Source organism: Puma concolor, chromosome F2, assembly GCF_028749965.1.
Source record: "Puma concolor isolate L17-30 chromosome F2, mPumCon1.1.hap2, whole genome shotgun sequence".
Classification (NCBI taxonomy): Eukaryota; Metazoa; Chordata; class Mammalia; order Carnivora; family Felidae; genus Puma; species Puma concolor.
In genome coordinates this window covers 9,593,662-10,170,377 of record NC_141684.1, presented here as the reverse complement: position 1 = coordinate 10,170,377, position 576,716 = coordinate 9,593,662, and the positions used below count along the sequence as shown (strand labels likewise).

General features: G+C 47.2%; 4 protein-coding genes and 4 long non-coding RNA genes across 17 annotated transcripts in view; 2 read left to right on the top strand and 6 right to left on the bottom strand.

The window, feature by feature from the left end:
* The window catches only part of LOC147571826 (uncharacterized), a 114,444-nt gene extending 65,690 nt beyond the window's left edge, over positions 1 to 48,754 (bottom strand). For 3 of the 5 annotated variants that reach the window (XR_015247071.1, XR_015247068.1, XR_015247072.1), the window contains exons 1-4: positions 48,635 to 48,754; positions 44,392 to 44,484; positions 44,001 to 44,142; positions 21,891 to 22,006 (exon numbers count right to left, since the gene is read on the bottom strand). This is a non-coding gene — a long non-coding RNA (uncharacterized LOC147571826). Of the gene's footprint in view, positions 1 to 14,236; positions 14,329 to 21,890; positions 22,007 to 44,000; positions 44,143 to 44,391; positions 44,485 to 48,634 lie in introns of all 5 variants that reach the window. The other 2 variants (XR_015247070.1, XR_015247069.1) reach the window with 2 other exon arrangements.
* Positions 48,755 to 48,809: 55 nt separating this feature from the next.
* On the top strand, positions 48,810 to 153,238 carry EFR3A (EFR3 homolog A). 4 transcript variants are annotated; one of them, XM_086696070.1, is made up of 24 exons: positions 48,810 to 49,045; positions 86,173 to 86,249; positions 90,891 to 91,018; positions 92,485 to 92,635; positions 95,268 to 95,389; positions 99,830 to 99,979; positions 100,547 to 100,684; positions 103,721 to 103,799; positions 108,399 to 108,534; positions 110,206 to 110,373; positions 115,244 to 115,358; positions 116,311 to 116,362; positions 118,832 to 119,004; positions 119,450 to 119,525; positions 124,046 to 124,207; positions 125,091 to 125,222; positions 126,594 to 126,661; positions 127,631 to 127,758; positions 128,702 to 128,752; positions 135,995 to 136,086; positions 140,903 to 140,951; positions 145,032 to 145,135; positions 145,886 to 145,935; positions 150,836 to 153,238. In XM_086696070.1, the coding sequence occupies exons 1-24, from the start codon at positions 49,036 to 49,038 to the stop codon at positions 150,939 to 150,941; spliced, it is 2,517 nt and encodes an 838-aa protein (XP_086552196.1). In that variant the 5' UTR covers positions 48,810 to 49,035; the 3' UTR covers positions 150,942 to 153,238. The 4 variants fall into 4 exon arrangements, with proteins under 4 accessions (XP_086552196.1, XP_086552197.1, XP_025778545.1 ...); XM_086696071.1 differs by having other exon boundaries at positions 86,173 to 86,319; XM_025922760.2 differs by lacking the exons at positions 48,810 to 49,045; positions 128,702 to 128,752.
* Positions 153,239 to 157,080: 3,842 nt separating this feature from the next.
* Positions 157,081 to 183,738, bottom strand: OC90 (otoconin 90). 2 transcript variants are annotated; one of them, XM_086696075.1, is made up of 14 exons: positions 183,562 to 183,738; positions 181,130 to 181,195; positions 179,847 to 179,903; positions 177,591 to 177,765; positions 174,937 to 175,049; positions 172,925 to 173,053; positions 172,719 to 172,760; positions 170,940 to 170,990; positions 168,927 to 168,974; positions 167,026 to 167,079; positions 162,809 to 162,925; positions 161,622 to 161,793; positions 159,054 to 159,160; positions 157,081 to 157,597 (listed from the first exon to the last, which is right to left on the bottom strand). In XM_086696075.1, the coding sequence occupies exons 4-14, from the start codon at positions 177,686 to 177,688 to the stop codon at positions 157,263 to 157,265; spliced, it is 1,266 nt and encodes a 421-aa protein (XP_086552201.1). In that variant the 5' UTR covers positions 177,689 to 177,765; positions 179,847 to 179,903; positions 181,130 to 181,195; positions 183,562 to 183,738; the 3' UTR covers positions 157,081 to 157,262. The 2 variants fall into 2 exon arrangements, with proteins under 2 accessions (XP_086552201.1, XP_086552200.1); XM_086696074.1 differs by having other exon boundaries at positions 183,588 to 183,738.
* Positions 183,739 to 194,959: 11,221 nt separating this feature from the next.
* On the bottom strand, positions 194,960 to 231,444 carry HHLA1 (HHLA1 neighbor of OC90). Its single transcript, XM_025923047.2, has 16 exons — positions 231,366 to 231,444; positions 230,222 to 230,281; positions 226,929 to 226,988; positions 225,994 to 226,074; positions 224,911 to 224,994; positions 224,725 to 224,808; positions 218,966 to 219,049; positions 217,577 to 217,633; positions 217,380 to 217,472; positions 214,639 to 214,875; positions 211,410 to 211,649; positions 207,977 to 208,045; positions 207,575 to 207,649; positions 201,716 to 201,872; positions 197,010 to 197,092; positions 194,960 to 195,830 (listed from the first exon to the last, which is right to left on the bottom strand). Exons 1-16 carry the CDS (start codon positions 231,442 to 231,444, stop codon positions 195,787 to 195,789), a joined length of 1,587 nt encoding a protein of 528 aa, XP_025778832.1. The 3' UTR covers positions 194,960 to 195,786.
* Positions 231,445 to 245,274: 13,830 nt separating this feature from the next.
* On the bottom strand, positions 245,275 to 563,764 carry KCNQ3 (potassium voltage-gated channel subfamily Q member 3). The gene is made up of 15 exons (XM_086695755.1): positions 563,236 to 563,764; positions 302,977 to 303,067; positions 301,499 to 301,625; positions 297,460 to 297,632; positions 291,501 to 291,656; positions 290,165 to 290,275; positions 288,467 to 288,562; positions 287,057 to 287,151; positions 279,839 to 279,865; positions 263,950 to 264,152; positions 262,971 to 263,073; positions 260,595 to 260,726; positions 257,699 to 257,797; positions 255,931 to 256,015; positions 245,275 to 254,342 (listed from the first exon to the last, which is right to left on the bottom strand). The coding sequence occupies exons 1-15, from the start codon at positions 563,616 to 563,618 to the stop codon at positions 253,608 to 253,610; spliced, it is 2,616 nt and encodes an 871-aa protein (XP_086551881.1). The 5' UTR covers positions 563,619 to 563,764; the 3' UTR covers positions 245,275 to 253,607.
* On the bottom strand, positions 510,693 to 512,410 carry LOC147571825 (uncharacterized). Its single transcript, XR_015246803.1, has 2 exons — positions 511,001 to 512,410; positions 510,693 to 510,842 (listed from the first exon to the last, which is right to left on the bottom strand). It is a non-coding gene; the product is annotated as an uncharacterized LOC147571825 (long non-coding RNA).
* Positions 563,765 to 565,748: 1,984 nt separating the features above from the next.
* On the top strand, positions 565,749 to 574,394 carry LOC147571823 (uncharacterized). Of its 2 annotated transcripts, XR_015246686.1 has the most exons (4): positions 565,749 to 566,537; positions 568,694 to 568,789; positions 569,242 to 569,397; positions 574,284 to 574,394. It is a non-coding gene; the product is annotated as an uncharacterized LOC147571823 (long non-coding RNA). The 2 variants fall into 2 exon arrangements; XR_015246685.1 differs by lacking the exon at positions 574,284 to 574,394 and having other exon boundaries at positions 569,242 to 569,657.
* Positions 569,538 to 571,106, bottom strand: LOC147571824 (uncharacterized). The gene is made up of 2 exons (XR_015246687.1): positions 570,909 to 571,106; positions 569,538 to 569,634 (listed from the first exon to the last, which is right to left on the bottom strand). It is a non-coding gene; the product is annotated as an uncharacterized LOC147571824 (long non-coding RNA).
* Positions 574,395 to 576,716: the final 2,322 nt, after the last annotated feature.

Here is a 576,716-nt window from a genome sequence, read left to right as displayed (position 1 = left end):
CTGGTTATTAACCGCTTGGGTGTCTGGGTCTCCGACTAAATTTTAAGCTCCTTGAGGACAGGTACCTACCTCATTTTCTTTTCCTCCTACCCAACAGTGCCCAGATTAACATCATGTACAGCACAGACTTGCATAAAGATGTGACAAATTCATTAAACAATAAATGGCTCTCATATACTGCTCTCGGGGCTGTAAGTGGCACACCCGTTTTGGAAACTACTTTAGCAGTATCTGTTGACGTGGAACACGCACAGAGCCAGTAATCTCGCAGTTCCGTTCCTAGGCATATACGTGGCAGAAATGCCTACGTGTACACAGGAAAACAAATACGCGCCGGCAGGACGCTTCGTGACAGCCGAAAGCTCAACACGGATCGCATGCCCAGCCATAGTTGAGTGGACGAACTGCCGTGTTTATGTAATGGAATATCGTACAGCAGTGAGACCAAGTGAGCTGTGATTCCATGTAACGACATGGATGAGTCTCGCAAACATAACCCGAAACAACAGAAACCAGAGACACGGAAGCACATACTGTGCAATTCCTTTCACATAAAGATAATCTAATGGATGGCATTAGAGGCCAGGACTGTGATTGTTCTTCGTGAGGGATAATAACTAAGAGAGTTCTAGAGAGCTTTGGGGTGCTTTTTAGGTTCTGTTTCTTCATCTTGATGATGTTTACATGGGCCCCACTCAACTTCTCAAAATTCCTCAAGTTTTGCACTTTTCTATATACATGTTTTATATCAACAAAAAAGGCTTAAGAAATGAATACATAATGGGGCACCTGGGTGGCTCAGTCGGTTAAGCGTCCGACTCTTGGCTTCAGCTCGGGTCATGAACTCACGGTTTGTGAGTTCTATGCTGCCAGCGGGGAGCCTGCTTGGAATCCCTGCTCTCCTTCTCTCTCTGCCCCTTTCCCGCTCACTCCCTGTCTCTCAAAATAAATAACTAACCTTAAAAAAAAAAAAAAAAAAAAAAAAAAAGAAATGAATACATAATGAACGAATGAAGGCATCAAAAACAATGGAACACAGGGGCGCCTGGGTGACTCAGCGGGTTGAGCATCATCAGACTCTTGATTTCGGCTCAGGTCATGATCTCACGGTTCATGAGATGGAGCCCCGCGTCGGGCTCTGCACTGACGGTGTGGAACTTGCTTGGGATTCTCTCTCACCCTCTCTCTCTCTCTCTGCCCCTTCCCTGCATGTTCTCTCTCTCTTTCTCAAAATAAATAAACAAAGCAAACAAACAAAAGCAATGGAACACAGTAAAAGGAAGATTTAATAAAGACCAGGATTTGGAAGAGACCCAGAATGGTATAGTTCCATAGGACCTCCATAATCCAGCTGTTTCAGACTTTTTCTCACCTCGTTTCTTCAATCTCCCATACACCGTGTCCTGCCGCACGTAACGATTCAGCGTGACCTACACAGATGATTTTATTGCATTCACTGCAAATTCACTGCAGATTCTTCAGTTACCTTGCATTTCCTGACCCCTTAGGGTATGATGTTGAAATCATTCAGGATATGCCGGCCAAAGGATTAGGTCCCAATGTTAGTTTGAACCTATTCACTTCCTTTTAAACTATGGGGATTTACTTTTCCTCCTAGGAGTAACTCCAGGTCCCAATGTTAGTTTGAACCTATTCACTTCCTTTTAAACTATGTGGATTTACTTTTCCTCTTAGGAGTAACTCAAGTAACTCAAGTAACCCTAACCACCTCAATCACTTAAGCTAAAGGAATTATATTATTTTTAGCTAAAGACCGTTGTTACAACAAAAATGTTAAACACACAACAAATGGGGCGCCTGGGGGGCTCGGTCGGTTAGGTGTCTGACTTCGGCTCAGGTCATGACTTCACGGTTCGTGAATTTGAGCCCCACATCGGGCTCTGCACTGAATGCTTGCTCAGAGCCTGGAGCCTGCTTCGGATTCTGTGTCTCTTTCTCTCTCTGCCCCTCCCCTGCTCGCACTCTGTCTCACTCTGTCTCTCGAAAATAAATCAATGCAATTAAAAAAAATTAAACACACAGCAAAGCTATGTCCCCACTTGTCATGGATTGCTGGTGTCTTGCCCACGTGACCCTGTTCCAGCTGTTACCGTACAGGACTCAGTACGTCTGCCATCTGTCCCTCAAAATGCAGCGTAAGAGGAAATGCAGAGGCCAGGGCTCCAGTGGCAGGATGATATATGTATTTATATCCCTCGACACCAACGTCTTCAACTAATGTCTTTACATCATTTATGTCATTTCTGCAAACTCAGATGGCTGTCCTAAGAAGTGACCCCTGGCAGTTATTCCTTGGTTGGCTGAAATGTATGCTATCATATTCTTTCATTTGCTTGCAAGGAAGGAAGAGGTCATCAATTAGACAGCTAAGAAAGACTTGTATGAGAAGCTATCCTCTGCAAAGTTGACTGATTGCTTGCTTGGAGTTGTAGGATTGCAGTGGAAATCAAATGCTCAAAGAAGTCCAGGGCAATACTTCATACGAGGGTTCTTTGTTTTGTATTTTACTAGCCACACCCACCTTACTTTCTTGAACTGAAAACCATGGCCGTTCCTCTAGTTGCAAAGATGGAACTATTAGGACTTGGAGGAAAATGGCGATGTTCTCCAGGGGGCCTTTGGCAGCTCTCGCGTGTTCTTGTGAGTGTTCTAAGTATTAGAGACACATGCTTTTTTCCCTAACTCTCCAATCCTTTCCCCTTGTTCTCTGATCAAATTCCTAACGATTACTCAAGCTTTTCCGTAGTAAAAGAGGTTTCTGAGACCTCCTCAGAAAGTTCTAGGGGCTCTAGATTTGTGCCACCATAGTCCTTTGCACATGACTGGATTAAAGCCCGTTAACCTTGACTTTTTTAATCCTGCCCATGTCTTTCTGCCCCTACAAGAGTCTCCATGTCTCACAGATGAAGGAGGGTTATCACAATATACCTGTTACCTACCATATGCGCTAAGCATTCCAAAAATGTCTGCTGAATTATCCTCCTTACTGCAGAGAAGTTCTCCTCAAAAGAAATAAAAAGGCTCAGCAAAGTCCAAATATATGCTCTGTTTCAATTTTTCTATCACTCTGTCACAGAAAGAAAACAGACTAGTTTGATGTATCGATTCTCACAAAGCCACAGGGCTTTTTCACCCCAAACCCTGTGTTCTTATGGCTGCCTAGGAATTGATTTCTGGTGATAGATTCAGTTTGTTTGTTTATTTGTTTCGCGGCATGACATGTTGATGGACCTATATCACGCCACACTAACCTTTTTCTCCTTTCATGGAAATGGACTTTAAATTGCCCCTTTCCCTCACTTTGTCCATGTTGCCCAGTCTTCATGGATCATTTACAATCGCTGCTCGTGGTTGTAACGTCCCACCCGGTCCTTGGGTAAATACAATATTGCTGATTGAGATGCATCCCACTTACTTAAAATGTAACCTAGGTTTCCCCAGGCCGTGCCAGCATTGCGGTTAAAACACAATTGTCCTAACGCTAATAAAGTCGTGTACTTCTATTTCACATATTATGGTAAGACTCCATCTAATTCAAATTGCCCCCCACACCAGATTCCTGGGGGTCACGGAGGTCGTCTCAGGTCTTTGCAAACAAGTCCTCCAGCCCTACCGTGCGGACCCACCATGTTCTTCCTCCTTTGTTCCCCTTGCTCTGATATCGCCTGTTGATTCTGGCCCTGGACCCATCATGGAGCTGCCTGATGTCTTCTGTGGTTCTGTTAATACCCGCTAAATACCCACTAACACCCACTCCTCCATTTGAGATAAAAGCTAGTCCGACTAGCTCCCAGGTGGCTGGGTCTGTGCTGTGCTCGGGAGTAACTCAGGACCAGGAAAATTGCCAGTCCCCATGCAACTCTCCACCACGGCAGCCTACAAACAGCACTACCTTAGGGACTCCACATCTTATGGTGCTTTGCTGGAACAGTTCTTTCAGGTTTTATCCTCAGTCCCCTCTTCTTAGGATCAGGCAAGAGCATGGTAGGTAGGTCATGAACAAGCTCAGTGGCAGACATGGGCACTATTCAAAATGACCTTGCACTCCTATATAAACCACTGTATTCCAGACAAAATCCTTTGTCCAAACCCTGTCTTTGCTCAGAGTATCTTCCCCAAGAGGCTCCTAGTCCATGGTGACTTTACAATGCTCGTGGGCATGTTCCAGAGATCTTTAGACATGGCAGTTACGTCTGCATCACAGCAGGACTGTAGTTTGGGATCAAGATGAGCCCCTTTTTACATAATAGAGACCTCGCAGCTACACCTCTGTGTTGTGTCTTCCGATTGCCCCATGCCGTAGGTTTCCCTGTCCATAGATCACACACCACGTTTAAAATTGTTCTGTTTCTGGGACTTCTGTTACCTGGTCAGCTCAATTCGATTCAGTAAGAATTTACTGAGCACTTTCAATAAGCCAGATATTTGCCAGTCCTAGGAATGCAGCGATAAATAAAACAGGAACCCTGTACCCCAGGGCTGGTTTCTAGCCTCCTGGAAAGACGATTATTTATCATGAGGACTGATAACTTTTACAATAGTAGTTAACTACAGATGCCATGAGAGCACAAGAGGAAAAATGTACAAAGGTTTTGTTGGCTTGGAGGTCAGAGGAGGCTCCCTGAAGGGGATAATGCCCAATCCGAGGGCTGAAGGACAAGTAGGCACCCCCTGAATCAGGAAGGTGGAAAGAACATAATGAACCAAGATGCTGAGGCATGAGCCTACGGAGTTCTTGGGGCAACTCCAAGTAATTGGGTATCACTGAATCACAGGTGAAGGATTACGGAAGGGTAGTGGTAGGAGGTCGTGTCTATTTGTGGCTGCTAAGGCTTACGACCGTATCTTTATATTTCGTGCAATCCCCAGCTCCCAATCATGAGGATTTGCATCTTCTCTACGAGGTTTGCCAAAAGAAAATGTAACAATCCTAACCACCTGTCACTTCGATAAAAGAAGACGCAGTCTTTCAATGAGGAAAATACTTGTCACGAGGGAAAAGCAAACAGCAAAGATAAAAATAGTCTCTGCTGTAGGTTCTTTTATCACCGGTGACCTACCTTCCACAGTTTTCTACTTACTGTTTCTGAAGGTCTTTAATGGTTGAGCACCTATGCCCCAGATTATTTCCAAGAAAGAGAATTCAGATGCTGGTACTCTATCGGTGAGGCGACCTGCCAAGCTCCCATCTTTGACCCAGAGGACTCGAATAGCTGTTAGGTTTGGTCAGATTTTTCATATGTTTAAAATTAGAAGGCTTGGGACACCTGGGTGGCTCAGTCGGTTAAGGGTCTGACTTTGGCTCAGGTCACCATCTCACGGTTGTGGGTTTGAGCCCCATGTCAGGCTCTGTGCTGACAGCTTGGAGCCTGGAGCCTGCTTCGAATTCTGTGTCTCCCTCTCTCTCTCTCTCTCTCTCTCTCAAAAATAAATACATAAACATTTAAAATCAGAAGGCTGTTACCCAGAGTAAATGGGTCTCTATGAATTTGTTAGTCCAAATATGTAGTACAATACAAACGAGAGGGGTGCAATATTAAATTAATTAGGATTGGCTAACCACTGTAACAACAAACAAGCCAGCAGATTAATACAATAACCACGTTCCCTTGCTCACCTTGTAGCCCAATATGGTAGACAGGGAGCCCTGATCCACACAGTCATTTATGTATCCAGGCTTCATGCACCTTGTGGCATGACCATCTTCAACAACTGGTCTTTAGAATTGCCACAAAAGAGAAGGAGTGTGTAAAGGATCCCATGAGCAGGAAGGGTATATCAACACTTTTGCATACATTCTGACTTGTGGAACTTGGACACAGAGTCTTAATGGAATTGCAAGGGAAACTTGGAAATATGGTCTTCCCGGGTGCCCAAGAAGAAAATGAAACCGTTCAGGCCAAACACATAGCGCTGCTTCAAACACATTAAGGGAGAAGAGAGAACGAGGGCTGACCACGGACTTTTGCAAAGTTGATGGCTGACACAGAGAAGCAAAGAGAAAACATGGAGTTATTGCCCCATTATATCTTTGTATTGAACGCTGGACCATTTGCAGGTGATAATCCAGGATGGACACACCATCCTAGGCCTGCAGAATGGCCGACGAAAAACTTCTATACTTTTGTGCTGGGATATTTATGTTTGTGAGTTCAACATTTTTTTTTTAATGTTTATTTATTTTTGAGACAGGGAGAGACAGCACGAACGGGGGAGGGTCAGAGAGAGAGGGAGACACAGAATCTGAAACAGGCTCCAGGCTCTGAGCTGTCAGCACAGAGCCCGACGCGGGGCTCGAACTCACGGACTGTGAGATCATGACCTGAGCTGAAGTCGGATGCCTAACCGACTGAGCCACCCCGGTGCCCCAGAGTGAGTTCAACATTTGAAAGAGGTCTGGAAAGCTGCTGGAGCAAACCAGAGAACGGAGTATGGAACTTTCTAAGCTCTAAGAGTTTGTGAGTTTTACTAGCAAATACTATAGTCTGAGAGATGGCCTTTAATATTTTCCATTCTGTGTCTATTACTTTTAAGACTGTTGGCAATTTTTTCCCATATAATAAGATGTCACATTCATAAGAACACTTGGCAACACTCATCTCCAAAGGCTGTTCCTCACTGCCCATGGTTGCAATAGAATCAAATTAAATTCGGGAGAAAAATGTACCTTTTTATCATCCAGGAGCAAATATCTACCTAATGATAGAGCCCATGTAACATTTACACATAGATCTAAAACATTAGCATCTTGGGGAAAATGACAGAAAACTAAGAAGGTCATTTTGGCTCATTAGATCAGCTTCTTGCAAAAAGCTTCACAGACCTTGGAGCTAATTCCACATTTTTTATGTTTACCATTTCACTGACTCACTATTTTGTGAAGATTAGCTTTTCTTCAATTCCCCTAAAAAAGTCACAAAACCTCTTCTTATAAGCATGAGATATTATATGGAATACAAAGCAACAGAATAGTTTGTAGAGAGGCATTGTATCTCAAGAAATACATTTACGATGCCGGTGTGATACAGTTATTTTGTGTAGGAATTTTATATCTCAACATTCTTTCCCTTTCTGCCTTCCTTCCTCTACCTTTTGATAATTGTCATCATGAATATTATTATTTTGACAGACAGGATAATGCATGTCAGTTTCTCACCATGCTGGCATAGGGATCAAGTGAGACAACATACACGTAATCATCTTTGAAGTACGAAAATGTTGCAGTGACTCTATCACTTGGCCCTATGCAGGCAGAGTGGGCCTCTCTCCACAGCCCCGTGTGCATTGGCCCATGACAGCCTTGTCCCCTTGGACCGTATCTATCATGGAGTCAGAACTCTGGGACAGAAACGTGTTTGTGATTGGCTGGGGAAAGGGGTGCTGTGACAACACAGTGGGCATGCATGTGAAATGCGGTAGGCACCAAGTAGGGCCCCAGAATCAATCCATACCCCATCCGAACATAGAGTTGTCAATGTCCTCTATCCTTAGGCAGGAAGACATTAACTACCTCTCAGCCTACTTTCCTACTTAGGTCCATACGCTGACAAGGAGAATTTTGCTTTTGCCCCCAACTCCAGAAATGTTGGAGAAAATTCATCTGATCTGGTCAATCTCTCCCTCCACGGGAGGTTGGGAGATTAGAAAGAGCATGATATGTTTTAGACCAGAAAGATCTATTTTCTAACTTTTTCTTCCATCCTCTTTGTTGTTTTTTTCTGTCTGAGAATGGGTTGTGAGACAAGATTAACAAGTCTCCACACACCTGGATGGATAAGGGTACAGATCCAATCCATGGGCAGGTCCTTACTTTTCGATTTGGAGGAAGGTGGGAGGCAGAGGAAGAGAGAGGTTTATTTGAAAGAATTGATTCACATGTTATAGAGGCTGAGATTATAGAGGCTGCAGTCAGCAAGGGGAAATACAGGATGCCAGGTGTACAGTTTCAGTCTGAGTCCGAAGGCACGAGGATCAGGAAACCCAATGGTATAAGTTCCAATCCGAGTCTGAATCTGAAGGCAGGAAATGACCAATATCCCAGCTCAAAGACTGTCTGGCAGAAAGAATTCTTTCTTACTCCTTCTGATCCATTCAGGCTTTTGGTTGTTCTCAGTCTACACATTTCAACGTTGTTCTCATCCAGAAACACCCTGAGACACAACCCAGAATAGTTGGCACACAAAGACACAATGTCTCATCCTTTGCTAGGGAATTATTTGTCCTACGTGATTAAAGCTAGTGGTGAGACCACCGTTTGACTCCTCATCTCTTCTCAACGGGTTGGAACCCAGAGCAGAGGCGTGGTGAGGAGTTGGCTGCAGCAAGCAGAGTGGACGCCATGCTGGAGAGCCTCGGTGGTCACATGCGAGCAGAGTCGGGAAAGGCAGGCACTGGTAAAACCAACCACCATGTAGTCCTTCAACTCCACAAACACATATCCCATCCCTAGATAAGTATGCAAATAAGATAATAAGTATATGCCTAGAACATTTGTTATAGGATAAATGGTGCTAAGAGATGCGCCTACAGGACAGGAGAACTCAACCCTTGGCGCCTTCAGGGTGTATCTAGATGATCCCCCCCCAACATACTGGTTTCTTAGTTTCTTGAAAGTCTCTCCTCCAATGATCCCATCCCATCTGCATTACTCAAGCCTAGGAGCTCATCCTCAACCTCATCATCACCCATAATGAACAACCCCTATTAGTTCATGCCCCCACCCTCCGACCACCACCTTGTAAGTTCCACTCACTCATCCAATCCCTCCCCCTCCCCCTCCGCAGTGTCCACTCCACTGACCCTCCCATTGACTTTCAGCCCTTAACACTCTGTCCTCCTCCAGGGGCACCCATCTGACTCTTGATTTTGGCTCAGGTCATGGTCCCGGGGTCATGGGATTGAGCCCCAAGTCTGGCTCCGTGCCGAGTGCGGAGCCTGCTTAAGATTTTCTCTCTCTCAGGCTCCGGGGTGGCTCAGTCGGTTAAGCACCCGACTTTGGCTCCGGTCATGATCTCATGGCTCGTGAGTTCAAGCCCCCATATGGGGCTCTCTGCTGTCAGCACAGAGCCTGCTTCAGATCCTCTGTCTCCCTCACTCTCTGCCCCTCCCCCAGTAGCGTTCTCTCTCTCTCTCTCTCTCAAAAATAAATATGCACTTTAAAAAAGAAAAAAGATTCTCTCTCCCTTTGCCTCTTTCCCTCCCCCCCCTCTCTCTCAAATAAAATTAAAAAAAATACATTAAAAAAAAATTCTGTCCTCCCAACCAGTTTCAATGCTACAGTCAGTTAGCATAGACCTGTGGTTCCTTCACCCCTCTGAACCACCCCTCACTTCACTCGCTAGAAAAACCACAAAAATCAACCAATCCATTCACGCTTGCCCTTGGGCAACTGAACATGCCTGGGGAGAAAACACCCAACCACTGTTAAATTGTTAAATCGACTGATATCGATTTAAATCTATGACCAGGAAAAATCAGTCAATCAATCAATCAGTCAAACACCAGGAACTCAAAAGGGGCCTTAACACTGCTCAGCAATCATCTCAACCTTCCCTGCGTTGCTCACTCCTCCACACTCCAAATCACTATTGTAAAACTCCTCTCTCACCAAATCTTTGTCGTTGCCTCTCCTAAGCTCATTTTCAGTGGATAAGCTTGCTTTCTGCGTTGAAAATGGAAGTAATCAGATGAGAAACCCTACACCCTCGTACACATCTGCATTTCCCTCTAGGGGGTGACCGTGGATGGGCTTCCCACAATCCTATCCAAGGCAAAGTCTTCCTCTTGTGCTCTGGACTGCATCCCTCTCGACAACATCTCTCCCACCTTTATTTAATCAAACTTCTCTCTTCTCTAGACCATTTATCTCCAACAGCTAGTGCTCTATGTCCTTGCTTCCTTTTACAGCAAACCTCCTTTCAAGTGTTCACTATATTTGCTGCCTCCATTTTCTCTCCTTAAATCCATTCCAGTCAAGATTTCAACTCCTGGCACCCTCAACGAAAGTGTTCTTTTCAGGGCTGCACAAAGATACTCGCGTTGTTAATCCACTGGTCAGTTCTCGGCCTTTTTACCGGACCCATCAGCATCGGCTGACACCATTGGTTACCTCCTCCTGCTTGACTTTGACACCTCTTTCTTCATTTGGCTTCCAGGACTCCACACACCCTTTTGTGTTTCTATCTAAAGGGGTGATCATTTTTGCTCAGTTGTCTTTGCTCCTCGCTCCCTACATGTTCTTCCTGAAGTGTCCTTGCACTTGGCCCTTGATTTCCTTCTCTGTTCTGTCTCCACTGACTCCCATGTGATCCCGATCCCATCTTGTGGCTTCAAATACCAAGTATACACCAACAGCTCACAAGTTCTTATGTCCAGCCCAAGCCCGTCTTCTGAACACTAGACTCATATTTTCAACTTCACATCTCCACCGATTTGTACAAGACTTCTCAAACTAACATGTCTAAAACTTAATTCTTCATCTTTCCAACCCCCCCCAACAAAAAATGTGCTTTCATACACAGCCCTCTTTATCTCAATCCATGGGAACCCCGTCACTGTGATTTCTCAGACCAAAAACACTAAAGTTCCCCGTGACTCCTTTCTTTTACTCTCCGATGTCAGGAAATCCTACTGGCTCTACCTCCAAAATACATGCACCGCCATCTCCTCACACCTGAATGGCTTTAATAATCTCCTAACTCATCTTCCTTCTGCTACATTTGTTTTCCGGTGGTCTATTCTGGACACAGGAAGCAGAGTGGCCCTTTTCAAACATTAAGTCAGATTAAATCTCTGCTCTGCTCAAAGTCCTCCTATGGATCCCAATTTTAGAATTCTTACAAAGTCCTTACTCTAGCCTCCTGCAAGACCTTTCCTGATCTGGGCTCTGTCACTCCCTCAACCTTGTTTGCTCTCTCTATTCCAGCTACTACAGCATCCTTGCCCTTCTCTAGATATTCCAGACCTACTCCCGCCTCAGGACCTCTGTACTATCTATTACCCCTATCTGGATTATTTCTGCCCACATAAGTCCCTGGCTCACTTCCTCACCCCCACATGTCTTCACTACAATGCCACCTTCTTGGCGAGGCCTACCATGGCCGCCTATCTGAAACGGCACTCGCCCCCCTCAAGTGCCATATTCCCTCACCATGTTCCACACTTTCTTTTTCTGTAGCACTACCACCTAACGTTTTGTGAAATTTACTTATTATGTTTATATTTTGTTTCCCTCTGCCTGGAATGCAACCTCTCAAAGAAAAATACCTATGGCACCTTTTGTTCACTGATGAATTCTAAGCATTTGAAATGGAGCCTGGCACATATGAGGCACTCAGTCAACATTTGTTGAATGCAGGAATGAACTCACAGACGCATGAATAAAAATAAATAGGAATTTGTGGGTAACGGGAATAGCAATGAGGCAGGAAGGAGCCTATGGCGAAACGTGCCCAGGGAGAAACCCCTGGGAACAGAGAAGGCTAAAGACTTCTAAGGGTGAATAAAATTAAATTTTCTATCATTGCCTCACTGCACTATAGCCTTCTTTTGGTGGTTACAAAAATGGCCATGAGTTCTTTAACATATCTCCCATTGACAGGTAGGGGTCTATGTTCCCCATCCTTGAGTAAGTGCAGGCTTATGGGTGCTCCGAGCAGAGGCTGGATCACACAAGATCAATCTTATGTTTTCTGATGGGTTGTCTCAAATGGTTGCTCTGGAGATCCCCCCTCTTGGAATCCAGCCTTGCTGTGAGAAGCATTAGCCACATGAAGAGGCCATGGGTAAGCGCCCCAGTGGACAGTCCTAGCTGGGCACAGCCTTTGAGTCACACGCAGATGATTCAGGGAACCCCCCGACCCTACTCCACTCCACTGAAATTGTCACCCGCAGTTGAGGCCTCACGTATTGGGGAGTAGAGAAACCCTCTCCGCAGGGCACTGCCCGCATTCCTGATTTTTTTAAAAAACAATGACCGTAATAAGATTACTGCTGTTTCATATCATTAAGTTCCAGGCGGTTTGTGACATGGCAGTAGTAACTGGGACAAGCCCTCCTCCAGAGTCACACGTGTGACCGGTGTGACCGGAACACATGTTTGTGGAGGAGAGTCAGTGAGGGCAGAGAGTGAAGAACCAACCCAGAGAAGTGAAGAACCAACCAACTCTTGTCTAATTTAGAGACAAGAGTCTTCCAGAAGCCAAACCTCAGGGGCAGCCGTGACCGGACAGAGTACAAGTCTCTAGAAACTAGCAGAAATTTTGAGGAATCTGGACCGCATGGATGGCGCGGTAGGGGCTTGACGTCAGTGATGGCAGGGGACCACACCCTGTGTTCTGAGAGGAAAACAGAGGGTCTGCATGATTCTATGTTAGGTATTATTCAGGATCCAAGTGTGGGGTGTCGGAGATTGCCCCAGTAATCCACTGCATCTACCAGGCGACCTTATGTCTCTCCCTGGAAATCTGGGCCTCTTTCCCCCACCCTTCTCTCTCCTTTGTCTAATCCTGGGGACAAAAGAGCAGAAGTAGTCAAGTGAGTGGCTTGGGAGCCAGCTTTCTGGGTCAGATTGTCCATCTGTAAAGCAGGGAGGCACCCAATTTTCAAACAACCGATGATCCCTCATTGCCTTAGAACGCCATCAAGGTCTGCCCACTTTCATGGCCCCAACGTCACTGCTTTTTCCTCTTACCACTCTGATGCCTTTGCCTTTCTTCTTCTATCTGCACCGACTTTCCCCCCAAGTATTTGCTTCCTCTGCCGGCAATGCCCCCCTTCCCTCACTCTGTAACGTGGCCATCTGCGAAGGAATGTCCTCCGCGAGGCATGCTGAAATCTTAGTGTGAACCACTGACAGAAACCTCAACTCTCAGACTTTTTTCCCCGCTTTATTTTGAAGTAAAAGGGGGCGGGGGGAGGATGAAAGCACACCCACATCAGGAAAAATTGTTTACTTATTTATTTTGAGAGAGCAGAGGAGGGGCAGAGAGAGAAGAGAGAAGGGAGAGAGAGAATCCCAATGATGTGGGACTTAATCCCATGAACCGTGAGATCCTGACCTGAGCCGAAATCAGGAGTCAGAGGCTTAACTGACACCAAGGCACCCCTAGAGACTGTTGTCAAGAAGTGATTCCCAGGGGTCCCTGACGGGCTCCACCGATAGAGCATGTGACTCTTGATCTCAGGGTCATGTGTTCAAGCTCCATAATGGGCGTGGAGCCTGCTTTTAAAAAAATTAATAAAAATAAATGATTCCCAGCTTCTTCTCTAAGAGAAGTTTATGGTGAACAACTTCCTGCCTCCGGAGGCCTACACTGGCCGACTCCTCTCTCACTCCTTCCTCCCAGCGTACAGCGACTCATAAGGAAAAGGTCGATATCACAATTGTTGGGGCACATGTTTGTCCTTCCCACCCTAACCTCCTTGACACCTGCCAAGATGACACACACATGAACGGAGCACACACATGTGCGCACACACACATCACAGTGTGACATCATCATCTCTGACATACTATGTATTGGTTGTTGTTGTTTGTTGTCTGCTTCCCCCCCACTCCTGTCACCGAATTGTAAGCCCCCTGGGACTTAGTTTTTTGCTCACTGTTATATGTCTAGTGCGTATATTATACAACACATAATAGGATTCATTCAATATTCAACAAGTGTTGAATGCAGAAATGAATGAATGAATGTAATGAATGATGGATGGATGACTGAATGGTGAAAACAACTCACTAAACTTATAAGAGTAGAAGGGTTGCTACTTATTAATTATGCAATCTTAAGCAGGACTTAAATCTTCTAACGAATGAATGATGGGTGGGTGGATAGATGGATGGGTGGATGGATGGATAGATGGACAGATGGATGGATGGATGGAGGGTAGGTGGATGGATGGATGGTTGGATAGACGGATGGATAATGGGTGGGTGGACACATGGATGGATGGAGGGAAGATGAATGGGTGGATGAATAGATGGATGATGGGTGGATGGATGATGGAAGAACCCACTTAAGTCACTTAATCAGTAGTTCTGCTACTTCCTAGCTTCACAGTCTTAACTCAGAACTTACACCTGTGTGGGCCTCAGTATTCTCATCTGTGAAAAGGGCAGAGCAGCATTTTAAAAGAAACACAAAAGTTACAGAAGAACTAAGTCTACCCATACCTCCATGTGCAGCTCTAAACACCATCATCACCATGTAGACTTTACCTGTTCCTCCAACAGCATCTGACACTCCTCTAGATTCCTCTACACCTTCTATGTGTCCTTCTTATGCATGATCACTGAGGGCCGAGAATGTGCTGTGGAGAAGAACAGAACTTAAAGACTGACTGAGAAGAGATCCCTGGAAGACTAAAGGGGGCCTTAGGAGAAAGCTAGAAATGCACTAGGTGGCATGAGAAGGACTTTTTGACAAAATGAAGAAAATTCACAGGAAGAAAGGAAAATAGAGAAGGCAATAAGGGGAGAAAAAAGCAGTAAATGCAGCCTCGACCTTCTTGAAATCGGAAAATTATCTGCATGAAAGTGGTAGGATTTTTTAGAGCAAGGAAGGCATAGGCTGAGGGAAATTAGAAGCCCCATGGACACTAGATCCCCATGAAAAGGATGGGAAGGCATAGGGTCATTCATTACAGGCAAGGGCACAGGAGGGGATGCTTATGTGTCAGTGATTTTCCTGTGTCCCAGTAGAAACAGCAGCATTTATGTACAAAATGAACAAATTATGCAGGGCACCAGAGGCGGGTCTCAGGACTCAGCACAGTGTGGAAGCAGAGGGACCCTGTGTGTGGTCACTGGTATCCCAGTGAAGAGGAACAGTACCACCTAGCGTTCAGCAGCTTGCACCTACCTAGCTTTTAACATTTCACGACTGAAAGAATTTGAGAATCTCGTTCAGCTAAAACATATTTTGGGCTGACGTATAAACAGTCGATTCATTGCCAAGAATAAACGATGCAGTCATTCCTTTTATGCTTTGAGAGAGGAAGGATGGATTGGAAAAGAAAAAGAGGGTAAGAGGGTGTTGAGGGTTCCAATTATGGGTCAGGATACAGCCCTGCAGAGACTGTAAAGGGAGGCAATCAACCCACACAGGAGATCTCAAAGGCTTCTAATTTTGCAGAGGGCTGTCATTCAACTGGGCAAGGTTAAAGGGGACGTGTGTAGTGAGCTGTCCATTGTGCTAAGGCCTAGGGGACACAAGAGGGAGCTATGCCAAAAAACCCAAGATAGAAGTAAACATCAAGGTCTGTGGAAACAAAGAAGGGAGCAATTAACTTGACATGTATAAGGGACCGGGCAAACAGGGTCCTCTTCCCAGCTCTACCATTCCCTCACTGTGGGTCCTCAGACGAATTACCTTAAGTCTCTCCGAGCCTCAGTTTCCTCCATGAAAATGATGATGGTAATAATGACCACACCGTTATTGCAAGGATTAAAAAATGTATTTGAAAGAACCTAACACAATGCCTAACACCTACAAATATTCACTAAATGTGAATTCCTATTGTAGAGGAGGCTTCAGGGAAGGTGTCATTGGACAAGTGACTTTTGAGCTAGATCTAAAAGAAGTAAGAGTTTCATTTTCTCATCTGAAGAACTCTATCCCCCCTTAATTGAAGGAATAACTCGAGATGGATGTGCTTGGAGCAGTGAGGACTGATCGATGTATGTACCCCTCCTTCTAGACAGATAAATGACTTACTACAAGATGTCAGTGGGTGACAGCTGTCACAGGCAGATCACCCAGACCTCCCAAAGAACAAGCAGGTTACGCCCAGGTGGAGATAGCATACTTTCTGTTGCCAATCACCCTTCTCTGCAGAGCCATGGGTTGAGATTGCAGGCTGTGTCCCTGAGGGTGTTCACAGGCTGTGGCTGAAAACGGCAGGTCAGGGAGGTATTTACTACAGACAGCAAGAAAGGTTATTCTTGCACTTTCTGAGAGCAATCTGCTGTTTTTCTGCCTCTAATGGATTCGGAAGGCATTGTCACTGCAGAAGACCAGGCTGATTCCACCCCAAAGATACTTCTCAACAGCACCTGTGCTTTCCCGGCTGGTGCACAAGACACATTTAAAAATTCCTCGGCTTTAACGATGGAACTTGCAGATTCTTCCACATCCTAATCGATAATCACAGGAACACTTCAGGAAGGAAGAAATAGGTATCTGTTGTGAAAATGAACAGGCTTCTTTCCCTACACACGGCCAAGAGCAGGAAACCAGTTCTGCACATCTCTGTCTTGCTTAGAGCGCCACCTGCCGGTCCAGAGAGGTGCCTTCCTACCCAGGAGATCTTTTTCCTGTAGGAATCCTACAAAATTCATGCTCCTTCACAACCAAGAAAAACAGAGATCAGCACTGTACTAGGCATCAGTACATGCCAAAGTGCAAGTGACACATGCAACCTAAGAGACATCTTATTTCCAGCTAGGAGGGCAGGAAGAGACATCAGAGCAAAGAAATCAATTTGTGAATATATCAAAGTTAAACTTAACTCAATGTGAAAGCAATAATCGAGCCCAGCAATATGTGCCTAGCGTCGTTAGGTGCTGATAATACTGAAGGGGATACAGTGTTTTACCATCACAGAGCCAACTTCAATAATGAGTGACAATTAAAATACAGAGTGAGAGGGGCGCCTGGGTGGCTCAGTCAGTTGAGCGGCCGACTCCGGCTCGGGTCATGATCTCGCGGTCTGTGAGTTCGAGCCCCACGTCGGGCTCTGTGCTGACAGCTTGGAGCCTGGAGCCTGCTTCAGATTCTGTGTCTCCCTCTCTCTGCACCTCTCCTGCTCACTCTCATGCTCTGTCTCTGTCTCTCAAAAATAAATAAACATTAAAAACATTTTTTTAAATAAAATAAAATAAAATAAAATAAAATAAAATAAAATAAAATAAAATAAAATAAAATACAGAGTGAGGGGGCGCCTGGGTGGCTCAGTTGGTTAAGCGTCCGACTTCAGCTCAGGTCATGATCTTGCAGCTCGTGGGTTCAAGTCCTACATCGGGCTCTGTGCTGACAGCTCAGAGCCTGGAGCCTGCTTCGGATTCTGTGTCTCCCTGTCTCTCTGTGCCTCTACCACTAGCGCTCTCTCTCTCTCTCTCTCTCTCAAAAATAAATAAATATTTTATAACTGTTTAATAAAAAAAAAAATAGAGTGATCATGTGACCCAATTATAAAGAGTATGAAGGAAGCCTAAAGAAGACAGAAGGTTGAGGGGTCTCCGAGTACAGTTCTTAAAAAGCTAGACAGGTAAAGGCAAAAAGAGGGAATGAAAGAGGCATTCAGTTTGTGGGGATTAATAGATATATTTAGGGGTGTAGATCAGAGCAGGGGTCATCCAGGGGGTGCCTCAAATCACTGATGGGGAGGCCCCAGCCGCACAGCTTGTACCGTATCCCCGCATGCCCCAGCCAGGGCTGAGTGGACTAGGAGGGAGCACATTACCCAGCCTGAGCTGGGGTGTTAGAACAGAGACTTCAGGGTCTCTGATTGGGAAGAAAGGCGTCTAACTTGAGATGCCAAGAAGCCAGGACTGGCTGTGCAGGTGAAGCAGAAGAGAAATGAAGTCTTCAGGAGGAAAAAAAAAAAAGTTGCATTCGGGTTCAGCACCTCTCTGCTACTGTCGTCTCTCTCCTGGGTTATTTTAGGAGCCTCCTAACACGCATCCCTGCCTCTGCCCTCGCCCCTCTCAGTCTCCTTTACAGCAGGAGGTGACTCCGTCCCGACTCTAACCAGACTCCTTCAGTCCCTCCTTAATTGTGTCCTAGTGTCAGACCTCAGAGTCGAGACCTAAAACAGTTCAAAAAACCCATATGGCCGCCCCCAGTATCACCGATCTAATCTCCAGCTAACTTCCCTCTGGCTCACTCTGCCCCTCCCCCCAGGCCTCTCTGCTGTTGCTGGAAATGCTGCCTCAGGGCCTTTGTGTTCCCTCTGCTCTCAGCCTGGAATCTCTTCCTCCAGAGAGCCCGAGGGCCGGTAATGCAGGCATTCACCCCTTTAAGGTTTGTTCGAGTATCAGGGCACCAGGGTGGCTCAGTCCATTGAATGTCAGACGCTTGATTCCAACTTGGATCATGATCTCACGGCTTGTGGGATCCAGCCCCAAGTTGGGCTCTGTGCTGACAGTGAGGGATTCTCTTGGGATTCTCTCTCTCTCTCCCCCTCCCTCTCTCTCTCTGCCCCCCCCCCCCCCCGCACGTGTGTGCTCTCTCTCTCTCTCTCAAAATAAATAAACTTAAAAGAAAAGATTTGTTCAAATATCAACTTTTCAGTGAGATCTCTCTTTATTCCCCAATTAAAAATTAAAACGCTGGGGCGCCTGGGTGGCGCAGTCGGTTAAGCGTCCGACTTCAGCCAGGTCACGATCTCACGGTCCGTGAGTTCGAGCCCCGCGTCGGGCTCTGGGCTGATGGCTTGGAGCCTGGAGCCTGTTTCCGATTCTGTGTCTCCCTCTGTCTCTGCTCCTCCCCCGTTCATGCTGTCTCTGTCTGTCCCATAAATAAATAAAAACGTTGAAAAAAAAAATTAAAAAAAAAAAATTAAAACGCTGTATAATATCTCCTACCCCCTGTCCTTGCTGTATTGTTCCTAGAACTTATCACCATCTGACACACTACAGATTTTCTTTATTTATATTGTATACTGTCTGGCTTTGACCCCACCACCACCTCCAACTGTTACTAGAATATGGGGAAGAGATTTTAACCAATTGGTTAGCTAATTAATGCTTAGTGGAGTAGATGGGTGCATGGAGAAAGCTCCTTCTGGGTCCTAATTGTTGTTCTAGCTCTTCATTCACCTGCTCCTGACCCTGCCACATACCTGCCATTGGGTCCTAAGTAACCCCTCTGCACTTTATGAGAAATTCTTCTTTGGTTGCTTAAAATAATCTCAGTTAATTTTTGTTGCATGGGCAAACTAAAAAGTCCTACTGGATAAAATGAGAGAACGGTCTTTGAAGATGCTCTATCTGAAATAACTTGTCCTCTAAATATCCCGAAGCCTTGCTCCCTTCCGTCACTTAGGTTTCCGATCAGGTGTCTCTGTTATCATAGAGGTCTTCTCTGACCACCTTCTCTAAAATAGCAACCTTCTAGAATGGATCTCAAGTGTTCTCACCACACACACACACAAAAAAAAGTACCTATGTGAAATGATGGATTTGTTAACTAGCTTGATTGTGGTAATCAAGGTATATGTACATCAAAACATCATATTGTAGAACCTAAATATATACCGTTTTTATTTGTCAATCATAGTGATATACAACTGGGAAAGAAAATAAAATGGCGCCCTTCTGTCTCCCCATCACAGGCTATTCCGACCCAAACTTCACGTCTCTTCCTAGCACATAGGGCTAGTCTGATGATATATTTATTTGCGTACCACTCCCTCCACTGGAATGTAAACTCCAGGAAAACAGAGACATAGGGTTTTTATCACTGGATCCTCTGTGTTTAGAATAGTCTAGCACCCAGCTCACACTCAGTACCTGTGTGTTCATCTACTCCATCTACACAAATACGTTTAAAATGCCACTCACCGTTCCCAGTGCTGTGGAAACACCTGCCCTGCACAAACCTATGTTCTAAGAGGAGATTTTTGTTAACTGTGAAGTGAATACACTCAGAGGTGAGAAATGCAGAGGCTGTGTTGAAGTGTTGCTGGACCTGAGAGTTGAGACAAGAACTGAACTTGAGAGACCACCATGGAGACCCTGGTGAGTCGTAGAAGGCTTTGGTTGGTTGCTTGCCCAACATCCACCTCCCCCCCCCACACACCAACAGAACACAGATTTTCTACTGGAGAACTACCCTCCCTCCAATTTCGGCAACACTAGATCGATACTACCTTCAGCTCTAGGAGCCGCGCTTCAATAGACGTAAGCAATCAGCATGTGACCCTTTGGCCACCAACGTTGGTTTGCAGTAGAACGTGTGACTCAGTTCAAACTAGCAAGGCAGGAAGACATATTTGTTGAAGCTTCTGGGCAGGAAGTGCCTCTCTTTTCCATAGGAACTAAAGGAAAGGAACCACTTTCCTGTGGATAGCCAGGTTGAAGCTGTGTGTTCCAGAACCCTTGCAACAAACATGGCTTCCAGAAGCTAAAGAATGAACAGTACAAGGTGGCATGTGGAGGGCAAAGCAACATATAGAAAATGGCAGAGTTCAGAGAATTGCCCTGATGATGTCAGAACCCCCTGGAACAAACGGCCTGAAGCACAACTTCTGAACTTTGCTGTCCTACAAGCGAATACACACCCTTTATGGATTAAACCAGTTTAGTATTTGTCAAACTAGGAAAGGAATACATGCTTGTTGAAACATGAGAAATAGTAAAAAAAATACATAAAACAGAGCTAATCAGCTGCTTCTATGTTCCTTCTCACCCTATCTTCTGAAATATCCAATATTAACAGTTGGATGTTGGTATGGGTTGGGATGTGTCTCCCCAAAATTTCCTATGTTGAAGTCTTAAGTTCCAATATCTCAGAATGTGACTCTATTTGGAGATAGGATCTTTAAAAAGGTAATTAAGTCAAAATGAGGACTATAGGTGCGCCCTAAACCAATAATATTGGTGTCTTTATAAGAAGAGATTAGGACAAACACACAAAGGGAAGACCATGTGAAGATATGAGAAGACAGCCATCTGCAAGGCAAAGAAAGAGACCTCAGAAGAAACGAATCCTTCAACACCTTGGTCTTGGACTTCTAGCTTCCAGAATTGTGAGAAAATGAATTTCTGTTGCTTAAGCCATTTAGTATATGGTACTTTGTTATAGCAGCTGTTGCAGACTAATACACATTTGTATCTTTCCACACCTACCTCCTTGCTTTCATCTACACCTACAACGTATCTACACACAACCATGGATTCTGTCTTTGTTTCTATCAAAAGATTCCTACAATACACCCGCTTTTGTCACAAAAAGCATGGGTACTGCTAAAAATCAGCTGAGACCAGTCCATCTCACCTATTTCCTAATTTTACATGCATGTGCATGTAAATAAATATAATTTCATATAAATGTCATTATATACAACTTGGGGTCTGGAGGAAGAGTTTTTTGTTTTTCTGTTTGGTTTTCTCGTTTGTTGTTTGTGTGTTTTGTTTTTGTTTTTGTTTTGGGGGGGCGGTACTGTTTTCTTTTACTTTCATTTCTTCCCCAAGGTTTGTCTCTCTTCTTTTCCTTCATACCCAAGATAAACCAAATTAACAATCTCATGTGTGTCCCAGCACCCACACTTTTCTCTGATCCATGTAATCTTTTTATTGCCAAGTTATAGCATTCCAACCCAACTGCACAATCTCTAGGAGCTGATGGCTATAACACAAAGATGTGCCTTCACCCCATCCAGTCCGGTCCCAGCGTGGATCTCATGATAGTTCACGGTGGATCTCATTATGCCTTAGGGCTCAGGGGTTAAAATGAGAGCCCCAGATGTGGACTTTGCCCAAAGCCAGAAGCAGAAGAAACATGGCTGACCACATGTGACCTTATGATTGCCTTTGTTAGCACACAAGAGACACCTGCTGGAGACCGTCAAGATTGGTGGGAAAAGTGAAATTGTGCCGTGGCTGCTGGATACCCTGTAGTAGTCAGAAAGCCCTACAAAAACTGTTTTGTTCTCCCCAATTTAACTCTCCCTGCCCCAACGTCGCGTTTAGATGATAACATGGGAACAGACTGGTCTCTGAAAACAGCTCAGACGCACTGATGGCAATCGGTTGTTACTGTCTAGTGTAAACATGACTTATCTGTGTTAACAGCAAAATTACACAACCATGTTTTTGTGCCTTTATAGATCCGTAAAGTATGAGAATGAGACAAGAAGTTCCCGTTTACCTTCCTTTTAAAGACTCGAGTTATGGAACCAGTCCTGTTGCACTTTGCTCAAGGTGATCTGTCCTCGGCAGGGTAAAGGCAGAATAGATCAGAGAGACTCCAGACCCAAGGAAGCGCTGTGAAGAGAACAGTGGAATTTCACATAGGATGGCCTCCAGGTACGTGCCATTCAGAAACCAGCTCTGTGGCCGCTAAGCTCACAGTTTTAGGCCACACATCCACACACCAGCAGCCTGTCTGTGCCCTACCAGGAGCTTTATTCTATGCAGCAACTGATTCCACCTCTTTCTCCAGCGTGAGATAAATGCTCATTCGGGCTCGCACACTAGAAATATCCTGTATTTCAGAAACAGAGTGTTGGGGTGCCTGGGTGGCTCAGTCAGTTAAGCGTCTGGTTCTTGATTTCGGCTCAGGTCCTGATCTCGTGATTTGTGGGTTCGAGCCACACATCCGGCTCTGTGCTGACAGTGTGGAGCCTACTTGGGATTCTCTTTCTCTGTCTCTCTCTCTGCCCCTCCGCTGCTTGCTCTCTCTAAGACGCATAAATAAACTTTAAAAAAGAAAGAAAGAGAAAGAAACAGGGGCGTCTGGGTGGCTCAGTCAGTTAAGCGCATCCAACTTCAGCTCAGGTCATGAACTCGCATTTCGTGAGTTCAAGCCCTGCATTGGGCTCTGTGCTGATAGCTCACAGCCTGGAGCCCACTTCAGATTCTGTGTCTCCCTCTCTCTCTCTGCCCCTCCTAGCTCATGTTTTGTCTCTCCCTCTCAAAAATAAACATTAAAAAATATTTTTTAAAGAAAGTTTTACAAAAAATAAATAAAAGAAGACAAAATGGAGGGTTTTACAAATAGATAAACTCTTCAAAAGAGATTCTGAATAAAAGATATGCACAGGTTAACACATGTGAAGATGGAAAAAAAAACAATGATAATCCTCTCAAGCAACAAGTGCAAATCAGAACCATAATAAAATATTTGGGGTCAAGAAAACAGCAAAATAAAAGATAATGTAGTGTTGGTGAAAATACAGGGAAACTGGATTGTCACACAGTCGATGGGAGAATAAATTCGTACAAGCTTTCCAAAAAGCAATTTGATAATTCATAAGCAAATAAACACATGACTACTTTTGAACTGCAACTCTGTTTATGGATGTTAATTCTGGTATACAAATATTTATTGTCTTAGTAAGCTGTTCATAATACACGAGGCTGTTAGTTTTTCTTTATTTTTTAATTAGGCTTCAGACCCAGCATGGAGCCCAACACTGGGCTTGAACTCACAATCCTGCGATCAAGACCCTGCGACGAGAACCGAGCTGAGACCACGGGTCAGAAGCTTAACCAACTGGGCCACCCAGATGCCCCAATATATGAGGTTTTTAAAAATATGAATGGAAGAAGCTTATCAATGGGGGCATCAAAGGCAAGCTGAGAACAAAGCACAAGCTGACACGCCACACACACCCCCCCCACACACACCAGGTGGGACACCTGTGACATTCTTCAGGCTCTCCTAGCTACCCAAGAACAAAGGAAAGGGAAAAACAAGTGGTTAACTGATAGAGATCACAGTCCTGCAGGATGAGTCTCAATCAGTCTGCAACTTAATGATTTACAAAAACAAAACAAAACAAAAAAACAGGCAATCTCCAGAAACCTACAGTCACAGTTTCCTGGAGCCCTAACATCACCCTCCCGTCCAGTGATGGGGGAAAGAAGACAAGAAGAAAATGTAAATGAAATTAAATTCCTTTGTAAACTGGAGCCCACCGGACAGATGCTTGAGGCTGGTGGAGTAGAACATTTCTCCAGCAACTCCCTACTGTCTTCATGTTAATGCTTTGCTAGGGGGAAAAAACCACCTTAGCTTGACAATAGCTGGGCCTCCAGTATCTCAGGAGTTCTCTTTAGCACACGAGGTTTCTCTTTGGAAACCTCCCTTTTGCCTTTCCCTCCCCCAACTCCACAGTATTTAACCAGTCACCCCTCACCACCCCAGTGCAGCTCTTTCTGCCCACAGGTCCTGTCCCCGGGCTCTAATGAATCGTCTTTTGCACTAAAGACCTCTTAGGAACTCCTTTTTGGCCATCGGCGCCTGACCCCCACCCTCCCTCTGAAACTTCATCACCTTCCTAGACGTAGTTTTAATCCCAAAAGGCTAGAGGGATTCAGATCATTCTAAGTGTCTACTTAGTGCACCTTTTAAAATGCTGCTAGACCCACTGGTCACCATCGAAGCTAAAATAAGGAAGACAGTAGGCTAAAGACTTACTGCATTGGTAGACCGCTAATTCACCTTGTGAGAGTCCCAGACCCCCTGCCCTGGATGTTTTTAGCCTTCTCGTGCCCTCAGCCTGGACAAAGCAGTTGGCTTTGGAGTTAGACAGACTGGTCTCACACTTGTCACTCATTATCCATGTGTCAGGTCAATTGTCAGGCTTTGGGCTTCAAGGTCCTTATCTGCAAAAGGGGGGGGGTTATGTTCCCTGCCTCGGGGGGTTCTGCAAGGATTAACTGAAAGAGTGCACATTAAGTGCCGACCATGGTGCCTGGCGCTTAGGAGTAAATGGGCAATAAATATCCCCATATGTGTGTAGTTGGGGACCGTCCAGAGCAGCAGTGAATTTCTTGGGCCTGTGATGGAGGGGCTGGCTAGTGTCTCCAGTGTCCCCTTGTGAGTGAAGCATGCGATGACTATGGTGTTCTCATGGGTCAACAGCCATTCCTGGTGCTTTTATTTTTACTGCCTTTGTAGCAGAACCTTGATAAATTACAGCTATTTGCACGAAGCTGGATTGCACAAATTGGATATCTGTGTCCATGCTTTGCTTCAATCTCATGCTGAGGTAATGTGATTATTACAAAGTGTGTGTGTGTGTGTGTGTGTGTGTGTGTGTGTGTGTGTGTGTGTGTTTATTCTTTTACTACGGTCAGGGTCTTTTCATCCATTTCTTACTTAGTAGACAGTAAAATCCTTTGGAAATAAGGACACAATGTTAGGGAAGTACTTCTTTCTTCTCTCTTTTCTTTCTTTTTTTTAACTAAAAATATTGTTTTGATGTTTACTTATTTTTGAGACAGAAAGAGACTGAGTGCGAGCAAGGGTGGGGCGGAGAGAGAGGGAGACACAGAATCTGAAGCAGGCTCCGGGCTCTGAGCTGTCAGCTCAGAGCCTGACGCGGGGCTCAAACTCACGGACTGGGAGATCATGACCTGAGCCAAAGTCAGATGTTTAACCTACTGAGCCATCCAGGTGCCCCTCTTTTTTTAATTTTCAAAATAATAATAATAATAATAATTATTATTATTATTATTTTGCATAGCACTCCTCAGTATCTGAAATGGTCGTATTTATTAAATGCTTAATTATTCACTATCTTTCTCATCCACTAGACTATGAGCTCCTTGAGGGCAGAGAGCACATCTGGTTGTTTTTTCACCCCTGTTCCTCTAGTACCTAGATCAGTATCTGGAACATAATTGGTGTTCAGTAAATACTTGTCAAAAGAGAAACGTAAAAGGAGAATATGCTTTTGTGAAAAGATTCGACCAGCCTGAACCAGAGGGAGCCACCCGTGAGGCCCAGCTAATATGCTTTTTTGAAAAATTACTAGGTTACTAGACATCTATTAAAATCCTGAACAGGGGCACATGGGTGGTTCAGTCAGTTGAGAATCCAACTTCAGCTCAGGTCATGATCTCACGGTTCATGAGTTTGATCCCCACGTCGGGCTCGCTGCTGTCCCAGCTTGGGGCCCACTTCGAATCCTCTAGCCCCCTTTCTCTCTACCCTTTCCCTGCTCAGGCTCGCTCTCTCTCTCTCTCTCTCTCTCAAAAATAAATAAATGCTAAAAGAAATCCAGAACTTTTGCTTTTCTGGAAAATTACGTGACTTCTGGGAGCACAGTACAAACCCAACTTTTACTGTAAGCAACTGACACTGCTTCTGGGTGATGTGAACTCTTCTCCCCAGTTTCATCCCCACTAATGTGGAGAACAAAGGCAAAAGAAATACAGAAAAATATTAAACTTTCTGGAGCGCCTGGGTGGCTCAGTCGGTTAGGCATCGACTCTTGATTTCGGCTCAGGTCACGATCTCACGGTTCATGAGATGGGGCCCTAAGACAGGCTCTGCACTGAAAGTGTGGAACCTGCTTGGGATTCTCTTCTCCCTCTCTTTCTGCCCCTCCCCGGCTCATTCTCTCTCCCTCTCTCTCTCTCTCTAATAAATAAATAAACTTAAAAAAATACAAATATTAAACTTCTTTGTAACTTACATCCCGTTGACAAATACTTGAGACAGACCAAGTGACCTTCCTCCAAGAACTCAGCTGCCTCAATGTGAATACTTTGCTAGCAGCAAAAGGCAACCTTAGCTTGACATAAACCTGACCTCCAGGATCCAGTAAGTCTTCTTCAGCATATAAAAATCCCTTCGACTTCCTTTATCTCTGCCTATGCCCCGAGATATATGTTAACAATTAGCCTGCAAACGTATGGCCCACTGATACATATCTGAAGGGTCTCACGACTGAGACAGTAGTAAATGACCTTGTCCCAATAGCAGCAAGCTACTCAAGGGCCTGGAAACCTTACTTACAAATTCCTTAGAGACTTACACTATCTCTAACCCCCTCCCAGCTTGAAAGTATATAATCAGTCACTTCTCACAATCCCAGTGTAGCTCTTCTGCCCACGGGTCCTGTCCCCGTGCTTTAATAAAACCACCTTGTTTGCACCGAAGACGTCTCAAGAATTCTTTCTTTTTTTTTTTAGTTTTATTTATTTATTTTGAGTGAGAGAAAGAAAGAGCAGGGAAGGGGCAGAATCCTCCCTTGAGGTGGGGCTCAAAGCCACAAACCCTGATATCTTGACCCGAACCAAAATCAGGGGTCAGATACTTAACTGACTGAGCCACCTGGGCACCCCTCAAGAATTCCTTCCTGACTGTTCGTTCCCAGACCCCAACATTTCACATCACCTACCACCAAGTCTCCCTCTAGAGAACAGAAGAAAATATTTTTTTTTTTTTTTTTAAATTTTTTTTTTCAACGTTTATTTATTTTTGGGACAGAGAGAGACAGAGCATGAACGGGGGAGGGGCAGAGAGAGAGGGAGACACAGAATCGGAAACAGGCTCCAGGCTCTGAGCCATCAGCCCAGAGCCCGACGCGGGGCTCGAACCCACGGACCGCGAGATCGTGACCTGGCTGAAGTCGGACGCTTAACCGACTGCGCCACCCAGGCGCCCCCAGAAGAAAATATTTTTCAAGTATCCCTGAATCCCAACATCCTTAGCAAACGCTCCTTATGCTTTTACGAAGTTCTTCGAGATTTCCATTGTGAAAACACGGTCAGATTTCATGGTTGTTGTTCACGGTGCAGCAATATTGTAGCAAGATTATAAACACATAGACAGTCTAAAAATATCTTTGTACATGGTGTGGAGCGAGATCTTCCAGAGTATCCTCTGAAATATCATTCAGAGTAAAAATGCCATGAGGCTGTACTCTCATTATTGTGGGTTTATTCCTTCTTCTCATTCACTGGGAGGTGAGAACATATTGACGACAAAGATGCCCTTAGGCTTTTGTTCTTCTACAAAGAAGTTTCCATGGAGTTCAACAGCTCTCAGTGAATCACTGTAAGACACTGTGTTAACTTCCTGTAGCACACCAGGGCCATCAAGGATTCTCAACACCTTAATACTGCAACCATCTCTCATAACATATGCAAGCCGCCTCTTAAGGAATGCAGAAACAAAATAGTTCTAACGCATACAAAAATTTTTAAGAAGAAAAACATAGTAAACGGCAGGGGGAGAGAAAAATTGCTAAAGCCTCCCTGCATTCCCTGTAAAGTTTTAATCAGGCACAATTCTGTTGAGCCTGGAATGGGAAGAGAATAATGACCTTCTATTTCGGGAGGTTATGATAATCAGAAATCCTGACAATACTGATTTACTGCAAGGCACAAAAAAGCCATGGCCTCAGCTGGCAGGGTTGAAGTGCGTCCAGTTCCAATCTCTGTGAAAAGGGGATTGGTGCTTGACTAATACACCAGATCCCTGCATTCCAGAGCTCATGACTGTCTAATCTATAAGGACTCAGGCACAGATTTCCTGTTTTTTCCCCATCTTTTCTAGTGTTTAAAAAAAAAAAATCTATTCATTGATGCAGTGGGGAAGAAGCTGGGAGGACACACAGTCCACATCCTTTTTTCAACCAGTGGGGATACTGAGGCAAAGGAAAGTTCTCTCAAGTTCAACAAACAGGATGGACCCACCAAACGGCAAGGAGTTATTTCTACTCTTTGTTTTTAAAACGATAGGATAAATTAGCAAATTTAAAAGCAGCAAATCCCACCGTTCTACTCAGTAGACAAGTTTCATCCACGCGTGCATAAAGAGTTTCACCATTGGCATAACAAAGACGGTTATTTTCAATAAAATCGATGTGGCTTGATTGTGAGACTGGATGTGGAGGCAGAGAACGATAGAAGGTGCAGACCTCTAGAAATCTGACTGGGGTAATCCGACATAGGTAAACCCCTTATGCGTTCCATCATCCTGAGAAACATCCCGAGAAAGAAGGCAGGACCTCATTTTCACAGCCTCCTTTTCAGCTAGACTCAGCCACGTGACTTATGCACCACCAATCAGATGCTCCAGAACAAGATGCCTATTCAAAAGTGAGAAGTGGGGTGGGGGGGGGTGCCTGGGTGGCTCAGTTGGTTAAGCGTCTGACTTCAGCTCAGGTCATTTATCTCGTGGTTCACGGGTTCCAGCCCCGCATCTGGCTCTGTCCTGACAGCTCAGAGCCTGGAACCTGCTTTGTGGATTCTGTCTCCCTCTCTGTCTGCCCCTCCCCTGCTCGTATTCATTCTCTCTCTCTCTCTCTCTCTCTCTCAAAAATAAATTTAAAAAGTTCAAAAAAAATCTGGATGGGTCAGCCGGCTAAATGTCTGATTCTTGATCTCAGCTCAGGTCTTGGCCTCAGGGTCATGGGTTCAAGCCCCACATTGGGCTTCACTCTGGGCATGGAGCCTAACAAAACAAACAAACAAACACACAAATAAGAAAAAGTAATAGAAGGAGGCTACCAGCACATGGAATTTATTTTTCCAGAGAAACGTGAGAGTAAAGTAGCAGAAGTTCAAGAATACAGAGGCTGGCAGGAGGCCTGGGTGGCTCAGTCCCTTAAGTATCTGACTTGGGGTCAGGTCATGATCTCAAGGTTTGTGGGTTCAAACCCCGCATGGGGCTCTGTGCTGACAGCTCAGAGCCTGAAGCCTGTTTTGGATTCTTGGTCTCTCTCTGTCTCTCAAAAATAAATACACATTAAAAAAAAAAGGTTTTTTTTTTTTTTTTAAGAAAAAAAAACTTGGAATGTGTATATAAACCCTTTCTAAAACTAGAGAGGTCTTTTGTCAGCTTTATGACCTAGAACTGTCTTTCTCAAAGACCTGGGAGCCCTTTCTTTGTAGTGTAGACACGAAGGGGGATGCCCCTGTTCCGGTTCCCACCCCGGCCCCTTCTGTCTCCCTCTCTCTATTTCTCTCAGAGGGTGGGAACCTAACTTGAGTGGGTGCCTTTTTCCAAGTTGTAAAATAATCTCCTGTCATAAAGATATCAGAAGTTTGTTATCCCTCTGGAAAAAACCAATTCGCTAACGCAGAGGGTCGCCCCAATTACCTCGTAAAGTCAGGATGAAGTATGTGTGACAAATGGTGCCATCAAGTCCCCTGACCTGGGGACTAGTCGTTGTCGTTTATCTGGAGAACAGGCAAGTAATGGGTGGCATCTGCTTGGCCGTGTAAGAGGGTGAGACCCCTCCTCGCGATCACTTAGCAGAATGTGTCGACTTGCAGCACGTTCTGCTTTGGCGCTTATTCGATAACAAGACTGTTTTCTTATCCTGCTACCTCTGCAGAGAGGTTTTCTGGATTTGAAGATTTTGTGTTTTTTTTTTTTTAATTTTTTTTTTCAATGTTTTTATTTATTTTTGGGACAGAGAGAGACAGAGCATGAACGGGGGAGGGGCAGAGAGAGAGGGAGACACAGAATCGGAAACAGGCTCCAGGCTCCGAGCCATCAGCCCAGAGCCTGACGCGGGGCTCGAACTCACGGACCGCGAGATCATGACCTGACTGAAGTCGGACGCTTAACCGACTGCGCCACCCAGGCGCCCCTGAAGATTTTGTTTTTAATTGTATTTCCCAGGAGTAGGCGCTCTGTCAGCACGGCTGAGGTCTCCGATGACAGCCAGCTGCCCACCGTGGGAATGAGCCAGCCTGGATGTCAGGCCCCGTAAGCCCTCAGATGACTGTAGCCCCGGCCAATATCTGACCGTAATGACACGAGAGACCAGGCCAGGCCCCCCTGGCTGGACCAGTCAATCGTAGAACCATGAGCAGTAACGACAAATTATCGTTTTAAGCCGCTAAATTTTAGGGGAGTTTATTCTACAACAAGACATTACCAAACAAACGACTTGTTCTCGCAACTAAGAGCTGACTGATACATACAACCTCTTCTTCTGTGTGATGAGTATCTTCAGAGATAGGGGTCTGTTCCATCTCTGAACCCCCCTCTTGAAACGGGTGTTAACTTTTTGCACAGAGGGAATTACTAATACATATTTCTCTTAAATCGCTTTTTGGACAGATTGCAGTTTCAATCAAGTAAAAGCAACAAATTGGATGCAATGCATGTCAGTCGAAATGAACTGAATGTTTTTATCTAACAACAGCTTCTAAAAAGCATTTTCTCCTATTTACACACTCCACAGATTATTTCCCTACAGTTGAAAGCCAATACATGGGAAAGTACATGCAGGAAGTACCCAGACTTCTTCATTTATTCAAAACCATTTCATGCTTCTGTTCACGTCAGGTAGCACCACGTCGGGTTCTGTGCCTACTCGCCCCCCATTTTAATGGTATAATTAAAAGCCTTCTATTTGTTGACCAGAGGGACCTCTTCCACAAGCATCCACAGAACACTGTCAAGATTGAAACCAAATGATTAGGCGCAAAAAATGCTATCTGCAGGGACCCATTGTTTCATTTCTGTGGCGCGTCAGCCTGTGCGTGTAACAATTGTTGGATTATGTTTCCACAGATGCCAGGTGTCTCCTGAGCCTTGACTTTCCCACACCCCTGACATAATACTGACTCGCAGCCTCCACAGCAAAAGCAGTCCAGACGCTGCCTTTCTGCTTTTTCCAGGATGTGTAAATGCCTTTTAGTTGCAATTTAAATTGAATTTTGGAAACTTAGAACTGGTTTCCTTAGTTAATCTGGACCTTCCCAGTGTGATTAGTCCCTGACACAGAGGCTCAGGAAGCACAGGTTCACGGCATCACTTTCCCATTCTTTTCCCCATCCATTTTTAATTTTTTTTTTAACATGTATTTATTTTTGAGACAGAGAGAGACAGAGCATGAACAGGGGAGGAGCAGAGAGAGAGGGAGACACAGAATCTGAAACAGGCTCCAGGCTCTGAGCTATCGGCACAGAGCCCGACGCGGGGCTCGAACTCACAGACCGTGAGATCATGACCTGAGCCAAAGTCGGACGCTTAACCGACCGAGCCACCCAGGCGCCCCTCCCCATCCATTTTTAAAAGCCTCATGGCAAGAATCAGCAGACCATCCATTTTTGGTGAAAGGACTGTGGAAAGATGTAGTGAGTGACAGCTAGACCACAAAGTCTGTTGCAGGCAACCACCTTGTGCTCTGCACTGATGGCGTGAAGCCTGCTTGGGATTCTCTCTACCTCTCTCTGCCCCTCCCCCATTCACACACACGCTCGCTCTCTCTCAAAATAAATAATAAAGTGTAAAATAAATAAGTAAATAAGCAAGTGAGTAAATAAAAATAAAAACACAAAATGTTATGGGCGCACCTGGGTGGCTCAGTTGGTTAAGTGTCTGACTCTTGATTTCGGCTCAGGTCAGGATCTCACGGTTCATGGGATCCAGTACTGCCTCAGCTTCCTTGCTGACAGCACGGAACCTGCTTGGGATGCTCTCTCTTCCTCTCTCTCTCTGACCCTCCCCCTCCCCCACTCATGCTCTCTCTCTCTCTCTCTCTCTCTCTTTCAAAATAAGTAAGTAAACGTAAAAAAAAAAAGACAAAATGTTAGTATGCACATCCCAGGGTTGCAGGGCAGCCTAAAAACAAGAATGTAGACAATATCCTGAGTACTGTGTCTGGTTCCTTGCACAGGAGTAAATCAGTGTCACCTTTGATGACTGTCACATCCAGGGCAATACTGGGAGCAAGTTGGGGGCACTGTGCTCTAAGAGAGATATCACAAGATGTGGAACAACAAGAAGAGAAGGACGACAAGGAAGAGGGGCAAGAAGAGGAGGAAAAGGAAAAGACAGAGGAAGGAGAGGAAGATGGCCAAAATGATGACGGGCCTTGACATAATGAGAACTGGGCAAGAGAAGAGACATCACATCTGGAGGGTATAAAGCACGAAGGTCATGAGAACCTAAATGCCTCATTGCTAAGGAAACAGACCTCATCATTCAGCATTTACATACTGAATGCAGATCTTGTGCCCAGCATGTTCGCAATATTTTTAACAATTTGTTAATGTTATTTATTTTTGAGAGAGAGACAATGAGAGAGAGAGAGAGAGAGAGAGAGAGAGAGATGGAGTGCAAGTGGAGGAGGAGCAGAGAGAGAGGGAGACACAGAATCCGAAGCAGGCTCCAGGCTCTGAGCTGTCAGCACAGAGCCCCACGCGGGGCTCAAACCCACAAACTGAGAGATCGTGACCTGAGCTGAAGTCGGATGCTTAACTGACTGAGCCACCCAGGAGCCCCGGCATGCTCACAATATTAAATATAGATATGGTTACTTCCTGCATGGAACTTACAGTTGAGAAAGGGTAATATCAACCAAATACTAATGAAAACACACGTTTGATGTTCTGTTGTCTTTTGCACATTTAGAGGCCCTTGAAGTCCGTGGCATGACCTTCTCCTGATACTAAAGCAAAAGGTTATTTCTGAGTCAGAGGGAGATAAATTAGACATCACTGGTATTTTCTTCTTTATACATTTAGCTTCTGCGTTTTTCAGATTCTCTATGATTGGTGTGTATGTCTTTTAAAAACATATCTTTTCCATTAGACAGATTGTATTTTCCTCTCCAGCTGGAGTCATTGGCACCTACAAAGATTTTTGGTTCATGCGATCAAAAACTATTTTCTCCTACTCTGCATCATTATAACAGCATTTGGAAATTGTAGTTGGTTTATGTGGGCTTATACTAAAGTTATTAACAGAATGTCTTAATATGACGGGGAAGATGTGTTTTATTTCATTGTTAGCACAATTACAAAACAAATAAAGAAGGTCAGATTATGTGAAGAACAATTTTACTGAATATTAGAATAAATAACTACAGGGGAAACTATCCTTAAAAGATATGCAATTAAATTGGGAAATTTTAAAACTGACTTAATAAATGTGTAAACCCTGGCACCTGTCTAGTTATAGAAAATTGTATTACTTTACCTCCATGGTGAATGAACAACCATATCAACAAAATCAATGACATTTCTCTTTCCTTTTCCTCCATGGCTCATTCTTCATGCTGTGTTTGTTTATCTGAGTCATCTCCCGGTCCCTTATGCTCATACTTATGCATCCCCCCAGGCTTGCCTTTTCTGGTATCATTTAAAAGTGTACAAACTTCACTGTGGTTTTGGGCAGTTAGTCGCAAACTAAGCTTAATAGCAAAATGAGGGATTCCATTTGCCATTGCTCGTGAATCATGGGGGTTTGGGGCCAGCTAATCCCCTCTTGGGGAAAGAAGATTCCTATTCATTTTGCTGCTAAATATCTATTCCTGCAGGCTTCTTTCCTCTCCACCTCATCTTTGCTTCATTTCTAAACTGCTCAGGTAAAAATTCTCTCTTCACCATTAATGATGATCATTAATCACCAAACTCAAGGACCTATTCCTTTCCCCATTACAGACTTCTGTAAATGAGACATCATCTTCCTTTAAAAAGCAAATCTCAAATATTTTTTTAATGTTTATTTTATTTATTTTTGAGAGAGAGAGAGAGAGCAGGGGAAGGGCAGAGAGAGAGGAAGACAGAAAATCCAAAACGGGGTCCAGGCTCCGAGCTGTCAGCACAGAGCCCTACTTGGGGCTCAAACTCACAAACTGTGAGATCATGACCTGAGCCAAATTCATATGCTTAACCAACTGAGCCACCCAAGCGCCCCAAGTCTCAGATTCCTGACGTTGACAATTTGAGGGGAAAACTTCACACGGTTGGGGAAGCTGGACCTGTAAGCCCTACCTTCTCCTAAACTTCACCTTCCTCTTTGAGAGACGCTTATCTCAGAGAGACCCAGTGGTGTCTGTGTTTTTTCACCGGGAGCCAATCATTTTTTAACAGTCTCTTTCTCTATATGACAAAAATACATTTAGTAATAATCTAAAAAATTTTTTTTTACCATGTATTCATTTTTGAAAGGCAGAGAGAGACAAAGCACGAATGGGTGAGGGGCAGAGAGAGAGGGAGACACAGAAACAGAAGCAGGCTCCAGGCTCCGAGCTATTGGCACAGAGCCCGACGCAGGGCTCGAACTCTCAAACCGCGAGATCATGACCTGAGCTGAAGTTGGCCACTTAACTCAGTGAGCCACCCAGGTGCCCCTTTTAGTAATAATCTAATAATCAATAAAATCAAATATAATCTTGATTGATTTTTTTTCTTAACTTTTAATTTAAGGGGTGCCTGCCTGGCTGAGTTGGTAGAGGGTACAACTCTTGATCTCGGGGTTGTGAGTTCGAGTTCCATACTGGGTGTAGAGATTACCTAAAAATAAAATCTTTAAAAAAACATAAAGCAAGGGGCGCCTGGATGGCTCAATCGGTTAGGCGTCTGACTTCGGCTCAGGTCATAATGCCATGGCTAATGGGTTCGAGCCCCACGTCGGGCTCTTGTGCTGACCGCTCAGAGCCTGGAGCCTGTTTCGGATTCTGTGTCTCTCTCTCCTTCTGCCTTCCCCCACTGATACTCTCTCTCTCTCTTTCAAAAATAAATAAACATCAAAAAAAAAAAAAAAAACCACATCAGTATGACTGCTCTGGGGGCTAAGGAAGAAATTAAGATAAGGCCTTTTAAAAAAACAAAGCAATTAATTTAAAAAGGATCTTTAAAATTAAAATATCATTCAAAATCAGTAAAATAGTTCATGTATAAACTGAAATGTAAAATGGTTCATGTATAAACTGAGATGTGCCTTTCCAAACAATATTATGTATCAGAGTTCACAATTTGCTGTTTTAAAATTTAGACACAAATAAAAGCTACAAGTTGTCACTTAGAATTGAAGACCCTCAAGTTTGCCTCTTAATGTTCACAGTCAACGCGCTATCATTTATTCCAATTTTACTATTGAAATAGTAAATTTTTAAATAGTGTTAAATAGTGTTAAATAGTGTTAAAAATTTTTAAATAGTGTCACGGAGATGTGTCGTAACACAGGATTTGGCGATGGGAACTGAATCAGAAGCTAGCTCGAGTAATTTGGAATCGCTCTGAACCCACTCTCTGAATGTGTGTGTGTAGCTGTGTCCGTATGTGTGGAGGCTGATTTTTATAATTGGGAGCTCTTTAAAGTATTCCAAATTGAATATTATGTTTTATTGTAAGCAATAAAAATGTGCCAATTACATGTAAATTACTAGAACTCACAGTAACCACAGAAATTGATTAGACCTTAGACAAAAAACTTTTTCAGAGGGCATTTTATCACTGACTTTTTTATAATAGCTGGCACATGGTGATAATAAAAGCAAACGCACTTTTAATATTTTTTTTTCATCGTGGTCAAGTCCTCTACAAAGAATGCCTCTTTTTATAGCCTGCGTCTGCAATGAACCACAGCCACCCACGGCCTGGCCTTTGGTAAGCCAACAGAGAGGCCTTTTCCAGCCCTTCTAACTCATAAGCAGATCTCCTTCTTCCTATTCCCATTTCTTTTTATCACAGGACACTATTCCTTTGCTTTACAGCACTTAACACAATTCATAATTAGATATTTGTTCACGTACTTTCTTATTGTCTACCTTACTATGCTGCAATCACCGTGAATTGGTGATAGTTGGCTGTGTCTATCCCAGCACCTGTTGGATACCTGGCATATAGCAAATACTCAATACATTTTTTAAGATGAATGAACACATGCAAGAATGAATAAGCTAAAGTCTTGTTCAGTTAGCAGTGGCCGGGGGTGGGGGGTGGGGGGAGAGGGGAGCGCAGATGAGATAATGTAATATAAGATTCTAATTTATCCAAAAATAAAGCAGTGATGTGGCATGACTTGGTGTGCCCTGACCAATATATCTACCCTAATTAAAATCATGAGAGATGGAAGTATAGAAATCAAATGTCCACAGGTGAGAAATACAACTATCAGGAAGGGCAGGAGTTTGCAATGTTTCTTGTATCAGTGCATTGTTTCTTGTATCGAATATAGATGAGAAACCAAACCAAGGTAGCTTAGTAAACCTCAGGCCTGGGGCCGAGAGAATTGATATACGCTTCAAATGTTTAACTCATTAAACATGTGAAATAAGTCATACAGCATGGTTGAGTTATTTGGAAAAAGTCCCTAACGGTTGGGGGAAGGGAGGGAATGGACAGGTGGGAGCCATGCCTCATCTCTGCAAAAGGATGCACAAAGAGTGTCCGAATCTTTGAGTCTGGTTCCCCTCCCTTAAGACCATTTTATATGAATCCACCAAAAATGCCTCTTTGGTTCTCCTCTTTCTACATGATATTGCTGATAGTTTCCTCTGTGGCTAAAGATTCTCTTGTAACTGAATCTGATGGAATGACTACCGGTTGTGTGGTCAGGTAGAACTGATACAGCATCCTGGCCCTGACAGCTCCCTGCCTCAGTTTCCTCATCTGTAACAAGTAGACAAATGACACCCATCTCACAGGGGGAGTGCGGGAATTCAGTGACAGATGGTGTTAGATTAGCCTGTTTTAAGACTTAGAGGCCCAGCTCACAACAATCACCTCCACTGTGCCTTTCACCCACAGGCGTGGTCCTCAGACGTGAGATGTATACTGTCCACAGGGCTGTTACCTAGCCAAATTCAGTCAAGCTCGGTCCAGATCAGTGCCGCCATCCAGGGGACACATAAACTCATGAGAACTAAGCATGGTGGTTGTTTTCAGGCCCTGAGGTTTGGGGCGGTGTGTTGGTAGAACTATTATAGCAAGAATAACTGCTGTGCCATCTGGATACGTCAGCTGATTGAAACAAGACGTGTATCTGACTCAAACCACACCGTGTATTTTCCTGGGAATGTGGGGCTAGAATGAACAGAGAAGAGTTCAACGCGGGTTGCTGGTATTTTGAGTACGGCAGATAATAAAATCTGAGAGCTGTGGAATGACCATCTGTAGTCACGTGAACCGCATAGCAAAATAATGCTTCTGCAGAGGGAGAGGCAAGAGAGAGCCGTGAGGAAGGTACATGACTTCCAATGTTCCTCATGACTTTCCTTTTAAAATGTATTTCTTTATTTTGAGGGGCAGAGAGAGAGAGAGAGAGAGAGAGAGAGACAGAGAGAATGCCAAGCAGGCTCCATGCTGCCAGCACAGAGCCCAATGTGGGGCTCGAGCCCACTAACCCTGAGATCATGACCTGAGCCAAAGTCAGACGTTTAACCGACTGAGCCACCCAGGTGCCCCCTGATGACTTTCCTTTTAATTCCAAGTCATTTTGAGCTTGCTGCATCCTGCCTTTGTATTCTCATGATAAATTCCCTCTTCGTGTGTGTGTGTGTGTGTGTGTGTGTGTGTGTGTGTGTGTGTGTGTGTGTGTGTGTTTAAACTAAAGTGATTTTGATACTTGCAAATCAGATTTGTTTAGATACAGATTTTTTTTTTAATCTAGAAAATTACCTTGTATAGAGCAGGTACTTAAACAACAGTTCTAAGATCAACAATTGCATCAATTAGGTCACAGGTAAATTTGCTTTTCCTATATTTGGCCCAATAAAACTTTTTTTTTTTTTAAAGTAGACTCTACACTCAATATGGGGTTTGAACTCATGACCCTGGGATCAAGAGTCACATGCTCTATCTGCTGAGCCAGCCAGGCATCCTGGCCCAATAAAACTTTTTTTTTTTTTTAATGTTTATTTATTTTTGAGAGAAAGAGCATGAGCAGGGGAAGGGGCAGAGACAGGGGGACAGAGGATCTGAAGCGGCCTCCATGCTGACAGCAGAGAGCCCAACGTGGGGGTCAAACCCACGAACTGTGAGATCATGACCTGAGCCAAAGTCAGATGCTTAACTGACTGAGCTACTCAGGCGCCCCAAACTTTTGTCTTTAATATACTTTACCAATGTAAGTTCATGCATTGCATTTCTTCCACTGTAAAATGCCATCAATTGCAAGATAAGCTATGGATTTAATCATAGTGTTTTGGGGAGAAACAAGAAACTCAATGGATGTAACTGTATTTTAAAAATCAATCAACAGAACATATATCGACCCATATAATTATAGCATATTTCACATTAATTTCACAATCTAAGTTTGACTTTAAGCCTGCTTCACATTCAGCACCCAAAGGTTCTTCTGAATCACATGTCTCTCTCAACAGCTCTGCGTATAATCATGCAGACATGCTGCTTTTTCATGAACTTCATCTTGGCCTCTATTGCAACTGTTGCTTTGATAGCATTATTTGGAGGCTAATCCAAGTATACAAGAGTTTTAGCTACATTCGTTATTTGACTAAGTTCATAGCGTCACGTTTGTGTGTGTGTGTGTCACATATTTTTTCACTTAAATGTACTCTTGCCGAAAGTAAAACAGTTTCTCTTAGAACCAGTCAGAAGCATTTGCAGATGGAACTGTGGATGATGAATGATGGCTTGCTGCATGATTTAGTCACAGCAATTCTCCTAGCTTTGCAAATTCTCGTTGTTGTTATCAATGTTCTAGACAGATGTGTGATCTACATGCGGAGATTGGCCATTTCTACTGTTTTTAGTTTTATTACCTGCACACGTGGTAACTTCTGTTTTATTTATTTAAAGTTTATTTATTTTGAGAGAGAGGAAATGCACGGGAGGAGCAGAGAGAAAGGGAGACAGAAAGAATCCCAAGCAGGCTTCACACTGTCATCACGGAGCCTCATGAGGGGCTCCAACTCATGAACCATAAGATCACGACCCGAGCTGAAACGAAGAGTCGGACGCTTAGCCAACTGAGCAACCCTGATAACTTCTGTTTTATTTTTTTGTTTTTAATTTTTTTTTTCAACGTTTATTTATTTTTGGGACAGAGAGAGACAGAGCATGAACGGGGGAGGGGCAGAGAGAGAGGGAGACACAGAATCGGAAACAGGCTCCAGGCTCCGAGCCGTCAGCTCAGAGCCCGACGCGGGGCACGAACCCACGGACCGCGAGATCGTGACCTGGCTGAAGTCGGACGCTCAACCGACTGTGCCACCCAGGCGCCCCTGATAACTTCTGTTTTAATGCTGCATTCTAGCCTGGTCCTTTTGAGCTCATTTAAGCAACAACCAGGAATGCACGTTCACATTAAATTCCACCACATGTGGTCCTATTAACGAGAGCAATGCCGGGACAGTCCACTGGGATCAACTTGTTTCAGGAAGAAACTTACACCTCTCCTTCCAAGGCTGGCCAGTTTCAGCTGACATCAAAAACGTCAGGTGGATCCTTATTCCAGAAACACTCAAAAGCAAAAAGCATACATCTTAGCATTGAGCAAATCCGGTGCTCTGATTTTATAGCTTAACTCTTCGAGCCCTGAGCATTTCCCGATCTCACATTAGATACCTCCGAGGTAGGATACGTACGTTCTCTCTGATGCTCCCAGCACCACTGTACTAGCTTCTGTGCACATTTTGGATGCAGCAGGGTAGTTCGAATCGTGCACTAGCCAAAAGTACAGGGAATTCGCGTCTCCAGGTGTGAGACTGTGATTCACAGGAAATACGCCTTTGGTCATTCACATGACCAATATATTGTATTTGGTGGTTGTCTGTGGTTCCTAGTTCACGGCTACTAGAATCTTTGGAATTTCCTGTGATGAGTGTGATAAAGATGTATTTTGTTATGTTCACAAGGTGACTTTTGTGGGTTTTTTTTTTTTTTTAATTTTTTTTTTCAACGTTTTTTTTTTTATTTATTTTTGGGACAGAGAGAGACAGAGCATGAACGGGGGAGAGGCAGAGAGAGAGGGAGACACAGAATCGGAAACAGGCTCCAGGCTCTGAGCCATCTGCTCAGAGCCCGACGCGGGGCTCGAACTCACGGACTGGGAGATCGTGACCTGGCTGAAGTCGGACGCTTAACCGACTGCGCCACCCAGGCGCCCCTTGTGGGTTTTTTTAAGTTTATTTATTTCTTGAGAGAGAGAGAGAGAGAACGTGCATGTGTGAGCGAGCACACAAGTGGGGAAGAAGCAGAGAGAGAGAGGGAGAGAGAATTCCAAGCAGGCTCCTGACAGGCAGCGTGGAACACAACACGGGGCTCGATCCCAGGTATCATGAAACCAGACCCGAGCCAAAACTAAGAGCTGGATGCTCAACCTACTGAGCCACCCAGGCGCCCCAGGAAGGTGACTTTTGGAAAGCCCCAGGGAAACCCAAGGGTGGGGACTGGTGGCCAGGAGGACCAGCCACGTAAATAGAGGATTGGGACTTTCAGACCTTGCGCCCCTGCCCCCCACCACCAGGGAAGGCAGAGAGGCTGGAGACTGAGTTCAATTGCAGGTGGCCAATAAGTTAATCAACCATACCTGTGCAATGAAGCTTCCATACGAACCCAGAAGGGCACAGTTTGGAGAGCTTCTGGGTTGGGGAAGACGTGCAGGTGTGAAGAAAGCAGCGTGCCTGGCGAGGGCATGGAAACTCTGAGCCCTTTCTCCACACTTCGCCTTATGCATCCCGTCCATCTGGCTGTTCCTGAGTTATATCCGTTTATAGCAAACCAGTGAGCTGTAAGGAAAACGCTCCTCTGAGTTCTGTGAGCTTCTCTAGCAAATGAAACTAAAGGAGGGGTTTGTGGAAACTTCTGACTTATGGCCAGTTGGTCGGAAGTACAGATGACAGGGTAGACTTGCAAGTGGCATCTGAATTGAATTGCCAAGGAGGGGTCGCGGGAACCTCCAATCTGTAGCCGCGTGGTCGTGATGCAGGTTGTCTGGGTCCAAGGACCCGGAGGAGGTCCTGTAGGACCTTGGCTTTGGGCGGGATAGAAACCCAACATGAGCTGATAGGAAGTAAGAGCGGAGTTTACTGAAGGTAGAGAGAGTGGAGATGTAGAGTGTCTGGGAGAGTCAGAAAGGAAAGGAGAACGGGTCTCCCTTTTGCCTGTGATCTGTCTGGTGCACACGTCTTCTCAGGCATTCGGGAACAAAGATGAGTGCTCAGGGGTCCTCCATAAGTCGCCTGTACCCTGGATCCAGAGCTCTTGGTGAGTCAGTGGTCTTGGGAAGTTCATGGGGACCCTGCCTGGTCAAGATGTTACCTATTATGCTGGAAGACATCATTAACTCCTTGACCTCGACAAGGAGGACATTATGTGCCCTATAAGGTGTGTATAAGGTGGGGGTGTAGGTCCTAGCAGGAATAGAAGCAGGAAGGGGCACCTGGGTGGCTCGGTCAGTTAAGTGTCTAACTCTTGGTTTTGGCTCAGGGGCCGATCTCATAGCTCGTGGGTCTGAGCCCTGCATTGGGCTCCGCGCTGATGGTGTGGAGCCTGCCTGGGATGCTCTCTCTTCTTCTCTCTGCCCCTTCCCTGCTCTCTCTCTCTCTCTCTCTCTCTCAAAAATAAACTTAAAAAAAAAGAGTAGGAGCAGGGAAAAGGAGCAAAAAAAAAAAAAAAGGGGGCTTTTCATGGAGTCCCTCTGATCTCCCTGTGTCAGGCAGAAGCAGAGGACAAAAGTCTAGGCTCGGGACGCGTGTCCGTGGCCAGGGATGGCGTGCCATGGCAGCGGCACTTTGTAGGACCGAGCTCTTCGCCCAAGGACACTGTTGCTATCTCGGGGTAGCATCAGAATTGAGCCGAATTGTGGGACCCCCAGCTGGTGTCCAGAAAACCGCTCGTCCATGTGGGGAAACCCTCCCATGCTCCCTCCCCTCCAACAGTGGTTCCTAAAATGCCGGGTTTGTCCTAATTCTTGCTCTTTTAAAACAAATACATTCTGCAGTTGAAAATCCAAGACGCAGAAACACCTACAGGCCCCTCAGAGTCCTTGAGTCACCAGTAAGAACAGCGTTCCCCAACATTCTGGTGTTCCTCCACAACTAGCTTCAGCCACCTGCTTGCGGGACTTTTTTCTTTTATTCTTCTCATCATTTCCAAACAGATCTGCCCCTCCCCACCTTCATTTCATTGGATAAGAAACTGTGTTTGGCTGCCACCAGGTGCCTGCTTCAAAGGCCTAAAGTTCTGGCTTTGTTTCCAGCTACCCCTCCCCCCACTCAAGGCTCAAGGTAAGTCTGATTAGCGGAGATGTTGTCTAACTGCAACTCTGTTACCTTATTTGAGACAAATTCAAGAGGCAGATGTCTCTGTCTCTCACTCTCAACCGGTACACAAAGACTAGGAGAGCACAGTTTACGGACAAAGATTTCCTTTACGAACTTCACCAGCATTGCACGTCCCATGGGATGTTATCTTTTAAAACTAAGTTTTTAAGTTTATTTATTTTGAGAGAGACAGACAGAGAAAGAAAGAGAGCGTACGCCAGAGGGGAAAGGGCAAAGAGAGAGAGGGAGAGAGAGAGTCCCAAGCAGGCCCTGAGCTGTCGGCACAGAGCCTGACGTGGGGCTCCATCCACCAACCGCGAGATCCCGACCTGAGCTAAAACCAAGAGTCAGACGCTTAGCAGACTGAGCCACTCAGGTGTCCCTAAGAATTATTTTAACTTACTTGAAAACAATATTCAACTGTCACAGTTTATTTCCATCTTCTCAAACACAAGAGGAAATCCGACAACTCCGCGGTGATCCATGAAAGAGGACTTCACCTACTTCTGTTTGGACCTGGAACCTTCCTGATTCTTTGCAGCTCATCTCTTAACTCAGGCAAAAGACCCTACGGGCCAAGCATCCTGTGATGGGAACAGAAACCACCCAGCCAAACAAAAAGGACTGCCCTGAGCCAGCCAGACTGCATGTGACCCCAAGACACGGATCGACTTGACCTTCATTGCCTTCCTGCACGTACTCACTGACCTGTGTCCCACACTTTCTTCCTGTAAACCTGGAAGTACTTCTGGCACTTTGGAGACTGTCTTTCGAGACAGATGTTAGTCCACGGTCTTCCTGGTGTGGGCCTCATTGACACAAATTCCTTTCTGGTTTCACCTCCATTCGTCCCATGGCAAGTGGCTGAATTTGGTCTGTTTGGGACCCCTGGAACCAGGTGCCCTTGCAACCTGGCACCCATCTACAATTACAATCGCAATTTCTCCCCCAAGTGAGAACTGATATGAAACCTACTGGCTTTCCTAAGAGTCTTTGAAACAGTTGGAAAACACAATTGCTCTTCTGAAGGGCGTCACAGTTCCTTCAGCAGAGCAGACTGGAAGAGAGGCCATAATTGTTGTTACCTTCTGTTCATCTCTACCATCTCCTGCCAGGCCCTCTGATTTGTTCCGTGGTTGACTCTTTGGACTGTCTGTAGTTAGGAGTTTGGGCTTGGGGGCCCATGAACATAAGTTCAAATTCCGGGGCCATCATACCTACTCAATCTCTCCAAGCTTCACATATTAAAGCAATGGAGATACTCATCTACTCAATTTTTGTGAGGATCATGTCAGAAAATGCGTGTAAAGTTCTTAGCACGCTACTTGGCACAAATGAAGATCTTGATAAATCATACCTCCCACGATGACTTTTCTACAACGGGATTAATTAGCTACAGTTGTCATGATAACTAAGAATAGTTACCACTAATAGTTATAACTAATAACTAATAATTATGTAGTGATGATTAGCAATTGTGATTATGGGGTGCATAACTAACCACCCCAAACTTAAAATAAGTGGCCTTAACATACCTATTTTATTTAGCTCATGCTCCTCTGTGTTGACAGTTACGGCTCGTCTCAGTGGGGTGGTCTGATGTTGGTTGGTCTGGGCTAGACTCATTCTTGAATCTTTGCTGAGCTGGTGGGTTTGGCTGATTTACGGTGGCCTCATCTGGAATGGATGGAATGACTGGGGCCTCTCCTCCAAAAGGAAGCCCAGTCTTCACATTTTCTATGTCTCTGCCTGCCCAACGTTTGTCATTGTCTCATTGGCCAAAGTTGCAAGGCCCGCCCGGATTGAGTGGAGAAAGAATGTACTTCTGGGAGAAGTCAATTGCGAGAATGCATACAGCCAGGGGAAGAAATTGAGGCTGTTTTTTCCAGTCTACCACAAAAAGCCTCTTCCAAAACTCTGATTTACCTGTTTGCTTGTCTCTATGTCCTTGAGGTTCCTCTCTTCACTCCTTCCGTGTTTTCTTCTTTTTCTCCTTCAAATGTTTACTGAGCACCTAATCTGTTCAACGTAAAGGAGATACAGCAATGAATAAGATTTGATCCCAGCTGTCACAAAGGTCTTGGAAAGGACCTCACTGCCTACGGTGCCACCATATTTAAAGGAGTAATTTTTTTCTCTCTTTTAACAGCACCACTACACTCTGTGTTAAATGCTAAAGCTAGCTAGCATTTCGGTAAGTGACAATAAAAGAGAATGCTTTCCTCTAATTGTTTAAAATGATAGTGTTTCTAAGGAATGGTTTCCAGCTGTTTTGGCTGATTTAATCAAGAGCTCTTAATTATCACCAGACTTTGCTCCCTATCCATTGGCAATGTCTTTACAATGCACAGAGGACCATGATAGTCGGCTAATGGGATGATCGGGAGGTTGTGCCTCGCACGGTGTTCTAGTTGGCACAGAAAGGGTTGGTAATAACCTTCCGGATTAAAGGTTTGTCCTTTTGATTTGTTTTCATGCATGTTTGCAACTAGTTTGGGTAGCATATGAGTGCGAAATTTACTCTAGCATTCAGAGGGCAGTGATCTCAAAATGCATGAGCTTAACTGGCATCAGAAAGGGCTCAATGAGGTATATGACCCTGAATTAGAGCCTCATCTTGCTTAATTCTTTCCTAAGGCAACAGAACTCAACCTGGCTGCTTACAAACACCCAGGAGCTTTTAATCTAGGTCCAGGCCTAGGCCATGCAGCAGACTAAGTACTTTAGAATCTCAGGAGTAGGACCCAGGGATGGGGCTTATTTAAAGCTCCCCCCCCCCCCCCCCCGCCGGGTGATTCCCAAAGTTCAGTCGAGCCTGAGAACTATTGCCTTGAGGAGATCCACAGAACATTACAACACAAGGGAATATCTCTTGATTTTGAAATTGAGGAAAATTAAGTCCAGGGAGGTCATGGATTGTCAAAAGGTCAGGGAAGGGGGAAGGCAGGATTCAAACTCAGGTTTTCTAAGTCTAACGTCTGTGCTTTTTTATGCCTCAGAAGAACTGGAAAGGCCCAAGTCACTATTAAGCAATGGCAGAAATAAAATGGAACAAGATGACACAAAAAGGGCACGTCATTGATATAAACACTAAACAACAAAGGAAACGAAGCAATGAGAGCTTCACTGCATCACGATGACCTTTTGGGAATAAACTTTTGGGAGAAGCCTCCTTGTAGTTAATTCCTATAAGCTGCCAATCTGCTGGCAATTACCTTTGACCACTAAAACATGTGCTAATTAAAAGTGCATGGTCTCTGTGCCTGATTTAGAAATTGGAACAAATAGCGGACTGAACTGGAAGCAGCTATTTTGGGCAATTTGGCTAAAAGCTAATGTTCCAATGGGATGTCAGTGATGATCTTCCCAGTATCACTTTAACTGACAGTACCAGGCAGGCGTTCTTTCTGGAAGAGGAATCTAGCAGCCCATCTCTGTGTCAGCGAGCCGTGATGTGCCCGTACAAGCACTAGGCAGTGTGGGGACTGACAGAGACAGATAAAGCCCAGTTCCTACCAGCCCAAATTGGGCTTCAAAAGGGGAGCACTAGCAGAGGGGATGGAAGGGGTGTTTGCCAAAGGGGAACAGAAGGAGTGGTCCCGGAGAGGCTACCACACTTAGATCAAGTCTAAAGAAGGGGGTGGCAGAATCAGTCCTCTCAGAAAAAAGGGGCAGAAAGGTGCACAGGCAGGAGGTGAGACAGAGGATCTGCGAGGGCACGGGGGTCTGCGTGGTAACCGTGTTACCAAAAGCCCACGTGTGAACCAGAAAAACACTTATTTATTTTTTTTTTTCAACGTTTATTTATTTGTGGGACAGAGAGAGACAGAGCATGAACGGGGGAGGGGCAGAGAGAGAGGGAGACACAGAATCGGAAACAGGCTCCAGGCTCCAAGCCATCAGCCCAGAGCCCGACGCGGGGCTCGAACTCCCGGACCGCGAGATCGTGACCTGGCTGAAGTCGGACGCTTAACCGACTGCGCCACCCAGGCGCCCCCAGAAAAACACTTATGTATGTTGTATGCGATCCTATAATTATGACGCAATTATTCCTGACTTTCAGCTGTCCTTCCTCCGAATCCTTTGGCTGCTGATTTTATTCCTGGCAACAACACAAACCAAAAGACCAAGGGGATTTAAAAAAAAAAAGAAAGAAAAAAAGAACCAAACTCATTACGGGCCAGACTCTCTCAGGGCCTTCGGGATTTGCATCATTTTTGAGTAATGTAAGCAGAGATGTCTGTCCTTTGGAATCATATCCTCCTTCGGCTTACAGGGCACTGTGCCCTTTGGATCTCTTCTATCTTTCTTTGGCTCCACACCCTCCCTCGGCAGGCTTTCTCTGACTCCTGGCTTTAGCTCCTGTCTGTGGGCCAAAGCTTCCCAAATCTCCAACCTTGAGATCCCTCCACCTGCTTCAGCCTGGTATGCCCAGCTGCCTTCAGAACTATTCACTGCCTTCAGAACTAAGCAAAGATGCCACATCGAGCTTAATGTGTCAAGGAGAAACTCACATCCTCTGTTCACACCCCTCCCCAAAGCAACATTCCTTCCCAACTTGTCTACTGCTCTCCCAGTATCATTCGTTTCCTTATTCCAGCCTTGGAGTTACATAACTAACAGATGCCTCTCTTTTGGTCCCAAGCCAGTAGCCGACAAATCCCAGGGATTTTTCTGCTGCAGTAAGATTCAGCTCATTCCTTTTTCACAGCCACCACCAAGACGAGGCACCGAATGCTCCCTTCAGCGTCAGTCCTAAGGACTCCCCTCCATGGTTAATGTCATGGTGTATACTCCACAGAACCCGGCTTCTGATTATTTAATGTCACTGTTCTCACAGAGAACCTAGAATGGTTTCCTAAAGGACAAATTTCCAGCTTGCAAAGTTGTTCATTAACTAGTTCTATTTTACCTGCTTTCTCCCCCCACATTCACCGAATACATATGGACGTTGTTAAGTAGTTATTAAATTAAAATGTCCTAGCCCCCAAACGGTGTGCCAGGCAGGGGATACAGAAATACGGACTATGGTTTTAGCCGGTTTCTGAAAAGTGCCTAGTCCGGTGGTGGACTGTAAGCACTGATGGCAGTTTAATTAGGAGTCAATGGGGAAAGTGGAGAGGCAAGTTAAGATGCTGTGAAAGTCTCAGGGCAAAAACTGAGAGCAGGAAAGATGTTAGAGATGATAAAAATATGCACCAGTGTATTGAAGTGTCCTCCAAGTACTTGGTAGTTTGGCATTTACCCTTTAGCAAGAGACAGTCCACTGTATATACTCTCCTCTCACCTGCTTCTGTGACTGGCTCTTTTTTTTTATGTTTATTTATTTTTGAAAAGGAGCGAGAGAGAGAGAGAGAGAGCGAGCACAAGCAGTGGGGGGCGGGGAGGGGGGAGAGACACACACAGGGAGACAGAGGATTCGAAGCAGGCTCTGCACTGTCAGCACAGAGCTGGACGCAGGGCTCGAACTCACAAACCCTGACATCATGACCTGCTCTGAAGTCCCATGCACGACCCACTGAGCCACCCAGCTCCCCCTGCACAGTATCATTTCTTAACCTTAGAACGCTGGCACTGCTTTCAAAGAAGTTTCTCATATTTAAATACTTATTTGAAACGTGTCGTTCAGTGGATTTAGTTCAAGACCTACGAATGTGCTTTTTGACAGGTTCCCAAGTGAATGAGGCATCAAAAACTCCTGAACCTCTTTGAGAATGTGTTTTAGACCTCTGTGGCTTGCTTCTATTTCTCCATGCATACGGTGCACTGCCCACGGGGCCTAGCAAAGTCTACGTGCTGTGCCGAATGTTCTAGGCTCCAGGTGTTCGCTCAGTTTGGTGACTATTAGACACAACGATTACTGATGGCACTCAAGAGTCAAGAAAAGTGGCTCAGCCAAGTGGCGTATAATGCCTCCTGAGGCTTATAATGTCTCTGAAAGTCACCAGTAGGAGCAAGAGGAAATTACATTTTCTGTCCTCTCAAAAAAAGTGCTCAGCCATCACCCCGAACGACCTCAGTGCGTCTCAAATCATGCTTTCAGAGAATCAGAACGCCCTGCAAGTTCAACAGTTTGCTAAAAAAAAAAAAAGTCTACTCATGCCCTCGATGCAATCACGCACACCCTCACAAACATTATAAGGCGGTGCAACAAATATCGCTGACGTACCGCGGGTAAGGACTCATGCAAACGACAAAACGAAGCTCGAAGTTACTCTAGGCGACACTTTCTCTCCAAGTCCCCCACCTCCGCCCGCGCCCGGCCGCTCGGGTCCGTTCCTGGGCGGGGCTCGGCCGTAGGGGAGGGGCGGGGCCGGGGCGTCGGCGGCGTGCTGACGTCAGAGCGTGGACGCGCCCAACGCGGCGTCCGGCGCGCGGCTGGGCCGGCGGTGGCGGCTGTCGCTGGCCTCGTTGCGTGAGCCGCGGGGTCCGCGTCCGCCCCGTCCGCCCTTCGCCTTGCGCCCGGTCGGGGCCTACGCGGCCCGGCGCCGGCCCGCCATGGTGCCGTCGGCGCGCCCTGCGCGGCCCCGCTGAGCCTGGGTGCGGCGGCGAGCGCGGCTCGGGGTCACCATGCCCACCCGTGAGTGGCCGGCCGAGGGTCGGGCCGGGCGGGGGGCGTTGGGAGGCGGCGGCCCGCACAGCGCTCGCTCCCGGGTGGTCCGCTGCGGCGGCGGGGAAGCCGGGCCGGACTGGGGAGAGCCGGGAAGTGCCAGCCGCCCGGCGAGTTACTTTCGTTTCGGCTCAGCCTGCCCGCGAGGAGGCGTGAGTCCGTTGCACGGACGGGGAAACTGAGGCCCGAGCGTTAAGCATGCCCGGGGAGTAAGTGGGAGAGCCGGAGTAACCTAGACCTGTGGGACTTCGAAGTCCAGGCTCTGTCCCCAGCTCCCTACGGAGCTGGGGAGACTTTATGGAAATGCTGGAAGTCACCGCGGTCGCAGCGCCGTCGCCTGCTGACTTCCTCGGGGGGTGGGGGGGCAGGCGTCGCCTGGTGGGACGCGGGGTTCCTGGGGGGTCCGGCCCGGCCCAGAGCGCCTCCTCCAGGCTCGCGAAGTGCCAGCAGCTTGAATTTCTCCCCGTTGGTAACTCGCCGAGGTGGCTGAAGTAGGTGCTCTTTTGGGAACTTGTTCGGCTTCTGTGCCCCAAAGTGTGGCTGTTGGACCACCTGCTTCCGATTCACTTGGCTGCTGATTACAAGTGCTGTTTGGGGTTCTTCCCAAGGCACGTTGACCCCGCAGCTCGGGCCCCGGAATCTGCGTGTTTAATAAGTGGCCTAGGTGTTACTGAGGGACTCTGAAGTTTGAAAAACATTGCATGTTGGGGACATTTTGGACAGACGGGGTAGGACAATATTACTAATGACCCATTTTAAAACGACCCGGAGAATTGCATTGTGACTTGAAACCTAGTGGCCCATATGTGTCTGTGCAAACTAAGGAAATTCCCTAATTTTGCACGGGGAGGAAGCATGAAGATGATTGATTTGAAACTGTTTTCAATTAGGCCTCTTTTGAGTAAGCGTTTCATATTGTAAAATCTGTAAACACTTGAAAATACGCTTCCAGTTAGCTCACATTTTTTAGAATTCATAACTCCTAACTGTCCTTATTTTGGTAGACATTAGGGACGCTGGATTTCCAGGTCAGCCTCAAATGCATGTTTTGTTTACTGGCGGGTAAAGAGGAATGTTTTTCCGGATATTGAAAAAGGTTTATGTAATGCTGTGGCAAATCTTTAAATGATCTTGATGGAACGACTACTTTTAACTCGCCCTATTTATGTGGATAAGGTGGATTTTGTGTTCTGAACACAGTAATGTGTGTCCTTAACTCATGGTCTTGAAGTTTGTGTTCCTTAAATATGTCAACTTATGTTTTAATTGTATTCCTCTAGACTGGAGGAATATCATCATCATCATTGTTATTTCTTTTTTATTGTTTATGATTTCTGAATGTATGTTCTTGTTATCCAGGAATATTTGAGATGAGCATTGTGCTAATCTTACTTTGAGAAAGGAAAAGGGAGAGGCGGTGTAAACACCTACTCTTGAAAGTTAAGGCTTCAAGTGGAATTTATTGGTAAAATGGCAATATAAGTTATGCTGTGAAATTAAATTTTTAGTGCTAAGATTATCTAGCCTCATGGAGTGGATTCAGAAAACTTGTCTCTTTTTTTTTTTTTCCCCAAATGTTAATTTATTTTGAGAGAGAGAGTGCCTGTGTTTGCACGCACGAGTGGGGGGAAGGGCAGAGAGGGAGAGAGAGGATCCCAAGCAAAGATCCATGCAGGACTCAATCTCAGGACCAGGAGATCATGACCTGAGCCAAAACCCAGAGTTGGATGCTCAACTGATTGAGCCATTCAGGTGCCCCAGGAAACTTGTGTCTTTTAAAATATATGATTTACAATGCAGAATGAGGCAAGGATGAACCATGGCGTATTTGCATAGTTAACGATGCGGATTTTATGGCCTGATTGGAAGGCTAGTGAAATGTTTGAGTTCTCTCTCATTATCGTTGGTCGTATTTATTGTGGTACAGTTTCTGTGATTGCGTAAACACCTGGTGCCAGCTGGCAGGACTCAGGTGAAGTGGTTGAGTTCACGTTGCCTTTTGTCCCTCTTCGTGGCCAGAACCACCAGCATTGCTGGGATAGTTCAGTGGACCGTGGTACTTCTTAGAAATCCTGCGTGGAGAATAAATGTCAACATAGGCACTTTCTTTGGGGATGTTTTTAGGAAGGAATCTCTCTCCAAATCAACTGAACTTTTTAATTTATCTTTTTTAAATGTCAAATGAGTTCAGAGGCTCAGTTGCAAGCTGGACCCGTTAATCCTTTAAAGCTTTAGTGAATAAATGTATTGCTTTTCTCTCGGGGATGAACACTAGGGTCTCTCAGACTAGAACTCTGAAAATGACCCTTGCTCTCAGCCTTCGAATTATTCTCCTATTGCTGTTTGGTTGCTAATTTGGAATATTGATACTCTCAGTCATTGAAACCGGTGTTAATAAGCAGAATCTGATGGAGCGTGGTATACCCCTGAAGGCTAAGCAATTGCATTATCACGCGAATGTTAACTAGTAGCCTTGTTGGAATTATTTTGAAGAGCCGGCAACTCTTTTGCAGAAAGCAGCTACCTGGAAGGATGCCTGACAGGAAGCTGCCGGGACAGGAATAATTCTGTGGTTATGTCACTATATTCAGCCAGTCGTTTGCAGTAATCACTAAGCACAGATTTTAAGAATGTTTCACTAAATGGTCTTTTCAAAACTACAAGCCTACAATTTGATACATCATGTCTCTAAAGGCCTTTATTTCAGCTTCTCCTTTGAAGGACCGTGAAGAAACATTTTGATCTTAAAGATTGTCAGACCCTGAGTCGGAATTGGAGTGGAAGTGATGTTACAGCTTAATCCAGCCATTTTATTTTCTTTTTCGTTTCAGGAGACTGAGACCCCCACGAGCCTCAGTGACGTGGCTGAGGTCACACCTGGAACAGAGCCAGGGCTCCAGCACACATCCAGTCCCTAGAATCCTTCACCGCGAGGAGTGTAGATGAGGTTTAGTTTTGGTGTTTTAGCACCACGTTGATAGTAGTTTACCCTCCCCCCCCCCCTTTATTCCCTGCGATTACATGAAGATAAAAGTGAGTTTAGCCAAAACTTAAGTCAGGCATGTAAACTTCTAAGAAAATTTGACATTTTTGCCTTTGCTTCTGTCTTGCCACAGGACCCTGGGCAAAGAAGGCTGAGGGTTTCACCGGTGTATTCAGCGGATACTTGGTTCTGTAGGCACAGCCTTCCCGTTTTAGTAAAACTGCTTATGTGAAAGGGGTTCCCGAGCTGACAGTTGCCTCGAAACTGGTTCAGTAAAACGTGCTCTTTTATTATGTATGTAACATTATTGTGTGTTGGCTAAGGGGAACTGAAACTCGTAACCATTGTTTGCTACAAACTATACTTTCAGTAATTTGTGGTTAATGCTTTCTTTTCTCATTTAGATGTTGGCATTGATACCTGGTCACATTTGTTAAGCTGTGATAATGTGGTCACTTCATGTTTGTTTTTTTCCCCACCGATGAGGCTGATTATATTTGACTTATTTTTCAGTCTGTTATGAAAGAGGTGCAAAGTACTGATGAATTGTGAAGTGAAAGATGCATGCTGGGTGGAGAGGTTCCATTTAGAAATGCATTACCAGCAAATGACGTATTCCTGGCTTGTGAGCTCTTTGTGTTCATTGGTTCTGTGCACCTCTCCTCCCCCTTCCACCCAGCACCTGTGTGTACTGCCAGAGTCCCAACTGAAGAATTTTCTTTCTCACAGTGACCTTTGGCCTGAGACTGGTGACTACTAGATCTCATCTTTCAGTCTGTCCCCACTCATGGGGCATGGGACATCGAAGAGGGTGTAGATGGTGGGAAGTAAGGCTGGAAGAGATAGGAGCCAGAACTTGAAGGATCTTGTATGCCATGAATGAACTTGACCAAAATTGTGTTCATGCGGTCACAGTCACTGACTGTCCTCTTTATAGGCATACTGGCCATTTCCAATATACTGATTACTTTATAGAAACTTAAAACTTGCTGTTAGTAATAGAGAATTAGTTATCGAATGCTGTTGTGTGCCAGGCAGTATACTTTGTGCTTTATGAGAAATACCTTATTTCATTATTTTCTACTTTGTGGGAAGCCCTGATTGACATATTATGGAAATGGAGAGATTGAAGTCCAGGAAGAGTTAAGCAGTTTGCCTGATTACAGTAAATGGTAGAGCTGGGATTGGAACTAGGTGGGTCTGGCTTCAGAGTCCTAGCTTTTTTTCATCCTACACTGTTCTGAGCCAGGCAGGAGTTGGGTCTACCAGATACTATCAGTTTCACCATTACTTTTGCTCAGCACTGTGCTTAGTTACATAACAGGTGCTTGGTAAACGTTGAATCAGTGAATCTTAACTGGAGTCACAGAAGTTATTCTTTGGATACCAAAACCTGAACTAAACCTTTTCCCATTAAAACCATGTTATGAGAGTTCTATAATTCATGATTACGTTCTTAGCAGGCCTGCCTCTAACATTTGTCAGGCTAAGAATACAGATGGAAACTTGAAAATTGTAGTCTTAATCAGGATTTCTCAAACTTTGCTCTGTTGATGTCTTGGACTGGATAATGAATGTTTTGTTTGGGAGGTGAGGGCTGCTGTGTGCTTTGTGGGGTTTAGCAGCAACTTGGCCTTTACCCACTGGAGGCTAGTAGTAAGTCTCCCCGTTCCCCAAAGTTGTGGCAGTCAAATCTGTATCCAGACGTTGCCAAATGTCCCCTGGGGGAGTCATCATTGTCCCTGGGTTGAGAACCACTGATTTAAACATTTAAATGTTATAGATCAGGCTCTTCCTGCAGCCCAGCCTGCTTTCCTATCCAGGGTCCCTGTAGACATTGTCTTCTCAACCTGAAGGCCCAAAGGAACCTGCAGTCTGATCTAGTCGGTAGTGATCTGTAAGGTCAGGTCAGAGTCAGGGTCAGGAAAGACCCTTGACCTTGTCAGGCAACTTTGGGGAACCTAGGCAGGTTCCCCTTTGCCCATACCTTGCTTTTCCATCTCAAGATTTCCACACAGCTCTAAGTACCTTCCAGAGCTATACCATGTGGATACAGGGGTAGGTGGGGGGAGTAAGCCCAGCTTTCTGGAGAACTTATCTGCCACGGTGGGTGATCTGGAGTGAGCAACTTGAACCAGCAAGTGCATCTTTCTCTGGTTTTCTAGGCAGTGATTTCTAATATTGCCTCTCCGCTCGCTAGCCCACAAATCCCTCTAAACGAAAAAAAGTCCATTGTTTTGGGAGGCAGAGGCCCTTTTTTTCCTGAGTCCAATGAAGGTACTATGTTAGGAGAAAGCTACATATTACCCATTACATAGCTGTGCTTTGGTATGGAATGACCCAGTTGTCATTAACAGCCTTCTGTAGGCATGGGATGGATTGCAGTGGACAGATCTGATTTCATGTAGTCTGTCATATCCTCCCTTTGCATATTTATTTATTGCTGTCCACCTTCCTTTAGGTATTATTAGATAACATTCCAATTTTTACTAAAGAAGGAATCACTGTGTCGGTATTTTTATTGTACTTATGAATCAGACAGTCTTTCTGTATGAACAGCTAGTTCTGTTACAAACTCCACTTTAAACTCCTTTGGAGGAGCCCCTGTGTAGACAATGAGTACCTCCTTATCCGATAGTGTTAGTAGAAGGTTTTATTGATGTTGAAGGAAACAGGTTCCTGGCATTCTCAGAAATGGAGAAGAGGGCACAGAAAATCCCAGTATGGCTTCCCCCACTTTAAGGAGGAAAGTGTCGACCAGTAGATAAGATGTGAGCTGTTTGTCTAGGTTAGGGCTTCTTCAATATTTTTGCAAAACAAACCCTGTTGAGAATCTGATGAAAGCAGATTTTCATATAAACTTTTGCATAGTTTCAAGAGATTCAAAAGCATACTGAGATGTATCCCCTGCAAAAATGGAGGTCACCAGAGTGGCAGTTCTTCTTCGACCAAAGCTTTGTAATTCAGGTTGTAGAAGAATATCATCGTTTGCCAAATATATCATGCCGTTTTTAATTTTATTTGTTTGTTTTTGAGAGAGAGTGTGTGCGCTCGTGTGTGTAAGGACGCAGGTGGGGGAGAGAGGCAGGGAGAGAGAGAGAGACAGAGAGAATCTTAAGCAGGCTTCACGCCCAGCACAGAGTCCGACTGGGGGTGATCTCAGATCATGACCTGCGCCGAAATCAAAGAGTCTGATGCTTAACTGATTGAGCCACTCAGGTGGCTTTTTTCTTCTACTTTATTGCCCCCTATTTTACATGCTTTTTATAATTTTTTCTTACCTCTCAGCTAGCCGACTGAAACCTTTTCCTATAATGTAGATGAATATTCACAAAGGCTTTTCTAAATTCAGCATGTATAAAGAGAGTTCATTTAAGAACCGTAGGATCACCGGAGAGGGAAAAATGAAATTGAATTGAATTTTACAGCTAAAAAGAACATTTAGTGCAATCATTAAGAGGAAGGTTAAACCAAGTAGGTTAAGTGTGCCCGTCAGTTGGGTAATGGAGTGCTGCCACAACCTGGGTCATCTGAATCCTGGAGGGGTGTTCACAGCTACACACCCTTCATACTGCCTTCATATGGGATAGAAGGATGCATGATGGAAGTATTACAAAACTCTGTGGCTAAAGATGTAAAGGATTTAAAGGTAATGTTAAACATAAAAAATTCGATATTTGCAGTTTTTTTTTATAAACCAAGGAGAACACCAATTCTGTGTGGTTAAAGCATACACCTATGCTTATAAAAGTCTACGTACAAACATTGATAAAGATTTTGGGGGAAATGATTACATTTCATTAATAAGGAAATGCAAATTAAAAGCTGAAATCATTTTCGGATTGTCAGATTACCAAAGACTTTTTAATAATAACAGGCAAAGGTGGTGAGGTACAGTACAAAAGGTAGAAGTTTAAATTGGTACAGGTTTTTTTGGAAAGTAATCTGCAATATTTTATCAAGTGCTCTAATACTTCTGTTCATTGACCCAGTAATTTCACTTTTGGGAATCTATCCCTAAGAAATTACTGAAAACACTGTACCAATGTTTCTGCACTGAGATGTTTATCGCGGTAATATTTATAAGATGGTGAAAACACAGAAACTTCTGTAGCCAATAATGAGGAAGTGAAATTGAATGAGGAACATTAATGCAACCATTAAAAATGATACTTTTGAATGTGCTGAGGTTATGAATTATTTTTATTTTCTTTGTAATTTGTGTTTTTCAGATTTTCTATATAGTTAGCATATAGTCTACAATCAGAAGAAGGTGCTTAAGGCTCTTTACAGCTTTAACCTAATTTTTAAAAATTTTTTAAATTTTTTTCACAAAACTGAAATGAAACATTAAAATACTGCCCTGAACTGGCTTTTGCCTTAGTCCACGGAAATGAATTTTGATTGACTGATCAAATAGTGTTGGTTGTATATATACCTGGCTTAGGAGAACACTGCGTTTGTTGTCTGACTACAATTGCTGTCCTATGCTGGGAGATGTAAAATGCTGGGAATTACTTTGAACAGTGGTTGGTGAATAATGTTCTTAAATAGGAAGTAAAATAATGGGGCTTTTTTTTTTTTTTAATCATTGGTAATTTAGTGTGAAAGGAGGAAGAAATCTGATTTATTAAGTGGTGGTTTCAATCATGAAAACCTGAAAGGTTAAGATGAGTCATTATGTGTGGGTTCAATTTATTAGCAGTTTGCAGGGTCTTTTTGAGTGGGGGCGGGGAATGATTGTGTGTTCTAGAATGAATACAGTTTTAGGGAAGTATCGTAAAATGAACGCTGGCAATTCCTCCTATGATTAAGATGTCAAACCTGTCAAAATTCTCTCATTTGTATTTGCTGGCTTCGTGCAGTTCTTGAAATGAGCTTGTTCTTGCATATGCTCTAAAGCAAACAGGAGCTACTGTTACTTTTCCTCTTTCCATGTAGGCTGTCATATTCTTCCTTCTGTGTATTTATTTACTGCTTTTTAACTTCAGGGATTATTAGATAGCATGATTCTCTTTTTATTAAAGAAGGAGTCACTACTCAGATTTTTTTCATCGTACCTCCGAATTAAGACTTTGCTGTGTTCTAAAATTAGGCATTAAATTTTTGCTCTGCAGTCTTCAAAAAGACCTCTGTCCTCCTAAATGCTTTTTATTAATTTATTTATTTAGCTTGTTTTTATTCTTACCTGGTAGGTTATTCAGCTGTACCTTTTTCTTTTCACTAGCTGAACTCCAGGGTATTCCTGCTGCCGGAGTTTTCTGGGTAATGCTAAGTGTTCTTCACACCCCTGCTATTTAATTGACTTTCTGAACAGCTGTCTTGGCAATTTGCTACAGAGTTCTCTGTGCTGTGGATGCACTTAGCTTTAAATGGATCTCACTCCTGCTGGGCAGAGAAAATGAAGTACAAGGTGTTCAAGTCTGCCATTGTCAATTCCTGGGACTTCATAAACTTTGTGGAAGGTACTGTGTCAGGCTGAAGGACTGGCCTGGAAGTTGAAAGGAGCGGCCCATTTATGAATATGACCCAAATGGACTTAGGAACTTAGTTATAAGTATTTTTACTAGCTGTTTGACCTGATAAGTGGAAAATGATACTACCTCTCAGGGATACTTAGATGCAGTAGAACTTACGTAATTGTGCTTTAGAGGTAGAAATACCTTGTGAACGTGTTATTAGAATCAGTATGTGTGAGGGCAAGGTAGGTGCTTCTTGGATTATTACCATTTGCTGTCTCAGGTTCCAGGAGGGCTTCTGCAGACAAGAGAGCCCTCCAGGCAGATGGGTAGTGGCTGGGATTTGGGGTCTGAGCTCCTGTGGCCTTCTCTTGTTCTCATAGCTGGGCTGTACTGTGCGAATGTCAGAGGTCCACTTTCTTCTGCAGTTCACAGCCCTGATTAGAAACAGCTTACATGACTTGTCCACTCCTTGGTTCACCTTTTCTCTTGGTTCCGTCCTGGTTCTTTCCTTGGTCTTCTGAGGATGGGAGCATCTTTGGGAGGCTCTCCAGGTTTGTCTTACTGCACCAGGTGCGTGAAATGGAACAATTCAGGGGCAGGAAGAGAGTGATGTACGTTTGCTTCAGTTCAGTTCAGTTCTGTTTCTGTTACCTTTACAAAAGCTCCGTTCCCTGGCACAGATTTTCCTTGTTGGTTCCTAAGAATCCATGTTACTGATCCACATCGGAGGCTTGCACAAGGGAAGCTTGAGCTACCTTTAGAGCCAAAATTTTCAAAGTGTCTTCCATGAATGTATAATAGGGACTGTTGAGCGAGCAGGTGGGCTTCTCTACCTGACCCAGCCACAGCTGGAGTAGCTTTTTATTGTGGGATTCTGCATTCGATTTCTGTAGGGAAATAATGTTGGCTGCTTTTTAAAAATTTAAAATTTATACTCTTAGTAGAAAATGCCCTCAGACAAAAACATAAGATGTTTTAGAATTAAAAGCTTAGGAACTGAGGGGCGCCTGTGGCTCAGTCGGTTAAGCCTCCGACTTTGGCTCAGATCATGATCTCGCGATCCGTGTGTTGGAGCCTGCGTTGGGCTCTGTGCTGACAACTCTGAGCCTGGAGCCTGCTTTGGATTCTGCATCATCCTCTCTCTGCCCCGCTCCTGCTGGTGTTCTATGTTCCTCTCTCTCAAAAATGAATAAATATTTAAAAAAAAAAAAAAAAAAAAGCTTAGGAACTGAGGGGCAAAAACCAAAGCCATCGACCTGATGGCGTCTCACCTCTTTTGCTCTGATGACCTCCAGGAGTGGAACTGTCTGATTTCTCCTTGTAGTCGTTTCAGTCATACAGTCATAGGTGCTGTCAGTGTGTTATTGGAGTCACAAATGTTCTCTTCCGGTTTTCTCATTTTCCTTTGGATTTCTCTTAGGGATTCATTCATTCAGCAAATTATTTTAGTGCCTACGTTGGCAGGGCACTACTGGGTGGGGAATATAGAGATGAATAAAGCAGTCTCTAGCTTTAAGAAGTTAATAGAACCTTGTGTAGATGGCTGTAACACAAAGGACGTGGTAAGCACCCTAAAACGGTGCTGTGGAGTCTAGAGAAGAGACTGCAAGGGGAAGGTGAGTGCAAGGTGCCATCAGAAGCCTGAGGAGTGATAGGAGAAGCATGGATTTGGGGAAAGTGTTTGAGGTGAGTCATATGGGGGGAAATAACTAGCAGCCAGTTGAAGTAAGTCATTGGTACTGGGGAAAGTGAAGACTTGAAGGTGTGTGCGTGTGTGTGCGCGTATTTGGTAATTTTGTCTTTTAATCAACACATTTATTCAATCCCTACTACGAGTCAGTTTTCATAGACACTGAGGGTACAGCAGTATGCTCATACTGGGCACAATGGGCGTCATCATGGATGTCATGCCTGCTCTCATGAAGCTTAGTCTCGTGGGGAAGACAAGTCCAGAGCACATAATTACGCTGACCGGGCAGGGAGCTTTACGAGCACCTGTACCTGTTTCCTTTACCGCTGTATGTAGCTTTTTTTTTTTTAATGTTTTTTTTTTTTTAATTTTTTTTTTCAACGTTTATTTATTTTTGGGACAGAGAGAGACAGAGCATGAACGGGGGAGGGGCAGAGAGAGAGGGAGACACAGAATTGGAAACAGGCTCCAGGCTCCGAGCCATCAGCCCAGAGCCCGACGCGGGGCTCGAACTCACGGACCGCGAGATCGTGACCTGGCTGAAGTCGGACGCTTAACCGACTGCGCCACCCAGGCGCCCCTGTATGTAGCTTTTGATGTAGTGCTTGGCCCGTGATACACATTCTGTGTATATTTGTAGAGTAACTCAAATTACTAAGAGAAACACAGATTGCTATGGAAACACATAAGCAAGGTTGGAGGGAGAACAGTTAGAGGTTATTAAAGTACAGTAGCCTGAGCGATGGGCTTTGAACTTGGATGATGGTAGTGAGGCAGATTGCAGTGGACCAGTCTGTATACTGCTGGGGAAGTACAGTTGATAGAATTAATTGGATGAGGGGTTGAGGGAGAAGGAGGAGTCAGAATTCCTCCAGAGTTTCATGCTTGATCACTGGGGTGAACGGCTCTGGTTCATGCTTGATCACTGGGGTGAACTGAAAGTCATATAGGGACTTTCTGGAGAAAGAGCAATTGGGGAAATTAGGATGGAACCTGAGTCCATTTTAGGCTGTGATAAGTGTGTGATGCCTGAGAGGACATTCAGAGCGCATTTGTAGTGGGTGAGATTACTGAAGGATAGGCTGTAAAGAGAGTAAAGAGGCTCAGGGCAGATCCTTGAGGAATGTGTCCACTTAAGGCTTAAATAGGCAGAGGGACCAAAGAGGGAGCAGGTGGCGCATAAATCAAGTACCGCTGTGACCAGTGCATGACAAGAGCTGTGTCAGACTCAGATGAAGGTCCATTTATTTATAGTAGCATCTGAAACATTCCAATTTAGCAAGAAAAGGGGGGAAAAGTGTCTTACTGTTTGATCTGATGCTACGACAATTTGTGAAGTGCTAGGAAAGAAATCTTAATTTAAAGCTTAGGGATCGAAAGACGATTGTGTATCGAAACCATGGTATGTACCGTCCTGTCCTTAACTCCTTAACTGTCTTGTCACTGCTTTCTGGCTGGGGGAAGCGATCGTCATTCTAGGTTGAGAGGACGTGAACTGTTCTATGATTCCTGCATAAACATGCTTAATTGTACAGTTTGCAAGGAGAAATGAAGGCAGCTCCACATATGTGATAGAAAAATTTTCATGTAGAACTGAATTGTTAGTAACTTGTCTCTTGTTGTCTTTTTTGGAGTCTCATTATTACGTGTGTGCGTGAAAGAACTGAATGCTTTGCTGGCGGCAGGTCCGGTGCTCACGTAGACTTGCCGATGAACTGCTTTCTCTCTCAGACGTGAGAGGTATCTGCACTTGAACTGTCCCCTGAGAGCCTCCACTAGCTCTTTTAAGTTCTCCACACGATTTTCTCCCCTTACACAGCTAATGCTGCTTTTTTTTCCCCTCCGTCCATTGTTTTCTGTGTATTTGCTGACTGTAACTCAGTAAGCAGCCTCCATTCTTCTTTTATAGAGCGAGCGTGAGGGAGGGAGAGGGCAGAGGGAGAAAAAGAAAGAGAATCCTGAGCATCTCCACGCTCCGCGTGGATCCCGACGCGGGGCTCCACTCCACAACCTTGAGATCATGAGCAGAAATCAGGAGTTGGATGGATGCTCACCCCGACTGAGCCACCCAGCACGCCTTACAGCCTGTTTTTTATTTCAGCAGCATAGGAATATTGCTGCTCTTTTTGTTGCCTTGATAGGGTACAGCAGCATGCTGGTTAAGGGCTGAACAGCTTTCAAGAATTTTAATTCTTGTATAGTTAGCATACAGTGTGGTACTCGGTTTCAGGTGTGCAGGAGAGTGATTCAGCAAATCCGTACGTCACCCAGTGCTCATCAGGACAAGTGCACTACCTAGTCCCCATCACCTATTTCTTCCGCCCCCTACCCACCTCCCCTCTGACCAGCATCTTGTTCTCTTTGCTTAGGAATCTGTTTCTTGGTTTGTCCCTCTCTCTTTTTTCCCTTTGCTCATTTGTTTTGTTTCTTAAATTCCACATATGAATGAAATCATACGGTATTTGTGTTTCTCTGACTTATTTCGCTTAGCATAATTCTCTCTGGCTCCAGCCATGTCATGGCAAATGGCAAGATACTCTTTTTTATGGATAAATAATACTCCATGGTGTGTGTGTGTGTGTGTGTGTGTGTGTGTGTGTGTGTGTGTGTACACTCATACGTACATACTACATCTTCTTTATCCAGTCATCTATCCCTGGACACTTGGGCTGCTTCCATAATTTGGCTCTTATAAATCATGCTGCTATAAACATAGGGGTACAATTTTAAAGGGCTGAACAATTTTAAAAGCTCTGTATCCAGTGGTTCTGAGGACTAGGAAGGGATGAATATAATTAAGTGTGGTTTGGCTGCTGAGCTTTTGTTGGAATGGCAGTTGATTCCACCATCCTTAATTTTTTTTAACCTAAAATTGCATTGTATTTCAGCCTTGCTAAACAATTTGAGTATTTCCATAAAAGACAATTTTCCATTGATTCTTTAAAATTCTCCAGTATAAGTATAATTAAATGTAAATAAATATATAAATATAATTTATATATATACAGATTTACAGGTTCTTGGTGTATAACATCACAGAAAGTTGCTGGTATTTTTTCTTCCATGCATTAGTAATAATGTTTTAAAAAAAAAATTTTTTTTTTGGGGGGGTGCCTGGGTGGCTCCGTCGGTTAAGCCTCCAGCTTTAGCTCAGGTCATGATCTTGCAGTTTGTGGATTCGAGCCCTGCATCAGGCTCTGCTGACAGCTCAGAGCCTGCAGCCTGCTTCAGATTCTGTCTTCCTCTCTCTCTGCCCCTCCCTTGTGTGCACACACACATTCTCTCTCAAAAATAAATAAACATTAAAAAAAGTTTTAAAAAATTGATTAAAAAATTTTTTTTGATGTTTATTTTTGAGAGCGCAAGGGCAAGTCGGGGAGGAGCAGAGAGAGAGGGGGACAGAGGAGCCAAAGCTGACACTGCGCTGACAGCAGGGAGCCTGATGCGGAGCCCAGGTCTGATGCTCAACCCCACTGAGCCACCCAGGCGCCCATAATGTCTTACTTTTGAAATCGAAAATTTAGTAATCCTTGGAAGTCTTACGGGGGCGTCAGGTTTTACTTTATGATTCACTAAAAAAATATGAGAAAAGATTAGATTGCCTTCTTAGCATTTTGATTAACTAAAAATCAATTGTATGTACTGACTGTGATGATAATGTGTGTGTGATCAATTAAAAGAAGCTTAGGCTTTTGACTTTGTGTTAACTAAAATCTCATGATTGGAGTGAACACAAAATGTTTAGAGTCTCTGCTTTAGTTAGAAGTTTGGGGAGACTATATCAAACACTGAAACTTGGAGGTTTAAATTAGGAGCTTAATATTTTTTGATTCAGCTTTTTACTTATTAGCAAGGCTTATCAACAAGTCTGTGGTATATTTTGCTCTCTTTAAACTTGGGATAAAAAATAACTTACAGTATGCATTCTGTTTAGGCACATAATTAACGGTGCTACCCGTCTTTTCCTTTAGTGTTTAATCAGGAAATGTAAACATCTCAATTCAGATGAAAATCTTTAACATATGGCATAGATGCTGTGGGTGTTGTGAAATTTATAAGACTCAGGGCTGTTGGTATATTAGATGTATTTGTAATTGTGGAAGTTACAAACATCCCCAGCAGATTTAACACTTTTGTTACTCTATGACTAATGGGGAAATAGGAATTTGTTAAAATTTAAGTAGTTGTGGGATTTTAAAGCTGATTTGAATTTTGCTTGATATAACTTATATCCTCCTTGTGAAATATTCAGAGGGTTTTAATTAAAAATAATGCATATCAACCTAGTTAAACTGAAAAAAGTTTCAGTCATTGTCTCTGGTAGATTCTTTTTGCTCTTAAGAGTGACAGATTATTATGTTTTGATTGAAGGGTTTATTTTTCTAGACTATAGTGCTTTAGTTTTTAAAAGTAGAAATGGTATTTGTTGGTGCTTTTTGGAAAAGAGCTTTAAAAAGTTCAAAAACTTTAAAAAGTTCAAAAACCATCACTCCTATCACTTTTCGTTATCTGTGTTTTCATTTTGTATAGTAGGGTAGCAGTAGGATTTTAAACCATGACCTTAGTGTTACAGATGACATGTTAAGATCACGATAGGTCTAATGAGGGAAGTAATTGATTTTTAAAAACACCTTTATTGAGATATAATTTGCATCCCGTAAAGTTGACCTGTTTTAAGTGTATAGAAAGCCTGGATCTTTATATAAACCAAAAACCCTGGGAATTACCTGAGCAGTGATTATAAACATGAATTTCCAGATGCCCCACTTTTTTTCCCCTCCAGATTTTGTTTCAGTAGGACTTACATTTTGATAAATACTAGGAGACTTGCTAAAATTAAAGGTCTGAAATTCCAGTTCTTTTTAATCTCCTCATTGTAAAGAAGATATTTTTATCTGTGCGTTTTTAAACTTGCATAGTATACCTTTAAGTTTAAAACTCTGAAACCATCCAGTATCAGATTACCATAATCACAATATAGTCATAGTTACCGAGGGGAGAAATCACTGTACTTTCTTCTCTGCCTGCTCTGTCTCTAAAGCAAAGGATTCCCATGTTATCGTTACAAAGTAGTGGGGGCTCTGGCTTCAAAACCGGATATTGCTTAAAGTACGGGTTTGCTGCTAGGATTTGGGGAAAGGTTGCACAGCATCGTTTCCATTATTTTTCTTATTGATTTGGGGACACTGGTGCCAGAGTGCGGTGTTGTTACAAGCGGAAACTCAAGTGCACAGTGAATAGGAAAGCCTTTTAAGGAATCCCGGGCAGTGGTCATCGTTTGGCTGTTTGTGAAGTCCTGGGGTTCTCCCTGCCTTTTCTCAGTAGTTGAGTCCTCCATGCAGCTCTTGCTTAGTCTCTGGTGTGCTGGAAATTTAGCAGTGACTTTTTGTGGAGGCGCTCTGAAAGTGTAACAAAAGCGTCTCCTTCTTTCCCCCTACACATTCTTATATTCTTAGGGGCATTTTATTTCCTTTTTTTGTTTGTTTGTTTTTATTATAGCACGGGGAAAGGACCCATGAGCAGAAAGAGCTGCTTCTTAGGGACATTTTAGAGCTCAGAATAACGTGTAAGTAGGAAAAGAAGAGAATTTCTAGAAGTGGAATGTTTTGTAATACGACACATTCTCAGGCTGGGTGTCACTTCTCCGTTCTCTGCCATCTGACTTGGTTTTTGTACCATGGTAACAATAGTACAGTCTTTTGGCAGCTGCATAATATTTTGACTGTGTTACTTCAGTCTCTGAACTAAACGGTTCAGTTTTTTTTCTTTTTTTAAGCCATTTCAGGAAGACGGTGCGGTGCATAAACTGTTAAGAGCACAGGCTCTTAAATGGATCCAGTGGTTCTAGCTGTGCGACCTTGGATTAATCTTTCTTTCTTGCTTGCTTTCATTCTCTTTTTTCTTTCTTTCTGTTTATTTTTGAGAGACCAAGAGAGACTGAGCACAAGCAGGGGAGGGGCAGAGAGAGAGAGGGGAGACACAGAATCTGAAGCAGGCTCCAGGCTCTGAGCTGTCATCACAGAGGCCAGCGCGGGGCTCAAACCCACAAACCGTGAGATCATGACCTGAGCCGAAGTCAGACGCTTAATTCACTGAGCCACCTAGGCGCCCTGGACTCTTACTTTTGTGATCCCCTATTTGTAACCTGTAAATGTTGATGATTCATAATAGGGTTCTTGTGAACATTAAGGAAGATAAAATCAGGAATATAGTAGATATTCACATATTTGTTAAATGCATTTTGAAAGAATCAGACTGGCAGATAAGGAATAAGAGCAGGGATCCTGGGGTAGATTAGGCCCCATAGTCATTTGGTTAGGTCTTCAGGTTTTCTACTCTTTGCACTATATCCTTGAAACCAGAATTTGTGTCTCACGGACCTTGCATTTAGCAGTGGGTGTTGTGTTAGTTTGCCTGGGGCTGCTGTAACAGAGGAGCACAGACTGAGTGGCATAAACACTTTATTGGTTCACAGTTCCGGAGGTCAGAAGTCTGGAATCAGGGTGTTGGCAGCGTCTTTCCCAGTGCTGTGAGGGCAGCGTGTGTTCCAGGCCCCTCTTGCTGACTGGTAGATGCCCCCCTTTGTGTTCACGTGGAGTTCTTTATGTGTGTCTGTCTCTGAATTTCACCTCTTTTACAGATACCAGTCTTTTACAGAGACTTGTCAGATTAGGGCTGCTCTGATGACTTTATTCTAACCTAATTACCTCTGCAGGACTCTGTCTCTTAATAAAGTCACATTTTGAGGCACTGGGAGTTAGACTTCAACACCAGAATTTAGGGGGCGATACATTTGAACCTATAATAGGTATGTTTGAGACATGAAAGTGAAAATTTTTTTTAGTTGTAAGTTTCCATTTTTAAAACCATGCTTATCTAATACACTTTGATGTAAGCTGGTGGCATAGTCACTTTTTCTTTTACCCAGACCAAACAGTCATTTACTTAAGCTTAAGTATATTTGGCTCCAGAAGAAAATTGGTGGAATTGAGCAAAAGTTCTTTCTTTTCATATCTGTTATTTTGTATGCTTCTGCTGGGATGGGGAACGAATGAGTTTGAATGACTGGAATATCAAGGAATGAATTACAAACTCTGGGGGCTGACTTCAGGTCATTTTGGCATTGGAATCGATTTCAGAAAGGGCACATCGCTGCTAAGTAGAGAACTCATGGGTGTACATGCCATATGAAATTTTAGTTGTGATAGTTTCCCAAGGCCGCTGGAACAAGGTACCACCAACGGGATGGTTTAAGACAACAGAACATGCTCCCTGTGCTGGAAGTTAGAAGTTTGAAATCAGGGTGTGGGCGAGGCCCTGCTTCCCAAGGCTCCGAAGAAGAATCTTTCCTTGCTTTGTCTAGCTCTGCTGCTTGTTGGCAGGCCTGAGTTCCTGGTTTGTGGCAGCATAACTAATCCCTTCCTGTCTTCCCCTCGCCTTCTTCCCTGTCAGTCTCCACGTCTTTCTCTCTTTATAAGGATACTGGAAATTGAAGAAGGGCGTGCCTTAATCCGGTAGGACTTCATTTTAACTTGATTAGCTGTGCAAAACCTGTTTCCAAATAAGATTACATTCCTAGGCATCGGGTTAGGACTTCAACGTATCTTTTTTGGGGGGAACACAGTTGTTCCCACAGCATTTGTTCATTGCTTTAAAAAGTTAGCTTTACTTTTAATTTCTTTCTCTAATCTTTTAAGTATTCCTGACTAGTAAATGGACAACTTTGTTACCACAAATTAATGTACTTCAGCCTGATAACTCGGAACTGTCCACTGTCCTGACTGCTAACCCATTGCCTTGGTTTTCCAGGTAGAGAGTTATGGTTCATTTTTTGACTGTCTGTTTTAACTGTTTGTTGCAAATTCTTATTTTTTTAATTTCTTTTTCTTTCTTTTTTTTTTTTTTTTTTTTTTTTTTGAGAGAAGTAGAGTGTAAACAGGGGAGAGGGGCAGAGAGAGAGAGAGAGTGAGAGTCTCAAGCTCAGCTTGGAGCCCCACTCAGGGCTTGACCCCAATCCTGGGGATCATGACTTGAGCCGAACTGACTGAGCTACCCAGGTGCCTATGTTGCAAATTCCTTTTAAAGTTTCATTTGTCTCATGCTTTCTTTACCAACTCAGTGTGATGAGTTATATTTGAAATTATTGAACCTCCTCATTTATAACCTGTAGTAGATTTCACTTCCAGGAGTCTGGTAATTGGAATGCATATTGACTACTGAATGCCTATAATTTTTTAAGATGGATTATTCTGTATAGATAGAATGGCATAAACGAATGGGAAGGAAAAAGTTTGGGGCTTGATTTGAGAGCTATGAGTATTCACAGTTTTTATTGTGAAAGATGTTACTTATTTGGAAAGTAAGGCTGAAAAGGTGGAGACTGTGTCTAAGACCAACCTGGCAATGAAGCATAAACAAATTAGAGAGATCCTTATTTTGGCAAAGTGCAACTGACTTCATTTTTAAAATCTTTAAATAAATATGTGTGTATAGCTAAAATAGGCTATGAAATTAATCATGTCTGTTTTATAAATGAGTGATTTGGATTTTTTTGGTGTATTCTGATTAAACTGTCTTATAAATTGTCTAATTGTGGATACTATATTAACCATCTTTTCCAGTATATTCTCAATATTTCTGACTTACAGTGAAATATTTCATATGTTCTTTGTGTTCATTTTGCCTTATAATTTCACAGCCTTTTCAAAGGCATATGGAAAATGTCAGTTTTTCTTTTTTTTTTTTCCCACTTTTACAAACTGAAAATGTCACAGACAACTTCTGAGGAGGAATAAAGGCTGTTTCTGTGAATCTGGGTTTGAACCAAAAACTTCGGTAGACTTTCTTGTTACCTGCATGGCAAGTTAATTTAGAAGGAGAATACTAAAGCATGAAAATGAGGAAAAAATGGCAACCGACATCAGCTAACTAGGTCAGCTAACCGACCTTCTTCGCCAGAGTGCAGTGTGGGAAGCACTGCGTCCTCTAACCCAGCCTTTTCTTCAGCTTTCCTTAGAAATCCGTGTCCTTTGACTTACAAGGAAGTGGGAAGAGTAGCGAGTGTAGATGAATGAAATAGACTCTGAAATTGTCCTTTGTAGATTTAGTAGTTTTTTCTTTGAGTAATTAAAAATCTAAAATCTGCAGCACAGTGAACATTTTTGTGTTCACTTTGAACATTTAGCTTGTGTTCTAAGTTCCTGTTGACTGTTTTACTGTAATTGCTGTATCGTGCTAAGAGTTGCTTATTCACATACCCCTTCGTAGGTCATAAAAAAGAAATGTTTAAGGGCGACTGGGTGGCTCATTCAGTTGAGCGTCCGACTTCAGCTCAGGTCATGATCTTGCCGTTCGTGTGTTCGAGCCCCGCGTGGGGCCCGCCGTTGTCAGTGCTGAAGCTGTCAGCACAGAGCTCGCCTCGAATCCTCTGCCCCCTCTCTGCCCCTTCTGTGTGTGTGCTCGCACTCTCTCTTTTTCAAGAATAAGTAAACATATAAAAAATGTTTAGTAGATTGTTTCTCATGAGAACTAAGGACCAGTATTACTGAAGTATGATTATTAGCTTTTTACACCATGGGAATAATTTCCAGATCCTGCCACCAATAATTTTTTGTATAGTCAGAAATGATATTAATTTACATCTAATTAAACTAAAGCTATTTTAATAGAAATCTGAAAATCTGATTCTGTTACTTTTTTTTTTTTTTTAAGTTTATTTATTTTGAGAGAGAGAATTGCAAGCAGGTTCTGCACTCTGATGTAGGGCTCAGACTCATGAACCGTGAGATCATAACCTGAGCCAAAACCAAGAGTTGGACGCTTAACCAACTGAGCCACCCAGGCACCTTCTGATTATATTTTTAAAACTTTACTCTTGATGCTGAGTTTTGTACGTTAAATGCTTTTAGGTACAGTTGTCTTAAATTATATGGGTTTTTTTCTAATGTTTAATTTAGAGAGAGAGCATGCACATGAGTGAGTGGGGCAGGGGCGGGGCGGGGCGGGGGGGGGGGGGATGGCGGGGCAGAGAGAGACAGGACAGAGGATCCGAAGCAGGCTCCTTGCTGAACAGCAGAGAGTCCAGTTTGGACTCGAACTCACAAATCCTGAGATCATGACTTGAACCAAAACCAGACACTTAACTGCCTGAGGTACCCAGGTGCCCCTTAAATCATGTTTTAATAGAAAGATCTCCATACCTTACTTTGTCTTTGATTCTGCATTTTCCCTCATAGCTATGAAGGTAATTATCTTACAGTTTTTCACTGAGTTAAAAAAAAATTTTTTTTTTGATGTTTGTTTATTTTGGGGAGAGAAAGAGAGACAGAAGCTCAAGTAGGGGGAAGGGGCAGAGAGAGAAGGAGACAGAATCCGAAGCAGGCTCCAGGCTCTGACATGGGTCTGGAACTCATGAGCCGTGAGATCATGACCTGAGCCGAAGTCAGATGTTTAACTGACTGAGCCACCCAGGCGCCCTATCCAAGTGATTTTTTAAACCCTTTGGCACAGTCAACAGACTACACTCATAATTACATTAGTTTCATAATGCCATTTCCCTGTCGACACGTTTTGGATCGTTCGTATTGTGTACAAAGTGAAACTTCTTGTCCATGTGTCCAAGATCTACAGTTTCAAGGAGAGAGTGTATTAATATGTGCATTTGTACAGCTGCTGCTAGTTTATCTGTTTTTTTTCTCCTAGGCTCTACAGCTGAATCAGGAAGGTTAGTGATTTCGCTACTCTAGGACAGCCTTTGTTTTCCTCAGCCTTTCTGGAATACCCTGTTACCTCTGTTTATTTTCTTCCTGTTCAAAGGCTGGCTCACAGTTCAGCTCTTTCGCAATGAATAGCTTTTTCCTAATCGTTTCAGCTCACAAAAATCTTTTCTTCTTCTGATCTCCACGGAATTGCCTATTCTACTTATTTTACGTTCATGCTTGGCTGAGCTCACTGTTCTCATCCTCTAAGAAGCAATCTTAGGCTTTTCTAGTTGGAATTTAATTTCTTATTTCGCTTATATTTTGTTAATACTGTTTATGTGTAGGTCTTTCTTCTACCCTTCCAAATGTATGAGTTCTTGTTAAGTAGTATTTTCCATTGCTGGTCCTTTCTGTACCTTCTGCAGTACCTTTTATAGTACCTTTCAAGTAATTGGTAGTCATTAATGTTTGTTTGCATTTGGGCAAGAATGTCATGTGCATTTAGTAAAGAATCGTTACATTACTTAGACTGACCTTTAGTTCGACAGCAGCTGGTATATCATCCTGCGTGGAAGCTCTTAGGGAATTATCAGTAATTTTGCCTACTTCTATCCTGAGTTCTGTTCTTTGTGGGCATCCCATGATGTCATCATTTTTACATGATGTCCTTTCAGTGTTTGAGTAATACCTGATATTTTAACATTTACTGTTTGATATTGTGCGCTAAGCATTTTTTTTAACTAAAAGGTTTTTGTTAAGATTTGTGAATTGCATTTAGTAGCTTCAAATATGCAGTGCCACAGTCCGTCCACAGTTGGTCAAACCAGTTTATTTTCGTAGTTTATTTTTTGCAGAATCTGTGAAGTAGGGCAAAACTCCCTTCAGTTAACAGTAAAATACCTTACTGGCTGTTGCAGGAAGGTAATGCATTGTGCCCATTTCTGACTAAAATGTGATGACAAGCATCCAGAGAATTCTATAGAAATGCTTATGAAGAAATTTTGATTTGATTTCAAAGTTCATTAAATAGAAAACACAAAAACAAAAATGATACAGATATACTTTTACAAATATCCCAATGGAAAAATTCTCAAGAACAAGTCATTTGTTTTGTGTGGCAGAAGAAATTTTAAAACAAACAAAACCTCCAGATCTTCTCTCCTTCTGCAGACTTTGCTAATAAGGCACAGAACAGAGATCAGCAGTGTATACTGTGAACATTACCAGGGTCATGTTGCTAGGCAGCATGGCTTCAAAATTATGCATGCTTTGAAAATCAAGAAATGTACAGAATGGAACATTAGCTCAATATTAGTTCTTTTTCGGAGCACCTGGGCGGCTCAGTCGGTTAAGCGTCCAACTCCTGATTTCGGCTCAGGTCGTGATCTCATGATGCTGAGATGTCCTGAGATTGAACCCCGTGTTGTGCCCTGTGGTGGGCATGGAGGCTGCTTAAGATTCTCTCCCCCCCCTCTCCCTGTACTGCCCCCTGCCACGCTTATTCACGCACCTCTGCTGTCTCAAACAAAAATATTAGCTCTTGTTTATTTTAAGGTTTTATGTTTAAGTAACCTGTACACTCACCGTGGGGCCGATCTCTACACCCTACATGGGGCTTGAATTCACGACCTGGAGATGAAGAGTCACATGCTCCACCGACTGAGCCAGCCAGGCGCCCGCAGTTCTGATGGCTGTTTCAGAGGCTTAGTTTGTTGATCACAGATTACAGTGTTTCAGTCACAGAGTCTCAGAATGTATTATGTTGATTTTATTTATTAAAAAAATTTTTTTAATGTTTAGTTTAGAGAGAGAGAGAGAGACAGAGCATGAGTGGAGGAAGGGCAGAGAGAGAGGGAGACACAGAATCTAAAGCAGGCCCCAGGCTGTCTGCATACAGCCCGATGCGGGGCTCAAACTTAACAAACGTTGAGATCATGACCTGAGCTGAAACCAAGAGTCAGACGCTTAACCGACTGAGCCACCCAGGCACACCTATTATATTGATTTTAAAAGGTTATTATTTATCCCTTCTGTGATTTCAAGTTTACTTAACTTCCTTATAAGCCTGTTGATATATACATATATACATATATACATGTATGTATGTACATATATATGTATATATCATTAAGATCAACAGACTGCGATACAGTTTTTTTTAATGTTATGGTACCACATTTTAAAGACAGTCACATTGACAGCGATGAAATTTAAGAAAGGAAAAATGTGTTTGTACCTTATTTTTTTGTATGATCATGGAATCAAAACCTTAAAGCTTTATTGTGCCAGAGTTAGGCAAAATGAAGTATCATGCCATACACATGATGCCACATACTAAAAATTACATTTAAACTTTACTATTCTTACCATAGACAGTTACTTGGTGCCTGTAAGGCTTTAGACACAGAAGCAAATATGGGCATCAAAATCCGTATGATGTTACTTGGTCATAAGGTGGATCTTACATATGCTCATATACAAAATAAAATGGCTTTTGGTGAGACATAGTCTTAGGAGCCAGAATAGGTTTATTAAGAACTCACAGGGGGTGCCTGGGTGGCTCAGTTGGTTACGTGTCTGACTCCTGGTTTCAGCTCAGGTCAAGATCTCATGCTTTGTGAGATTGAACCCCACTTGAGGCTCTGAGCTCACAGCAGGAGCCTGCTTGAGAGTCTCTCTCTCTCCCTCTCTCTCTCTGTCTCTCCCTGCTCCTGCAAGCATGCTCTCTCAAAATAAATAAAAACTTAAAAACGAAAAGAACTCACAAATCTTCAGTTAAATTATTCTGTATGTGTTAGTGGTTGTTATTTATTGATCTGTACTTTTTGATCTCTATCGGAAATTGAATTTTCATGTGTTCGTTATTTCAATAAAAAAAAAAGTGAGCACTGTTAGGTAGATGAGTAAGATATAACCCCCAGTCTTCGGAAACCAAACTACTGCCAGTACATGGAAGTAAGTGCGGGAACAGATACGGATGTGAAATTACAAAGCTGTGAAAGCCTTGTCAGTTCCCAGCCTTTTAGAACTTCCTGTTCATCATCATTTCCTGAACATTCTGACAATAGTTCTGTAACCACAGTCTTAAAATTGTCTTTGATGATGAAAAATAGTGTGACAACTAGAGTCTTTTGAATTTTACCTTTCTAGATTAAGAACTTGAATACACGCTTCTTGCATTTCTGGCACCTTGCAAGCAGAAGATACTTCATAAACCTAATTTGGTTGGTTGGCTAGTCATTTGAAATAGTTAAAATATTCTTTGCATGTCTGTCCTGGAAGAACTCCTCAAATGTGGCCCTTCTGTTAAACTGTATCTCTTGTTAGAATAGGATGAGTGCCTAATTCTTGACCTTATTAGAAGAACGGCCTGCTTTTATCATATGTTCAACACCAAGTGCTAAATGAAGGGTAGGGATTCTGCAGACATGGTAAATTTCCTTCTGATCATTATTTTAGTAGCACTTCTGTTTTACAGTTGTCTCATTCTAGTCAATTTTTATTTTCATTTTTTAAAGTTTTTTAATGTTTATTTTTGAGAGAGAGAGACAGAGACAGAGAGCAAGTGCACCAGTGGGGGAGAGGCAGAGAGAGGGAGACACAGACTCTGAAGCAGGCTCCAGGCTCCGAGCTGTCAGCACAGAGCCCGACGCGGGCCTCGAACTCGGGAGCCGTGAGATCATGACCTGAGCCAAAGTGGGACGCTTAACCGACTGAGCCACCCAGGCGCCCCTCTAGTCAATTATTTTATCCTTCATTATTTACTCGAAATGTCAGAACATAATCCATTTCTACATTTTAGGTAAAAGATTTGTATGTTACTGAAAATGAATTGAAACTGTTGAAGTATTAACTAGATGTTTATGAGAGATATTTTATATTATCTGTTTTTTTTAGTAAGATTACAATCTTACTAAACAGCACAATCTTCCTATTTTAGTAAGTTTACAACCGTGAACCATGTGATCAGTCTCTCTCCTACCTCAAGTGTCAAGTGTCCTGGACAGTGATTTGTAGTCTGGATATTCGTACTCGCCACTGGTGTCATTTGTGTTTGGTCAAAATGTTTAATCTATCACGAAATTTTAATTTCACATTACCATTAAATCTGAGATTTTTTTGTTTTTAAAAATGATCTTATAGAGTGTTGTTTGAAGTTCTTGTGTCCTTTATTTACGTCATTGGTACTTTTGTAGAAGGTACAAGATTTGGAAAACTTCTTTGTTTTTCTAACACTGTTCTTTCATAGTTTTCTTTCCGTTACTTCGTTGTCTTCTCTATCACTTCCTCCTCTGCTGATCATCCCTTACACGTTTGCCTTACCAGCGTTCTCCCAAACTCCCTCCTGTTTTCCTTTGGTGACTCCCAGCTAGCTGCTTTGCTATTGCATGTTTTTAAGTTTATTTGTTATTTAAAAAAAAAAATTTAATGTCTATTTAATTTTGAAAGAGAGAGCGTGAGCGGGGGAGGGGCAGATAGAGAGAGAGGAAGACACAGAATCTGAAGCAGGCTCCAGGCTCTGAGCTGTCAGCACAGAGCCCAATGTGGGACTCAAACTCACAGACTGAGAGATCATGACCGGAGCGGAAGTCAGACGCTCAACCGACTGAGCCACCCAGGCGCCCCTCTCACTCTATTTTGTCACTCATTATTGAAGTTGGCTCTGTCAGCACAGAGCCCGATGTGGGACTCAGACCCACGAACTGTGAGATCGTGACCAGAGCCGAAGTCAGCCGCTTAACCAACTGAGCCACCCAGGCATCCCAGGTTATTTATTTATTTTCAAAGAGACAGCACTGTGAGCTGGGGAGAGGCAGAAAGAGGGAGAGAGAGAGAGAATCCCACAGAGCCCGACGTGGGGCTTGAACCCACATACTGTGAGAGCATGACCTGAGCTGAAATCAAGAGTTGGACTCGTGTGCAAAATAAAATTCTTTCTCTCCTTTTTGAAACCCTCCTCCCACCCCAGGATGTATCTTCCTCTGTTCCTTGTTGGTCAGTGACACCACCATCCAGTCGTGTGTCCAAACTGTCCTATCTCCTTGTTATTTTGACTCCTCCTTCTTACCCTCTACGTTCAGTTGGTTTCCAAGTTGGCTTCATAGGTTTGTCTAGCCTTCTCTCTGAGGTTGCGGAACTTTGTGTGTTTGCAAATTCAAACCACACTCTTGTTTAAACCTCAGAGCTTTCACATGTGCGGCTCCGTCCACCTGGAATGATCATCCTCCCCTCTTTGACTAATTCCTAGTGTTTCTTCAAGACTCAGTCGTTACTTCTTGCGGGAAGATTAGATGTTGCACCGCTGTCCTCCCATAGCACCCTGGTGTGCCATAGCAGTCATTACACAAAGTAACAGTTCTCTCTGTGATGGTCTTTGACGACTAGAGCATGAGCTGCTGAAGGCCAGGGACTGTGGCCTGGGTTTGTGTGCGCTGCATTCAGCCTGGTGCCTGGGGCGTGGTAGGCCTCATTATAAGCTTGCTAAAAGAATACATGGGATCGAGTATACAAGCTTTTCCCAATCAGATACATTTCTGAGGCATATGTATTTGTTGTGATTTTAAGAGGGTTGCAATGGCACCTTTGTCCCCCTCTGAGTTGGGAACCAACTGAGAGAAATCTAAAACTCAGTCTAATGCAAGTCAGTATATTAGCTCTGTTACTAGTAAAGCTGGGTCAGAGGATGTGACTTGACTTTTGTCTGTCGTCAGGCTTGTTTGTCACTTGCCCTCCGAATCTGGACTTTTTCACGGTGTGTCCAAGGGGCAATCCCAGGTGGGCAGAGAAGGCATACTGAGCCTTCTTCAGGGAGGGCATCCTGACTCCAGCTTGTTGGTGACCCCATGTGGCCATGTGGAAACAGGTTTCCGACCCAAATACACTTCTGTGTGATACCAAATATCACATAGAAGCAGGAAGAGTGGCTTGCAGAATGCAGTCTGGAGAGAGACCCTCAAGAGTACATTTGTTCATTCATTCAACAAATAAGATGTGGAGCGCTCACTGTGTAAGTGGCGCTAAGAATGCGGTTTGGGGTTATGTTTAGGGCGTGCCTAGTTCCTTCGTCCGACTCCCCAGTAAAATAAGACATTCTTTCTCTTTCTTTTCTTTTATTTAGTGTTTATTTTGAGAGAGAGCGCGTGTGTGTGCCCTTTGAGAATCTCCCTCTCTGCCCCTCCCCCTGTGCGCATGCTCTCTGTCTCTCTTAATAAATAAACATTAAAAAAAATAGGAATTCTGGTGTCTCATCCTTAGAGATTGACTCAGAAGTCCTGGGTGGGGTCAGAGAGTATTCAGTGAAAAACAGTGCTCCCGGAGGTTTTTCTTCAGCTGGCTTGTAAAGCACCCTAAGAAAAGCATTGATTGTACTGTGGGAACCTAGTTTGCTCTCCTAGGATTTCTTGTGAGGTGAGCTTATGAAGAGAATAAACACACTGACACAGTAGACGACTTGTGAGTGTTGACTTTGTTAGGGGAGTTGAGGACAGTGGTAGTTGTTTTCTGGTGTGATAGTGTTACGCATATGGTGGAAAAGGCAGCATAACTGGGTATACGTAATCCTCCCCAGAGACTGAAGGTGAATTCAGTCTGTTGCCGTCCTTAGGATTTTGTGTGCATCTGTCTTTCGTTTTTAGTAAAAGAATTCTTGTTTTTGTAACAATTCCTTATAATCTTGCATTTATTTAAAATTCTTGATGTTAGCCAATTTTGTGAGTTAACACATCTCACAATGCCTAGCTTATTAGAACGTTGACTGTGGTAGGCATTTTATAAAACATTTAATTATAAATGTCCAGGAAATTTATCAGTTAATGAGCTTTATACAAAAATTATTGCAACTGACAATTGAGATATTAAGGTTGTAATTAATTATCATATACTAGAAAAATTAAAGCTAGGTATACTCAATTTTTTTTTTTTTTTTTACTAGTTTTCTGTTTCTTTTTTTCTTTTATCTTTATCTTCCTTGGCTGGATTGTTGCTACTTTTCCCTTATTTTGTATTTAAAAAAAAATTTTTTTTTTAATGTTTATTTTTGAGACAGAGACAGAGCATGAATGGGGGAGGGGCAGAGAGAGGGGGAGACACAGAATCGGAAGCAGGCTCCAGGCTCTGAGCCATCAGCCCAGAGCCTGACGCGGGCTCGAACTCACGAACCGTGAGATCGTGACCTGAGCTGAAGTCGGACGCTCAACCGACTGAGCCACCCAGGCGCCCCGAGAATCTTTTTTTTAATTAATTTTTTTTTTTTTTAATTAATTTTGAGAGAGAGTGAGTGCTCCTGAGCAGGAGCGGGGCAGAGGGAGAGAGAGAGAGAGAGAGAGAATCCCAAGCAGGCTCTGCATTGTCAGCACAGAGGCCAATGCAGGGCTCAATCTCACCAACCATGAGATTATGACCTGAGCCAAAGTCAAGAGTCAGAGGGTTAAGCAACCGACTGAGTCACCCAGGCACCCCGAGACAGGGAGAGAGGGGGAGAGGGAGAGAAAATCTTAAGCAGGCTTCACGCTCAGTGTGGAGACTGATGGTGGGGCTCTGTCCCACGACTCTGGGATCACGACCTGAGCCGAAATCAAGTGTCAGTCACTCAATCTACTGAGCCACCTCAGGTGCCCTAATATTTTATATATCAAATAAGGGAATCCCATACCATTTCAGTTTTCAATTCTGCCTCATCTCATTACTTACCTCTGGATGTTGGGACACAGGAGTGCTGTGCTCCCCTTCCAAGACTGCCACCTGCGCATGTTTGAGGAAGGCCTGTGGTCAGGTGCAGGGTCCAGGGATGTGGTCTTAGAAGTAGGGATGGACCACATGCTACGTCCTGACTGTGGTGGAGACAGGCGTGAGTGCTTTTCTTACCTGGCGGCAGCTCTGGTTTCAGTGTCATCCGTTGGATCCTTATCGTTGTGGAAGCCAACGTCCGGTGAAATGAAGAGACAATTACATTTTCTGATTTTAATATTTGTGGTAATTTTTTTCTGTATGTTAATTCCAGGAGGTTTTCAAATGGAATCTTGGAGGATTGCATTTTCTAAAAGCCAGGATTATTCTATATTTTATTGCTTCTGTTTTGGGTAACTGCTGAGGAATACGTTTCGAATTAAGTATGATAGTGTACTATACTGTAAAGTTAAATGTAAGTATAAGTCCATAAATTGACTAAGTAGGAGAATGTTTAATACATATTTTTTCTTTAGAAATTGTGACACTGGGGGGAAACATGTTAAGTGTAGACTGGTCATTTGACTCAGAGAAAAGCTGTTTTTTCCTGTGGACAGTGGGTGTCTCCATGTAGTTTTGAAAGTATGTCAGAGATGTGTCTGTGTGACGCTTGTTGTAGACCAAGTATTGCAATGTAATGGAGAGAGAGAGTGTCTAATTGGGCCATTAGTCCCAGTATTGCCTTTGTTGTCCTCTTTTCCACGAGGGTTCTGTGCCTGGGGATAAAGGACAGGTAGTGAAATGGAGAATGAAAGGAGAGAAGGTATAGAATTACAAGTGGAAAGAGTTGTGTAATAAAATATTCCTCTAATGGATTAAAATCCTCTTAAAAGGAACACTTTCCTGACGATAAGACCATTTTGTTCCCGTTTCTTTGACCCCGTGTCTAATTAGTCACCAAACCCTTCTGATGCTTCCTTTGTGCCGCCTCCCACATTCCTTCCTTTCTAAAAGCTGTGGGCCATTAGAAGATGCATTTTGGTTTTCCCATGTGTCATGCTCCGTAGTGAACTCTTGCATTGTTCCACTGGACTGTAATTGTCCTTCACTGTCCCCAGTTTATCCTTATAATTGAGTGCATTGGTTCAGCGTGGCAGCTCTCGGCTGAAGTCCGTGTCCTGCATAAAGCCTCTTCAAGTGAGCTCCTACTGCTTTCTGAACCTCTGTGGGTGACCCTTACACACTGGAGATCCCTTGTCCTTATCCTTTAATGTTGTCCAAATCTTGCCTTTGTCTTCTTAAGTAGTTACATTTTTCTTTTTTCTTTTCTTTTTTTTTTTTTTAATGTTTATTTTTGAGGCAGAGAGAGACAGCATGAATGGGGGAGGGACAGAGAGAGAGGGAGACGTAGAATCCAAAGCAGGCTCCAGGCTCTGAGCTGTCAGCACAGAGCCCGACGCGGGGCTCAAACTCACGGAACGTGAGATCATGACCTGAGCCGAAGTCGGACGCTCAACCGACTGAGCCATTCAGGTGCCCCGATAGTTACATTTTTCATCCCATGTAGTTCTTCACACAGTGACTGTGTACACGTTGAAGTACAGGCATAATAACATCCATGTTGTAGGCTTTATATATAGCATGTACATGTATGTGCATATGTATATTTCTATATCAACTTTTTGGTACTTGGGACAGGTATGTATGAGTGGGACTGTAATATTGAGTCCTTTTAATTGTATGAAGCAAACATCTTGTTCTGACACTAACTGAATACATAATTTGAATTTGAATTTTAACCTTGGAGAAAATTTTATGTGATGCTGCTGACCCTTAAAGGATTCTGGATACATAGAGCTACAGTTATTGAAGTGAGAGATTTTTAGAATCTTCTAATAGAAAAACAGTCTGTCCCTTTTCACCTTGATTATGGATGGCCTCCTGTAGGACTAAAAATAATGCATGAAGTGTTTAAAATGATTCAGTTGACATTGGCCTCTGTGTGTTGGAGCGTTCTGTGGTGGACAGTATACTTTCTTGATAATAATTTTGATTCTTTCAGCACATATGTGAGCAGATACTAAATTTGTTTTATCTATCCGTGAACTCTGGGTCCTTATTCATTTAGTGAAGGAATGTTTTAATAAATATCTGCTGGGGTGCCTGGGTGGCTCAGTCGGTTGAGCGTCCGACTTCGGCTCAGGTCATGATCTCACGGTCCGTGAGTTCGAGCCCCGCGTCGGGCTCTGTGCTGACAGCTCGGAGCCTGGAGCCTGCTTCGGATTCTGTGTCTCCCTCTCTCTGACCCTCCCCTGTTCATGCTCTGTCTCTCCCTGTCTCAAAAATAAATAAAAACGTTAAAAAAAATTAAAAAAAAAATAAAATAAATATCTGCTATATGCCAGACATGCACAACAGTGAGTAAGATGTATGGACTTTCTGTTGGAGGGACTCCTGTTCTGGTGGTAAAGGCCGACATGTAGGTAAATATGTAAATTACTGCAGTTGTAGAAATATACATTGAAGGCACAAAGAATCAAAATCCTGTAATCATAGCTGTTCCCATTTAAAAGTATGAAATTTAGTAAGCCTTAAATATGGCATTGAATTCCCAGTGTATTACTTGTAAGAATTGAGATAATGTAATTGCTGTGTAGAAGATGCAGATACTATTATATTCTGCTTCTGTAGATATAAAAGAAACCTAATTTAAAGTCATACAGTTGGTTCTCATAATAGGGTCTAAGCATTCTTCAACTCCAGTATCAGTGTTAGTAGTAACTTACTTTTGTTTTAGAGGATAAATTTATCTCAGGTACCCAGTGCTGTGTTGGTGTTTAATAATAGAGACATTAATGGTTTAATAATGGAGACATTAATATTTCTAGTTAGATTTAACTTATCATTGGATAATATAGTTTATTGAAATAAGTAGCTTATTTTATTTTATTTTATTTATTTATTTTTTCAACGTTTATTTATTTTTGGGACAGAGAGAGACGGAGCGTGAACAGGGGAGGGGCAGAGAGAGAGGGAGACACAGAATCTAGAGCAGGCTCCAGGCTCTGAGCCATCAGCCCAGAGCCTGACGCGGGGCTCGCACTCACGTACCGCGAGATCGTGACCTGGCTGAAGTCGGACGCTTAACCGACTGCGCCACCCAGGCGCCCCAAAGTAGCTTATTTTAAGAGGAGTCTTGGGGCACCTGGGTAGCTCAGTCAGTGGAGCGTCAGACTCTTGATTTCGGCTCAGGTCATGATCCCAAGGTCACACTCCCCCACCCCCAAACTCACACCCACATAGCAAGCAAATGTTGTCACAAAGTACTCACTGGTGGGCCAGCCGCTTGGAAGACTGTCCCATTAAGCAGAATTCTCCCAGCACCTTTGTGTGCTCGTGTGCCTGATTCGACCTATTTTTAGTTCAGCTGTGAGGTTTTCTGTTCAACTAGCTACTCAGGTCCTTCCCTGAATGCCTCTGTGGTAAGGATGGGTTGGAAATTAATTCTAACACCTCACCATCAAATTCTAACACAGAAGAAGGAGGCTGCCAGAGGTCAATGCACCTCACTCCTGCCTGAGATGAGGGCCAGGGGACATCGGTGAATCCGCAGGAGAATGATGTTAGTAGGGAGTTAAGGAGGAGAAATTATCTTGGGGTGCCTTTAAAGAAGAAACGGTTAATTTAGGAGTATGCAGAATTTGCTAAAAAATATATTCCATGTTTTTACGTGGCTTCTATGTTGCAGGCACTGCTTATGTGTATTATTATAGTACCCCTAACCCTGAGAGCTAGTACTCAGCCCATTAATCGTGGAGCCCCATGAGCCTGCCTGTATACTCATGCAGCTTGGCACTTCTTTGGGGTCAGTTTTTCTGTTTCCAGCTGCACCCATGTTCCATTTTCCCATAATTCTCTCACTTGAGACGTGCTGTTTGTACTAGCGTATCATAAGTAAAGTTCTGAATTCCTTCTGCTCCAGGAGAGTAGTGGACTCCGTTCTCCTTTTGTACTGGAATTAAATATAAAGGGAGAATCCTGTTGAAGGCTCAGATTTGCCAACTGCTTGAGGCATTCTGTGATACGCTTAGTCCTTTGGAAAGAGAACGTTGGGAAGGGGTTAAAAATAGGGTGGTCTGGGGTTCAGACGAGTTTATTGGAAGGGATTAGAAGCGAGGATGGAGAGAGACTGAAGGAACGCTTTAAGGGAAAAAAGCGTGTAAGTAGCTTTATTTTTTTACTTCTTAAACTCTCAAAACCTGCTTTCATTGAACTAGCCACACGTTCTTTTGTAGTATCTTGTTTAAACTCTTTGGTCTTGGCAGCAGAATTTGATATGGATATTATCAAGTTCTTGATAGCTTTACACTTGATGTCAGCAGCCAGTAAGATAAGTCACAGTGCATTAGTGCCCTCTGCTAATTAATTGCAAGTGACGTGAACTAGGCACGTCCTGAACAGTGGTGTAAGGATCCAGAAGCACAAAGATCGACTAGAAAGTAGTCTCTTACGACATGAAAAACTACGTTCAGGTACCTGCAGCTGAATTCGAAAAGCCCTACGAATTGACTTCGGCGAGGGAGTCATCCCCGTTTCTGTGGCTGAGTAGGTCAATGATTTCAGTTTACTTTGCTTCTTGTGATGTTTACAAGTACAGTGTTCTCTTCCTTAAAGTAGTTCACGTTACTTCTTTTGTGATTACTGTTGCCACAGTCATTTTGACATTATATTCTCTTCAGCATGTTCTATAGAAATATGAGTACATTGAAAGTTTGAAGCCTGGTTTCATATGTCGTCTCTATAGTTGGTAGTTTTTCATTAATAGTAAGTAAGTAGTCAAGAAATTGGTTTTGGGTCATTTTGGGTCTTCTGGAGAAACTCATTGTGATCCTTTCTTTCCCTGCATGGCTGCTCATTCCTGGTCACACTCATTCCTGCAGTCACGGTCGTGGTTTGGTATAGAAACTGTCTAGTACTTGATTCTGGTGTGGCTGTTACCCTTTGGAGCCATCAGATCTGGGCTGGAATCTCGGCTCCGCTGCATTCCTTACCAGCAGGGTGCTGTTGGACAGATGGCCTCCCTGAGCCTGTATCCTCATTTATCCAAGGGAGACTGTAACCACTTCAGCAAGTGGGTGTAGGAGTAAGTGAGGAATGTTGTAAAATACTTTGTATAACGCTGCACACGTCATGTTCAGAAAATGACATTTTACTGCCTCCGCCCCCCCCCCCCCCCCCCCCGCCGAACTGGTACTGATACTGTTATGAAAGCTTATTGTGAACCATATGCAGAATTTGTTGAGATTTTTTTTAATTAAAAAAAATTTTTTTAACAATTTTTGAAAGACAGAGACAGAGCACTAGTGGAGGAGGGGCAGAGAGAGAGACAGACAGACAGACAGACAGAATCTGAACAGGCTCCAGGCTCCACGTTGTCAGCACAGAGCCCGATGCAGGGCTGGAACCCATGAACCATGAGACTATGACCCGAGCCAAAGTCCGACGCTTAACTGACTGAGCCACCCAGGCGCCCCACCCCAATTTTTTTTAATGTTTATTTTATTTTTGAGAGAGAGAGAGAGCGAGCACGGGAGGGACAGAGCGAGAGGGAGACAGAGAACCTGAAGCAGGCTCCAGGCTCCAAGCTGTCAGCACAAAGCCCGACACAGGGCTTGAACTCACAAACTGAGAGATCATGAGTTGAGCCAAAGTCAGATGCTTAACTAACAGAGCCACTCAGACGCCCCAAGATTTTTTTAAAGTTTATTTATTTTGAGAGAGAGAGCGAGAGAGGCAGAGAATCCCAAGCAGGGCTTGATCTCACGAACTGGGAGATCATGACCTGAGCCAAAATCCAGAGTTGGACGCTTAATGCACTGAGCCACCCAGGCGCCCGTTTGGTGTGATTTTTGAACGATTGGTTTACAAGCAAAGGTTTTCATACTGTCTTTAAGATTATCTCTAGGGCCCTCGGGCACCTTCTGCTTACCCATTGTAGTACTTCTCTTATTGCGTTACTAATAATATCTACCTTTTATTGAATGCTTGATATATATTATATTGCTTGAATATAATTATATTCATATATATATTCATATATATTATATGCTTGAATATAATTATATTGCTTGAATATATATAATATTGCTACCTCTTATTGAATGCTTGATATATATTATTGAATGCTTGGTATATATTATTGAATGCTTGGTATATATTAAAACTTTCATTTTTTAATTTTACCAGTAAGTACGAAGAAGGCATTTATTACACCATTAAACTGATGAAGAAACATAGGCATAGTAAGAAAAAGTAACATGCCCACCCAGCTAGACAGGAAGAGACCCTGAGGTCACCTTGGGCCTGTCTGACTGCAAAGCCCATTCCCTTTAACACCATCTGGCCTGTTTGGCATTTTCCTTTTTACTCCCGTTTCTTGCAGTGGACCTGAGCTTCCTGAAAGTAGGAACTGGATTTTGTGTGTATTCCAAGTTCAAATTTTTTCTAAAGCCTCTGTAAAAGCAATGTGTACTATCCAAAAGTGTCAGTGTAAGTGAAACCTAATGGTATTGAGAGTCTTTTCTTATCGAAAGTAACAACATACCATTTTGATGGGGACCTTGAAGCAGTAAGACTTGCTTTTCAGTCCGCTGCCAGTCTCTTTGCCACCGTAGCAGCTGGAGTGTGCTATTTTTGGCCTCGCGAAAGTGTTAGCAGAGCGCTCATCTTGATCTTCTTACCAGGTCACAGGCGTTTGTCATCATTGCATTCCCTAGCTCGGTGCTCTGTATAATAAGCACTCGATACATATTTGATTTTAATTCTTCAGTGTGTTAATATTTATCTGAAATATTTTTATATTGTCGCGGGCAGAAGTAGAACTTTTGCTTACTTGGCTCTTACCTCCCTCCCCTCCCCACTTCTTTTCCTCTAATAATAGGACCAGTGTTTTTTGCTTTAGGATTCTAAAAAGAGTTCAGGTGTTTTGGTGTTAGTTAATTGAAAAATTCGGACTCTTTAGAATTTTTTTTCTTCTGTTGAAGTAGAAAACATTCTGAACAATAGCATTTTTACATTATCAGCACATAGTGCCGAGTATATATTGGTGAAATTAATAAACTATTTTTTAAGTAAGTTTATAAACTCAAGAGCAGGGATCTTTTCTCTTTTATACTTTCTTGTATGTGTGGCATCTGGTATGGTCTTAGGCAGATAGTAGGTACAAATAAAATATTTGGGTGTTGACTGATTTGACCACGGGTATCTGTGGTGTTGTGGGAAGAACATGGGGTTACGGAGTTAGACATGGGATGCTCACTTAGCCACTGCTGTTGAGTAAGTTACTTGGTCAGTTGTGCTGTACATCCCACTCCTGTAAAGTAATGGTAATAATGCCTCACTAATTTGCTGGAAGTGTTACGTAATGTATGCACAGTACTCTGTGATCACTAAAGATGCTGTGCAGAGCTTAAGTCAGTCTTGTTTTTATCAGTGCTTTATTGACTCTGCTCTGCTGCAAATCTGTACTCAGTCTTACTTGTTTTGGCCAGTGTTGGGTACTCCGTTGACATTTAGTATATGACTGCATGCATGAATGGTACATACTTCATGAGCAAAGTGAGATCTGGAGAAGTTGTCTCTTGCATAATCTTACTCTATGAGATAGTCGTAAAAGTCTGCTTATATCTAGTTCTTTTAACTTCTAGCTCAAGCAGTCTTGCATACTATATTTTGGTTTGTAAATACATACAAATGTACACATAAACAGAGACACACATACCCTAGTTTCATAAATCATGGGAATAATTTTATAGTGCCTCCAGACCAACATTCCTGTTACTAGCTTTCAGGACAAGAAAACTGATCCCTCTCAGTTACATGGTTCTTTCCAGATAGCTAATATGCTTTACCCAAGGCCATGTAGGCACTGAAGTGTAAGACTTGGAATGTACCCAGATATTCTGGATCCCGATCCATTGCTCTTTCCAAGATACCAACACCTGAAACTATAATAGAGCAGGCTTGGAGCATTTTTGAAATTCCTGGACTTCCCTTTGAGGTTTTTTTCCCTCACTAATGTAGTTCCTCATATGATGCCTTGTGTAGATAACACATACTGAGTGTTTTTGCCAGCCACTAGGAGCAGACCGTCTTTCAAGACCCCTGTGACAGGTGCTGTAGGTGGATTGGGCCAGGCAGTGGGAGAGTGGGGTGTGCAATGCAGAGAGTAGTGGGAGATGAGATTAGAAAGGGGTAATGGGGGTGTGGATTATATGTTTGCTTAAAGGGTGAATTTGGTAAGTTTTGTGTATGTGTGTGTACAAGCGCACACTTGCCCCCCAAATGATTTGAAATGGAACTTTGGAATGATTCATTAATATATTCATTCTGATGTGGTGTCTTTGGGGAGGGGAGAGGAGATTTAACTTTTTATTTCTTAATCAGTAATTGAATTCACATGCCTTTTTTTTATTATTATCAGTGCCAGTTTGAAGGTTTTATTTTAAATAACTCATTAATATTCAGAAGCCTGAATTTCTAGGTCCGTTTACAATATGAGTAATCTCGGTACTTTGTGTTTTTACTGTTTTGAACAGGAGTGTGTTGCTGCTGTTCTGCTTTGCGTCCTCGCTACAAACGCCTGGTGGACAACATATTCCCTGAGGATCCAAAAGTAATTTGATCTACATCTACTGATCCTTCTCTTTGCTGACCCATCCTTCCCCCCTGCTGACCTCCCTAAGGTTTCCCTAATTTCATTTCTCTACTTTTACTCCTAAATTTCATCCTGTACACTGCTATTTTTATATTTCTCTTTTTCTACTTCAAAATGACCCGTGCTGGCTTGTCTAATTTTCACTGATCCTTTTCGTAGATCAGTCTAAATTTGGCATGACGGACAGATGGCGTCCTCTTGTCTAGATAGTTCCTATATTTAAGTAACACTTGACAAAAATTTATGAGCTGGTGCCGGATTATTTGTACGAAATGCTAAGAATACAGCTGTGAACACATACCAGGTTTTCTGCTCTCGCCAAGCTCACAGACAAGGAAATTGGCAATTACAGTGCTGTGTGAAAGAATGTTATGATGAAGCACGCCGTGCTCCTGGAGCAGGTCGGAATGATACCTAACGTGGGCTTGGAGAACAGAGGCCTTCAGGAAATAAAATCTGCACTAAGATCCAAAGAATAAATGGGTTGGCCATTCAGTTTTCAGAAGAGAATTGAGAAGTAAAGGAAGCATGTTCCAGGCAGAGTTTGTTCTCTTTTTACTTATATGCTTTAAAATTTTTTATAACCGTTAAACTTTATTATGGAAGATTGCAGTTTTCAAAGCAACTATATTTGAATGATTTTGTTTGACACCGTCCTGAATTTTCTAAGTTACCTTTAGTCCAAGGTTAAATGGATATGAACAGAAGAATGTTACATGGGTTTGATTTCCCAAATTTGCTTTAAAATGTAGTCAGAGTGCGTGGCTGGCTCAGTTGGGAGAGCGTGTGACTCTTGATCTTGGGGTTCTAGGTCGAGTCCCATGTTAGGTACAGAGATCACTTAAAAATTTAAAAAAACATCTTTAAAAAAATTAAAATGTAGCTAATTACAGAAACCTTTGGTGATCTTAACAGTAATTTATATATTTCATGGTATATGAGATATCTCATTTTAATGAAATCCGATTTAAACATTCAGCCATTTAGAAGAGGTTAATCAATTACATACTATTGACTGCCAGATATCCTGGATAATTTGTGACAGGTAAAAGCCCTAAGATATGATGCGGTACGTGCCTTACATAACTTTCCACCCATTGACTGACATAAAGCAAGAGCGTACTAAATATTAAATCAAAGTGCATAAATTAGTAAGCAAAATGTTAAGTAGAACAGGTGGTAAAGTTTTTGCCTTCAAAGCAGAGGTTTTGCTGTGGGATGGCAGTCTCTGGGAAGCATTCTCAGAGGAAATGAGATTTGCTGAGCTTTGAAGGATGTACGCCATCTGGAGAAGTGAGATTAGTCTCTTTGTTGCAAGTGAGGGGCCTGGAGAGAAAAGACAGAGGGGTGCAGGAGAAAGCAAGGGGTACGTTTGAGGTGAAGACCCTTGAAGTGAAGGTTTAAATAGCCTCATTGCAGAGGGTAATGGGTGGTAATCGTGCTGACCATGATTTCTGATCTGAAATTCCAGACACGTCATTCAATAGACCGAATATTCAAGTCATTTCCTCGAGGAGTCTGGGACATGTGGTTACTAAAGATAAGGTGGAGGCCCGATTATAGAGGAATGTGAATGACAGACCGGGCTTCTACTTTGTCTGCTTTAACTCCTCATAGGCAGTGAGGGACTTTTGATCACGGGAGTGCTGATAGGTGGATTAGATTAGTGATGACAGGTAGAGAATGGTTATATAAAGAGTATTTTTGCCAGCTGTTGACAGATTGATTGGTTGGCAAGTATTAAATAAGATTGGTTTAAATGGAGACTTAAAAAAATTTACATGAACCTTGCATACATGTGGCAGTCATAACCAGTTGACCTTATTTGTTATTATTAATTTATGCAACAACAAAAAAAGATCTCGTGTGTCTAAAACAGATCAGGCAGTAGGTGCCCAGAGTGCAGGGGTCTACAGGTTACAGTCCCTGCCTTCAAAGAGCAATCTAGTGAGGGGGACAAATAACCAAACCGTTTCTTATCATTATTAGCCATGTGATCTTGGGCAGGTGCCTCAGTTTCTCATCCTGAAATGGAAATTATAAATAGTACCGATTTTATAAGGATCTCATGGATATTGAATGAGTTAATAGAATTCTTGGCTCACCCTTTCTTCCCTAGTGCCCATGACAGTGCCTGGCACATGGTTAGTGCTTGATTAGTATCTGCTTCATGAGTGAAAAACAGCGTGACGGAACACAGCGCTGAGCGCGCTGAGCTGAAGGAACGTGCAGGAGGGGCCTCTCAGCCAGGCTTGGGAGGGGGGTGGGAGGGCGCCCCGAAGGCTTTTGGGAGGACTTTGAGACCTGCAGGATGAGTAGGAGTGAGTCATCCCCGTGAGTCAGAGAAGCATCCTTAGGCAGAGGTGAGTTGAGTGACAGGAGTCCACAGACCAGTCAGACTGCTTTTTATAATGCTAAAAGGCGGAGCAGTGGTAGCCTGGAGAGGGAGGAGGACATGACGAATCTTCTGCAAATGATAGAAATGTTTTGTGTCTTTTTTTTTTTTTTTTTTTTTTTACTGGTGGTTTCATAGATCTACAACTCTCATAGTTCAAATTATATACTTGGGTGTAGTTTATTTTTTATCTTATTTTAAAAAACGTTAATGTTTATTTATTTTGAGAGAGAGAATGAAAGAGCAAGAGAGAGAGAGTGCACCAGGGAGGGACAGAGAGAGGAAGAGAGAATCCCAGGCAGAGCTTGATGGGGGGCTTGATCCCACAAACGTGAGATCATGACCTGAGCCAAAACCAGGAGTCGGCCACTTAACTGACTGAGCTACCCACGTGCCCCTTGGGTGTAGAGTATTGTGTATAAATTATTCCTCAATAAAATCAGTGAGGGATTAAAAAAAAATGGATGAGAGGCAGTCATATTTAGCTGATGATGTGGAGGAACCAATACAGAAGGAGAGGTCAAAAAACCAGGAGGGGCCACCTAGGTGGCTTAGTCTGTTGAGCATCTGACTTCAGCTCAGGTCATGATCTCATGGTTGGTGAGTTCAAGCCTGTCGGCTTTGTGCTGATAGCACGGAGCCTGTTTGGGATTCTCCGTCTCCCTTTCTTTCTGCCCCTCCCCCGCTGGTGATCTCTCTCGATCTCTCCCCCCCCCTCTCAAATAACCATTAAAAAATTTTTTTAAAACCACCACAACAACAAAAACCCAGGAAAGAGAGAGGCTAACCGATGGAGTCAAATCCTGGGCCGTATGAGGCAGACAGAAAGAGCATAAGCAAACGTTTCTCTAAGATGAGTCCTTTGAAAATAGGGGTCTTGTTTTGCATGGGGTAGGGTTTCTTAATTCAGGTTCTATTGACCTTCTGATCTAGTTAGTTCTTTGCTTTTGGGCTATCCTGTGCATTGTGGGATGTTTGTTAGCATCCCTGGCCTCTACCCGAAATGCTGGTACACCCCCTGCCCAGCTGTGACAACCCAAAATGTCTCCAGACATTGCCCCACGGGGTGCAGTCTCCCTGGTTGAGAACCACTGGTCTGGAGGGCACTGAGAAAATGGGGGTGGAGGGTTGCCAGTAAATTCTACTCCAGTGGCTTCCATCTTCTGAGAAGGAGGAGAGGAGCTCATTTGATGTCAGAGAGGGAAGAGAGGTGGCCGTAGGAGCAAGTTTGAGGACAACCAAGTAGGTAAAAATAGGAGGGATTGACTCCACTGGTGATGGAGCAGTAGTAAGGCAAAAAGCCAGAGAATATGGAGGGGCCGGTAGAAAGCGCAGATTTATAAAATTTTCAGTTGTAGATTCACCATTTAACATAATTCTTTTTTTTTTTAAGTGACCTCTATACCCCATGTGGGGCATGAACTCATGACTCTGGGATCAAGAGTCGCATGCTCTTCTGACTGAGCCAGCCAGGCGCCCCTAGCATAATTTTTCTGTCTTCCTTTCCACCTCCTCTGACAATCCTAAGGAACCCTTAGTTTCTTGGGCTATATATGACCAAGAAGTTTAGGCTGAGAATTGATTTGTTGTCTAAGGGTGGGGAGAACCATCGGACCTGTGGCCTGGGTCTCCCTGTAGAGGGCAGAGACAAACGAAAGTTTGCTGATCCCACACCAGGGGACTCTTGTTTTTTTTAGTATGTTGGATGAGCAGAGACACACGCAGTCCTTAATACATTCTCATTTATTAATTAAGTCTTTGTAATGATATCAGCAACTTTGAATCATTTTAACAACGTGTTCACTGTCGTCTATGTAAAGGAGTAAAATCGACTTAACGTAACTGTAAAATTTTAAAATCGAAACAAATTTGTTTGAAATCTTTCCACATTTTAAAATACATCTCATTCCCTGCATATTGCAGTTAGTTGAGCAGTCTCTATTTAGGAAGGTGTTACAGTAATTCATCACTTATGAAGGTATATTTAAATGTTCTGCCTAAATGGGGCATTTGTTTAACTTTCTGAAAATTCTGTATCCAGAATGCCATAAAAGGAGATTATTGCCAGAAAGTTTCAGCCTAAAGGATGGATTTAATCACAAATCCAGAAGGGGGCATGTGAAGCAAGCAACGCTTGGAAATAAAAAAAGTATCTATGAAGATGTGGACAGCCTACTTACCTCGTTCTTCTTCTTAACTTTTAGGATGGCCTCGTTAAAGCAGACATGGAGAAATTGACATTTTATGCAGTATCTGCTCCAGAGAAGTTGGATCGAATTGGTTCTTACTTAGCAGAAAGGTTGAGCAGGGATGTTGTCAGACATCGTTCTGGGTAAGAAAACTAATCGCTGCTAATACTGTATCTCTGAAAATGCTTCCTAGGCTAAATCATGCTATGAATGGTTTTGTCATCTAGTCACACAGAGATGCTCTGTGGAGGATAAAACTTTGTAATATTTTACAGGGAAATATGTCATACCATACAGATGCTTGCAGCTTTTATTACTTTCCTGATGGTCATGGGTTTTTTTGTTGTTGTTTTTTTTTTTTTTTTATGTCTATTTATTTTTGAGAGAGACAGTGTGAGTGGGGGAGAGAGAGAGAGAGGGAGACACAGAATCAGAAGCAGGCTCCAGGCTGCAAGCTGTCAGCACAAAGCCCCATGCGGGGCTCGAACTCACAGACCACGAGGTCATAACCTGAGCCGAAGTCGGCCGCTTAACCGTCTGAGCCACCCAGGCGCCCCCTGATGGTCATGTTTTAAGAATAGACTCATGTAAGTTAATGGAGTGGCCTTTAGCTTTAACATCCATTAGTTTTTGATATTTTAATATTTCTCTAATGGAAATAGTAGAAATTGACTCTTAGTGTATTAATGCGATATTATAATTTAAAAATCAGTCTCTAAATTTGAAACAAACAGAAAGACTCTGTTAACCAACCGATTTTTATCTATCAGTGGAATAATAAAAGAGATAATGAACGAGAACTACATTAGGCTTAGATATTAAAGGTCCAGAGTATGTAAGCATGCTGATTTGAAACTGTGCTGACTGTATCCCTACCTATAAATAAAGGTCTGCCTTCTTAGTCTATTCTCTGTGGATGAATAGTACTAACTTGGATAGTTTGGATTATAAATAGTTTTCCATATTCATTTTATGATCCTAGTTTTCTAGAGAACTCCATTCTTCAAGTGATACTGGTTTTCTCTGCTTCCAAATTATTAACTGCTTAGAACACTATAGTGAGTCTTGATACAAAAAGTTCTATAATTATTGAAGCAAAGGTATCTAAAGTCAATTTTCATTTGTGGTATGAGCTTTAAAATCTGATGAATTATAGGGTCGAATTTATGAGCTGTTTACTGATGATATTCTGTTGTTGCTGGTAATGTTTTTGTACACTTACATTTACAAATACAAGTAGATTATATTGGAAATTTTAGGCACATTGCATATAGTAACTGTTTTGGGTTAGATACAGAGATAATATGGTTAGAAGTCTGGAAAATGGTAGATGTCCATGTTTACAAAGAAAAATGTACACAAAGCTAATGTTGAAGCTCTGGAAGAGTTTGGAGAGGAGGGAAAATGGTACCATTTTGTATACTTCAGCATGAGGGTTATTGTATAATCTAAGATCGTTAGTACTTGTGAGAAGTAAGTTTTCACTTAGAAACTACTAAATTTGCCTTTCTCTGTCCTGCGCATTTACATTTAATTATTCCAGTAAAGAGCACCTAGGAGAATTTGGAGAGCTAGAAATGCTCTGACATTATTGTTCTCTTCTATTTAGGTATGTTTTAATTGCTATGGAAGCCTTGGACCAACTTCTTATGGCTTGCCATTCTCAAAGCATCAAGCCATTTGTAGAAAGCTTTCTGCATATGGTAGCAAAGCTGCTAGAATCCGGGGAACCAAAGCTGCAAGTGCTTGGAACAAATTCTGTGAGTAAAACTATTCTCTAACTTTCAGATTAATAAGCATCTCGAGAATTGGTCTCTTAGAATGTTTTTGCCTGGTAAAGACACCTGCTCTGGTCAGGGCGGTGGGACAGACAGCACAGATGTGGAGGATTAGCACACTGCCCAGTGGGCGGAGCATGTGACTCTCCATCTCGACGTGTGTGTTGGAGCCCCAGGTAGGGTATGGAGACTTTTAAAGAATAAAATCTTAAAAAAAAGAAAAAAAGAAAAGAAATAGCACCGTCTCTATCTTTTTTGTCGCTCCTGGTGAAACCTGCACTACCACCTGATCATAAAGAGCATTGGGAAATCTTTTGGCCATAAAGTCGTAAAAGTTCCTTATACTCGAAGGCAGCAGGAGCTGCTTATGTCAATGACCGCTTGGTCTGTACGATGACTTGTGACTTTCAATAAATGGAAAGAGAATAAAGTTTCTCCTTCTAAAAATTTTCCAGAACATTCAGCTTTTGAATGGTCATTTAAAAAATTTCTGATTTATTTAAAGTAATACGCTTATCGTAGCAAATGTGGAAAATTAAGAAAATATGAAAGAGTAAACAAGACGTTTGTAATTCCAGTTTCCGGAAGTAATCCTTCAGTCTTTTTCTTTTTTTAAAATATGTATTAGAAAGTGGGGAACATGTTATAGATAGACGTTGTGTTTTTTTTTCCCACTTAGATTTTTTTTTTAACATTTCCTGATATAATTTAAGGTTTATTTTTATGAAAAATATAAATACTCAGTTTAATCTTTTCTGGAACATCACGCAGCCAGTGTGTAGTGTGAGAATCTTGAAAATTGGAGTCCGACCCCTACCCACCAATGCCCGCGTCACCACTTAATGTCAGTGTGGACAAATGATTTCACCTCTTGAATTTCAGTGTTGCTGTCTGTAAGATGGGGAGAAGCATATCTTCTTATGGGGCTGTTTGAATGATTGAACGGGAACTTGTGTGAACCACCTAGCACAGTCCCTGGCACAGAGTAGGTAATGAATGTCTGTTTAATCGCAACGAGGAGTAGTATTTGTGGCCCTTTTCTAGATAATATGAATCATAAAATTAGCATTTAAGACTGGTGACTTAGCTCCGGCAGAATTAGTTTAGAAATGCCTTGGTATCATTTCATTTTCTCACATCTGTTCTATTCTTATTTCAGTTTAGTTTTCAGGAAAGTGTTGGTAAATCTGGTTGAATAATTCTTTTGGTGACAGCCTTTCGAGCCATCAGTCTGTATCCTGGCAGGTGTTCGTATATATTTAAATTTGTAAGTAAAGTCACAGTGTTGCTTTAGGCGGTCTAGTACCCAGAAGTAACACATCACTGAGTGACTGGAAAGTTAATGAAAAAACAAAGTACACAATAAGGAACCTTAGGGCCAGGTCTGTGAACATGTAGGATATTTAAAACTTCCCAAATACATAGATTTTTTTTTTTTCATATCTAGAAAGGAGGTAGAATAAATTTTACCATCTCAGTACTTTTCTTCTCTATTGAGTGTACATTTCTTTCAGTTTAGGTTCCCTTTCCTTGATTCATCCAATTGGTATAAGTATTACTCATGCAGGTGTTATGTCACAACTGTCAAGGAAGACTTGGTGTCCATGATTAAGGAGTAAAATTTTCTGCAGGTTTGGTTAGGCCCAACTGAGGTTATCATTGAAGCACTGTCTGTGTCTAGAAAATGTAGAAGAGCTTTAGAGGAAGACCTTTCCTTCTCTCAGAGAGTGGGCTCACTCACTCAATCTGGATTAAAAAGTTAAATTTAATACTTATAATGCTATATTCCTGATTTTCTAAAGTTTATTAAAAATTTCCTTTTTTTAAAATTTTTTTTTATTTTTTTATTTTTGAGAGAGAGAGAACACGAGCAGGGGAGGGACAGAGAGAGGCTGAGAAAGATTCCCAAGCAGGCTCTGTGCTGTGAGTGTAGAGCCTGATGTGAGACTCGAACCCACGAATTGCAAGATCATGACCTGAGCTGAAACCAAGAATTGGACACTTAACTGGCTGAGCCACCGCAGCGCCTCCAAAAGGAACTTTTAATTTTTAATTGAATTTAATTTTTAATTTTCTGTTTCTAATGTTTATTTATTCTGGAGAGAGAGACAGAGCACAAGCAGGGGAGGGGCAGAGAGACACCGAATCCGAAGCAGGCTCCAGACTCTGAGCTGTCAGCACAGAGCCCGACACAGGGCTCAAACTCACAAACTGCGAGATCATGACCTGAGCCAGAATAGAGGCGCCTTGGTGGCTCAGTTGGTTAGGCATTCGACTCTCTATTTCGGCTCAGGTTATGATCTCAGGTCATGATGTTGCAGTTGGTGAGATTGAGCCCTGGGTCTGGCTCTGTGCTGTCCATACAGAGCCTATTTGGTATTCTGTCTCTTTTCCTCTCTTTCTGCCCTTCCTGCGCGCTCTCTCTTTCAAGATAAATAATAAAGTTAAAAAAAATTCCTTTTGTATGTATGTGGCACTTGTGATATTTTATATATTTCATTTGCTACTTACTTGGATAGTTCTTGTTAACATAACAAATAATTGGATGAAAGTAAATGTGTTCCATACTTTCAAAAAGGTGATAACATGTTTATGTTGTTGTTTTGTTTTTTAGTTTGTCAAATTTGCAAATATTGAAGAAGACACACCATCTTATCACCGACGTTACGACTTTTTTGTATCTCGATTCAGTGCCATGTGTCATTCCTGTCATAGTGATCCAGAAATACGAACAGAGTATGTATTTACTCTGGGACATAGGGAGCGGTTTATTGATGAGTACTGTGTTTGTATATTTCATAATGATTACCAAAGGAAGTGGGAAAATACTATACATGCTTTTTTCCTAAAATATGACTTTCTGTGGCTGTTTGAAGGATTGGGTGGAAAGAGTGGTTTCTCAACTTAGAGTAAACTTCGCAGTCTTCCCTGTCACCTGGAATGCCCTTTCCCCCCTCCCCTGCCGTCCCATCATCATTTCTTGTTCCTTTTGCTCTAATCCAACCAGTGCTGTCTTTGCTGTTCTTGAACACATTGGGCGCAGTTCTCCTTCAGGGCCTTTGGATTAAGTGGTCTCTGCCTCGAATGATACCCCGGCTACCCATGGGGCTGTCCACCCTACTTTGCTCAGCTTCCTGCCCACATGTCATGTCCTCAGGAGAGTCCTCCCCTGCTTACCTTTTACTTACTAAATATCAACCCTCCCATCCCATTCCCAGTTCCTCTTTTATCTTCTTCTCATCTCGGTTTCTGTTCCTCCATAGAGTATGAATTCCAGGAGGACGGAGTCCTTGCTTTGAGGGCTGTTCTCTATCACTAGCACTTTGCATAGTGCTGAGCACATAAGGGGCTCTTGATAAGTACTTTTTGAATGAATACATAAGTGAATTGAATGAATGAATGTCTGTTACTGAATGTTGTCAGTCTGAAGTTATCATAACAACCGATTTGGGTATTTTTTAAACATTTCTTCTAGATACTTCCTAGTAATCTGGAATTAAATACTTCTCTACAAACACAGTCTATAGATTGATATTTATGTGGAAATGAGAAGCTTTAAAGTTAATAATTACAATCAAAATGACCTCGGTAAATACATAAAGTAGTTTGAGCTTTACCATACTACACTGATACAGACTAACCTGAATTCAGACAGTTATTATAGGCAGTTTATAGTCAAGATTTAGCTCGTTTGTAATTTTTACTTTTAAAATAAGGGAATGTGCGAAAATATAAGGAACTAGCTTTTAGTGTGCATGCTATATTGTTTACACAAACCAAAACAAATGTGAGAAGTTATTTTAACTTGGAGAAAGAAAGCTGAGGTGATTTAATAGCTCTTATCAGATACAAACATGCTGTCTGACCCACTGTATGTATAATTCTTCCTCAGTTTAGTATTGGCCATTTAGAGTTGCTGCTGTACCTTTATTACGAGTGTAAAGCCTTAGAAAGGTAGAGATAACTGTAATCGTCTTGTTAATTTCCTCTTTCTTCCAACCATGATTAAAATCTTTTTTTTTTCTACCTGAAGGACATTTAAAAAGTGTTTTATAAAATTTGTCCCTGTTCTCAGAGACTGACATTAACTTGTTAATGGGGCAAAAAGTTATAGATTGGCTAAAGAAAAGGACACTTTTTTTCAAGATTTTGACCATTTTGTTTTCTTTTAAAATAAAGTAAATTTGCATAATGCAGAAATTTTTTGGTTTGGTATTATAAATATTAGTAACCTCTACACAGACATTTCTCAAATTTTGGTTGAAGTGAATTTTACATATAAACTAGGTGAAATGTGTTTGTGATATCCATAATATTTATGAAAGGGTACATTTAAGAAGTTCAAAAATTTATTTATGGTGTCTTATTTTTAAGTATTTACTGCCCCCTAGTGAAAGATTTTGTCTTGTGGACATATTTTCACATAACATTTTTCTTTACTGTTTACAAAAAGAAATTTGAAGTTTTGTAAATACAAGTGAAAAGCCTTGGGGTACATTTTTCTAATTCTGGGTCTTTTCAGAATTATATGATACTTGAAATTCCACAGTGACATTCTGTTTGAATCCTGAAACAGGGTTTGATTTTTTTTTTTTTTTTTTTTTTTTTGCCGCAAGTAAAAGTCCTTGTTACTTTTTTAGGTTTTTTTTTAAGTATATTAGTATTCCTATTTAGCTTCTCGTGTAGTTACTTATAATTTCCTTTATTTTTAGCAAAACTGTATCAAATAGAATTCAGGGGGGCTAGAATATGGGGCTGAACACTGTTATGATTTTCTTAAGATATTTGCCTTGTAGAAATGGTTCCCACCTGTAAAGTTGTACATCATAATCGTAAGCTCTAATTTCCTGAGCAACCTTCAGTTAAGGGTGCAATCATCATCATCATCATCAAAATGATGAACAGTAGTAGGGGCAGCTAACGCTTACCGGGTAACTACGGTGTGCCAATTTACTTAACATTTTATCGGCCAAACACGGTATGTGAATTAACTCATTTAGATCCTTATAACATTCCTGTGCCCCAGGCAAGTTCTATTTTACTGATAGGGAACCTATAAAATTCCTTTAAGGTCATGGCTGGAATATATTGGTTAGGCCAGATCTAGATCCGAATTGGAGGCCAGCTGTGTAGTCGTAGACGCCGTCGGTAGTTCACGCCTCCTTTGAATAAGGGCATCGCCATCTGCTGGGTCTTGCTGTGTCACGAGGCGCCGACCCACCCTCCTCCTGGCGTCTTGTTTGTTGCTGTGCTCTGTCCCACCTTTGCTCGGTCTTTTCATCAGCCGGGGGGTAGCAGCAGGCACACGAAGCAGACACTGTGGTAGTAATCCTGGGCTTGCCCACTTGTCGTAGCTCTGTAAGAGTCTCTCGAGACTTTGTTTTAGAGAGTGGCATGTGTAGGTACAGCTTTGAGAGAGGCAAAATCTGTCTTTTTTTTTTTTTTAATAAAAAAAAATGTTTTATTTATTTTGGGGGCGGAGAGTGAGCAGGAGAGGTGCAGAGAGAGGGGAGTGTGCAAAATCCAAAGCAGGCTCCAGGCTCCAAGCTGTCAGCACAGAGCCCGATGCGGGGCTTGAACTCACAGGCCTTGAGATCATGACCTGAGCCAAAGTCGGACGCTCAACTGACTGAGCCACCCAGGCACCCTGGCAAAATCTGTCTTTATGTCTCCTGTTCACTCTCTTACCTGTTCAGTATCCTGTTCTCCATCTGCCATTCCTGAATGCCTATGTTAGATCCCCATGGCTTTGTAAAGCGTGGTCACCCCCTTCCCGGTATCTTTCATTCTTTTTTTTCAACGTTTATTTATTTTTGGGACAGAGAGAGACAGAGCATGAACGGGGGAGGGGCAGAGAGAAAGGGAGACACAGAATCGGAAACAGGCTCCAGGCTCTGAGCCATCCGCCCAGAGCCTGACGCGGGGCTCGAACTCACGGACCGCGAGATCGTGACCTGGCTGAAGTCGGACGCTTAACCGACTGCGCCACCCAGGCGCCCCTTTTTTTTTTTAACGTTTATTTGAGACGGAGAGAGTGCAAGCGGGAGAGGGGGTGGAGAGAGAGGGAGAGAGGATCCCAGCAGGCTTCACTTTGTCAGCGCAGAGCCCGATGTGGGGCTCCAGCTCACAAATGGTGAGATCATGACCTGAGCCATCCAGGTGCCCCCAACAGGATTAAAAAAATAAATAATTAAGAGCGAGGAAGAGCTTGAGGAAGTTGAGGGTTGTGGGTGGGGAGGGGAGGGGAAGGGAAGGGAAGGCAGCCATCTCGCACTGTGTGGGTAGATCTTCAGTCACCCATGGACGGGATGTGTTTAAAATGGCTGAGCTGTTTGTACTCGTGTCATGATAGCTCTCATGTGTCACAATGCCTTTACGGGAACCAGCTTAGTTCTCTATCTCCCTGGACTGCAGGAAGGGAGAGGCCCTTTGGGAGAAACCCTGAACAGGTCTGAGGAAGCACTGAAAGGTGTTCAGGAAGAGAGAAATCCTGTTTTCACTCAGCTTCCGAGATTTCTAGGCAAAAAAGGAAAAGAATCTAGTTCACATTAGTTTGGATTATTGTTGTCCCTTAGGAAGGCCTAATGCTTTTTGATTGCATTCTTTTTTATTGAAAAATAATACATAGACTTGATATTAGTATATCTTATAGTCCCTTTAAACTTTAAGTGCAGATTTTAAAAAGATGTTATTCAAAGTAAATCTTGGGGTGCCTGGCTGGCTCAGTTGGTAGGGCACGAGACTCTTGATCTTGGGGTTGTGAGTTCGAGCCCTGCATTTGGGCTAGACATTACATTAGTAAATTAAAAAAACAAAAAAATAAAGTAAATCTTTTTTGGAACTGCCATACCTCTATCTTAGATTTTTGAGATTTTAATTTTTTAGATTTATTGTATTATTTTCATTTTGTTGACTTGAGATAATATTTACTTGATTTTCATTCTTTTAACTAGACAGGCAGAGCAGACTTATTTAAATAACTTTTTTGGGAGGTGCCTGCTAGGAGCTCCTGCAAGGAGCCTGCTTGGGATTCTCTTTCTCCCTCTCTGCCCCTTCCCTATGCACTCTCGCTCTCTGTCTCTCTCTCTCTCTCTCCCCTTCTCTCTCAAATAAATAAACTTTAAAATGTTAAAAATAAATCATTTTTTCATGACTCATTTTTTTTCTTTTTTGTAGAATCCGAATTGCTGGAATCAGGGGTATTCAGGGAGTGGTTCGCAAAACAGTTAATGATGAACTTCGGGCTACCATTTGGGAACCCCAGCATATGGACAAAATTGTTCCATCCCTGTTATTTAACATGCAGAAGATCGAAGAGGTTGACAGGTATTTAATACAGATTTTCAGGTGGAGGGTGTGTTACTTTTGTACATGTGCGTGTGTGCTTGCTTGCCCGATAAGAAAGTTGTATCTTTAGTGTTACATAAAGAGTGGTCTCATAAATGCGAGGGAGTTTAAATATGTGCTCTTTTGAAAAATTACTCATCTTTAGTGATCACATTAGGCTTAGTGGACCACAGATTATTACTCCTACACTTAAGGTTTTATTTCTTTTAGAATAAATTTACACTTGCTGCTTATTATTGAGCATCCAGTCGTACTAAAAGCTGCAAGTGTGAGAAGTAGAAGTTATAGCCGAACATCTGTTATTCTGTAGACCTCCAGGATGCTCTAAGGTGGTTAGATCTAACCAAAATAATAATGGTAATAATAACCGCTATTCACCATTTTAAACAAAAGGTTAGGCTGTGTTTATTTCCTTTATTCTTCTAAGATATTTGGGGGTAAAGAGAAAACATTTGCACATTGCCGAGGACTCCAGTCTGTTAGCTGTTACAACTAGTGTCGGAATTCTTGCATACGGTTTTCTTCATTTCTCCTTTTCTCCTCCAGTCGCATAGGCCCTCCTCCTTCTCCTTCTGCTGCTGACAAAGAAGAGAACCCTGCCGTGCTGGCTGAAAACTGCTTCAGGGAGCTGCTGGGCCGAGCGACTTTTGGGAATATGAATAACGCTGTTAGACCAGTTTTTGCGTAAGGAGTTGATATTGTCCTGGTTATTTGTGATCATACCATGTCAATTCTGTGCTAATTCACTTACAGAGGACACATTTTGCTGGCATGAGTGCGTTACTGGTAGAAAGTGTAGCATTGTGGGAGGGGTATAGGCATGAGTCGGCCGCCGTATTTTTGAGTGCTGTTCCAGCACTGTACCAGCCTTTCCCCTGAAAAATGAAATCCAGTCAGTGCTTGATGTCATATGCATCATTCATTGTGAATTTTTCTCCCAGGCCTTGAGATGCATATGCAGAGTAAAATATTCAGTAGTGTCCAAATGTGATGTACCTCTTTTTAGTAACTTCTGTGGTCATTTTTCCTAGTCCCTGGTTCTGTTTCGTGGCTTGCTTTTTCCCGTGGCTGGATTGCCTTAGTGCACATGCACTTCTCTAAATTTCATCTTACACCTGGTGACTGGTCAGAGCAGGACTATTAAATATCTCATGGGTACTTAGACTCTCCCCCCAGGGAAAATACATGTGTGAACTTTGAGTTTCTCCACAGAAACATTATCGCTTAGGCCCTGTTGTCAAGCCTTCGTACGGTCATTAGATGATAGATCTACTGTATAATAGGCTGTGTAATTTCTGGCCGTGTTTGCTAGTCTTTTGTTCATCGTTTGCCTCATCCTTTTCCCTTCCCAACTAATAATGTCTTCAGAGACATTATTTGACTACCGATTAGACTATGGTATTAGACGTTATACAGACTACTGGAACATATGGAATTCTTTATTAAAGGCAAATATTTAGGTTAAAGTTGAGCTTTAGTTAATAAGAGTCTATAAACCATGAAATTGTACTAAAAATCATAGAATCATTAGATTTCCAAAGGGATCTCTGATTCTTCCACTGCCTGAAAAAGAAAAATTGAGATTTTGTGTTTAATGACTCTGTGGACATATGGAAATGCTACTGAGGAAATAATCAAAATGATGTCAGCTGTAACGAAAGGCAGATTTATTGTTCAGTATCTAGACATGCTGATTTAATAACGGAATTCTGGTTTTTATGTTAATACTCTTATTAAGTGAGAGGTAATCTCTAAGGCCTTAAAAATCTAGAGAGTGATTGTAGAAGAAAGAAGCTACTAAATTAACTGTGCTTGAGTTGGGTAACCTGAAGTGGGCTTTATTTTTACTATGTAGAACTTAGTGGACTTAAATACTGATCAAATGTTAATTAATTAAGTTTTTAATTAAATGTTAATTATATATTAGCTATTAGCTAATTAAATAGTAAATGCCTAAGATACCATGTATTTGGGGGAATAGATACATAAATAAAACTGTCCTCGTCTTCAGCAAACTTTTTTTTTTAAGTTTATTTTGAGAGAGCGCTCTCATGCACACGTGTGTGCACAGGGGAGAGGCAGAGAATCTTTTTTTTTTTTTTTAAATTTTTTTAAATGTTTATTTTTGAGAAAGAGAGAGAGAGAGAGTGCACGCGAGTGGGAGAGGGGCAGAGAGAGGGAGGGAGACACAGAATCCGAAGCAGGCTCCAGGCTCCCAGCTGTCAGCACAGAGCCCTATGTGAGGCCCAAACCCAGAAACCTCGAGATCATGACCTGAGCCGTAGTTGTTTTAGGTCTTCTCCCTTTTTACTTCCTGGCTCCTGAGCTCTCTAACGCATCATTCATTCCTTTGCTTCTCTGTGCTGTGTTCTAAGGTACTTTTCCAGATTTACTCATGAATTCTCTCCTCCTGCCTAATTTGCTGTTTAAACTGGTATTTAGTTTCTAGTTTGGCCCTGTATCTTTTATAAGTGAATGTTGTATTTGGTTGTTTTTTTTTTTTTCAAATCTGCCTGTCATCTTTGGTAGAGTTTTATTCAGTTGTCAAATTTTTATCACCTTTTTTTTTTTTTTTACTCTTTAAACCTAAAAGTGAACTTATTTTAAATTTTGAATCCATTAATTCCAGTGATACCTCCAGTCCTCAAAGATGAGACTCTGCCTCTCCTTCAAAGTGGCTCTTTAAATCCTAAGTTTGAGGGGCGCCTGGGTGGCGCAGTCGGTTAGGCGTCCGACTTCAGCCAGGTCACGATCTCGCAGTCCATGAGTTCGAGCCCCGCGTCAGGCTCTGGGCTGATGGCTCAGAGCCTGGAGCCTGTTTCCGATTCTGTGTCTCCCTCTCTCTCTGCCCCTCCCCCGTTCATGCTCTGTCTCTCTCTGTCCCACAAATAAATAAACGTTGAAAAAAAAAAAAAATTAAAAAAAAAAAAAAATAAATAAATCCTAAGTTTGAGCTCACATTCAATGTAACTTTTATTTGTGGGACTTCTTTGAAGCCTGGATTTGTGGTGTTTCCTCCATAAGAGGCTTTATTTTGCTTCTGCTGAAGGCGCAGGCACAGGTGTTCTGCAGGCATCACTTTGAACTACATCCCTCAGTTTTTTGATCCACATGGATATTGTGAATTCTGGTAAACCACAGTGAAAGCCTGAGTACTGGGTGTATGGTTGAATTCTTTGGAGAGAATTCTATGGTTCCCCTCAGAGCCAAGACCAATGCGTGCTAGTTTCTTGATAGTTTTCTACAACAGAAAGTTCCCTGAGGCTGTCATCATTTAGGGGTCCTAAAATGATGCAGGGATTTCTGGTCTAATAGCTTGCCTTTCCTGAGTGGGCCCTAAGCTTGCTCTCCGGTCTCCTGTGTATATAACCCTTTACGTCACTAGCTGTCAGCCACCAGAGATCTGAAGATACGCCTAGGACAGCTGCTGACTTCACTGTAACTTAACCTCTCCAGATTCTTGCCTTCTGCGGGGTTTGAACTGAGGGACTTTCCTTTCTTGCCAGCTCATCTAGGTATTTCAGAGTCATATATTCCAGCCTTTTATTGTTGTTGTTTTATGAAAGGATCTGGCAGTCGGGGAAAATGTATCATATTTCTGAAATGGAGACATGAACTTTCTTTTAGATAGTATTCTTATGATAAGCTTTGCATATTGTCAGCTTCTAGAGGAAGAAAGCAGAATCGAAAAAGAAACTCTTTAACTTTCTTTAATTACAGGCATTTAGACCATCACAAACTATGGGATCCCAATGAATTTGCAGTTCACTGCTTTAAAATTATAATGTATTCCATTCAGGTAAGAATTGGTTAAGTATTTATCATATTTATATAAGTAATTTTGTTTTTGTATTGATAAGCATACCATTAGAGGTAGGTATACAACATGTTCTTAGTTTCGTTTTTTGTCTCATTTTAATTTACCACTTATTTTCTTATTTGTCAAGATGAAAAGATATTTAATAAAAAGTAAAATCTCTTGTGATGATGTTTATGGTGCATATATTTAAATATATTGTGTATTTATGTTTCACTGATAAACTGGTAACGGAATTGAAATTCATTACAGCAGCATATAGCTGGTAATAATCACTAGCATTTATTGAGTTTATACTGTTAGAATAGTGCATGTATCAACTCCTCCAGCCTTTATAGAACCTGACGATGAGACACTCGACTCGACTGCAGAGGACCACACCTTAGATTTCCCCAAAACCTGAACAGACCCAGGTAGCTCTTAATTCAAGTGGGGATTTTAAGTCTTTTTTTTTTTTTTTTTTTTTTTTTACACAATCCACATTTTTTTCTGCTTTAAAAAGTCATCCTTAATTCAAAGGAGATATGGTAGTAAGAAGCAGCATAGCTTTTACTGTAGGTCATACGAATATTTGCATCCTAGATGTGCTCTTTACTGGTTGTGTGAACTTGGGCAAATTATTCAGTCCCTCTGAGTTCTAGGTTTCTCGTTTCTGAAACAAACAAAAATTATATTCAGGCACCGAATAATTCATTTATATTTTAAAATAGAAGTACCATTGATGAAGTGCTGGCTGTACTGTGTCCTGTGACTCTGCCAGTAACCTATATGCTGTCGTTTGATCCTCATTTTGTACAGCAGTAGGTATTGTTATTATCCCTCCTTCGCAGACCAGAAAACTAATCTTTCGAGAGGTCAGATACCTCACCCATGGGCACGCAGGTAGAAAGTGAGGTCAGGATTGAAGTTGTGGCCATTCTGTTCCACAAGTTTTGGTCTAAATCAACCAACCATTAAGTTAAAGTTAGCATTCCAAATGTGAGTTTTCGATAAGTGGTAGTTACAATAAAGCTGGTTCGGATGTGGTAGGATAATTTTAAAAATTTATTTTCTGCTTTTATTGGGTTGTAATTGATATATAACATTGTGTAAGTTTAAGGTGTACAACATAACGATTGTGTATACGTATATATTGTAAAATGATTACCACAGTAGTTTATTCAAGATCCATTGCCCCACATAGTGTTTTTTCCATCTTGTGAGAACTTTCTTGTAACATTTTATTATTTTTTTATTTATTTTTTTAAAGTTTATTTATTTTGAGAGAGAGCAGGGGAGGGGCAGAGAGAGGGAGAGTGAGGATTCTAAGCAGGCTGTGCACGGTCAGTGCGGAGCCTGATGTGGGGCTTGAACTCACAAACTGTGAAATCATGACCTGAGCTGAAATCAAGAGTTGGACGCTTACCCAACTGAGCCACCCAGGCGCCCCTTATCAGAACTTTTGAGATTTTTTTTAATTTAATTACTTAGTAGGTTAGAAGTTGATCTGACAATCTGTGGACATAATTAAGACTATTCTGGTCTTTTGTAGTCTTGTATTTCTTCATTTGCCCTCCTCATTCACATTTTGTTATTAAATTGTTTTTTGCAAGAAGTAAATTAATAAAGTGAAAAAAACTTAGGGAATTCAGTGAGCACTTGCTGATTAAATATTAAGAAACTGCTGACCCGCAGCATATTTTTGGAAATAGCTTTAAGTATAGCATATGTTTTATGAAGTCCATTAATCAAAAATTAAATGGTCGTACCTAGTAGAATGGGAATTTGTTTAATAAAACTATCCTGATATAATTAAAATTTCTGGTAAAATTGTTTTCATTGCTGTTTACCTTAGAATTGTTTATAGGAATCATTCTTAGGTGACATTTCAAACTCTTTCCGTAAAATATTAAACTAGCTAGTCTGACCAGAGTTCATATTCTTAAGGGGTTACAATAGACGTAGTTTCAAATCGTTTCACATATAATAGGACATTTGTAGCAAAGGGAGACTATTTAAAGCTCATCTTCTGTTCTAAATTGACTTGTTAAAGGTAATAAGATGTGGTGATTAAGAACCATGCCCTGAAGTTGGACCAAGATCCACAGCTCGGCCTCCTTAGCGTTTCTGTGTGACCTGCTTCACTCGCGCCGTGAAGTGCACCGAGTGATTGGGGTTGGCTGCTTCCTGGTGTGGATAAAATGTGATAACACGTATCCGGTGTTTAGAACGGTGCCGGCCACCTGCTTCTGAATCAAGTGTTTTTCTGTTGTCATTATTGTTATGCTTAACGTTGTAATAATATGTGATCCCGGGGCGCCTGGGTGGCGCAGTCGGTTAAGCGTCCGACTTCAGCCAGGTCACGATCTCGCGGTCCGTGAGTTCGAGCCCTGCGTCGGGCTCTGGGCTGATGGCTCAGAGCCTGGAGCCTGTTTCCGATTCTGTGTCTCCCTCTCTCTCAGCCCCTCCCCCGTTCATGCTCTGTCTCTCTCTGTCCCAAAAATAAATAAAAACGTTGAAAAAAAAAATTAAAAAAAAATAATATGTGATCCCAGGAGTCACCAATTAAACAGTGGTAGTGGCTAGATTGAGCACATTTCCTGTAATAGACACAATTTTAGGTTCTTTACACAAACAAACTCATTTAAGTGCCACAACAATCCTATGAAATAACTGTTTTTATTTTCTAAATATTGTAGGTGAGGAAAACTGAGGTACGGAGAGGTGAAGTAGTCCTCTCTCTTTTTTTCTTAAAGTTTATTTACTTTGAGAGAAGGAGCGAGCAAGTGTGGGCACACAAGTGGGGGAGGGGCAGAGACGGAGAATCCCAAGCAGGCTCCGCGCTGTCCACGCGTAACCCGCAGCCCGTCACAGGGCTGAATCTCACGAACGTGAGATCATGACCGGAGCCGAAATCAAGAGTCAGACGCTCACTAGGCCACCCCAGCCCCCGGACGTAGGTGCCCCAAAGTAGTCCTCTCTTAAGTTACAAGCTGTTAAGGTATAAAGTGATGGAGCCTGAATTTGAATTTGGGCAAATTTGACACACTTAACCACTCTATCCTGTTGCTTCTTAAAGCTACTCATACATTAATATTGTTTTAAAATTCCCTGTGAGGTGAGTTGTGTGGCAGGTACGCGATAGCCCGGTAAACCAGCGTCAGAAACTTACAACGCGAAGTGTAATCCACCGCATTGCTGTTTGTGCTCCTTTTCCAAGGTGGTATTCGCAAGCGGTTGCGAACAGGTGCTTTGCTTTGCTTTGCTTTGCTTAGAATAGCCCTGCTTTATGTGGTGATTAATACTCTCTGAAGTGTCCGGGTTTGGACAGATCAAATTGCCATCCTGTTTATAAGACAAACTCTAACTTGAGTGAGCTTCATGCATCAGAAGCACCCAGCTTCCCATGTGAGAAGTTCACTTTTGTGTTTTGCGTAAGTTTTGGCGTTCCTCTGTTTTAACATAGCAGAAAGTAAAGGTGAAAATGTTTACCTTGGGTTGTTGTAAAAGTAGATGTGTTGTGACAGAAATGCCAGAAATACTTGGAGATGAATTCGGTTTTATTGATAGAGATGAGGAAGTTTTTTGTTTTTTGTTTTTTTGCTTTTGAGCAGAGTAGCCATAATGTGGGGCTAACATAATACTGCTTATTAGTATAAAACCACCCATTCCAAAGGAGGAAAAGGTGACCAGTCTGAAAATTCAGAGAGTGGTGAGGCCTATCAGAAGGCAAACACAGACCAGGAGATTCAGGGCCATAGTCCTTTTTATTTGTTTGTTTTTGTTTTTTTACAACTTGGTGGTAGACCCACTCATGACTCCTGGGTATAGTTATTAATTTAAAAAAACACAGCTTTGCTACTCTGTTAAACAAAAAAAAAAAAAAAGAGAAATCGAAGAGTATGTAGTTAAACACTTTCTATATATTCTATTTTAGATTTAAGTCCCAGTAGCATTCATTGTGATTGATCAGATTTATCTGTGATAAAATTTCCTTTGTAAATTATAAATCGCAAAGCTTCTGATATCTCCTGGATTTAAATTTAATCAGGTGTACATTGATAACATTTTCCTTTTGATTCTGGTTTTTGATGAGATGGAAGTTTTGACTGTTTAGCATTAGATATCCATAAGGAGAAATAATATATATTGTGTTTGGGGAAGAGAAAAGTGCTATAAATGTCATAATCTTGTTTATTTTTAAATACTATATTCTATTGTCAAATTATAAGAGTATATAAATGCCTTTGAAATTACAGAGAAGTATGAAGAGAATAAAAACCTCTCATGAATCCTTGCTACCGTTGATATTTAGGTGTATATAATTCTAGTTCTCTATGTATTTTTAAAGAAACATTAAATTTTATTAAGCATAGTGTTTTGCAACTTGTTTTTTTCATCCAGGGAATTATAAATATTTTCCGGTATCCCTATTTGTTCTTAAAAAGCATGGTTTTTAATGGCTCCATATTGTTTCGTAACACGAGTCCCAGCCTCCTGTAATTGGACATTTAAGTGTCACATGGTTTTTACTCTTTGAGAATTCTGCCAGTGTGCGTATAACTGCTCATACGTTTTTGTATACTATCTTGCTTCTTTTAGGCTCAGTATTCTCACCACGTAATTCAGGAAATTCTAGGACACCTTGATGCTCGTAAAAAAGATTCTCCACGGGTCCGAGCAGGTATCATTCAGGTTCTATTAGAGGCTGTTGCCATTGCTGCCAAAGGTTCCATAGGTGAGTGTCCACCAAAAAAACCCACAAAAAACCAAAAAGCTCAAATAAAAAAATTAATGCATTAATCTGTTCCAGAGGTTTTTTTAGTAGGTATAGCAGTGTATGGAAGACTCTTTAAAAATACCTTAATGTGTTTTTTTTAATGTTTTTAAATGTGCTGTAATTTCTCTTGAAATTTTGGGGTCGCATGATTCTCAGACTTCTTTAGTGTACATGCGAGCATTTTCCTCCATATCAGCTTCTCCTTCCCTTCTTCCTTTTTTCTAATAAAGATTTTTGAAAACCAATTATATGTTACACGTTTGGGAGGATCTAGGTTTAAGACACTTATGGTTTACTTGGAGTTAGACAACTCTCTCTAAGGCTATAATTCAAGGCAGAATTTGTTCACATACCATAAGAAAACCAGAATGCAAACCAGGAATGGAAAACAGGTTGGTAGGAGCAAAATCTTATGTAGCCCGTTTGGCTAGAATGTGTGGTAGCATGGAGAAAGTCAGAGAAGTTGCTTTAACGTTGTGGCCAGGTCGTGGACATAATTATACCGTTGTTTTTATTACTGTAATCATCAAAGATATGTAATAGGATAGATCATTCATCTGTCTGCAAAACGTAGGGCACTTTGGAAATAACAGGTGGTCGTCATCATTGTAGGCACTAGGGAAAGAACTTGACCTTGGAGGGCAGCACAGGAACGGGAATGTAAATAGGATTCAATAACTGACTACAGGGGTAATAAGGAGAAGGGACAGGTCATTGTCATTTAAAGAATGGAAGAGTCCATAGTAGAATTACTGAAGTTGGAAGGAGAATCTGGTTATGGTTTCTTTGCTTCAAAATCAAAGTAGAAATACATTAGCTACTCAAAAAACTCTAATGCTCATTCAGTGTCAGCTAGGGAGTGGGCCTTTCGGATATGGACTTTTTATTGCTCATCTTGTAATTTATCTCAAAAAGATGGAAGCAGTCGTTTAACTGGAAAGTTACTTAATTTGAAATATTAAATGAAACATATGTTGACTTATCACATTACTGTCTGTTATGTACAGGGTACCATGTGCTAAGCTCTGTACATTTAAGGAAGTATTTGAACGTGGCTCCATGTCCTAGATAGAGAACATTGTAATTAAGAGTTGAAGGTGGACATAAAAACACTGATTAAACTATAGTGTGATAGATGCAGTGACACATATGTGCAGAGTATTTATAGAACTGAAAGCAGAGAGCAAATTTCATTGACTTGAATCTGATGAGTTGGCAAGTTTCTAATAATGGAGGCAAATTCCTTCTTCAGCCTCAAAAGTTGCAAAATAAATTTCCAACATTACAGTGGGCTATAGTACCGTAATTCCGTGGATTCTGACACAATAGTTAAGGTAAATATTGTCCTAATACACATTATTTGTCTAGTACACACGATTATGTGGATGGAAAGTTTTTGGTGATATTTATATGCACATACACATTTTGTGTGGTTTGTACCAGAGGTTCAAGCGGTGAGTTGCTCAGAGATGCCCAGTAAATGTTTGCTGGAATAACTGGGAAACTTTCTTATTTAGGTGTTTCTCATTTACTTTTTCACTACTCTGGAAATACCCAAAAATTTGAGAAATAGGAGAATGGTTTCGAGTACATAATACTGGAAAAGCTCACAGTAGTGTTCATTTCCAGGACCCACGGTGCTGGAAGTCTTTAACACCCTACTGAAGCACCTGCGTCTCAGTGTTGAATTTGAAGCAAATGATTTACAGGGGGGATCTGTAGGCAGTGCCAACTTAAACACCAGTACCAAAGACAATGATGAGAAGATCGTGCAGAATGCTATCATCCAAACAATAGGTGAGTACGTTTCACTTTTCAAAACTATCGTGTAAAATCGTGATTGAGAAAGCTCTCGCTGAGAGTGGTCTCTTATGGTACATTAGTCAAAGGTGGATGAATGGTAGCTTAGACTTTTAAAAAACATTATATTCAGAAAATAAGCAAACATAAGAATAGGACAAAGAACACTGTATACCCTTTGCTCAGATTCATCTGTTAATATTTTATGCTATTTATTTTATCATTTACTCTCCCTCCCTGCATTTTTCCGTGTGTGCACACATGCATGTATATGTGCATATATACGTATATGTCCATATACAAACATAGACATGTAGAGAGAGGTAGGTACGTACATCCTTGTTTTTTTTTCCCTAACCCATTAGATATTAAGTGCATATACACTATGGCCTTTTACCACAGAGTATTTTTCCAAAAAATAAGATATTTTTCTTATATAACCAGAGTACAGTTATTAACGTCAATAAATTTAACATTGGCGCAGTGCTATAATCAAACTTATATATTTCAGTTTTGTCATTTGACCTAATGTCCTTCAGAGCATGTTTTTCCTTAGGTCTAGGATTCAGCCTAGGATCATAAATTGCATTTATTTCTAATATTTCTTTAGTTCCTTTAGCCTGGAACTTTTCATTTATGAAATGCGAGTTTTTAACTGTACACCACCCCCTTTGTAAAAAGAAAAAAAAAATTTCCCATTTGGGTTTGTCCAGTGTTTGCCCATGGTTAAGTTTGTCTGTGCATTTCTGGTTGGATGCTCCATAAGAGAGAAAGTTCTTCTCAGAATGTTACATACAGAGGTGCACAGTGTGCTTTTGCTAGTCATTGGTGATGTTCGTTTTGATCACTCAAAGTGTTCTGTCTCTCTGCTCTACGGTTTCCGTTTTTATCCTTGCAAATAATAAACGGTCTCTGAGCATATACTTTTAGACCATGCAGATGTTCTGCTTTTCACCCAGACCTCCCCCTGAATTTAGTAACCATTCGTCCTTCCTACTGAACCAGTCTTTACCGTAATGTTGCAAGTGGATGGTCTGTCAGGTGGCACTCTGTGTTCTGTGGTGAGCGGTCCTTTTTTCTCCCCTGTGTATGTAGGTAGGAGTGCAGGTATTTATATCTTTGTTGGTATGAGCTTACGGACTTGTGTTTTCATGCTGCATAATTCATTCTGTATTATTACATCTTGGTGCTGAAGTTGTCCCAGATTTGGCCAATGGGAACTCCCCTCTTTCCAGGTCTTCGTAACATCCCATTTCTTTTGAACACCGCCTTACTGGTTTAAGCTGTTAACGACTCATTTTATATTTCTTGCCCCAGCCATGGGATCCATCATTTCTCAAAGAGCTGTGGTTTCTTTTAGTGAAGAATGATATTAGAAACCAAGATCTGGTACTCACTGACACCCTGGGCTTTAATTTCATATGTCTTTTGTTGTTGTTGTTGTTGTTAAACATGGTTAATGTACAAAGGGTAAAAGAATAAAGAACTTCAAAAAAAAAAAAAAAACATGGTACACCTGGGTGGCTCAGTTGGTTGAGCGTCCGACTTCGGCTCCTCGTGATCTCACAGTTCGTGAGTTCAAGCCCCACATCGGGCTCACTGCTGTCAGCACAGCACAGAGCCTGCTTGAGATCCTCTGTCCGCCTTTCTCTGCCCCTCCCCAACTTGTGCTCTCATTCATAAATAAATAAATAAATAAATAAATAAATAAATAAAACTTTTAAACAGCCATGAGAATTTTGGGGGGAAAATAAAATGATCTGACTGTATTTAAATACAAAGTAAAGTAAGCAAATTCCTATTCTACTTTAACCTCCTCCTAATATCTTTAGAATTTCCAGATCACGTTTTAATGTAACTGTGTGATTGCTATAATAATTTCAAAATTGAGTTTTGTTTCTGGGACTTAGCACCTAATTTCTGATGGTTACTAATGGTTTCTGCTAAAAATAGAGTCATATATAAATTTATTCTGGAGCCCCGGTTGTGCCTTCTTTCTGGGTAATTTCCCTTAGAGTAGGCTACTTATATTTATAATAGTCCTTTGGAATGTTTAATACAAAGTTTATTTTTTTTATTTTATTTCTAAAGTTTTATGGACATGCATATGTGCATTATGGGTCTGCATTCTGCACTTAACTGTTGAGCCTGTATATACACCAGGCCCTGTACTAGGGCTTTGTGATGCATGTGACGCTCCCCTTGTGGATGAATATGGTTTATCTGTTTGGTGTAGTACCTGTTTCACCTAGCTGTGATTTTATGATGTGCGCGGGAATCGTCTTCATGAGGGCAAGGCCCATGTGTGTCTTATTCAACACACTGACACATAGTAGGTGCTTAAGATTTTGGGGAGTGAAAAGACCAAATAGAATGGAGGCCAGTATTAATTACCATGGCATCTCAATACAGCAGAGACATTCTAGATGTTGCTTAAAGCAATTTGATGAGTGTATGGTAAACCTAGCTTTTATGATGACTCTTAAATTTATTTGGCTTGTTTATGGATTTTTATGATCTATTTTTTTTTTAACATTTATTTGTTTTTGAGAGAGAGGGGATTGCAGAGTGCGAGCAGGGGAAGGGCAGAGGGACAGAGGGAGACACAGAATCTGAAGCAGGCTCCAGGCTCCGGGCTGTCAGCACACAGCACGACGTGGGGCTTGTACTCTGGATCCATGAGATCGTGACCTGAGCCAGAGTGGGACAGTTACCCGACTGAGTCACCCAGGCGCCCCGGATTTTTTGTGATATTTTAAGATAGTATATCAAATCAATTCTTGTTTTCACAGAATTAATTAAATTGTGACTTCTGACTAATTCAGTGTTACTGTTTCACTCTAGAATATTTAATTTATTGTTTTTCAAGTACTTTGTTACAAAATAAATATACAGCAGACACAAGCAATATTTCTGTGATATAACACATTCAGAATAACATGAAAATTAAAACATGAGAGAAAAGAAATGCAGTGTGGCACGGTGAGTAAGATTTGTATTCAGTCACACTTCTGATTTCCTCAATATTTTCTTTGAGAAGTTCTCAGTACTCTGGTACTTATCAGGTCACGTGGATCATGCTGTTGGACTAGGAAGCAGGGCTGCTGTGCCTTTGGCACTTGAGAATGCGAGGCTGTTGTCAGCTCCTTTTTTTATGGTAATCAAGAGTGCAGCTCCCTGCCATGTTCCTCCTGGGGGCTCCTTAGCACTTCTGCTGGGTTCAGATACAAACAGTGGCTACAGAGAATGAGTTCCTTTCAGGACTGTCCTCCCAGTTGAGTATGTTGGAGACTTCCTGCCCTTGTGGTAATGACTGGCTTGCTTGGAACAGAAAATCAGTGTCTGTTTTTATACGGTGATTAGGAACATATCTAATTGGGTTCTTGGAAAGTTAAAGGACCTTACAGGGAGGGAGGAGTGTGTAATAATAACATGGGCTTTTTTGGAAATGAATAGCCCTCACCCAGGCCTTAATGTTAGGTGTGTAATTTTTTTTTGTTTGAGGGCTAAACCTCTCATTTCCTCATTTCCATGAGAGGCAGTGAAGGTTCATAACAGTACCTAGACTCATCAGGTTGTGTGAGGATCCAAATACCTCTTAAATATGTGCTCTTGAAGTATTAGAATGATATACTTTATATAGATTGAGCAGTGTTAAGATCATGAGATTTTTGATTGCTGAAGTGTATGATAATGGGGAAGGACTTTATCCCCAGATCCAATCAGATGATAAATAGAACAGTTTGAGTTTGCATAATTTGTAAATTCCAGTAATAGAAACTGAAGAGTTAAATTGGGAAACTATTCTTCAAGAAATATTAAAAATGAGAAGGTTTTTATAATGATTATGTTGCATTTTAAGAACTGAACAAAACTAGCATGATTTGATACCTGTTCTGGTCTTTCAAAGAAACAACAAAGTTTGAAGTTTGAGTAAGTGATAACTAAATGTCTTAGTTAAGTCTTTTAAACCATTAAAAGCCACAGCAGGTAAATTTAAAATATCCACAAGACCTAAGAGTGCATGAGAAAAATGACAAGTAAATAAGTTATTACTATTTTTTTGCATTAGTTGAGTTATACGTATTGAATTAACCCACTGGGTTAAAATGTAAATCTGGTTCTTTGTAATGACATTCTACAACATCTCAGCAATTTTTAGGAAGCCAAAGTAGTGACCAAATTTTTTACTTCTTCACCAAAATTACCAAAATTGGCCTAATTACTGACTTCCTTACCAGAAAAAGAAGTTAAGCTCACAATATGCAACCAAGAATTTCATCAGACATACTACCAAAGGTTTTTTTTTTCCGTCCTTTTTCTAAAGGTCCAACTCAAATCGATGATGGTTTGCCACTGTAAACTATATGCAAAAGACTGTCAGACATTTAGTGTTTTATCTAAGTATTAGTCTGTACTGCACATCTTCTACTATACACGATTAAGTGATTTTGGACAAAAGAAATTAGAATACCTTTGGAGTTAGGGGCACCTGGGTGGCTCAGTCGGTTAAGTGTCCGACTTCAGCTCAGGTCATGATCACATGGTCCGTGACTTCGAGCCCCGTGTCAGGCTCTGTGCCTATAGCTCAGAGCCTGGAGCCTGCTCCAGATTCGGTGTCCCACCCACCCTCGCCCCTCCCCCTCTCGCACTCTCTCTCTCTCTCTCTCTCTCTCTCTCTCTCTCTCTCAAAAATAAAATTAAAAAATTAAAAAAAAAATATTTTTAGTGTTATATGTAACCGAAAGACATTGTTTTACCACGTATTGAAAGCTTTGATTAAAAATGTGTTATGATTTTGTGTTATGGAAAAATAACCTTTTCAATGTGTAAGATTTATCCTAACTTGATCCTAATATTTTCATAGGATTTTTTGGAAGTAACCTACCAGATTATCAGAGGTCAGAAATCATGATGTTCATTATGGGAAAAGTACCTGTTTTTGGAACATCCACTCACACTTTGGATATCAGTCAACTAGGGTATGATTATGTAGTTTTCCTATGTTCTCAATCTATAAATTTTAATTTAATCTTGGGTTTAATTTCATTGTGATGTTATAAAATGTTTTTTTTTTTTAATCATTAGTAATAAAAATCCTGTGGAAAACATTGTTTTTATGGCACTAGATTGCTAACCAGTTGCATCAACGTTGTGTGATTTTAGAATCAGTTTTCAATATATCATACATTCTCAAGTTTTCTATGTCTTATATTGACTAGGTTGAAGGTTTATTTAGCTTGGACATTATCTATGTACCTACGTGATGTAGGGTAACACTTCAGATTTCCTGTCATAATTTTAAAGATGAATGTCGCTTTTGCCAGAATGTTGACTTATTCTAGAATTTTAGAACTGAGAGTGATTTTAAAGATCATATGTTTTGGCTTCCTCATTTTATAGTTTGATTTGATTTTACAACATGCTACAGCTTTAGTTTGTAAATATTTTTGTGTTTTTAATTTAATAAAGAAATGATAGTCTCAATTTGATTTATATTTCTTTGACCATTAATTAGATAACCTTTTCCAGTTGTTAGCTCTTTTTTTGAATCATCTGTCCATTCCTGCTTATTGATACATGTTAAATAGTTACTATGTCAGTTATATTCAAGATAAATACATTCTCCAATTGGTAGCATCTTTTAACTGGGGTTGTTTCATTGTGGGCTCATATGATTGAATGTCATTACATTATTGGTCTGTTTTCTTTGAGAGCTAGCTAATAGCTTTTTAATTTCTGTTTGAATTTTTGTGTTTGTGTTTTACATAGAACTCTTTAATTTATATGAAATTGACTTGAATATAAAGTGAGCCATGACTTTAGCTAGTATGAAAACAGTCTGTAACCAAAATAGAATTTTAAAATTAACCAATAAAGGAAATAATGTCGATAACTATTAATAAGATAATACCAGTATTTTGTATATCTTAGGGATTTGGGAACCAGGCGGATTCAGATAATGTTGCTGAGATCTTTACTTATGGTAAGGCATTTAAGATAAGTGAAGAATACACTTCCATTATTGAAGAGGTTAAAAGAACAGCTTGACGTTATCAACATTTTCTTGTACTGTAAGATACTATTTATGGTTAGTCTTTTCCCTATGGCTTATATTCTTAAATATTTTATTTTATTCTTTTACTATTTATTCCTCACTTCTATCATCTTATTTTGACCTCCACAATGACAAAACATATAAAGGGTAGGAAGTATTGTGTTTCATACACAAAGATGCTTGGGCCCAGAGGCTTGGAGCTGAAGACTAGAACTCGAATATGAAACCATGTTCTTGTTACAAATCAGGCCATTTCTTTCGTACACTGACCAAATAATGACTTCTTGTTTGGATAGCAATTCAGCTATAAATAGCTAAAAAGGAAAAGCATACCTAATATGTGAAGTCCTCTGAATATTTTATAATAATTATTTTCATCTTTGATTTGACTAGAACAAACTAGGAGCTGATTATTTGGAATGTGTGTCCTTTCCAAATCTTTATCTTTAAATATCTTTAAAATCTGTTTTAGGAAATCTTCATTATACACATGATCCCATTTTTTAAAAGAAATATTTCATACCTAGAGATTAGGAATATCTTTTGAGTTTCATTTTTAATTCTGGTTATTGTGCTTGCCTTACAGAAGTTTTCAAAATATGCCAACATTTATCAGTCCTTTCATATGTTTTGTGCCTTCTTATTTGTATGCTGTTTAAGAACCCTTACCTCCTCGGGGCGCCTGGGTGGCTCAGTCAGTTGGGCGTTCGACTTCAGCTCAGGTCATGATCTCACAGTCCGTGGGTTTGAGCCCTGCATTGGGCTCTGTGAAGACGGCTCAGAGCCTGGAGCCTGCTTTGGATTCTGTGTCTCCCTCTCTCTCTGTCCCTCCCCTGCTCATGCTCTGTCTCTCTGTGTCTCAAAAATAAATAAAAACATTAAAAAAATTTTTAAAAAAAAGAACCCTTACCCCCTCTTATGATACTAATGCATTTTGTTTATATTTTTTTATAAAAGTTTCTCAAATTTGGCTCTTTTTTTTTAAATTTATTTTGAGAGAGAGAGAGAGAGAGAGAAAGTGCATGCTTATGAGCAAACAGAGGAAGGGCAGAGAAAGAGAGAGAGAATCTCAGGCAGGATCCATGCTGTCAGAGCAAAGCCCAGTGTGGGGCTCAGTCGCACAAACTATGAGATGATGACCTAAACCGAAATCAGAATCAGACACTTAACCACCTGAGCCACCCAGGTGCCCCTAAAATTTAGTTTTCCATAGCTGCATCTTTGAAGTTGATTTTTGTCTGTGATGTGAGACTTGGATATATTTTTAACTTTTCTAGGTGGGTAGCAGTTGTCCTACAAATTTCCTTGCTTACTTATAAAATCACCTCCGTCCGAGGGACGCCTGGGTGGCTCAGTCAGTTAAGCCTCTGACTCCTGATTTCGGCTCAGGTCGTAATCTCGCCGTTGGTGAGATCGAGCCCAGTGTTGGCCTCTGAGCTGAGTGTGGAACCTGCTTGGGATTCTCTTTCCTTCTCTTGCCCACGTTCCCCTCTCTCCCTCCCTCTTTCTCTCCCTCCCTCCCTCCCTCCCTCTCACTGTCTCTCTGTCTCACTCAATAAATAAATAAACATTTAAAAATAAATAAAATCACCTCAAATTGTAGTAAGTGCCCAAATGTAAATGTCAGATGTTCATATTTGTAATCCTGAATGGAGAGATTCCCCACCTGGAATTTCTTTTGTTTTTAAGCCTTTTCATTAAAAACAAGTACCCTGAATAAATCATCTTGTCTCTAATCCTAATTGTACCACTTAGTCACCCGAATGAATGTCTATGTGGTATGGCTAAAATGTTTAATAGCATTTCAGTATTTTCTCTTTAAAAGCTTTAAATTTGGAACATGGAGATAACATCCGGAAATGTCACAGCAAGTAATGAATAAAGTACAGCTTTCCAAAATAAAAATGTATTTCTGTTAACCTAAACTGTTTACTTTAGAAGAAAAATTTGCCAATTTAAATTTAAAATTTTGAGGTCTTACCTGTACTATTTGCTACCTAATACCTTGTGTCCATGTAGTACTGACTACCTGTCCCATAGATTCTTAACCCTCTCTGAGCCTCTTTTCTTCACCAAATGGGGGTACACACTGATGCCTGCCTCATAGGGATGAGGAGAAGATGAGGTTAATACTCATACAGTACATCTTTAGATTCGTGCCTGGCACATGGTAAGCATGTGCTTGTATTAATTTTATTCTCTTCATTATGGTATTTTTGTAAATTCAGTACAATCCTCACTACCTTAGAAATTTCCTCTTTGTTTTTCATTCAGGCTTATGTTCATAATTGCTGTTTCCCTAAGTTCATGGTTCTTATAAAACAGTTTGAGCATTTTATCAAAGGAGGATTCATGACAAAGGTTTTTTGTTGCTTTGTTTTTCCTCCCTGTAATCAGGTAACCTCTGGATATAAAGCAAAGACAATTGTTACTGCACTGCCTGGGTCTTTTCTGGATCCTTTGTTATCACCATCCCTCATGGAAGACTATGAACTCAGACAGTTAGTCTTGGAAGTAATGCATAACCTCATGGATCGCCATGACAACAGGGCAAAACTTCGAGGGATCAGGTATTGGGCCATTTTGAAATAGGCTTAATGATAATGTTTTTAAATTTAATGTATTTAATATTGTGATTTTTTTAATCTAAGATTTTTAAGATTTAGTCAAAGTTTAATTGGTATTGAGGCAATTTAATTATTAAGAGAGCAAATGTTTAAAGGTCTTTTAATGCATTTGCAGAGATCTCATCTATTAGTAATCGCTAGTTATGTGACTTTTATCTTGGCTTTGCTTTAAACTTAGGAATGACAGGAGTCAAGATGATTTTATGAAATTCCCCTTAATTGAGGTTGGTAATTCAGTAGTATCATTACATATAGGCTTATTTCAAATGCTCATTGAAATGTGTTGAAAAGCTCAAATTCCTGAGTATAACTAACTATGATATGCCCTAGAAGGTACGATTTTATAACTAAATGTGCTATTCATGAAAAATTGATCTGTTGTCTCTAGAATAATACCAGATGTAGCTGACCTAAAGATAAAAAGAGAAAAAATTTGTAGACAAGACACAAGTTTCATGAAAAAGGTAAGATTATTTTCATAAAAATAATGCATGATATAAGTTATAGCTGTTTGACTTGTTAGGTAGTTATATATTGATCTGTGACCTTAAGAGGAAGCCATTCAGGTTTGGAGTTGGAAGTCTCAAGCTGCCATCTTTTTTTTTTTTTTTTTTTTTTAAAGTTCGTTTTTGAGATGGGGGGAGGGGCAGAGAGAGGAGACACAGAATCCGAAGCAGGTTCCAGGCTCTGAGCTGCCAGCACAGAGCCCAGTGCAGGGCTCAAACCCACAAACTGTGAGATCATGACCTGAGCCTGAGCCGAAGCTGGATGCCTGACCGGCTGAGCCACCCAGGTGCCCCCAAGCCATCTTTAGCCCTCCCACCTTACCACACCTATCTTGAAGGTATCTCTTCTAGCCTATGTTTAAGCATTGTTGGATGCTACGGTAGTTCTAAATTCTTCCTTTGAGTAAAATGTCTCCCCGTAATTTCTGTCCCACACTCCTCTCCACCCCAAACACACACACTGATTCCACTTTTAATGGCTTGTTTTTGAAAATACTTACCACTATTGAAGAAATAAATATAATGAGTGTTTACTGTATTAGGCATTATTCTGTGCATTATTTGGGATATGAAGATGAGGTAGGCAGGATTTCTGCCCTTCTAAATCATACTTAACTAGATTTTCATTATGATTACTTAAATTCATTTATTTAGAGAGCAAGCGCACGTGCAAGTGGGGGAGGGGCAGAGAGCAAGAAGGAGAGACAGAGAGAATCCCAAGGAGGCTCTGCACTGCCAGCACGGAGCCCGATGCCGGACTTGAACTCACAAAGCTTGAGATCGTGACCTGAGGCCAAAGTTGGACACTTAACCAACTGAGCCATCCAGGCGCCCCCCGATCACTTAAATTTTGTAGGGTTCTTGGCTGGTAGCTGAATTTAGAAAATCATGACACTTAAAAGTTATTTAGCATAGTGAATAATTTTTCTGTGTATTCTTCATCCAAAGCTTGAGTATTTGCTAGATTCTGAGCTCCACATTGGGAGATACAACAGTCTCCATGACACAAACATGCCAGCTGGCTTCAAGATAATCCCAGTCATGGTGGATAAGTGCTTTGGTCTTTAGAGGTGCAGGGAACAGCAGACAGCCCCATAGGAAGGTAGATGCAGATGTCTATAACACCCGTTCTTTTTTTGGCTCATTACTAGGCCATGCTTTGTCCCTGTCACCATGTTTTATTTTGCTATTACTGTTGATTGCTGTGTTTCAAGTTAATGCCCCTACAGTTTAAAACTTCATTGAGGGCTCGCTCGCTCTGTCTCTCTCTCAAAAATAAATAAACATTTAAAAAATTGAAAAAAACCCCTTCATTTGAAAAATGATTTATAGGGGTGCCTGGGTGGCTCAGTCGGTTGAGCGTCTGACTCTTTATCCCTCAGGTCACGATCCCAGGGTCATGGGATTGACCTGTGTCAAGCCCTCCTGCTCAGCATGGAGCCTGCTTCAGATTCTTTCTCTCCCTGTTTCCCCCACTTGCACGCGCGTGCGCTCGCTCTCGCTCGCTCTCTCGCTCTCTCGCTCTCTCGTTTTCTCCCTCTACCCGTTTCCCCCACTCACAGATGTGTATGCTCTTTCTAAAATAATTTAAAAAATAATTAATGAAATACCGTCACTGAATTAATGGGAGTAAAATGCTTCTTTGTTTGGCTATGTTATATATGAAAAAAGTGGTTAATAAATAGGGCAAAGGCATTAGCTCTTTTCAGCTTTTACTTTTTCAGTATTTCTTTATATTATCCAGTTAACGAAAGAAGTTGTTTCTCATCACTGAAGAAATTTTAATCATGATAAATAGAATGAATTTTGAAAACTCATTGATAGTTAACTTTTAGGTTTTGACTTTATATAATGACATTAATCAATCCTGAATTTGAGGACTGGATTCGTTTTATTTTATCTAGAATGACAGTAACAGAAATACTCCTTTTCGTTGCTTAATTTTGCGAGCCAACCAGTTTGGAAGGGTCCAGTTGAACTGAAAGATTAGACTATTATTCCATGTCTAAATTATTAAAAGTTTTGAATTTTTAAAGTTCTCTGGATTAGTTGCCCTTCCATTTTATAATGTTAAATAACTGGCAAAGCATTTGGTACTGTTAGTATGAGCCATTTCTTTCTGGTATATCGTGGTGTAATCTGTTCATTTTTGTCAAATTCAATTTTATTTTTATAACTGGACAGCCTTTTTCATTTACCTTCCAGTTTATTCTGTGAGTCAAAATGTTGCTTGGTTTCTTATGCAGCTCTAACTGGCACCTTGTGGCGATATCAGCAGAGGCCTAAAGGAAATAAAGTTGGGGCTCTCTAGTCAGGGGATGATGGGTCGCCCTCTGGATATCACTACCCAGCCCAAGACTGCTCCATCCCCGCGCCTTAGGGACATCTTAGGCTCTGGGTCTGTGTTTGGAAAACCGCGTCCCAGGCAGGAAGCTTCACAGTTGACGTTGGGAGGCGCTCCTTCGCCTCTCATTTCCTGACGCGGCTGCACTTCCGGGCACAAGGAAGAGCCGTCGCCGCTCAGGGTCTGGTGCCCAAAGCTCTACTCCTGACCGAATGTCGCCACACGGGGGAGCTCTCGGGAGCTCTCGGCAGTTCAGGAAATCCCGCCGAGGAAGAAAGCGCGAGTTGTTTTGAAATGTAGCAGGTGCGGCACCGTCCGGTTGGCCCAACAGCGGAGGCGCCGCCGCGCCCGCCCCACCGCAGCCCCGTGTCTTCCTCGGCGGGAAATCCCTGTTCTTTCATGAAAACGGACTCGTTGCCTTTTTCCCCCCCCTTCACGGTTTGCCACGTACGTGTTCATCTGTAGCTCCCTGGACAATACAGTAGTAGGGTTTTGTCAGTTTTTGTAGTTTGTATGAAAGGAACCAGACCGTGTCACGTGTACTCTCAGGTCTCCTTTCGTTTAGCTCTGCTTTGGTAAATTTTGTTCACGTGCGTAGCCGCGTAGTGTTGCGGACCACGAACACACGAAGTTACGCGTTCTCCTGTCGGGGACGTTTGAATGGTCCTTAGTTTGGGGCTGTCGCGAGTGTTACTGTACGCGTGGTGTGCTGTCGGCAGCCCGTTTCTCTGAGGCCCGTAGGAGAGGCCTTGCCAAGTAAGGGGTCATGCGTTCTTCAGATTTGCTAGACCGTGCCAAACCGCTTCGTGAAGTCCTCACACTGATTTGCAGTCTGTTATCGTAGTACGTAATGTTCGATTTTCAAGTTATCTAACATGATGGGTATGCAGTAGGTAGAAAACCACCTTGAATCGCTTAAGGAGCCCAGTATCTAAACTCCCACGTGTGCGAGCTTTAACGTTGATCGTGTTCGGGAGCCACAGGATTCCGGAAAGGGTCGGGGAGGGCCCAGTACATACACCATTGTCACACACCCAAGCATAGAACCATGTGAGAGAGCCAGACTCTGGACTCAGGAGACTGTGCTGGTCTTGCCCATCGGCTCTTTCCCCGACGTGAACAACCAGATGAATCTGCTGAGAAACAAGTCCGGAGTGTTCAGGTCAAGTCCCTCCACGTCTGAAAGACTAAGCCCCTAGTGTTCTTAATCCCGGCTGCATGTCAGAATCACCTGGGGAGCTCCGTGCTTCAAAAATACCGAGGCTTGGGCTTCGTAACCATAAATCGTATTGGGATGGGCAGCGGGGAGGGTAGAAACACAGTGCTCATTCCAGTCGCCCAGGGATTGTAGCTTCAGTTCGTGTGGAGAACCAGTGCAGCGAGTTGAGTTCATTACCACACGGTGACTTTAAATGGGAAACACGCTCCTGTTTTTGTCAGCTCTCACTTAGCAGTTGGCCCCGTACCCAGGAATGCTTTGGATAGGGAAAGCTTCCGTATTCTGTATCAACTTACTTAGATTAGTTTGGTGTGGGGGGACCCTTTTGCAGTCCCTGGAGTGGGATAACCTCTCCCTCGTATAGGGCTCTGGGCTGGCCTTTGGTCCCTCCATCGTCCCTCCACGGTCCCTCCATGCCAGAGTATAGCAGAACCTGCGGGTGCTCCTCCCTGACAGCCCCTAAGCCGCCTCACAGGAGGCTGCCTGTGAAGGCCAGGAGCCCAAGCGCATTTCCCCGGAGCCAGATGTTTTGTTTTCTTTTATCCTTGCCAAGGCTGCGTTGCAGAAGGCTCTCCCATGATTCTGTCAGCCGTTTCACCTTTTTCCCCGAATCAATCCATAAGTTGCTTTTGTCTTTTCAAATGATCACTAAAAGCATTTTCATTGTTTACACTAGAAGTGTTTCCTACTTGCTGTTTTTATTTATGATTCATTCTTCAACTCTGATGTTAGCTTGTAGTTCGTTTGTTGGTATTGATAGTCGTAATACAATATGATCATCTGATTATCAGCTTCAGTTTCTCTTCCATGTTTAGTTATGTAATAAGAGCTACTGTGTAGGCGGTTCTGGGCATGGGACATCTGTCTGTACTACACTTTAAGCAAAGTCATCTTTTTCCTCATTTCCCTTTTCAGAATGGGCAACAACTCTATCGGCACATATATTTGGGCTGTAAAGAGGAAGACAATGTTCAGAAAAACTATGAGCTACTTTATACTTCTCTTGCTCTTATCACTATTGAATTGGCCAATGAGGAAGTGGTTATTGATCTCATTCGACTAGCCATTGCTTTACAGGTATGCTTTCGTCATCTTTCATTGAAGAAAACATTTTTCTTTATGAACTAGATACCATCTTTATAGTGGTGTTGCCTTTATCCAACGTCATTAATTTCATTTTTATTTTTTAAAGTTTATGTATTTATTCTGAGAGATGGAGGGAAAGGAGAAGGGGCAGAGAGAGAATCCCAAGTAGGCTTTGTGCTAACAGCGCAGAGCACAACTCAGGGCTCGAACTCATGAACCGTGAGATCAGGGCCTGAACTAAAATCAAGAGCCGGACACTTAACCGACTGAGCCACCCAGGTGCCGCAAGGACATGAAGTTTAAAAGGGAGGCGTCTACTTTTAACTCTAAAATACTCAAGGTTATGATCACATTCATTCTTTTAACAAATACTGAATGAGCATCAGTTGTGTGCTAAATTTGTTCAAAGCCATGGGAATACTGTGATGAAAGAACAGCACGGTCCCTCTGCCCATGCTCTCGGTCTGGTGGGGGAGAGGGTCAGTCCATAGCCGTTACGAATGTAGCTGTTTAATCGGAGTGTAAGCGTTGTGTATTGAAAGGACGGCATGTAATGGGAATACATATCAGATGTGTATTTTAATATAAGATACGTGTATGTGTATGTGTGCATACATATACACGTGTGTCTTTTTGTGTATTTCCTGCCCCCGACCCCAAAAGACTTTCCTAAGACAGAGCTATTTGAGAGATTTAACTCCTCTGTATATGGACATTTATTTTCCTTTTAGAATTCTTTAAAAAATAACTTCTTATAAGGTGACATTTTTATCAGCACTCCAAACGACCTGCCGTTTTTCAGCATAGTCATAGAGAAAATGCTGGTGGAGCATAAGACCTTGATCTGTCAGCCGTGTTTGTTTTTTTATTAAAGGACAGTGCGATTATCAATGAGGATAATTTGTCCATGTTCCATCGCTGTGGAATCATGGCTCTGGTTGCGGCCTATCTCAACTTTGTAAGTCAGATGATAGCCGTCCCAGCGTTTTGCCAGCACGTCAGCAAGGTAACGTATTTAGGAAAGTTCTTCAACTTGATTTCTATGTAAAAATGACTGATTTTCTTCCAGAGATGATGATTTTCGATTTTGATGATTGTGTGTCAGATTATAAAGATAATGCTGTAAAAATATGCATCACTTTTTTAGTAGTGACTAATTGAAACTAAAACTACAGCTAGTGTTTATATTTTCTTTGGTGCCTGTTGTTTTATTAGAACTTTTTTGTGTGGTGGTCAAGTAGAATACGTGGTTTTCTTCTAGAATAAGTCATGTGAATTCTTACATAATTGTTTTCCCTTTAAACCGTTATGAATCTTAGTATCGAAATTATTTTTTATTATACTGGTTTATACTATTTTAGTTATTGTTTTAAGCCAATCTGTTTGAGCCAGATCTCAGAGGTTGAATGTTTTTTTTAATGTCTATTTTTGGGAGAGAGAGCATGTGCACATGCACAGGGAAGGGACAGAGACAGAGGATCCTAAGCAGGCTCTACACTGTCAGCAGAGAGCCCAGTGTGGGGCTCGAACTCACGAACCGTGAGAAGTCCGTCGCTTAACCAGCTAAGCCACCCAGGTGTGCCTCCACAGGTTGAATTATTGGAGAAAACATTCAACTATATTCAGCTTTTTTCAGCAGTACCTCATTTAATAGCTACTTGCACAATTTAATACATGTTTTCACTTACCTGGCAGAGAAAGTCCACTCTAATTTTTATTCTTTAAAGATATCGGTCAAGGAGAGCCTTATTTTTATAATATTAGAAGCACATCTCTCAGTCCACGCTAAAATGTAGGTGTTCAGTGCATTCTAAGAAAGAAAACATTGATTCGTTAAGCAATTGTTTGAGCTAATATTTGATGCCTGTCATGAGAGATACAGATGTTACAAAAGCAGATTGCCCCCTCCAAGTTGCCCCCAGTGGGATGGAGGGGACAGATCCCAGAAGCGCATTGAGACCTCATGCACGGGCCCCAGAAGATGGCACAGGAGAGTGAGGGTGCTGAGGGCCCAGTGCTTGGTCCAGGGCAGTGGCATTTGAGAAAATAGGTGTTCTTACCCTGTTGTGGTAGGCTTAATCAAATGTAATATGTTCTTGTTGTTTTTTACTATGTGTATTATTTTATTCTCATGGTTTTGAGACCTCCTGAAGTTTTGAAATAATAAATGTGAAATAATTTGAAATAATTTGAAATAATAAATGTGAAAATAAAATGAGCATTTGGGCTCTAAAATGTAGCTTAAATTCCAAAATAAAGTGCCGGTATTTTTAATAAATGTTTAATTTCTCTGTTTTTAGTTTCCCGAATTTTCACAGCCAGGTTGTGAGGGGCGAGGTTTTCATTTTGTTTTGGTTTGTTTTTGGATATTTTTCAGGTGATTGAAATTCGAACTATGGAAGCTCCTTATTTTCTACCAGAGCATATTTTCAGAGAGAAGTGCATGTATGTTGATTCTTTACATTTTAAGGAAGGGGTACTACTGACTTAGAAACCAACCAATGGCGATGGTCAAGGATTACACTCCTGCTAGGATGGTTTCTGGTGGTTTATAACAGTCGTTTTGGATTTCTGTCATTTAACGCATCTGACTTCTTCCTTTGCTATAACAAAGTTCTCGTACATTTTAAATGTAGACTCATGCACACATGGAGTCTATCCTTGGTGAAAAACCTTACCTTGCCTTTTTTTTAAATATGGAGATATATCTCTAAAATATAACATGTTCTCATAGATAAATAAGCCAGCCTTTAAGTGAATACAATACCCTGTTCGAGACCTTCAGTAAAAGATAACAGTACTCGTCGCATGGTGGGAGAGAGAATGTTTTAAGGAGAATCAGTGTTATGCCCTGCATTCTCCCTTGCTCTTCAAATGAAAGATATATGTGAACAATACTTTATTCAAACTTGAGGCTGCCAAAGCAGTGCGATGCTGAAAGTGTTAGCATAAGATAGTATCTGGCAGTTTGAACAGAAAGTGAACCTGGATGCTCCTCTTGGGCAAGTGCTTCCTAGCATTTAGCTTCGTAATACGTGCTTCACTCACCATCAGTGAGCTGCACTTCTGATTTTCTTCTCTCAGTTTGAATTAGCATGGAAGTTAAAGATGAATTGATTCCTTTTCATCATCTGATGTGTGAAGACCCACAGAATAATTAAGGCTGACTTGCCCCATTGGGATGTTACTGGAGAAGGAATCCCAGCCGGATGCTTAACATATGGGACCACAGGCCATGCGTTCTTATGGTCCAATTAGTCACCAAAACGACACCGATTTTTCTGTTACTAATTACAGTTTAAGTTGTGTTTATCGTTGTCTTTAGGCATTGATCTGGAGTGCTTGCGTGTTAACTTATTTGTGCTCAGTAATTTAAATAATTCTGCATGACTTTTGTTTTGATCACCCTGACAGGCTTCCGAAATCTTTAGAGAAGCATGACAAAAGTTTATGCTTTTTGACCAACAAGATCGCGGAGTCACTAGGCGGAAGCGGTTACAGTGTCGAGAGGTTGTCGGTACCGTATGTGCCGCAAGTAACAGGTAAAAGGGGAGGGCAATTCGAACCCGACTCCGGTGATTACGTTTCAGTAACGTTTCCATGAACTCAGTTAGCAAGGTGCTCGCTTAAGAGGTTTTATTTTCACTTTAGAATTTTGCGCTTGAAAACCTTTAGCCAATCTCTTAAAGCCCTGTGATTTTATCATGAGCGGTTTGAGGCCTCACGTGATTGTTACTATACTTAATACATCAGTGTCGTACTTCAGATGAAGAAGCAAATGGAAGTCTTTCCTCATTAGCCCATGTTGTGTTTGGCTTATGGAAATTTATGTAACTTGTTTAATTAGTGATCTGTGCCTGTTGAGCTGAATGAATTAGGCAACTGTGGTTATTGGAAAGAGTGCAGACTGTTTGCTGTGGAAGAAACCTTCAGACGCTTTAATAGGTTTTCCTGTGTGTGCCGTATATTTCTTTCTGTTCCTCTCATTGCCTGAAATAATTCATGTTTTGAAGGCAAAACCGCATGGTATCTTGCATTTAATTTTTACCTTAAAAACGAAATCCAAGCATTTCTGTCCTACGCCTCCATTTTCATTTGATAATTGGATAAACATTCAGTTTTCTAGCACAACTAGTTCTTGCTTTGGAGATACCTCTCTTGTAGATGAGAACTGTTTGGTTTGAGTTAGGTAGCTCTCTGGATTAATCACTAAAAGTAGTACAATCTTGGTAACCAGCTGTCTTTTTTATAATGTGGATCCAAAATAGATACATTTATTACAAGGATATTTCATAATCCTCTGAGATGTTAATGAATGCTTTTGCATTTTCTTTTACGTTCTGTACTGTAAAAGATTCTATACCTCATTCTGTAGTCCTTGCGGATATAAAAGTGCTAAGAATAAAACATCAGTACCGTTTTGTAATTCAAAAGATTTTTTTTTAAAGACTTTTAAAATATTTCATTCTTATAATTTGGATTTAGCTCTCTTTCCTTCAGACAAAAAACCTCACAAACCCAGGCACAAGCGCAAAGGTAAATCCAAGTGTCAGTTTGGCTTTTGCCCTTCCCTCCCCGTCCTCTAGGAAAATAGCTTCGTAAAATTTCCCTTGTAGAAATGGAGCCAGTGGCGTGTACATTTTATATGGTTATAAGTTCAGTTATTAAGTTTCCCTTCACCTTCCCAGTAGCCATAGTGTATTTTCACCCCCTGCTATTTCCTTTTACCATGTTCCTTTAACTCTGTAATGAGTAACAATTTTTAATGAAAATTATGGTGCTTTTTGGTTTTTTAACAGATGGTTTGCTCTCCCCTCTAACCCCCCAAGAGACATATTCTCTTTCTTAATGCCTTGCTATCATTCACTGGAAGAATTCTGAATATATTTCAGTGTATACTTAATTATGTGACTGCATAGAAATCCCTCAGTATGAGTAAGATTTTTTAATTTATAAAGATTTTGATAGTTCTTAAGAGAGAGGGAGACAGAGTGTGAGCAGGGGAGAGGCAGAGAGGGAGACACAGGATCCGGAGCAGGCTCCAGGCTCTGAGCCGTCAGCACAGAGCCCGACGCGGGGCTTGAACTCACGAACCACAAGGTCATGACCTGAGCCAAAGTCGGACACAACCGACTGAGCCACCCAGGTGTCCCAAGAGTTTGGTAGTTTAGAAACAGTCTGTGGCACATACGTCCTGCCTTAGTGCAGAAAGAGTCCGAAGATGCAGGGATACTTTATGGTATGATCAGTTGGTTATTAAGATTTCTTTGTGTTGTGTAACCATCTGATATTTATTTTTAAAAGTAGGGGATTTAAGAATAATACCTTCAATAGAACGCAAAACGTGTTTAGTTTCTTGTGTACCATGCGTGTATACCTGTCGTCATTAAAATATTAGCAGCTGTTTAGTGTGCATTAACTCCATGCCAGTCACTAAGATAAGTGCTTGTATTCATTTTCTCATTTAATCTTAAAAATGATGAAGAGGGTAGCATTATCTTTGTTTACAAATGAGAATAATGAGGTTGAAATGAAATAATTTGATGAGGTAACACCACTAGAATGCACTGCCTTGCCTATTCAGTTAGGCGCTTAATCTCTTGATTTTGCTAACTCTTTTCCACGTACATCAAGATTGTTCAGTCATCCCTATTGATCCAGATGGATTTTTTCATGCATTCCACAAACCCTGACTGATTGCCTACTATGTATCAAACATGGGGATTTTTGAAGATAGAGTGATATTATAAGGATTAAAATCTAGTAGAGAAGGCAGACACATGATTGAAATGTAATGGCAACTGGTTTGAAAGAAAGAGGAATGGTCTGCCTAAAGTTTGTCCAACCATTGGTGACTGACATCTAGTAAGCGGTCAATGAACGTTAGGTTACAGCATTTTTCTTCTATCTCAACCCAGAATTTGAGTGAATAGTGCATGTCTAGGCATGTGTGAAATGCTCCTCCATGAGGGGGTACAGTAATACCCCTTAGCTAGATCAATCAGAGGTGCCAGTGGCTGTAGTAAACTTGGCTAGTTAAGTACCTATGAGTATTTACAGTTCTAGCTTCTGTGCAAACAGAAACAGGAATGAACGAGATAGGTAGAAGCCTCTACTTTCACAAAACTGATAGTCTTCCTCAACGGGGTTCTTCATCTTGGACCACAGAACACGGAAGAGGATTTGAGTGATTCTTTTCTCAGTTTTCCCAAGATGGTGTTTTACCAGTTTTGTGCCATGTGCATAGGAAAGAAGGTAATTCATGATACAGTTTGTCTCCCAACAGGGTAAATAACTGGGTAGTCACAACAGACCTTAACGGCTCCGATCAGAGAAGTTCAGGGGTCCCAGGCAGCAGTGAGGAGAGCATTCGGTCCAGGTTCGATGGGCCAGCGATGTCTTCCACAGGGAGAAATTCCTAGGCTGAGCCTGAAGCGAGTGTTAGACACGTGTTTCCCGCAGAAGTGACAGCACGTATGAAAGAGTGGAGGGAGGCAAGAACATGGCTTTTTCAGGGAATTAGTATTAAATAAGTCTACTTGGACTGAATTGGTGGAATAGAGTTGGAAATTGTAGAACCAGGTCGACTAGTTTGCACTCTTCTGCGAGCAGTGGGGAGTCATTGAGTGATTGTCAACAGGGGTAGGCACTGTAGAAGTATTCCTCTGTTGTAGCTTAGCACAGTGGAGACGGAGCACCGTCTTTAGAATGCTCTGTATTAATCTCCAGGAGAGATGACAGAGTACAGCCAAGTGGGTGGATTCTAGAAAAACGTACAAGAAAGAATTTGGAAGCAGTCGATTAATATGGGGGGGGCAAAGAGAAAGCCAAAGATTTTGTCGGGGTTTCTGCCTTGGACGCTTGGGTAGGTGGCGCCCCCCTGAGGGCAAGAGTGGAGCGAATTTGCTGCTTCATTTATTTTTGTCATTTGCTCTTGTTTTGGAGGGTTGGGTGATATGACTGAGTTTAAGCAAAGAAAGAAGAAACCATGCATTTCAGATGTAACTGTCTATGTGTAGTTTTGGGTCTCGGATGATAGATAGAAGGAAGGAGTTTTTATTAAGAAATGAATAGGAAAGAGTGGCTAGTTTTAGGGGATTGGCCTCTTGTCGAGTATCTTTGACGCCATCCCAGTGAGGGGCCCTGTAGTCGGAGTCAGGGCTGGGGTTTGTGTGGGAGTTCGGAGGTTGTAATGAGAATTTTGAAATTAGCGGAATAGGGGACGCTTGCAGGAGGCCCAGCGAGGAGGCCTTCTCGGGGTGAAGGAGTGAAGAGAAAAAGAGGACGCGGGCTTGGCTCTGCCTTCGCCACACGGCCTTGGGCTTGTCCACTCGTCTCTCATCTGTGAAGCAGGAACTGTAGCTGAGCCTTTTGGCTTAAATTGGTTAGATACGTGAAAGCACTTTTAAAAACAACAAAATGCCACATAAACATAATAGTATTAGTCGTTTTTCAATTTCGTTTTTCAATTCAAAAGTCGGGATTTTGAATTTTGTTAATTTGTCCTATTGATCAAAAGCATTTATAACACAAGAATACCTTTATCTGCGTTATCAAGACCTGTTATATATCAATCAGTATATGCTTATAAAAGTATTTTCTCCTTTGGAGAAATAGTAGAGGTTCTGGTTTAAAATCTTTTTTTAAAAAAGGGATTGTCTTCTATATCACACTGACTTTTTATTCCATGGTGACAGTAACTTTTTGTTTTTATTCTGTAAATATGCATCAGCTCTAGATGGAATTTTGTGTTTTTTCTTTAGGGCCCGGAAAGTTGTATCTGTATGAGCCGTATTGGCATTAAACTATGACACTTTGAATTTTGTGTAAATTACGTGTGAAATTTCATTTTGCCACAGGTAGATTTTTAATGGAATCTGAGTGGTATAGCAGCTCTAATTACATTTGTGACTTAATATATACAGCGAAGTCAGTTCCTGTGTCTTACTTTTTTATAGAGCCATGGGAAATTACATTGAGAACAATTTCATGTAGTTCTGTGCCATTCTTGCATTCACACTGTCTCCTCTGTTTCTTAGCCATTTCAGTGCAGTTACGTACGTTATACACAGATAAACCAAGTGGCGGCAAAACATCACTGAAGGAAATTGGGCATAGCTCTAAGAATTGCTTCTAACATCCAAGTTCTAGTTAAAAACAAAAAGAAGAGATGATGATTACCACCGTGAGTAGCAGATCCAGGGTGCAGAGTAGCAGGCGGGATGGGAGAGTGGAGAGGGCACGGTGTCTGGGAGCGCCCCAGCCCCCCTTGAGGAAGGGAAGCCTGGGTCTCTCCAAAGGGTGTATATATCAAGACCACTGAGGTGGTGACAAGGCAGTTCTCTGGAGTCAGCAGAACAGTCCGTCCGAGAGGCTGCGGTGAGGTGGCATTTCAGGAGGCTGGGGAAGGGTCAGGAGCAGATGCAGGTGGCCCATGGGGACGAACGAGGGCATCGTCCTTGTCAGCTTCCATCCTGGGAACTTTGTATATGAGATCTGATTACAGTTGGCACCTGTAAGCAGGTGACTGTGTAGGTCCAAAGAAAAAAGTTGTGAATATACAGCATTAGAGTTTCCCGTTACTTTTTTTTTTTTCTTCCCTTTAAAAATGTTTAATCTTCTTAAATCCACTCCCTCTGGACTATGTTCTCATTGATTTTGCCACTCAGTGATTCCTTTCCTGCGCCCATGCCTCTCTTCCCCTTTTATTTTTATCTTGGGCTTAAAGCTGACTCTTCCATACCATGTATCAGCCTATATATTTTAACCTAGAAATCCTTTTATGGGGTTCTTTGTGAGAAGAAGGTTGTTCCTCGTTGTGAGTTCTGAGGAGACCTTGACACTTGGCCAGCTTCGAGGGCAAAAGCAAGTCAGCAGTGACAGTGCCACTGATGCCATCGTGTTTGCTAATTTATATCTGCGTGGCAGATGCAAAGCACAGAGTCTGTCACTGAGCCCTGCTGTGGTTGATGAGAGAAGGTGTCTGTTTACATGTCTTAGTACAAGGCCCGGGAAATGTTAGAAGGGCAATAACGACTGAAGGGTGATGGGGAAAGAGCAGTCGTAATGGATAGTAAATTTTTATAAGTACAGGAAAGAGGGGTAAGTAGAAATAATTGGAGTAATATTTAATATTTTGAGGAAGTGCTATTCAAGTAGGCCTTGAAAGACGAGAATTTGTATAGTGGTGAGGATATAAAGAAGGGCAAGTAATAAAGTATTTCCAGTAGGGGTTTCTGTTTGTAGGGAAGTATGGAAGGTAGATAGGCCAAAGTATGCTTGGAGATGGGAGAATAGCACATTTAACTTGAACACTAGATAAATTAGGGGGCAGTTGACGTTACTGCTGGTAAGCCCAGAACGGCTTTTTAATTCCTCAAGAGGTGGGTAGCTTGGCGGAGTGATGTGGTTAGTGTTTTAAGGAGCTAATGATGTGATGGTGACATACAGGGAACATTGCAGAAAGGGCTGCGATCGGTCAGGATGGACTGGGTCAGTGATTCTCAACTGAGGGTGATGTTGCCCATGCCAGTGAATGAATATTTGTGAGTCCCGGGGACATTTTTAGTTCTCACCACTGGGGCAAGGAGGGGTGGGGTAGCCCTACTGGCTTCTAGTGGGAGAAGCTGACATCGTGCAATACCCAGAAACCCCAGCCCGAGAATTATCTGGCCCAGAGTGTCAGCGCCAGCGCTGAACCCTGGCTAAGTTATGTTGTGGTAACAAACTTGTAGGGTCTTGGTGGTTTAAAGTAAAGATGTGTTGCTCAGACTAACTGTGCGCGACTTCATGATCCCATTCGGAATCCAAGCCGAATGGGGCAGCTGCTCTCTGGAGCACTGCTTGTACTATATCGGCCAGAACTAGTTACATGGTCCCTCCAAACCACAGAGAAGCTGGAATTGCAGTCCTCCTGTCTGCCTACAAAGAGGGTGAACTACCACATGTGATTAACAGTGTTAATTACTACTGTGGAAAGCTCCCTTGGAGTAGAAAAGTAGTCGGTAAGAGAGAAACCAGTTTCTTCATCTCTGCCGGCCTTCATTTAGTTCTTCATTCTTGACCCTTTCAGTAGAAGAAAACCACAGTCTGTACAGAATAGGGTTAGAAAGATGGGGTATTGCCAGCATATGAAGTGACTGTGCTGTTAGACATGGGCTCTAGACCTGAGCTTCCCAGCTGTTGTTGGGAACATTCCCGGTGTGTGGATATTGATCTCCTCGGCACTTCCAGTAGCCGAGTGGGTCCTGGGGCCACCAGAGCCTGAAGTGGAGGCAGCCTCTTCCACCTATCGCTGACATGTTTTAAGCCCAATTTCAAAAGCTTGGGAAGCTTTACATTAGTCAGGGAGCCGTATTTGTTTTAAAATTATAATTGAGACGGAAAGTGATTTACTCTGGAAACAGCACTCATAGCTGTTCATATAGAGGGGAGAGCAATTAGATCATCTAGGAAGCCATCCTAAGAATTGAGGCGAAAAAGATGAAGGATATTAATGACGGCACTCTTGAAAATAAATAGGCCAGTGTGAGATAAAGACAGTTTATTAGAGATGTTAAAATTGGGTTTAGAACACGTGGAATAGAACTGATGAATAGAAAATTGGAAATAGTGAGCTGGAGCTCAGAAGAGAGAATGCACTTGCCCAGTTCCAGCCATGGTTGAATAAACCTCTCATTCTGTGTATCGGGATCCTCAAAGTGGCTTCCGTTTTTCTGATGAAGCCATGACTATTGGATGTTCTCCTAGCACCCTGTGCTTCTCCATCACACCTCATCATTTGTGTAATTGTTTGTTTTCGGTCTTCGCCTTTAGTCTGGAGTGGACTTCATTCGGCAGTCTGCCCCTCACGGCGAACATGGTGCCTAATCACTTACTAGATGTGCTGAATGCGGAAAGAGAAAATTGAAGTGGGAAAGCATGTATGGAAGGAGATTATGATAAAAAAAAATTGAAATTTCCATGAAGTAATTAGGCAGGCAGGGGGCCAAGGAGTAGCCGCTGAACTGACTGGTTAGGAAGACACGGGATTTTTATGAAAAAAGGCCTCCCGAGAAGAGCGGCTGAGGGCAGGATTGTAACTCGATCTAAGAAGACAAGGTGGCGGAAGGAAGATTAGAACGGTTGGTGGAGACCAAGCAAGTGAGCCAGTGTGCAGAAGGGAGGGGCAGGGGGCTGCGCTGGAGCATTGAAGCCAAGGGCGGGTTTTCGGACCAGGTGGTTGCCTTAAGCAACAGGTCAGGAGCCAGTGGAGTGGAGTGGCCGGGAAGGGTGGCAAGGAGCTCCTGCCCGGGGCAGCAGGCCCTTTTGGTCCACAAGTGTGGTTCGTGGCATCCTCGCAGACGTGGGCTCCCGAGTTGCCCCCTGGAACCAGTTAGTGCTCAGCTTTCGCACTTTTGAGGAAACATGAGAGCTATAGGGGGCAGTATTGGGAATTTTCAGTAAAAATGAACATACCCCATTTAGATGATGTAATCCCTCCCTTTAGTGTTGACTTTTAGTTTTGATTACATTATCAGATAATGGTACTGTTGCTGTTCTGAATGCCCCTTATTGAAAAATAAAACTATTAACCTTATTTCAGTTCACCCCACCAATTTTATTTTTTTAATCTGCTTGATGAAATTTAGGAGTCTGAGAACACAGTGCTTTTCTTTAGAAAGAGTGAAACAGACTGTCTTTAACTTTCTAAAATTTTTTGAAATCTGAAGTAGAATTTATAAAGGACATACTGTTTCTCACTAGCAAATAATGGGGAAAATACAATTTTTATTTTAGATGAAGATCGACTTTCTAGAAGAAAAAGTATTGTGGACACCGTATCCATTCAGGTGGATATTTTGCCCAACAGCATCCCTTCTGATGATGTGGTAAGTTGCTGAAGGTGTCTGGCAGAGGGCTTTCTTGAGAGAGACGTCAGTGTAAAAGAGTTTTGTGCCCCTCCAGACTTTTGAACAGGAGCAAATAGAACTCTAAATTTCCCCCCAACTCAACAAAACTATTAGTACACTAATCTGATTTAGCCTTGAGCTTATTTTTTATTCATTTTATGAAACTCAGCTATCGGTAAAGATGCATAAACTTAACAGTATGTATTATGATGTCATTAGGTCTTACATTGTAATTTAGTGTACTAAAAGGATCTGTGAAACAGAACTAAGTTTTTTTACCAGTAAAAAATACCACATAAGGCCTGTTATTATAAATTAGGAAGCTCTCCAGATCCTGTTTATTTTTAAAGATTTATGAAACACAAATTCTGAGAATAAACGAAATTGTACAATCTCATGCGAAGGCAAATATACCTGAAAGGTTTCAAAGCCTCATCTATAAGGGAAAGTTTTTTTATCATTTGATAGTAACTGTAATGAGTTTCATGTAGGCTATGCTGTGTCAATGCCAGATGTAAGGATTGTGGCTTATTTGAAATGTCAGATTTGATGCTCTCCTCCTGTTTCAATGGAGCACAAAAGTGTACCCTCCTGTGCTTTAGGAAGAAAAAGCAGCTAGTATTGTCTACGACTTACTCCACACAAATCGCCAGAGAATTTTTTGATAGTCCGATAGAAATGCCGGAATACCAGCATGTCAAGGCAGCCTTCTCCTTGGGGCTTGCTTGCCTTCCTAGGTATTTCATTATTTCTCATGATCCAGTATAAAGAAGAGATCATCCGTCTCAGAAAGGGGGAAGGAATTTGCCTGAATTCATGCTTTCACCTCCTTCTTCCCCACTCCCCCTCCCAATCCTTGTCAGCTCACCTTCGGGAATTAAAACTTATTAGTGGCCAGGCCACAGCTGACTGGCTTACATCTTTTTATGCTGTTCAGTGCCCCACAGTAAGTAGAATTAATCAGCTTCATTAAGAAATTATAAGCAGAATGTCAATAGCAATTGAAGAGGCAGTTAGTATTCATTTTGAAATGTGGCAGGTGTAATTTCTTGCCAGTTTAAGGCTCAAGAAAATTCATCTTTTCTAAATTCACCTCTTCAAAGCCATTTTAATTTATATACTTTTTACTAGTCAGGAAGGTATTGTGCTAGCTCTGTGTTTTAATGATCATGAATTTCCTGCTGTTACCTTTTGAGGGAAGAAATCAATCCAAAGCCTTAGTTTATATGTTTTATCAAGAGTGTGCAATACATTTTATTGACTAGTATTCCATCCTCCTTTTGTTAACCATTTTTATTTAAAAACGTATATATATAGCACTTCAGATTATTCTAAAGAGTCCATCTGTTATGATAAAATGAACTGAAGAAGCATTTGTACAAAGACTTAACTATAGTAAGATTCTTACACATAAATTTTGCAATTAAAAGTCCATTAATACATGTGTTAGCTTGTTAAAGATCCTGTTTTCTCTTTGCTCTAAGTCCTAAGTCAAATATGCTACACACTGAGCTGAAAAGTTAAGTACAGGTTATTAGAAGATTTACCTGAGCACGTTGGAGTTTCAAACTCGTTTACCATTATGGAATATGATTTTGCATTATTAGGAATGACTGTTCAAATACCAGAAGACAAAATAACATTCCCTTCTAGGCCAGAACTAATTAATTTCATGGTATGGACAGGAGAAATTCACATCAGTTAGGTGTTCACCTAACAGTTGATGGTGTAACAAAATATCAAACTATGGTTAAGTATATTTGCTAACAATCAAATAAGAAAATCGCTCATTAAAAAACATTCTTGTATTTGATCATAATTATTTGAAATTTTATGTACATAATCTCGGTTCATCCTCAGATATATCCCATGTCTGCTTTTAGAGCTTGTAACTTTTTTCAGAAAGTCAGATTATATAGCTGAGATCCTAGCAAACTTCTGTTTCCCTAAATAAGGACTCAGATTGTTAGCAGTAGTCTATTGAAATACCTGGGCTACTTGAGGTTTGTCACTAGTAATGTTTGCAATTCAGACCTTTGCCCACCATGAATCACTTAGTGAACTTTATCTAAAAATTGCCCTAGATAGATAGGTAGATAGATAGATAGATAGATTAGAGATATCTATATATCTCTTATCTATATATTTATATAGAAATCTATATATCTATATAGATATATGGATGGAGATATATAGATGGAGAGATATCTAAAAATATTCAAGAAGATAAATGGCTAACATGGAATAGAAATGTCTCTGCCTCCTGAGATAAAATTATCAGCTTGACTAATAGCATAAAGCAGCATTGACATGATTCTTTGATCTCTGAGCATTATGGGCATGACTGATACGCATAATGGATATGAGTAGAAGCTGAAATCACCACTTGGTTCTTCTCTCTAAAAGATAATAGTCGGTGTTTGATTATTTGGGGGAATAGATGGGAGGCTGTATGTGTAACATTGCATTTTGAGTGCATATTGAAGTTTTCTTCATACAAAATTAAAGTCGCTGGCTGGCTGCAAAGAATTCTTGTTTAGTCCAGGACCAACAACAGACCTTTATTTTACATATTCATACCCTGCCTTTTCCCAAATGCAAGTAAAGAAGCTTGCATGTGTGCTAACAAAACAAGTCTGGTGTAATATCAGTCAGAGGCTGCTCTCCTAGGTGCCATAAAATTACTAAGGTGTCCGTGAAAGTAACAGAGCACCTGGACCGATTGACAAACAGCAGATTTCACGCAGCCCCAAGGGCGTTGTACAGTCTAGGGTAGAGTTACAGATCGTGAATAAGGTTCAGGTTACCAAGAGTAAAAGGGGTGTTGAAACTCCCCGAGGCTGGTGCCTTTGCACCGTTTCTGCAGAGCCCCAGTGCAAGCGGTGTGTGCAAAGGCAAACACACTGGAGTTTGGTTGGGTGCCAGTGAAGGGGTGACTCGTCTTCAACAGCTACTTGAGCGCATTGGAGTCTCAGGCTCGTTTACCATTATGGAATCTGATTTTGCATATTAGGAATGACTGTTCAAATACCAGAAGACAAAATAACATTACCTTCTAGGCTAGAACTAACTGTGTGAAAAATACGAATCATTAAACACTGGTATAAAGCAGTTGGTCCTTTTTCCTTTTTAAATAGGATTCAGATTCACAGAAGGGAAGGTGGGAAACAAGATGGAAGCCAAATTACAGAAGGCTTTGACACCCACCTGAGGGCTTTGTATGTAATCTGGTAGGAAGTAGGGAGACCCTGGAATGTGGGGAGTGTCCTTATCGGAGCTATGCTTTCATGAGAGGAATCTCAGAAGCGTGACCAGGCTGAACTGGAAAGAAGAGACTGGAAGCAGAGAGGCCAATTAGTACATCCTTTTAATAGTCTTCACCTTGGGTAAGGAGGGCCTGGGGTAGCCAGGCTGGAGATATGGAGGCAGGAGGGCAGTCGCCTGTACTAGAGCAGAATGGACAGGGCCAAGAGGTGACTTAAAAGGAGTCGGAGAAAGGAGGTTAGAAAAAAGAAAGGAGAGGGACATCATGATCACGCGAATTCGGGAAGACCAGAACCCACAGAGAAGAAGGGTTTTTGGAATAAAGTACTTCAGCTTTTCACGTACCTGGGACCAGACAGGTAATCGTGACCAATTATGTGTCACAAGAATGCTGGCCTTGTAGCTTCTTCGGTGTTCTTTCCCCTGTACTGTAGCATTTCCTCAAAAGCCTAAAACTCCTGACCAGTTTTAAGAATAACAGTGGTTTGTTTTTTTTTTTCATTGAGATATTAGATTGCTTCTAAGTACCAGTAATGAACGAGCCAGAGCCTAATCCTGTGTCTCTGCTCCAAATATCTAGAACAAAGCAACTGAAGACTCCCAAGTTTAATCTGACTTCACCTAGAAATATGAGCCCTCAGTGGGAAAACGGAGGTAGTGGAGCCCTTGCTGCTTGATTTCCCGCTAAAGCCTTTGAGTTACAGAGAAGCTCAGGTGCCTGGCACGAAGTCTTGCTTTCGTTAGTCTTGCCGCCTTAGCCTTAGCGAAAGACGCTCGTGAGCTAAAATTAGGGACGACCAGAGGCCCAGGCAAGTACGCAGGTATCATTTCTTCACTTTCATTTGGAGGTACTGTAGTAGCTGGGCGTGTTACTCCCGAAAATGCACTCGTGCCATAAAAACTATGACTGCCTTCTTATCATAAGGCAGTTGATTTCATGCCTTTTATAAAGGGTTGTTTTGGAGAGTAGGTCTTGATGGTTGACCTAAGAACATCCAGAATGTAATTATAAGATGTTGATTAGCTGTAGTCATTGAACACTTGCCCGAGTAGCGATTCTTGCTTTTTCTTAAACCGTGTTAAAATTTTCAGTTTATTTTTGAATAGTAAACTGTACGTGGCACCGATAATCTAGACGGTGGAGAGGCCTTGGTTTTCACGTGTTACGTAGCTGGACCGTATGTACACATGGTCTCTGCCTTGAATACCTCCAAGCACTGTTTGCCTACGAAGCCTGGCTCAGCCAGCGGGACTCGGGCCTTGCCCACGCGGCGATTGGGGATTGCAGTTCTGTGACTCAGTGGTGCTTCGGCTGCCGGGAGGGGGCTGATGCCGCCAGCCTCGCAGTAGTCACTGCAGTAGACCCTTGTCACCACCAGGGACAGAGTGGATGTAATCACAAACCCGGCGAACACAAAGAAGGAAAAAATCTGTTGAAATCTGTTCTTAGATACTCGTAACTGGGTGAAGGTATTATTTGTGTGTTGACCTTTCGTAACTCTTTGTTTTACGTCAAATCACTTTTCCCTAGGTTAGTAACACTGAAGAAATCACCTTTGAAGCACTGAAGAAAGCAATTGGTGAGATTTTCGTTCACTCTCCTGATGCTTTGCCGGCTGGCTCACCGCTGTCCCCTTCCTGGATTAGGTGCCAGTGTAAACACACACGGCATGGCGTTTCTGTGTGGTTGTGTAATGGATTTATTCAGCCACATTTTTTAGACTTTTACGCTTGTCCTGTCTTGTCATAGGTTATTCTTTTCCTTTGCAAAGAGTGACTTTCTTAGAATCCTGAAAGCACATCACTATTTCGATGCCACCCTTGTCTGGTGACCAACTTGCGGGCTTCACGAACTTCACGAAAACAGCATGTTTCCTTTTGTAGGAGAGAGAGGGATGAAAATTCTGAAAAGACCTGAGAAAATTAAACAGTAACTTGTAACAGGCCTGTCATGTAATGACAAGCGTGTTTCCAACAGGGTGAGAGGAAGAAGTGGCCTGAGGTCGTCAGCAGGCACGATAGCACCATGTTAACTCGTGCGGTTTTATAGGCGAGAACATTGGGGCGGGGAAATTAAACTCTCCTGAGGTCACATCGCTAGCAAATGCTGACACCAGCTTTCATACCCACATCTCACTGGTTAATCTTTTTACTTCACATAACATAGTACTGTGTTTTTTGTTTTTTTTTTCCTCTTTGGCCTTTATGGAAATAAATTATATCTGGTATTTTGCCTCTTTTTTAAAAGTTTGAAGTGGTTCCTTCAGTTAAGTTTTGTTTTTTTTAATGTTTTACTGACTTTTGAGAGAAAGAGCACAAGCTTGGGAGGGATGGACAGAGAGAGGGAGACAGAGAATCTGAAGCAGGCTCTAGGCTCCGAGGTATTGGCACAGAGCCTGATGTGGGGCTTGAAACCCACGAACTGTGAGATCATGACCTGAGCTGAAGTCAGACGCTTAACAGACTGAGCCACCCAGGTGCCCCTAAATTAGGTATTAATAGAAATTACTACTAGGCTAATGATGCCTTGTTCACAATTCATTTCTAATTGGCAAAGCAGTATAGAGTGGGAATTGGCTCTCAGAGATGTTAGTTTAAGAAAATCGGTGTCCAGGAAAGGTGGAGTGCTCTAGCACCCATCATACATGAAATGAAATCCGACCTTTCCTGGCTTAATCCGTGAGAGGATTTTTTTGTGACTGTAAGACCATGGCAAATTTGCCAAAATAAAATTGAACTCCGTGAGCGACTTTGAACCCCCATTGGAAATGTACAGTCTAGGGCAGTGGTTCTCATAGTATGACTGTGGCTCCTGGATAGCCAGTGGTGGCTCTTTCAGGGGACTGTTCAAGTGAAAAAGTATTTTCATCCTAACATTAAGGCACCGTTAGCCTCATACTGCATCAGTCAACATGAATACAGGCAGTGGCATTATGCTAGACCGGCAGTGGTCATATTCTTCAGCACACACAGTTATTTTTTTTTTTTTTAATTTTTTTTTTCAACATTTATTTATTTTTGGGACAGAGAGAGACAGAGCATGAACGGGGGAGGGGCAGAGAGAGAGGGAGACACAGAATCGGAAACAGGCTCCAGGCTCTGAGCCATCAGCCCGGAGCCTGACGCGGGGCTCGAACTCACGGACTGCGAAATCGTGACCTGGCTGAAGTCGGACGCTCAACCGACTGCGCCACCCAGGCGCCCCACACACAGTTATTTTAAAACGAGATTTTATTTAGGAATGCTCTTAATTACAAATTATTTTATTAAATCTCAGCGCATGGGTACGTATCTTTGGGAAGTACACATAGAGCACTTGGATTGCCTTGATACGCAAGCTTACGCTAGTCGATTTTTATAAGGAACACCATTTTTACTTAAAAAAAGACTGATGGAAAACCTATGGTATCTGGTAGACATTTTCTGGAAAATAAATGAAGCTGTGACTTCAAGAGAAAACACAAAACCATCCTCACTGTATTTGCTTCTAATGATAAAATCAGCACTTTGAACAAAATTAAAATTTTGAAACTTTTGTCTACGCTGGAGAGTTTGACAGGTCCCCAATATTTAAAGACATTTCCAATGAGATCAGCTGTAATAACTAACAAATATGATTTTAAAAATTGTATAATGAAACACGTCTGTATTTAGAGAACCTGCATAAATCACTGGGTCATTATTCCAAATGAGCGTTGCATGATGTTACAAAGTCGTGCATAAATAAGGATTATTCGGAGTGCAAAATAGATGAATAGATTTTACCATGACCAGTTACAAGAAATGTATTAGTAAGATTTCACATTTCATATTGCACTTTTTTTTTTCATACTTATGTATTTTGAGAGAGAGAGAGAAGGGCAAACAGGGAGGGGCAGAGAGAGAGGGCAAGAGAGAGAATCCCAAGCAGGCTGTGTGCTGTCAGCATAGAGCCTGATGCAGGGCTCAAACCCATGAACTGGGAGATCACAACCTGAGCCAAAATCAAGTCAGACATTTAACCAACTGAGCCACCTAGAAACCCCATATCACAACTAACTTTTAAGAAAACTACCACTTCTCGAGGACTGTTGGAGTGTGCAAGAAGAAATTCTCACAGTTCTGTGAAAGGCTGTTAAAATACTCTTTCCCAATACATATCTGTGTGAGGCTGGATTTTCTTTACATACTTCAATGAAAATAACACATTACAGTGGATTGGCTGCATTTGCAGATAGAATCCAGCTGCCTTCTGTTAAGCCAAGACATTAAAGAGATTTGCAAAAATATAAAACAATGCCACTTTCTTCACTCAATTTTTCATTTTGAAAAGGATGGTCATTTTTTTCATTAAGCAAATCTTGTTTATGTTAACATATAATGGTTTCATTATTTTTAAATGGTTTATTTTTAAATGAATTAAATATTTTTAAAGTTTCTCAGTTTTATAACATGGAAAATATCAATGGATAGAATACATTTTTAGAATACTGCTTGATTTCCTTGTAATTTTCAAGGATGTAAAAAGGACTCTTGAAGCCAGAAAGCTTGAGAACTGCCTAATGAGCATGGAAAACAAACTTGCTGTCTCCAGGCCAAGTTTAGGTGGAAATATTTGCAGAAATTGAATATTTAAGACCAGGTTGTATATGCCTCATCTTGCCCAAGTCCCCCTTATTTTCTGCTGCTTTTACCTGACCTGATTTAAACATGTATGTCTCCTGCCTGGCCTCCGGCACATTTGAATTGCTTGCCCCAGTCTAGCGAACAGCAGAGAGGTGGTCATACTTCTCTGCTGATAGTTATTCAGAAGTATATACATTCTTTACCTTGGTTAATCTACCACAATTTCAAAGGAAAGTATGTAATGCCTGTTTCCTTTTGACCTGCTCTTTATGCTGTTTCCACTTTTTAAAACTAGCTAATTATTATCCGCAGTTATCTACCTGAAAAGCAGGCTGGTTTAAAGAATGTTGAAGACAGTGCATTTCGTTCTATGAAATTCTCCACCAGGGGAGCCAAACAACAACCTGAAGAATTGATGGGGCGTTAAACAGACTTTTAATAAGAAGCCATAAAGTGTCCCTATTTTCATATTCTTCAGCAAATATACACACTAATCAGTAGTATCAAGACAGGCATTTATTTACTTGACTGCCTCACAAACTTTGGTCGGACCACCCAGCATGTTAAGATAAAAATGTCTTTCTAAATTGTAAATAAATGGAAAAGGCTACAACAGTGTGGTTCCAAACGACTCTGTATTTCATCAGTTGTGCCATTCAGTATCAAGTATAGCAGACTTTTAATTTCGTATCTCATATGTATGAGGACATGAATATTCATGAGGGGATCATCTTTCAGGAAGGACCTTGAAGTTGTTTCACATGGAGGGAGTTGTCACCCTCCTATTTTGGTAAGAGAGACAAAGGGAGTCTTTGACAAAGGATCTTTTACTATGTGGCTTTAACCCTTAGATTAAGAAAAAACAATTATATATATGCGCTTTCTAGCCTTCTAGACATTTCATGGAGATTGGGTCTTTTGCTTTTTTTCTTTTAAAATTAGTCCTGTAAATTACCTTTATTTTTGATTTATAGATTATTTGCTTTTCTGGTTATTGACAAGTCTCAATAAAAGTGTGTATTCCCTTTAATGGGTCTTTGTAAACATTTCTATAGATACCAGTGGAATGGAAGAACAGGAAAAGGAAAAGAGGCGTCTTGTGATAGAGAAATTCCAGAAAGCACCTTTTGAAGAAATAGCAGCACAGTGTGAGTCCAAAGTAAGTGAACAGTTGGTAAAGGGGGTGGGGGTGGGGTTTGATTTTTGTGACGTTTTGGTAATTAGTTGGTAGGTTCTGAACTTTACGCAGATCAGCGGGGCACGGGGCAATGTGTCAGATAGGGGCTGAGGGCTGGCAGCCTGGCCACAAAGCCTAAGTGATGTCTTCATGTAACACAAACTGATGGAAATGGCAGGTCGCAAACCACACGTGGGTGGTTCCTGTGGCCGTGGTACTTGTTGTGCAGTGGCTCTCTGGGATTTTGCTGTGGGTATTTTGTCTTGTGCGCCTGTTGGTTTGTTTTTACCAATGAGACTAGGAAACGGATGAAAGAAACTTTACATTCAGTTCCAGCATGTGAGAGAAAACCAAAACATGAAAGCCTTCTGTGCCATGAGCCTCATGGTTGTACTTATGCTTTGTCTTTTTTTTTTTTTTTTTTAATGTTTGTTTGTTTATTTTGAGAGGGAGTGTGTGCATGTGTGGGGGAGGAGCAGAGAGAGAGGGAGAGAGAGAATCCCAAGCAGGCTCTGCACTGACAGCACAGAGCCCGATGTGGGGCTCGATCCCATGAATCATGAGATCATGAGATCATGATCTGAGCTGAGATCAGGAGTCAGATGCTTAACCACCTGAGCCATCCAGGCGCCCCATATGTTTTGTCCTTTAAATTGCATTTGTGTTATTACAGGTGGGTATTGGGGAAATAAAATAATCCTTTCTTAACATTTTTTTTTTTCTCCCTTATAGGCAAATTTGCTTCATGACAGACTTGCTCAAATACTGGAACTCACCATACGGTAAGGATTTTATTACTACAAGAGCAATAAAGTAACAACAAAATAGAAACTGTTAAACCCTTGTAGAGTTGTGGCTGATTATGTTTAAGTAATTGTGCTTTTCACTCAGGGCAAACATGAGATCGTAGAGGTACCTCCATCTTGGTAGTCATTCTGCTCCCTGGACAGACCTTGGTAGCATTGCTTCCAGTGTCTTCTACCTCTCCTAGCTTCCCTTTTTAGGTCCCTCCTTCCCTCCCTCTCTTCCTTCCTTCCTTCCTTCCTTCCTTCCTTCCTTCCTTCCTTCCTTCCCTCCCTCCCTCCCTCCCTCCCTCCCTTCCTTCCTTCCTTCCTTCCCTCCTTCCCTCCTTCCCCGTGGTCCCAAAAGATCTGGGTAATTTGGGAGACTCACATTCTAATGATAAACTTAACCAGATAATTTCTCATATTTAACCATTTTGATCTGCAAAAAAAACTGCAGTTTCATACGGTTCAACCTCACAGTTCTTTCCAGGGCAAGACCGATTGTACCTGTGTGGATGGCTCACTACAATTGCTAAAGTTTCCTTGGGTGGTCCTAAGTCGTATCCATTTTAGTCCTGTTGTAAGTTATTTTATGTCCTAAACATTTGGTACCTAACACATTTGGTCACTCGGCTACTTGCTTGTGTTGGTTATTAAGTAGCGAAGCACAAGACAGAGAGGCAGTGGCAGTTCAGTCTAAGCAGACAAAAGCGCTTACGCACATTCTTCTACTGACCTCAGTGTGGAAGGGGACCTTTGTCTGACGTGGCACTGTGTTGGAGCCAGAGTTCAGAGCTGTGCTTTCGGAATTTTTTTTATACATCAGCGGTATAATTTATATTTTAACTTGATTAGCTAAGCCTGCTTTGCTTCAACTCCAGTGTTCTGTAAACAGGAGAGGCAGGTACGTGCTGTGTGGTCCACGTGTTCTTTTAGTTCAGCCTTTTTTCTGCCATTGTATGCAAAGTATGTTGTCATCAGTATCACATCTCATTCTAGGCATTCGCCCCACCATTCCTGCCATCCTCACTAAGCTACGAATTCCTCATTCACAGAATTTCAGAGCAGAGACTCAGACAGTAATATGCAGTATGTGACATACCTTAGATTCAGAGAAAATCGATGTGTGTGGGCACTTACTTACCTGCTGCCTGTTAATTATAACAGTAACTGTCTAGACTGTAATTGATCTTACACTACATGTTTTGTATCTGTTCCTTTTGCTAATTGTCATGACAGCCCTGAAAAGCTTAGGTAAATGGCTCTTTTTTCATCTTCTGGGTAAAAACACTGAGGCTTTAGAGAAATCCAGTAACTTGCTGCAGGTCATCCAGCTACTGAGTGGAAAAATCCGAATTCATATCCATAACTCATGTTCTTAAAAGGAATGTTGCTAGGACCCACCATATTACATTTAATCACACTGTCCTAGCTATGTGGCTTTAATATTTTAGAATAATGATTATGGCTAATTCTCTTTTATTGGCATTGCAAATCTAATAGCATTTATTGAACCCTTACTAATAGTTAATATTTATCGAACGCTTATGCTGTTCTAGGCACTGTGCTAAGTACATTATTTCATTTAATATTTATAACAGACCTTAAAAAGGTTAGTGATTAATTTTACTTGACAAGTATAGAAACAGACACATAGAAGTTAGGTAATTCATCCAAGATTACCTAATTAGGAAGGCGTACTTCTGGATAACTTACACAATAGAGTTTTTGGTTTTGTTTTTTTTTTTTAAAGTAATCTCTGCACCCACTGTGGGGCTCAGACCCACAACCCTGAGATCAAGAGTTGCACGCTTCACCGACTGAGCCAGCCAGGCACCCCCCAGAGTTTTTGGTCTTGTTTGATACATTTCTTCTTGTTCATTTGCCTACTCTAATCGCCGGACAGGGGAAAGGGTTTGTATTCTCAAGAAAAGAAACAGGACAGTCTTGCACTTCAAACTCCATCGTTCTTTCGTTCCCTTTGACCTTAGTGCAACGAAAGGAAATTACAAGAAATGCAAAGAAGTGTGAAAATACAATAAGAATAAACAGCCCCACAGGCGATCCAGTTATTGGAATTAGTAGACAAGAACCTAAAAATACACACACATGCACGTGTGCCACACGCACACACACGCCAAAGAATTTAAAGGAAAAGATTCACATGTTTGAGCGGAGAAAAGGAAACTGAAAAAGAACCAGATTGTAATGCAAGAACAGAGTGACACAGTATGTGAAAGACAAAATTTCATAGGATGAGCTAACAGTATATTGGACATTATAGAAGAACACGCCTACATTGCTCACGGGAGAGAAAACGTGCAATCACTGTGTAAGACTTCAGTGGTTACTCACGGAGTTACACATATACCTGCTCTTGACCCTGTAATCCCATTTCTCAGTACTTACCTGGAGAAATGAAAACTTATTTCCACAGAAAGACATGTATGTGAATGTGTTAGCAGCTTTTTTCATAATTACCAAATGTCCCTCAACAGGAGAGCGGATAGACAAGAGACAAATAGGGCCATCTTTAATAGAGTGCAGTACTATTCAGCAGTAAAGAGGAACGCGTTTTCTTTGGTTTTAAACAAACAAAAATGAGCAAAAGAAACCAGACAAAAGAGTATAGCTTGTGTGGACCATTTTTACAGGCTGTATGAAATTCAGGAACCAACAACACTAATCTTCAGTAGCAGAGATCAGAACATAGTTGTTGGATGTGGGCACGTGGGAGTAGGGAGAAACTGACTGGTTAGGGACACAGGGGACCTTTTTGTTGAATGACAAAAGTGTTCAGTATCTTTACTGGGGTGTGCTTACACCAGGGTATACATTTGTCAATTCTTGTTAAACAGTACACTTAAAACCTGCATTTCACTCTGAAAATTAACTCTCAGTAAAAAATAAAGGGATGTTACAAACTCTGGAATGGTGATTACAAAATAATTGTTAGTTCCCAGAAATAGAATAATATACCAGGAAAATAGAATCAACTGAATAACTTGAGAACTGTTTACAGTTAGATAATATTTGTGCGTACATTAACTAAATTCATTACCATATGGATGGTAATTAAAATTTATTTCTGTATGTTCATAACTCTAAATCACCAACAAACTCAACAGAACTGTCTATGACTTATATGAAATAATTATAAATCTCTGAAAAACACACAAGAGCACTTTACAAATGGAAACTCATACCTTGTTTTGAATAGAAAGTTAGTATCTTAAAGACATTGTTCTCTTCAGATGAACCTGTAGTTTCAGTCAGAAATGTTCACACAGTCATTTTTTTATTCTTGAACAAATGATGCCAAAGACACTGTGGAAAGACTCCAGTATAAAGCAGTGGGGAGCACGCAGTGGAAGAAAACAGACAGGGAGCTTGCCGGGGGGGAAACCATGATCTAGGGCTTTGGTACTGACAGGGGACTGGACTTGTGTGCAGGTAGGGGGAGTTCCAGAGAAGGGTTGGAAATACAAATATCTGTGGTAAAGATAAGAGTTTAGATTTTCAGGGAAAAGAGCAAAATGGTTAATAAACCCTGTGTGGGCAACTGCTAAAGACTGTTGACCAGCAAAGGAGGGAGCATTCTTCACGAGTTTTACCAAAACAAAATTTTAACCCATTGTTTAGAAATACACATAGAAATACTAGAATTTATACAGGAAATTTTTTTAAGTTTTTTTTTTTTAATTTATTTTTTGAATTTACATCTAAGTTAGCATCTAGTGCAACACTGATTTCAGGAGTAGATTCCTTAGTGCCCCTTCCCCATTTAGCCCATCCCCCCTCCCACAACCCCTCCAGGAACCCTGTTTGTTCTTTAGCTTTAGCAGTCTCTTATGTTTTGTCCCCCTCTCCGCTTTTACATTAGTTTTGCTTCCCTTCCTTTCTGTTCATCTGTTTTGTCTCCTAAAGTCCTCATATGAGTGAAGTCATATGATATTTGTCTTTCTCTCATTTTTTCTTATTACCTTAGTGTAGGGAAAGTTTTCCTTAGCATACACAAAACCTGGAAGTCATAAAATCATATTGATTTCTTTGGTAAGATTTTTTAAGCATTTAGCAAAACAAAACACAAGGTTGAGACTCAAAAAATAAACTGTGGAAAAGTATTTGTTTCCCACACACGCAAAAAATTAGTTTCCCATATTAAAGAGACAAAAACATCTGAGTACGACAGGCTGTGGATTCACAGAGACAGTTTATTTTAAAGGAAACAGAAAATCTACAAAGATACTTAGCACTGGTAGTAACCCAAAAATTAAAAATACGAATGAATTCCCCTCTGCCTGCCAGATTGGCAAAGATTTAAAACCAAGAACAACAAAAGCAAAAGAGAACAGGTACACTCCGGATGGAAATAGAAGTTGCTGGTATTCTGGCAATATGTATCAAAGTCAGAATTGTGAGTATGCTTTGATTAAGAAATTCTCCTTGTAAACTGGAGACGGGATAAAATTGTGTACGTATAAGACCTGTGAACATTATTTATAGTAATGGAAAGTGCAAATGAACTTGCATTTATCCACCAGATTCGATCAGTTGCAGTATATCCACATGATGAGATACCATGCTGTCAGCAAAAGAGGACAACATATGTACATAAGAAAGATTTTTCTGCTGGTGAAACAAAGCAAGTTTGAACCAGAATGGGCATGTGCCATCCTGTTACTAAAAATCACATCTGCATATATTCAAGAGACAACGTCTGGCTTAGACTTAAGACCAGCTTGGTGTCCCCACCTCTTTTCCCAGCTAGCCTTGTAGCTGGCCGGCAGTGTGACAGGAGGAGTCTTACTCTGCTGTTCGCGGGTAGTTGTTGGGATGCTCGGTGAAACAGCCTTTAAATGGACCTGCTGACAGTGGCTTGTTCTTCTGTTTACAGCCCTCCTCCTAGTCCATCGGGAACACTGACCATTACTTCTGGGCATGCCCAGTACCAGTCTGTCCCGGTCTATGAGATGAAGTTTCCAGATCTGTGTGTGTACTGAGTGGCTCATGAAGACCTCAGCATAGGATCTAAAGCCTATAAATGAAGGCCCCTCTGAGTCTTCAGGGTTTACTTAATGTGTGTTAACATGCTTCCTGGGAATAACGGTGAGACTTCTCTTCAACCAAATCTTGGCACGTACCGCATTGAAACGGTGGAGCTGTATATGGTTGAGAGTACTTTTGAGGGTCGGTTTCTGTCACGATAGTTTCTTTTGAGCTTCCTGTTGGCTTCCAGAGTTGGACATGTATTGGTCTCCCATCATTCCATAGTTCAACAGTGTATTTTAAACTTTTCACAAACAGGTAATTTTAAAAGATTATGCTTTCAGAGGGTTGAAGATGCATCAGGTGTCTACTGTTTTTCTTAAACATCTACACAACTGCTTAGAAATAGAATTGCTTTTGTGTCTGGTTATCTGCAAAAGCAAATACATACAAATATATTGCTGATCTTGGGGCTGCAAAACTGTTCTGTGGCTTGTTGTCCCCATGTTTTAGATGTTGTGATCTGTAGTAACATGTGCTAGGCATTCCTCAACTTGTTTATGGTAAGAAGACATCTCTTGAATAATATTCCTAGAATATGACCAACCCTAAAATCGCCATACTTAAAAAGCGTCTAGTTTTCGTAATACTGTGTTGTCTGCCAAGAGTTGACCGTTCTACTTGAGAGAAGCTTAGAGCTTACTCTTGGCATACCAAACCGTGCAATATTTTTTTACATCATAAGATGTATTAGTTTACAGAATATACTTTGAAACTATAGTAGTATTTTGCTGTGGCTCCATTAATTAAATGAGATCTGTATTTAGTGTAAGAAAAAAAAGACATTTAAAACAGCTACTAGTTCACCTGTGAAGAGTGTGTACATTTTGATTTCTTCCAAAGCACATTATTTACATTTTTATATTGTGCGTTGTTTTAAACCTTCGTAGTCAAAAGATTCTCCAAATGGGCTTTTAATTTGTAAGATTTGAACTGTAACTTGTATGCATCTGTTTAGGATTTGTTATATTACACTTGAAAAGAGTGCCTATGGCTTTAGTGATCAAGCGTGCTAAGGATTGTCAGCGGAAGCTTCTGTTGATTGAGGCCACCGGGACTACACGTGTAACATGTGCTCCCAGCCCCACAGTGTTTCCTTAAAATTATGTGCATTTTAGTGAATTCCATCACACAGAGAAAATGAGCAACTTTCTTTGCAACTCATATAAAATTCTCTTAGGTCATTTTTATAGAATAACCTGTTTATAATTATATTGCCTTTTCAGATTCAGTTTCTTTTTACAAAGAACAATATACATATCAAACATTGTAGCTCAAAAAACAATTCAGTTTTTACCTTTTTTGTTTGAAAAACTACAGTTGAGAATGGCATGTTAGGGGTTTGTGTATATGGTTGTTGGGCACCTTTGCAAGGAACAGAAAAATGTATGGAAGTGGCAAAAGAACAAGCCTGCCTCCAGTTTTTTAATAAACTGACGTACGGGGTCTCGAAGCCTCTTGCAAAAGGTCCTAGCTGTCTAGACCCATAAAATGATACTCGGGCCTCCCGGGCGGTGTCGTGAATGCTTATCTGCAGGATAACAGTGCAGTCAGCACGGGGGTTGGATGACCTTACTTCAGCTGTCACTGGGACTTTGCCTCTTGATCAGGTAAAATGTGTCACCACATAATAGGCCAAGTTTTATGTTTTCTATTCCCCTTTTTTTCTTCTCTATTTTTAAAGAAGGGTGTTAATTTTTGTGCATTTAAAAACATCTGAGCAGGGGGACACACAGAAACAACCATCATCCACTTGGATGTCATTTTATAGATGAACACTGTGTGCTTTTGTATGAAAATATATATAATTTAGTGGTATAAGTAAAGGAGTTATATATTCATTTGCACTCAGTGCAAAACAAACTTTGCTCTACAAAATTTCATGTTTCTCTGTGATTTAAAAATGCATGTATTGCATGTAAAGGAAAACCATTTGAATTAATGTTTCTCACCCCTTTCTCTTGGTCTGTTTGTAAACTGTTGATGTGGGTTTTGCGGGTTTTTTTTTCTTGTTGTTTTTAAATCACAGTAGACTTCTATATATCCTAGATAAATAATGGTTCCCAAGAAGTGGATCTTTGCTTTATTTGTCCCTTCTAGGAGACCGTAGGCGATCCTGCGGGTAGGGGGTCACGTCCAAGCCAGTTTGGAGACTGAAAGTTTACGATTTGTTGAAGTTCACTTGTATGGCTATATTTTTGTAGATATTTAAAACTCTTAATAAACTGTTAATCATTCTGTTTTTGCTATATACACTTGCCTCATTTTTTTTTCCTTGACATTGAATAGCTAACATATAAATGTTCCTTAGATTTGTGTTGCCTCTGACTGCTTAGAGTTTGTCATTGGAGTTGACCTGAATATACACGCACGCGTGCGCACACACACGGTACACCCCTTAATGCTTCTGTACTTGTTATCTTTTAGAATAATACTACACTTCACCAGCAATTAGCATCTCTCTTCTTTGTGTCCAAAAATGGAACTGATTTGTCTTATTCATGCCAGTATATGTAGCAAATGTAACAAAGTGAGCTTCTTGTAATGTAAAAATTCCCTTTGCAATTCCTATGGAAGCAATAAAACAAAATCAGATTACTTCCGTATAAGTACATATGTATAATAGTGACTGCATTTACCAAGTCAAGTTTGTTTAATATTTTGCTCTCGTTAAAAATGAAGAGCTCTCGGAGGAATCAGGTTGCCAGGGGGCCCGCATCCTCACATACGTCGAAGGACCAGAACGGCAGCTGCCAGGCGTGACGAGATGTGGCGAAGGTGGAGCTCTCGGTGTGAGCCGGGAAAGCTGCGCTGCCCTCTCTGCACCAGGCTTCTGGTTTGCATCTCTCCTTGTCGTATAAATTCTTTCCTAAAAAAAGAGCGGCTCCAGGTCCCTCCGCCCCCTGGTTCACTGATGCTACTTCCGGGAAGGTGCTGCATAGAAGGAGCAGCCTGTGTTACGTGCTGTGTCACTTGCTTTTCTTTCTAGCCCTAACTTGTTGGATCCTGTCAGCCGTTCTGATGAATACTGGTCTCAAGCACCAAGTTCAAATGAATGAAAAAGCAGAGCCAAGACAGAGCATCAAGCCCTGCCTTCTGTTCCACTGTCTTTTCCTTGTACTTGTGCTCTGAGTCACAGGCAGACTCTGAGGAGGGCACGGTCATAGGCTGCTGTAGGAGAACCTGGGCTAAGACACAGGCTTACACGCGGGGATTGTTCTGGGCCGTGGTCCCAGCAAACCCGGCCAGGGCCTGGAACAGTGCCGTGCAAGGAGAAGGGCTCGTTAGGGGGATTCGTTTATGAATTGTGTGTCACTGTAGGTGACCGGAGGTCCATCTCAGCACTGCCCACCCAGGTGATGAAAGCCGGGGAAGCGTGCCTTTCATTTTCCAGGGTGGCCTGTTGGCAGTAACTACCCCCTGCCCCGCCCCCATTTCTGGAATGTGTACCTGAGCACCGAGTGGTTTCCCACGGTGCCCCATGCTTCCTTCTCAGAGGAGTACTGTGTCAGATCGCGAGGAGAATGGAAGTTCGGAAGGCAGATGTCGGGCCCCCACCTCTCTGAATGAGGCAGGTGGAAGCCTGTGTGGAACCGGTTGTCACCGCGGTGTGCGGGTTAAGAGGTAGGGTTGGATGATGTAGAGTCAGGTAAAAGGTGTTCAACAGAGTACTGTCTAGTTTGGTATTTCAGCTAGGAGCATCAGATTTATAATTTTACACTTCCTTTAAATCAGTCAAGGGAGGGACTTTTAGAGATGGGAGATTTTAGGGCACGTTTGCATGTTGATTAGATTGTCATAGAAGAAAAGGGATAAATTGATTTTAAAAGGAAGTATTTACAGGGATCAAACCCTGGAGAAGGCAGTAGAGTGTTGTACACAGGGCCTTGTGGGAGGGATTGACCTTTGATCTAGATTAAGGAACACGTCATTGTAAGGAGACGGAAGAGAAAGACTGCAGGTAATTTTGTAGCTTTGGCAGCAGGAAAGTGAGGGCGTTCCCATTAGAAACCTTCACTTTTTCAAAGTGGAGGGTCAGCTGAGACCATTGTTGCTGGACAATTCTGTGTCTCTTGTGTCCGTGCTTGTCATGTGAGCATGCAGACACCAACAGCCTTTATTTAGCCTGGACCACCTCCCCCAGAATGTAGTATAGCAAACAGACTATGGGAAGGTAGGGATGGTGTCTCCCTTTGGAGCCAAGGGCAGGCCTGCTCACTCTCATGTAGAAAGAGAATGTGTTCTGGGATAAAGGTCAGGTGGGCTTACAACCAGGATAGTTTTAGGTTACCTAAACTCAGGGTTCTCCCATGTAATGAAGCCATGTGTGTGTGTGTGTGTCTAGTCTGCATCAGGGCTCGAGGGAGCAGCATAAATGCTGCTGGGGCTACTGCCTTTACTGTAGGTAATGAAGTCCTTTGTCTCTGACCCAGGTGTCTCGTGTCCTCTGCCAGCATCCATGCAGTGCACATCAACTAAGCTGCAAGGAGGGTGAAATCTCAGGCCCTTCACGGTCCTCCAGAGTCATGAGCTGAGTGCGAGGGGAAGGTGTGGGGAGGTCTGGAGAGAGGAGCTAAAACCAGACAGTTGTCCTGGAGAGCAGGAACATCAACTTTTTAAGAAGAGGTTGAGCACCCGCATGAGGTTTAAAGGTTGTGAACTACGAGAGTGAGGTGGGTCACGTCAGTTTTTCTTTTCCCTGAGCAACAACCAGCCGCCTCCGGTGAAGATGTGAAGGCAGATGGTCGCCATACAAGTGGTAGGCTGGCACCACGACTGCCAGTGGGAGCAGACAGTTGGTAAATCGCTTTGGGCTAAAGGAAGGAGGAACAAGCCAGCAACGTAGTAGTTGGAGAAACTGCCATCAGCGACCGGCCTGCGTCTGCCATCGAATGCGTGCTGGCTGATGCCAACCGCTAGCACCTGCATTTCTTTGCCTGAACGCTTTTTCTGGGCCCTGGAGCCCACTTCGCTCCCACGTGCCGCAGGCCAGGAGGCAATCTCTCCCTCCCCAGGAGTATTGGCTGATTTGCTAGAAGCTGACGTCCTGATCTCTCTCCTCTCTCCGTGCATGTATTCTCCTTCTAGCTGTACCTGGTTTGCTAAGGCACCTTTCATTATCTTTCCTGTCCTGTTTCTTTGGTCTCTGGTCAGGCTTTCCCTCACTTTCCAACTGAACTTGCTCTCAAGTTCTTGTCAGAGGGTTCGCTTTGAGAACCCAAAGTTTAGTTTGGGAGAACCCAAACTTTGGCTGCTAGTTAAAGTCACCTGGTTGAAAGGTACCAGTGTGTTGGATTCATCAAGAGGTGTCCTCACGTGATCGCCTTGGAAGGCAGGGAAGGATGTCTGCTGTTGGCTTCACAACACAACCTTTCAATTTCTTACCCTGGCCTCCCAACTTCAGAATATTTGTCTGCCGTGAGGTCAGCAACACTGAACTCTAGCGGGTCCTGAGGAGCAGACAGGGACTCTTAACTCCCTACCAGACACGTGGTTTGTGGGGGATTGGGAACCTAGGATGTGATATGAACCAAGGAGTTTGTGTTCCTACCAAATATTGTGGGGGATTCTGGTAATACACTGCCTTCTGGTACCGGGTCAGGTGAGTGGGTGGATGGAGGGATGGCTAGCGTTTCAGATATTTTACAGCTACCGTGATATTAATTTGCCTCTGTCAGCATGGGCATTTAAACCCCCAAAACTTCCAGCCACTGGGATAAACCCTTCAAAAACAAACAGACAAGAAGTCCAGGACCTGAGACAAGCGTGAGCAGTGATTCTTCCTGGTGGTGGCCGTGGCCCATGACACATGGCCACTCGTAACAACTAGAACGGCAAGTATGTTTTCAGGGCTCCTACCAGAAGGTGTGTTATCTCAGTTCTTCGTAGACATCCCCGGCGGGTCATTGGTGTCCCGTAGGTCATAAGATCGATTAAATACGCTCCTTTGTTTTTAATAGAAGAAAAAGTCATCTTCAGTTATCATAGAGTGGAGATAATAATAATTGTCTGCTCCGTGGCTCTGTCTTCTTACCTTTGACATCTACCCATGCACCGGTATCTACAACATGTCGTGAAAACCAAACCAAAACCAACACTGATGGGAGGATTTATTGAGATGCCAAGGTGGGCTGAAGGAAGTACAGAGCCCTCATCCGCCCCCGCTAAATGCGCATTCCCACACAGGCTGACACTGCCGTGCCAGGGTCGCCCCGGCCCTCTTCCCCTTGAGCCTGTGCTGAGGACAGAGAGGAGGATGCCCTAACGGGAGGAAACTACAGGGTGTGCTCGTCACTTCCTCTGGGGATCTGTCTGGGGCCATGTTGTGGCCTGGTCCCCACACCACCCGGCGGCTTCCCCAGAGACCTTCTGCTTCTTCTCAGGCCCTCCACGTGGGGCGTGGCCTCCTCGCTGTTCTCCTCAGAGCTGGAGCTGAGGGAGGAGGCCGCAGGCCCTCCGTGCGAGCTGTCCTCACAGGACGGCCTGTGGCCCTGGCACTCTCGTTTGCCCGAGGACTTGAGGCTTCGGTTAAAGAAGGCAGAGGCCATGCACTCGGCTGCCGTCTGGTCACAGGCACAAAGCAGCTTCGCGCATAGGCTCTGCTCCACACCTTTGAGGGCGAGAACAGAGTAGAGGGCGAGAACAGAGTAGCGGACGTGAGGGAGGGACGTGGCCGGCCTGTCTGGCCCTCGGCCGTGTCTCCCCACCCGCCATCTTGTTACCTCCTGGCATCCAGCATACGTGATCTCCCTGCTGGGAATGTTCTCGCTTTCTCCTCCTGGTTAACTCCTACCCGTTTGTCAAGACTCCCCTTGGCATCCGCTCCTCTAGAAAGCTTCCCTGACGCCCCTCAGTAAAGGGGGGGGGGTCTTTTCCTGTGGACACTCATCAAATCCCAACTATGGTTCTACCTTCCAGCACGTTGTGTGTTAATGACATTGTGCATTAATCATCTGTTTCCACCTTCCCCTCCTGCTGGACAGAGGACCTTGCTGGCAGAGCCCATGTGCTCAAGCACCTAAGTAAGTCGATCCCTGACACCCATTTGCCGAGTTAGCACTCGGGAAATATTTGTTGGCAGGAACCGTTACTTCTCTGGGCCAGACTTTCCACCTTCGTCCAATGGAAGTAGTTGTCCAATCTGTTTTAACGTTGCCAGACAAAATACGGGATGCCCAGTTAAATGTGCATTTCAGACAAATGTGTTCGTATAAGTTATGTCCATTCGGGGCATGCTTACACTAAACAATTATTTGTTTATCTGAAATGCAAGTTCATGGATTTTTATTTGCTAGGTCTGGCAACCCCACCCGATTTCTCGAATGTTGCATGGCATGGGGTTGGGGGTGGATATCATGTGTGTGATGAGGAAATGAAGCCAGTTCTAAAAGCGGGCTCGAGGCGCGTGAGAGTGACGCTCGCTCACAGGGACGCCAGTTCTCAGACGTCCCCGCCGAGGCTCCCGGGGGAGGGGGGAGGGGGCCGTAGGCACATCTCTCCCATCGGCCAGGGCTCTCCGTTTTTATGGGGTTCCTCGGGGGTCTCACTTGGGGAAAGATTTCTGCTTCTTAGGAAGAGAAGAAAAATGCCACGAGACCCTTGAGCACTCGAGCACGAGGACTCTGTCCTCGGTCCTCGGCAACATGGTTTTCCGGGCCTCACTCCTGCCACTGACTTGTTTCTGCCTGTGTGACCCTGGCCTTGGCCACGGCCTCATAAAGGGGAGACTCGGCGCCCCTTCAGAGGATAGTTGGGCGTATTAACTGTCAACACACCCTGTGATCTCAGACCAGCACGTGGTAGGCACTGCGTATGCACGGGCTGTTGATGTTATCCCCGGCCCCCTCCTCGCCAGCTCTGCGGGCAGATGGTGACTTAGCCTCTTGAACTTCAGGGCCCTCATCAGTATAGGGTCTTAACTGTGCCTCACGGTTAAGAGTGTTAAATCACATTCTACACGAAAACGTGCTGGGGGAGCATCAATAGGCATGAGCCGTACGTGACGCTGACATGAACGCTGACATGAACGAAGGGAATGGCTCGCTGCATGGGCCCGCGGCACTTACACTTGGCTGTACCGTCCACGCACTCCGCCGGTGACCGAGGAAGCCTCTCGAGCAGGCAGCCCAGCCTTCTCACCTGCTCCAAGCAGCAGTGGTGGGAAAAACAGCACCTAAGACCAAGGACAACCCAGCTGCCCAAGGCGCTCCTTCAAGGCCTGCTTCTCCCACAATCCCTACAGCAGTGAGAGAAGCCAAGGCCGCCTTTCCAACGCACATAGGACCACTATGTGTGGCTGTTTAAGTTGTGCACTGCACAAAGATGCCACATCTAAGACCATGTCAGTCACGCTGTATGCATCTTATTATTAAAAATGTTCTTTTTTTGTATTTTTATCACAACTCTGTTGACTGCAAAGCTTTTCCTTTTTATTACAATAATTTGCCCACAGATGGAAATAGTCTTGAGGAAGGGGTGCTGTCTTTCGTTTACACAAAGGAACCACATGGATTAGTGACCCCACTGCTTCCAGCCTTGTACATAATAGAATAATTAATCCCACATCCATAGGGCACCCCCTTGGCCCCCAGCCTTGAAAGAGAACAGAGCATAAATGAAAAACAGCATCTAGAAAAGTGTCCCACACGGAGCAAGACCTCGGTAACCGTATGGGAATGAATGAAACAGTGTCTTGCTTTTTAGCCTGATAAAGCCTCACAGTTGCCAGTGTCCTTTAGTCACACGGGCATCCGAAAGCATCTTGTGACACCTCCAGCCCATAGGAGATGCCACTCCCCCGAGATCCTCCCTTTGCAACTCGTCCCATCCTAAAATGGTGCTCACGTGCTGTTGGAGACCACAGCCAGAGCAGGGCTCAGTCACAGCCTTTGGTAACACTTGTGCTCAGCCAAGGTATCAGCTGTGCCTGTTGCCAGCAACCCCAGTGTGCCCGTCACGTTAGCTGGTGGCTGGAGGTCCACTCAGCTGTTGTTACGGCTGAGCCCCACTGTCTGGTGCATGCACCTGCCCGGGGTCGGGGGTGGTGGGTAGCTAAAATAATTGTTAAAATCTGAAGGCAGTGAGTGAATGAATCAGAAATCACGTATGATCAAAATGCCCTTAAAAGTCACCCCAGTTGCCCAGAATGTAAAGCATACGTGGTTTTGAAAAGACCCCCTTGCGGAAAATGGTATCAATTTGAGAACCTCTTCCTCGGTCAAGGCTACGGCTGGCAGTGTTGATTCCTTCCCTGTGAATGTCAAGGAAGCCATATTGACTTCCTTGGTCAATATGCCTGGTCGTATCTCATGTTTTTGTGCAATATGGCCGGTGGTCAGGAGGCCTCCAAAAGCATCCCCCTATCCTTCCATGGGACCCTAGGTTTCTACCCCTTGCCCCATCTGCCTGAGTGCTGTGGCCTCAGGGACAGTAGTATTTACGTTGTTCTCTGTCTTGGAGAGCGGAGGGCGTGCTGTTGAACTTCCGAGTGTAGACAATGTATGATTGTTATACACTCTGCTGGAATAAACACGTCTTCCGTGTCACCCGGTGGGAAGGAAGTTCGGAAGGTGGCCTGTGCAGCCGAGCCCCTCGCTTCCTCCCCACGAGATTCCCTGCAGTGGAGCTCGATGACGGGGTGAGGGCAGAAGGACCCATGGAGGTAAGTGACACGGGCGCCCAGACACCATCGCACCTACAGGTGACATGCCCCATGTGCCTGCCATCCCTGCTTCCAGGATGGTCTGTGGCTGTCGATTTCCCTTCGGTGGCCCCCCATCCCAAGGGGCCTACGCCTCTTGAGCGCCGAGCTCTCCACTGGCCGGCCGTGGGCCTGGGTGGTCCTCATGTGCAGTCATTAACGCCGTATCAGCTCTGCCCTCAGAATATTCCTGCAACTCCTGTCTAGGTTGGCTCCTGCCCCGTTTCCTCCGTCCCCTCCGTGGCATTTATCGCGTTGCTGGTCTTTTTGTCGCATTGCCCGTCTCGTGCCCGGTGCAGCACTGTTTGCTGTAACGGCACTGGCCGCGTGTTTCCATCTGCTTGGTTCGGGTGTAACCATTTGTGTGTCTCCCACACCTAGCACGGTGCCTGGCACCGAGCAAAAGCTCAAGAAATGCGGGCTGAGTGCATACGCGAGGGAATGGACGTACTCATCAATGCACGAGGTCGCTGAAAATTCTTCCAGGAGTGGCGGCTATAAAACGTAGCGGTTAGACTTCAAAGTTACTGAGAAGCTGAATTTCACTGTGGCCACCTGCAGGGCACCCTGAGCCGGGGGGGGGGGGGGGGGGCGCGGGGAGGGGGGGCTGCCAATGTGACGTGTTGGTCGTTGCAAAATAGGCAGATTTGGGGTCGTTGCAAAATAGGCAGGTGGACTGTCTTAGGGCAGCAGGGCAGTACCTGGGGCAGAGCTAAAAGAGCTCTAGACTCCCCACCTGGAAAGGTCCGGACCCGTGTGGGTCTGCCCCTTCGTAGCTGAACGGCCTTAGTCAAGGCTGAGCCTCAACTGCTCATCAGGAAACTGGGCCCATGATGGCAGCAAGCCGTCCTGAGTGGGCTAGTGCTTCTCTGTGAAGCCGCGGCCAGTGGGCCCTCTCAGTGACCGCTGTCCCGCCAGCCTGGCTCGTCCCTACCTGTCCAGGGCATCCCTCGGCTCGCCTTGTCCTTCTTGCCCACAGTAGCAGCCGTAAGCTTCAAATTCCTCCGGGCATCGGGACGTCAGACAAAAGAGCATCTCTCCCAGCTGAGGCATCGCCCGCGTGATGTTCCTGCTTCCCAGGTGCAGGAAGGTGACCCTGTCACAGGCTGGCGAGACACAGGACTGTCAGGAGAGCAGGGAACACTGGGACGGCATTCACGGTGATTCACGTGGGTACTGAGGGTCCGGGGAAACTCTGTCCTCGCCTCCCCCGTTTCCTGGGAAAATCGCCACCGCCAGTACACCCCCCCCCACGCCCCCCCACCGCCCTGTCTGCTGTGTGGCACGAGTTGTGTTTCAGAGAGCAAGCCTTTCCGTCCAGGCTTCTGCGGCCCTCGCCCAGGCTCCTGGTCAAATCCCCCTGAGGGGTAAGGGGGCTGGTCGGGACTCCAGGTGCTTTTCGGCCACATCTGATTACGGAGTGGAGGGACTGTGTCCACCTGAGGCCCTGGCAGGGGCCCAGCGTCCTGGGGGCGTCCTGGCCAGCCTCCCAGGCTTCCTGACCCCACCAGGAACCCCCGCCTTCCGCCAGGGCTCTCCCTTCAGAGGCCTGGATTTTCTTTCTCTGCCTCCGCCTCTGCCCTCCTCCTGCACCCTCCTCCCCACCCCATTCCCTGCCTCCCCTGCCTGCAGCTTTGGCCAACTTAGGCTACGGTCCACCGCGCAAACCCCGAGATCACATGGTCGGTGGGGGGGAAACCGAGGAACCAGGGGCCTTGCGAAGGGCTCCCGGCCCGGCCTCCCTCTCAAATGCAGCTCTCTCCACTGCTCTGCTGGGAGGAGGGGAGAGAAAGGGAGGGTTAGGAACGCCCCGGTGGTTTCTTTCTTTCCAACAACCGCGGTGTGGGTAATGCCACCCACGCTCTTCCCCTGGGGACCAGCGTGAGGGGTGGGAGCCCGAGACCAGCGGGCCCCTTTCCCCGGCTCAGCAGCTGAGTGGCCACAGGCAGGTCAGGGCCCGTCTGTGTCTCCTGAACTCACCTGGCAAGGAGCGGCCCCTTGAGGTAGCACCGACAGGAGGTCACAGCGGGATACCGTGGCCCGAAGGGCTCTGCTCCCGACCCACGCGGAGGATCTCAAGGCCGAGAGAGGCCACGTGCTTCTCTGCCTGCTCCTGCCTACCTTTTCCGGTTGTCTCCCCTGGGCCACTTTTGATGGAGGACGCAGCAAAGCCCAGAGACTTCAAGCCAGTGGGGACGATGGTTACACCGGGTGCCGAGGCAGCCGTCTCTGCGGATCCTGAAAACGCACAGCGTGACAGCTCATGTTCAAAAGGTGGCCCAAGAAGACATTTGCAGGTGGACACACGATCAAGGCCAAATGCAGACGGGTGTTTCAGGAGAACAAAGTGTTCGGGTAGTGTCCTCGATCTGGGTTTGCAGACGTCGGGGCTGAGTCTTGGGGATCCGCGGATGTCGTGTGGGAATTTCCAAATGCCCCGCGATAACCTCGAAGCGGACAGGAGCCCATGCCACATGGATGACCTCCCACAACGAGGACTGTCACAGCCTGCCAGGCCTGTGTGTGTTGTGTTAACTGCCATGCACCTGCCTGCAAGCGGGGGGGGGGGGGGGGGGGGGGCGGGGGGCCTGGCATGGTGTTCACAAGTGAAGGAGTGGGGCGCCCGGGTGGCTCAGTCGGGTAAGCGTCCGTCTTTAGCTCAGGTCATGATCTCACGGTCCGTGAGTTCGAGCCCCGCGTCGGGCTCTGTGCTGACAGCCCTGAGCCTGGAGCCTGCTTCGGATTCTGTGTCTCCCTCCCTCTCTCCCCCTCCCCTGCTGACTCTCTGTCTCCCAAAAATAAACAAACGTTTAAAAAAAATTAAAAAACAACAACAAGTGAAGGGGTAACAAGCACGGTGCATCCTGAAGCCAGCCCCTGGTACTCAGTAGTGTTGGCGAGCAGGACCCCACCTCAGACTCCTCGGAATACGGGAGCAGCTTCTCACCACACTCCGAGTTAGGTGCCAGGTCCTTGCTGTGGCCGTGAGGCGGCCAGGGGTCTGGCCCTGCCCACCCCCCCCCCACCCCCAGGCTCCCTGGCACCGTCCAGATCCCCCTTTGCTCCGTGTCTGACCCATCTGGTCTTTTGGCCAGAGGTAGGGATGTCTCCAACCCAGTCTGGTCCAGACAGAGGGAGCCTCGTGGGCTCCGCCCCCACCATCTGTGGACCCAGAGCGCTGGGTGAGGCTGGGGCATCTCAAGGGCCCCCTGACTTGCAGTCTTTCCCCAGATCCTCCATGTTGGTTTGCTTCATATCCCTGGGCTTCTGTGTCCTTGCTCAGCACTCCGTTCCCTGGGGGTTGGGCACACAGCCTTAGTAGCCCTGTTGTAACCTCTGTCTAACATCATGCCCCCCTCTCCAATCCCATAAACAGAAACCCACGCAGGGGTTTCTTTCCATCGTGTTCCAAACTGCTGGGAGCTGACAGATTCTCTCCTTGACCAGCCTCTAGCCGGCCTCCTCTGGGCCTTCTTCTCGGCCAGGCCTCAACCTGGACCTATGAGAATTTCAAATTCACGGCACAAACTCTTTCATCCATGCCCTGCCCCCACACTAAGGAGACACTCACCAACCCCAGCCTGGTGTCCCCAGGATGACCCAGCCTCCCACTTCCCCTTGACTTCCTGCCTGAGAAAGCTCAAGGCAGCCAAGAGAACTTAACAGCTTGAGACGCTCACTGACCCAACACTTGCCTTTGCCTAAGTTTTCAGAAAACAGCCCCCCCCCCATTTTGGAATTTTTTGCTTCCCTGATTCTGCAGGAGCTCCCAATAGCTGTCCGCCCTCCCATTCGCCCTCTCAAAGGCCCTCTCACCTCCACCCAGATCCTAGCCAAGCTCAGGGACCCTGGAGTCTCCCCTCCCCACTGCAGAAACCTGAATAAAATTTGTCTTGCCACTTTTTAAAATTTATTTATCCATTTGGTGGGGGGTGGGGAGGGGGAGAGGGAGAGAGACAGAGAGAGAATCCCACTCAGTGCAGAGCTCAACACAGGGCTCGATCCCACAAACCATGAGATCATGACCTGAGCCGAAGTTGGATGCTAACCTGACTGAGCCACCCAGGCATCCCTAGCCTCTCTCAATCTTAATTTCCCCATTTCTAAAACTATGTTAATAATACCTGTGTTAAATGTTTATTTATTTTGAAAGAGAGAGAGTGCATGCGAGTAAGGGAAGGGCAAAGAGAGAGAGAGAGAGAGGATCCCAAGCAGGCTCTAAGCTGTCAATGTAGAGCCTGATGCGGGGCTCGATCTCACAAACTGCGGGAGCATAACCTGAGCTGAAACTGAGAGTCGGACCCAGGGCCACCCAGGCGCCTCAGTGATACCTGTTTTGTGTGTGAATAATCTTGTAGCCAAATGCCTAGCAAGGAGGCAACGGTCTACAGCAGCCGTTAGAATCGCTCAGGGAGGGTGATGACACATCTGGTCTGGGGTTGGAGGCTCTCCAGGCGGAAAACTCTATCGGCAGATGGAGCCCCAGAAGCCCGTTTGTCTCTCTGCTGAGTCTGAGCGTCCTGCTAGAAGCCCTCCCCCTCTGAGGAAGAACTTTCTGGATCATTGGTGCTAATCAAACGTGAGACCCCCCCACCTCATCCCCTTAGAGGAGGGCCTGTGGCATCCCTCACCCTGCCTGAACGGCCACCCCAAATGCCTCTCGCTCCCCAACTCCCAGGCTGAGAAGGTCACTGTGCACCTGAGGGCAAAGTCGGTCCAAGTCTCAATGCCCTCAGCTCTGACACTGGGGACCCACCTCCATAAATTCGGTTAAGATTTGGCAATTCTGGAGGCACCTGGGTGGCTCAGTTGGTTAAGTGTCTGACTCGATCCTGGCTCAGGTCATGATCTCGTAATTCATGGGTTCAAGCCCCACGTAGGGCTCTGCTTGGGATTCTCTCTGCCCCTTCCCCTCTTGCACTCTCTCTCTTTCAAAATAAATAAACTTAAAAAAAAAAAAAAAAAAAAAAGATTTGAGAATTCTGGCCAGGCCTGGTCCAAAGCTCCCGGAGTGAGAGGCCAGCCACTCTTGGGTACAAAAATCACTCCTTTCAATTTTCCTCGGAGGGGAGAAGGAGGAAAAATGAGCTACCGTGGGTCTTTTTTTCTATTAAAACAATAGAGGTTTTTGTTTGCTCGCTTTTATTTTTTTTATTTATTTATTTTTTTTTCTCAACGTTTATTTATTTTTGGGACAGAGAGAGACAGAGCATGAACGGGGGAGGGGCAGAGAGAGAGGGAGACACAGGCTCCAGGCTCCGAGCCATCAGCCCAGAGCCCGACGCGGGGCTCAAACTCACGGACCGCGAGATCGCGACCTGACTGAAGTCGGACGCTTAACCGACTGCGCCACCCAGGCGCCCCTGTTTGCTCGCTTTTAAATAATAGTACACGGTATTAGTCATGGGATCCACAGGTGAGGGCCAGTTTTTCTCCAGGGCAATTTGGCAACATGGGGCGAGCCCTACAAGGATCACGCCCTCAGTAATTCAGCTTCTCGGCATTTGTGGTGACAAATGAATCCGAAGTAGTGGGTTTAAAGCCTAAATCTATTATTCACAATAACAGATGTTAGAGATTAATTGGCTAAATACATTTATGGTCTTCCGTACCAGAAACTGTGGTACAGCCACTCAAAATCATGTTATAGGAAAATATTTAATATCAGGGGAGTATCACCTCATTAAAAAGATTTTTTTTAATGTTTATTTATTTTTGAGACAGAGAGAGAGCATGAGCAGGAGAGGGGCAGAGAGAGAGGGAGACACAGAATCCGAAGAAGGCTCCAGGCTCTGAGCTGTCAGCACAGAGCCCGATGCGGGGCTCGAACCCACGAACCTCCGTGAGATCATGACCTGAGCCAAAGTCGGATGCTTAACCGACTGAGCCACCCAGGCGCCCCCTCGCCTCATGTTTTCAGTGTAACAGCTCAGACTTGCAAAGCCACGGCACCAAGGGATCTTGGTTCATGTTAATTCATGTTAATTAAGGTCATAGAGCTGCCCTGCCCGTGGGGAGACAGGAGAGGGAAATGCCTCCAGCTTTTGAAAGTGGCTGTGTGTATAATGTGACATGACAGGTGATTTAAATAGAAAACAATACACAGTTTTCTATATTTTTCTAAAAGCATCTCTGTATCAGGTAGGCTTCCCTTTCTTTCTACCTTTTCTTCCCTTTCTTTCGAAATGGACCTACCTTTTAACTTCCTTTGTCTGCTCTTGGGAGAGGGTGTAAAAGGGACTTGGTTTCCATGGTTCTTCCATGTTTTAGAGACACCAGATCCCATAAACGTATAGGGATGACGGTTATATGCAGGCGGGAAGACCCGGTGTGCTTACCCGGAGCGGGTATGGTCCGAGCGGCTTCTGCGCCTTGCTGGCCTTGGCCCGTGCCTGCCCACAAAAAAAGAGAGACGGGATGAGTGTTGACTCCGGTCTGTCCCACCCTGGCTTCCAGAAGCGGTTGCCATCCCACGGGCACAGGAGGCAATGTGCTCGTTGCTCTGCCCCTGGCTACCTCCCAGGAGCTGGTGGTAATGGCTGGGTCGCTGCTAAGCCAAAGAGACTGCCCTCCCCAGACACGGGCTTGCTGGCAAAAGTAGCCGCGACCTGCAGGTCTCGAAGCAGGTGCATCTTTGAGCTACTTGAGGAAAGCAGACTTCTCCAGAGTTTCAACAAACAAAAACCTTTTTTTAACCACGTATTTTTGAACGAAGAAGAACAAGGCAGCAGAAGGGCTCTAGTTGCCTGCTATGTGGCTTCCGGGAGACTGCTGAGCCCCGGTTCCCTGCGAAATGAGATTGTTGTTGTTTAACTGCGATTAGGCTCCTACTACGCTATAGACTGGGTGTTTGTGCTTCCCCCAAACTCATGTGTTGAAACCTGATTCCCAGCGGGATGATCTTGGGGACTTTGAGAGGCGATTAGGTCAGGAGGGGGGAGCCTTCATGAATGGGATTCGTGCCCTGACGAAAGAGACCCCACAGAGCTCCCTGGCTCCTTCCACCATGTGGGAACACAGCAAGAAGGTGGCTGTCTAGGAAGCAGGCGTCCCTGAACTTGACCATGCTGGTGTCTTGAGCTTGGACTTCCAGCCTCTAGAACCATGAGACATAAATTGCGTTGTTCACAGGCTACTGACGTTTTGTTGTAGCAGCAGGAACAGACTAAGACCTGCTACAAGCCAGACACAGTATTAAGTGCTTTGCTCGTCCTAAACAACAACCCCACAAATTAGTACTGTGCTCACCCTCACTCAGAGATGAGAACGGGGGCACACAGAGAAGACAGGTCACTTACTGTAGGTCATGGAGCTAGGAAGTCACAGAATGCAGTTCCCGGGGCCACTTGGCCGAAGGTGGCTGTCCTAACCACTGAGATAGGGGGCTGTTGCTCTTCTGGCCGTACTACAGAGGGCCAGTGGTGGTAACTCCCAACACCATGGGTGAAGGAAGGAACTGCCTTAAATTCAGTGTGTCAAAGGTCAAGATTGCCATGGTGATATGTCGAGATCGGGCTCACGAGTCTACTGCTGTGGACACATAAAAGTGGACACAGAACCTCCGGGGTTCTAAGCCGGGAAGATGGTTCCCTTCAAAGTAAAATTCGCAGGTTCAGAACGAACGGAATACTATGCTGTCCTACCCCAGGCAAACGACTGCCCCTCAGAGCGCCTCCTTTATCTGTCAAATGGGGCCTCCTAGGACCAGGGGGATGAACCCGGAGGATGGGCGTAGGGGCTTAGGAACGGGCCGACACATTGAAGTCCTCTGTGATGTCACTGCCTGTTAACCAAGGAATCTGTTTATTCATTCTTAGTAATTAGTCAATGGTTATTATGAGAGATATATGCTTATCAAAAATGGTTATTCATCACCACAAGCAAAGTAAATGATTAGATTACTTCTTCCGAGGACACATTGGCCTAGATGTTTTTAGGGACGAGGCTGTTCTCCGTGAGTCACCACGACACGGAACAAGATGGAACAAGATGGAATGACAAGAGACGAAACAAGTCTTATAACCTGAGACTGGGTTAGAGACCAGTCCAGCGAGTCTGGTGCTGAACCACCTGTAACTTTTAAGAGCCTCAGTTTCCTACATCATCTGGAAAGTGCGTATACTAATGTGTCTTCTGGGGCCCGTCAAAGAGCTGTCATCAGAACTGAGCATGTATATTTAGATGGCATGTCGCCACCGGATCCCGTGCTGTCCCCTCCTGCGGAGTCTTCTCTGCTTACTTGTCCTGGAGGGCGTGGTCAGCGGGTCGGCTCTGGTCTCAGGAGCCACTGTGGAAAGAAACCACTCAACTTCAATTACCCGCCCAGCTCAGCACGTAAGCCAGGCAGGGGTCGCCTGCAAACAAAACAGCTTTGGGGGCCGAGGGACTGGGGGGCTGAGGAGAGGAAGCCCATGGTGGTCTGATGAAGAATATGGACACGCTGGTCTCCATTAAGTGGACGAGGGGCCACATTAGCACCAGGCCTGTTTGTAGGCAAAGAGACAAGCCAATGGCCCCTTTGGGAGAACGAGACACTATGTCCCCTTGCTGGAGCAGGTCCACGGGGGAAGGCACCCGAAGGGGGGGTGCGGTCTAGCGGTAAGGACAGAACGCCATACAGGCCTCGAACCCCAGTCCGCCACCCAGCTGCATGTCTTGGACAATTTCTCTCTCCAGCTCACTTTACCATCTCGGTGTGGGGTTGATGATTTTACCGGGTTGTGTGAGTATTAAATGAGATTTAATATTTGAAGCAAATTGTCCAGTGTCCCGCATTGCTTATTCACAGCCGCACCAGACTTCCGAAGAAGACGCTGGCCCAGAATCCTCCCATGCTCTCTCTCTCATTTAAGCCCCTGTCACCCCGGAGGACAGGTGTAACCATCCCTTTCCAGGGGCTGCTAAACCCTGGCTCAGCCCTCAGCCTGTTTTTGCAAATAACATTTTAGCGGAACACGTTCACACCCATCCAGTTACCGACGTTATGGTTCCAGTCCAAATGACCGAGTTGGGTCATTGTGACAGAGACCCTATGGCCCACAAAGCCTAAAATATTTACTGTCTGGCCCTTTACAGGAAAAAAAAAAAAAAGGCCAGTCGCTGCTCTCTGAAGTGAAATGGAAGATCGGAGAGGGCGAACCATGCTTTCAGAGTTCTACAGCTGAAAAATGGGAGAGCCAGGAGACCATCCCAAAGCCGCTGGGCTCCAAAGCACGGTGGTTGCATGACACGATGCTGAGGACAGTCACGGGCCCTTTGTCTTTTTCCCTTGTGACCGAAGCTTCTTCCTGCATTCAGGCTCCCTCCTTTCCTGGAGGGCATTTGTGGGCACTGTGAGGTCATGGGTGTGCGTGCATGAGTGCTGGGGGACCGACGTGTGAGTGCACGAACTCTCTTTCACCAGTTAGACTCTGGGTTCCTTACGAAGCGTGTTTTCTCTGCACCATGCCCAGGGTGATGACGGCTCAGGCTGCAGAAAGTGGAAAATGTGCCAACTGAGGGTTATTCGGAGATTGTCTCGTGGGCAGCAAAGCCCGAGGCGCAGCCTCGGTTCCTGATGGAAGTGGCCACTGTCGGTCATGCGGGGAATGGTTGCCATGTGGGCGGGGCACATGGTGAAGCTTTGGCTGGGTTCGGGTGCCGTTTCCTCTTCTCCTAGACCTGGAGTCCAAGGCACGGGCTGCCCGAGAGCTGTTGGGGATGAGATGCCCTTGGACATGGAGGGCAGCCGGGGATCAGCTGCACAGTGAGCTCGTGCGTCTTTTCTCACGGCAGCAGCCGCGGAGGAGAGAAAGGCTCAAACTTCTGGGAAGGTGGCGGTGCAGGGCGATCCCCCTGAGGCATAGAATTGCCAAGTGTGGCAAATAAAAAATACAGGAGGCCCAGTTAAATTCAGATTTCACGCGAGCGACAGATCACTCTTCAGTATGAGTATATCCCATGCAAATTCTGCGACATACTCATACTAAAACAGTATTTGTGGCTCATCTGAAATTCAGCCTCAGGTGACCGAGGGTGACTATCCTGCATCTGACAATTCTACCGAGGTGGGAAGAGGGGTGTGGGAGAAAGCAGAGCAAAGAGAGAAGAGATGCGGGGGTCGGGAGGAACTGAGTGGCTCTGGAATGTTCTTGAGCAGTCTCAATGCAATCCCGGGCAGGGGGCATTTTAGGGGAAGTAGTCCCAGCAGGCAGGCAGATGGCACAACCACAGCGTGGGTATTTGGGCTACACGCCGGCCCCCTCGTGCTCACCTTCTCCTGAAACGGCCATCGCACTGGTGTCTGCGGGGTCCACAGGAACCACTGAAACAGAAAGCCCCGAAGCAATGACTGATGGAACACTGCGCCCAGACCAAGTGCCACGGGTCTCAGAGGACAGGCTGGGACTGCTGGCCCGAGACGGGAGGGGGCCGCGAGAGCTGTTGCCAGACAAGGGCTTTCGTTCTATCTCAGGGTTTCCCTGTCTCACCTACACCTCCCGGGACATGGGATGCTTACGGGGCCCCAGCACAGGAGGGACTGCAGCCCCTGCTGGGTTCTGGCCGGGGAAGGTGACCCTAGCAGACCCAGGCTGTGGCAGTGAAAGGCCTGCAGACCTCGAAGGTTTGTGATATCCCGACTTAGAAAGACCTCCGTTCAAAAGGGAGGCAGAGGGGGGCGCCTGGGTGGCTCGGTCGGTTAAGCGGCCGACTTCGGCTCAGGTCATGATCTCGCGGTCCGTGAGTTCGAGCCCCGCGTCGGGCTCTGTGCTGACGGCCCAGAGCCTGGAGCCTGTTTCAGATTCTGTGTCTCCCTCTCTCTGACCCTCCCCCGTTCACGCTCTGTCTCTCTCTGTCTCAAAAATAAACGTTAGAAAAAAAAATTTTTTTTTAAAAAAAGGGAGGCAGGGGCGCCTGGGTGGCGCAGTCGGTTAAGCGTCCGACTTCACCCAGGTCACGATCTCACGGTCTGTGAGTTTGAGCCCCGCGTCGGGCTCTGGGCTGATGGCTCAGAGCCTGGAGCCTGTTTCCGATTCTGTGTCTCCCTCTCTCTCTGCCCCTCCCCCATTCATGCTCTGTCTCTCTCTGTCCCAAAAATAAATAAACATTGAAAAAAAAATTAAAAAAAAATAAATAAATAAATAAAAAAAGGGAGGCAGACGGCACGGAAGAAAGAGAACCAGACTCAGAAGATACATCGAAATAGGACACGCACACACACACACCCATAGCCACGCATGTGCGCACGCCTACGCCAGCACACTCCTGCACACGTGCACGCTCACACGCGCGGGCGCGCTGACCTCAGCTTCGTTGACAAACGCCGCGGGGCTGGGAGGGAGACCCCAGCCCCAGGAAAGGAGGGACGCTCTGCCAAAGCGCCCCTCGAAATTCCCATCCCCGGGCACCCGTGGCGTCGGGACGGAGAGGCCGTGCGATCTTTGGTGAAGGAGGAATGCCCAGCGTGAGCTGAACCCTTGCTTTTCCCATAAGACGCATGTTTTAGAGTAGGAATGAACACTTACTGGCTTCAGTAGGCGGCCTGTCTTAAGAGGAGGGACAAAAAATAGCCTCCCCTGCAAGGAGCCCCTGTCTGGGCCCAGACTGCCCTTTCTGCGGTAAGTTCTGGAAGGCAGAGGAGGGAGGAAGCCTGTCTGCTCTTTGGAGGCCTCCGTGGCCAGGAGCTCACCCAGCCACGAGGAGCCTTTTCCTCCATCAGAGCACTGGACCCTGTCCTGCCCTCATTGTACACCAGGGCCCTGACTCTAGAGCAAGAGAGAAAGCACCCGGGGTCTACACCTTAACTGGATTAAACGCACCCCTGTCCATGTGGCAAAGAACGATGTTTGCAGGAGGGCCGTTTGCTGTTGGATGTTTGAACTGGGTTTCTCAGCAGTCATGCTGTCTCCTGGGCAGGGGAAGGTAGGGGGGGACCTCTCCAGTGCCACGGGTCACTCAGGCAGGCCCGGCAGGGGGGTGGGGGGGTATCTCCTAGCTCCAGCTGTAGCCTGGCCCCTGTGGGCCGAGGAGCAGCCTCCCTAGGAGGCCTTACCTCTGGGCTGAAGCGTGGTCCACTCTCTCGTGCTGGGCGTCTCTGCAAAGAAACACATTGGGAAGCCTGTTCAGGGCAGCGGATTGGGGGACTGTCGGAAGGGGCCGGACTCGCATCTGAGGACACACGGCAACTAAGGCTCCCGTGCCGGCTCCCGCCCCAGCTTGTCAGGCCCCACCACCGACGCGGGGCCCAGTTCTTCCCACCTGGAGGCTGAGCCAGACAGAAGGAAGTGTCCAGAAGGTTCAGGGAAGAGTTGATGCTGGACTGAGCCAAGCACTCTATGGCAACCTTGTCGCAGGTACACAGCAGGTGCTCGCAAGGGTCCCCGGACTCTGTGCACGGAGCAAGGGCAGAGCAGGTGGGAGGATGTCACTGGGAATCCCAAGAGCTAATGCGACCTTCCACCCTGACCCCGATCTGCCTGCCAGGGTCCCGCTCCCCCTGTGGGCGTCCTGCTCTCACCGTGTTGGCTCCATGAGCTTCGGCTGCGCAGGCCCAACCTGGGTTCTGTGCCCCCTCCTCTCACACTCACCCCCGACCGTCGGGCCTCTACTTTCGACCTGTTTACAGTGTGACCACATATCCCCACCTCCACACCCCTCCTTGGGCCAAGCCCCCATCTGCTCGTGCCTGGGCTCTGTCAGTGGCCTCTCCCCGCCCCCGACCCCAAACCTACTGCCCTGTCCACGCTCATTGAGGACAAGCCTTTCGAGACTCAGGGCAAATCATGTGTTTCTGGGGGTTTAGAACCTTCCGACAACTTCCCAATGGACGTCAAAGCTGAGCTTGGAGCTCATCTCCTTCCTGCTTCCTCACCCCCTTTCTGACTGTCTGGCCTGTCTCCCAAGCACGGGGGGCACCGCATACATCAAAGCACACCCACAAGCCACTGGCATGGCGGTGCCCACCTCCGGGACGGCCGCCAGCTTGCTTCCCGCTGCGCCTCAGTCTTGGCTCCGCGGGCATCTTCTCAGGGGGCCTTCCCCCCCCAGCCCTCCCTGTGCCTTCCCCTGCTTTATCTCCCTCCACGGCTCCTGTCACTAACACACTCTAGCACTTGGTTCTGGTATTTTTACAGTGCCTGGCAGCCATGAGGAGATTTGAGAAGGTCAGGATATCCCCAGGACCTAGATATCCAGTGTAGGTAGGTGCTCCCAGTGTAGGTAGGTGCTCAGTATGCACCTGCCGAATGAATGGATGGATGGATGGATGGATGGATGGATGGACGGTGTTTTCCGTGCTCACTGTGCAGGGATTTAGGCTCATGCCCCTCCTCACTCCTTTCCCGACGCGCCACACTTCAGCCAGTCCTCGCTAGCTGGACTTTGGGGTCAGTGGAACCCGGGTTCAAACCCTGACGCTGCTACTTAGCCGCTTATGTGACTTTGGGCAAGTTGTTTAATTTCTCTGAGCTTTCCTGCCCTTATTCGAAAACAGGGAATAATGAGTCCATCTCATAAGATCGTTAGGACAATCGCATCTGCTGGGTATAAAGCCTTTGGCACATGATAGGTGCCCATAAAAAACGGCTCCAATGTACCGTGCCCCCAAGGTGCCATGCTCGCCCCCACGCCTTTGCCTCTTCTAATTCTTCTGCCGGACCGTCTAGGGACGTGAAGTACAATCCCTGGAGTGACATGGTGAGCAGGGTGGCGAGCTGAGGTTTGAACCGACTCAGCAGCAACCACAAACCTCATCCGTCCATCACTGCCTCTCTTACGCTTCCACTGCTGACTTCTTAACATAGGCCAGTCACCGTGGTATCTGTTTCACACGGGAGCACTGTTTACGTTTAACAAAGGTACCCTTGTTTTACCTTGAAGTATTGTTTAACTCAATTCTCAAAACAAATCTCTGCACGGGGTTTTCTCCTCCCCGGGCAGAGGTTCTGACTTGTTGAGTGACTGTTCCAACATCCCACAGTGTGGGAGCTGCAAGCCATCTGCTTTCCCAAGCTCCCAGGGGGGCTACAGTATAAAATCATAAATCACACAACCTGCGGATGGGCTATTCTTTCATGTCAAGAAGCATTTTTGGTGCCTCGACTCCATGCGAGGTACAGATGCCATGGATCCAGCCCTCGAGGGGCTCGGAGCAGAGGCGATGATGTTGTCCGTGGCAGTGATGATCAGGGGGGACCCTGGGAACCCTGGGCCTGGGACTCCCGAGCTGTCGTTTCTCAGCCCGGCCCCCTGAGACACCGGGAGATGCTCACCACACGTGATCGTCTTGCTGACGCAGTTGACCTCTATGCTGAGCTTGGCAGGGTCCTGGAGACAGTCCACCTCGGCGGCTTCCTCGTAGCACCTGCGATGCTGGAAGCAGCAGCTGCGGCAGGTGGGGGAGGCCAAGGTGAGAGCATGGGGGAAGGTTAAGAGGGGAGTCTGCGATGGTGGTGTCTCTGGAGGATTCCTGGCAGTGATGTTTCCAATAGAGCTCTTTGCACACACACGTGCATACGCATGCATGCACATACATCTGGGTGATGTTACCCGTGCAGCAGGTGCTATTATCATTACGAGCATTTACATACATGCGGACTGAGATGTACAAGGCTCAGTAACTTGCCAAGGTCGAAGTCAATCTCAGAGTGAGGCTGACACTAAAATGGGGGTCAGGAGGCTCTTGCAATGCACACAGGAGGTCAGTGGAGACCAATGTAAAGAAGAAAAAGTACGCAGGCAGCTCATAGCTTTGGGCAAGCTACGAAATTTCTCCAACTGCCTACCTCAAAAATTTGGGGGATTCAGGGAAACATCCATCAGGGGCGCCTTGGTGGCTCAGCCGGTTAAGCAACCGACATTTGTTTTTGGCTCAGCTCGTGATCTCATGGTTCGTGAGTTCAAGCCCTACATTGTGCTCTGCACTGACAGAGCAGGTCCTGCTCGGGATTCTCTCTCTCTCTCTCTCTCTCTCTCCTCTGTCTGCACCTCCTGCACCCTCTCTCCCTCTCTCTGTCTGCCTCTCTCTCTCAAAATAAGTAAATAATCTGAAAAAATATTAAAAGTTAGAAAAAAAAGAAAACATCTATATAGATCTTACCATGAGGTAGGCACTCAATACATGATAGCAATTATTCCTGGAATCTGCTATGAAGGTTCAAAGTAGAAACATCCAGTCCTCCAGGAGTTTGGAGATCCCCACCCCCGTCAACTGAACTGTGTAAAGTAACCGAAATTGGGTGTGGCCCGTCATTCCACCGGTTCGGGGGGCCATCACTTCTTCCATCATTGAGACTGTGGTGGATTGCTGCTTCATTTCTTTGACCTCTGGCTAGGTGTTCTAGGCATTCTAATAATTCTAATAAGTAGAATAAGTGGTAAGGGAGAACCTGAAAGGAAAATACATTCCCAGAAATGGTCCGAGCATCATGCCGCACGGATCAGCCTCTTTCGGTGGGAATGTCAGTGAGCTGGTTCTGGGAGTCAGTTTGCTCCTGGTCCCAAAGTTGGGAAAGTGCCCTTCTGGTGCAGAGGCAACTGACATCCTCTCTTGGAGACGTGGAAATGAGAGAGAGCTCTTGCTTGATTCCGAAGCTGTTTTTCCTGCTCCGGCAAGGATATATCACTTTTTATGTAATTACTTAATTTTAATCTCCGAAAAGCAATTGGAGTTAATTTGCTGAGCTCCTACTATGTGCCCAGTGCTGTGGTCCACAGTGGGGGGTGCACAGAAATGACATGGTGCAGCTTCCCCCCCCCCCCCCCCCCCCCCCCCCCCCCCCCCCGCTTAGAGTTTGTTGAGTGGAGCGTGAGACAGACCGTGTGCATGCGCTGTCCCACGTGGTGGGTGCAGGGCAGGGAAGGGCAGGTTTGGGGAGCATGGAGGTTGCGTTCAAAGAGGGTGTCCTAATGGAGAGACTCCAGGGCAGACAATGGGCTGTCCCATCTGCTACTAAGGGGAGTCCTTCCCACTTCTATGAGAGCACACACTCTGTCACACTGGCTTTGGGCACAGGTGCACACGAGTGGGTGGGGACATGGATCCTGGGGTAGAGGTGCCCTCCCGCTGCCAGTAAACCTTTTGCCAAATCCCTGCCAACACTTGATGCATCTAGCATTTTAACTTTTCTTCCTAACCTGATGTGTAAAGGTAGAGGATTTGTTGTAATTTCCCCTCCCTTGTGTGCAGGGAGGGCACGCACTGTCATGGGGCCCCTTGTGTCTCCTCTATAACCCCCACTAGCTACCTACGTCTTTGAAGCAGGGATAGGATTCTGTCTATGTGCATATGTCAAATGTTTATTTACATATTTTAAGAGAGAGAGCGAGAGCGGGAGAAGGGCAGAGACACTGAGAGAGAGAATCCCAGGCAGGCTCCCTGCTGTAAGTGGAAAGCCTGACGGAAGGCTCGATCTTACCAACTGTGAGATCAAGAAGCCCTGAGCCGAAAGCGAGAGTCAGACGCTGAACCGACTGAGCCACCCAGGCGCCCCGAGGATTCTGTTACATTAAGCAGAGTGTCCATATGGGATTGGCGCACGTTTGTGCGAAAATTGAATGGAAACCTTCGTAGTTACTTGACCCCTGCTGGCCAGGACTGTTCTGAACAAAGAATAATTTTCCTGGGGAGCTTGTTTAAAATTCAGACTTCAGGTTCTAGGTAAAGGTAGTCTTGAGTCGGTCGGTCTGGGATGGGCCCCTGGAATCTGCATTTTAGCAAGCATCCCGGTGTTTCTGATACAGGGGGACCCCACTCGGAGAGTCACTACTCTGACGCTTTGTATGTGAGACAGAGCCAGGATCCTGACAACTTCCCAGGACGTGATACATAGCCATGGAAAGATGAGGAAACCAGTCGCTTCGCAGGGGAGGAGAACTAAGCTCCTGACAGCTTTCCCAAATATCAGCCAGGCCTCCCAGAGCTCACCTGTCAGACGCGTCCACGGGCGGTCCCTCCATCTCAAACCTGCAGGCACAGCCATAGTCCTCCAAATCCCGGGGGCAGAGACCGGCCACACACTTCATGCCATTCACGAACTGGAGGAGCGCGGGGAAGTTGGTGAGGACGGCCTGCAGCCAGGTGAAGTGGGAGCCCAGGCAGTCTGCGGGGAGGGGACAGCAGGCCGGGCGCTGGGGACCGGGGTCCGGGAAGGAGCCCCTGTGCCCGGGACTTCCTGCACCGCGGCAACCTACTAAGCACCTACTGTGTACTCAGGGTCGTTCTGGACAATGGGAGGGAGGCAGGTTTGTGAGCCGTGGTCCCTGCCGGTCACCTCCAATAGTCACTTACTTTCTTCCTTACCCACAAAGCTGAAAGGCGCTCAGCGAAGGTGAGCCCCTTCCGCAAATCCCTGGGGGATGTGTCATGCTCATTCTGGGTTCGTCATGCTAATAATCCTGGCTTCCATTACAGTGAGTGACCTAGGGCTGAGCACGTGACCCAGATCTGGCCGAAACAAGGGGAAGTCGGTTAGAGACGTTTGGGAATTGTTTCTTTCATAATAAAGGACAAAGGCATGGAAGACATCCTTTGGCTCAGACGTTTGGGAATTGTTTCTTTCATAATAAAGGACAAAGGCATGGAAGACATCCTTTGGCTCTACACCTTTCTCCTTCCTTGAATATGGGTGAGGATGTGTTGGCTGGGGCTGTGGCAACCACCTTGTCACCATGAGGCCCCAAGCCTAATATCGAAAAGCCAGCATGCTTAGTTGGAGCGGTGGAGGAAGAATGGGCCTCTGACACCTGCTGATACCTCCGACATCTGGGGCTTTCAGATGGCTTCTGTGAGATGATTAAATGCCTTTGTTATTTAAGTCACTATGAGTCTGATGAGTGGACCCCAAATGATACAGTCGTGGCCCTAGAGAACGGATACAGACACTAATAATTTGGGGGCCCCTATTATGGGCCAGAAACTGCTATGTGCTTTAAATAGGACAATAGTTAAGAGTGATAGCAAGTCACGCCTTAGAAAGCATTCGCTTGGCCCATGATCCCATAACCTTCCCGTTAATCCGGCAAGGCAGTGCCACTCTGTCACTTCTGTTTCACAGGTAAAGAAACTGAAGGTCAGAGATATGCCCGAGGTACCAACCAGCAACCAACGATTTGCCCCAAACACGAACGTTCCTGCGAGCAAAACTGGCAAGAGAGCAATTTCCAGGTTTTTGACCTCGAGCGGCACACCCACCCTCCCCATTCTCTGCCTTTCTGGCTGCAAGACGGTTAAGCGCCAAAGGGGGTGTGACCCCACAGCCATTATTCTAATGCACAGGGTCACCCGTGGGAGCTTGGGGAGGTCCACAAGGGGTCTGTGAGGACTATTCCCTCCCAGACTCTTCGAGTTTTTCCTACCCCATTCAAACTTCCATTCCCATGGTTTGTTTTCACATGGCCTCGTCGGAAAACGAAGAAATGATTCTATACGGAGGGAAAAAAGCTGCTTGAGTGTGTGTGTGTGTGTGTGTGTGTGTGTGTGTGTGTTTATGTAAATATGCATTTTCACTCAAAAACTTAGCGGGCACCTGCACTGAGTCACATGCACACCTCCAGTGCAGTCCTCTACCCGTGTTGTCTAATCCCACAGCCGTTCAGAGCTCCTTGCTCCCTGTCAATCACAGGATAGCCTTATTTGGGGGGTACTTTCAGAAAGCAATGGTGGGAACCATCACGGTGTCCAGCAATCGATAGTCACGGGATAGAAACGTAATTGATAAATGGAGCCCTTGACCCTCTTTGAAATTCTTAGGCTTTACGTGTATTTGTTAGCTGGGGAGAGAAGAGCCAGCCACTGAGCTCTGGACTCAGAGGGGAGCGTCCCCCTTGTGACCTGGGCACGTCACATACCTCTCTTAGGCTCGATTCCTAGCCTGGGCAGCAGGGGCGCCGTTCTCTCCCCGCCCCGCCCCCCCGCCCCGCAGCCGGGGTTGCGGACTGATCAGGACTAACAAAGTCAGGACGATGCAGGCACCTCGCAACCCAGTGACACGCAATGCAATAGGAGACACCACTGCTCCTGTCGGAACCCGGATCACACAGTTCAGAGCTTGGCTGGGGCAGCGGGAGCAAGGGAGCCCAGAGAGCAGCGACCAAGGCCCTGGTAACTTCCTTAGATTTCCCACACTCACGCACCCCGTGCCCTGACACCAGGGAGACAGAAGCAGTTTGGCATTTCACTTACCAAAAATGTCGGCCACACTTTCCGCGTTTTTAAACGCCCCTTGGAAGGCTGTGAGATCTAAGTGGAAAGCAGAGGAAACAAGTCGGCGGGCACTTCCCCTGCCCTGCCTCCTCGCCCCGCCCCACCCCTGTGAAGAGTAAGTAAAACCCTTTCTCTTTCTCTAAGGATGGATTTGACCTCGGACTACCTTTCTACTAAAGCGGGTTACCATGGAGATGCCATGGAAGTGTGTTAGTAAAGCAACACGGCCCCTGGAGGGCGAGGTGTATCTGGATGGGCGGGGACTCCGGGTGAACTATAAATACCTAGTGGGGAGTCATGTGGGGACCCCCTCAGTGTGATGACCCTTGCCACTGAGCATGTCTCTTCTGGGCATCCTGGAAACGGTACCTATGAAATCGTTACTGGAGATTCTACTAGAATCTCTACTAGGATCTCTCCTGGGATCCTAGACGCACAGATCGCCCGGGATGCTCTCGCTGGAGAGAAAGGGCTGTCATGGCCTGCTGCCACACGGGGTTTCCCGGCCTTGTTCCCATCAAATGCCAAGCATGCGCTGTGAGTCTATACATCTGTTACAAGTTCTCCCCGGACTGGGCATCGCCCTTGGCCGGGGGGTTATGGCATTTGGAGAGGGGCCAGATTGTCATTTGGGTCTGGGTGGGACCGATCGCTTTGCTTGCATGGGCTCATGCACAAATAATTTGGTTGACTCAGCTCGCCTCTCTGAAAGGCTGGAAGTGAACCCTGAAGTTGGGGCGAGTGTGACCGGCGGGTTCGCTGTGCATTGTGTCCTTCAGCGGTACCCAGTTTAAGAGCCCACCTGAGAAATCTTTACCCTGTCTCACCAGGAAGACTTCCCCCTCCCAAAAAACCAGTTATGGATCTTCCTTTCTTATAGGTTGAGCCCTGGAATGCATTGTCTTTCTTTCTCTCTTTACCTTGCCTTCTAGGAGTCTCAGAGCTCAATCTGAAGCTAAAATACCGTGACCATATTACCCCCATGATCAACCCATTTACTTCCATCTCCTGTCCCCCTTTCGGCTGACCTTTATCTTTTGATGAGAGCTTTAGCACTCTGTCTCCGAAGAGAGAGCCATGGTGGGTCAGACATGAGGGGAGACAGTTGAGGGAGAGGCTTTTGAGCCCCATTTGAATCACTGTGCCTACAAGAGCCACAGCAGTAAGTGGTGTATTTATAGAAAGGGTCATTTTCTCTGCCAGTATCCCAGACAACTTTCTTCCCAGCTAGGTCTCCCAAGAAAAGTTCAAAAAATCCTTACTGATAGTTTTTGAGAGTCCTGGAGGCAGCTCCCGTGGAAGATGTGGGGTGTCCAGAGGATGGCCCCCTATAATCGAGGAGGACAGCAGTGTTAGCAGGAGCAGTGTCATAACCCACTTGCTGGGAGGGGCAGCCAGCAGGCAAGGGGATGAGGGGACGCAGGTAAATTCAATTCGACGTATATTTTTCTAGTACCTACTCTATGCTGGGTCTCTGGGGTAGCTGTTGCTGAAAATAAGGTGGCCCTACTGTCTCACATTGGTTGGCCTTAAGAATGGCCTTCTGATGGGCAAAAGACGTGAGTAGACACTTTTCCAAAGAAGACATCCAGATGGCTAGCAGACCCATGGAAAGATGCTCAGCATCGCTCCTCATCAGGGAAATACAAATCAAAACCACGAGGAGATACTCCTCACACCTGTCAGGATGGCTAAAATGAACAACTCAGGCAACAACAGATGTTGGCGAGGACGCGGAGAAAGAGGATCCCTTTTGCATTGTTGGTGGCAATGCAAGCTGGTGCAGCCACTCTGGAAAACCCTATGGAGGTTCCTCAAAAATTAAAAATAGAACTACCCTATGACCCAGCAATTGCATTACTAGGTATTTACCCAGAAGATACAAAAATGCTGATTCAAAGGGGCACATGCACCCCAATGTTTATAGCAGCGCTATCAACGATAGCCAAAGTATGGAAAGAGCCCAAATGTCTATCAACTGATGGACAGATAAAAAGATGTAGTAAGGACGCCTGGGTGGCTCAGTCAGTTAAGCGTCTGACTTCGACTCGGGTCATGATCTCGCGGTCCGTGGGTTAGCGCCCCGTGTCGGGCTCTGTGCTGAGAGTCCAGAGCCTGGAACCTGCTTCAGATTCCGTGTCTCCTTCTCTCTCTGCCCCTCCTCCATTGGCACTCTGTTTGTCTTTCTCAAAAGTAAATAAACATTTAAAGAAAAGAAGATATAGTAATATATATATATATATAATGGAATACTCGGTGATTGAAACAGAACAAAATCTTGCCATTTGCAACAATGTGGATGGAACTAGCGTCTATTATGCTAAGCAAAATAAGTCAATCAGAGAAAGTTAAATATCATATGATTTCACTTCTATGTGGAATTTAAGAAACAAAACAGATGAACATTGGGGAAGGGAAGGAAAAATAAGGTAAAAAGAGAGGAGGCAAACCGAAAGAGACTCCTAAATACAGAGAATAAACTGAGGGTTGCTGGTGGGGTGGTGTTGGGTGGGGGGTTGGGCTAGATGGGTGATGGCCATTAAGGAGGGCACTTGTTGGGTGGGCACTGGGTGCTATACGTAAGTGATGAATCACTAAATTCTACTCCTGAAATAAAAAATAAAAGAAAAAAGGAAAAAAAAAAGAATGGTCTTCTGGCTCAGGATAGAAAGGTTTGGGGACTCATCTGGAAGCTCTTGCTGCATACAAAGCATACCATTTTGATTTAGGTTGCATGTTTGGAGTGCCTTGAGATGAAAACTTGGGGGAAATAAGCACAGGCAAGGAAAGGACCCCACCCCAGGAAGCCTCTAATCCAGGACAGGGCTTTCCCTCTCTATCGGCAAGCAAAATGACCAATGACTGCCAGGGGTCTGTGCACCCCGAGACTCAGCTCCCGACCCTGCATTTATCCACGGTGGAGTCACGGTGAAGGGATGCAAATGTTGAATTGCATGAGCTACTCAGGCAGGGAGCCAGCTGGACTTGGCCTTTGCCCAGCCTTGGCTGTCTCCCCAGGGGCCTGGAATCCTCATTACGAAGCAGGGGGTCTATGAGATTCCGGAAGGGTGGGAGCAAAGGCCGTGATAGCAGATGAGCTTGGATCTGCAAGATCTGACACCAGGGATCAGAGAGGCGCTGTGAAGCCTGGGAAACGTGGCTTACTGGCCGGTGCACCGTGGATGCTCACATGGCACGGCAGCCGTTCGTCGTTATTAATTATTACCATCACTGCTGTTATGAGCGACTCCTTCCATTCGCTGCCCCCTTGCCCCTCCACACTAACCAGTGGTTTGCCTTGCTTGGCCCTCACCTTCATCACCGACCTCATCATCGCCCCCGTGGACTTACCCCGGGGACGCAGACATCGTTAGCAGGTGCCTGTCTGCGGGGGAGCAGCCCCCCCAACTACCAACCCCGTGGGCTCGCGCTGGGTCCCTCTGCGGCCAGGCCCTCCGGGGATGGGTTGGAGGGGACACAGCCTGGCTCCCTGGCTCCTCGCACGACGAACTTTCAGCACGATGAGCTCGCCCCAACTCCCAGCGGGATGTGCTCTGCGGCTGTGGCCAGGCGCGTCCTCTCCAGTCCTCCGGATTCCTGTTCCCACCGAGGGGCATTCCCTCCAGCCCGAGAGCCATGGGCTGTACGAGCACTTGACCCGCGGACAAGGTTCCGACCCGGGGAGACCCAGCACCTCCTTCAGCTCCAGGTGGGTCCTACCGCGGAGCCCACTTGATTGCTCTGGCACATTCCACATTTGGTCTAATTGCCTCGGACACGACTTCCCCGGCATGCCAGCCGACGGCTAAGAACATCCGCGGCCCACTTCTGCGGCAACATAAAGTGCCGCCGGGTCCTCGCTCGCTGGCTCACGGGTGTTCTGGCGGGTGGAGGTGGTCCGCTCGCGGAGAAGTGCTCCCAAGCATGCGTGCCCCCCGCCCCCATTCCCAGTCCTCTCAGGGTGTCAACACCCACACATTTCATTAGCAGCTGCAGAAGTCGCCGTGGATCTTCAATTGTGGATCCCAGGGGACTGGATTCGTTCACTCGCCCGCTCCAGAGGGATGGCAGTGGGGGAGACGGGGGGTGGGGGGGTCCGAGGGGATGAGGGGGACAACACTCGGCAGAATAAGACGGATTCTGGCTCGGCGAGAGCGCTGTTCAAAGGGAAGGGAGCTGGCATCCGTTCTGTTCCGGAATCTGCTTTGCAGGCATCCCCTCCAGTCCGGCGCTACGCCCGGGGCCGTGGGGCCCCCTTTGCCGTGGCCGTGTCACAGACACCGAAGCCGAGACCCGTGGAGGGAAGGTCTAGCTTCTTCCGCCCGGACACGTACGGCTTCCCTGGATCTGCCCCTTCCTCACTCTGCCAAACCATCTCCGACTTTGAAGCTGATGCTTCCAGGATGCTTATCGTTTTCCAGACCCCAAACGAATTCTTGCCGTCCCGGCTTTGCTTGTGCTGTGCCCTGAGCCTCGGACGCCTGCTCCCCTTTGTGTCACTGGCCCTTACTTTTTCACGTTCTGCCCAGAGTTCCAGAGGGCCTACCCGACCCCCAAACCGGGCTGGGTTAGGGACACCTTCCCTGGCTCCCGTAACGCCGGGACGCCCTTCTCTCGCTGCCCTTGTGACCCCGGGTTGCAATGACCTGTGTCGGGGACCGTTGCCTCCACTGAACCAGGGGCTTCCTGAGGGTAAGAACGCTGACAAATGTAAGCGCGGTTCAGCAGATATCTCTGCAGTGGACGAATGAGCAGCCCGTGGTTGAACTATGCCATCAAATGGCCAACTTATCAGCCAGTGAGTGACGGCCCAGTGGAATCATGGAATCCTCGCAAGGACGCACCCACCTCTCCTGTCCTGGATGCTGTCCGAGACCGGCATCCTGGTTGCAGTCCTGCCATCCCCCAGGTGTTTCCTCCAAGGACGTCTGCAGTCCGGGCATCCGTTTCCCAGACGACCCAGACCAAGGCACCACTCCCGCCTCTTAGAGACTAGGCGTGCGGGCGGAGGCCTCAAGCACAGACCGGGGCGCCTGGGTGGCTCAGTCGATTAAGCGCCCGACTCTTTGTTTTGGCTCAGGTCGTGATCCCATGGTTCGTGAGTTCGAGCCCCAAGTCAAGCTCTATGCTGTCAGGGCAGAGCCCGCTTGGGATTCTCTCCCTCCCTCCCTCTTTGCCCCTCCCCTGCTCGTGCTCTCTCTCTCTCCCTCTCTCAAAATAAACAAACTTAAAAAAATTAAAAAACAAAACAACAAAAAACAGACCTCCCCCCCCCGCCCCCCCCCGCAGCGCCTGGACCAAAACCTGGTGAATTTGTTGGCTGGATAGCATAGAATCCGTGGTGGTCACACACTCACCCCTGCAAAGTCAGGTCTGCAGGTATGGGACATTTAAATCCACACGCGCATGTATATGTTTGCACTTCAACTTTCTATGGCTCTATTTTTTAAAAAAAAATTTTAATGTTTATTTATTTTTGAGAGAGGGAGAGTGTGTGTGCAACTTTCTATGGCTCTGGTTTTTAAAAGAAATTTTTTTAACGTTTATTTATTTTGAGGGAGAGAGAGTGTGTGTGCAAAGGTGTGCACGGAGAAGTGGCAGAGAGAGGGAGACAGAGGCGCCAAAGTGGGCTCCGTGCCGACAGCAAAGAGCCTGATGTGGGGCTCGAACTCATGAACTGGGAGATTGTGACCTAACCAACTGAGCCTCCCAGGTGCCCCAACTATGGCTTTAATTTTTTTTTTTAATGTTTATTTATTTTTGAGAGAGGGAGAGAGAGACAGAGTATGGACAGGAGAGAGGCAGAGAGAGAGGGAGACACAGAATCCGAAGCAGGCTCCAGGCTCCGAGCTGTCAGCACAGAGCCCGACATGGGGCTCGAACCCACAAGCCGAGAGATCATGACCTGAGCCGAAGTCGGACGCTTAACTGACGGAGCCACCCAGGTGCCCTGATGTGATCTCATTTTAAAGGATAGGGAAGAGACTGAAAAGCTATAGAATATTTCATAGTTTTATCATAAAAAAGGACGGACACCAAGGCCATAGTTGGAATTTGAACAAGACAGTCAGGGTCTGGGTACAGGTGGAGCCGCTGGCCCTGGGGACCCAAATCACAACAAAATGGCTTTAATGAGGAAAAAAAAAACATCCGCGAGGGAGCTAAATAATCAATAGCAGCCCGTCAAGTTCTGGAAGTGGGAGTGCTCCTTTGTCGTGCAGGGAAGGTCTGGGGCGGAGCTCGGGAGCACCCAGAGCTGAAGGAGAGCTTCGGGGTCCTCCGTGAAGTGCCTACCCTATAACGGGTGCTCACCGATTTCCGGGGAGCACGCAGATCTCTGCGCGTCCTCTAACTCGGGTCACGGTCGAGACCAATTCTCAATAATGTTGACACCCTCACTACTGTGTTTGGAAGGGAATCTTGCAGAGGGAGGCTCAGCGTGTTGGTCCCCAGTTTACCCGAACACGAGGAGGGAAGGAAGAAATGGCTGGGTAAATGGGTGACGTCAGTCACTCGGGAGCCAGAGCAGTCGTAGGAAGGAAAGAAGGAGGTGGGGGGCTTCGAGAGCTGCACCAATGTGCAAACGAGAAAGGAGGGAGCCGGAAGTCTCGGAATCGTCACCACGACTCCACGTGAACTGGAAATGAGTGCCCGGGCTGCCAGGGAGCTTGCTCGGATGTCTTCAGGCTCTGGTGGTGCGGGACCCCGGTGCGGGGTGGAGGTGCCTTCGCAGCAGACACACCGACACAGGGGTGTTTCCTGTCGCATGTGGAGAGGACTGACACACTCCGAGGAAACGAGCGAAACACGGGCCAGCGGCCGGCGAGCAAAGGCAAGACGAGATGTACCATCGGGGGGAGGAATGGTTAAGTGGCCACCCTGCCTTCTGCTCTCCCTGGATCTCCTCCTCATCGCCCATCCCGCACCTCGTGCCCCGGGCAAGGTCCTCAAATATCAGCTGAATTAAATCTGTGGCCCGTCATTACTGTTTGACTTCCATCCCTCCCAGGCAAGGGGATAAAAGTAGTAACAAGCAAATAAGATGACATTTGACAACACTCCCCAGTGTTCATGTTAATTACATAACAAGCCAGAAATTCGGTGGAAGATACCGTTACTCACCGCCGTGAGGGGCCATCAGCATACTCAGGAGAAGCACGATCATAGCGCGAGGGCAAAGGAGGGGCTGAGGCATCCAGGGAACAGCCTCCTGGGAGAGAAGTCGGTGGAAGATGATGAGTACGCTCTCGGAAATCCCAGGAAGTAAGAACGCCCACGAGCTCTTTGTCGCATAGCGCATTGAGCATTGAGGTAGCAGGAGAAAGCCCTAGGAGGGTTTCTGTCCCAGCTTCGCCACTAACCAGCATCAACTAATGACATTCAGGAGATCACCTTCTCTCCCTGAGATTCAGTTCATCCATCTGTAAAATGGAATCTGAACCCGGGCTCCTTGAGGCCACAGATCTGGTGTCATTTATTCATTTCCCCCATGGTCCCTTATTGTGCTGCGGCAGACACATCGCAAAGATCCCAGAATGCAAAGTGAGCGAAAACCTCTCCTTATCTGTGAGTTGTTCACAGAATAATAGGGAAAGGAGGCAGCTGAACAAGGGCTATAGTTTGACTTTTGTAGACGGAGCTGTAAATAACCCATATATTGGGCTACCGGGGCATTCTGAGTATATACCTTCAGTAGTCTGACTTTGAACCTTACCAACGCTTGACATAGGAATAAATTTGGCAACCACAAGGTGGCGCTGCCTGCCAACAAACAGTGCTTTCCTGAGGGACTAATTCTTCCTTCCCCGTGGCTTCTGAGCTATTTGAACGCCTGGTTGCTGTCCTAGCCTTCAAGAGACCATGCTTCAGGGACTGCCATGGGGGTCGTGGCAAGGGGGCAGAGTCCAAGAACTGACCGCATTTCAATCATAGCGCCCCGTGATCTGAGCAAGTCAACAAATACTTACCTTCAGTAGGCACTTAGTGCAAACAGGCCAGCCATGTATTTAATGGGGAAGGAAAAACATTAAAGACCAGAGGGATTTTAGAATAATTTTAACTCCCTGGGAACATAACTCCTTCAAGAATGTCAGATGGATGGTTGACTTGTGCGTAGAACAGAGTATGAATGATAGCACAGTGTGATCGTGCTACCCCAGGGGCACCCACATGGCTGCTGGATGAGGTTGTACATGTTGTGCACTGGGCAAAGGTGTCGCACTGAGGGGCACATAGGGGCTGAAATGCATCCAGTGTTCAACTCCCAAGTTTGCCCTCTGCCGGGCTGCATCACCCTGGAGGAAAGAGCACTTCCTACAGTTTGTCCTCCCAGAGACAAAGGCTGTCCCATGTCCTGGTGGCCCTGCAAATGGACCCAGGGCCACAGTGGGCCACTCTGCCTCGTGGGCAGGGATTTGTACTGTGGAAGGTGTCCCAAAGGAGAAAACATTGGTAGGTCCTGAGATCGTTACTCTGTGGACCTTCCCCAGGGCCTAGCATAGCCTCTAGTAGCTATAGAATAAATGTTTGTGGAACGACTGCGGAGGGCAGAATGTGAGTTCTTGGAGATTCCCACTGAGCTCAAGCATCTTCTAAGACTCTGGTTATTATCTGATGGACAGAATGCTCTGCTTTAACCTTTTGTAGCCACATAAATTCCTACAGCAGGTTAACGTTACAGGTTAGACCAGCTCTCTGATCGTTCTGCGGAGATTTGGGTCTGAGTGGCTCCTTGTCAAGGCCAAGAAACCAGACTGAAACTTCAGGGTGAGGCCTGGGATGTCTCCGGATGGAAAGTGGCCACCCTGGAAACTCTGTGGGTGAACAGCTGAAGGCATTCTAGAAGGTCATACCCACTGAAGTCATACCCACAAGACTGAGGCTGATGTCATCACCTGGTACATTTGGTATCATTGCCACCACAAGGAGGGCATGCTAGGAGGTCTTGCGGTGGGGTCCCCTCCCTCAAGAAAGGGAAGAAAAGCCTCAAGGCAACCTGGCTATACGCGTACGTGACAACATCCTTCATGACCTTGTAACATGAGACTATTTACTCAGACTGCATGTTTGCGTGTTACCATATATGGGGGACAAAGAAGCAGAAAACACATTAAAAAAAACGACTCCAGGTGGCGTTCTGGGCTCAGTTCTTCGGGTACAAACCCAACTGAACCGTTTCCTGGGGGAAAAAAAAAGCCTCGGTGTCACGACCCTCTGTGCGAGAATCCTGCGACAGTCGGAGCTTGGAGAAGGCACTGGATTCATCTCGTTCAAACTCTCTTTACAGATGAGATCATTGAGCCCCTGAGACCGGCAACTTATGGTCACAATGTCCCACTTCCCATGAGCTGGGAAGTGCTCATGATAATAACAGTGCCACTTATGAGGCTATTGTGAGGGCTGAATGAGCTGATCCACGCAGGGCAGTAACAACAGTGCCTGACGGAGAGAAGTGGCTGGAAAACATTAGTAATTACAGCCACTGTGTCTGGCACACAGGAAAGACTCAGTAAACAGCAGCTGTTACGATAAAGGCCCCTCTGCCCTGTTTGAGTGGAAGCCCCGCCCCCCGTCTGGTGAAATGAAGCAGGTGGTCAGTTTCGCGTAGCACCTGCTGTCCTTTTTCTCCTAGGACACTCACTTCCGGGAGGCGATTCCCCTGGGTTGTCCTGCCGCTCAGAGGAGACAGGCTGAGGGTGATGATGCTCATTGGAATTACAGAGACCTCTACTGGATTTTCAAGCATGTAACTACTGGAAGGGAAAGGAGCAAAAGTGACCTTATTACAGACAAAATCTTGACTCAGCTCTAATGTGTCTTTTTTAAAGTCGGGGGGGCGGAAAGGGAGTCGTTGTTTAACGGGCACGGAGTTTCAGTTGGGGAAGATGAGGAAGTTCTGGAGAGGGATGGTGGTGAGGGTCGCACAGTAGCGTGAATGTACGTAATGCTACTGAACTCCACACTTAAAAATAGTTACAATGGTAAATTTTAGGTTGTGTGTATTTTGCCGCAATTAGAAGCAAAGTAAGTTATAAACTTTAGGACCTTAATCCCTTTATTTATTTATGTATTGTTTTAAGAAGGCTCCACGCCTAATGGGGGACTTGAACTCATGACCTTGAGATCCAGAGTCACATGCTCGGACTGAGCCAGCCAGGCGCCCTGTGGACCTTATTCCTTTAAACGCTACCTTCCATTACTGGGTCATTCTTTGTGTCATGGGCCCCACCACGCGTGCGCCTTAGACTGGCATATAGAGATTTGACTAGCACACGCCTCACTTCCTTTCTTTTTTTTCTTTTAAATGTTTTTACTTATTTTTGAGAGAGAGAGAGCGTGAGTAGGGGAGGGGCAGAGAGAGAGAGAGAGAGAGAGAGAGAGAGAGGGACAGAGGATACAGAGCAGGTTCTGTGCCGATAGCAGATGGGTTCTGTGCCGATGGGGCTCGAACTCACGAAGCACTAGATCATGACTTGAGCCAACCTCAGAACCTCAACCGACGGAGCCAGACAGGCGCCCCGCGCCTCACTTGCCGTGCAGGGACCTGAGGCTCAGAGACGTCTGGTGAGGCCACAGTCCCCTTTGCCAGGAGGCACCGCTGCAGGGGGTGCCACCACCAGACACAATATTCGGTTTGAGGCCAGCCAGCCCGAGGTCTCTGCTCCACGTATGTTACCCGCCCGACAGTGCCATCCTGATCGCGGAACCCCCAACAAACAAGCGGGCTCGCGATCCTTCGCGGTAGGACTGTCGTGACTTTTGGGAGCACCCGCTTGGGAGGCCCCTTGGAGTGGCCAGCCACTGGCTGGGGTGCAGTGTGACACTGTAGTTGGCAATCCCGAGCCGAGAGCCAAGCAAGGGGAACCTGGGTGCCAGCCGGAGGGGACGGCACGCGCTCAGCCCTGAGCCATGGGGAGCGAGACCCGAATGCGGGGCGTGCACCTCGGGGTCTGCAGGTGGGCGAGCACAGGGCCACTGCGGAAGTCATCAGCCTTCTGTGGGTCGAGCCAGGTGCCTCGGGTGTGGGGCTGTGTCCACCTTCAGGAAGAGCTGCCTCTTCCTCATTTACCCAAGGAGGCCTCCGGGGCCGACGGTAAACACTCACTGTCCTTGGGGAAGTGAGGGCTCCCCTCGCCTTGCCTCGGGCCCTGGTGCCCAATGACTGACCCCAAGGCACTGTGGGAAGTGTCTAAGAGCAAGACCTGTCTAGCTGGCCAGGCCTGGGGTGGGCTCGGCCTTTTATATGTTGAGTGTCCTGAGCCAGGCACTGATGCTGCTTGGAACTCGTTTCCCTGGGCACTAAAATGCCCATAAGGGGGTTCTTCATCCGGGTATCTTGAGGGTTAGACGGGGCACCGTGCCTGGTGTAGGCCAAGTGCTCAGTAAGTCTGGCCCCTTTCCACACCAGGTGCCCTGGGGAGAGACATGGGCGCACACAGGTTTCCACGCCCCTCGCTGATGGCATGCAGTGTCCCCAGGGACATGCAGCAGGTGCTGTCCCTCTGACGTTGCATCTTTTCGCACGCACAAGGGCTCAGGGTGACCGATTCCCAGCGATGTCCTGGCGTAGCATCCAGGTCTCAGGCACCCCTTGAGAGCACCCCCCACCCTCCCTCTCTTCTGCCATCTATTTCTCCCCCCCTCCAACCTGTCATCCTTCTCTCTCCCTCCCTCCTCCTTCCCTCCCTCCCGCCCTCTTCGGCTCCCTACCCCTCAGGGGAAAGGGGGTGCGTACCTTGAAGGTCCCACTTAGAAGCAGCTGGATGAACGATGCTCGACTTTGAACAAGATGGAGACTGAGTCCTTTATACCCCAAGGGAAGACCCTTAGTCACGTGATCCCTCCTCCCCCCACTCCTCACGGGGAGAGGACAGCTTTTCGCGCAGGTTGGCAGGTGGGAGGCCTCTGAGGGGGAGGGGGACATCATAACGCTATGCCTTGGAGCAGGTGAGGCTCCATATTAAGGGGCCCGTCTTGAGCCCCAGAGGAGAACCAGGCTGTAATCAGAGAACAATAGCTGCCCTGTTCCACACCCCTACCTCACCTCCAAGGCCTGGGGGCCCAGGGATTGTGTCTCGGGGTCATCAGGGGGACTCTGGGGGATGAAAGGCTGATGAAAGTCACATGGGCTCTCCTGACAAAGAAGGGCTGGCTTTGTCTGGTCTAGTGAATTCCCCAGCAAGAGGATCTCTGGGGGATTCTTCTTATATGTTCCTGGCCTCGAGGCCCGGGAATTTGATGCCTCTTTCTTTAAGGGGTTTCCTGCCCCAGCTGTGGGGTGGGGTGAGATGGGGCTTGATAGTGAGACACGCTAGGATCGGGTACCAGCCCTGCCTCCTCCCTAGCAGCGGGACAGTGACCTGTCGCTGCTCGGATGCGGCTCCCGCCTGCATTTCGTGGGGAGAACCCCGCCTTGGAAAACAAGCGCTTATCGAGCGCTGTTATGGGCCGTACGTGTTTTCATGGGATTTTTGCCCCTGCCGTTTTCACAACAGCACCACGGCAGCGGACCCCGGCGAATCCTACGCTCAGGATGGTCACGACAGCAGGGACTCCACTTCCCAGACTGGACGGCCCATGTCGAGGCGGGGGCATCTATCTGAGCTCATGGTGATGGGATCATTCTGGGTGGGCAGGCTAGCCCGCTGAGAGCCCTCCGAGGTGTTCCCCTGACCCTCCCTGCTGGGCTCATCCGACGATTCGATCTGGGGTCGCTGAGCCTTGGTGGAACCCACCGGAGGGCTTCTGCAGATAATTAGTTGCTCGTGTGCCTTAAAGATTTGTTTATAGATCATTAGTTGTTGTTCAGTGTCTCATGAGCACTGACGATGAACGGAGCTGCCCCAACCCTTTCCCACCAGCACAGAAGACGCCTCATCTCTAAACTCTTAAGTCAACAGGCAGCATGGCTCAGTGCCGAAATTTCTCCCTTCCCTCCCCCTCCTCCTCCCTTCCCCCTTCCCTGTCTTCTGCCTGTTTAGCTTGTATTCATGAATATGAGTTTAGCTTGGGCGTGAATGAGACAGACAGAAATGCACCTGTGCCTTTGCCCCTGGGAAGAATCCTGTTTAGTGATGTTATACGTGTAACGGATGTTACACCTGTAACTCCTTCATCAGAGGGCAGACAGTCACGGCCCCGTCTTTTTTACCTCATCGGTGAACCCCTGGTGGCCACACAGGCACAAATTATTAAGAACTCTAGTGTGGCAGCATCCCCAAGGCCTCCTCGTTGCCCTAAGCATCCCCCAAATCAGGACTTACTCAGCTCGGGGGAGGGTCAAACCTCCCCTTAACCTCTAGGAGACCGTGGACTCTGGACTCAGCTCTGTTCAGTTGCTCTTGGGCCCTGTTTTCCTTCTGTCATTGCTGCTGTTGTGGCAGATGGGGTGACTCTAGAGAATTGGTCCTGTGTGGTCCTCTGAGCCTTTGTCTTTACTTCAAGTTCAGATCCCTGCACGGGCCTTAGAGGTCCTCCACATGTGGGCTTTTCTAAGTTAGTCATGCTCGTGGGGCATCTGGGGGGCTCAGTCCGTTAAGTGGCCGACTCTTGATTTTGGCTCAGATCGTGATCTCACGGTTCATGAGTTCAAGCCCTGCTGTTAGTGCGGAGCCTGCTTGGGATTCTCTCTCTCTCTCTCTCTCTCTCTCTCTGCCTCACCCCTGCTTGCGTGCTCTCTCTCCTTCTCAAAATAAATAAATAAACTTTAAATGTTTTTTTAATGTTTTATTTATTTTTGAGACAGAGAGAGACAGAGTGTGAGCAGGGGAGGGGCAGAGAGAGCGCTAGACACAGAATCCGAAGCAGGCTCCAGGCTCCGAGCTGTCAGCACAGAGACCGACGTGGGGCTCAAACTCACGAACCGTGAGCTCATGACCTGAGCCGAAGTCGGACGCTCAACCGACTGAGCCACCCAGGCCCCCCTAAACAAACTTTAAATGATAGTCATGCTCAGTCATAATCCCCAAGATGTGGGATGGCTGGGCACCCTCCGGTTTCCCCCACAGACAAATAGCCAGGGTGTTGGGACCAAGTCTCTAGTCCCACCTTCCCTGATGATAAATTACTCTTTGGGGGAAACTCTGGGAGCCTTTCTTGCCACAGATCCTTGATTAATAATATCAACTTTATCCATTCGAGAAGGTCTGGTCAGGTCAACACCCACCTGATGAATCGTGCTCATTTTTTGGTTCCAGGTATGGTCCCTTTGCCCTAGGAGATTTCCTGTGTCCTCCTCAGCTTTGCAAACGAGAGGGCCCTTTGCAGGCCCCCAGAGTCGTGATGGCAGGTGTAGTTCATGAGCTTGGCATTTGCATAACTTTGAGGGCCTCCCAAGTGTTCCAGAGGTTAAAACTAAATCTTTTCTGCGCATGATGAGAGGAGGGAAGTCTCTTCCTGAAGTTCAAGTTCTACCTTTCTGAGAGCCTTGTTGTCCACAGGTAGTCGGGGCAAGGGCACTCAAGTGTCTACCGATGGGGGGAAATCGTTTCTACTTGGACTGTGAATAGAGTGACTTTTCTCACCAAAGGGCAGGCATGGGTCAGAGAGGGTGGGACACCAATGCCCGGGCCGCATGTTAACATGAAAGACTGGAGCTCCAGGCACAGCAGTGAGGGAGCACGGGGTCCAACACGGGCCATTGGAAAGAGCAAGTCTGCTCAGTAATGCTCTGCATGGGGACTTGGCATTCACAGGGGTGTTTGCAGCTACTGCGGCCTGGGGAGAAATTAAAAGGGACTCGAACCGATACAGGGACACCTTAGCCCGTGGGTGCCTGGGAAAGGGTTGACTCAGCAGGGCTACGGCATTGAACCCTGCATCTTCCAAAGAAAAGTCCAGCCCTGAACAGCTCCTGGGGGTTAACCTCCGAACCCTCGGCTGACAAGAGTGTCCTTAGACCTGGAGCTTTGGGTCATGCCAGATGCTCCAAGCTAACAATACAACTTATAGCAGGGGCCTTGGGTCACGGCGTGTCGGCTTGACCTGTGGAGAGCCTGAAGACAGAGTAACTTCATGCCTCTAGGCTGATCCCCAATTAAAGCCCTGGACTCCATGGCTCGGGTGAGCTTTTCTGGTTGATGATACTCCATACGTGTTGTCACATGGCATTGCTGGAAGGATTAAGTGCTGCCCATGCAACTTCGCCGGAGAGGGCAACGGGAAGCTGATGTCTGGCCTCTCCCGGGCCCTGTCCCCTGCACCTTTTACCTTTGCTGACTTTAATCTCTAGGCTTTCGCTGTAATAAGAAGGAAATGTGAGCATAAAAGCTGTTCTGGCTCCGGGAGTCTCCTATTAGTGAGTCACGGAACCCGAGACCCCCAAATACAGCGGGACCCACAGACGAGAAATCGACACAAGACATCAACAACAGAAAAGCCACACTTCCTCCGGGGGAAGGTTCTCATCACCTGCTATTTAGGGGCATGGAGAATTATCGGGATCCCATGGTCAGCAAGTCTGATTACTTGTATCTAACCAAGCGTGGGTTCGTGGTGTAGAGAAATCCTACGTGACTCTCTCCAGGGTATGGGCTCCCCTTTCCTAATTTATCGTGTTGTCTTCCTAAAATCCCAGGTGTAAGTCACTCTGGGTACTGTGTCAGAGTCTCAGTGCCTGGACTCATTTGTTCTGGCTGCTGTGATACCCCTCAACCCATTTCTCCCATCTCAGGATCGCCGTAAGCGTCATGGGGGATTCTTGACCGTGGATTTAGGTTTCAGGGCAGCTCTAACACTTGGCCTTCCCCCTTCCCAGGGTTCACAGGAGAGAAAGCATTGCTACTTCCCCAAAGAACCTCTTTCAGTTAATTGATGATCTAGCTGGAGCCTGGTGAATTCTTCGCATCCAGCCAACTTGGGCCGGGGCCGGGGCCAGGGTGAAGGGATGTCGCCCGGTTTATCGTTAGGTCCCATCATCTTTTCACACGGACAGGCAGATATTCCGGAGGCATTTTTGTTTTAAGGCTGGAAGAGAAGAAGAAGAGGGAATTCAAGGTACTGAGAAAGAAGGCAACGCTACAGAGGCATGAACTCTGGCCCCACAGCGATGGCCCAGGCTCCTGGGGGGGAGGTGGGGGGGGCAAGGGTGTGACAGGGCAGTGGGTGGGGACTCAGGAGTCTGTGTCAGAGAGGAAGGACGTGGGCCAGACGCCCTGCCGGTTGGCAGCGAAGTCGAGAAGGGGACAGCTCTCCAGTCTCCACTCTCCGCCCGGCGATGGCTTCGGGTTACCCAGCTGTATCTACCTCGTGCCCCCAGTTTGCAAAAAGCTACTCTAAACTCAGTAACGTGTTGTCCCCTAGATGGAATATGTTGTTCGTGTGGAGATTTTCATGCGGCAAGAGCGAAAGAAGAGCTATTCGACTATAAGGAGCGACCAAGATTTCCCGCTCCCCCTGCCCACCCCCGGGTGAAGGGATTTGGACTACTGAGCCCCCCACCCCCACCCCACCCCACCTCCACCCCGAATCTTGGCTCTTGTGCTGCAGAATAAAGGCAATGCAAGTCCCATGTGGCTCCACCACTTTTAGGAGGCCAGAGTCCTTTGACTTGATTGTCCAGGTAGATGACTACACTGTCACCTGGGCGGACCAGATAAGCCAGATCAGCCACTTTTGTCTGCAGGGGTGGGAGGGAAAAAAAGCTCGCGTCTGGCCTCTCCGGGAGTCAACGGGGGCTCTGCTACCATCTAAGACCAGGAGAGGGGTGTCATACACCCTGCTCGTAGCACCTCATGCTGCCTTCTTATTCTTGGATTCTTCCTACTCATTCTGCTTTGGTCAGGAATTTGAGCGTTCACAATGGGGTCTCTTTTGTCTGATCTTTCTTCGTCCATTTGTATTTGTAGCTTACATGGGAGTCAGGGAGGATGAGAAACTTGCCCGAGATCACACAGAAAGCCATAGTGCTTGGCTGGGCTGACTCCCGCTTTGTTTTTTCTTCCCCATACCTAATTGCAAACATCCAACTGTTAGGTGAGCAGGAATCAGAAATATCCTCCACTCTTTCTGTCTAGAATTAACGACGACCGCCTGAGCTGCACCTGCTCTTTTTAGTCCCTAATGAAGACGGGACAATCACTGAATTCTAGAGCTCCTTGAGAGAAGGCATTTATTGCCGAGCGCCAAGGTCAAGCGTCTACTTACTGTGTGAGTGGGGCACCCTTTTCACCCTCTGACAGATGTATGTTGCATTCTTCAGAAACCAGGAATAGTATTCAAGACAGTACCTAAAGATTCCAATCAGAGTGGAAAGCAAACGTCATCCCTTGTGGCTAACGGAAGACAAGCATAATTTACAAAGTCATGGGCGCCTGGGTGGCTCAGTAGTTGAGCGTCTGACTCTTGATTTCAGCTCAGGTCCTGATCTCCCGGTTGTGAGATTGAGCCCCACTTTGGGCTCCCCACTGAGTGTGGAGCCTGCTTGGGATTCTCTCTCTCTCTCTCTCTCTCTCTCTCTCTCTGCCCCTCTGCTCCCTTTCCACCCCCCTCAAAAAATAAATTAAAAAAAAGTCATAGCGGCCAATTATTCACAGCAAGGAGGCCCTCTCTATCTTTACAAGGTGTGGGGGAGGGGGGACAGAGGATGAGCCTGAGAGGCGGAAAAAGCTTAGACTTCGGAGTGAAGAGGCTGTATTTTTAGTCCTGTCATCTTCCCTTACTAGGACGTGTGGCTTCAGGCTGAGTATTCAATTCCGTGGGCCTCCGTGTTTCCATCTACACACGAGAGGAAACCATAGCGCCCCCACTCACCGGTTACCTCGAGGATTAAGCGAGGTAACACTTGCCCAGTTCCTGAGCAGGGCCGGGCTCGCCACAGGTGCTCAGCAAACGATGGTGTTCGTTTATGTATTTGAGGGGCAAGTCGGGGCAAGAGCGCAGGGCTTTTCCTGTTAACCGGGCAGCGAGTACTTGCGAAGTAATATCCCGCCCTGGGCCGGGCCTGCAGGGATCTCTTCTCAGGGCTTCGGGGAAAGAGCGCTGGGCACATGCCTAGGGAGAAGAGCTCTCTGTGCCGCCGGCTCACCCCGGGACCCCAGGTCTTTGCTGCCCGAGCAGCTCCTCGTGGGATGCTTAAGGGGGTGCGGCCGACCAGCTTCTACTTTCCCTCCTATCGGCACCATTCTGTGAGTCCAGCAGACTCTGGGGAGCAACTAACTGCTCCAGGAAAGCCGGCTGCAGAGACTCCCCGGGCTCCATCACCCTCAATTTACAGGACACCGAGACAAGGAGGGAACTGGGGCACGGGATGAACTGATTTGCCTGAGGACGCGCTGCTCTCAAGAGACAGGGCTGGATTTTTACCCCGGTGATCCGCTTCGTGCCAGAGCACAGCGCGATTCTAACGGGGCTATCCCCACTTTGCGGAAGGAGGCACTGAGGCTCAGAGAGGCCAAATGACTAGCCTCCATAGCTTCTAAGTGGCAGCGCCTAAAACTTTTTTTAACCATATATTGAATTTATTATGTAAAAAGCTCATGCAAAACACCGAATGTCAAGAGATAAGAAGAATAAAACATCACGACGAGTCTAGAGAAAGAGAGACGAGAGTGAAAAATGAAAGAGTAAGAACTCGTAACTCATAGAAGTGGGAAAACCCTCCAAACGCATTCCAACTTACTAGTAATCAAACAACAGATTTAAACCAATCAGATACCATTTCTGATCCATAAATTAAACAATTTAAATGATCGCATCAGTGCTGGTGAAATTGTACGCCATTCTCGGTTGGAAAGCAGTTTGGCAATAGGCACCAAAAGCTTTAAGAATATTAATTCTTTTTAATGTAAGGTCCCTTTAAAAATACTGACCTTGGGGTCCAAATATCTGGATTTAAATCCTGGCTTCTCCACTTACCAACTGTGTAAACTGAGGTGACTTAAATTAACATGCCTCATGCCTCAGTTTCTTCCTTTCTAAGATGAGAATAATTCTGATAGTATCTACTTTACTGGATTATGAGGATGAAATGAATCAATACTTGCGAAGTTTTGGGAATAGTGCCTGGCACCATGTGCTGTGTAAGTTTGCTAAATGTGAATAGATTCAACTATTTTAACAACTTACTCCAAGAAATTGCCAGTTGAGAAAAAGCTTTATATACAAAATTATAAATTCTCACTATGTATAATAGCAAAAAAAAAAGCTATAATAGAGGAATGGTTATATCATTGAAAATTAAAGAAATATGCATTCATTAAAATTATGTTCATGCCTAAATTTAAACCCAGGTCTGTTTGGTTTTAACCCTGCCCCTCCATACGGCACACGAAGCTACCTACTAGCTTTGAGGGCCCAGCTCTGTGGTCCCAATCCCTCCTCACCCCACCCCCACCCCCAGTTAGCTTGACAGTGTGCAGGTGTGGCCAGATTTTCTTCTAACAGCCGCAAGTTGCTTAGAAAGCTTCCAAAACAGGGGCGCCTGGGTGGCTCAGTTGGTTAAGCATCCGACTTCAGCTCAGGTCATGAGCTCATGTTCGTGAGTTCGAGCCCTGCGTCCGGCTCTGTGCTGACAGCTCAGAACCTGGAGCCTGCTTCGGATTCTGGGTCTCCCTCTCTCTCTGCCCCTCCCCCCACCTCTCAAAAATAAACAAACATAAAAAAGAAAGCTTCCAGAACAGAGAGGACATCAAAGTACCCTGGGGATTGGGTTCAGTGTGTTGTGAATGAAGGAAGAAATGCACAGCTCAGAGCAGTAGCTGAAGCTATGGGAAGAGTGAAAACTTGTTTGCATGAGCTTACCAGGAGCCTGAGAGAGCAAAGTCCTTCTGGAAAGGGACCTATGCCGGGGACAGTGGCCGGTCACCCTTGATGTGGCCACATTGCATATCTCGGTGGACCTACAATGTTCCAGGCTGCCCGTGCTATCTTTGCACCTGCTCTTTGCCTGGAGCGTCCCCTCCCATTTCCTGCCCCAGAAGCTTCTGTTGATTCCTCCATCCAGCTCTAGTCCTTAGTTACCCTGGGGCCCACAGCGCATACTGGGGATCTGCTATGGCGCTTCTCATAGTTTTGCAGTTTCTCTTTGCATGGCCGACTTCCCCACTCGAGCATGATTTTTTGATCACAGGGGCTGTGTGATTCAACAAACACACTGAGTAAAGCCAGCCTCCCACTCTGTCATTCGTAGCCTGTACTCAGGGTTTAGGAGGAGATTATAGAACAATTTACTATTAAGTTAAAATACAGGGAAAGGAAAGGATAAGCTCAGGTTCATAGATGCTTCATTTCTCTAAGTTTCGACTTAAAACTCCTCTCTGGAAACTTCTGCCTTCCTCATTTATCCTTGCACCCAGTATTTGCTATATAGATAGTTTTTTTAATGTGATTTTTCTCCAAGGGGATACGATGAATAGGTTCTGCCTCATGTGTAACTTGGTTCTGTCCCTTACTGTGTTATATATATATTTTTAAATGTTTGTTTTTATTTTTTGAGAGAGAGTGAGAGGGACAGAGTGCGAGTGGGGGAGGAACAGAGAGAGAGGGAGACCCAGAATCTGAAGCAGGTTCCCGGCTCTGAGCTGTCAGCACAGAGCCCGACGTGGGGCTCGAACTCACCGACTGTGAGATCATGACCTGAGCCAAAGTCGGATGCTTGACTGACTCAGTCAACCAGGCATCCCTACTATGTTATATTTTGATTTGTGTTTATGACCATTTCTTTCTCTCATCTATGAGCCCCTCAGTTTCTGGGTCTATTTCTTTTTCTTTTAAGTTTATTTATTTATTTTGAGAGAGAGGGAGAAGGACAGAGAGAGAGTCCCAAGCAGGCTGCGAGCTGTCAGCATGGAGCCTGATGTGGGGTTTGATATGGGACTCAAACTCACGAACCACAAGACCATGACCTGAGCCAAAGTCGGACACTTAACCAACTGAGCCGCCCAGGCGCCCCTCTGGGTCTGTTTCTGATTCATCTCTCAATTCCTGTGGATCAGCCTAAAAGATAATTACTAGAGACTCAACTCGTGTTGTTGATTTGAAAAGCTGGTAGAAAAAAGTTCTAGCCGTGGTCTGATCCTGTAAGAAAGCATGGCGGCAATGCCTCCATGTTGCTTGCTAACACCCTCGGGTCTATGGACCTTGCTCACCTCCCTCTCTGGGTGGAGGAAACATCCACACCGATTGAGGGATTCAAGACAAGAACACAATGAAAAGAGGCTGCAAACCAACCTGCACGGGGTTCAGAGCCAGTGGGTGATGGAGATTTGAAAAGCTGAAGGGTCATGAGCGGACTCCGAAAGTGACATTAAAGACCTGAGAGATTGGCCCCGGGCCACCGGAGCAGAAGTATTCAGCCACGTTTGTTTGGTTCTGGATTTACAACCAATAAGAAACTCCAGAAGAAAGGGTAGAACGTCTGTACCCTCAAGGGTGGGAAACTGCCCACGCCCAGAACTTCTAATATGAAACCGTGTCTGCCTTCTAAATTTCTTTTTACAGTCTTCACGTTTGGCCAGCAAATGAGTGTCAGGGATTTAGAAAGATCTGGAATGTAGATGGGCATGCCCTCTGACTATTCTCTTCTGGCAGATCTCACCAGGCTGAGGCCCCCGGGGACTCCAGGACCCCACGAAGCCCTGTGAGATCATTGCACCAGGTGTGACGGAGCTCAGCTCAGCTCGACTCGACTCAACTCGGCTGTACTCGTGGTCCTGGGGACCCAGAAATGAATGAGGTTCCATGCTGGCTCGCAAGGAAGTGATGGTCTAGTAGAAGACTCACTGGAGAGTCGATTCCTTGACGTACCCCTGTCACCTCTCTCTGCCCGGTCACCTGGTGGCCGGCAGAGCATCCACACGGCATAAGCAGCCTCTAAATACTGACTCTGGAAGGTGGCAACTGGCCCAGGTTACCTCATGGCCTCCATCCTGGGGTCTCTCTTCTGGCTCATGCAGAGGCATTGCTGGAAAAAACGGCACAGCTCCATCAGGCAAGGGTTGAGCTTCCGGATGGCCAGGGGGAGGGGAGCGGCTGTGACGGTCCCCTCTTCGACCAGCAGCTGAGGACACCCTGGAAGATGCAACCCCAGACTGCTGAAATCAACAAGGTTTGAGCAAAAGCATCTTCTCCCTGTGCTTTAGTAAGTAGAGTCTCCCCGGATCTCAGGTGGCTCTGAGAGGGACAGGTGAGACAGTCTTGCTTCCTCAGTGCCCGGAAGAGCCGCCGTGAGAATGCACGAGACAGGTGGGGAAGGTTTCACTGACAGCAAATATTTTTTTTTTTTTTTTACTTTTTTTTTTTCAACGTTTATTTATTTTTGGGACAGAGAGAGACAGAGCATGAACAGGGGAGGGGCAGAGAGAGAGGGAGACACAGAATCGGAAACAGGCTCCAGGCTCTGAGCCATCAGCCCAGAGCCCGACGCGGGGCTCGAACTCACGGACCGCGAGATCGTGACCTGGCTGAAGCTGACAGCAAATATTGAAAAAGGATCTAGGGGCGCCTGGGTGGCTCAGTCGGTTGAGCTTCCGACTTCGGCACAGGTCGTGATCTCACACTCCGTGAGTTCGAGCCCTGCGTCGGGCTCTGGGCTGACAGCTCAGCCCGGAGCCTGCTTCGGATTCTGTGTCTCCCTCTCACTCTGCCCCTCTCCCACTCGTGCTCTGTCTTTCTCTGCCTCTCAAAGATAAAGAAACATAATGGAAAAAAAAGGATCTAAAGCATTAAACAGCAATGGATCAGGTGGAGGCATTTCCAGCGTGAGGGGTAGAGGATACGGTGACTCATATCCGGCAAGGGGATGGTTTGCTGGGAACTTCATAGGGAAGTGGAGAATAATTTGATGGAGCAGTGGGTATGGGGTGCGTGTGTGTGTGCGTGCATGTGAGTGTGCGTGAGCGTGTGCAGGCATGGGTATATGTGTTTGGCATGGGTATGTGGGCATGACTGTGTACACGTGCATGGGTGTACGTTACCAGATGATAACCGGGAGGATTAAATGAGAAAAAGATTTGTACTAAGCATGTTGCAAAGTTCCTGGTGTGGAATAAACAATAGACGGTGGCGATTATTGGTTTACTAAAAATGTATTGAACATTCCCTGCATGTCGGGCAGAATAGACACAAGAGATACAACACTAAATAAGAAAGGAAAAGAGGCTTCCTCTTACAGAGCTCACCTTCCAGTGATTCGAAGATTATACTAGGATATTGATAATAATCTTCCAACAAAGAATCACTAGCTGCTATCAAGAAAAAGGATCTAAAACCTGGAAATAAGTTCTGGGTATCGTCCAGCAGACTCTGTGGGGATTATCTGGTTATATAAGAGTGTGTGCCTTTGACTCATTTATTGAGTAGGTTTTTACCACTCTGAAGAGGTTAACTGATAGCAATGTAAATGCATTTTATGTGGTCAAGGTGCAATTGATTTTTGTCCAGTAAAAAAAAAAAAAAAAAAAAAAGAATTTATTGCTGTAGGATATCAATTAGCAAATTCGTTTCCAAATTCCTAGGATTGATTATAAAGATCCCTGTTCCTCAAACTCTATTGAACAAATCTTAATTCATTAATTAATGGTTGAATAATATTTCTGACATGTGTTCATTTCTTATTTTTGTGAGTCATGTTTTTACCTTTTTGAAAATTAAAATTTAGCAGTTTTATAAATATATATATATATATATATATATATATATATTTATTTTTATTTTTAATTCCAGTGTAGTTAACAGTGTTATATTAGTTGCAGGTATACAATATAGTAATTCAACAATTCCATATATTATTCCGTGTTCATCAAGATAAGTGTACTCTTGGGGCACCTGGGTGGCTCGGTCGGTTGAGTGTCCAACTTCAGCTCAGGTCATGATCTCACGGTTTGTGAGTTCGAGCCCCGCAACGGGCTCTGTGCTCACAGCTCAGAGACTGGAGCCTGCTTCGGAGTCTGTGTCTCCCTCTCTCTCTCTGTCCCTCTCCCCCTCACACTCTGTCTGTCTTCTCTGTCTGTCAAAAATAAATAAATACTAAAAAAGAAGATAAGTGTACTCTTAATCCCCATCACCTATGTATCCCATCCCCCGCCCCCCGACTTCCCCTCTGGTAATCATCTGTTTGTTCTCTATAGTTAAGAGTCTGTTTCTTGGTTTCTCTCTCCCTCTCTCTCTCTCTTTCTGTTTTTTTTTTCCCTTTGTTTGTTTTGATTCCTAAATTCCATATATGAGTGAAATCATATGGTATTTGTCTTTCTTTGACTTAATTTCATTTAGCATTATACTCTCTAGCTCCATCCGCGTTGTTGCAAAGGGCGGGATTTCATTCTTTTTATGGCTGAGTGCTATTCTATTGTGTATGCATACAGCATCTTCTTTATCCATTCATCTATCGGTGTGTATTTATTAAAGTGGAGAGAGGGCTTATAATGTTCGAGAACGATTTCATTAAAAATGTAGGAAGGAAATGTATTTTGAATTTTATCCGGAGTCAATTAGAACAGTAAACCCTCCAGGGCATTTGTCAATTTTTGTAAAGATGCTATGACTTTTTGCTTTAACTTACTGAGCACGTGCTATATATCAGGTACTTTCCTAAGTTCTGTACCTACATTATTTCATTTAATCCTCATGAAAGCATGTAGTGTGGATATCAGAAGTACTATTTTATAGGAGAGGACACTGAGGGTCTGAGTGATTCTGCAGTTTGATCAGTTCTACAGCAGATAGTGACCTCGGCAAGACCTGAGTCTGGAACCTATGCTTGTAACCGCCACACTTTAGGGTCTGAACATCCTTAACATTCCTGAGGCTCAACATCCACATCCCCTCTCCCCTTCCCAGCGTCTCCCAGGCTTCTTCATCTCAGGAAATGGCACTTCGCCGCTCAGTCGTTCAAACTTGGGAATAACGTTCGGTGACCTCCTGGTGATCACTCTACCATAATTACAGCCTCTTGATTCTGTCTCCTGAGCACCGCTCGAGTCTCCTTATGCACACAACCAGCTCCCAGCTCCAGCCCCCATCATCTGTGGCTGCGGTCAGTACAAGTCTCCTCACGAGTATCCCTGCTCCTCCCCTCTCCTCTTTAGTCTCCACTCTGCAGCCAGAGAAAACTCTCTGCACCACAAATCCGACCACGTCCCTTCCACTTGTCCGAGGAGAGGTCCACGCTCCTTCCATGGCCCTGGGGACCTCCCCCTTGCCAGCCTCCGCACCCTCACTCCTCATCATTCTTTCTTGTAGCATCAGAACTCCAGCCACAGGGAATCTCTCAGCCCCTGGGAAACATCGTCCTTTCCTGCCCCAGTGCCTTTGCATAAGCTGTGCCTCTGCGTAGAATGCATATTTAGAGGCAGCCCTGTGCAGATGCCTCTTTCTTTTTTGAATTTTTTAGATTTAGTTATTCTGAGAGAGAGAGAGAAAGAGACAGAGAGAGAGAGAGACAGAGAGAGAATCCCAAGCAGGCTCCATACTTAACATATGTAGCCCCACATGGTGCTTGAACTCACGAACCGTGAGACCATGACCTGAGCCGAGATCAAGACTCCAGATGCTTAACCGACTGGACCACCCAGGCGCCCCAGATGCCTCTTTCTTAATCAGTGAAAACTTCTTCAACAATTCCTCCAAATGGAGCTAATCTCTCCTTCTCTGCATGCACACAGCATTTACCGCTTTTTCTCTAAAGAAACTTCTCAATCTCTCCCTCAAACTGTGATTATTTTGTACAAATGGAGCATCTTGGGAGAGAAAACCTAGAAGGTTGGGATGAGCACAGGCTTTGGAATTAGACAAATCTAGGCTCAAAACAGAGTCACATTTTATCTGTAGTGATCACCGACATTGCCTCATGAAGATAACACTACCTACCTTGCGGAATTATTGCAAAAAGAAAAAGTAAAAATAGGCTTAGCACGGTGCCTGGGAAACAGTAGGAGCTCAGTAAACATTCATTGAATGGATGAATGAGTAAATCTCAAAAGACTCTGCGGCATGATTTGTGTGTGTGTGTGTGTGTGTGTGTGTGTGTGTGTGAATGGAAACAATCATTTATTGGAAGTCATCAAACCCCTTTATTTTATACTAATATTGCTTATCAGATGGATGGTTGGATAGAAGGATAGAAACACAGAGATAGATGGATAGATGATATACCGAGCTATATTAGTAGATATAGATACAGAAAAAGATATACATACAGATAGTTTTAAATACAGTTAACTTGTTTTCTGAAACTCAGGCTGACAACTGCCCTTATCTGCTCCGATAATGTGTTTCTTTAGAACCTTTGGGGGAAAATGGCTATAATTTGGGCCGGCAGTATAATCATGGCTTTGTGTCTGAAAGGCCCATTCACCGCAGGTTGGGCGGGGGTTGGAGGCAGATCTCTGCTGTATGAAAAAAAGAGGCTGTGTCGTCCCCAGGAATTTAATAATGCTCCACTGATATGTGACTGGAGAGTCCAGGAACATTCAGAAAACTAGTATAGAAAGGCGTCCAGGAGTAGGAGGGGCCTGAGGATTCAAAGCCGCTTTGAAGGACTCACTTTGTATCAATTTCTGTCATAGACTCACTTTGTATCAATTTCTGTCCTACAGAACAGAAAGGAAGGGATGTATCAATTTCTGTCCTACAGGGGTGCCTGACTTCAGCCAGGTCACGATCTCGCGGTCCGTGAGTTCGAGCCCCGTGTCAGGCTCTGGGCTGATGGCTCAGAGCCTGGAGCCTGTTTCCGATTCTGTGTCTCCCTCTCTCTCTGCCCCTCCCCCGTTCATGCTCTGTCTCTCTCTGTCCCCAAAATAAATAAACGTTGAAAAAAAATTTTTTTTAAAATAAAAAAAAAATTTCTGTCCTACAGAACAGAAAGGAAGGGAGTGAGGCATCCCAAAGTGGAAAGATGCAATGCATCCCCAGACACCGAAGCCCCGGGCCTCTGTGAGGGATCTCAAAAACCCAGCCATTAAGCCCTGGACATAAGCCTCCTTGAGAATTCCATAAAAACGAGGTGTCAGAGGTGGGGAAGGCAGGGTGTCCTTTAAAATGGAACAAAAAGCAGGGCGCCTGGATGGCTCAGTCGGTTGAGCATCTGAATTCGGCTCAGGTCATGATCTCACGGTTCGTGGGTTCGAGCCCCGCATCGGGCTCTGTGCTGACGGCTTGGAGCCTGGAACCTGCTTCGGATTCTGTGTCTCCCTCTCTCTCTGCCCCTCCCCCACTCACGTTCTGTCTGTCTCTCTCTCTTTCTCTCTCTCTCAAAACTAAAAAAAAAATAAACATAAAAAATAACAAAATAAAATGGAACACAAGTAAATTGCACCTGGGGAATGGAGGTTGAGTTTGGGAGTCATCCTTTACCCCTTACCCCTTCTGCTGCCCCCGTGGACATCAGGCTCAGTAAAGGAACAGCCTCTGTTTGGCTAAGCGCACAGCCCCTAGCTCAATAGGCGTTCACTCGATACAAGTTGATTGGATGAAGTTATGCGGAACTCTGTCGCTCCAAATCTCTTCCCCACACATTATCTTACTCAATCCAAAACCCGGGAGGGATAAAGACAGTTTTAGTGCCTGCAATGATTGTTATTATTCCTACTTCACAGTCGAGGGAGCTGAATTCCTGAAGCTGAGCGCGGGAGACCCCCTCTGCAGTAAATGGCAGAGCTAGGATTGAATCCCAGCGGCCTGAACCTACATTTATCAAACAGACCTCTTTTTGCGGCACGACACAACCTCGTTGCAAACAAACAAAAGCCACAGAGCGGCGGGCTGCTGGTACGTACTAGAAACCTGGTGGGGTCCCGGGGCCAGGGCTGGTTCCTCTCCAGGAGCAAATGGCCAGGCCAACGGGGCGTCACCTGCAGGGGGCGAGAATGGCCTCGCAAAAGTCAGCGTGAACTGGCCTTGGGTTATACACACAACCGAAGAATCATAGCACCTTCAGGATGAAAAGTTCTTGAAAGTTCTCTAGGGAAACTGTGGCCTAGAAAGAGGGAGTGCTTTACGCAAACCACAGGACCATTTCGTGACACAGCAAGACTCATAAAGCAGTTCTGCCCTTTTCCCGGGAGAACCAGTAAAGTACAGTGACCAGGTCAGTCAGCCTGCAGGCGATCCTGTCCTCTTGAGCCCCTGCCCCAAAGCCACACGGTGTTGGGTCTCTCTTCCCGGATGCACGGTCTTACCTGTTTGTGGGTATCTAGGGGCTGGTGCCTTGGTTGGATTCGGGGTCTGTGTGCCAGGGGTGAAGGTTCCTGGGAGGAAATGAGAGAGGGGTAAGCTCGTGGTTTTTGTTTTTGGAATTTTTCAAAAGTTTATTTGTTTATTTATTTATTTATTTTTCAACGTTTATTTATTTTTGGGACAGAGAGAGACAGAGCATGAACGGGGGAGGGGCAGAGAGAGAGGGAGACACAGAATCGGAAACAGGCTCCAGGCTCTGAGCCGTCAGCACAGAGCCCGACGCGGGGCTCGAACCCACGGACCGCGAGATCGTGACCTGAGCCGAAGCTGGATGCTTAACCAACCGACTGAGCCACCCAGGTGCCCCTAAAATAATTCCTATTTTTATTTTTTTTTATTTTTTTATTTTTTTTTCAACGTTTATTTATTTTTGGGACAGACAGAGACAGAGCATGAACGGGGGAGGGGCAGAGAGAGAGGGAGACACAGAATGGGAAACAGGCTCCAGGCTCCGAGCCATCCGCCCAGAGCCCGACGCGGGGCTCGAACTCCCGGACCGCGAGATCGTGACCTGGCTAAAGTCGGACGCTTAACCGACTGCGCCACCCAGGCGCCCCAAAAGTTTATTTATTTTGAGAGAGACAGAGAGAGAGAGAAGGGGGCAGGCAGAAAGAGAGGGAGAGAGACAGAATCCCAAGCGGGCTCCGTGTTGTCAGTGCAGAGCCCCATGCTGGGCTCGAACCCATGAAGCGTGAGATCATGACCTGAGCCGAGATGAAGAGCTGGACGCTTAACTGACTGACCCACCCAGGCGCCCCGAGCCTGTGTTTGATCTCGGGGTGCCCGATGGGGGGAAGAGGCCCTATGCCACAGGTCCTGCCCTAGTCGACCAGCGGTGGTTATTAAGCCAGGTACCTGGCAGGGCAGTAAGGATGCAGACCGGAGGAGGAGACAGAACTTGCAATGGCGGCACTCCCAGGGTAGAGGAGGAAACGGGCAGCGGATGCCATGGGGAAGCCGCCGATCCTGGCACGAAATGAAGAAGTGGATGGGACGGCAGTGGCGTGGCACGGGCCGCGTCCAAGCACCGCTGCTCCTGGGCGAAGCGGACGTGTTTTTCGCTCCTCTGCGTCCGGGCACACTCAGCGCATCTTCACCCTCAAGCATGGGCTCATCTCAACAGTTCTCTTGATCATGCTCATAAAGTCGTGTTGAAGGGCCACCTCGGGGCATGATCCTTGCGGTCAAGATCCTGGCCCCCGGCCAACCTGATAACACAGCCTCCTGGCAGGGGGTGAGGGAGGGGGAGATTTGTCAGGGGCGAGGCTGACCCACACCTGAGCAGCGAATGGGGGGCTGGGGACGGGTGACGTCTTCTCTGAGACCCAAGAAGTACAGTGGTTAGCGAGCAGATCGGGTCCATGGGCAGTCTTGCCATCTTCTCCAAGCGGGCCAACAGCTTTTTTGGATTCCTCTTCAATTACAGGGCTCCTACTCATCAGCTAAGCCCCTGAACCCGGAAGGCGTCAACTGATGCTTGCTACCGGGGCGTGTTTCTGTGCGGTTCTAGAAACCGAGCGGCTCTCGGCGCAACCCCAACACAGAGTTCACTAGTCTGTGATCGCTGGTTACAGTTGAACGAAAGGACCGCAGACTCGCAGGCGATCAGAGACGAAAGGGACCCAGGCGAGAGCAGAGGCATGCTCCGCTCTGGCGGTGTCCCGTTTGCCACTGCCCTTGGGGAAGCGCGTCTCCGGGGGCTGTGGCCATGCTGCGCTGTGGGTGCCGTGGGACCAGTTAGTAGGAGCTGCCATTGACTGGGTGGTGCCAGGGTGCTGTGTGCTGAGATCAACACCTCACCCGGGCCACCCGATCCAATCCTCACAGCCACTCTGAAAGCAGGTATCGCCTCCCCCGTTTTGAAGATGAAAAACCCAGGCCTCAGAGAGATCCAGAGAGCCGCCTAAGGACAGACAGCAGCAACGGTGGAATCAGGGTCCCAGCCCGGCTGTGTCTGAAATAAAGACCAGAGCGCATGGCCTCGGGCCGTGCTGGATGCTGGCATCCAGCTAGCCCAAACCAAAGGCGTTAGCTTTTAGTTTCCCTGTGCAATCATGTGAGGCGCTACTCCGATTACAGCTATCAAAATTGCGTTTCCGCGTCTGTTTGCGCAATTGCGATTTCGAGCCTCAAGTCGAGACTTGGCACTTTGGCCCTTTCTTACGAAATGTAGGTAGTTCGACACACTTTTCCTGAGTGCCTGCTGTGTTTCCTGAGAACTGGAGATTAAAGACTCAGGCCCTTGAGGAGAGTGTGGCCCAGAGGGAGGAAGGGCCAGTTAATGGACACTAAATACCAACGATGACTGTTATGACGTAGGGACTCTGGTGAGCGTGGATGGAGGGCCTTGGGCTGCAGGTTCCAGAGGAAGTGATTTCAAAAACAAATACAATAAAACTTATGCATTTGGTTAGAGGAGTAGAAAATATAGAAAATTCATGTCAGTGGAGTGAAAAAAAAATTAAAATCATAGCTACTTCCCGGTTATAGTCAAGGTTAATATGTGGTGAAGTTTTTTCAGTCTTATTTTGTTCTTTGTTCTATTTTCTGTGTATATTTATTACACACCCATAAAAACAAATACACGTAGAAATATAGAGTTGGGATCACATTTGACAATTTTTCTCTTGCTTTTGTTAGAACTCAGGCTTTCCTGATAGTAAAAATGATTACGTATTAATGTATATACAATTATATTTGTGTACATAAGTAATGAACATGCTACGTTACATTGCATATACAGCTTGTATATGTAATTAATGTAATAACATTAATACATAATAATACTCCACCAAAAAGGCAGTCGCATTCTGTGGAGTGAACAATGTTGGCTTTTACTGGTCACACGTTTCATGGACGGTGAAAGCCAGGGAAAAGAAGACATTGGAATGTGGGCACATAAAAGAGAGAGAATGTGGGAGATTCCTGCGAAGAAGGAGTTTTCATTCATTCATTCATTCGCTCACTCATCCAAGATGGGAAGAAAAGGGTTGGGGTAAAGAGAAGGAAGAGAGGGTTCACCTTACGATTATTAATTATGGTGCTAACTTATGGTTTATTACTTTTCTGTGTGTGCATTACATTTTAAAACTTTAGAAAATGTGGGGTGCCTGGGTGGCTCAGTCGGTGGAGCGTCCGACTTCGGCTCAGGTCGTGATCTCACCGTTCACGAGTTCGCGCCCCGCGTCGGGCTCTGTGCTGACAGCTCGGGGCCTGGAGCCTGCTTCCGATTCTGTGTCTCCCTCTGTCTCTGTCCCTCCCCCTCTCATACTCTCTCCCTCTCAAAAATAAACATAAGAAAATATAAAACAAATAAATATTTAGAAAATGTTTTAAAAACGGACAATGCTAACTTCAGTGAACATCCCCTCTTACCTGAGGCTGGGCTGGCCTGGGATGAGCTGCCCTGTGTGGACGCTGCCCCAACAGGTGGCCCAGAAAGGCTCCACGTGGTCATGGCCTCTGCAGGAGATGTGGGTGTGGAGGACGATGTTTCCCAGGGAGGCCCTCCGGGTGCTTTCTCACCCATGGTCTGAGCCCAGGGCACAGGTAGGTTGGAAGTCCACGCCTGACTGCTGGTTGTCACCCATGGAGTTCGGGTCGCCCTCCTGGTAGCTGCACATGGGGCAGTAACAGAAGACTTTTAATTCTTGACCATTTTGATTCAGATATAAAATTACCAAAACGTTGAAATGTTACCAAATGTAATGTGCATGCATAATACAGATGACCCAGGGACTTACGCTCTACCCTGACCTGGAATAAATGGACCACGGTAAGCTTTATTTTCCTAATTACCAACAGAAAGACACGTCCAGGGGCACCTGGCTAGCTCAGTAGAGCATGTGACTCGATCTCAGGGCTGTCAGTTCGAGCCCCACATTGGATGTAGAGATTGCTTAAAAATAAAATCTTGGGGCACCTGGGTGGCTCAATCGGTTGAGCGTCTGACTTCACCTCACGTCATGATGTTGTAGTTCGTGGGTTCGAGCCCCGTGTCGGGCTCTGTGCTGACAGCTCAGAGCCTGGAGCCTGCTTCAGATTCTGTGTCTCCCTCTCTGCCCTTCCCCTGCTCATACTCTGTCTCGCTCTGTCTCAAAAATAAACATTAAAAAAAATCTTTAAAAAAACGAGAAAGAAACCTGCAAATCCCTTGGACGTCCGAACAACCAGCTAAAGTGTGTGTTCGGGGGACAGTGGGTTCCCTCAAAATTCAGAGCACATTTCTCATCTCATGATAGAGGAAAGGTTAAGGGGTTTGAGGTAAGGAGACCTGGAGGGGAAATTCTGTTCCTGCCTCCTCCCCCCATGTTGTGAAATTTGGGACAAGTGACTTCACGTTGTTTTTTGGTGTTATCATAAAAATGGAGATGATGATAATGCTACTGATAACAATGCAATATCACGGCATTTGAGGAAGACCTTCTCTTCTCTTCTCTTCTCTTCTTTCTCTTCTCTTCTCTTCTCTTGGTGGCCTTTTAAACAATTGCTGGGGGTTCTCTCTTGCTCATTTCCATGATAGGAATTAAAATAACTTTTTTTCAAGTTTTTAAAAATAACCCGTTGGACGCCTGGGTGGCTCAGTTGGTTAAGCAGCCGACACGTGGTTTTGGCTCAGGTCATGATCTCACGGTTCGTGGGTTCGAGCCTTGCATCTGGCTCCCTGCTGACAGCATGGAGCCTGCTTGGGAGTCTCTGCCTCTCCCTCTTTCTCTGCCCCTCCCCTGCTCTCTCTCTCTTTCCCTCTCTCTCTCAAAATAAATAAACTTAAAAAACAAAACAAAAAACTCACCCCCTTGGAAAACTTTAACTCTATAAGTTAAGTTGGGAACAAATGCCATCTTGAAAATAACCCACTGGTGGCTCAGTGGGTTAAACATCCAACTTCGGCTCAGGTCATGATCTCACGGTTCGTGAGTTTGAGCCCCACGTTGGGCTCTGTGCTGACAGCTCAGAGCCTGGAGCCTGCTTTGGATTCTGTCTCCCTCTCTCTCTGCCTCTCCCCCGCTCACACTCTGCCTCTCTCCCTCTCCCCCGCCCAAAACTAAATGTACCTTTATTTTTTTTTTTTTTAATTTTTTTTTTCAACGTTTATTTATTTTTGGGACAGAGAGAGACAGAGCATGAACGGGGGAGGGGCAGAGAGAGGGAGACACAGAATCGGAAACAGGCTCCAGGCTCTGAGCCATCAGCCCAGAGCCTGACGCGGGGCTCGAACTCACGGACCGCGAGATCGTGACCTGGCTGAAGTCGGACGCTCAACCGACTGCGCCACCCAGGCGCCCCTAAATGTACCTTTAAAAAATTACAAATTTTTAAAAAAAATATTTAGATTTCTCATCCAGAACATGGTATATCACTTCCTTTATTTCACTCGATCTTAGCCAAAAGGCCGAGAAGTGATATCACATCATTTATTTAAATATGCATGTATTTCTCCCATTAAAGTTTTATAGTTTTTTCTTGTCTAAAACCCAGCACTTTTCCTGCTAGGCTTGTAGCTGAGTATTTTATGATTTTTCTTGCCACTAGCCATCACATCATTTTTAAAAAATATTATTCTAGGAAACTTTCTAATTATGGGTAATTGTCAAGATACTGGCTATGGTACTAACGACTTTCTGGTCGGTGAAGTTGATTGCTTTTCCTCATTCTTGTTTTCCTGCTTGCCTGACTCCCATCAGTTCTCACCTCCTCCCAGAAGCCCCTTCACTGGGCTCTCCAGGACAATAGCTCTTTGTAGGCTAGATGTAACTCTCAGTTCACATGCCTGTGTCTCCCTCCCTGGTTTGCGAGCTCAAGTACGAAATGAAACATTGATAGAGCTGCGTTTTCAACAGCCAGTCTGGAGTCTGGTAGTAAATACACGTCTTGATGAGTGGGTGGGAGAATGAATGAATGAATGAATCCTATGACTCCGGTCCCTTGTCGGAACTCACTGAGGCACTATTGGCTTTTAACGAAAGAGTTATCTCAGTTGTATCTTATTTCCAAATAGCACGAGCACGGCTTTTCATCTTCAGCGACACCAGTGATGGTGTCCACAGAGGTGGTGGGGAAGGAGGAACCCCCGACACGCCGTCTGTGGCAGATTTCCATGCTGGCATCATGTCGTTAACATATTCTTGGCATCATTATCCAGCCAGTTTTAAATCAGCCTAACGCTGCCATAAAAGTCCCCCATTTAGTGCTCATTTCAGGAGAGATATTGCTAAGTGCTTTGCCAAAATAAAAATACCTTATCCTTCAATGTGCTTCACTTATGTCAGATATTCTTACGATATGCTTATTGGGGGATGCTGGGTGAGAGGGATCAGGGAGACTTCTGTACTGTTTTTGCAACGCCTTGTGAGTCTTAAACTATTTCAGAATAAAAGCCATACACGTGAGGGTTAGCAGGACGTTATGCCAATGATATTTGCCGCTTTGGCTTGTCTGTATGGAATCCATACTGGCTCATGTCGCTCTCTTATTTAAGGGATGCTGAAAAAGAAAGAGGTCTCTGGAGAAGGGAGAAAGGAAGAACTTTATTTATTTACATGAGCCTAGGGGGACTAGGAGGGAGAAACAGGACGGGAGGGGAAAGGGAGAGAAAGCTTCTTACCCAAGGCTGGGGTTGGGGAGGCGCTGCCCCGCGTGGCCGCGGTCCTGGAGTGAAGCTCAGGAAGGCTTCCCGGGTTCTGGGTCTGCTCTCCCTTTGCAAGAGGAGTTGTCTCTGTCCAGGGAACAGTTCTCAGAGAGGACACTCTGGTGCTCTGGGCTCCGTGCGGGGGGCTTCTCCTTGGTAGTGTTTGCTGGCTTGTGGGTATGGGCATTGAAGTCACAGACGAGCCCTTGGTAGCTGTACGTGAAGGGAGATTGATAGTCAAGGGAAGCTTTCATATGGTTGACACTTTGGACACAGAACTGTCAAGCCCCTGAAAGGTCATTGGACAACAAATGTACTGAATGCCGAGTTTCGAACCTTACTTGGAACAGTACCCTATATCACCAAAGAGGAGGGTTTCTTTTTGAATGGCAAAGTAAGCTAAAATATCAACTTCCAAAAACACTGTGTGAGGAAGCACTGTGAACAGAATCAGATGGTGCCAGGCAGAAGCTTCTTGAAAGACAGGCTCTCACAGAGATGGCAGGAAGGCTCAATTCAGGGGGAAATCTACCCGGCCTCCTTGGGTGCTCCGTGGAGAAATGGAGGACGGGGCTCAAGTGTTAATTTTACCTTCTCTCTCCAGTTGGGAAGACTTGAGTGGTGGGGACGGCACGTTAGGATGACAGGCCCCCACTGGCCCATCGGGTCCCTTCTGGGTGGACGAAGGCCAACCTGCTCACTGGTGAGATTTCAGCCCCTGCTTGCCCCTTTAGCAGGTCATTGTGTATGGAACATCCTGTGCAGTGGTTAAGATGTGGCCCTGCAGCCTTATTTCTTCTCTCCTGCCTTACTTCTGGGCTCGGTAATACCCACATGCACCAGAGGCCCGGTCCTTGTTTCCAGATGAATTGGACTCATGGACTCATGGACTCCCAATCAAACCATCACTCAGCCAGGTGACTGACTGGCTATTGGGCACATCAACCTTGTAAATGTGAGTCCACTTGTATATATGTTCTCTCTTCCCAAGCATTTGTACTTTATAAAGGAGCACAAAGAAGACACACAGTTGAGACTGGGGTGGGAAGGTCGTGGAAGGACTCTAAAGAAGTGACATTCACTCAATCCTCAGATCTGTCCTCAGAGTCAAGTAGGAGAAGGGAACCCACCAAATGCCCATTTTATCCCCTTATCAAGCAGCCTCGCTCCACAAGAGATGAGCTTGCTTCCTCAGCATAACTAAGATAAATAAATGCAGCTACAAGATGTAAATCACGGCAGCCAACTCCAGTGGAACTGGAGATTTACTGTAAATTTCATTTCATGCCGAGAAACCCTGATGAAGAACCTACTATGTGCATGATACGTGCCAGGGGGAAGGGAGAGGGGAGGAAGATTGTGGGGTTGAAAAAGATTCGGTGTCTGCCATCAATGACCACTCAGGGAGCAGACACACATGGAAAGTCACCTGTGATCCAACCTGGAGTAACACAGAGTCCAAATGACGTACAAGCGCCATGGTGCAGAGTCATAGAGATAGAAGACAAATTTTGATTGGGAGATTTTTAGGAAGGGGGACGCAGCAGCTGAGCTGGGGATTGACAGATAAGTTGGGTGCTGAAATATGGAAAAGTGGGGAAAGAGTTCCAGGCTGAGCAAGGCAGCAGAGGCACGGGAGGTAGATGCCATCTGCAAGAAGAGGCAGGAATTTCAATGTCATTTGAACAGAAGATTCAAAGGAAGAGAGCAGATGAGGCTGAATATAATTCCAGAAAAACGTATACTCCAAGCTAAGCACTTTGGACCCTCTGATCTTGACTTAGTTCTGAGCAGTGAAGAGACAAAACCTAATCGTATTTCAAGACTATCACTCTTATGGCAGTAAATGGGTATTTTAATTTTTTTTTATGTTTATTTATTTCAGAGACAGAGAGAGACAGAGCATGAGCAGGGGAGGGGCAGAGAGAGAGGAAGACACAGAATCCGAAGCAGGCTCTAGGCTCTGAGCTGTCAGCACAGAGTCGACGCAGGGCTTGAACTCACAGACCACAAGATCATGACCTGAGCTGAAGTCGGACACTCAACCAGCTGAGCCACCCAGGCACCCCAATGAATGGATATTTTAAAGAAATAAGAGGCTGGGTCCAGGAAAACTGGCTCAGAGGCTATTCTAATTCAAAGGTAGATGGCAAGGACTGGAACTGAGATAATCACGGCAGCAGCTGATAATCTTGGAGGACCAGCCAGATTCAAGAAACGTCATTCAGCTAGAAGTGACAGTTAAGTGTAGGGACAAAGAAGGCTTAAAGGTGGTTCTAGAAAGGCCACCTGGTGCCAGGGAAAAGGCCAGCAGATGGCTAGGTGCTTTCAGAGGCGTAGAGGACAGTTGGGTAGCGGCTGAGTGTTATAGGGTGACAATGTCTAAACAAGGTCACAAATTCAATTACCTGCAAAAGCCAGGTAGTTAATATGAAAAAAAAAAAAAAAAAGCAAGGTAACGGAGCAGCGAGGGCTCTGGAAAAATGGAGAAAGGTGTCCCTTCTAATAAGAGGGATGGGGACAGCGGCTACTCAACTCCCGTTGTTTCTTGGTCACCAGATCTTCTTTTGTAAGAGAATCCAGAGATTACTTTTCTTTAATGGCCAAAACCTTTGATTTTAGCACAGTATAGCTAACCCGTGAGGGCAGAATTCAGTCTTCAGTCTGCTGGCTGCGCCCCTGGTCTGGAGACGACAGTAGGAGTCTGGGGGGTTCACACTCACCTGGACCACCAGGCATGCTGCTGGTAAATGTGTAGTTGATAACAGGAGATTTCTCTGCCACCTCCCAGAAGTCAGAAAGGTTCCGTCCTACAAAAACCACACCCACAGGATCAAATCTTGGGTTCACCTGCTGGAGGCTTCGGCTTGTGTCTCAGCTCAGAGAGCTTGTCAAAGAATGGCTGCTGGTTCACCTGACTTTCCTGTCATCATACAGATGAAGGTGCAGTCGGATTCATTTGTCTGACTCACTGGAAGACAAACAAGTACACAAGGCTTAGCAATGGTTCCGAAGCTTTAAGTCTTTGGCTGAAATGAAAATTAAGCTGGAAATCCCTAGCTCAGGATGTTATAGGAAAATAAGGATAACTCCATCCTTTTAAGGCAGCCCTGATTTTCTGGGGTTTTTTTTTGGGGGGGGGGCGTGCATTATAATATAATGGCTAAGGACACAGCCTCTGGGGTCAACTACCAGTGTTACAACATCAACGCTGCCATTTACCAGCTTTATGGCCATGAGCGAACTGCTTGACCTCTCTAGGACTCAGTTTACCCATCTTTAAAATGGTGAATATTTGAATTCCACACTCGCTTCTGTGGGCTTTCCAAATCCCCCAATCTCCATGGGATGGAAGGTTTTGTGTGAGTTTGGGTACGAAGTATGGTGCCTGGCAGATGGAGAAGCTCGGTAAATCGTCATAATAATAATAATTATCACTGGTAATGGGGGTCTCATTATTATATACATTAGCATAGGAAGCAAGAGCATGGGCTTTAGAGAGCCAGATTGCCTGGGTTAGAATTCCATTTCTGTAGAATAATCTTGGGCAAGACACTTGACCTCATACGCAATAGTTTCCTTACCCGTAAAGTGGGGATAAACATGTAGTTATTCCACAAGGTTGTAGTTAGGATCCAATGAGGGAAAACGTGGAAAGCCCTGGAAGAGTCCTTAGTGGCTAATGATATCTATTATGATTTCTCTTTCTGGCTCCCCACTGTTTCTAGCACAGTAATTGCTGCATGGTGCAGCACACCAGCCTTCTGATGAGTCCATGTGCGGGCAATTGACTAGAAATGTGCTTTGCACAGTGGGTCCCTGGGGGAATGTGAATTGCCTGGGGGTTACATGAGGCCATCTTGTGAAAGAGGCAGATCCTTCTCAGCTGTATGCCGGACATGGGCTTAGGCTGCATATAGATCGAATTCTACACTCTGAACCAACCTTGAGCAAAACAGGCAACCTCTCTAAATCCCCGTTTTCTCATCTTTGAAATGGGAGTGTAGCTATCCAGTAGAGGCTGTTTTCTTGAGTCTGCCTGGATTCCCCTAACTTTGAGCCTCGGACTCTTCCTCCAAGGTCTTCGATACCAGGAATAGCTCTGACTGAAAGATGGAGTCTTCAAATACTAGTGGTTGCAACTGGGCCACACTGATTGTCTAAATAAAATGCACACAGAGGTTCCAGGCAGCCCGGCCTGGGCCAGGGCTTGGGGCGGGGAGTCTACCAACTTTGATATACCCTTGATGGACGCCAATTCGCCGAATCTCCAATTTTTCAAGAGTTTTCAAGATGAACACACCTGAGAGGATTGAGGTTGACTTGAAAATCTCCGTGAGGTAGCTGGTAGAATTTCCAACGACGTCCACCAGCAGGGCCGTGAAATCTGCAAGAAGAATCGAGGAGGTTTACAGTTCCGATCCGGAGACTTGGGCGGAAAAGTGTAGTGTCTTTGGACTTTTCAGAGTAAATGTTACGAGTTTGATTTCGCTCCGTTTGTTGAGGGATGTTAACGATCATGCAGAGAAATATTACTAATTATAAAGATGTTTCAATTCCAGGAGAAAACTTGTGGATCCACCATCATTTCCCCTCCCACTGCCCTCTCCCTCCGAATCCCTCTATGCCAACACCAAACGTCTGTGGAAAAGCTGCATTACTGAATAATGGTTGTTCTCATTTGTGGTCCCCTATTATCTCATCAAATTGCTTTAGTATACCAAATCTATTCGACAGGAAGCGACCCCACAGTCAGGCAACAGGAATTTACATAATTTTGGATTTTCAAAAAGTGAGGTAAACGTTAATGGTGGGTTATAAAGAGACGGGAAGCCTATACAAAATAGAACCAGGGACTTCTGCTCCTGTGCCCACTTGTGAAGAATGCTGAGGGAGGAGGTTGGGAGAATGTCACATTTCAGGCTCCAAATCTTTGTGAACTTTCTCTCTGAGCAGGATTTGAACAGGGCCATTGCTTGACGCAGTGGGTGCCATTGACCAATGAAAGCTCCCGATACATGTGCAGGCAAAGCGCTGCGACTTCCTCTACTGTTCGCTTGTGGTTTTCCAGGATCCAGTGCACGTGTGGCTTCCAAAACGGGCATGAATTTTAGGAGCCCCAAACAGTAAGGGGGAAGCTTCTGGTGTCATCTGGATAATTTCCTGTCATGCTTTGGAAAACACTTCTTTTACTCAACGGGATTATGAGCTTCAGTGGGGGGGGGCAAGGTGACTTGAAAATATAGAACACAGAGGACTGAAAATGCGGAACCCGGAGCGGCGGGAAAATGTCACGTGACAACCAATGGAATGTACGGCCCACGAGGCCAAGAGGAGGCGGACATTCCTCTAAGGGAACCAGAACCATCGTGTGATCTTACCACACCTGCACAGTCACACGCTCAGTCTCCCAGAGGGGACAGGCGGTCGTACACAGATGCAGATGTGGCCACGCAGAAGAACACCTCCTTCCTGTGTCTCTTCAGACCAGCCTGTCCTTGGTCACGTTATGGAAAGTGAGGAAGGGTGGCATTTCATGACTCCTTCCATCCATTTCCTTCCTACTTCTTAAATGTCTTTTTTTATTAATTCAATTATACCATGAATATTTATTGACTGTTTGCAGGGTGTCAGACACCTGCTCGGGACTGAAGCATTGTGTGAGGCCCCATCTCTGCCCGCCTGAAGCTGAGATTCGTGGGAGAGAGAGACTCAGAGGCAGAGCAGTAAACGGCAATCTGCTACTACCATTGCATAGAAGCTAAGACCGGGGGTCTAGAGGCAGGACATCAAGGATGGAATCCAGGCGCTGCCCAAGTTTCGGAGAGATCATGGAACTTTCCCAAGGCGCCAGAGGATGTGGTGGAGCTTGAATTTGAACTGAGGTCTACGTTGGGCCAAAGCGCCCACTCTTCCCACTTTTCCCACCGCTGCTCGAGCAATCCCTTACTCAACACACTGCGCGAACTCTCCCTTCAGAATGGCTGTTTGCAATCCCCTTATTAGGCTTGGAAGAAAACCAGCTATCATTACCTCACCAATATTCTTTGTTTTGATGAAAATCTGAATCATCTAACTTAGTAGCCATGCCTCCAGATGAGTGATTTCTGACCACTTTCACATATATACAGAAAATAGGGGAAACAACCTTTTGCCTATCCCATTGGTAATGATTTAAGAATGTGACTTAATACTTCATGTCGGTAAGGGTGGGGGAAAAACATGCGCTTTCAAACGTGACTGGTAGGGGCCTAAACTCATGCAAGGTGTCTAGAGAACATTTTAGCAGTTTGAATCACTGCAAAATTGTTTCCCTGTCAAGGACGATATCCTCCAGCATAATTGGGCACGCACTCAAGCGATCGTACACAGGTACAGCGTTGTTGATAATCGTACAAACATGGGGGGATAAACTAAGTTTCTATCAAGAAGAGACAAATTAAGTCCCTTATGGTACATTCTTGCAACCAGTGCTATGAATTCATACGAAGGATGAGGCGTATTTATATTCATTGGAATAGGACGGTTTTTAAGACATACTGATTGGCTTAAAGGCGGATTATAATGCTACATAGAAAACATGGTAGATATGGAAGTTTTTCTCTCAATATCCATTCTCCCACCTTCCTTTAGCAAGAGAATATGAAATTTCAGTTGGGCACAACCGGGTTTAACGTAGCTTAAAAACGACATTTTTGAGCCTGTTTGCCTGGGGGGTGTGGCCATAGGGCTAAATTCTGGGCAACTGAATGTGGGAAGAAGCATGTGGAAGGTTTCCAGACTGTGAGTTTCTATAGTGGGCGGGCATGTCTTCAGTTCCTTTCTTCCTCTCCCTTGTTGCTGGGATGTGGATGCGGTGGCAAACCATCCTGGACTACGAGAACAAGGGCAATGCATCATGGGAGGCAGGGCAACAAGCTAGAAGGACCCTGGGCCCCCTACACCATCATACCATCAGAGCAGCCCTGGTGTATTTACCCAGATGGCCACACACAAAAGCTATTACCTTCTACCCCCTGTAAGCCACCTTGTTTCGGGGTCATTTGTCATACTAGCCTGGCTTATATTCTAAATAATATACAGAATGCAAAGTTGGATGGGTAGATGGATGGGGTAGGTGGGATGGCAGGCAGGTAGGCTAGATAACTAGCCGACAGATGGCTTAGGCAGGCAGGTTAGAGAGGTGGTTTAGACCACCTTGGGTAATGGGATTACCTATGGATGTTGGGACATCAGGTGTTTCTGATTAAAAAAAATTGAATGTTTTCATTTATTTTTGAGAGAAAGAGAGAGAAAGAGCACAAGTAGGGAAGGGGCAGAGAGAGAGAGACACAGAATGCAAAGCAGGCTCCAGGCTCTGAGCTGTCAGCACAAAGCCCAGCGCAGGGCTTGAACCCGTGAACCGTGAGATCATGACCTGAGCCGAAATCAAGAGTGAGCTGCTTAACCAACTGAGCCACCCAGGCACCCCTCTGATTTTTTTGATTATACTGTCCCTGCCATCTGACATTTTGACTTCATAATACATTATTTTCTTCAAAAATTTTTTTTCATTTAAGAGACAGCATGAGTGGGAGAGAGAGGCAGAGGGGAAGAGAGAGAGAGAGAGGGAGAGAGAGAGAGAGAGAGAGAGAGAGAGAGGCTTAAGCAGACTCCATGCTCAGCATGGGACCTGACAGGGGGCTCGATCCCACGACCCTGGGATCATGACCTGAGCCAAAATCAAGAGTTGGACCCTCAACCGATGGAGCCACCCAGGTGCCCCAATAGATTGTTTTCCAAATCAAGAAAATTTAAGCTGTTTTCATTTAGAGAAATAAAACAAATATGCAGCAAATACATCCTTACAGGAGGGCCTTAAGTCAGAGTTGAGGATATTCAAGAGAAAACAATCCGGGTCTGAAGATTATCCACAAATCCATCTTCCCTACAGATCCTGAGCAGTGACAAGATGCCAGCCTGTGCCCAGCCTCTCGTGGCACCGGTCTGGGGGGAGTGGGCATCAGCACATCGTAATGTGTCGGTCGTAAACCTTGTAAAAATCTCTGTGGCTTACAGGAGGAGCCATATGCTATTTTATCAGTGGTGAGGTTCCAGGGATCAATTCTTTTCAAATCATCATTTCAGGTATAGGGAAATATGCTTTGGCTCGCCAGGTAGAAGTAGAAACTCTTTCCTGGCGGGGGCACTGGCTCCAGGCTCCGAGCTGTCAGAGCAGAGCCTGATGCGGGACTCGAGCTCACGGACCACAGATCGTGACCTGAGCTGAAGTCAGACGTTTAACTGACTGAGCCACCCAGGCACTCCCCTACGGTCTCTTTTTTTAATCAACAACCAAAGAGATCCTTTTAAAAACGTAAGTTAGATCATATCACTCTTCTGTGTGGACAATCACATTGGCTTCCTTCTTTTTTTTTTAAGTTTATTTATTTATTTGGGGGAGGAGGAAGGCAGAGAGAGAGAGAGGGAGAGAGAGAATCCCAAGCAGGCTCCACACTGTCGGCGAAGAGCCGGATGTGGGGCTCGACCTCACGAACTGTGGGATCGTGACCTGAGCCGAATCAAGAGTCAGCCGCCTGCCCAACTGAGCCACCCAGGCGCCCCCACATTGGCTTCCTTCTTATTCAGGGTGAGAATCCAAATCCTCGCAGTGGACTATAAACTTCTACTCGATCCCCAATACCCTCCCTGCTTTGCCCCCGCAACCTTGAGCTCATTTCCCATGACTGTCGGCGCTGGCTTGCCTGCTCCAGCCATGCTGGCCTCTCCAGTCCTCGCCCCGCTGTCTGGGCTTTTGCCTGGAACTCTCAGTCCCCGGATACCACAGGGTTGTCCCTCCACTTCCTGCCTCCTTAGCAAGGACTTTTCTGACCACGCTACACACCGCAGCTGAGCCCATTACCACTTCCCTCCTCACCCTGTCCCCTGCTTTATTGTTCTCACGGTCATGCCATCGGCCAACATACCAGGTGTTTTTGGTGTATCCATTGACTCTCTGTCCCTTCCTATAGAGCCCAAGTTCATGAGAGCAGGGGGTGTGCGCCTGCTTTGCTCAGTGGGGGCCCTCACACCCAGAAGAGGGTCTGGCTAACAACATGCGCCCAGTAAAGAATCACTAGATGGGCGAATGAGCATTGAGAGAGTAATTCTCAGTTTCACCTTGCAGGATTCTCTAAACAGAAGGAACACCGAATAGTTTTACATTTCAATTATAAAAGTAATACGTGAATATACTCGCATTGAAAAAAAAAAAAAAAAAAGACCAGATGAATCCAAGCCCCCTTAATCAACCCTCTTCTGCTGCAAAACACGCAACACAATCTTCTTTCATGGGGTAACCACTTGCCTGGCATCCAGGTATGTGTCTCTTCACCAATGACAGTGTATTCTATGCATTATTTTGTAACTCTCTTTTTCTAACTAAAAATGTCACAGAGGCGCGCCTGGGTGGCTCAGTCGGTTAACTGCCCGACTCTCGATTTGGGCTCAGGTCAAGACCTCACAGTTCGTGGGTTCGAGCCCTGCATCAGGCTCTGTGCTGACAGTGCAGAGCCTGCTTGGGATTCTCTCTGTCCCTCTCTCTCTGCCCCTGCCCTACACACTCTCTCTCTGTCTCTCAAAATAAAGAAAGGAAGAAAACTTAAAAAAAAAAAAAGAAAAAAAATATCATGGAAATGTTTCCATACATGGGCCAAATCTGGCCACACCCATTCATTTATGCAATGCCTATGGCTGTTTCCCAAAGTTTAATTATACACGCAACTAACCATTTTTCTAATGATACGTAGGTATGTTGTTCTCCATTTTTTCTCTTAAAACAACGCAGCATGAACATTTTGTTCTTGCCCGTTTGTTCAGTCATACCTATTTCTCTAAGATAAAAACCAAGGAAAGCACTTTCTGTGACAGTGAAGTGTGCACACGTTTAAGCATAATAGATATTACTGTCTTATTTCACTCCAGGGAGAAAGGAAGTTAATTCAAACTCATCTGAAAGGGCACAAGCGACATCAGGAAAGCTGCAAGCCTGGGGGGTGGGGTGGGGGGAGTGGTTCCACCCACCTGATAAGTCATTGGTCCGGTTGTTCAGACAGTAACAGTACCGGGTGGGGAACCTGGCGGGGTCCACAGCCTTCAGGTTAGAAACTGTGAAGAGACACGATCCACACGTCAATCCTGAGACAGAACCTGGCCCTGCCGGCCGGTCGCTCACCATCACCTCCGCCCAGCAGAGCCGGGGGCACTTACTGTTGTAAATGGCCACGGAAAACTTGTGGAAGGCCACGGAACTGTAGGAGGTGATGCTTAGCAGGGAGAAGAACTTCTTCGTATCTGCCAGAGACAGTGAGATAAAGAAGTCAAATGCCTACTGACAATAAGAATACTACCAATTAGTAAATAGATAAGAGAAATTAAAAAGATGATGAGGGGCGCCTGGGTGGCTCAGTCGGTGAAGCGTCTGACTTCGGCTCAGGCCATGATCTCTCGGTCTGTGAGTTCAAGCCCCGCGTTGGGCTCTGGGCTGACAGCTCAGAGCCTGGAGCCTGCTTCGGATTCTGCGTCTCCCTCTCTGCCCCCCCCCCCCCCCGCCCCCCTGCTCACACTCTCTCTTTCTCTCTCTCTCTCTCTCTCAAAAATAAAATACACATTAAAAATTTTTTAAAAAAAGGATGGTGAGCAAATAAAAATAAATGACAAAAATATACAATAAAGGAACAAAAATGGAAGTTAATGCGCAAAATTGAATATAAGCAAAACCCAAATTGCAGAAGGACCTGTCCCTTGGCTGTGTTTCCGATCTGTCCCTAAGCCCTGGTGGCTCTCTCGCAGGGCAGGTGTGATTAGAAATGTCTGTCCGGGTGCCATGTCTGGGGTGCAGCTCGCTCTCAAGATGTTGGCCAGCCTCCTACTTCATGTGGATGTTTTCAATCTCATCAGGGGTCTGGGAGGACACCACGCCTTCCATCTGAGCAGGGAGGAGCCGGCATGCAGAGATGTGACTTGTCTTGCCCAGACTGCAGACCTTCCAGAAGGGAAGTGGGCGCAAGACCAACGTGTGCCTGGACCGGGTTTTTTAAAAAGGTTATCCTTAAAAAAAATTTTTTTTGAATGTTTGTTTATTTTGAGAGAGAGAGAGAGAGAGAAAGAGAGAGAGTGCAAGTGGGGGAGGGACAGAGAGAGAGGGAGAGAGAATCCCAAGCAGGATCCACCTGCCAGCCTGGAGCCTGATGCGGGACTCGAAATCACGCACCGTGAGGTCATGACCTGCGCCGAAATCAAGAGTCAGATGCTCAACCCACAGAGCCACCCGGGGGCCCCGACAAAGGTTACCTTTTAAAGCTCTGCTCAGCATCCCGTTCACCAGCTCTGTCAGGTTCAGCGCGGACAGATCGACTGACCTTGCGGGCAGTTCTAGAAGAGATTTGCAGATACTGTCACCAGCAGGCTTTTTTCGACAACGGAAGTTCCCCGATGCCGACATTCAGGCACCTGTGCCTCGTCTTTGGACGTTTCCGGAGCTCATCCCCACTGCCAGGCACATGGAGTCCGGAGATAAAAGGCAGTTCTCGTCCTCAGGAGGTGACAGCCAGCGGCATACATCATGACAAGTTAGAGAAGACAAGTCCCCGTGAAGGACGGGAGCGCTCCCTTTGTGAATAATTTATCTCTGCATTTGGGGACAGTAGAGATCGGTGGCGGATGCCCACGCGTGATGGGAAGCCCACGGAAATGGCAAGGTTTCTCAACCCCACTGCGTTTGGAACTGACTACGTGGTCGAACAGACGATGCCCTGGCTGGGCACCTGGCATCACTCGGAGAAAAACGTTTGGTTTTATTTATTTATTTTTTTGATTCTGCTATTCTGATGCTCGGACTCCCTCTTCGGAGATCCGGATCTAACAGGTCTGGGACGCGGCCCAGACATCCGCACCAAAATCAATCAACCAGTGGGTCACTCCCCCAGATATTGGGAGTGTGCAGCTGAGTGGAGAGACCTTGCCAGGTTAAGACCCGCCCCTCGCAGGCTCTTTCCTGAAGATTCGGGATAGCAGTAGACGAGGCGGAAAGAGTGGTTAATGCGCCTCTTTATATTTTCACTAACGAGGTGGTTCTCAGTGCTTAATGCTTGGATAATTGTGTGGATCTCGCAATCTGCAGACTGAGGCTGTGGGGATTATGAGTGGGGGTCTGGAGACGTGGGGGCGGGGAGGGGGCTCCCTTAGCCGGCCCGCCCACGGAGCCCCGGAGGGAGGAAGGGACTCACCTGTGGTGTCGAGAAAAGCCACCCCCTTTTCCTTCCTCTCTTCTCCTCCAAGGCCAGACACTGGGGAGAGAAAGACTTCAGGGGAGACACGTCGCTGGAAGAGACTTAGGGGCCTCGGCGCAGGGGCCTTGGGCTTAGAGAAGGGTGGAATCACCTGCCGTGTGAGAAGGCAGACTCCCCCCCCCCCCCCCCCCCAATACTCGAGTCTCCTTAGGCCGACCTTGGCCTAGAAATTCACATTTTAATAAACAGGCAGGTGATCCCCAGGCAGGGGGCCTAATCTACCCCACCCCTTTATGGATCAGGAAGCTGAGGCTCAGAGTGGAGAAGAAGCTTGCCTAAACAAGAGAGCCCAGAACCTGTTTCCTAAGAGCTGCAGACAAGTGGCCTTGTCATGAGAGCAGGCCACTGGCCTGCTCGGTGAAGTTCGTGCTAGCGAAGAAAACGTCACAGGAAATCTTGAAATGCCTAAGCGTACATTCATTCTTTATTCATTCAACAAACACTCACTGAGGGCCATGCAATCATGCTGGGAGTTGAGAGAGAGGGAGAGAGAGAGAGAGAGAGACAGGTCTCCGCCTCTGTGGGGTTTGCTGTCTGTGCCCCGGGCAGGAGGAGGGTAATCACACGTGAGGGGCAGCAGACGGGGCCCAGCAGGATGCCACGAGCTCCTCCCTCAGGACGCCTGGCCTGGTCTAGGGGGCACTCTCGAGAGGGACTCTCTGTGGAAGTGGCTGGAAAGCCGTGACCTGAAGGATCGGTGGTTTGGGGTTAGGTGGCATTACGAACATATCGGATTTGTTTCTAATATTGTCGGAATGATTATGTTTCGTGTTACATTCCGGGAGGGGTGCTTTATGCCCATTTTATAGATGGAAAAACCAAGGCACAGACAGGCTGAAAACCAAGTTCCAGACCTACAGAGCAAGTCAGGATTCAAGGCTGGCTTAGTTACCCGTCGTGCCAAGGACAGCTGTCTCTTTTTCCTTTTGAATGTCTTTGTCTCCAGACACTGAAATAAAAGTTCTCATGAACGAAACAGGATTGTGGAAAAGCAGCCGTGCACAATTCGTAACATCCTTTGCAAGTATCTTGTCCGACATTCCCTTTGAAGGATGGGGAAATTGAGGCCCAGGAAAGCGACGTGATGTATGTAGTTATACCCCGTACCTGACCAGTGGCCCTGTTTCCTCTTTCCCTTTGCCTCTGGCAACCCCCTTTCTACTCTCTGCGTGTAGGAGTGACGATTTTAGATACCTCCTAGAAGAAGAGGCATCATGTAGTATTCGTCCTTCTGTGACTGGCTTCACGTAGCATAACGCCCTCCAGGACCATCCATCATGTATATGGCAAGATTATCTTCCTTTTTAAGGCTGCATGATGTTTCACTGAATGGACATACCGCATTTTCTTTATCCGTTCATCCACAGGACGAATGTTTTGGGGTGTTCCCTGGCTCTTCAACCAAGCTTTTAACCAAGCTTCCTGGTTAACTACTGGAGCGTTGAGGTCAGAGGCAGGTGGGGTCCACGGGTCCCCTTCCGTACACACGGTTACTGGGGGGAGTGGGTGACGTGACGACAGTAGGAACTCTGAGACAGACATTTGCGATCAAGCAGGTGAAGAGCTGGCACACGGCCTGCTCTCCCGTCTGGCGCTCTGAAGGGCACTCCACCTGAAGAGTCTACAGGAAGCCGCCCCAGTGACAATTGTGGCAGCCGCCGACCTCGCCTGTGACCTGGCCGGGAAGGACAGAGAGACCTCCGTGCCGGTGAGGGATTGGAGCTCCAGGCCACAGGGGTGCTACAGGCTGTGAGGCTGGCCGGCCCTGTGCAAACTTTCCTACCCGAGAACCCTCCCCGAACACCACTCCTCCCACCAAGGAGACATTATGTCCATCATTCCTTTGTGTAATTGCACACCTGTGGGTGGATTCTGATAACAGTATTTGACGCGTGAACGAAACACCCCGGAGGCACACACTTCTGAATAGGATGCCGTACAGAAGCATTTCTCAAATAAATGGCCAGACAGACAATAGAAAGGGACTGTTCCCTTTGCGGATGAAAAGACCACCTTAGCGGTATCTGTAAGAGAGAAAGTGTTGGTAGTTTTCATATTTTTTGCGTGCTTACTAGTTTAACCACGGTTCATCCTTTATGATTACCTGTGGAGCACGAATTGTCCCCATTTGAAGAGGAGAAAACTGACGGCTCAAATAAGGAAAATGTTTATCGACAATTAACCTGCGTATGCACCAGAGATCGGTACCACTCGTGTCCTCTGGGGAAGGGAAGCGCTTGGCTGGGGACCATTTTCACTTCGTACACTTTTGTTCCTTTTGCGTTTTTGCATCTGGAACCACACGAATGCACTAATTAAAACTAAGTAAAATTACGGGGTGTCTGGGTGGCTCAGTTGGTTAAGTAAGAGTCTGGCTCTTGGTTTTGGCTCCGGTCATGATCCCACAGTTTGTGCCTTAGTTTGAGCCGCGCATCGGGCTCTGCGTTGACAAGGAGGAACCTCCTTGGGATTCTTTCTCTCCCTCTCTCTCTGCCCTTCCCCTGCTTCAGCTCTCTCTCTCTCGTTCTCTCAAAATAAACGAATAAATAGGGGTGTCTGGTTGGCTCAGTCGGTTAAGCATCCGACTTGGCTCAGCTCATAATCTCGCGGTCTGTGAGTTCGAGCCCCGTGTCAGGTTCTGTGCTGACAGCTTGGAGCCTGGAGCCCGTTTCAGATTCTGTGTCTCCCTCTCTCTGCCCCTCCCTCACTCATGCTCTGTCTCTCTCTCTCTCACTAAAAAAAGTAAATAAATCAAAATTTAAAAAATAAAGAGTAATTCCCCCGCTGTGTGCCCCCACCCCCATTATCCTGCTTGTTTGCCAACAGATTGGAAAAGGCAGCCAGGCCCCTGCCTCCTGTGTGCTCCTTATGTTGCAATGCATCCACGGTCGTGCTGCAGAGCAGATTTTGCACCACCAAAAAGAAAAAAAGAAAAAGAAGAGGCAAGGAAAGAGGAATTTATTGCAAAAATGGGGATAGCCCATGACAATGCCTCCCATTGCAAAATCGTCCATTGCTGATCGAGCGAGGTGATCTTTGTGGATTTAATAAGATCACGGGAATCCAGGGGTCCCAAGAGCCATAGAGCAAGCACAACTGTCAGGAACTCTTACTATGACAGTTAACGCTTAAGCTGCAGACGCAAGCCCCGTCTTACAGATAGGAACAGTGAGGCTCGGAGAAGCCAAGGAGTTTGAGAATGAGCGGGGCAGGCACACCCGCCCGTTTACCTGTTGGAGGAAGGAGGGTCATCACCTTTTCCTTCTTGGCTTCTCCTTTCACAGCAGACACTAAAATAAAAGAGCGCTCATCAGAGAAACTATAACCCAGGCTTGACACGAGAAAGAATTGGATCCAACACGCTCATCTTAAAGATGAGAAGACTATGATCGGAAACGGCGAAGTGCCTTGCTTAACATGCCACGTGTAGTTGGCTCTTTGAGTTCAGTCACTGCGTATTTATTGATCGACTGTGACCATGTTACGTAGCAGCTGGACTTTAATAAGCTTTGCGTGTGTTGGGTGCCGGGGATACCATGATGAACAAGCGAGTGCAGACTGCATCCTTGTGGTGCTTATAGTCTAGTCAGGAAGGCCGACGTAAAGGAAAAGAAGACTCAAAGATATTACGATGAATGACGCGGAATGCTTTGAAGAGCGCCTTGAGGGTGTGTAACAGGGAGCCCGATTCATCTCAGTGGTCTGAAAGCTCTCCCTGGCAGGTGATGTGCGGCTGAAGGGTGAATAGTATTTGAGTAGAATGTAACTGGCTGGGGGGGGGGGGTCGGCAGAGTGTAGATGACAGTGTGTGTGCCAGGGGACGCGGTGGGCACGAGCACGACTTTAAAGAACTGAGCGAAAGCCAGCGCTGAGGCGGGGCATCGTAGGAACCGGGGATGGCAAGGTGGGCAGGGTCGTGTAGACTATGCGGAGGACTTGGGGTACGCTCCAGAGAGAAGTAGGAAGTCACTGAATAACTTGGGGCAGGTGAAATGAGGGAGGAGCCTGGGAGGTGACTTGCCGAGAGTTGTGAAAAGATCGCCCAGGCTGGTGAGTGGAGAATAGGTCATGGTGAGACAGGAGGAGAAGCAGGGGCTGATTTAGAAAGCTCCCTTCATGGTCCAGGAAAGAGAGGACAGTGGTTTGGACAAGAGGCGTAACAGTGGCGGGGGAGATAATGCTGTTGCGCAACAGAGACTCTGGTGCAGGAAGTCAGAGGGCAAAACCAGACATGGGGAATTCATCATCGCCGTTTCGATGGGACTCATTTAGGATTCTGGCCGGACATGTTAGCTGCTGTCATTCTCCAAAGCCCAGTGAAAACCCAGACTCGGCATATAGAACAGGCACTTCTTGAACTCAGACCGGACCCACCTGTGTTCCAAAGGGACAGAATGCACGTGAGGCCCACGCACAGCCTCACCGGAGGACCGGGTCCCGGGAAGCCCGGCATGTCTGGAAGCAGGCGAGGAGGCCCCTGGAGGAAACAGGTTGGGTTACTAAGCACACTGATGCAGAATATCCTTAAGAAAACCGCCTGGGCAGTCATCAGAAACAACCCGCAGAAGGCTCTGAATCGTTCGGATTAGGTTAGGTTATGCTGCGGTAACAGATGAACTCCATAACCTCATCGGGTTGAATGGGGCAACAGAAATCGATTTCTTGTCTATGTCAATACTCGCTGCACGTTGGTGACGAGCTCTGCTCCACAGTCCCTCGGGGAGCTTCACTGCCCTGTAGCTCTCCGTCTGGTCCCTGCGGGCTCCTTCGTCGTTGGTTCATTGTGGCAGCGGAAGGGACAGAGTCGGAGGACTATGCGGCCACTGACGTGCTCTGGCAGGAAGTGCCACGCTCGCTCCTGCCTAGAACCCGTGCCAGAATTATTCCCGTGGCCCCGCATGACTGCAGAAACCCGGGAATCTGGGAGGGGGAGGCGTGCATAGTCACAAACCAGCAATGCCTCTCCCATAGGCTCTCTGGCTGTTTGGCTGGGAGACTCGCTCCCAATACAGCATCACCGCTGCTGCTAAATAGGAAAATGATATCCGAGTGTACGTGAGGGTTCGCCCTGCGTCCTTGTCTACGGCACTGGGTGCCAGCCCTTCTTCTGGGCATTTTCCTTATTTTTTTTTATTTTTAATTTTTTAAATGTTTTTCTTTATTTTTGAGAGAGAGAGAGAGAGTGAGAGAGAATGAGCAGGGGAGGGGCAGAGAAAGAGGGAGACACAGAATCCGAAGCAAGCTCCAGGCTGGGTTGTCAGCAAAGAGCCCGCCGTGGAGCTCGAACTCCTGAACCTCGAGATCATGACCTGAGCCGAAGTTGGACGCTTAACCGACTGAGCCACCCGGGCGCCCCAAGAATGGTGTTTCTTCTAAATGCCTCCCTGGACAGAGACGAGCCTTACCAGGGAGCAAGAAGCCAGGGCTTTCTTGAAGCCCTCTTACTCTCGTAAACGTGTTTCCTCTCCGAGTCTATTTTCCGCATCTGCAAAATGGGGACCAGAAACCTAGCTCACTGGGTCTTTGTGAGGATTTAAGATAATGAGTCCAAGGCATTTTACCCAGAGCCTGGCACACGGTAGGTGCTCAACACATATACTGTCATCGTGTGCTGGTTGGTGACACAGGGACAGACCACACATGCACCTTCCTTCAAGCTGATCAGTACCTTAGAGGAGATGGGGACTGGAGCACCCAATTCACACTCGAGGCCAACTGAGTTACATTCTCCATAGAGTGATTTACAATAGAGATGAGAGAGAGGGGCGGCGGGTGGTGGGGGGGAAGAGGGAGAGGGAGAGACAGAGAAAGAGAGAGAGAAAACGAGAGAGAGAGAGAGAGAGAGAGAGAGAGAGAGAGGCAGGCTGGAGAATGCAGGACTTAGCACACTGTCCACACTGTCCAGCAAAGGGGTACAGGTGAGCCAACTACGTGAGGATTCTTTCCTCCGGCCCCTCAACTGCTGTGCAAACATTACTTCGCCTTTCTGCGCCTCGTGTGCGAAGTGGCCAGAGTCACAGCCCATCTGGAAGATAATTCGTGCAGATGAAATGAGATGAAGGATCACAGCATCGAGCACGGTACAGTAGGTACCTGAAGGGGGTCGATACTTAGGCATCCTAATTCCTGTCTCGTTCTCTTACCTCTGGTCTCTTGTCTTCCCCCCTTCCTCCTCCACCCCCCTCCTGAAGCCCCACACCATGCCCGAGGCGGGAACAGACACAAATTTGTAGTAGAAAAATAATTATCCGCATCTACGTAATGGATACACCTCCCTTTTTCGATTCCTGCTTCCTCGTGTTAATCGCCGCCTCCATTTATGAAGAGTAGACACGCTAACCCTTATTACGGTGAGAAGGCATCTTTCTATTGATTTTGTTCTTGGAGAAAAATGTGTTTTTCTTTCTGTCTAGTTGTTTTTTTTTTTTTTTTTTTTTTTTTTAATTCTTTGCTCTTGGCCAAATCGACTATGTGTTTGGGGTGAGGTTGCCGCATCGAGCAAATGAAAACACAGGACACCCAGTTAAATACGAATTTGAGATAAACAATGCAGAATTTGTTAAGTGTATCTCCGGCAGTCTTTGGAGCTACGGTAGTTTGGAGAGTCGGGGAGTTTTATCAAAGAGAACTTGCTTTTACCACGGGCTTGATGTGGTACTGACCCGGGAGAATTGCTCTGTGAATTCTCTGCTGAATTAGACAGAATCCGCGGATTGAACGTGTGAGCTGAGAATTGTGAAGATCCCCTGGTCCTCAGCTGGCTCACTCTCCTTTTCAAGCATTTCCACATTGTGTTTTTCATTTTTTTAATTTACTTTCATTTTTTGAGGAGGGGGGAGGAAGGGAGGGAGGGAAGGAGGGAGACAGTGGGGGGGGGGCAGAGGGAGAGGGAGAGAGAGAATCCCAAGCAGGCTCCAGACTCCGCATGGGATGCGGGGCTCGATCCTACAACCCGTGAGATCATGACCTGAGCCGAAATCAAGAGACGGGCGCTCAATTAACAGCCACCCGGAGGCTGCTAATTTCCACAAGAATTTCCACACCGTTCAGTGCCCTGACCCCAGAAAGGACAAATGAGAAGATGGAGAGTGATGCAGACTGTGTGCGGTGATTCATGGGGCCGGGGACGTGCCCTCCACTCCACAGCTTATACAAACAGAACTGGCTGCGTTTCGCCTTTCTGCCAAACTAGGGAGGTCAAGCTTCCCTTGACTCCTCCTTGGGAGCGTGGGCCATGGTGGGACACCCTGGGGAGGAGCTGGGTGTAGGTCAGAGAGACTTGATTTTAATCTTAAGTCGGCTATCGAGTAGTGCTGTCTGGGTCAATCCCTTAACCTTCATTCACTCGAAAATATTTGCAGAGTGCATGGCATTGGTGTCACCAGCACGGACCCTGGAGCCTGCCAGCCTGAGTCAGCTTCCAGGCTCTGCCATTTGCTAGCTGGGCAAGTCACTGAACCTCTCCATGCCTCAGTTTCCTCACCCAACGCTGTCAGGAGGACTAACACATGCTATTTGTAAAATACAGTGAACAGCGTTGGGCACAGAGCAAGTACCACGAATGTGTTTAACACACAGAAGCAATAAAGATATTGGCACTCCAGTGGCAAACAAGAGAGACAGTGTTCCCCATTCGGTTAGAGATACGATCCTCAAGATTACATCTTACGAAGACTGGATCCGATGTCCAAAAGTTTACCCTGAAACTAAGTTATCGTTTCCGTGCTTTCCTCATGGCCCTAATGGGACGGTTGTTCACGAATCATCGTCTCTTCAGTGACGTGGGCAGAAAACTCATCCGGTAACAACATGACAACGGTAATAAGGTACTGACAAGGATCAGAATACGCTGCCCCCAAATATGCCACGAAGGCCACAGCTACAAGCCTCCCCAGAGCCTCCCTTACCTGGCTAAGTGCAGAAACTTCTGAAAACGAGGACTGTTATGAATCTCCCCTGCCTGGGGTTTTAGGGCCGTGAAGACAATGGAAAGTCGAAAGTCACAGCAAGATGGGTCTGCATCAACAAGCTCCAGTAGAATAATCCTTATCTCCATCTGCTTCCCCATATTTTTGCCTTCCCACCATTCAGCGCCCTGGGAGCTCAAAGCTCTCTTCCTTTCCTGGTCATCTCCCCACAAACTTACCATCCTTCGGTCGAAATGATATGTAAGCCCCAGGGCCCAACCACCTCTGTGGTTTTCGTTTCATTTCTGTGAGGCCCGCCATATGCATATGACACAAACCTTCTCCCGTGGTCTGTTCAATTTGCATGGCCCCAGTCACTGAACCTAAGAGGGTAGAGCAAAGATTTTTTTTTTTTTTTTCCCTCTCCGACAGTATAGTCTATGGAACCTCCATTTTGGGGCATTGTTTCTGTTATTCTACCTCCTCAAGCATCCCGTGGGAGAGACGCCGATATTCCCATCGTACCAGGGATCAGAGGCAGAAGCCCCTGCTCGTGGTCCCACAGCTCCTAAGCGAGAGAACCACAGTCTCTCAGATACCAAAGTCTGTTTCTTTGGGGCACCTGGGTGGCTCCGTGGGTTAAGTGTCGGACTCTTGATTTCAGCTCAGGTCACGATCTCAGGGTTCGTGAGTTCCAGCCCCACATCAGGCTTTGGGCTGACAGCGTGGCACCTGCTTGGGATTCTCTCTCTCTCTCTGCCCCTTCCCCATTCATGCATGTGCATGTTCTCTGTCTCAAAATACATACATAAACTTAAAAAAAAAGTCTGTTTCTTTTTTCACCACGTTCCACTGCACCCTCCTCCCTTCTAAATACCATCTCGGTGTGCCACAAAAGGCCGGATGTTATTAAAAAAACCAGAACCAATCATTTCAAAGTGCTCTGGTGGGCGGAAGTGGTTAGAAATCCAGTCATGCTCCTGAGAGAAGGACTGTGAAGTGTCGTTGTGCCCAGTGAGCCAAGAATCTGCCCGAGAGTCTCGTCAAGTGAATTCGCGATACGTCTGCGTTTTGTGGGCAATAGCCCTGGAGCTGGAAGATGTAAACGGAGGGATCAAAGCTGCTGGGGCTTTAATTAAGCATCACGTTGCTTCCAATTAACAAGGATCACAGATCCACCACGGTTAGTTTGGCCGGCCGGGTAAACCTACCTTTGTCGCTCTACTTTGTGGCCAAAAGACGCCCAGTCTGATACAGAATAATCGCAAGGCCCAGGGAAGAGGTGAAGACTCGCACAGAAGTCCTATCCCGTTCGGGCCAGCCACGGTGAGAGCTAACGGGTCTCAACACATTATGGTCCGTTCGCTCAGCAACCTTCCACGCAAGCATCAGTTCCCTCTTCCTGAGGAGGACCCAGAGGCTTAGGTGTCGGATAACTTGCCCAGGGTCCTTCCACTGCTGAGTGACAGCTGGCTTCGCGCTCAGGCAGTCAGCTCCAAGGCCCGGGAGGAGGACACTGAAGGGCGAGGTCCTGCCTCTTCAAGAACAGTTAATGCAGGGGGGCGCCCAGATGCCTCACTCGGCTGAGCGTCTGACTCTTGGTTTCAGCTCAGGTCATGATCTCATAGTTCATGGGATCGAGCCCCAGGTCGGGCTCTGCGCTGACAGCATGGAGCCTGCTTGGGATTCTCTCTCTCTGCCCCTTCTCTCTCTCTCTCGCTCTCTCAAAATAAATAAACATTGAAAAAGTTTAAAAAAATTAAAAAAGGACAGTTAATGCAGAAAAAGGAGGGAAGAATCTCCTATTTGTTGACTATCTGATAGGCTAGGACTTTTACACACGGTCGCTCACTAGTCCTTGAAGCAGCCTTCATTGTTCTTCTTATAGTTTGAGGAGAGCGAGGCTCGGACAAGCACCTGGCCCAGCAGAAGGCGGCCGAAGGGCCAGGACAGGAACCCCGGGTCTGCGTCTCCGCCAAAGCCTGTGATTGTTTGGGCCACTGGCTAAGAAAGTATAATTTGTAGCCGTTGCTTTGCTTTGCTCCCAGCGCTTTTTTAGGGCATTCATTCAACCCCATTCCAATTTTTTGGATTAAAGATTACGTTTCCTTTATCACAGATGTGAGGACAAGCCATCCTTACAGCTGATGACTGCACTAAGATTCTAATCAATAGCTTAAGGGAAAGAAACCAGAAAGAGACTGTGATCAAGGGGCGGAGTCTTAGCATAAGTGCAATGTAGAGATTGGGTGATAGAAACTTCTCTCCTATCATTCAGCAACCAGGAGCCCAGAGCTTGGGAATTATAGCAGATGCATTCCTTATCTGGCTTCATGCTCCGGGAAAGAGAGGAAGCCGGAAGGTTTAAAAATATCTACAATATATGACTTACCTGTCTCCTGAGTGGGATAAATGACTTCAAAGATTTTAAGCAGCCAGAAAGATTAACGGCTAAGCCAGAGCTGTGGGGTTTATATGAGTTCTTAGTGAAAGATACACAGGATGGGGGGGTGGGGAAAGGCTTGATAACTTTGCTTTAAATCCTTCAGGAAAAAAAAAGAAAAGAAATAATAATCCTGCCAAAAACTCAGGGCGGTGAAACAGGATCAACCCCGTTAGAAAAAAAATGCCTCTGCTCAGGGCTGAATAGACTCCGTGAGCAGAATGACAATGACAATGCACCGATTGAGCGGGGGACAGGAATCCTCTTCTGACAGTAATTACGCGTACTGAAGGAGCAGAACAGGATCACTAGGTGATGATTTTCCCTCCTGGTTGTAAAGGTCTGTTTGCCAAGCGTCCCCTGCCATGCCGGCCAGCGGAAGTCTCTGAAGAAATGGCTGGGACCGTTTGTCGATTGCAGCTGGTGCCCAGAGCAGGGCAGACAAGCCTGGCCCACTCACTTCATGTGTTTTTTAATCAGGCCTAAGATGGTTTTACAGTTTTATTTTATTTAAAAATTTTTACCTGTTTACTCACTTTTGAGAAAGAGAGAGGGGCGGGGTGGGGAGGGGCAGAGACAGGGCGGGACAGAGGATCTGAGGCGGGCTCTGCGCTGACAGTAGAGAGAGTTCCGGATGCAGGGCTTGAACTCCCAAACTGCAAGATCGTGACCCGAGCCAAAGCCAGAAGCTTAACCGACTGAGCCCAACAGGCACCCTGGTTTTACAGTTTTAAATCGTTGAAAAAGAAAAATAAAAGGAAGAGGAGTATTTCATGACATGTAAAAAGGATACGAAGTTCACATTTCAGTATGCACAAATAAAGTTTTATTGACACAAGGTGATGTTTATTCGTTTATATACTCTCCGGGGCTGTGTTTGTGCTAAAAGGAGAGAGTTGAGGAGTTGTGGCGGAGAAACACGGGCCACAAAGCCCGAAATACTGACTATCTTGCCCTTTATAGAAACCTTGCCAGCTCTATTTTTATCACCCAAGTTCAAGGTTGATTTTTCTTATCTGAGCCGTTGGAGTTCCCGTGAACTTGTCACCCTGCTATCACCCGTGCTTCCCTGAATGGATTTCCCTTATATCATCCAGAGAGATCTTGTTTTAAATAACTTTGCTGAGGTAAAATTTACATACTGTGAGACGTAAGAGAGATGACTCATTTTCAGAAATACCAAATAAAAGCTATGCTGTCTAATTAACAGTAGGTTTGCAACCTATTGGAAATATGTACCAGCCCCAGTCTCTGCAATGGAGTCCCAAACCCTCAGACACTTCCCTTCCTGGTTTTCTTCCCCGGTCTATTTCTCAGGCTTATTTTTGTGGGCTTCACAATGAGCATGCGCCAAAGAACAAAGGGAGGAGGGACTGAAAGTCTCTGTGTCACCTCAGGCAATGTACATTTGTTCCAATCAGACTACTTTTTGCCTTACATGATGTAGGGGTAAGGCTGTAACCTCTATAGTACCCAGCCAATGAGGACCCAGGGGCGGGACTTACCTCTATAGTACTCAGCCAATGAGGAACCGGGGACAGGACTTCATGCTAGGAGATAAATTGTCTGCTGTAACTGCCGCGGGTGAGCCTGTCCATCAGACACTCGATCTTGCAAGAACATTGATTAAAGCCTTGCTTCGTTGTCCTCCAAGTCTCCGCATCCTTCCTTTGATTGGTCTGGTGGGCTTATTTCTCACAAATACTACTAAAATCCACCCATTTTCAGTGTACAATTCAGTGGCTTCTAGTCAATTTTTGTCCCTCCAGGAAGAGTCTTTGTGCCCATTTACAGCTAATCCTCCCACCCCCACCCCAGCTGCAGGCAACCATCTACTTTTCATTCCTGTAGATTTGCCTTTTCTGGACATTTCATATCAATAGGATAATAAATATGTGAGTAGAGATAAATCATTAAATATGCGATTAGAGATACCTAGGATAAAATTACCTCCTTCCCCTGGCCCACAAGGGCTCACACAGATGCCCTCTTCCTAAGTCTTTAGCTACAATCACACAGCACTTTTTCCCTTGTTCATAGCCTGCGAGTGACAGCCCCAAGAACTTTGCACTGGCTGTTGCCTGTGATTGGAAAGCTCTTCCCTGGCCTTCTCTGAGGACTGGCTCTTTCCTCTCCTTCAATTATCAGTGTAAATATTGCCTACAATCGGGTGCCTCACCAAAGGATGCTATTGTAATTACTCTGCTTATCATTATAAATCCTAATTATTCTGTTTATTTATCGGCTTGATTCGCTATGGTCTGTTTCCCTGCCAGAGATGTCAAGCTCAGGAGATTAGGGCCCTTCTCTGCCATATTCACTACCACGTTCCAGGGGCTAGTGCAATGCTTGACATAAATATTTCTTGAACGAATGAATAAATCAATTGTTCAGCTAGACCTTTGATAAAATCTCCGAACTGGTCTTTCTCCTTCTTCATCCATCGTCTACATTTCTGTCTAGTAGAAAGGTAATGCAAACTACACATGCAATTTAAAGTCTTCTAGTGGCCACATTTAAAAAGCAAAAAAGAATCAGGTGAGATTAATTTTAAGAATGTGTTTTAGTTAGCACAGTATATCTAAACTAGTATCTCAATGCTAAAATCGATATTAAAAATTATTGAGTTTTTTTTTTTTGCACTAGGTTTTCAAAAGCTGGTGTGTATTTTGCACTTCCAGTGCACCTCAATTTGGACTAGTCATATTTTACATGCTCAGTAGCCACACATGGCTGGTGACTACCGTGTTGGATGGTCGTCACTGTCGAAATCAAGTGGTTTTTCCAGACCACAAAACTGACCATGGCCGTCTTCAACGGCACCTCATCCCCTCTCAGATGGACCCCGGGTGCGCCAGGCTAACCCACACAGTGTTCCCCATGATCAGACACCGGTCCCCTCCCTACCCTATTTTTCGCCACCCTTGACCTCACGCTTTCTGCTCCATCAAGAGCAGGAAGCCTGGGGTTCCTATTCAAACCGTGTCCTTGCTGCTCTCCTTTCCATGGGCCTTTCCTCGCGCCTCCCTCTCGCTGGAACGCCAGGAGCAAGGGAGAGAGGCAGGAGATGTTGCTAGAGAATTAGGAAGCCCTGCCGACCAGGGTAAGGGCTTGGGATTTAATTTAGCTGCTGGAAGCAGCTCTGGGAGAGTTGAAGCAAAAGGGAGACATGATCTAATTCATGCTTTTAAAATAGGTCTTGGGGTGCCTGGGTGGCTCAGTTGGTGATGCGACCGATTCTTGGTTTTGGCTCAGGTCATGATCTCACAGTTCGTGAGTTCAAGCCCTGTGTCAGACTCTGCACGGACAGTGCAGAGCCTGCTTGGGAATCTCTCTCCCTCTCTCTCTGTCCCTCCCCCACTCTCTCTCTCTCTCTCTCAAAATAAATGAACATTGAAAAAACAGGTCTTTGGCTGCTATTTTCTCCCTTCATCTACCCACACCCCGAACTTCACCTTGTCCTTTTTATCTTCATTTCAGACATCTCCTTTGCTAGGAAGCATTGTCGGATTCCCACCCCTCCCATTAAGGGGATTGTATTAGTATTTGTCTTATCCTGCTGTGCTGGGGTGATCTCTTTGCTTGTCTGTCCCCCTCAGTAGGCTGTGTCCGCCTTCAGGGCAAGTCCCCTTGTACTTCAAGCCACCACCATGGAGTTTGACAGAGATGTGACAATCAGCACAGGTTTGACAACTAAGTGAATGAATGTTTGTTTTTCTGCCCTTGGTTTTTCATCTGGCTCCTAGAGGACTCCTCTTAATAGCCTTTTTATTTTCTGGGTCTACCACCTTTCATTCATTACTCTGCCCCCTTCAATCTGCATCTCAAACGATTCCTGGAATGTAGATGTTTGGAAGAGACTCATTGGATTTACCCTTTCTCACTCAAGCTTCGCAAGCTCTTCCTCAAGGCAGGTGTTGTGCTAAGGACTGTGGACACAACGGCGGACAGTTCTTGGTCCTTGCACCCAGGGAGCTCACTGTCTGTGAGTCATGGATGGTGCAGTATGACTAGGGACACAGAAAAGTGTGATGGTTCCAGAAAGGGCCACCACCCCTGATCTAAAGTGAATCAAGGGAATCTTCTGAAGGGCCAGGATTTTAAATGATATGTGCAGGATAAGTATCTCAGAGCTGATGACCTGGGTAGACCAGTGATTCTCAGACTGGATCATGTGTATTAGAATCTTCTGGAGGGCTTGTTAAAGCCCAGAATGCTGGGCTCAACCCCAGAGCTTCAGAGTCTGGTCTGGCCGGGGCCAGAGAATTTGCACATCCGAGGAGCCTCCATTTGCTGCTGCTGTGATGGCCAGGGGAAGTAGCTGCACAGAGATGTGGAGACGTGGGAGAGGGGCAAGGCCAAATCCTGTCTACAGGGGTAACACAGGAGACTCCTTTCACCTGGTCAGGGTGCTGGGACACAGCACTGACTAAGAGAGAGGGAGAGAGTTGAGATCTCTGCGCTCCAGGCCTTCACATTTCAGTTTGGGGAGATCAGTTACCTCAAAGTCACTGTTCTCATCATGTCATCTCATGGTGAAATGGAGATCACAACAGTGGCCTCTGCAGAGGGTTATCATGACTGAATGGTCACAAAGCAAGAGCTTACAGTACCTGGTTCTTAGCGGACATTTGATAATTCTTACCATTACCGTCCTAGAAAGAATGCATTTCTGTGCATTTCGTTGATCCCCGGGAGACATACCTGTTGTGCTAACCATAATAACACTTCTGGGTGAGAAAAAAAAGCCACAGCCCTGGTCCTGCTTCTGTGATTTGCTAGCTGTGTGGCCGTGGTAAATCGCTTAGCCTCTTTGAGCCTCATTTTCAGATACTTAAAAACACAGTACAAAAAAGACAAATGCTGTATGGTTGTACTTACACAAGGTCCCTACATTAGTCAAAATCATGGAGACAGAAAGTCAAATGGTGGTTGTCGGAACTGGGGGAAGGGGCGTGGGGAGCACCTGTTTAATGGGGACAGAGTTTTCCGTTTTACAAGATGCGAGTGTTCCGGAGACGGATGGGGTGATGGCTGCACAACACTGTGAAAGTACTGGACACACGGAACTGTGCACCTAAAATGGGCACCATGGGCCCTCTCTACTCCAGGGCCCCCCTCCTCTCCTCCCTCTCAAGGCCCCTCCAATCAGGTATCAGACCAGCATCCCAGCAGGACTGACCTTGTCAAGGTCACTATGACTTCCACACCGCCAACTCCTCTTGTTACTCAGCTTCTCGGTAGCACCTGGGGCCACCACTCGACCCTGCTCTTCGGGATCAGGTCTGAAGTGGCCTCCCTAGCGCCACACCTTCCTGGTTTTCTTCTAGCTCATCAAGTCCTGCTCAGCCTCCTTTGCTGGACCCCCCTCACCTCCCCGACCTCTGGATGTTGCACGGCCCAGTCTTTGGATGTCTTCTTTTTCCTCTCTGTACTTGCTCACTTGGGGATGTCATCTTGTCTCATGTTATCTACATGTTGTTGAATTGATCAATTGATAGATGATAGAGATGCCGACTCAACCTCAAAGGATCTCCTTAACTACACACTCAACTACGTACAAAGGATTTCCACTAGATGCCCCACATGCATCTCAAATTTAACAGGTAAAAAGTCAAATTCATGTCTTTATTGCAAAACGTGCCCCTCCCCTAATCTACTCCCAGCTCAGTTAATGACACCTTGATTCTTCCAGGTGCTCAATGAAAAATTTTATACTTGTCCTGGATTCTTCTCTTTCTCTCACACCTCGCGTTCCGTTCATCGGCAGAACTTGCCTTCTCGACCCTTCAAACATACCCAGATTGTAAACACTTCTCACCACCTCCAGCCCTGCTGCTCTGGCCTGAGCTCTCACCTGGATTATTGCTAATGCAGTGTGGCTTCTGATTAATCTCCCTGCTTCTGCCCCTGCTTCTGTTAGTGGGTTCTCAATATAGTGCCCAGAGAATTGGGCATAAATCAGGTCTAGTCACCGCTTTACTCAAAGTCCTGCAGGGACTTCTCATCTGACTCCGTATGAAAGCAAATGTCCTTATAATGGCCCACGAGACCATTCATGACCTGCCTTTTGCCTCTCTTATTTCATTTCTCACTCCTCTTTGTTCTGCTGACTCCCTTGCTCTCCACTGGTCTGACACTGATCTGCCCAGGACTAGAAGATAAACTGATGTAGAGGCAGGATACAAGGACAATTGGACTTTTCTCAGGGGAGACACCTTACACGACTTCAGGGAGCGGGAGCCACTGGGTCCCAGGAGTATCTGGGATAGTGGGCTATGAATGGGCTGCTGCTCCATTTGTGCAGATGGAAAGAGGCTTTCTCAGGGATATCATTTTCACGCTCTTTCTCTGTCACACAGTTGCCAGAGGTGGGTAAACTTTGCTGGGAGGGAAATATATTGCTGTAGAGTGGATACTCTTCTCATAACCGCAAAGTCAGCCACAGGCATTTCTGATGACTGATGTGGACTTTGCAGCACGATGACCTTCTAGCAGAAGAGTGGCTACCTACCCTGGTTCCTGGAGGCTACAGGCACCATTTTTACAATGGAGCATGGTCATGGGCGCCATGACCGGCTTGTCCAGTGTGGGTCAAATTTGTCCCTTGGCTTACAGACTAAATTGTGGCAGTCGACCTTACCTTTGTGTATGTAGTGTTTTCAAGTGGGTTTATGTACCAGGTGCTTCTGTCACCCCACCTGGTGTCCCCTCTGCCCACCTCTGAGTTCACTCGTAGTTGTGGTAGACAGGTTGCAACATTCTGACATCTCCACTGGCCGTGTCTCTCCGCTCTACTGCCTTAGAGCTTTGGCATTTTGGAGCTTGCTCAGCTGTAGCACAGGGAAACCTGACAGAGTAGGAGATTTAACACCCCAGGGGCAACCCTCAACCAAGGAAGAATGGGAGTCAGTGGATGAACGCCCCAGATTCCTGTCTCAAGGTGGAATAATCCTTTGGTACATTTCACATGGTTCTTACGGGGTTCCTGATAGAATTGAGCCCAGTTACCTGAAGGATTAGTTTTTCCTTTATTGGCTTTTCTCCCTCCCTTTTCCACTCTCCCCACTCTTTCAGTGGTGTTTCTTGGGATCACTTTCCAAATAAACTCCCTGAACCCACCATCTTGTCTCTATTCTTCTGGAAACCCAAATTCAGGCAACCTGGTATGTGGGTACAGCTTTTGACTATCACTCATTGAACATTTGTTATGTGCTCTCTCCCTTGCTGAGTTCTCTATAGATATCAGTTCAAACTTCCCACTTTCCAGATGATGAACTTAGGCATCAAAAGGTTCAGTAACCCCCCAGGGTTCCCCACTCCAACTCTATTCTTGTGAGAAAACTTCCCTTCCTACTTACTGACAATAGAGAGAGGCAAACTGATGTGTGCTTTCCTGACTTCCTCCCACCTCACTCACAGTCTCTCTCAGCCATCCATTTGTTCTTCCTCCCACATGGGGTAGGAGGTGAAGCCTCTACAAAGGAAGTAGCACAACGCTTGGGGGTGGGTGGTCCTGGGTTCTAATTGTGACTTATTCCACTTATGACTTATTCCTAATGTTCCACTTCTTGGGGTCTGACCTTGACCAGGTCTCTTTATGTTTCTGAGCTTTGAGTTCCTCATCTATAAAGTGGGAGCGATCAGGTCTAAAAACTGTGAAGGTGGGATAATATTTTACGAAACGCTGTACCTCCAGCCTTTGTATAGTGGTCGTTTCTGGGGAGTGTGATTCACATGTTATGGGTCCAAGAGTAATCCACATCACTCTTGCCTCCATCATAGTTTCTTGAGTCTTTATCCTCTCCCTCTCAATTGTTTCTCTCCTCACATTTACAGATATGCTCATGTCTCCTCTTTTACCCCCCTTCCCACAACCGACAACAGTGTTGTCACTCCATGTTGCCAATGGGGCAAATAACACTCTGTCCCATGACCATTGAAATGTCTATTTATTAATAAGTGGTGCAGTATCTGTTTTAAGACAGAACATAAAAAATCAGGTAAGAAGTGTTTGCATAATATATATGGAAATCAACCGATTAAAGTTGTTCAAATATTGGCCAGAGCCAGAATAGAAATTACACATACAGTTTAAAAATTACAGGAAATCATATTATAAAGAGCACTAAAGGCCACTTGTGGAATAGTTGTGTTCCCGTGTAAGCCAGAATGTGAAGAAAGCCTACTTGTAGCATGGAGACAAATTCAGGGAGCAAGGCACCAGAATTTTATGCCATTAAAGGGGGTTAAAGAAAATACAATCCAAAATCAAATACAATGGATTCATGTCACTGGAAGTCTCGATCTACTCTGCAGAGATTTGTGTTTTCCATCACTGCTATGTTAGAAAGAAAAAAAAAAAAAAAAGGAAGAAAAGCCATATCCCACTGAAAGCAACGTAGAGCGCATTTTTCTCTTTAAAACAGGAAATGATTGACAAATCTGATGAAGTGGACCCATCTTGCTAAGGTGACTTTTGAGATGGGGCAGAGCCTGCCTCGTGTCCCCAACAGCAAAATCTCTGACACTTGAAAATTGGCTGCCACCAATCTTGGAGGTTGTTCTCGCATGTGAATTCTTAACCCTCAAGGAATGTGGAGGGTGGAGCTGCTCCCTCTTCACCTGAAAAAGTATTCAGAGGAGGGCAGGGGCCCAATTACCAGATCAGGTTGACTTCCACCGGGACCTGTGATCTTTTGAATATTGAGGAAGAGAAACACAACTGTTCTGAGCGTTTGGCCTCCCAAAGAATGTTTTTGCAGACTCACCTGTTTCTGCAGGATTTCAAAGCCCTGAAATAAAGGTATAGCCTAGAGATAAAAGACCAGAGGCAGGAAGGACATTTGAATTTGTTTGGATAAAACAATGACAGGAGATGCTCGGGGGCAGAGAATAAGGGGCATTTGTGGGATTATCTGCAGCCACACCAAGCTCTAAGAACTAATGGATTCCACCATGAACGAGGTGAAGAATTAATGTGGCATTATTTTCTGCCACTAGCAGCTCGATTGTGAGCCCACTCAAAGGAATAGGCAGGACCCACTGAACAGCCAAGTGGAGAAGCTGACACAGGGATCACTACTCTATCCAGGGAATCAATGGGTCTGATTGTTTTACTACAAAGTCAACTGGATATAGGAGGGCAAGTCTTGGTAGGGGACCACAGGGCATGATGTGGGAGCATTTCCATTGATGTAGGAGATTCAGTAGGGGGAGACATGAATTTTGAAGGTACATGAGCTTTGGTTACAAACCCAGCACTTCTATAATGAGTGACCTTTGGCAACGTATCCTCCCCCTCCCCCTGCCCCCAGCCTCAGTTCTCTCGACTATACGAGGGAGACAACAACACCGCCTACATGGGGTTGTGGTGAGGACCGCAGAAGTCAAGAGAGAGACCATCACATCACATGCAACTCAGAAAGACAGTTTGGGTAAGTTTCTCTCCCTTTCCTTGACCTGTCTTGTGGGCAGAAGGAGAGAACGGAACACTGGAAGAAAACACGTTCCCATTTTTCACTCCTCTTAGGCATCAGATTATAGTCCATTTGACAAATATAAGAGGAATTACAAAGATATTCCTAAGCATTAGGCCAGGCTTTTGACTGCTTAATTATAAGTCACACTCAGGTTATTCTTACATAGAGCCCATTTTTGACTTATTTCCCCCTGAAACTTATTTAAACCATAGAACAGGGCTATTTAGAGGCTAAGAAGACAGGTAGGATGACAGTCTAAAATTACTGCCATCATTCTGACTTTGTCTTAGAAGTTTCTGGTTCAGTCTGACTCAGGAGACCTGGACATCTATTTATGGGGTCTAGCAAGGGCTAATCGGGAGGCCTACCAAATTCTGGCAAATCTATCCCAAGCACTACATAAGTGGAAACCAACTATGTTAATCCTCATTTGAGCCAACAGAGGCCTGTTTACTTTCTAAAATAATTTCCCAGTTACACAAACATAAGGTGTCTTAAGTTGGATCCTGTCTGCTTCTTTGCAACTTTTAGTGACAACCCTAGAGTGCCAGTTGTGATCCGGCCAACATGGGCATGTTCTGAGACAAAGCAGGAGACAGAGATCCCACTGCAAAGGGATACCTTAGTAGAACTAATGACTTGGGGTCATACTGATCCCCAAAGAAATCACATCCCATTTCCCAAAATCAAAAACACAGATTTTTTTTTTCCCCAAGGAAGAATCCTGTTAAATTGGCTTCTGGATGAGGATACAACCTGGGTGATGGCTCTGGAGCTGAATGAGTCCAGGGGAGGGGGCCAAAGAATAGAACCAGTCCAGGCTTAGTAGGACAAGGAGGGGACAGAGTTGTCGAGGCCAGAGAAGTGAAGGAGAGTGCTTGCATGGCCATGAGGCTGTTCTTTATCCCTTTTCTCAACCGCCCACAGCAGCCGTGGGTTTTGCCAGGCCTTCTGAGAGTCAGCAGGATCTTGGGAGAAGAAACGTTGTCATCTTTCAAGGCATGAGATCAATCATATTCCAGAGACAGGAGTGAGTTCCAATCAATGCATCTGGTTTAGCAGTTTCCGGAGTGGGCCGGGAAGTTCTCATTCATCTTCTGGGCCCACCTGTAATGTTTTCTTCTCAGTTGTTACTTACCGTCCGTATCTGATCTCTGATATCTGGACCAGGAGTTAGGAGACCTGGGTTCTTGATTCACTCTGCTGCCCAATCACTTACTCAGACACAGAGTGACTAGTGTGACTCCCTTTACTCTGAGCCTCTACTTCCTGATCTGAGCAGAGAAGTGGTTGTTCTTGATGATCAAGGACTCTTCTTGCTCTGAACATCAAGAATCTATGAAATTGTATCTCCCTGCATCTATTATAATAAAGCAACCTACTGGTCACACTTTTCCTATGGGGATAACAAAGTTGAGGTTGTTAGAGTTTGGGAACAAATCCCCCCAGGGCGAGTTTGAGCGAGCTTGAACCCTTTCCTCTGGAAGTTCTCCATTCATTGCTAGGGTGCTGTCTGACCGACATCATGGCTTGGTTAACTTTCCTCATTGCAGCCACTAGTTCCTTCATATTTAATTATCCCTGCTACTTGGCATTGCCTCCTAGAGATCATCCTTTTGAGAGAATGGTCCAACAGGTGGTATTGTGTGTCCAAGGGAACGGCCACAACCCAATCAACCGCAACCCAACAGTCGTGCCACCTTCATTCCAACATTCCTGTCCTTCCTCATTTCATTGGTAGAGATGTACTTAAAAAAAAAAAAAAAGAAAGAAAGAAAAAAAGCCATTGCAAAAGTGCCTGAATCGGGATTGTATCTCCACTACTCTTCTTCTAAAAAGGATTTCTTGGGGTAAATTTAGAATTCATAAATAATACCAAAGACTGAGGCAATGGCGTCCATTTACAGTATTAAAAAAAGCACACGTGTAAGAGTCCCCAGCCATCACATATATATATATATATATATATATATATATATATATATATATCTCGATTGTCTCATTTGAACATCAAAACAGACCAGGAAAGTCAAACACTTTTGAGTGTCCTGAGATTCAAATTTTCATCCAGGTCATCTCTAGATCCTTTATATCTCTTTGAGATTTCCACTGCTGGTTTCCCAAGCCATGAAAGCTGTAGAGATAGCCTGGTTCTTAACATGTTCTAATCTGGGCATCAGAGAAGTGGTACCTGCTGCCTTGTTTAGGGAACTCTTAGCTCAGTTTTGAGTAGTGTAATATCAGTAACATAAAAACTTTGGGTGATTTGGATGCCAAGAAAGGACTTCTACTCTTTGAAAAAGTTTATCTTCAAATAAGCAAGCCTCCAAGGACAAGTGAGGACACGAGGCAAATTCCTAAGGATGCCTGGGGTTCAGAAAGCAAAGGAAATCCATATGGTCCTACGTGACTTGGAAGCATATTCACAGAAAACAAAGGCCAGCTACGTGGCACCTTCTGGGAGAAGCTGGGGATATGCTTGTCAGTACTGCCCAAAGTGAAGTCAACTTAGACCACTGAACAAATTTCTTCTCTCACACACTTCAGGAGAATTTGATTAGCAGAGTCCCACTGGCAGAGTGACACTTTTCTCTTGAAATATATGTCTTGGCTAGTACCACAAGTCTCTCTTGGTCAACATAATGAAATGGAGGTAGCCCAGCTTCTTGCCTGGACTCAATCATTGTAGGGATCTGGAGAGGAGGAGAAAGCTAGTTTTTTTTCCCAAGAACGTTCTCAGATAGTCTAGAACTTCTTTTGTACGTAGTTTATCTGGAGCTATAAAGCCCAGTGCATTGGACCCAAACTCAAAGTCCTCATTCAACCACTCAGTCTTCCCTGAACTGATGGTATCATTATCATTTTGATGGAGAATTCGTGCTTTTACTTTCCTCCATGCTCAATCTCCCACCGATTCCATGTGAGGAAGCGTTCCTATCTGTGCAGATGTCTTCGGGGATAAAATCAGATACCTTCCATTCCTGGTAGACATAATTTGTAGGGACCTCCAATATTTGAGGCCACCAGATTCCTAGCTCTTCGGTGGCAGGAACTGTGGTTTTCTTAACTCTGAATTTCCAGTATGTTGCACAGTGCCTAGCAGACGGCGGTGCTTAGTAAATCTTGCAAATGGGTAAACAAATGAATGTTTTTATTACATTCTTGGTAGAGTGGCATGGATTTAGGAGAATGGTCTTGCAAATTTGAGTATATCTTATTATATTGGGATTTTCTACAAGTAATTATTCTTTCAACTTAGTGTCTAGGAACTGCCTTGCACAAAGATGGCAAGGCATAATGCATTCACTGCTGACTAATTAGCTCATTTTGAACTATTGTACATCTTGGTGTTTTCTAGATGTTTTCACTGAAACTAGAGCTTTATTATATCCATGTTATATCTAAGAAGTCCAAGCTCTTAGTCCCCAGAAAAAGAGTAGTCAGTGAATAGAACTTTCTCAGTTTGATGGGTTTTTTTCCTTTGCCTCTCACAATTTTTTTTTCTTAAACTTTTCGTGTTTGCTTGTGTGCTGGTGTTTGATGGTCAAAACGCACACTTGATCTCAACTGCTTTCTTCTCAGCCTGACAGGATCACCTCTCACCTAACATTTGGAAGATAGATTGATCTCATTCATTTTGATTCTGCTAAAAAATGACCTCTTGAAGTGTTCATATATCATAGTGTGACACAGAAAGACTGAACACCTATAATGGGATTATGGTTCCACTCGAGGAAATAATTCCCAGTTTTTATAATGGAATTAATTTGTCACAACTTCATGGTATTCTGCTAAAACTATTGCAGTTTTCCTGCAAGCTTTGGGACCACTGATAAATCTGAAGTAGAATAATCTTGGGCCACGTTATTAGCCTGTTCTGTTGGATTTTTCCATCATGTTGTTCTTTTGTCTGACAAAAAGATCTTTGTGGAAGCACACGTTGTTTCTCCCCATAACTTAAGTTCAACTCTACACCTTGAATTTCTGCTTCATCAATGCCAGCCTTGATGATGATGTTGTTCATGAGCAGATAACTTCAACAGATTTGGCTTGCTTTTCTGGGATGACTTTTTTTTTTTTAAGGGATATCCAAGCAGCAAATTCCAGAAGATCATTTTTCTTTCTTTTTTTTTTTTTTTAGATGGGAAAGAATAGCTTTTAAAAAGTCTTACCATTTAGTCATTCATGAAAAATGTGTTTTGTCTTTGTCTACACTGATAATGACAGCTTACTACATGTTGGAGACATGATGATAATTGACACAAACCCAATCTCTGTCATCCTGGCCTTATGATCCAGCAGGGGAAGCTAGGCTGTCCTCCTGTGGTTTAAGAGATAATACAAGCTCTTATCCTTTGTAGGTTTTTAAAAGAACCCAAGGCGGTCCTCTGACTTTGGATCCATGGTAACTATTTTTAGCTTGAGGATGAGAAAGTTTCACTTATCCTGCTGAGGACTCCATTGAGTTCCTGGCGAATGCATGTATTTGTAAGGTACTGAGGCCAGTCGGTTCTGCAAGAATATTCATAAGGTAGGTAAAAATAATTGGTGCCTATGTGGAGGCTTTGATTCATTCTTCAGTTTTTTTGTTTGTTTCAAATAACTCATGTACATAAAGAAAACCATAGTAACGTGTTAGATGATAGAAGCTCAATCATTTGTAGTAAAAGATTCCAGGAAGGTCAGAAGCAAGAACCAAACCCTAAGGAAGGGGCATTGGGTTTCTTAGGTCATTAACTCCAATGGCACTTTCATGCATGTGTCCCATTCCCTTTGCCCTTCAGATTGTTAGAAGGTCAAATGGCGCACCATAGGGGAGGAGGTTCATATCCGAAGTGTGTGTTCATTCCTGTGTCTTTCCCACCTCAGACCTCAACGTCAATACCTCTCTGTGAGATACTCCATGTAAATGTCACCTACCCCTGACAATGCCTGCCCTGGGCCAAAGACCGCAGGCTTTGGTTGTGCCCTGCTAACGTCAGGGACCAAACCTTCATTATTATTGTACTCTGAGCCTTTTGCACAGTAGCTGTTGACATGGGGGTCGAAAGGAGCCCATCTCTGAGAAACTAGTTCTGCCTTCTAACACAGTACAAGAGTCCTGCATCAGGTCACGATGAAACCATCAACCAGGTATCTGCCGCAGTGGAATATGCATGTAGATGGTTAGGCCCTTTTGATCCGCTTGATGGTCACCATGGTAACCACCCACAACCAGTGCTTAGATGTGGGATAACAGCGAGACAGTGATATTGTGGCCTAGTCATTTAGCTAACCCAGCCCAAGCCTAACAGAAACCTTTCTCCATCAAAGTGTTTCAGAGAGTAGCGACATCTCATAAGAGGCCACAGGAGGGCTTGTGCTTAATATGGAATACTCATCCACGAGGGCAGTGCTCTCAGGGGCTCTGTTCGCACTTTGGCTAATCTTACGGCTACGTGTGGTTTAAAAAATCTGCAGGAGTAGAGTTGGATGATTCTGAAAATTTTGCCCTTTTGCATATTAGTAAATGTTGAAGCTTGCTTGTAGTGTGTGTGTGTGTGTGTGTGTGTGTGTGTGTGTGTGTGTGTGTGTTTCTGGATCCTAAATGCAATGCGTCAGGCAAGCACATTTTGCAATAAAAGCAAACAGCCCCCTCTGGCCGGGAAAATTGTGTTGTAGGCGCCTGCCACACGACAGGGAGGACTGGTATCTTGGCACAATTTCTGGATCCCATCGTATAAAGGGCAGAGTGGTGTGACAGGAGGAGACCAGGGCATGGAACGAGTCAGCTGACTGGGCTTGGAGTCCCGGATCTCCAGGGGACGATGCACCGACCCCGGCCTGTCTCTACAGGAGTCAAAGGTTTCTCATTTTAACAAAGGAGAACTTGGACCAGTTAATTTCTGGTTTCTAATTTTCATCTGAGATGGATATTTTGTACAAGTATCAGGAGGAGGCATGGGAGTTGAAACCTCATTTTGAAGGCACTGAACTTAGCTCCTGCCCAGAGGGGCACCCTACTTCTGATACGTTTCATTATCTTTGGCTACATAAATTGGACACGATTTGAACTTGTGTGTGAGTGTGTATGTGTGTGTGTATTTTCTCCCCGTCAATTCATAACTCACTTGAAATGCTACACTTGGGATTACCACAGATGAGGAAACCGAGGCATGATACCAGACAATGGCAGACCAGGTGAGGTCCCTTTGAGAGCTTTGAGATGGTTTTGCTAGTTTTTCCTTAATCAGGTAATTTTTAAAATTCTTGCTTTTGGATAGGCGATGACTGCCTTGTTCCTTTCCTAGCGTTTTAGCTCGGTTGGCCACCTCATTGACACGCAATGCATTTTTGCTGAGCAAACTAGTTGCTTGCCGTAGAAAACAGTTAATCACCTAACTGTTTTACACAAAGGGGCAGTGGTTCGAGAAATAACTTAAACTACATTCCCCGCTTACCAAACCAAAACCCAAACGGACAAGTAGCACGGCTCGTCGATAATTTCTCCCCGTACTGGTCCAATCATGATTTAAAGTAAGAACAGCAGATAAATGTGTATCCTAGAAGAGATTAGCGGTACCATTTATATATTGTAAAGTCATGCAAACCATGCTGAAAAGGAAGCGGCTTCACTGTGGTGACCTGGGGAGGAAGAAGGCCCTGCCCGGTGGGAGGCCGCCGCACACATGCATGTGTTTTTACGCAGCCACTGGTGGTCTCACTGCTAAGTGTCGGCTGTGAGAGCAAGTGAGCCATACAACGTGTGCCTACATTACAAGGAGGACGCAGCCCCTGACCCCTTTTAAATGGGCTTGTTGGGAGGGGTCCATACGGAATCAGAAATCCCGTCCCCTGTGGATGACAGAGGCAGGGAGCCACTGGGTGTGAAGGGGTCCGTGTCCGTGTCTGTCTCACCCTCGGCGAGGTAACGTTTCTCCCTCATCCAGCTCGACCCCCCGTTGGGGCCAAACACGTAATCGTCTCTGTCTTGGGAGATGCTGAAGCCACTCGGAGACCTCTCCAGCTCCTCGTGGTTGACTGACATCAGGGACAGGGGCGTGTCACTGTCCCGCGTGATGCTCCGTCTCTGCCGAGGGGAGACCCGGTCCGAGCAGGGGCCATGCAGTTCAGCCTGGGAGTGATAGCTCACTCGGGAGTCGAGAAGAGTCAAGACAGGCAGGACGGTGGGCCTTTTTGCATACGTCGTTGCTGAGGAGGAAAGCGTCGCCTGGACCTTTCCCGAACTGGGTCCTCCTCGGGGAAGGGTCACTGGGTCATGGGCAAAAAACCCGTAGGGGCCGACTTTGTCAATGGGCACCTGGTGGAAGCTGTAGGGGGCCTCGGGGGGGCCCGTCTCCGAATAGTTGCAGATGATGGTTTTCAAATCAGAATCTCGGTTGTTCTCCATCTTCTCCACGTCGCCCGGCGAGGAGGTGCCCTTGGTCGGGTAGTACTCCGTGACGTGCACCTGCAGCCTTTCCATGTGCTGCATGTGCATATCCACGAGGAAGTCCAGTTTCTTTCCCATGTCATGAACCTGAAAAATACACGGACCTGGGAATCACTGCCTTTGCAGGGCTGTGGGGGGACCCGTTACCAGGCGGGAGGAAATAATCACGGCGTCTACTTTTTGGAAAGCAAGAGGGTTCCTGCGAATCATAATCTTAACCACAGCTAATTATTTTGCGCTTCCTGACTCTGAGCCCCGAGCAGCCGTTACCGCTAACCTAGAACCCACCTGACGGGGGCTTTCTGGGAAGGGAAGGCTGGAACCAGAGAAGTGACCCGAGGACAAATTTTACCCGAGGAGCAGGTGGCCTTGCTGCTGACGGTGGGGTCAAGGAGAGGGAGTTCTTGATTTGCAAACATTCGCTTCGACAGAAGCATGTGGGTTTGAGTGTCAGTTCTTCCTCCGTGCGGTGCTAACAAAGATACGAGGGCAGTCAGTAGCAAGGGCTGTGCCCCCCAGAGCTGAGGGTCCACGCAGGGGCCTTGGCACGCGAGCCACCCTGAGGTAAGCTGTATCTGCTCCTACCCACAAAACTGGGAACCGGCTCTGTCTTTGTGTGTGTCCCATGTGCATGTGCGTGTAGGCACGGGTGACGTTGTCTCCCCGACGACTCACACCCCCCCAGGAAGCACGGAACCAGGTAGGGGTTGAGACGGCATCCAAGCCTTCCTGGCAACTAAGACTCAGAGCAGTTAGTAGGTACCTGATCTGCTTGGTGCCCGTTAGAGTTGTTAACTCATCTCATTTCACCACAACCCTAGGAGGGGTTTCACCACAATCCCTAAGACTGGGATTACCTCTCTTCTACAGGTGAGGAAACACAAGCCCTGAGAGAGGAAGTAGCTTGTCTACGGTCACAGAGGCGATGAAGGGGAGAGCTGAGATTATAAATTAAAATCTTTAAATGAAAAATGATATTCTTGAAATGCCAGGAAGGAATAATCATTCAAGTTTCCTCTTGCCTCTCTTGAGCAGATCCAATTTGGGGTGATGAATAAAATAAGAAGGTTGGTGGGGACCCTAGCGGGAACTGACAGTGCCATTTATCTGATGTGCACTTGAATGGACTACGCTCTAATATAAGCCCTTTGCTGCGGAAATGAGAGGTGAGCTGGGCATGAATGGCTTTTCTTTCTGCCCTGACCGAACCCACCCACAGCCCGCCCTGCTCCAGGCCTCCTCGCAGGGACCACACACTGACCCGGACTCTGAGGGAAGGATTAGGGACCCAGGACATGTGGGGAAGGGAACTATCATTTCTTAAGGGAGCACCGTGAGGCACGTGGGAACAGCAGCGATATTTGCTGAGTGTCTATCATACGTCGGCCACTCGTCTACGTAATCCGCGTGTACCAACTCATTCAATCCTCATAGCAACCTTATGAGGTGTTAGAATCCCCATTTTACAGGTGAGGAAACTGAGGCTCGGCACAATGAACTTGCCTGTGACACCGAGCCAGTAAGTGCCAAATCGCGATTTAATTTCCACATCCTTCTTCTCAATGGTAGATATCCAGATACTCAACCATCGTATCTCCCGATGGCAGAAAAAAATGACATTTGAAAATAAATTTTATATGCTTTTTTTTTTTGGTAAGGAAAAGGAAAGACCTACCTGTCTTTCAACTTTCACAAACTTCCCCATCATGCTTTGGTCTTCGATTTCTGATGTGGATGTTCTGGCTACGTACGGTTCGTTCCTAGGAAAGAGCCAACGAGTCTGTGAGATTGTTGCATCTGTCTTTGCTTTGCCAGGCTGTCTCAGCAGAGCGGACCATGGTCCCTGGAGCTATCGTTCCCATGCTCATGCTGATGCAGTCTGGAAGAGGCCCGCTCAACTCTGGAGGCAGATGTGAGTCAAGAAAGGCTAGCATTTTCCTGCCTGTAGCACTGGTGTCTTACTTTCTCTGCAGCAATTATCTGAAGCCAAATACGAAGCTGTCTTAGGAGGCTTTGGGTCAAAGTTAATATATCAGCTAACTGAGCCTTGAGGGTTCAGTGCCTTTAAATTATAGTCCTTTCTTTGGCTTTTAGCGTTGGACTATGGCGGAGAGCTTCTACTCCAAGGGGTGTGGGGTAGGGTGGGTGGGGTGGGGTTGTTCACTCTCTGAAATCCTATACAGTGGGTATCAATATCTCCTCTGTTACAAATGCTGCATCTGGAGAACGATGCACAAACGGATGCTGGCGGAGAAGGGGTTGAGATGTGCCTCGCGTGGGCTCCATGCCGGTGTGGGTTATGATCTATGCAGAAGAGAATCTTCAGGGAGCCCGGCTGTTGCTCAAAACCGTTGCATCAGGCACTTTGTAGGTAGCTGTTTTTCTCTCTCATAGGCTACTCACTCCTGCTACGTCCCTGGCCTGTCTCCGGCTGAGCGGTCTTAAATTAAAGCAGACATCAGAAACTCGGGGCCCACGTGCTAATTCTAGCCCACTAGTGCTTTCCTTGGCTCAAAAAGTTTTAAGACATTTCAGCCATTTCAAAAATAAGAAAGGTCACGTGACATCTGGATAGTGGGCTCTTCCTGATAAATTAGACTATCTGGAAACAGAGGATATTGATTCCTGACATTAGCACAGCAGATCGGAGTGACAATGACCTCCTTTGGTGACGGCAAGTGCCCTCCAGGTCGTCAGGGCCCACACTCCCTTATTCTATCCCCAGGACTGAGGCTGAAGGTCAGATGCCTTCCATCATCACTCTTACGCTCTTGCTGCGTTTCTAATAAGGAGCCTGGTTGATATAAGGTGTGTGTGAGCTCTTAAGCCTGACTCCCTTCACTCATTTATGTTCCCTGCTTTGAAGCCCTCTGGGAGTAAAGAAGGTGTACATTCGGGCGTTGGCCTTCCGACGGGACTGCTCCCGGTTCCTCGGGACCTGTGCAAGGAACATTTCCAAACACTTTGTGTGGGACGAGCAGAACTTCCCTGCTGATGGACACGCTCTGCCCGCGATGATGTGGCGAGAGGCCGCACATCTGATTTCCTTCTCTGGGACTGGGATCGGTCAACACAGGGCCGACTATGTAGGCAAAGCCAAAGGCCGACCGGAGCAAGAACACCTCAACTCTGCCCACATGAGCTATTCTTTCCATTCCGATAAACTCACAGGCCTCATATTATTTTATAACACAGACATTATCATGTTCATTTTCATTAGCTGTGGAAGGGAGTGTCCCCCACATGGTCTGGGAAGAGGGGCGGGCAGTCTTTTGTTACAGAAACCTCACAAATGGCCACAAGCCGGACAGAAGAGGCTTCAAGCTCTTTTCTTCACTTGCCTGAGGGGAATGGCCACCCCACCCAACCATGAAGGGAGCGAGCTGAGATTTGGGGACGGGGATGGGCCACGCCGCTGGTCAGTCCACGTCTCCGCGCCCCACCTGGGAGATTGCTGGGATGGGTAGGTGAACGCTGCCCCTCTCTGAGACTTCTTGTGTTTTGGGGTAGACGGAGGTCCAGGGGTGAAAATCATGTCTATTCTGGAAGAGACACACAAGGAGGGGATTACATTACAAAGAGCATTAGAGGCAAAGACAGGAGAACAACTGCTTCTATTCTCTCTTTAGTCAGGCAAGGTTTGAAATATACAAGAGAAAGGAAAGGGGGGGTAGGGGAAGAGGGAGAAAGCGGGAGCGAAGGAGAGAGAGAATTTTTAATTTCCGTATATTATTGCTATTATTATTATTATTTGGTCCAGCGATATGAGGGTATCTCCCCATCCCAGGGGAGACAGGCAGCTCGACCACAGAGAGAGGGTGAGGGTCACATCCTGTTAGCTCCTGTAGGAAACGTGTGCTACAAGCCTGCCTGGTCTTCCAGGTCTTTCATTCTTTCCTCAAACATCTGACTAGCGAGTTTTCTTGACAAACCCTAGGCTTCGTGTTCAGCCGTGCACATCTCTCTGCTGTCCTGCAGGCTTCCTGGCCATTGGAGGGACAGATTCACACCCGCCCTGCACCTCACTTCCATTTCTGCGTGAGGCACCGGCTCCCTATCCATTTCACTCTGAACACAAATGGAGACAAATGCCCCCACTGCCCTGTGGGACTGGGACGGGTGTGGGAGCGACCTCGAAGGCTCATCACAGGCCCAGGACCACAAAGGCCACGCCCTCCTCCGCTGACACCACCATGTACTCAATCGCCCTTCTTTTCTCTCTGGTCACATATCAGCACGGCTGGGGATATGCAGTTGGCTACCCAGGTGGTCAACCTCCAGCCATGACTCTTTGGAATACTTGTGCCTAATAAATACTGAAAGCAACAGCAGTGTGAAGGTCTACACTGCGTGCGTTAAGATGGGCTGATATTTCTGGGGCTCCTGGGTGGCTCAGTCGGTTAAGCGACCCACTTTGGCTCAGGTCATGATCCCATGGTCCTTGAGTTCGAGCCCTACACTGGGCTCTCTGCTGACAGCTCAGAGCCTGTTTCGAATCCTCTGTTTCCCTCTCTCTTTACCCCTCCCATGCTCGCTCTCTCTCTCTCTCTCTCTCAAAAATAAATAAACATTAAAAGAAAATAAAAAGACGGGCCAGTATTTTGATCTGGTGTTGTCCTAGACGTCAGGCTCCCTCCATCTCTCAGGGAGCCATATTTGCAGAAATAGCAGCATGTTAGGCTCAGAACTCATTCGCAAATCTATTCGTGAAGCAGGCATTGAGCACTGACTGTGTGCCCGCCACTATGCTAGGAAGTCACGGTCAACGTCCCAGGTATGGATTAAGCAAGGTCACAGATAAGCGTTCCTCCAACCCAACATCATCGTTAACTTCCAACTCATTCAATCTGATGGTCCTGTTAATTCTGCAGGACACTACGGCAGAGAAACATTATTCAGATGAGAAACCCAAGGTGCCAGCAGGACTGGACTTGTGTCCACTGGAAATCTTACAAAAGCCAGGGAGCGAGCCTCCCACAGGGCTTTGGTTTCATGATGTCAGTTCTATGTCTTGACATCATATTGTCCTTCAGTTTTTTAAAACGGTTTTCACTAAATTCTATCCTGAAATCATTATTACACTATATTTTAACTAACTTGGATTTAAATAAAATTAAAAAATTAAAATAAAATAAAATAAAATAAACAATGTACATGAATATTGACTGAAGTTGTAAAAAATATTAACATATTATTGTTACTGTAACATCTACGTTAAATAGCATTAGGAAACACACACAAATAAAATGGTTTTTCTTATTAAAAGAATATTTTTACAATTCATTAAAGATTTGATAAATTTCAAAACCGGAAAAAAAATCACATATGGACTCTTTCTCTCGGTACAGCCACTGTAATCCTTTGGTGGAAGACGTAGTCCTTTTCTGTACGTTCCCTATTGGGAGTACATGTATATATTTCTGAGTAAATGTATGTGCATGTGTTTTTGTAATCATATTGTATGTATATATTATTAGTGTCATAAGATCGATGCAGAGAATATATATCAACATTACCATTTGTATATACTTAAGCATATGTATATATGTCCGACTATTATTCGTAATCGTATTGTGCATATATATACTCAAAGAGGACATAAGTTTTTAATCTCGTCCTATACATTTTCTAAATGTCATTTGATGGTTGCATAACTTTTTAATGAGAGCAGACACCATTTTTTTCTTAATTGGTACTTATATAATTGGGGAAGTGGAGTGTGGTGTGTCAGACAGAACAGGAGTTGTGTAGCCAGTTGGATCTCGTGTGACTTCCAGCTCTGCCACTGATTAATCTTGGGTAACTCCATTGCCCTTTGAGCTTTGGTTCTGTCATCAGTAAAAGGACACCCACAATGCAATACCTTATGAGGTTACAAAGGATTAGGCACATAGGTGTAGGTGCTCAACAAAAATGGTGGCAATTATTATTTGGGCATTGATGTGTTTCCATATTTTCACTATTAGAAATAACACTCAAACATTTTCAATATAGTGAAAAATTTGTATTTAGAATTGGGCAAATTGATATCATCTCAATCTTGTTGGCAACATCCAAAGTATAATAGTCGGGGGCTAGCCAGACATATGCCTTCTCTCCAACAGGACCGATTGGGGTGTTGACCTTGGCCAAGGTCAATGTCACAGAGCTTCTTCACGGCCTGTTTGGTGCTTGTCGGCCTTGACGTACACAGCGCTTGATGAATGTTTTTGTTCTTAAACTTTCTCCCCGGCATTCTGGATCATTTCTGAGGGCCTTTCACCCTAAGGTCTAGGCTCATCTGGCTTTGACTCTTTAGTGGTCAAGAGAGCATCATTCCTCCAGATGCCACTGTCTTACCTTGTCTGAAGGTACTTGATCCTGGAAAGCATGTCGAGATGTCCTGCAGAATACTGCTCAATCACATCCTTCACGTCGTAAGGCCTCAAAGTCTCCTTGAATTTTTTTTTATAGAGACGGAATTGTAGAATTCTGCAAGGTGAGGTAGAGACATTTGTGCTTCATGAGTAGAGACAGAAGGAAACTATAATTCAAGTCTAACAAACTCAGGGGCAAGGAGAGAAAAGAACCAAAGAGAAAATGACTTGATGGTGGGAAGTTCCAACTCATGGTCCCGGTTCCCTTCAAACCACCCAGAATGAGGCTGACTAGTGCCTCTGGTCTTCATGATTACCTCCCTTCAGTCATCTGAATAACAATAAAATCACAGTAACAATAAGAGCTAACATTTACTGGGCACGCACTATAGGGCAGACACTGAGCTAAGTATGTTACGAACCATCTGCGAATAGATCAACTCGTAGATGGGGCGGCTGTGGTCCAGAGAGCTCCAGCATCCTCCCAGGGCCATCTGGCTAATAATGTCAGAGCTGCTCTCAAACCGAGGTTTGTATGCTGACAAGTGTCATGCTCTTAATCACTGTGACACACTGCCTTCTATTTGAGGACAGCTGACAAATTTCTTCCTCAACAGCCTCTTTAATTATTTGGCTTGTGAGCACCTAGAAAAGAGGAACTAGCTTCTGTTCTCAGGTTTTCTCAGTAAAGTGGGGCACCTGAAACTCATAGATGCCAAACCCTCATCTCTATAATCCTGGGGACCAATAAAGGCACCCCAGATGGCTAATGTTCCTTGAAAACCCCATCACGGGGTCAACCCCCACCGAGCACGGCGTCCGTTAGCACCCCTAATTGTAGGCCGGGGCTGGGAAACGCGGCCTACCCCAGGCCCCTGCTCCCCCTACTTGTGCAGATCTCTTTCCGCAGGGCCTTCAGAGTTCCTTGTTTGTTATAGTCCACGGCAGCCTCTCAACACTATTTTGGCGTATTGATTCTGCCATCCAGTGTACGTGCCGTCCTTTCCAACTGGGTGTCATTTGATAAGCCTGCCCTTTACACAGCTCGGTCAGCAGGGGATGGCTCGAAGGCCAAATCTGCCCTACTGCCTGCGTTTGAAAGTAACGTTATGTTGGGACACAGCCACCTCCATTCACATATGTACGGTAAATGGCTGCATCTGTGTTACAAAGTCAGAGCTGAGTACTTGCAACAGGGTCAGACCTGTGACCCACAAAGTCTAAAGTATTTAACTATCTTCCTCTTTTTAAAAAAAAAACATTAATGTTTATTTATTTTTGAGAGAGAGAGAGAGAGCGTCAGAGGGGCAAGGAGAGAGGGAGACACAGAATCCAAAGCAGGCTCCAAGCCCTGAGCCGTCAGCACAGAGCCCGACGCGGGGCTCGAACCCGCGAACCGTGAGATCATGACCTGAGCTGAAGTCGGACACTCAACTGACTGAGCCAGCCAGGCACCCCACTATCTTCCTCTTTACAGAAAAAGTTGGCCAATGCCTGAACTAAGGCATCGATAAAAATTCTAAAAAGAACAGGGTAGAAGCCAGACCGTGGACCATCCCAGCAGAGAGCTCTCTCCTGGTTGACACAGATTCATTCACTGGTTTTCTTTGAATAAGATCATTCAACCAGTTATGAATCTAGGTAGCTGTGCTTTTGTCCAGTTGTATTTCTGTCACATTGCACATGGGGTGTCATGAGATGAGAGGTCAATGGCTTTGCCGAGGTTCACATATTGTGACACTATTGTGCTTCCCTGATCTACTGGGCTAGGACTCTGGCTGAAAATTTCCCAACTAATTCTTGGAGAATCCAACTTAGTTTCTAGAATTCACAGCCACCATTGTAGACTGTTTGTAAGCCCATATGCTGTTCAAAGTTTTCCGTAAGTAAGCATTTTTTTTAAAAATTTTCTTCTGGAATTCTGAAGCAAAACAAAAACTGGCCAGGGTAGATTATAGTCTTGTCTGATACACACACACACACACACAAATCCTATAACTGACTATTTTGTTGAAAATATTAATGAAGACAGATAAGAAAAGCTATTTTGGGTAAGAGGCCTATAAAGGAAGAAAACTCCATGTCAACATGCCCTTCCCCCTCTCCTAGACCTGGCCAAAGCCAGACAAAAAGCATGACAATTAGAAATACCGTCAGGAGCCTGAGCAAGAGTTACCCAGGATGCCTTGCTGCTGTAGAGATCATTTTTCTTCCAGCAGCATCTCCCTTGGAGTACTGACATACTCTTGGACCTGATTCAGGAGTTACTCAAGTTCCCACACACCTTCCCAAAGCCAGTATCCTGTGGGAATTGAACTGGGGCCTGGGGAGGCCCACTGTGGGGAGGAAGGGGCCTCACCTGACGGCTCGGATGGCGGCCTTCAGGGTGGGGATCATCTCTTCGATGAGGAAGTCATTCCCGTAGGCCCTGTCTTCTGCCATGGGATCACCTGTCCCAGCATCTGGGAGGGAGACACACATATCAACCAGCAGGCCACGGCGCTTAGAAAGGCTTGGGGACCCCATTCAGTCAGAGCCTTCTAAGCTCAACCACCAGAGTCCCTGCCCCCACTTTGTGAAACCACGTGGTGTTCTCCAGTTGTGATGCCATTCAGGCCTTCGTGGCATCTCCTATGCCCCAGACAGGAGTCAGAGATGCCCGCGTTCAGGACTGTTGACTGGGGAGAAGGCCAGGAAGGCAGTGACGTGAGTTCTGTGGCCCTGAGTGACTTCTCAGAAGCAGTAGAGGGCATCCTCATGGGGGTTACGATCAGACACACCTGAGTCCAGATTCAGTCACTACCCTTGAGACCTTGTGGGGTCACTTTCTGAGCACTGCTTATCCTCCCTTGTCATAAGCACAAGGGACACACCAAGGTATTGTTCCCACTGCCGCCTACTGGGCTCGTTTCTATTACCTCTTCCCACCCCTTGGGGTGCTGAGGCCCCTGGGTCTCCAGATCACTCTGCACCTGGCCCCCTATGTCCTTCAAATTGACCTCCATGGCAATGCACCTCAATGTGGCTACGCTTTGAAACTATGGCAGTAAGCCCCAAGGCTCCCTGGAGGGGTCTGTGCAGACGAATGTGGGGATCCTGGCACAGAGAATAGCTACCTTGGGACCCCCCTGCTCCCTGAAGTGTGGGGATGTATTACAGGCGCCCCCAGCCCAGCGGACATGAATGGGATAAAGCAAGAAGTTGGTTCAGGAAGGGTGGAGACGGGCTACTCTGCAGACTGGACAGTATTCAACCGGGGAGGGAGGGAGGTGAGGGAGGGGCGGGCATGGCAAAGGGAGAAGTGGAGGAGACAGAGTGAGGGAGAAGACAGGCCTCACCTTCAGAGCTCTGCCAGAAAGCGTAGGCTTTCATGCGGAAGGCGGTGCGGAAGCGTTCTTTATTGTTTAAGCCAACAGGCTTTGGTTCTTTAGGAGGACTTTCTTCTATGGCATCTACATTCAGAGGGGTAAATAGCTTTCCTTTAGTATTGCTACCACGAGGATTAGAAAGGCGAACCCGATCCAAGAGACCCAGCTTTTGGCTACAAAATAAGCAAAAGTGAACAATTTTCCTCCTTGAGTGCAGGCTTTCGTAATCACCCGGCCCTCTCCATAAAGACTCACACATTGACCTCCACGTGTGATGGGGGAGGCGTGCCCTCAGGGCTCGATCTGCCTTAGCAGCTCGGGGTGGCACAGGGCTTGGCAATTTATAAGCCATGACACCTTGGGCACGTTTCTTAACCTCTCTGCACTTCCCTTTCCTCCTATGCTTAGGTGGAGCTCAAATGACATACGGGACATCAAATGCCTGGCTCCCAGCAGCGGGTACCCGAGCCTCATGCCTTCCCCTGTCCCGTCATCTCTGCCTCCATAACTTCCTCCACCTCATGGTGCCCAGGTAGCAACTTTCACAGAAAAAGCCTTTCAAATGTTCCTTGAACAGTATAAACGACACGAATTACAGGAAGCAGGCACCCTAACCCGGTGGCCACAGACGCCCCCCAAGGATGGGACTTGGGAGGCGAAGCGGTCCCTAAGCTTGGATGGGGGAAAACACCGTATCTTTACTCACTGAAATCAGCATATCTTTCAATTACGAATGTAGGCAATAAACCCCAGTACTATCCTCAGTGCCCCGGTCTCAACCTGTGTCTTCCACAACAGAAATCACAGAGCATTTGCTATCCGGTTCTCTCCAGGGACTGCTGTGCTCATAGTGTTTCAGAATTATGTCGGTATTCAAGCGGCCCCAGGTCTCATCATTAAATCCATCACCGAGAAACACAGACACGACTGCATCTCGGATGTGCATGTATTTTGACAGTTGTCAGTATAATCAGTGTCTTTTGTAACCGTATGCATTTCATTTATTTATGAATTCAAGATGGGTATTCTGACAAGGGGTCCCTGGACTTCCTCATACTGCCCAAAGTGTTCTTGGTTCCAACCGACCAAGCAAGTGATTAATAAGTCCAACATAAAAAGCCCTTGTGCAAAAGCCAGCAGTGCCTGACTTGCATCCAACTTCACCCCTTGCCATCCAGGTGACCTTGGGCAAACCCGTGCCCTTTCTGAGCCTCAGTTACCTCATCTTTATTATTTTTTTAAGTGTATTTATTTATTTTGAGAGAGAGAACATGCACACAAGCTGTGGAGGGGCAGAGAGAGAAAGGGAGAGACAAAGAGAGAATCCCTTGCAGGATTCTGTGCTGTCAGCACAGAGCCAGACGCGGGGCTTGAACTCACGAACCCTGAGATCATGACCTGAGTTGAAACCAAGAGTCAGACGCTTAACCGACTGAGCCTCCCAGGTGCCCCAGTTACCTCATCTTTAAAATGGGGACAAGGGGCGCCTGGGTGGCACAGTCGGTTGAGCATCCGACTTCAGCCAGGTCACGATCTCGCGGTCCGGGAGTTCGAGCCCCGCGTCAGGCTCTGGGCTGATGGCTCGGAGCCTGGAGCCTGTTTCCGATTCTGTGTCTCCCTCTCTCTCTGCCCCTCCCCCGTTCATGCTCTGTCTCTCTCTGTCCCAAAAATAAATAAACGTTGAAAAAAAAAAATTAAAAAAAAAAAATAAATAAAAATAAAAAAAATTAAAAAAAAAAATAAAATGGGGACGACCACTCCCTGCTTCCCCCGGTTGCTATGAGACGATGTTTGTCAAGGATGTGGCACAGAGCTTGGCACGCAGTAGGTGACCTGTAAGTATTAATTTCTTCACTCTATTTCTCTACCTCCACCCCTCACCCTAGCGGGCATGAGGACAAAGGCCTTCTTTGCAGGACACCTACCAGAGAAAAGCCATCCTACAAGTTTTCGCACATCAATACACTCCACTCGGTGGCTTCCCCTCATTACCCTACACAGGGCTTGGCACACAGTAGGTGCACCGTGTACTTGTGGCATACATGGTGAGTGAGTGAATATGGGTTTTTGAAGAAGGCTCTGCATTGGCCTGAGCTGATTTAGTATTTCTAAGGAGTCGGGTTATGACAGCCCCGTGCTTCCTGCCAGGAGCTGCTGGTGTCTCTGCGGCTTGATGCAGTGGGAGAGGTCAAGGGCGCGGGGGCCGCGGAGGAGGGTGGGACACTCCCCCTGCCCAGCAGGTGCCCCGCACTCTCTGGGCACCAGGTCCTCAATGGTAAGCGGGCCTAACAACACCTGCTGCGTAGAGGCCTGGGGAGCATTACACGTGGTAACATCCATAATGCTTCCTGCCTCCAGCCTGGCGTAGAGAAGGCACGAAGATGCGTTTGGTTAACAAACACACAGATGAGCATACGGATGGGCGGTACGGCCCCCTCTGGATGGTTCTCTCTCACCCAGCGTTGTTACCTTAATAGTCTGACCGGGGTAGATTCAGGGGAACTCTAGGACACAGATGGCTTTATCCTCCCTGAGTCAAAGACAAAATTTTCGGAGTGGCTCTCCAGACCAGTTCTAGATGAATGACTGATAGGACAGGGCCTGTGGGCTAAAAATACTGGATGAGACAGAAAGTTGGCTGAACAGACAGAAGGCTTTCCAACCCAGGAGCTCAGGAAAAGGGGGACGTCAGGACAGTCTCTTCTCAGGTCTGCTTCTCCTTGTCTGCTGCCTACTGACCGTGTCTCACTATCCCGCCAAGCAGATCCGTCCTCCCATCTGCACCGAGCCTCCTGCCCGGCCCTGAGTCCCCACAGCATGCCTAGGTGCGCCCACGTCCTCCAGCTGCTATGAGCCCTGCCTCCTGGGAGTCCCTCGTTGCCGGCTACTTTTAGAACGGCCTGAGCATCACCCGTCTTCCCTTGGAAATCAGGTACTCCCCACGTGGTCCAACGACACACTGTGTGTCTAACACTGTGTCTAACACACCGTGTGCAGACCATGCGTTTCCACGTCGGCCCCCCCAGCCCCCGGAACGTGTAGTCCCCGTAAAGCAAAGACCCGGACTGGTCATCTTTGAGCCCACGCCCTGCCCTTCCTGTTCAGGGTAGCCGTGAAAATCACGGTCTTTGGGACCATTCCAGTCCGCGTGGAAAGGTCCTGAAACACGTGACCTGAGACACACAAGTCATGGTCTCGGGCCCCAGCTCCTCCCACGTACAGTGACGATGGCCCTCGTTGCGAGGGGCCGCGTGAGGGTTACGTGAGGGGCTGCATGGAAAGTGCTTAGCCGACTTCTGGAATGAGGATTGGAGAAGCCTTCAGTAAATGTTGGCTGTCACCATTATCTCGGTAAATAATTCTCTTCCCTCAGAAGCCATAGAAGGCTAAAGGATGGATAAAATTTCCTGAGCCACAAAATAATCGTGTGTGTGTGTGTGTGTGTGTTTAATGAGCTGAGATAAGTTCTTGGGGTTTATATATTATTTTACAGTGCTTCCTAATGCCAGTCTCACACACTCGCCATTATCACTGAATTTGACCTCTGCAGGAGATAAAGTATATGAGGAGCTTAATTCCAGATCGGCTAAGCAAGTCAAAAGTAATGGCAGCCAGGGGGTCCTGGCTTGAAATCTCAGCAGAAACGCCTGAGTGTTAGAAAGTTAATGAGAGGACCCTCTTGGTTCTATCTATGTAGGGATTTAGGATTTGCCCGTTTGACGTTTCAATGCTTCATTGCAACCTCTCACAGTCTGAGTTGCTTTGGCGATGTTTACTTAACATGCCATGGCCACAGAGGACAGTTTACTAGAGAGAGATTCCCACAGCGTTCGGAACCCAGAGGCATCAGGCACAATTCAGGAACCTCAGCTCTGATTTACTCCCAGCCATCACACCCAAGAGGCTTACAGAATTCTGCCTCCAGCAAAGTGGGTGATCAGCTTACTTCTTAATTGCGTTGCCTGGGATCCGAGACCCCAAAGGATAATCAGATGCAAGGCAAAGTCCGCTGCTGAAACTCAAACCCATCTCTGCCCTTCTCCGTATGGATTTCTAGCACATAATTCAGGCCTTGTGCTTGGAGGGTCCTAGAGGTCTCCCAAGAAAAGCCTCCCTTGGGACTGACATCAGGTTTTCTTGGATAGCTGGGGCCCCTGATTTATCAAGTGCAGACAATTTTTAAATATGAATTAAACTGGAAATGGGGGCGCCTGGGTGGCGCAGTCGGTTAAGCGTCTGACTTCAGCCAGGTCACGATCTCGAGGTCCGTGAGTTCGAGCCCCGCGTCGGGCTCTGGGCTGATGGCTCAGAGCCTGGAGCCTGTTTCCGATTCTGTGTCTCCCTCTCTCTCTGCCCCTCCCCCGTCCATGCTCTGTCTCTCTCTGTCCCAATAAATAAATAAATGTTGAAAAAAAAAAAAATAAATAAACTGGAAATGGATGTACCGGGGACAGGAAGGTAAAATCAAAGATTAAACTCTGCCCTGGCAGCAGCCATTGCCCTGGGCTCCTGCCTCAGGTTACCCCATGCCATGGCCTGTACCCAGGAAAACCTTCATCCCCTCTTTTATCTAAATGATAAAAGAAAAATCAGATTTTTCCTCTGAAACTTGACCCAAACATCAGCCCTAAGGCTGGCTTGCCCTCTTGGTCCAAATACCTATCCATTCACCCACCCGCCCTCCCTCCCTCCCTTCCTTCCTTGTTTAAAGTTTATTTACTTATTTTGAGAGAGAACACACAAGCTAGGGAGGAGCAGAGAGAGAGAGAATCCCAAGCAGATTCTACACTGCCAGCACATAGCCTGATGTGGGGCTTGAACCCACAAACTACGAGATCATGACCTGAGCCAAAATCAAGAGTCAGGCGCTGAAATGACTGAACCACCCAAGCGCCCCCCCGCATTCACTATAGCTTTTTATGGGCTTTTCTCAACCATGGCACTTGGCCACCATAGTGAAATCTTTGACTTACTAGGGACTCTCTCCCCAAAGCAGTGGTTCTCAACCAGGGACAATTTTGCCCTCCAGTGGACATCTGGCAATATCTGGAGTCATGTTTGATTGACATAACTTGGGGAATGCTCTTGGCTTCAGGCGAGTTAAGGCCAGAGAAGCTGCTAGACATCCTACACACACACAGGGCAGCCCCTGATGATGAAGAATTATCCCACCCAAAATGCCCACGTTATTGACACTGAGAAACTAAAAGGTAAGCTATTTGTCTGCAACCCACAGTTTGGTCAATTATCCAGCATCTAACATGGAACCTTGCACATTGTAAGCACTGAAAGCATTATCATGATATCGAACGGATGAAGGAATACAACATTTGACCTTCTGTTAATCAAATGCATCCAATCTCAGCTGAGAGAGGGAGTACTGTGTGGTGGAAAGAGTGGACTTTGGAGTAAGAGACCTGTGTTCAAACCTTTGCTTTGTAGTTAATATTTCAACTTTGGTCAAGTCGTTAGCTCTTACTGGTTTACTTTTTCCATCTGTCAAATAGAGCTAAGGTTATTTATTTATTCAATGAGAATGCAGTCTACACCTGTAAGTGCTAGGCTCTTGGTAACTTGCTGAGAATACAGTGGTAACTGAAACAGACATACTTTCCGGCCTCCAGTGAGCTTATGATGAGGTCAGGAAAACACACAATAAGCAAATGATGCACACATTGCTAGAAATCTGACCAGGAAACAGAGAGGGCAGTAATGGAGTGTAACAGGAAGTCAGCTTAGGTGGAGTGGTCAGAGAAGGCCTTTTGGGTGGATGGGAAGACCAGTTAAGTAGCTGGTCCCTGGAGTTTGGGATTAAAATGATGGTGGCCCGGATGGTGAAGCGGAGACCTGATGGGTGAGAAGAGGCCAGGCCTCAAAGAAAAGGGATGAGCACTCCCTGGGCAGAAGAATCACATACAGGTGCAAGGGGCACGAGCACTGGGATTGTGTAGCGGAAGGGAGGCACATGATCAGAACATCGTGAGGCACAGAGCGGCATGAGATCAGAGGCCAGATCGGCAGGGATTCTAGAAGTAGGATTCAGAATTAAGGATGGAAAATAGAAATTTCTTTTTGATTTTAAGGGCACTTGAAGGCCATCAAGAGTTTTGAGGAGAGTATATCGGCTCTGCATTTTTTCAAATGTTTATTCTGTTTATCTTTGAGGTGTGTGTGGGGGGGTCACATGCATATGAGCAGTGGAGGGGGACACAGAATCCCAAGCAGACTCTGTGCTATTAGACGTGGGGCTCAAACTCACAAACTGTGAGATCATGACCTGAGCCTAAACTAAGAGTCGGATGCTTAACCGATCAAGCCACCCAGGCGCCCCTCAGTTTTGCATTTAAAAAGAACACCCATGTTCACAGCAGTGCTATTCACAATAGCCAGAGGTAGAAACAACCCAAAAGTCCATCAAGGAATGAAGAGATAAACAAAATGTGGTATATCCACATAATGGAATATTATTCAGTCTTGAAAAGGAAGGAGATTTGGACACATGCTGCAATTCATCTTGAAAATATTAAGTAAAGTGAAATAAGCAAGTGACAAAACGATAAACACTATATGATCCCGCTTGTTGACTCTAGAGGAGTCAAAGTCACAGAGACAGAAAGTAGAATGGTGGTGGCCAGGGGCCGGGAGGACCGGAAAATGGGGAGTTGTTTTCAATGGATGTTTTTAATTCCCCACCCTCCTCATGTCACCTTCGTTGGGCATGTGTGTCCTGGAAAAGCTAATACAATTTCAATTAAAAAAAAAAAAAAAAAAAAAACAAGAGAAAAACAAAAGTTGAGTTTGGGATGTGTCAGGAAGGAAGGCATCCTGTCAAACAAACACTTACAGACCTCGCCTTTCCTATCTGAAGCTACAATCCCTAAAATGGTTTCTGGGACACAGAAACGTCTTAAAAAATAGTCGTTGAAAAAGAGGATGGAGTCTACGGCCATACCACCCTGAACGTGCCCGATCTCATCTGATCTCAGAAGCTAAGCAGGGTTGGGCCTGGTTAGTACTTGGATGGAAGGGAGAAAAAGAGGACAGATGGGGGCGTCTGGGTGGCTCAGCTGATTGAGTGTCTGACTCTTGATTTCAGCTCAGGTCATGATCTCATCATGGGGCAGAGCCCCGAGTCAGGCTCTGTGCTGACAGCCGGAAGCCTGCTTGGGATTCTCTCTCTGCCCCTCTTCTGCACTCTCTCTGTCTCTCAAAAGAAATAAAGAAATAAACGTTAAAAAAAGAGGATAGATGGATGGGTGATGAATGAATGGATGGTGAACAAACCAGGAGTAGAGTCACTGCAGCTAAGAGAAGAGTCTTCTGGAAGAAGCGGTCAATCAGTCTCATGTGATTTGTTGTGAAAGCCCCATGAGCACAGACTGAGTGACCAGCACAGAGCAGCCCATCCCACCTACAGGGGTTAAAGCCCTAATTTTTCCCCTTCTCTCCTTCATTCTTTCACTTTCCATCTCTCCAGATGGAAAGGGTGGGGCCTTACACAAGCTATGCAGCCTGCTTTCAGAAGGCTCCTTTAGCACCATGGTCTGTCCCAAGAAAGACAGAGAAGACAAAGAGGTAAAAAAACAAACAAAAAACACCTGTCACCATCCATGGGCCAAACCTTTGAGGCTTTGGTGTCCTATTTTTTTCTCTCTGAGAAAAGACCATGGATGAACGTTGCTATCTCAACTTTGTTTCTTTAAATAGTAGATCTTAACTAGGGATTAGACAACGATGAAGGTGGAGTGGCATTAGGGGCTGAGGCGTGACATGGCCTCCATTGCATCAACACTGAGGAAGACAATGGCAATCTCTCTAGGCTCTCACACCATTCATAGTAGAGCTGGGAGAACCAAGTAACTCATATACTTTGTGACTAGCTACAAAGTAAGTTTCCCTGTAGAGAAATGAAGACTCACTTATTTATGCCTTTTGTGAATTTTCCTTGGGACATCTGCATGCCCGTCTTCTTTACAGAGTTGGCATTCCTGGGGATTTCTCATATAGAAATAGATGGCCTGTGGAAAGATCATAGGCCTAGGGACCCAATGCTTGTTAGCCTGAAGGATGAAAGCATGAAGGACGGAAGGGACAAAATTAAGGTCTTAATCCCTCTCCTAGCCTGGTGAAAAGGCACTAGCCCTTGACAGATGAAAGCAAAGTGCCTCTGTGGATCCTTTCCTGATCTCCTGCTATATGTAGAACTCTGAGCTCTCTTCCTGTGTTGTTCTCTCTATCCTTGTGTCTGTAACATTCCCATAGCAGCACCCTCAACACTACACTGCTCCTCTTTGGTTGAAACCTCTGCCTCCCCACTAGACAATGAGTTCCAATTTTCTGGGAATCTTCAGGGCCTAACATGAAGCAGGGCTGTTAAAGAACCGAAGGGAGGAAGGAAGGACAGAGGGTAAGAGGGAGGAGAAAAGTATTGCAGGGCTAGGATTCAAACCTATATTGATGTGCCTCCTATACCAGACCTGAACGATGTGGAAAAGAATGTAGACACAGAAACCTAGAAGTGGGGATGCCAATCAGGAAAATAATAGTGATAACAATAAAAGCAAACCCTATGTAGTACTCATCATGGGTAAGACTCTCTTCTAAGCATTGAATTCTCACAATAGTGCTAGGAGGTAGGTACTCTCACCATAACTATTATATAGATGGGGAAACTGAGGCAGAGAGGTTTGGCAATGTGTCCAAGATAATGTACTCAAGATTCTTAAAAATGACCCATAACTCACAGTGTCCATCACACCAAAATAACATGGGTCCAATTCTGCTGCCATGGCCACAGACTCATAGCATACAGGACCTGAAGTGGCTTAAGGATCCCCTATTCCAACCTCTTCCTTCTAGTGACGAGGCAGCCTAGGCCAGGTGATCGGGGACTTCTGTCTAGGTTGAGAAAGAATGGGGACAGATAAAGCAGGGAGGAGGAGGCAAGATCGTGACCGGGTTGGCTGTTGGGCTATAGCAACAGCTTCACGACTTGGAAATAACCCTGTTGTGTTCGTCTAGTTCTCTCTCATCTGGAGAGGTTTGCAAAGTTAGCTGGGCCAATGGCCTGCTTGGAGTCCTCTGATCCAGTGAATCTGGGAAAATCTATGAGCACGATTCGGGGACATTTACAGCTGGTACTCGGAGGACACACAGACTCACACGCTGATGTGAGGTCTCTCTGTTGCTCATCTAAAAGAATTGCTTTCTCCATGTATCCAAATCTCATGTATGAGTAACATGCCAATTGGCCAGCACTCATCTCTAGTGAGCATTTGCTATGTACTGGGCCACAGGTACCATTCCAACCAGCCCATGAGGCTGTTCCTATTATTATCCCCACTTCACAGATAAGGACATGAGGACATGAGAGGCTGCTTGAGTTGCTCAAGATCACACAGCTAGTAAGTAGGGCAGCCAGGCATTGAGGTCTGATGGTCTAATTCTGGAGTCTGTTCCCAGCTCCTGTTGCTATGACTACCTCCTAATTCCACCAACTGATTATTTTTAGTCCCTGGTTAAAGAGGAGAGGACCACAGATCAGGAGGGAGCCAGGTAGACATAGGATCCAATTCTATTTGTGCGATTTGGGCTGGGATTTGTGTAAGTTGTTTCACCTTGCTGAGGCTTTGTGTCTTCATCTGTGTAGGGGATATTGGACTCTAACTCTCATAAATGTCCCTCTCAAAATCATGCATCCTGGATCTGCTCAGACAGCTTCCTACCTTGTATGCAAGCAAATTGTGCTTGCCTTTGGCAAGTGTGAAAGGCTGAAGTGTGTTCCCCAAAAGATATGCCCAAGCCCTGACCTGATAGCTATAATGTGACCTTATTTGGAAACAGTCTTTTTGGATGTAATCAAGTTGAGACGTACTCATACTGGAGTAGGGTGAGCTCTTAATCCAACAATTTGTGTCTTTACAAGAGAAAGGAATGGGAGGTTTGGGTGCAGAGAGACACAGATGCACACAGAGAGAAGAAGGCCACGTGGAAATGGAGGCAGAAAATGGAGTGTTGGGTCCGCAAGGGTAAGGAAGGCCAAGGATTACTAACAACCACGAGAAGCTAGGAAGAGGCAAGGAAAGGTTCTTCCCCCACAGCCACTGGAGGAATATGGCTCTTGATTCCTTGATTTCTTGACATCTTGATTTTGGACGTCCAGGCTCCAGAACAGTGAGAGGATAAATTTCTATTGATCTAAGTCGCTCAGTTTGTGGTCATTTGTTATGGAATCCTCAGGAAAAGGCAGCAAAAACGAGGGCACAGTAGGTGCATGAGGACTGTTTTTAGTCTGATAACCAAGCCAGAGAGCTGCAACACATTTTTGTGTGCTACGGAATGATGCGCTCATAGGTAGACAGGGGCTACAATGAAGGGTAGGGAGGACCATCTTTTTTGCATACTTTAGCAGAGCCATAAATATGGAATGTCCACACAATTAGAAGAATTGAGAAGAAATCTCTGGTCCTCTACCAGCTTTTCCCCATGGAAAGAGGCGAATTATCTGATTATGGGGTGTGTGAAATAACCATTGACTCATCTTCTTGATTGGGTGAGCTTCTGTATTGAAGGTCAGTTCTGTATTCAAGGTCATACATGGTCTCTCTCTGGTTGTCAGTGCTCCATGGGGTCAGACAAGCAATGGCCCCAGGTGTCTGGCTGGGAGAGTGTCTGTTCTGTGTGGCTGGTCCTAAGGTCAAACGTAGTGGGAAGTGTTAGGACATTCACTCTTGCTCCCAGAGCCAATCCTGCTTTGCCCAGCAAATGTGGCCTATATTTTGATCTGTTTTGGATTCCTATTTCCCAATTAGCTCATAATTCAGAGACACTCCCCCACATTCCAAAAAGAAAACTGAGACTAAGCCCTCAGGGCATGTTGGGGATCACTCTGGGGTTAAACGAAATTGGTCCAAGTCTTACTCTGCAGCCTGGGACCAGTGTTTCAGGGGCTGCACAGCGGGACAAAATATTAATAGCTATGGAATTGTGTCCAAGACTCTTATTTTGCTCTCGGTAACAATTTTCCCATCAGTAAAATTAGGGGATTGGATTCACTGATCTCTAAATTCCTGCGTACCTTTAACAGTCTTCGATTCTAGGGCGTGGAAAGAGATTTATTGCCCACATCATCTGTCACCCTGTGAGATCAATTTCATGGGGCCAACATCACAGGGAGGAAGTAACGTGTGAAATATACCTCCTCTCATGGCAGGAACTCCAGCCACAGAGAGCCAAGGAAGAGTAGAAGAAAACAAAACAAGCCAAAGGGGACACCCGCGGTGACTGAGTACAGTTACCTAACTGTTCCCAATGACTTGAAACTACCAGCCGAGTGGCTGGGTCCACACATCACGGAGCCAGATGAACCAGATCCAGTTTTGTTCCTGCTACCGTCTAGCTGCAGGACCGTGTGCAAATCACTTGCCTCTCTGAACCTCAGGTTTCTCATCCATAAAAAAAGAGATTCAAAATAGTTATCTTCCCTATCAGGGCAGCTATGAGGGCTAAATGTGCTGAGAACTTTACCTGGCAAGCAGTAAGCCTTCTTCATAAATTCTTGTGATTGTATTTAAATTCTCTGACTCAAAGGATGATCCTCTACTAAATGTGAGAGCTCTGCAATGGGAAGGATATAACAAGATAGGAGATAAAGAAGATGGCTCGGATGAACATCCTCCCTCTCCAAAGATGGCTACAGAAGAGCCGAGTCCCGGACGCCGCTGTTCAGATTGAATTGTTTGAAAATACAAAGTAAACAGTATGGCTCAAGCAAGCAGTTGCTGTCAACACAGTTACCTGTTTTGAAAATTCACAAAAACACGATTTTCTATGAGACAAATGCCTCTAATTATCGGCTCTGCTGCATGTCTACTGAATAGTTGCAATTGATGTTTAAAGCGATGTTCCTACCATAAACTACCAGTCTTTTCTGGAATCATCCATAGAATAAATGAGCCTCAGTATGGTCTTTTGTTGATGTTCTTTAATGCAGTATTATTTTTAGGCACTTGAAAATTTTCAGGTGGAATTTATGCCTGTCATGGGCAGCTTCGTATTTGTCTGCTTTGTGTTTCGTCCCCGATACGCTGGGGAAAAGGACACTGTTCTGCTGGGGTACTGATTCCTGCCAACTTCAAGCAAGTGACTCTACTGTGAGCTGTCAATCATAGCATCTTGAACCCACACTAACAGGTGGATACAGGACCCAGAGTTTGGCCAGCAGTAGCCTCTTTCTCTCTGGGTCACACAGATTGTCCGAGGCATGAGTATGTGACCCAGACTAGGCCAATCTAAGTGCTTCCCTGGGGTTTCTCAAACTGGAGTTGAGTGAAGGACAGATACAGAAGGAGGGAAAAACAGGTGGTCATGGGGCTGCTTGCATCCGCATCGTCATCAGTATGCAGAAGGGCAACAAGAGAGTGAGACCAGAAAGGAGAAGTGGGGATGAGAGAGGAAAAGAGAAATTCCAGACTTCCATTCCTTGTTTCCTGGGGATCTCACCCTCTTCGTTGGGTGACTGTGTGAACCATTTCATTTCCCTCTTAGTCCAACGCAGTTTCGACTGTGTCTATGACACTTGTAGAATAAGAGTTTGTCCATCCATCCATCCATCCACCCATTCACCCACCCACTTTTTTCAGTGCGTTAATATCTCTTGAAAGCTAACCATGTCTCAGGCTGTGTTCCAGGCATTGTTTTAGGTGCCAGAGATAATGCAGTGAACAAAACAGAGCCTAACCCCTTGGAGGCATTTTATCTAGTACAGAAGGCAAACGAGAAACAAATACATAGTATATTAGATAGTCATCAATGCTAACAACGATAATGAAGTAGGATTAAGGGCATAGAGACTGATGGGGTGTGGGTAGAGGGTCAAAGAGGGGCTCTCTCAGGAGGTGACATTAGACAGAGTCCCAAGTGAAGTGAAGGACTGAGCTATATGAAAAGATGAGATAGGAGATCCTGGCCAACAGGGAACAAATGCCAAGTTCATGTGTCTGTGAGACTCACTGAGCTCACGCTCTACCCCTGGGTACAGGAGGGCATGGCAATCCAATGTGCCGCAGTGGGCCGCAGCCTGATACGATCTGGTCCAGTCACACAGACCGACCCTCCAAATCCCCACCTTGGCTACTTCTGTGCTTGGCTAAGGTGCTAGTTAACTAAATGCCTGAGCTCAGTCTCTACACAAGTAAAATGATGGTACAAAACTCCCTTCATTAAGTCATTTATTTATTCGTTCAGCAAATATACTTCAGGCTCCGTGTTAGCTCATGGTCTAGAGAGGACGAGAGATCTAGTTTTGACTAAATACAAAACAAAAGCTTTCATAGGGAAATTCTGAGCCCTACCTGGGGCACCATGAGTGGTACAAAGGGGTGAGGGTGTGTGTGTGTCAGCTGCCTCTTTTTTTATAAGAATTAATTAAGACAACCTAGGAAAAGTGCTCAGCTCCTCATAAGCCCACAACAGAAGCTGGTTCTCTTCCTTCTGATTAGCCTCAGAATCACGGATCCCGAGAAGCATAAAATGATCCAAGCCAACCTCCCAGCCATTGTAGGAAGTCAGTGGGACCAAGGTTCCTCAAACAAGTCTGCACAAATCAAAGCAGTCAACGTGGCCCCGTCCTCAGCACTAGAGAAGCTCATCTCTGTGTCGACGCTCTGAGGTGTGTGTGGGGGGACAGGCTTAGTGAGCAACCATGGGCTTGAGCTCTTTCCATTAAGTTGACGAACTTCCTTTTTCTTATTCCAATGCAGAACCGAGATATGTTAAGTCACAGAGAACAGAACACTTATATCAGCCCAACAAATAAACAGAAGTGTGGACCACCCATGCTTGGAGGGGACAAGGAGATGAACTCCAATCTGGTTTTGGCTATTTAAAAAGCAATGAGTAAGACTGAAACACCAGTTAGCCGGAAACTTGTTGAAGACGCTAACACAAAGGTGGAAAATGGCCATCAGTGAGCAAACGTCGCATGCACGTGTCCACTGCTGACCACTCTCTCACCCTGCTCCCTGCCCTCTGGGGTCAGGGAATTGATGTCTCCATCGACAGTTCACCTGTAACATCCTCTAGGTCTCACGCCTGGCCTCCCGGCTGTAATCACACCTGGTAGTTCACCTGTCAATCTGTCAGCCAACCCGTTTGCTGTGCAAACCCAAAATATTTGTGCCTGAGCCTGGATGAGGGGGACCGAGTGGCTTATGTAACTGACCTCGTTCTTCTTCCCCGGGGAGGATGAGCCAGCAAACACCTGGGAACTCTCACCCTGAGAAATCGTGAAACACGTTTTCCTTCTGCATCCCTAACAGAGCTCTGGAGAGGCGCATGAACAGCTTACTGAGACTCCAGACAGCCCCTTTCTGAGGACCGGGGCGGCATCCCTAGCAAAGCCTCAGAAGGCATCTACCCAGGCTCTCATGAAGCCGGAAGCGCATAATCCAATGCAATTTGGCTGAATCTTGTTCGGTCTGTATAGAAAAGGCTCTCAGGTGGATGTGGCAATTCACTTACAGCGTCAATGCCTGCATGATGCAGGATGCAAAACCCTGTTGGTCACGAGAGGAGAGGACAAGTACCCCTCTGGCAGTCTTGAGACCCGCAATTTGGGGTGAGTCTGCCCTCTTCTACGAAGGGCGCCTCGGCTTCTACACATGTATCTGGGAGAAGATATCTGAGGTCTTCCCGCCTGCCTCTGTGACCTGCCGCAGCTGCTCTAGCAAATGTCCCCTGACGTGGTCATTGTCATTCATTCCTGCCCTCCTCTACCATCTCCCCCAACGTCCCTACAGTCCAAACCAGGTCCAGGCAAGAAACACTCCATCCTTTCGAAAACACGCACAAAAGAGCCAGGAAGTCATAGCTGTTCTGTATGTGATTTAACTGGTGTGTCTGTCACTGTTTCTCCCAAGAGGAATTATGTCTGGGATGGGGCCCCATCATGGACTCCATTCAAAAGGATTTGACTCAGCCTCCCAAAGGTCACTGTCTTCAAGTATTCCCCCTATCATGTGGCCCAGGGTCCTGTTACCCTCTCTACCTGAATTCTGTCAGTTCTAGAAGGACAGATGTTGAACTTAGTGTCCAGGAGACTGCAAGGCCTCACAAGTAGTTGCTCAACATAACAGATTAAATGACATCTGTATTTATAGTTATTTATATTTATAAATATATAACTTAACTGACGTTTGTGAGAGGTATCTTTTTTTCTTTACAGTCTCGAGCAGGGTCCACAGTGTCCCTGATATTGTGACATCTTCTTGACAGGGAGAGAGAAGGGAGGGGCACACAAGTGCTCATAATCCAGAAGCCCAACCTGCCTCTGCAGCAGTCTGTAGTGAGCATGGTTTACTGGGGATCATGAATTACAGTCTTGATTCACTTTTTGAGGAGCCGTCTGTGAACCCAAGAAGCAAATGAAGCAATATCTAATGGAAAGAATGTGGTCTTAATAGTCAGACCTGAGTCCGAATGTTGCTCTTGCCTCTCAAGAGCTGTGTGACCCAAGAGGGATAACTCAAACTCTCTGAGCCTCAACCTCAACCCACAACCGGGGGTACCCGGGACTGTCTTACACTGCAGTTGTGAGGACGAAATGAGACAAACATAGGCGGGACTCCAGGCACAGAACTGTGTCTTGCTCACTAAGTGGCTGTGGCTGTGATCACAGCTGAGTTGTCCTTGAGTAAATTCACATGGAAACGGCAGAGGAATATGGTGGTCAGCGACGGCAGCGAGCCCCGAACTCTGCCTCATAACCGGCATGCTGCCCCGGGGCCCTCCGCCATATTGAACCGGACCCTCTGTCCCGCCATGGTGGTGGGAAGAAGGCGATGCGTGATCAGAAACGTACCTGGCTGCAGCTTCCAGCTGTTCTTTCCTAGGAGGGGATGAGAAAGAAAAACATAAAGAGTGTAAATTACACGAACAGCCTCCCCTCTCCCCACAATGTGCCGGAAGCTTCCCTTTGACAAAGATGGCGGTGCTCAGTGGAGCTGTAGGACAAGACGGTGAACGCGCCTGGGACCCAGTGAAGGGGAACGGGTTTCCCCAGCCAGACCCCAGGCCCTGCCGCAAGGGTGTGGCTCTGCATTCTCGGGCCTCTTCCGGGCCGCTGTTCCTTTCCTCACCCAGAGCATGGCTGCTGAGCACTTCCTCTGGCCCAGGCCTTGTGCTGGGCTCAGGGGATTTGTGTAGCGGTGGGGACAGGCCAGGAAACCTGGAATTTCGTCACTCAGCAGCCACACACCCCATCGCTCTGTCACCACCACGCCATCATAGTCGACCTCACCACCATCATCGCTAATATTTACTGAGCAATAATTATTAGGCAGATACCATGTTAAGTTATTTTTATAGATCGACTCATTTAATCCTCAAAACAACTCTATGAGGGAAGTGGTATTATCGTTCCCATTTCCCTGCTGACAAAACTAAAGCACGGAGAGGTTAAGAAAGCTGTTCAAGGTCTTACAGTAGCAGAAGTAGGAAGGAGTAGGAAGTAGCAGACTCAGGCTTCCAACCCAGGGGAAGCCCACCGTCCTGACCACGAGGCCATGTGGGGTATGCACACATTCCAGACTCTGAGCCTTTGCCCAGGCTCTGCCCAGAACTGTATTGCTAATTCTTCAAATTCCAGCCAGAGGGGTCCCTCCTGGAGTTTCTTACCCAAAGCCCCAGGGTCTAGGCTGAATCTCTTTGCACACGGCACTGTGCTCTGATCACACTGTTTTATAATTGCCTGGTAGTCTGTGAGCTGCTTGGAGCAGGCCCTCTGTCGTTTCTAGCCCTGCCATCTGAGCACCCAATACCCTGGCACATGGTAAATGCACAATAAATACTGAATGAATAAGTGGACTATGGGAGAAATGGGGAGAGAATACGAAGCATCATGGCAGAGAAGCAGAGGGACCAGCTGGGGGGTTTCCAGCTCAGGGCTCAGCTCCCAGGTGGAGTCCCAGGTGGCCTTGGGCAGGTCACTTCCTCTGGGCCCATCTCTCTGCCTGAAGCGTGTGCACAGAAAGCGCTCTGCTTTTCTAGAATGCTCTGGATGTCTGACTCTGGAGGTGGGGAGAACATTGAGAGGAGAAGAAAAGGGTGGGGGGTGGGTGGAGGCCAAGAGGTGCGCTGGGGTGCCATGGGGAGCAATGTTAAAGAGACAGAGCCCCCCACCCCCATTTCTTCCTCACTCTCCAAGACAAGGATTCCATGCCATCTCTATCGTCACACTTCCCACCTCTGGCTTCCCTCCCAGGCTATGAATTTGACTCACTTCTCACCGAGAGAGAGCTTCCCCATGTCCCATCACCAGGTCAGCAGCCACATACACCTGGCCCTGCGCCCTGGGCTTTCCTTCTGAGCACACGGATGCAGGTTCACACTCCACTCGTGCCCATCCTCCACTCGTGCTTCAGAACCCACATCTCTGCCTGCTCTCTCCTCCAGTCCTTCTCCTTCCCCCCATATCCACATTGATCCCTCTCCATTAGACCCTTCCTGTCAAGGAAAATGCCCTGGCCCCACATTACTCTCCAGCTGTCATGTGCACTTCCTGTCCCCACATGCTCATTTCATGTCACTCTTTATTCCCTGTGAGCCTTGAGTGGCTTCAAGGCTCCAACAACCCCCAAACGATAAACATCCAGGGGCCACTTCCCCATTCGTGTCTCCATCAACCTTGCGACAGAATCAGCACAGTGGACCCCTTTCTGTTGCCGGTTACATCCCCAATGCCAAACACAATACTTGCACTTGAGAGAGGCTCAGTAAAGGCTTGGTGAATGAATGAATGAATGAATGAATGAATGGGATAAAGAAATAAAAGATCTGTAACCACATTCCAGACAGGGTGTTTCAGCCCTGTGGTCACTAGCAGTGGCTTCCTATGGGTTCTTAGTGTCTTCGTTTCCTGCTGTAACACCAATACTTCCTTCTGGGCCAGATCCAACCAGAGGAGACTGAACACCTGCTGTAAACCAGGTGCTGTAAAAGGTGCTTCCACACATCCTATTCAATTTGACCTTCACGACAAGAGTCTTCAGAAATAGGTATTATTGTCCCAGTAACCCTTGTCTCATCTTACTTTTACCCAATTTTCTCCCTGAAAAACTCCGTCTTCCCAGAGATAACAATGGGCTTTGGCATAAGACCTGGGTTCGCCTCTTTACTTACTAGGGGGCGACATTGAGCAAGCTAATGAACCTCACTGTTGCTCTGGATTCTTCACCTATAATATTTTGCACATGAAAATGGAGTTACCTCTTCTTCTGCTCTTCCAGGGCATTCTAAAGACTCAATGACTTAGCATGTATGAAAGTGGACCCATGTTACTTGGCCAAAGGGAAGGATGACTGGATATGTCCCCCTTCTCCATTGCTAAGCATTCTAGTGATCTTGCCGCTGGTCATAAAAGGAAAAGGTTCTGGTTATACATAAAATTAACTGGGTCTTCTTGGTCAAGAGGCTTCTACCTGTGGGGCCTAAGTCTTATCTCCATTTTAGTTCTAATGTCTAATGATTTTAGAGCTACAATGTCCAATATGGTAGCCACTGGTCATATCTGACTATTTAAGTTGAAATGAAATAAAATCGAAAATGTAATTCCTCAATTGCATGAGTAACAGACAGAGGCTCAAAAGCCACATCTGGCTAGGGGGACCACATTGGCACAGATGTACCGTAGATAATTCTACCACTGCCTTTAGGGAACCAAATGGTATGCAGGTTCCCTGTCAATGGAAGGCAACATGTAAGGGTTTTTTTTTTTTTTTTCAATTTTTTAATGTTTATTTATTTGGGGAGGAGGGGAAAGTGCAGAGAGAGGGGGACAGAGGATTCGAAGCTGGCTCTGCTCTGACAGCTGAGAGCCCAATGTGGGGCTCAAACTCTGAACTCACAAACTGTGAGATCATGACCCGAGCCAAAGTCGGACGCTTAACCGACTGCACCACCCAGGTGCCTCGACATGTAGTTTCTAATGTCTGCCCTCATCTGTGCTTGCACATAACAATGTACAACCAGCATCCCCTAAGGTCCTCCCCGTACCGTCTCAGACTCCCACTGCCTACGTGCACTAAGGAGACACAGCCTCCCTGGGCCAATAAATCAGAAGATCTGGGCTTGGATTCATAGCCCTCTGAAGTTCTTTCTAATTCAGAAGCGATGAGTTTACAATTTTAAATAGTAACAGAAAATAAAAACCAAAAAGGCAATACCATCATCCATCAGCGCTAGGCCTAAACAGATATATCCTGCGAATTCATAGAGGACTGCACTGAGCCGGAAACGCTGATACGGCCCCACTCCTAGGGCTGGGCTAAATAACATCATTCTTAACGTTTATTTATTTTTGAGACAGAGAGAGAGCATGAACGGGGAAGGGCAGAGAGAGAGGGAGACACAGAATCTGAAACAGGCTCCAGGCTCTGAGCTGTCAGCATAGAGCCCGACGTGGGGCTCGAACCCACGGACTGTGAGATCATGACCCGAGCCGAAGTCAGCTGCCCAACCGACTGAGCCACCCAGGCGCCCCTAAATATCATCATTCTTCCAAGTCTTTCAGTGGAATATAAGATGATGCCACCACCACAGTAAACAGTCGGGCGGTTCCTCAAGAAGTTAAACAGAGGGTTACCAATTCCACTCCCAGGTATAAGCCCAAGAGAATTGAAAACTTATGTCCACACAACGAGTACATCAGCATAATGGCCAAAAAGTGGAAACTGCCCAAATGTGTGTCACCTGATGAATGGATAAACAAAACAGAGCGTCTGTAATAGAATATTACTCGTCCATACAAAGGAATCAATTTCTGATACATAGGACAACCTGGATGAGACCTGAAAACATGCCAAGTGAAAGAAACCATACTTAAATGACCACATATTATGAGATTTCATTTTTATATGAAAAGTCCAGAATAGGTAGAATAGAGACAGACAATAGGCAAGAGCTTGCAGGGGCTGGGGCAAAGGAGGAGCGGAGTAACTCCTAATGGGTTTAGGGTTTCTTTCTGGGGCAATAAAATGTTCCGGAATGAGACAGTTGGTGATGAATGCTCAACTTGGTGACTACACTAAAAACCACTAAATTGTTTACTTTCAAGGGGTACTTTTTAGTGTGAGACCCTCCTACAGCATATGAAACATACCTCAATATGTTTTTAAAGCATAAACAAGAGACAAAAACCTATAGGGGACAGGTGAGGACACACCAATGAATTATCACCTTTACCGCTGAACGTATGGAGGGGGTTCGCATTCAGGGACATTTTTTTCCCAAGGGACTGCCTTGTTTCAGAACGGTTGCTAAGTGACTCTGGTTGGACTTGCTAAGTCTTGCTAGTGACTTTATACTTTTGTCCTTGAAAGAATGAAAGAAAGAAGTGTTCTCTCTCAGTTTAAAAGCCATTCCCCTATCACAGCAGCCCTGCAACACAGCATCTTCCTCTGAGTCTCTGACAGCCAGGACAATGCCTTATTTATAATAAATCAACCCAAAAGAATAGGCCTGTTGCCAAGACCTGGGGCTGCCCAGCAAACAGAAAGCATCTTGGTTCTGAGCTCAGTGTGGTTGCACATCGTCTCCAAGTCCAAGGTCACTCTGTCCTTTACCAGGGAGGCCGCCTGCCCCTGCGAAGGCTCTTGTGATCCAAAAGAAAACTGATGTCATCCCCGACCCAAAATGATGATGGCAAAAACAGAATTTTAGAATCAAAGGAAACCTCAGAGGCCATCACCTGAGCCAAAGGATCTAATGACAGGTAAGAAGATGCAGCCTAGAAACCCAAGCTTCATCGCTGGTTTCTGGAAGCCTTGATTCTTCCATCCCCTTGACTCCTTTGCCAGTCGTAACTCCTTGAGATATCCCCCTCTTCTTATTCCCTTTCTGGTCCTCCACCCACCGTCCTCCTGAAGCATCTACCTTGGGCCAGGCCCCGGCTGGCTCTCACCCTGAATCCTGCACTCTTTCGCTCTCCGGTCCCTTGTCTCAAATCCCGAGCCTGTCCAGCCCGCCTCCACACCCTTCCTGTCATCTTCCTGAAACACAGATCTGATCATGCCATCCTTGGGCTCAAGCGGCTTCTCTCTGCCCTCAGGATCAAGTTTAGATTCCTTTGCTGGTCACCTGTGATTGGTGGACTGGATGCCCGGAGTAGAAAGCTGCACCTGCCACTATGGCCTCTGCAGGAATGAGACGGAAGGCAAGCAGGGGTCAGCTTTCAGGGCCCTGCAGCTCACGGTCAGATTTTGGACTTTATTCTCCTTGTCACGGTCATCCATTGGAAGGTTTTATGCAGGGAAACGAGCCAGAAGAACCCAGGTCTCTTGAATTTCTGTAAATCTGTACCACAATCTGGCGATAGGGGTGAGGGGATATGTGAGGCTGGGTTCTGACACTGGTTGCAGGTCCCATGATAGGTGGGTGGGTGGGATGGGGACCGAGAGGGCCACTTGGCTGTGATCAGGTCGCACTAGAATCCCTGAAACCAAAGGCCTGTGGCAGAAACGGGCTTCAGAGCAGGGCCCAGCTCAGGGGTGAGGCTCGGGGTCCCTCTACTCTCCCTCCCAACCAAGAATCCGACAGCAATTCTGCATTCCTTCCACACGCGTAAACTCCCGGCTCAGGACGGCAGCGTCTACACCCTGGAGAAGCACAGTCTGTTTCAGTAGCCCAGGCGGTGAAGAGATCACGGGCTTTGGGGGCTTCTTGACGTGGCAGACATGGGCCAAAATGTCCCAAGCTTCTGAGCCCCAGCTTCGCCCCCCTGTGAGAGGAGCCTGGTGACCTGACCACTCAGCCTGTCGCCGGGAGGAGACCGTGAGCCACTCTGTCGGACTCGCCTTGGGGCATCTGTCCAAGATGCTTTATTAGGCCAGCACCATGGAAATGGCTGGAGGCGGGTATAGGACCCGAGCTCCCAAAGCCCTCCACTGATTTTTTTAATGTTTATTTATTTTTGAGAGAGAGGGAGTGTGAACAGAGGAGGGGCAGAGAGAGGGGGGCGGACAGAACACCAGACACAGGCCCTGTGCTGTCAGCACAGAGCCCAACGTGGGCTCAAACTCATGCACTGTGAGATCATGACCTGAGCCGAAGGCAGATGCTCAACCAAGTGAATCACCCAGACATCCGCCCTCCACGGATTTTAATGCCTCTTAACATTTGGGATCCTCTGGCCTGCTTCCTAGGCTGCCTGGGAGGGCTGATTGAAGTATGGACTCGGATACCTTGGATGGACTGGATATCTAGTGATTATTAACTTCTCTCTCGTCCTTTTTACAGGTGCTGGCTGTGGGCAACGCTTTTCATTCCCCCCCCCCCACCCCGAGGCCTTTAATTTAATCTACCGCCTCTAAGAACACAAAACGACACCTCTGGGTCATTGGAGGGTTCCTCCTGCTGCTTTTTCCGCCTGCCTGTTCCCAGCATCTAGAACGGTCTGTGGGTGTACAGGCCATGGCCAGGCAGGGGAAGCATCCAGAACTGTGAGCGAGGCCCACTGCCCGGGCTTCCCACTTCCTCAGACCCCGGCCCTGCTCAAACAATGATCGAACCTTCTCTTCTCAGCCCCTCCACACTGTCCAGTTGGTAACCACCGGTGGCACACTGGGGCCACCTGGGAAGCTTTAAAATTACTGATGTTGGGGGGCCCTGGGTGGCTCAGTCAGTTAAGCATCCAACTTCAGCTCAGGTCATGATGTCACGGTTTGTGAGTTCGAGCCCTGCATCAGGCTCTCTGCTATCAATGCAGAGCCCGGAGCCTGCTTCAGATCCTCTCTCTCCCTCTCCCTCTGCCCCTTGCACTCTCTCTTTCTCTCTCTCAAAAATAAATACACATTAAGAAAGTACTGATCCCTGGACTCCACTCTTGGCATTTCTGATCAAATAGCCTGGGGTGTGGCCCGTGAACTGGGGGAGTTTTTTGAGCTCCCAGGTGATTCGAATGTGTGGCGCAGTCTGGGAACCAAGCCCTGTTCTCCAAGAAACTACGGAGCCCACAGGCACAAACACAGACCCACGGCGGGGATGGTCAGTCACACCCTGAGCGTTCAGATAGGTGGTCACTTGCCTGAAGAACGGAAAAGAGACGACTGATTCATAGAACCTCCACGTTGCCACAAGATCAATCCTGTTTGGGTTGGTAGCATAATACCTCCAGGCAGCCTGAGGAGGAGAAGGGAGGGGCTGGAATGACCGGACAGCACTGAAACACTCACACAGAATCCCACAGCATTAAAACATTTGTGAAGCCCCTGACTCTTAAGAGTTTAAATATGCAATTGAGGTAATATCCAGAGAAGCCAGGCTTCCTGGCTTTTTGTAGCTCCTTGGGGAAGAAAACCTTCCCTGACCCACCATCTTGGAGTCATAACTGGGGCCATCGGGGTGTGGAGAAATGCGAAGGAAGGAGAGGAGGGGGCTGGGCATAAAATCCCCAGAAGGAGCAGGGTTCACTCTGGCTGCAAGACTCCCTGAGACTTCTCAAACAGGTAGGAGGGTGCACACTATCTTTGTGCCACTTTGGGTGCAAGAGACGGCCTGGGAGATGAGGTTTTGATTCGAATATACTAGAACTTCAGGAATACCATGATGGTTTGGGGCTTGGGGGGTAACGGAACAGACGCTTAGAGACTGGGACTGGCCTGGACTCTTCACTACGTAGAATAACATCGTGTACCATCTGGTGTCAGACCCACAGACCTGCAGAGACCATCCATACACGAGGGTACACCGTAACACAGGTTCATGGTAGGCACACGTTCGGTCCCACGTAGCTGTAGTCGGGGGACTCCACCCTCCTCTTCTCTGTGCTCCCAACAACCCACAACACCATGAAGCAGAATCTCCCTCTGAGGTTTCAGCGGGAACACGTCTACCCTTCTCCCCACCTCTCACTATTCTCCCCACATCCAGCCCACAGGGCAGGAGTGATGGATCTGGCAGGCGTCCAACATCCACTGATGCATGATGGTCTACTGGGCAGGACCAACGGCCCGCTGTCCCATACTGGGCACACGTAAGGCATCTCTTTCTGTCTTGGCTCACGGGTTCTCCCTCACTGGCAGATGTGAGGGGCCACATTTCCTTGTAGCTGATGAGCTAAGTCCTTGGACTCTAGGTCTGCTCTTCCCTGTGGGTCCCTAGGTCAGGAGAGGGGTGGGAAGTAGGAGGAGGAGAAGCCTAGTATGGACCCAGAGTCAAATTTTCCAATACGGTTAGTAAAACAGCTGATGCCTTGGTCCCTCTCGGAGTCCCATGTCTCTTTCTCGCTTGTCTTCAAACGTGGATGGGAGAATGTTGGGACTGTCACGTTGGTGCCACACAGACAGGACGCCCATAGCCGCCCACAAGCAAGCACGGTCCTGGGCTCTGTCCTCAGTCCCAGGCACGCCCACTGTGGTGCAAGAACACACAGCCCCCCGGCCCCCCCACAGACCTGAGCTCAGTCCCGACCCGGCTTATCCCCAGGAGGACAGACCTGAATGAGTTCAGCGGCCGGCTTCCTTCTTTTCTCAAAGTGCTTCTGCCGGTGCTGCTCCTGTACCTTGAGTGCCAGCCCCGACCCCAGGATGCCCTGGAGGGAGAAGTCAGGCCCGGGTCAGCCCCGCTGGCCTCTCTGGGGGCCCCACTCCCACTCCCAGGGCCACAAAGGCCCCCTTCTTCTCTGCCAGGGAGTAGGTTTTGGGTTAAGTGGAATCTCGGTGTCAGGAAGGCCTGGCTTCAGTTCCCAACTCTGCCGCTTTCTAGTGGTGAGATCCCTGGGCAAGTCACTTATCTACTGCACCTTGGCGTCCTGTACCGGGAAGTGGGCTAATAGTACCTTCCTCCTAATTTTGTTACGGAAAAAGTGAAATCATGTATAGGAGCTGTTTAGTAAGAAGAAGTATGACACAGTAAATGTTGAGTGGAATTTAAAAATATTTTAGCCGCTTGGGGCGCCTGGGGGGCTTGGTCAGTTAAGCATCTGCCTTTGGCTCAGGTCATGACCTCATGGTTTGTGGATTAGAGCCCCGAAATGGGCTCTGAGCTAATAGCAGGGAGCTTGCTTTGGATTCTCTGTCTCCGTCTCTTTCTGCCACCCCCCCGCCTTGAGCTCACTCTCTCTCTCTCTCTCTCTTTCCAAAATAAGTAAATGTTAAAGAAATAATAAAAATATTTTAGTGCTGGAATTGTCCCTTAAGACTGACTTCTACCGGAAGTTCCCAGAATTGTGACCTGTTCTGGTGTCCAGGTCGGCCTCACACGTGGATTACATGGATAGAAGCCACACCCTTTTCAAGTTAGAGGAGACCATGTGGCACCCCCACAGCCCCCAACCTATTCTACATGAGGAGACTGAGATTCACAAAGGTCATATGCTCAAGGTCAGAGAGCTTAGGAAAAACAGACAAGGTAGGGCTATTGCTAAAGAGGAAGGCTGGGAGATGAACCGGGGTGGGGGGTGGGGGGGTGAGGAAGGGCGATTTTTCCCTAAGAAGTTTCTTTCCAGCCTCACGATTAAGAGACAGAACCCACAACCCAAGAGCCTTGTGACTGTGGAAACGTGACTGACCTAATTGGGCCTCAGTTTTCTCATCTGGAAAATGGCGACAGACACCGCACCAAACTCACGATGTTGTCATGAAGATTCAATGACATGACGTAGGTAAAGCATTTGGCACGATTCCAGCACAGGGTAAGTCCGACAAGTGCTTTCTAGGACTGTTGCTACTGTTACGCTCATGGGCGCCGGGCTTTGGTGGGTTATTCTATCACGGGTCAAGACTCACTCTGGCGGGAAATGAATTGTTTTTACATAAGCCAGGACACGAAATGACAGGACAATGGAAGGGAGCTCACATTGACGAAGGACCTGCCACGTGCAAGGCGCTGGGGAAAACGTGGGTGGGAGATACAATCTCAGCCCCCAGGGAGCTCACAGTCTGCGGTCGGGGGGGGGGGTGGGTGGGGGGAGGCAGCATGGGGTCAGAGATGCCTTTGCAGAGTCAGGCCCAGAGGAGGGAGGGACTCACTGAGTTTAGAGAAGGCAGCCTGGGGACTGGACTTGAAACAGCCCGGCGCGTGGACTTGAGGGGGTCTAAGGGGCTAGCGTCCACCTAGGAGGTTCAGCTGGGGCCGGGTGGGCGGCGGAGGGGGTCCCGCGTGTCACTCTAGGGTAAACACTGAAGGTACTTACCGCTGGAAGGGCAAAAAAGGAGACGCCGATTAAGGAAAAGGTGGCTGCAATCAGGCGGCCCTCCCACGTTTTGGGCGTCTTGTCTCCGTAGCCAATGGTAGCCAGTGTGATCTGAAGAGAGAAGAAGTCAGACATGAGCCTTCGCGGGGAGAGGGAAGTCAGCTGAGCTCCACCTGTCGGCCTTTTGTGCTGCCTGGGGATGTTTCCCCCATGGGAGACCAGGTACCAAGTGCCAAGTAAGTACGTGGGAGCCTGGAGACCACACCTGTTTCTAAGTTACGGATTTCCTACCTATAGTCGATCAGCCAACAAACATTTCAAATAATTGCAAACACATGCATGTGCATTCTTGGCATATTTACATATGCGTGATTTTGGGTAGTGCCATGTTTCCCAATGTATGCGTGCCTATGAGTGCGTTTATACATATCGTGTATGTATGCACTTGTCTGTGCCGATGGGTGTTGTATAGTCCTGGGTGTGTTTACAAGTGTAGTTGACCATGCACACATACTTATGAATATGGAGAACGGGAAAGCAGAGCGGTTAAGCATGTGGCCTCTGGAGCCCGACTGCCTGAGTTTAAATCCCAGGTTCCACCACTAACTGGCTCAGGGATCTGTCTTGGCTTCATTACATACTTAACCGCTTCATGCCTCCATTTCCCCATTTTATTTTAATTTCTTTTTAATCTTTATTTTTGAGAGGAAGGGGAGGGGCAGAGAGAGAGAGACACACACACAGAATCCAACGCAGGCTCCAGGCTCTGAACGGTCAGCACGGAGCCCGACGTGAGGCTTGAATCCACAAACTGCGAGCTCATGACCTGAGCCGAAGTGGTTTGACCTGAGCCGACGCTTAACCAACTGAGCCACCCAGTCGCCCCCTCAGTTTCCCCACTTAAAAAAAGGGACTCAAAATAGAAATTGTGTTTAAAATATGTTAATACAAGGAAGGACTTTAGAGCAATGCTCTGGAGCAAAGTAGGCCTTCGGAAACTGCTAGTGTTCGTAACAAGTGTCCCTGGTGGGTACGGGGCTGTGGGTCTCCAGGTGCGTTTGAAGGTCTGAGTGCACGTGTGTGCACCTGCCACTGCGTCTGTTTGCACATGCACGGCTCAGCTGATAACAGCCTACAACTAATGAAGCAAGGTCCCTGGGTGATGATGGGCGCTGACTACTCTCATCATTTGTAAGCACTAAGGAAAAGCCCATTGCACGTACATGCACCTGTGCGTGCACGCCGCTGCCACCTAGGAGCACACCCATGCCGCGCCCTCCACCTCTCTGTCTCTAACAGTCAGTCCCCATGGGGGGCCTTCAAGATGGTGACTCACCAGGCCCCACCAGAGGGCATCTGCATAGGTCTCGAATTCCTCCTTCATCTCTTCTCCCTGTGCATCCACCTCGGGCACGTCTTTCTCAACCAGGTAGACAAGAAATGAAGAAAGGATGAGGGTCAGGAACCCAATGTACCAGGCGGTGATGAGCTCCTGGGAGAGCAAGCAGTGGACAAGGGCGGTGGTCACTGAGAAGTCTCTGGATGCATGCTGGAGGCAGATACGCTGGAGGTGGAGTCCGGGCTTATGAACATTGTGACTGTGGGTGGGTTACGTACCTCCCTGAGCCTCACCTCCCGTCACCATGAAAGGGGATCAGTAATACGGTCATTCTTTCCTTTTTCTTTCTTTCTGTTTTTAAATTTGAGTATAGCTGACACATTGCATTAGTTTCAGGTGTGCAACATAGTGATTCCGCAAGGTTACACATTACATTATGCTCACCCCAAGTGTAGCTATCATCTGTCCCGCTATAGCTCTATTACAATGTCGTCGGCCATATTCCTTATGCTGTCTTTTATTCCTGTGACTTATTCATTCCGTCACTGGAAGCCTGTATCTTCCACTCCCCTTGACCCATTTTGTCCAACCCTCTACCTCCTTCCCTCTGGCAACCATCAGTTTGTTCTCTGTATTTTTTTAAATGTTTATTTATTTATTTTTGAGAGAAAGAGACAGAAAGAGAGAGAGAGAACGCACATGTGTGAGCAGGGGAGGGGAAGGGTGGGGAGGGGGAGAGAGAGAATCCCAAGCAGGCTCCGAGCCACCAGTGCAGAACCCAATGCGGGGCTTGAACCCACAAACGGTGAGATCATGACCTAAGCCAAAATCAAGAGTCAGATGCTTAACTGACTGAGCCACCCAGGAGCCTCTGTTCTCTGTATTTAAAGGTCTGATTCTGGTTTTTGCTTAACTCATTTGTTAGTTGTTATTTTATTTATTTGTTAGAATTAAAAAAAATTAAATTTTAGTTAACATATGGTGCAATATTGGTTTTAGGAGTAGAATTCAGTGATTCATCACTTCCATACAACACCCAGTGCTCATCCCAACAAGTGCCCTCCTTAATCCCCATCACCCATCTAGCCCATCTCCCACCCACCTCCCTCCATCAACCCTCAGTTTGTTCTCTATCATTAAGAGTCTCTTACGGTTTGTCTCCCTCTCTTCTCTACCCCCCCTCCCATACGTTCATCTGTTTTGTTTCTTAAATTCCACACGAGTGAAATCATACGGTATTTGTCTTTCTCTGACTTATTTCGCTTAGTGGAATACATTCTAGTTCTGTCCATGTTGTTCCAAATGGCAAGATTTCATTCTTTTTTGATGGCTCAGTAATAGTCCATTGTATATATATATACCACATCTTCTTTATCCATTCATCAGTCGATGGACATTTGGGCTCTCTTCGTTGTCTTTTTTAGATTCCACTTACGAGTGGAATCGTATGGTAGTTGTCTTTCTGCCGACTTGTTTCACTTAGCATGATATCCATTAGGTCCATCCATGTTCTCACAAATGGCAGGATCTCGTCCTTTTTTATGGCTAATATTCCATTGTGTATATACACCATATTTTCCTCATCCCTTTGTCTATTGATAGATACTTAGGTTGCTTCCATGTCTTGGCTATTATAAATAATGCTGCAATAAACATAGAAGTGCATATATCTTTTTGAATTAGTGTTTTTGTTGTCTTTGGGTAAATACCCAATAGTGGAATTATTCGGTCATAGGATATTTCTGGTTTCAATTTTTTTGAGGATCCTTCCTACAGTTTTCCACAGCAGCTGCACCAAGTTGCATTCCCACCAACAGTGCATGAGGGTTCCCTTTTCTCCACATCCTCGCCAACACTTGTTGTTTCTTGTCTTTGTGGTAATAATATGGTCCTTCCTTCCATCATTAACAGAATGAGTGTATAGCTCTAGGAGGAGAGGAAGAGTTCTGTCTTCAGGGATCCTCAATATCACAGCTCCCGAGACTTCACAGGGAGGTAGGGAGGCAGGAAAAACTGACAGCTGCCTCTGAGACAAGGCCCAGGACTCAGGAGACTTGATTCCGGGCAGAACTTCTCAGATCCAAGATAAAGCTCGGCGCTACTGGGAAATCAACAGCAGGGGTCGCTAGCGTGGCATAGGGAACCCAGTCCTGCCACTGATTTCCTGTGTGATCCTGGCAAATTATCCCCCTCCCCAGCTTTCGTTTCTTTATTTTCGAAATGGAAGTACCAGATCACAGTTCCTCAAAGTGACACGTGTACTCCTCATGGAAGGAAGACAGGCAGTTTTTATGTTAAAGAGTCACTTACTGACTTAAACTATATTAAAAATTAGCATAAATTCAAATGACCATAAAACCCATTATCTCGTGCATATTATCACATGATAGACTGGGACGTAGGAGTGAATGCACAAAAGTGAGTTGATTAAGAGAAAAATGCTAAGAAACAGTAAGGACGGTGCAGGGATATGGCAAAGATCGGCCACTCACCGAAGTTTCGAATACCCTGACCCAGAGGATCCCTAAGCCTCTTTCGATTTCTCTCATTCTATCCCGATTTCATCTGACGCCCCTGCTACGTCTTCCCGGGGAACAAAGTGGGTCATATCCATATGCCCCATCTCTCTGACCTTCTGGGTCAGATCTCGCTGAGAGGGGTGCTTCGTGCCGCTGCTCACACTGGTCTCACTGCCCACAATGCCCTTCCCCATGAAGAGCAGTGGCTCATCTTGAGATTCCCGTCACCTCCATGATGCAAGTTTCCCAAACATCCACTTGCTCAAGGAGACGGAGCTCATCTGTAGTTCCCTTATGCTTTCGCTACGTCCCAAGTAGACTTCTCCAAATCCGTAACACTTATTCTGCTCACTGCTTAGGTCTGGCTTCCCCCACAGCATCACGTGCACAGTGCCCTTTGGTGAGTTCACTTTACAGCCCAGAGAGGTTTCAATGGTGCAGGCAACCCAGCCAGCCGGCCATTCCCTTTGGCGACTGTCGGCCCTGCCAGGCAGGTTCAAGAAGAGAAAGGTGAACTGGATGGTCCTTCCCCAGTGACTGTCTGGGCACGAGCTTCTCGCCTCGTTGAGCACGGCTCTCGTGTTCCTATGTGTTGTCATACCCTCCGGCCCCCAAGTGCGAGTCAGAAGTTTCATCTGGTGCTTAGCTGGGGAAACTGCGGTCTGTTCATGAGCGCACAGGAAAATTGGTTTTGTTGGATTATTAAGAAGTAGCATAATGGGCACTGAAAAGGAGTGAAAATGTGTCCCAGTTCTGTGCTTTGCAGTCATTCAGAAGGCTCTTCAAGGTAATTCTGACTTTACACGATTTTTTGCTGGTCACGGCCTGTGGCTGCCCCCCACCCCCCATCCTCTGTCCACAGACTCCTGCCCGTGCCTGAGCCACCCTGCGATCAGACTGGGACTGGGGGACTAGGGTGGAGCCCATGTGGGGGGAATGCCGGCAGCAGCTTCCTGCCTGTTCCTGAAGTCCACCGCGCAGGGGGCTCCAGGCTCACGTCAGACCCCACGTGAGTGAGAAGACAGCGGCATTTTTGCGCGAAGTCGCAGAAACTCCGGGCTTCTTTGTCCTGGCAGCACAGCCTGGCCTATCCTAACCTTGAAATCCTCACCCCGTGCAACACGGGCCTCCACTCTGTGTTGCCGACACCCAGAGGAGCGAGTCGTGGGGCCCGGCCTGGAGGACAGAGGTTTTGAATGAGTGGATGAAGAGAAGAATTGACAAGTGCGCCTTCACCAAGCTTAGAGGGGGGAGTAAGGTTAATAAATGGGGAAGCGGGGCTGGAATCCTGACATGTGCTCACTTCCTAAACGCACCGCCTGACCCGGAAGTGAATGGCGGCCCAGCAGCCACGCTGCGGCCTAGGAACAGCACAATGCTAAAAGCGGGGACGTGTCAGGGGCAGAATGGCACGTAGGGCTTGACAAGCAGTTTCTTTTTCTGCCTTTGGTCTCCCACCACGGAGATGTCATTTTGTCTTGAAGTTCGGCCCACCTGACCTCAGTTGTGGGGTCTGGCAGTGGCGAGGATCTGTCTCTTCCCAGGAACTCCATGGGAAATATGCAACAGTCTTCTATTCCAATCCGAGGGAACACAGGACAGGAATCGAAACCAGCCATTTTCAGCCCTGATGTCTGCCGGAGCCGTGAATCAGCTCAGCTCCATGGCTACAAGGTTAGGTATTGCTAGCATGTCCCCTGACAAGAGAGTAAAAGGTCAGGTGGAGGACAGAAATCTCGAAAGAAAGCTCAGACCTCACCGAGTCTGGGGTCAGAGGGAACAGAGACAGAATAAAGCATGTATGACTTCATGAGGTGAAGGGCTCCAGGTGTTTCTACCTTTGTATTTCATTTTATTTCTATATTTATTTGTATTGTTTGTGAAGAAAAGCATATTTGGAACAATAAATGACCACCTACTATTATCCAGGCGCTGAAATGTATCTTTTCTCACGCGAGCAGCTAGGATTCTCATTTCAACTGCTGAGGAAGCTCATAAAAACAGCATGTTCTAAATCTTTTCACCGTTTGAGGTGAGTGCATTATCATCCTCATTTTATACTTAAAAAATAAAATTTATTTATTTATTTTAAAGCTTATTTATTTTGAGAGAGAGAAAGAAAGAGAATGTGAGTGGGGGAAGCACAGATTGGGGGGGGAGGGAGAGACAGAGACAGAGAGAGAGAGAGAGAGAGAGAATACCAAGCAGGCTCTGCCCTGTCAACATGGAGCCTGATGTGGGGCTTGATCTCATAACCTATGAGATCATGACCTGAACGGAAATCAAGAGCCAGACGCTTAGTCAACTGAGCTACCCAGGTGCCGCCTTCGCCTCCGCCTTCGCCTTCTCCTTCGCCTTCTCTTTCTCCTTCTCCTTCTTCTTTTAAAAATTTATTTATTGGGGCGCCTGGGTGGCGCAGTCGGTTAAGCGTCCGACTTCAGCCAGGTCACGATCTCGCGGTCCGTGAGTTCGAGCCCCGCGTCGGGCTCTGGGCTGATGGCTCAGAGCCTGGAGCCTGTTTCCAATTCTGTGTCTCCCTCTCTCTCTGCCCCTCCCCCGTTCATGCTCTGTCTCTCTCTGTCCCAAAAATAAAAAACGTTGAAAAAAAAAATTAAAAAAAAAAAAATTTATTTATTTATTTTGAGAGAGAGAGAGAGTGACATAGGGGCAGAGAGAGAGAGGAAGAGAATCTCAACCAGGCTCTGCTTGGTGCAGAGCCCAAAGTGGGGCTCAAACCCACGAACTGTGAGATCATGACCTGAGCTGAAATCGATACTCAGAAGCTTAGCTGACTGAGCCCCCCAGGTACCCCTTTTTATTTTTAAGTAAGCTTCACACCCAGCACACAGCCCAACATAGAGTCCAACAGGGAGCCCGAAGCCGGGGGAGGGGAGGGGACTTGAACTCACAACCCGGAGATCAAGACCTGAGCTGAGATCAAGAGCCAGCCGCTCAAGGCACTGAGCCACCGAGGCGCCCCATCCTCATTTTATAAACGCAGGAACCAAGACCCAGGAGGTTACGCAGTCACGCCAGTCACGCCAACAGAGTTGGGACTCCCCCCAGTCTGTGGGCGCCCTGAACCTTTCCCTCCCATCCCCTGCTGCCTTGCGCTGGCTCATTTCACCCCCTCGACGACCGGGAGGCAGAGCTATCCTCATCTTCCCTCTAGAAATGAGAAACCCGAGGCACAAGGAGAGTTGAGCACCTCGGACACAGGGAGGGGCGGGAGAGGGCTTGAACCCGGATGTGCCTGCTTTTGCTGCTGTTGCACCCCTGCTTGTGCCTCTCTTCCTCCTCCTCCTCCTCCCCCTCATCACCGGTGGTGGCACCGCGACCGCCCTCGGGGGGGACACCGTGCGGGAGGGGAAGCCCCGCAAGGCACCACCGGGGGGCGAGAGGCCCACGCGGTCTGGCGGCTTCTCCGCGCCACTTACTTTGCTGTGGGCGCAGATGGCGGAGCCCAGGAGCTTCCACGTGCCGCCCCTTCGGTCCATGCGGAGCATGCGCAGGATCTGCAGGAAGCGCAGGCTGCGCAGCGAGGTGGCCAGCACATTGCCCTGGTTTCCCACGGCAACCACCGGCACGGAGGCGATCAGCACGAAGATGTCTGGCAGCGGGGACAGAGGGGGGGGGCGGGGGGGGGGGGAGAAGGAAAAGAAGGTCAGGCCAAGGCAGTGGAGCCGTCGCAGCCACTGGCTGCCTGCAGCCCCACACGTGCCGGGCATCGCTGGGTGAAACCGTGACACCAGTCGCACGTGGTAGGCAGGCTTAGTCTCCTGTGGCAGATGGAGAAACGGGAAGTGAGCGCGCGCGCCTTCCCAAGCCGAGCGGGGGACTGGGGGCAGGACTGTCAGAGCCTTTACTCTCAATCCCAGGGAAGCGGTTCCCCAAGGGCACCCCCCCCCACCCCGGCCCCCAGAGGAGGGGTCAGGGCTGCCCCGCTTGTGGAGGTGAAGCCTGAAGCTCAGACGCTGTTGAAGGCAGGTTTCCCCTAAAAGCGGCACCAAATCCAGGCGGCCTTGGCCGTGGGTGACGTGTGGGGAGATAATCTCCCAAGAGGCACAAGGGAGGGGAGAGGGGAGAGGGAGCCAGGGAAGGAGAAAGGCAAGGTGAGATGGGTGTGAGCAGGCTCTGTTCTGCAGGCGGAACACCTCCCAAGGTTGTCGCCCTGGAAGATGGGAGCTGGGACTTCGGTCTGGGGGCTCCTGCCCCCTGCTGGTGGACGGTCACCCCTGGGGTGGTGAATGTCCCCACACTTCTGAGCTGTGCCACCTGGTGGTCTCCCTCGGCTTCAGGGTAGGCCCTGGCGTAGATTGAGGTAAAACATGAGGTCCACCCATGAGTTGCGATGCTGGTGACTGAGAGCAGAGAGGCAGAGGAGCCTGGGGGCGAGGGAGGCAATACTCATGCCGACCATCTCCCTACCCCACTGCAGAGGCCAGCAGGTAAAAAGGACCCCATAGCCAAGTCAATTTGGGGAAAAGAAATCCATTAAGAAGGTTTTGCTGCTTTAGGACTTCCAGGAACCATCAATATGCGAGTATGCACGGTGGCTCTCAGTTATGCAAATGAAGTACAGTCTTTCCCCAAAGATTTCGACCATGGGACTGTTGTTTTGCAAGAGCATCGGTTCTAAGGAACACACTGGAAGCAATGTTTATCCGCTGGGTAAAGTCCAAGCTCCTGAAAACCCTGTGGCCTGGCCCTTAGGAGCCTTCCAGAAGCAGGTGCGGTTTGCTGAGCACACAGCACTCTCTCACACCTCCATACCTTTGTCTGTGTTGGTCTCTTGGCTCAGAACAGGTCCCTCAATTCACACCTGGCTACGTTTGCCATATCAAAGTGTTGCCTAAACGCGCTTAACTTTTGGGAAAAACTTGGTGTCAAACATCTGGATGCCAGTATGTCTGTATCCTTGGCTAGGCTTCTCCGTTTATCTGTGTGAAGTTATCCACTTACAATGTGTGTAGAAAGCAAAACACAACAGAACCTGGATGCGTGGCAAATGTGAGTCAGGCCTATGATGCGCAGAGCGAATGGAAGATTCTGGCCCGGTTGGATCCATTCGCACCCGAAATGGCAGGGTCTGAAGCTGCCTCGAATATGGAAGCCATGATGTTCACTGACGGGACACGCACTCTCATGTCCAACACGTAGAGAAAAGCAACATTACCCACAAGAGCCATGTTATGGGAGAAGTTGAGATGAGGAGAGCAGAAAACACAGGCACCCCAGAAAGGAAGCCAGCAAGGATGGGGATGCTGGGGGTGGGGGCCCGGCTCTCCAGGGGAGGCTGGCAGGTGCAGTGTCATTAGGAGCTCGGTCAAATCAGCCCCTCTTAGAATCGTGGAGACTCCTCCACGGGGAATGCGCTTGTCCTGGAAGGGTCCAGGCTCCACACAACACTAGGATGTTCTCCAACTGGGTAGGAACCTCTGAGTTTGGGCACAAAGTCACTTCCCCTACCTCCTGCCAACACACACACACACACACACACACACGACTTCTGGTCAGCACTTACATAGATCTCTCCAAAGAAGAAAAAGAAGTCAGCTTAACACTTTGCAAAAGACTTGAAAGGAAGGTTAAAAAAAAAAAAAAAAAAAAAAAAAGGGAAGGCAAGCTGGGGTTGCTATGGTCTGAATGTCTGTGTCCTCCCCAAATTCATATGCTGAGATCCTGCCCCCCAGTGAGACGGTCTTAGGAGGTGGGGCCCCTGGGCGGTGATGAGGTTATGAGGGTGGAACCCTCATAAGTGGGATTAGTGCCCTGATAAAAGAGCTTCCTGAGAGCTCCCCACCCTTTCCACGGTGTGAGGACACAGCACGGAGACCAAGAAGAAGTGGACAGCCTGGGACCCAGAAGAGGGACTCGCCCAGAGCCCGGCACCCTGATCTTGGACTTCGGCCTCCAGGACCATGAGAAAGACATGTCTCTTGTTCATAAGCCCCCAGTCTGGGGCGTTGTTCTAGCTGCCTGAATGGACAAAGACAGGGGCAGACAGGGGAGGAGGCCAAAGAAAGAAAGGTTAAAAAAAGTACGAAAAAAAAAATCAGTAACTGCAAAGTTCTCCAAAGTCGTGTGCATGAGCGTGTGCACACACACGTACACCCACGTGCCCTCTCCTTGCATTAAAAGTTCCGAGTCAGAAACAAAACCCTCAGGGATGCAACCTCAGCAGCAGACGGGCAGAAGGAAGAGCAGTTTCAGTCGTGGTCAGGGCGGTGCCACCAGCTGTGGCCGCCAGGCAGCTCACCCTTGGCTGCGTGGACAGAAGTGTGGCACCTAGGACCGAAGAGGGGTCCAGCTCCTCTTCCCTGGGCTGGCCATCCATACCCAAAGGGCTGTGTTCAGTCCTGGGGGTTGCTTTTTAAAAGGGCGGTGAGCATGCTCAGAGAAGAGGTGATGATTCCAAGAACACGTGATACCAGGTGTAGCTGAAGCCATGAAGCACATTTTTCCACTGCTGGAGTGGAGACGAGGAACAGAATGACGGAACTCAATTATCTGAAGACAGTCAGAAGATTTAAGGTGGCATAAATACCTTGGAAGGTGGTGAGCGCCCCGGGACTGGAGGTATGCAAGTAAGTGACCACTTGAAGGCTGCTGTAAAGGGGGCGGGAGCATCCGGCGGGGTGGCACGTTGGACTTAGTGCCTTTGGAGGGCCTTCCGAGCCCTGGCGTTCTATGACCTAGGAATTTGAGACTCCTCCTCCTCCCCGTCCCTGTCGCTATATGATTTTAGTAGGATCTCCAGTTGGGAACATATGGGTCCGTGCTGCACCAACAGGGGTAAACGAAAGTGATCACCTTCTCCGCTGTCAAAACGCCTGCACCCAGAGGGAAAGGTGTCAGTGACATCTCCCCAAAGCAACTTTTGGGTCAAGGCCCAGCAACATGGTAGGGAGGGAGGGCACAGGTGTTAGATTCTTCCAGACCTGGGTGTCAGGATGGAATCTGCTGCTTACTACCCGTTGTGACTGGAAAATGACTCAGCACCGTGAACCTCGGCTTCCCCCTCTGTAAAATGGGCATAACGTGGACCTACAGAAGGAGTTCTCAACCGGCAGTGGCGTCACCCCTCCCCTGCCCACTAAAGCCAGTCTGGAAGGCTGCGGGCAGTTTGGGTTGTCACAGTGACTGGGGGCTACCGAGTTTCGCGACTGGGGATGCCCAACATCCTATAATGAGCTGCTTCTTCACAGCCCCAATGCCAAGAGGGGCCCCCACCCCGACCCACTGAGAATCCCTGCCCTGTCGAGCCGTTAGGGCAAGCCGCGGAGGAAGGAATTCGGCATCCGGACACTGGAGCAGCTCTTCCCCATCGAGGTAGGGTCGGAGGCTCTTCTGGCTTCCAGAATACCACGTGATTTCCCAGGAGAACAGCGGCTGCTTAAAATTCCCTCAGGGAAATGGTGCACCCAAAGCAGGGGACCAGGGGGTCCCCAGGTGACTGGGGGGGTCAGGGCTTACCCAGCATGCACAGGGGCTTCCTGGCAAACTTCAGTCTTCCTCGCCAGCCTTTGTATCGGCAGCAACATCCGGCAGCCCAGATCCTCAAAGCAAACTCGGCTCCAAAGATGAAAATAGCAAATGTTTCCTGCGTTAGGAACATATGGAGAGACACTGATCAACCAGGACCCAGTTGTCTGCAAGGAGCGATTTCTGTTCCGAGGTTCTGGAGAACAGGATTTCTGTTGTTGCCATTTTGGTGGTGGACGGGGGAGGAGAGCACGTTATCACCTCCATTCGGTTTGGGACAGCTCCCGTGTCCACTCTCACGTGCTAACTGTCCCTAATATCAGCCTTGCAAAGTGATCACTTGCTTTCCTCTCTCTGTTTTGGTTCCAACGGACCATTTTTTTTCAAAGTCTCTTTTCTTGTACTACCAGCTCCTTAAGGGCAGTTAAACTGAAGACAGAAGTATCAGTCTACTAATCTCACCCAGTGCCTGGCCCCTGGCATTGCTAATCATGGCCAACGGTTACTAAGCGCGGCTCCTGGGCCAGGCACCGCCTCAAGTGTTCTCTAACATTATCCTCATTACGTTTTGAGAAACCAAGGAGTAAACACATTTCTCCAGACTAGAAAGTGGCAAAGAAGGACTCCTGGACTGGCACTGAGGCTCAGAGCCCACGGGCATAAGCATCACGCTGTGCTCTCTCCCTGGACCCAGGGCCTCCTCCTTCCTTCCCGCCTCCCTTGTTGATCAGACACAGACACCTTTGCCCCCCTCTCTTTGGTGACCTCCTGGGACCCTTGGGGAGTTGTCGCTCCGTGATAATCCCCGAAACTTAGCTCCTGGAGCTAGATGGCTTCCCAGGATGCACCTGCTAAGGTCTCAGCGTGAGACGGTGTGGACTAAAATCACCTGAGAAGGAATTTGCTGAATCTGGTGTCACGAATGACATTCTCAGTGCAAGGTGCAGGTTCTGCCATTTTGTGGACCTTAACTGGGGGGCTGGCATCCCTTTCCTGTGCAGATGGTGAACACAGAGAGAAAACAGGCAGAGGGCCCGGGGGTGGGGGGGAGGACGTGGAGACTTTAATGCACAAATGGGATTTGGTACTTGGCCTTGAAGGGAGTCGGAGATCCTCCGGGTTCAAGGAGAAAAAGCAGAGGCAGGTTGTAAAACAGAGCATGTGTTTGTGTTAGCTTTCAGAAGGTTAGGAAGCTACGGTTTGTAATACAACTAATGTTTGGTTTTTGCTTTGACCTTGTTTGTGCCCTCTCATCTCTAGGATAACAAATGTCATTCCCCTCCACCTGTACCCGTGGCAGACCTGACCAACTGACCCCGGCATTGCTTTCTCTTGGGCCTGGACTTGGTCACAGGCTCCAGGAAGCCAACACCAGTGGTGCCCCAGGGCAGCCCCCTTGCCCTTCACTGTGAAAGTCCGACCAGAGGTGTCTGCCCCGGAACAGCACCATGGCAGGTGCGTGATCTCACCAGTAATAGCAGCCAGTCTCCCGAAACAGTCTCGTACTCCCTGAACGTGGTCAGCACGGCCAGAATCAAGCATCCCAGGACAATCAGGAACCTGGAGGGGAGGAAGGAGGAAACATCTAGTCCTGGCTTGCTCCAGAGGAAGGTGTCAGACAGGATGAAGCTATGACTTCCATCAGACGTTGGCATGCGCTTTCTCTGTTATCCCCCTTAACCTCACAGCAAACCTGGGTGGCAGGTAGGAATTATCATTCAGTGAAAGAAAACAGATCTGAGAAAGTGTAAGCAGTGTGTTCAGCTCTACTTTACCAGCTGGTTAGTGGAACCAGTTGCGGGGGGGCAGGGGGGTGCTGCAGAATTTTTCAGACCAAGTTACCACAAAGCTTTGGCAAAGCAACAGGAATATAAATGAATTAATAATGTCTCTTGAACATATAGGACAATGGTTTTCAAATCTATGAAACATTCTTAGTATAAACAAGTGACAAATTCGTTTCAAAGATTGATAAATTCAGCAAGGGCCTCCGTGATCATGTCTTAGTATTATTCTTTTTACAGACCATAGTTACTAAAGGAAACAACCTCTCTCATTTGGGGACCTTCAGAATTGTTTTTGAAATTACAAAGTGTTCTTCCTAATGGAAAAAAGAGGAGCCACCCCAGTGAATGATGCAGAATGCTGGTCCTGGAAAAGTCACAGAGAGGTCATCTTGTTCATGCGCCTGCCTCAGGCAGGAGCACACTGCAAATAATCCTTTGAAATTATCATCTACATGAATTCAGTGGTGGGGGAGGGTGGGGAGAGGGAGAGTGTGTGCGTGTGTGTGTGCATGCTTCATTGTTTCAGCAAAGAAAAATGGCTCTCCCTCCCCCTTGGTGGAGACTCTCTGGCTCAGTGCTCAGCACCAGGTTCCTTAGGGTCCATGGGTGAGGCTTGGTCCTTCCTCTCTATTCCACTCTGCTGGGTTCCCATCCACGCTTTGGTGGCTTGCTGGTGTATGTGGGTACCCACTTGTGCATTCATTCATTCATTCATTCATTCATTCAATATTTATATGGTAGTCACTGGGGACACAGAGCTAGGCTTCATAGGCTTATGATGAATAAGCTGGATCTGTCCTCCTGAGCCCACAGTCCAGCCAATCAGAAAGCTGTCTCATGCCACGATGGAAAGGACCACGACGTTGGGAGGTTTGGAGACATCTGCTCCTGGCCTTGGCTGGGGACCCGAGTCCTGGCTCTGACCCTTGGTGACCCGGATCACATTTTCCGATCAATTAGCCTGGTGATCGGCAGATCTGAATCGATATTTCCAAGCTTTCCAGGAACCTAAACAAGATTTTTCAACTCCGTCCTGCGTTTGGTCGTTTTATTTCAAACTTACGGTTCTGGACCCATGCCTGGAATCTGCCTACTCTGAATCCCAGATCTTCTCCGGTGGTGATGATGACGGTAACAACATCAGCCCCCACACCACCTGTTAGTGATCACCTACCACTGGCCACTGTCAGCGGCCTTCCTCACAGCCACCTCCCAAGGTAGACATGAACTCCCACTTGAGAGATGAAGAAACTCATCAGAAGGATTCATTACCATCTGGATAATCGTGTTGCCAGTAAAATGACCACAGAGTTTGGAGTTCAAAGACACAGGTTCAAAGGGAAGCTCTGCACTTTCTCTGTGATCTTGAGTAGCTCATTGACCTGTGGAACCTTGGTGATCACATTCAGAGGATGGGAATAACAGATCAGCCTAGAGATCCTGCTGCTGTGAGGGCCACAGGAGACAGTGGATGGGGAGTTATCTGCTCAACTGTACAGGATCACGCAAATGAGGCCTGGTGCTCTCCCGTTCACGCACTTGTCACTGGCTGGTTCCCCAGCAGGCCCTGGGGCACGTGGTCTCGGATGATGCTGCAAATCCACACTCTGGTTCTCTCAAGGCTTTATTTGATTCACTCACAGGCTCTGGAGATAAGCCCTAGGTTAGAATCCCCTTCCTCCTTTATGTGGTGTCATCTTAGGCAAGTTACACAACTTCTCAGTGTCTTGGTTTCCTCATCGATAAAATGAACCCAATAAAGGTGCCCACGTCCTCAACTGTTCAGTGAGATAATCCACGTCAGGTGCCTGGAAGAGTGTCTTCGTTAAATGTTAGCTATTATTTTTATGGTGATTTAACATCAATGTATCGAGTGCCTCTTCTGTCCCAGGCACAGCACTGGTTTTAAAGATACAAACATGCATAAAACCTAGCCCTCCTTTTCAAGGACCTCCCAGTGCAGCGGGAAAACAGAGGACAAACAGTTATAGAGGTTATGATCTGGGTGTCCACCACATGCTTCGGGAGCACAAGACCAAAAGCATCCAAGAAGCGAGGGCCAAGGGGTTGGGAGTATATCTGAGGCTTAGCTAGAGTTGGCTGCATGTCCCAGTTTATCCAGGACATTGCCTATTTTAGGTATGTCGACCCGGAGCATGCCCCCCCGAGGCATCAGGAACAACATGGGCATGTGCAGAGTGCAAATGTTCATGGACACAGAACCCAGTGCAATCTTCTCCTTGAGCAAGAGATGTCGGCCTTTGGTGATCTGACCTTGCTGTCCTCGTAGCCTTATCTTTAGCTGCTTCCCCACTCCCAGGCTAGCTATCCTGAATGAGAGCATTTCCTCAAACTCCCTCAGTGTATGTGTGCCGGTCTCGATGCTCTTCTTCTGTGCCCATCCCCCCCCCCCCCCAGCACCCTTTCATGCCCCTGCCGACGTCTTGGTAGCACCAGTCACGCCTTGCCTCTGGAGGCTTCTATGCCTTCAGCTGCTCTCTGCATGTTCCCCTGTGTGGCCTCTCCCCTGGGGTCCCGGAGCACCCTGCTGCATTTCTATTCCAGGACTGAGCATAAGCCATTATCATTTTGCAATCATTTGTTTTCATTGTATATGAAATAAAACGTATTAAATTAACTACGTCGTGCCGAGTTTGAGGTTCAAGTGGAAATATCCAGCAGGCTGATCAAAATTCAAGCCTAAAGCTCAGGGGAAAGGTTGAGGGTGGAAACCCAAGTTCCTTTCAGCTCTTACAGCCTGTGGTTTTAGAGCCAGCAAAGGGGATCCTTTGGCCTTAACCCGCTGCGGAAAGGCAACGTCAGCCTGACTCCCATCTGCAGGGAGTGTGCAGACCCAGGCTGTAGCCAGCAGGGAGCAGCAAACACCAAGCATTTTCTCAGACCTCAAGGAATTCAAAGCACCTGCAACTTCAGGAAATTACTTTCTGAGATTGGAGAACAACCATTGATAAAGCTAAGAGCATCAAGAAGCCCACCTTAATCGGGGAAGGGGAAGATGCTCTTCGGTATTTCACACTTTTCAACTTACTCTTAAGATATGCACTTGCTTTCAGACACGCAGACCCAATTACCAGTCTCACCATGGAAACCAGATGTCTGTGGTCAGGCACCGTCTTCCCTCCTACTGTTCTGGCTCTCTCACTCCCCCACATCTCACCGATGACTCTTTTACTTCCTCTGTCACTTTTAAAAGTGTGTTATTTTAATTCCAGTGTCTGTAACTCACAGTGTGGTATTAATTTCAGGTGTGCAATAATCTAGTGATTCAACACTTCCCTACATCGTCTGGTGCTCGTCACGACGAGTGTGGCCCTTAATCCCCTTCCCCCATTCCCCCACCCACCTCCCCTCTGGCAACCAGCAGTCTGTTCTCAAGAGTCTATTTTTTGTTGTTGTTTGTCTCTCTTTCCCTCCTTTGTTTGTTTTGTTTCTTAAACCCACACGTGAGTGGCATCATATGGTATTTGTCTTTTTCTGACTGATTTATTTCACTTAGCATAACATCCTCTAGCTCTATTGATGCTGTTGCAAGTGGCAAAAATCTCATTCTTTTTTATGGCTGAATAATATTCCATCACAGGCGCGCGCGCACGCACACACACACACACACACACACACCACATCTTTATCCATTTGTGTACTGATGGACACTTGGGCTGTTTACCTATCTTGGCTATTATAAATAATGCTGCAATAAACACAGGGGTGCATGTATCCCTCTGAATTAGTGGTTTTGTATTTTGGGGGTAACTACCCAGCAGTGTGATTGCTGGATCATATGGTAGTTCTATGTTTAATTAAAAAAAATTTTTTTAAGTGTTTATTTACTTTTGAGAGAGAGAAGACACACACAGCATGAGTCGGGGAGGGGCAGAGAGAGAGAGGGAGACACAGAATCTGAGGCAGGCTCCAGGCTGTCAGCACAGAGCCCAACACTGGGCTCGAACTCACAAACCTCGAGATCATGACCTCAGCTGCAGTCAGACGCTTAACCAACTGAGCCACCCAGGCGCCCCTCAGTTTAATTCTTTGAGGAACCTCCACACTGTTTCCCACAGTGGCTGCACCAGGTTGCATTCCCACCAACAGTGCACAAACCTTCTTTTTTTCCCCACATCTTTGCCAACACTTGTTGCTTCTTGTGTGTGTGTGTGTGTGTGTGTGTGTGTGTGTGTGTGTGTGTGTTTGCGACTCTTGTACTGTCGATATTAGCCACGCCACTGACATCCCTGCTCCGCAGCTGTGACTGTCTCCTTTACCCGACTTTCCCCTGACTTCTCCTCTCCCCTCTCCCTCCTCCCAGGGCCGGCAAGTCGGGCCAGGGCTTGTGGCTGGTGTCTGGGAGAGAGCCAACAGCATCCTCCTGTCTGCGGGGTCCGGCTGTCCTGGCCAGCAAGGCTGGTCATGATCAAGGGTCTCAGACATGCCCTTAAATCAGACACCACCTCCTACATGCTTCCCCCCGAATCCTCTGCATCTTCCAGCCAAGCTGGGCTTGCCGAGGGCGAGAGGGAGGCTGCTTTGGTCCTGCGTGTGCTGTGTCAAGCATAAGGTCCAGAGCTTCCGGTCCGGGCCCCTTAATACCAAACCTCGGTTGGGCCGCAGGGCAAGAGAAAGCGACTGAGGACCCACAGTGGCACCCGGGTTTCCTGCGCCCTCTTCTCAGCCAGGCCTGGCCTCCCTCGCAGGAAAAAAGCTGGGTCCTCTGGGAACAAGACACGAGGCCTAACAGCTAAGTATTCCCCGGCCCCGGCTTCCCTCGCAGCGAGACAAACAGGTGGCGGAACTCCAGAATTTATCTGATAACTTCTTTTGCTCACCATTTTCTCGTTTACTCCTGCGAGGTGGGGTCACTGTCACCGTTATGTTCGCATCCCCACTTTACAGATGAGGAACGGAGCCTCCAGGCCCAGGCAATGGGGTCATGATAGGAGGAGGGGCGGCGCTGCTGGGGGGACCCACCGGCGCTGAGAGCCACCGTGGGGCCTGGAGGGAAAATCTTCGGGAACAGGCAGGGAGGGGGAGGGGGCTGACGGCCCGGCCCTTCTCCTCCGGTCTCCCAGCTTGGGAACAGAGACACTCAGTTGCATTTCCAGGTAGTTCCCTGAGGTCCCAGCTGGCTCCCGCTCCAATTACAGCTGCTCTCGGGCAGCTTCTAGAGCACCTGGAGCTCGGCCAGGGTCCTAGATGGGGGAAAGGCAGCAGCTGACTCTACCGGGCTCTCCTGCTTACGATCCGTGTCTGTCTGCCACAAAGTGGGGACGTGTAGAAACACTCTCCCCGGCCAGGTGGAGGCGGAACTGACTCCTCTAGGGAGCAGGTGTTGCGGGTGCCAGAGTAAGCCCACACGTCCCCATCCTCAGCAGCACAATTGGTTCTTGCTCTTGAGCAGAGAATCCAACCCCTCAGACGATGTCAGGATCCTACCGATCTTCAGCTGAAATGCCCCAAAGGTAAAGCACCCACTGTGTGCCAAGGATTTCCTGATTCCCTATGAGTCAGCCCAACAACCTCTTAGAATCACAGCGACTGCCGTCTTGCTGGGAGATCCTCTGTCTTGCAGCTTTGATGACGCAAGCAGAGAGGCCCAGGGGGTACAGAACTAAAGGTGGTCTTCGATCAATGGCCAGCAAGGAAGTGAGACACTCAGTCCAACAGCCCTCAAAGAACCGAATTCTTCCAACAACCACCAAAGGCAGCCTGGAAGAGGATTCTTCACCAGTCATACCTTCAGATGAGACCTCAGCCCCGGCCGACAACTTAATTGTGGTCTTTGTGAGAAACCCCAAGCAGAAGTCCCCAGATCTCCGCCTCCCAGAAACTGAGATAATAAACATATATTGTGTTAAACTGCTAAATCTTGTGGTAGTTTGTCATGCGGCAATAGATAACCAGTCCTGGCTAACCAGGATCTGAATCCTGGATCACCACCTAGAATCGAAATGACCTTAGATAGGTTTATTTTCCTGAGCCTCAGTTTCTCGTCTACAATGCAGGAGTAACAACACAAGGGATTTTTGTTATTGCCTTCTTCATCCCAGCCTTTAAGAGATTACGCAAGGCAGCAAAAATCGTGACAGCCAAAATCCACTTCTCTGATGAAGTCTCCACCTTGAGGATGTGCTACAGGCCAGTCCCTGCCTCCCCATCACGTACCGCATCCAACAGCACAACATGAACCATGTACACAGTGTCAAGGCAAAGCTTACAAAAGATGCAGGATTTCGTGAGGTTGACGGACATGACAATGGAGGGATGTTCTAAATACAGCACAGCCATTAACAAGCGACACTCTCACTCCAACAATTAACGGCAAATCAGCTGATACCTCAGAGCATTAAAAACCTTTTAGAGTCCTCCCCCCCCCCAAATGTCGAGAAGATAAAATGCAAAGTCACATTGTATTAGCAAATAATTTGAGCATAGAAAATACACCCTCAGTCCACACTCAATTCCATCTTTGCTCCTTCTACAAATTAGAGCACAGCTGCAATTATAACCTGTGTTTTGTTAATGATGAGATACAATACACACATTTTTGTATTTTAATTGTATTGTCTAGTGACATGTCTTCTTCACTATTTGGTGTGAAGTTTGGTTCCATTTTCAGCAGATTCCCTTTCTGTAGATTTTCACCAATTCCATTAACTGTGGAATAAAGGGACTCTCTCAACCTGCCTCATGGGATGGGCATGGCGGTTAGAAGAGATTCATGTATGTGAACTGCCTAGAATTCTGTTAAACATCAGGCATTCAGCAGGTGCTGCTTTCTTACCTTCCTTCTCATCTTACGCTCATAGAGAGGAGTCGAAAAATTGACCTTAATACATATAGAAAGAAACCACTTTGTTTTTAAAAACTTCCATGTTCTTGAAATGAGGTAACAATATCATACACAAATAACCGCACACAAATCTGTGTTTATATCTATCTATGCTCTATCCACACCGACCAACAGACCCACAGATGGGTAATACAGTAGATGCACATTTTGACCATTTAAACCAAGAGATAGCAAACTATGGCCCTTGGGTCAAATCCAGCTTGCTGCCTATTTTTGTAAATAGTTTTTTTTTAATACCACAGTCATACTTATTCGTCTATGTATTATCTGTGGCTGCTCTTGCAGAGTTGAATAGCTGCAGGAGAGACTGGCCCGCAAGCCTGAAATATTTACCATCTGGGTCTTTAAGAAAAAGTTTCCCAACCCCTGACCTACACTGAGAGCCAAGGGCAATTTAACTCCCTCAGTGTCACCTGAAGATACATTCCACATCCAATGTGGTGCAGAAGAACTATTTTGAAACCTAAATTTTTTTTTAGTGTTTATTTATTTTTGAGACAGAGGCAGAGCATGAGCAGGGGAGGGGCAGACAGAGAGAGGAAGGCACAGAATCTGAAGCAGCTCCAGGCTCTGAGCTGTCAGAACAGAGCCTGACGCGGGGCTCGAACTCACGGACCGTGAGATCATGACCTGAGCCAAAGTCAGATGGCTAGCTGACTGAGCGACCCAGGCGCCCCAAAACTATTTTGAAACTTAAAAGTTAGGGATTTAATCTTAAAAACCCCTTTGTTGAGATCAATACCAGAATATTTAACATGATTAGAGGAATACAGTAGGAACATAATGCAGGTTTATGGAGGAAAAGAAATACACATTTTGGGAAAAGAACACAAAATATGGGGGAACCGCGAGATCACGACCTGAGCTGAAGTCGGACGCTTAACCCACTGAGCCACCCAGGCGCCCCTGTCTTATTAACAGTGGCAACAGTCCGTTTGAACTTACTATGGCTGCCCCAGGAGCATATCTGTGGATGGAACTAATTGCACTACGTTGGACTGCAGGGCAAACTTCTCCAGACCTGACCAAGTATTCCGGAGACCTCCTGTCAGGGAAGAGGGTGGGCCCTGGAGCCAGACACATCAGTCCCTCAAGGTCACCTTACCACTGGGCTTCAGGCTCCTCATTTGTAGGGTGAGAATGTAGTGCGGGCTACCTAAGAGGGTTCAAGGAGGTAACAGATATAAAATGCATACAGCAGGCAGTGGGAATGCGGTAATTTCTAGTCGCCCTCCAATTTGCTGACATTTATGCTCATTTACCAAATATTTATCATTGGAGCATAAATTTGGGAATCAGGCATGAAATAAGTTTAAATTTTGACTATGCTATTGAACAGCGTGTGACTGGGGGTAAGTAACTTAACCCGTCTGGCCCTCCAATCCCTCAGGTTCTTCGTGGGGGTGATTATTCACCCCCTCGCAGAGTTGCTGTGAGGACTGAAGCACCTCAGTTTCTCCATCTGTTAAATGGGATAATAAAATGTTAAGCTAGTGCTTAATACATGTTAGCAATTATTATTAATATGATTGTTATTTTTATTAATTCATAAAACACAATGTCTGGGAAATTTATAAATTCTCAATGGGAGGAAACGTTACTACATTTGGAATTCATCAGACACATGTCGTTTTTGGGTAAAACTAAGCAACGATACTAATTGTAAGACACAATTGTAGAAACTACTAAAAAGAGGAAACTGCCAAATAAATTATGACAGCCATTGATTGTAATTCACAGCCTCATTTTAGAGATGTTAAAATGGGGAAAGACATATAGTTAGAATTGACAAAACAGACGTAGGTAACACTGCCTTATAACCAAGTCCTCAGAAACCCTTTGGACGGGAAGAGGTGCTAACAAACAACTCAGGTGTGTCTGAGGGGCGGGAGGAAGATCCTATGTCCCCAGTGCTAGCGGGGCACATGCATTAAAGTCTGGGCCCGTGGTTTATGTGGCCTAAGCCCTTCTTTCTATTTTTATCACAGCTGTCATTACTCTGAGTTTGTCTGAACCTCCACACATTTCGCTGGAACCAGAGCTCCCATATTTTCATGGAATGAGATTTGCGGGGCTCACCTAAGCTAGCTGAGCGCCCTTCTGACCCCTCCCACCCCCTGCAGGCATACCTGACCCTTCAGCAAATTATGTCCATTCTTCCTCTGATGTGCTACCGTACATCTGTTCTACTTTTCTGTCTCTTCGACCAATGCCCTCGTCAAGCTACATCGTTTTTCCCTCCAATCACTCCAGGGGTCTCCTGAAAGCACTCCCGCAGCCCTCCACTGTTTCCCCTCCAGTTCCTCCTGAGAGGACCAGAGCTGTCCTTCCCTGCCTTATATCCATCACTCCCCACCCTCCATACACACACACAGTCAAGCATCATCTGAGCAACTTGGTTTATTAGAGAAGGGTCTGGGGCGGGGGTGGGGTGCAAATCTGGGTTTGCATTCTGGATCACGTTTCCAGCCATGTACATTTGGTCACATTATCTCGCCTTTGAAAACCTCAGTATCCTAATTTGTACAATAAGGCTAGGAAAACGTGAGTGGGAACACCTACCAGGGCTCTGTGATCCCAGTGCAGGTGAAGAGTGACTATCAATGAACATTGATAACTTACAAAGTCCTTCCCACCATTCTCAGCGCCTGGACTGCAGACCCCATCCATTTTCTCTGCCAACTTTCAACCATGCTGAGTGGGTCGTATCATCTTACAGAACTTTCCTGCACGTACAGCACATGCCCAGAAAAAAAAATGCAGTATTTCTTGTATGCCCATCTAGGAAAGTGGATCCTGGAAGGCTAGAGAAAATGCAGATCTACATTTCCACTCAGGACACTTTACCAGGAACATTTTTATTGACTTTTTCATAATTTCTTCAAGACCTTATCACAGGATACATAGTATCAGAGAGCTGGATGGGGTTCAAAAGAGATAAGAAAGAAAACCTTGAAAAATCAGAAAAGAGAAACTTCAGGGGCTTACTTTCCTTCGTGGCAGGAGTCTGCATGACATTACAGGGTGGAAAAACAAGGGCAGGATTAAAAATCCATAAGCTTCAACTAGAAGTCCAGTCAACATTGTCAACAAAATATTCTTCATTTCACACTATGGCTGGTATTTTTGAGGTCTGAATCCATCCTTCCAGAGACATCTACACTGCCATAAGAATGATACTGAACAACCTCAAGAGGAGGTTTAATTTAACAAACACCTGCAGAGCACCTACTATGCTGTGATATTGGGACTGATGATAAAATATACACAAGTGGTCTTCATCTTAGTTTCTGGCACAGAGCTCCTAAAACCCTTGGATTTTCCTAAGTGATGAGAGGAACCAAGGGATCTTTTGCTATGTTAATGAAGTGACTTTGGACCCATCTATGGATGGGGGCTGGTGGCCAGGAGAATGAACCATGTGATCAGAGGGTTGGAACTTTTGGTCCCTCCTCCCCCACCAACCTCTGAGTAGGGCAGAAGGGCTGGATATTGAGTTCAATCACCAATGACCAATGATTTAATCAAGCATGCCTATGTAATGAAGCCTCCATAACAACCTCAAAGGACTCAGTTCAGAGAACTTCTGGGTTGGCCAACACAAGGAAAGCAGCATGCCTGGAGAAGGCATAGAAACTCTGTGGCTTTCCCATATGTCACCCTGGACATCTCTGCATATGGCTGCTCCTGAGTTATACCCTCTTATAAAAAACCTGTAATCTAAGGGCATCTGGGTGACTCAGTTGGTTAAGCATCCAACTCTTGGTTTTGGCTCAGGTCATGATCTCACGGTTCATGAGTTCGAGCCCTCTTGGGCCCCACACTACTGGTGCAGAGCCTGCTTTGGATTCTCTCCCTTCCCCTCTCTCTTGCTCTGCCCCTCCCCACCTCCTGAGAGCTCTCTCTCCCTCAAAATAAATAAATAAACTTAAAAAAATATAAACCTGCAATCTTAGTCAAATGTTTCTGTTTCTATGAACTAATCTGGCAAATTAATGGAACCCAATGAAGGGGTCATTGGAATCTCTGATCTATATAGCCATTAGCACAGAGAACAACTTGGAGTTTTGATTGGTGCCTAAAATGGGGCCAGGGGGCCACTCTTGTAGGACTGAGTTCTTAAATTATGGAATTGGATGCTATCTTCAGGTAGATGGTGTCAGAAGTGAGATAAATTGTAGGATACCAGATGGTGACAGAGAATTGCTTGGTACTATGAGGACCCCCCCCCCATGAAACAGAAAGGGGTGCAGGGATCTTATATGTGCATTTTTGAAGCACCTATATGTATGAAGCACTAGAGGCAGTATGCCATGGTGGGGAGAGTGTGCCATCAGAGACTGCCTTTAATCCCCGGCCCTTCCTTTTTAAATTTTTGTGACCCAGGTGAAGTTGTTTAATTCCTCTTAGCTTCCTTATTGGTGCATTGGTAACACCAGTGTCCACCTTGCAGGACTATAGAACAGACTGGTGATAAAGGATGCAAAGTCTCCGGATGCACACTCTGGTATGTGGGAGGTTCCAAATGTGCTCAATGGTAATGTTGCCATGACTGCAAGTATTGGGCACAGCACCTTCTCCCAGGGAGGCCAGAGCAGAAACTATCTAGAGTAACTATACCTATAGATGTTCAGTGTAGGGTCACTGCTCTCTCACCAGAGGGTTGGGAAGGTCCATTGAAGGCTCGCTCCCCAGATGTCTTCCCCAGGCTTGCATGGAGAGGGTCTTTGGTCTATGAGGGTGGAAGGTGAGAAGGTGATGGGGGAATGGCAAACAGGTTGTATGGTTCCCCTTTACCCCTCTACCTTCCAGAAGTTAAGGGGCATATCTGTCCCAGGCTCACAGTAGATGCCAACATTGTTTCTTCAGTCCTCCTCATGTCTCCGATGGAGCCCAGAGTCTAGAGTCCAGAGCATGTGCTCTAGGGCACCCCTTTCCTTCCAGTGTCACGTCTGCTCCAAGGGGCTTCCAGTCTTCCATTGCCACCCAACAGCTTTTCCTTTGGCATTTCTCACTGCAGGTGCAAAGGGCACCAGCCTCTCATCTGTTCTCGGTTATCTTGCTTACAGTTAGATCCCTCCATCCTGTGCATTTCACAAAAGACCTTCTAAAGAGGACAATGGAGACCAAAATAAAAGAATCATCATAGTTAGGGGCCCCTGGGTGGCTCAGTCAGTTAAAGCATCTGACTTTTGATTTCGGCTCAGGGCATGAGCTCACGGTTTGTGAGATCGAGCCCCACATTGGGCTCTGTGCTGACAGCACAGAGCCTGCTTGAGATTGTCTCTCTCTCTCTCTCTCTCTCTCTCTCTCTCTCTCTCTGCCCCTCCCTCATGCTCTGTCTCAAAATAAATAAATAAACTTAAAAAATCATTATATTTAATTTTAAGTCTAACAAGTCAACTCTTTTCTCCCCCCCCACCCACCCTTGTCCCCTTTCCAGCCCAAGGACACAGGCATATACAATTTTTACATATTGCTTTGTCACAACATTATGTTCTACATTTTATCTTATTAAAGCATAAATATTCTTCCACTTAGCTATAAAATATTCAAAACCATCATGTTTAATGAAAGAGCAGCATTCAATGACATCAGCGCACTGAAATATATACAACTAGTCTCTTATTGATAGATATTTGGGTTTATAGCTTCCAGTTCTGTGCTATTATAAATAATGCTAAAGTAAATATCTTTGTGCATGTATATTTTCCTTGGTGAGGACTAATTCTTTGGAATAAATCCCCAGTGTATCTTGATTTTGAACATGTGTATGAATTCTTGATATATTCTGCCAGACTATTCTAGAAGGTTACAGGACTTTACATTGTCCCTAGGAACATATGAGGACCCTATTTTCACCCAGTTTTACCAGTAATGGTTATTACCATTTGCTACTGGACTTGCTAGTTTAAGAGGTGTAAAATAGCACTTGGGATTTATATTTTAAAGGAGAATAAAGTCTTGTACCTAAAGATTAAGGTACTTCTTAAGGGACCGCCAGCTGAGGGACAGAGGTTTTTGGAGAAAAGGGACCGAGCCTTCCCAGCAGCTCAGAAATTCTCCCAAGTAGGTATTTACCTTCTCCACCTACATGGTGGCCAAATCAGACACCAGCCTTTTCAACTGCCTTCAGGCTGAAGACAGTGGGAAGAATGCCAATGTGTAATTGGTGTATTACTTACTTTTCTCACCATGCCCTGGAGACTTTTCTCATTCAGATGTAAAAAATGGTCCTCTCAGACCCAAATCAAAAGGTGTAAACATCTTATATTTTCTTATCCCATTAGCACTTTCTTACAAATGGCTCCACCAGTTCTTCTGAGAGCCAAACACAGAGACACAAAGTAAGATCTGGGTCCCATGCTGTTTTTCCCCCAGCATGACACAGCTCTGATTATTCTAGATTTTTTTTCCCTCTCCTTTTGGAAATCTCATTAGAATGGAAACACTTAGTGGCTTCAAGTTTCCAAAATGAGAGATTTTTTAAGAAGTGTGTCCCATGCTAGCATTAGCATGGTGGAGACACATCTGTCTGCCCAGCTGCACTGCAGAAACAATGGCCATCATGGCTGATTGTTGTAGCAATTTCCTTCCCTCATTGGGCTCTGCGTTTATCTTTAAATGTTCCTGGATTTTATATTCATTCACTCAGTCCTTCATTCAATACATGTTTATTGAGCAATTACTCTGTACTGAGCCTTGTGTCAAGGTCCAGAGGTAACCCAAGATTCAAGTCTGCCCTTAAGATATTTATGGCATTATAAGGAAACCAATTTATTCCACTGGAAAGTGACCACCATTAGAATGGATATGGAATGTGCTACTCTGCAGGGACAGAGGATGGTCAAGGGCACCCTAATGTGTTCTCAGGGGTTACCAGCTGTTAGCTACAATTTCCAAACTGCACAGCATCCTGGACTTTGAGATCCCCTTCTCACCTATTTCTAAGATCAGTCACTTGGAGAAAAATGCAAGATCATTCACTAGCCATGGGTGTTAGGAGTTTTGTCAAGCTTGGTTTCACTTGGCTCTACTACTCCCAACATCTGGAACAAGTGTCACACTATAAATTGAGGTATGATATTTATCTGGGGGTGCCCTGAGAAAAAGGCACCAGTTGCTGTGCTTTTCCATGTAGGAGATGAGGGATGGGGAAGGAATACTAGGGTCAAAAAACTAATTTCAAGTCTTTGCCACCAACTACCTGGGAGATCTTGGGCAAGTTGACTGTGAGCCTCAATGACCTCTTCGGCAAGATGGGTCTAACTGCTTAGAGCCACTGGAAGAGGTAGGCTGGGAGAATCAGTTAGAGAATGCATGCAAAATCCTAGCATTCAAAATTCTAGCGTCGTGCCTGACACACAGCAGGTTCAGCTCAGGTTTATTCCACATCTCCTTCTCCTAAGACACCTTCTGGATCTAGAAGAGGTTTGTGATGCTTATTTGCATCAGAGTCTAGAAGGTGCAGCAGGGTGTGTTCTGGGCTTCAGGCTATCAGAGAGGAGGTAAACAAGACAGAGGAAAGCTTAGAACAGACTCTTGGGGTTCAATTATGGAGGAGTGGTGAAGGGCAGGAAGCAGGCCATTTCTTAAAAACAATTTACCTATGTAGGAAGGGGAACATTTGTTGGCATTTAGGCATCCAGACACACTGGGAGTAATTCCATTAGGCCCCCTCTTCATTGAGGATGACAGACAGTAGGATTTTGCACTCACTGGTCCTTGCCTCTCTCATTCATCAGTGACTCTCTGACCTCTCTGTGAGGTTCTTCCTCATTCTCTGAACCCACACAACCCTCTGTGTCTTTTCTTTTTCTTGTCTAGCAGCATTTATCAGCGTACTTGGGTAAAATGGCTGGTGCCAGCTAAGCACAGGCTGAATGGGAGCCTCGCCCTCCTTAGGCAAGAAGAGCTGGGTATAGAAAACATGTTTGTGTCGATGGAAAGCTATGATGTCAATTATGAGTGTGCTTCGTCCTGAAAATTATCTTTCAGCAAGGACCTTCTCCCCCGATGTAGTGCTGATACGGGTTTTCGAGGCATCACTCTGTCCTGGAACAATGGTTTGTAAAATTGCAAATTAAAATCACCTATCAATCTTACAAAAACAAACAAACAAACAAACAAAAAAACAAAACCCAAGAGCCAATGGCTTCCCTCAACCCATGAACCTCCTAATTTAGTTGTCCTGAGTGGGGCCACTGCTGGTCTGGTTTTTAAACTTCCCTTATGTGATAATACTGTGAAGTCACGATTGAGAACCACTTTCTGAAAAGAATAAATCACCAGCTAACACTGTGGGCTTTGGAGTCAGACTGTATGGATGTGGATCCTGTCTCCAGCTGGTGTATAGTCAAAGAAGGAACCTTCAGTGGGCGCCTGCCATGGTAGTGCTGTGTCTCTGCAGTCAGAAGGAGGGGGTTCTGAATCATATCTGTAATGCTTTCTAGTAAAGACATACCAGGCAAGTACTTGATATCTATAGCCTCACTATTTATATAAATTTTCTAACAAATTATTACAAATCTAGCAGCTTAAAAGACACACATTTATCATCTCACAGTATCTGTGATTCAACAGTCTGGGCACAGCTTAGATAGGGCTTCTGCTTTGGGCTGGAATCAGAGTGTGGGCCAGAGCTAGGTTCTCATCAGAGGCTTGACTGGGGAAGAACCTGTGGCCAAGCCACCTTGGGTTGGCAGCAGAATTTATTTCCTATGTTTGTAGGGATTCATGATGGCAGCTTGCTTCAAAGCCAGCAAGAGATACACAGATGGATGGATGGATGGATGGATGGATGGATGGATAGAGCCTAGCAAGATGGTGCTGTACTTTTATGTTATCATGTACATCAGAAGGCATCAAGGGGTACACCTTAAAATCTACTCACTACCCTACTTTCATGTAGAAACTGGGGATATTATATATATCTAATGGGTCATTGTGAAAATTAAACAAGACAATCCATTAAAAGCACACGACCGGGGCGCCTGGGTGGCGCAGTCGGTTAAGCGTCCGACTTCAGCCAGGTCACAATCTCGCGGTCCGTGAGTTCGAGCCCCGCGTCAGGCTCTGGGCTGACGGCTCAGAGCCTGGAGCCTGTTTCCGATTCTGTGTCTCCCTCTCTCTCTGACCCTCCCCCGTTCATGCTCTGTCTCTCTCTGTCCCAAAAATAAATAAACGTTGAAAAAAAAAAAAAAAAGCACACGACCACTCAATGAATGCTGCTATCGTCAACAGCCTGCATAGAAGCCACTGCCTTCCAGCTTCCCACATCAGAGGTCATGGTGTCCTGCTCTGGGCTCCCCACAGCACACTGCACAGACCTGCCCTGTGGCAGGTGTGACACATTCTACTGTCTTCCACCCACCCGCCAAGCCTGCTGGGCTCCTCGCTGAAGCCTTGCCGTGTGTCAGTTGCTGGTCAAAATGCAAGACAGGCATCACTTTCTCTAATCCTCACAGCAAACTACTGACACACATCATGGCCATTTTCAAGATGGGCAAACAGAGGCCCTACAAGGTGTAAAGAAATTGTGCTTCAGTAGAAAACTGCTTTCTTCAGATCACACTCTTCCAGTTTATCTTAAGTCTTTCACGGTCTTTATTGATTTTAGTCTTTCCCTGTCTCTGAGCTACTTTATGCCTGTAAATTGTAAATAACAGATAGCAATGCAAACTAATGCAAATTCTGTCCTGTCTAATGAGGATTTAATTGATTTCTTTCTCTCTTGTCTTATGAAAAGGAAACCAATGTTGTCTCACTTGCCCATTCAATTCAAAAATTCCTGATCCATAAATGTGTCTGTTTTTCAGATTCCTTTTTGAGCCCTTTATAACATTTGTCTGGTTATGTCAATGACTGATAAATTAAAGAAAATCCTTAAAATATATTTTATATCTGTATGAGAATCATGAATTTACTTTTTTTTTTAAATTATCTTTCAACAAAGGTTACCTATATTTCCCAGGCCACATGGCTACTAAGTGGTAAACCCAGCATTCAAACCCACCCAGGTTTGTCTGGCCATCAAAACTCACATTCTTTTTTTTTTTTTTTTAATTTTTTTAATGTTTATTTATTTTTGAGACAGAGAGAGTGCAAGTGGGGGAGGGGCAGAGAGAGAGGGAGACACAGAATCTGAAATAGGCTCTAGGCTCCGAGCTGTCAGCACAGAGCCTGACCCAGGGCTCGAACCCATGAACCGTGATATCATGACCTGAGCTGAAGTCGGACGCTTAACCGAATGAGCCACCCAGGCGCCCCCAAAACTCACATTCTTGACCTCATACCATAATGCCGCACACAGGGTAAATGCCCACTGATGCCTTATTTGCCCATTTGGTCGCCTGACTTCCTTTACTCATCACACACACACAGCAGAACCTCCCACACTCACTTTCCCATCTCCAGGGGTTAACCTAATGCTGGCCATTCCTGAAAAATCCCTGCAGAAGTCCCTTCCCATTGGTTTCAGTCCCAAGAGCCTCTGTCAGTCCTTCCTCTAAAGGAGTCAACACCTGTCTCCCCATAAATTCCGCCCAGTTGTTGTGTTTCTCCCTTCTGAAGATAACACCACCTTTCTTCCACAAGTGGCTCCTCAAGCATTGGAAGGTGTCACTGAAGGCCCCAAGTCTCCTCTCTTTCCGAAGCAGGGTCCGTAAACCCAGCCTCCTGTGATAGACCTTTGCCATCTTTGCCATTCTGTTCATTCTCCTTGAGACACTTCCATGTTCACTTAATGAGTGATCTTTAGATCCACACACAAGGCGGTCTGACTGCGTCGAGGGAAAGGTTCCCCTTCCGTAGGTCCAGGCAGAGTGACTTTAGGAAGAAGGTTCTTCTTGGGTAGGGTCTCACATCCGGTGCCTTGTCAGGCTTTAGTCCTCCAGACTTCCAGTTGCAGACCCCGTGCTCTTCCTGCAGACGGGTTCTTCTCATGTCACTCTGATTTGCCTCCAATGACGTCACCATTCACCCCACCCCCCACCCCCGGGGCTGTGATGCTGGCTTTTCTCCACATAGGCATAAACTACTTGCGGTGACTCTCCTCGCCTCAACCTTCCTGGGATGCTCTTCTCCGTGCACAGCCTTGCAGGCAGTCGCCAATGGACTGCCTGGTGCTGTGGACAGAAGAGGGGTTCTCCTTCAGGTCCCACCGCAGCCTATTCGGACAGCTTCTGAATTCACTGGAGTTTGGGGCACATGAATGACACGGTTGACCTTTCAAAGTGAACTTATAGAAATACAGGCTTTGTCTCCCCCCCACCCCCAGTTGTTATTATGAAAGCTTGGACCATTTACCATTGCTTGTGGAACTGACTACCTCTTGGACCTAAGTCCTCTTATCTTTATCTTTCCTCAATTTCTTCTTCTTAGGCCCTGCCGTATCTCTAGCCACTGCAATCATTTTGGAAACTCTGTTCTGTTGCTGGAGCATTCAATGTCCACCTCAGCTTTGCCATCTGAATGACAGTCTTCCCAGTGGCACAGTGGACTTCACTAATGAAGGAGCCACTCTTCTTCTACAGCTTTCTATGACTCCCTCACCCTTCTCTAGCCAAGCCCTCTCAGGGGAAAGAAGGATTCTGGCTTAGGTTTCTCACCCTCCCTCTGTCTCCCAGAGCCCATCTCTCAGACAGCTTGACAGTTTTCACCTCTCCATTATCTGAGAGTGGCGACAGATAGAATGGGGGCTCAAAGTCCCAAACCGACACCAGTGACACTCAGTTCCTCACACATCATCCCCTCCAGCCCTGAGAGAGTGGCAAAGGTTGTCCTTGGTCTGTCCCTCTCTTACTGACAGGCCACAGGCTCAGAGGATGTGGAGAGAGAGAGCTTTCTGAGTGGGCAGGTCTGAAGGCCAGCTATCGCTTCGGTAGACTATTGCAAGCTCTGGTTTGAAAACCATCCCAGCCACAGCAGAGAAGACCCCAGATCCATTTATCAAGGTCCCTGTGACCTCATGGGGCTCTAATGGGGACTGAGTAATCAATGCTTCTGGAGGCCGAGTTATGGGGCTGCATGGGCAATGTGTCATGAGTGCAGCATTTCAAATGGGATTTCTCTCTCTCTCTCTTTGGAGATGAGGACACTAAGTTTTCTCCTTGAAATGAGGACAAGGAAAAAAACACACACAAAGAGAAGAAAAATATGCAGAATGACTCAGAACTGAGGTGCCCAGCAAATGCATTGTATATATATACTTGTCTTCACTATAAAGCAAGGCATGGAGGGAGGGGCAGTGAAAGACCCCGGACTGGAGTCAAGGGATCTGGGTTCTAGTCCTGGCTCTGCCCCAAGCTACCTTGGTGACCTAGGCCAAGTCCCTTTGCCTGTCTGAGCTACAATTCCTCCTAACAGCTAGGTAATTTCTGTAGATCCTTAACTAGTTCTAATACCAACACACAGTCCACAATTTAAACAAGAGATGTGCTCCTGAAAACACACGGGTAGACTTTCGTCCCCCCAACTGGAGTTGATTTTTAATGAACCAGGCCAATATTTCTTTCTCTTTTTCTCCCTATTTCCCTCCCTTCTTCCTTATTTTAGGAGCAGAATCCTTTCTTCAAAAGCAAATCTTCTGCAGGAGCCCAATAATTCCAACAGAAAATGTGTAGCAGCTTTATGGGGAGGGATTAGGGGAGCCCTACTCACTTGCCTGTCTTGACACCTCTCATCTCCTCCACTCCCCTCCTTCCAATCACACATGTGCCGTTTGTGGAGCACTGAATTAGGCTCTTTCCTTATTTGAATGAGTCTGTCCTCCTTTTGATGAATGCTTTACCTGGGAAAGCAAAAATGACTCCACCCCATGGGGGCTAACAAAACACTTTCTTGTCATTATCTCGTTTGTTCTCTACCCATGTGCTGGGCTGGATGACTTATCCACGCCATAGGTGAGGACACTGTCTCAGATAGATGAGAGGTGGAACATGTCTTTCCAGATCACTGCTGTAGCCCAGGTACCTGGCGACAGTGCCGAGGGCATAGTCCAGGAATAGTTATCGAGTGAATGGCAGCACAGCCTGCTGACCCTCTCCAACCAATCCCTGCCAAGGCTAGGGCTCCTAGTCCTTTTGACCTCTGCTGGTTCACAGGCACTGAGATTCTTTCTTGGAACATACGATCGCTTTTCCAAATATCACCTTGTAAATGGGGACTGTTGGTTGGGTGTATGCCTATTCCCCCCTCTCCCTGCTACGCAACAGCAACGTGCTGTCTAGGAGCCATGCCATCATTCACAGCAGAGGGAAGTCTCCATCCTGCTTTCTTCTCCTCAGAGAGACAATTAGGGAAAAAGAGAGGAAGATAGGTCTTCCAAAGCCTTGAGCAGTTTGCTCTGAACGATTGTGGCGGATGATCCTCTGACTAAAGATCTTTTGCTGCTCCTCAGGCTTCTGCCTTCAACGAGCTAAATCTGCTCTCCTTCTTTGGAAGAAGTAGGCCATGCACTGCTGGAACTGCTCAATCCGTGGGTGGGAGCAGAGGGCAGGAAGTGCCCACCAGATGAGGGTGGGGGTTACCCAGTGATGGGTGGGTCCCAGGTCAGGAAGTTCTGAGCTGCAACTCATATTCCAGAGCTTCCTGTGAGATCAGGTTCAAGCTTTCCTCCACGGGACTTTGCCGAAAGCATCCCTTTGCATTCTGTAGCTTAGAGTGGGTTCTGGGGAACCTGAGGTAAGATTTGGAACTGAGGGCCCATGATTATCAGTAAATGTAATGAAACTGGGAATAGGCAAAAAAGCATAAGTAGCCACATTTCTCTGTATAATAAACTGTTCTCGTGACCCATGGAGCAGAGGAGTTGCATCTTGTGAAAGAGTTGTAGGTCGGAGGCTAGAGAAAGGGAGGAGTGGAAGCTTGAAGGAGAAAAGGGGACCAAGTCACGTGAGAACATGAGACAGCAATGACAACAGCAACAGCAGCAATACCAAAACACAGCCCTGCAACGGCCCTGCAGCTCAGGAACGAAGTGCTCATTCCTTCACTGGATGATATCTGTGCAGATTTCCCAGCCAGAGGGCAACAGGCAAACATGGCCGTGCTCCCGCCTGGTGCTCAAGGGGACTGGGTAGAGGGGAGCAGCCTCCCACTGGTGGTGCGGTATCGTTGGAACGCACTCCACTTGGATCCCAAAGGACAGGGAGCTTCACTGGGCATCTGGGTTTCACAGTTTGGGACTGCACAGACCCCAGGGAAGGGACAAGTACATAAGTAGCTCTTAATACACACAGGAAAAGGTGAAAAATGCCACTGAGGGGGTGCACGCAGGGTGCTAGTGAAGCCTCGTGGGGGGAGAGAACACACCTCATCACTTGGTGTCTCCTGAGGGCCCACTGTTACATTCTCAGCCATAGTTAAACACAACTGTTATTAGGAACCAGTGAACTATATTATATTAAAAACAAAGGCAATACAAGCTCAAAATTCATCACTGCCTAATTTTTTACATTTCGCTGTTATCTGTGCCCCTGGGGTGATGCCTTTTGTTTTCAGTATGACAGAAATGTTATATAATGGTGCCTCTCTCTTCCTCTTGCTCAGTGGGGTCGCCTTGGTAGTTTCAAGTTTACCACGGTGGGATTATTCATACCAGAGAAATCAGCAAACACTGCAAATCAGGGCTCTTCCTTCCTCCCTACTCTGAGCTGGTTGTTGACTGCTTACTAGTACCCCTCTGGAGAAGAGTCCTAATGAAGTGTCCTGGCAGGGTGCAGAGGAAATAAGTCAGACAACGTCATTCATTCATTCATTCACTCATTCAACACTGCTTACAGATCACCTACTATGTGCGAGGTACATGGAGTCATAATTTCTTCGTGGCTGGCTGTAACAGCAGGCTCAGTCAAAGCTGACTGGCCTAGCTAATTGAGCAGAGGCCCATGCAAAACACTGGAAGCCAAACGATTGAGCATCTTTCAATAAATGCATTTTGATGACTTTTTCCAGCTCACGTGCAACAGTGGCTCCAACTAATAGCTAACAAAGAACTGCCAAGGAGGGGTCTAGCCAGACCTGCTTCAATAAATAGATAAGGATCATTTAAAAGCAGCCCGTTAAGTGTTTGCATGCAAATGGCCCTGCCAGACTCCTTGAAAAACAGTTTGTTCTCCTAAGGAGGTTAAATATTTCCAGTCTTGTTTGTGTTATTAATTTGCTTAGCCAAGTGTGTGGTTGTGGGTGCATTTTTAATAGAGGATGCAAAGACCTTGCAAAATGAGCCTTATCCTTGAAACCTAAATGAGGCAAGTTTTCTGAATCCCATGAAAATGACCACAAAATCACCACAACTGTATCCCAAGAACAGATCTGTGCCCCATGCAGGTCAGGTAGCCCTGCTGTAACGTATAGGATGGGAAATGAAATTTAAAAATGAACAAACTCCAGGACGCTGCATGCCTAGCACCTAGGACAGTACCCAGAATCGGTGTAACCCACAGCTTGGGGGATGTAATAGAAGAATGAACAAACCTGGCCATATTGTAAATCTGGCACCTAGAATAGCACCTGGAACATGGTGGGCATCCAGTAAATTTCTGTTGAATGAATGAATGCTCTTATGCCATAATTCGAACCCCAGTTTTGGAGAAAAAGGTTCTTCCAATAATGGCAGACAAAAAGCAGTCACAGAAGAGGAAGGAGGAAGGGGGGTTTATCAAAAGAGACTCTTTCCATATAGTATCTCATTTAATCCTTACAAAACATCTGGAAGGTTTTATTATCTTCATTGTACGGATGGGAAAAACTAAAGTTAATCCAGCCAGCCAGCGCCTCACAGGTTAGGAAGTACAGAGGGAGGTCAAAATCTCGTCTGTTTCAATTTAAAATCCATGTTCTTTGTATGCACTATGAAATGGTGACAGTTTTCCTGGAAATACTCAATTTGGAGAGAAAACTTTTCCCCTGCCCCACAGAAAATATGATAGATGTCCCTCACTGGAGAAGACAGAAAACCAAAAATTCACACCAGAATCACAGTGGTGGCCTAGCACTTTTTCCTCACTTTCTTTCCTGTTTCCTTGTCCACAGAGGAATGGTGTGTGTGTGTGTGTGTGTGTGTGTGTGTGTGTGTGTGAATACTGTTTTCCTTTATTCCTTTATTTTCTTGAACATCAGCTTTTGTTTCAACAGTGAGCTCAGTATTAAACTCTACTTACAGCATCTGTGGCCCAACAGTCTGTGAGGTGAACAGTATGGTTTCCATGGTGTGGAGTAGAAAATTCAGAAAAGGGAAGTGATTTGCCCAAGGTCAATCCCAGCAAATTCATCGAGGAATCTAGTGCGGACTCATCATCTGTTTCGAAGGCGTTTTTCTGCTAACGTTTCTCTGAAACTCCAGTGTGCACGGGCATTGCGTGGGGGCCTTCCTAAATGCAGATTTTGACCCAGTAGATCCGGGGTGAGGCCTGATAAGCTCCCAGGTGATGCCATGGTCTCAGGTCACATCTGATGAGCAGGTCCCAAGGTCAAGGTCAGTTTCATAGAGCTTGTTGGTCGTGCAGGGTCAGTTCTCTGTTCTTTCTCCAGTTCACGGACCACACGGGGGACCTGACATGGCTGGGAGAAGCCATCCGCCCCACTGGTGCCTGGGGGGCTACCTCTCCTTATCTCCCCTCTGTGTCTGTACCAAAGCGCTGTTTACCCCAGGGCCCCACAGCTTCCTTTTCCTCACTCATCTCCCGCACACCCAACAACTACCTCTGAAAGTGGTCTCTGAGCCTGTAGTCTTGGCCCTTTGAATCCATTTTCCATAAAACAGTCATTGTGAGCTTTTAAAACATAAATCTAGTTGTCATGCTAGTGCTCAGGCTCCCTCCCGAAAGGGAAAGGCACCAGCCCTGCTGCCCTGCCCCATATCCTCTTTCAACAGGGCACCTCAGTTTTCATCTTCTGTGAATATTGTGGTTCAACGCAAGATTACACTAAAAAGAAAAGATTTTGCTGCTAAAGAAATGTGAGAATACCCCTGGCTAATCCGATCTATTTCTACCATTTCACAGAGGAGGATGAGTCCCAGAGAGGTCCAGCTCCTTTCCTGAGGTCCCCCAGGAAGATACTTGTGGAGCTGGCATGAATCCTAAAACCCTGCTGATATTTTCTTTGGTTTTCTGGTTCTCTTCCCAGTACACCACACTCCTTTTTTTTTTTTTTTCTATTTTTTCCCCCTCAGATATTACTTTCCTAAGATCCATTAAGTGAGGTCCTTTATCGGCTGAGTGCAATATCCTCACATCTCCAAATCTGCCTCTTGCGATTCCAAGCATGAAGAAAAGCAGAAAGAGTGCAGACTCTGAGATCCTAAGCTTGGAGACGGTTGGGAATAAATAAGCAACAATGACCCCAGCCACCACCTCCCTTCCAAAATTGGAGGAAGATTTACCAGGAGGTACCATGGCCAAGGTAAGCTGATTTTCAGGACATGATAAAGTGAGTGCAGAAGCTGATTGAAATTAGTACTTTGGGCTCTGAGCTGATGGAATTTTTTCCCCCTAAAGCATCATTCTTTTAAAAAATGTCAAGAATATTCTGGATGAAGGGAATGCCCCCATTTAATCACAAAGTACACCAAAAAGAGCCTCTGTTTACCAAATCCATAAAGCAAACCAGGATTCTGAAAAATGGTTAATTCCCACATCGGTCCACTGATCTCAAAACCATCCAGGGCAAATGGTTAGACAAGTGGAGTTAAGACATATTCCTTGAGTGACTACGCACATGGGAAAACCCACTATTTGCAGGGAAATAACAGACACTTGGTATATAATTGCTTGCTTTCGTTGAATGGTCAAGTTAGGTCCAGAGAAGGGAGAGCTCAGGGTGGGCTTAGAGCAAGAGAAGGTATTCTAGGTGGGCTTTGGGTTAGGGAGAAGAGAACATTCAGGAGGAGGAAAGTCTGGAGGTACAGATGTGTGTCTCTTTTGCTAGATATAGTAAGACGGTGTCAGGAGGGAGGAGAAACCTACGAGTCACAAGCAGGACATCTTGAAATATGAACCAAGAATTCTGTCTAGCACAGTCAGCCACAGGTAGGCTTAGGACAGTGTCTTTCATACGATGTGGAATGTATGCCTGGTTGGCATTCAGGGAACTTTTAGTAGTGCAAGTATAGTTGTATGTTTAAAGCGGATTTGAAAGAACATAATTTAGCACATCAGATACATGACTTCACAGATAGTCTTGCTTAGGATTAAATTTATGGAGTAAGAACCACTGAGTTTCCTTAAAGAGAAAAATATTAAATCAATACCAACCTGGTTGTGACAAAAATCATGAAGGTGAACAGGAGTGGTTGACAACTGACAAACACTTGGCTAAAGCTATGTATCAACGATCGCTATTGGTTGTCTCATCAAAGCATACGCTGTGTGTGAAAGCGCTTTGTAAATTCTGTTCCTTCACAAATGTGTAAATTTACATATTCAACAGATTAAATTAGATACTATAGACAATGATGAATAAATTCTGAGACAAAGGAGGAAAAAAGGAAGGAAGGAAAGGAGGGAGGGAGGAAGGGAGAGAGGGAGGCAGGAAAGAAGGAAGGAAGGAAGGAAAAGAAGGAAGGATTTTTCTGGACCCACTAAGAATCAGTGTGGTAGCCTGGGGATTCAGACAGGAACAAGACACAGTTTTCTGTCCAGGAGGGAGGTAGGCAGTTACAGAAATAACTGTAATCCCATGTAAGAGGTATTTTCTTTAAAAAAATTTTTTTTGAGTTTATTTATTTTTGAGAGAAAGAGAGAGAGAGAGTGTACGTGTGTTAGTGGGGGAGGGACAGGGAGAGAGGGGGAGAGAATCCCAAACAGCCTCCGCTGCCAGGGTGGAGCCCCAGGTGGGGTCGAACCCAGGAACCGTGAGATCATGCCCTGAACCAAAAACCAAGAGTCGGACCCTTAACTGAGCCACCCAGGTGCCCGTAAGAAGTATTTTCATGGAAATGTGTGCAAAGCACAAAAACATGCTGAAGTCATTAAAGTAGGGGTAGTTTGCAGAGGTGGTGGTATTTGAGTTTAGCACTTTTTGCCAGACGGGGCTCACAAGTAAGGTGTTTAAGGATTCTAGGGCGTGCATCCCAAGATACCACAATCACTGAAAAAGCATAAATGCAAGTCATTACTATTATGTTTTCCACAATGACCACTTAAAAAAAGTGCACATTTTGGGACTCTTCCCTACAGGCTCTGATACAGTATGCATGGGATGTGGTTGGGTTAATCTGAAATTTGACATAAAACCCCAGGAGATCCTGATGCAGTAGGTACCTATGTTGAAAGACTAACTTAGAGAAGGTGGGGATTTTATTTACTTTTGACTCCTCAGTATTGGGCACAGTGGCTTGCATATAGCAAGTGTTGAATAAATGTTCGATAAATGTAAAAAATAATAAATTATTAAAATCCAATAACATACCTAAGCTCCAGAATAATATTTTGTTTTCAAATGGATTTAATTTGTTGATCTAAAATTTACGCTTATATCCTTGTTGAATGTAATGGAGATAGCCCAGAGTTAAAATTCAGTCTCACACAAAAGCAAAAACAGAATTAATTGCTTTTTAAAACTTAATTTTGTGGATTGATTAGCCCAGGCTCAGGCTGATAGTTGTTGGGCCCCCCTTCTGGCAGTGGAGACTCTGCGTGTCTATATGCCCTTGAAAGTGAGGAATCATTCTTTTGAAGGACATTCTGCCTCGCTCCTCCCCAATTCTGACCTGTCTCCCTACTAACTGGTCACAGTTAAAGGGGTCTGATGCACCAGCTTCCATCAGCAGGAAGATAACGTACCCTCAAGAACCAAACACCCAAGGCGTGCTTTCTCATTTTGCCATTCCCTCTATCTCCAAAAAGTGTTAAAATTAGATTCATTGTAGCTACTTGAGTCAAAGGGAATAGGACAACCTTTATTCTAAGTGGCTGAAAAATGAGGCAATACCTAGACCATGGTCAACTCCAAATACCTTGATGTGGAGACTTTTTGAGCTCTCAACCCTTTGTCCTAACTTTCCATTCTGCTCATTAGAACCCCCTGTTCCTAACACAAGCTACATAATGGTAATTCAGTTGTCAGAAAAAGGAGCGAAATGAAGGAAGGAAGTTAGTTAGAAATTAATGCGTAAATGCATGAAGGAAAGGTCAGGTCTCATTATTCAGCATCTACTGTGTCCCAAGCATTATGTGAGACACTAATACGATGATGGACAGAGCAGACAGGGTCCCTGCCCTCTCCAGGTTTACAATTTAAAGGGAGAGGCTGCATTAATCAAGTATTTATGAAAGAGTTGAGACAGAAGAAACCCACCAGTATGTCCCCTGTTTGAGGATCAGGAAGTGATCTGGAAGAGATCCCCAGCAAGGCTTGTTCTGCGTGAGCCCCAAGAGAAAAAAAAACTGCACTCTGTTGGTAGGAAGAACCTTGAGGAATATTGCTCCCCCGAGAAAAGACTTTATAAAATATTTTCACACCTCTAATTGAGATGGTATGAGGCGAATATAAAAGTAGCTAGTGCTGCGTCCCTTTGTGAAGGCAGAGGGCACTGAGATTGTAGCCACAATTCAATGCATTCCAGAGGAAGTCAGATACTCAATCTAGAAAGATCACTGGACTCATTTTCTGGGATTGAGGGGGTAACAGTGGCTGGGGAAGGAGTGCAGAGTCTCCACTTCTGCTAAAAACTCTTCAGGAGTAGGTAGGACCCAGTGCAACCCAGGACAGAGAAGACAGGGTGGGTGAGGACGTGGGCTTCAGATGGAAGACCAGCGATGTTATAAGAGGCTTTACCCATGTGACGCCAACTGGGTGACAGGGATGTCCTGGAGCTTGCTCACACCATCTGGCAGGAGCCAATAATGAGCACCTCTTCCTGACTCTGATTTCACTCACTTTACACTGATAGCTTGAAACTGGCCACAGTGGGAACACATCTACCACAGGAAGTAGCAAATGCTGCAAACCAGGGCTTTTCTTTAAGAGAAGTTATCCCATATTTCGCAGCATTCCACTGGTTATGGGGTCCAGGCTAACAGCCCACAAGACCTGCGTGGAACCAGGGATATAGAACCACAGCTGTACTGGGGTAGGATTGCTTCTTTGGAAGTAATGCATTTCCCCTTACGCGGTGTCAGCAAGGAGACCCAACTAGCACACTGGGGCATGGAACAAATGATCAGGAACCACTCCCTCCCCTGAGAGTCTGCGTTCCTGTGCTAGAAATAGTCATGGAAGGATTTAAGACTGCAGTGCTGATAACATACATATGAAAATTAAATACCAACTATGGAGTGTTTTTATCCATTCCTGGTGGAAAAGGAGGTGTGTGTGTGTGCGTGTGTGCGTGTGTGTGCACGCACGCACGTGTGCACACGCATCCGCGCAAGAACCTGGAGGCAGGTCCGGAGAATCATGGTTTAGCGGTTTATCTAAAATAAACCAAAGAATTGACAAGTGGCCAAGGCCCAAATTGGAATAACTTCCAAGAAATACAGAGCCAGAATGCCATTATTTTACACACTAGGCATGGTGTTCTTAAAAATAAACCCGAGTTGTAGCTATTAAGGACTGTGCCATTTTGCAGAAGTATAAAGAGAGGCATCTCGAGGCTACTGCAAGGTCATCCTGGGAAGACAGAGGGGGTATCAGGTATCAATGGGCTCCTGGAGCTGCGCGCCACGACAAGCAGAGGACAACAGGTTTCATTGCGGATCCCGCCAAGACCGAATCAATGAACACGAACTGGGTGAGGAGGATATCATTCCGTGCCCACATTTTGGCAACACTCTCTGCGTGATAAAAATAAGAGTAACTAACATTCATACCAGGATCTTGAGAATTTCACATCCATCATCCCACTGAAGCATCACAGCAACCTTAGAGGAAAGTGTCATTGATTTCATTTATCAGAAGACAAACTCTCAGGGAGGTTGTCCCTTGTCCACGGTGGCAGAGAGAGAAGTGACCCACACAAGTCAGTACGTAATCGAGTGCTTAATGCATATGAGTCCCAGTGGACCCAAATGATGGCTCTTGTTTCTTCCCCCGAGAAAGATCCATACTCTCATAGTTGACTCAGAGTTGAGGATGGGGTATCGGGACTCAAGTGCGATGTCCTACTTTGCTCATCGCTTTCCAGCCTCTGGTCGCACCGCACTCTCGCATCTAAGATATTTTCAAAGTGCTGTGACTTCATATGTGCCATTTTCCCTGTTCTAGATCCCCTCTTCCCATTCTCTGTCAGTCATACATTCAAAATTGAGCTTAACTCTTCCCTCCTCCATGACGTCTCCCTTACACTTCCCAAGAGAGACGGATTCCTTCTTGCCCTCTGTCTTCCTTTTACTGAGACCCCAGTTTTACCCTTAGGGACAGAGCTGTTTGGAGGTTGTTACGGGCTTAATTGTGTCCTCAAATTCATATACTCCCTAACTCCCAGGACCTCAGAACATGAATGAACTTGGGGACAGGGTCTTTAAAGACTGATTATGTTAAATGAGACCCTCGGTGGGCTCCTAAGCCAATCTGATGGTGTCCGTGTAAAAAGAGGGGATGTGGACACAGAAAGAGACACCAGGGGCTTGTTCATACAGAGGAAAGTCCACGTGAGGACACAGAGAGGAGGTGGCTGTCTCCACACCAAGGAGAGAGGCCTCAGGAGAAACCAGCCATGCTGACACCTTGATCTTGGACCTCCAGCCTCCTGAGCTAGGACAGGATGCATTTCTGTTGTTTAAGCTGCCCAGTCTCTCTATTTTGTTATGGCAGCCCGAGCAAGCTCATACAGGGACCTGTCGGCCAGTGCTTTGTGGTAACCTGAACCCACTGCAGGGTGACAATGATCAGGCCCAATGGCCCTGTGCTAAGGGCATCTCTAAGGAGGTCTAAGCTAAGGTGGTCGCTGACACTTTTCCAGCACTCTGAGGAGGCGGACGCAGTTCATGTCTGATTCCTCATGTATTTTCTCCTGTAACGTGGTGGTTCGTCCACCTCCCCTGTCTTCGGGTTGCAGTAAACACACCCTCATCACAGTTGCCGGCTCCCTGGCCTTTCTGTAGCTCTCCTACCAAGCACAAGTTTTGTTCTCATGTGGAGTCTGGCTGACGTCACTCCACGTTTTCGCACTTGTGTCTCATTACCAGGCATCGAGCCTTTGAGAGAAGCAGGCCTTCTCCTAACCTCTCGGGCCCATAGCGTTTACCAATTTTAAATACGTTCAGTATTTGAGGATGCACAACTAACTCTGTTTCTGCTTACCTCCGTTCACTGTGCCTGCCATGCCACAGGCAGTCAACGAATAAACGAGCGATGGGAAAATGCGATGAAATATCCCGAAGTCCCCCACCCGGTGTCTGGCACACAGTCAGTCTTCAATAAATGTCGGTTTTCTCCCTCCGGTCGTGACGACCGATACTGAAATCTCAGCCCTCCGTGAGATTAGAAGGGAGTTCCTCTTTTCCCCAAGCCCATGGTAAGTTCTATCACCATTTCTACTCTCGCTCGCCTGTAGGAAAATCACAAACTCACCTCCCGTTGCCTGGGTCTTGCAATACCGCCCTTGCCTCACGAACCGTAGATTCAGCTCAGACTCAGACTCAGAAGCGAGGGAGGTCGAAAGCACGACTGAGTTTGCGCGGAAGTTAAAAACCATAAAGCCAAAGCCGGCGGGATTGTGTTTGGTTCCCTCAAGAGCGAAGAAGCTGCATTTGATGAAAAACCCCCCTGCTTGTGCAAAATCGTGTCGACAAAGTCAAAGCTACTGAAATTAGCCAGAGGGAGCACCTATTAACTTGTCACACACATTTACTCAAGATTCAGGCAGTTCCGCCTCTGGGTAAACTTTTTTGATTTACGCCAGTCGAGTCCACGTGAATTCTCAACTAGCGGGCTTTTTCGAGAACCCAAAATTTTCAGGCCTCGAAGCGGCAAGTGAATAATTTTCTTGAGTCATATGGACAGGGGGTACTATATTATACTAAATAATTCTCTTATCTATCCATCTGTTCACTCATTTATTAAAGAAAATATTTACTGAGCACTTACTATGAATCTGGAAAAGAATTAGGCATGGAGAATACACGACTGTAAAAGAAACAGTTCTTTGTTTTTAAATACTTTTTTAAATGTTTATTTTTTGACAGAGAGAGAGAGAGACAGAGAGAGAGAGAGAGAGAGACAGGCATGAATGGGGGAGGAGCAGAGAGTGAGGGAGACACAGAATCAGAAGCAGGCTCCAGGCTCCGAGCTGTCAGCACAGAGCCCGACGCGGGGCTCGAACTCACGGACCGCGAGATCACGACCTGAGCCAAAGTTGGACGCTCAACCAACTGAGTCACCCAGGCACCCCAAACAGTTCCTTGTTTTAAGGAGCTCCCAATCTAGTACCGATCTCGGAGAGATGCGAATTTTAAATTACTTCATAGAAATGCTTAGAAAAGTGTGTACAACATAGTGAACACTCAAAAAAGTGCAGTCCTTATTTTTATTGCTATCTGGTCGAGACTGAGACAAGAAAACGTTTTCAATACATGGTGGTCAAAGTGTAGGATAAGGGTAATCTTGGGATAAAGGTGCAAAGAGTTAGCTATCCCAGCCAGGGGGTATCTGGAAGTCTCCCCCCGGGGTTATCCACCTGGCTGATTCTTAGAAGGAAAGGAGAGGTAGACAAAGAAGAAAGGAAAAAATTTCTAGGAGGTGAAGCCCAGAAGATAGAGGCCAAATCCTAAATAGCTTCATATGTCACGGTAAGGAACAGAGCATTTATCTTGCAGATAACAGGGAGACACTGAAGGTGCAGGCATCCAGAATATATCACTGTGGCATTAGAAATTATTTTGAGCTAAAGGCACTTAAGAATCAAAAGGTACAGAAAAGGGCTATGTCTGAACTCCACCCTCACCCCCATCTGCCGAAAAGCAGATCCTTCCCAAACAATTCAGCTGTCATAAACCCCCCTTCAAGGGAAGCTTACTATACCGGGGAAGACTGAATTTTATCACAGCAAACTAGAAGTCCCTACTGGGATGAGAAATCGCATCGACAAACAGTCACAAAACTATCTAATGCCCGTCTATTCCCCTGGGACCCATCTATCTTTCCAAAAGTCATTCCTCTTTCCAGAGGTGCCCTTCCTCCCCCTCCCCTTCGCCTCTTAAACTCCAAATTCTAATGGCTTCTTTGAGCCATATTTTCTGCCATCTGCATACATGGATAGAGTTTGCCTTTTCTCCTGTTAATCTGTCTTTTGTCAGTTTAATTTGCATGTCCCACTGACAGAATCTAAAAGGGTAGGGGAAAATTTTTCCTCCCTGACAAAGGATTTTAAGCAGGGGGAGGGCATGCAGCCCTGATTGTATCTGTGTTTCCTAAAGATCTTTCCGGATGTGTAGCGAAGAAGGACATGAATGGTGCTGCTAGCATAGCTTTCCAGGGAGACGATTGGGATGGGGGACTCAACCAAGCTAGTGGCCCGGGACAGCAGGAGGAGCCTGACTCAAAATCCTTGGAAGACTTACAGTTAATTGACTTCACGACTTTAGTGAGGAGGATAGAGAGCAGAAAACAATAGAGGTTGGAGGACGGTGTGGCTAGGAGCTGCCGTTCACTGACTTTTGGTACAGAAGCAGGTGCGGAAGAAAGCTGGTGAGTTGAAGTTTGAAGGTTGTGTCCACGGTGCCTGTGAGGTGGCTTCCAGGAGGTGATAGTGAGTGAGCAAACACGGGCTAGAGCTCCTAAGAGAGCTTACCTAGAGCTAGAGGTTTGGAAGTCGTGAGCTAACAGGTGGTTGGTTAAATTGTGAGAACGGACAGGATCACTCAGGGCATTCAAGAGCAGGGGGTGGTGGCAGGACACTCTCGGGCCTTCCATGAGGTGCATTCTTGTCGCTGAGCAAGGAAGCAAACACAACATCGCCCCAGGATGGAACATGGCAGGACAGAGTGAAGCCCCAGGCTGAACGCATTAGGACTAAGGATGTGCCGCGATTCTCCTACAAGGAGATCGGGGGCGAGGAGGGCACGGGCAAATATATCAACCCATATAATTGGCATCTTTCACAGAACATTCCAGCAGCACCGAACTGCCACTGGCTTTGGGAAGGGCAGGCCGGGGTTTGATCGTTCACCTTCCATCTGGGAAGCCAGCTCTGTCAAAACCATGTTTGTTTCTCTGCCTCAGGGCCATGTTCAACCTAGCTCACCTGTTTACAGGTGACAGGACCAAACACCCCTCCCAGCGTCTCCCCTGACGCTGCCTCCTTGGGTGGGGCGGGGGGGGAGATCCAATCAGCACTCTAGTCTGTAACCCTGCCAAGGCTCCCGCAGGAAGTGCCCCTGGAGGCTGCAAAGTCCTCATTTGCACACCGACAGTTACTTCTTCAGTTTCCCAGGCCAGGATAAAAACAGCTCCGTGCCTTCCAAGATGAAGCCCCCGCTAGAGAAAAGAGAAATCACACCCACGCCCAGCCGAAATTCATCTTCCATTTTCTCAGCCTGTCACTGCCGAGAAAGAGACAGCTGCTATTGCCAGCACAGGCAGAAAGAGAAAAAAAAGAGAAGTAAAAAAAAAAAAAAAAAAAAAAAAAACAACCTCCAAACCCTCACCATATTAAGTCACAGCAATTTTCTTACAGTGTCTCCCTGCTTCTCACTCAGGAAGGTCCCTGTGACATTATTTTGAAAGTTTCTACAGAGAGCAGGGAGGTGAGAATCTATCCCAATCCACATGCAATGGGGCAAAGGGAAGGCATAGTTCTTAAAAGTCATGCCCACACTAATTTTTGGAAAGAAAGCACTCTTTCTCACTGGTTGTTTCCAAACCTCTTTTTTTTTTTTTTTTTTTAACATTTTGCTGGGGCCATATATACATTAGGCTGTTCTCCATATCAACCGCCCCTATCCCTCCAGAATCACGCCTGCTTCTCACCAAGAACACTTGCTTAGTGGGATGGGTGGAATTTTGTCCCCTCCCACCCACCCACACAAAAGGTATGTTGAGCTCCTAACCCCCACTACCTCAGAACGTGACCTTATTTGGAAACAGGGTCTTTCTAGAGATAATCAAGTCAAAACGAGGTCATTAATCCAGTATGACCGGTGTCCTTATACGGGGAATCTGGATAGAGAGATAGGCACGCACAGAGAGAAGCAACGTGAAGCTGTAACAGGGAGCAGATGGCCGTGTGACCGAAGTGGTGTATCTACAAGCCACGGAACGCCAAGAATTGCCAGGAAACACCAGAAGAAGCAAGGAAGCATTCTTCCCCAGAGCTGGCAAAGAGAGCACGGCCCTGCCCACCACCTTGTTTTCGGACTTCTGGTCTCCAGCCCATGAGGGAAAAAGTGTCTGTTGTTTTGCACCCAGCTCATGGCAGCCGTAGGAAACAAAGGCATAGAAATGGCTGAGTCTCCGCGGGTGCCTTTAAGCCTTCCCTCCTCTGGCAGGTTCCAGGCCACGCTTGTACTTTGCATGATGGCTCCGCATCATCACGCCCTTTAGCTCTTTCCTCCTGTTCTTAGCAATGACGGCCCTGAAGGTGGCACGACACTTCCAATGTTGGATATTCCCAGAAAGGAAATTTGCGTTGATTGAGCTCCCACAGCATGCCAGGCAAGGTGCTCAATGCCTTGGACGCCCTGTCCCTCACCACCTCCCTGTGGACAACAAAGACAATCTTCTTGATAATGTCCAGCACAGGGTAGTCGGTGAAGGTCACCCAACCAGGAGGTAGAGACACATGGATTTAGATCACAGGCAAAGGACTCTGGAGCATACGCTCATCCCCCTCTACCACAGGAAGAGCTACCCTTGTTCTTGTCCAAGTCCGTATTCCTGTTTCTGCAAACGTGATCAAGCTACTTCAAGCATTACGGTAACAGCAGAGCTTTGCAACATTCAATATGCAACAGGAATCACTGGGAGATTTTGTTGAACAGCAGATTCTGATTCAGTAGGTTTGGGGTGGGGCCTGAGAGACTGCATTTCTGACAAGCTCCCACATGATGCTGGCCTCTGTACCATGCTTTGCCTGGTGAGGATTTACCCCAACGGACTCCAGAGCAAACAGTTCCCCGCTTTTGTTTTTAATTGTCCTGTGGATGAATTCACCACACGCCTTTGCTGTCTGCCACGCTTCCAGCACTGTGCTAGGTAATGTGGACACAAAAAAGAATCAAGAACTTAATTTTAAATTCCGTTAGGCCATTGGCTACTATGCTGACTTATCTTCCTTTGTTCAGACAACATAGTGGGCACATAGCGATTGGTCAACAAATGCTTACATTCCTAACTTCGAAAGTACAGCACTCAAGTAACAAAAGCATTACTGCCACCCCTGCAACAGATGTTCTCAGCCAACTAGTAGCGCGCACTCTTTCTTCTCTTCACTACTAACGGATACCCAATTTCTATAAGAACAGCCCAAACACTAACACCCTCAGCTTCCCTGTGCATTGGGTGGTCATGTGACAGATCTGGCCAATGAGATGGGACAGCAAGGCTTTTGGCTTTCCTTATAAAAGGCCTCCCGTGTCTTCCTTCCATCTTACACGTGGGTTTAACGCCCGTCGATGCAGCGTTTTATGACAACGCGACAACTAGGGTGAGGGAAAAGCGAACATGATCATTCAAACAATGGCTCTGGCATCGTTGAGCTGCTGAGCAAACGTCAGCATCTGCCTGCCTCTTATTCCCTGTTCTGTGAGAGAAACAAAATCCTCTCCCATAAGCCAATCTTATTGGTGACCTGTACCACTGCCTGAAGGGTTCCCAAACACCACGACCCCTTCCTGGGAGAGGACATTCAATCATGGCACCAGCGGAGGTAAGAGTGGGCTATTCAAAACCAAGAAGCCAAACCACATCAGACATTAAAAACTCCTGGTTTCAAAATCAATTCCAGCCAAATAACAACCTGCAGCACGGTCCACGACTTGGTTTGGATTCTCCCAGAAGCAAATCTTCCGTCCTGTTTTCATTTTCCCTTCGCTTTTCTCATCCAGGCTCTATTAGTCCATTTCCTAAAATAACTTCAACTTGGATGCTGGTATGAGAAAATGCTAAATCCTACGTTTGCCCCACAGCCGCCAGTTCAACCTCGATATGCCGCCAGGGTGTGTGGGGAGCCTGGTGCGTGTAGGATGCATTCCGGGTTATCTTTGAGCTGCAGGCTCAACATTAGCATGAACTCAGAGCTAATAAATCACCTGGACAGCCCAGTCTAAAAGCGTCAATGGAAGCGTGGTTTTCCCCTTAGATTTCTGGTGCCAACGGGAGCGAAAGCAGAGAAAACATCCTGCTTCCACCGTCTATCTCGCGCATGAATACATCTCTCTTCTTCACTGCTTGAGAGAGATGCCAATCTACAAAGGCCCTTCATCTCCCTCTGGTTCAGCCAGCGGACACCCACAAAAATGTTTGCCTTCATTAATATTTTATAGACACTTAATATAGATGTATAACATAAATTAGACCCTTATGCACATACACTGGAAGGGCATCTTATGTCAACTAGATTGTAAAGGCAGAGAAAAGGGCAGAAATTCCTTCAACAGCAAGTAATTTAAAAGAACCTCGAGGATCTCCGAAATTTCTCTCAAATCATCAGAACCTCGCATTTCCATTTCAGCTGAAGCAATAAGGGAAAAGGTCTAATTTGACCCATTGGAAAAGTGATGAAGCGAATAAATGGCGTAACCAAATAATTTATTGTCCAAACCAGACCACGTTTGACAGTGAAAGGTAGAGCTATTCATAAGTGTGCTGGGACAGCAGCAGTAAACTAGAACAGACCTCGACAAACCAGGACATGTGGTCTCCCTATAAATCAGGATGGTTGTCTTTAGTTTTCTCCCAAGTGTGCATAGCTGATTGCGGATCACAGACGTGCGCAGAGGAGATGACCTCAGACTTGCAGATATGAAATGAAACAAACGACTCTGGGCATTTGTACAGGCCCTTGTGGGTCCTATGGCATCTCATATTTAGGTCTCCCTTGGTCTTTCTTCCTTCCAGGTCATCACCTTCCTAAGGCGGATGTTAATATCTCCCTTTGGTAAAAGGGGACACTGAGACTCAGAAGGGTTGTGATTTTCCCAAGACCACACAACTTGGCGGCAATAAAGTCAGAACTGTGCACAACTGTCCCATCTCCGTGAAAAGTGTTTTCCTTGGTGGCTGGAAGCTCAACCTGCTTTCCCATTCCAGGTTTGGGAAATTAACTCTGTAATGGCAGGGGGAAGCCTGAACTGAGTTCCTGAAAGCCAACCTCAAGGTGGGGCTGCCTTCTGGGGGTGGGTGGGGACAGTGGCTGGGGGCTGGGGGACAGGAAGATCTAACCCAGGAGCTCTAGAAACAGAAAAAATACTTACAGAGCACACCCTACATTGTGGAAGAGGTGATGGGACGTGTGTGTATTTCACCTTGTTTGGTTGTCATAGCTAACACATGAGGTGGCTTGTCATCTTCACATTGGGAAACTGAGGCTTGGGTAAATTAAGTGACCTGCCTGTGGTCAGGCAGCTGACCAGTAGCAGACCCAAAGCTAGGCTGTCCATCCCCATACTTGTCACATCAGGTCACCGGATCTGGAACACTGGAAGCCCCAGGAACCCCTGCTTCTCTCCATCACCACTGCTGCCCCGCTCCCACCCGCCATCCACCCCGCCTAGACCACTCCGGGAGCTTCCTTGCCTCCCCCATTCAGTCCATGCTCCACACAGTGGCCAGAACCACCATTTCCAATAGCAAATCAGCTCTAGTGGTGCTGGGCGTGCTGCCTTGTGAATATACTAAAAATCTATGAATTGTATACTTTATAAAGTGGTCGATTTTGTGGTATGTAACTTGTATCATTAAAAAAAAGGACACTGGGCCACCAATGAAATAACAAGCTATAAAATTAAAATAAAAAGTAAGTCATACCCCACCGTTCTCCTGCTTAACCCTCACCAGTGCACTGCATTTGGAGTAACCCACGGCACCTGGTGTCCTATGAAACTCTAAGAGATCGCACTCACCTCCCCCGTCATCCACCTGCTTGACTCACTCTGTACCAGTTATTCCTTGGACACACTGTATAAACTCCAGGTTCAGGACATTTGCATTTACTTGACACTGGGTCTGGAATGTGCCACGCATCTCTATGGGACTGCTTCTTCACCTTATTTGGATCTCAGTCATTCCCTGGAGACACCTCCCCACTGTCTCCTCAAATAAAATGAGCTAGCACGTCCCCAAGCCATTCGCAATGGCATCATGCTATTCACTACTTGATGGCACTCAGCCTTGTCCGAAATCGTCCAATGTATGGGTTTACATGTCGTTGTCAGCCCAACCCACTTGGCATGTGCTCCGTGTGAATGGGTCCATGCTGGACAAATGGGATTCTTCTTTGGATGAATCCATCAGAAATGCCCAATTCTCCTCGGTGCTGCCGCCTATGCTAATGTGACAGTGGAATTGGGCAAAACTAGAAAGACAGTAGAGTTACCCACTGGGCTCTATTTAACTCATCAGTCCTGGCAAGGGTTTTCAGAGCCCAGGTACAGAAGTACAATTGCAAAGGGCAAATGGTTTTCATTTAGAAAATATTTGATTCTACCTGGGAGTAAATACTTCGGAAATCCTTTCCCAAGAGACAATTGTTTCCCAAATGATTCCGGCTTAACCTTGACCTCCATCGGGTGATTCAATCCAAACACACAAAACAACCAACAAATCTTTGAAGCTTGCAGAGATTCCAGTATCTTTTTCTTGTGAGTTAAAAATAAATAGAAGGCAGTGTTGACCCTCAGAACACAGAAGCCTGACTGAGAACAAGGCTGAGACTAATGTGAACAAAATGAAAACAACAAAATAACCATGGCCACCACTCGGTGAGCATTTGCTATGTGCAAAGTAACACGTGAGAGGCCAATTTGTGTCATTCTTTTTACCTTTTTAAAGTTTATTTATTTCCTTTTTAAAGATATTTATCTTGAGAGAAAAAAAGAGAGAGAGCAAGCAGGGTAGGGACAGAGAGAGGGAGAGGGAGAATCCCAAGCATGAGATCATGACCCGAGCCGAAATCAAGAGTTGGACGCTTAACTGACTGAGCCACCCAGACGCCCCATGTGTTATTCGCTAAAGGTCCTTGATGACAGGCAGAGTTTGAGGTGACCTCCAGGATTCCCCAGCCCCAGCATAATTCTTGGGACTGAATGTGATTGATGGCCTCCATCCCTGTGATCAGGCTATCTTATATGGCACGGCTGACTTTTAGGGAAGTTGTTGGGTGGGCCAGACCTAATTATATGAGCCCTTTAAATCTGAGACGAGGGGCCAGACGAAGTCAGAGTTTTGGAGCATGAGATTCCCCACTGCTGGCTTAAAGGAGGAAGGGGGCCACGTGGCCAGGAATGTGGGTGGCCCCAGATTGCTGAGAATGGCCCTTGGCTGCCAGCTAGTGAGGGGACAGAGATCTCCACCCTGCAACCCCAAGAGCTGAACTCTGCCGACAACCCGAATGGGCTTTGGAGAGGGTCCAGCTGCGAATCAGCTGGCCACCACCGAACGTCAGCCTCGTGATGCCCTGAGCGACAGCCCAGCCACACCACGCCCAGGGTCCCGTCCCAGAGAACTGCCAGCTAGTAAAAGGTTCTCACTTAAGCCACTAGGTCTGTGGCAATTAGTTTCACAGCAACGGAAAACGAACACGCTCACGGCACCCTTACAAAGCGCATGCAGTCACGTGGCGCAGCGAGGAGTGGCACACAACAACGGCTCAGCTAACATCCACCGAGACTTACTCTGTGCTCAGGGCCGAGCACACAGCATCTCCGCTGATCCTCACACTGAACCCTGCAAGGTAGGAACCAGTGTGTTTCGTCTTTGTCTGCAGCTCAGGAAGCTCACGAACATCCAGCTCATTAATGGCACTGGCTCCGGATTCTGCCCTTGGAGCAGAGGCCGGGTTCCTACTCGGGGTCAGTCTGGACCCAGCTCTGGGCCCTTAACCAGAACACGGCACCACCTCCCATGGCCCATGCAGGGGCAGCAGGCAAGGACTTCACAGAACAGGAAGGGGCCCAACCTGGGAGTAGCTGGGGGGGTGGTCCAGGCCAGTGGAGCCATGTGAACACAGGCCCGGAGATGTACAGAGATGGGAGGAATGTGGAAGTGAAAGCTGGGTGGTATGGTTTGGATTCGTGCTCTAATGGCTAGGGTTTCTTGAGTGCAAATAGCAGAAGCCAGATTGAAAGGCACCTAAGAAATAAAGGGGATTTATTGTTAAGACAAAAAATGAAAACCAAACAAAAACTAGGGTGTCTCCTTGGATTGCTGAGCTAAGTCGAAGTCGTTACAAGAGCCAGGCTCAAATGCTCCCTCTTTCCTTTCTGCCTCATTTTGTGCAGTGTCCTCCTCCCCTTCCTCCTCTTCCTTTTCTTCCTCCCCCTCCCCTTCCTTTTCTTCCTCCCCCTCCCCTCTTCTTCTTCTTCTCCTCTCTCCCCCCACCCCTGCCACATTCCCTCCTCCCCCCTGGATTCTTCAGGCAACAGAATCAACAGCTTCCCAAATACGTGTCGTATTCCAAGCTACCAGAAAGAAAATGATAGCACCTCTTGGGCCTAAGACTGAATTCTCAGTGGGGGGAATCCACTGGCCCGGCTTGGGTTAGGGCCCCCCACCCCCAGCCCAATCAGCCATTTCCATGGGGTCGCAGATCCTAATACGGAACCTTCTATGGCATGAATGGGGAAGGAAGAGGGAAAGTCCTAATAAAGGGATGCTGAATAAAGAACCATAGGTGGACACAGCAATGGGGCAAGACAAGAAAAGGCTCTGGAGAAGAATGTGGTGGGGACTCATGAAATATCTTATGTGTCAGGCTGATGAGCTTACCCAATGACTAATTAAGTGATGGATAGAAAGGCTTGGTGGAGCCTTAATTATTAAGGGACTAACCCATTATAAAGAAAGCCCTGGGCCTCTTAAATCATTTTCTTTGGAAGATCAGTTATTCCTCCATAAGTCAGTCCAACCCTGAAATTTTGGGAATTCTGGAAGAACTTCCGCTGCCCTCTGCCCCACTCCCATCCTCCTTCTGACTTGGTTTGATCCCATGGGCTGATAGCTTCTACAAATACACCCTGCTCTTGGCACATTGCTAAATCCAACAAGATATAATCAACCACGTCTTAACACATGAATAAATAAAAGCCGTGTGAGAGATGGAGGGAATTTAACACCTCTGTACATACCTCTATGGTTACTGCTTGGAGAATTAAAGCACATTTCATGAAAGCCCCTGACTTAGGAAGCTGGTGACATAGGGGATGACACAATGACACTCCAAGTAATTAGAGAGGAGGAGGCTGGAAGGACCCTGTGGGTCCCGGAGCAAGGATAGTGGATATGAATGTTGAAACTGGCAGGCAGTGAAAGCCGGAAGACCACAGCCGGTGCTGCAAAGTGCCATGCCATGGGTGACCCTTGCAATGATTCTAGTGAAATGTGAAATTTAGGACAGTCTCAAGTGATTGAAGGAGACCCTACAGATGGCCAATGATCAATCGATCACAGAAAAACTCAGTGAAAGATAATAAGGCAATTCCTGAATTTGAATCTTGAGCTCTACATTGTCATTGATGAATGATCCCGGCCACTTAAACACTCCGAGTCTCAGTTTCCATGTCAAGAAAACAACACCTGAGTTGCTGTGAATATTTAAAGGTCTGGTGTGATAACATAAAGAACGATCTTTGACAGGAAGAGCTCATTAAATATATGCCAGCTTTCTCATCTCCCATTTCCCTTCAAATCATGGCCTCAGACCAGTTCTTCAAATCCTGGCTCTGCCACTTAGTTTATTGTCCTGGAAATGTTCTGTGTCTAAAGGGTATTTTTCAGCTCAAGTCTAATGCGCCATTTCCAGATGGGCCGGGAGACACGGCAGGAACTTTGTCTTCACTACCAGCAGCTCGTGCCAATAAGTGTTGAAACACAGATTGAGAGAAGGGACCCAGCAGCCACTCCCTCCTCCACCGTGTTCACCTTCATTCGGTATTTAACCCAGAAAATAGAGCATACTGTCCTCCAAACGGGCAACCGATACCAACCCTGATGCCTGGGCTGTCACAGGAAGCCCATGGGCTCTTGACTAGTAACGGCGTCTCGGCACTACCTTGCCATCGGGGCAGAGACTGTTGTCTTCATGGACGCGTCTAGCATCTCGCTTTGTGCCTGGCACATGGTAGACTCTCAATGAGTGTTTGTTGACTGAATAAATGAGTTAGTGAGGGTCTGGTATGTGCCAGATGCTATATTAGGTGCTTCACATGTAGCAACTCCCTCAGTTCTCATGACAACCCTATGAAATAACCATAATTATTATAAACATTCCATGGATGAGGAAATAGATGTTAAATAAGTTGCCCCAGGTCACGCAGCTGGAAAACTGCCAAAGCCCTCATCACTGCGCTTATCTGCTTCTAAGTGCAGGGTAAAATTCTTCCTACTTCATAACAACATTAGGCAACGATACCGTTTTAAATAATTATTTTGTTATTATAATCGTTATCCATCGCCTCCTTTGGGCCTTAGAAAAGCACTGAATGGTAGAAGGCAAAAGCTTAATCCCATTTGTCACAGAAGTGAAAAGCGGAGCGGGAATTAAACCAACTTACTCAAGACAGTATCAAATATTACACAGCCAAGGGCATCTGGATAGATCAAGGATATTTTAATTTGCTCAGGAACTTAGTCTTCTCTGCACAACCACTTTACAACAACATCAAGTTCCTTCTGAAGCAGGAAGTAAGCTCAGCTCATTTTCTCCCCCATGCATTAGTGGGAAAGAAATGTCTCTTTGAGCCATGTAGATTGGCAGATACCTCCAATGTGGGTAAGTCAAGAGTTGCTGACCTGAGAGGTGGTCGGTTAATGCATCTGCTTGTTTCTGTCCAGTAACTTTTTAGTATTCAATCAACAAGCACTTACTGAACACCCATTATGTGTAGGTCACTGTGCAAAGAATTATGGGAAGGGGTGAGTGGAAGACATTCCCACCCTTGTAAGAACTAGGAAGGGTGATGACATCCATGGCACTCCCCTATGATGCACTGGCGACCTGCACCCCTGGTCTCCTCTGACCACCAGAACAACCTCATAATACTGGCCCTGTTTATGCTTAGAGATGTCAAGGGACCTACCCAAGGCCACACAGTTGGTAAGTGGAAGGGCTGGGATTTGAATCAAGACTTCTCCGATTCCAGAGCTGCAAATTTAACCTCTATATTACACCACCTTCAACAGCAGAGCATCTAGTTTAAGAAAGATCTATTTCCTTGTTTCTGCTCCTGACAAGATAACCAGTAAGAAACTCAAGTTGATAAATATGCTAAAAATGTAAATTCCATGGCTATTCATTTACTGCTGGCTCTCCAGCACCTAGGATAGCGCCGCACACATAGCAGGTTACAACATGCATAGTTCCTGAAGGAGTGAATAATTGAGTCAGTTTCTGTAATAGAATTTCCTGAGTTTATCATAACATCTGACACTGCATTTGGGCAGGGGGACGAAACACCGTTTATACTGATGTATAAGCATTTGTTTACCCCAATCCTGTGGAACAGACTTTCCCAGTTTCCAGATAAGAACATAAATCTCAGAGAGAATAGGAACTTGCCCTGAACAAATGACTCTTCTGCAGTGACACTGGGATGCCACCTTGGTCCTACCATAATATTGTACACAAGGAAAGAGTGGCAGACTCTGAATGCTTCTGAGGAATTATAAGATAAACCCCTGTTGTATGAGGAACTCAGCAGTAGTGGATAAAAAGTATCAGGACAGGAAGACACTAGACGGGAAAAAGAGAAGAGCCGTGTGATTAACATGCCAGTCCAAACGTGATACGTGCCATGAGGTTTCTTTCTTAATGCTGAGTGAGCCCTTTCTACAGACAAGCAGCCTGAGGCTTAGTAAGGTTAAATGGCTTGCCCAAACTCACGAGGCTACACGTGGTACAGCAGGGCTGAATCCCCACATACCAGATACGATACAACCTCGCCAGTCTCATGATGCGTCTCTAGTCCCACACTGGAACTCTCAAAAGGAGAGAGAACAATATGATCTGAAATCATGCCCAATGGCTTCCTGGAGGAGGTGACAGTGGCTTTGGTTGGCAAAGCAGAGCAGGTGAAAAGGGAGTAGGGAGGGAATTTCAGGCAGGAAAACTGGAAAGGTCTGGAAGTGGGGGGAGGGGGGAGGAAACACATGTAGAGCTCTGATGGGTTTCAGCCAGATGGGAAGCAGAGTAAAAAGTAGTAAATAAACAGTGATTCCTTTTCTCACCCATCTGTGGAGATTGTATTGGGATCCTCATCAAGTAAGACAAGAGTTGCTTCAGGAAAACAACAATCGCTTTGGATGCAGAGTTGGTCTCACATCCTGATTCCCATCTTAATGGCTGTGGGTCCCTGAGTAAATTACTTAAACTCCCTGAGCCTCAATTTCATAGCAAGGTCAAGTTGCTAACGGTTCGATGTACACAGTAAGTGCTCAATAACTGTTCACTTCCGATTATTCCTTCCTTTTAGTGAACCTGTAAGAATGGAAACGCCCAACAATCATCCTTGTTTCCCGGTTCTACACTCTTAGGATAATATATCGACCCCACAATTCAGGTATTCCCATTGTCGAACTGTGCATATAAGTCTATGCTTCACTGAAAATCTGAGGGGAGATCAGTGGCAAAAGGCTTTCCGGAAACTTCGCTGCTGAAAGGAAAGCCGCAGCTGAGCAGAAAAGGCAGGTGTCCCGGATGTCATTGTGCAGATTCAAACACCAATGAGGGTCCGATGAGGGACCGAGGTACTTGGTACCCCAGAATCCCAAGACTGGCTAGGCCCAAAGATACCAGATGGTGCAGGCTTCTCAAGCTTTCCGGATTCTCCATGTTTATGCTACTGGTACCATTAACTCCTTATTTTTCTTGGGCTTCATGGTTTAACATAAAAGGTACTTTTACATTTATTTTAAAAAGGAAACTGTATTATTACTTACTACAAATAGGAGAAAACTGTAAAAAGAGGTGCAATGAAATAAACAAGACTGACTAAATTACAACCAGATACTGTTGTCTGGTTAATGTTCTGAGGCCAGGAATTCTCTCTCTTTCTCTCTCTCCCTCTCCCTCTCTCTCTATTTATTTATTTTTTTTGCTTAAGAAAGAAAGAGAGAAAAAGAGGAAGAAAAGAAGGAAGGAGGGAGAACAGTGGAGAGAGGCAGGGAGAGAGGCAGTAGGGGATAGAGAGGTGTTAAAAATATACTGTCACCAAAATGAGACATTCTCTTTTTAACCAGAAAGACTGAAAGAACAATAGGGTAAAAATTCTTACACTGTGACTCCATTTCATCTGGCTTCCTGTTTCTCCACTTACTTTTTAAATACATCTCATGGAGAAAATCCGTCTTGGAGAGAATACGGGCCTAGCCCCTAACTGTGCACACGGGAGACTGAGGTCCTGGTCTCAGGATCTTGAATTCAAGTCCCCCCGCATAGAAATGAGCTTGATGTCCTCTGCTCCCTTTCCCAGTCGGCAGAGAAGCCTCTCTCATTTCTGCCCATGTCATCCCGTCATTGTTTATTGGCAACACTGGAGCATTGAGGTAAATGTCTTTTCATTATTTATAGAAGCACAGTCTTTATTGTAAGAGGAACATGACCACAGCACTGGAGTTAACCAATGGAAAGGAAGGATGAAAAAGCTACCCACGTCCTGCTAACTTACCACATTGGCGTCTTTTCTGTTGGCATTTCTTTTATGCATTTACGTAATAGTTGCGATCAGAATATGCATTTTTTTTAGCATCTTGAACGGTCTTGTCACATCTCTTACGGCATGTAAGGTGTCACCTCAAGTTTGAAATCATGCCTGTCCGTATCGAAAGCCTGGGGAAAGAAGTGAGCTTCCTCTGGGATGGTTTTCAGGTGTTGTCTGTCCCTTAGTTTCCTCATTTGCAAAGTGGGGGTAATGTTAGCGCACTTGTTCACAGGGCAGTGGTGAGGGTTCAATGGGACGATATACGGGGAATACTTAGAACAGGGACTTTCACGTAGAATGTGCTCTATGCAAGTTCCTCCTGTCGTATTCTGACTCAGTTTATCTTACCTGTGCCAAAGCTGGAACTGGTCAGATCTCAGTGGCTGTGCAGGGACCCAAGGCTGACTTCTGAAAGCTGGATTGAGTTCCTATTCAAAGACTGTCAGCACTCCCTTCCCTGTGGGCATCCCTGGGCCTGCAGGACCGAATCTGCACCTGCCTTTTTCAGGTAGAGCCCTTGCAGTTTGTTCCTATTTGTAAGCGTGTTGCTTAGGATTATCATTCCAGAAAACTTCTATTCATGCATCAAAGCCCTTGTCAGATGTGCTCTCCCACAGAAAAGCTTCCCTTCTTCCTGAAACTCTTTCTTCTTGTGTCTGTAGCCTATATGTGCATCAAATGTTACATTTAGCAATTGAACTCCTGATACATAAATGGACTACATTTATGGCTTTTAAACCAGACAGATATGGTCAACAAATTCTGGAGTTTTGAAACCACCCTTCTCCCTACCAACAGAATAAGAAAATAACTATTGTTTCCTTCAGTCATCTTGCAAATTAATCATTTACGTGACATCGGTTAAGATGTCTCTTACGTACCTGTATCATACTCAATGTAGCATTTTCCTAGTCAGCATGTCTTAGATATTTAAGCATATTAAAACATGCAGACTTCCTCATGCTTTCTAACTGCTGCACAGGAGTCCATGGCATAAGCTTGTTACAATTTATTTAGCTATTCCCCAACATATATGTTATTGTGGCCTTGAACATGTTTTCCCGGGCAGTTACGACTATTTGCTCATTGACACTATTAGCCTGTGAGCCTCTTGGGAATAGTGTCTACATCTTATTTACCTCAGTAGCCTCTTAACTTAGTAGAGTGTCTGTTACATAAGAAGTGCTCAAATTGGTCAATGAATGAATGAATGAGTGAGTGAATGAATGAGAAAATCAAAGGATCCCTCCGGAATCCAGACATAGAAATGAGAAGGCTTTCTTGGGGCACCTGGGTGGCTCAGTGAGTTGAGCATCTGACTCTTGGTTTCAGCTCAGGTCATGATAACACAGCTTTGTGGGTTCAAGCCCCACATCGGGTTCTGCACTGGCAGTGCGGAGCCTGCTTGAGAATCTCTCTCTCTCTCCCTCCCTCTCTCTCTGGCCCTCCCCCACTTGTGCTGTCTCTGTCTCTCTCAAAATAAAATAAATATACTTAAAAAAAAAAAACAGAAATGAGAAGGCTTTCTTGGTTTTTCCTTCTCAATACACTGACCTTGAGGAATCAGAGCATGGGCTGTTTTCCACATGGGACATGGCTGGAGGCCTTCAATTATTTTAGGGGAGCCCAGCTGCTTACAGTAACAGACTGCCTGTCCCATTTTCCAATTTTTGTGCAAATGCCCAGAGCCCTTTGGGCACAGGCAAAGGGAATTTAAATAAAACCAGGAAATAAATAAATCATTGCTTCAAAATAGCCAAATGGGATATTTCCAATAAACCATTTCTCTACAGGAGAGAAGGAACGTGGGAGAAAAAAAAATGCCCAAAGCAGCAAATTTATGAAGAAGCTATAAAGTTAACAGAAATAGGAGGTTTGCAGAGAAATGTGCTGGTTTAGCATCCCATCACCAGGGGGATGGCTGGGGTGTTGGTTTCTTTTATGAGGCAGTCATGAAGTTGGAAATATAAACACTTTAAGTCATTATTTAGCAAGAGGGGAACAATTTCTTTGGTTCGGCAAGCCTGATCCCTGCCCTGATAATGCCCCCTTGTTCATTTGTTCTCCCTCCCCAAGAAGCTGGAAATATTTGATAGATTGTTCCAGTCTGTGCATTTCCCATGGCAGGGCATTACATCAGATTATTTAATGGGGTGTTCCATTTCAGAGTTGAGACAGTGTGTTCTCTCTTACTTCCCTGCCTTTATTCGTGCCGTCCCTTCCGCCTGGAATGTCACATTTTACTGCTGTTTTTCCCAACCCACTCAACTGAGCCCTCAGGTCTCAGCCCAAGCATTACCTCCCCCAGAAAGTACTCAGCACCTTGAAGAAGTATATCGCTTATATCTAAGCACAGGCTACACAGGTGCCATTCTGTGCATGTGCTTTAAACACAGAGTCTCACGTTTATAGTTTATAAAAGAGGGGAATGTTGACATCTACCCCATAAAGTTCATGTAGGTAATGAGATGTCTATAAAATATGTGCCAATAGCCACTGCCTAGGAAATTATAGTCATTGTAATAATAATTGTCATTAGACTTTTATCACTGGTTGTGGCTCTTGTTAACACTGCGCTGTGGTCCTAGACTTCCCCGCCTCTGTGAACTCCAACCGAATTCTACCCTTTTCCATGTATAAACGTTTCCTCTCCTCTTATTTTGCCAGCATAATAAACCTAGGGGTTACACCATGTATGTTTTCTGTTTTGTTTGGACAGAAGAGAAAATGAGGTTCGAAGGGTCTGAGGGACTTCACCAGGGTTCCCCAGGTAAGGCGAAATCCAAGCCGGTGGCACAACCCTATCGCCGTCTGTTAAATCGCATTAGCCACCCTAACGCCTGGTTTGCTAAACAGATAAGGGAAATGACTGTTAAAGGCCGAGAACGTTTCATTCTGCATGATCATTTGGAACAAGGAGGGAAAAATGAAAATAACAAGAAATACACTATTTAGCAGGTGCCAGGCACTGGTCTCAGCAGGTCACAAACGTTAACTCATTCACCCTAACCCAAATCCTAGTGGCAGGTACTATCATGACCCCTGTCCACGGAGGTGGGCCTTGAGACATTGAACAATTTACCAAAGGCTACACAGCCCGTATATGGCAGCACTTCCTGCTCTCCTGATACCAGAATCCACCTTTCGTGGCTCCCGAAGGCTGGTCCACAGACCCTTTCCAGTCTATAAACTTCCATACAGAGATAAAGATATTACACAGGATTGGCAGTGTTCTTTTTCTAAGTAAGCACACAAATAAGCATATGAATATGCTTATAGACTCATTAATATCTAACCCATATATATATATATATACACACACACACACACACACATACACTCATATGCTTAATATCTAACCCATATACACACACACACACACACACACACACACACACACTCATACACTCATATGCTTATTTATGTGTTTACTTGGAAAAAGAGAACACTGTCAATCCTGTTCATGTTAGGTCTCCAACCTCACCTCCCCAATTAAAACCAGAAAGTGGCTAGAGCACAGATTCTTTCATATTGGCCTCTAGGAGGAGCTCATGACGCTCTCTGCCCCTCTGGAACTCAACGCAACTCCAGGGCCAAAGCGAAGGGAAGGCTCAGATTCCAACAACTTCTGTTGGGGATTTTCTTCTAATAACCATGCCTCTATAATTTTTGCTTATTCTTACACCCCCGTGTAGTCAGTCCGTGTGATTCATGGGGGGCTGCCTCTCCATACCCCCACCAGGGGTGGGCACAGACCCTGGATCCGGGCAAGCAGCAGATTCCTTCCCCATCCTGCCACGGTGATCTCAAGTTAGCTCAATCAGGGGAAGTGTGGGATGGATATTTGCTGGAACTACAAGAAAAGAGGTATCTCTCTGCTGGGATGGCTCACTGCTGGGACATCATTCCTGGAGCTGCGGGGGGCAGTCTTGCCTCCAGGAGGGAAGAATCTGACAGAGGATAGAGCCCACATGGAGAAAAGCAGAGCGGAGAAACAGAGATTCCTGACAACACCATCTGAACCCTTCGACTCTGCCTGGCTGGAAGGATCTTCAGCAATTCTTTATGGAAGAATAGAAAGGCTGACCCTGTGGAATAGAGTCTGTGAATATGACCTGTGTTTTGGCCTCAGTTAACTAACTACCTAATGAGCCTGCGGTTATCACTACACAGAGCGGGACACGGTATATGTTAAGATATTTCACAAAGTCCTACGTTTCCGAAGTGGGCTTAAATTGGATGACACCTACCTTAAAATTGGGACTGGAGGATTGAGGGCCTCAATGGCCTAGCTGCATATGAACATGAGCAGATTATAAAAACAATCTCTGAGAGGACAATTGGCCTATCCACGGACCATTTCCCCAACTCCAAGAGGAGTGGGTGGGCCTCAAGTTGGGCCCAAGTCCTTCAAGACACTTGCTACCTCGAAGAAGGTCACTGGCTTTCCTCTCAGATCAGGGCATTCCTTACACCTGCGGCCCCTCCCTGGCCGAATGCAAGAGCTTCCCTTCGCATACTCCGGAAGGTGGCCTCAAACTCATCCCTACACACTAACTACCAACATTTTGGCAGCGGGAAACTTAATCGAGGGAGGGTTTTGTGAAGCCCAGTTTATCAACTGCCCCAGATATTCTAAAGTCAATCCTGAGACCGGACAAGATCCTTATGAAGACATGTATTTGTCTCCAAAAATCTGTTTTCATTGAATGGTCTGGTGGCAAGGAGTACACACTGGTGGTTTTTTCTTTTTCCCCCTGATGGAAAGGACCATGGCGAAAACACAGGATCCCAGTTGGCATTATCTGCTATCTGCCTCGAGGTCCCTGGGGATCCTAAGTGTGTCCCAATCTGACAGATCCTAATAGCTTTATTTTAATCCCAGGCCATAAGCAGTTAGAGAGTGACACTGCTCCAGGTAAAACACCTCCTTCTTGCTTTTGCCTTTGTCACTGGTTTTTAAGACTCCAGCCACTCCATTTTGCCATCCTCATCAGTAAAATACTTAAACCACCTGGAAAAGCACCTTTTGACGTCTTCAGACAAAGATGTCCCAAGAGCTTCTACACTTCTCTTTCAAGAATTTGCCCACTCGTCTGATCAAGCAAGAGCACGTATTTATGAAGGGTATTCTGTGTGCAGACACTGTGCTGTTGGGATAAGCCTCCCAAGATGCTTGCATTCTGGCGTAATGCAGGGGTCACTCCCAAGAAGCAAAGACTCGGGAGTTGGAAGTGAGATGTGGGCTCCGCTCCTGGCTCTGATTCCAGCTGCCAGCCTCAGACAGATCACCCTCTCTGGGCTTTTGTGACCTAGGCTATAAACTGGGGCCACAACGCCTCCCTCAAGAAGTTAGAAGGATTTAGTGACATCACAGATGACAAGGGCCGAGCAAAATGCCTCGTGATATGGCAACAAGCACTAACATCACGAAGCACCAACTGTGTGACAGGTGGTTGAATGCAGGTACTGATGTGATCCCCATCTTACAAAAGAAGAAACTGAGGCACAGAAGAAACAGGCCCAAAGCCTTGCTACCGATAAACGTAAGCTCCTTCAGGTCGTGTGACTCCGGAAGCAATATGTTCTCCTGCAGCCCCTGAAACACAGTGGCCCTCAAGTCCATGTGTTGGCATTCTTTTTCCTCCCCTCCTGCTTTATAATCTTTTTTCTTCTCTCCTTTCCTCAGTGGGCCTAGAGAAAAGGTGTATAAGAGCCACCTGACATGTTTTGTCACTATCCAGTCTTGTCCGGGCTTTCCCTTTGCCAGTACTGATAATGCACAGCATCCAAAGTACTCAACCATGATTGATTTCACAGTGACCTGGAAACCCCTCCATCTAGTCCTGGCCTTTGGGCAGAACCTTACAAGAATTCACTGTAGAAGATGAGCTTCTCCTCCACTTGGAGCCCTGAAGAAAATCCCACAGGCTTCTTCTGTGACCTACATTCTAAAGTTCAAGTGCATAAATAGCCCAGGTGGAGAAAGCAGATGGGAGCTATTTTCTATCAAGAAGACGGAGGGGGCGGGCTTTGGGCCAACCAAATCTGCTAAATCTTTCAGCTCTTGCTTCTCAAAGAGGGGCCCACAGACCAGCATTACCTGAGAATCTGTTGAAATGCAGAGTCTCAGGACTGACCTCAGACCTACTGAATCAGAATCTGCGTTTCAATCGGATTCACACACCCACTGACAGGTAAGGAGTGCAGCTATGAGGAGAGGGGAAAGGAATGGAATGAGCCGGAGAATGGCCGTCTTCCCTTTCCACTGCCTGGGGGTGGGGAGTAGAGGCACTCCATTTTAAGCCAATGACCGGTAACCAAGCAATCTAGAAATTACAGGGACTTTTTTTTTTTTTATGTTTATTTATTTTTGAGAGAGAGAGAGGGACAGAGCATGAGTGGGGGAGGGGCAGCGAGAGAGGGGGAGACACAGAATCTGTAGCAGGCTCCAAGCTCAGAGCTGTCAGCACGGAGCCCAACGCGGGACTCGAACCCACCAAGTGTGAGATCACGACCTGAGCTGAAGTTGGATGCTCAACTGACTGAGCCACCCAGGCGCCCCAGAAATCATAGGGACATTTAAGGAACAAATTAACAATGCAAAGAAACCACTTATATAGACAGATTAGGGATAGTAATCTAACATATACTAATATAACATATAACTAATACTAACATAGTGAGGTGTACCAGTCTAACTCCTGAGGACGCTACCATGATCACAGAACTACTGGATACATCATCACAGTATATGCTTCCATTAATGCCTTTGTCACATCATATTTTCATTACAGGTGCCTGTGTCCTTCAGACTGTGAGCTCTCTGAGGGCAAAAAGTATAACTTATTTCTCTTTGCATTTCCAAAGACTAACAGGGCAGGTTTTAAGAATAAATGAATGGAAAAGACTGTTAAGGAATGGCAAAATAAGAACGTCCGAAAGTCTTCTCCTCCGTTAAAGGACGGGAAAACTAACATCAGCTTTTTCAGAACTCTGTAAATTAACCAAAGGCTTGAAACAATCCAGGAGTATTTATTCAAGGAAAACAGCTGAACCTCGGTAGAAATAGCAAGCTTTTGCATTTGAACGTCCTTAGTCCCATTTCCCCCTTTCCAGCCCAATGAGAGCCTTAAAAACCAAGAGACCCACAAGTCAAAGTAAAAACTTGCCTCCGGAGGGGACAAAGTGGGGTTACAGTACCTGCAAAGCCCAATTAGCAGATAGCTGCCATTACTTGACCTTTCTGGTAGTTTCCTGAAGAATCTGACTTGCAGAATCAAATCTATATTTGACCTAACTCAGGGCTTACACAACGAGAACAGCTTTTGCCTAAGAGGATTTTGCTGAAAACAATCCATGGAAATTGTTAAACACTGCATCTGGTTGAGGTGGCAATGACAGTTGGGGAAAACAATGCACTAACCAAAAACCTTGAAGGAAAAATCTGGGTCACAGAGGCTCCTGCATAGTCCTGCAAACATAGAAGACCAGGCACATTTTTAGTGCTGTGCACAAGTCCAGGGCTTTGTGCACGGCTAGGAAAAACCTGATAAGGCCCTAAGCTCTCACTTCTGGTTGATTTTGAGGCTCTGCACAAGCAGGAAGTGAAGGCTAAGGTGGAATTATAAACTGCCTGCCTGAACACTGAAGGCATTCCCCAGCATGCATGCAGAATCCCTCATCGAACGCAGACAGAACTTCCCTATGAATAAGAGGGAACTTATGGCCCTATGAATTTAAGGAAATTCATAAGAGAACTTTTGGCCCTATGAATTTAAGGAAATCCCTGTTCAGTCACTAGTTTTTGACTAAGCCAATGTTCATACCTGAAAAAGAATACAGATTTTACAGAATTAATTCAGGAAACTCACTGAATAAACACCAGCACCAAGAACAAACCCCAGGGATATCTGATTTCTAGAGTTGACACATTTTATTATTTGAAACGTCCACTTTCTAATAAAGAATATGAACCATGCAAAGAAACAGGTAAGTATTGCTCATACATAGAAGAAAAAAAGAGTAGAAACTGTCCCCGTGGAAGCCTCGCTATAGGACTTACTAGACAAAGATGTTAAGTCTCATATTTTAAATGTTCAAATAACTGGTGGAAACCATGTATAAAGAACTAAAGGAAAGTTTGAGAATGATGTCTTGCCAAGTAGAGAATATCAATAAAGAGATAGGATATCTATCTGTCTATCTATATGTTTATATATATAAAAGAAAAAAACAGAAAAGGACATTAAATGGAATGAAATATTCACTAGAAGAAGTCCACATCAAATCTGAGAAAGAATAAGTCAACTTGAAGGTAGGCCAATTGAGATTATTCAGTCTGAGGAACAGAAAGAAAAGAAAAATGAATAGAGACCTGCAGGGTACCCTCAAGCGTATCAATGTATGCAAAATGGGAGTCTTAGAGAAGAAAGAGAGAAAAAGGCAGAAAAAATATTTGAAGAAATATGACTGAAAACTTCCCAAATTTGATGAAAAATATTTACCTACACATCTAAGAAGCTGAATGAAGTCTAAGTATGATAAACTCAGCAAATCACTCCCAGACATCTCCTAATCAAACTTTCAGCAGCCCGAGACAAAGAAAAAAATTTGAAAGCTTCACAAGAGAAGCAACTCATCATGCAAAAGTCATCCGCAAGAAGAATCACAGCTGATTTCTCATCAGAAACTATTGAGGCCAGCAAAGTGAAAGGCATATTAAAAGTGCTAGAAGAAAAATATTGTAAACCAAGAATTCTATATTCAGCAGAACTGTCTTCAAAAATAAAAGAGAAATTGAGACAATCCCAGATAAACAAAAACTGAGAGAATTTGTTGCTAGTAGTCCTGCCCTACAAGAAATGCTAAAAGAGGGGCGCCTGGGTAGATCAGTCAGTTAAGTGCCTGACTTCTGCTCAGATCATGATCTTGCGGTTTGTGGGTTTGAGCCCCATGTGGGGCTCTGCACTCCCAGTGTGGAGCCTGCTTGGGATTCTCCTTCTCCCTCTCTTCCCGTCTCCCACTCATGCTTTCTTTCACTCTCAAAATAAATAAACTTAAAAAAAATGCTAAAAGAAGTCTTTCAAGCTGGAATAAAAGAACGTCAGACAGTAGTAATTCAAATCTACATGAAGAAATAACAGCAGCAATAAAAATAACTACATAGGTTAAAGATAACAGACTTTACAGATGTATTTTTATGTGTAGCTTTTTTTCTGTATTTGATTTAAAAGACCTAAAAGGCAATGCGTAAAGCAATAATTATAAATCTGTGTCCATGGGCATACGATGTATAGAAATGTAATTGGTAGGTCAATCAATGGTAGCACAAAGGAAGGGGGAAAGAATGGAGCAAACTCAGATAAAATGGACAAGTTGCTAGAAAAACACAAACTACCAAAACTGACACAAGAAGAAATAGAAAATATGAATAGATGTTAACAGGTAAAGAGATTGAATGAGTAACCGTAAAACATCCTCCCCCAACAACAAAGTCCAGAACCAGATGCCTTCAATGGTGACTTCCACCAAACACTAATAAAAGAATCAACACCACTATTTCATGAACTCTAATAAAAACCAGAAGAGGAGAGAACTCTTACCCATTCATTCTATTGCCTTGATACCCGAACCAGAAAAAGACCTCACATGAAAACTACAGATCAATATATATTATCAATATAGATGCAAAATACCTCAACAAGATACTAGCAGCTGAATCCAGTAACAAATGAAAAAAAAAATACATTATGACCTGGTGTCATTATCCCAGTAACACAAAGTTGTTTCCACATATGTAATCAGTCAATGGAATACATCACATTAATAAAATAAAGGACAAAAAAACCCACATCATTATCTCACTGGACACAGAAAAACCATTTGACAAAATCTAACACCTTTCATGGGAAAAAACACTCAAAACTTAGAATAGAATCTGATAAAAGGCATTTGCAAACCTACAGCTAACACCATACTTAATATATGATAAAAGATGAATATTCCCTTCCCCAAATCAGGAGCAAGATAAGGATGTCTCCCTACTTCTATCAACATTGTACTGGATGGAGGTTCTACCTGGGACAGTTAGGTGAGAAAAAGAAATAAAAAGTGGCCACATTGCAGAGGAAGAATTAAGCTATCTCTATTTGCAAATGAACATGATCTTGCATATAGAAAATTCCAGGGAATCCACTGAAAAACTAATAGAACTGTCAAATGAGTTCATCAAAGTCACAGGATACAAGATCAATATGCAAATATCAATTGCATTCTTATACACAAAATCAATGAACAATCGGAAAATTAAATTGAGAACACAATTCCATTTATCGTGACATCGAAAAGAATAAATTACTTAGGAATACATTTAACAACAAAAGTGCGACACTTATACACTGAAAACTACAACACGCTGTTGAAATTTTTTAAATTACTTTTTAAAGTTTAACTAAATGTTAAGACCTCTTTGTTTATGGAATAGACAATATCGTTAAGATGAAAATACTCCCCAAATTGATCTATAGACTCAATGCAATCCCTGTCAAATTTCCAGCTGTCTTTTTGCAGAAATTAACAAGTTGAGATCACTGGGTTCCAATTTGACCTGTATTTCCAATTCTCCTTCTCCAATTATGCAGGTGGGTTCCAAATATAATAAGGAGGTTGCACAAAATGCATAGTATGTTCTATTTCTTCTTTTCTGTCTGAATTGTGGGGATAGAAGTGTTCTGTTCTTCTTTTCCAGAAGAAATAAGGATATTTATTCATTCACTTGATTATTACTGAAGACATACTATGTGTAATTGTTCTATGGAGTATACAGCCATGTATATACACCCATACATGCATGAACAGAGAGCAGGAAGAAATTCCCTCCTCTCAAGGAGCTTACATTCCAGTGGGAATATAGACAATTAAAAAATGAAAAATAAATGCATATTATATCAGATATCTATAAGTGCTATGGAGAAAAATTTAGCCAGATAAAAGGGAAAGGGGGAGAATGTCTGTGGGGGCGTAAAGAATGCTTGGGAGTGGGTGGTTGGGGTGGTGCTATCTGGAAGACAGCTTCTAAGAATGAAGGGAACTTTTGATCCTGAGACTGTCTTGCTTCTTACCATGAAATGCTTTCCACCTTACTCCCATCCTTGGTTAAAAAAAAAAAAAAAAAAAAAAAAAGCCAAAATCAAATGGTATCTGTTTGGAGCCTCCACAGTTGTTCAGGAATCTGTTCCTGCTTTGAATCATCCAACCCTTCATCCATCAGTCCGATCACATTTTACCATCCCATTCAGTCTTCCAGTCTCTTATTATTGAGACATAATTCACATACCATCAAAATCACTCTCTAAAGTGTACAATTCGTTGGGTTTTAGTAAATTCACAAAGTAAATTACCACTACCTATTGCTAGAACATACCAAACTCATACCAATCCATCATTCCCAATAGCCCTAAAACTTAAATCTCTCTGAGGGAGGCCAGAGGCAAAAGAGACGCTGGGGCCTAGGAACAGGCATGCAATTTGGCTCTGTATCTGGAGTGGGTTGAGAAAAGTAGGGGGTGCGGTGGTCCCGAAGTCATCAATCCATGCTGATGTATTGGTTTTCTCCCTGAAGACTGAGCTGCCTCCTCCTTCTTACCCTCACGCTTCCCAGAACAGCCACCTTCACATACACCTGCCTCTCCGCCCCACCAGGCTCCATTTTGGGAAACGGCCCTGCACCACTCTACGCACGTGCAGCCCATGCTCCTGCAGGCATTCTTTGGTTCTGCGACTGGCCCAGATCCTCATCCTCGGCTCTGCAGCGGGCTTCCCAAATGGTGGCGATTGTTTGGAAGCTTGGAAGAGAAGGGTCATAGGCAGGTCTTCCCTCCACTTTCTGTAGAAGAGGCAAGCGGCAGAATGTGTGAATAGCAGGCGCCATGGGGGTCCAGCTGCAGGAGCAGATGTGACTTGGAGAACAGGAGAGTGCAGCGGAGATAGTTTCGGGGGGCCTGGGGGGTGACCTGGCCACTCCCACTGTTTCCAGCCATCATCCGCACAGTCGCCAGAGGCCATGTCGACACTAGGGTCAGGGAATCAGGTTGCTCTTTCGGCCACACAATAAAGCTCTTTACATGGAGTGTCAGGGCACGGACGAAGGGGAAGTGAGCGAGACACTCATCTCATGCACGAACAGTCACAGCAGCATTACTGGTAATTGCCACAAGTGGATATGATCCAGATGTCCATCCACTGACGGGTGGATGAACAAAATGTGGTCTACCCATACGGTGGAGTCCTCTGTGGCAACAACAAGGAAGGAAATACTGACACGTGCTACAATATGGAGGAATCTTGGAAATAGCATGGTAAGGGAAAGGAGCTGGACACAGGTATACATCTGGGAAGTAGGGAAGGTCCAGAATAGGCAACTCTACAGAAAGAGAAGTCTATGAGTGGCTATCACGGTCTGGGGAGAAGGAATAATGGAGAGTGACTGCTAATGGGCATAAGGTTTCTTTTGGGGCTGATAAAATGTTCTACAGCTCATTTTGATGAAGGTTGTCCAACTCCGTGAGCATTCCAGAAACCACGGAAATGGACACTTTAAATGAGTGAACTGTATGGTATGTGAATTTGATCTCAATAAAGCTGTTACAAGAACAAATTTAAGGAGATGCCACAAATCTCGGCAACGAAGATATTTTTTTGAGTTTATTTATTTTTGAGAAAGAGAGAGAGCAGGAGAGAAACAGAGAGAGAGAGAGAGAGAGACAGAGACAGAGAGAGAAAGAGAGAGACAGAGGGAGAGAGAGAGGGAGAGAGTATCTGAAGTGGGCCCTGCCCTGACAGCAGAGAGCCCCATACGGGGCTAGAACCCACCTACTCTGAGATCATGACCTGAGCTGCAGTCGGACATTTAATCGACTGAGCCACCCAGACGCCCCTCAGCAACCAAGATATTCAATACCATATTGAAAAAGTCAAAATTAATGTAAAAACCCCATGATTAAATGACAGGATCTGACCCTGCACTTCACATGACTGGCCTGCACTCACCTTCCCCTCACCCCCACCCTGTGTAGCCAATTCACGTGTATTATAGTTACCTCTGCAAAGGGATTACAGCCTGAAGAAGGGATCCTCGAGGGGCTTCTCCTTCTGTATTTGTAGTATTTTATTTCTCCAGTTAGGTGGTAGGTTCTTGGGTGTGTATTGTATTCTATACTCCTCATGGTTCTTTTTTATTTTAATATTAGAAAGAATTGATTCATTAAACTTTTTAAATATCTGCATCCGGGCCATGCGCCTTGCACCAATTATGCTGTTAAGGATGAAGACATACGCGTAGGAGGGTGGGGCAAAAACACAAGGTGCTCCGGGCCCCCTCTGCCACCATAGAGCTGCCCCAGCAGCCTTGGACAGGCTATTTCCAGACTTCGCGTACATGAGGGAAAAAGAAACGGTTCTGTTTTGTTACCTAGGTTTTATGTTTTACACACTGAAATACCAACACCATTTATGAAGTTCTATCTGTGTGACAGACCACCGGCTAAGTCCTTTGAATGAACGGGCTCATTTAATTCGACCAATGACTATCTATATAAGTGGGTACAATCAGTGTCCCCATTTTAGTCCAGGGACAGGAGGTGCTGAGGTCTGAGTAACTTGCCTGAGATTCTGCACCAAGTAGAAAGTGGAACTGGGGTTAATCTTCTATCTGACCCTAAGGCCAATGCGCCCTGCATCGTGTAACTATCTCCTACTGAGGCAGGATTGAGCTGGCATCACACGCCCTCATCCTGCTGGTCTGGTGCTGACCTCACCTCTAGCTTGGATGGTGATGGAGGACAACTTGGCTGGGCTCGTCCAGCTCTTACAGCTCAGTCCTGGGCCTGGCATCTGCTTGGCAACCCACCCACGTGTCGGCAGTTCTGTGTGCTCTCCCAAGGGCTGACTTCCTGGGGCTGGAACCCCATCTCCGGGCCCAGAGCCCTGCTTCCCATAAAGAGGCTGATCTGATGCTGTTTGCTCTACTCTGTGTCCCCACTGCTGTCCAGTTTCCTGGGGAGGTGCCATGTTCCACTCCCATAGGCACTGGCCCAGCAAGTTGCTGCTAAGATACCTCCTGGGGCTGGGGCTGGTTTCGCTGGCCCATTACCTTAAATGCCAGAGACAGATGGAGACAAAGGAACCCATGCTTGGGCTTAGACCTGTGAGCTGTGTGACTTTGGGCGTGGCACTTAGCTTCTCTGAGCCACAGTAGTCCTGTTTGTAAAACGGGAATAGCTGCCTTGCAGGGCTGTTGAAAGGGCTGGCTGTAAGAAAAGCATGGGGCCCAGTCAAGTGCCCAGCACACAGTAAACGCTCAACAAATCACAGCTATTCTTAAGGTATTCTAGACTAAGGACACTTAGCCAATTTCTACTGAATCTGATGGTTTGGGGATGTTACTGGCCATTTATTCTCTTTCTCTGGATGAACTCGTTCCTCTGTATTTCCAACCAGAAAATCTGTATTTGCTTGCAAAGCAAGGCCACCCTGTGTCAACCAGTATTCTTAGAATCTCAGGAGGTGGGTGTTAGTGGTGCAACTGTATCTCCTTGGCAATGAGCCCATCTGTACTTCCGGGCTCTCCCAGGACACTGAATTGTAGGGCAAGGGGAAGGGCAAGGGCAAGGGGGCTTTGCATTCCTCCCAGGCCTCGCTGTTCCGACAGGGTCGGCTGTCTTCAGGGCCTCTAGCTGGCCTTCCTAGCCCCCAGACGATGCCTGAGACGCACAGCCAATTGCCATGGAGACAGGGCTTTTCCTAGGCTCGTGTGTCACACACTGTGCATCAGCAGATTTTAGCTGTGACACACGCAAATCCAAACTGACGTCAGAGCACACCACGACCTCCGCGTCTATGGCTCATGGAGAGCTTAGCTCATCTGGCTTTTTAATGGCGTCATGCGAGTCCGTTTGTCTTAAATCTCTGGGGTTTTTTTTTCCCTCCCTAGAACAAGGTGAGGAGACACATACACATGCTTTTAACGTCAGTGTCTTTTTCTGTCTCTCTCCGCTGTCATCATCTAAACTGTGAGCTCCTTGGGCTTCGGGCTTCACCCTTTATTTTCCTGTCTCTTCTATAGCTCCAAGGAGGCCAGCCAGGTGGGGCAGAAAGAGTCGGGCAGCCTGGCTCAGTTGTCACATGCCAGCTGGAGACCTTTGCTAGCCAGTTTATGTCTCAGAGCCCTGGGTTTCTCCTCTGTAAAAAAGGGAGTTTGATGTCGCACCTCCCAAAGTGTAGTTGGGAATGAATGATACTATTTATCTAAAGTGCCTTGCAGGGGCGCCTGGGTGGCTCAGTCGGTTAAGTGTCTGACTCTTGATCTCAGCTCAGGTCGTGATCTCACGGTTTGTGAGTTCGAGCCCTGAGTCACGCTCTGTGCTGCCAGCATGGAGCCTGCTTGGGATTTTCTCTCTCTCCCTCTCTCTCTGCCCTTCCCCTGCTCACGCACTCTCTCTCTCTCTTAAAATAAATAAATAAATAAACATAAAAAAAATAAAGTGTCTTTCAGATAATAAGACCTCGTTCAGTGCTGCCTCATTATGTACAGAGTGAAAGCATTTGCTGACTGAGCTGATTGGTGGACAGATCTCTCTGGATGTGTTCTTTACAGAGGCAGAACAGAAAAGTTCCCCAGGAGCATAAATGATGGAAGACCAATCGTCTCTGGACTATGTTGGGGGCTCAAGAGCAGGATGAATAGGGGACTAACATTTACTGAGCATCTCTTCTGAGCCAGGAGCTGAGATTGCATTTTATCAAATAATCCTCATGGTGTCTCTGTGACCGTGCATTATTGTGCCTATTTTATGGATAGGAAAATAGGGGCCGTGCTGCAAATTCTTCATTACACCTGTTTGTTTGTTTTTTTAATTCTTTTGGATGTTTGGACTACAAATCCCAGCCTGCCTTGCAGTGGGTGTGGCCAGTGGAGTGGGCGGAGAGTGAGCAGGTGCATCAAGCCTGTGGCATCTGCCTCCCCACCCTGCCCCTTCAGGCAGGAAGCAGAATGTTCCAGAGGTCTGTAGGAGTGGTTCTCAAACTTGAGCTGCTTCAGAACCCCTGGAAGGTGTGTGGAAGCCCAGATTTCTGGGCCCCACCTGAGTTTTTGATTCAGTAGGTCTGGGGTAAGGCCTGAGACTTTGCCTTTCTTCTTCTTTTTTTAATGTTTATTTATTTATTTTTAGAGAGAAAGAGAGAGAGAATGAGATAGAGAGAGCATGAGCATGACTAAGGGAGGGGCAGGGAGACAGTGGGACAGAAAATCCCTAGCAGGCTCTGTACTGACAGCACAGAACCCAGGAACTGTGAAATCATGACCTGAGCCAAAATCAAGAGTCAGACCCTTAACTGACTGAGCTACCCAGGCCCCCGGACAACTTGCCTTTCTAACAAACTCCCAGATGAGGCTGTTGGTTTAGTGCCACACTTTGAGAATGTCTGTTCTGAATCACCATATGGAGGAAACTATCCCTCTGGTTAATACTTGAAATTTTGTGTTATGTATCTGAAATTTGAGGGCTTATCTATTACAGCTGCTAGAAGGACACTAGACATAAAGGCAAAAGAAAAAGACTGTGTCCGTGGGGAAATGGATAGTTTTGCAGGCAACAAAAGCTGGCAGATGGGGAGTGTGGAGCCCTGGGATTCACACCCAGATGTGACCATCTCAGATACTTCGGGAGTAAGCTCCAATACGCTCTCTGTGGACTTCAGGCCTGATGCCAAGAGCCACCTTCCAATCCCACCGAATATGAAGAAGTGGCTGTATTCAGCTCTGGGGGACACAAGCAAAGACACAAAATCGCCCACCTAACCAGGGTCCCTGATTGTGTTCCATCTTTGTTACTGGAATTCAGCCATGCTGCTTCCTCTCACTTCTCATTGCCTGAGCTCAGCTCAGGGGTCAAGACTGAAACTGGAATGTGCTGTCCATTTCTTCTGTGCAGGGCACTATTTAAATTCTCTGCATGTATTTTCACACTCAACCCTGGCACGTTCTTCCTGGACGTGGACCATGGCTTTTTAACTCACAGCTGGCAGATCAACCCTTTCAGAGCCATGCTTTGAACACGTCACTCCCCTGATCCAAACCTTCAGGCCCTCTCGACAGCCTACAGAGCAAAGTCTAAACTCCTTAGCAGGACTTGAAATTCTCTCCAGAATCTCACACATGGCTCCTTGTCAATCCTCAACCCTTATTACAGCCGGCATCAGTAATTCCTAAATGTTGGCATACATCAGCACTCCCAGGAGGATGTTTGACCCTCCTTAATGAAAACAGCGGGGGACGGAGCCCAGGAAGCTGAAGTTTTGACAAGTTCTCTCGGTGATTCTGGTGCAAATGCTCTAAGAACCGTACTTTGAAAAACACTGCTTTTTAAAACACTAATTTATTGTTACTCGTGGCATTAACACAACCAACCCCCTACTCCCTGTTGCCACTGGACTTTATATCAGAAAGAAACTATCCTTTTGGTTAAAGACTTGTTCTAGCAGCTAGAATTCTCTTATGCGATGCATACATTTTGCCTTCCCCGCCAGACCGTGAGCCTTCTGAATACGGTGCCCCGTGCGTATTTCTCTCCTTTTCCTAACTCCTGTCCTCTCCGCCTCAAAGCTGGACCTAATCCAAGGCCTCATGCAGAGCAGGGGTTCAGAAGATACCCCTTAAGTGAGATTTCTGTCTTTGTGTATTCAGGCAACAGCAAGGTGGGGCAGGGCATGCAGGGTAAAAGAACGTGGTTTCCTACTTGCCCACACCGACCCGAACAGAGAATTTACAGTTGGATGACGACGTCTGATAATTCTGGAATAAGTGAGTGGATAATCTGGCCAAGTACTTTCTAAGGGGCTCCTTATTTATGGGACCCCTTTCTCCAAACTTCCAACTTCCTTATTGAATGCCTCAGCTTCCCTAGGATCTCAAAGCTTTATGATTTTCTGAAAAAAAAAAATTTAAGCGGACGTGAGTATTCAGCTTTGCTAAAGTAATCAGAGAAAACTTTAATTTGGTGTTTCAATTAAAACTCTGGCAACGCATATTGACAGCGCTAGATTGAAAACTGATGGTTGAGAAAAGGCCGTTTTTCTAAAAATACCAAGTCAAGATTTCTCTAGTTTCCAACTACTTGAAAGAGAATCTCCATATGCAGGGAGTCCTGCTTGTAAGCATTTCATTGCAGAAACGGGCACATTTTGTTTTCCAAACACGCTCATCCGAGGTTGTCCTTCCAAGAACTATGGGCAACAGAAGGCAAAACCCCCACCACCTCCCTCTTAACTCTGATCGTGGGCAAGGCGTTGAGTCTGGTCCTCAGTTTCCTCATTTGTAAAATAAGGAGGTTTGGACTCAGGGACTGGCAACTACAGCCTATGGGCCAAGTCGAGCCATTGCCTGGTTTTATAAATAAAGTTTTATTGAAACACAGCCACGCCCATTCATTCTGTATCGTCCGTGGCTGCTTCCCCAATGTAAAATCAGAACTCATCAGTTGTAACAGAGGCCCCCTGTGTCTGAAATAGTTCATATTTGTATAGTTTTACAGAAACATTTGCCAGAATGGTTTGTATAGAATATTTTTATAGAATATTTCTTTGTAGAAGAGATTTGCCAGCCCCTGGACTAGGTGATGGTCTGTATCCTTTCCATTATAAAGGTTTAAGAGAAGGTTCATTCATTCATTTACTCACTCAAACTGAATTCGAAATTCTAAGATGGGACCCAATACTATTCATTTTAGCAAGAGATTCATCCACACACTATAATTTGAGAAGTTCTGGTTCCCAGTTGTGTTGCAGTGATTTGTGACCTGTTCTCATGAAACACTTAGACACCAAGTAAAGATAAGGAAGAGTGATCACACATGCCAATAGGCATGTATTGTGCCCCGATTATGTGCAAGGCTAATAACTCTTTTCGGCACTGGAGATACAGAAAGAACAACTTGGACCACTTCTCTGCTGTCATGAAGCCAGCCTTGTCTACAGGAGCCCCTAGAAACGATGCACCAGGGCCTGGTTCAGTGCCTGACGAGGAGAGGGCACTGACATGGGTTTATCAAAGGCAGAGGTCCTATGTGGTCATTGACATTGTTATTTAGCCTTGACATGAAACTGACATCATTGTGCAGTGGTGATTTAGGTAAGAGGGACCTAAAGATTGAAAAGGGGACCTGGGGGCTGTCCCCACATGACAGCCCTGAACCCTGAGAGCCCACGGCAGGGCTAGTCAAGGAAAGAAGCCCATTTAGGTGCAGTGAGTGGACCAGAGAAGAACAGGAAGCAGAGCCTGAGAGGGAGACAGGGTCCACGCCATGCAGGTGATTGGCCAAGGTAAGAGGTACAGGTTTCCCTGAGGGGGGAAGAGGGTCACTAGAAGGTTTTAAGTGGCTTCGGGACCCAAGACCACATTAAATGGCATTTCTCAAGGACAGGGTAAGAACCCAAGTTTTCTTTGCTTCCCCAGGGCCCTCAGGATCCTTAACACAGCAGTCATTCCATAAATATCTGGGGAATGAGTGAGCCAGCAAACAGACAAAAGGGGGCTTGGGAAACGCTTTCTAAGCTACAAAGCATCATACACATGAATGGGTGAATGCTACTACTTAAAGATCACTTGCGGGCCCTTTCCGATCAACTAAAAGCAAACTCAGTGACTTCACTGTGAGATCCGGGGAGGGGGGCAGGGAGGGGAAGAGAAGCTAGGACCTGCCCCTGGGAGGGACGGAAGCCCGACCGGTTTTCGGCACCCAGGCTCTGGGAGCCGGAAGGCTGTGAAGGTTCTACCCTACAAGCTCAGCACGGCCACCTGGGGGCGCTACAGTGGACTGTGTCCACGTGCACTCACTCCCACTGATGACCTCTGGAGCCCACCTTCTGGGACCACCTCCTACTGGACCCAAACAGTGAAACTAACTACCACCACTAACGACTACCACCACCGTCTATACAGCTTACCGAGAACCTTCCAGGGGCTACCAGGGCACTGAGGGCTTGTCAGCATGACGTCATCTCGCCTACGCAGTAGCCTGGGGGGTGGGGAAACACCTAACGTGCCTTTGAATCGGGGGCCTTTTAGGCAAATGAGCCAAACCGTAAAGAAAAAACAAACAAACTACAGTTTATTTGTGGAAATGCAAATAATCCTAGCGGCTACATGTATTGCATCTTCCTGCATGTCGCAAACGGTTCTTGGCACTTGTTGCGGGATCACCTCACTTCAAGCTCACAGCCACGCCGGCGGGTGGGTGCCCTCTACCAACTTAACAGAAGAGGACACGCTAAGGTGGAAGGGACTTGGGAAAGGTCACGCAAGGAGGAACAGCAGAGCCGTCGACAGAGCCGAGGGAGCGTCCCACCTGTCTGCAGCACCTGCCGCGGTGGGGAGCCCACGTCCCCCCACAGGGCAGCCCATCCTGGCTCCAGACTCGACCGCGTATCAAACGGTTCCCTTATGTTGACTCAAGATGGGTGTCTCCGCTCATTTCCACCAGGCGTTTCTATCCTGCTCTGTGCCTCATTTCTATCCTGCTCTGCCTTCCTCCGAAATATCAAAACGCTCCCCACGGTCGGCATCATCAACCCCAAGACTGTGAATGCAGAGCCGAGTAGGTGCCCCAGAGAAAATCAGACAAGGCCAGGCTGCAGTCCCCACTCCGCCATTCAGAGCTGGGCGACTGTGCCACTCAGCTCCCACGAGTCTGTACAACAGGGATAATGGTCACCGATGACAACGCCTGGCTCAAAGCAATGCTGTGGGACCAAGATGCTGTTATGCGTGCACAGAGCCAGGAGCAGAGTAGGTACTCAATCAACCATCCTCCACCTCGGTCCCCTTAGCGCAGAGTGAACATGTCACGTCAATAAAACACACTGAAGGAAAACGCACCAGAACTGGCTTGAAGATGTCAAAAAAGAATATTTTTTTTTAAAGAAAGGCAAAAACTTGCTCGAAACTGTGTGCTAGAGAATATGGTGAGCACTTTTGTGTTTTCTATTCTAAGTTTACAGCCTATAACGTAAATGTCATCAGCCTCCTTTCACAGATGATAATGTCTGGGACTCAGAGATGCTGAGCAATTTGCCTGAAGTCACACAGCTTCTTTTTCCTTTTTTCAATTTTTTTAAATGTTTATTTATATTTCAGAGAGAGAAAGAGAGAGAGAGAGAGAGTGACAGTCAGTGTGCCATCAAGGGAGGGGCAGAGAGAGAGAGAGAGAGACAGAGACAGAATATGAAGCAGGCTCCAGGCTCTGAGCTGTCAGCACAGAGCCCAACATGGGGCTCAAACTCATGAGCTGTGAGATCATGACCTGAGCTGAAGCTCGACGCCCAACCAGCTCAGCCACCCAGGCGCCCCGCAAAGTCACACAGCTTCTAAGTAGCAAATTCAAACGCAGGACTCTTGACCTGAATCTGGCTCTCTTCCCTCCACCGGTCTTCTTTCCACTCCAACGTCTGTCCAACCAAGGTTATTGCCAGTGTTTGCCCAACTCTGGAAAAGATGTGGATCATACAGGCACTGCAGATACACGGGGAAGCTGGATACCCAGGTTTGCAAAGTAAATCCTGAAAAGTCTTGGAGGAGGGACCTGCGAGGCTGCCAAATTAGTCCGAAGGAGGACTCTACAGAGGGGGAGGGAAGGGAAGACCGGCTGGGGAGACAGATTTTTGAGCGTCTTTTCGCAAAATCTAAAAATTACTAACCTTCTACATGTCAAAAGATTTTTTTTGTCAACACATGTAAAAACGCCCTGCTGAGAAGGAGCCCAAACGAGCAGATGGGTGAGTTCGCAGACTCAAAGACGTTGGAGTTGGAAAAGTCCCTGCTGACAGTCTCCAAAGGACAGGCCCAGAATCCCCACACCTGCCCTGCCGGCTGTGAGCTGGGCTGGGCTAGATACCTTCCCCGGGAGCCTGCAGGCTGCCGGCCCGGGCTGCAGTCTCGCTCTCTGGAAACCAGGGCAGACAAAGGTCTTTTTGCTTCTTAGAAGGTTCCTCTGCCTCTGCTGTCCGCTCCTACCCCTCTCCTCTGCGTCTCTCCGTTTTCCGTTTGATGTCCCACGACCTCACTTTCGCCCTCGTGGGGTCGGGGTCACGCCCGTCTGTGACAGGCGGGGACTGACTCAAGGCCACAGAGCTGGAAGTCAGATGCGTCAGGACACAATCACGCCCAAATCCATCTGTCCTCAGAGACCACGAGATTTCCACAGCACCACACTGCCTCTAAGTAACTAGAGAATTTCTGTTTCGTGCTCCAGAAAATGGCAACTCGGAGATGTCAGGGAAGTTCCTTGCAAATGGGATGATAGGATCGAAGGTAAAATTTATATACAGAAGCAGAGCCATAAATCTCAGGATCTTTCCACATTTGGGTTGCATTTCGGTTCTGAGCTTCCCGTGGCCAAAGCGAACAAACAAATAAAAATAACAAAAATAAGATTACGCAACCAGCGTCATCCACGAGGAAAAGTGCCACCCATGCCAGGATGACACGTGTTTGCTGGAACTTATGCCTGAAAAAGCAGCTTTCTGTGGGGCCAGTGGCTCAGGGGCAGGGAGACCCGTCACTCCCAGCTCCCCTCGGCAGTTTCTTTGGGTGGGACCGGATCGGAACACCCGTGCCAGCCTGGTGGGCACAGTCTGGTGGGGCTAAGGCAATGTGGTCCAAATGCAGGACTCCCGGCTGCCTGGCCTGGAGCAGTGAGAAGACGAACTCTCTCGCTGACTCAAAGCGTGGCCTGAGGGCCAGCAACATCAGCATCACGGGGGTGACGGGAGAAAAGCAGGATCTCAGGCCCCTCCTGACCCATGAAATAGAACATGCACTATGATGAGATGGATGGCTGATGTGTATGTGTTGAAATTTGAGAAATACTGCTCCCCAGGAGCGCCTAGCTGGCTCAGGTGGTTAAGCATCCGGCTCCTGATTTCTGCTCAGGTCATGATCTTATACTGGGTGGGATTGAGCCCCGCGTCGGGCTCTGTGCTGGCGGCATTGGAACCTGCGTGGGATGCTCTCTCTCCCTCTCTGTCTCTCTCAGCCCCACCCCTACTCTCTCCCTCTTCCTCTCTCTCTGTCCCTCCCCCTCCAAATAAATAAATAAACTTTAATGAAAAGAAAAAAAAAAAGAACTAATGTCCACGGCAAGGGCTTGTGAGTATGTCTTCCTTAAGAACTGTGGTGTTTGCTGAAAATACAGATTCCCAGGAATTCCAAAGAGTTAGACCCCTCGTTCTCAAACTTGGCTGCACATTAGTGTCACTGGAGGGGCTTTATAAAAAATAAAGACACTAGAGTCCCACCACCAGAGATGCTGATTTATTTGGTCTGGGGTGTGGCCCAGGCACCAGGATCTAAGACTTCTCCCCGCGGTGAGTCTACCGTGCAGCTCGGGCTGGGAACCACTGGACCCGAGCCCAACGGGTCCTGCTGAGCGCCTCGTGCTGAGACGTCGGTGGCCAACTACTTAGCAAGATTTAACACAGACTGTGTGAGAGCCGGGGTTCCTACTCCACACCAATTAAATGAGAATCTGTGGACACGAGGACTGAGCCTCCGAATGTTTTTCAAGTTCCACAGATGGAACCATTTGCAGCCCAGATTGAGTCCAGATTGAGGCTCCCCGACTAAAGCATCGGGCACACGGTAGGTGATTTTTAAAGGTTATGGACTGTTCCTTAATAATAAATGAGTGTGCAGGGGCGCCTGGGTGGCTCGGTCGGATAAGTGTGTCCGACTTCAGCTCAGGTCATGATCTCACGGTTTGTGGGTTCGAGGCCCGCGTCGGGCTCTGTGCCGACAGCTCGGAGCCTGGAGCCTGCTTCGGACTCTGTCTCCCTCTCTCTCTGCTCCTCCCCTGTTCATGCTCTGTCTCTCTCTCTCAAAAATAAATAAAAACATTAAAAAAATTTTTTTAAAAAGTGGGTATTGTGTTTGTTACAGGATTTGACTTAGATAAGTTTTTCCAAAGTGTGATTCCTAGAAGGATCATAGAAGCTTCTCAACGGGGCACCCGGGTGGCTCAGTCGGTTGAGCATCCGACTTCAGCTCAGGTCATGATCTCACAGTCCGTGAGTTCAAGCCCCGCATCGGGTTCTGTGCCAACAGCTCGGAGGAGCCTGGAGCCTGCTTCAGATTCTGTGTCTCCCTCTCTCTCTGCCCCCGCCCCCGCCCCCCCCCACTCATGCTCTGTCTCTTACTCTCTCTCTCTCAAAAATAAATAAACATCAAAAAAAATTAAAATAAATTAAAAAAAATCAGTAAGTGTGCCCGTGTTAGGCTGCTAATAATCAATGAATTCATTCAGCTAGTATGCTCCCGGCTTGTTCTCTGTATCAGCAGAGGCTCATAGCACTTAGCCTCTGAGGGTACATTCCAGACCTCTGAGTAGGGCTGATAAGCTTAGGAGGGCTGGAGGTTCTCTGCACGGCCCTCGAGACACAATCCAACTCTAAGTGTCAGCCAGGCCTGTCTTCCTCCACAACGCCAAGTTCTAGAATATTTACCCTTTAAGTATCACTAGGCCTGCAGAAGGTTCCAGTAGCCCCTTAGACCTAGATAGCTCAGCATCACCACTCACATGCCAACAATGTAACACACTTCTGTGAAATATGAAATCCCAGTGACCAATGTTCTTGAAGGGAAGAAACCTGAAATCTAGTGACATCTGTGACATGAGTACCGTGAGACTTCAGAGCAGTGACTTTTCCTCCAGACTCAGGGTCCTGGTAAAGGTTAATTTTATGTGTCCACCTGGCTGGGCCACAGTGCCCATATATGGAGTCAAACGTGATCCTGGATGTTTCTGTGAGGGTGTTTTTAGGTGAGATTAACATTGGAATTGGTGGGCTTAGAGTAAAGCGGATTGTTTTCCATAATTGCTTTCTTGTTTGCAATTCCTGCAGATTTTGGACTTTCCAGCCTCCTAATCACAGATAATTCTTTAAAACAAAGCTCTTTATACAAACACACACACACACACACACACACACGCACACACACACACACATACACACACACTCACAATTGGTTCTGTCTGTGGCTCTGGAGAACCTGGACTAATATAGTTCTCAACTATAAAGTGGGTATTGTGGGGGCATCAGTCAGGTAAGCGTCTAGCTTCATCTCAGGTCATGATCTTGCGGTTCGTGAGTTTGAGCCCCGTGTCCAGCTCTGTGCTGATAGCTCGGAGCCTGGAGCCTGCTTCGGATTCTGTCTCCCTCTCTCTCTGCTCCTCCCCTGTTCATGCTTTGTCTCTCTCTCTCTCAAAAATAAATAAAAACATTAAAAAAATTAAAAAAAAAAAGTGGGTATTGTGTTTGTTACAGGATTTGACTTAGATAAGTATCTCCAAAGTGTGATTCCTAGAAGGATCACAGAAGCTTCTCAATGGGGCGCCTGGGTGGCTCAGTAGGTTGAGCGTCCGACTTCGGCTCAGGTTATGATCTCATGGTTCGTGGGTTCGAGCCCTGCGTCACGCTCTGTGCTGACAGCTCGGAGCCTGGAGCCTACTTCCGATTCTGTGTCTCCTTCTCTCTCTGCCCCTCCTCCACTCATGCTCTGTCTCTCTCTGCCTCTGTCTCTCTTTCTCAAAAGTAAATAAACATTAAAAAAATAACAAAAAAGAAAAGTCAGAAATATTTATGCTCTGGCAGTTTACAAAACAGCTCACTGACCACTGCCCTCATGGAACTTTACCATATCCTTCGTCGTGAGTAAACAGATTATTAATACAGGAGCATTAAGAGTCATCCACAGAATAGCCCTTGTCGTTAGTAAGAATCAAAGGCATTTTGATATGACACATGTGTGACAGATATCTCAAAGAGGCATTTCCACTTCCCACTGCTTTGTAATTATGGCCGTTATTCGACCTTTTGCCTGATCTTGTTCCTAACATATTAATAAAGACGCACATATGTTCGTATTTTTTAGAATGGTTTGTTTTGAATTTTGATAACTGTATTTCAGGATAATTGGCCGCTTTTGCAATCTTATTAATTTTATTTTATGCATCCGAAGACATCTTCCTGAGAATGCCATGGGCTGGCTGCCAAAAGTCCCTCGCAGACGGCACATAACAATGCTGATCAGCAGACACTGGCTCCCGAAGATCGCACTCTGGAAACATTTTCCTTGAGCGCTTTTTCACTTCCCGAAGCCCCGCAGAGATAGATAAGAAAGGTGCAGAGTCTGAAATAGGACTCGTAACTGACAATTTCGATTTGGACGGGAAGACAAGCATCGCTCTCATGAAATCAGTGTCACGACCATGACCTCACTGTCCCTCTCCGCATCTCTGGGCCGTCGTCAGCAATGTGATTTTACAGACGAGGCAATGGGTCCCCCAGACTCCTCTTGGCCCTTGGTTATGTCCCATCAACAGGGTCACTGGCCACAGTGATGCGAGGCCAGACTTCAGGTCTGGATTTTGCTGTTCAGAGCCTAAAGGATCAACGGCTTATCGTCTCTGTTTCTTTCCAATAACTGGGGCCGGGAGGAACCCACCCAAGTCTGAGTGTAAGCATGCCTCTGATCTGCCCCCATTAAACCCAGACAAAATAGGGGACTCTTCTCTGAGCCTTGTTTTCACATCTGCAAAGTGGAGATACCACTACCTGTTCTGCTGCTGCTGAGACACATAAATATGTGCAGTAGATCCTAGAACAAGGCAGGGGTGAGGGGTGCTGACACCCTACGCAAACACCCTTCTGTAATTTCTGTCTCCCCCCAAACCAAGCTGTAATGGGCTACGGTTGACTCGAAGACTTACTGATGACATAAAGTCAATTAGCACAGGGCCACCTGGGTGGCCAGGTCGGTCAAGTGTCCAACTCCTGATATTGACTCAGGTCATGATCTCACCGTTCATGGAGTCAAGCCTTGCATCAGGCTCTGCGTGGACGGCGGGGAGTCTGCTTGGGATTCTCTCTTTCTCCCTCTCTCTGCCCCTCCCCCATGCCTGTGCATGTACATGCTCTCTCTATCAAAATAAATAAATAAATAAAATAAAGTCAGTTAGGACATATTTTGTATGTTATATGTATTATATACCGTATTCTTACAATAAAGTAAGCTAGAGAAAAGAAACGTTATTAAGAAAATCATAAGGAAGAGGAAACGCATTTATAGTGCTACACTATAAAAAACTTGCATATAAGTGGACCAAAGCAGTTCAAACCTGTGTTGTCCAAGAGTCGACTGTATACACACATCCATATATACTTGCATATGAATCTCTATGCATCTCTATACATACGTGTGTGTAATCATAGATCTATATGTGACTATACATGTGTGTACAAAATGTACACATATATACACGTATGCACATACATACATACAAATATGGTTGTCGAGGACAGTCATGGATTTGACCAGCTTTGACAAATTCCACACGGAATTACCAATTAAGATAAGGGTACTGACCGCCATTCAGTTGCTTATTTAACATAATTTACCAAACACCCAATATAAGTCACACCAGACTCAGTTCTGGGTGCTAGGGTACCACCACTTAGTGAAAAAGAAAAACCAAGCCTCTAGCCCCACAGAACTTAGGCTTCAGTAGGGGAAGGACAGACAATGAATGATGAGCAAATCCCGAAGATAATTTCTGAGAGAGAAAAGCTCTATGAAGAAGATGTGCCAAACAGTCATGACTGAAGAGGGTGGGACGTGTTCACTCGGGGGGTCAAAGAAGACGTTTCGGCGGAGGTGACATTTCAGCTGAGAGATGAAGGTCCAGGGAGCTGGCCATGAAGGTCTGTAAGGAGTACATCACGGAAGACGGAATACCCTAGCATTCCAAAGATCCGAGAGTGCAAATGGGATCATCACGTTCAAGAAGAAACTTGAAGGTCCAAATGAGATCCCCGCTATCATCACGTTTAAGAAGAAAGGCCACTGTCTCTTCAGTGTAGTTGGCAAGGGGGCCATGGGTAGAAACGGGTATGGAGAAGCCTGGCCGGGCTTGTGGGCCAGGGTTAAGCGCTATAGGGTTTTGAACGGGAGAAGCAGAAGTGATGTGACCTTTTTAATTGTCTGGATTCCAGGGGGACAAGAGGGGCGCGAGCGCCAAGGATGGCTGTTGGGTCTGGAACGGGCAGTGGAGGCCGGGGCAGGGAGCTCCATTCGCTCAGCACCGGCTCTGTTCAGTGTCAGGCAACCCAGCGGGCGAGATCTCACGGTCTTTCCAGTGGACGGCCTCGGGCCCGGAGACAGGGCCTGAGCGCCTCTCTCGGATTAGACCCTTCATGCCACCTGCCCTTCCATGAGGACAGCCACGTGTCCTGAAAAGACAGAGGAGAGGGACCTCGGAGGCAAACCTTGGCTGTGTGCACCATTCTCGGGGTGCAGCAGCCCCAGGAGGTGCTCTGGTCCCCAAGAAGAACCTGTCCCTCCTTTGCTGACTTACTCCGGGAGAGTAGCACTGACGTCCCACCAGAGCCATGCCCCAACCTACCAAATCTACCTCATATATATATTTATACACAAATACACATATACAAATCTCCTCCTCCTATGTATCTATGATTCATACATATGTACCTACAATTCATGGGTATTTATACGTATACCTCATCTACTTCACTCCCTAGTGTACCCGTCCATGGTGACAAGCGCAGTGGCCCCACCTGGCCCCTGACATTCACCCGTGACTTAATAGCAATGCGCTGCTACATGGGAGAACTTCCCAAGGCAGGGCTTTGTAGACCTTCTCACGCTCAGAGCCTTGTCGTGGCTTCTCATGGCCCACAGGGTGGCTCAGCTCACTCCGAGGCCAAGGAGCTCCCACGACCCACCTCCGGTCTGACTCCTGTCACTGATGGTCCCGAAGCTCTGGGGACTTCCTCTTGACCTCTCTTCCCTGCTCCTTACCTATGCCTCCCACTCCGTCTCAGTCACCTTCCTCGTACCCTTCACCCATCTCTCTCCAACCCCTCCTCCCAGCCGTGGCTCAGATGTACCTGCACCACAAGGCTGTCTCTGATGGCACCAGGTCGTGTGCCCCCAAAGCACCCTATCCCCAACGCACCCCGTAAGACTCCCTGGAAACATCCACCCTGTTGGCACCAGGAGGTCAGGGACCGGTTCTGCCTCCCCAGCTTCTAGCGCAGTTTTAGAAAATAAAAACATCTGCCCCAGTGGATGTAAGGGAGATGTCCTTAACAGCAGGGCCTGAGAAGGTCCTCGAAAGCCTTATCTTCCAGCCCTTTATCCTGTCCTCCAGCAGGAGAAGCAGGACCATGTGCTTCTCCCGAATTTTCACAGAATGAGAACCTCGGCACTCGCTCAGGAAGGGAGTCGGGGAGAGCAGGCTGCCATCCTGTTCCCAGCCCCATCTGTCCCCCTGCCCAGTTTTGAGGGACTGAACACAAGTCTGTTCCTGGCACACTCTCACCGTCTCCCCGGCTGCCTCTCAAGAGCACAGTAGGCGGGGTGTTGGTCTCCTCCTCCCTCCCACGATACGCATTCCCCCCCTGCTCCCCCGCCAAGCAGCTTTTGCTGTTGCATTCTCCCTCCTGTTCCCCTCCAGGAGAATTCCATTTCTAAGATCCATGCTTTGCCAGGGCTGCTTTGCCAGGGCTCCCTCTCCCCGCGATGCCTGCCAGGCCATCTCTAGCTCCAGGGCAGGCGCCACCAAGCCCTCCCTTCCCTCGGCATCGGAGGTCAAGAGCTCTGCTGGCCTGAAGCTTCCAAAATAGAATTGCCTTGTGACCTCCACTTAGCAGGTCGCCCTCCTGATGGGCAAACCTCCCCGTTAGGTGCCAGCAGCCTGGCCCGGTGACCACAGGGATGCTCAGAGGCCACAGGGTCTCAGCAGAGGGCTGGGGGCAAGGAATGCTGGCAGGAGGGAGGCAGGCAGCCGGAGGGAGTGAGGGAAGGAAGGGGCTCATTGGGGAAGCCAGGAGGAGCCTGGGCAGAGGGGGAAGAAGAGAGGGCAGTGGCCGGGAGGGGGTCCCGATGGGAAACCGAGCACGAGCAAGGAATGAGCAAGGGACAGAAGCAAAACTTTCAATAACTGTGTTTTTCGTTATGGAAGCTCGCTATAGCCTTTCTTGCCGAATATCTGCTCCACTGTTTCCAAGGATCCGTCTGGGGTTTTCCTCCAGTTAAGGTGTTATTATTACTTCTCATTGTCTGGAGGAGGAAACAGGGGCTCAGAGAGACAAAAAGATCAAGTATCTGTCTTTGACTCTCCAGCAGATAGCTCAGCATCAGGGTAGGAAGAAGGAGGTCCTATCCAGTGCTTGTCGCACGAAAAAATGAATACATTAATGGATTCAACATGTCTGACTCCAAATCCCGTTCTTTTCCCATTATATTTTCCTGCATTTCTCTCAGCAGAAAACACACACATGGAGGACAGACCAGCAAACAGTTGAAGCGAACAAAAGTGATTTATTCCTTTCCGTATGTTCTTCTGCGTCTCGCTGGCGGGGACCCCAGTGCTGGGCGGAAGAACTTCTTCCTGGTTTCACGTGAGTCGTTAACGGTGATAGGTGTGGCCCGTGGGCTGCTGACCCCCCAAGAGGTCACAGCCACTTCCCATCACCTGCGCTCTATGCCAGGGTGGCCACTGGGGAAAAGTCACCGAGGACACATCACGCTGGTTTGAATGTGGCCTGAAAGCACTGAGAAACATACCCACCCAGAAGGTGATCACCGAGCTGTCACCCACTTGGCTCTGTCAGAGCAGAGCTGGGGCACCTCCGCCATCATTGTCAGCGACCCGGTTCCTTACGATGTTAGGAAAACGCAGGCGCAGGATCCCAAGACCAGTAGGATCCGGGCTAGAATCCCAATGTTCAAATGCTTACTCACTATCCCAACACATATATGTCAGGCCTCCATTTCTACGCCAGACACTAGGTATGCAGACGGGGCCCCTTTCCTCACGGGGCCCAGAGTCAGAGGAGGAGATGCATGTTAGCCGAGAGGGCAGACAGAATTACAAACTGCATTACACGCCATGCAAAGAGGAGGCCACGGGCTATAGGATGTGTTCTGATGAAAAGCGGGCCAGAGGGTCTCTCCACGGCAGTGCGTCTGGGGGCTGAGGAGGACATTCAGGCACAGGGAGGCATTCCTGGCCCAGTGACGTGCAGGTAAATGTACCTGGCACCATAGGTTACATTTCCAAAGGAAGAACAGCAAGAAAACGTCAGGCTATTATGATTCAATAATAGCAATAACCATTTATTAACACGTACTATGCACGAGTGCCTGTCCAAGGTGATGTTGGAAGTGGTCAACCTGTCAACTTTTGAAGCTCTACAGATCTCTGTGTGTTTTCTTTTGAGAGGAGCGCCCCCTGGAGATGAGAAAAAGGGAGCTGTGCGTGGACAACTTTCCATAGGGTTTTTATGAACATCTTCCCATGGCAAAGAAGTTCAAGTCCTATTGACTAGGCTTAGGATTACTTTGTTTTGATGAAAAAGTACCATAGATATGACAACCTGATGTTACCCTCTCTAGCTTTCTACCAGAACTATTTCCCATGTTATTAAAAATTATATGGATTGGGGCACCTGGGTGGCTCAGTCGGTTAAGCATCCGACTTCGGCTTAGGTCATGATCTCACAGTTCGTGGGTTCGAGCCCTGCATCGGGCTCTGTGCTGACAGCTCAGGGCCTGGAGCCTGTTTCAGATTCTGTGTTTCCCTCTCTCTCTGCCCCTCCCCGTTCATGCTCTGTCTCTGTCTCAAAAATAAATATTAAAAAAAAAATTGTATGGAGTCTTTTTCCATGGCCAGGTAACAGTCCAAAGAGTGCGTGAGAATGACCACACCCCCAGCGAGGGTGCCCTCAAGGGGCTGGAGGAGATTCACATGGCGTGTAAAGGGGTTGGGGATAAAACCACAGGGAGAGGGATGCCTGGGTGGCTCAGTCAGTTGAGCATCCAACTTCACCTCAGGTCATGATCTCGAGGTTCATAGGTTCAAGCTCCACATCGGGTTCTATGCTGACAGCTCGGAGCCTGGACTCTGCTTCATTTTCTGTGTCTCCCTCTCTCTCTGCTCCTCCTCCCCCCCCCCCCCCCACCTCACACTCTCTCTCTCAAAAATAAATAAATAAAACATTAAAAAAAACCCACAGGGAGTGGCTGGAACTAAAGCCAAGTTGAGTCATGAAGGCCTAACTAAACATACTCAAGTTCATTTAAAAAAAAAAAATTGACAACCCAGAAATTCTGCTTCTACATATGCACTCAAAAGAATTACAAATGGGTATTCAAACAAAAACTTGTATGCAGTTACTACTGTTTAAAAACGTACATAAGGGCATCACTGGCCATAATAGCCTGAAGCTGGAAATAACCCAAACGGCCATAAATACATGAGTAGATAACAGAATGTGGTATATCCATATAATGGAATATAATGCAGCCATGAAAAGAAATGAGGTACTGATATCTGCTATAACATGGACACACCTCAAAACACATAATGCTAAGTGAAAGAAGCCAGATACCAAAGGTCACATCTTGTATAATCCCATGTACATGGAATACCCAGAAGAAGGATATCCATAGAGACAGAGAGCAGATTCATGGTTTCCAGGGATCTGGGGGAGTAAAGATGGGGAGTGGCCAGTTATGAGTTTGGGGTTTCCATCGGGGCAGATGAAAATGTTCCGGAGCCAGATAAAGGTTATGCCTCCCCAACATCGTGTAAATACTAAATACCACTGAAATGTGCACTTTAAAATGGTTAGTTTTTTATGAGAATTTTCCATACTTTTAAAAAAGTAACAAAAAGGCCTGTTTCTGGTTTGGCCCCTCTGGCTGCTACCTTGTGAGCACTGGAAATTCTGATTTATTTAGCTACTTCCTTCTTCTTGATTATATCAGTTATTTCCTGCTTTTCACATTATAGATATGACTGCAATGAATCTATTTGTGCGTGAAGTCTTCCCATAGTTTGTCTTATCCCTTTAGGGTAGATTTCTGGAGGCAGGATTCTCAGGATAAAATATATGGGTATTTTCATACAGCAAAGTGGTTCTCTACCAAAGTTGGGTTAACTCAGCCTCCCATGAGTGGTACGTGAGGGGTCTTCTCATCCTACCCATGTTGGCATTCCCATGTTACTTACCATTTCAAAAAACTGCTTGTATTTACAGGACATGAGGTATCTAGCATCTTCCCCTTCAGTCTTATAATTGTTTTTTTTTTTTTTAATTTTTAATGTTTATTTGTTTTTGACAGACAGAGACAGAGCATGAGCAGGGGAGGGGCAGAGAGATAGGGAGACACATAACTTGAAGTGGGCTCCAGACTCTGAGCCATCAGCACAGAGCCCGACGCAGGGCTCCAACTCTCGAACTGTGAAATCATGACCTGAGCCGAAGTCGGACACTCAACCTACTGAGCCACTCAGGCACCCCTCCCTTTCAGTCTTAAAAAAACCATATCAACTTCCTTCAGAACTTCCTGTTCAGGTAGTTCTCCCGTGTAAATGTGGCCTCCTCTCCTGTTCTGGGACCACCTGTTTACCCCCAAGTCCACATAAATCATCCTCATTGCCTTGGCCCATGCTGTTCCTACTGTTTAAAATGCCCTTCCTTCCACCCTCTTTTGCCTTACAACTACCTACAAATTCATCAGTCCTGTGTGGCACTTCTCCACAGCTCTCTGACTCTCTGGCACCGTATTGTGTCTGTATCTCTGCTTGCAGAGTACTTTGTCCTACCTCTTGAGCAGGCAGCACATTGTGTGGGAGTCCTTATGTGTCTGTGTTGTTATCTGGATTTTGAGATCCTTCAGTACAGGACTAATATTGACGAATCTCTGAGCTGAACTGAACTCACTCACGCAGTCCTCGACCTGGTCTTCCATACAACGTTGTCAGTCTATGGATGGACCCAGGACATCTCCACAACATGGGGACACAGCTGGAATGTTGAGGGACCATTCCCCATGAAGGGATAGTGTCTTTATTCACATTCTTGGGTGGCAAGGCCTTGTGCTCGACACACAATTCTCCAAGTTGTGACAGGAAGCAAAAGACAGAAGTTCAAAGTGGCAAGGGTTTGAACGCCTAGGGTTCAAACGATTGAAGTGGATTTTAACATGATTTTGAAAAGGAAAAAATGTCAGCTGAGCTGCAGAGACATGGGATACGAGAGCTGGGTTGAAAAATAAATTGCTCAGATATGTTCTCATTTCAAGGTTATATGGATACTCTATGGCTGGGTCCTCACGAAACGAGAATCTGCATCGAGGAGGCTGGGAGTGGGAAAGAGTGGTCTGTGTCATCATATGCAGGCTAATTAAAAATGCATAGATCCTAACAGTGAGTGCTTCTCACACAGCATGATTTACATTATCAATATCGGGGCGTGGAGTTTCCTGACACTTCTGTAACAGATTACAGGGTCTTGGCAGCCTAAAATGACAGGAGTTCATTCTCTCTGAGCTTTTGAGGCCAGAAGTCCCAAATCAGTATCACTGGGCCGAAACTGAAGTGTCAGCAGGGCTGCGTCCCTCTGTAGGTTGCAGGGGAGAATCCACTACCTGTCTCTTCCAGCCTCCATGGCTGCTGGCATTCCTTAGCTTGCAGCCCCATCGCCCCAATCTCTGCCTTGTTGCCCCACTGTTGCCACCTTCCCTTCTACCTGTGTCCTATCTCTAATGCCATCCTCTTACAAGGACACGTGTGATTGTACTAGGGGCCCACTGGGAAAATCTGAGACCATCTCCCGATTTCAAAATCCTTAATCACATCTGCCATTTTTTTTTGTAATGCTTTTATATGATCTTCCTCTTCTGTCTCCTTGTTAAGTTACAGACTTTCCAAAAGTCTCAAATGTCCTCTGACCTGCCCTCTCAACTGTCTTATTCCACCTGTGACTTCATCCTCGGTAGCAAGCAGAAACATCCTAATATCTCCAAGTATGTCTAAGTCGCGATGACATGACTCTCTTCTCTTTTATAGAAGCCTTCTTGCTTGTTTAGAAACGGCCTGTTCCCCACCTGTAGAAAAATGGTTTTGTAATATAGTAGACTTTAATGTACTCAGCTAATGTAGAAGCCAGGCTCAAAGTTCATCTGTGAGAATTAGCCCCTCCTTTTTGATAGCAAATCCAAAATCCTAGTAAGAAGTAGAAAATTCACAACCTGGACTCCTGCCCACTATCTTGACTAGTCATTAAATTAAAAAGTTAAAGTACTGTTACTCATCTTAGCATCCTCTCTGCCCAGCCAAGGACTTACATCTAGTAAACAAAGGAGGTGAGGCAGGAGAGGAAGACTGAGGCTATCCCAGGCAGAAAGTCCTCATGGATCTCGGTCGGGATGTTGTGATCATTCTAAGAACAATGGAAAGCACTGGTATGTTTCATTTGGAGGTGGGGGCGGGGGGAGGCGGGGAAATAGATGAGGCACAACCTGACCTGCATTTTCACAGGGATCCCTCTAGCCGAGATTCAAACGGCTGCAGCAATAATGTCTGGCACGAGAGCCATTCTGGAAGCTGCCAAGGATCAGACTTGAGATTCAGGTAGCTTGAACTAAGGATGACAACCACGGGTGGCATTGGAGAATAGAGAAGAGAGAGACCTCAGGAGGTAGTTTGGAGGTAGAGCCATGAAGGCTTGGTGATCAGTTGGATATGGAAGATGAGAAAGAGGGAGATTTCAAGGGTGTTTTGTAAGTTTCTATTGGAGAATGGATGGAAGTGTCACCCACAGAGCTGAGAAAATACTGGGAAACCACAAGGTTTTAGAGAAAAAGATGAAGTTATCTGAGGGGTGACGACAAGAAGGCAAGGAGATGTTCTGACTGAGAACAGATATACAGATATGTAATTGTGAGTGGAATGTGCACGGAAGAGACTGGGGGGTCTTGCGTGTGAGATTTCGGCAGGGATGTGTTCTGCCTGGGAAAGATGGGGGCCTCCAAGACAACAGAGAACAAACAATCAGAGAGAAAAAGGTGGGGGAGAGGGAGAGGGAGAGAGAGAGAGAGAAGGAAAAGCAGGATGTATCGTTTCATGGAAGATAAAGGAAGAGATTTCCAGAAGTGCTGAATGCTGCTAAGGTATCAAATATGATGAAGACTGGAAAATGTCCACTGGACTTAATGTCCCACACTAGAGACCTTGGCAAGAACTATTTCGGTGAATGGTGGAAGAAAGAAGCCAGAGTGCGTGGGGAGGAAACGGAGGCAGCAGATCCAGAGAATGGCATTAAGGATTCACGGAGCTGGTAATGCTTATCAAGCGCTCGGCACAGCGCGAACACCTAGCAGGTGCACCATAAATGTTAATTTCTTTGCCTTTCTCATCTGAACACAAATAGACTTTCCCTTTTGGATACTGAGAGAGATGAACACAAATGTTCCTTTCACAGCTTGGGAAAGGACCAATAAAAAGAATTCTCCATCGCCAAAGTTTAGCCTGCTGATGTGAAATATGCACAGAGGAGCCATTTATTATTGTTGTTGTTTTCCAGGGCATTTCCAAAGTCAGGTCATCCAAATTATATCGTGATAAAGGCAATTTATTAATTGAGGTGAATTAAGTTTTACATTTCTACTAGACTTTTCAGACATGTTTCTCGATCACAACTAACCACACTTAGTTCAGATAATATTGTCCCCAAAGTGTATCTCTGATTGTTTACAAGATTCACGTTGTCTATTTTATTTACTAAAAATCCACAAGAGGCTTCACCTGGGGAAAATAAAGGCTTTTGCTTCTTGAACAAAAGGTATGAAAGATGCTATCCACGCATAATTGGATGAAAACAAAGTATTGAGCCCCATCTAAGGAGAGGACCCCAGAGCCAAGATCTCCAAATTATTGGGGTGATCCATTCACTCAAACCATCTATAACTGAGGTCTGGATACCAGGTGAGGACCCTAAGGGAAAAAATAATTTTAAAAAGCCAACAACAACATTAAGCCTGTCTTAGAAGACAAAATGAGGACAGATAGCTTGGCCTCCATGGGCAGATAACAGAAGAGAGATAACAAAGGAAATATCCTTTGTACAGACAGTCTAGGGCCCGGCTGATACACACAGAACAGGGGCTGCTGCTGGGGAGATTGTAGGACCAACTGTCCCCCAAAAGGCCCCACCCCACCTTAGTCCTGTCCAAATGCCCAAGATTGTTCATGACGCACCCAGTTAAGGGTTCTGGAGTCTCCTTTTCACATACTGACATCTTTCTTTCCTTTTCTCATTTTAAGTAATTAATTAATTATTTTTTATTTTAGAGAGGGAGTGCAAATGAGTGGGGGAGAGGTACAGAGGAAGACAGAGGGAGGATTCCAACCAGGCTTCACACTCAGCGCAGAGCCTGATGCAGGGCTCGATCTCACGGCCCTGGGACATAACCTGGGCCCAAATCAAGAGTTGGGAGCTCAACCGACTGAGCCATGCAGGTGTCCCATGGGTTGTAATTTTCAAATGATATGTTTGACTGACCTGTTGCTACTTTAAGTGATAAATATTAAAATAATCAATTACATAAAAAGCGGAAAAGGTTTGAATCTCACTGTAGTGAGGAGTTCATGTTGGCTAGACCTTACATGTCTTGGTTTCCTTAATATCTATAGTAGGTAATTAATAATAATAGCTACGTATCTCACAAAGTGTTCCTGAGACTTTAATATCTTAGGCAATTCTCATCCAACCCAAGAAGCATGTAGTAAATATTATTATTCACCTCCACCATGGAAATGAGGAAAAGGAGGTTTAGAGAGGTCAAGTCACATGGCAATAACTTACAGCTGTAATCCAAACCCATTCAATTTGACTCCAGAGAATAAGTTGTTGACTATCACATTACAAATGTTCATGGGCAGGTAGGTGGATATACAGTTGGAAGGAAGGAAGAAGGAGGGGAAGTGGGGAGGGAAGAAAAAAGGAAGGAAGGGAGGAAGGGAGGGACACAGGACAGGTGGGGATGATTGGACAAATGCATAAATAGATGGATAGTGAGATGGACCAATAGAAGGAAGGATGGGTGGGTGGGTGGGTGGACTGATGCATGCAGAGTTGGATAAATGGCTAGTCATTTGTCTTAGTCTCAGTAAAAACCATGATCTTCCCAGAGGACTATCACTAGTGATTTAACACTGATGTTTGCATGATTTTAATCCAGTTTCACATGAGAAAATGATTGGCCAGTTACTGAAATGCTATACCTCTTATTACATGGTGACTGGGTTCCATGTTGAAAGGCTCATGGTCATGCAGTTGGGCTTGAGGACTTGTCAGACCTGAAGAGGGAGGTCCTTCTTGGTGTCAGTCCATGGAAGGGTTAGGTCTTCAGACTGGGACATTGGAATGAAATAGAAGGCATTGGGTGGGGAGGAGGGTTCCATTTCTCTAGGTCCTGATGATGAAAGAGTCATGCTGTGTAGGGCAATGCTCCAGAGACTGAGTGATAAGACTCATGCAAGGGTGTCCTTACCTTCAAGTGTCATACCAGTTGGGAAAGAGATGATGAGTTCTAGAAAGGACTAGAACTCTCTCTGGAAAGCACCAGAACTCTCTCCTTCATAAATGCCATTACTGGAAGTAAATTCCTCATAGGCTCTGAGATTATCCCTCTAATGTTCTCCCTTGGAGTTCAGTAAGGTAGTTTTGAAAGATGAGTTTATTTCAGTGATGCTAAAAGGGTTTGGGGACAAGGGATTTATGCTTCTGTGGGCCATTACTGTGGGAAACAGTGCTTCTGTGGGAGCCACCTGAGGATGAAAAGGACAATCAGAAAGAAAAAGTTTGAAACTGGAAAGTTAGGATTCTTGGTCTATCTGCCCTCTCCATTGGGAAATTCTCATTCTGGGGCTAAACTCTTAAGATTTTCAGACTTACTTCATAACCCAGGGAAATACCTTCATAAATACTTGTGGGATGTCTGAATGATCAGATCCTTTGTATTTCTTGAACTGTAGACATCTAGACTTATGGCTGACCCTACAGCCCCATGCTGACCACACTGGCAGCTGTTCACCAAACATTATCTCTCTGAGTGGTGTATTTATACCCCCCTTGTCTGTAGGAATGTGGAACAGGTCAACTGCTGGCAAGAGGAAGAATTTTCATATTGAGCAACTACTCTAGGTCAGGTATTTTTTTTTTTTTATTTTCTTAACGTTTATTTATTATTGAGAGACAGAGCGTGAACAGGGGAGGAGCAGAGAGAGAGGGAGACACAGAATCGGAAGCAGGCTCCAGACTCTGAGCTGCCAGCACAGAGCCCGACAAGGGGCTCGAACTCACAAGCCACAAGATCTTGACCTGAGCCGAAGTCGGACACTCAACCGACTGAGCCACCCAGGCGCCCCAAGGTCGGGTGTTTTTATATATATTTTCTTTGCACATTAAAGCTACTGGGCACTTGAAATGTGGCTATGATGACTGAGAACTTGAATTTTAAATTTCATTTAATTAACTTTAATTCATTTAAACTGAAATCGTCATACGTGGCTAGCAAATACCATATTGGGCAGTGAAGGACAGCACACCTCCAACCTTGCAGAACATTCTACTGGACAGTGCTGACTGAGGACAGCAAGTCATTTGCCTTACAAGACAGAATGTGCAGATAGCCAGGCCAGGATGTGAACTTCGGTCTTTCTGATTCCAAAGCTTCATTTTTATTCTATGACCTTATGCAACCTACAATTCTGATTTCATGGACAATTTGTTGACCAATAATTTTCCTTGTCCAAGGAGGTTTAACCTGGCTTTTCCTAGAGCCTTCTGCATTACAGCCCAAATACAAACTAACTTTATGTTGTAAACATGTTCTAAATGATTTAGAACAGTATGATAGGATACTGTTTATGCTGCAATAGCACACACTCTCCGAATCTCTGTGGTTTCATGTAATCGGAGTTTAGCTAGGAATTTACCCCAGGGATACAGGAGTGCTGATGCATAGGGGCACTTGTACCCCAGTGTTTATAGCAGCACTTTCAACAATAGCCAAATGATGGAAAGAGCCTACATGTCCATCAACTGACGAATGGATAAAGAAGTTGTGGTTTATATATACGATGGAATACTACTTGGCAATGAGAAAGAATGAAATCTGGCTTTTTTGTAGCAACGTGGATAGAACTGGAGAGTGTCATGCTAAGTGAAATAAGTCACACAGAGAAAGACAGATGCCATAGGTTTTCACTCTTAGGTGAATCCTGAGAAACTTAACAGAAGACCAGAGGGGAGGGGAAGGGGAAAAAAAGTTACAGAGAGGGAAGGAGGCAAACCATAAGAGACTCTTAAACACTGAGAATAAACTGAGGGTTGACGGGGGGTGGGAGGGAGGGGACAGTGGGGGATGGGCATCGGGGAGGCCACCTGTTGGGGATGAGCACTGGCTGTTGTATGGAAACCAATTTGACAAGAAACTTCATATTAAATAACTAAGTAAATAATTTTACAAAATCAGAGTTTATTTCCATCTCGCTCACATCACAAGTCCATGTGGGTCTGGGCAGTGAGCTACCCTGAGGGATGCTATACTATCACCTGGTCCCCCACAGCTCCCCTGACGCACTGGCTCCTGACACTCCCAAACAGAACTGATGGGTCAGTGTTATTCTCGTTTCGTTGGCCAAAGCTGGACACAGGCCACCCTGGAGTATACTTTAGTTGTCAGAGTGCTTGGGTTGTTCTGATTCTGAAATCATGACCATTTATGCGCTTGTTCCCCTAAGAGTTCTTGTGGGCATGCAGACTGCCATGTTGTCTATTCAGCTCTCTGTTAGGGGGGAATGTGTCTGGGAAGCAGTGTGGTTTCGGTCCACAAGGAGTCTACTGGCTAATAGGGGACGCATAGGGTGACCAGCCATCCCAGTTTGTGAAGGACTGAGGAGTTTCCTAAGACATAAGACTCTTTTTTAACTTATTTCATTTCATTTCATTTTAAATTGTTTGAGAGAGAGAGAGAGAGAGCGCGCGCACAAGCAGGGGAGACGCAGACAGAGGGAGAGAAAGAATCTTAAGCAGGCTCCATACCTAGAGCAGAGCCCAACATGAGGCTTGATCTCATGATCCTGGGGTCAGGACCTGAGCTGAAAGCAAGAGTTGGTCACTTAATCGACTGAGCCACCCAGGCACCTCAAGACATAAGATTCCTAGGTGTTAAAAAGCAGGACGGTCCTCAGCAAACTGAGATGGTTTGGCCAACCTAGGATAAGAGCCACCTCAGTCAACCAGAAGGCAAAGCCGGCTGGGATTGGAATCTTGTAGCAGGAGCCAAAGAAACCCCGGACCAGGGAACGGCAAACCTTTCCTGTAACGGACCACAGAGTAAAATATCTTGGGCTTTGTGGGCCATATGGTCTCTGTCGCAATTACTCAAATCTATTACTGTAGCAAGAAATTGCCCGTAGATAATATATAAGCACATGGGCATGGCTGTGTTCCAGTAAAACTTTGTTTACACAAAAAGCTGGTGGCCTGGAGGCTGCAGTTTGGCAACCCCTTTCCTGGACTCTTAAAGGCCAAGGGCGTTTCAATAGTGCGTGATTGGGAGCAGTGGGCACGTTACAGAGCTCACTGGTCTGTCCTTATTCAATCTTCATTTACCACCTGCCTCAGTGTAGGGGCTGGGTTCAGGGCTCCCGTGTGAATATGCTACAGGTGATCTCTTCTCTCCGGGGTTTGATGGGCACTTCCATACAAGTAAATGGGCCATCGTCACAGGACAGCATGGGTTGTCTTCAGAGATGGGGCACCTCTCGAAGAAGGTAGTGGGGGCGGGGGCGGCGGGTAATAACGAGGGCGTGGAGACGGGTCGCTGGAGGGGAAGCGTGTACCAGGCAGAGGGAACTGCATCTGCCAATGTACAGAGGCCGGATGGAACATGGGCCGTTTGGAGAATTGCAAGTAGTTAAAGGTGGCTGGTAGGCAGAACTGGACGTGGAGGGCACCCTAACACACGGATTCAGAATGTCTGCTTGCTGGGGGTCTGCAGAGAATGTTTGTTATTTCTTTACTTTTTATTTGAACTAAAATTATTTCCAAACGGAAACATATTCTATGTGGCACAGAGTTCAACAGGCTACAGAATAAGGTCTCCCTTCTTCTCTATTTAGACAACTGTTCCCATTTCCACAGGCAACCAGTGCCTCTAGCTTCTTATATATTCTTTCAGACATATTCTGTGCAGACAGAAGAAAATATGCGTGCACGTTTTTTCCCTCCCAAATCATTTCCCACACAAATGTTACCAGACTACACACTTTCCTACGCTTTTGCTTTTATCGCTTAAAAATCTAACCCGGAGGTGGTTCCAGAGCATTTGTAGTCATATGAAAGCTAGATTCTCGAGACGTTCCAATGGTTGTCCAGGGTCAAGACTCGTGGGGGGAACTCATTATTTTAAATGCGTGTCCCCTGTGCCAGCAACATTCACGGCATGTTCCAATTGGATGGATCAAGAGAATAAATGAATGAGGTAAGAGAAGGGAAAATGCATTTTAAGATGCAATGAGGATGGAAAAAGAGGAAGGAAGGATCTTATTAATATTTAATCCCTTGGAGGCATCTTGCTCCAAGATCTGAGAAATGGCATGTCCTCGTTTCGGAAAACGGAATATAATTAGGGAGGTGCCCATGGCTCTCAGCCCACACGTCCTATTACTTCCTCCAGAATTGGGCACATGACTTTTTAAAAGTCTCAACAAGTAATTCCTTCCTGCCTCTCTGAAAAATGAAGCAATTTAAATTCTGTTTCTAAGGTCACAGAACTGAGCCCAAGGCCGGGCAATGATGAAGATGCTTTTCCTGTGGGCGGAGGGACGTTGGCTTCTAAAGAGGCTGCGTGCCCTTGTCTGTGCCTTCTCACAACTCCCTGGGCATCCTCCTGTTCCAGAACCTGTAGCCCTGGGTTGTCAATATCTATTATGTATCTGTTTCCCCGACTAGTGGGAAGCCCCGTGTGGGCAAGGATTACATCTCATCCAACTATACATACCTCTGACGTATGATAGTAACACACACAGCAACCTGAATGCAATTGCAATGAGGGCAGATTGAAAGAGTGTGTCTATTAAGGGAAGGGAAGGGAAGGGAAGGGAAGGGAAGGGAAAGGAAGGGAAGGGAAGGGAAGGGAAGGGAAGGGAAGGGAAGGGAAGGGAAGGGAAGGGAAGGGAAGGGAAGGGAAGGGGGAGGGGAGGGGAGGGGAGGGGAAGGAAGGAAGGAAGGAAGGAAGGAAGGAAGGAAGGGGAAGGAAGGAAGGGAAGGAAGGGAGGGAGGGGAAGGGAGGGGAGGGGAGGGGAGAGGAAGGAAGGAAGGAAGGAAGGAAGGAAAGAAGGAAGGAAGGGGAAGGGAGGAAGGGAAGGAAGGGAGGGAGGGGAAGGAAGGGAGGGAGGGGAAGGAAGGGAGGGAGGAAGGAAGGAAGGGAAGGAGGAAGGGAGGGAGGGAGGGAGGAAGGGAAGGGAAGGGAAGGGAAGGGAAGGGAAGGGAAGGGAAGGGAAGGGAAGGAAGGGAAGGAAGGGAAGGAAGGGAAGGAAGGGAAGGAAGGGAAGGAAGGGAAGGAAAGGGAGGAAGGGAAGGAAGGGAAGGAAAGGGAGGAAGGGGAGGAAGGGAAGGAAGGGAAGGAAGGGAAGGAAGGGAAGGAAGGGAAGGAAGGGGAGGAAGGGAAGGAAAGGGAGGAAGGGAAGGAAGGGAAGGAAGGGAAGGAAGGGAAGGAAAGGGAGGAAGGGGAGGAAGGGAAGGAAGGGAAGGAAAGGGAGGATGGGAAGGAAGGAAGGAAGGAAGGAAGGAAGGAAGGAAGGAAGGAAGGAAGGAGAAAGGAAAGGAAGGGAGGAAGGGAGGGAGGGGAAGGAAGGGAGGGAGGGGAAGGAAGGGAGGGAGGAAGGAAGAAAGGGAGGGAGGAAGGGAGGGAGGGAAAGAGAAAAAGAAAAGGACAAGACCATGGATCATCATTCCATCATGGCAAGTGACACATTTACTGCATTTTCTGCATTTTCCCTTCCCGACAGGGAAAGCCCTTTGCTGCCATTTCACGTGGCAGAATGTTGAAGCAGCGGCTGCCCATATGACAGGAGTGCCCTGTGCAGAGATAAGAATACACGGATTTGTTTCACGATCTCTATTTTTGTTCCCTGTAGGAAGGGCTATTTCTGTCTTGGCTCGGAGGGGGTGCGGAAGCCAGGCGCGCCCTGGTGTTCACAGGCTGTCAGAAAGTGGCAGTTTGTAAAAACAGGTCCCTGCTGAGAGATGCCCCAAAGGTCTTTCAGGGGCTGGAGATGGCACTGGGAAGTCTGCAACTCGGGGACACATCAGCGCTTGGCACTATGACCCCGTCACCCCATGACTGTTATATCAGAGCCAGGCAGGGTGGGGGGGAAGCACTGTGGTTTCCAGAACTACCTTGGGAACCTCAGTCCAACCCAACATGCACTAAAACAGAATCTTGGAGGAAACCTCCCCCCCCCCACCCACCCACCGGGGAACTAGGTTTTAAACTGAATCTCAAGTAACACTCACATAACAGGACTCCCTCCACCCGCCCGACCTCTGGTGTGTTAATTCTCTTCCAGGACCCCAGCAGCCTCATCTGTAGTAGGTTAAGCCCGGCACCACCAATGACCTGGTAGGCTTCATGTGGGAACCAGAGAAGACGACGGACAAGCACTTTACTTGCAGAAAGCACCTTGCATGGACAAGCACCTTGCAGAAAGCACTAGCAACGGTCCCCTAGCGTCACGATGGTGGCAAGTATCCTCGTGAACTTGCTGCCCTAACAAGGGATTACGCCAGCCAGTGCAGAGTGAGACATGGCCAGCTTGGCCATTTTTCTTCCAACTGTGGTAGAGAGAAGGCTCATATTCGTCACTGCTTAGCAAGTCAGACTAAGAGGTGATGGGCTTCCTGGGTCTCTCTCTTGCTCTATATATACTCCATGCCCCTCCAATGTACAGGGTCTCCCTCCAGTGCTGCCCTTGCTCACACATAGCCCAGTGGCCCGGTGTCTTATGGCCGCCCCAGTTTCCCAGGAACCCCAAGCCCTTGGCCCATGCGGTCAGCTTCCCTGTCATCATCCTTTGCTTTTATTTTGCTCTGCTCCTTCCTACTTGGGGCATGTAGGCACAGATCTCCTGCTCAAAATCCAGCAAAGGCTCCTCGTTTTCCAGTGCACAGACTCCGGGTGTGTTCTCCAGGCTTCCGGGCCCTTTGGAACTGACCGCGAGGCTCACCCATCCCACCTCATCCCCCTCCGTCTATCCATCCCATGATACTCCACTCCAGTCGGGCCAGCACGCCCTTCTTGCTGTAAAATGGCCCCTGTTCCTTCCAGCCATCATTCCACCCTCCCTGACTGTCCAACTCTTTCGCCCCCTTCCTGCCCTCAGCCTACCCGGCCAGCAAGGTCCCACTCCATTCCATTTTCCTCAGGGAGCCGTCCCTGATGGCTGCAGCCTTCAGAGTGCAATTGACTCTGAAATCCTACGTGAGAATAAGCCCGCAATTAAACAGTTCACGAAAGAACTATTTACTGACCATCTACTAAGTGACAGGAAGGGCCAACTGCAGGGGATAGGAACTAAATGGAGAAATCGAAAGGAGGTCTTGCTTGGTGACTGACAGGATTACAGGGGTGAGGGAAAGGAAGGCATCCAAGATGACTCCCCAACTTCCTGCCTCATAACTGGATGGGGGTGCTGCCATTCAGTGAGATGGTAACATATGGATGGAATCATGCTGGTGGGAGGGGGATGCAGATCAGTTCCAACTGGGACACTTGGAGGAGCGGGGTTCAGCAGAAAGCTGACTCTGTAAATCGTACAGTTCTGGAGCTCAAGAGCACTCTGTCAAATTGAGAAAACCCACGATGAGCTCACAAATTAGCATGTAGAAGAATAAATGCAATAGACCAGGTGGAAACAGAGCTACAAGAGCCCAGGGGAAGGAGCAAATGCCAGAGTATGTGGGGAATCTTCTAGAAAAGGTGACACTTGAGCCGGTCCTTGCAGGACTAGTATAGGCTTAATGTATGAATGGGCAGGAAAAGATCTGTGGGATGAAGGAACAGCACGTGCAAACGTACCGAGGTACAAACAAGGACAGAAAACTCCAGATGGTCAAAATGGCAGAAAAGTAGAGCGCATGAGGGAACTGAGGGCAACGGTACTGGGGCAGATGACGGGGTTGCAAAATAACAGCCCTTGGACGAAGCCTGACCCAGAGATGTGCTTTACTTGGTCTCGCAAAGTGAGAAATCAGCGATTTTACACCAAAATCTAGATTTCGCTCTTCTACTGAAAGAAAAAGGAGAGCGTGGGCTTTTCATTCTTCCATGTGACAACGGTCAGATGCAGCAGTGGCTGCTCCCTTTGAAAAGCTATGGGCTTTCCAGTTTGTCAAACCCCCCAAACTGTTGCTTCACTCTTGATCTTACCCACCCGGCCCTCACTGGCATCTGAGACTTGACCTATTGCCACGGCTGGAACACAACGCTAAGGAATTTGGACTGATTTCCGAGGGCAATGCAAAGCGGCTGAAGCACAAACGGTCACGGTGGACAACACAATGAAGACACGGGGACAGGGTCGTTTCCTTTGAGTCCCTTCACCCGGAAGGGTTGACCACAGACTAGTCCTGAATAGACGCCATCAGAATGTTCTCTGGGCTACAGAGTCATTTTCTTAGGATTCAGCTGTCCTCCCTCTTCCGCTCTCAAATCCATTTGTAACAATGCCGTGTCCCAGATTGTGAGTCAGAACGCCTTTACCCTGTTTTACCAGGAAATTCACACTTCCCAGGGCCCCTCAGCAGGGTGGTTCTTTGGCCCACAGGTATCCTGGGCACCCAGAGATGTATGTATCCGTCCAGAAGGCAGCTGGCCACCTTTGCACACTGCTCAGGAGAACCTGCTGCATTATACCACAATCTTCAGGCACTGCTGACCCGCCACCCCGCTGGGGAGGCGTGCTGGCAGACGCGTGATGGCTGGGAGAAGAAAGTCTCAAGTCAAAAGACAGCAGGCTTAAAATACTCCTAGCCAGAGCTATTGATCGCCCAAGGACAGGAGTGCACAAGGAACCCAAGAGGGAGGCAGGCAGGCCTGAATTTTTCTCTCAGCAGAGATCTTGTTGATCTATAGAATTTAAACCTATGAAGGAAATGGATGAAATTAGCACCAACAAGCCCGCGGTCTAGCATTACCACTTCAGTGTGTGGAAGGCAGCAATGATGATAAAACACTTGTTTACAAAACTGTTTCTTCGTACCTGCCGAGTGCCTCCCACAGTGACTCAGTTCTTTTCCTGAAAGACCTCACACTCTGCTAAGAAATGTACATGATTAAGCAAACAACTTCGATGCAAGTTGAAAAGGACATGGGGTGAGATTTACTGGATATGATGACGACGTGTATTGAAAACTGGGCTTGAGGACTCTAGAGTCTTCATGAAGAGACCCTGGAGCTGGATCACGAAGGATGAGTAGCAGTTAGCCAAGAGGCGGAGAAGAAGGGTCTCCAGGCAGAGGAGGCAGTCATGTCACGGAGCTGAGTGTTTTGGGGGCCACTGAGAACTGAGCCCCGGTCCTGGCTCCATCATTTACCAGCCAGGTCACCGTGGGCATGTTACGTAATCTCACCAGGACTCGGTTTTCTCATGTCTATACTGCAGATAATGAAAGTAGCCCTTGTGAGGCAATTTAGAACGGCACTGTCTCACACAGTGACCCTGGCTGCTGGTGGCCATTTAAATACAAATTCACTAAAATTAACTGAAATTATAAAACCTAGCTCCTTATTATGTATAAGAGCGGTAGTAACAATGCTCAGTAGTCACATGTGCCAAATGGCTACCATATTTGCCAATACGGATTATAAAACTTCTCCAGAAAGTTCCGTTGGGCAGTGCCGATGTAGAAAATAAGACTTCTGGGTACATAAGACACCTTGCATAAGTGTTTGGCACATAAAAATGTTCAAAAACATAATATATTTTCAATACATTATATTATGTATTATTATTACGTATTATTATATTATGTATTATGCATATTATATTATGTTAAATTGTATCTACGTAATATATATGATTATAATTTGCAAAGGCTTGGAGCAATAATTCTCAAAGTGTGACAACGAAAAGAGGAAAGTGACACGTTGCTGTGACGCAAATGAGGAAGAATTAGTATCCGTGGGGAAATGAAGCAGTGGGAGAGGGAGCGAGGACCATTTCTCCCTTTCCTGACCATCTTGTCTGGGCTCCCTTGCTGGCTACCTTCTGATAGGGTTTGGCTAATGGAAATGAGAGACAAAACAGAAACCAGTTGGGATCAAATGAATCATGGCATGCAATGCCAATTAAGCTCACACAGTCCTGTATGTTCCAAGATCCTAAGACCACAAACTGATTTAGCAACAGCTCTGGATGAACTCCCAAGTTCCAGAGATAAGACCGCTGACTGCTCCCGTGACCTCCCTGGTTTCCTGGCCAATCTCTGTCCAGGCCACGCTCACTAACTACTGCCCTAACACCCCCCCCCCCCCCCCCCGCCAGGAGCCTCACAACCTGACAAATACGTTCCCTAATGATACTCCTTTGAGATATTCTTGGGTTGGTCTTCCTTGCTCATCGTGTTTACTAAACCACCTCTCCCGGGTGGCGGGGACAGCAACACAAGCCAATGACAGGAGCCAGGAGGTTGGGGAGCAAGGTGAGCCCCCCCCACTCCCCACCCAATTTCGGCACAAATTCTGGCAGTAGTTGTATCGCCCCATGCCCCCTACGAAAGCTTCTCTGTTTGGCGGCCCCCGCTTTATAAATGACAGCCACAGTGACTCCAGTATAGTTCTTCCTCCTGGCCCTTCAACCGGGGGTGGTAATGGCTTCTGCAGTTGCCAGCCTCTGGGTACTTCACTAGCCTACCTTGCCTCAGCCCCGCCCACGAGCTGCACAATATCCCTTCACTGAACAGTCTTTACTGCTGGCTGATTGTTTCTTGCTGACAGTGCAAGGCTCTACTTATTGTCAGACAATGTGCTAAGCTCCCTCCCCTGGGTTGTTTCTCCTTAAATTTGCACAGTAGGTACTCAACTCTTTACAGAGGAGGAAAGGGACTCATAAGGTTGAGTGACTCACCCAAGGCCACGCCAATCAAAGCACGGTACAGGAACACACACCCTTCCAATTCCAATGTCTGCATCCTTTGTATTAGCCTGCACCCCGCCCAGGTGTGGGCGTCTGAAAAACGCCTCTCCTTCTCCTTCCCTCAGGTGAATATTTTCTTGGCTCCTGGAAGTTGTTTTTGTTTTTCTCTCACTCCCCACCCAGGAAGCACTTGCCATTAAGCTTTCACAGCCACAGAGACCACATGGTGACTCTCAGAGAGGGGCAGTGATTCACCCCGGAGGCTCAAACCCATTTCCAGCTGAGTGTGCATAGGTGTGACACAGCTAAATCACACCAATATATGCACATCCGAACTTATTAAAAAGAGAAATCACTATAGGGACCAGACAAGCTAGCAAGAGGTTGTGCAAATTGTAAGTTAATATAAAAGAGAGCAACCTCTTTGTAGAGAGAGAGACCAGGTAACCTTAGAAAGACGGCTATTTAGGGCAAAGTGTCATGAGTGATAGCCCTCATTATATACACACACAAATTGCTCCGCGGAAAGAGGATCATGGACTATTACCTGGCTTAACAAAGACAGACAGAGCCTCCATAGCATCCCTTTATATCTTGAGCTGGGAAGCGGGAGAAGACTGCAAAAAGGGTCCATGGGATTATACACGGAAATAAACAAGACGGGACACAAAAATGGCTCAGAGGTTGGGAAAGTCTTGGTCAGCAACACTGATTTAACGCGTGGACCACAGAATTTGTGGGGAAGGTTGATCCCAGGATTATACGCAGCTAAAGCCGATCCAGCCACCTAGCCATGAAAATATGCTTTATGAACCAATGGTTCAGCATAAAAGCATGGAATCCAAGAGGCGAAATCCTGGAACCCAAGTTTGCAGCACCTTGCAAACAAGTGTAGGATTGGGGCCAGTAATAGCTCCTGTGCAGGGTGAAGAGGCAGCGACTGGGCTGTGCAGGACCTGTGTTCAACAGCGACACCATGTGGCAGTGAGAATCCATAGTGAGAGTGAAATGAGAAGATTTCCCTATTTTTTCCGCCCCCACCGGGGCCATTAAGAGCAAGACTGGCTCCTTTGCAGACCACGTAAGCCGCTTGAGATTGTGGCTAGTTCAAGAGGCAGCTTCTAGTCATCCTGCTAATAATAAGTAATAAACTGGGAAGGCAGAAGTGAAGCAGTTTATAGAAATCACTGGAAACCTACAGCTTAGTTCTAGGGATATCACTTGCTGTGTGAGACTCAGACCAAATCACTTCACTGCTCTGGGCCTAATCAGCTTATCTTTAAAACATCCTTTGCCAAGGGTGCCTGGGTGGCTCCGTTGGTTAAGCAGCGACCGACTTTGGCACAGGTCATGATCTCATGGTTCATGGGTTCGAGCCCCGCGTCTGTGCTTAGAGCTCAGAGCCTGGAGCCTCCTTCAGATTCTGTGTTTCCCTCTCTCTTTTGCCCCTCCCCTGCTCGTGCTCTCTCTCTCTCTCTCTTTCAAAAAATAACTAAAAACTAAAAAATTAAAAAAAAAAAAACAACAAACACACATCTTTTCCCAGATCTAGGACTCCTCAGAGGACTGTAAGCTCCATAACAACAGGGCCAATGTTATTTTTTTTTAATGCAGAATCCCCAGAGCCCAGGGGATAGCACTGGCTCATAAATACTTGTTTAATTGAACGGAATTAGTGATCTCAAGCATGATCTGTTCCTCAGTAAACTTAGTCTTGAGCTAAGTGCAAAAGAAGAGTCAGCTTTGGGCCAGGATACCGGTCACTGAAGGATTCACAGTAGCGCTGAGTATACAGAAGAAGGCCCATAAATGCCCATCACTTCACCTTTTCCTTCTTCTTGTCTTTGCAAACTTCAGTGTAATTTTTAGTATCGTACATTCTTGGGCATGGAAAAAGACGTGCAAACGATCTCGTTCTGGGGCATTTTAAGCTTTTAAAAGCCAAAAAATGGTATCATATAAAAGAAAAGCACAGAGGAAGGCTCAATATGTAAATCCCTTTGGTCAGAGCTATTCTGATTGGTGGGTGTGAGAAGGGCGGAGCCTCTGTGCTTGGTGGCACATGTGAGGGAGGGGCCTCTGTGATTGGCAGGGGAACAAAGGGAGGGGCCTTGGCCACAGGCCTCCCCCTTCTTCCCAGACGGGGGCCCAATCAGCCTGAAGAATGCTTTGCATGATGCTGAACGCAGTTGGAAAACTGCTCTTGTAATCAAGCTTTAAGTCTTGGAGCTGCGGAAACAGAAGATCAGAAAGGTTATGTGACTCTTGAGGAGTCACAAAGCTCCCTTATGGTTCTCTTTATGCTCCCCGGTGACAAAAATGCATCCACCAGCTTCTTTTCTCCCCGGGCCAGCTGGTTTCCTCCCATGAGAGCCCGTCTCCTCCTCTGGCCCCCTGAGGATGACAAGCATGCTTCCTGTCCTAGAAACAAGCACTAAGGCTTCCTGGGGCTTCCTGAGAATTGTCAGTGTCAGGCCTGCGGGGAGCCATAGGCAGGAAGGCTGAAGAACAAAGAAAGGCAAGACATCTCCAGGAGCCTCACAAGACAAGCAGTCCCAGGTTTTAGGTTGAATAAAAATAGGGCTGGACCCTGCGACTGCGCTTGACTTCCAGCCTGGGTCCCTCTCTTCCTCCATGGCCTCCTTCCTCATCAGAATCTCCAGCTGCAATCCTGCCTTTGGACAAGCTGGTCCAGTGAGGAGGAGAGCAGATAAAGAGGGCAACTCAGCATCCACAGTGACAAACACCCCTGGAGAGAAGGGTACAGGGAGGGTTGCAGGAGCACAGAGAGAAGCAGTCAGCTAATGGGAAGGGCCAGACAGGGGACCTGGCTCTGGAGGGTCTGGAGACACAGACAAAGATGGAAGGCATTTCCAGAAAGAATACAACAGCAGGGAGAAAAATGGGGTTCCCAAAGCTAAATCATTAAGGATGCATGCAAGAGCCATACATAAGGCAGATGTGGGAATCAGGCACCGTAATTCAGAACCGCTTATATTTATTTTTATAATCATTAGTATCAGCAATGAGAGTGCTTGCAGTGAGGTAGGCCCAGTGACTGACATGGTTCGCTTGCTCATGGAAGTCAGGGAAGTCTCACAATACCCCCATGCCATAAGAATGCTGTCACCCCCACTTTACAGAGAAGAGAAACTGAGGCTCAGACAGGGTGAGTAAATAGTTCAAGATCCCACCTCTAGGAAGTTGCGGAACCAAGGTCCAGGTCTATCTGATCGTTAAGTATTATCACCTCCTGCTGCTTATCCAGTCCATGAATATTTATTAAGCACCTACTATATGCCAGGCACTGTTCTGTGTTTTCTGATATTGATTCTTGGTATTTGATTTAGGGGCCGATCTGCAGGTGCACAGCTACCACATGGAGCACCATGAGCATTGGAAGAGATGTGTGTGCGAATGACCCATTCAGCGCTCCGGCAGGACTGGCACCCCTGAACACGGGCCCGCATGGACAGGCGTGCCTCAGAAAATGAAGCCAGTGCCAGCATTGTTGCCAAAAAAATCACCCGCATTGAGTAGCAAGGACCATATGCAAGAAATCCGACTCTCACCATATTCTAGATAAAGGAATGAACCTGTACCTGTATAATAAGGATTCTGCAAACAAAAAGAGTGAACAGAAGAACGGTCTAAGAAGGCAGGGCAGGGGAGCCTGGGTGGCTCAGCCACTTAAGGGTCGGACTTCGGCTGGGGTCGTGACCTCGCGTTCCTGAGTTCGAGCCCCGCGTGGGGCTCTGTGCTGGCAGCTCAGAGCCTGGAGCCTGCTTCGGATTCTGTGTCTCCCGCTCTCTTCGCCTCTCCCCTGCTCACACTCTGCCTCTCTTTCTCTCTCAAAATTAAATAAACATTAAAAAATTAAAAAAAAAAAAAAAAGAAGGCAAGACAAATGTACATCGTTTTGATCACCAAGTCCTTTGAATAGGTCCCTCTCTGGGAGTTTGAATCCCAGCTGTCTCACGGAGAACACTGAGCGGTGAAATACTGAAATTTGAAGGGCCCTGGATCCCTCCCAGGCCTTCCCACATGTCCGTTGGTCAGACCCCCTATCGCCGTCTTTGTCTTACCCAGGGAGACTAGCTGCACTGTTATTTGTATTTTTAAACCAACTTTCTTCCCCACTTAAATCCAATGACAGCCTAAGAACAGGAAGTCTGTATCACAACCTTTACTAGGAAAGCCAGATCCCCTCGCATAAATGAGTTACTAGAATAAATGTGCTGACCCCAGAATGCTAAGTTCAAAGCAATTTAAAAACCGAGGTAATACATGTGCACGTCCCCTCTGTCTCGGGGGCGGATGCAGAGGAGAAGATTGGAAATAAACGCTGCTCAGATCCCTGGGCTGCTGCTGCTTTGCCAGGACGGGCCTGCAGACTTCATGTCCTCACCCGGGATTCCTTCTAGTGCTTTCCTGCTGCCTAGCGATTGCCCTTTCTCACTTACTAGCTCCTTGTCCGTCTGTATTGCTGTGAGCCCTCAGGCCCGGGTCCCCTTACCCTAAAACCCCCCAGGGTCCACTTCCAGTGCTGGCTACCCCTCTCAGAGCAGGATCTGTTGCTCGTGCCTCTTAAGGCTCCTTTCTCTCCATTCTCCGTGGGGACTGCTGGGATGGGAGCATAGCATTCCACTGTGGTCCCCATGGTGAGGGCCTGGGGAAAAGGAGGAGCATTGAGGAGCAGGAGTGATGGGGTGCCAGGAGATGAGCCCCACTGCTCGGGTTGGGTGTTTGCTCCCGTAACTGACTGACGCAAGCTTGGTCATGTCCCTCAACAACCCCCCCCCCACCCCAACCTGCATGAAGGCAGAAGAGGAGGGCTCTCAATGGGGGGTGCTGGGCATCACAGGCAAACAGCTAAACATCCTGGTTAGGAAGTTGGAACTTTCCCAATTTTTGCATTGGGGCTTGAGGTGACTCAGGCGGTGGGGGGTGGGGGTGGGGCGCATGGAGAATGAGTCTGGTAAACCCATCCAAAGGCAAGACCCGGTGATGAGGCTTCTGACCCCAGAAGCTACGTGCTATGTGCTCTATATAGGCCACTGCACATTCATTACACAGGTACTACGTGAGATCAAAAGTAAGAGGCCACCAAAGAATCTGGAAATTGAGAAACAGGACTGCCCTTTGGTTACTAATTGATTTTAAAAATAAGCAAAAAAATAAAAGAAATAAAAGTAACCTTAGCCTTCAAGAGACAGAAAGGTTAAGGGGCGCCTGGGTGGCGCAGTCGGTTAGGCGTCCGACTTCAGCCAGGTCACGATCTCGCGGTCTGTGAGTTCGAGCCCCGCGTCGGGCTCTGGGCTGATGGCTCAGAGCCTGGAGCCTGTTTCCGATTCTGTGTCTCCCTCTCTCTCTGCCCCTCCCCCGTTCATGCTCTGTCTCTCTCTGTCCCAAAAATAAATAAACGTTGAAAAAAAAAAAAAAAAAAGAGACAGAAAGGTTAAGATGGTATCTGTCCAGGAAGCCTTGGCCACACTCTTCCTACTCCTCATGAAAATACCAATGACTCAGGAAAAAGGCAGCCTTTCCTAACTCAGAACTATACCAAAACCCAAAAGTGGTAAGTCAATTAATGTCAGCATTTGGAAAGAATTTTCATCACCTCTATTTGATGTATTCACACATGTAAAGTGCCTGGCACGTGGAAATACTAAGTAATTGTTAACTGTTATTAGTTTAACTCAGGGAAGCTAGACTCAAGAAAGACTAAGTGACCTCTGAAGACTTTGTCTTCTGGAAGAGAGAGGCCCAGCCAGGCTGAGAGGTGCTGCTGTACAGTGGGTTGAACAGTGTCCCCTCAAAACATATGTCCTTCTAGAACCTAAGAACCTGCAGATGTCATTAGTTAAGACAAGGTCATACAGGAGTAGAGTGGGTCCTAAATCCAATGACTAATGTCGTTGTAAGAAGAGGAGAAGACACACAGATAGACATAGGGAAGAAGTCCAGGTGAGACAGAAGTGGAGACCGGAAGGAAGAAGGCCACCACCATGGCCAGCAGCTCAGTGAAGCTGAGAGAAGCCAGGAAGGGGTCTTCCTTTGTGCCTTCAGAGGTGGCCCGGTAGACCCTTTGCTTTTAGACCTCTGGCCTCCCAAACTGCGAGAGAATAAATTTCTGCTGTTTTAAGCCATCCAGTTTGTGGTACTTTGTTATGGTGGCCGTAGGGAACTCATACAGGACGCATTTGCCCTCCTCTCTCTACTGACGGAGAACCAGGCTCTGTACTCACTAGAAAAGTCAGCAGACCTCTTTCTGCTTGTGAGCACTGCTTTATGAATCAGCCGACACTGTGTTCAGTCACTTCCTTCCTCCAGTCTTTTCATCTCCAGGGAAAAGCCAAGGCAGAGAACATCAGGGCACACGCTGTGTCCTGGGGGGATGGGCTCACTGCAGGAGAAACATCCACTGGATTGGAGACAGGAAGAGCTTGGGCAGTGGTCCTCCATGTGCCGTGGACTGATGGAAAACCGGACTGACTGCCGGAAAACCGAAGACCCCATCACAGTCCATCACATCTGCACAGACCAAATGCCTGGAAGCCCCTGGGACTGGGCCAGAAGGCACGGTGCCCACCGATCTCCTCGATGTATACCTGGCAAAAGGCTGTGACCATCCCTAACGTGGCAGTGAGTGAGGCCACAGGTGGTTCCCATAAGTCTGCCTGCTGCCAAGCTCTGGGCTGGAAAGAAACCCCTTATCTATAGATGCCAAAAGGGAAAAATACGAGAAACACAGAATCTACTGCACGGAACAGAGCAGTGTGATATGAGTGGAGGAAAACATTATCTTGAAGTCTCAAAGCCAGAAGATACCTCTGACGGAGATGTGCTCCGGGAGCCTGAAGAACATTTTCAAAAAGCAAGAAAAGCTTTTGCAGTAGGATTCGGGAGAACCTGGTCTCTGTGAAACAAGAATAGAGTCTTACAAGGAGAGAACCTGACAGAAGGGAGAAAATATCTACATTAAGGAGCTGGGTGCAAAAGTCCTCCAAAATGTTAGTGTATGGATTGCAGAAGAGCAATTGAAAGGGATAACCTGCAACCATCAAATAGGGTTTATGGCAGAAATGCTACAGGGTTTAAAATCAGCAAGTCACTTAATTATTCATAGCAACAGAACAAGTGATCCACTTTATTATCCCTCCTTGGGGGAAAAAATCTTGTAAACTAAAAACAGAAGAATGTTTTGTTCACATGAGAAAATATTTTGACTGTGAGCTATGACATGGGATCCAACTAGTATCATGGACAAGACAAGGACCCGTATTATCATCAAAGTAATTTTATAGTCTCATTTAAGAAGGAAAAATCAGAGGAATTAGAAATCAAAACTAAGAGTTCTGGATTTTGCAAAAAGGGAGAGCAATATACCATTGTTTTTAGTAACATGACTGTCTATCTCCAGAAATAGAAAGAGGTAATGTTTATGGAGTCCTCATGAGGACTTGACATTGGTTAACACTTTAGGTAAAGTTCCTAAGTGAATCTCCACAATAACCCTAGGAGGTAGGTGCTATCGTAGACTCAATGAGCAGATAAGGAAACTGAAAAACCGTGAGGTTAATTTGCTCCAGATCACACCATAGTCACTAGGGAACCAGCTGAGTTGGCTGTAAAATCCACCTCTGAAGGAGTCCTCCCAAGCAAACCAACTGAAAACAAAACAAACAAAAAATAGCAACCAAACCAAGCACTGTAACTAACAAGAGACAAGAGTGCAAAGTGGCTGGGTATAAAAATAAATGCACGTGCCCCAAACAATACATTTCCTACACATAAACAGAAACAATAAAATTAAAAAAGTAATTCCATTTAAATTAGCATAACCAACAATAATAACTCCACCAACCACATAATGAGGGAAAGAAAATCCTAACACCAAATGTTCAGATCTCTAGGAAGACATACAGAAAAAAAAAGTGTTTCTGGAAGAAAAGATGTTACTGTAAAGATTTTGATTATTTCCCAATTCATTAGGCTTAATATAATTCCTCCCAAACCCCAAAGATTTTGGTGGAGGATAGACACACGGTTAAACTAAATGATTCCAAAGTAACATGGGAGAATATGCCAGAATTTTTTGAAAAACAGGAGTAAAGGCAGGGGCCTTGTCCTAAAAGAAAATGATAGTTATTAAGTATCTTTAATAATCCAAACAGTACGTTGCCAGAATTATGATGTGAAGGCAACAGAGCAAATTACATGAAAAGAGGCCCCGGTAATGTGAAGTTTGGTTTATGGGATAGCAGCGTCAGAAACCAAAGAGATCAAGAACAGCCCAGGAAATACTGTCCCAAGCAGTTAGCAAAATTCGATATTTCCTCTAATCCAAACACCAAAATAACACCTAACAGAGAGTATGATGTTTGAGAGAAGTATCCAAGAGAAGCAGGATCATATCAGATGAACAAGTAAGGTAATGACATTCACAGCAGACGGAGAAGATAGGCAACCGGAAGGCACAAAAGAGCAGAATGTGTTCCGACATTTGCAAGAAACTGATTAGAGGGAGGACAGAGTTCCTCAGGGAACACAATAGAGAGCAGAAGGAAAGCAGACCATGAAGGTAAATAGGACTGAAATCATGAGTTTAGACTTAATCCTGCAAGTGACGAGACCCAACTGCAGAATAATTTTCAGAAAATCAGAGACATGGTTAAGTATTTTATTTTATTAAAAAAAACTTTTCCTATATATACATATTTTCAAGTTTATTTATTTTGAGAAAGAGAGAGAGAGAGCACAAGCTAAGGAAGGACACACACAGAAGAGAGAGAGAGAGAGAGAGAGAGAGAGAGAGAGAGAGAGAGAGAGAGATTCCCAATGCAGGGCTCGAACCCACAAACTGTGAGATCATGACCTGAGCTGAAGTCGGACGCTTAACAGACTGAGCCACCCAAGCGTCCCTGGCATTTTAGTAAGATCACTTAGCTGGCAATGTGAAGGAGACACCGGACACAGTGAGGAGAAAACTGGACACAATGAGGAAGCCACTGCAAGACTCTAGGTGGAACATGGGAAGGCAGGGAGAAGGGCAAGGGGGACACAGGGAAGAGGGTGGTAAGGTGCAGGTCACGTCTAGGTGACACAAGACTGAGAGAGCGGAGCTATGACTCCAGGGGTAGGAAAAGGTCAAAGCTCGCACTCACAAGGTTTGACTTTCCCTTGTCTACCTTTAAAAAATGTTGGGGTTTTTCCCTGGCTTATTCTTCTTTGGGGTCACTTGAGTTGTCATACAGGCCTTCGTCTGTGAGTACTTTCTTCAAGTTGAAACATAATTTACTTCTCAAGATTACACAGTTCCTGTTTTTCCTTTTAGGAGGGCAATCTGTGTCCTTTATTTTTCTTATAGCTGAAATATTTCTATTCGATTAGCTAATTTCTCCCTGAAGCCATATCCTTCACTTTAATAAGAGGAAAACGAGGCCGCTCTATGTATTATTAAACTTCATTTCAGGCCGAAATTGAATTATAAACTATCAGTAGTCTCTCTCTTGTATCACAAGTTATTGGTCTATGATTCATGCTTCTGAATGTGTTTCAATCTTTTAGAGGCAGTGGGACTGCCTTATTTTAAGGGACTGCCTTAAAATAGCCCGAATGTAGCTCAGTGAATATTTCTGAGGCATCTATAATTTTGGAAACTTTCATAGAAACATTTTTTACTAACAATGACCCTGGGACAGGAAATCTGCTTCAGGCTTTGAACATATGAGTTGCTGTTTGTGTCTCTGCTTATTTTCTTTTCCCGAATGTGGTCCTTTTATAAAAGACCCCATCTGTCCCCAGATAAAACGCAGTCATTAAATGGGCCCCTTTTATCCAAACTCCCATGATTTCAGTGGTTTGCTGTGGCATAAACACCCTCAGCACCATCCTGGTCCTGAAAGCTCTTTATTTATTTATTCATTTATTTATTTATTTATTTATTTATTCATTTATTATTATTTATGTATTTGCTTATCTATGTATATAAAGCTCATATTTAAATGCTCCACCCACCTTGTCCACCTCGAACACTTTCTGTCTCTTCTTCGGAATCACTCTGACTGCCACCAACTACTCACCACCTGGCAGAACTGGGTATTAGGAAGGAGAGGAGAAACAGTAGTGAAGAATAAAGTCTCTGAAGTCAGACCTGGTTTGAACCCCAGTTCTGCCAGCTCCCGAGCTCTGTGATTTGGGGACAAGCTCCTGAGCTCCCCAAGATTCAGACTCCTCATTTGCAAAGTGAGGACAGCAGAAGGTCCTTCCATGTGGGCCATTGTGAGGCACGATGTGTGATCCTGGAGAAGCACTGGTGGGAAATTCCCCCAGCCCAGGGGAAATGCTCAATCCTGTACACGTGGCATCATGCAGCCTGAGCTCAAGTTCTGCTGAAGACTCAGCTGTGTGACCTAGGGTAAGCTGTCCACCCTCTCTGAATCTGTCAACAACCATTTCGAAACGGCAAAATGAGGGAATGGGTGTGATGCAGGCAGTCACGAAACTTATTTTCTGAGTGCCTGTACTATGTGAGATACTGCTGGGTGCCACAGAAGCGTCAGCTGGGCCTGAATCCATTGCCCCAAGGAATCCTGGGTCCTTGCCTTTAAGGATACTTAGATCCCATGACCTTGGAGAAGTGCTTTGGACTGGCCAGAGAAATATTAAGGTGTGAGCACAGGAAGCTGCCAAGGGGCTGGAGATGCAAAAAAGACATAAATATTAAAGGCAAGGGAGGAAGGTTTCAGAAAGGCTGAGCTGTAACAATATTATGATCCCCAAATGCCCCTGAGATGCAAAGCAGTGGGGTAAACCAAGGCAATCCAGAACCAGGGAGAATAATGATAGGGCATGCTGGGGGGAGCGAAAGGCGTGCTAAAAGGATGATGATATGTCTTCATGTATCCCAGTGTTAGGAAATACTATAGAGGCCCAGACACATCCGATTGCACAGACTGCAGACTTTTGGGGAAACTGAGGCTCGAGAGATTGAGGAGGTTTTTCAAGTTCAAGATCCCACAGCTGATGTGATGGGAATTGGACCCTGGGCCTGCCTGGGTCTGCTAGATATTTTTCTCCAGAATCCTGGGAAACTAAAAATGTGAGGTCACGGGATTGGGTCCCCCCACTAAGGAGACGCTCAAGTCGACCAGGGAGATGTCCTCCTTAACATAGCTCTAACTATGAGGCCACGGCCGGCACAGTGATGCCTGTCTGCTGGCGGGCTCCTTTTCATCCTGAATCGTGGCCTCTGTGAGGACAGGGGCCTCAGTCTCACTCATCGTCCCTCCCAGCACCCCGCAGGCTCAGTACTTTTTGGTTGAGTGACTTAAAAGAATAAATCAACACAGGCGCCTTAAGAACATGCCTGAGATCAGAACAGAGAACAGAGGCAGACTCCTCACTGATCGGAGCCAGACTGGCCCCGTGGTGGGCCTGACTCCAGGCCGCAGGGTCCGTGAACTGAAGAGCCACCGGGCACCCGCCACGAAGCAGCGGCACCGCCTGGGGGTGATGGATGGCAGCCACACGACCCTCTGGGCTCCTGCTTGCTCGCACACTCATCTATACCGCCTGGATCACTGGCGCAGCATGATGTAACGGGCTTTCTGTTGCTCTAATGGTCTGGCCTGTCAGTGTGGATTTATCACTGCATAGACGGGCACACCGGGGCCTGTTCAGGACTCTGCAATGGAAGACTTTTAGCAAAATGAAGAGCTTACTCAGGCCAACCTCCTTCCTACCTTCTCAGGTCCTCAGAAACGACCGCCCCCTCATTCCCACGGCACCTGTGCTGACCAGCCTTGGACAAACTTAGTTCCCTTCCTGAACTACGTGTTGAATGAAGGAACGAAATAAAACATGAATAGATGCCCACCACGATGTCTAACGAATCCACAAGATTTTACTTCTAACAAACAGTAAAGCTGTCAATCTTGAAAGTACCACCCTTAAAAAAATTAATATATGGTTGGGTTTATACAGTTGCCAGGTGCCACAGCACATAGCATTTTATCTGGGGATTAACACCATGGGCTCTGAAGTCTGAAGGCCAAGGTCATATTCTTGGTATTATCATTTATCAGATAACGTGACTTTGGACAAGTTACTGGACTCTCAGACCTCGGTTTATTCGTCTATTAAAATGGGGATGATAGCACCCATGTGCATGGGGCTGATGTAAAAAGCACCTGAGACAAACATATGTAAAGAGTACCGTGTCACCGTCTCATTGGAATGCTGGCCTTGTCTAGTGGCAATGGCATTACCTGCCCTTTTTAGAGACAAAGCGACGGAGGCTCAGGGAGACTATGTGACGCGCCCAAGGTCACAGTGTCACCCAGGACATCCAGCCCACCACTGAACACCAGCCTGAGCCCCCTTCCAGCCTGAAATGTACCCAAATTGTTCATGATCCTGGTAAATCTCTCTGACCTTCTCAACCCACCTAATTCTGAGGGCAAGAAGCAACTCACGCTCGACTCAGAGGAGAAGCCAGAGCTTGATCTCTCAGACGGAAATCTAATAAATACATCCCGACAGCATCACTCGCTCTGAGCCAGGGTTCCTGAAATTATATTCAGCACCAAGTGGAAGAGGCAAGCCTTAATGAATCCAGGAGCTGCTGTTATTCACAGCAGATGAGAAAACAAATGAATGTTCGTGCCCGGTGAAGCTTCAAAACATTTGCGACTGATCAGCACCTCCATCCACACCTGCTGAAGCCACTCTATCCACTTGCAAACGTGAGAACTTCCTCTTACCCACATTTCCACTCGTAAGTGGTTCTCAACCATGGCTGCATATTAGAATTACCTAGGTGGCCTGTGAAAGATAATAAAAAAGCACATGTGCTCGAGACCTACCCGCAAGGGACGTCAGATTCAAGTGGTCTAAGGTGGGACCTGGTCTTTGCATTTCTAAAGCTCTCAGGTGATTAAAACACACAGCTGGGGGGTGAGAACCACCAAACTAGGTTATAGTTACTGAGTAGTTGGTTGGCTTGCGACATAAAGTCCCATTTTGTGGAGTTGTAGAGACAGTCAGGGGTCAGTCAGCCACAGAAACTCACGATGCTCGATGCATACAAACTGTCCCCCATCTCCCAGGTCCCACCAGGTTCTTATCACCCTACTACTACTACTAAGACAGGGTAGAGCCCTCCATTTCATCCTGTGAAAATCTGCCTAGGCACCACCATTGTGCTCTGCTAAAACGCTGTCCGTGGACCACCATCTTGCCCAGCAAAAACCCAGATCTGGCACCACCATCTTGGTTGGCCGTGGTACCGCCATCTTGGTTGGCCGTGGTACCGCCATCTTGGTTGGCTGTGGTACCGCCATTGTGGGTCTCCCTGCCTTCATTTGCTCCCCCTTTACGTACACACAGAAGGATGCATCTAAGCAGAAAATCTGTGTCACTTCCGGGCTGGACTCGGATTCCTACAGGATAAAATGCAAACTTCTCAGCACGACTCACAGTCTCAGCAAGGCCTTCACAACTGTCCCGGTTTCCCAGTCGCATTATTTTGTGGCTTCCCCATGTCACTTACACCTGAGCCAAACTCTTCTGTGTTCCATTTCTAGAACACATCGTTCACTACCATACCTCTGTGGTTTGGTCCAGGCTGTTCCTTTCACTAAGAATCGCATCCCCACCAGTGTGCCAGGTAAAATCCTCCTTGTTCTTTATAATCTGGTCCTTACGGAGAAAGAATCTAGCCTCATGAAAGGAGTCCTGAGCAGGTAGCCCTCTGACTGGCCCACTCCTCACCTGTGCTTGTGGTCCCCCGCACCTCCCCCCCCCCCACCCCCGAGCCCTGGGGGATGGGCACTATTATTGCATCCACATGGCGGGTGGAGGACCAACACAGAGAGGGTTTTTTAAAGCAGATATTCTGGAAAATGGCCTGGATGTGGCCTCAGGGCATGGTTTGGTGGGAGTGAGAGAGCCCAGAGGGGAGTGACAGAAGACAGGGACGATGGATGGAAAGTCAGAATCACACCATGGGCCTGGGGAGGGTGGGGCTAACAAAGACATTCTGGCAAACAGGCAATTCTTGGGGACACATTAACTGAGGAGCAGAAATCTTTAATGTACAGTTTTATTTGCTGTTTGGTGCTTAATTTGCTTCTCCTGTCTCTGCTGACATCCTGAGCTCTCAGCAAAGTCAACTCTACAGACACATGCTTCCAGAGAGAAATCTGGACAGAAGTCAAAGCAAGGGGCTGAGTCGGACGTCTCTGTTAGCTCAGAGGGGAGAAGGCAAGACTGAGACGGAGAAGGAAACCCTGTCCCCCACCACCATGTGGCAGGGATGTTGGGAGAGTGAAGAAGAATAGCTCATTGGGGGTTCCCAACATACCTGCATATGTGGAATAGAGGTAGGTCGGGCCTACATTTCATCTAAATCTCGAAGATGGGGTGACCCCAATGAATACTCGAAGATGCCAAAGCACGAGTCCCAGCCAGGCCAAGCCTTCAGACAGCAGGCAAATGGTTTCTGCCTTCACTGGTTCAGCTCAGATCCATGTGTATGGGAATCTTGGGGCAGGTGACTTCTTCTTCACCCCTCCGAGGCCAGCTCTGAGCTGTGCAGGCTTCCAAGCTTCCACACAACCAGTTAAACACAGGTGTGAACGCCTTTGGACACAGTTGGTGATGACCCATCGCGGGGAACAGAGCTTCCCAAAATAATTACATTTCTCCGTGCGGTCCGAGGAAAAGCACAGAGCGTGCCACTTGCGGGTTTATTAGGCTGGTGCAGAGTCGAGCACCCTGGGCCCATTGCTTCGGAGCAGTGATTGTGTTTGCAGGACACACAGTGTTCCCGGTCTCTCTCTCCTGGACATGCCTTCGGTGGGGCTTCCTCTTCCCCTAGGAAGCGAGGAAGGCATTTTCCATTTGTACCAGACTCTGCCCGGTACTGAGCCTCACACGTGGGTTGACTCTTCAGCCCCCTTCTGCCTTCTTCCCCCCCAAACCAAGTCCTGCGTTTATTCACAGAAAGGCGGGAGGAGTGTGGGGAAGTGATCCCATGGCCTCTGGAGAGGTGGCACGAGGCTGAGGCATCTAAGTCAGGGGTCAGTAAACTGCAGCCCATGAGTCAAATCCTGCAAATCCAGCCTGCCACGTGTTTTGCAAAGAATACATATGTTCTCGGAAGACAGCCATGCCCATTCATCTACGGATTGTCTGTGGCTCCTTTCGTGCTACAAAGGCAGAGTTGAGGAATTGTGACAGAAATTGTTGGTGGCCCACAAAGCCTCAAGTATTTACTTACTAGCTGGCCCTTTAGAGAAGAAGATAGCCGACCTCCGGTCCGCCAAAAACATCCTGCTATGGGCACATCCAGATACTTCTCATTTAATCCTCACAATGACCAATGGTAAGCACTATTGTCCCCACAACAGAGTTATTTGTCCAAAGTCACGCAGCTTCAAGAGTTGAAGCCGGGACTCAAGCTTGGATCAACAGTAGAGTTACAAAAGTACCCAAGACCGCCCCTGCCCTCGATGCTCACAACCTCCTGAGGGAAAGAGAACACCGTCTGTTGAGAATTGGAGCTGCAAGGGGTCCCTGGGGTGGGCCTGGGCCAATCTCCTCACCTTCTGATGGGGACACCAAGGCCCAGATGAATTGTGTGCACCTCGCCTTGGCTAGGCCCACTCGGCTGGAGCTGTGCTTGGTTTCCCCGGTGGGCTCAGTCCTCCCCAACTCACCATCCAATTCCAGTCAGGACACTGAGTACCCGAGTCCCCAGCCCATCAGACCGGAGAGTCTGTTGGCTGCCTATTTCCTTGGGTCTGAGATGAGCTTTGGGCCATCTCATTAGTGGTGATGTTCCTGATCCTAAATTGTGGGGCTCCTACCCCAAGGATTTACTTACCCCCGCTTGTCATTGACCTATCTGCTATGACCCCAGCCTGATAGGGCCTGACACTGGCTTGAGCCAGGCTCCGCCCCAGGAGGCGGGGCATCTTTCTAAGGTGCAAATGCTGCAAGGGTCCCGCACTTGACTAACTGGCTGCCTGTAACCACGGTACCCCATATGTACCACCCGACCCAGGCCTCGCAACATCTCACACTCACAGAATGGATGCCTAGGGACATCATCACCCAAGACCAGGATTCTCTTATTCTCCACGAACCATAAGGAGCTGGGTTTCCTGAGTGCTCTTCTCAGACTTCATGATCCTGAACGTCTTCCTTCTCTCCCATGCCTTCACCTCCTTATACTGATGGCTCCCAATCCCTCTCATTAGCTTTGATCACTCTGCCGAACTCCACACTCATGCATCCAACCACCTACCAGACTCCTCCACCTAGACATTCCACGGGCACCAAATCTGGTCATGTGCACGCCTGAACTCACCAGACCTGACTCACCTTTTTTTTTTCTCCTGGATTCTCCATTCTGTGGAATCTTAGGGGTCTCATAGACCCCCCCCAAAACCTGATACATCCCAAACTTTATTGTTTACCCCCACCAAACCTGCTCCTAGCCCCCCTTTTTTAGGAAATGGCAGCGTCACTGAGTTTTCCATCTGAGTCAAAACTTGGGTTTGTTCTTCAAACTCTCCCTCATCTCTCACCTCCAGTAAAGTTTCTACATCGACTGCTTCCACCTCCATGTTTCTCGTCTTTCCCCCTTTTCGCCATGTCCCTGCACTAGGTGACTTGACTCCTATCACATGCTCAGCTGAGCCACGGAGATAAGCATGGTTCTCAGCCCCGCCCACCTGCAATTCGACCACCACCCTGCGGAAGTAGTTTATTTTTTTTTTTACTTTTTAATGTTTTATTTATTTTTGAGAGAGACAGAGACAGAGTGCGAGCAGGGGAAGGGCAGAGAGAGAGGGAGACACAGACCGGAAGCAGGCTCCAGGCTCCGAGCTGACAGCACAGAGCCCGATGCGGGGCTCGAACCCACGAACTGCGAGATCACGACCTGAGCTGAAGTCGGAAGCTTATCCGACGGAGCCACCCAGGCGCCCCCGAAGTAGTCTATTTAAAACACATCCGACTGTGTCCTTTCCTCCCTGACACTTAATATGCTCGCATCACTTACTCAAGGAAGCCAAACTCCTGATCTCAGCCCCTGAGGCTCCCGCGATCCGATTCCGGACACGCTCTCCATCACCCTCTCCCACATCCGCTTCTGCGTCACCGTAGACAGTCTGGCAAGTACACTGTGCTCGTGCTTTCTCTGAAACTGTCGTCCTGCTTCCCGCGTCCGTATCTATCTAGGCTCTTGGTGCTACTCCCGCAGTCTGCAACACACTCTCCTTGACATTTCCACCTGAAATACCTTACACACCTTTCAATGCCATGTTCGAAGGTCAACAACCCCAGGAAGCCCTCCCTGATGTCTTGGTATGGCCCCAAATGCATGGCCAGTCCGGTTAGCCCTCCCTCTGCATGGTAGGCACACACCTCACTTCATGATAATGCCTTCCGCTGCATTGTCTCTTCTCGGCCGATCCATACAGTTCTTGAGAGGAGGGACTTTATTTACTTATCTCTGTACCCCTAATCTCTAAACACAGTGTCTTGAAATCAGCAGATACGTGATACTCGAATTACGTGAACAAACGCACAAATGAACGAAGGGAGGCAGGTAGACAGTCTCCAACCCTCACTTCCCTTTCCTTACCTCATTAACTGCTTCTCTAAGGAAAGGCTATTCTGGAGGAAAAGGGAAGTGAACGCAGTTTAACATGAATTTCTTTTTATTTATTAAGGGGCCATTTTCTGAGCACCTACTAGGTACCACAGGTCATGTCAACCTCTTTACATACAGGTTACCTCAAATCATCACGTTGACAGAAAAAGGAGGATGAGTTATCAGCTCCATTTTATTGGATGAGAAAACTGAGCCAGTCAGTGACCTTCTGAGGGTCTCTAAGCTGGCAGGTGACGGCACCCATGCTTCCAGAACCCAGCTTTGGCTGCTATAACCTGCCACTTTCCTGGGATTCAGCTCTACCGTTATTTCATTGTTTTGTGAAGCAAAGTTCGAAGCTTCCCAGCCTGCACAAATTGGGAATAATGTTTGTATTCACTGTCCTAGTTAATTTTTTTTTCTTAAAAAAAAAAAAAATCAGGCCAGCGTGTTCCCTGGCCTTCATCCCGCTGTTTCTAGGATTGCCCCACACCATGGCTCAGTAGGAGCTGGGAGTGGGCAGAATCAACGCCCACGCAGGGACAGACTGGCTTTCTCCTGCCTTTTCCTGAGGCCCCTGGAGGGATGGGGGGTGGGGAGATGGGCACTCTGACAGCAATGAAGGGAGGGATAGCTAATTGTGAGGGTTTCAGAAAACGTCAGTCACACGGATGGAACAGATAAACAGTGTGCTGGGAGTGAGGGGACTGGATCCCTTCTAGGCTCCAGCACAGACTTGGGCCCTTGGCCAAGACCTTTCTCTACTCAGGGACTCAGTCTCCCCATCTGAGAAAGGAGATGGTGGGCTGATACGGGATGAACTGTGTCCCCCTTCAAATTCATATGTTGACGTCCTAACCCCGGTATCTCAGATTGTGACCTTATTTGGATACAGGGTCTTTACAGAGGTAATTAAATTAAAATGAAGTCATATGGGTAGAACCTAATCCAATATGACTAATGACCTTATAAGAAGAGGAAATTAGGGCACAGACACATACAGAGAGAAGCCAGCTGGAGACACAGCTAGGAAATGACCACCTATAAACCAAGAAGAGAAGGAACCAATCCTGCTGGAACCTTGATATTGGATTTCTAGCCTCCGGAATGGTAAGAAAATAAATGTTTAATGTTGAAGCCCCACAGTGTGTGGTACTTTGTTACGGCAGCTGTAGGAGACTAATACAGTTGGACATAACAGACATTCAGTCCCTGCACCTGCTCACACCATGGTCCCAATCAAGGAAAATAGGATTATAAGGCCAGAAAAGGTAGCCGAATATGGAACTGGGACTATCTAGTTTGGAGGAGAGAGGACTCAGGGAAACACAACCTTTCTATCACACGTCCCATGCGAGATGGACGACCATGGTTGGGCCCCATGGGAGGAAACTGGTCTTAGTACCAGTTGCTATAACAAAACTACCACCGTTAAGACTGTGGCTTAAACAACAAACATTTCTTTCACATGGTTCTGGAGGCTGGGAGTCCAAGATCAAGGTAGATTCGGTTCTTGCTGAGAGCCGCTTTCTAGTTGGCAAGTGACCGTCTTCTTGCTCTGTCCTCACATGGCAAGGAGAGGGTCACTTTCCAGTGTTCTTTTCCTCATAAGGGCATGAATCCCATGGCATCATCACCTCCCAAAGGCCCAACCTCCACATGCCATCATATTGGGGGTTAGGGTTCAACAAAGGAATCTGATGGGGGCCGCAAACGTTCAGTCCGCAGCAGGCCCACAGACCCTGAATGGAAGCACAGGGAGAGAAATGTCACGTCAGCATGAGGGTGACCTTCCCCAGGATCGTGAGCCTCTCATCTCTGGGGGGTATTCAGACTGGATGGGATGGGATGATGCCAAGGGCTCACGGCTGAAGGAGGAAGTGCTGTGGGGGGGAGAAGTTGGCGCAGCATATAAAATAACATCCAAAAGCTTGCTCAGCAGGGAGATGGCTGCCCCACAGTGTGTGGTTCCACAGTGTGTGGAACCATGGGGTTCCTACGCCTGGGGACACAGGCAGGGCTCCCAGGCCACTTGCAGAGCGGTGTAGACCCCCACCGCTGGTCAAAGTTTATACCAACAGACCTGTATCCACCGTTAGCACAACCCTTTGGAGCATGCACCGTGTGTCAGACGGAAGGCAAGAAAGAGCCTAATGACACGGCAGAGAAAAGACCCGGTCCCTGCCCTTAGACAGTTAACATTCATTCATTTGTTCATTCATTCACTCATTCATTCATTCACCGCATCAAAGAGCCTTCCCTGACTGTCTCTTCTAAAATAACACCTCCCGGGCCCCTTTCCCTGCTTAGGTTTTACCCAAGGTTTTACCTATACCCTCCGGTCATATTCCATATTTGGTGCTCATTTGTTTTTCCAACTCCCTCACTAACATGGAAGCACCAGACAAAGGGGACTTGATTGTTTTACTGGTTTATTCACTGCCCTACCCAGAACCCAGAAAGTCAGCAAATTACTATTGAGCCGGACTGTGTGCACAGCCACGAGGCAGGTGCTGGGCGAACAGTGGTGAATTCGGCAAAGCTGGTCCTTGTCTTTATGGACAAGAAACACACCAACTGAAGGAAACTGAGAAAATAGCAAGACCTAATACGGGGGCTTTCTGCGTGCCAGGTGCCCTAAGACCTTCCAGACCTTGTTTCTGTGGGTCCCCGTGGTCTCTATGAAGTTACATGCTGATAATAACAGCTCCCCGTGATAGAGGAGAACGCTGAGGTTCAGAGAGATTCAGTAGCTCGCTCTAAACTGCATGATAGGGAGCAGCAGGGCTTGAACCCAGACCTGCCCTGGCTCTAACCTTAGCGGCCCCCCTAGGGTCCTCCTCCTGCTGTGTCCCCTGCCCCTGCAAGGAGAAGGTTCTCTCAGACCAAGGGCGTTTGCCAGTTTGGAGTCCACATCGTCCCTTTTGTTTCACGGCTGTGCACCCAGGACTGTGCAAATCCTCTGCCCACATTTCAGGGGCTGGGTGAGCCTCCTCTTGGCTCCGGGGCAGCCCAGGCCTGTGCAGAGACGAGGAGGTGGCGGGGGGGGGGTGTTGGAGGGAATGCTAAATGGAGGGGACAGGCAGTGGCGGAGCGTGGACTTGTGAGCTGGGGGTCCACAGACATGCACGCACACAAAGCCCCTGATGGTGAGGCGGGGGAGCGGGGACGGAAGCAGGAAGCCCACGGTCTGGAGGGGCTCATTTCTACCGCAGCCCTGCCTCACAAATGCTGGGGGCGAGGGGTAGGTCTGTCTGTGGGACTCCGGGCCCGGGTCCTTAATCTCCAGGCTGTGTCCCATGAGGACACCCTAACCGCACCAAGAGCCAGACTGGTGGGGGGTGGGGAGAGCAGGATGCTTGCTGTGGAAGCTTCTGCAGGACAAATGGGGTTTGACTTCTCATGCTCACCTGCACCAGGGAGGGAAAGGGTTGATTTCAGAAGGCCGGGAGAATGAATCTATAGGACCAAAGCAAACGCCCAGAAGGGGAAGTGACATGAGACACAGGCTTGTCCTTTACCCCCACGCCCTGCCACCTGCCCTTTCAGCCCACCCAGCCTCCTGCCCTGGGGGGGTGGTTGGCACCAGCCTGGCGTCATAGTCGTGGTGCCTGGGAGTGGACAGCGGGGGCAACGGGACCCTGATGCTGCGTGAGGGAGGACCGAACCCTCCCCTCTCTGCAGGCTGGCGGTTCTGTCCAGATGTCTGTCTCCCTCCCTCATTCCTGCCTTGTGCCTTCCCTGTAACTAAGAGACCTTTAAAAAATGTTTGCTCCGTCTCTTAAATAAAACTTTATATTCCACATTTTAATCAAAATCTGGTGATTTCAAAGTAACATAAAGTGTTGATGAGGACGTCAAACTCCACAGGAAAATGTCAGGAGGGAAATACGCTGGATGGATGGGTCTGGACGGTGGGTTTTTGGGCTCTCTGTCATTACCCCCTTCTTTCGGCTTTCTGACTTGAAGTCAGAACTCTGATTTTCCTTTCCAGCCACTTTGCAGGGAATGAAATTTTAACGATTCAAACATCTTCGGGATTTTTACGTCCTTTTCTTTAGAGAGAAATCCCTACAAACCTAGGCGACTCATCTCTTCAGTACGAAGTGTTGACTGATTTCCACGGGTTGGCAAAAAGAACAGATTCCCCATCTTTGCCTTAAAAAGATCCGGGGGAACTAGAATTTTTAATCCCTGGAAACGTGTCCAATTTTTTAAAAATGTTGCAAACAAGAAGAGTCAAGAGAAAGGACAGGTAAGAGGAGGAAACAGGTAACATCCAGTAAGTAAAGTGATCTGGAACTGTTGAGGGTGGGGGTGGGGTGAGTCTGTGGGTGGGGGTGGGCCCATGGCGGTAGGACAGCCACAGACTTTGTTGACCTGGGTTCAAAATTCCATTCCACCACTTACTCTAATTAATTATGAACGTTGGGGCAATATTTGACTTTTCTGGGCCTCACTCTCCTCATCTGTAAATGGGGATAATAACCCTGAATTTCTTGAAATTGGGCTTGTTTCCATTTAGGGGATTAAAAAATCCAATTCCCCTGGCTCTAGTTAAAGCAAAGCCATGGAATCTATTTGATTTACCCACCCCTGGGAACCAATGAATGGCTCACCCCAAGAGAAAGGAGAAGATGTGAGCCTTCCTTGTAGCCGGTTTTAGATGGTCTGTTTCCTCATTAGTTGGTGAGCTTGTGGGCAGGTAAGAGCTAAAAGCCACACCCCCAAACCCAGAACACAGTAGGTTCTCAGTTAGGATTTGCTAAGGGATGGTAGCCAGCAAGGGAAATTAAGTCCCTGCATTCTGCTGGGGGTGAAGAGTAACAGTAAATGCATAACAATGTGTAATATATTATTATACATTAAGTTAATAATAAAAGCAAATAATATATCATTACTCAAGTTACTAATAAAGAAATCATATATGTAGTTACCATAGAGTACAGCCAGCCAGCTGGGCCAGGTGGGAAGGAGGGGGGCAGTGCTTTAGAGAGGTTGACCCCAAACAAATTCTCTGGGATCCGGGCAGATGGCATACCGAGGGCAAAGGCCCTGTGGTGACAAAGAAGTTAACATGGTAAAAGAGAGAAAGGAGATCAGACTGGCTGTGCAGAACAACTCCTGTGCCACAGTCAGATCGGTGGCCCATTGACAAAGCACCGGAGGATGTGCCGTATTCACCAGCCGCCTTCTGCCGAGGTGTCCAGATGTCTCAAGAGATCTCCACATGGTCGGGGCAGGCAGGTCAGCGATCATGCGGGAGGCAGTCTTTAAGATGCCTCCACCGTCCCTGCCTCCTGGTAATCACACACTCGTACAGACTCCTCTCTGCGGGTGTCACCTGGACTTAGTGACTTGCTCCGAAGGCACATTATAGGGCAGAAGCGATGGGACGTCACTTCTGAGATGAGATGGTAAGAAGACTGTGACATCCTTCTTGAAGACCCTCTCATGAATTCTGTCACTCTCGATTGCATCACTAGCCCTGGGGGAAGCTGTCATAAGGCAGCCCATGAAGAGGCTCACGTGGGGAGGGACTGAGGCCTGCCAAAGTTGGTCACGAGGGTGAGCCTGGAAGCAGACCTTCCCCACACTAGCCGTCAGATGAGAATGCAGCCCCACCAGACAGCCTGACAGCAATGCATAAGAGATCTTGAATCAGAGACCTGCAGCTAAACCACAGCCAGGTTCCTGACCCAGACAAACTGTAAGGCAATTAATACTTTTTGTTTTAAACTACTAAATCTCGGAATTATTTGTTCAACAGCAGAACATAATATAGGTAACAAATGCAGGTCAGAGTGGCACTGACATAGTCACTGGTTTGCATTCCCATCTTTCCTACTGCCTACTGCCCACCTGGCTAATGCCCTGAAATAATCTTCTCAGCACAAACAAGTTGAGGCCAAGGTCAGCATGGGAGAGGAAGTGGGAGGACTAATAAGGATATTCTCTCCAGCTGCTACTTAGCTATGGAAGTTGGACAAGTTGCTTAACTTTTCTGAGCCTCACTTTCCACACACGTGGAGGGGAAATGATGCCTGGCTCTTTCCCGGGATCATCTGAAGATTCAGTGAGCCGATGGCTATGGACATGCCTCACAGCCTACCAAGTTCTGTGAGGCAGGCACTGTGATTGGGCCAATTTTCTCAACGGTGAGAGACCGAGCTCAGAGAGGTTGGTGGGGCTCACCCAAGATCACCCAGCTTCCCCAGGGTGACGTGCCAGGACCTCGGGCCAGAACTCCACAGAGTCCCATTGGAGAGGCCAGCTGGCAGGTATATTATGGTGTCTGGAGGTGCCACGCTCCTGCCTTCGGGGCACCCGGCCATGGCTGGACAGCTCTGCCAGGGCATGTGGTATCCCCACCCTTGGGCTGGGCTTCTCTCTGCTGGGACACAATGAAGCAGCCCCCTCACTGTGCCAGCCCCTCACCGGTCTGAAGTAGTGATCTCGTAGAGGCTTTCCTTACTCCCCTGTGACTTTGCTCTAGGCCATGTCTCCCTGCTGGTTCCTCTGAACCAGGGTTTCCTGCTGAATCCCTCTCTATCCTCGGCTCTCCTGCTCCCAGCATCCACTTACGTTGCTTTAATACTAAGAGGTTTACGCCGTCCTGTTCCCGGCCAACAAGCCTTGGCTCAAGATGTACCCTCCACCTGGAACTCCCCTTGTCCTCTTTGGCCCAACTTGCTACTCCTTCTCCTTTGTTTAAATCTCAGAAACACTCTGGGAGCTAGGATTTATCATCACCGCTTTACAAATAACGATTAAGGAGCATGCCCAGGAGGATATGAGGATCTGAAACCTGGCAGCCCTCTTCCTCTGGGTCCTGAGCCCAAACGCTGCATCCCCAACCTCTTCTCTGCTTGGCCAAATCCTCCCTGAACTTGACCTGTCACCCCTTCCTCCCAGCTGTCCTTCTTCCTCCTCATAGTTATTCTCAGTATTAAGCACCCTTCATCTTATCACTCCTGATTATCAAATCTTTTTTGGATCAGAGATGCCCCAATGCAAAACCGTCTCTCCAAAATGATCATATGCACAGGCAACAATTCACAGGCAACAACCCTGTAGGGTTGTTCAGGTTGTGCACTGCACAAGGGCACAAAAGTCCTCCAGGACGGGCTGAAACGCCACTAAGCAAGCCCCGAGCCTCCGAGTCTCCTGGAGCAGGAATTCCATTTTGGCAATGAGCCTGCCCAAGGAGGAGGCCCCTTTTGCAATTATTCCTCCTGAAGATGTTGGGATCCACCTTTTTCTAATTTGTATAAAGCTCCTTTATGAGCTGGCATTGGCCATGGCCACATATAATTCAAGGGGAGCAGAGGCCCTGAAGCCTGTCCATGGACTGATCAGCAACATAACTGTTCCTCAGGTCAAGTGACACAGAGTCAGCTCCCACTTATGAATCATGGGCTGGTACCAGCATGCTCTGTGCTGGTCAATAGCTTGGGACTCCAAACACACTCTGTAGACACAGAATTCACAGAGTGTCAAGGGCTCAGCACAACCCCCGAAGCTGTGGGCTCTGCATGGAGGAATCATGATGCAGAAATCGTAGCTATGGGTAAATGCATTTGGACTCAGTGCGAGCATAAAAACCAATGTGCCTCAGCCTATGCCTGGCATATAATAAACACTCAGTATACCCTATACTCTCCCCTGCCCCTGGCCCTTTGGGGGGTTGATTCTGTGCTACGAAACTGAACCTGGAAGTCTGACAGGACAGAAATGAACTCTGCAAAACACCGGCCAAGAGAGAAACCCCATAAAATGCACGAAATGTTCCTATCATCCAGCTATTCCTCCAAGTAAACCTGACACAGGAAAAATGGGAACCAATCGGGGCTATGTAGGGGTGAGCTGAGTAAGAGGGAACGGAACATGTAGTGGCGAGCCTCAGATGGTCAAGGCATTAGAGAGACAGATGACTTCTGTAATTTTCCCTTCTCTATGTGCTGAGAACCTTGGGGTGCTGGGCGGAGTATGGAAGGACCACTATGCAAACGTTGTTCCTTCTAGTCCTCACGACAATGATGTCGTGAGAGCAGGTGTTACCCCGCTTGGGAGACCCTGAAGGTCAGGGCTTCCGCGTGGTCCCAAGGTCTCACACTAATGTGCAAGGCAGAGCCGGACCAGGGCTCCCCGGCTCCCCCCCTATTCGGCCCTACTCGGGGATCAGTGAGAGCCAGGCTGGCTGGGTTCAGATCCCAGCTCTGCCCTTCCCTAACTGGGTGAGTTTGGACAAGCCTCCTGCCCTCTCTGGGGACTGTAAACTGGGGATAATGGTGGGACCCACCCCAGGGGGCTGCTGGATGGTTAATCTCTGATAGTGTTCAGAAGAGTGCCTCGCACTTGGGGACTGTTCATTTCACTACTACTGCTGTTATTTTTGTCACTGCTCTTTGGAAGTCGGTGGTCTGACAGGGGTGTGCGGGGGGAAGCCGAGGGTGGAAGGGGACACTCGCTATCATCAGCCCCAAACGGCACCCGCCCATCCAGAAGTCCCATCTGTTCTCTCAGGAACAGGCTGCTTGTTTGTCAGCAAATGCCCTTTCCTGTTGAAGAGATGTTGACACAGAGAAAATCGAGCTGCTTTGTGCAGGACACAGCCAGGCAGAAAAGTGGCTCTGGGGGGGGGGGGGGGAGCGAAGACGCAGAGGGTGGTGGGGGGAGAATGGATGCTGAGACCTCCCAGCGATGAGAGCTAGGCTTTCTTCACCCCCTCCTCAAGGTGTCTGTCTCTTTTTTTTTTTTTTTTTTTGGGACAGAGAGAGACAGAGCATGAACAGGGGAGGGGCAGAGAGAGAGGGACACAGAATCGGAAACAGGCTCCAGGCCCTGAGCGGTCAGCACAGAGCCCGATGCGGGGCTCGAACTCACGGACCGCGAGATCGTGACCTGGCTGAAGTCGGACGCTTAACCGACCGCGCCACCCAGGCGCCCCAAGGTGTCTGTCTCTTAATCGAGCTTATATAACATGGGGGAGGCTGGCTCAGCAAACCTCAGGAGAAGCCAGTGCACTGCCCGAGGAGAGACCCTCAGCAAACCCATTAAAGGAGCTGCACACTGAGAAATCCCATCTCCTACAGCATAAGGGCACCTGGAATACGATGGAAAAGCCATCAGAATCAGAGATGTGGGACATGGAACCAGCTCCTGTCCTACCGTCCATCAGGCAGCTGTGTGGCCTCAGGCCAGTCTTTTACCCTTTCTGGGCCCCAGGCACCTCCTGTGAACAAGGCAGGGGCTGGACCAGAGCCGGACCAGGGCCCTCGCAGCGAGGACTGATGACTTTTTCAGGAGAACAAGAATCTACGTTGTCTATTATCTCTTAACTCTTTTCCTTCCTCCGTACATTTGCTCCTGTATCCATCCATCCCACCCCACCAGTTTAAACCAGGGGACCTAGAGACCCCCTCAGCCCTCAAAAATCTAAACAGAGCCAGTGTGTCCTCAGCTATCCTAAATGCCTGGGGGGGGGGGTCAGTGCGTTCCCTCGGATACCCGCTGTAATGGCCTGAGAGGTTGTGTTCCCCCAGAATTCACATGTTGGAATCCTAACCCACATGTGAGGATGTTAAGAGGTGGGGCCTTTGGGAGGCGCTCAGGTCATGAGCGGGAAGTCCTCATGGATGGAGCAGGTGTCTTTGTAAGGGACCCCGCAGCATTCCCTGGTCCTTCCCTTGTGCCAGGAGAGGACACGGCAAGAAGGGGGAGGATTGGAAGGGGGCCCTCTCCCCACCATGCTGGCGCCCTGGTCTTGAACTTCCAGCCCCCAAACTAGGAGAAATAACTTTCTGTTGTTTATAACCTATGCAGTTTGTAGTGCTTTGTTTTGCTGCCTAAAAGAACCTGCTAATCCCAGGACTTCCTGCTGGGTGGGGTCTCTGTTTTGCTTTGCACCCCGGGGGACAAGAGTCAGCCTCTTCACTGGTTTCTTCAAAATATCCACTCACACAAAACATTTTATCAGTTGGGATCGTTAAGATTGATGGGGGCAGGTTATGGGGATGTGACAAGCACATGGCCTCTGTCTCCGGCTCCACCCTGTCTGGTCTCCCCAGTGCTCTTATCCTGACCACAAACTCCAGTTTTTCCGCCTCTTGGGGAAGAATAGCCTCCCCTTCCCTCAAAGCCTGGGCCTCACGCTCCACACTGACCTTGGGAATGTAGATAAGGCACCTTCTACTGGCAAATTTACAAAACCAAATCCGTAGGAGGGGACACGCTCAGGGGTAAAAAGGTCTTCTCTATAAAAATATTCTGTCTTCTACAGCACAGGAAATACATCTCTGACACTGGTCATAGCAATGCTGTTCTAGACATGTCTTCCTGAGGCAAGGGAAATAAAAGCAAAAACGAACGACTGGGACTACATCAAGATGAAAAGCTTCTGCCCTGCAAAGGAAACAATCAACAAAACGAAAAGGCAACCTATGGAATGGGAGAAGGTATTCGCAAATGACATATCCCATAAAGGGTTGGTGTCTAAAATCCATAAAGAACTTTTACAATTCAATACCCCCAGATCCAAAAAATCCAAAAATAAACAATCTGGTTAAAAATGGGCAAAATATATGGACAGTTCCCCCAAGAAGATATACAGATGGCCAACAGACACATGAAAAGATGGCTCCTCATCGCTCATCATCAGGGAAATGCAAATCAAAGCTGCAATGAGATATCACCTCACACCGGTCAGAATGGCTAAAGTCAACAACACGAGAAACAGCAGGTGTTGGCGAGGATGCAGAGAAAGAGGAACCCTATTTCACTGCTGGTGGGAATGCAGACTGGTGCAGCCACTGTGGAAAACCGTGTGGAGGTTCCCCAAAAAGTTAAAAACAGAACTACCTGAGGTTCCAGTAATTTCACTACTATTTACCCCCAAAATACAGACACACTAATTCAAAAGGGTATACGAACCCCCGTGTTTATTGCAGCATTATTTACAGTAGCCAGATTTTGAAAGACGCCCAAATGTCCATCAAAAGATGAATGGACAAAGAACATGTGGTATATACATAGACACAGTGAAATATTATTCAGTCCTAAAAAAGAAAGAAAGCTTGCCATTTGCAATGACATGGATGGAGCTAGAGTATAACGCTAAGCAAAATAAGTCAGTCAGAGAAAGACAAACACCATATAATTTCGTTCCTATGTGGACTTTAAGAAACAAAACAAATAGACAATAGGATAGACAACACAAAAACACACAAAACAACAACAAAAAAGACAAAAAATAGACAAGACAAAACAAATAGGATAAAGGAGACAACCCAGAGAACAGACTCTTAACTCTAGAGAACAAACCGAAGGTGACCAGAGGGCAGGTGGGTGGGGGGTTGGGAGAAACAGGGGATGGGGATTAAGAGCACACTTACTATGATGAGCCCTGTGTAATGTACGGAATTGGTGAATCACTATATTGTACACCTGAAACTCATATGACACTATCTGAACTGTACTGGTATTACAACAAAAAATTTTTAAAAACAGATATTTTCTCCTCTAGAGCAGCAGTCTAGATTTTAAGCAGCAAGATATAGTTTCCTTCACTGCACATATACTGAGCACCTGACCAAGCACCAAGCACTGAGCTGGATGCTGCATGGATATGGAAAACCGGAAGGAGTCCTCAGTCTCAAACTGTGCTATCCGATGCACTAGCCACTAGCGACATGTGGTTATTTAAATTTCAACTAATTACAATGAAATCAAATTTAAAATTCAGTTTCCTAGTGGCACCGGCCAAACTTCAAGTGCTCAACAGTCACACGTGGCTAGTGGTTACCATATTGGATAGTGGAAATACGGAAGAGGTCCACCATCACAGAAAGTTCTACTGGACAGCCCTGGTCTAAAGGGAGCAAAGAGAGAGGGAAGAGAAAGCTATGCCGCCCGGGAGGCAAAGCTTCGAGCACTGTTGTAGGAATGTCCTCCTGAGCTCCACATTAATGCCTGAGTGCCTCACGGGCAGGAGCCACTGATGAAATTCAATGGCAGAGGTGCCTGTTGGAGAGCGGACACGTTCACACTTTCCCAGGAGTGTCATCTATGCACGAGGATACAAGTTCTCTCCATCCTGAGGCATTCAACTCAGTTGCCTCCACTTCCCAGGTGCTTCTGCCCCTAACTCCTGAGCTTTTCATCTCTTTGCTCTGGCCTACCTTTGCGGACAGCCTACCTCGGATCACAATTGTGTATGTACATGTCTTATGGTCCCTTCTTCAGCTGTGAGACCTTCATTATCCTCAGGACCCAGCACCACAATTTCATAACTGAATAAATGAACAAGTCTGTGAAAAATGAGTGACTAAGTGAATGGATGAAAGTACACACAGTGGTCCATTCCACTGTGGGTTTAATCCAGTCCTGGTTTCTCTGTTGTAAACCTATCCATCATCTCTCTAATCTTAGAAAGCTATGGAAAAAGAGATACACGAGGCTTATCCACCTCTAATCACTTGGTATAAGACTCTCACACAACCATGAACTTTTCACTAGATAAAAATAGCTCTCGTGAGTCCCACTTCTTCTCCACTAAACGGGATGGCTTTGCATGCACAAAAACATCCTGACTCTTCTACCCAGCCCCCCTTCTTCTTCCTATTTCTGCTGCTTCTAGACTTGGAGAAGTGTCCTTTCTGCTTATTGAACGAACTCTCTCCATGTGTCCTTGATCCAATCAATAACCTCCAGTGGTTATTGATCCATCAATCACTGACCCCTCCCTTGCCCAATCTCACATCCACTGTTGCCCATGCTTGGTTTTCCATCAATTCAGACAGGTGATGCTGATCTCCTAGCCTCTTCCTCTAGGCCCTAAACTCACTTGACTGTCCCTCGTTCAAACCCAAACCATGACCCTTTCTTTTCGCCATCATATCTCTTCAAAGACGGGCCATTCCTTCACCTCCCACTCACCCAGAAATCAATCAATCTCTCTCTCTCTCTCTCTCTCTCTCTCTCTCTCTCTCTCTCTCTCATCTGCTGACACTTCTCCCAGAAGGACTCACCACCCCTACTCTCATTACCCAAGTCATCATCTAATTTCCCAAATCCTTCCTTCTCAGGTGTTGTTTCAGAATGGATAGAGGGACAAATAGGGCACGGGCAGCCTGCAGGCAGAATTTGGCCTGTGAATCTGTTTTGTTAAGTTGATGAGGTATTTTAGACCGAAGATCATCAGCACAAAAATCCAGACTCGCCCTCTCTTGTGACAAATGAGATCTGGTAACACTGGGCTTCCATTCCCACTTGGTGGCAGTCAGTGGAACCAGTGTTTCTCCCTCTAGAGAAACCAGCCCTTGCTAGTTGCTCACAAGCCCCACGAATCCCTATTGTCTCAGTGGGGCACGTTACTCTTTTGTAATATTTGCCAGGCCCCTATGGACATTTAGGTTTCTAACTTCTGGACTACAAAGCTTCAAATGTATGATAATTTGTTTTTTCCCCTCGTGGTTCCTTCACAATAAAAGTGTTTCAATACTTCTGGAGGTACGGTCACAAAAATCTAAACATCACTGAACAAACACATGGAGCATGGATCATATGTAGTTCTCGCTCATGAGACAGGGCCTTTCTTCCCTTGTCACCAATTTTCTTACACGCCATACCTTAAAAAAATCTCCTGCAGGGGAGGAGAAGAAAGCACAGGGTCACTTCCCCAAGGGCCCTGAGCTGAGCTCTGTGAGCTCTTCCTACAGGCTGGCGCCTTGTCTCTGTGCCCGAAGGCCACAGCAAAGGGCAGGGCTTAACCCGGTCGTGCTCTAACATGTACCCTGTAGAAGGCTTGCTTGCCTGGCCACCTCTCCATCCTGAAGACTCTCCAATCCCCCGGTGGGCTATTGTGTTCAATGGGTTGGACTGCTCACTCCATTTCTCTCATTCAGTCACTCACTCATTCGTCGTATCACTCACTGAGTCCTTGGTTATCTACGATTTCACTGAGGGCACCCTGTGTTCCAGACCCTGTGCTAGGCAGGGGCAAGACGTAACTTTGCTGATATGCTTCCGATGGCGTAAACATCACACCGCCTGGCCTGCAGTGCATTCTTCTGTGTGCAGGTCTTCGCACCACGGATTGGAACCAGAGCCCAGACTAAACCCATCTGTGTCCCAGGCACCAAGCTGGGACAGGAAGGCCAGGAAAGCCACAGAAATGCTATGAAATTAGATTGGGCCTATGGACACAAAGCAGGCAGAGACTGAAGAAGATGAAACTCGCTGACCTCAGAGGAATTAACCTCAAGGCTCCAGCCTGCCTCATGCAGGGCCATCTGGGATGAGGTATGATGGTTCATTCCAGAAGGCAGGAAGAGCATGACCACCCAGGTGCTGCATGCGGTTTCCTCAGGGACCTTCCAATGAGGAGCTGGTTTTCCAGCTACTCCTCCCGCCCAAGAGATACTCCCACCCTGACTTGGTAAGCCGGAGGTGACATTCCTGCGGGGACCACCATGTGAGGTCCTGAATGACTTTGCATGTGGTTCTCCCAACCTTTACAGTATGCACTTCTCAATTACATATATTTTCTTTCCTACCCTGGAATGAAAGGCATATCTGTGTCGAATCTGTTCAGTGACAAAGACAGGAAATGGAATAAGATTTGCAGACAAGAGGATACTCATGTTTCCATTTTGAAGACTATGGCGGAACAGAGGACAAATATTCTGAGAAGCTGCACATGTCCTCTGTGCTTACATGAAGCCCGTTGCTGGGCAATAATTGGCCTGTGTGTACAGGTACTTTTGGCAGGGGTGGGGGGGACGGATTATCCAAGCCTCTTTGGGGACATGATTTCAGTAAGTGAGAAGGTATATTATGAAATACACCCAGGGAGGAAGGAAGATTCTCCAGTGATACGCTGTGTCCCCATCCAAGGATATCCAGGTAGGGAGGACAGTTCCACTACGTACAGAGTATTGTCGGATTAGTATCCCATCCTCCAATAACATAAATTTAGAAGTAACCCTCTCATTTGCTAAACACGTAGCCTTGCCAGTAGTTTCATAAGTGTGTCATATTCAAAGACATTGCCAAAAAGCTACATCCATGCACGGGCTGAGTGGGAAGCATCCTACCTCGTGTCATTTGAGGGAAACTGCAGTGTCTTCCTTCCTGTCTCTGTCTGCCACAAGCATCTACTCTCTTAGGAGGCAATGGTGCCTAAAACGTTTGACCATAGACTCTCTCCTGAAAGGCCTCCCTAAAGAGACAAATTTTATAGGATCATGACATTATATGGAGAAAAGAACAAGGTGTCTTAAATGAATGAATGAGTTCATTAAAAAAATTTTTTTAATGTTTATTTTTGAGAGAGACAGAGTGTGAGCGGGGGAGGGGCAGAGAGAGAGGGAGACACAGAATCCAAAGCAGGCTCCAGGCTCTGAGCTGTCAGCACAGAGCCCAGCGTGGGGCTCGAACTCACGAACCATGAGATCATGACCGGAGCCGAAGTCGGACGGACGCTTAACCGACTGAGCCACGCAGGTGCCCCTGAGTTCATTTTCAATTTGAGGAAAAAGACATGGGCACTAGAGGAAGAGAGATTTAATCTGACTGTAAATAATAGTACTGCTCTCGCACAGCTGTTACGTGGATGAAATGAGCTTGTGTGTGCAGAGTACTCGTCATTTTCAGAGCTGAATAAAACAGACATTTACTGAGTTTGTTGCAGGTACCAAACACTGTCCTGAACACTCTGCACATATTGACTCACTGGCTCCTTAAGAAAACCTTATGTAGTGGTGGTTATAACCCCACTATGTAGATGAGAAAACTGAGGCTCAGAAGAGTTAAAAACAGTGCCAAGGATCACATAATTCATCAGGGTCGGAATCCGAATTTGAATGTCCAGAGCCCAGGTAACTAACACATAGTAAGTGACTTTGTCTATATTCTTGGGAAAGACCTAGCACAGGCCACAGGTGCAGGCATCAGGTAGCTGATGGGGGCACGTGCATAGAGATGATGGGTAAGACAAAGCCAGTGGAGAAGTAAGGGAGGTGGGAGAAGAGCAAGGGGTGGAGTCCGGTGCCGAAAAGGGGACCGCGTGCTTTGGGTGGGGCAACTTGGCGGTGGGTTCCTGAAGGTTTGAAGAAAAGGGTGAAAAGACGTCAGGAAACAAAAGATGGGTGGTAACCCGAAGAAGAGGGCAAGGAGCTATGATAAAGTGATCAATGTCTCAAGCTGGCAACATACAGCTCCACACGGCCAATGGTTTTGCGGGACCAGTTTTGCGAGACCACGTTCCCGTTTGGTGAGCTGATCAAGGGTCACGGTGTGGCAATTCTGATTTGCTGAGGGACTTTGGGTGAATCCCTACTCCTCTCTGTGATGCAAGATACTGACACTTATGACCCTGATGAAATGTAGAGTATCACTGAATCGGTGATCAGAAATAAGGACTGGAGTTCTGGTTCAATTATAAAGTAGCTGCATTCACTCAGCTTCTCTAGTTTGTTGAATATGATCATGCATACCCGTCCTGCCTCCCTGCCTTAGATCTGCCTAGAAGGACTAAAAAAATACAATGAAGGTGAATACACTTGGAGTTTGCACAGAATATGTAAAACTGTAGGAGTGCGATGTTCCAAGAACCTGTTCAAGCAACTAGTAGGTACAGAGCACCCACAACGTGCCAGGTCTGGCTGGCTTTGCACTACAGATGTAGCAGTGAACAACGCGGTCCTCCCCCATGAAACCTACATCGGGTCAGGAAGGCCATTACCACATGAATAATCCCTTGAGTACAGCTGTGATAGACACTATTGAGGGAGACTCTCACGTTCACTGAGATCGCACAATTTGGGACGGGCCACAGTCTGGGTTGAATCCTACCCTGACACGTTACAATTGGGAGGTTTCTCTCCCCACTACCTAAATCACTTAGTCTCAGGGCCCTTATTTCTAAAATGCAAGAGCTTTGGAGAATAAGATGATGGGAGAATGAGAGGATAGGCACAGAACTTGATACAAAATAGGAGCTCGATAAATACTTATTATTTATTATCCATCAGGGCTATAACAACATTGACAATGACAATGATGATGGCCGTGGTGATGGTAGTGACGTTAATGGTGTGATGGTGAGGGTGAGGGTGAGGGTTATGGCGATGGTGATGATGTGATGGCGATAATAACAGTAACAGTGACAATGACAGTGACGGTGATGGTGAGGATGGTGATAGTGATGCTGGCCAGGACAGGACCACAGATGGTCCCTCCCCTCCCCACCACAGAGGGCACACAGGGGTTACTTTACAAGTAAATCTGGAATTTGAAGCCATATGGCACCTTGCTCTGGCTGTTGGGTTCCAGAAAGAGCAGACTGGCATTTCCACACTGGTTTTCTCCAGCCACGTTTCCTCTTCTGGCCTCTGCTCATGCAAGCATCACCTCACCCTGAGAAAAATGCCAGCGCCTTTGAGGTGAGCACAGCCTAGGGAGGCGGGGGCAGGAGCATCTCTAAAGGTCAGGATGATTCAGCCGTCCTCTGAGAAGCCTCGGGTGATCTGGGAGGGTGATGCTGTTAGCACCAGGGAAGACTGGAGCTCTCTCCACCACTCTCCATCACGGCTCAGAATCTTGACTCACCACTCCTTCCCCTTCCCCAGCAAGTCTAATGAGGGGATGTGGATGATTTATACAGCTGAGCTGCAACCGATGGTCCTCCAAAACGATGGAGCAAATTCCTCGATATCCGCCTGGAAAAATCTCCCGGGAGGTACAGGTTGGAAAGCAAACAGGTGCCCAAGAAGCAGCAGGGTATCTCACTGGCCAGCCTCACCCAAACTTCAGGCCAGAGTCTGGTGGGGGTGGGGAGAACAGGAAGCCGTTCCCTCCAGCCCAGCGCTCTCTGGGGGGATGGCCTGTGGGCAAAGAGGCCCCCAAACACACGGCACTGCTTTTTGAGGAATGGAAGCTGATAGCACCTACGGAGATGCTGGGGAGGAGGAATCAAGTGCAAAACAGTTTGGTCAGCAGTCCACATCACTGGCTGGTCTTGTTTTTACATAGTTGAACTGAGCTCGCTCTAACTGGCGACGCTGACAGCTTTGTCACCGTCCTCTCTCGTCCTGTGTGGGCTGGTCCACCCACATATCATATCAGCCTGGCTCCCGGAGACCCTGGGCTGGCTGATTTTAAGGATCCCTTCTGCCCCTAGGCTCCGTGGTTCTCAGAAAGAAGCACCTGCACATCGACAGGTGTGGATTCGAATCCTGACTTGGCCACCAATAAACAGTGTGATCCCACTAGGTCCCCGGCCCTCCCTTTATCCATCCGATATTTCCCGAGCCTAGGAAGTACCCTCTGGTGACGTCCCAGACTATTTTTTAGTATTGTGAAAACTTATTTGTTGGCTTTGCTTTTTGCTTGCATGATAGTTAATGTCCTGCTGCTGGAAACACAGCAGTGAACCACATGGTTGTGTTCTATTTTGTGGAATTATCTGCCAGTGAGGGAGGGGAGGAGAAAAAGGTGAGCCAAACACTCAAGCCAACACATAATGATAAGTGCTGTGAGGTGAGAGGACAGGACCCTCAGAGTGAAGAATAGCTACGAGTGAACTTAGTTATTAGATGGCCACATCAAAGAGGGTCGTTTTTGGAGAAATGATGCTTACGTCAAGACAGGAAGGATTAGGTAAGAGTTAGCCAGCCAGGTAGAAAGAGAGTTATCCAGGTAAGAGGACCAGCACAAGAGGATGCTCAGAGGCAGGACAGGACTTGACACCTCTCAGAGCGTCTGCTGCATTTCGCACAGCGCCACTCACATTAAAATAGTCCATTATAGCGGCGCCTGGGTGGCTCAGTTGGTTAAGCGGCCGACTTCGGCTCAAGGTCATGATCTCCCCGTTCATGTGTTCAAGCCCCACGCTGCGCTCTGTGCTGACAGCTCAGAGCCTGGAGCCTGTTTCGGATTCTGTGTCTCCCTCTCTCTCTGCTCCTACCCCATTCCTGCTCTGTCTCTCTCTCTCTCTCTCTCTCTCAAAAAAAAATAAACATGAACAAAAATTGTTTTAAGTACTGCATTATAAAGACTGTGATCTGTTCCTACAAGTTAACTGTAATTCACACCCTAGGAGAAGTGAATTACCATTTGCAGCTTCTAATCAGGAACCAACACTTCGGGGATGATAACCCAGCGTATGAACTGCCCTAATTTGGAATCAACACGTTCAGAGGTGGTTACTTAACACTGAAAATATCTCTGTGTAAATTCGCACCGCAGGTTTGCTGGTTTGCCTAGCGGCGGAAGTTAAGTTTTCCTGGGGGATGCCTACGCTCGAATCTAGCAAAGGCTACAATTCAGGGTCTCCATGCTGTGTGGGAAATCCAGTGCTGCAGTGTCCGACAGAACTTCTGGTGAAGAAGCAAACGTTCTCTCTCTGGGCTGTCAATGTGGTGTCACTCACTGAATGACACCATAGAGCCCTTGGAACGCAGCTAGGGTGATGGAGACAGTAAATATTTAATAGTATCCAATTTTAATGAATTTACATGTGAATAGCCACACGGGGCTACTGGCTACCCCGCTGGACCGCGCAGGTCCAGAGCCTGGCGAATCCATCTGTCCTCCCCTGCACGGGAGGCTCCCCCATCGGACCGGACCACAAGGCTGGTAGGGATGCTGTTAGCATCCAACGGCTGGAGGCCAGGCATGCTGCTGAATACCTCACGATGCGTAGGACTGACCCCATAGCAAAGAATCCTCAGGCTGGGAATATCAAGAGTGCTGAGGCTGAAAAGTCACGGCAACTTAAGGAAAGCAGAGCAAGACTGACATAGGAAAGTCACTGTGATTAAGTCGGATGCTGCCCTGGACACAGGGGCACCTTGGTGTTTGGGGGAAGCAAGGCACAGGGAGCGCGGTGTTGCTACTTAGCACTGGGAATACCAGCTCTAGCCACAAGATGGCGCCAGCAAGTGACAACAATAACTCCCTTTCTGTCAAGGGCGCTCCTCTGTTGTTTTGTTTTTTTTTTTTTCTCTTTGATTTTATTTTTCCTTCTGATGGAGATTATGCTATTGTCACCTGTTAGGGCAGAAACACTCGGTGACTCATGTGTCATGACTTCATAGCTGGTTTCATGAGTTTTTGACAGCTCCATCATGGTTCCCACAGTTAAGGATTATTTTCTCTCTGTGGGGAGGTTCGGGGAATCTGTGCCTATTCCTCACTGTCCTGACCCCCTAGTTCCACACTTAGCGCGATGCCCGATAAATTCCCCGATAAACGGTTTGGATTTATAGAAGGGTTGGCAGTAGGATTCTGACTGGGAGACTGGGAGGATGCAGGGGCAGGAAGAAGGGAAGGTGGGGAGGGGGAGGGAGGAGAGGGAGAGGTTTCTAGGCAGAAGGACTACCAGAAAAAAAAATTGATAGACAACTCGGGGCAGCTATTGGCACATAGAAAGGGTCAAAACTGGGGAGCCGGGCCAACGTGTGTCCAAATCGGCTCTTGGGCAGATCTGGTCAACCTTTCTGTGTCATTCCGTCATCTGTAATTTGAGTTAGCACTGCCTGCCTTCGCAGACTTTGGATTTGTAATAGCAAAAGGGTGAGATCACAGGCAAGAGAGAATAGTGTAAGCTCTAAAATGGCTACAGGTGGAGGTTTTCACTGCCTTGTGGTTACATGTGTGTGTTCCTTATCTGTCTACTTAGCTCCTTGGGGACTGTGACGATATTGTCTTTTCATGCCCTGCAGATAAGAGGGGGCTTAAAAAAAAAAAAAAGAGGCGGCTTGAACTGTGTACCTTATGGCAGATGTAGGAGCTTGTTTGATTTTTCTCCTGGTGCCCAACTTTTGCTGAACACTCACAGGATTGCCACTGTAGAAATCTGAAGAAAAGCTAAGAGGGATGGATACTTATACGAGAGGCAGCTGGCTGCCACGTACCCTTACAGGATGGAACTTAGCATCAGTGTCTTTGCCGTTTTCAGGGTCTCCCCCTATCATAGGCAGACTCACATTAACACAATTCAGAAAGATTGATGTATAAACCAGCATGCCGAGTAATCCCTGCACAGCAAGAACAACTGCCAAGGATACTAGACGTTAGTTCCTTGGCTCAGGGCCGTCTCTCCCTGCAGGCCAGCTGCAAACCAGAAGTTGTCTGGGCCAGACAGGAAACAAAACACGTGGCATTAATTACATATTTGAGTATTTCCTGGCGCTGAGCTTCTGGCCAGCCTGACATTTCCACCTTCCACCACAAGGATGTGCGGCCACTAAAACCGGACAGGTCGTGCTCCTGGGCCAGTGCCACCTCTCCCTTGGACAACGCTCAGGGGACGCTTCCCTCCCTGCTCCTCCGACTCTCCATAGCCAGACTTCCGTGGTGGGTCAACCCCACTTCCGGTAGGCAAATTCTTTCGTTAGAGATATTCCTACCTTCTTTGAGAAGGCAGCCTGGTCTTGCTCTGCACGGAGGGACATCCTGCCTCGCAGGTCCCATCTCTCCTCTCCCGGGGGCTGAACTCCTCCTTAAGCTCGTTTCTTTCTCTTACGGCAGGGCTTGCAGAGTGGATCGGGCACCCCCAGCACCCCTTGGTCGCCACTGCTCTTTCCCCTTCCCAGCAAACAGCCTCTGACGTGGGGAGGGCTGGGTGCAGGGCTTCAGCACCCCTGCAGCCTGCCTGGGGTATCAGCGCTGTCCCCGGGGCACCACCCTGGAGGACAGTCAGCAAGAGTGTCCGTTCCCAAACAGTCCTCAGGGCAGCAACAGCATGGAGCTCTAGGTGAAGAGACAATGTGCCTGTTCTTTAGGCTACTTAATCAAGAACTGGTCTATTTGTGGAAATGTCACAAAGCCCCTCTAGAAACCAGATTGAGGTCGGGATGTAGAATGCCTCCCTTTACCTTACTGCAGAGCTGCGGGTTCAGTGAGCATAAATTATTGCTATAAAAAGATCTCGAGGCTATTTGTTACCTGTGGTGAGCAAGGCTCACACATCCAGTAAGAGCGCGCTCCTTTTTCTAGTAGCGACCGAGGTGCCCACCAGAGCCCCAGGGCCTGGCACCACCAGGTGCCACCACCTGCTTGCTTGGGGAACTCCTGTCACCCCGGTCATGCTGGCCACACCCCTCCCGACTTACTTGTCCAGGCGGGAAGGTCCTGACCTGTGGTGGGAGGGGCAATCATAATGCCCCGCCTCTCTACCACAGCGATTGGCTCAGGGATTGACATGTGACCACGAGCCTGCCAATCAGAACCTTTCCCTGGAATTTCCAAATGAGTTGGAGAGGAAGAACCCAAAGCAATTAGAAGGTGAGTTTTGAACTGGCAGCAATCAGAATTCCACTCTTGTGGCAAAGCGGGTCTGAGAAAAGAAAGCTGGCAACCAGAGAGAAGCGGGGTGAGAGAGAACACCGACAGGTTCTGAGCGTGTCTGGTTTTAACCAAGCCTGACTACCACGTGGTCTGTTGACACGAGCCAAGATCTTTCCCTCTGAACTTGAACTAGTGCAGGTGAGGGTTCTGCCACCTGCAAACAGGGAGTCCAGGCTCGTTGCAATTCTGGGGCACATTCACCCCCAGAAATGCTTGAGCCAAATCCCCTTAACTATCTCGGTTCTCAATTTGCCTTCGTAAACCAAAGATGGCACAGACTCTCAGATGGCCCTCTGGGCTCAGGGAAGAGTGGAACGGCAAAAGGCAGGCATCGCCTGGGCTCCAGGAAGTCAGGTAAGCAGGGCTGTGAGGGCAGACCGACTTCAAATGTCAGCGCAGCCCCTTACGTAGGTGATACCTCAGGCAATCACACTTCCCCTCTGAGCCTCTGTTTCCTCATGTGTAAGAGGGAGACCATCACAGGAGTGATGGGGGATTTTATGAGACTCTGAGCACAGTGCCAGGCACTGAGTGGAGGCCCCGTAAACGTTCCCTGCTAGTCAAAAAGCAGCAGAAGACATGCCTTCTGTCCTCAGGCCACTCACCCCAGCCCTCAGGTTGGCACCACAGCGAGGGGAATGTAAGTGTCCGTTCAAAGCCAAGTTTCTCCAAGATAAATGTTCTGGGAAGACTTCTGCGTTGGGGCAAGAGGCCTTGTCCCGGGCTGTTGTGAGACGGTGAGCCCTGCGTTCTGAACCACAGCCTCATCCCTCGTAAACAGAGCGCTGGGGTGCCCCCGAAGTCCCTTCGGCCCCAAATGCTGTGCTTTTCAGGACAAGTGAGGTGGTGAGTCCCAGTGGTTACTGAGAGTTCATGTGTCCCTAAGCACTTTCTGGCCATTGCCCCCTTTAAGCCTCACCACAGCCATGTGAAGAAGGGACTTACTCTCCTCGTTTTTGTAGATAGGTAAACTGAGGCAAAGAGAGGCGAAGTGGTTTATTTACGTTTCAGTCGGAAGCAAGTGGGGGGAACCAGGATTCCTTCCCAGTCTGACTCCGGAACCTATGTCTTAACCACTGCCATGGTAATGCACACGTGCGCACACACACACACACACACACACACACACACACACACACACGCACACACTCTCTCTCTCCACACCTACTCCTAAGTGTGCTGACGCCCTGAACAGCTACTGTCGCTGCTCACGCAAGGCCGCCCTGGACGGCAGGGGCACAGAGCCGCCTCACCGGCCCCCTAACCTCCCTCAGACGGAAGCTCCCGCCCTGAGCACACTTTCCTGCACCGCCCCTCCTCACCGGTACTGTCGTCCTAGGGACTGGGGAGCACCCAGCCAGATGTGCGTGGCACCAGATGGTCTAGCTTTGGGTTCCTAGGTTTGTCCTTTCCTCCTCCCCTGAGCACACATCTCCTGGGCACTGTTTTCTCGGGGGGTGGCATGGCAGTCAGGGGGAGCCCTGGTTTGGGAGGCAGGGGCACTCTGATTCTGGCCCCTGCCCCTCCCCTGGCCCACCGTGCGGCCTCGGGCTGTCTTGTCACACGTCAGGGCCAGTTTCCAGATCTGGTGCGTGGAAACAGACGGCTGGGTTCAACCGGGGCGTGGTGACCTCAGCAGTGCTGACATTCAGGCGCCGCTAAGTCCTTGTGGCGGGGGCTGTCCCTTCGTGTTGTGGGATATCTGGCGGCATCCTGGCCTTTGCTCCCTGGATGCCAGTAGCACTTCTCTCCCATTGTGACAATCACGAGTGTCTTCAGACATTGCCAAGTGTCCCCTGGGGGGAGCAGAACTGACCCCGGGGGAGAACGGCTGGCTGAAATGACCTCCAAGGCCCCAGCACCCCGGGCTCAACATCACTGTCACAGTCACGTTTCTCAAACTTCTCGCACTGCCCTCTGACTTCCCCAGGCTGTGCACTGGGGCAAGTGTCAGAGGGAGTCTGTCCCTTCATCTAACACATCTAATCGCTGGGACTGGGGTGGGAATGGCAGGACATCTGTCACCTCTTTCTTTACAGTCCCATTCTGGTCCCAGGGGAGGCCAGCACTCCCCCAGGAGACGGTGGCAGGCTGCCAGGTCTTTGGTGCCCACTTCTCTACAAGGTAGGCACGATGCTTCAGAGGCCACCCATGGATACCTTCCTACTTTGGGGACCTGGCTCCCCAGTACACGAGAGCCACCAGCTAGACCCCAGTCCTCCACAGAGCTGGCCGGATGTACGTCCACTCTGCAGACCTGCCTCTCCCCCTTAGGGATGTCCCATGGTCTGTATTTTTGTTAACAGACCATTGTCCCATGGTCTGTTAGGAAGCTTTTTTGGCTCAGGACAGAGCCCCATTTCCTAATGAATCCTTATCAGCAACAAAGCTGAGATGTGGCCCCATCAGACTTCTGCTCTATTTCCCACATGCTTTACAACTGGGAGGAAAGTAAGCCGGGATGAACGCTTTCAAAAACCCCCACACCGAGCTCTTAGCAGATGCTAACTAAATATCAGTTGAGGTTGACTTGTTGACCGATTGCCTGGGAAGGGGTAGGGTCTGCAAGGTAGTGAGCTCTCCCATCACGAGGAGAGAAACAAGGGAAGAGGGTCCCTAACAGAAATGATACAGAGGCAATTTAAGCACGAGTTTAGGATCAGATTAGATAGCTTTTTAAATATGTGTCGGGTGGGAGGCTCTACAGCCCTGTGGCTTAGGAGAAAATGAAGTAGATCCAAAACAAATTTTTTATGATAATAGTAATAAAAGGCCCTGGGATTCTGGAAGTTGAGTCACTTACCCAGGGAGTACCGCGAACATCTTGAAAATCATCTTTTTTTGAGTGAGCCAGAGAATACCGCGTTACTCACCCAGTCAGGCCATCTGGCATGAGATTCACTTGACTTAAAACAAAAACAACACCCACTTCCTTTTATGTCCCTGCCTCAGTTTGGGTTTCCCCCAAAGGAAAGCCTGAGAAAAGGGCCTGGGGTGGGCGGTTCTCTGGGGAGGTGAGTCCAGGAAGCTAGAGTGAGGGAGCGAGTGGGGAGAGGGAGGCAGAGAGGAAAGCCAGCGTGGGCCTGTGCTGCGGAGAACGGCGGGTCCATTCCCCCAGCACCACCTAAGAAGCTCCCACAGAGTCTCCCAGAAGGATCCACGTGAAGGGCAGGAGGCTGGAACACTGGCCCACGTCTCCTCTCCCCCCAGTGGTTGAGTGGACGCCAGGATCGTTCACTGCCCTGCACCGCGGACTAAGCGTGCATGCACGCAGGCCGTGCAAGGTCAGTCTGCAAGCGTGAGCTCACACAGAGCTGTCGGGGCAGCCACCGCTGAAAGGAGACAGGGGAGAGGGACATCGATCACCAGAGGCAGCTGCGGCCCCAAACTCCCCAAGTCAAGCCTCTCACCTGCCCTCTGTGGAGTCTGTAGTGCCCCAAACTCACGGCCCCGCCTCACGCTGGTCTCAGGCCCGTTGCCCCTCTGATCCTGGTAAGACAGTCTGCCTGCTCCACACTCTCATGGCTCCAGGGCCAGCCGGACCCCCGGAGTGCTGCATTTGAAGCCTTTCGCGAGGTCCCCCACCCCCACCCCCTGATTCATCTCAGCCCTGGCTGCTGCTTCTCCAGCGACAAGCTCCTCTTGCAAGGTGAGTCACCTGCCTCTCCTCGCACTGCTGTAACATTTAATATATTTTGTCTTTATCCCAGTTCCTGGCACAAGGCTCCTCAAACTCTTGCAAATTCCTAAGTGACAGGAGGGTCTTTTGTCATTCATTCTGAGTCTGTGCCAATGAGGCATCTTGGGCGGAGCCAGGTACCCTCAGCAGAGGGCTGGTCACCAGAAGGACCAAGTGATAGAGGGTTGGAACTTACAGCCATTCCACTGACCTCTGGGAGGGGAAGGGAGGGTGGGCCACAGATGAAGCCGTACAAAAACTCTTGAACAAGATCTGACGAGCTTTCCTGTTACTGAACACATCCACCTGCTGAGAGGGTCATGCACTCCAGACCCGCGGGGACAGGAGCTCCTGCACTTGGGACCCCTAGAGACTTGCCTTAAGCACCTCTTCCAGCTAGCTATTCCTGAATTATGTCCTTTTATAATAAACTAATAATCTAGTAAATAAATTGTCTTCCTGAGTTCTAGCAAATGAATCGAATCTGAAGAGGGCATTTGGGAACTCTGAGTTATAGGCGGTAGGTCAGAGGCACAGGTGACAACCTGGATTTGCATCTGGCACCTGAAGCGGGGACAGTGTCGTGGGACCGAGTCCTTAACCTGGGAGATCTGAGGCTGTCTGCAGGTAGACAGTGTCAGAATCGAGTTACACCGTGGGACACCCAGCCGATGTCGCAAAATGGCTTGCGGAGTTCGTACTGGGCTTCCACACGGCCCTTCCTTCAAGGTGTCTGTGGTCTGGCCCCAAGGTCCCGCTGTCTGGAAGGCCCTTTATGTTCATTTCATCCAAACTCCGCCCATCCCCACGCCCACCTGAAACGTCACTCCCCCCGTGGAAGCCGCTTCCTCATGGCTGTGTCTGTGGAGTCCAGCGATCATTCGTCCGTCCGTGTTGCCACAAAAAAATGAGCCTCCTGAGCTCAGAGGCCAGGTCTTATCCCCCGAGTGGGACCCGGCATGGAGGAGACAGACGGTGACTCTGTCAGGAGGAGAGGACGACTCTTGTAAACCAGCTTTAATGCCTCCAGACTCCGTTTCCTCCACTTACAACGAGGGAGGGGACTGGGCTGAATCAGGGTTGACTCAAGTGTTTTCTGAGAAGCACGAGACCTTCAAGATGCCTCCAAAGAACACATGCTGAGGCCTACTTGGTTTGGGAGATGCCCCCTCCTCGGACCCCCTTTTGGGAGTCGCCGTGGCTCTGCTGGGGATCCTGGCCAGCTCTGTCTCAGGAGGCCATGTCCAGACTCGTTCAGCCACAGAAGGCTTTTCCTGTGAAACCCAAGAGCGTCTGGAGGAAGGAGAACATCAAGAAGGCACCCTGGGCACAGTCAGCCTAGAGACATCTGGTTCCTTCTAGCTCAAGAATTCCACCAGCACCATCAACTCTGGACCAAACAGAACGTGACAGACTTATTTATTTGATTCGGGGGGAAATGTTCTGACGGAGCTTTCCAGAGGTGAGGAGGCAGTGAGCTTGCAACCATGACGTGGAGGTGTTGAGAGAGCATGGAGGAACCCTGCCAGAGGTTAACGACATCGATGTGGAATTGCAATATGGGAACTGGACAGGTTCGAGAATGTTCATTTTATGTCCAGGGATGTGCTTGTGGGTGAGTATGAACCCCAGAGATAAATACTAATTTGTGTGAATGCACGCTTTTCCTGGACAAGGACTCACTGCTTTCAAAACATTTTAAAGGGGGTCTGTGAGCCCCCAAAGGCTCCCTGATGGTCCAGACTGGCAGTTCACGGTTCCATAGAAAACACACACACACCAGCAGCTCACAGAGGACGGAGAACAACGGGTCGGGGCCATCCCTGTCTGTCGCTGCAATTCTGCCTTCCGTGTGCTCATCAACAAATTCTCCGCACTAACTCCCCTGATGCTTGCCATCTCTTTGACCTTGGTCCTGTACTTGGCCTTTCCATGCCCCCATTTCTCCATCTGTCAGTTGGGAACAGCACACTATAATTGTGAGGGTCAAGTAGGATGAGAAAACGTCACATAACATGCCAGTTGGATCGTAGTGGGCCCTCAACCACGCTACCCACCATTTAAAAGAGCAGGAAACCTCTCGCTCGTTGGTTTAAGCCTAAGAGGGAAAAATGTCTCATCTGTGATTCAGGTCAAGTTTATCCTGCTAGACAACCTGTTCCTTTCTAACCGAATACTTTCTAATTGTTGGAACTGCTTCTGGCTTAGAGCACCATTCATTGTCTGCATCTCGGATGGGCTCATATTCCGGGAGCCCTTCCAGGCTCTGTCCTGCTGGGAGCTCTGGGGAAGGGGTGTATCATTCTCTCAGCCTCCTCTGCTTGGGTCAAGCCAGCGGTAACACCTTCGCTACGCGGCTTCACCGTGCACCTCGGACACCAGGGTCTTTGGACAAAAGCTAGCGGGTTAGAAGTCCGTGGGCAGTGGAATGCTGGATTTCTGCATCAGGAAGAGAGCAACTAATTGAATCTGAGCACATACTCTGGAAAAAGACCTTGAGACAAATCCAGCTACCCCCGTGTGACCAGGTGAGAGAGTTGAGTAGTGCTTCCTGATCATATTAGTGACCATTAGAGAAACTAGTGATGATGCCACCGACATAACAAATGATTCGATGGGAGTTTCCAAAGCACCCTGATGGTCATTTAAAGGTTCTACTTTGGCAAGCCTGAGTCAAGGTGCCCACCAGGCAGGTGACTAGGATCGCATTCATAGGAAGCCCAGGCCCAATCTCTGCCAACCCTCCCAGAACTTTCTCCGGCTTCCCTCCTACTCCCTTCCTGTGTTTACCCAGCCTCTGACTCCCATCTACTCTCCTGGGCCTGCACTAGCCCCTTGGATCTGATACTAATTTAGTTTCTCGGGCCCAGATCTGGACAGCTCTGTCTTTCTGACACCATCTGCCCTTAACTTCCGTTCTAGATTCTCCCGGTTATTACTGCCTAACACGGCCTCAGTTCTTAAGATTCTAGGGCCCCTGACTGGGATACCAACCACATGACAAAGCCCTTTGCTGTGGCCAGCGAAGTTCTCATCTCTCAGAGCTTGTGGTGTTGTCTCCTGCCCCCCCTCCCACCAGCACATGCTGGCTCCCTTGCCGTTCCTGGAATTAGCCAAGCAACCCAGCGGTCTAGATTTCTCTGTACCTCCCTCCCTCATGCCCCACCTCCTTCACTCTGTCCCACATCCCATTTTCTTCTGCTTCATGGCCATCTTGCCCACCTGACCTACGACACCGGGCCTCCCTACTGATTGTGTGTCTCCTCCAGCCAGGATGACAGCTCTGTGAGGGCTGAGACCTTGTTCTGTTCATCGCTTCTGCCGATCACTGGAACAGTCCCCGGCACATAGTAGATGCTCAGGAACCGCTGGCAGAACGCGTGAAGGATCACGCTTTGCACCTCACAGAAAAGAACCGTCTTTGAAAGAGGGGTCAGCCCCGATCGTATCCCTCCGGACTGCTGGCCGAGGCCTTCCACTCAGACGGCGCCCGGGGCGGCCCTCAGGCACTGGTACCTCTGCCCTGCAGACCAGGCTCTCCCGACACCTACCCCTCCTGCTCCCTCACCTCCTGCCTCCCTGGGGCATCACCTCAATTTATTTTCATCTTCCCTGGCTTATGCCTTTATTCTCCCCTTCACTCTTTGTCTCACTCTTTAGACGTGAAGGTCATGAAGCTTGTTTGGTGTCCCTGCGGTCCAGGACAGTGCTGGGCGCACAGCGGTCATTTATAAAAGGGACTGTGCCAGAAAAGAAGGTGGGGAAGAAGGGTAACCTGGCTTCAGCCTCGCTGCCCAGGCCCTTCAGGTGATGCTTCTATCGGGCTTCCGCTTGGCTCTTCTTATGGGCTCAAGTCCAGAGTGTCCTTTCCTCTCCTCTCCTTTTTTTTTTTTTTTTTTCGTTTATTTTTGAGAGACAGAGGGAGAGCCCAAGCAGGAGAGGACAGCGAAGGAGACAGAGGATCTGAAGGGGGCTCTGCGCTGACAACAGACAACCCTATGCGGGGCTCAGACTCACGAACCGTGAGATCATGACCTGAGCCGAAGTCGGACGCTTCACTGACTGAGCCACCCAGACACCCCCAGAGTGTACTCTCCTGATTTCCCTTATCGCTCCGGTTTTCATTCCACTCCCTCACTTAGCGCCCAATGCAAGTGCCCCAAATCGCAGCCAATGGTTGGCTTACCAGGCCTTACTTAACCCAAGACAGTTTGGACAACAGGCATTAATATCACCCAACCTAATACCTGACAGCCTATAAGAGCTGTGTCCAGGCCCTGTGATGCCAGACCCCAAAGGCTTGCCTCCGTGTTTTCTCACTCATACCCTGACTATCTTAGATGTGTTTATGGTCTATGGAAAGGAGCTATCATCAGGAAAATCGGAAGAAGACAGTTTTTGTTGTTTCTCTTGTGTCGGAGGTCCCGTCATGGCTGTGCTCTCCAGGGTGGCGAAGTCCACATTCCCTACCTCAAGACCTCTTACACAACAGCAGCCTCCTTGGGAGAAACAGGATGACTGATTAATCCAGTGACTGTGGGAGGGTTTTTGCACTGGATGTGACATTAAAAAAAATTTTTTTTAATGTTTATTTATTTTTTAGAGAGAGAGAGAGAGACATAGAGTGTAAGCAGCAGAGGGGCAGAGAGCAGGAGACACAGAATCCGAAGCAGGCTCCAGGCCCTGAGCTGTCAGCACAGGGCCCGACGCGGGGCTTGGACTCATGAACCGCGAGATCATGACCTGAGCCAAAGTCTGGTGCTTAACTGCCTGAGCCGCCCAGGTGCCCTTGGTTAGGAAATTTGATGACAGAACAGTGAAGTCTTGCCCAATCCTGTAATCCCAAGGGCAGAGAGAAGGAATTCACATGCATTCAGTTAACAATGAGTGGACACCTCCAATGCCCTTTCGCACACACCAGCCCATTCGATCCTCAGCTGGGTATCTTTGTCTAGCACAAATTCTTTCATCAAGTGCGTATTAACCGCTGTGCTAGAAAGCAATGGAAAAGACATGATGCTGGTGTCATAAGGATAAAAAGACCATGGAGGGACCCAGCCTGTTTGGGGGGTTGGAGGTGGTGTCACAGGAGAGGAGTGTTGAATCTGGGTGCCGAGGGCACCAGCCAGGATTAACGAGTAGGAACTGAGGCCCCAGAGAGCCGTTGCCGTTCCCAAGGCCGCCCGGCTAGAAAATGCAAGAATAAGAATTAAAAGACACGATGATGGACACCTTCCTCACGAGTTAGTGTGGGGACCGAGGAAAACAACAGACACGAACGTGTTTTGCAACCTGCAAAGTCCTCTAAAGACGCAAGTCATTACGGTGACTCCAGGACCGTCGGAGGAATCTGGGGCCATTGCGGGGGACTCTTCACCAACGGATGGCTCAAGAAACAGAGCAAGCCTGTTCTGAAACCAAGTCAGGAAACAACCAGTGTGCCATTCGTGGTCAGAGGTTGCCTACTGCTGTAGTCTTTGGTCCTCACCCCCAGCCAGTTAGCCCATTTCACAGAAGTACTGAGCAATGAACACACCGCTCCGTGACACAGGGCCCAGAAGCTGGGATGCTGGACTCTCCCGCCGCTCTCGAGGGGCCACTCTGAAGATAAGCACTTTGGCCACGAATGGAACTTTGGCGCCGGGAACACCTGGCCCAAAGCAGACCTCTTGGCTTCACGTGGGATTTGTTCTGGACTAACCTCCGCAGCCCCTCACCCCCAGATTCCCTGAACAACACTCCCCACCGATGTCCGTGCCTCGTGATAGCTCCCAGGCAAAGGTTTTTTATTTCCAACATGGCTTTTATGTATTGACCTTTTATTTTTTTATTTTTTTTAACATTTTTATTTATTTTTGAGACAGAGAGAGACAGAGCATGAGCGGGGGAGGGGCAGAGAGAGAGGGAGACACAGAATCGGAAACAGGCTCCAGGCTCTGAGCCATCAGCCCAGAGCCCGACGCGGGGCTCGAACTCACGGATCGCGAGATCGTGACCTGAGATGAAGTCGGACCCCCAACCGACTGCGCCACCCAGGCGACCCTATGTATTGACCTTTTAAAAAAAATCACTATTTTTTATCCTCTGAATTCTTCAAGCTGCTGACACCCGGATCACGGTTGTTTTAACTGTTTAGAATAGCAACTCTGTTTATCAGCCTGTGGAACTTCTATTTGTGGGAAATCTCTCTGATGCCTAAAAAAAGAGACCTGAAGACATGACAAATACCTAAAATGGTCAATATTAATAGTAACCAAAAGAAACGAAAATGAAGTGAACTTCCTTGCACACCCATAAAATAAGTCGTGAAGGCGGTAAAACAGAATTCTCAATTACTGATTAAAAGCGAGTATGACATTAATTACATCTTGTAAATTAATCCAGGCAAAGTGTATTTAGGCTTGCAAACTGCCCACCTACATGTTTAAAACCAAGTTAGAGATACAGGTCCAGTAAAGTCTTTGAGTCTTACTTATAATGACACAATAATGGAACATAATAACCCCCTTAAACAAAATCCAAGGGGAGAAATATTACACAGCAATTAAAAGTATGTGAACAAAATAATGTCGGCCACATTAAGAATGTTGTAAGATACTTCATGAAATCAGTAGGATTTTGAATTCTCTGATGAAAAGTTGAACAAAGAGAAACCAAAAGAAGCCCTCTAAAAAGTATCAGTGTTTTATCTTTCGTGTGTGGCTTGGGTGAATTTTCCCTTATCAATCGTTTATCAATTATTTGTTTTCCAATACTTCAAAAGAGACTGCTACTAATTCCATACTAGAAAAATAAGCATAATTTTTTAAAGCCCTCAAAACGTCTCTCCAAAGCGTATAACAAAATCCTCCTATGTCTTAAATTAGGTCTACCAGAAGGTTCCAAACGCAGGATCTGTTATTTGTTAAGAATGCCACATCTCGGGGCGCCTGGGTGGCTCAGTAGGCTGAGCGTCCGACTTCAGCTCAGGTCACGATCTTGCGGTCCGTGAGTTCGAGCCCCGCGTCGGGCTCTGGGCTGATGGCTCAGAGCCTGGAGCCTGTTTCCGATTCTGTGTCTCCCTCTCTCTCTGGCCCTCCCCCGTTCATGCTCTGTCTCTCTCTGTCTCAAAAATAAATAAAAAAACTTTAAAAAAAAAATTAAAAAACAAAAAAGAATGCCACATCTCTACCCACGGACACCCTTTAATCCTTACCCCTGAGTCAAATTCAAAGCACGCTTTAAGGACCTGTTAAAACTCCACTTTGCCAAGTCATTTGTAAACGTCTACTGAGCACCTCTCAGCTCCAGTGAAAACAGAAAGGAATAAAGGAACAGTGGAAACAGAGAGGAACAGCCAAAGTCTGCCCTTGAGAAGTCCAGGTCAGCTGGGGGACACAAACAAAGGAGATGATGACACGATGAGGCAAATGCCCCCCCGAAGGCGGATGACGCTCGCTTCTGAGGCAGTCTCAAAGGCACTGCTGGACGGCACAATCCCTGAGGTCCCCTGATGCCTGGAAGTAGGACATGTGAGAACCTATGAAGGGGCTATGGGATCGGTCAGGGGAAGAAGGGAGAGCGTGACAAGACGTTCAGCAAGTGCAAAGGCAAGCGGGCTTGAAGGGCCCATGGTCTTCATATTCACAGCCAGCACGAGAGCAGATGTAATGAGCTGAGAAAAGACAAGAGGAGGCCAGGGTTTATGACCACGTCAATGAGACTTAGCAGAGAGGAGTCTGGAAGCACGGTCGGGACGCACAGAGTCGGTCTGGGTTTTGAGGCTAGCGTGAGGCGGGGGGCAAGAGGTAGGGAATCCCATCCGGCAATGATTTGAACAGTGAAGGGAAGGTGCTCTCAGTAAGTAAATACTATGAATAAGTCAGACAAAAGCACAGCACGGGGTCAGAAGCCAGATTCAGAAGGAAGCCCTTTCTTCAGCAAAACCTGGCCACTGGCAGAGCTAACGAGATGTGTTGATTCAAATCCCTTCAAGGGTATTAAGTGGAACATGAATTCGGAAGGATATTGGTGGATAAAATCCTCAAACACAGAAGGGTGCCACGTGGCAAATGGTTCTGGGAAAGGCTAGACGGTGCTGGACTTCTCAGAGCCTTTAAGGAGCTCATGTGTAGTATGACTCCATTTGGTGGATAAGCACTTCCCAAACTATGTTGCTATTGAAACTTTATTTCCACAGTTGTTTGGTATGCTTTGGAGCATACTCTGGACAATGTTACCAAGTCATGTTTTTTTTTTTTTTTTGTGTGTGTGTGTGTGTGTGTGTGTGTGTGTGCGTGCATACAGAATGTGGTTTGATATAGATATACATTCACATAAAAAAAGACCCAAGAGCATTTGGAATGCGTCATGTCAAGGAGGGCTCATCAACGTGTCCCTAAAAATCCACATCTCGGAAGGTGTTGACCCAGGGTGACCTTCTGATGGTGACAGCTCTGTCACATCGACCCTGAGTGGCTTCTGTTAGCCTGAAGACTTAGCCCGGGGCCAAGAGCAGCAGCCCCAGCGAAAGGCTGCAGAGTGCATCCTTCATTCACTACTATTCCTTCCACACCAAGTTCCACGTCTCATCCTCCAAACCCTCCTGGTTCCCTCTTCTTCCAGCCCTCCTTTCTTCCACCCTTTGTACTTTCTGAGTGCCAGGGACTGGTGATTCCACTCTTTATCCCTAGCTGACCTTATATTTCAAACCGGAATCTCTCAAAGAATCTAAACTCAGATGCGATTCACTCTCTTGTAAAAAGTCCGCGCGTATCATTGAAGTTTGTGTACTGCTCTTGGTTGTAACATAATTCACCTCTTCATTTGTGACTCTGATATTTGCGGAAAAATATCGTCCCCAAATGCCATTAGTTTCAACTCCTCGATCCATCTTTCCTGACACTTAGTCAATGATTCTCTGGCTCTAATTCATCACATCGGACATAATGCAAAAATTGAATTAAAACATTTCAGGGCAGGTGGAATACAGATTAGACATAGGATGTGGTTAACATTGCGCAAGGCAACACTGGAGCAGATGTAATTTGAAAACATTTAAGGAGGAAATTACTTTAGGAGGAAAAGAAAAAAAAACACCCCAATATAGGTATCTAAGTGTTGGCAACGCACCTATATAACAGATAGCTCTGGGTTGATGACTTCATATTATGGAGCTACAATGGATTCCCTAAGCCTTCTCCATTGAATATGCCTCTTTACCATGAAAAACTTCTCCATCATTGAGGGAGCTTGCCTTGTTGATTATGCTGGGAGGGCTCAGGAAATAAGGTGGTGAGATCCCAGGCTGGAGGACTATCACTGCTCTTGACTGCAAATTCCAGAAGAGTAGATACAGGAGTGTTTGATCATTGTGTGTGGGACCTCACATAAACCTGATACACAGTAGGTATTTGATACATACTTAACAAATGAGTTCAGTAAATGGATGGATGGATGGATGGATGGACAAATGGGCAGATGGATGAATGGCATGCATGCCAAGGTCAGCATGAGCTCATGGCTAAACTACTACACAACTACTCCAAATAATAATAACCATAGAATAGTGAACACTGATAATTGCCTAGGTACTTTTTGGTAGAGATTATTCCACCATATAGTGCATACTGTTATGCACTAAGATTTGGAGTTTCACATGGTCAAAATCACATAGCTAGGAAATAGCTATTGCCCATTCTCCACCTTTATCTGGCGATAAAGAATAGCAACATAATGACGATGTCTATTTCAATATGGGGAAAGAATATCAGTGAGAAGGTGGTAAATGCTGTTCCATCAGTCCTGCTACTGATTCTGTTTTGTGTTTCATTTTTTATCATTTGTTTCTTTTCGCCACTCATTCATTTTATAATTGTTCTTGTTTTACATCAGAGCCAAGCATTAAGACTGTACTGAACACATTAATGAATAAACGTGAAGCCTATTTTCTGTTGGGTTCCTTCTTAGGTAAAGAGGGCTTGACATTGATGGCACAGCTACTCTGCATCAGGCACTGTAGATGCATCATGTGTGTAAAATCATTTAATTCTTACAATCCTATGAGGCCGGGGGGAGGAGCCAAGACGGCAGAATGGCATGGAAGCTTTTTGCATGTCTTGCATCCATGAAATACAGCCAGACCAACACTAAACCATCCCACACACCTAGAAAACCGACTGGAGGATTAACACAACAATCTGCACAGCCTGAACAACAGAATTCAGCAGGTACGCGGCGCGGAGAGGTGAACTTGGGGAGCGACAAGTGGGCAGGGAGCCGCCTTTGCAGGTGGAGAGAGGACAGAGATTGGGGCAGGGGGAGAATACGGGAAAAGCACCCTCCCCAAAAGCAGCTGGAGAGAAAGCGGAAAATTGGAAACTGCCGCAGGGACTAAACTAAAAAGGGAGAAAGGAGAAAGGAGAGGGTTTAAATCCCATTAAGACTATAAGCGAGGGGAGCGCAAAGGCTGCAACCCCGCAGCTCCCTACCTGGCGGTGCTCTGGTGGGAAGGGCGAATCCCCAGGAGCAGAGTGGGGTCCGGGAGGTTCTCGGGCCACACGGGGAAAAGCGGTTCCACTGCTGGAAGGACAGTTGGTGGAGACTGTGGCAGCCTCCCGGTCCCGGCAGACCCCGGAAGGAGGCCACATTCGCTGGTGCTGGAACGAGGCCGTTAAGGGTGAAGCCCGGTGCCAGACGTGCGTTGTGATTTTCCACCATCCCTGAGACGCTGCTTCTACACTGTCTCGTGAACATTTTCTGGGACGGGCTGGCACCTGGCCACAGTCTCGCGGCACCAGCAACAACAGGGTCCAGCGGGCATTCCCGGGTGCAGCCGGCATTCGTCCATTGCTCATTCAGCCGCTGCTCGGTGAGACCCTCCCGCAGAGGGGCGGGGCGGGTCAAAGCCGCAGTCCTTCGGAAGTAAGGGGCCGGGGAAAACAGCCAAGTCCGAGACAAAACTCGGGAGAGAGGTACTGCCCGGGGCCTGGTCACGGAGAGGGAAAAAGTGGGGAGTGGACGAGACCTGAAGACGGAGGACCGGTGCGCGGTTGCTGATCCGGGAGAACACACTGGGTGGCTGGGTGGCGCCATTTTTCACCGCTCCCGCGCAGGCGCACGCGCACCCACGAGCCCCACAGCACTCCACCCCAGGAGGCTAGCAGCGCCATCTAGTGGAGAGCGGAGCCCTTACACTGAGCCCCGCCCAACTGGGCCAACCTCGCTCTTCAGGAACAGAAATCTCACCAACGGCTTAATTTACGGATGATAAAGCCCTACATAGACTGACTTCTAGGGGAAAACGAAGTAATTTCAGTCCTATTTCAATCTGTTAGCAGGTCCATCTATTCAATTTTCTTTTTTTTCTCTTGTACACTACTTTTCTTTTTCTTGAATACAGAAAGAGAAAAAACTCATTTTTATTTTCAATTTTTAATAAAAATATTTTTCTTTAATTTTTATTACTATATTTTTTACTTTTGTGTAAATTTTTTCAAATTTGATTTGACTTCCATCATTTTATTTTAGTCTACACTTCAGTGTATTCACCTTTTCAAATTTTCAAACGATCTTTTTTCTTTTTCTTTTTTCCTCTTTTTAGTTTCTTTTCTTTTTCTTGAATACAGAAAGAGAAAAACTTCATTTTTACTTTCAATTTCTATTAAAATATTTTTCTTTAATTTTTTTACTGTATTTTTTGCTTTTATGTACATTTTTTCAAATTCTATTTTACTTCCATAATTTTATTTTAGTCTACTACAGTGTATTCATGTTTTCAAAATTTCAAACGATTTCCTTTTTTCCTTTTTTTAATCTTTTTTCCCTTTTTTGTTTCTTTTCTTTTTCTTGAATACAGAAAAAAATTCACATTTATTTTTAATTTTTATTAAAAATATTTCCCTTTAATTTTTTCTACTATATTCTTTACTTTTGTGTATATTTTTTCAAATTCTATTTTACTCCCATCATCTCATTTTAGTCTACTTCAGTGTATTCATTTTTTCAAATTCTCAAACGATTTCCTTTTTTTTCTTTGCCCTCCTTTTTTTCCCTCTAATCTGTCAAAGCACTTTCAACACCCAGACCAAAACACACCTAGAATCTAGCATCACTTATTCGATTTTTGTGTGTGTGTGTTTAATTTTTTAATTTTAATATTTTTTAATTTTAATATTTTTTAATTTTAATTTTTCTACCTCATTAATTCCTTTTCTCCCTTCAAAATGACAAAACGAAGGAATTCACCCCAAAATAAAGAGCACGAAGAAATGACAGCCAGGGATTTAACCAACACAGATACAAGCAAGGTGTCTGAACTAGAATTTAGAATCATGATAATACGAATACTAGCTGCAGTCAAAAATAGATTAGAATCCCTTTATGCAGAGATAAAAGAAGTAAAACATAGCCAGAATGAAATTAAAAATGCTATAACTGAGATGCAATCATGGATGGATGCTGCAGTGACAACGATGGACAAGGCAGAACAGAGAATCAGTGATATGGAGGACAAACTTATAGAGAATAACGAAGCAAAAAAAAAAAAAAAAAAAAGAGGGAGATTAAGGCAAAAGAGCACGATTTAAGAATTAGAGAAATCAGTGACTCATTAAAAAGGAACAACATCAGAATCATAGGGGTCCCAGAAGAGGAAGAGAGAGAAATAGGGGTAGAAGGGCTATGTGAGCAAATCATAGCAGAAAACTTTCCTAACCTGGGGACAGACACAGACATCAAAATCCAGGAAGCACAGAGGACCCCCATTAGATTCAACAAAAACCGACCATCAACAAGGCATATCATAGTCAAATTCACAAAATACTCAGGCAAGGCGAGAATCAGGAAAGCAGCAAGGGAAAAAAAGTCCCTAACCTACAAGAGAAGACAGATCAGGTTTGCAGCAGACCTACCCACAGAAACTTGGAAGGCCAGAAAGGAGTGGAGGGATATATTCAGTGTGCTGAGTCAGAAAAATACGCAGCCAAAAATTCTTTATCCAGCAAGGCTGTCATTCAAAATAGAAGGAGAGATAAAAAGTTTCCCAGACAAACAAAAATTAAAGGAGTTTGTGATCACTAAACCAAACCTGCAAAAAATTTTAAGGGGGACTCTCTGAGGGGAGAAAAGATAACTAAATAAATAAATAAATACATACATACATACATACATACACACATACATACATACATACATACATACATACCAAAAGAAACAAAGATTAGAAAGGACCAGAGAACACCACCAGAAACTCCAACTCTACAAGCATCATAATGACAATAAATTTGTATCTTTCAGTCCTCACTCTAAACACCAATGGACTCAATGCTCCAATCAAAAGACATAGAGTAACATAATGGATAAGAAAACAAGATCCATCTATGTGCTGTTTACAAGAGACCCACTTGAGAACTAAAGACACCGTCAGATTGAAAATAAGGGGATGGAGAACCATCTATCATGCTAATGGTCAACAAAAGAAAGCCAGAGTAGCCATACTTATATCAGATGATCTAGACTTTAAAATAAAGACTGGATCAGGAGATGCAGAAGGGCATTATATCATAATCAAAGGGTCTATCCACCAAGAAGACCTAACAATTGTAAACATTTAGGTGCCAAACGTGAAAGCACCCAAATATATAAATCAATTAATCACAAACATAAACTCATCAATAGTACTACCATAATAGTAAGAGACTTCAACACCCCACTCACAGCAATGCACAGATAATTTAATCAAAGAATCAACAAGGAAACAATGGCTTTGAATGACACACTGACCCAGATGGACTTAACAGATATATTCAGAACATTTCATCCTAAAGCAGCAGAATATACATTCTTCTCCAGTGCACATGGAACGTTCTCCAGAATAGACCATATACTGGGACACAAATCAGCCCTAAGTAAGTAAAAAAAGATCAAGATCATACTGTGCATGTTTTCAGACCACAACGCTATGAAACTCAAAATCAACCACCAGAAAAAAATTTGGAAAGGTAACAAATACTTGGAGACTGAAGAACATCCTACTAAAGAACGAATGGGCTAACCACACAGTTAAAGAAGAAATTAAAAAGTATATGGGAGTCAATGAAAATGATAGCACCACAACCCAAAACCTCTGGGACGCAGCAAAGGCGGTCATAAGAGGAAAGTATATAGCAATCCAGGCCTTCCTAAAGAAGGAAAAAAGATCTCAGATACACAACCTAACCTTATGCCTTAAGGAGCTAGAAAAAGAATAGCAAATAAAACCCCAAACCAGCAGAAGACAGGAAGTAACAAAGATTAGAGCAGAAATTAATGCTATCGAAACCAAAAAAAACATTAGAACAGATCAATGAAATGAAAAGCTGGTTCTTTGAAAGAATTAACAAAATTGATAAACGACTAGTCAGTCTGATCAAAAAGAAAAAGGAAAGGACCCAAATAAATAAAATCAAGAATGAAAGAGGAGAGATCACAACCAACACAGCAGAAATAAAAACAATAATAAGAGAATATTATGAGCAATTATATGCTAATAAAATGGGCAATCTGGAAGAAATGGACAAACACTACCAAAACTGAAACAGGAAGAAATAGAAAATTTGAACAGACCCATAACGAGTAAGGAAATCGAATTAGTAATCAAAAATCTCCCAAAAAACAAGAGTCCAGAGCCAGATGGCTTTCCAGGGGAATTCTACCAAACATTTAAGGAAGAGTTAACACCTATTCTCTTGAAGGTGTTCCAAAAATAGAAATGGAAGGAAAACTTCCAAATTCTATGAAGACAGCATTACCTTGATTCCAAAACCAGACAGAGACCCCACTAAAAAGAAGAACTATAGACAAATTTCCCTGATGAACATGGATGCAAAAATCCTCAACAAGACATTAGCCAACCAGCTCCAACAATACATTAAAAAAATTATTCACCATGACCAAGTGGGATTTATACCTGGGATGCAGGGCTGGTTCAATATCTGCAAAAAAATTAATGTGATTCATCACATCAATAAAAAAAAAGGACAAGAACCATATGATCCTCTCAACAGATGCAGAGAAAGCATTTGACAAAATACAGCATCCTTTCTTGATAAAAACTCTCAAGAAAGTAGGGATAGAAGGAGCATACCTCAAGATCATAAAAGCCATATATGAATAACCCAACGCCAATATCATCCTCAATGGGGAAAAACTGACAGCTTTCCCCCTAAGGTCAGGAACAAAACAGGGATGTCCACTCTCACTATGTTATTCAACATAGTATTGAAAGTCTTAGCCTCTGCAATCAGACAACACAAAGAAATAAAAGGCATCCAAATTGGTCAGGAGGAGGTCAAACTTTCACTCTTTGCAGGTGATATGATACTCTATATGGAAAACCCAAAATATTCCACCAAAAAACTCCTAGAATTGATTCATGAATTCAGCAAAGTTGCAGGGTATAAAATCAACGCACAGAAATCGGTTGCATTCCTATACACCAACAATGAAGTGACAGAGAAATCAAGGAATAGATCCCATTTACAGTTGCACAAAAAAACATAAAATACCCAGGAATAAATCTAACCAAAGAGGTGAAAATCTATACGCTGAAAACTATAGAAAGCTTATGAAAGAAATTGAAGAAGACACAAAAAAAATGGAAAAAGATTCCATGCTCCTGGATATGACGACCAAATATTGTTAAAATGTCGATACTACCCAAAGCAATCTACATATTCAATGCAACCCCTATCAAAATAACACCAGCATTCTTCACAGAGCTAGAACAAATAATCCTAAAATTTTTATGGAACCAGAAAAGACCCCTAATAGCCAAAGCAATCTTGAAAAAGAAAACCAAAGCAGGAGGCATCACAATCCCGGACTTCAAGCTATACTACAAAGCTGTAATCAAGACAGTATGGTACTGGCACAAGAACAGACACTCAGATCAATGAAACAGAATAGAGAACCCAGAAATGGACCCACAAACGTATGGCCAACTAATCTTTGACAAAGCAGAAAAGAATATCCAGTGGAATAAAGACAGTCTCCTCAGCAAGTGGTGCTGGGAAAACTGGACAGCGACATGCAGAAGAATGAACCTGGACCACTTTCTTACACCAGACACAAAAATAAACTCAAAATGGATGAAAGACCTAAATGTATGACAGGAAGCCATCGAAATCCTAGATGAGAAAGCAGGCAAAAATATATTTAACCTCAGCCGCAGCAACTTCTTATGTAACATGTCTCTGGAGGCAAGGGAAACAAAAGCAAAAATGAAGTATTTGGACCTCATCAAAATAAAAAGCTTCTGCACAGTGAAGGAAACAATCAGCAAAACTAAAAGGCAACCAATGGAATGGGAGAACATATTTGCAAATGACATATCAGATAAAGGGTTAGTATCCATATCTATAAAGAACTTATCAAACTCAACACCCAAAAAACAAATAATCCAGTGAAGAAATGGGCAAAAGACATGAATAGACACTTCTCCAAAGAAGACATCCAGATGGCTGGCAGACACGTGAAAAAATGCTCAACATCACTCATCATCAGGGAAATACAAATCAAAACCACAATGAGATACCACCTGACACCTGTCAGAATGGCTAACATTAACAACTCAGGCAACAACAGATGTTGGCAAGGATGAGGAGAAAGAGGATCTCTTTTGCATTGTTGGTGGTAATGCAAGCTGGTGCAGCCACTCTGGAAAACAGTATGGAGGTTCCTCAAAAAACTAAAAATAGAACTACCCAGCAATTGCACTACTAGACATTTATCCATGGGATACAGGTGTGCTGTTTCGAAGGGACACATGCACCCCCATGTTTATAGCAGCACTATCAACAATAGCCAAAGTATGGAAAGAGCCCAAATGTCTATCGATGGTTGAATGGATAAAGAAGATGTGGTATTATACACACACACACACACACACACACACACACACACTGGAGTATTAGTTGGCAATCAAAAAGAATGAAATCTTGCCATTTGCAACTACATGGATGGAACTGGAGGGTATTATGCTAAGTGAAATTAGTCAGAGAAAGACAAAAATCATATGACTTCACTCATATGAGGACTTTAAGAGACAAAACAGATGAACATAAGGGAAGGGAAATGAAAATAATATGAAAACAGGGAGGGGGACAAAACAGAAGAGACTCATAAATATGGAGAACAAACTGAGGGTTACTGGAGGGGTTGTGGGAGGGGGGATGGGCTAAATGGGTAAGGGGCACTGAGGAATCTACTCCTGAAATCATTTTTGCACTATATGCTAATTTGGATGTAAATTATAAAAAATAAAAAAATTAAAAAAAAAAAAAAACAATCCTATGAGGCAGGCATTTTTCCTGTATTTTACCCAGTAAACAAAGACAATGAGGGGCGCCTGGGTGGCGCAGTCGGTTAAGCGTCCGACTTCAGCCAGGTCACGATCTCGCGGTCTGTGAGTTCGAGCCCCGCGTCGGGCTCTGGGCTGATGGCTCAGAGCCTGGAGTCTGTTTCTGATTCTGTGTCTCCCTCTCTCTCTGCCCCTCCCCCATTCATGCTCTGTCTCTCTCTGTCCCAAAAATAAATAAACGTTGAAAAAAAAAAGAAAGACAATGAGTTGGGTGCTCGTGTGTGCTTTTCCAATCACAGTATTTGTTTCCTATCATTTCATGATGTAGCACCATGGTTGAAGTGGGGGAGAGCCAGAGGTGAACTCCCTGGGTTTTCAGGCTGGCTCTACCATTTTATAGCTGAGTATGACCTTGAGCACGTTACTCAACCTCTATGTGACTCAGTTTCCTCAGCTATAGAATAGACATGTTGGTAATGACGTTCTTTGTGTCATGGTTTGTTATTGGATTAAGAAAGTAAATGCTAGTAAAACATGTAAACAGAATTAAGAACAAAATATTTACATTGAGATTAAGTTAATTTTATAGATGAACACAGGCAAAATTGACATCTTTATGTAAAGGCTTTTTAATTCCAAAGCATGCCAAACCCTCCCATTTGTTTGGGGCTTTTGTTGATTACCTTCAGAGTAAAGTTCTTTTCATGTAACTCTTGCACGTTCCTTGTTAAGTTTATCCTTAGATATTTTATCTTTTTTTTTTATTGCTATGGTACATAGGTTTGTGGTCTCATTTTCATTTTCATATTGATTTCCGTGTATTAATTTTTGCCCTCCCACCTTACTGAATCTCTTGTAGCATATTTAACTTTATTCTTTCATGTTTCAGGTATTAATCATGTTATCTGAAAATAGCAATAATTTTACCTTTTTAAAAAAAATTTTCATACTTCCAATTCCTTTCTCTTGTCTAATCACATTGGCTAGAGTCTCTAGTACAATGTTAAATAACAGCATTAACAGTGAATGTTCTTGCCTTCACATGTCATGACTCTGAACGTTCCAATGTTTTCTCAGTAGGTGTAATGCTAGCTTTTTGAATTAAGATAGGTCTTTTTTATCAGGTAAAAAAAAAAAAATACATCAATTCTAATTTTACTAAGAAAGTTTTCAGGAAATGTATGTTGAATTTTGCCAAATGCATTTTCAGCATCTATCAAGATGATCCTCTGCCTGTTCTCCTCAGATCAATTTGCTACAATGAAAACTGTTATAGATTTCTTAATGTTACATCCCAGAACAAATTCCACTTGATCATGGGATCTCTTAATGTACTGCTGAACTCTGCTGATATTTTATTTAGAATATTTGCTTGATATTCGTAAGTGGAATTTGGCCTACAGTTTTCTGTTTCTATGCAGCCTTCAATATGTTTTGGCACCGTTGTTATGACTGCTTTATAAAAAGAATTTGGAAGTTCTCCTCCTTTTTCTTTCGGAACTGAACATCCTAAAGGATGACTAGGAATTAGTCCAGGGGAAGATGTTGTGAGGATAAAAAAAAAAAAAAAAAAAGGAAGCAGTACATCAAAGGCACAATCATAAGAAACCAACATCAAACATTATACATGCAGAGAACTCTGAGCCTGAGGCCACAAAAGCCTGCAGACTTATCCTCCCAATCAACCTCTAAGGTTGAGAGGCAACTTCATATCATTATTTTCTCCTGCACACTCATCTGCAATTATTTCCTGTATTGGTATTTTTTTCCTTCTCCGGAAAGATTACGAGACCCTCCATTTACCCCGGAGAATAAGCTCTTAAATTAAACTCCAACAGCACACTGGTGTTTAAAGAGCTGGACTAATAAATGAAGTCATTTTCACATTTATTTAGTCATTCATTCACTCAACATTTATTAAGCCTGTTGGCAATACCTGAAAAAATCAGATACAGCGTCTCCACTCAAGACCTCCAAACCTAGAAAAAAGGAACAAGGATGGCTTTGTCCTAATTTTGCACAGTTAAGCTACTGGGTGGATTTTTTTTTTTCAACTCGAAAACAATTTCTGCCACGTATGTTTCTTCAACCTCTAGTGCCTGACGGCCAAAACTCAATGATAACATCAAACAAACAAGAAGCATCACTGGGATTAGTTGGAGGCAGTGCAGTCTCTGAGTTTCACAACTATTTCTGGTAGACCTCGTGCTGTGGGGTCACCTTGTACCTTCTGCCAACATGTCTTCCCCAGATCACTTGTCAGAAGGAAATATACACACACGTCACCATGTTCTGTCGCAACGACATGGTTCCCAGCAGCTCTGCCCCTCCAAGACGTATTTAAGAATCAGAATGTGCCACTCCCAGAGAAAGAGAGCACACTGCTAGGTACACAGTAGGTGCATCTTGAAAAATAGGGACATTCAAGTACGTGAACCTTGAGTTTGCATAAGGAATATGGGGTACCACCTCTTTCAAAGGGTCATCATGAGGCATCGGCCACCTTCATCAGGGATTAGCAAGGACTGAGTGGCAATAATGACGCTAAAAACACACATGAACAGACGGGTTACTCCGTGTTGGGTTTATAGTGTCTCATTTCTTTTTCACAAGACCCTTACTTGGTAATAACAACATTACCTACATTTTAAAATAATTTTTTTAGTTTAGGAAACTTAGATTTGCAGAAAGGTCGTGAAAAGAGTAGAGAGCCTACAGACCCACAGCCAATCTCCATATTGTTGACATCCTATGTCACCATGGTGCTCTTATCACAAGTAATGAACTCATATTGATACATTCCTAATTAAATAAGTCCTATTTAATTCAGGTATCACCATTTCCCCCCCCACACTGTCCTTTTTGGGGGTTGTTGCCTCGGGATCCCATTCAGAATACCACATCGTATTTTATTATGTTCCTTAGGCTTCTCTGGACTGTGACAGTTTATCAGGCTTTGCTTGTTGTTGATGCCCTTGGCAGTTTTGAGGGGGTAACCGGTCAGCTATTTTGTTGAGTGTCTCCCATTTGGGGTTTCTAAGGTGTTCTTCTCTTGAGCAGACTGGAGTCACGGGTTTTGGGGCGCAGGTAGAGGGCCATTCTCATCACATCCTATCAAGGGTATACACTGCCAATATCACGTGTTGGTCTTGACCACCTGGCTGAGATCATGTGTGTCACGTTTTGCCACTGAAAATCCGGCCCTCGCTTTCCCTCTTTACATACTGGACTAATTGGAAGGAAGTCACTGTGTGCAGCCCACACTTTGGGGGTGGGGAGCAGGGCTCTACCTCCTGGAAGAGGATTCTCTGGGTAGATTACTTGGAGTTGTTCTGCTCTGGAGATTTGTCCAGAAGCAACAATACCCCAATAATAATGAGCTCAGCACCAGCCAGATTTTGATTGTGAATACCATTGTCCAGTAAAAGAAACCAGAGATCTTTTGAAAAATGGCTGATTCTAAGCCTGTGGCAGCGACTATATGGGATGAGTCTGGAGAAACACCTAGCACTAGAAAGTAAAGACGTGCGCGCGCGCGCACACACACACACACACACACATCAATGGAAGTATGTCAGAGGGACACAGGACCCACCTGGAAACTGGCCAAAGCTGTGGCAATCTGAGCAACAAAATAAATAATGAAGAATAAGACTATAACCCGAAGTATAAAATATATATGAGTCCATTCTGACATAGATACACGACTGTATTGTCAGTTTTCAAAGACGAGGGAACTGTGGCTCAGTAAGGCTCAGTCACTTGTCCATGATCCCACAGCGAACAGGGGTGGGGCTAGGACTCACACCCAGACGTCTCAACCCTAGAAACGAGCTCCTATAATCATATCCACACACAGCACTTGACACTCCTTGAGATGCCACGCACACGGTGTTCAGGAAGGCGGGAAGTATGACCAGGCTCTCGATCAATGTTCACTGTTGCCATCGTCACTATTATCACCTCCCTCACCCTAGCATGGCTCTGTGCTTTCCCAACCGCAGGCCTTCCCTGAGCTGCTCTGTTTCCTCGGCCGACCCAGCCCATCACCGCCCGCTCCCCCATTCTGGGCCCTGCTGAAGTCTCGTCTGACTCCTGGCTGAGTCTGTGCTCCTGACTCTGCCAGCGCTCCACATGGGCACCCTCCACTATTCATGATCGCCAGTGGTTTGGACCTCCAAGCTCACCAAGCTTCAATGAGCTACACACAGTAGGCACTTAATAAATAACTCACAGCACGCATGCGTGCATGAATGAATGAACAGATGGGTGAATGAGTGAATGAATGAGTCTTGCAGAAACCTGACCCCGAAGAAGAAGCAGACGCCAGTAAGGGTGTCCTGCAATGCTCTCCTGATGCCTACCTGGAGCAGTGCGTCCCCAGTGACTCCCGTGGGCCCATGGCCCCTCCGTGGGAGGGGCAGTTGTCTGTAAGCCGCTAGCCTGCTCCCTCTGGCAAGCTCTCTCTGCCATTAGAGCCCTGTGCTTTCTCTTTGGCCTCAAACAGCCCCAATCAATAGGAAGAGGAGAGCAAGGGTGCTTGGCCGAATTCAGCGGCACAGCAATAGGGGATCCGGTTACACAGCTGGCAAGGTGGGGAACCACCCACTCCGAGTCGGGGCGGACGCCGAGGAGCAAAGCCCACTGCCGGGAATGCCCTTCTTACTGGTACCGCTAGAAATGATAACTGTGTTAGTAATAAGAGGCAGCATTTCTGGAACACTTAACGTGCCAGGAGCCACACAGAGCACTTTCCGTGCCCGACCCCGGCTACTCCCCACCACTGCCCTGCAAGGTCAGCTCACACCCGAGCCTTCTCTTCAGTCGGACTCTCCTTGAGGGCAGGAAGCACCCTCCTTGTCTCGCTCAGGACACAAGGGCTCTCAGTAGGCACCCAAGTCACACTTGCTGACCGGCCGTGTCACAGGCCACTTGCTGGGCTTCCTTGTTCCTCTGGAGCCTTTAGCCAATGTGACCTACTGGAAATGAGTCCGAGTCTCAACGCAAACACTTAATAACTTGGGTGAGTGACTTATTCTCAGAAGCTCTCTCCTTGCTCTCAATGGGACTAATAGCCTACCTCCTCGGGTTGTCAAATTTAGGCCGCAAATATTTATTGAGCTCTGAGTCCCTGGTCTGAGAAGCCTGCGGGAGGCAGCCGTGTAAACCAAAGGCTTCAATAAAGTACAGCGAGGGTGAGAACTCGGCCACGCAGGGTGCAGCAAAACGTAGGAGGGAAGCCTCCACCTGGCCTAGGCCATTGGAGAAGACTTCCTGGAGGAGGGCACACCTGAGCTGAGACGGGAGGGAGGAGGTGGAAACGGCTGGCAGGAGTGTGCTTCTGGCCATTTTCAACACACTGGTCCCCAGAGCAATGGGGTTGGTTAACGTTAAGCCCCCTCTGAAGGTGTGCCCTGTTTAAAGCAGGAGGCAGTATCTTCCAGAGGCACGGAAGGTGCCCGTCTTCCTGCGCAGTCAGCACAAGCAGGCACACACACGCCAACACTCTACCCCCTACCTCCATCACGAAGAAAAAACCCCTCCTATCCCTTTAAGAGTCTAGGAGCACAGCTGGAGCCTCGCAAGCCTTGGCTCCAAAGTCAACAGTCAATAATTCCAGAGTAAATACCAGCCGAGGAAGCCTTGTGTTCCTTCAATGTCCCCTCTGCACACAGCAAACACACTGATGCCCGTGCCCTTTGGCGAACACCCGCCTTCAGCTCTGGCCTGTGATCCAGTCTCGAGGCCCACCGAGGGTGGCTTGTCACCACTTAAGACGTCCTTGTTCTGCACAGGGAGGCACAAAGCCGCGGGTGAGTTGCCACCCTACCGGCTCCTGCCCCAGCCCCCAGGGCCCTCCACCCCAGAGGAATTCTGTTGTAGCAAAACTGTTCCCACTGAGGGAAGGCGAAAGGGCTTTTCTGTCCCAGCCTGTACCTTAATGGCGGGGTCCAGAAATAGATCTTGTCTCTGACGCTGTTCTGTCACTGACGCTCGCCGGCTAGGTGTTTTGGGCACCGTCCCACCTGTCTCCAAGCCTGGAGCTCCTCATCTGTAAGATGGGCACCCTAACAGTTCCCACCCCTCAAGGCTCTTCTGAGATTGGAGCGAGTGAGGACACTTGGAACAGGGGGCCTGGCAGGGTGGGCTCAGGGGGGCATAGAGCACTCTCCTTAGCATGACCTCCTGGGTTCCTTGCGGCAGAAATACAGGCAAACTGCAGGGCCCTGCTCCGCAGAAATACAGGCAAACTGCAGGGCCCTGCTCCCGGAAGGAGGGGCTCCGCGAAATTAACCGTGGTTATTCAGGAGCAGGAAGAGCAGGGAGACACTGAAAAGAAAGCCCCGGAAAATGAGCGGAGCCGCGGAATCTCAGAATTGCCGTGGCCGCCGTCTCTGGTTGGGATCTTGGGCCTCTCGTTGAGGTGAAGAGCCTCCCCTCCAGACCCCTCTTGCTTGTCCCCGAAGACGAGGTCAGCGAATTCCCACTTTCTCACAAGATTCCCTCCCCCACCCCCCTGCCCACCACGACTCCATGCAGGCCTCTTCCATCAAAGAAGCTCCTCTCCGTGCAAGGAGAATGCAAGTTCAAAGTCACGGCGGCCGCAGAAGCGGGCCTTGAAAAGTTAGCTACCTACAGTCGGAATTGATAGGAGAGATGGCCTTGGACAGCTACACCTGGAACAGGTCACTGGGCCTCTCTGAGCCTCAGTTTACGTTTCAAAATCACCGGGGCGATAATAAAACACCTAACACGCAGGCCTCCGGGTAAAATGATGTGGCAAGACGTGCCTTAAGCAGCTAACGCGCTCTCATGAGACACACTGATCTTCGTATGTTGTGTGCTTTAATCGAATGTTGGAAGTGAATTTGTCCAGTATTTTCTAGCCGTCAGGCCAGGACCTAAGTGCTGTACGGGTACTGACTCACCTGATTTTCACGCCAACCCTACAAGGTGAGTTCTTGCATCTCTACTTTACTCCCAGGAAACTGAGGCACAGAGGGGTTAAGCCACACGCTCAAGGTAACACGGCTGACAAGTGGCAGGTCAGGCCTCTGGGTGGAGAGCCCCCCACAGGCCCAGTGCAGTTTCGACCTTTGCGTGCTGCCCGCACCGTACAAGGTGGATGAATCTTCGGTGTTCTTTCTCTCCTCTTCGGTGCTCTGTCGGTGGACCAAGGTCAGCACCTGGCAGGTAACAGACGCGCGGTGGGCTCCACCATGTGCTGAAAGCAGACAGCCTGCCTTGAAGCCGAGTCTCCCCCCCCCATCTGCCAGCTAGTTCTGCCCAAGGATGAGCTCATCACTGGCGGCACATCTCCTCCCAGAAGCCCCCGCGAGTGGCAAAAACCTCCTGAGGCTAAGAGCCTCTTTGCCAGATCCAGCGTCCACAGTCTGCCACCAACCGTGGTCAGGGTGCTCTCCAGACGCCATCTGAGACCGCCCCGCAGGAAGCCGGGGGACAGGGGCCCACAGCCCTGGAACAGCTCTCAGGGACTGGGGCCTCCAACACCCACCCAGCAATGAAGGTGACAGGTTGTGGGAGAGACCCGCACAAACCACGGAGTCAGAGAGACCTGGGCTTGAAGCCCGGCCCTGTGTGCTGCCTCGCTGTGCATCCTGGGGGAGGCCACTTTCCCTCTCTGGGCCTCAGTTGCCTCATTTGTAAAATCCGAACCCTGCCGGCACCTTCCTTGTGATGTTGCCAAGATCAGCGAGATGAAAAACACAAATGTCAGATTCAGCGCCACGGGCTGCAGGAAACGGTCCCTGTTAACGTCTAGAACACAGAGTGGAGAAACTATCGAACGAAGTTGTGTCCTGGGCTGCTGGGCCCTCCTCCTCTCCCTCCTGCCGCCTTTCTCCCACCCTTGGGCCCAAAGGGCCTGGACCCGACACCTCCCCCTGCTGGCACCCGCCAGAACTGGCTCTCCCAGAAAGCTAACCTTTCATCTAGTGGTTCTCAAAGTCTGACATTCTTATAGAGGTGCTTTTCGTTCATTGGATCATATCTACCAATATTCACTCTCTTCTACACTAAAACTGAGATATTTTAACATAAGCTTAATTCATTTAAAAATAATAAACGTATGACATTTTAGCATACGTATCTTTTTTGAAAATAGCTATATTTCACAAAGCAGAAAAGGGCACCGTTTTGCCTCTCTGCTTACTCTCTTTGACGTCTGTCTTAACAGAAGACAGCCGGACGCTCACTCCTGCTTCTGCATTCAGCGTGTCCTAATGTAGCTTGAAACGTACGCTCCTGAGACAATGAGACTGGAAAAGGCAAATAAATTCTGAGTATTATGAAGAAAATACTTTTGACCTTTCAGACTCCCTGGAAGGGTCTCGGGAGCCCACAGGGTCCCCAGACCCCACTTTGAGAATAGCTGCTTTGCACCCATTCTTTGCACCCTGGCTGTCAAGTGATGAGGTTCCCTGCCGGTCTGTTGTCTGTCGGTTCTCATTGCTTTCAGGGTAAGTACGGCCCCAGTTCCCCTGTCCAACAGCCTGTGGTGGGGGCACTGCCCCCCTCTCCATGGCCCTCCCTGGAAAGAATGAACAGCCACATTCCCGCCTGTGAGCCTTTGGCTGGATCAGTCCTCCTCTCCGCAATACCGGCCCAGTTTCTCCTCCTGGTCCACCTCTTAACCTTGGAGATGCGCCACAGGTACCCCTTCCTTTAGGAATTCTCCTCGCCCCCTCCCACCCCCACGCCAGGTAAGTGCTCACCTGAGCTCACCTAGCACTCTTTGCATACCTCATCCCAGCACTCACCAGGTTGGAATAGGTTTTCCAGGTAAGGAATCACTATCACTTCCGGACTGTGAGCTCTTTGAGGGCAGGGTATGACTCAGTGCGGAGCCCGAGGCCCGGCTAGTGTTAGAACCTCATGGAACCTTTGTGTCAATCAGTGTGCTTTATCTCACTGACCCTGCCTAGCATGCCGAGTTCATTTCCTCTCTCATCTGTCCAAATTCCCATCCCCACGGTTTTTATTCTAATTCTCCAATTCCCCACGGTTTTTATTCTAATTCTCCAATTCTAAAAGATGCACTTCCTTCTCGCATTATTATATTTCTGAGATCAGGATGTCTTAAATTGATGTGTACATTTAATGTTTCTGCTTTCTCGTCTCAAAAAGCTGTGGCTAACTTGACGGTCTATCTTCCAATCAGCAGCATTTTACTTTTTGTCAATATAATTCCTCCGCTCCAAATGCGATGCTGGTAATTCACAACTGTGCCTTTACCTGTGGGCTTCCATACCCCACCCAATGTTCCCACACGGTCTCATTAACTTGCTGGGGGGCAGGGAGAAAGGAATGGAAGCATTTCAGGCACAGAAACTTAACTGCTCAGAACTGACAAAGGGAGAAGGTATAGCTAGTCTGGAATCACATGATCTGGAAAAAAAACATTACTTTTGTAGATGTGACTGTCCAGATGCCAGAGACGCCCAAGCCCTTTGGGTTTTTGTTGTTATTGCTATTGGCTTTTTATTGTTGTTATTGTTTTGTTTTGGGGGGGGGGGGAGTTGGCCCCCTTAGGTAACTTCCTTCATTTTTAATTTTAGTTTTATTTTACAGTGGTAAGAACATTTAGTACGGAATCTACCTTCTTAATGAATTTTTAAGTGTATAATAATACAGTATTGCTGTCCATAGGTACAATGTTGTGAGCAGATCTCTAGAACTTACTCATCTTGTGGAACTGAAGCTTTATGCCCATTGATTGGGAACTCCCTGTTTCCACCTACTAATGGCAACCATCCAGTCATTGACAGTTAACTTAACCAAGCCAGGACTTCCTGTTCTGTGGGATAATAAATGCCCCTACTGTACAAGTCCCCTTCAGCTGGGTTCTCTTTTACCTGCGGCCAGAGGCATCCTCGCGATCAGGTACTATCTGTAACCTGGTTTATGTGTTTGCTTTCCACCTTCTCCACCATACGTGGACATCTCTGCACATTTACAAACAGAATAATAAAAATTAATGTCTGTTGAAGACTTACTACTTGCAATATTTTAGGAAGCATATTATAAGTACCATCTCATTTTTAAAAAAAATTTTTAAATGTTTTTATTAATTTTTGAGAGAGAGAGAGAGACAGAGAAAGAGAGAGAATGAGCATGGGAGGAGCAGAGAGAGAGAGGGAGACACAGAGTCTGAATCAGGCTGCAGGCTCTGAGCTGTCAGCACAGAGCCCGATGCGGGGCTCAAAGTCACCAACCGTGAGATCATGACCTGAGCCGAAGCCAGACGCTTAACCGACTAAGCCACCCAGGCGCCCCCAAGCATTGTCTCATTTTTAATTCCACGACAAATCTCTGTGGTCAGAAAGATTATCTTGTTTTTCAGATGAAAAGAAAACCAAAGTTTAGAAGGGAAGAATAACACGACAACTAAACGGAGGGGCCAGAATGTAAACCTGGGCCATTCTAGATAGTCTAAGTTTCTCCCCATAACCACAGCCCCCAGGATTCACCCCATCATTGACAACAGCTGCAAGACACCCCATTTTCTGTATGTAACCCAACTACCCCCGGCAGTGGCCACGCCCAGCGAGGCGGGGCCCTTCTCCCTCCTCCCCTGCGCAGCCCCGTCCAGCTGGCCCTCCCTCTTTGCTCTCTTGCAATGAGCCCGATTCCTAAAGATGCGAAACAGTAATATTCCCTGGTCGCTTCCTCCTCTAATTGCATGTAACAGGTCCCCTCAAATAGCAAGTCCTTAATTTTAATTGCATATTATGTTCTGTTTCTGAGGGCAGACAGCTATTTTTTCATCCGGCTAATTGTTCAAGAGGCAAAGACAGGGAACATATCGCAACAAATTAAGTATTTGCTAGTTGCTGTGCGACCTTCCCGATTTCCCTTCCAGGAGCTCCTGAGGAAATCTTGGCATCTTTAAAAAAAATATTTTTTGTTTTGGCTTAGCCTACCTGTGATGATATAAAGGCCAACAAATCCTGGAGCTGTATTATTACCAGGATGATAACAGTAATTAAGACAATGTAAAGATACACAGTCGTGTTTGCCTCCATCTAAGAGGAAAACACACACATGATATTTACTGAATACCTTCTGTGGGCCAAGTACTGGGCTGGACACATGAGAAAATTCACCCCGTTCCCTCCTTCTTATTCAAGAACTACTTATGGGACTCTATCATCCCCTCGGATGAGAATGGAAGAGTCGAGAAGTAAAACCACGGGTTCCTACCAGGCGCTCAGCAGGGGCATCAGAAGAAGGAAGTTTTGAGCTCAGGCCAGTGTAAGCCCAAAGCCTGGGCTCTCATCCAGCTCCCATGGACACAGTGGCCCCTCCAGCCTCACAACAGGTCCTATGAGAGTGAGGCAAACATCTCAACTCCTCCCGTATACATACGGTCACCTTCACAGGCAGGAGGCGATTCTCCCAACTTTGGTGGTCCAAGTGACGCATCACAAGCCAGGTGAAGAAGGTGCCAGTGCCCACACACGACAGCCCCTCGAGACTCAGAAGTCTGCCTCTCTGCCTGGCCCACTTCCCAAGCTGCCCAGGCCAGAAACTCTCCTGCCTGCCCTCTGCCTGGGCACGCCCGGGGTCTTTCCCCTGACACAGCTACCTGGCCAACACACACACACACACACACACACACACACACACACACACACACACGGTTACAGGAATTTGAGCCACATTCACCAAACTTAAGACATCCAGCTTGATTCCTGGAGAGTCAGTCTTCTTACTACGGAAGCAGGAGGTGCTAATTAGAAGGAAGAAGGCACCTCTGGACAGAGCCTGGATGCAGGCTTCTCCTGAGCAGTGACAGTCCTTCCCAGCAGGGCCCTGATGCGTTTACTACCACGTCCTAGAGAGGGTGCAAGGGTTCCCAGGCCATAAGACCCCCCCAGTGTTTAAGGATTGCCAGTGGTGTTACTCTGCAAGGAAGAGGAGAGGACTTTGCTACACGTGGAAGATTCCTTGGCGAGCTAACTCCTACTTACGTCACCGTCAGCCTGCAACGGGAGTTTAGTCGCTCAACAAATATTTACCCAGCATCTGCTACGTGCTGGGCACTGCTCTCGTGCTTGGGATACGTCAGTGAACCAAATGGCAAAAGTTGGCTGACATCCTAGCAGTGGCTGCAGAAGGAATAAACACCAGTGTCCGGGAGGCCCAGCAGCCTGGCTCTCACGGGGATGGGGTCCCTTCACTCTGGCTCAGCTCCTCTGGGTACAACGGAGGACCAGAGAGGCCCGGGCAGGCCTGACTGTGGCCGGGCTGATCCTGGAGTCAGAACTGGGGTGAGGACATCCGGCCACGTGACTGGAAACCTGCTAAGCTGGGCAGCCCAACAGTATTTCACCGCAAGCCTGAGGCCCACGCTGGGGGAGCTCCCTGTCCTGGGCTCCAAGGCACTAACTGGGCAGAGAACTTGGCTCAGTCACATAAATAACAACCAAAGGAGGAATACATTTCCGGGAAGCCGAAGGGAGAAAGGGGAGTTGGGGGTGGAGGGCCCTAATACAAAGTTTGGAATCTCTGCCCATTTTTTTTTTAAATAGCAATTTTATTGAGATAGAATTCACCTGCCATGATATTTTAACGGGGCTTTGTGCCACCTCGCTGTGAGGGTCAGGCTTCTGAGAAGTGAGGCAGGGAAACAAGGGACAGGAGAGATGCTTTTAGCCTCAAGATGCTTTTAGACGCAGGCCCAAGCTGCCGAGGAGCTGGGGACAGGATAGAGGGAGGGTGTGGCGGGGGCCTGCTGTCCTTCACAGGTTGATACTGTGGACAAGGTAGGGGCCAAGGGGCCCTACGGCCCGCACCCAGATACTGGCTCTGCCACTTCTCAGCTCAGCACCACTTGCCTAAGATACCGACCCTCTGAACCTCAGTGTTGCCATCTCTGAAATGGAGTGAAGGGAAGTACTTGCCTCAGAGAGTTTGGGGGAAGACCGAATGGGACAGGGTCCCCAAAGAACCCAGCCCGAGCATCATCATGAGAAGCGTCTAGTTCTCCCGAAACTTCTCTCGTGGCAAACAGACAAAAATCCGGCCCCATGTCTTCTAAGAGCCCACAGCTGAAAACACCCCACCCCCGAACCATTCTGTCTTCTTTCCCCCCACAGCCAGCAACTTTCCTCTGAAGACCGCTGTCCACCTGCTCCATGAGGACACAGGGTAGGCGAGGTGGGGAGAGATGCTGCAGGGGTGGGGTGGCGTCACAGAGGAATGCCTCCAGCTGCCGCAGAGGCAAGGCGGCTTGCAGGGGCCGGGAAATCACGCACATCTTCCACGCACAGTGTGTCCCATCCGTAAAGGGCAGGGTCATGCTGGTGAGGGGCCAGGCGGGGGCCCGGGGGGGGCACCGCCAGCCTGCAGGCAGCGGGGTGGGGATGCTGGGAGCCCAGCAAAGGTCAGACAGAGCCTCAGGCTGCTAGAGAGGTGATGAGGGAAGGGGGGAGCTGGGGATTACAGCCAGGCCCACTCGCTTTAGGGCCGAGATGGCCCAGCGTGTGTGCGTTCACCCACTCAACAGACCTTGCTGGGCCCTGTGTTGTAGAACGTCGGCTGGGGACAGAGACCCTCTCCTTGAGCAGACTATTGTCAGGCTCCTCTGAGCCCTCTTTCTGACTCGGCCTTGACCTTGGCCCCTGTCCTGGCTTTGGCCCGGCTCAGCTCAGTCTTGCCAAATAATGCTGCCGGGTCTGTTTAGAGAGAGCATCTCCCGTGTGACACCTGTGACCACCCTGGATAGCTGATCGGGTTCCTCAGCCCCACAGTGTCTGAGTCCCCATCTGCCCTTAGCAAGAGCCCTGGTAGGCTAGTTTAGCGAGGACCACCCCCCCCCTTCACCTCTCGGCACAGTGATTTTCCATCAGCGGCACCCTGGTTTCACACAACCACCCCCACTCTGCCCCTAAAGCAGGGCCGATACAACTCATGCAGGGTGTCCGGAGAGGGGCTCTGGTGGATGGGGGCATGGTGAAGTAGGGAACGGAGGGCCTCCTAGTGGAAGAAGAATGTAGAGGCAGCTCTTCCTGTTTCCCAGCGAGGGCCAGGTCGGCCTTTGAGTCTCTGATCCTTCCTGCCTTTCCCTCTGAGCACCACAAGGCGGGGGACCAAGCTGTGCTTCTGCCGATTCCCGGCTGTGTGACTTTGGGCCAGCTGTGTAACCTCTCTGGGCTCTAGTCTCTCCTCTGAAAAAATACAGATCTCATAACTAAACAGAGGAAGAGCATCTAGATGGTTTCCGTGTGAAGCGGTAGCTACAATGAGCCGTGATGAACGTTGTCAGACCTCCTCTGAGAAGAAAAGCCTCACTGGGGAGACTGGGAGTCAATGCGAGACCTTTCGTTTGTCATCTGAAAAACTCCTGTGCATCCTTCAAATCCCAAGTCAGAGCTCCCCTTCTAAAAGAAGGCTTCTCTTCCCTAAAGACTCCTCCCCAGACTCAGCAAGCCTTTGCTGGGTCTGTCTCCCCCGGCACTCGCCAGCCCCGACGCGCTGTGTTCGACCTTCTGTGTCCTCGTCCCCGTGGGCTACTCTGGCTGACTTACCTCTGTGTGTACCCATCGCCCAGCTGGCAGGGAAGGAAGGCCAACACATTTCAAAAGGTGAACAAACGAAAGAACGAATGAGTGATCTCCCCAAGAGGAGGGCAGAGAGAACAAAAGAAAACATGAAACGTGTTGGCGTATTTGAAATTCTGGGATGGAAACAGACTCCTACAAGCATACAAACAGAAACGGACAGGCCATGAATAATGGAATATTAAAGAATCAGGGCCCTAAGACTGCTCAGCACAGTGCATTAAACCTTAGAAAGTGGTAGAACGTCCATGCAGAGGTTAATGGGAAAAGGCTGCAAACCCAAGAATTCCTACCCGTCAGCTGGTCACTGAAGTGTAACAGCAACATGGAGCCATAACCAGAGAGCCAGTGGGGAAATACAGGTTCAAGGATCTTTTTTTTTTTAATACCAAAAGTAACTGCTAGGAAAATGGAGAACAGGATTTACACTTTCCGTATCAGTATAGAAGTACGGAAGCAGGGTATTCAAGTCAGATTGAGTACCAATTCTGCTGCCTGGTGACCAGGGGTGGGTTCTTTTACCTCGTGGTGCCTCACTTTACCATCTGTAAAATGGGAACACTGGCAGTGCCGACTTCACGGAGCTCCCGTGAGAGGGAGTTGAACTGGATAATGCATATACAGCATGTGGTCCTGTGACTGGCACCCAGGAGACCTCTGTGGATGCTGTCATGTGCCACCCAAGTGCCCCTTCCGGAACAAAGGACTCTCCTCCCCCCCCTGCAGATGCTGCAATGCTACCAGCACATCCAGCAACCAGCCTTGAGGAGATGGCCTTGGCTGAAGAAAACTCCTCGCCCAAGACCATGCTTCTTTCCAGAGGTGGCCCACAGCCAACGACTAACCAACACGGGGGGACAGAGGCCTAGCCCCCTTGCTCCAACTTGGGACAATCTTATGAATGATCATCCCAGCTCCGAAGATCCCAGTGGAGCTGGCTGAGGCCCATGTAGAGACCGCACCACACCCAACTTCTTGCTATGCTCAGTGCTGATTCCTCTTCCTTCCCACAAGTGCTAAGTTCTAACAAACATCCTGCAGGCTAATGTCCTCGGAGTTTGCTTTCTGGGGAACCCAACCTGCCAGGCAGGAGACCAACACAGAGATCCCATACAGCACGGTCACTTGAGAAGACCAACCAGCCACTGGGAAGCAAGGTGGATATGGCAGCCCCTCCATCCAGAATGGGCAGCCATTCCATTTGGAAGAATAGATACACTTCCTGGTCTTTCCTGCCTCCTGGACCTCAGACAGCACCATGATCTAAGAACTTCTTTGGCTGACAAGCACTGGATCTCACAGAACATCCCATCAGACCAAGGGATCCACCTTGGAACAAAAGAAGTGCAGAAGCAGACCTATCCCAAAACATAGGAGACCAAGGAATTGCAAGGAAATACGACTCATAGATGCTTAAGATAAAACATGATGATGACAGATGATCAAGTGGATGGTAAAAGCAAATAGGATCAAATTTCCTTAAAACACACTGAGAGGGTAAAAAAAAAAATCAAATCTAATATTTTTCTCTATCTATTAGCAACACACCTAAAACAAAGTGACAAAGTAAAAGGAAAAAATAAAATAAGGGATGAGATGGCAGGCAGGGAAGATATTAGACTTTCTGAGATCACTTATATTATCTGGAAAGACCCTGTAGGTGATTTTGATATCTACCTTCCTTCCTAAGAGAGCATACTCTCCTGAGTAAAAAGAAAATCGTAATGAGCACATCTCATATCAGAATGTAAAGGTGCTGTCCACTACTGTTTTCAGAGGAAAATACATAGCCTTCAAGGCTGGCAGTATTGGAGAAGTCTAGATTAAAATAAATGGAGTGAGGTTTCAATTGAATAATTAAAAAAAATCATGGAACATCTTAATGGAATTAAAAATATAAAAGCATACATTAAGAGTAAAATTGAAAAATAAACTAAAGCCGGTTAAACATAAGCAAACACAATTTTAATATAAGAAGCTTTTATAAGCGCAGAAATAGATACATTTTTAAATCACAAAACTGTGTGTTATAGCTGGTTCTGTGCTGTTATCTTGTTAAATGTTGATGAAATAGATGATTTTAAAGGAAAATCTGAATTACTAAAGTCAGTACCAAGAAAAACTGAAACTGAAACTAAAACTCAACACAGCAGAGAGATACAATAAAAAGTTACGAGTTCATTTAAACCATCAAGGAATGCATCATGAATCATTCCTCTGGCTCTCAGGAAAAGCAGACATTCTCCCAATCCATTTTGAGGAGGAAAGCATCATATTGAAAAACTAACCAAAACAGAATTTTAAACACTGAAAAATCATTCCATCAAATAGTTCTAGTTCAAAAATTCTAAATCAAATCCTAGTAGAAGAATCAAATGGCACATTAAGAAAACAAAGCTTATTACATCCAAAGAGGACATTATGTTTGTTAATGCCAAAAATAATAAAGTTTTTACACCAGGAAAAGAAGACAGTCTATCATTAGAAAGGTTATTAGTGGGAGTCATTACATTAATAAGTCAAAGGAAAAAAATCAATATAATCATCTTAATAAGTGACCGATGGCAATTGATCAAATGTGATTTTTTTTTTTTTGAGAGAAGGAGAGAGCCCATGCAAGTGGGGGAGGGGCAGAGGGAGAAAGAGAATCTTAAGCAGGTTCCACGCTCAGCACACAGCCCGATGCAGGGCTTGATCTCTGGACCCTGAGATCATGACCTGAGAGAAAATCAAGAGTTGGACACTCAACCGACTGAGCCACCCAGGTGCCTCTGTTCCTGGCATTTTAAAATTAGTAGCCCTGAAAGAATTCTTCACTATGAGAAAAACTGTTTAAAACCAATAAGAAACATCTCAATTCAGAAAACTAGAGATAATCTCACTGGGACAATGCAGAGAGGGCTTGAAGAAGGAGAAACTCAAAGATAAAACTACATCAAACGAAAGTTTCACAGTGTAGATCTTGTACATAATGACGTGAAACTTTCAAAGAAAAGAAAAACAATGAACTTCAAAGACAGTGACAATTTGGAAAATGTATTTGCAGTATATCTAATCACAATGTTACTGTCCTTAATAAAGAACTCTTACAAGATCTCAGCAAGTTAAGAAAGAAGAAACATAAAGAGTTAAATATGTATATATAATTTAAAAATTCGGGGCGCCTGGGTGGCGCAGTCGGTTGAGCGTCCGACTTCAGCCAGGTCACGATCTCGCGGTCCAGGAGTTCGAGCCCCGCGTCGGGCTCTGGGCTGATGGCTCAGAGCCTGGAGCCTGTTTCCGATTCTGTGTCTCCCTCTCTCTCTGCCCCTCCCCCGTTCATGCTCTGTCTCTCTCTGTCCCAAAAATAAATAAACGTTGAAAAAAAAATTTAAAAATTCGCTTAAGGGGCACCTGGGTGACTCATCGGTTGAGTACCCGACTCTGGCTCAGGTCATGATCTCGGGGTTCATGAGTTCAAGCTCCACATCGGGCTCTGTGCAGACAGCTCAGAGCCTGGAGCCTGCTTCAAATTCTGTGTCTCCCTCTCTCTCTGCTCCTCCCCTGCTCACGTTCTCTCTCTTATAAATAAATAAACATTTGGGGCGCCTGGGTGGCGCAGTTGGTTAAGCATCCGACTTCAGCCAGGTCACGATCTCGCGGTCCGGGAGTTCGAGCCCCGCGTCGGGCTCTGGGCTGATGGCTCCGAGCCTGGAGCCTGTTTCCGATTCTGTGTCTCCCTCTCTCTCTGCCCCTCCCCCGTTCATGCTCTGTCTCTCTCTGTCCCAAAAAAATAAATAAACGTTAAAAAAAAAAAAATTAAAAAAATAAAAAATAAAAAAAATAAAGAAAAAATAAATAAATAAATAAATAAATAAACATTTAAAAATGTTTTTAAATAATAAAAGATACCCTTGAAGTAAATAAATTGAAAATATAAAATAAGATATGAAAAATAAATAAAATAACTTAAAATAAATAAAATAAAGTAATTAAAATAAATTTTAAAAAATGATGACGCAAGTAATTTTGAAGATTCTGGGTAAGAGGCACTATTATCATTTGCTTGGAGAAATTGAAATTGATTCGAAAGTTTTTGGCAAGAAATCTGGAAATAAGTTTTAAAATATTCATAAATACCCATACCTTGATCCACCTGTAGGAATGTATTCTGAAGAAATACACTTGAGAGCATGTGAGGACCCCAGGACAGAAGATGTTATTTACACTCGTTAAAAACTGGAAAATAATGTACAAGTTCAACAGCAAGGCACTGCGTAAAAACATTCTACGTGTAACCAGTAAAAGTTATCACGTAGAAGTTACTATTGGAAAACAGGGAAGTTTTGTTGTTAAGGGAAGAAATCGTGTTGCCAATCGCATGTAGAACATGACCGGAATTTGTGAAAATACACAAAGACCAACAGGGATGGAAGCAGATAAATGAAAGTTTTCATTCTTTCAAAACATATCAAGCATCTACAAAGTGCCGGGCGTGGGTCTGGGGACTGTCACGTAAAATAGCCTAGATGCTGGTCTTCATGAAATAAATGAATGGACCTCTTTCTGGGTGCTGGGACTGGCAGTGGTTTTCCTGTTCTTCTTCTGAGATTCTGTGCTTTTCCCTGTATGTTCTGTATGAAATGTGATTTCAACAGAGTTGAGTAGTTCTCATTCTAGGCTATAATTTGGTCTTCACCATGAAGCTTCAACAAACATTAACATCTCAGCTGATAAAATAGTTTTCGAAAGATGTTCCTGAGAAAATTTGCTATCAACTGGAAAAAAATAAAAGCAAAACTTGACCTCTCCCTCCCACTATACACAAAAATCAGTCCCAGCCTGATAGATGTCTCCATGGAAGATAAGACAATAAATTTTCTAGAAGAAAACAATGTAGGTGATCTCCACGGCCTTTTTCATAAAGGAAATAGTTTACCAATTTCACTGCATTAAAATTAAGAATCATTGGTCATAAAAGAAAATAATAGCACCAACACCATTAAGAAAGAGAAAAGTGAAAACGACGTGGAGATCGGAGCAATCACTTCATTAAAAAGGATCTCCGAGTGGCTTTTTTAAAACATTTCTTTTAATGTTTATTTATTTTTGAGAGAGAGAGACAGAGCATGAACAGGGGAGGGGCAGAGAGAGAGGGAGACACAGAAGCCGAAGCAGGCTCCAGGCTCCCAGCTGTCAGCCCAGAGCCTGATGCGGGGCCCGAACCTACGACCGCAAGACCATGACCCGAGCCAGAGTTGGACACTCAACCGACTGAGCCACCCAGGCGCCCCTCCAGATGGCGTTTAACCAAATGAAAAGTGAGAAAAATCTCATCAGCCATGGGGCAAATGCAAATCAAAGCCACAAGGAGATATTTCCACATGCCCATCAGAATGGCTGAACTTGAAACGGCTGCAACATGAGGGTCATTGAGCTATGGTGTGGAGAACTCTTCTGTACTGTTACTAGTACGGACTCATACAGCCACATTAGTTTCCTAATATTATATTATATTCCGTATTTGAAGATAAACATACCCTCGAGAGCAACAATTCAACTCCTAACACAGACCTTGCAAAAACATGTATATATATGCATCAAAAAGCATACACAAGAAAGTTCCAAACAGCATAATTTGTAATAATCCAATATGGCAACCAGTCCAAATGTCCATCCATGGTGACAGGTGGTGGGGACATACAATGGCATTCTGTACGGCAATGGAAATGAATGAGACACAGCAACATTCACTAACACGGATAGATTTCACCCACATAAGGCTGAATGAAAGAAACCAGATGCAAAATGGCACCTACTACATGGGTCCAATAACATAAAGTCCCCAAACAGGCAGAGGCTGACTATACAGTGTTCGGAATGAACACTCACATCACGAAAGTACAGTAAAACCCTGGATGGCAAGTGACTTGTTCTGCGAGTGTTCCGCGAGACAAAGAAACATTTGTAATACATTTTAACTTGATAAACAAGCGATGTCTTGCAACACGAGTAGTATGCGATGCTGAGCGTCACATGATCCCAACTGAGCCAATGGTTCTCCCTCTCTCTCTCTCTCTCTCTCTCTCACTGTGGGATCGTGGGCGACCGTCTCCCATGCTCGGATGCTCAGTCTCAAGCCGTGGTATCTGGCAGACGTCGGTGATTTTTCGGAAGGCTGGAAGGTGCCCACAACTGGCGCTGGTGTATTTTTTTGTCACTTCAAAGCCACTATGGACAGTCCTTCGCTTTTCCAGACAAGAGTGAGCTTAGGAATGCTGGGCTCTAGGTCGGGCTGCCTGCAGATACAGACCCTTTCCTCTGCTGCCTTGTTGCCAGGTACATGAAATACAGTGGATGACAAGAGTTTATCAACACGGTACCGTAGTCAACATCCATTAGTGATAGTGAAAGTCATCCTACATAATAAACCTTCTCTCTCTGGTCTCCCTCACACCAGCTACAAAGGTTTTCGAAAGTAAGTGCAGGTTGGGGCGCCCGGGGGGCTCAGTCGGTTGAGCGTCCGACTTTGGCTCAGGTCATGATCTCACCATTCACGGGTTCGAACACCGCGTCGGGCTCTGTGCTGACAACTCAGAGCCTGGAGCCCGCTTCGGATTCTGTGTCCCCCCGTGTCTCTGCCCCTCCCCCACTCATGCTCTGTCTCTCTCTTTCTAAGATAAATAAATGTTAAAAAATTTTATAAAAAAAGTAAATGCAGGTTCATTTGTTTACTTTTCTTCACATTTTGTGTTTTCTTTATTATTTTGTATTATATTACAGTATTGTAATCATTTTTATATGAATAGTTTTGGGTTGTGGAAGGAATCATCTGAGTTTCCCTTACTTCTTATGGGGAAATTCGCTTTGATATGCAAGTGCTTTGGGTTACAAGCACGCTTCCAGAACAAACGATGCTCACAAACCAAGGTTTTACTGTACAAAGAAAAGAAAGTGATTGTTGCAAAAGTCAGCACAGTAGTGACAATGGAAAAGGACAGTGTAGGAGGTGTCAACGTTCTTACATGGGTGGTGATGACCAAGCTGTCCCCTCTCCGTGAATTCCCGAAACTGTACATTCCCGTTATGCACATTTCGTCATGGGTGTCATAATCACAATCAAAAGAGATACTGAGGGGTGCCTGGGTGGCTCAGCCGGTGAAGCCTCTGGCACTTGGCTTTGGCTCAGGTCATGCTCTCACGGTTTGTGAGTTCAAGCCCTGCATCAGGCTCTGCAATGGCAGCAGGGAGCCTGCCTGGGATTCTCTCTCTCTCTCTCTCTCTCTCTGCCCCTTTGCCACTTGTGCTTTCTCTCTCTCTCTCTCAAAATAATAAATAAACTTAAAAAAAAAGAGAGAGAGAGGTACTGAAGCAACAACAACAAAAATACTGATGTGGGGGCCCCCGCCCCAAGGTACTGAAACAGAATGTGAGGGGAAGGCACCACTTCTGCATTTTCAGACACCCCCCAAGGTGATTCTCTTGCAGCCCGAGGGCCACCTAGCACCGATGCAACGCATGCGAGAAAGTCGTACCTCCCGTCTGTGTCTAAAGTCAACTGTCCCTTCCGTCTCACCTCAGCTCTACGACCCTGAGCCCCTTCCTGTGCCTCCGTTTCCTCTTCGGTAAAACATGGGTGCCATAGCGGTATTTCAAGGTATGCTGTAAGGATTACAAATGCCAATACCCGCAAAGGTTTTAGAACATTACCTGGCACATTTTAAGTGCTCAGTAAGCATTAGGCTGGCGTGTTAATAATAATAAAATAGGAGTACGTGTTATTGTTTAAATGAGGTAATAGGGACAAAGGGGTCGAGAGAATGCCAAACATTCAGTAGGCCCTTACAAATGTTATTACTATGGAATGTTTGGTTTCCGTAATCTCGGGACAAACTGGGATTGCCCTCAGTCGGGGGCTGGGAACAGGGGCGGATTCCACTTCCGAAACGAGTGAAATATCATTCAGAATACAGAGAGATGACCTAGTTGTGGAGTTAAGTGGATGCGTCCACCTGGGATGCATCCTCCAAATTAAAGTTTGTTAATTCCCCAGAGACGAAGCCTGGCTCCTTCTTTACTTTTCTCCCTTTTCATGTTTATTTATTTGTGAGAGAAAGAGAGAGAGAGAGCACGAGCGGGGAAGGGGCAGAGAGAGAGAGGGAGACACAGAATCCGAAACAGCTCCAGGCTCCGAACTGTCAGCACAGAGCCCGACGCGGGGCTCGAACTCATGAACCGCGAGATCGTGACCTGAGCCGGAGTCGGACGCTTAACCGACTGAGCCGCCCAGGTGCCCATGATCCTTCGTTTCTAGATTCGGCCGACAGCGGCTACCGTGTACTCTGAGCGGTGATGGGGGCTGACGGCTGGCCGGACTGAGGCTCGTTTAGTCCACGGCTCAGAAACTAGCCCTCCAGATCGGGGTATCAGAAGGCCAGATCTTCAACAGCACTCCCGCCCCCGTTTACTGGGTGGGGGGCTAGGGCAGGCACATAACCTCCGCAAGCCTCTGCATCTGCACCTGCAAGAGGAAGAGGAGGACAAAGGCAGCTCTCACGTGTCCTTGATGTTTGGGGGAGGCTGTACCAAGATAAGGGACACAAAAGCCCCCAACACACAACATGTGCTCAGCTACAAAACGCTTCACGCCCCCACGCCTGGCGGGTAGCTAGAGAATGACACCCATGCAAGCAAATCCGTAGGCTGATCTGGATTTTAGAAGCCTGTCCAGCTAAAACAAACAGCACCAAACCGCTTTGTAAGGCTGCCCCTGGGTACACAGTGCTCACCAAGGGAACACGGAGTCAGAAACATCCTCCCTCCCGGCCTGTGGCAAGCAGGAGAGAAAACATCCCGTTCCCCGCAGCAGGAGACTCCACACAGCTACCCCATTTCTCAACTTTCTGACCCGCTCGAGGCTTATTCTCAGCAAGTGCCAGCCAGCCTCCTGCACCACATCCCACACCGTGGGGTGGGGGCACCGTTCTGTGGCCACCAGTGTCGAAAATGGCTGTAACTGCTGTGCATACAGATGTCACATTGCCCAGGGAGCTGCTGTCTTGGAAACTGCCTCCGGAGCAGGAGAGGCTGTGTGTGGACACGGGGTGCTCCGTGAGCCAGAAAAAGAACAGTAAGGACCCATTCTAAAGCCCCCACTGAGAGCCGACCGGGATACGTAGCGCAAGGCCTCTGTGTCCCCAGGTCGCACCTACGACGTGCACGCCCACTCCTGTGTGCACCTGCGGCCGTCCGAGACCGTCATGGACTTTGATTACCCAGAAGCTCCAAGCCAGACGGTCTGAATGCCTTCGGCACTCGGCTTCCCCCTGGAGAAACATGCCTGGTTACAGTGTCACCCCTAAGACCCACACCGAGTCCCTCTGTGTTCAAGGAGAACAGTGGCTCTTCAGCTCCTGGGTCCACTGTATTGGCTTGTCTCCAAAAGAAACCCTCCGGAAGTCATCGTTGGTTCCCGAGTTGGGTTACAACTTTCCAGGGGAGAATTTACCACTTTTGCCGGGACCTTCAAAACAGAGCCATTCGGCTGTCCTTCCAGCCCTGTCCACGGCCCCTCACCTACCGATCTCCGCTGCTACCACTCAGCATCTTCCTAACGCCGCTCCAGCTAAACTAGCCTCCTTGCTGTTCCTCGGAAATGCCAGGCACATTTCCACCCCAGGGCCTTTGCACTCGCTGCTCCCCTGGCCCTCGAGTTTCTTAGCCCACAGGCAGCCTGACTCACTCCTTCATCTCCCTCGACTCTTTGTTCAAATGTCACCTTCCCGACGATGCCTACGCTGATGCCCCTTGGTCTGCTTGGGCAGCCTCTACGGTCAAAAAACTGCGACGTTCTCCACCACCCCGCTGCGGTCACCCCTTTAGGCTCCTCCATTTTTACCATGGCACTTTTCACCTTATAATCCAATAGAGGGGTTTTGTATTGTTTTTTGGTTTTTGGTTTTGTCTCAACTACTCACCTCTGCCTTGTAACACACAAAGTGCCGTAGACACTACATAAATAATGAGCACGGCTTATTTACCTTATTTACACAACTGGATCGCGGGCCAGATTTAGCCGGCAGGCCACACTTTGTTGAGCGTCCTCCACTCTGTAACAGGGCCAGGCACATAGTAGGTGTTCAATAAACGCTTGCTGAACATACGAGTGAATGGAATAATGTCTCCAGGTGCCTGTTCTCGGGGGAGCACCGCGCTTGGGCTTTCTTCCAAACATCTCCTTTTAGCCACAGGACAACCCATCAGACGGAGGGCTTATGAGCCAAAGGACAGACGAGGGTGGCCCTGTGGTTCTTCCTAAGGTCCTGATTAAGTGACACAGTGGGGACCCAAGTGTTCCAGGCCGCCGCTCACCCCACCACTAGACACGTGCCTTTCATGCCGGGGACACGTTCCATGAAAATGCCAAGGCACGCTGAAGGTAAGGTTATAATCTTTCACCACCCACCACGGAGATATTCTGTCCTCATCCGTCTGGCCAGGGTGTGCCCAGTACCTGCCATGTCCCTTGATTTGCTCCGTGTCATACAAAACTCAGTCAGACTCAGGTCTACGTTCCAGCAAAGGAACTACCCACCAGGCAGCAAATGTAGGCCACGGGCCCGGCGTGGCCGTTACAGACCCTGACTCTGACAGAGGGCCTGGCGTCAGGAGGAAAGGCCAGAAGTGCAAGCACTCTGAGGGCCTTCTGTGTGCGGGGCAGGGTGCAGCATCCTTCCCTGCCGCGCCAGGAGGAGGTCAGGGGCACCCACCAGAAATTCCAGACAGAGGCTGGGGAGGTTGAAGAGAGAGCAGACTTCCACCCTGGGGCTCAGGGAAGGTTTTAGCAAAAGGCCACCGTTAAGCCGTGGGTTTGGGGTCATCAGACCTGGGACCAATTTCTATTCTTGCCCGTTAAGCGCTTATGGAGACCTCAAGCCCCTGACTCAGTGTCTCGATGTCTCAGAAAACAGTGATAAAACTAGTACAACCCCCATGCCCCAAAATTTTTGTTAGAAAATTTAATGGGTTGGGGCACCCGGGTAGCTCGGTCGGTTAAGCATCCGGCTCTTTATTTCGGCTCAATGATCTCAAGGTTCACGAGTTCGAGCCCCACGTCAGGCTCTGTGCTGACAGTGTGGAGCCTGCTTGAGATTCTCTCCCTCTCTCCCTCTCTCTCTCTCTCTCTCTCTCCCTCCCTCTCTCTCTGCCCCTCCCCAGTTCCTGTGCATGTGTGTGTGCTCTCCCTCTCTCTCAAAGTAAATAAACATTTAAAAAAGATTAATGGGGGGGCGCCTGGGTGGCGCAGTCAGTTAAGCGTCCGACTTCAGCCAGGTCACGATCTCGCGGTCCGTGAGTTCGAGCCCCGCGTCGGGCTCTGGGCTGATGGCTCAGAGCCTGGAGCCTGTTTCCGATTCTGTGTCTCCCTCTCTCTCTGACCCTCCCCCGTTCATGCTCTGTCTCTCTCTGTCCCAAAAATAAATAAACATTGAAAAAAAAATAAAATAAAAAAGATTAATGGGTTAATCTTTGAAAAATGACTTCCTGATCCAGAGTAAGTACCTAAAATGTGGCCACAACTGTTACCCTCATCATCCTGATTAAATGGGGCCCCGGAAGGCCGGAGCAGGGCTCAGCATGTGTGAGGAGTGCAGGCTGGAAAAGCCTTGGGGCTGCCCTGATCCTCAGGCCCCTGGTAATTGCACAGCCCAAAGCTGGAAAGCCCTCAGATTGGATCATTTGCTTATTTAACCAGCACTGAGCACCACAGACAGATTCCGTCTGCTGCTAAGAGGTGCTAAATGCAGCTTGGCCAGGGCTGTCTGGACGGCCTGGGAAGACAACGTGTGCTTCTGCCCAGAGATGCAACTTAACCCACACCCGAGGACCAGCTCCAAATGCACAGGGTGCGAAAGCGAGCTGAGGCCTGCTGGGAACGGGCCTGCATCCCTGGCAACCAGCCATGAAGCTCAATTAGCCAGCCCCAGCGACAGTCACGAAGAGCTCACAGACCGGGCACAGGGCTCCTAGGTGCTTCCGAAGATCCCCTCGCAGCCCTGCTGTTTTATCTGGAACCCTCCATGCACGCCATGACCTGAAAGAGGCATCAGGAGGGTCTCAGTAGCAAAGAGATGGCTTGAAGCCCGTTTCACATACCACAGCTCAGATCAAAGTGGTTCCCTGCTCCGTTCAATACAGCTTTTGTGGGGTGCCTGGGTGGCTCAGTAAGTTAAGCATCTGACTTCAGCTCAGGTCATGATCTCACAGTTCGTGGGTTCAAGCCCCGCGGTGGGCTCTGTGCTGACAGCTCAGAGCCTGGAGCCTGCTTCGGATTCTGTCTCCCTCTCTCTCTGCCCCTCCCCTGCTCATGCTCTATCAAAAAAATAAACATTAAAAAAAAGTACAGCTTTTGCAACCAAAACGTAGCCCTTTTTTTAACCTGCCCCAGCATCTTCGCTCAAGGCAATTCAGAAACGTAAAAACAAACTCAGGAAAGTGGAGAGCCTTTTAATCACAAAGCGATAACACCAGGTGCTCAACCAGCATCTCATCCTCAGGAGCTTTCGGATTCACCACACATTACGGAGCTTCTACAACGTGCCAGGGTGTTCGCCGATGCGTCCCCCAGACGCTAGGCCCAGGCTGGGGCCGCAGACCTGAGCTCGGCCCCACCTCTGTCTACCATCCGTCTGGATGAGTGCCTTACGCAGTCCTGATTCCAGGGTTCCCATCCACTAAACGGAGCTGGATCTGGTAGCCCAGCTGGTCGTAACAGTCACAGGAGATCATACGTGAGGAGCCCCGGCACTCGCCATTGTCACTTTTCCTGCTGAGCCGGGCGCCCTGCTGGGCGCACTGCACCGGTTGCCTCCTTAATCTCCATAAGGAACCGCTACTCCCCCCACTTTGCAGATGAGGGTAACACACACGGGGGTGTCCGGGTTCAGTTTCCAGGGAGATCAGTTCTCCAGCCGCGACCTACACCGAGCAGTAGGGCTCTGCAACCAAGAGCTGATCCAGAGCGTATGTAAAAACCAGTGATTACTGGGGCGCCTGGGTGGCTCAGTCAGTTGGGCATCAGACCTTGGCTCAGGTCAGGATCTCCCAGTTCGTGAGTTCGAGCCCCTGGTCGGACTCTGTGCTGACAGCACGGAGCCTGGACCCCACTTGGAGTTCTGTGCCCCCCCCTCTGCCCCTCCCCCACTCACTCTTTCTCAAAAAAAAAAAAAAAACAAAAACAAAGAACCATTAAAAAAAAAGATGGAGAGATTACCCCAGTGTCCGTGATGACACCTAGAGTTTCGCCCCGTGTTTACTGTTATTCCCGTGTGTGGTTATGCCTCGGGGATGACTACAGCTTGGTTATGCGTGCCATGCTCCGACATTGGAGCCCATCTATTTCCCAAGTGGCTTCTTATTATCACTGCACTTTTCATAAAAAGCCCCACTGCCACAGACACATCAAATCCAATTGATCCAGTTGGACGGTGGCTTAATGGGCTGAAGTCTCATTTTACCAAATCACTCCCTGAAACTTCAGTACTCAGTCTGGGGGGCTGAGTGGGGCTCACTGTGTCCCCCACGTGACCGCCTTGCGTGATGTCGACCATCATCCGCCATCCCGCCCAACTGCAGTACTCCCTTTCAACACACGATGAGCTGGACTGGGGCCCGGCTCCAGAGCAAAGTACTAGGTTATTCTCTAGCCCCCTGCTCCTCCCCGCCTGGTGACCTGGCCATGTTTAACCTCCCTGGGACTCAGCTGCCTCCTCAGGAACAGAAAACCAGAACAAGAACATGGACACCAGGTAGACTGAGGGGAGGAATCATGTAAAATCTCACACAGGGAGTGCCCAGTACAAAGTAGAAGCTTTGTCATGAAATGCTGTTTTCCAACAGTGATCTCTAAGGGCCTGGGACAGGTTCTCCAGAGCCCATCAGCTGAGAATTTAAGGCAAGTGTTCAATAAATCATGCCTAACAGGGGGTTACACAGGTGATCCAGTGAACCTCCTTGGCTTGTGGAACATTTAGCTTGAAAAGCTTTTTCTTTTTCATTTAATAATTATTTCAAAAGGTTAGGGGCGCCTGGGTGGCTCAGTAGGTTGAGCATCCGACTTCGGCTCAGGTCATGATCTCATGGTTCGTGGGTTCCATCCCCACGTCGGGCTGTCAGCACAGAGCCTGGAGCCTACTTCAGATTCTTTGTCTCACTCTTGCTCTCTGCCCCTCCCCTGCTCGTGCTCTGTCTCTCCCTCTCTCAAAAATAAATATTTAAAAAACTTTTAATGAAAAATAAAACAAGTTTTAAAAAAGTTACAAAATAATTCCCAAACAAGTAACTTGCTCAAAGATGCAAATAAGATACAGGACTCAAATTATTATCACCTAACTCCAAGTTCAAGAATTTGTTTTCTTCGTATTCAGCTAAATGTCAGCCACCTACCCACCTGTCTTCTGCCTGTCTGCCTTCCCTCTTCCTTCCATCCCTCTCTCCTCCTGTCCTTCCCTCCCTTCCTCCCTCTCTTCTTCCCTCCCCCTTCCTTCCTTCTTCCTTCCTATCCTTCCTTCCTCCCTCCCTCCCTTCCTTCCTTCTTTCTTTCCTTCCTTCTTTCCTTCCTTCCTTCCTTCTCTCCTTTCTTCCTTCCCCCGCCCTCCCTTCCTACTTTGAGTCCTAAGACTATCTTCTAAAAAAATAGATCTACTGTGAAAAAAATCAAACTTGTAAGACATTTACTCTGTGCAAAAGCCTCACAAGGTTATTTGTGTGCTGTATTTGGGTGGTTACTCAGAGATGGCTGGAGGAGGCAGACAGTGTCAGAGGCACACGCTGAGTATCCAACCCTGGAGTTACAGCAAATCCCACATCAATTAAAAAAAGAAAGTCACCAAGTCTCTAGGGAAATCAGTGTGTCTTCAAAGGCAAGCCCAAGTCCCGGGGTCCCATCTTGACTCTCTACAAGAAGCTTCTGCTAAACGGGAGCACAGGTCCGATGGGCTGCAGGTGCGCTATTTGACATGCTAGCTAATTTTTATTTTCATTTTTTGTGTAATACAGTCTCCCAAAATTTTGGAGCGTCTTGGTTTCATTTTTGCATTTTATGCCTTAAAAAAAAAGTGTTATAGTCAAATAGAATGGGAAGAAACCAGATTACAGTGGCTTTTATTTTTTAAATGGCATTCTCCAAAATGATGTGCTCACTCACATTTCCTAAGTTCTCTATGTGCTTTGCCAAAAAAAAAAAGTCTCAAATGTCAGAATCTCTTTGGGGGTGTCCCCCCAAACTCAACGTTTTATTAAAGGTTACTTGCATAAGCCTTTCCCCCTATTAAAAATGCTATTTTAATTTTGCCGGAGATGTACAGATTGTGTAAATATTACAGGTTAAGTGGCTGGATTACAGAGAGACAGGAAGAGACTGGATGATGCTAGAAGTGGAGAGGTGGGTGGAACTGGAGGGCGTAAAGGGAGGAAGGAGCAAGACGGGGAGGGAGGATGATCCAGGAGCGAAAGGAGAGAAGGAAGGAAGCGGATAAACTATGCAGCATGTCAGATGCATTCACTGAGCTTCCTGGGGACCCCAGGTCATGCTGGGTCTGCCCCAAAGGAAAGGAGCCGAACGTCGTCTTGCGCCCCCAGACGGCCTGGGCACACCCCACCTCTGACCCCAGAGTGAAGCCACCGTGCCTCCACACACATAGGGACTCACCAGCGCAGCCCCACGTCAGGTGCCCTTTGAGCCGGGCCGCCTTAGGAATCTCCCAACGAAAGGGGAAGGCTTCCCCAGACCTCTGCCCAAACAACGGAAGGTGTCCCCAAAATGCCGGAGCACCTACCAATGACACAATATGCCGCGTGGTTGAGACATTTATTCGTAAGCCATGGCTCTGTGTGTGCGGTAGAATCAACCTGCTTCGGTGGTTAACATCGTTGCAGTAAAAACTCTAAGGATGTGCAGAAAGAGCTCTCGCCTCCGTGGGCTCACACAGCAGCCTGGGACTCAGCTTGTGGGCGGGGGGTGACTCTTCCTTCCAGTGCGTTTGAACATTTTTGCAGCTCTCCTGGGAGGCTGTTCTATTCGCAGGTAGGCAACAAGCAGGAAGATCATCTCTCCTGAAGCACCCGCTTTCTACTGCCTCTTACCCCAGCCTTGTCATCCTGGCCCTCACTGGTCATTTATACCTGAGACCCACAGGGCTAGGGGAGGGGAGAGAGAAGGGATCCCCCCAAAAACCCTGATATTTCAATACCCATTTACAGTGTCCAGAATACCATGAAGATGGAGGCACTTTCTGGGTGTTTCTATCAGAGTCATGACCACGATGCACCTATGTGCCACCAGAATCCTGCCCACCTCGAGGTCCTCAGTGACCAGACCAGGGCCTGCCCCTTTACCAGTTTTTTGCCATTAAATAAACTTTCTATGAGCCTCAGTGTTCTTTTCTGTAAAATGGGACCACTCCGGTCTATTATCTGCACGGGAGCTGGCGAGATGCTACTGGGAACCAAGTCGGCTCATAGTACCTCTCAAAAGTCTCCAGGAGCTTCTGGATTCCGCAGAGTGAAGGTCCAGGCTTTACGGTGGCCCTCGGGGCCCTGGTGGTCTCTACTCCTGGCCTCCTACCTCTCTAACCTCACATCCTGCTTTTGCCCTCGCTGGTCTCCTTGCTCCTAGTGCCCTCCAAGCCCGCTTCATCCCTCAGCCTCATGTGCTCGGTGTTCTCTTCCCTCCCTTCCTCGTGCTCTCTGCTCCAGGGGTCCTTCGGACAGGGCCTCCCCGCCACCCAGCGCATCACAGCAAACCACCCTCCCGCCCCCTGCCCTCGCTGCTTGACTCCACAGCAGGAGGACCACTCGGTCCCCCACCACATATTCACGTGCTCACTCGCCGTCTTGCCCGTGACCCTAACCGAAACACGAACTCTGCCAGGGCGGGAATTTTTTGTCTGCTTTGCTGACCTCTGCCTCACGGTACGTCCAACACTGCCCAGCGCCAACCGGTGCCTCATCACTGTCTGCGGAATGAAGGGTTATCTCAGACAAGAGTAGACCAGCACTCCATGGAGCACGAATCAGGGGACAGAGAGCAGAGAGCAGGGGACGAGTCGGCACTTCTCGGGAGGTCCTTTCTGCTTCCTTAACCTGCCTCCTCACCTGCTCAGAGTAGCTGAGGGGAGACGAATGCCAGAAGCTCTCTCCTAGAGGCGACAGTGACAGAAGCCAGCACGGCCTCTGCACTGGACGACCTCACTATGAGGAGGAAGGAAGCCGTCTGAGAAAGCTTCCGGGAACAGCAGAAGCTTCCGGAACCGGCTTTGGAGGACAGCGGGGAACACAGGTCAGGGAGGCACATCTGGCTCGGGGACCAGCATGCACCAAGGGGGCGAGACAGGAGAACAGAGAATCTCTCGTGATCTGTTCAGGCATCTTGTACCGACCATCTACCTTGTGTCCTGCCCTGTGCTCAGAGCTGAGCGGACTTTGGAGGCAGAGTCTGTTTTCGGGGAGGACCACATGGTTTCAGCTACAGTGAGGGAGGAAGAGTGGGGAAGATCACTGTAGGATCCCACTGGGTATGATAGTCGCGCTGGCTGATGGAACAGCCAATGCAGACCCCAAGGGAGGGATGGCACGGCCTTACATAGGAGGGAGACAGCACGATGTCGCTGGGCTGACAGCGGTATGTGCTTACGTGTCTGTAGAGGTGGCAGATGGGGAGGAGACCAGTGCAAAGGCCTTGGGGACGAGGAACAAGGGCCTGAGCTGAAGGGGTAAAAAAAAAAAGTCCGGAAAAGAACTCTGGGTTCCTGTCCACAAATACTTGGGACATTCTCTTCCCAACCTCCGCACAGCCAGCCCAGCAGCGAGACGTGTCTGTTCTACCCTGAAACCCATATGGATCCACACGGATGATGGGGAACAGCATCCTCGATGCTCCTCCCAGCTCTGTGCTCTCGGGCAAGTGACTTCTCTAAGCCCCAGCTCGCCCATCTGGGTACTGGGGACAGTAATAGGACCCATCCAATAAGGCCGCTGAGAGTGTCACAAGAGTCACTCCAAGAGTCACTCCAGAATATACGCTCAGGAAGGATTAGCTGGTATTACCTTGAATGCTTCCCCTCCTCCCCTGTGATTTCAATCCCATCACCTCTCGTCTGGAGCCCTGAAGGAGCCTCCCAAGTGCTACCCCAGCCTCGATTCTTTTTAATGTTTATTGTTTATTATTTCTTTATTTATTTTGAGAGCGAGAGCACGAGCAAGTGAAGGAGGGGCAGAGAGAGGGGCGGGGACAGAGGATCCGAAGGGCCTTATGCTGACAGCAGAGAGCCTGACGCGGGGCTCGAACTCACAAACCACGAGATCATGACCTGAGCCAAAGCCGGACATTTAAGCGACTGGAGCCCCCCAGGTGCCCCTGCGCTTCTATTTTTCTCTCTGTTTGAACAACAGGTCCTCTGGCCACATCCCACGGCACTCTCTCCATCCACCACCTGGTTCCAACCCATTGCCTTTTAATGAGTCCCTCCAACAAGCCAACCCCCTTCCTGTCTCAGGACCTTTGCACTGACTGTTCTCTCTACCCACAAGGACACCTGATTCCCTGACATAAGATTTGGCCCAAATATCAACTCCTCAGAAAGTCCTTTTCTGCCTATCCTATCTAAAAAGCCGCTCACCCCGGCGACTAAGGTGTTACTCTATTTCCTTTCATATTTGCTAAATCGATTCAGTGACCTCCCCACTCTAGGTTTTAGCTCCATTAGGGCGGGACACTATCTCGTGCTGAGTTTCCAGCTCAAGGTCTACTAGCTGCTCAATTAATATTTGCTGAAGAGCAAATGAACAACTATCCCAATTTCAGAGCTAGTTTCAAGGCAGGGAGCAGAAGGCATATGCTACCCCCAGACTTTATCATATAATTTAGCCCTCGGTCCTATTTTGTTTGGTGCTGTTCCTCATTCTTCCCCCTGGTAAGTCATCAAGGATCCACAACCTAATCATGCCTTCTATGTCTTCTAGGTTCACTGAAAATAACTCTCCAACCTTCAGATTTTGCCTCTTAGCCCAGTTTGCCTTCAACTACCCAATCATCCATTTGTTCATTCGCTCATTCTCTTGGCAAGCAGTCTGCTGTCTACACTGTGAGCTGGGCACAGCTGGAGACAGAATCGTGGGGCATCGCCCCTGCCGTCCAGGCACTTAGAGTGGAGACAAGCATGTAAACAGGCAAAGACAACGAGGAGAGATAGATGCTAAGGGAAGGTGCACGCACAGGCACCTCTCACGTTATCCCATTGGCCTCAGCACGGGGCTGGTCGTGGCTCACGTGGTCATGGTCTGATTTGCAGGCACAGAGTCGGACCCCACGGCCTTGTGTGCAGGTATGCATCTCGTACAATAACCTGAAAGTGACATGTGATACCATTAGACGAGCTGGCTCTCGGTAGGACGGCCGCCAGGGGCGCTGGCTACACGGAAGCAGAGCCAGCCACCTGGCCTGGAGATGCCACCATGGGTCCCAGCACCACGGTCCCACCCCAGCTCTGACTCTGGCCGTTAAGGAAGCCGGCCGATGTGCTGGGCTGCAGGGCCCAGCTCTTTCGTGTCCCGTCCATAAGGAAAGCGATCACAGAGCCTCGTCCACATGGGCAGAGACAGCGGGGGGGGGGGGGGGGGGGGGGGCATGGACAGACAGCACGGTGAGGCTCTCCAGGGGTCTGGATGCTGTCTCTTCGCATCTGGACACGACGGCACTGAACTGCGGTCCTGTCCCTCCCACGTCTTTACACGGTCACACTGGCTGGTCCACCAGGACCGTGAGAAGCAGACGGTGGCCCGCAGAACTGTGACTCCAACACGTCACCCAGGCCCCCGACGTGATCGCAGAGCTCCGTGCATCCTCAGCCGGAGGCCGCAGCCAGCACTCAGCATAGGCGAGCTGGGAAACCCTCCGCTCAGCTTCACAAAATTAGCGTGAAAAGGCTGGGGCCAGGGCGGCAGGGGGAAGGGCAGTAAGGCCAAAGGGAGTCAGCAGAGGAACACCTGTACCAGAACCTTCTCCCAGGCCCACCTGTGTACTTCCTTGTAAAATCGGGCTTCACCAAGCACCCTGCTTGGTCAGTTTAACCAGAACCCCCGCTCTCTACACCTGATCACTTTGGACCTCGGGTTCCTTGTCCTCCTCCACCCTCCAGGTGACCTCTGACCACCTTGCCTGTCTTCAGCGAGTTTCCTGTTAGGGTTTGGTTAATTGGAACCGCCCCCCTCACCATTACCCCTGCTGTTTCCTCTTAGCAATTTCCGGTCCGCTGACGTCTGCCCTGCCCCTTGGCTAAAAATTCCCACCTGCCCACGCCGCATGCAGAGTTGCACCCAATCTCTGCCCGCCGAGGTAAAATCCCATTGCGGTGGTCCCTACAGCTAGAGCGACTGTCCTGAACAAAGTGCCTTACTACCTTTGACAAGTGGCACTGAACATTTGTTCTTTAACAGGAGCCAGGGATGCAGCTGGGAACGGGGAGCCACGAACGTGGGAATCCTCCCAGCTCGGGGCTTCCGAGGATCACAGAAAGAGAGGCCCCGATTCCATAAGAAAGTTGGATAAGCAGATCCTGCCACCACAATGTCCTGTGTCCCTTTTAACGGCATGAATATGATCCTGACGATGCCAAGAACTGGGAAGGAGGAAACACGTTTGGTTCTAACAAATCAATGTGCAAGTGGAAAGCAATCAAAGCATCTCTTCTTTTCACTCCGGACTCTGCCCAGCCCTCCCTCCTCCGAATGTCAGCGCTAACGGGAAGCAAATGCTTGAGGCCTACAGCCAACCCTGCAATGCTTTCACTAGTGCTGGCCTGAGAGGGGAGGGACAGGGGCCACCTAGATTTGGTCAGCGGGACCTCGGAGAATCCAGAGGCTGAAACCCTCAGCACATGGCACCCCCGGAGGAAGAGCTGACTATGTCTGTTTCCTCTGGAAGCCAGGCGGGCATGTGGGCCGCTGGAAGAGGGTGGTGTGGGAGACAGGCGGGGCCGAGGCTCTGGAATATGAACCCCAGAGATCGCTCCATCCAGAACTGTGGAGAATCATCGAAAGCCCTCCCCTTGCCCAGGGCGTGCAGGCATGCGGGGAGAAGGAGGGTGTGGTGTGAGTGAATCGTCCAGTGATGGGGCCATCCATCCATTCTGCTCTTAACTTCTTCCCGCTGTCTGTTGAACATCAACTTTCCCCCTGGCTTAAGGAGCCCGGCTTGAGAATCGACCCCCGAGCTGAGCACCATCCCAAACTGCATGTCGTCTGGTGGCCAACGTCTGCTCGGTGAGCTCTTAGACTGAGTTCCCTTAATTCCCTCTGAAACATGCCTGATCACCGCCAAACACAAACCTCTAGCACATCTTAATTCCGAAAGGCACTAACGGCTGCTGTGACGGGATCTGGTCTTTCTGCCGTCACAGTCCAGTGTGACCTAACAGGTTATTTACAAATGGGCTCATTTAAAGGCCTCGCATGCTGTTCCATGCATGCTTCCACCGGAGATCCAAGAGGTGGAGCACAGAGGACTTGGGGGGGCAGTGAAACCGTCCCGTGTGATACTGTAATGCTGGATACAGGACATTACGCATTTGGCAAGACGCACAGACCTGCAAGAGTGAATCTTAGAGGAAACCCTGGACTTGATGTGAATGATAACTTTTCAGCATTGGTGCCCCACCCCTGCCATGCACGATGTTAATAACGGGAACGTGTGTGGAGCAGGGAAGGCAACATGCAGGAACTTTCTGCACCCTCTGCTCACTTTCTCTATAGACCTAAAACTGCATTAAAAAATAAAGCTTATTAATGTAAAGGAAAAAAAAACTTTTTTCCCAAACCCAGAAAATGTTCAAAGGAGGACCTGTCACCAAGAGAGCCATGACCCGGTGCCCTCCTCTGGTCCTGGAGGCCCCTTGGGTCTGAGGAGGCCCCGGGGCTGCTCTGAGCTGCCCCCAGACTCTGGAGTTGGACAGCCTCTCTGGTCACTCCAGCCAGAGCCTTCTGTACGGACCGCGGCCCATTCTGCTCTCCAGGGAGCTGGCTGCTCCAAATGCCGTGCCTGGCACATTTGAGCAACAGCGGCTTTGGGTTCATTAATTAGCAGTTAGGGTGTTTAAGCAGCATGAATCTGGCCTCCCTGCCATGCCTCAGAAACACTACTTTACAAGGAACGCCAGTGATCCACCCAAACCGTGTCAATGGCGAACTTCAGAAGCCCCCAGGATAAAAGCATCAGAATCCCTTTTCCACCGGCCAGTGTGTATGACTCTTTCAGAACTAAAGTGGGGAGTCATCTCCCCTGGAAGTTTCTGCTGACCCATATAACCTGGGGCTCGTGACTTTCTCTTGCTGTGTTCCCAGAGCAGCTGCGCTTACCCTACTGGGGAGAACCATGCCTCTGTCTTCTCTTCAGCTTGGGACACCCCGCAGAGAATAGGGACCTGGATTTGTCCATCCTTTGGACATCTCAGAAAATGTCCTGCAGCTGGGCTCAGCTGCTAAGACCTCACCACGGGGTCAGGGCCATAGGGTGAGTGTGATACTGTCCTCTCCCCAGGGCCACTCTTGATCTCTTCTCCTCAATTCTCATCTGATGCCAATGCCACCAGGTACTCCTCAGCTGACCTGTGCCTTGAGTTGGCCAACACAGCTCAGACTGGCCCCGTTTCCCCTAATCTCCCATAAATTCAGGGCAAACGGGGGAACATGGGAGTTCTGATTAGGGCAGAAGGAAGTAGGTCACAATGGGCTCTGACGATCAGTGGTTCTTGATGGGAAGAAAGGTCACGTACCAAAGTCTCCAGGGGAAGGAGGGCTCTGTCACTTGAGAATGTTCTCCTGATGCCCCATTCCCTTCTCCCTCCTCCCCTGGTTAGGACCTGGGATTGTAACGTATCCGCTCAAACCAAAAGGGTAATTCAAACACTAAGTGTTTCCCATGAAGGTATTTTGCAGATGTGAGTCAAGTCCCTAATCAGTTAATTTTCAATAAGGGAGACCAGTCTAGATAACCTGGGTGGGTCTGACCGGATCAGTTGAAAGGCCTTACTGAGCATAAGGTAAGGCTTCCCTGATAAAGAGCAAATCTCACCTGCAGACAGAAGCTTCAGTCTGTGCGGGAAGTTCCAGCCTGGCTGTCCCGACAGCCTCCCCTGAGGATTTCAGAACTGCCTGGCCAGCCCCCACTGTCACACAAGCCAACTCCTTGCAATAAATCTCTTAATAAGTATCTCCCGCTGGGTCTGCTTCTGTGGCTGAACCCCGACCGAGACAAGAACTAAAATTCTGGGTGGTCACTCCACCACGGGACATTCTTGGCGGACAAGGCGAGGAAGAGAATATTCATCAAGCATTTCCCATGAAGGTCAGGCAATCTGTACATGACAAGCACTGATCTTAATTTTTGCAATAATCCCACTGTCCTGCTTTTCCAGATGAGGAAAAAGTGAAGACTGCCAAGTGCCTCACCCACAATCCCGGTTACAGAACGCATGAGCTTTGAACACGTATCTCCGTGACCGCTAAGTCTGTACTTTCCCGCCACACCGAGGGCCAGGGTGAGGTCAGGGGAGGCGAGAGGGCAAGATGCAGGTGGCTGGGAACACTGTAGCAGATGAGACATTCTCCATTCTTCAGAAGTTTGCCATGGAGCTGCCCTGGGCGTGAGAAGGAGACGGACCCCACCCTTGAACCCTCAGTCCACACTGTGCAGGGGAAGATGCCCTGTTGCAAGAAAGGGCCATTTCCCTCTGTTCCCGGGGAACAGAGACCCCCAAGTCATGCGGTCCCCATCCCGCTCTCCCTCTAGCACCCAGCCTCCCCACGCATGGGAGATCACAGATTGCTTCTTGCTTTGGAGAAGCCCTTCTCGCACATGGGTTCAGGGTAAGAGAGCTGCTGAGGCTCACCTCCCCACTATCTGGAAGGTGACCCTCCAGACGCGGTTGACCAGTGATTATCCCGTGGCCATCAAACAACTCTGATAAAGCACCCACTCGGGGCCAGGGGCTGTGCTGGGCCAGCAAGGTGGGGTGCCAAAGGGAGCAGACAGTGTCCCACCTTCCAGGAGTTTGAACCTCACAGTGGAAACCGACAGATTCAAAGCCACCTGGCTGGCTCAAGACAAGAGCAACACTGCAGCAGGGCCCCGTCATTTCTTCGTGTCACGTCTCCTCATGCACCAATGCCTCGATTCTGTGCTTTTCTAGCCTGTGGCAGGGATATGACGTCACAACAAAGATGGAACCGGGGACTCTCAAAAGGCACCGCAGAGGAAGGGGTCTTCAAAGGAACAGCTCCCCCCCCCCCTTGAAATATAACTGCGTCTTCTGAAAGCGTCACTTCCCTACAGCCTGCGGGTCGGGAACGGCCACAGAGAACTGAAGAGTGAGACACGGAGAACAAGAAACCAGGCAGAAATGTCCCAGGTGGGCGGCCGTGTGTGGGCGGCTTGAATTCTCTGTGCAAATTTTCCAATTTCACCAGGTTACAGGGGGGAATAAATCTTTTAGCTGAGGGAAGAGTGCTGCTTCAAAATATCTAACCCCAGGTACCGCCTGGACACTTAGCAATCAGAGCAGCGAGTGGCCTTGGTGAGGGGAACAATGGGTGCCAGGTGCTAACACTTCATTTATTTATTTATTTATTTGCTGAGTCAAGTGGTGCTGGGAATAGAAATCTTGGGGGGGGGGTGGGGTAAGAAAAGGGACTCAAGGACTCGGCAACTTGGGGCAACAACTTCTAAACCCACAGAAAAGAAGACCATCCAACGGACTGGTGGTCTCACACATCTGGCCCTTTGAGCAGCTGATGTCCTTTCCTGCATACCCAAGCTCTGGGACTACTTCTGATGGGGAAAGAGAATGGACTCCCCCCCCCCAAAAAAATCATTCGCTGATTTTTCTCTCCACCCTGGAAAGTGGGGGTTTAGAGTTCGATTCAGCTGGGGTTAGCCAGATGAAACTAGATTCAGAAGAAATCAACGTAAGTAGCCCTTCTTGTAACTAAGACCTGGGGGGGGGGGTCCTTCAGACCGCCTTCACCTCAATCCCAGAATCAAGATGGCGCCATATGTTAATTCCTGCCCATCTCCATTTTCTCTCTTCCTTGGCCTTCTGTGGTGTCACTCCTTGTCCCCGGAGCAACATCTCACCTCCTGTCCCCACCTCCTGTCCCCACTGCCTCCCTCCATCATGTACTGAACGTGCCTACTTGCTGGCCTGTCTCCCCCTCCCCCCCCACCGCCACCAGGCTGGCGGGTGTCAGGCTGCCACTGCCACCAACCACCCGGGCTGCTTATGAAAAGTGCATATTCTTGGTGCCACCCCCAGATAGTATAACTCAGCCGGTCAGTAGCAGAGCCCAGGAATCTGCATTTTCTACCTGTTCCCTAGGTAACGGAGGCTCAAGCAACCCCAGAGCATACCTCGAGCAACTGTGGGCAAAAGAAGAGTCAGGACTGTCAAGGTTTCAGAGCATCAGTGCCCAGCACAGCACGGGGAGGGGCGGGGGAGGCCTTTCAATAAAGAGATGTTGCACACTGGCTGGCGGAAGTTGCTGGGCGGGAAGGGGACAGATAGGAGTAAGTAAATAAATTAACTCAGTAACAAGGAACTTATCCACCTTCTCTATCACCCACCCATCCACTTAATTAATCAAGCTCGGTGCCAAAGGGCTATAAAAAGTGTTGAGCAGACTACACATGCCAGGTAGCGTTGTGTTTTTTTCTTTCTTGTAAATCGTCATGGACCAAACTCAGTAGGCTGCTTCTTAAAGATTCAGTGTAGAATGGCTTCCCCAAAACTCCCCCCAGGAAAACTCTGGCATAATACTCTTTGAAGATACTTTCAAGAATCCGGCAATATCCCCAGGCTATTTGCCAAATACTGGTGCGCTGCATTTGAATCTTCTGCTTCTAACTTCTGGGTGTACTGGAATCCTCCGTGTGCCCTGCTCTGGTCCTCCGGGTGTGCCCTGACCTACAATGATGCTGGTATCTGCCAGGCACAGGGAATCCAGGGATGGATCAAACATGAGCCCTGCGGTAGGCAGGCTTCCAAGATGGCCCCAGTCCCCAGCCCTGGACGTGCATGTCTTGTATAATCCCCTCTCCTTGAACATGTGCAGGATTCGTGAATAAGACAGGATGGCACTCTGATGGTGATTTTACCTCGTATGGCAGAAGGGATTTTACAGATGTAATTAAGGTCCCCATTGACTGGAGTTCATCAAAAGGGAGATTAGCTTCGGCGGGCCTGACCCAATCCGGTGAGCCCATGACCGAGACGAAGAGCAGGAAGTCACCATGTAACAGAGAAGGCTCAGTAGGAGGGACAGTGACTGGCATCTAGAAGCTGGGGACGAAATCTAATTGACAGCCAGCAAGAGCAGAGCCTCCGTCCTACGACCACATGGAAGTGAATTCTGCCAGTAACAGTGACCTTGGAAGAAGACCGGAGCCTCAGATGAGAATATGGCCCTGGCCAGCACCCTGACTTCTGCCCTGAGATCCTGCGTGGAGAATACAACCACAGCATGTCAGGGCTACAAACTGCAGGGTCTTCGAGATAGTAAATGGGTGTCTGAAGCTGCTAAATGCGCGTCATCTGTTATGCAGCAACAGAAAAGCTAACAGGATCCCTCCCCAGAGGAACTCACAGACACCCAGGGATGAAGAACAAGAGTCATCAATTGCTATGTTATATTGTTTCCAAGGTTAGACCCATTCATAGCTTTACCACTTTTGAAAAAGTTGCACCCCGCTTGCCTTCCAAAGATTTTTCCCACTTATCTCTAATTCCATCCAAGCATCCATGGAATCTACAAACGTGTGGAGCTCCCGTTCTGTCCCTGAGCCGTGCTAGACCCTGGGGACCCAAGGTGACTCAGCGACAGTTCCTGATCCTCGGGCCTAGAATTCCTGGCCAAATAAGTCCTTTCCCTACTTTGTGCCACCTGCGGATCCCCAACACTGAGTTTAAATGCCACCTCCTAGATTCCACTTCCTAGATACCCCACCAAAATAAAGAGTTCTGTGCTCAGCATCTCCAGGGCAAGCTTCATGCCTCTGCTTTCCACTTCCCGGTTCCTCCGTGCATCTGTCTGGGATGTACATCTCCAGAACTATCTACAGAACCCAGTGCCTGAGATGCAGAAGAGGCTCAGGAAATACTGGTTGAATAAATGAGCATCTCATCTAAATCACCCTTGCGTCCCCTTCCCACCCAGCTCTCAAGACAATTCCTATTCTAGAGGTCCGTGTGGGTCAAGGTGAGAAAATACCTCAGGCCCTGAAACAATCTGCATTTCCAGACGGTCTTGGCTGATGACCCCAACCAGCCAGACCACTTTTGCTCACACAGGTCAGTTTCAGAAGTGCTATGCGTAAGATGCGTAAGTCAAGCCACATTTTAAAAGTGCTGGGGGTGCTGTTTCTTTAAGAGATGACTATAACGGGCCATTTTCTTTTCTTTTTTTTTTAGTTTATTTATTCATTTTGAGAGAGAGAGAGAGAGAGAATACACTTCAGCAGTGAAGGGGCAGAGAGACAGAGGGAGAGAGAGAATCCCAAGCAGGCTCTGCACTATATGCAGGGCTTGAATCTATGAACCGTGAGATCACGACCTGAGCTGAAAATCAAGAGTTGGACACATGACCGGCTGAGCCACCCAGGCACCCCTAACGAGTCATTTTAAAGTGGGGAAATGTTGGGGCGCCTGGGTGGCGCAGTCAGTTAAGCGTCCGACTTCAGCCAGGTCGCGATCTCGCGGTCCGTGAGTTCGAGCCCCGCGTCGGGCTCTGGGCTGATGGCTCAGAGCCTGGAGCCTGTTTCCGATTCTGTGTCTCCCTCTCTCTCTGCCCCTCGCCCGTTCATGCTCTGTCTATCTCTGTCCCAAAAATAAATAAACGTTGAAAAAAAAATTTTTTAAAGTGGGGAAAATGCTTAACATATTCTTGACATCGAGTTCGTTAGCATATAGTGTGGTATCGGTTTCAGGAGTAGAATTTCCTGAGTAGATTCATCACTTACATATAACAACACAGGGCTCATCCCAACAAGTGCCCTCCTTAATCCCCATCACCCATCTAGCCCATCCCCCTACCTACCTTCCCTCCAGCAACCCTCAGTCTGTTCTCTGGATTTAAGAGTCTCTTATGGTTTGCCTCTCTCTCTTTGTTCATCTGAGTTTTCCTTCCCTTCCCTTAGGTTCATCTGTTTTCTTTCTTAAATTCCACATATGAGTGAAATCACATGATTATCGGTCTTTCTCTGACAGACTTATTTTGCTTGGCATAAAACACTCTAGTTCCGTCCACACTGTTGCAAAGGGCAAGATTGCATTCGTTTTGATCACTGAGTAATATTCCATTGTATGTATATAAATGGACATCTTCTTTGCCCATTCATCCGTCGATGGCCATGTGGGCTCTTTCCATACTTTGGCTATTGCTGACAGCGCTGCTATAAACATGGGGGTGCATGTCCCCTCTTTGAATCAGCATCTTTGTATCCGTTGGATAAATACCTAGTAATGCAACCGCTGGGTCGTCGGGCAGTTCTATTTTTAACTTTTTGACAAACCTCCATACTGTTTTCCAGCGTGGCTGCACCGGTTTGCACACCCAGCAGCCGTGCGAGAGGGTTCCCCTTTCTCCACATCCTCGCCAACACCTGTTGCTTCCTGAGTTGTTAATTTAGCCATTCTGACAACCACCACTAATTTTGAAAGGATATAAGGCAGCTTAAATACACAGAGAAATCTGACAGCGAAACTCAAGATTTTCAAAAAGGAAGCATTTCATTTATGGGAAGGAGAAGAGAGGCAGGCCAGGAGTCTCGGTTACCATCATCCCTGAGCCTCCAGAAAACAAAAGAGGTCAAAGAGGACAAAGAGGGAAAGACACCGGGCTTTCTACTGTTGCTGCCCGATGCAAAGAAGCCGCCCATCCACCTGGAGGGCGACACCTGTCCTCGGGGCAGAGGCTCATGGGAGAATCCCAGGTGAAGCGGCACTGTGTGTATTGTCACAGTGCCTGACACACGTCCTTAAAGAGCAAACTGGACAGTAGGTGCCACATGACCTTTAACGGCATCTCTGCACAAATTCAGTCATATTTTCCCAACAAGAGTTTGGGATACACGGAACCTCATGGATGCCAAGGTCAGGTCGTTACGCAGAGAGGTATTTTTGGAGACCGCTTAGCTAATTTATAGGGAGGGTGACAGATGGCAGAACGGGACTCCAGCCTTGGTCTCGGCCAGGTCCTCATACAACAGCTACCACCTGCTCCCTGTTCTTCAAGGTGAGGCACAGAGCAGCGTTTCTCTGACCTTGCTGTGCATACAGAGCACCTGGGTATCTCGTTCCAGCAGCTTCTGACTCGTAGGTGCGGGAGGGGCCCGAGGAGCCCCGTGGCTATAAAACTGTATGTGATGCCCAGCTGAAGGAACAGGATTCCAGGGACAGGTGCCAGTACAGCTAAGCGGGGCTGCACAGACAGCTGCTGTGAGGCCCGAGCCCATTACCTGCTGTAAATGCGAATGGGCATTTTTCCTGAGAAGGTGAAGACACAAGGAAATGTTTTTTTTAACAAAGAAATCTCTTGTGAATTCAATACCCTCTTGGGTGGGGGACTGGGCTTGCTTCATCCACCAGCACCTGCCTTGTGAAAAGGACTTGAGACCACCTGGGGGTACATGTGTCCCCTGACTTAGGGGACCCAGGAGGGAAAGGACACCGCGGAGGAGCTGGGCAAGAGTGGGCGGGCCTTAGCAGAGTAACAATAGTGAGTGGTCCAGGGGGCTTGATTCCTGGTGGGGGCGTGGTGACCCCTGGCGTGGGGCCAGGGAGGTAGGAATGTCCCAGGAGAAAGGCTGCCTTCTGCCCGCTGGAAAGGCGCTCTCGGAAGAGAGAGACCGGAGGTGGCCCTGGGCTGCAGAGGGGAGGGGGGCTCCCAGGAGAGGCCCCGTGGGAGGTGGAAAAGGCTTTAGGAGGGAAGCTCCCAGGAACCAGGGAAAGGCCCAGGAGAGGAGGCAGGAGAGTCGGGTACCTGCCCCAGCCCAAGACAAATAAACAGAAACATCAGCATCGCCACAAGAGGCCTCCTGATCCGCCCCCTCCCTTCCTCTGCTGTTCCACCCACAGGAGCCAGAGGCAGCCCCTGGGCTCTGCACGCTGAGACTCCAGGGGACAGCAGGATGCTCTTCTCTCCGAGCCAGCAGAGAAGCCATGGCCTAGAAAGGAGCCCGGAGCTCCCAAGGGGGTGGGGGTGAAGCGGGCACAGGGGGACGACGATGCAGCTGCTGCTGGTGCCCCGGGCACCCCTACTGTCCAGTGGTCCGCGGCACCAACTCAGTGCCAGCATCGGATGAAGACCTTACAGGCCTTAGGCAACTGGGGTATAAACCCCAGCCTCGCTCCCTACTAACTGAGTAAAAAAATGGACTCACTCCACCGGCCCCCAGACCCAGAACGAGGACGAAATAGCCCATTGCGTGACACCCGGCACAGCGCTTGGGACACAGCAGCTGCTCAAATAGCCCCTGGCTGATTCCAGAAAAAAAAAAAAAAAAAAAAAAAAGCTTTGTGCTTTACAGTGGTGCTTCTCAGACGTGAAGGAGTTCGGAATCACCAGGGGTAGTGATGTAAGAATGCGAACTCCCTGCCCCCACCACCGGAAATTCTCGTTCAGTAAGGAAGCTGCCCTTTAACCTTCGTCCCAGGTGATTCCGATTCAGGTAATCCACAAAGCACACTTGTCCAGGAAAATATGCCCATGGAGGACATCACAAGAGGAGGAGGCAGATGGGTCATTTCTGCCCCGAAGGAGTGCCACGCCATCTCCACCCGGGACCCCAGCATCCTGGCAACGTTTCAGGCACGGAGCAGAAACCCTGGTGTGAACACCACTGGCCACCTGAGCAATGTGAAGGTGAGAGAGGCGTGTGCATTTGGCACGGCACAGTCCAGCTGTCAGCCCGGACGCCCAGAAAGCTCACAGAACAAGGGGGAGGCCGTGGCCATGCTCCAGATGGATCCTGGGGGCCACGGGAGCACAGCATGGCCACCTCCCCTGCCTCAGGGCAGCAGGTAGGGGACCGCTGGTTGGTTGCTACCCAGCAGCATACCTGGGCTGCATGTCATGTCTCTCAAAACAGGGTCCTCCAATCAGACCAAGCACTGAGCTCTGTTGACCCTATTTATCTAAAGCAAAGTAATACTGGGGCGCCTGGGTGGCTCAGTCGGTTGAGCGTCCGACTTCGGCTCAGGTCACGATCTCGCGGTCCATAAGTTTGAGCCCCACGTTGGGCTCTGTGCTAACAGCTGAGGGCCTGGAGCCTGCTTCGGATTCTGTGTCTCCCTCGCTCTCTCTCTCTGCCCCTCCCCTGCTCACACTCTGTCTGTCTCTCTCTCTCAAAAATAAACATTAAAAAAAAGAAAAATAAATAAAGCAAAGTAATACTGATTTGGCCTGACAGGCAGCCTTGGGGCTCCTGTTCTCCCATGTCAGCACAGGGAGGAGGGGAAGAGAAGGAGGGAGAGAGAGAATCCCAAGCAGGCTCCATGCTGCCAGTGCAGAGCCCGACACAGGGCTCGAACTCAAATCCGAGAGATCATGACTTGAGCTGAAACCAAGAGTCAGATGCTTAACCAACTGAACCACCCAGGTGCCCCTCATTTATTCAGTATTCTGAAAACACCACGCTTTCTCACATGGTCCTCAAAATCCTCCGTCATCCAGAAACCCCAGCTCGCCCTCAGCTCACCCTCCAAGTAGCAGTTGAATGGCCACCTCCTCCAGGAAGCCTCCCCTGACTGCCACAGGCTGGATGAAGTAGCTTTCAGCCAGCAGTTATTTATTAATCTAGCAGCGGGTTATTAAATACCTCCTGTACGTCACCAACCCCCTTCTTTGCGTTTCCATAACATTCTGGGTGGCTCTCCATCCACCTCTGTCCTCTCCCACCTAACACAGGGCCTGGAAGCCAGTACAAATGAAGCGAATGGCTCTGGAGTTGATCCTGTAATTCTCAGGAGACGCATGTGCTTTTTTTTTTTTTTTTCCCCTCACCCCACCTCCCACCCCCCGCCCCAGTGGTTAACAAACATCATCAGACGTTGTCAAGGTCACCGTGGGATGGAAAATACCTTCCTCTCTTGCAGAACAGAACAAAGCTTTTGCCACCCATGCCCACCCCCCCCACCCCGGGGGAGGGGGGCGGTGGGCAGATTCGCCACCTCTGTTTTCAGAGGCTGAGCTTCCTGCCTGTCTCCTCCAAGAAGCAGGGCTTCCTCGGCGCGTCTGTGTGTCACGCGCCGTCTGCAGGAGCACGTGACTGGGGAATCCCATCTGTTCTCGCATGCACGCCCACCCACGACAAATGAATCCGTCTGCAGTGTTTGCCAGGAGCCGCTGCTTCAGGAGCAAAGGAGACCGGCGATGAATTATTCATGCCGAGAAGCCGCTGGCCCCAGCCTCCCAGAGCGGGTCCAGCCCGCAGACGCACCCCCGTGACGACCGGGCTCGGGTCCCGCTACACAAAATAATAATAATTAACAATAACAGGAGCATCCACCTCGTCCTGAGTTCCTACAGCACGCCCTGTTGGGAGCTTAACCTAAATTATTAATTTTCACAACAGCCCTGCAGGGTAGAAGATGGCATCATCCCCGCTTACAGATAAGAAATCCGCACTGCAGAGGGGGTAAAGTAGCCAGCCCCGGGTGCTCCAGGTTTCCCAGGGTCTCCAGAAGGGATGCTTCCCCAGGAAGAGGGAGGAGCATCAGGGAAAGAGCGGAAGCCTGGGGAAAGCCCAGGGAGGGATCCCCTCCAGCCGAGCTGGGGAATGCCTGCCTTCCCAGGTCCCCCTCTGGATTTAACATTCAGACTCCTACCGGCAGGTGGCTGACTCTGAGCCCTCCCTGGCCCCAGCCCTGTCAAATGCAGCTGATTTCCAGCAGCTTCTTTGCGGGAGAAGCCCTGTCACATCTGATGTGGCTGAATCGGTGATTCTGGAGGACGGTTAGGTAGGGTGGCTGGGGAGGACAGAGAGGGAGGGCGATCTCTAGAAGCTCAAACGCCTCGACACGGCTGTGAATGTCCAACCCCACAGACCGAGGGCGGCAAAGGAGAAGAGACAATGACCATGATGATCCTTTTAGGAGAGGACGGTCAAGTGGGCCAGAAGCACAGAAATACATTGAGGGAAAAAGCAGACACTTTGCTTGTTGGGAACGTATGAGCCTTCCAGAGTCACTTACACGATTCCACAGGCGATGGCAAAACAGAAATAAGCAAGGAAAAGACGAGTGGAAAGATGAAATCTGATGCACGGCGGGCCCAGCTCGGGCTCCGAGCCCCCAGCCACTGCCCGGGAGAGGCTGCAGGCGGTGCTGTTAAAGACACCTACCTGGCAGGGCCACAGAGCCACGCTGCTGTTCTCTGGCTGGGCTGTGACACCTCACCAGCACAAACGGGGTTAAAGGTCCCCAAAGCTAGAGCAGGTGCAGAAACCCCTGGGAGGACTCTCAGCATCCCCCTGAACCACATACTGCAGGGACCTGGACTCCAGGCTGAGCCCACCCTGTCCTTCCTTTCCACCCTCCCCACCCCCCGTCCCCAACAGCCCGAGTTTCTTGCCAGACTGAGGATAGCGGGCCCCACAGCCTGCAGTCCAGCCTGGCCCGTGCAGTGAGCGTGAGATCTGCCGCCAGAGGATTGTCACAGGCACCCCCATACTGTGAGCCCCGTCCCGGGCATCTTCCACGCGGCCCAGGAATGCCGGCCCCTGTTGTCTGCTCCTCTGTCTCCCTGAGTCTGTGAGTTCCCCCGGTCCCCAGCTGCTGAACCACATCACGGCACATCCAGCCCCCGGTCGGGCAGGGACGGAGCACAGGGCCCCCTCCCTAGCACACCACAGCCTCCGATGGGATTCCATTTCTGTCTGCACTCCTCTGAGACCGTGAACCTCTCAAGAGCAGGGCTGGGCCCATGGTCTGGGCAGAGTCCTGCCGGCCACCAAAGAGAAGTCACTGAAACTACGCCCTCTCGATGGGGCCCAAGCTGGTTCGGGGTGGGGGGTGTGGGCAGAAAACACCTTAGCTCTAACCATGGTCCATGGCCCTTCAAAGGGCTACAGCACGGGGGTAGTATATCTATAGGATTAAAATCTCATCTGATTAGGGGGAAAAGGTCTATAGGCTCATTGCAGCGGGGGCGGGTGGGGGGGGGGCCGCGATAAGGAACAAAAGGCTGAGAAACACAGATCCGAGCTATTCGCAGATCTGACAGTGCACCTGCCAGAGACCTCCCGGCCACATGTCTCATTTCTCAGAAGAGGGCCCAGGGCCCAGGGAGGTCGAATGACCCCTCCGAGACCACAGTGGCAGAGCGGAAATAGGACTCAGGCCTGGGGGTGCTGGTTGTGCCTCGAGACGCCTTCCATCCCCGGGAATGAGATGTCTCGAGGCGCTCGGCTTGCTTTCGTTTTTGAATTTGATGTTTCTAAACAAGAAAGGATTTTCCTGGTAAAGAGAGATCTGTAAGTATTCATCTGCCCTCGCTTTCAAATTGCAAACTGGACGGCTCATTGGAATTCCAAAACTGGCCTTCTCCTCGGGATTCCAAACTCACCAGTGCTTACAGATTCCCAAAGTCACTCAGGAGAGGTGTTAAGGGAGCATCTCCTGAGCCCGAAGCTCTGAGGGGCCAGTGAGGGGTAAGACCGGGGCTGGGCCCACTCGGGAACCTGCAAGGCACAAAAAGAGAGAGGGAGGCACAGAAGCCTTGGCACAAGGAGAGAAGCTTCACAGAGCGGGAGCTCTCTGTTGCGTGAGACAGAGAAGAGAACCTTTGCCCAGGGGGCCGACCTATAGAAGCAGGGTGTGAGTGTGCAGGAGTGTGGGGGTCCGAGACGCTGACAGTCCTCCCGGAGGAGCCACCACCACTGTTTAATGCTCCTTTTGCCCAGAGGAGAAATCCCTGGTGAACACGGAGGGCTACGGAGTCCAGGTTATCGCATAGCGAAACACGGAAATTGGGGGACACTTTTATCAAGGGACCGTTTGCAAAGGTGAGGCAGGGCTCCGGGACATCTCGAGGGCGGGCAAAGCCCCCTGGGATTGGCCACAGCAAAGAGGAGTCGCCTCCTGTGTGCCCAAGCAGCAAGAGGAAGAAACCAGGGAGGCTTGGCACAGAGACCCCTCTCCACTGAGCCGTCCTGCCTCATCTTCGGGGGGCACTTCCTGCAGCCAGCCAGGCGGCAGACAGGCATCTTGACCTCTAGGGAATGTTCGTGCACACAGGAGCAGGAGCACCACTGGCAGCTGGTGGTTTGGAATAAGAAATCCGCTTTTGGGCTTTCTCTGCGCAAGAGCATTATTACCCACATTGAGTGTCCCACAGGAAAACGAGGAGGAAACAATTACTTTGATGCCCGAGGACAAGACACACATGAGTTCAGATCAACGGCGTTCTGGACAAGGCCAGCATCAACGGGCATCTGGAAGGAAGAGATCTGTCATCCGGGTGGGTTTAACGAGATGTACTTCGGGGAGGCGAGGAGGGGAGCAGGATAAAAAGCAGGCATGGGAGTCAGTCCTGCGTCCCAACCTGGTTCCGCTTCCAACTGGCTGCGAGTTTAGGGGAAGTCATTTATTCTCCACGAGGAGTTTTAGCCTCCTCATTTGCTAGATTAAAAATGAAGATGCCTGTGGGCGGGGGGCGGGGGCAGGTGAGGAAATGGTACCTCCGTGGTGGGGAGGGCTCTGCAGTCAGACCTCGGTTCAAGTCCGAATCCAACCTTTCAAAGTCATGTGGCATAAGGCAAGTCAGTCTCAAAACCTCAGCTTTCTCATCTGCAAAATGGGTGTCCTGGCACCTACCTCAGAGCCTGAGGGCTAAGAGAGATCAAGGCGGACACACAGCAGAAACACAGGAAGAAAACTCAGCATAACTGAGCGGGGCTCAGTCTAGAAAGGTCTATATTGGAGACCTTGTCAACACTGGAGGCTCTGGGATCTAAGGCATGGCGGTGCTCCTTTGAAAGAGGCAATCCCTTCCTGTCACAAGCTCTAGCCAGACAGAAGGCTCTCACCTAAGCCTCGGTCAGGCATCTTTGATCTCATTTTTCAGCGGTACAACATCCTTGATACTGAATCAACTGGTTCCAGCCATACTTGAAGACAGAGCCACCTGAGTAAAATTTAAAAAGTGTAATAGTTTTCATCTGAATATTGCTTTTAAGAGCATTACCTCCTTCTGCATTGCCACTGCAATTTCGCTGATGCCCAAGGTCACAGGGGAAGTTCAGCAGCTTGAGTGCTGGGCTCCTGGGACCAGACAGAAGGCCCTTTTCAAAGCACAGCGCCCCCCTTTATCTGCAGGGAATACGTTCCAAGACCTCCAAGGGATGCCTGAACATGCAGAAAGTACCAGACCTTGTGCAGACTGTGGTTTTTTTCCTACACACACACATCTATGGTAAAGTGTAACGTATAAATGAGGCACAGTAAGAGATCAACAACAATGATAAAATACAATTATAGCAATATACTGTGGTAAACGTTATGTGAATGCGGTCTCTCTCAAAACACCTTGCTGAGCTGTACTCACCCTCCTTGTCATGATGAACCAATGCCTCCGCGACGACATGGTGTAACGGGAATGATGTGGGCATTGGGACAGAGCGTGAGGCTACCGCTGACCTTCTTTCGGACGCTGTATCAGAAGGAGGATCGTCTGCTTTTGGAATGTGATTGACCGTGGGGAAACCGAGACCATGGAAAACAAAACTGCGGATAACTGGTGAGTACCCCCGTCCTCACCAAGAACACCGTCGTGGCAGCCAGAGGCAAGATGGCCATGCCCACACCTACCTCCACCGCTCTAGCTGCCTGTGCCCAAAGAGAGTTCTCTCGGCCAGTGAGAAAGGGACAAGCTATTTTCTGCTCTTGGCTAGTATGTGCAGGGAACTATTGTAGGTGCGGTACGAGCTTTCTTTTTTTTTTTTTTTGTTTATTTATTTTGAGAGACAGAGAGAGCAGAGGAGGGGCAGAGAGAGAAGGAGATGGAGAATCCCAGGCAGGCTCCGTGCTGTCAGCGCAGAGCCCGATGCAGGGCTTGAACTCATGGACCGTGAGACCGTGACCTGAGCCAAAACCAAGAGTCGGGTGCTTAACCAACTGAGCCACCCAGGTGCCCCACGAGATTTGTTTCTAATCCTCCAGGATGGTCAATGTTAACAGCCCATTTCACAGATGGAAAAAAGGGAGGTCCAAAAGCCCTTAAGGCAACCGAGGAACATACCAGTAACAGCAACTGATGAGGCCTGCGTCTCAGCTCTGTGATGTCTGACTGTGCTCTTCTCAATATGCCATTCTCTTCCTTCAAAGATAAACCAACAGAGCTTCCCTGTTGGAATCTGGGGGCACCCACTCCAGGGGACGAAAATTTGGCTGGATAAATTCTGATGTGTCTAAGAAAACATCATCTCGTCACTGCAGCGTCCTGGGCACAGACATGGGTCGTCTGCCAGCCCTCAGGGCGGTCGCAGTCAGGAGGCCAACGTGGTGACATCCGCGGCCGTCCCTTGCCCTTGAGCTGCAGGCACCCAGCGCCAGGACTGGATGTCTCCTGGGCTGACAGGCGGAAGTGTGTGGGCTGTGTGCTTTACTCAGAAGAAGACAGAGATTAACCAGGTCCCAGGCAGCACAAGAGAGGTCACTGTGGTCAGAACAGACTCACAGAGGGAAGAATTCTCTAGACAAGCACAAGTGTTTACTTAACTGCTTCATGCCTTGATGAACAGCTCGTACCAAACCACAGCGTGCTCGAGATGGGTTGACAAATGAGGCTGCACAAGCATTGTGTTTTGGAGCTTTCGGTGTGGCCTGTATTCCTCAAGGCTGCAAGGAGAATGCCTGCTTCTCCGATGAGGTCTCAGATGCTCCCAGCATAGTGCAGAAGCCCCCCTGTTTCTCCAGGGCAAGAACCGTGCCTCCTTTCCCTTTAGAACTCTGCGACCCAGGCTAGCACATCGTAGGTGCTCAACACAAGTGCTGCTGAGGTTAACACGGAATACATTTAAACTTTAATCCAAACGGTAAATACGATGTTTGGAAGGCAAACTAGAAGGCAAGACCAGAATGTTCCAAGGGGAAGTTTGGGCAACAGACAACAAAGGTGAACGATTCAAAGGCTTATATAGAGTTCACGTGTGTACTGAGGAGAGCCTTGCTGGATTTTCTAAATGTTCTGATTAAATGTATGTATACGCACGGGTGCAATATACAATACTGTGCTCACCTTATCTGTAGATATCGACAATAATGGATTTAAGGGGCACCTCGGTGGCTCAGTCTGTTGGTCAAGTGTCCGACTCTTGATTTCGGCTCGGGTCATGCTCCCAGGTCGTGGGATCAAGCCCAAGGTCAGGCCGAGCATGGAGCATGCTTCAGATTTTCTCTCCCGCTCTGCCCCTCTCCCCGACTCATACTCTTACTCTAAAAAACAAATAAATTTAAAAACATGGATTGTAAGGTATTTGACGACAAATATATGCACGCACGTAATTGGTGTGTGGAAGGAAGCTCCCAGAGTAATGATAGCTTAAGCTCTGGTCCAAGAAAAGCTCTAAGAAAATGAAATCCTGATAACTTAGTCACACATTGTTCGACAAGAAGTCTCGAGAAACGGATGCTGGGAGCCGGCGAATGCTCTCCGATAACCACCAATTACAGAAGGGCAGGTGAGCAAAAGGACCCAGAGACTGAGACACAGGCAACATAGTTAAAAATGTTTCAAATCTGTAGGAAGAACAGGAGAACAATGCAAACCCAGAAGGAGCAGAAGAAAGACACCAGGGTGACCAGAAAGAACCGTGTTGCCTAAGGAGGAGGATGGAAAACAAACTGGTGTTTTGCTTAGCACCAATGGCAGTCGGCAACAGATGAAAGACAGAAAGCCACCTTTTTTGCCTCTGTTGGTAATTCTGTCTTCAACAAAAAGAATGTTTCCCAGGGGGGCCTGGGTGGCTCAGTCATTTGGGCGTCCGACTTCGGCTCAGGTCATGATCTCACAGTTCGTGGGTTCGAGCCCCGCATCGGGCTCTGTGCTGATGGCTCGGAGCCTGGAGCCTGCTTCCGATTCTGTGTCTCCCCCTCTCTCTGCCCCTCCCCTGCTCGTGCCCTGTCTCTCTCTCTCTCTCTCTCTCTCTCTCTCTCAATAATGAATAAATGTTAAAAAAAAAAAAATTAAAAAAAAAAAAAAAAAGAATGTTTCCCAGGCTGGAAAATGAGGAACACACTGGAACACAGAAAAGGTAATACCACGATGTGAGACGCTGGCCCAGACAGACCCTCTCCCCTAGATCTGACTGCAGAATCTCAAACGAAATTTGTCTCTCAAAACAGGGAATGAGGGAGATGTCTGGATTCTGACAACGGGCAGATGCCAGCCCCATTTTGCAGAGGAAGAGTCAGGACGGGCCCAGGTTGACATCATCCTACAGGTGCCTATGACCCATCTTCCGGTAGGACGGTTAGCTCCATAGTCTGGGCTGCACCACCAACAGCAGGAAAGAGGAAGGTCATTAACCTCCACTCAGAGCGGCTGCCTCCCCCACCCAGCTGCCTCTTCAGTGCCTCCGCCATCTGACACCCACAGACAACAAACACCCACCATGTCCAAACCAGGCTCTGGGCTTCCCCTCCAAACTGGGCTCTTGTCAAGGAACGGTACCTCTGTTCAGCCCAGCCAGAGATCCACAGGCAGTCCAGACCCTTCCTCCTTTACCACTTCCACTCCCCGAATGAACCCAGAAAGCTCTGAGCCCCCTTCACTTCTACACCCTGGTCCAACCTACCATCCCCTCCCACCTGCATCACTGAAATGCCCCCCCCCGCTCCCCACCCAGTCAGTTCTCAAAACAACAGCCAAAAGGATCGCGCCACAGGATCCATTTTGCATTTGCATTTATTTTTTAATTATTTTAGTGTTTATTTATTTTGAGAGAGAGAGAGAGAGAGCGCATGTGCAAGGGGGGAGGGGCAGAGAGAGAGAGGGAGGGAGAGAGAGAGAGAGGGAGAACCCCAAGCAGGCTCCCCACGCTGTCAGCCCAGAGCCGGATGTGGGGCTCCATCCCAGGAACCGTGAGATCATCAGCGGAGCAGGAATCCAGAGTCGAGTCAGAGGCTTAACCGACTGAGCCACCCATGCGCCCCTTTGCATTTACATTTGGTCTGATCTCCCCGTCCTGCAGGTCTGCTCCAAACTCACCTCTTCCTTCTCCGCTTCCTCCATGATACCCCAGCTCCTCCGAGTTTCTGGAACACACTGGCGTTCCCACCTCGGGGCTTCGGGACACGGCTCCCTCTGAGAACCAGGTTCTCTGCCACCAGCCGCTGTGCCCACACACCAGCGCTGGGCACGACAGCTCCATCCCAGGGCTGCCTCCTCCCCCCCTCCCTCCGTCTCGCTCGTCTCTGTCTCCAAGCCATCATGCCTCACTGTTCGTTCATTGACTTGTTCGTCTGTAGGTCTCTGCAATAGAATCTCGGCTGCCTGGGAGAGGAAGCGATGGATCTTTAAGCCAAGGTCTGAGGACACAAAGGAACCCAGGGGTAGACGGTGGAGGGACAGAGGGAAGGGAATTCAGGTAGAAGGAACAGCGTGAGCAAACAGCACAGTCATGAAGCAGCACCTGCCGGGAAGGAGCAGGTCTCAGAGGAGGGTGGGAGGGAGACGGGGGCCCAGGAGGCCTCGCCTGCTCACAGTGGGAGCCCCTTCCCCGGACTCACACACTCCATCCACCGCATTGCTAAGATGCCAGCCCCTTCTCCAGGGGCACGGACAGGCCAGGATTCTGATGTGTCCTAAAAAATGGAGTACTGCCATATGCCCCTCTCTGCTGTCTGTGTGGAGCAGGAAAACGTACTGTGTGTGCCCTCAGGGGGCCACCGAAGCTGCCAGGATGGACCAGCTTTACCCTCTGTCCACTTGACTACATGCACGGGCGTTCCAGGACTTTACCCCAATTTCACCGAGTCAGGCCCACTGTCCAGCCACCTCGCTCCTCTCTGGACCCCCAGAGCGTGCAAGGCTTAGCTCCTTCCACCAAATGGGGCTCGCTACTGAACACCCATCAGGAAAGGCAGAGAGGGACGGTGGTTAAGAGCGTGCACTGGAGCCAGACTCTTAGCTTGGGCATTCTATGGCCATGACACATGACCATGAGAGTTAAGTTACCCAACCTCCCCATGACACCACATCCTCAGCTCTAACAAATGCAGTTCAGTAAGGACTCCTGACTGCCAGGGCCGTTGTGAAGGTCAAATGAGGGACTCCCTTCGAGGAAGGCAAATGTATCCCCATTTTACAGCTGAATAAACGTGTTCAGAGAGCTAAGTAACTTACAGAGCCACAGTCTCATTCCAGAGCCCACGTCCTGACCCTCTGAGCCACACGGACCCGTTGCTGGTCCTGGCCTGACCCACCCGGTCCATCCAGCGCTGAGACCCATGCAGACCAGCAGCCCTGAAGGTCACCCGGGGACGTTGAAAAAGCATATTGGACATCAGCTCAGTTAACTAGAACTGTATCTTGAGCACGACCAAAACTAGGTCAAAAGAATTATTTCTGGGATTTAAAAAAAAAAAATCTGCAGGAATATCCTAACTGTGCCTCCCATCATTTGCAGACACATGATCTCAAATGGAGAGCTTGTTATTATTCCTTTTCTTTCCCGCTGTGTCAAATCCCTGTTCCTGACGGCAGTGAGCCCCCGCCCCCACCCCCACCCCCCACCCGCCCCCCCTACCCCAGCTAGCTGGCTCCAGGCCCAGAGAAGTGGAGAGGCAGTCTGGGCTGCTGATTTCCCACCCCCACTCCTGGTTCTACCGTGCATTCCCCAGAGAAGACGTGCCCCCTGCCCCGCACCCTTCCTCCCCATGTTCCACTGCACCCCAGCCCCCACCCCCTCCTGAAGGGTGCCATGTATATGACAACGGAGCCTCATGTCTCCAGGGAGGTGCCTTTGAGCTCAGGCCACCTTCCTCTGTTATTTCATAATCCCCATCCCCACCCTTCACTTCACAAATGAGGAAACTGAGGCCCAGAAAGTAAAACAGATTGTCCCAAGGCCCACAGCCCCTTAGTGGGAGAGCAGAGTAAGTGCCCAGGGCTGGGGGGCACCCGGGCTGGTCATCTTTCAACCCCACCAGCAGAAGGGGCCCTTGAGATACCATGGGTATTTTAGTTTCCTGGGGCTGCTGTAACAGAAGACCACGAACGTGGAGAATGAAAGCAAATAGGTTCATTCATGGGGGCCAGAAGTTCAAAATCAAGATGTTGGCATGGCATGGCCTCGTTCCCTCTGAAGGCTCTAGGGGAGATCCTTCCTTGCCTCTTCCAACTTCTGGTCTCCAGATGTTCCTTGGCTTGTGGCCACGTCCCCCCCCCACTCCCTGCTTTCATCCTTCATGGCCCTTTCTTCCTCCCTCCATGCGTCTCTCCCCTGAAAGTCTCTTATGAAGACACCTGTCATTGGGCTTAGAGCCCACCCAGGTAATCCAGGATGATCACATCTCAAGATCTTTAACTTAATCACATCTGCAAAGACCCTTTTTCCAAATAAGTTCAAATCCACCAGTGGCTGGGGGTTAGGACATATCTTCATGGGACCACCATTCAACCCACTACAATGAACTTGTACTCAGGGACTCCAGGCACCTTTGGAAAGCAGGACTGGTGAGCCCAGCTGTGGGTAAAGACCCTCCGATCCAATTTACATCTGTCCACAAGGCAGAGTAGCACATGGTTCTGCAGAAGGAACCTGCCCTCCAACGGATCCCAGCACACCCTGCCGTACAGTCACCGAAAGTCTCATGACACACAACGTCAGGACAACGAGATCGGCTGACCGCGTGGAAGGCTCGCTGCATCCCGGGCACTGCGCTAAATTGTTCTACGCGCTCTCCTTCGTCCTACGACCTCCATGTAAGGGAAGAAGTATGGAAACTCCATCGCTTGTTAGCTGGGTGATTTCAAACACTTAAGATGATCTGGGCCTCAGTTTCCTCATCTTAAAAACGGTAATAACACAGAGGCGCCTGGGCGGGTCAGTCGGTCAAGCGTCCGACTCTCGATTTCGGCTCAGGTCACGATCTCACAGTTCGTGCTGACGGTGCAGAGCCCGCTTGGGATTCTCTTTCTCTCTCTCTCTCTCTCTCTCTCTCTGCCCCTCCACCCTCCCCCAAAATAGATAAATATTTTTAAAATATTAATTAAATTAAAATATTAATATTTTTATAAATGAAATATTATTTTTATAAATTAAAATGTTATTAAAAATAAAAATATTTATTAATGGTAATGATACGAACTTCCTGGAGAGGTCCTCAGGAAGGTAAAGGGGAAGGCGTAATAAGGGAAACGTCCAGCAACAGGGACACTTCATACATGCTGTCATCCCTGGGCCCTTTATCACCACCATCACTACCCACGTCTTCATTCAGTGTCTGCAGAGGATTTTATGAAACTCAGTGCTACATCTCCCTTCCTAACAGCCGTGACCCCCAACCCTCCATGGGGTGTGAGTAGTAGTTATGTCCTTGGAGATGTGCCATCGAGAGTGTTGCTTCAAGGAGCCCATGGGGGACTCTGTCTGTAAAGGCTCAGCACCCTCCGCAGCATGGGCATGAACTGTTGCATGCACGGTCACGTCCGATGACTCACGCGACGCCTGAAGGTCCACGAATCCCCGTCCCAGCCTGGGCGCTTACTTCGCTCTGATTCTTAGATGATGCCCGCATTCACGTAGGGTGTCTGGGTTTTCCCAACCATCACAACATGACAAACACAAAGAGGAATTAAGAAGGGAATGAACTCCACGATGAAACAGTGCTCAGCTGTGACGAAATATAGAGAGTGACTGACGAGAGCAGGAGATGGGAAGAAACCCATGCTCCCTTTGTGATCCCACCGCAAGCTCTGGGTGGATGGGAGAGGCCTCAGCCTTGAGCGTCCTCAGCCCTGCTTTTCCCAGCTGGGGGGGAAAGGCTCAACATGATGGGCTGCCGTGACACCGGGTGACATTGGGAGGACCTTGCACGGCCCTGATGTCAACTTCCCCTCCCTGTTCTGCTCCTGTGAACAAGGTCCCCGGCCTCTCAGAGGGACCAGGCACAGTGGCTGCCTCAGTTTCCTGCCAACCCAGAGTTATTGGAACAAGCCCATCACGTCGTCCCTCGGGAACTGGGGGCATCCCACCCTCTTGATACGACAAAGCCTGCCCCCTCCTTGGTCATGAGTGCAGCCCCCACGGGGCCCCGTGGGGTGTGTGGTGTCCTTCTCCCTTGGTCTCTGAGCATGTCTGATAATAAAGTACCGTCGATCTCACCTGCCCAGTGTGGGGTTGTGAGCTCAGCTATTCCCAAAGCCCTAGGTCCGGACTCCCCACCTCACCAGCATGGTGATTAAAACTCCAACTGGGTGAGCTTGGCCAAACTCTCTGACTCATGGCTTCCTCACCTTCCAAGGGATGATAAAACCTTCCCTACAAGGGACCGAAACTCAAACGCTAACTGTAAGGGCTTTCTTGCCCCCCTCTAATAAAATAAGCAAAAAATCAAGGACATAAATTACCCCTGGGACCGGACTATCCATTCTGTCTTGCTGCCCAGCTTTCACACATGATCAGCGACACCTGGATTCCAGAGAAAGGATGGATTATTCCTTTTACCTCCAATATCACACGTGTGATGATCCATCACATCAGTGGATAGCGGACCACAGATTGAAACTATAAAGCTATCCGCAGAAGAGCAGGAGGAAAGCCCTGTATACTGCAGGGGCAGTAAAGAGAACTCATCCTGTTCCGCAGAGGCAGAATCGACATGACTCCTGGCATCCCCAGGCCCTGCTGGAGAAGGCTCTGCAAGCAGCAGATCATGACTGATTGGCGATGCTCGTGATTGACTAGTGATGCCTGCCACGGGAACAGCAGTGGGTCAGGCAGGCAGCAGGTTGTTGGCTGAGGTGCCCTCCCTCCCTCAGCAGGAGAAAGACCACCGGCCTGGTTCACTGAGCCCTGGGCTTCTGGTCAGTCCACCCCTCAGGGCCTCAGTCTCTGTATGTATAAACAAAAGGACCCAACTAGGTGATCCCTGGGGTCTCACCTCCTCTTCCTTGTTCTGGCTCCTTTAATCTAATTAATCACATCACGGTGAGAGGCCAGGATGAGGTCAGTGATCTCAGGAAGGGAGAGAAGGAAACCACTCTGACCCCTCTCTTGGGTAATTGTCCTACTTCTTGATGAGCCCTTAAAACCTGACCAGATCTGATTCCAAAGGAAGCCTCTGAAGGAAAGGAATTGCTACAGACCGTATCTGCTGTGTGAACCAGCAAGTCCAAATGTAAGTGCACCCTCGTCCCAGGCAAGACCTGGGAAGTGGGCGGCCGGCCCTTGCTGGGCCCTGTGAGCACTGCCTCCAGAATCACCTTCTGGCTCAGGCAGGAAGAAAAGAGGCAGCAAACCCAAGTCTCCCAGCCCCATGCTCACAGTCCATGGCCTGAAATAGCAGACGAGCACTGGGGAGAAAATGGCCCAGGCCGGGCTCTCTCTTCCCCAAAGAGGCCCAGATCTCTTTTCAATAAAATGGTCTTTAATCGCTGTAAAGATTTTATAACAAGTTCCCCATGGACCAATTCTAGGCAATGCTTCCTAGCCACGATCTATCTCTCAGTCATGCCCACGTCCTCCTGTGCCTCCACCCGGGGATGCTCCCTGGCCTCGATCTGTCTCCCAGTCTCTCCCCGGCTGTGAGCGTCTGCCTCTGTGTCCCCTTTGTCTGTCCTTCTGCAGCCCGGTCTCTCACATCTGTCTCCATCTCTGCATCTCGGCTCTGGGCAGGTCTGTTACCTTGCTGGTGCTTCCTCGTCCTCCTCCTCCTCCAGGCCTCCATGTGGCTCTCCCTCCTCCCCCTCCTCTCTGGGAGCCTCTCCCTTCCTCTAAGGCAGAGACAGTCCCTCTGCTACCTACACGCTCCCTTCATTCTTCAGAGAAGCTCTTCCAGCTCGGAATGCCTGCACAGCGAGGTCCAAAATTCCTTGGAAACATACCCGCTAAGCTACTCTTGCAGAAGGCAACTTATTTACAAAACATTATTGCAATAATTAACACAAACAATTTAAAATAGCAACCACAGCCTCTGGTCCCCGAAAACCAGCACCTAGAAACATGTCAGTGTTCCCTTCTTGCCCACCAACTCACAGAACACACACACACACACACACAGCTTCCTACAGTTCACTAAAAGCGATTAACCCTTAAAATGCTACCAGGCTTGTGATTTCCTTTAATGCATCTTAAAAATGGAAAATACAGGGCGAGATACACCCATCTTAAGTTGAACACGTAAATTTATGTTTTTATAAAAAATATGGAGTGGGTGCCTGGGTGGCTCAGTCAGTTAAGCGTCCCACTCTTGATTTCGGCTCAGGTCACGGTCTCACCGTGCGGTTCATGAGATAGAGCCCTGCACTGGGCTCTGGGCTGATGCGCGAAGTCTGTTTGGGATCCTCCCTCTCCCTCTCTCTTCCCTTCCCCCTCTCACACATGCACGTGCTCTCTCTCTCTCTCAGAATTAAATAAACTTTAAAAAAAATACGGAGCACATATCTTGCCAGGAACATGACTTACGTGCATTTTTTTTAAGTTTATTTATTTATTTTGAGAGAGAGCGAACAAGATTGAGAGGGGCGGAGACAGGGAGAGACAGAATCCCAAGCAGGCTCCGGAATGTCAGCGCAGAGCCCAATGTGGGGCTCAAACCCACGAACCGTGAGATCATGACCGGAGCTGAAACCAAGAGTTGGATGCTTAACAGCATGAGCCACCCAGGCGCCCCTCATATGCATTTTAGAACACCTTTCCCACTGGCACAAAGCTATATTCATTCAGGTAAACAAGCAGATGTTAAGTACTCATTGTGTTCTGGGAACTGACGTTGTGAACAGGAGACCAGCCCTCCCCTATAAAGGTACTTGCACCCTGTGGGAGGAGACAGACCTCCAAATGGAACAGTACTGTATGATGTGATAAAGTCCGTAATAGAAGGGACACCGGACGCAAGTCAGGAGGACCCAGACGGCGACTTCTAAGCTTATTTCTTAAATGATGTGTTAGCCACTTCATGCCCAGAAATAGGGGGGTGACCTTGGCATCTGGAGTAAAGCTTTACATTTTTCAAAACATCGTCTAAGAGCACATCCCTCCAGATCCCTCTGTTTTGATCCTTGCAAGCACAGTGCTGGGCACATGCCGGCCCTCCTTACCGTGCATCAGTGAAAACCAGAGGAGTGGCTGCACGAACAGCTCTGGGAGAGCGGGCATCTCGCCTTATTACCTTTGCAGCCTCAGCACCAAGCCCACGCCGGCTCCCAACAGACTTCCCGAACGTGTGTGTTGAACGAATATCTAGGTGAGGCAGGAAGTGGAGGCATCACATCCTTATTTGACAGATGATGAGACTAAGACAGTAAAGGTAATCCCAAGGCTGCGGTCATCCAGCTAATGAAAAGACCTTCTAAGAAGAGAAGTGTTGTCATCTACCATGAGACTCCATCCACTCGACCCCATATCCTATTCTCTCAAACACTGACTGTTTTCTTATTCCAAAGGACACGTATTTTGAGGTCCACCCTCAAAGGTTGTGTCTCCATGTCGGGTCATGAAACACAAGCAGAAAAAGTCCTAAGAATGGGACTTTTCCAGACACCCTGTCCAGTTCCTCCGCTCACGGCCTTAGATTGGATCTAGAGACAAGTTCTCCCATTCATTCGTTCACTCACTCAGCAAGCAGTTACCGATGCTCTACTCCCTGCCATGACTTGTGCCAAGAACCGAACACAGACAGTAAGGGACGTGCTGTGCCCTGAGCAGCTGACCATCATTCCGAGACGATCTCAACCAGAGGCATTTCTTGCTTCTTTCATGAGCCACTTCTTGGAGATCATGTTCAACGTGTGCTTTGGTTAGAGGTCCACCCGGACCTTCCTTTATAAGCATCATTTGGAGTTAGTTCAACTGAGCCACAGGCTACGCATAAGAATCACCCCCCCCCCAGAAATAACAAACAAAGACCAATCTCAGTCTCCACATCAGAGCAAATAAACCAGAATCTCTGTGTGGAGCAGGATACGGTCACAGAAATTCAAAAGTGAGCAGGCCCCATTAGGAACTGCTGGACTGTGTGTTTCCATAGCATCCTTTCAACGTGCCATGTCGACACGTCACTGAATCGAGCTGAAATTCTTCAGTGCCAGCCCTGGGTCTTCCACCAACCTCCCATGGGACTTTGGGTAGGTCACCCCTCGTCTCTAGACTTGGGGAGTTTGCTTTTGAGTGAAATCAAGGATCCAAATTAGGGGGGTCTGCGGGCCTTTCCAACCGTCACAGTGTGTGTGCCTACAGAAGCTCTAGCTATTGTAGAACCCCCTCCTCCACTCCAGGTGACAAGCACCTGGAGCCTTGAGGACACCAGTGGGGGACTGTCACCACCAGCTCCTCCCTGTATACAGTAAAACCCTCGATAGCAAGTGACTTGTTCTGCGAGTGTTCCGCGAGACAAAGAAACATTTGTAATACATTTTAACTTGATAAACGAGCGATGTCTTGCAACACGAGTAGTATGCGATGCTGAGCGTGACATGATCCCAACTGAGCCAATGGTTCTTCTCTCTCTCCCCCTCTCTCTCTCTCTCACTGTGGGATCGTGGGCGACAGTCTCCCATGCTCGGATGCTCAGTCTCAAGCCATGGTATCTGGCAGACGTCGGTGATTTTTCGGAAGGCTGGAAGGTGCCCACAACTGGCGCTGGTGTATTTTTTTGCCACTTCAAAGCCACTATGGACAGTCCTTCGCTTTTCCAGACAAGAGTGAGCTTAGGAATGCTGGGCTCTAGGTCGGGCTGCCTGCAGATACAGACCCTTTCCTCTGCTGCCTTGTTTCCAGGTACACGAAATACAGTGGATGACAAGAGTTTATCAACACAGTACCGTAGTCAACATCCGTGCAAGCGTATGCAATGGCCCCCATGCAGAAGAAAATTCCACTGAGCCAAAAGATAGCAGTGATTCCAGTAGTGATAGGGAAAATCGTCCTACGCAATAACCCTCCTCTCTCTTGTCTCCCTCACACCAGCCACGACGGTTTTCAAAGGTAAGTGCAGTTCGTTTCTTTATTTTTCTTCATATTTTGTATTTTCTTTACTATTTGGTGCTATATTACCGTGCTGTAATCATCTTGATATGAATAGTTTTGGGTTGTGGAACGAATCATCTGGGTTTCCTTTATTTGCTTTGATAGACAAGTGCTTTGGATTACAAGCACGTTTCTGGAACGAATCATGCTCTCAAACCAAGGTTTTCCTGTCTGCAAAACAATGAGTTTGGGAAAGAAAGTATCTGTTAATCTTGGAGCACTGCTCCGCACGGTAGCAGCGGGAAGAAGGGCTCAGCAGGGGGTGCTCGGCCCTACCAGTTCCTTGAATGTCCCCCCAGTCCTCCCCTGGCCGCCAGCCTTGGGGCTCACACCGCTTCCACTGCCCCTGAGTCCTGAATACACAGCAGAGTGGTGACCCCCTGGCTGAGGCCCCTATGCCTTGCCCACCACTCCTTATGCTCCACCTCCGACCGGCTTGGGCTCTAGAACCTTCTTCCTCAGGCTGCCCCCAGGTAGTGGCACATCCAGATCATCTCAGCCTCCCAGAGGCCGCTCGCATCCCCGGAAACCCAAGTACCGCAGGATTCTTCCGTCCTACGAGCCCTGAGAGAGTCATGTCCTGACCACGTACATGGACTGGGAGAGGCTCCCACATCTACTGCTGCTCACGCGAGAATCACATCCTCCCAGAATCTGAAGGGACTGGGGACGATATGGTCAGTCATCTACGTCCAGGGTCTCCATCCTGCTACCACAGTCCTGCCAAATGCTCATCCAAGTTCTGTCTCCTCGGTCAGGGGAGCGACCCGTCCTGGCCAGCTCTGATCTCTGGGGAGTCCACAGACCCCGTGCATCGCCTGGTCTGGTTCCCCTTGGAGCCCACCGTGGACATATCTCACCAAGACAGATGTTCTCCCACGGGACCCAGCCTCTTCTGTCTCCCAGGACGATGGAGGCTGCTTCACCTCAGAGAGGCCTAATCAGACATGAGGACGGAGGTGTGTTGGCTGTTGTCCTTACGGGCGGCTCCACGGTCCCCAGAGTGGGAGGAGAGGGAATAAGGCTGGCTTTCAGGGCGCCTCCACGGATGCCTCATCTTTGTGGCCCTATTGGGACATATCTGCATCATTCTTGCTGGGGCCAGACAGCGGCCTGGGGAGCACCCCGCCTCACATAGAGATCATCATGTTCTCTCAACCCTGTCCATCTGTGGCTCTTTAAGCAGAGCCAGAGGCCTGGACTCACATCTCCTGGCTGTTCCTCACTCATTGTGCAACCTTGGGCAAGTGACTTTGTGTCTCCAGACATCAGTCTCACTTTCCCTAAAGCGAGTTTAACAAAATCTGCTTCCACAGGGTTGCCGTGAGGAACCATGGAGAACCATAGGCAAAACACTTATTGATTTCACTTAACTCAACCTGATCCATGCCCAAAGATTTCCTGTTAATGCTCTATCGACCCAAAATGGAAATTCATGTTCCCAAGGGACCATATGTTCTTTATCTTTACGTCGGCAGCACCTGAGACAAGACGGACACTGGGCAGGCCCTCAGTGAATGTTAGCAGAGTGAGCTGGAATTGAATTAATTGGGGTTGGGGTAAGAATCCATGGCAACCCAGCTTTCCAGTGGTAGAGATGTGACCAGCTAAGACATCTAGGGCCGAGAGCAATGAACGAACATGGCAAAACCCGAGACATAACAAAGCGGCAGTCTGTCGAAACACTGCACATTGTTTTCAAGTCCAGAGTTTAAATCAATCAAGAATTTATTCAAATGCATTAAAGTCAAACACTACAACTAGGTTGAAAGGCATCCTCAATTTCCTACATTGTAATGTTATTCCAATTATGTCTTTGCCAGACTCCTGACTGGTCTCCTACCTCCAGGGACTTGCCCCTCCGTTCCATATTGGGCACTAAAGTTAGGGTGATCCCCTTCTAATGTAAATCCAATCACTCACTCAACTGCTTAAATCACTCACTCATCCCCTTTTCTCCATCTGTAATCTAACCACTGCCCCTATCTTTCCCTCCCTGTCCTCCATACCAGACATACTGCCCTGAGTCACAATTTACTGTAGTTGCTCATTTAAATGCCTGTCTTCCCCACTAGACCCAAAGCTTCAGGAGGGCATGAATTAGTGTCCCTCTTGCTTGATCCCCAGTGGCTGTCATGGTGCCGGGCACAGGTAGAGCACTCAAGGACTCTTTCTTGAACTGATGGCCCCGTTCTCGCTGAGAATAATCTGCCTTCCCCTTGAAAAGAAGAAAACACCCAAACAGGTACAGCAACTGCATGACCCCAGATTCTGGGTGAGATAAAACATTAGTCTTTTCTCCACGGTGGAAGAAGAGTCCCCATTCGGGGTTCCTTTGGCTTTTCCAGCGTCCAGAGTCCATGGGAGAAGAATCTGAGCAGGCATCCTGAACTCTCCGTGAATGGGATGTCAAAAAAGCCGGCACCATTCATATGGATCCCCAACCCCTCCTGGCTCCCAATTCAATGAAAAGTTCCCCTGGCCACCCATTTGTGGAAAAGAACGCCCCATCGACATGTGCCCTAGTTCTAACTCAACAGAAACAGCTTAATCCTCCTTCATGTCCTTTGGGTCAGCTTTCTTTTCAAGTCAGCAAGAGTGATCTGACCACAGAGACAGCATTCTAATTTTCTGAAAATTACCAGAACTTAAGATAGATGCACATGGAAGGGCAGGATTCTGCCTTTCTGGAAGTTTCTGGAAGCGGAGGGAAGCTGATCAAAGTTTGTTGAATTGCCTTATTTTTGTTAGTACATACTGAACAAAGCAAACTAACATCTGCACAGTATCTCAAAGTTGCCAAATTGTGTTCGATCTTTCCATCCCCCTTTTTCTGCTCTATTTTTCTCCATAGTTCTTTTTTTTTTTTTTCAAAATTAGTTAATATCTTTATGGAGGTATAATGGACGTGCCATAGTTCTTATCTACGGCATGCTTCTTTATAATATATTTAACATACTATACAGGTTTTTTAGCTGTTGCATCTATCAGCCACCTCTCCATCTAGAAAGCTCATTCCATGAAGGCAAAGGTTATTTTCCTTTTCTGCTCACTCATATATTCTAAGCACCTAGAACAGAACCTGCACCTAGTAGATGTTGGATAAATATTGCCGAAGAACCAATCTGCTCATGCGGTTACCACAACCTTCAAGGGTGGATTTTTGTAACCCCGTTATGTCAAAGAGAAAATTAAGGCCTAGAGAAGCTATATTGTACTTTGAGATTATCCAGGGATCTTTCAAACTAAAATGTGGCTTACTATTAATCAACCGAGATTTTTTTTTTTTAAGTCAAACTGAAATAATATGAATGCAGGAAAGTTCTAGAAGCCAATTCATGTAAGATGAGGATCCTTGTGGGGGCAATACTTTGACGGGAAGGACTGCGCATGCATGGACGAGACCAAACAATGCCCAGTATCGATGTAAGCTGCTGGAAGAGGCGAAGGGAAAGCGAAACACTGCGCCATGGGAACAGAGGAGGCTTCAGAAAAGAGGGGACCAGGAGCCAGCCGGAAGCCCCTGGAGTCTAGAGAAGGGTCAATCCCACTTGGAATCTATATGAACCTCTTTCTGCAAGCTTTTCTAGGTCTACAAAGTTTCTGGCCCCAAAGCTGAGTTCTCAGAACCTCCGGCCTGACGTGAATGGGATTCATTCTTCCCATAAATATTTACTGATCACACACTGGTACCAGAGGTACAGTCCCCATGCTGGGGGACACACGTGGGGCCTGGTGGAGAACACAGGCCCATGAGCCCATAGTTACGAGGGTGTGAGAAGCCCCAGGAGCCACGCACAGGGCATTCCGGACCACCGACCCAATGCTTCCACTGGTAATTATGATGTCATTTCTTTGATTTGATCTGATTTGATGTATTTCATTGTGAGCGTTAATCGATTCTTTAATTTGTCAGTGTGTTAACATTTTCGGCACAGAATAGACGCTCGAACGTTCTAGGAAATGAAACTGAATGAACAAATGAACGCAGACACAGGTAGGATGGGGCTCTTCAGATGATGGAAGAGAGGCTCAGGGTCACCACCGTGTCAGGTGACTTTAATCCTCACAAATAAGGCAGAGGCAGCCATGACTCTCCTTACAGAGGAAGTGCTAAAGCTCGGGGAGCTTAGGTGACCACTGCACAAGGACAGGAACTGGGCGGGACGCCGGCCCAAGTTGACGCAACCTCAGCCCCCACCCCCCGCAGGCTACCTTCAGCTCCTTCTGTCTTCACAGCAACTCTGGGGAAACTTCTGTTATCCTTGCTTTATCAATAAGGGACTTGACAGCAACATGCCCCAAATCAAACTGGACCCAAACCCAGACTGAGTAACGAACAGGAGCCCAAGGCAGTAGAGGGAAGCAAGTAGAGACAATGTTTTCAAGGAAAGTTCCCCAGGCTCCGTCCAGCCCCCAAGCCCTCAGCTTTTTCTCACCACTGGCCTGATAGTCAATTCTGATGTCCCCACCAGTTGGTTCCTGTAAAAGGGGCAGGGTCAACACTTATTAAATGGCTTTTTTAAAAGGCAATTCATAATCATCATATATTTATGCCACAAAATTTCTTTGCCTTCATTCCACCCAATGCATGAATTGTGTTTTATAATATAAGTTTTCACATACGATGCACTCTATCAACAAAATGCCAAATAACACAACCTTTCTTGAGTCTATGTAGTTGTTAGATAGTTTTTTTTTAATTTTTTTAACGCTTTTTCATTCTTGAGAGACAGAGAAACAGAGCATTAGTGGGGGAGAGGCAGAGACAGAGAGGGAGACACAGAATCCGAGGCAGGCTCCAGGCTCCGAGCTGTGAGCACAGAGCCTGATGCAAGGCTTGAACTGTAAGATCATGACCTGAGCCGAAGTCGGATGCTTAACCGACCGCGCCACCCAGGCGCCCTTGATAGTTTTTAATTAAGTGTAATTTGGAGACACCTCACTCTGCTGAGCGTGCCTGAGGCAGCAGCAAGTGGAATTATCAATAAAATTCTTTAGAGCAATCCTTAGATTTGCAATCGAGCTCTGATTTTCACATTACCACATTCAAACACCGGAAGGGGTCACAGAAGATAAACTGTGACTACAGATGACATTGTGAGATATTTTAACTCGATCGACAGGTCACCGTCCAGTAAGACAAATTTTCAGCATTTCCTAAACAGTATTAGATCTACGCGGGATACCCTCAGTTCTGTTTTCAAATCTGCTTTCCAGCGTACGATGGGAAAAAAACAAAAACACAAAACCCTGAAAACAGCAGTAGGTCGCCACCCTTGTGCAAATCTCTCTTCAGACAATATCACGCCCTGATTTATAACAAACCGAAGTGCAGCCTCTACAGAAATAAGTGTGGGAGTTATTTGCACACGAACCTTCTTTGAGCCAGGCCAACATTTTTGTCTCCTTGGTTCTGTTTCCTTATAATTTACTCGGTCGGAATGTCATTTTTGTTGTGTATTCCAGACTCAGTTTTGATTTTGTTTCTCTCAACTTCTAAACGCAATCTCAAACCTTTTAAAAGTAAAACAGCCAAACGTAGATTTTTTTTTTTTTTTTTGTATTACACGGTTAAGATGAATTGGGAACTGAAAGTTCACACCACACTTCTGTGTCCAGCACAAATTTAAAATGGATTTTACATTCTGCTCAACATGGCTTTTAAAATTTTCAGTATCATCAGGTTCCCCCATAGGGCCTGACACAGACCGGGGCCGGAGGAAAACACCTTCTGAGTCAGAAGGAAAGATTTCCAGCCTCCCCTACTGCTAACCGTCACCACGGGTAGATCTGGTGCCTTAAAACACTGCACCAGAGCATTGTGAAGACGGATGATGCATGGATATTACTACACCCATTTTAAAGATGGAGAAGTGAGGCCCAAGGAGATGAGTGATTGGCCAGAGTCTCCTGGCAGTTCTTACCCAGAAGCTTCCTCCATTAAGGCCCTGGTTGCCCCTGTCTCAATCCCCAGCGCCTGTGAGCATTGACGTTCCGAGACAAAGGGGAATCAAGGTGGCTAATCATCTGACCTTCCGACGAGGACGTTATCCTGAGTTACCTAAGGGGACCCAAGGTAATCACAAGGGTCCCCTAAAGTGGAAGAAGGACGGGAGAAAAGAGACAGGAAGAAGCCCCTGTTGCCGGCTTTAAAGGTGGCGTAAGAGACTGCAGGTGGCCTCTGGAAGCTGGAGAGAGCAAGGAAACAGGTTCTTCTTCCGGAAGGCACGCAGCCCTGCCAACGGCTTGTCTGAGCTCAGTGCGGCCCATTTCAAACTCCTGCCCTCCATGTTGTAACACATCTGTGTTAAGCCACTACGTTTTGGGCAATTTGTTACAGGAGGCCGTCGGGAACGAATACATGTGTTTTCTTCTCTTCAATCAAGTCTCTGCTCAGAGTCACCTTAAAACACTGGGGCTCTGGGTGGCTCGGTTAAGCATCCGACTCTTGATTTCGGCTCAGGTCATGATCTCACAGTTCGTGAGTTCGAGCCCTGTGTCAGGCACTGTGCTGACGATGTGGAACCTGCTTGGGATTGCCTCTCTCTCTCTCTCTCTCAAAATAAATAAACTTAAAAAAACAAAAAACAGAGAACTTCTTGGAAGCAACCCCTCCCTCAACACACACACACCCTCCACCCTTTCCCTGCTGCCTTCCTTCCTGGAACTTCTTACCTCGGCCTTGGCCCAGGTGACTCATTTGCTCATCTCAGCCTCCTGTCTGCACTGCAATGCAAGCTTCCTGACAGAAGTCTTTGAGTCCTCCCTGGCCCCTGTGTCCTTGTGCCTAGAGCCTTCCTGGGCACAGAAAAATGCACGGGAAGTAACTAATGAATGCATGACCTTGTTGCCCACGACCCCTCGCCAGGTTCACTTCCTGCCTCACTCTTGAAGAAGTCGGGGCTCAAAGTTACATGACCTTCTCCCCGCACCAGGGAGGCAGCAGGGCATGAGAAAAAAAAATATGTCCACTCTGCACTTTCTCAGTCTGGGATCACACGCCATCCCTGCCAGTTAGTAACCCAGGACCCTGGACGATTATCCTGCCTTCCTGCCTCACTCCTTGCTGGGGGACTGCGCCCTCACAGGACATTAAAGTGAGTGGGAGCCTGTAAATTACAGGGCCCGGCCCTTCCAAGCCCTAAATCCAGAGCGACTCTGTGTGCGGGACCCCGAGTGATTTTCTGCTCCCAGTTGACACCACACTGCCGTGAAGAACTAGGAATTCTGTGTCCCCGTTTGTTAAAGGCTTCTGGCCTGCCAGATCCACCTGCTGGCTCGTCCCTCACACCCACGCCACCGCCGAGAAGCGGGTCTCATTAGCCCCATTCCACAGATGAGACGATTGTGGCTCCAAGTATGTCGGCAAAGCCCATTGAGTTCTCCAAGGAGCTCTGTGCACCAGGCACTCTTTCTCTGCATTACCCTCGGTAGTGATTTGACAGTCATGTTTTGGTTCCTTGAACGATGTCTGTTTTCCCCACTGGCTGTAAGCTCCGTGGAATCAGAGGACCTTTTGGTTTGGGTTCAACATTGTCTCCCCCCAATGCTGAGCGCTAAGCCTGGCACACAGTAGGTGCTAAATATACTCACGGAGTGCGTAAATGGCTACAAGACCAGGTTCTAACTGCCAACACCAAACTTCTCAAACACCTGTGGCTTCAACCAAGATGAGCCCCGGTTTCCCTCTCCATTCAGTCCCGCCACAAGCCACCTGGAAAGCCTGCCCCAGGTGTCAGCCTGGGGCAGGGGGCCCGCGTGGGCTCCTCACGGGTCCTGCTGGTGTTCAACTGACCCTCTGAAGTCAGGACCTTCTCCTTCCTCAAATAAATATCCAGGTAGAAGACCAATCCTGCAGTGCTGAAAGCATTTCGCTTCTTTAAATATCATGTTCCTGGGGCGCCTGGGTGGCTCCGTCAGGGGAGCATCCGACTCTTGATTTCGGCTTAGGTCATGATCTCCCACTTCATGGGTTCAAGCCCTGCCTCGGGCTCCGTGCACTCAACGTGCAGAGGCTGGTTGGGACTCTCTCTCTTCCCCTCTCTGCCTCTCCCCTGTGTGCTCTCTCTCTCTCTCTCAAAAATAAATTTAAATAAAATAAATAAATAAATATCATAAAGTAAATAAATAAAAATTTATTTTTTAAGGCAATACTGTTAAAAATAAATAAATATCGTATTCCTGCTTCATATTTTATTCGGAATATAACCAGGCAACCTGAAGCTTTTGTAGAGGCTGTTTCTCTCTCTGCCAGACTTACAGGAAAAAAAAATGACTTTGAGATATTTTTAACGGAGTCCACCCAGCCCCCACCCTTAACCCCCAACACCCATCTCTGTCTCAGAGAGAGGCTCAGGCCATAAATCCTCATCTGTGGCTGGTAATCCATCGGGAGAGGAATGACAAATGCTCTGTTTAGCCCTATTTCCAAGGAAATTAGAATTACAAATTGGAGCTATCACTAAGACCCGCTTAAGCATAACCTTTGGAAATAAAGGTGGTTGGGGTGGAGGGGGGTGGGGAGGACTAGCATTTGATGGGCCTCCTTCCTCATCGGTTAGCTTTTGCAGAAATTCACCCCCCAGCGGAAACTGCCCCCCCCCCCCCCAGCAGCACCAATTAAAGCCGGTGGCCCTGGGGTATTCGCTCCTGCTTTGTTCTCTGCTTAAAGGTGCCACCAAACCAGGTAAGCAATCTCTTTCAGGGAAAGGACAGAAAATTGCTTCTTTAATTGCAGAGATTCAAGGGCTAAGAATAATTTAATTGAAAAACAGCATTACTGAGAATCAAAGTGACGTGAAAAGGGGCCGGGACAGAGATGCCCACGTGTCACAGATGAGCGAGCACCTGGGTTCTCAGAAGGCGCGTGGAGAAAAGGGCTCAGCCGAAGATCGTCACCACCACCTGGCCAACACCTCCATGTGTCCCCCAACACCCTTCCCCTGCTCTCCACCCCGGCCCCGGGCCCAGGCCCAGACACCCACACCCTGATGGAACCACCCACAACTGCGCACGGTGGTTACACTACCTTGATTCACTTTCTCAGTTTTGCAGCAAGCAGTGAGATGTAAGGGCGGCAGTCTGGCTCTGTACGGAGCGGGTTCCAGGAGTCCTGGGTTCGGGTGCTCAGGACCCCAGTGTCAAAGTCACCCTGCCCCTTGGAGACTCTTCTCCCCATCTGTTTGTTTTCTTTATTTACTTCACGCGTATTTTCAGAGCTAAGTGCCAGCCCATACTCTCAGTGCTTTATAAACACCAAGTAATTTAATCGTCACAGCAAGCCAAGCTTGACAAGTGAGACAAGCCCCTGTGACCCCTTTCTTCAGATCAGAAACCTGAGGCACAGAGAGGTTAAGGAACTTGCCCAACGTGACACAGCAGGTAAGTTCCAGAGCTGGGATCCAAACCCAAGCAGTCTGGCTCTGGAGCCCAACCTCGGAGATGATACAGCGTTTCTCTTTTTGGTTCAGCCTGTGCCCCTTCTGGCACCTTCTCATCCGCCTCTTGTGCTGTCCCTTCCGCCCTCACCTCGCCACCCGCTCGCATTCCTGGCATTCAGCTCCGTGTGTGCAAGGTGGTACAATGGTGTGTTTTCCCGCTACAAGCACAGCCTGTGTCCGCCCCACGCAGAGAGCCCCTACGCCCAACATAAACGGAGTCATTGCCATTATTCCAGATAGGCCTCGATTCCTAATAAAAGGGTGGCCTTGTGTACAGGATGTGAGCAAGGGCTCTGCAGGCCCACAGCCCGGGTTTGAACTTGGGCAAGTCATGTTACCTTTCTGTGCCTCGGTTTCCTGATGTGTAAAGATAAGGGAATGGGATCATCAAACCTGCCTCACGGGGTTGTGCAAATGGAGACGGGGAGTGTGTGTGTGTGGGGGGGGGGCAGGGTGAGGTGTTAGTGCTGGTGAAACGCAGCCAGCACAGGGCCGTGCCACTCCACCGGCCACTCTGCAGAATGCCAGGAGGGCCACAGAGGCCACGGGGTTGGTGGCGTCACACAGGTCCCAACTCCACGCCTGTTCCTTTTCTGTAAATGGAGAAAATAACTCCTGCCCATTTCCCCCAGTTACGCGGATTCAATGCAACACAGTGAGTGCGCAAGTGGCATGGAAATTACAAAGCAATTTAGAAACTGAGCTTTATTCTTAGAACAGACGGCCTGGCGAGAAACCGTAAGGGGCCCTTGGACTTCTTCTTCTTCTTTTTTTTTTCAATGTTTGTTTATTTCCTGAGAGAGAGAGAGAAAGCACGCACAAGAGGGAGAAGGGCACAAAGAGAGGGGGACAGAGGACCCGAAGGAGGCTCCACACGGACGGCAAAGAACGTGGACGCGGGACTCGAACCCGGGAACCTTGAGATCATAACCTGAGTCGAAGTCAGACCCTCAACCGACTGAGCCACCCTAGACTTCTACGTACAGACTACCACCTTCAACGTGTCTCCAGATAACACACCCCACGCTCAATCCACACCATCTCGAAATTCTCACTGCTTCCCGCCCACTTTACCGACTGGGAAACTGAGGCTCGGAAAGGTGGACGGATGGCAGGGTGTCATGGGAACTCGTAAAGCAGACATTCAGACTCAGGTCCCAAAAGTGCCTCATCGTGGTGTCACTGTCACTCTGGGGGTGGAGGGGGGGGGAGCCAAGAGCTGGCCTTTCAGAGAGGAGGAGTCCGGCTGCCAGGCAGGCAGACGAGAGGCACGGAGGGGAGAGCGGGCAGGGGCAGGGGTGCCTGGCGCTCTATGCCCAGCCCCACGGCAGCGCCTCTTCCTGACCTCCCTGTGTCCCCGGCAGACTGAGTGCCCTGAGGCAGAGACGCAGGAGCTTCCCCTTCTGCGCACCTTGCACGGCACCCCACGCAAACGCTCCCGAGTGAGCAGGACCGACCCAACTGGGGCACGAAGATCACGCTAAGAAGAAGTAAGAGAAAGGGTCCCCTAAGCAGTCAGGCCACGGAGACGTCTTGCCCAGTCCACCAAAACAAACTCACCGATGAGTCCGCACCAAGCACATTTACACGTGACAACTACCCCACTTTTAGAGGAGAGGTTGCGTGCCTGGCCGCAAGTCACACAGTTAATAAATGCTTGACTTAATCCCAAGGCTCTGTTTGGAGGCCAGAACTTGGCCAATTTTTTCCACTCCCTTTCTGTCTGCCTGTAAAACATTCCATGAATCTCCAGGCAAGATGTCTGTCCTTCATGTGCCTGCGGCCCAGGGACCCTGCCCGATGCCGAACACAGACCACCGTGCTCCTTGGACTTGGCCAGAGTTGAAGGATACTTAATCGCCTGTGTCTGTTCGAACGCTGGGCTCTTTACAGACAAGGGCCCAGGAGGGACAAGCCAGGTTACCGGTTCCCTCTTAGGGCCGGAAAAGCACCAGATAACGTTCTGCTACGTGTTTATTCCCGACAGCCCCGTGGTGGCTCCCAATTCCCATCTCGACATCGATCCACCCACCCTAAGCTCCTGTCGATGCAATGCTTTAACTGCGGCCAACGAGATTAGTGCCCAACAAATAACTAATTTGGGAAGCGCTGTGCGAAACAGCTTGGCAAACCACAACAGGCCTCACGTTAGCTTGACCTAAGGGTGCCCTACCTGGAAAGAGACAGAACGAAGGGGCTAAACCAAGCTCAAAAGACCCAGGCACTGGCCTCTTTCGCCACTAATAAGCTGTGTGTCCTCAGGCAACCCCCCCCTCCCCTCTGTGGGATCAGGCTCTCCATCCCAAAGGCCTCTTCCAGCTCCAAAATTCTATGACTCTGGGACCCCATTAAAGCCACGCATCCACATGTCAGCAGAAATTCCCAGGGAACGCGTAATTACTGGCACTTAACCAACCCATAGTTAACTCCAGCTTATTTCCAGAGGATTTACTACAACTCTGAAAGCTATTTTGCAAGGAAGCAATGTATATTCAATACTGTCAGCGCAAGAGGCAAGTTCTCTATCTCCAAGCCCATAAATTATCCGGGGTATCAGGAGGACACAAAGTACCCACGGCTTGTACAAGCAGGCTGCCTCCCAAACAGAAATCAGGATTTATAGAAAGCTATAAAAAATGTAGAGCCAGAAACGTGTGCGAGGGGTATGTGTGGGAGAATGTGTGTATGTGCGTGGCCTCAAATAGCCCAAGGGCATGGCCGATGCAGCTGGTGACGATGAACGTGACTTCTCTCTGACGCCAATCAACCAGCACTGCCTGAGCCCCCCTCCCGGGAGCAGGCACCCTGCTGGAGGGAAACAGGGTGACTCACAGGGGACCCGGCCCTGAACACACTTATATGTGTGGCACTCTCCCTCCCCCATGTGACGTTGAGTCATCTCAGAACCCCGTGGATGCTTCTCTCTTCCACAAAGTGAGAACCCCCAATCTCCTGTCACGGAGCGTTCTGAAGACATCATAAGGCAACGCATGCAAGACAAAGGGTTCTAAACATCAGTGATGGGAGGCCTGGGTGGTTCTGCTGGCTGAGCGTCTCTTGATCTCGGATCAGGTCATGATCTCATGGCTGGTGGGTTCAAGCCCCACATCGGGCTCTGTGCCCACAGCGTGGAGCCTGCTTGGGATTCTCTCTCTCCCTCTCTCTTTGCCCCTCCCCTGCTCACGCTCTCTCTCAAAATAAATAAACTTTAAAAAAAGTCCGTGATGAGGCGCCTGGGTGGCTCAGTTGGTTAAGCGGCCGACTTCGGCTCAGGTCATGATCTCACGGTCCATGAATTCGAGCCCCGCGTCAGGCTCTGTGCTGACAGCTCAGAGCCTGGAGCCTGTTTCAGAGTCTGTGTCTCCCTCTCTCTCTGACCCTCCCCCATTCATGCTCTGTCTCTCTCTGTCTCAAAAATAAAAATAAACATTACAAAAATTTTTAAAAATTAAAAAAAATAAAAACTAAAAAAAGTCAGTGATAACCTGGTTATAAATAACTCTAACACAGAACAAAATGGGCAGAAAGATTCATAATAAAGGTACACCTTCCACCAAAAAAATAGATAAAAGTTGCTAAAAGCTTCCAGGAGAGGGCACAGAGAAGTCCCTGTGAGAAAGTAGAAGAGGTGGGGGGAAGGGGGAGCCTGAGTGGCTCAGTCAGTTAAGCGTCTGACTCTTGGTTTCGGCTCAGGTCATGATCTCACGGTTTCATGAGTTCCAGTCCCACATCAGGCTCTGCACTGGCGGCGTGGGATTCTGTGTCTCCCTCTCTCTCTGCCCCTCCGCCACTTGTGATGTCTCCATCGCTTTCAAAATAAATACATAAACTTAAAAAAAAAAAAAAAAAAAGCAGAAGAGGAAGAGACCTGAGCGAAGGTGAGGAGGAGCCTCTAGGCACAGGAGGAAGGACAGACAGCACAGTGCGGGGGGCGGGGGACAAGGAAAGGAAGGGAGAATGGAGGAAAGAGACATATCTGAGACCGAGGAAGTACAGGAAACAGAGCAGTGGGGGCAGAGAAAAGAGGAAAGGAGAATATAAACCATAAGGAGTCGAGATAGAACAGGAAATCAATAAAAATGCCTAGAGTTGATTCATCAAGAGACAGCAGCCGAACCCACGATTTAGAGCCGGGCCAGAAGCACCAGGAGGTCTGAGAACAGACGAAAGAGAAGTGGTTGCCTCTGGGAGGGGCTCGGGACTGGGCGAGGGTGGCCCTGGCCTGGGGGCTTTTCAGTTTGGGGTTTGAATCGAATACACGTATTCCTTCGATGAAAATAAAAGTAGCCGAGGGGCACCTGGGGGGCTCAGTCAGTTAAGCGTCCGACTTCAGCTCGGGTCATGATCTCGCGGTTCGGGAGTTCGAGCCCCGCGTGGGGCTCTGACAGCATGGAGCCTACTTGGGATTCCCTCTCCCTCTCTCTGCCCCTCTCTCTCTCACTCACTCAAAAATAAATGAACGTTAAAAAAAATTAAAAATAAATCAAAGTAACTGAGAACCTGTTAAAGAGATGGAAAACAAAGTTAACACCGAGTAAGCCCTACACACCGGACATCGCCCTCAGCAACTTCTAAGTGCTCTCTGGTTCCCTGTCCCAATAACGCCACAGGGCAATCCTATCCTCTTTGTATTTTTCGTTTCACTTCACCTACTCCGTGCCATCATTGTGAGGATTAAAAGAGTTAACAGGGCATCTGGGAAAGCGCCTGGTGCTTTGTTAATGAAATCGGGTGAACAGCACCCGTGAGATAGACGGCACAGATACTGACAAACACCCCTCCCTCTTCTGGGGAGCTGCTCGGTCCCCCGTTCCGCAGCTGCTGTCATGCTCTCTCATGACCCTCACTCACCCCCAAGGACACAGGTTGGGAAGGGGGATCCAGCAGCGGGCACCCGAGTCCCTAACCTGGGAACCGAAGAATCAAGCGCACTCCTTCCCCAGGGGCAGAGAGAGGGACAGGGTCCCCACCAGGTGGGGGGGTCCGCAGAGAGAAGCAGAGATGAGAGCACGTGTCTGGCCGGCCCTCTGGCCCCTGGCTCCGGGGGTTCCGGCCCCAGGTAAGCCCCGCTCCCCTCTCCTGATCCTGCCCGGGGTTCCCTTGAGGTCCACGAGCCAACAAGCTCTCCAGGACTCCTCAGCTGGTTCCTGCGGGGCTTCCTTTGCTGGCCTCCAAAAGCACGAAAGGGCAGCAGCGTGTTGATCTCTCCAGGGGTCTCCTAGAACAGGTGCAGAGCCCCGGGGTTCCTGCTGTACAAGGGGAAAAGATGAGGAAGGAAAAGAAAAAGAACAGAGGAGGAAGAGCTGCTTCTAGGGGATTCTGCATTTGGGATGCTGCTGTTTTATAGCTCAGGAGAAACTCAGCGAAGCAATCTCTGGTCAAAGCTACCCAACTATTCTTTCCATTTCCATCCTCCCAGCCCACGATCTGTGCCATTTGGATTTCGACGTCTAAAAATATCTCGCAAACTTCCAAGTGTGTTGGCATGAGCTGGTGGGCTCAAATTTTTAATCCATTTGCAAATGTTTTTACACAGCTCTTTTTCCACCCGCCCCCCCTCAAATTCTATTTCTTGCTGAATCACTTCCATCATTCAGTTTGACATTTATGGTGAGCAGGAAGGAAATTATCTTGCACACAAATGTCAACCGTGGCCCTGAAGGTTCCCGAAGGCTGCAGGGAGAGGGTGAAAGAAAGAAGGGCCCCCACTGGTGGGAGAGTGAAGTGTGGTGTCACTGATGCAGTGGGGGGGGTTTTGGCCTGGATTCTTCTCGGCTGCATCTGGCTGTGTGACCCTAAGTGAGATACTGGACCTCTCTGAGCATGTTTTCTCCCTCTTTTTTTTTTTTAAGTTTACTTCTTTATTTTGAGAGAAAGAGAGAGAGAGCAAGCAGGGGAGGGGCAGAGAGAGAAGGAGAGGGACAGAGAATCCCAAGCAGGCTCTGCACTGTCAGCACAGAGCCCGATGAGGGGCCTGAACTCACAAACCTGTGAGATCATGACATGAGCCCAAGTCTAACGCTTAACCGACTGAGCCACCCAGGTGCCTCTCTGAGGATGTTTCCTTAAGGACAATATGGGGACAACGCCATTTCAGTGTAGCTGAGCTGCTGCAGCGATTTGATGGGTTAGACTACCACGTGTACCTCCTAGCCCAAGACAGGAGCTCAACAAATGGCCCCACTCTGAACTGGAGCCACCATCTTGGAAAAGCTAACTATCGCGTGTATCTCTCCACCATCTCTTCCCCACCCAGCAGCAAAGTCCTCCTTACAAAACCTAAATCCGATCACGCCATGCCCTGCTGGGAACTCAGAGGTCTTAGGGTCAGACTAAAATGTTCACCGTCTACACATCCGTGTCCAAATCCCCATCCTCCCCTCACACCGGCTTCCCCCACTGTTGGCCTCCAAGAAGGAATGTTCTCATTCAGCCTCACATGGTTTTTTGTGTCTGACCACTGGGCTCAGAGGGGTTGACTTCACACTGCCTCCCACAGGCAAAGACCACAGAGTGGGGGCAGGGCGGCAAAGCTGAGGGGGAAGAAGGAGCCTTCGTGCTTTCTCCTTCCAGAAGAGTCTCACGACTCCAAGCTCCTCCGCGTTCATCGTCTCCTTCCTTTTGTCTCTGCCCCTCCAAGGGCAAGAAACAGGGAGCGGGTGGGTGGGAAGAAAGAAGGAAAGCAGAGTTGCAAAGGGTCATAAAGGACGGAAGAAAGGGTTGCTGTAGAAAGTTCTTTCCAGAGAAAGATGGAATTAAACCCTCCAGAAACCATCTGGCTGATGCCCTTTGTTGTGGGGCTTTCTGAACTTCTCTTCAGCTCTCAAGATGAGACTCAAGAATTTCCTTTGAGAAAACCTCCCTGACGCACCCCCCGGGCCCAGGCGGCCTTCATCCATCCCTTCTGTGTGCCCACTAGGCTGGGGACACATTACATTCCACGTAGGACTGTCCTCACAGCTCCAATCCCAGGGACAGGGAATCAGCCAGTGCTCGATAAATGTCGAATGAATTAGTTAATGAGGGAGAAGGCCACGGCCATGTCCGGGGCTCAGGGGAGAATAAGACTCAGTCATGGATAAACAGACACACAGGCAAAGATCTGACCAAAGGGGGTGCCGCTTGGCACAGTGCCCCAACCCTGGAGCCGTGAGGAATAGGACTTGGCCAAGAGTCATGGCAGAAGTGGTAACTGTTGAAAATATTTAACCTGTGCCGTTTTCTCCAATGCCTTGATGAGATGAGCTCTGATGTCCTCGGTCCCCCAGTGCGAAGACCCCACGTATCCCGCAGAAAGACCGTGAGAAGAGAACAAGCACAAGTATCCACCTGCTTGGAGTGTTGAGGGGCTCACCCGAAGCAGGAAAACGGAAAAACGGAACATTTTCAAATCAAGTTCTTTTTTTTTAAAGATTTATTTATTTTTGAGAGAGAGAGAGCGTGCACGTGGGGAAGAGGTCGGGGGGGGGGGGGGGGAAGACAGACGATCCCAAGCAGGCTCCGTGCTGCCAGCAGAGAGCCCAATGCAGGGCTAGAACTCACAAACCATGAGATCATGACCTGAGTCCAAGTTGAATGCTCAACTAACTGAGCCACCCAGGTGCCCCTCAAATAAAGTTCATTTAAAAAAAAAATTTTTTTTTAACGTTTATTTATTATTGAGAGACAGAGAGACAGAGAATGAGCATGGGAGGGGCAGAGAGAGGGGGAGACACAGAATCCGAAGCCGGCTCCAGGCTCTGAGCAAGAGGTCAGCACAGAGCCCGACGCGGGCTTCGAACCCACAAACCGCGAGATCGTGACCTGAGCCGAAGTCGGACGCTGAACTGCCTGAGCCACCCAGGTGCCCCTCAAATAAAGTTCATTGGATACAGAACGAAACACCCCGGAGTTGGGAGGACCTCTAAAACCACAGGGGGGGTCCAAACACCCACAGCTGTACCTCGTTTCTCACACCACAGCCAAGTGCAGTTTTTTTTTTTTTTTTAATTGCGGAAAAGTATACACGATGTAAAATTCACCAGTTCAACCACTTTTAAGCACACAGTTCGGTGGCTGTCGCATCGTTATGCAATGGCCAGCACCATCCATCTGCAGAACGTTCCATCCTCCCAGAAGGAGACTCTGCCCCCCGGTAAACAGAAAGCGTCCCTTCGCCACTCCCCGGCCCCCAGCAACCCCCATTCTCCTTTCTGTCTCTGTGATTTGGACTGTCTGGGCGCCTCATATACGTGGTATCACAAAATATTTGTCCCTCTGTGTCCGGCTTCTTTCATTGGGCACAATGTCCTCAGGTTCGTTAAGGTTGTTGTAGCACGTGTCAGGGTTTCCTTCTTTTTTATGGGCGAATAATATTCCATCCAAGTGCTGTTTCATCACCTCCGCTGGAATGGACCAGCAGAGATGAATCACTCCCTTCCTTCCAAGACAGCCAGCCCTCTGCAGTCGGGCGCAGCCGGTACCGAGTTCTTGGGTTCGTCAGGAGGCGGTTCTGCTGTTGCTTCTACCTGCTGGTAGGAGGTCAGTCCTCACTCACAACACTGAACTTGGGATGTCTGGAAGTGAGGGTCACGGCCCTCCTCCCCTCCTCCCTCCAAGCTAGAGATACCCGGATCTACCAAGCAAGGCAGGGGGTTCAGGTTCACCTCTGGTCATCCAGCTCATCCCCCTCTAGACACACTCCAGTGAGTCTGTCTGTCTTGGCCAGTCTGTCCGTCAAGAAACACATGCTACGGGCTGGCCCCAAGCTGGGCCCGGGGCACCCAGGTGAACTTGACACGGGTTCTGCCCACCTGGAGCTCACAACGCGGCGGAGACAGACAAATGAGTAAATAAATGCGTAACTTAGAACCTGTGGTCACCGCAGCTTATGACAGGTGCTTCGAAGGATAGGAACACGGCGAGGACAGATGTGGAGGGGCTGATCAGAGAGGCCCCACCCAGAGACTGCAGAAGGCATCTTACACGAGCTGAGGGAGGGTCTCCCAGGCAGAGACAATGGTTAGGAGCAGAGGCCCTTGCCGAGGGGAGGCAGGACCTGATGTGCCCCGGGGAGGCCACCGGGGAGCAGCCTGGCGGAGGTGGTGAGAGGGCAAGGGCTGGGTCCCTCTGGCCCGTGAACCTCAGCAAGGGGAGTGGGTTTTGTGCCAAGGTTAGCAGAGCTGAGGGGCTCTGAGCTGCAAGGGCATGATCTAACTCACATGGGAAGAGGACAACCCTGGCTTCATGGTGGGCAATGGAAGGAGGGGGGCCAGGGCAGAAGCCAGAAGCCAAGTCGGGGCGTTGTAGGGTTGAGGCCAGAGATGCTGGGCTGCCACAGTCATCAGATGGGGCGCCTTGGGACTAGTGAGCATGGTATCCTCAGCTATTATACCAGAGCCTGGGGCTCAGGACCAGGGGCCATACCCCTGAGGGGCCCTGTAGGCTCATGGAGCCCCCAGCCCCTGGGCTCAGAGGCCAGTCAGCTCTATCCCGGTTCGCTCCAACCCACGGACACCCCCCCTTCCACAAGGCTGGTCCCTAACTGATCAGTCCCCACTGATCTGTTTACCGTCATCTCTGAGCACAGACAACCACTGCCTCAAAACTGGACTAGCATCCACACACAACAGACTCTGGCTGAGTCCCGCTAATGGGCCAGGATCGTTTTGAGGAAATTGCAGGAGAGCGGCCCCGGCCCCGACCAGAGCACAGAAGCTTCTCCACAGGCTGCCGAGCTCCTGGTGTGTGTGTGTGTGTGTGTGTGTGTGTGTGTGTGTGTGTGTAATCCCCACGGAAGTCAGCCGCGTTCAGCTTTCCAACCTCAGCTTTTGATGCCCGCGTTCAGATCTGGGTTTTGTTTGGAACTCAGCTTAGGCGCTGCACGGCCAAGGGGATTAGTCGACCGTGTTTGTTAAACACGGACCCCGTGCCCAGCATCATGCCTGGCACTGCTAGTGAAAAGAAAATATATCACGCATGGCTCTGGCCTGCAACAGAGCCATGATCTGGTCGGGGTACTCATGGCAAACCTCGCCAAGGCAGAGATTACTGAAGGCTGGAAGGGGTGCCAGGTCTGCTGGAGCTCGGGGAGAAAGACCGGGAAGGCGCTCGGAGGGAAAGCACGGGCTTGTCTTCAGGACCCTCCGAGCTCCCGTCCAGCCCCACAGCGGCCAGCTGTGTGCCGCCGGGTAAGTCACCTAACCTCTCTGGGCCTCCACGTCCTCACGTCCACATGGGGTCACGGTGAGATTAAACTCACGGCCAATGTGCCCAGATCCAGATGTTCTATGAACAACAGCAGTTCCCCCTTGACAGTGTTTATCGCGTGTCAGCGCTCTTCCAAGCGCTGTATATGCTGACTCGCTTTATTCTCTCAACACTCTGGGAAGGAAACATGGGGACCCCCATTCTGCAGACGGGGAAGTGGAGACCTAGAGGAATGAAAGAATTGCCCAAAGTCACCTAGCCAGCCAGCGATCACTTTAGCGCCCACCCCCCACTGCGCGCACCGTCCTTCTTCCCCCTTGCTCCCATGGAGCGGTGCGTGGAATGGGCTGGAGACGCCAGAGAAACACAAAGGGGACCTGGTCCAGGGTAAAGCGTTAACGTGGCTTTGCACGCCCACGCCCACGGCAGCATCATTCACAGTCCCCAAAGGACAGAAGCAACACAAGTGTCCTGGGGTCACTTGGACACACAACACGGGGTCTCTCCAGACAGTGGAGTATCCTCCAGCCTGAACAAGGAAGGGGATTCTGACACGCCCTTCAACACCAACCCTGAGGACATTATGCTAATGTCCCAAAGGGACAAATACTGTATGACTCCATTCTACGAGGAACCTAGAGCAGTCAAATCCATAGAGACAGAAAGTAGGATGGTGACAGCCAGGATCTGGGGGCAGGGGGGGGCGGGGAATGAGGAATGGCGAGTTAGTGTTTAAAGGGGCTGTGGCTTGAACGTCTGTGTCCCCCCACAAGGTGAATGTGATGGTGGCAGGAGGTGAGGCCTCTGGGAGGTCATGAGGGTAGCGCCCTCATCGATGGGATCACTGACTTATTAAAGACACCCCAGAGGGGCGCCTGGGTGGCTCAGTGGGTTACGCGTCCCACTTCGGCTCAGGTCATGATCTCGCGGCTTGTGGGTTTGATCCCCAGGTCAGGCTCTGTGCTGACCGCTCAGAGCCTGGAGCCTGCTGCAGATTCTGTGTCTCCCTTGCTCTCCGCCTCCCCTCCGCTCACTCGCACACTCCCTCTCTCTCTCTCTCTCTCTCTCTCTCTTTTTCACAAAAACAAACATTAAAAAAAAAAGACACCCCCAGAGAGTGCCCTTGTCTTTCCACCACGTGGGGACACAGCAAGGAGCTGGCTGGCTGTGAGCCAGGAAGTGGGCTCTCATCAGCCACCAAATCAGCCAGCACCTTGATCTCGGACTTCCCGGACCCCAGAACCGTGAGACAGAAAGTGTTGTTGTTTAATCCACCCCGCTGATGGTGTTTGTTATAGCAGCCTTAACGGACTGACATCAGTGAGGGCAGAGTTTCAGTTCTGCAGGATGAAAAAGGTCCTACGGATGGACGGTGGGGACAGCTGCCTGACAAGGTGGGCATACGAACGCACTGAGCTGTACTCTTATGGTTGAAACGGTGTATTTTACATCACGTGTAGTTTACTAGAACTGAAAGACTCGATATGGGAAAAGAAGGCGGCCCCTCTCCCACTGAGGTGGCCTGCTATGACTGCCTGGACCCTGATTTGGTTTTATTTCTTTTTTCAGCTGGTGTTTTTGGAGCACCTACTGTGTTTTACAGCTAGAATCCTAGAGGCCTCGACAAATCATCAGCAGAATAGCAGATACACACAGCCCCGTGGGCGCTGGGCCCAGGGGTCTTTTTCTCCGTGGTTTATGTCTATGCAGGCACATAATCCTTGCAACCACCCTTTGAGGTGGGTCCTATGAAACCCCCATTTTATAAATGGAACTGAGAGGCAGAGAAGGGACATGCAGTTTGCCTGAGGTTACAAATCTGGGATCGGACCCCTGCAGCCCAGCTGAGCCCCTCTGTTCCAGTACACCCTCCTCACCGGAAACGCAAGCCACGAGGTCACCCGCACCCCACCTTCCCATCCCGCTGAAGTGCCCAGGCTTCTGGGGTAGTGAGCTCCATCACAAGGGGCAGCTCTGTGCCTTGGTGATACCCCAGTAAACGTGCACGGCTCTGCTATTTCCAACGTCAGCATTTCCCAGTGCTATTTTTTTTTTCCAGATGGAAGCAACAAGGTCCCCAGCTTAATTTGTTTCACGCAGTGACACTAATTAATGTTCCAAAAGCTGAGGCTGAGGAATTGAGGTATATGTCTGTGCGTGTGTGCGTGCGTGTGTGTGTGCGCGTTTGGGCAGCATGTGGTTTGTATCCAGGTAACTCATTTTCCCCAGCTTTTTTTTTTTTTTTAACGTTTTATTTATTTTTGAGACAGGGAGAAACAGAGCATGAACAGGGGAGGGTCAGAGAGAGAGGGAGACACAGAATCTGAAACAGGCTCCAGGCTCTGAGCTGTCAGCACAGAGCCCGACGCGGGGCTCGAACCCACAGACCGCGAGATCATGAGCTGAGCCGAAGTCGGCCGCTTAACCGACTGAGTCACCCAGGCGCCCCTCCCCAACTTTTGAAAATGATGGATGTGGGGATTTTACCCGAGCCAAACCGTTGCAGCTCAAAAAGCAGTTCAGGCTTTCCCGAAGTCGTAAAAACACCGTATGAACCCCACAAGCACGATAAATTCTCCAGCTTCCTCCATATATCTTTGCTTCGACTCATCTCTGACAGCGTGAATGCCGGGACTCTGAGGCCAGAGACATCAGCCACAGAGGGACGGCCTTTGGGGGCTAGTGGTGCTCAGCCAAGGGCACTACAGCCCCCATCAGAGCCTCTGGGAAAGCCTGGGAACGGCCTGGTTGATCACACCTGGGGGTTCTAACGGCGTCTTGTAGGCAGGACCCGGGATGCTGAAAATCCTGTGAAATGTGAGACACGGCTGCCCAGGGAGGAAGAGTTCCACCATGATGCTCCTGGTTCCTCCACCAAGAAACCCCAAAAAGTATCCAAGGACCTCATTTTTCAGGGAAAGAAGGAAAGGCACAGAGACATGGCAGTTTCTTGCCCAAAGGTGCACAGCAATTCCAAGCTTAGAAAAAGCCTGACCCCTCCAGCCACACCTAATTCATCTTCTTACGGCTCAGCTACCCGCCCCCCCACCGCCCCACCCATCCACAGTCCCCAGCCGCAGCCACTGAGAAATGGTCACACCTGACTCACCATCTACCGTTCTCACTTCCGAGGCTCTGCCAACGTTACCCCCTCTGCCCTCAGCCCTAACCCGGACCCTGACACCACTGCATCGTTCTATGCCTAGTTCAAAGGCTGCCTCCTCCAGGAAGCCTGCCAGAGTCCTATCTCAGAACCAGCCCACAGCAGTCTGCCTTTATTTTGTCTTCCAGCCTGTGTGCCAATCTGCCTCTGTATGCGTCTGGTTACCGTTGACATCAACAGTATGAAACCAGGTGCTTTACAGCCATTATGCCAGGCCTACGGCCACTGGTCTGATGGGGCAGGTCCTATTTCGCCATTCTACCGATGAAATACTTGAGACCCAGGGAAGATAAGCAACTTTCTGGAGGTCACGCAGACGGCAAAATAAAGATTTGCTCCCACATTGGAAGCACCGACCAAGAGGCCACCCTCCCCCCCACGGTCATGTGCACATCTCACTTCTGTCTGGACAGGGAGGTCTTTAAAGGCAGGAGCTTCGTCAAATCCATCCACCTTTACCTCATGGTGAAGCCTGCATCAATGATGTCAAAGAGCCCAGAACAAGAGCCCTGCTACCCTGTCCCCTGGGCCAGGGCCCATTCACTCCATCGGGCCATCTCTGGCCCAACATGACCTCCCTCCAGGTAGAAGGCGAGTCGGGAACAGGGCCACACAGCGAGAAGTCTTCTCCGGTTTCCCACTTCCTACTCCACCCCCAACAACCAACTATAGTTAAAACACAGTAGCTCCGATCAGACAGGGATTAATATCCTGTCACTTCTTTCTGGCTCAGCAAGTCTGCTTGGGAGGCGGCAACAGCAAGGCCCATCAGGGTGTCCAGGGCTTCCAGAACCATGTCCCGTGCCCTTAACCACTCTGCGTGGGAAAGACAGTGGTGGACGCCCCTCTCCGCAGAGGGCCAGGCCTGGTAGCCATTCGAGCAGAGCCCGAGGACTGACATGACAGGAAGTCACTGATGACAGTGGGCATCTGTTATGGGCTCCCGGTGACAACGTACAGCAGGCATGTTGGTGTCTCCCTGGAAGCCACTCCTCCCCCTGCCCCTCTTAACAGAACCCCGTTTTGCCCAGCCGGATGTGCCGGACCCCAGTGGGTGAATCGGAATGGGTCAGAGCCATTGATGGTGGTTCCCTTGGCCTTTAGCCCATCGGTCCGTGGAAGGGGAGCAGGTGACCCAGTTCTGGTCAGTGATACATGAAGAAAAGCGTACCGTCCCCTCCTCCCGTGCCCAAGGAATCAGTCAGCGGACGCCTGGCTCTGGCGGATCCATCCGGATGATGGCACATGGGTAGGACCTGAACGCCATCCCTCAGCGACATCATCATTGCACGGACACCGGTGAGTACAACGGGGGTGGGGTAAAGAGAAATAGCGAAAACCCCCCTGGACTTGAAAGTGCATGACCTGGGTCCAAATTTCAAGTCTTAACAGTGACCCGCGGGAGCCACGACTGCAACCTGGTAAGGCCGAACTTCCATACCTCCCTGCCAGGTTGGAGGGTTCACATGCGTGCAATGCCTCGCTTCAGAGTCCTCCAGTTTCCTTTAAAATCGACTGCCTTCTTTAGAAGAGTTTTCGACTTACGGAAACATTGGGACGATGGCACAGAGAGTTCGCGTATAACATGCACTCAGTTTCCCTCATTACTGACATCTCAGACTAGTCTGGTACGCTTGTGACAACGGACGAGCCAACGCTGATGCGTTCTTATTAACTGAAGTCAGGACCTTATTCGGATTTCCTTAGTTTTTACCCGGTGTCCTTTTTCTGTTCCAGAATCACATCCAGCGTGCCACTTTGCATTTAGTTTCCGTGTCTGCACCGGCTCCTCTTGGCTCTGACGGTCTCTGGGTCTTCCCGCGTTTCAGATGACCTTGACCGTTCTGAGGAGCATGCATCGGGTATTCGGTAATGAGACAGGCGTTTTTCTCGGCACCCCTGCTTCCTTAGGAAACCTGAGTCAGGCTGCAGAACCCCCTTCTCCACACTCCTCTTAACCCACCCCCAATGCCAGTTCCTTCCTTGTAGCAAAATGCAAGTCACGAATTCTAGCAGAATTTCATGTTCAGGGCGACAACTTCCAGGTAGAAATTACGATACCGACTTCAACGTTACTTTTCTTCACGGACATGTTTATCTTAGCAGGACTGCAAAAGAACAGCCATTTATCAGACACTGACCATGAGCCAAAACCAGGTTTTGGACTGTGTGACGGTCACTTCTTTTCCTCCTTCCACCAACTAGGGGCACAAGCATGGTCCACGCTACAGAGGAGGAAACAGGTTTAGGCTTAAGCAGTTTGCTCAAGGTTACTCAGCTGAAAAAAACAGCAGGGCCAGGATTCAAAGCCACCCTAACTGTTACCTGTTTCTGCTTCTATCACTTAAACTGTGCACCTCTTGGGGCTGGCACTGTGCCCCTTTTACCCAGCACTGAGTATCTGGTTGTGCCCGGTGGGGCACTAGGCTCTGGGCTGCAGAGAATAGATATTGGCACATAAGAAATGGGCAGTGAGAAGGCCAGCCTTCAACCTCTTTAAATAGCCCAACCCAAGGTTCATCCAAATGTACGTTTCATGGTCTCACTTTCTCTTGCCTCTATTTCAGCACCATTCCTTCAGTGTGAGAATCAATCAGACCTTTGGTTTCTAAATGTGTGACGCAGTCATGGTCACGGCCATACGGAGGGAAACGTATAAAAGGAAAAATGGTCTTTAACCCTGCATGTATGTTGAAATCTACTCCTTGCTGATGGCAATCTTCCCTGATTCATTTAAACCATGTTGACAACTTTTCCTGAACCCCCAGGAGACTCGGTAAATGTATACACTGGAGTGGGTACCACGCCACTATATGATTATTTATTTACCTACTCATTCGGGAGCCCAACGAAGGCAGATGTATCGCCTATCGCTAGCCCAAAGCCTGGCATTTATAAGGCCTGAAATCAACGTCTGCTGAATAATCCATGAGAGTTCCTTCAGTCCCATGAGCAGATGCTTGGACGCATGTATGTTACTCCTAAAGGATTAAGATTTTCCCAAGAACTATCTTCCCAACCATATAAGGTGTTAAAATCATGGCACAAAAAGAGGAGTTCAAGAAGAAATCTTAACATTCCCTCTAACATTCCAGGATCCTGAAGGTGAAAGTTAATTATTTCCCCCAGGAAGCCACAACGGAGCCAAAGGGTGGAATTCACAGGACCCCACTTCACAACCAAGAGCCTCCCATTTTCTCAACAAAAGACGTGTTTGTGAGAACGGGAATATCTATTTTAATCTTGTTTTTGAAAATGCTAATGTTTCTCACGTTATAAATTAGTAAGATTCTTCATTCTTTGAAAGTATCGCAAAAACCACTCAGAATTATACTGTCGGCAAGACCAAAGTTCTCCATCCTTATTTAAAGTAATTCTCCCTTCCGGGGCGCCTGGGTGGCTCAGTAGGTTAAGCGTCCGACTCTCGATTTCGGCTCAGGTCACGATCTCACAGTTCGTGAGTTCGAGCCCTGAATGGGGCTCTACACTGGCAGCATGGAGCCTGCTTGAGATTCTCTTTCTCCCTTTCTCTCTCTGCCCCTCCGCTGCTCTCTCTCTCTCTCAAAATAAACAAACATTTGAAAAAACTAATTAAGTAACTCTCTCTTTTCATTTCATGAAAATTACTAAACTGTGAACACACAGTAATCTCAACAAGGAAATGGCTCCTTCCCCCAAAAGAAAACGCAGACAATGGCCAGGTTTCACTGCACATTCGAGAACTCTACAATCGCGGCATATGGTAAGAGCTCAGAAAGGTTAGCTATCACTACATACCGGGCACTGAACTGACCTATTTACACGTACTTTTAATTCAGATTTTTTTCTTCTTGAATGGCTTGTCCTAAATGAAAAATTAATGAGGGAGAAAAAACACTATAGAACTGCCATGACCCTTAGGCCACAAAGACTTCCTTCACTTAAGAACTACTGAGGAAACACAGAAACACTTGTGAGCTTAAGTCACAATATTTCCTTCGCTTAGGAAGGACACGACGCGTGGCAGTCACGGCCGGTCCCCTCCCATACTTCCCCAGAACCCACGGGCAGCACCTGTCAGACGTGGCCTTTGATAAATACCTTAGGTGAACAGCCCACACTTCTGTCTAAGGGATTTCTCTGAGAGGTAATAACCCCGAGCCAGGGATGGATGGCGTTTGAGGACAATTCTGTATCGTTCCACACTGCAGTCCGGGGGCCCCGGGGGCTGAGCTTCAAGGGTCCCCATGGTAACCTGCGTGAAAATGCATCCATGGCCCTTTTCTCCTTCCTGTTGGATTTCCTTGCTTTTCCCCAATTTTACTTATTTCTCTCATTTCTTTTTTTTTTTTCCTTTTTTTTTTTTTTGGAATTCTCTCCTAAATCGTGCATCCTCAACAGGGATGGTCTTGCCTCCAAGGGGGAAAAAATCAGTTCTTAGGGGAATGGCTGGGGAAAAAAAAAAAATCTTGTTCTTTTTATATAGATATACATACAGTACAGAAAGAAACATGCAGTGTATCTGCAGTATGAAAATGTCATGGTGGGGGCAATTATGGAAAAAAAGTGTCTTAAAAGACTGCTCACAGAAGAGATCGTGAAAGTAAGATTAAATAATCCCGTGTCGAATAAACCACTTGCACTGGGCTCCTTGGCCCCGGGAGCTTCTGGAAGAACGCAGGCGAAGGTCCAATGTTAGCACTCTGCTGAGTACTTGGATGAATCACTTCATGTAATCCATTCAACAACCTGGAAGGCAGGGAGCGTTAGGTCCATTTTTATCAGATTGGGGGTAAAGTGACGTTTTGAAAACTACACGGCAAATCAGCCTAAGACCCAGGGTGAGAACTCCGGACCCCTGGTGGCTGAACTCTCAGCCACACCTTAGGACCATCTTGAGTGTTAACCCCAACGTGGCACAGGGAAATGACTCTATAAATGTCAGTTCATGAAAATAAATCAGGTTTCTGTGAATGGACTAAGAAGTGGTGCTGTCCCACATGACCTCATTTTAAAATTTTTTTTTTAAGTTTATTTATCTTGAGAGAGAGTGCAAGCAATGGAGGGGAAGGGAGAGGGAGAGAGAATCCCAAGCAGTCTCCTCACCATCAGCATGGAGCCCGACGCGGGGCTCGAACTCCCGAACCGTGAGATCGCGACCTGAGCCGAAACCAAGAGTCGGATGCTTAACCGACCGAGCCACCCAGGTGGCCCAGCCATAGGTGACATTATAAACAACCCAAATGGATTATAACATCAGTTACAAGATGATGGTTTTGAAAGCCCCACCTCAATGTTGAGCTCAACGGAAATCAGAGACTCCTTGACACAACACTTGAGAGGACAGGAGGTGGGGAGGGGTGGGGTGGAGAAAAGGTGCTCTGGGCCCTGGGAATTTCAGCAGAGGAGAAACCCTCCTCGGCAAGAGGCCACCTGGAGCCTGTGTATGGACGCCTGATCAGCCTGCCCCCTGGCTCGACTCTTCTGTTCATTTGATCCAGACCCTAAGCCAGTGCAACCCAGAGGAATTCTGTTGTAGCAAAGCTGTTCCATTGGTATACAGCTGTTGGAAGGTCAGGAGCAGAAGCGAATGGCAGCTGGCCTTGGAAGAAGGTCTGAGTTCAAGTCTTCCCTTTGCCAGCAGTGTGACTGGAGGCACGTTTCTAACTGCTCTGGGCCTCAGTTTCCTCTTCTCTACAGTTCCTTCCAGCTCTGAAGGCCTCTGGGGTCTATAATTGACCAAGTGCCTCTCTCAGTGCCGGGTCCATAAATCCCATACATCGCTGTCACGTAACTACAGCTGGTCAGTTTCATTGGACTTGCTGATTACGAAGCCCTTCCGGTTTCATTTTCTGGACCGACACCAGCAGGTGGAGAAGCATCCATGACTGACACATGTGGGGTGGGCCAAAGCAAAGGCTGGGATTCTAAGAAAGGGTAGGAGGAGGGAGATAAACAGCGTGATAGTGCTAAGTGATTTTCCATTAGTACAGATGGCCCGGACTGGATGAACGCATTCCCCTAGCAAAGTGTTTCCGAGTCACGTTAGGTAATATTTCATCCCATCCCTTCAAAAAGACACCCACAAAGGCAGAAATGGGCTTGAACTGCTAAAGCAAGTTTTTTTTTTAAGTTTATTTTTTATTTATTTTGAGAGACAGAGAGACAGAGAGCAAGTGGCAGGAGGGGCAGAGAGAGAGAGAGGAGACAGAGTCCCAAGCAGGTTCCACATTATCAGCGTAGAACCCAATGCGGGGCTCGAACCCATGAACCGTGAGACCATGACCTGAGCCGAAATCAAGAGCCGGACACCCAACCGACTGAGCCACTCAGGTGCCTCTAAAGCAAGCTGGCAAAGAATCTAAGGGCCAATGGCCCAGAAATGCTCTGTCAGGCTGCCCGCTCCTCAGGAAAGCCAGATTTAGCAATTCGTAAGAAAGGACTTGCTGTAAGAGTTATTGTTACTAACACATATAAAGCAGGAATCTCATTAATGTTGCCCAAGGAGGGAATATAATAAACTATGAAATGATGCAGGAAACATTGGTTATAATTGATACGCTGGATTTATAGGCCCCCAACTCAACCGTAACACTCTTACAGGGTCCAGGCGATTTTAAAGGTCTCTAGAAGGACGGGAGGATGGAGAAGAGGAGAAGGAGACCCTAGCCCAGGTCTTCAGCATGGAGGGAAGCCCACCACAGGAGGAATCCAAGAACAGCTGATGTACGGGACGCTCTGCGAGCCACACACACCTTTATTCTTCCTCAACTCTGTGCAAGAAGCAATCTTCTTCCTGAATTCCTTCCCAGTTTGTTCTCCCAAGAGAACATTTCAAACAAACTCTTCTACTCCTCCGTGGCAGAATGAAAAGTCCCGCCCAACAAGGCCACAGTGTGGATGGCACCTGATGACACCTGAAAACCCGAGGTGGCCTGAAACCTCGGTACTGACATCACCTTGTCACCTGCAAACCTTGTCCTCATCAGTCTCCCCAAAGGTGACCATCTTAGGGAAGCTGACACCCCTGTAGATGTACGGGCTAGGTTAGTACATCTGGTTAGTTAATCTAGTTAATCTAGTCAGTTAGTTAATGGGTTCCTGGTATCGGGTAATGCAGCACAGACAGCAGTGAGGCAAATCCGTGCGTGAGCAGATGCTCCAGACAGAAAGGTCCCAACCATGGGCTCCTCTGATCCTTCTACGGCTTTAAGGAAACGCTACCTCCGGGTGTTACACGACCATAGCTTCCAGAATACTCCCACCCACATCGTCTCAAGGGATTCTCACATCGATGCCATGCGGCGGGTATTTGCAGACTGTGGGACTAGTGAGGTGTCCGAACCACACAGTTAATGCTGTTCTCCTAATGGAGCATCCAATGTGCTTTTTTGTTAAGTTTATGTATTTATTTATTTGCTTTAAGAGAGAGAGAGAGAGTGCACAAGTGGGGAAGGGGCAGAGAGACAAGGAGAGAGAGAAAATCCCAAGCAGAACTCCACACCTTCCGCGCAGAGCCTGCTGTGGAGCTCGAACTCACGATCCTTGAGATGGCGACCTGAGCCGAAGTCAAGAGTCAGACGCTTACCCGGCTGAGCCACCCTAGTGTCCCCACCCCAGTGCACTTCTGACAAACCGACACCTGTCTTGGGCCACCCCAAACCAGAACCACATGGCACCATGTCTGCAAGGGGGTCTTAGTCAATCCCCATTCGAAGACCTTTCCCTGGCTTCTCTTCACGTTGCCCCGTTTGAAAGAGAGGCGACAAATTTTGTTTTCATTCTGTCAACACTTGAAGGCGCAGACAAAATAGAGAGCGCGGGGCCTCTTGATTCTTTGGAAAATACCGCAGAATCCCGGCCGATCTATGAAACTTTTAAACGCCTTTTAAACGCCAAGGGAATTATTTTTCATGAACACCAAGTTGAAAGGGGGAGCTTCCTAACCATGCAAGAATAAGAAGGTAGTATTCAAGTTTTTTTTATTATTACTTTAATATGAAATTTATTGTGAAATACACGATGGGTTTCCATACAGCACCCAGGGCTCATCCCAACAGGTGCCCTCCTCAATACCCATCACCCACCCCCCATCAACCCTCAGTTTGTTCTCAGTTTTTAAGAGTCTCTTATGGTTTGGCTCCCTCCCTCTCTTTTTTTTTTCCTTCCCCTCCCCCACAGTCTTCTGTTAAGTTTCTCAGGATCCACATAAGAGTGAAAACATATGGTATCTGTCTTTCTCTGTATCACTTATTTCACTTAGCAATGTTTATAGCAGCACTTTCAACAACAGCCAAACTATGGAAAGAGCCTCCATGTCCATCAACTGACAAATGGATAAAGAAGTTGTGGTCTGTATACACAATGGAACACTACTTGGCAACGAGAAAGAAGGAAATCTGGCCTTTTGTGGCCACGTGGATGGAATGGTAGTATTCAAGTTAACTGCATGTAGCTTTTGGTTCTTCAAGCAGGAAAGGAAACTTAGTCCTCAGCTGGATACACAGGAGGACCTTCCTCTTCTCTCCAGCCCCGTAAACCTCCTTTGGAGAAAGCTCCCTTCACCCAACACAGGAGGCTCAACAGAGCGCGGCCTTCGTGCATGACTGGTTCCTCATCTGCATTCTCTCGCTGCATTGCTAGACCACCAAATTTAGTTGCTCAGGTCCCTCTTTCCAGAGGAGAATTATGGCTCATCTGCCTCCAGCGTGGCACCTGAATCAGCATGTGTGGTCTTGAAACGAATGACTTTAGCACGCTACGTTGCACCCCTGCACTGTGTGTGTGTCATTACCCGGGCACAAGCCCCAGGTGGAGAGAAACTTGAGGCACGTTCTTTACAGCATCCAGGAATCTAAGAGAGCCTGTCCAGCTTGGCCAACGGTTTTCAGGCCTGGCTTCATCTGAAATCACCTAAGGACCATGCCTGGATCCCCAGAGACCAACGGTATCAATTTCTGGGGAGGGGCCTGGTTCTGTATCCATGTATGTGCTCTGTGCTGTTTGTGCAAGTTCAGTGGTTTTTAGAAAAAAAATTTTTTTTAAGTTTTTATTTCCTTATTTTGAGAGAGACAGAGACAGCGCGAGTGGTGGGGAGGGGCAGAGGGAGAGAGGGAGAGAGAATCCCAAGCAGGCTCCGCACGGCCAGCACAGAGCCGGATGCGGGGCTCGAACCCACGAACCGTAACCGTGAGATCATGACCTGAGCCAAAATCAGGAGTTGGACGCTTAACTGACTGAGCCACCCAAGGGCCCTTTAAAAAAAAAAAAAAAAAAAAAAAAAGTATTTTTAACTTTTTATTTTTTTAATTTAACTTAAAAAGTTAAGAGGAGTATAATACCCACATATTCTCTCTTCACCGTGATTTTCCATCTGTTAACATTTTTGCCTCACGTGCCTTTCTCTCTCTTCCTATCTGTGTGTACTTTGTACACGTAAGTATGCTTGCATATAGTCTGTATGTGTGCTGAACATTTGAACATACGTTGAGATATTGTGACACTTCACCACTAAAGACTGCACCATGCACCTTGTGTAAAAAAAAAAAAAAAATAGAATATTCACCTACATAGCCACGATGCAATTACCACACTCAAGAAATTAAATTTTGACATAGTGATGTTATCTAATATGGAGCCCATGTTCAAATTTTCTTAACTGTCCCTATAACATAGCCTTTATTATTGTTTATTTTTCCCATCTGGGGTCCAATGAAGAATCATGAATTTCATTTGCGTTTCTTCCAGCTTTACTGCAATGTAATTGGCATGTAACATCAGTAAGTTTAAGACGTACCACGTGATTTGCGATACATATATTTTAGGAAATGATTACCACAGAAGGTTCATAAACACATCTAACACGTCACGTTGTTACCTCTGTGTGTTTATGTGCGCGTGTGATGAGAACTTCTGAGATCTACTCTCTCAGCGACTTTCAAATATACAATACAGTATTAACTATAGTCACCACGCTGTCCCGTAGGTCCCCAGAACTCACTCATCTTACAAACAGAAGTCTGTACCTTTTGATTATCTTCACCCATTTCCCCCCTACTCCTGGCCACTGGCGACCATCAACGCGATCTGTTTCTAAGTTCAGTTTTTTAAGATTCCACATATAAGTTTTGCCTTTCTCTGCCTGACTTAGTTGGACGCTTAACTGACTGAGCCACCCAAGGGCCCTTTAAAAAAAAAAAAAAGTATTTTTAACTTTTTATTTTTTTAATTTAACTTAAAAAGTTAAGAGGAGTATAATACCCACATATACTCTCTTCACCGTGAAGGGCCCTCAAGGCTCATCCATGTTGTTGCAAATGGTATGGTCTCCTTTTTTATGGCTGAACAGTATTCCATTGTGCATACTTAACCACATTTTCTTTATCCATTCACCCACCCATTGGACACGAAGACTGTTCCCTTGTCTTGACTGTTATAAATAATACTGCAATGTCCATAGAGGTTCACATTCTTTATTTTTTTTTGTAATATTTATTTTTGAGAGAGAGAGAAAGACAGAGTGTGAGCCGGGGAGCGGGGGGCAGAGAGAGGGGGAGACACAGAATCCGAAGCAGGCTCCAGGTTCCGAGCCATCAGCCCAGAGCCCGACGCGGGGCTCGAACTCCCGGACCGCGAGATCGTGACCTGGGCCGAAGTCGGACGCTCAACCGACCGAGCCACCCAGGCGCCCCTCAGCTCCTTTAACCGAGACAGGTCTCTTTGTTTTTACATCAGGGACCTTTGGAAGAGTCCGTGCCAGACAAATTGCAAGACTTCGCACAATGTGAATTTGTTTATTATTTCTTCATGATTGGACTCCGGTCGTTTTAGGCCCCACGGCAGGTATGTTGTTCATTTCCACTGTATTATTTGGGAGGAGGGTAGAGTCCGTTTGATTCACAAATTGATGACCGGTTCGAGAAAAGTCTGCCAGGTTTTTCTTAAGGTACCTTCTCGCCTAGGTGGGTCACACGCATGTCACAGTTTGAAAAGCCTTGTGCCTCAGTGTGTAGTCTGTAGACCAGCCACACTGCCTTCCCCTAGGAACTTTTTTTTTTTTTTAAAGGAAGCCCTACGCCCAGTGTGGTGCTCGAACTCACGGACACGGAGATCAAGAGTCATATGCTCTACTGACTAAGCTGGCCAAGCGCCCCTTCCTTGGGGACTTTTCAGAAACACAGCTGTACAAGGCGCCTCTCCCAGGAAGGCAGAGTTTCAGTCTCTCCCTGTTACCTGTCTTCCGCATCATCTTCCGTTGGGGACAACAGTGACACGGTGCAGACAGCCCTGTGACCCAGGCGGGACACCCCTGCGGGATCCCCGTTCTGCCGCTCAGGTCGCTCCAAGAGTCTGAGCAAATCATGCAGGTTCTCAGAACCTGTTTCCACCTGTAAAGGGGAGACCCCGTAGTCTCCCTTCCAGTGCTGAGGCCACCTGACGTGAGCCTGGCTCCTGGACAGTGAGACACCGGGCACCTGTGGTCACAGGCCCGCCCAGCACCCGGCCTCACGGGGGCCCAGAGACCTGACACTGAGGGCTGTTGCGGTCAACCCCTTCCTCGACGTCTTCATTCGACTCCGGTGGTTGGTATCATAAAAAAATAGCATAAAAAAAGGAAAGGCAGAAGGAAGGCAAGGCATTCAGAAAACCACAAGAAAATAACATGAGGTTATTAGAGAGGGGAGAGGGGTGAGGGGCGTGGATCCTATGAGGGGGGCCAGGGGAAGGCAGATTGAACCGACTGAGAGCAGGAGCAAAAAAGGAAACAATGTTTACTGAGTATCTGCAGTGCGTTGGAGGAGGTCACCGAGAGGACGTGACCGCCGGGTGACCCGCGAGCTGGACCTCACCGCCTCCCTCGACCTTGGAATGTGCGCACTGTCCACGGTTCCCACAGTGGGAGCTGAGCCAAAGACGCAGCCTTGAGAGTAAGGTGTTGCTCAGACGGCTGTACTGCGTATGGGACTGAATCCCATTAAGGACTCTCTGAAAACCTTTAAGATTCTGGAGGGCGGGCGGGGAGATCTGCTCAGCTTCCAGCACCCACGACAAGCCTCGCAGATAAGTTCCCTTGCTTATTAAACCTGCCGGCCTATGGATCTGGAGTGTCCCGCCTCTCTCTTTGGTCTCTCCCTGCCCTCTGCACACGGGGCCAGTCTCAGATTTAACCCCGGGAACGCCCAAGGTTGCAAACCAGCACAGCGTCATGTTTAGGTGTTATATATCATCACCTCAACTGAATGTCAACCCTGGGAGGTTCGCATGATTCTCTCTGGATCAGAAACAAAGAAACTACAATCCAGGAAAGTGAGCAAACTGCCCCAGGTCCCACAGCTAGGAAATGGCAGAGCTGCATTACACCCAGGTCTGACTCCATGGGGGCGCCTGGGTGGCTCCGTGGGTTAAGCGTCCAACTTCGGCTCAGGTCCCAATCTCACAGTTCATGAGTTCGAGCCCCACGTCGGGCTCTGTGCCGACAGCTCGGAGCCTGGAGCCTGCTTCGGATTCTGTGTCTCCCTCTCGCTCTGCCCCATCCCAACTCATGCTCTGTCTCTCTCTGTCTTAAAAATAAATTTGAAAAAAATAAAAAAAAAAAAAAAACTAAAAAAAACCCAAGTCTGACTCCAAAGACCAGGCTCTCACAACCCAAGAAAGGATGACCCAATGATAGCACGCCTCATGCCTTTCAGGATAGCTATGATCAAAACAAAACAAAAAAAACAGAGAAACAAATGCTGGTGAGGATGAGGAGAAACTTCAGGCCTAGCACACTGTTGGTGGAAACATAATACTGGTGCCACCACTGTGGAAAACAATACGGAGGTCCCGCAAAAACGAAAAACAGTACGACCCTACGACCCAGCCATCCCACCTCCGAATCGTTATCCAGAAGAATTGAAATTAGGGTCTCAGAGGGGTATTAGCACTTCCATGTTTACTGAACTACTATTCACAACAGCCAAGACATAGAAAGGAACTAAATGTCCATCGACAGATGAATGGATAAAGAACCCGGACAATAAATTCCATATTAAATTTGACAATAAATTTCATACTAAAAAAAAAAAAAAAAAAGCACCTGGAATCCTGATGGGCTTTTAAAAAGAGGGATCTTTAGTCAACATGCTAATAAGTCCACCAGCCGGGCTTTTCCTTTCCAGAGCAGCTGCTGGGTCCTCGGGCCCCACCTCTCATGATGTCCCGGGGCTCAGCCCACCTCAGGGTTAAGGTTAGGTTTAGGGTTGAGGTTAGGGCTGGGGAATGCAAACACGGGGTATTTCTTGTGACCATTTGCCCTCGCTCTGTCAACGGGTGAGCGAGTGATCATACCCGGCTGGCTGCAGGGGGGTGGTGAGGGCAGCAGGAAGCGAGTGCAGTGTCAATCCAGCAAGATGAAGACAGCATCTCTATACTGTCAGGCTAGGAAGGGGGAGTCCCCGGAAGGTGCCAGAACAAACAGTGGTGTGTGCTTTTTTTTTTTTTTTTTTTAAGGCTTATTCATTTTTCAGAGACAGAGTGCAAGCGGGGGAGGGGCGGAGAGAGAGGAAGACACAGAATCGGAAACAGGCTCCAGGGTCCGAGCTGTCGGCACAGAGCCCAACGCAGGGCTTGAACCCACGGACCGCGACATCATGACCTGAGCTGAAGTCGGACGCTTAACCGACTGAGCCACCCGGGTGCCCCGGTATGTGCTTTTAAGGAGACCTTATTCATAATCAACCAATGAATCCTGAGGGCCTGACGTTGGGCTAATTTCACTCAGATGACAGCAGAGCGTTGTCATCCCCAACGTGCAGGTCGTGTGAAGTCACAGAGACTTCAGTCAGTCCGGACGGGAGCTCCAAGTCCAGCACTTTCTCTGCAACAGCAGAATCCTTTTCAGGCTCGGGATGCAGAGAAGGGACGGGCCACACTGGGGTCAAAGCCTGGTCTCCCACCCTTTCCCCCTCCTCCCCTCAGTCCATTTTAAGACTTCTGCGAGCTATTCTTATCACTAACGTCCTATAATGTTGACTGTGCCTATGTGTTGTGGTGACAATGGTGGTGACAGCAGGAAAGCCGTACAGAGCACAGTTTGGGTTCACCCGAGAGTATTCTTCCGCTCACCCGTATACTAAATGCTCACCGAGGGGCGCCTGGGTGGCGCAGTCGGTTAAGCGTCCGACTTCAGCCAGGTCACGATCTCGCGGTCCGTGAGTTCGAGCCCCGCATCAGGCTCTGGGCTGATGGCTCGGAGCCTGGAGCCTATTTCCCATTCTGTGTCTCCCTCTCTCTCTGCCCCTCCCCCGTTCATGCTCTGTCTCTCTCTGTCCCAAAAATAAATAAACGTTGAAAAAAAAAATAAAATAAAATAAATGCTCACAGAGTAACCACCACAGACCCCGCAGCCCGCGGGAAACTGAGAACGAAGCCAGAGAACGCCACGGCCCAACTCTCGAGTAGCCCTCAGTTCAACGGCAGAGACGAGCAGGCAGATCGACCCAATGCAATGTGCAAAATCCCAAAGCTGGGGGCACTGCAGAGGAGGGCAACTCTAGCTCAACGTGGGGTGGGGACGGCCGGGTCAGCCGAAAGCTTCCTGGAGGAAACGACACCAGAGCTGGGCCAAGAGTGAAAGTGAGTAGCCAGGAGAAACCAGGGATGGTCATTTAAGGCAAAGGGAGAAGACTGGGGGTGAGGGTCTTTGGCTTCCGCATCTGCTGTATCGTCTCTATTTAGGACAGAAGGGAGAGAAGTGCATCTCACAGAACTGGTTCATTTAAAATATAAAGAAAAGCTTGTGCTAGCGTGTGAACCCGTGGTCAGCCCAATTTCCTGGCCCCCCTCATGCCATTAGCTACAGCCCAGAACAGGATAATGGATGCTTCGGAGCACAAATTTCAGTGCCTTGCAAAACCCTGAATCATCAATGAAAAGTTCAATTTGTCCACTTGACTGCACTTCCTTCTGAGCTGGAGGAGGGGCGTACGATGCACCCACTAACTAGGTATGCGATTCCCGGTCCATCAGAACCTGCATTCCCACCAGCACCTTAGCCCCCCTCCACGCTTTCCTGCCACTGTGCTTCCTGGGTTCCGACTAGCCCATTTTGATTCCAAATTCCATTTCTAGCCATCACCAGCCGGGAGCCAGCAAGTGAGGGCAGAGGCGTTCCTAAGAGCCCTGTGTTACCAATGGGGTGAGGGGCACCCAGGGATGCCTAGTGAAATACCCAGAGCCCCCAAATTGTTGGCAGAGGGTCAGAACTGGGACCCAGGCTCCCAAAACAGGAGTTGATTCACTGCATTCGGATGTGAGCATCCAGAGCAGTAGCTGTGTGATCCTGGACAAGTGGTCCCATTGAAGTATTCTTACTCTCATCTATAAAGCGTAGATAGTAATTCCCACCTCATAAGATCCTGGAGAGAGTTCAATGAAATAAATGATCTGCATGTCTGAAAGCATCTGGTTGGGCATTCACCTCTTCCTCATCCCACACTCTCAGATTTTCCTGGCCCTCTCGGGGAAACTGAGGCTACGGGCTTTGGCAGTCTCAAACCTGCTTCCGCGTGATGGAATAATTTGAAAGAAGGATAAAATTGAGACTCTGTCAGTAACAGGCCTTAGCTATGCCTCCTCCAGGCTAAACAAGGCAGCGCAGGGGTGCTAGCTGAGAATGGTGGGAGGAGAAGAAAGAAAGAGGTACCCCACAAGCTGCCGTGGGACCCCAGGGTTGGAAGTCAGCCAATAAATGGTGAGCGCCACTTACATGCAAAAGGCAGGTCGAGTCTGGGTAGGTATGTTTGTGTGCATTCAAATCATTGTAGTGCCTTTTTTCGTTATCACATTCCAGTATTAATTTAACTAATTAGCCAATTTAACTGAACCCCCTTCAGTTCAGTTTAACTAAATACAGTGCTAGAAACAGAAATGAATGTATTTTCAATCGCTTTTTACCACCTGAAGAAAGCAAGTAGAAGATTCTGGTAACCCTTCTCTCCAGCCACTAACACCTGCAAATTCATGCAGAAGAGGATGCTGGAGTCTGGACCATCCAAAATCCATGTTCCTGGCCGGATGCCCCCCCTCCCTCCTGCCAGTTTCAGGGAGGCATCCTCTCCAGGCTTCTGCAACCTCTCCAAAGAAACCTGTTGCCAAGTCTGAGGTCCTGTGCAGACGCCCCCACCTGGTGGCCAAATCTGGAAAAGCAATTCAACCAAGGATGATTGGCAGGCAGCAACTCCAAGGCTCCCTGAACTCCCTGGGACCACATCCGTCATGGCTCAAATGCAGGAGGACACAGAGGAATATCCACCACTGAAGGCACAGGAGGGGCCAAACTTATGACCAATTCTCCGCGAAAATGCTGGTAACGTACAGCTTCCCAAGAAGCAGCCATCAGAATGACTAAGCCACAGACAGGAGGCAAGGGGTAACTGGAAATGCCCTGCCAGCCCTGGGGTGTGCGGACAGTTCTGATTTCCTCCCTTGGGTGGAAAGTCACCATTTACATCCTCTCTCTCTCTCCCCAAGTATAAGATTTTCTGTCCCAAGTGTCAGGTGCAGAAGGGAGTTCCATCTTCCTTCTCCGGCAACGCATTTTCATCCTGACTAGCAAGGAGGCTCTTTCTAGGGGAAGGGTGCCTCGGGTCGAACCTCCAGCCCAGGCCCCTTCCCATGGCCCGCACCCCTGTCCAGCCAAGGCCAGGCTAGGGGCAGCAGCTGAGGTGGAGGGAATATCAGGGCCAAATCATGCAGGTATTCAGCCAAAATAAATTGCGGCCCTCATCTTTTGGCACCGTTAAGCCCCAGCTCTCCAGGTTTGATCCTGAGATATTCTCATTCTCTCGTACTCTCGCTCTCGCGTTCATTAACTCCCGTAAAAATAACCCAAAGACACGCATTTTGACCAGTCCCAGCTCCCAGTTAGAGCAACACCAGGTTCTACACCAGGATGGAGCCCTAGGAAGGGCAGCACAAGCAAGCAACTGATACCCGCGCCCATGCACACGCACGCACACGCGCACACACACACACACACACACACACACACACACACACCCCACTATGGGCAGTGTTCCACTCCCATCCCCAACTCCAAGATGCATCATCTAAACTCCGTAGCGATCCCAGGAGAAGGGACCCACCCCAAGCAGAAACAGAGCATAGGGGAGGATCCGCTTTATGCTGTTCAACCTCCACGTTAATTGGAAAAACCACATCATTCTTTTAAGCTTCGATACCAACATCCGGAGAAGGTGCCATAAATGCGCACCCGCGCGCCCACAGACATGCCAATCCAATCTCCAAATTAGCTGGGTAATCACGCTTGCATCTTTCAAGCCCTGGTGTCCAACACCCAGAGAGTGGCTCACAGACACACGGACACGCACAGCGGAGAAACACTGAGGACAGACCGGTGTTCCCCCTCGGCAGACGGGCGCCCCTGGGCTTCGAAGCCCCGGAGCCCTCTCGGCTCCGGCCCCCGCCCCCGGGCCCAACCTGCGCCGCCGAGCGGCTGGGTACTCACACGAGCGCGTGGTAGAGCAGCGCCCAGCCCCGCGGTCTCTCGAGGGCGTCGTAGATCAAAGTTTGGATGCGTCGGTACTTGGCGTTGTTCCTCTTGACCGGGCGGCTCAGGGGGGTCTTGGCCAGGAGCCCGATGCCCTGCGGGGTCCTCCGCAGCCCCTCGTCGCGGCCGCCGCCCTCCAGCAGCAGGGTCCCGTCTTTGTCGGCTCCGGCCCCGAGCGCCAAGGTGACTTGATCCACGTCGCCGGGCGCCAGCCCCACTTTCCGCTCCTCGTCGCCGGCCGCCGCCGCGTCCCCTCCGGCCGGGTTAGCGGCCCCGCCGCCGCCGCCCCCGTCGCCGCCGCCGCCAGCCGCCCCCGCCGCCCTGCGCGCCTTGAGCCCCATCTGCCTCGCCCCCGCCGGCCGCTTCGCCTTCTCCGCTGCTGCTCCGGGAAGAAGGGGCGCTCGGGGTGCGTGGATGAGGCGGCGGCGGCGGCTGCAAGCCCGGGAACTCCAATGCCATGATCCGCGCGCCGCTCCCCACCCACCCCCCCCCTCCAAAAGCAAGCAACGGCGGGCCCCCCGGGGGGCTGGGGAGGCCGGGCAGCGGGAAGGGGGTCACATCCCGCGCGGGTCAGCCGCGGGACCCCGAGGGGCGCGGGCCGGGCACTGCGGGCAGCGGGCGAGGGCGCGCGAGGCTGGCGCGGAGGCGCTAGGGCGCGCGGCGGCGGGAGCCTGGCACCGGCGCTCCGGGGCGGCGGCGGCGGCGGCGGCACCCGGGCCGGCGAGCCCGAGACAGCATCGCAGTTTATTTACAAGCCCGGTGCCAACCGCCCGCCCGCCCGCCAGCCACACGCGCCGCCGCCGCCTCCGCCCTCCCCCGCGCTCCCCCCGCCGCGCCCCTCCCCGCCCGCTCCAGCCTCAGCCCCGCAGCCGCCGCCGCGAGCCAGCGCGCCGCGGGCCGAGCGCACGCCGCGCCCCCCCCCCCCTCCCTCGCCGGGGTGGGGCCCCATTGTCCCGCCCCGTCGCGGCGGGAGGCCCCCGCGGGGCCCCGCCTCCCCCTCCCGCCGCCCCCCACCCCTGCGTGTCCTGCGGGCCCTGCGGGCCCGTCTGCGCTGCGGTCGCCCGCGCGGGGCTGCCCGCGCTCCCCGGGGCGTTGGGACTTTCCCCTGGGCGGGGCGCGGGGGCCAAGAGGGGAAGGGGAGGCGGGCCCGGGGTGCCGGGCGTGGGGCGGGGGGATTCGTCGGTCGGCCTGCGGCATCGGCAGCTTTACGTTTTCCTTTCGCCTCCCAGTCCTGCCGCTTGGCTTTGGAAGTAACATCCAAGTTGCCGGGTTGGCCGAGGCCCAGCGCGGCGCGAGCCCACCGACCCTGGGCGGCGCCCTGTTTGGTTTCTGGTTCACGGTGGCTAGTGCTGCCCTCACCTCCCTTGGCCCTTGGCCCTTGGCCCTTGACCGCTCGGTGGAGCAGAGGGTTGAAGAGCGAGAACTCGTGGAATTGGCTTGGCTCCTAACGTGGGCTCCAGCAAGGCATTCCCTCTCTTGCCCGAGTCTCTGTTCATTCATTCAGTTACTAAACCCCAAGGGAGGGAGCTTCAGCTAAGAGGGGCCATGTTCTCCCACCGGGACACAGCAGATCCCTGCGCTCCAAGAGTGCATTCTAGAAAGGTGGAAGACAGTACCAGAAAACAAACATAGTGTGATTTCCAGCAGCGGCCAGTGCTATGAGGAAACAAATTAGCCTGCTGTTGTTAGAAGTGGGAAGCTTCCTTACATTGGCTGGTCCTGGAAGGCCTCATTGTGAGGTGACATTTTGAGGTGAGACCCAAGCGGCAATCAGGGGCAACTAAGGAAATGTCAGGAAGAGCCTTCCAGGCAGCAGAACCCCAAGTGCCTAGGTGTGGCTGGGGCGCAGTGAGTGCAGGGGAGAGCAGAGGGAGGTGAGGCCGCTGTTGGGCGGGGACTAGATCTTGTTAAGTCACTGGCAGAGGACAGTGAGGGTCCAGCACTTTGAACATAACCCCCGCTCCCTCCCTCCCACAGGGCCACCGCTTTCATTCCTGCTGTCCCCTGGTACCTGGTGCCTCCTTGCCTTTCCCACTCTCTCCAGGCTCCCTGGCTGGCTTGGACAGGGTGGGGAGGGGAGGAGCGGAGAGCAAGGCCAAGTCAAGGAGCTATCCCTAGTGCATAAGAGAAGAGCCATCAGAAGGCCTGCAAAGGACTGCCAGCTCTGGATTGCCTGAGAGAGTTTGCCAAGGAGAAAAAGAGAGAGAAGGGGAGGAGCCAGGAGGAGAGGGGATGGGGGAGGGGACAGGTATGGAGAGAAAAGATGGGTAGGGGACAGGGAGGGGATGGGGAGGAGGTGAGGGAGGGTGGAGAGGGGAGGGGGTGAGCAGGGAGTGGGAGGGAGAGGGGTGGAGGTGGGGAAAGGGTGGGGAAAGGAGAGGGGAGGAGGTGAGCAGGGGAGAGGGGAGGGGAGAGGGAAGGGGTAGGCAGAGGAGAGGGGAGGGGTGGAGAGGGGTGGGGAGGGGAGAGGAAGTGTGGGTGTGGGCATAAGGAAAGAAGGTAGAGGATCTATATGAATGAATGCCAGAGGGGAGAACCTTAGAAATCTCGGAACCAATAAGGGTAGCTTTAAGAAAGGAGTTAAACTGTACACAGGCTGAAATCATTCAACAGTGTTGTATTGGCACAAACAAATAAACCGCTTAATGCCACTGAAGAGTTTGCCCAGAAAGTGACTCTCATATGGAAACCTAATGGAAAATAAGAGCCACAACCCGACTGAGAACGATCATCCGTGGGTCAATGGGCTGCGGGACGGACTTGGCGCAGACCGCGTGGACTGGCTGATGGAAATGTGACCGCGCACAGTGGGACCCCACACACGTTTAGGAAGAGACTGATGCTCAGCCAGGAGCCGGGGGCTGGTCAGGAACCAGTCAGTGGAAACTCTGGAAGGAGGAAAAGTGCAGAGAAAGGGAGGAGCCTAAGAGAGAGGCGCTCCAAAGGGAAGCTCAGCCACCTGTGCTCATCCCCGGCCCACCAGTGCCTGCACCAGCTTCCCATCCCAGTGCAATCCCGATGCCTAGGGAACAGTTCTGTCTGCATGTGGGAGCACCCGCCTTCTCTAAAGTTGCCCTCAACCCCGTCCTGTTTTGTTACCTTTATCACTGCCCAAAACGATCCTGTTTGCATTTTGTTGACTTGGTCACTATTATCTCACCAGGCGGGAGCGGGGCCTCAAGAGTCCTACCCTTGAAGCCTAGAAGGATGTCTGGTGTGCTGCAGGCTCATGAACCAGTGATGAATACTGAATGCGGAAGGTAAAGCCCCAGAACAATGCCTGGCTCACAAGCGTTTGCTGTGTGTTTGTGTATGAGATTTTGGGTTTTGCCTTTTACTGATGTGAAAGTCTTTATTCTTAGAGTCTTAGTATTCACCATGACTTAAGGAACATGGTGACAAAAACATTGTGACAGAACTTAAAACACAAAGACTCTCCAGATAAGCACAAAAGGAGACTAGTCAAGGACCCCGTAGAAAGAAGACGTCGTTACGGTGCAATTAGTCGAAAGTTCAGATTTTCGGAATCACAATTTGGATCCTTGGGCCCGTGAAGACACTTCTATTTTGACGAGAGCCCCAGACTGTCAAATATTAATGTTTTAAGATCAACTGCAGGGGCTGTGTTCGTGCCTCCCATAAAGCATGAGGTCAAGTCAATATCAAATTCATAACCCTGATCCACTTAAATCCGGTGATAGGGAAACTGCCATGTAGTTTGGAAATTGATTTGCTCAATGGTTTTATAATCCAGTGCGGTGTTGTTCAGGTAGGAGGTTTGGAAATGTCACGAAAAACAGGATGCACTCGCAGTGTCGTCTGGGGGACTATGTAATCTCAACAGCCTCTAGCACGGATTCCAGCTAACCAAAATCAAATGACTATATTCCATTGAAAGGAATCTTCTTTGAGGCTTAAAGTCCCTGAGAGCCCCAGGTACCAACTGGGTATGGCTACCAGGACAGAGCTCAGGAACACAGAATCCAGAAAGGCAGGCTGGGGGCCACGGTACAAACAAGGCATTCCGCTGGTGGCTTTTCGTCCCAGTTCTGCACGACCTCAGTGTGTGACCTTGAAAACCGGACCGATTCCTAGTCTTCAGACTTGCCAACTGATATCCCTCCCCTATGCCTTTGATTTGGTTTTGTTTTCCCTTTTCCTGGCCTTCATCTTGTGCGTGAGGGCCAATGAACTCCTCTCCTGCAGACAGGGAGGCTTCTTGGGAATGTGTAAGGAGAGAGAGGTCAAAAGACCTTCTCCGAGCCTCGGTTCCTCTCCCTGTATGTCCTGCTTCCCAGGGCTGTCAGCCTCGAGTGACCAGATGGACAGAAACATGCTTACGGAGACATGACATTCCAGTGACTATTTCTGTAATCAAATGAGCAGGACAGAATCTCAGGTTCACGGGCACAAGCTAATGGGGGCCCTGCCTACCCTGTCACCTGGTTCCCTAAACACATGAAATGACTGTTTTAGAACATTTTTTTTTAAAGCTTATTTATTTTCAAAGGGGGAGGAGGGACAGAGAGGGAGGGAGAGAGAGAATCTCAAGCAAGCTCCGTACTGTCAGCACAGAGCCCCAAGCGGGGCTCGATCGCATGAACCGAGAGCATCACTTGAGCCCAAACCGAGAGTCAGATCCTTAACTGACTGAGCCACCCATGCGCCCCTGTTTTAGACCACGTTTAAATTTACTTCTATTATTTGTTGCACAAGAAATGCCTAGTCGTTGTAGGGAAAGTATGACATACCAACCAGCAAAAAGGCAGCAAGCATGCATGATTTGTCGTCTGGTTGCCCAGAAGTACCCTCTGTTAATATTCTGGGGGCGACCATTGCCAACACTACTGCACTTTGCCTGACCCGCAAACAGAGGGGACCAACACTCAGCCTCCAGGACGGCACCTTCTCCGATGGTTCAGCCAGCCACCTGGTGGCAGATTGATTACATTGGACCTTCCAGTCGTGGTTGGGGGAAGATGTGTCTCCGGTAGAACAGACACATCTCCTGGATACAAAATCGTCTTTCCTGCCCATCATGCTTCTGCCGGTTTCACCATCCGTGGGCTTAAGGATGCCTCACTATCATAGGATTCCATAGAACTGCTGCTAACTGAGTAACAGTGTCCCCAAAATGCTTGCTCTGCACCTGGTTATAAATCTACCTCTGGGAGGAGCCAGTGAGACAGGTCTTTGCATCTCCTAAGGAGACAGACACCCATTGCCTTTTCGGAGGAGACCAGGCAAACTCCCCAATTTTGGGTCTTGTCACAGTCCAGGCCAAAGGCTTCCCTCTGTGTATTCTTTACTTTTGAAAACTCAACCACAGCAAACCGTCAAAGGTGCTGTCCTCTTTCCTCACTCCATGTTTTTGCTTTGTTTTCCTTTTCCTGGATGTCATATCACTCTACATTAGGGCGCGTGAACTCTCGGTCCCTTGCAGGGGAGGAAGCTTTCTGGGAATGAATCAGGAGAAAGGCAAAAGGCACCCAGAAGATGAGGGCAGCTTACGGTATGGAATTTAGACCCTGATTCGAATTCTAGCCCTGACTCTGTGACTTTGAGCTTTGTGGCCTTGGGCAAGTTGTTGGACTCCTACCCAGCCTGTCTCCTCATCTATAAAGTGGGATAATTTCCCAACCTCCCTACCTCGGACTCCATTTTGAGCTAGACCGAGAGCCCGTGATGTACCGGGCACATTTACTAAATTACTCGAAGGAGTCTGGACATAGGACTGTGGAAGGCAGCTCAAGCCAGGCGGGATGGCAAACGAATGAGCTCCAAGCCAAATGGCGCTCACCTTCACTCGAGATGGCAATAATTAAAGGACTTCGCGTAGATTGTTCTCAATTGGAGAAAGAGTTTCTTTTCCCTGCCTTGTATTTGCAGGTCTTACATTCACCTTTACATTTATTTTGGGCGTTTCTTAATATCGTTTCTTTTCTTCTCCTTTTAAATATACAGGTATCCCCAGCTTTGCGAAAGTTTACGTTATGCCGCTTGATTTTTACGAAAGACCTACCTGTGTTTACTAACTGAAAGAAATCTTAAAAGGCTTTCGCTTTTACGAAATCGGCAACAGCAACCACAACAAAAAGGCAGAAAGTGACAGCTTTCGAGGTATGCTCTGCCGTGAGCCATTTCAGAGACAGCACTCCTCCCCAGCGGGGAAGGTAGTGCCACCCAGCTCCTTCACCGGGAACTGCATTCAGCATCACGCCTTCCAACTGCCGGGGCGCTGAACTGTATCTGGGAACATCTGTGGTTCATCTCCATTTATTTTGTGCAGCCGTTAGCAAAATGTGTCCTAAGGTATCAGAAAAGCCGAAGAGAGGTTTTCTTCAGGGTCTGGAAACGCTATTAAAAAAAAAAAAATTCTAGATTAATTGCTTCTTTGCTTTATGCCATTTGGGCTTAGGAAAGGTTTGGTAGGAAAGGTCTCCTTGCAGATAGCGGGGGAAACCTGTATTGGGTTAAGATATTCACTTCATCCATTAATGAATTCATTCATTAATCCTTCCAGTGGGCATTTACTGATTTCCTGTTTCATGAATGGCTCTCTGTGGGTAACAGGAGGGAAAAGAAAAAGAAAATTGAGTATCTAATTCCATATTTAGTTGAGAAGATGAGATCAACAATGCAAATCAATTTTACTCATTTCTGTATCATCATCACATCTTGATGACCTGACTCATGGTACATGTTTATCCATCATCATCGTTACTTACATTGAGTGCTTACTGTGTGCCTGACACTGGGCTAAGCTTTATACGGATGATCTCATCTATCCTAGCAGCAAAGTTATGAGGTAGGAATCACGGTTATTGTTCTCTGTGTTAACCATGATGAAATGACACTTGGAGGGCTTAAGTACCCTGCTCAAGGTCACGTGGCTAAGAGCTGATGGCCCCAGGGTTTGGGCCAAGGTTATCTGGAGTCTGTGCTTTTAGCTACTGAGATGTACTGTCTGAGAATGCTGTTCCTGGCAGAAGGCTCAGCATATGCAAAGGCTGGAAGTCAAGACAATGCATGGAATTTCCAGGGCAAGATGTCTGGAAGTGTGAATGGAGCAGGGGCCCCGTGGGGCAGGCTTGCCTACATGCCAGGCTTATGAATTTGGGGACCTTGAGGTGCTTTAAGGATGGAGTGATGTGTCCCAGGTGGTTTCAGAAAGGGCTTTCTGATGATTCCATAGAGGACAGATTGAGAGTGGGAGAAACGAATCCCATGAAAACAGCTGCGGGACTACTGTGGTGCCCAGCTGAGATGCTGAGGTCCGGAAGGAAAGTGCTGGCAGATCCCTGAGACGAGGGAAGGATGAGGGATTTAGGAAGGAGAGTCCGTATGAATTGGTATCTGGAAAAAAGCAGGGTCGTGGGTCATTCGGCATTTTAGAGGTGGAAACAAATTCACCCAGTGTCCCAGCCTCTCTGTGCTCTGACTGTGGGTTCCCTAAGCTGAGCATCTAGCCTCTGGCTCCAGTAATTGGCTCCCTGGGCAGTCTGTTCCTTTCTCTCTACCAAATTAAGCTCCTTCTCTCCGGGTCTTGATTGTTAAAACACCCTGTTTGCCCATGCCATTTACATATTCCGATTACCCACTGCCAGTTCCCTGCTAATGAGCCCATGTACCTGCTTTCAAGAGCGTCTGGCCGGGAGCCTGCTTGCACAGGAGGGCTGGATACTGTGGGCAAAGACTCTATTCACAGTGTCTTCAGACAAGGAGTGTCAGGGCCATTTTCTCACCTCCTTCCAGTCCTGATGGACCAGACCTTTGTGCCTCATTACCCGCCCCCACAGACATCACGATGCTCCGTTTACCTTAGCGACAAGAAGAAAAGCTCCATGCCAACTGGAGACGCGCTCCGTGTTCTTACCGCAATCATCAAAGGCCCATTGTACCCTTAGCCAATCGCATGCACAGAGCCTATTAAGTCCAAGGTCTTCCTAATTTCCATCACTGAATTCTTTGCAGAGGGGAAGCTGATGCCTGGGTGCTAAGTAACTGGGCAGAGGATTATGGGTAGCTGCACAATGATGCTGAATAGGGAAAGCCTATTTTGAGATAGCCTGCTTTGGGCAAGAATCATGGCTCTGAAAAATGCTTGGTGTTTGACCCTGGACAGTTTAAATAACCAAGTCTCAGCTTCACCTGTAAAATAGGAATAATAATTACCTCGAAGGGATGTTTCCAGAGTAGGGGAGTTCACATTTATAAACCTTTGGCACTTAGAGGCACTTAATACATACTAACTGACATACTGTGAATACGAACATGTTCATTATAATAATAATAATTAATATGATATCCAAATTAGGAGAGAAGTTTGGGGTGTCAAGTCCGGTGCTGTTCCGTCTTTGGTGACGCATTTTATATCACAGCCCAGCCCACGTAATCCGATCGACGTAGAAACAACTGAAACAGTGCTATCCTGATGCGATGATACCCTGTGATATTTGCTATTCCGCATTTTATGAAACACTGATGTCACAGCCTGTATGACCTTGCCAGCACTGCCGTCACAAAACGCCACAGGCTGGGGGACTTAAGCAGCACAAAATTATGTTCTCACCACCCTGGACGTTGGAAGTCCAACACCAAGTGCCAGGCAGGGCTGGTTTCTTCCGTGGCCGCTCTCCTTGGCTTACGTCTTGCCCGGCTTCACGTGGTTCTTTCCTGTGTGTGTACACCCTGGCGTCTATTCGTCCAACTCTCCTCTTCAGGGACACCAGTCAGATTGGATGAGGGTCACCCTAGCCACCTCCGTTAACCTATGCACCTGTTTAAAAGCCCTGTCTCCAAAGACAGTCACGTCTTGAAGCACTGGAGGTTAGAGAGTCAACCAACGAACTTGGTGGGCAGGGCGGGGGCGGGGAGACAACACAATTCGGCGGTAACATGAACCCACTCCAAGGACTTCACATTCCACTAAGGGATCGTGACCCCGGCCTATAAAATGTTAATCAGTTCCCATCTGTAGCCGCATTCTTTGGTCTCTGCTTGAAGATCTCCAGCCAGCTGCCTTCCCAGGAATCCCACGGCTGTGTAACCGGCACCCCAACCACCTGCCGAGCGCCTGCTCTGTGGCGGGCCCCGTGCCAAGCACCTTTCCTTTTCCACCTCATTCAGTTCCCACCACCGTCCAATGATGTAGGTTCCGCACAAATGCACCTTTAAGAATGTCTGTGCATTGGGGCGCCTGGGGCAGCTCAGTGGGTTAAGCGTCGACTCCGGCTCAGGTCATGATCTCGCGGTCCGTGAGTTCGAGCCCCGCGTCGGGCTCTGTGCTGACAGCTCGGGACCTGGAGCCTGTTTCGGATCCTGCGTCTCCCTCTCTCTCTGCCCCTCCCCACTCATGCTCTGTCTCTCTCTCTCTCTCTCTCTCTCAAAAATAAACATTTAAAAAAATTTTAATGAAAAAAAGAGAATGTATGCGGGTTGTCCGAATATTAACTGTAGGGATATATGTGGAATCTATGTAAATCAAAGAGCAGTGGTTGAGCAAAAACTCAGACCTAGATTTTTCTTTAATGCCCAGAAGGTGGTGTCCCTATTATTGGGAAGGTCTTCATGACAAGACAAAATTTTCCTCAGGGAATGTGAAACTCACAAAAGACGCTATCATTCCGGTGTTTCAGAGGAAGGCAGTGATAACACAGGGTTAAACGTGGGAGGATCTAGGTTTCGGTCCCGACACTGGCACACTGGCTAAGCGGCCTCGGGGAAGGCATGTCGAATCTCTCAGACTCAGTTTCCCCTTCAGGAAAATGGAGATGTCATTCTGTATCCGCCCCAGGCACGGTTCTGCAAACTTAAGAGCTCTATTTTCCTCACCCGGTGGTGGTGAGGTTTGAAACTCACTCTAACCCAGAAGGTTTAATGTTGCATTACAGGTAGATTTGGGGGCTACGTTATTCTTGCCATCTGACCTGTCATTAATCTCTTTGAACCTGATTTTCCATTTCTATTATCTCTGTATGACATACATATTAAGTATTATGGCCATAATAATAACTTCCTCAGGAGGTCACAGAAAGATGAGCTCATGTAATATCTGCACAACATCACGTTAGGTAGAATTTCATCGTTTTGACTTTTCCTTTGATGCTACAAATAGATGAAGGCAAAGACGCAAAGAACATCTCAGCCTTCTTCCTCAAAGGCAGAGCAGCCTAGTGTATTGACTTAGGTCTCCCTTTGAAGTGGGTGCTCGTTTGTAAATTTTCTGAAACCGCCTCACGCGGACTTCATGGGTGGAAGTTCCAGCCAGGGTTTGACTCGGCAGGTGGCATAAAGCCGTGGGGCTTCTGTGAAGTGTAGTGCACAGCACCTGACACCAGGGGGAGCAATTCTTAAATGGTAGCAGCCAGCGGGACCGGGACCAGGTGAGGAGGAAGAAGAAGAAAAATGGAATTAAGAGGAGGAGGAGACTTTGGGCCCCCACTTCTGGGGAAACCGTGCTCCCCCAGCCTGTTCCCCATCTCCTCAGCTTCATCGAGGCCGCACTTGGATGCAGCCCTGCTCTAGGAAGAAGTTCCAGGTTCTGTGATTCTGCGATTCCCACCCTGGTCTCAGGCTTCCCCGTGGGTGACACCCCAACTTCATCTTTGGTTGTTGGCCATGAGGTGTTTTTTCTGCTAGTTATTTCTGACAAACTTAAAAATAGAGCAACACATTAAAGTAATTTATGAAGGGTCGCCTGAGTGACTCAGTCAGTCCAACGTCCGACCCTTGATTTGGGCTCAGGTCATGATCTCATGATTTGTGGGTTCGAGCCCTGCGTCGGGCTCTGCGCTGACAGTTTGAGCCCGCTTGGGATTCTCTCTCTCTCTCTCTCTCTCTCTTTCTCTCTCTTTCGCTGCCGCACCCCTGCTCATGCTCTCTTTGCCTCAAAATAAATAAATGCACTTAAAAAAATGAATTCATTAAATATTATATACCATGTATCCGTTGCAAGTGCCTTATTACAGCTGTTGCCTTCTTCTAACTTCAAATATTTCTCAAAGTTCTTCCAGGAAAACCCCCTCTCGTGGCCATGAGTATCTTGGCATTCTGCATCCGCCCCGGGCACGGTTCTGCAGACTTAAGAGCTAGACGTCCCCCTACTTAAGAAACGTGTTCCTAGGGGCGCCTGGGTGGCGCAGTCGGTTAAGCGTCTGACTTCAGCCAGGTCACGATCTCGCGGTCCGGGAGTTCGAGCCCCGCGTCGGGCTCTGGGCTGATGGCTCAGAGCCTGGAGCCTGTTTCCGATTCTGTGTCTCCCTCTCTCTCTGCCCCTCCCCCGTTCATGCTCTGTCTCTCTCTGTCCCAAAAATAAATAAACGTTCAAAAAAAAAGAAAATAAAAAAAAGAAGATTATGTCACGAAAGCAAGCATCAGAGCGAGCTCATTTCCAAACTTAACCTTCGGCTGGCCAACCCTACTTTCTTTCACTTCTGGAAAGGGGGTGGGGGGCAGTGGTCACAACTGATCTCTACACTTAAAACCCGCTTGCTCCCGTATGTTTACACAGTGCCTCTGTGTCCACGTGGGTTTTGCAAGTCTTCGCACAACTCGACATGCTTACCACTGCTCAGCAAATATCCATCCCCCACAGCCATGGGAGCACCGTACTTCCCACTAATGTTGGGCTGGTTCCTGTCACCTGCTTTAGCTAGTGGAATATGGGCGGAAGTAACAATGTACCATTTCCCAGGCGAGGCCTTAAGAAGCATCACGTGGTTGTGCTTCTTTGGGAGCCCTGGCCCCCACTCTGACAAGAACGTGCTCCAGACAGCCGCTGCCCCCTCCGGCCTAGGCCCCCAGAATGAGACGGAGGGGAGCAGAGCCCTCCCACTGCCTCTGCCTCCTGACCTGTGATGGATGAATAAATGCTTAGGATTGAAAGCTATTGAAATTTCTGTGGTTTTCTATATCAGGAAACTTAGAAATCAGCAAAAGAGATTCTTTAGAGCCCTTTTGGTAGAGCACTGAAAGCCCCCTGGGGATCTTCTGACCTATAGATATCTGCACCTTTGGCTGACGATCTACGGAGGATGCTACTTTACCACTCCTTAGGGACAAAAGTTAACTCAGAGAAAACGGATAGCAATGCAAATGGGTTTTGTGCTGGAGAGACACAATGGATTTGTGCGCTATAGAAAAGATAACCCCAAACCTTATGTTTTATGGTCTTTTGAATGGTAACCTGCTGTGCATCTTTTAGAGAATTCATTGCAGCATTCCTGACTGTCTGTATATCCCTCTGTTCTTGAAAATCTCCTCTGAGCTGGTCTCAACATCAATCACTCTCATTACTTAATGAGTTGTGTGAAAAAAAAATCTTTGACATATATTCGTCGTGTGTGCATGAGAGTTAGGTCCGTAACATTACAATGAACCTCAGCAGTTGTTACAAAGCATTAGCTGACTGACACTCCAGGGTTCTAATACAGTTTCGGTCATCAATTCATTGAGCAACTTGGAGAAGCTAAGCAGCCTATCCAAGCCTCAGTATCTTCATCTGTAAAGTGAGGGTTTGGGACAGATAGTTTTTTTTATTCAGGCCAAAAGCTGGTCCTCCCAAGGTCTTGGGGGTGGGTAAGGGAAGGAGAATGCCATAAATCCATTTTACAGTCAGAGATGCTGAGAGTCAGAGAGGTTTAAGTATGACCTCAAGGTCCCAGGACACCTCTGGCCTCCCATGGAGTCCACCATCTGTTAGACCACACCAAAGGAACCACCAGCTGCACAGATAAAAAGCTTTCATGAGCCGATGTTAAACTCTTGCTTAGAGAAAAGAACAGTGTGTAAAGTCTTGCAGACCGAACCTGAATCTTGGCTTCAAGATTCACACACCCTGTTTGGCAGCTGCTTGACTTCGGGCCAAGTGCTAACCATCGCTGAGCCTCAGTTTTCCAATATGTGGTGTGGGGATACAAATGTGTCCTCTATACTGTGGCTATAAAATGACAAAAGAGACGTATGGGGTCCAGTGTAGTGCCCGGCACATAGGAGCAGCTCTACAAAATGCCAGCTTGCCTTCCGCGCCTTCCAGCAGGGCCAGAAGAATACTGCCTTGGGGCCAAAGCAGCCCAAGGTTCAGCTCCTGGCTCTGCCACTTTCTTGCTGTGACCTTAGGCGGGTTCAATCGTCCTGTGCCTTCATTCTTCTGTGTATGAGGTAGATATGCTGGTGACACTGCTTGGTGCTACCCTGAAGACCACAGGTGTTCTGAGCACAGAGGGCTGCAACCCAGGTGCTAGAAGCATTGTTCTTTGTCGCGAGCTGACGACAAAAACACACAGACAGAGTGAAGGTCAAGGACAGCACCAACAAAGATCTTTGTATGGGATTTTGAACAGAACCTGCCTTGAAAGCAAAATCAACATCACCAGGGATTCAGGCCCGGGACTATAGATTTGGAGGGGGGAGGGGGGTCCTATAATCAGCTGAAAGGA

Excerpts from the sequence above, each read along its gene's own strand:
- HHLA1 (XM_025923047.2), bottom strand. The coding sequence starts at position 231,444 with ATGCCGGGCTTCCCGGGACCCGGTCCTCCGGTGAGGCTGTGCGTGGGC. Across the intron at positions 230,282-231,365 it reads TCTGTCCCTTTGGAACACAG|TGTCTGCTGTGAAAGGAGAA; the intron begins GTGGGTCCGGTC and ends CTTTTATTTTAG. Across the intron at positions 197,093-201,715 it reads CCCAGGATGGAGGCCATGAG|GTACTGTCTTGAATACTATT; the intron begins GTAACCTGGGCC and ends TGGAATCTTTAG.
- KCNQ3 (XM_086695755.1), bottom strand. The coding sequence starts at position 563,618 with ATGGGGCTCAAGGCGCGCAGGGCGGCGGGGGCGGCTGGCGGCGGCGGC. Across the intron at positions 303,068-563,235 it reads CTGCTCTACCACGCGCTCGT|GTTCCTGATTGTCCTGGGAT; the intron begins GTGAGTACCCAG and ends CCTCCCCTCCAG. Across the intron at positions 297,633-301,498 it reads GAAGCCCCTGTGCATGCTGG|ACATCTTCGTGCTGATCGCC; the intron begins GTAAGCCCTGAC and ends CCCCGCTGCCAG.
- EFR3A (XM_086696070.1), top strand. Across the intron at positions 95,390-99,829 it reads GATCCAGAAATACGAACAGA|AATCCGAATTGCTGGAATCA; the intron begins GTATGTATTTAC and ends TCTTTTTTGTAG. Across the intron at positions 140,952-145,031 it reads AGCACTGAAGAAAGCAATTG|ATACCAGTGGAATGGAAGAA; the intron begins GTGAGATTTTCG and ends ACATTTCTATAG.
- OC90 (XM_086696074.1), bottom strand. The coding sequence starts at position 183,660 with ATGCCGGGGAAGTCGTGTCCGAGGCAATTAGACCAAATGTGGAATGTG. Across the intron at positions 173,054-174,936 it reads CAGCAAGACGATCACGTGTG|AGTCCGGGGACCCTTGCGAG; the intron begins GTGAGCATCTCC and ends CTCCGTGCACAG. Across the intron at positions 170,991-172,718 it reads GACCACGCTTCAGCCCAGAG|TGGTTCCTGTGGACCCCGCA; the intron begins GTAAGGCCTCCT and ends TTTCTGTTTCAG.